Below are 547174 nucleotides of genomic sequence, written 5' to 3'. Positions count from 1 at the left end.
TATAAAATGCATAAGTTTATATTTTCTAGATATTGACAAATTGCTTTTTCTCCTAGGTAGTTGTACCAATGTATTCCCTTGTGTCAATGGTGATTGTCTCCAGTATTATCCTTACTTAGTTTTGTCAGATGTTTTATGTGTATATAGATTTAAGTATTCAGTTCTAATGAAGTATCACTTCACTGTTGAACATGATCCCCTTTACGCTTAATGATTCTCTTTGTCTTAACACCTGTCTTATCTGATACTAGCGTTGTTAACAGCTTTCTTTTTTTTTTTTAAGATTTTTATTAATTTATTTGAAAGGTAGAGTTACAATGAGATGGAGAGACAGAGAGAAAGGTCTTCCTTCCGTTGGTTCACTCCCCAAATGGCTGCAACGGCCGGAGCTGCACTGATCCAAAGCCAGGAGCCAGGAGCTTCTTCCTGGTCTCCCACGCAGGGGCAGGGACCCAAGGACTTGGGCCATCTTCTACTGCTTTCCCAGGCCACAGCAGAAAGCTGGATTGGAAGAAGAGCAGCTGGGACTAGAACCTGCGCCCATATGGGATGCTGGCGCCTCAGGTGGAGGATTAACACGCTGCACCACGGTGCCGGCCCCTATTAACAGCTTTATTTTGGGGAGCAATTCTCCCATAAGTCTCTTTCCATTCACTCACTTTCTTTTTTTTTAAGATTTATTTATTTGAGAGGCAAAGTTACAGAGAGAGAAGTCTTCCATCTGCTGGTTCACTCCCCAAATGACTGCAACAGCCAGAGCTGAGCCGATCTGCAGCCAGGAGCCTTTAGCTTCTTCTGGGTTTCCCATGTGGGTGCAGAGACCCAAGCACTTGGGCCATCTTCCACTGCCTTCCCAGGCCACCAGCAGAGGACTGGATTGGAAGAGGAGCAGCTGGAACATGAACTGGCACCCATATGGGTTGCAGGCATTGCAGGCAGAGGCTTAACCTATGCCACAGCACCATCCCTCTTCATTCACTTTTGATTGATCTATATCATTATGGTTTAGGTGTGGCATTCATAAACAGCACACAGATAGGTTTTATTTTCTCTTCCTAGTTAGGAATTTTTCCTTCAGATAACTAGATCTCTTTTTTTCTCACCTAATGCACTCCTCTTCATTTTTCTTTTGCAATCTGAATTGTTTAAATCCTCTAGTTTTGTAAGAATCCTATAGGAGCTGGGGCCAGTGCTGTGGCGCAGCAGGTAAATGCCCTGCCTTGAAGTGCTGGCATCCCATATGGGCACCGGTTCTAGTCCTGGCTGCTCCTCTTCTGATCCAGCTCTCTGCTATGGCCTGGGAAAGCAGTAGGAGATGGCCCAAGTCCTTGGGCTCCTGCACCCACATGGGAGACACGGAGGAAGCTCCTGGCTCCTGGCTTCGGATCGGCGCAGCTCTGGCCATTGCGGCCAATTAGGGAGTGAACCATCGGATGGAAGACCTCTCTCTCTCTGCCTTTCCTCTCTATGTGTGTAATTCTGACTTTTCAAATAAATAAATCTTTTTAAAAAAGAATCCTATAGGAGCAAATATAATTAAAGATCTTTGTCAGATAACTCCCTGTACCTGAGAGACTTCAATTTGGGGGCAACTCTTCACCTATGTAAGGGCAACTCCAGTTATAGCCAAATGCTGAGGATTGCTGTGCTTCTGTGATTAGAAGAAATGAATGTGCCTTCGTTGTGACACTCAAGGAAATGAGAAACTGGAGTTTTTGGACTAGCCTCCAAAAGTTTTCTGGCATGCCTTCTACCAAAAAGAGATCGATCTGAATGTTAACTATCCTCCTTTGAAATACAAAACTTCCCCAATAAAACTGTCCATCCGTCATTGCACCACATCGATTACTGAACAATGTTTATTAAACAATTTGTGACTGGTAATATGCCAGGAGACGGTGAACACCAATGGCATGCTCTCTGGCCTCATGGGAATTGCAGGCTAATGGGAAGACTGAGGTGACTTACATGACCCAGGTATCTTTGGAATGTGACTTTGAAAACGTTGTAGTAAGGGGCAGGCATTTGGCACAGCAGTGATACTGCCTGGATGCCCACATCCATATTGGAGTGCCTGGGTTAGAGTCCTAGCTACTCTGTTTCTGTAGCTTCCTGCTAATGCACACCCTGGCAGGCAGCAAGTGATGATCCAAGTACCTAAGGCTCTGCTATCCACATGAGAAAACTGTATTGAGTTCCAGGCTCCTGGCTTCACGCTGGCCCAGCTGTGGCTGTTGGAGGCATTTAGGGAGTATGTCAATAGATAGAAGATTCTCTCTCTCTCTCTCTCTCTCTCTAATAAACAATGATAATGTAGATAAAAGTTTATTAAGAATAGTAAGTTCAACAATACCAATGAGACTTGTTCAAAGACTTGTTCAAAGAGTCCTAGTAAACAAAAGAACTGACTTCGCACTATTTTTTCAACACAATTATATTGCATGAAACTCAAAGGGTTACTGTATCTGAACCACATCTCTATTTAGTTATTCTCTTATACCCCTGCCGGTCTCTGTCTAAACACCCTCCATACTCTTTTTTTTTTATCACCATTAGCTGTGAAATAGAAACCTGTAGTAAATTCAGATAGCTTTTGTTTTATCTGATATCCTTCCAAAAATGTTTTCCCTTTCCTTCAATTCTACAACTCCTACATGAGTTATAAAAGAGAAAGGATCACTGTGAAAAAGCTATTATTTACCTTCAATAACTCTTGTGGATCCTGCTTGATTAGGGCAGAGACCTGGGGACAAAGAGCAAAGCTCAGTGACACTCACAACCTAACTAGTAAATCACTGGGGAACTTGTGTGCATAAGTCTTCCCTGATAATTATTAACATGATGACAAAATTTCTGTTTCCCCAGCTGCCAAATATTTACTCCAGGGAGAAATCCCAGTATTTCACTACCAGATCAAATACATTCTGTACCTTCAGGGTTAGCCATTGTCTGAAAAACAGAAAACTCGGAGAATGGCAAAACACTAATGCTATGGCTCTTGTATTTAAAATTTGTGTATACTGGGGTATTTCTTGTCTTTTCTGGTCTTAAGTGAAAAAAAATTATACCTCAGGTTTTCAAAATGAAAGAAGAGAGTAACTTGGAATGGATATCTCTTAAAGGCTCAAAACTCAGAAATAACATCTGTTTAATGGGATTTTACTTGTGAACAGAGGGCAGGATCCTGCCTTGATATTCCAAGTGACAACTAGGCTAAGGGTGAAGATCTATGTGTAAATCTAAGATTCCTCCTCATCCCAGTCTTAAGATTCATTGAATGCCATGGAATCCGACAGAGGTCAAAAAATGAACATCTTGGGGAACAGTTCTGTGCAATGCTATTTGGACCACAAATTGATGTCATCTTACTGGGGAGCATTTAAAATAGAAGTGCATTTTAACCTAGGAATCCTTCTTCAAGGAGCTTATGCAAAGAGAAAAATAGTTAAGTACACAGAATTCTATGCCCTAAGATACTGAGGGAAAATCTAGTTATTCATCAATAGGGAGAGATTAAGCAAAATATATGGAGTCTTCCAGTTCAGCTCCAATACAGGAAGAGTGTGGGATTTGTCACTGCCATCTTTGTGATTGGAGGAAGCTGGGGGCTGGTGCTGTGGCACATTGGGTTACAGAAAAGTCACTAATTTTCAGTTTTTTCAATGTCCTCAGGTTTTTTTTTAAAGATTTGTACATTTATTTGAAAGGCAAATCAACAGAAAGAGATAAAGAGGCAGAAAGAAATCTTTAATCTGCAGTACCCCACATTGGAGCACTGGTTTGAGTCTCAGCTGCTCTGCTACCAATACAGCTTTCTGCTAAACGCACACCCTGGCAGGCAGCAGGTGATAGTCCAAGTACCTAGGACCCTGCTGTCCACATGAGAAACCCATATTGAGTTCACCCTGGCCCAGCTGGGCAATCCTGGGGAAGCAGCAGAAGACTGCCAAAGTACTTGGGCCCTGCCACCTTTGTGGCAGACCAGGTTGGCGATCTAGGCTCCTTGCTTTGGCCCAGTCCAGCCCTGGCTGTTGTGACCATTTGGTGAGTGAAGCAGAGGATAAAAGAGTTTCTCTCTCTCTCTCTCTCTCTCTCTCTCTCTCTCTCTCTCTCTCCCCTCCTTCCTCCTCCTCTCCATCACTCTGTCTTTTAAATAATTAATATTTTAAATAAATTTATTTTTAAATAAATTAATATTTTTTAAAACAAACAAGAGGAAGCTGATGAGACTGAAAATCAATGACTTCTTGAACCCACCAGAGAAGTGAAGTTCCAGAGTGAATTGTGATCCTGAGATCTAGAGACAGGTGAATCCTGAGAGTCACAGCCACGGTCCACTAAGGAGCAGAAGTCACTGGAGCTGTGACCAGTAGCAATATTGAAGCACTAATTTTGACAAATTGCTACTGGCTCAGTGTAGACCAGAATGAGTATGAGAAACTCTCTGGTTGCCACAGCCTTAGGAAGACCCCTAAACTTTTATGAACTTCCCCTGAAAGAACATGACCAGGTTGTCATTGTGAAGACCCCCTCATTGCTCGAGCAGGGGTAGGTGAAGAATTAGATATCAGAGTCTTCCTTTATCAAAGATCCATTCTCCAGGGGCAGTGACTTTTCCAGAGCCCTATCTGAGCTGGGGAAAGGGCATTCTCACTCCAGATCCCTCTAACCTTCTATCTCATCTAAGGTAGAGAAAAGATTTAAACTCACACACACTGTCAACAGAGAAGAGAACTTCAAGGATGCAGAGCCAGGAAAGGGAGTAGGGGGCAGGGATTTTGTTTTTAAATTATGCTCTCAGAGAAACACCTGTGAAGGTCACAGTCCAGAGATAGATTCACTAAAAAGCTGAGATCTAAAAAAAAAAAAAAAAAAAAAAAAAAGCTGAGATCTACTCATAAGAGTTCAGCTCTAAAGTTAACTGTAGAACACAGATGAAAAGATCCTGGCTCTATCTAAGCAGAATTCTTAGGAAAACTCAAAGATAATGAATGATAAACCACAAAGACACTAGAGGAATTTGAATCCTCTGGAACCTACAGCTACAGCAAACACAGAAAATGCAGACCAACTCCTAGCCAAATTAACATAAACCCTCACATTAAAGGCCAATTTGACTCAGATCCTATTCCCAATCATCTATTCGGTTTTCATCCAAAAATTATAGGAGATGCTAAAATTATAGGGAAAAAACAATCTGAAGAGATGAAGCAAGCACTGGAACAATATCAGGTATGATGTGAATGTTGCAATTATCAGACAATTTAAAATAACTGATTGATATGTTAAGCACTCTAACAGAAGAAGTAGACATTGTTTAATACCACCTGAGCAATGTAAGAAGAGACATAGTAGAGATGCTATGAAAGGATTATAAGTGTTAAAAATAGAAAACACTACAATGGAAGTGAAAAAAGTTTTTAATAGGCTCATCAGAAGATTGGCTTCAACTGAGGAAACCATCAGTGGGATTGAAGATGTGTCAATAGAAACTTTCCAAAGTGAAATGCAATGAGAAACAAACAGGAGGACCACCATGAACTATGGGAAAACTTCAAAAGGTATTATAAATCAGTAATTGAAATGCCAGGAGGGCTGTACGTTTGGCATATCAATTAACACTCCACTTGTGACACCCATGTCCCAAATCAGAGTACCTAGATTCCAGTCATGGTTGCATTTCCAATTCCAACTTCCTGCTAGTGCATACCCTGAGATGCAGCAGTAATGGCTCAAACACCTGGGTTCCTCTCACCCATGCGGGAGACCCAGATTGAGTTTCCAGCTCCCAGCTTCCACCTGCCAGTACCAGCTGTTGTGAGCATTAGAGGAGTTTTTAGCATCTGGAAGATCTCTCTGTCACTGTCTTCATCTGTCTGCCTTTCAAATAAAGTGAAAAAGACGTATTAGAAGAAGAGTGGATCAGAAAAAATATTTGAAATAATAGCTGATTTGTTCTGAATGTTTGTGTACACCCAACATTCATATGTTAAATCCTAATCCCCAAGGTGATGGTGTTAGCAGGCAGGGGTCTTTGAGAGATGAATAGATCATAAGGGTGGAGTCCTAATGAATGAGAGTAGGGCCTTATAAGACACCCAGGGGAAGTTGTTTGCAGCTCTGGCTGTGTGAAGATACAAACAAGGCACCACCAGATGACTAATCCACAGGTGAACTTGATGTTGGACTTCCCTGCCTCCAGAATTGTGAGCCGTATGGATACTTGTTTATAAATTACCCAGAATAAGGTATTTTGTTATGGCAGCCCAAACGGACTAAGGCAGTAACTAAAAACTTCTCACAATTAAATAAAATATACAATGTAATATTATGAAAGAATTAATGAAGATGACATAGATCTATATTTTTACATGAAAAGCTACATTTCTGACTATGGGCAGTTGTTGAAATGGCATATACTCATATACATGTATATATGTGTAAGTACACATTTCCCTCCAGAACTGAGAACCTCACTCCAGGTAGCTCCTGAAGTTGGGCACTGTCACCATAACAAACTCAATACTTACATCCCAACAAACATCACCAGGCAAAGAAGGCTGCATCTGGCAGCATTCCCAAATGCAAACCCCTTCACAGCCCAGTGGCTTCAAAGAGCACATGCCAGACTTTCCTCCAGGACTCGATGGGTATTGGTGAAGGAAGTGATCAAGGCAGTTGACCCCTCTGCATGGTAGTACAGGCTAAACAGCCCCCACCCACACCTGTTCTCTTGATCCCTGAGTTCCAGTTATGCACTACTATGCATAGTACATTGACTCCTCTGAAGCAACTGAAAACCTGGAAGACATTACTCATAGCAACCTGATTGGATCTTAAAAACATGGCTCTGAGTGGAATACACAAAGACATCTATTGCACATGTTTGCATAAATTAAAACCACATATATCCCAATCAATACACGATTTACAGGAACACAGGACAACAAAAGGATGTATATTAAACAGTTGTGTATGAAGCAGTTGTCTGTGGACATAGGAGTTAGGGTGAGGCAGGAATGATAAATGGAATTTAAGACACTAACTGCTCTGCTCTCAATCCCTTGCCTCATTCCAGTACCTAAGAGGATCCACATCTGTCCAGAGCCTTCCCTTGCTATTTGGTGCCCTCTTCTCTGGTGCCCACCCCTTCCCAATTGTTGCCTCTTCTCTCCTGAGGACCCCCTAAACCGATCTATTTGTTCATTCACTTTATGCATATCTTCCTTCCCACTCTCTTATTCATATCACTTATTTCTCAACTCTGATCCTCTCAAAGATATCTGATCCCTCATCCACACCCACTACCACCCACCTCAAGGGAGTCACACTCCCTGATGAGATTCCCTGTAGCACAAGACTAACAAAGCTAGTCCAGGCGGCCTTCACCTTGTCTGCCTCTTCTCTCTCACTCTCTCTCCCCTCCTTCCCTCTCCTCTCCCCTACCTTTCCTTTCTCTCCCCCTTTAAAGCATTGTTGCAATCAGAGGCAGGCTCTGGGACATGTCCAAGGTTACTGGCAGTCACCAGTACAGGATTCCTCATCTAGAGGCTTACCCCACCTCCTCAACTCAGAGTCCAGCCGGTCAGTGAGCAGCGGGATCCCGCCTCCAACCTGCATCTGTGGAGATTTGCTTTCTGCCGAGGAGAGATGACTCTATACTGGAGACGTTTGCAAAGAGCCTTTCCCAGGATCCCCAAGACATGCCCTGCCTTGAGCCGTGAGTGGAAACTGGGGGGACATGGGACAGCTGAGGGTGGGCCAGCAGGGAAGGCCTGAGCTCTGCCTGTTGCCTGGGATTTAGGAGCCTCAGCCCTGGATGGGATCTTTAAGACAGAGTATGCAACAGAGCAGTCAGTTCTGACCCCATCTGATTCACTGCCTTCTTTTCATAGCCAGCATTTTGTACTATCTGCTTTTGAAATTCATGGCTAATGAACCCTGGCTGTACACAATTTAAAAAGAAAATATAATATGCGATTTCAGCCATAATGTAGAGAAGTCAAATGAAAGCAACTCAAAATAAAGTATGAAGTCCAATACATGGATGCCCAGGGATAGCTATTTAAAGACATAGACAGTACAACATCCTTACTGATTTCCACCATGCCCCAGTGAGGTGAGACCCTTCCCCTCAGTCTCTGACAGGGAAACTCAGAAGAGCACAGGATTTATGCAGAGTCATCCAGTCTGAGACTAGACCCCAGGCTGGAACTGAACCCCAGGGCCTCTCTATGCACTCAGACTCCCCTCTCACTACCGAAGGCACAGAAAATATGGAGAGACTGGGGTAGCCAGACACGGGTGGCTTCAGGAGTTATATCCTCTGCACTTGAGTCTTTCACATGGATCTATAACCCTGCACCTCCTCACCAATCTCCCCATGCACACAGGAGCAGAAGCAGGTGTCTGCATGTTTGTGAGCATCTGCATAGGAACATCTGCCCTACAGATCCTAAACAGACATAGACGACACTTTTTCACCCCCATCATGATCAGTTCATCTTCATTTGCTCCTCGTCTTTCCTGTTTCTTCCTCATTCCTTCTCTCCTACTTGCTTTCCCTCCATCCTCCACCACAAATATGATTTTGTAAAACTTAAGATAGGCCTGATACCTTAAATGCATCATTGCTTCATCTTCAACTAAACTTGGGAGTACTACTATCCCACTGCACAGACAAGGAGGCAGGAGAACAAAGAATGATTAAGAAATACAAAGGCAGAAACCTGTGTGACAACTTGGGATTCAAAGCCAGGTTCAAATTTAAAGGGAGCCCAGCAGGTCCTCTTCTACCCAATCCTGTTTGGATTTCTTTTTTCCCTCAGTTGTGGGGTTTTTGCCAGAACATCACTAAATGCCAACTGTTTCTGAGAAAGAGATAGAATTATATCCAGTCTTATGCAGAGTAAACAGATTATGCTGAAAGTAACAGTTGCTGACAAAATTGCTGGTAGTAGCAAGTGACCCAGAAATGGCAGGTGAAGCTTGATGTTTACAGATCTTGATGAGCTCAGAGGAGATTCTTTATTGCAGTTCCAACAAGGACACTACAGAAGAGAAGGAATCTTTCACACTCATTTCACATAGACATGAACGCCACACCCCTCTCCTAGGCTTTAAAAAACATGGGAGCCCTTTATTTCTACTTTCTTACTTCCTATCCCTAGGAATATGTCTACTTGTGTTTGCACTTCCTACCATCCATTCAATGAATACACACTTCTAGACCTCAGGCTTTCTGCAAAATACACATTCAAAGTAATTGAGTACCACTTAGCAGCAGATAGAGCCACAGTGAGCAAGACCAAGCCCCTAGCCTTGTGCTTTCCAGCTGTGTGAAAGAGAAACAAGAATAAACAAATAAACAAAGAGACAGATATCTATAAAGATAGATGCTAATAATAAAATCTAAGGATGAGGGGATAGAAAAATAAAATGAGAGAGAGGGAAAGACAGGAGTTGAAGTAGGTAGGGAGATCACCATGTTTTAATTGTTATCAGGGAAGTGAAAATAAAGTCACAACCCCATGTAACACTTACATATTTATTGTATGACATTGGTGTGCATAAGTTATAAAATATGCTTGCTATGCAAAATCACTTTGGGCTAAAGATGGATTCAAAGCCATAAACGCAATTTGTTTTCAGCATAAAGGGTAGAGAAAATGTCTCAGCAGTATTTTCTTTCTTACTAATTGGTTAATAATTAGCTTTACACCATTCCCAGGGAGGTAAGGTATGTGCCCCATTGTACCAGGTTCCTTCGCTCACACAAAAACAGGGGTTCACAGGAAGGTAAATGGATGATAAGTAATACTCATTTCCCACTGAGAGATTTCCCAAGACTCCTGCAAAACCTTTTTTAAGAAAACATTTAAAATTAGCCCAAAAGGGAGACCTCCTACCTGCACCCCATAGGCAACCCTTGCTCTGTGGAAGAGCTGACTTTATGCATGCTAAGGGCCAGGAGGGGTGATCTCGGAGAAGACCAATTCCCAAATGTGTCAAAAGGAATAACCACAGGCGAGCTCTAGCCTGGAACAATGCCAACTGCCTCTGAGGAAAAGAGAGTATATACTGAAGGATGTGGAGGTTTGATAGGAGACTGAGAAAATCAACTGGAGGAGGAGGAGCAGTCACTTCTGGAAGAACAGCCTGGAAATGGCTTTGCTGTTGGAAGGCAGACACCTGGCATGCATAACCCTTTGCTCAGATTTCACACAGTGGAGCAGAGATGATTTCCACAGAGAAACAGGGGCTCACAGTAGGAAAAGTGCCCTCTGCAACTTCCTGCCATAATGGGACATTTTATGCAAGGCAAAGGACCCACTCTCCAGGGCAGCTCCATGGCAGAGGGCGCCCATGAGAACAATGGGTCCCCACCCCCCACCCCCGCCATGAGGAAAATATTAACAAATGGGCACAAAACTGTTGAAATCTCTACTTAATATATACTAAATTGATCTTCTGTATATAAAGAGAATTGAAAATGAATCTTGATGTGAATAGAAGGGGAGAGGGAGCGGGACAGGGGAGGGTTGCGGGTGGGAGGGAAGTTATGGGAGGGGGAAGCCATTGTAATCCATAAACTGTACACTGGAAATTTATATTCATTAAATACAAGTTTAAAAAAATAGGCAAAAAGCTATAGTTCAGTAGGAGAAAGAAGTTCTGGTGTTTGCACATAACAATAAAATCTTGTGTAGATTTTTCTAAAAGCTGGAAGAAAGCATTTTTAATGGTTTCACCACAAAAAAAAAAAAATGATAAACACTTGAGGAGATAAATTCACCCTGATTTGAACACTACACAATGCACGCACATATGGAGACATCACATAGTACCCCCACAAATATATGTAATTTTTATGTATCAGTTATGATTTTAAAATCAAAAAAGAAATTTCATCCCAAGCAACCACTGCCCCACACACTTCCAGACTCCAACAAAGGTGTAACCTACCCTCATGGGAAGGGGTGTCTCAAACCTTCAGTGCCATGAAGGGCCCTCAAAGCTGCCAAGGCTCCCTGTTGAACCTGTCACTGCCTGGGCTACAAGGGGATGGATAATAAAATCCTCCTTCCCTAACTTATTGGCTATCCCAGCTATCAAATGAGATACCAAATGGGACAAGATGCTATATAGAAACTGACATAATTAACATTTTAATAAACTGTAATGGGCCCACTGAGTGTCTTTCAGTATCCTATAACTTCTTTTTTATTTGAAAAGGTAAGAAAACCTTGATAAATGCTCCCCGTGGGTTGAAACCTGTCTGCAGATGTCAGAAAAGTTTTTCTCATCACAAAGAGAATTTTCCTTAAGATTTCCAGATGCCTGAAAAAAAATGTTTTCTCTCACTAACCTTGCCCAGTAGGTTTTCCCTGTTTGATATTGGAATTTCAGGGAAAGAAAACAAAGTTAAGGACTTAACTGTCTCCTACAGAACTGTGAGAATCAAGCAGCTGAGAAATAAATCCAGTTACCCACTTGGTGTCTAATATACCAAGGTGGTGCTGTTCTCCAAACTGAATTTCCTCCTTACTTGTCCTAACGTTTCCATGTGGGTCTAAGTGGAAATTTGTGAATTAGATGAAAAGCATTAGCTGTCACCTGTGTTTGCCCTAAAAAGGCCATATTAGATCAATTAAAGTATAAAAAGAAACACAAAATGCCTTCAGAAACAGACCTGGGATTCAGTTTTGTTAAACCAATTCTCTGTTATCTTTTTCCCCACCCCACACTGTCTCTTTCTTCTTCCCCTCATAATACTCACACACGTATGTGCACACAACTTTCAAAAATCCAAGAAAAGCTTTATGAACCCTCAATTCTTACATCATCCTCGAAACAATTCATTTTCCTTTTTTGTTTGTTGTTTTGATTTTATTTAAAGTATACAAATTTCATATATTTCATATATACGGATTCTGGAGTATAGTGATACTTCTCACTCTACCCTCCCTCCCACCCATGCTCCCATCATTTCTCTTCCTCCCTCTTCTTTTTTTTTTTAACTTTTATTTAATGAATATAAATTTCCCAAGTACAGTTTATGGATTACAATGGCTTCCCCCCCCCCATAACTTCCCTCCCACCCGCAACCATTCACATCAAGATTCATTTTCAATTTTCTTTATATACAGAAGATCAGTTCAGTATATATTAAGTAAAGATTTCAACAGTTTGCCCCCACATAGCAACACAAAGTGAAAAATACTGTTGGAGTACTAGTTATACCATTAAATCACAATGTACAGCACATTAAGGACAGAGATCCTACATGATATTTTTAAAAAATTGATTAATTTTCTATGCAGTTTCCAATTTAACACCAAGGTTTTTTTTTTTTCATTTTCAATTATCTTTATATACAGAAGATCGACTCAGTATATACTAAGTAAAGATTTCATCAGTTTGCACCCACACAGAAACACAAAGTGTAAAAATACTGTTTTAGTACTAGTTGTTGCATCACTTCACATTGGACAACACATTAAGGACAGATCCCACATGAGAAGTAAGTACACAGTGACTCCTGTTGTTGACTTAACAATTTGACACTCTTGTTTATGGCGTCAGTAATCTCCCTAGGCTCCAGTCATGAGTTGCCAAGGCTATGGAAGCTATTCCCACTCTTAATTTTTACTGAGATCTACTTTCAGCTTACTTTATACTCATAATATTAACCCTACACTAAGTAAAGAGTTCAACAAATAGTATGAAGAAAAAAATCACTGTTCCTCAATAGTAGAGACAAGTGCTATAAACAAACAGTGAAGCTCTAAACATCAGTTTCACTCCAATACCTAGCATTTTTGGTGCTCCATTTGTTACCACAGATCAGGGAAAACAAATGGTATCTGTCTTTTGGGGACTGGCTCATTTCACTAAGTATAATGGTTTCCAGTTGCATCCATTTTGTTGCAAAAGACAAGATTTCATTATTTTATTGCTGAGTAGTATTCTATAGCACACACACACCATAATTTCTTTTTCCAGTCATCAGTTGATGGACATCTGTGTTGATTCCATATCTTAGCTATTATGAATTGTGCTGCAATGAACATGGGGTACAGATAACTTTCATCTTCTGATTTCATTTTAAAATAGACAGTTTTCAATAAAGAATGTTTTTGGTTATCTAAAGGTTTAAATTTTCAATTATTTTCTGGAAAATAATACCAAAGCACTTTATGTCTTTTTGTCCATCAATTATCACTATCATTACTCTTATTTTTACTTTCTATTGTTGATTAAGTGGTGTGGTATGACATTAATAGTTTTTTTTTTAGTTATTTTAGGTTTTTTTAGTTATCTGCATTATTTCACTTATTAACTATTTCTTTTCCTGACCGTCTTGCTTGCTGTTTGTCTCCCTTCCTTCCTATTCTCCTTCCCTCTTTCCCCCATCTCTCTGTCAATGCTCTCTGCCATCCCTCCATCTTTCCTTTTTTCCTTCTTTCCTTTGGGCAAGACTTCATGATTTCATTTGGAATCCTTCCTCCATCATTATATGCTTATCATTTTGGTAAATGAATGAATTAATTAACTTGCCTTAACATTGAAAATTCTTGCTTTTTGTTATCAAGTCCTTCTCTCCAGTTCTCTTCCCACTCTAGCCTACTTTCATAATCCCATAACCTTGGAGTCAGAAGTACTTAAAATCTCCTCAATGGACAGCTCTAATTTTATAGATAGGAAAATGAGACGGATGGAGTAAGTTATTTTTAGTTCTTGGAAACACTCAGAATATCTTTTTCCATCTTGGAAGAGTAACTAATGCAGAGAGACACAATGAAAAGCTTTTCAAAAGGTAAAATTCTCAGAAAAGTAAGCTATCTTTTTTTGTCATTTCTATGCCTTGGGTAGCCAGAAAAATCACTTTTAAAGTAAGAGCAAATTAATGACATTAGTGATAATTTACAGCAAAAAAAAATGAATGGGATCTCTTTAAAATATATATATTCAGTGCTGTTACTTCCCCCCTGCTTTTAAAAATATAATTTTCATTGTATTCTTCAGGACTGTGACTTCAAAACTGCACAAAACACCAACATTTCACCCATGCATTCAAACCTTCAGGCTGAATAGAGGCATCATTTCCTCAGCTCTCTCCACCTGTAGAATTATCTTGGTATTGGCCTTGAATCTTAAAAATTAGGAGCATTATTCTCCAAAAGTACTTATAAGGTCTTGAGACCCCTCTTCCAGCTGTGGTATTCCCTGATTCCATTATCCCACCTCACTGGCATAAGTGCCAAGGCTCATGCTGGCAGGGTAGGGAACATGGACAGCAAATGAACAAAAAAGAGGATGAGGTGAGGAGTCAGAAACTTGGAGTCTCAATCTTGTTCTTTAGCTAACTAGCTTGGTGACCCTAAACAAATTAATTTACCATTTTAGGTTCATCTATATGATGAGCATTTTGACACCCAACACCCAACAAAACCAAAGGTTTCCCCTACCTCCAAACAAATATTCAGTGATTCCATGGCTCAGTTTCTCTCTATTTTTCATGGTCATATGCTGCCAGCCTTTGTTTGGAAGGGTTTGTCTTCCAAATGTATTCATACGTATCTGTTAATGTACCACATCGCCCAATACCTAACCTTCCTCATTCCCTACCAGAATGGTCAACAGCCATTAATTCCATGTTACTAAGAGCCAACCAGGTACCAGCCAATATATAGGCAATTATATAGGCAGCTCCAAGTCTAGACAGCTCCTCTAATGAATGGATTCCAGCCACACACTGCATTGGCAGGTTTGTCAACTGAAGAAAGAATTGCCGTCACTTTAGGTGAGGATTCAGCCTCAAATGAGCTTCCTATGCTTGTGAGGAACTGCCATGAAAAAATCATAGCTCCCCCAGCACCCGCCATTATTCCAGACTAAATTCAAGAACAATCCTTTTTTCCTCCAGCAAATTTATTATTGAGATAGCAATACTTCAGTTTTTAAATCCAAATTGAGCCCTGATTAAAATGATTCTTTTAAACTAGAAACAAAATTGCCTAGGCACCCTGATTTAGTGAACTATAGGTGATTGCCATTAACAGACCAATGTCATGCTTAACTAAAATCTTAATTCACTTCATTTTCAGTAGGTGCTTCCCGGACATCTGTAGCCAAGCTCAGTCTTCATACAAAACCCAAAATGCCTCCATGTGACTTCTCACCTGAAAGATATCAGGTAAGATGTGGGGTTTCTGGAAAACCCAAGGAGGTGATTACTCTTGAGACATCTCAGTTATTCCCTTAAGAAGAAACCACAAGAGTCCTTGATTTCAACTAAGCTATCCTATCCCAGATATTCTATCCTTCAAGTCCCTGGGAGCATCTGAAACACTCTTGTTCTATTTAAGACTAGTATATAGATTGGTGTACATGTGTTAGAGTACATGACATAGGTCTTCAGGGAGATATGCACATGTCACAAATGTGATGGCACGTGTCTGCTTTAAAAAGTATTGTTCCCACATTCACTTATTATTTCCCACTTTTGACATTGCATGAAAGCAAATACAAATGTGCCTTATGTTCAAATTGCTTTCTAATATATTAGATGCAATGGAAACATAATAATTTAAAACAAATGTATTGCAGAAACATTGCATTGAGTCTCCCGATGTATAAGTCTTCATATATTTAGGAATTCTAAACTATCTCAGAATGAAGGTTGCTGTTTATTCCAGTTTTCTGTGAGAGATTTTACATACTAATTGTTGGATTTATTCTTGTGTATATTGATTCTACGTTTTATAAAATATACAAATCAGATTTACATTTTATTTCATATGTTCTTTTGTAATATTCCTGGTCTGTAGGGGAACAATTAGTTTATAATTTTTTTAAAATCTGGCACCCTAGTATGCTTTCATATTAATTCTAATAATTCAGTATCACCTCTGCTGAATTAGCTACATAAAATTGTATATCTTGCAAAACAAGACAACACTCCACTTATTTTTTAATACCCTTTTTGTTTTCTGGTGCTCAAACCCAAATTAAGCCATTCCTACTCTTTTTCATTGCCTTGTTGCACAAATTAGGAATTATAGAGCAATATTGTGTTATATTGACAATGAACATTCTTGTCATCATAAGTGTTTTGATTTTTCAATAAATATTATTGCTAACAGTGTTGGAAAGATTTTTCTCAGTTACGTTTTTCTGTACATCAATACAATTCTGATTAAAATCTTAGCAGGATAGAAAAAATAAAATATTGTTCCCATTTGACTAACTGATATGGCCTTGCATAATCTGACCTGAGACCTCCACCGAAAACCATAAAGTTCTCTTTTTGCAATCAGGCTAATAAAGATTTGGCACGCTTCCTTTCTTTCTGTCTCTCTCTCTCAGTCAAATAAATAAAAATAAAAAAAGTAAAATAAAATAGAAGCCGGCGCCGTGGCTCACTTGGTTAATCCTCCACCTGCAGCACCAGCATCCCATATGGGCTCTGGGTTCTAGTCCCGGCTGTTCCTCTTCCAGTCCAGCTCTCTGCTATGGCCCGGGCAGCGGAGGATAGCCCAAGGGCTTGGGTCCCTGCACCCACCTGGGAGACCAGGAAGAAGCTCCTGGCTCCCGGCTTCGGATCAGCGCAGCTCTGGCCATTGCGGCCATTTGGGGAGTGAACCAATGGAGGGAAGATCTTTCTGTCTCTCTCTCTCACTGTCTGTAACTCTACCTGTCAGATAAATAAATAAAAATCTTTAAAAAAAAAAAAAAACATTAATAGCACCAGCACTTCAATTTTTTTTTTTTTTATTTTCAAAAGAAACCCAAACTGGGATGAGTATTTGGTGCAGCAGTTTAAAGTCAATACTTGGGACACCCACATCGCATATTGGATTGCCTGACTTGAGTCCTAGTTTCTGTGCTTCTAATCCAGCTTTCTGGTAGTGTACATCCTTGGGGCAACAGATGATGGCTCAAGTACTTAGGTTCCTGCCACCCAAGTGGAAGATCTGGTCAGAGATCCAGGGTCCTTAATAAGACCTGGCCCCATCCCAACTGTTGTGGGCATTTGGAGAGTGAATTAGTGGATGGAAGATATCTCTCTCCCTCTCCCTCTCCCTCTCCCTCTCCCTCTCCTTCTTCCCCTCTCCCCCCTTTTCAAATAAACTGAAGTAAAAACTACAGCAATGAAAATGACATTAATTGAGACTTTATTTTCAAAGTCCATTTTTACCCGTAGCTAAAATCAACTCAAAGCCAATGCTTTCTATTGAGAGGTGGAAATCCCAGCTTCTATTCTCATATTTGGCCTTGGAAGAGATTGAAAGGCTGCAAATAACTTCCTTCCTTAAGAGGAAGGGCTATAATTTCTTGTCAGGTAGCCATTGTGAGCTCTCTGTTCAGTTCACCTGATAAACTCAGCCCTAGTGTATAGACTGCTGTTGATCTGGTAAGAAATGTGGATAAAATGGAAAGAGTTCTAATCTCGTCTCTTTTCAGTCCCTTGCCTACAACCATGTCCTGGATATCCACAAGCAACATCTTTCTCCCGTGAAGACAGCATATTTCCAGAGGCCCTTACTGCTCCACCAGGGGCACATGGAGTGGCTATTTGATTCTGAGGGAAATAGATACCTCGATTTCTTTTCTGGGATTGTCACTGTCAGCGTTGGTCACTGCCATCCGTGAGTATCCTTAAAATCTAAGAGTTTTCTGTCCCAACATATGGAAATTAATCATGTTAGTGAGTTAACCCTTGATTCACCTACTCCCATTTAATCTATCTATTACATGGGGAAGGCATTGGAAATAGTGCATAAAACACTGGTTGGGATGCCCACATCTCACATTGGAGTAGCTAGGTTTGATACTACATTCCAGCTCCTGATCCAGCTTCCTGGATCAGGAAGCAGTGATTGCTCAAGTTAGTGGGTTTCTGTCACTCATGTGGGAGACTTGGCTTGAGCTGCTGGCTCCTAGTTTTGGCCTGGCCCAGCTCTAGCCATTGTAGGTGTTTGGGGAGTGACTGGGGAGTGAATCAGATAATGAGAGGTCTCTCTCTCTCTCTCTCTCTCTCTCTCTCTCTCTGCCTCTCTAATTAATCAATGAATTTTAAAAATATATCTATTAAAGATTGTAGCTGACATATATCCACATACTTTCCATATCCTTTCTTGGATAAAAAATATTGCTTAATTTTTCATTTTCTTCTTTTTTTGACAATGCAAGATTTTATCATAGTTGTTCCACATGCAATGTGACACTACCATGTAATTGGGGTATTTCTGTGTGTGTTTATCACTAATATAACTTTTCCAAATAAGGGATGCACTGAGGAAAAGGCAGGAAAGAAGAGAAAGGCAGGTGGTTCTCAGAGAAATGTGGGTACAGGTATATGTGGCAAAGGATGACAAGAAATGAGAAATAACATCTAGCCTGAGAATGTTCTTCATAGACACCAAGAGTTGGATGAAGAAAGACAGGATGATGTGAGACAAATATAATCCTAGCTAGAAATGTACTTGGCAACATATGGACCAATTAATCTCAAGATTGTCCACAACATTGATCATCAATTTCACCCAAATGCCCTTGGCAGGTTCTTTGTGGTCCTGGTTTCTGTGCAGCCATCTTATTTTAATGCCTAATTTTCTCTTGCCTTTAATAACCTGACCAATGAAACTCACACGAAGTGGGGAAAAAGCAAAATAGCAGGGCTGTTCAATATTTGGGCCCATCTGTCAAAACAAGTGGCAACAGGTCTTGCCCTCAAGCAGCTATCAGGAGAAGAGTAAGTTGAGCCCAGCACCCAGTGTCTCCTGGCATTACCTTCTTCCTGTTCTGTCTTCAAGAATCACCAGTCCCATGCAAGTTCCCAAGAAATATCCAAAATAAATTTTAGATGCAATTTTTTAATATTTATTTATTTGAAAGGCAGAGTTACAGAGAGGCAGAGGCAGAGAGAGAGAGAGAGGTCTTCCATGTGCTGGTTCACTCCCCAGATGGCCACAACTGTGGCCAGAGCTGTGCTGATCTGAAGCCAGGAGCCAGGAGCTTCTTCCAGGTCTCCCATGCGAGTGCAGGGGCCCAAAGATTTGGGCCATCTTCTACTGCTTTCCCAGGCCATAGCAGAGAGCTGGATCAAAGTGCAGCAGCCAAGACTCGAACTGGCACCCATATGGAATTCCAGCACTGCAAGCAGTGACTTTACCTGCTACGCCACAGCGCCAGCCCTATAGGTGCAATTTAAAACATGCGGCAAGCATATGTGAAATAAGTGGAGACTCATGAAGGAGAGAACCAGTTGAAAGATTCTTGTTGCTTCCTCCTAGTGACATTTGACACTACACCTTATAATCCACTGCTCTCATTGGCTTTAATCACCTTTGTGTTTTTTCTGGTCTCTGTCTGACCCATAACCTTAGGTGTCTCCAGCTCTTTCTTTAGCCCCTCTGTTCTCTCTCTACTCCTTTTCTTGCTTATTAATTTCCATCCTAGGATTAGTCCCACCATATCTTCCCACCCATGCTCATTGAGTTACTACATTTCCAGCAAGCTTACCCAACTCTTGGCCCCTCGTTAAGCTGCAATAACAACTTTAACAGGCCCAGAGTGTCCAACCAGATGCCCCATATTTTCCACTGCTAATAGAACACCTCCCATCCCATGATATTCCAGCCTCAGTTCAAACTCAACATTTCCAAGACTGAATCCATCATCTCCACAAAACTGTTTCTACTAACTTACTCACTGACTCATGGAGCAAATGGAAACTACCTACTCTGGAAGAGTCCTCTGTGAAGGGCTGGGGAGCTACACAGCTAGCTGTATCTCTCAAGTAATCGTGGGCTTTCCCAGCATTCCAGGCAAGGATGTTGGAGCCATCTCTGACTCTTCTCTGCCTTTCATTACCACAGCCAACCTGATAACAAGGTCTAGTTTTCCCTGCACTGAAATGCCAGTTCTACTGGCCCTTCTCTCACTAATTCCAACAAAAACTAGTGTTCCATGAGCTCCTCTCCCACAGCTGGACGTCCACCTTGCCCACATATCTGATGACAATACCAGTCGTGCCCCTCCATCCTATCCTTTACTGGCTCTCAGCTTTATTTTGCTGAAACAATGCTTTGCCGAAGGGTCTCTCCTATTCAAGAGTTTACTGATTCTCCACAGTTTCCTAAAGTGAAATTCATGGAACACTGGTCACAGGAGAGGTTCCATGGAAAGGGGTCCCAGAGAAAAGTCAGTTTGGGAAATACTTTAAACATTATCTCCTTCCTACAGAGAACTAGTTTACTAGCCTGTTAAAAGTACTAATAGTCTTGCAGTCAAAAAGTCTGTTTGATGTATTATTTCTCGAAACTATTCAACCTCTGAACTAATGTGTATGTGTGTGAGACAGATATTAATTACAAACAAAATGCTAGTGAAACAAACTTTCACAATATCTGTCCTTTAGTTCAAGTTCAAACATACCAGCCTGTCTTTTCAAGGCCTCCTTAGTCAGGTCCCACATGTCTACGAACCCTTGGTTCCTACTATCCTGCAGTGTGAACATTTTGATTCTAAGGTTGAGTTGGTCTTTCAAAGAATGTGGTTTCACAGTTTACAAGATGTTCTGCTTAGAAAAGAGCTCACACCCAGATATTTGCATCTTCTTTGATGGAAAAACTGTTAGTCTTGTACACATGTGCTTCATGAATTCACAATTCTTCAGAAAAATAAAATGGGAAGATACTCAGGCTTACATAAATCATCTCTATCTTCCAAATTGCTCAAAGGATGGTCAATAAGAAATATAGCTAGAAATTCTAGGCTGGAATTCCTCCTACACTGGAATTTCTTCTCTAAAATTATTAACTCTCATTGAGACTCCCTTTGAACCTGCTCTACTAAGGAATTCACTGCCTTTTGAAGCAACAAACCCCATTGCCAGACACTTCTAGTATAAGAGTTCTGTCTCATGTTTGGATGAAATCTGCTTCTTGAAACTCTTAAGAAAAAGCCATAGGTCTGAGTTCAGTGGCTGGCGTGTGTGTTGAGGGGTATTGGCAAGTTGGGTAACTCTGTTCTCTTGTTTACCCAGGAAGGTAAATGCAGTGGCACAAACGCAGCTAAGCCGCCTGTGGCACACAAGTAGTGTCTTCTTCCACCCTCCAATGCATGAATATGCAGAGAAGCTCTCAGCTCTTCTGCCTGAGCCTCTTAAGGTAAAATGCTCCCAGCTCCCAGAAACAGGAGTCTCCTGATCCCAAGGAAGCTACCCTAGGAAGCAGGAACATGAACAGGGAATTGCATCTATGCAGCAAACACCTGTTACAGTGAATTGATAACCTTGTCTGGAAGCAATCCAGCAGCAGGAAGGAGTTTGTGAATGGCTGATGATACAAACCAATGTCTGAGCCTCATCTCTTCTTGATTGCTTTTCTGAGTCCTTGCAGAAATTACTTCCAGGAGCCCCAGTCCTCCTGACACTCTCAAGAGATTTTCATTTCTTTGCTCCACATCCGTTCTTCAAAGTTATTTGTATTTCTTCTTTGTAAAAGAACGGAGCCAATTTTTATAAATGCCGTTCAGGTTACTTGATCGAAAAATGCACTTAGATATTTTTGCTAAGTGAGATATTTTTTCTACATCTAAAAGACAACTTTTAGGCCAAACCAAGATGTTAAAATGTTTGCCAAGATTTGCACATTGGCTTTAAATGAGTTCATATTCATGAGTCACTTAGAATAGTGCTCAATGTTTGGTGTTAGCTATTATTGTTTTAGTATATAAATAAATTTCTTTTAATTCCATTTCCCCACAAACTTTTTAAGTACCTTTGTATTATCTGTATCATCTAGATGCTCTACTTACCATATTATCTAGAATAGATGAAGAGAATTGGAAGAGCTGCAACTTAAGCTCAGCCCCAGATGTTCATGGAAGACCTGAAGCAAGGAAGTTCACAGGGTCACCAACATGTTCCTCCCAGTCACAAATCCAGAGGACCCAGTTCCCTTCAGTTTTCTCCATTCTTCTGTACAAGCTGATCTTCATATTTTGCTTGATTGTTTGATTGTTCAACATAACCACAGGGGTTGCAGGGTTGGGGTACCTGCCTCGTTCAAAGCCTTCAGAATTAGGTAGGGTAACTTGGGTTCAGAAGATAAGAGACTTGATCCTCAGATTCACCTGACCACTAATCTACTTTATGACCCTTGGCAAGTCTCCTCATCTTAGCATTTTACAAATCACCAAACATTTCACAACTAAGAAAATCTCTTAGCCTTTTTTTTTTTTTTTTATGTCTAGCATTTTACAGCAACTCAATGAAAGGCTGTAGAATTAACACAGTTAAATCATGGACTGCTAAGTAGCCCAAGCTGGTCTGAAAAACACTCTTCTTAATCTTCAGAGGGTAGGGAATATGGTCCTTAGCTACGTTGAGTGAACTGGATAATAAGGAACTCAAAGTACAGGGCAATGTGTCTTTTCCCTCCAGGTCATCTTCATAGTGAATAGCGGCTCCGAAGCCAATGACCTGGCCATGCTGATGGCCAGAGCACATACGAAAAACACAGACCTCATATCTTTCAGGTAATAATACCTTGGAATATTCACCTTCAGTTACATGGATGAACCCTATACCAAATCTATGTTTTTCAATTGTAGCATGAAAGGAATGATTTCTCCAGTAGTATTTTTATGATTGTAAATTTTATAGTAAGATCAGTTAAGTAAATTTGGTGACTGGATAACCCCTCCAAAATGGCCTGAGTCAAAAGCATGGAGCCCTCATTAGGCCATAGATTCATCCAAGGAATTAAAGATAAAGTCATGTGACAGTTTTTTTAACTATGGTATGGACAGCAACATACAGCAAATGGCAAATGAATGTTTTATACCCATAGAAGTTCAAGGATCTACACCGAGCCCACTTTAATTTCTGAATGTGATAAAGAGTCATACATTCATCTCATAGTGCCAGCTACTTGTCATTTTCAGCTTTCATTCTAGGTTCATAAGATAAAAATATAATTCTATATATTTCTGCTTTGAGTGACTTTTGAGAATCAGTGATTTCATACATTAGAGCTGACCCTCCTTATCCATGGGTTCTTCATCCATAGGTTCCTGCTCAACCAACAAATTGTAGATCAAAAATATTCAGAAAAAAAGTGCATCTGTACTAAATATGCATACTTTTTTCTTGTCATTATGCTCTAAACAATACAGTTTATCAACTATTCACATAGGATTTACATTGTTTTAGGTATTATAAGTAATAAAGATATTATTTAAACCTCACAGGAGCATATGTGTTGGATATATGCCAATGCTGCCATCTTATATAAGGAATTTGTGCATCTGAGGATTTTGGTATCTGCAGGGGGTCCTGGAATGAATCCCCTGGATACAAAGAAACAACTGTAATTATAAACCCTTGAGGACGATTTTAGCATTGAAAATAACACAGAAAGGAATTGTAGATAATTGAATGTTATTGAAAATAATACAAAATCAAGAATTTTGTTCAGTTTACTCCCTTATAAAATTTTGTACAGCACATTTAAACAGATTCTTTTTTCTTTCCAACTTTCATTTAATAAATATAAATTTCCAAAGTACAACTTTTGAGTTATAGCAGCTTTTCCCCCCAATAACCTCCCTCCCACCCGCAACCATCCCATCTCCCACTCCCTCTCCCATCCCATTCTTCATCATAATTCATTTTCAATTATCTTTATACACAGAAGATCAACTTTATATACAGAAGATTTCAACAGACTGCACCCATAAAGACACACAAAATATAGAGTACTGTTTGAGTAGTAGTTTTACCATTAATTCTCATAGTACAACACATTAAGGGCAGAGCTCCTACATGGGGAACAGGTGCACAGTGACTCCCGTTGTTGAACAATTGACACTCTTATTTATGACATAAGTGATCACCCAAGGCTCTTGTCATGAGCTGCCAAAGCTATGGAAGCCTCCTGAGTTCACCTACTCCAATCTTATTTAGACAAAGCCATATATTCAAAGTGGAAGTTCTCTCCTCCCTTCAGAGAAAGGTACTGCCTTCTTGACAGCCCTAAATAGATTCTTTCAAGGTTTATATAAAAGGAATAATGGATAGTAAAAGTTAGTGGAATGAAGAAATGTCCTATTTTATACTCATTTATGTAAATATGAGCAGTTATCACAGACATAAAGAACTATGTGCTATCAAAGAAATAAAGGAATAACTAATTGATATATGTTTTACCTAGATAACTTTCCACAATATGTATGCCAGGATAAGTACTGTTCTATTAAACAGTAATGCTACTTGCTGTGGTTTGAACATGATTTGGCTCCTGAACTCATGCAGGACTTTAAACCTCAGAGTCATTAGTTAATGTTACTAAGAGGAGGAAACTTAACCCAATCTTTTGACGTTAAGGAAATGAGTCTAGTAGAAAGTCCTTAGGTCACTGGGTGCATGCCCTCAGCAGGTGATTCTCACGAAGCCTAGTTTTAAAGCTACATTGGGTCCAGTCACTCTCTCTGCTTCTTGCCTCTCCATAGCATAGTTCTTCTGCCCTTCTCATTTGCTGCTTTCACCAATGGACAAACCAATGAGGTCACCAAACTGGGACTTGAACCTCCAGAACTATGAATCAAAATAATAAGAAATAAAAAGAAATTTTTGTCATTATAATGACAAAAAAAAACTAATATAGTACTACCAGGATGCAACAAATGTGGATTTCCTTCTTTTATGATCATTCTTTTCTACAGTCTTAATAGTCCTAAATCCTTGCTTCAGGGTGATTTTGATCTGAGAAATTGCCAAAACTCGTTTGACCGTTGATGAGGATAATCTATATTAAATATGACTGCTTTAGGTTCTAAAGAAATAAAACCTGTGTTTCTTAAATGCCAAATAAAGTGATTGATAGGTACATAAGAGGAATTCCCAAAGATGTTGGGCAATGGCTTCATCACAGGAGCAGATATTTGGTTCCCAAGGTAACTACTGTCACCTTTAAAGACTAGCTCTCATCAAGCATATAACTTCTACCAGGTTGCTAAAAAACATTTCTCATTATTTTAGAGTAATGGGATAGAAAAAAGCTCCTAAAGTCAGAGTTCTTGGATAGATGGCCTCTAAAACTCCTTTCACAATTTAAAAACTATGACTCAAAAAAATAAAGGAGTACATTCACCTGACATAGACTTAGAACACTTCTGAGAAGTCATCAGAGTTGAAGTTTAGTGACATTCTGTTTCTTCTCGTTAGCCTTCATAGGTTTTTTCCTTCCATCCTACTCGGTGTTCTACAGGCCAGTGACCAAAGGAAATGAACTTCACCTCATCCTGCTGTTGTTTTCTCTGCAGAGGAGCCTACCATGGATGCAGCCCTTATACATTGGGCTTGACCAATGTAGGGAACTACAAGACTAAACTGCCCAGTGCAATGGGTTGCCAACCAGTGAGTTTTGAGATTTTTGTGTTATTTCTATGAAGATTGGTGAGTATGTGAAATAGTTGATAAAATTTTCCTGATGTTATGAGTATTAACTATTACAAAGCCTGTCATTAATCAGGGGCTTCATTTGACTTCATGGACTTGAAGGTCATTTGGGGGAAAGCTTTTTGGGAAAGACTTTCAGAATCTGAATAATAATTAATGTAGAGTTTTTAAGTTAATTTTAATCTTAAATAAAATCAAGGAAACCATGAGGCTCTGAGACCCTTGAATGTACAAAATTTCCCTGCCAGTCATAGCTACTCACCTATTTTCACCTGCTGTACCCACATGTTCAGCATGAGAATCAGATACCTAATTATTCTGATTCTTTCAGATGTCCTTCTGCACCAAGCCTTTGAGCAAATTGTTTTCAGGCTAACATTGAAATCAGTTTCCTTTGTAAAGTTCCCACATAACTTATTAGAAAAAAAATTATCTCTTCAAAGCAGAAGAGTAGATAAGGAGCAGTGTGGGAGTGGGGGGAGTAGTAGGAAAAGAATCTCAATATCAAATTAAGAAGCTTTCTTGCCCTGATTGCTACCATATGCTTCACCCAGTTGGCTGTCTTCTTGTTCATGTTGTGGCAAACTCCCTCTCTTGTCATTTGCAGACAATGTGCCCAGATATTTTCCGTGGCCCTTGGGGAGGAAGCCACTGCCGAGATTCGCCAGTGCAGTCGATTAGGAAATGCAGCTGTGCACCAGGTCCAACTGGGCGTGGGGGGAGGGGCAGAATGGAAGGTTAAGGAGGGTAAGGAATTGGAGCAAGGGAGGACCTGAGTGAACAAATGGGAGAGGGAAAACCCAAAGGAATCAAAACTAGAAAGTAACAAATAAGGCCTCACTGAATCAACACTTCCGATGCCTACCATCACTTTACCACCAAAGCATCAATATGGCCATGCAGGAAATGCATCTCATGCTATCAGAGCTAAGTAAGACAGTCACCTTGTATTTAATCAAAAGTGCTCAACTGACTCTATTAGCAACATCCCTGGTATCAATTTTAAAGTAAACCAATGCAGATGGGATTATTTACCAATTCCCAATGGGAGATGAGAGGAAGCGGAAAGAGTTCTTTGAAGAATCTCAAAACTCCAATCAAGAAACTCTCCAGGGACTCAGAATGCCAGCCAAAATGACAGCATCTGTCAAAACACTTGGCTATTCTTGAAAGCAGCTGACATCTCTTGCAAAATTTTTAGAGTCAATCTCACAGGGAAAATTCCTCTTCATCAAGTGCATATTCATTTGCATTCTTTACCTATTCCTAACAAAAGGTAAAGGGTTCGTGGAGACATCCTCTGGTCTTTGTTAGTCTGGAAATCCTGCTTCCGATTTGTCATCACAGTACAGGACCTTTTGAATAGCTGCTCCTAAGTAGTTCTGGAGAAAAGAACTAAATGCTCCAGCTGAAAGATCTCTAATGGAATAATATGAGTCACTGGGTTGAGAGGAAGATCAGCCTTGAAAGGAAGAAAATTCACCATCACCTTAACATTCAAATGGCACAATGGAGGTAGGAGGTTGAAGGGATGAGTGTTCACATAGGACAAGATGTCTAAGTCACAGAATTTAACACCAGAAGGAAGCAAAAGCATCATTCAAAACTCTCTATTCTGAGGAAGAGGAAACCCAGGCCCATACAGAGGAGGCAGCAGAGCTGGGATTTGAACACAGACCTTCTGAACTAAAAGCCTGTACTACCAATACCTCATCCATACTGGGGTACCATCCGATGCCCCCAAGCTGAAAGGTGTTTCATGTTCTACTCAGGATGGACAGACACATGAAGTCAAGAGATCACTTTGCTGTGGCTCCACTTCTGCCTTCAGTTTTCTCAATTTTGAAGTGGAGACAGCAAGACCCCTTCCCACCCCATCACAGCATTTCATGAAATCAGGGCATAAGAGTTTTGCCAGGAGGGAAGCAGATTCAAGTAAAGCTATATACATACGTATAATACATCTGGGTGACATCAAGAACTAAACTTAGTTTGATGCGCCTCACAGACCTCAGTCTACAAAATCATCAACCCAGAAAAAAAGCTGTTCATTTTCTTCCCTCTCTACTGCTTCTTGCTCTCTGCCACTTATATTTGCTGCTGCCTTTGTCTTTGTGACCGCCTCCTCTTCCTTTGGCCAAATTGGAAACACCAGAATCCCATGGTGCTCTCTGTAGTGGCATCTGGAAGCCAAATGATAATGAGAGACATTTCTGCTTCTCTGAATTGTTACCATTGGTGCATCCAAAGGCAGTTGTATCTTAATTCAGATCTTTAAGAGCCAAAACTAGATTGGATTACAAAAGGGAACCCCAGCCTCCTCCAAGATTCTAGGACTGGAGAAGGGCTTGATCTTTGTTGTAAAACTGGTGAATTCATATGTGTTCAGACAAGCCCCGAAACGTGTCAAATACTTTGATTGCAGCTGGTTCCAGTTCTTGACTCCTCTTAAGGGTCCTGCACTTGCCCATTACAGAAGGGATTTTTGTCATCTCAGAATTATGTCATCACTCCCAGCATAGACAGGGGGCTATTTGTTTTTATGGAAATGTTTTTATGGAGTAGATTTCATTATCTACCCCTCAGGATGTTTTCATTCCAGGCTCTCTGACTTTCAGATGTAACCTGTGATGAAATTCACCTCCCACCACTCATTGCCCCTACAATGTCTCAAACCTGGTACTGATGTGACTGTTCTCTTTTTGGGAGACAGATTTTATTTCCCATAAAAATTGTTTTCTTTCTTGACTCTTTGCTCTGCTTAACTCTTTCTGTATCAGAGCAAATATAAACTCTTTCTCCACCACTTTACCACCCAGCAGAGCATCACCTCACCCCCTTGATGTTGTCATGGAGACATCAGTGCACCAACTCTCTCTCTGATCTGCAGTGACAGCCATGAGCCAATGAAGCCAGTGCAAACCTAAGTGGAAAGAGGAACATGGTCAATGACCTCCCTCCTCCCTGAATGTGTGGGCAGAGGGGGACAATATTATGAAATGTCTAGAATAGCTCAGAGCAAAACCTCCTCTTGGTTTGACTTTGTCCAAATGTAAGCCATTAGGGCTGACTTTTCTCCACTCTGATTCCTCCAGTTGCAAATAGGCTCGCTAAATTTCCAAATTGTGTCTTTTACATATGTGTCTGGTCCATCATTTGGGGCTTCCTGAGGTTGTTTTCTGTGAAGCCAGCTTTTGCCCTGAGGGCATGTATCAAAACTGATCTCCTTGAACTTCAGTTTGTGTGGTCCTGTGGAGTGCAAAGAGAAGATGACACAGTCCAGGAGTTGACCAAAGTAGGGGACCTGGTGGGAAAGCCTCTCTCCACAAAGCTGGAACCTCCAGGAGGACACACCCTCCTCCATGGGTCAAAGAGGAAGAATCACAAACACTAGTGGGGCTGCAAGGATTCTGGTGCTGAGTAGAAGAGGAGCAGAGCTAAATAAGCAACTTCTGAAAATCTGAAATCCGGGCTGGCTGCCATGAGGCTTTGCAATCTGAACCTTTACTGTCTCCAGCTATAACTTAGAGGAATCTGACTATGAATGCCTTGTGCAGCCAGATGTTGCAAATACAAACATCCTGCAGTGGAACTGCCACATTCTTATCATAAAAAAAAAAATCCTCATACAGGTAAATCCAAGAAAAATAAATATCCTGTGCTCAAAGTCTCTAATATTCAAGGAAATGAAACTCTATAACCAAGAAAACATCCATAAGGATTTCACATGCCAGGTTATAAAATGAACACATTTAACACATTCAGATTTACAAGATTATAAAATAAACATTCCGAATTCTCAGACTATAAAATAAACATATTTAACATGTTTACAGATAATGAAATATAATGTTGAAAGCATTTACAGGGGATAAAGAATGACACAACACAATTTGAAAATGAATATATCTTCAAGTAGTAAAAAATTCTTCATTGGAATTTAAAGCTCAGAAGAGGGGCTCATCAACAGTTAGTCCAATCAGGAAGATAATTCTCCAGATAAGAGATTATCAAGTGGAATTGCTCAGCATCTCATACCTGCCACAATTTCTACCATTTATTTCCCTCTTGATTCATCAGATGTATTAAGCATACCAGTCAAAGTGCTTAGCAAGACAAAATTCCAAAAAATAAAGTACAGTCCCCGCCCACAAAAGCCTCTCCATTAAAAGGAAAAATGCCTGAAAACCAGAAGCAGTGGACCAAGTGCCAAGGGCTGCACAAGGAACAGCACCACCTCAAGCACATCCCCTTTAGGCTGAATCCTCATTGCTCTCAGACATACGAGTGGTCTACAGAAAGGTAAGTTTATTGTGGAAATGAAAAACTGGAAAATAAGGATAATTTCCATTGCATGAAAAATGCATATTATGAAAAAACTATGCATGGATTTCAAAGATTTTTGCACCCCAACAAACTTACCTTTTAGTTTCAGCTTCCATGAACTTTTTGAAGTACCCTCATATTTATTGACTGTTAAGACAGAGACACTTTGTTCTGTGAAAGTGTACATCAGTGGGGCCAGTGCTGTGGCATAACGGGTAAAGCCACCACCTTGGACACCAGCATCCCATATGGGCGCTGGTTCACATCCTGGCTGCTCTGCTTCCAATCCAGCTCCCTGCTGACTCAGGGAAAGCAGCAGAAGGTTCTTGGGCCCCTTCACCCACATGGGAGACCCAGAAGAAGATCCTGACTCCTGGCTCATGGCTTCAGACCTGCCCAATTCCAGCTGTTGCAGACATTTGGGAAATGAACCAGCAGATGGAAGGTCTCTCCCTCTCTCTTTGTGATTCTGCCTTTCAAGTAAATAAATGAACCTTTAACAATAAGAAAGAAAGAGAGGGAGGGAGGGAGGGAGGGAGGAAGGAAGGAAGGAAGGAAGGAAGGAAGGAAGGAAGGAAGGAAGGAAGGAAGGGTACATCAGAGTAAGTGGCACTAAAAGGTAAGTAGAGTTATTTTCAAATATATTAGACCACCCCAATTGCACTTGAATTAGATCCACCTGTTTGAGAGGATGGGCTTCATGAGGCCATGTCTACCAGGCTCAACGATGATTGGGGGCATTCCTTCCCATGATGGAAATGATTGAAGTGGCTTGTTTATACCTTGTTGGCTATCCTTATCTTCCTCCTTGAGCCAAGCGCGTCATTCCAACAGAACATCTCCCCTTCAAAACCACCTCCTACTTTATCATTTTTTTTTCGATTTATTTATTTGAAAAGCAGAGTTACAGAGAAGTAGAGGCAGAGAGAGAGAGAGAGAGAGAGGTCTTCCACGCGCTGGTTCACTCCCCAAACGACTGCAATGGCCAGAGCTGAGCTGATTCGAAGCCAGGAGCCAGGAGCTTCTTCTGAGTCTCCCACATGAGTGCAGGGGCCCAAGGACTTAGGCCATCTTCTACTGCTTTCCCAGGCCATAGCAGAGAGCTGGGTCGGAAGTGGAGCAGCCAGGACTAGAACCAGCGCCCATATGGGATGCCAGCACTGCAGGCAGCAGCTTTACCTGCTACACCACAGCGCTGGACCCCTACTTTATCATATTCTAACGAATTGACTGTCCTTGTTTTTTTTCCTGTATTTTTCCCCTTCTTCTAGACGCTATTCTCATATCTTCAAATGCTGTGATGTCTGTGTGTGTGTGTTTGTTTCTGCAGACTGCTGCCATGCTAAAGACCAGTATATTGAGCAGTTCAAAGATACTCTGAACACTTCTGTAGCCAAGTCCATTGCTGGCTTTTTTGCTGAACCGATTCAAGTGGGTATATGAACTTTGGACTTTTCATTGAGATGAGTTTCCATTTCACAGAGTTTTAACTCATGCATTCTAAAGAATCCCCTACTAATTAAATGTCCAATGCTGTGTCCCTCTCCAAATTCAAGTCCTCTGTCAGCACCCTGCTTTTCATTTGACCTTAAGATCCATTTTCTCCACTTCCACACAGACTAGACAGACAGATGAAACTAATTAATTACTAAAATTCCCAGGAAAAGGAAACCCCAGCAGTTGTGTTGCTTAACAGCCACACCATGGGAAGGGCCTGTCTTTAATATCACCAAGTGCCCTTGTTGTACTTTTTCCTTATCTCAAGAAGAGTGAATATTTGCATCCTTTTTGCAGAAGGGTAGCATGAGAGTAATGGCTCCTGTTTTCACTGGCGGTTGAAATAGTTCTGCAATTTTTTTTTAAAAAACTGCTGGCTTCTTGTCTCAACTATTGAGGAAGAGTTTTTTTGTTTTTTTGTTTTTTTTTTTGTCATACTATTTGTTGAACTCTTAGAGTTAATCTTATGAATATAAAGTTAATTGAAGAGAGATCTTTGTAAAAAAGTAAATAAGAATGAGAATAGGAGAGGGAGGAGGAAGAAAGGTGGGAGTGTGGGTGGGAGGCAGGGTAGATCACTATGTTCCTATATTTGTATATATGAAAGTTTGTATACCTTAAATAAAAGTTTCTAGGATAAATAAAATTGCTGGCTTATCATAATGATGTGATAATGATCTTTTAAAAATACTTTGAAAGGGCTTCAGCTGTTGTTCCAGGTCTTTTTGATGTGGTCTTTTGCAGGGTGTGAATGGAGTTGTCCAGTACCCAAAGGGGTTTCTAAAGGAAGCCTTCCAGCTGGTGCGAAAGCAAGGAGGCGTGTGCATTGCTGATGAAGTGAGTGGCCATGAAACGGTGCAAGTTAGTGCAGTGGGATTGGAAAAGACAGAGAGAGAAACCTCTTCCAGGCAAAGCATTCTTGTGTGGATTACCAAGGATAGTTATATAATAATTAGCTTTCATTTGTTGGCTGCTTGGTTGGTTAGCAGATTAGTTGGTGAGTTTAACAACTACAGCAGACCTTAAACATCCAAACTGGTGTCTATCATATATTTATTTTTATTAGTTTGAAAGGGAGAGAGAGATCTCACATCCTCTGGTTCACTCACCAAATGCCCACCACAGTTGGAACTGGGCCAGGCCAAAGCCAGGAGCCAATAATTCAATCTGGATCTCTCATGTGGGTGGAAGGGACCCACATACTTGATCCATCACTTGCTGTCTCCAAAGACGCACATTAGCAGGAGGTTGGATGGGAATCAGAGCCCCAACTCAAACCCAGGCACTGGTATGCGATGCAGGCATCCCAAGCAGTAGCTTAACTAACTTGCTAACAGATATAGGTGATACTGTCATTACTCAGTGAATTTATAAGAATTCCTTATGGAGGATTTCTTCAGGAACAGCCAACAAATCACTTAAGAAGTTTAATTGCTTACCTAAGTTTTCATCTTAATTCATGCTGAAATAATATTAACCAACTTTGCAACATATACGTTTCTGTTATGACAAAATTTGCTTGGAAATGATATTTTTCAAAATAAATAAACAGCAACCTACCCTATGAATTAGAAAAATGTGGCTATTGTAGACATTTGGAAAATAGTTCCCCCAAAATTGTAAAATAGCTTGAGTTAAAGTAGCGTGGTTGGAATAAGCACACAATACCTCCAATATGATTCACGTGAAGGGAATAAAATTCACTGTGTGAGCTCTAGCCTACATTTGTTTAAAAGGGATAAGTTTACTTATAATTACACCTCATATTAGAGTATATCAAAGAAAGCAGTCCTTTGTTTATTAAGACTAGCCATGGAGATCAAAAGGCAAGAAACTAGTTGCGGGACCACAGAGTTCCAAGCTCAGTGCTGGGTGACCCAATATGATTGCACAAACAGGTGGTTAGACCCACCAAGGACAGGTGAAGGACTTGTAAGTATGTTTCATACCTATTTCAGCCCTACCATCTTTGCCTGAACAGTTTTATCCAACTAAAAATTCAGGACAGCTGTTGTTAATGAAGCAAACCAAAATATTTCTCTTTAAAATACTGAGGATTCTTGAGCTGAAAGGCTAGAAGGTAGGGAACTTTCTGTTTAATTTCCATCTGCCTACGGTGCTTTCCTGGCAACAACTCTTTTTATCTCACTTGTTTTTGCGTTCCAATTTGCTGCCTCTAGTCACCCTCCTTCATCTTGTTACTACTCCATGACTGGCCATGCTCTGGAGAGAAGGACCAAAGAATTTCGCTCTGGATATTTATTGGATTTCACTCCCATGTGGCGATCCCCAAGTACAAAAGAATTGAATAGAATCTGTGTGCTTTTCTCTTCTTAATCAGCTTTGTATTAATTTGGCCCCTAAGATCCAGCCCAAGTACCCATCTAAGAATGAAGGGACGGTGGAGGGAACTGCTCCCTCCTACACCTTCAGTTGTTCCTTTGACAGAAACTTTGCAAGTTTATTTCTTGGACAGAAATTTTTGCAGTTTTTGGTGGGCAGCCCCGGTACACTGTATGCCACCAGTGTACTGGGCATTGCTTACGCCTGCCATGCTCACCCACCCACTGCCCCAACCTGCCAATAAACTAAGCAAGATTCTAGCTGAAGAAAGTTAATGTGCTATTTTAAAAAAGAAAAGTATACTCAATCAGTTTAAAATTAGCTACTTTAGGGAAGAGGATGAACTTTGGCTTCAGAATCAGCACATAATGAAGCTTCCACAGTTGGGCTAATTAGAGGAAGGGGGGCTGGACTCAAAGAAAACATGAATTTCAGAACTTTCTAAGGTATAGTGTTCTATGAATTTCACGAACGTAATTGGAAACTGTCTAGCACAAGGTAACCTTGAGAAAGACTGTCTTAATGACAAAGAGTAGCTAGAATTTTCTGAGTACTTCCTGCATGTCAGGCACTGTTCATAATGCTTTGCAAGTGTTAGCTTGTTTAATGCATAGAATCTATAAAGTGCACCCCATTCTTCCCACTCCCACTTTACAAATAAGTGCACCTATTGAAGTCATGCAAGTTAGTAGGAACAGATCCAGAACTCAAATTCAGTTTCCCCCAGACCATAGCACTAGTAACCCTCAGAAGTGAAGGGTGGTGTAGAACAGCAAATGATGGCGGAAAGGGAGCAAACAGCAGAGGATGGAAAACCTGAGCTCAGGGGACCAATTCTGCCACCCAGTGACCTCGCAGAAGTCTTTTTTTTTTTTTTTTTTTTTTTTTTTTGACAGGCAGAGTTAGTGAGAGAGAGAAAGACAAGAGAGAAAGGTCTTTCTTCCATTGGTTCACTCCCCACCCCCAAATGGCCGATACGGCTGGCGCGCTGCACCGATCCAAAGGCGGGAGCCAGGTGCCTCTCTTCCTGGTCTCCCATGTGGGTGCAGAACCCAAGGACTTGGGCCATCCTCCACTGCCTTCAAAGGAAGACAAAATAGATGCATTTTCCACAAGCTCATCCTTAGCTATTTTGGGCAATCAATCAGTTTGCTTGGAGGCCCATACCTAGGAAGTAGGAAGCCCAGGACTCCAGCCCAATCTGTCCGACACCCTGTTCACACCCCTCTGCTACATCGGTCACTAATCACTCAATTCTAACCCTGGAATTTGCCTCTTCTGTGGTAGCCTCGAGAGAGAAGAAGAAATGAGAAGAGAGCCTGAGAGGGAAACTTGCCCTTCCAGGTGCATTTTAGAATCAGCTTCATGTGCCCACGCCCCTACCCCTGCCCAGCATTGTGTTCATATGTAGAGAGACACAGGCAGTCCAACAGAGAAGCTGAGGAGCAGAAAGAGATCAAGGAGTGTTCCCTGGGAAGGCTCCGGCAGAAATTTTCATGGGGGTGTTCATGGGATTGATAAATTGGGAATTTCTCCTTCATTCATTCTGCAAATACCAAGCCTCCTGTTTGTGGCAGGTCCTCTGCTAAGGACAAGGCAGAGAGAGGAAGGAGACATGGTCCTTGCCGTCAGACACACATGAGGGCACTTTTGAAAGCTTGCAGAAAATGAAATTGAGAGATACATTGGTTTGGGTACTAAAATTTTGGATACATAAATCCATTTTTTCATAATTGATAAATCCATTTTTCCATAAATGCATTTTCCATGAGGTTTTTTTTAAGACCCCCTCATACCCTGCCCCTAAGGGTCCACATGAAAGGTTCAGAAAGCCACAAGTCCCAACTGCCTTGAGTGGGAGCCGGCTGGTATTCAGGAAAGGCTTCCTAGAATGAGTGATGAGGAAGGCATGTTTGGAAGGACAGAAGGGAGTTAGAAGGAAGCAGAAAGGGCCTCTAGAGACAGGCAACAGTGTGCACAAAAGACTAAGGTCGACTTCGGGCCCAATCGCAGTGATTTCTGGGGGGTGGGGGTAAACTCATCCCTGAGGTAACTGACTCCAAGGGTCCTCTTCATGATACGATCCTCAGGAAGGGGTGGGAGCTCTGGTGAGGGAATGGCCAGCCCACAAGGGCGGCAGGTGCCACAGCTCCACTAAACTGACAGAAGCTCCTGCATCCCAGCTGGGGCCAAACCCAGCTTCTCGCTTTTCTCCCCCACTGCTTCACACACAGGAGATGCTTAAGAAGATTGCTAATCATAGCAATTGCCTTCAAGGCACCCTTGAGAGGACCCTCATGGCAGCCAGGTGTGTATTGTAACCAGTATTTGTACCTGACGGGCATTAACAGAGGATCAGAGGAGGTAGGAAACATTCAGGATCATAGAAGACTAGAAAATGACTTTTGGTGCCTAAAAGTTCAGATACAGATTAAGTGCCTTGAGTAGGATACTACAAGGATGGTGATGATGATGGTTGTGGTGGTGGTGGTGAGGAGGAAGAAGAGAAGGAGGAAGAAAAATAAAGGGGAAAGAACAAAGAATCAGGATGAGGGGAATTTCATTTCTTGAAAGGGTCTCAGTGGTATTGAATGTGTTTCCCTTAGGTGCAGACAGGATTTGGAAGATTGGGCTCTCACTTCTGGGGCTTCCAAACCCATGACGTTCTGCCTGACATCGTCACCATGGCTAAAGGGATTGGGAATGGCTTTCCCATGGCAGCGGTTGTGACCACTCCAGGTAGGCTCTCCGGGCAGTCTGTGCTTGCCACTGGGCCTCCTGCTTTGGCATTTGTACAAAGGATGTGGGTTGGAGCTCATATGGGTTGCAGGCAGTGACAAGAACTACACCATGCATTTCCTAAGTGAGTGAAAGAAATGATCTTCCTGCCAGGTTATGAAACGTATGAAAGGAAGCCAGCCCTTTCTGCTCTTGCTGTAGGGAAGACTAACCCAGCAACGAATCACAGGCTCCCACCAACTGCCTAAGAATAGGAAAATGAGCTATGAAACCAACCTGAACCCCCCAGAGGAGTCATATTCTTGAAGGAGATGCACCTGGCCTTGCCACACCAATGAGCTGTGAACTCAAGGCCCAGAATGATAGATTTCTCTTCTGATATCTCATCAACAAAACATTCAAGTACAGTGAAGCCTCACTTACCCTGAAAATGAACATTAGGATTAACGGCATTTTCCATCTTACTTCACAGAAAGCAGTTTCTTTATGAACTATTGGCCATTGAAAATCTTAAAATGATTTCACTTGTTTTTCTCATCAACAGTAAGCACACTTCTGAGGTTTCTATACTGACTCTGAAATAATCTAGTTTGTTCTAAATCCTTAATGTGAGTTTTTTCTTGACATTTCCATGTGAGTTTCAAGAATAGAATTCAGGAAAGAAGTTTTAGCTAATTGAAGGTTCCATGTATACTCCCATAGATCTAGATTTCAAGAACTGTCCACATCATACCTTAAACATTCTGCTGTCAAACTTCTCGTTCAGTACATGAACCATTTTTCCTTATGCACAATATTAGCCCAGTCAGGTTGGCAAGACAATATACCCCAGACTGGGTGGCTTAAACAGCAGACATTTATTTTCACATAGATCTGCAGGCTAAGAGTCCAAGATCAAGTTGCCAACAGAGTTGGTTCCTAGTGAGATCTCTCTTCCTGGCTTGCACACGGCCACTTTCTCACTTTGGCCTAGAATGTCCACTCCTCTCTATGCACAAGGAAAGAGGGAGCAAAGGACGAGGGGTGGGAGGGAAGGATTAAGTTCTGGTGTCTTCCTCTTCTTGTAAGGGTACTAGTCCTATAGGAATAGCGCCCCATCTTTATGACCTCATGTAACTTTAATTACCTTCTTAAAGGCCCTGTGTCCAGATACAGTCACTTTCAGGGTTAGGGCTTCCACACATCAATTTGGGATGGATATAGTTCAGCCTACAACATCCTGTATCAGATGGGTGAGGAATGAATTGCATAAGATGTCGTTTATAATGTGAAAGGAAATGTGGTCCCAGTGGTGTGGTGAGAGAGGATGGAGGCAAATATGTTATCCTCAACCCCTCCTTTCCTTTTGTTTCTCTAGAGATTGCCAAGTCATTGGCTCAAAGCCTGCTTCACTTCAACACCTTTGGAGGGGGGCCCCTGGCCTGCGCCATTGGATCTGCCGTGCTTGAGGTTTGTGCCAGCAGCCACAGGAACTTCCCTCATTTCACAAAACAACTATTTCAAAACCACACACCCATTACAGAACTCTACATATTGCATTATTGATGAATTAGTTACTAATTCATTATTTTTAAGTTAGATTTCCAGTTATTCTGCCTTTCCCCTTTTTTAAAAATCTGCTTTAGGTGATTGAAATATTGTATAAGGCAATATCGGGGTTGGCATTTTGCTTAATGGTTAAGATGCTGGTTGGAGCAGCCACATCCTATATAGGAGTACCTGGATTTGAGTTCCAACTCCACTCCTGATTCCAGCTTCTTGGTAATGTTCTCCTCTCCCTGAGGGACAGAGGTGATGATTCAAGTACTTGGATCCCTGCCATCCATGTGGGAGACTTGGATTGACTTCCTGGCTCCCTGCTTTGGCACAGCCCAGCGTACCTGGGCCATTGCAAGCATTTGGGAAATAAACCAGTGGGTGGGAGCATTCTCTTTTTTACACTCTTTCTCTCTGTGTGTCTGTCTCCCTGCCTCTCAAATAACTAAGCTTAAAATTGTTTAAATAACAAAGAAATAATATATAATAAACCACTACATGGAAAATACAAGAATTATCCTAGCCAACTGGTAGCACTAAAATTTCTTTGCTATCTGAGTAACACTTTATGCAAAGTTGCTAACTGCTATCCTTTTTTTGATTAATTTTGGTCCTATCTTGTGTGTTGTTCTTTATTCCTTTTGTTGTACTCTCATAAAGCAAAAAACTAAAAAGAAACTTAGTTCTATATGATGACCAGTAGGTAGTTCTGCTATTTTAAAGTATTGTTCAGCCCTAATCCACACGAGCCTACAGTTTCACCTGTTGAAAGAGGTTTTTTTAAAATGTCCTTGCTAATATGTACAATATCATTTGCTTTAAAAAGTATTTTATTTTTGGGAAGAATGTCCAAGAAATAAATAGCAACAGTTAATTGTGGGGAGGTAAGCTTGGTGGCTAAGGATCAAAAGTTAACAAGAGCCATTCTACCAACCACACTCATACTCTCTGATTTTGTAATCAAGAACATGACTTTCTTATTCAACAAACAAGTTTAGAAGTGTTTTGAAATAGAAGTAAACAAGTAAAATCTGCCCTCACTCATTAGCTACCTTCAAAGATGATTAGAGCCTGAGAAAAGAAAGTGTTGGTAGAAATGTGTCATTTCGTCTTTCAGACCTTGACAAATTTTTTTAGGTGCTGTGGCACCTCAACAATTTAGAAGATAGAAAGGATTTGGTGAACAAATAGCTCTTAAAACATAAAAATTCACCTGGAGCCATGCAATTGTTATCAACTAAATACGCATGGGCTTGTCAAGAATCCCAGGTTTCTGCAGTTAATGGAGGGTAGGCGAAAATCCTTCTATATCTGTTCATGTCCCAGCTCTGGGCTCAGCTAAAGAAACCAGGATCCACTCAGGCTTTGCAGGCTCTGAGGGTCTGTGTGTGATTGAGGGAGACTGACTGACTGAAGGTCTCTGTGTGACAGGTGCGTCTTATTCCCCATTCCTTAGAACAACTGTCATATTTATCACAGCATCCCAGTTCTCAGCGAAGCCTGGCAATAATGATGCTCAGTATTATGGGATTGATGGTTTTGATTGATTTGAGACACAGCTTTTATTCTTTCCTAAATTCTTGTCCACCATGAAGGTGAAGGGGTTAGGGACAAGAGCATCCCTTCTACCAAGAGTTTTCTTCTTATGAGAAGTAGTTTTGCAGTCTGTGACATGACCACCCTGGACTTTGTTCGGGGTTCTGTTTGGTTAAATTCCTGTAAAAACAAGTCATGTACATTTTCTTCTGTGTGCTACTCAGTCAATCCTAGGATATCTGCCATGAAGGTTATTTTGGGGCTTTCTCTCAACAGGTGATTAAAGAAGAAAAGCTACAGGAAAATAGTCAAGAAGTTGGCACCTACATGTTACTGAAGTTTGCTCAGTTGCGGGATGAGTTTGACATTGTTGGTGACGTCCGAGGCAAAGGCCTCATGATAGGGATAGAAATGGTGCAGGACAAGGTAGGTGCTGCTCAGCTGCTTTCTCTGTGGTCCCTGGGGTGAGCAGGGGTTCAAGTCTGAAGCATAAGCTGAAAGCTCACTTTCTTCATTCTCAGAGAGCGAGCCCACACAGATACCAAGACTCAGCAAAGTCCTTGAGAGATGAGCAGGGAGTGTTGAGCATGAACGAAAGGCTAGCAGATCTTTGAGAACTCTAGCGGGGTGAGGGAGAGCATTTGGAAAAAGGACCTGATAGGACTCTTGCCAGATGAGGCCAAGAGCACAGGCAATAACTGGACACAGATGATCCTCACCTGCTAAATGCCATAGGCATTCAGAAGAAAACATACTTTGAATTTAGAGTTTGGATCCTTTCCCAGCTAGTCATATGCAGTACAGTTCCCTTTCATGAAGCAGGTAGCCACTGCTGGAAATCCCAGCCAGCCCCACCATCACAAGGGGAAACAACTGTGACCCTACGGTGGGCTGTGTTGCCAAGCTGTGATGTCCAGCAGATGGAATGTTTTCAATGCATTTTGACTTAACAGTATTTTCAATTTGCAATGGGTTATTGTACCATAACTGTATCCTAAGTCGAGGAGTCTCTGTGCTTACAAATTGTTATGGGAGGGGCAGGTTGTTCAGAGAGCTAGTGGAAGTGAGGAAGGAGGGCCAGGAGAAGCTGTGGTGAAGGTGTGGGATATGGATGTTAAAGAGACATTGGACTCTTGTACTTCTTTGTGTGTTTGCTTGTTTGTGAATTTATTTCAATCTCTTAAGTAACCAGGGAGAAATGTTCCCCACTGAGACCCCGAACTCAACAGGACAACAGCTGAACTTAGCATTTTCCCCAAAACCAGTTATTCCCTCCAATATCACTGTTTCTCACTCCACCATTCTTCCAGTGACCCAGCCTCAGCACCACAAAATAATCTGCAACTCCTGATGATCCTTTCTTTGCTGTCACTCAGCTCCATCCCTTGGTTTCCACTGCTGCCCCACAGTCCATGCCAGCAGAAATTGGTGGCTTTCCTCCACAGCACGAGGCCTAGATCTTCAAAGGAGAATAGCAGCCTGGGGAGGAGGAGCCAAACCAACCTCATCTCCCTCACTCTTGTCCACAGATTCCCAAGTGAGTTCTTGCTATTGATCTCACCATACTTCCTCCTTTAGGAGGATTGATGCTCCGTTCTTTTAACAACAGATCAGACTATGCATATAGGACTCTATTATTAATACCACATGGCAGAGCCACTAGGAATTGGAATGTTTATGTAAGATTTGAAAGCTAAAAACGACAACAGGAAAATAGACAAAGAATAGGAGGACACCAGGCTCATGAGGCATCACCCACTCACCTCAGCTTGCAGCCCACTTTAAGCCTCAGGAGAGTCCATCCCAATTTCCTTCCCAGGTTCTCCCTCAAAGTCTAGGCTCTGCAGAGAGAAGTCCAATGAGAGAGGAGGAGTTCCTCCCTTTCCTCCTACTCTGAACCCAACCTCTGCAGGCTTAAGATCATAAGAACAAAGAATTTCACTGATACTTAGCAAAACATCAAAATCTGCCAAAGGGCCATTGCTACAGAATAAGCTAAATTCTACAAAGGCAAAGACACGAGGTTACTCCAGAAAGTTAAAATTGAAAGATCATTGACATTGGTGCACAAGAATGAAAATCGAGTCAGTTTTTTTGTATTATGCATTTTCCATGAACTTTTTGAAGACCCCTCAAATACATTTGACATGGAAAGATGTACAAACTCTATTGGGGAAAAAATAGAATGGGCCATAAAAGAGTAACTATAGAATGAGCTCTTCTTCCTTTGACTCTGCCATTTGCTAGTTATAAGCTTGGGCTCTGCGGCAGATCACCCAGGTTTAAATCCCAGCTCCTCCAGTGCCTCGTTCTACTCATTCTCCCTTCAACACTTTTCACTCTCCTGAATTTAAATGCTGCTCCAGGTTCTCCCCACACATAGAGCCCAACCCCATCCTCTCTGGAGGGCTAGCCTTGTCTTTTTTCAGATCTTGCTCTTTATCACACGCCCCTCCCTTAAAGTTTGCTCTTGCTTCTCCCCAACACAGAGGCTACCTATAGCACTCATTGTCTGAGGAGCTCTTTTAAGAAGATTTCTTCCACTAGCTTAGTCACTCCAGGCTTCTATAACAAACTTCTATAAACCTAGAGTCTTATAAAGAACAGAATTTTTAAGGTTTATTTATTTGAAAGGCAGAGTGACATGGTGGTGGGGGAGGAGAAGGAGAGAGAGGAAGAGATCTTCCATTTGCTAGTTCAGTCCCCAACTGGCTGCAACAGTTGATTCTGAGCCAGACTGAAGCCAGGAGCCAGGAACTCCATCTTGGTCTCTCACATGGGTGCAGGGGCCAAAGTACTTGGTCCATCTTCCAGGCATCTTCCACTGCCTTCCCAGAGGCATTAGCAGGAGGCTAGATTGGAAGCAAAGCAGAACACGAACCTGCACTCCTATATCAGTGCTGGCCTCACAAGTGACAGCTTAACCTGCTGTGCCATAGTGACAACCCCAGACAGCAGAACTTTACTTCTCACAGTTCTGGAGGCCAGAAAGGCCAAGCTCAAGGTGCTATCAGATCAGTACCTGGTGAGGGCTCACAGACGGCCAGCTTCCCACTGTAACCTTACATGGAGAGAGGATGAAGAAGCTCTCGGGGACCTCTTCTAGTAGACAGTAATCACATTCACGTGGGCTCCACCCTAATGACCTAATCACCTCCCAACACCAGCACAGCGGGGACTAGGCTTCAACAGATGAGTTTTGGAGAGTATATAAACCATCAGTCTATGACATACACTGGGTTTGTTGCCTCAAAATGCCTTATTTTCCTAAACAAGTTGTACACTTCTATGGCCAGGAAGCATGCAGATGGGAAGTGCTTAGTGTGCGGGGTTTGATTTCAGACTCGTGCCACTCTTGGTGAGGATATAACCTGGTCCATACCAGGTTATATCAATTATCTATGTCTACCAAAATTCTAATGTGTCTGCACATTTTGGCCTGGCAGCTCCACTTCTAGAAGTGTGTCCTAAAGAGAAACAAGAGGATGTGAAGTTGAATGTGAACAGGGATGTGTATAACATTGTTCATGACCATTAAAACTGGAAGCAACCTAAAAACCCAAACGATTGAAGCAAGAGATTGAACAAATTACAGGCAAACAATGAAATACTAGTAACCTTTAAGAAGACTAAGTCTAGGGCTGGCCTTGTGGCACAGCAGGTTAAATTGCTGCCTGAAATGCCAGCATCCCCCATGAGCAGCAGTTCGAGTCCCTGCTGCTCCACTTCCAATCCAGCTTCATGCTTATATACCTGAAAGAGCATCTGAAGATGGTCCCACTGCTTGGACCACTGCGAGATATGTGGGAGACCCAGCTGGAGTTCCACGCTCCTGGCTTTGGCCTGGCCCATTCCTGGCTATTGCAGCCATTTGGGAGTGGACCCAAGGGTGGAAGACCGAGATTCTCTCCCCCTCCCCCTCCCCCTCCCACCCCCTCCCCCTCTCTCCCTCTCTCCCTCTCTCCCTGTCTCCCTGTCTCCCTGTCTGTAACTCTGTCTGTAACTCTCCCTCTGTCTGTAACTCTCCCTCTCCCTCTCCCTCTGTCTGTAACTCTGCCTTTTAAATAAATAAATCAATAAATCTTTTTAAAAAAGACTAGGTCCAGGATACTGACATGGAAAAACTCCCAAGATATATTGTGAATTATTAAAAACAAAATTGTGGGACTTTATATAAAGAATGCCTGATTTTTAAAATGCATGTCAGGGTATTTTCATGCACTGAAGAAATGTCTGATTCACACCAAATTTTCAACAATAAGTTTTCCTAGAAATAGGGCATGGGGAGGCAAAACTCCAGCAGTCAGAAACTTTGTTCATTTCTAAATTATTTAAAGTGTTTTTCTTCAATAACCATGGATTACTTTTATAATTGTTTAAGTGCAGAGTCACAAGAAAAGAAAAACCAAAAAAAGACAGACATAAAGCTACATTATACACTCAAGAAGAGTTTTAATGACGACCATGCCCACTTTGTGACAGGTCGTGGGCATGAGCAGCCTGGCCCCTGGCTTTGCCTCACTAAGAGTTTCCAGTCCTGCCTTTCCCTGTGGGATGCGTGCAGTATTCAATTAGTCCCAACAGCTGAGGAAAGCCGGAATACAATGGGCAGGAGAGCAGAGAGGGTGCTGCCCCAGACCAACACTGGGGTAAAGTCACATAAATGCCTCCGGTCTAGATACACAGTGCTGGAGAAGCCCCCTGTCCCCAACCCAGCTACTTCCTCTACCCAGAGACCATTCCAGCAAGGCTGGTCCCATCCGACCTCTGGTCTCCCCAGTTGCCACAGTTTAACCTTCCATTATTTTAGACTGCCCTCTCCAACAATTAGGACTCCAGGGGCAAGCAGGAATAGATTCTTGAACCAAGGAGGAGATCTTAGTCCTCGCCCTATCCCATGTGCTCCTGACCGGAATTGTGAATGGCATTTTGCTCATCTCAAAACTGTAAGACAAAAAATACAAACATCCCTGGGAGGGAGGTCCAGTCTGCTTCTGTTCTCAGACACCCACACCTCCCAGGGGCTGCAGGATTAAGGGACAGAATTGGATGAGGGCTTGGTGGGGAAACAGGAATGGATGGCAAAGCCAGGAGGCAGGGCTGGGAGGAAACCCTGAGGGTAATGAAGCCGGGCACCTGGAGCGAGCCCCCTCTACCTCCCGAGGATCACAGGGGCTGCCCCTGGAGAGGCACCACATCCTGTGCACCTGAGCCAGAGATCCGGGCTTGGGTGAGCTGGGGAAGAAAAACAGGAGGCCAGCAGCAGCAACCGTACTCAGCGCTCCTCGGAGGAGGGTTGGGGCAGCTCTCAGCACAGGCATTTGAAAAATACAGATGCCTGAACATTGCCCCAACTACTCTAACTTGATTGGCCTTGCTGGAGACCCAAACATATGCATTTTAAAAAGCATCCAACCAACACAGACACAGCCATATTTGAAAGGGCTAAGTCAGAGGGAGGCATTTGTATTCACAGGCTGAGAAGGCATGAGACAACAGAGAGTGCACAGGTCCCAGCCCCGTGTCAGCAGGGGTGGTGGCATGTCTGAACCCCGAGGCTCGGGACAGCCTCAGATGCTCAGAAATCTGACGTTCCTTCTTGGCTCCTGACCCTGGGGAGCGGAGCCTTAGGAGAGAACAGAAAAAAAAAAAATCTCGGAGCAGGGAAGATGGGGACAAACTGGCCACACCCCAGTGATGATTGCCCAGCCATGCAGTGGCCCTGGGAAAGCTTGGGCCGTGCGTGCCCTTGTGCAAGTTCTGAGCCACATCCTGGACTTTGAAATGAGCTTTTCACACAAGCTGAACAAAGTGAAGAGTTGAAGAGAATTTGCACATATAAATAAAACAGACTGGAAATTCAGCTATTACGGAACCAAACTCTCAAAGTAGCCATCAGCAAAGCCAAGATTCATTGGCTGCCTATGTGACATTCCAGTTTGTCTTTAGACATTTGGGGTAAGTGGGGATTAAGGACACACATTTTTAATAATACTCTTCAAAAATCTGGTTCTGCAGTTAACAGCTTTATTTAATTACGGGGTAGGGAAGAGGGCGGACAGAGAAGGGCATTGATTGCTTGAGGTTTCTTTTCTCCTCTCTCTTGGCAATAATGCCTGCAGCCATGCAAACACCAAATAGAAAACATTTTCAAAAATGTATTCACAGATGAGCCGCCAGCCTCTTCCTATTGAAGAAATAAATCAAATCCATGAGGACTGCAAAAACATGGGGCTCCTCGTTGGCAGAGGCGGCATTTTTTCACAGGTAAGAGGAAGGCCGGACTTTAGATACGCGTCTCCCTGATGCCCCAACGCTGGTGGGGGTTTTTCCCACTGTGCTGGGGACCCGGCTGCACCTCCTAATACACAGGTGTTCTAAAGAAGGGAGCAGTGACGCCTTCTGGCCACGAGGTGGCACTGTGGTAAATGGTTTGACTTTTTCTGCTTAGTGAGGAAAAGGCAGCTCCGCACACCAGCGTTGCTCCAGCAGGGGTCATAAGGGTCTTAAACAACCAAGCAGGAAATAAGATTGTCTGGTGTATGGATTAATTCTAGCCACTGTTAAAGCAATGCTAGATGTCCTTAACTAGCTCTGGGCTCCCACTTGGAGACTATGTGAAGTCTTTGTGGCCGCTACGGCAAGGAATCACCTACCAGCCCTGAGCCCACCCGGGTGACCCCTGCAGAGGAGTAGGGGGACCACTCTGGGCCAGGTCGCTAAGGCAGAACTCAAGGTGGACGATGTGGAGGCAGAGCTGCTGCCTGCCTACTTCCAGGGAAAGCCAAGCGTCGCTCCTTGGCCAGAGCCCTGAGCTCTGTGCGTGGGGTGCTGTTGTGGGACGTGCCCTAACCTGACCCTACAGCCCTGGCACCAGCAGGCCCCTCACCAGGGGTGGCACACCGGCCGAGGTGGAAGTGTGAGGGTAACTTATCCCCCCATTATTATTCCTATTTGTAAAATATCCTAAGCACACAATAATTGCACGTTTTATGGGGTGCAGTGAGATGTTTTGACAATGTATGCTGTGTAATGTTCAAATCACTTGAAAAAGCATTTGCAGCTCCTGCAGCATTGATCATGACACGGTGGTGAGAACAGGAAATCCTTTCTAGTAGCTTTCGTAAATAAATAGACACCACCTTTTCCTTGTCTGTAGTCACAGTGAGCAGCGGGACTGGAACTCGCGTTTCTTTCTCATTGGAAACATATCCCCTCCCCACTTTCCCTGCACCCCTCCCAACTCTCGGCGATTTCTGTGAATTGTGAAATCCTCTCTCGCTGCCTCCTCCTTCTCAGGACAGACAGAGCTGTCCGACAAGATCTCTATGTAAATCCATGAATATTTTTCTGTATAAGTCAGGCAGCATAACGTAATGAATAAAATCCCCCAGACATACGAGATATGGAGAGAGAAAGCAGCTGGCTACTTGCTTAGCGATTCCTTTGTTATTTGGTGAACATGTCTTCAGTATGAAGCAGCAGATGATGAGGCAGGAACTGAAGCTCCCATGATAAATAAGATCCGGTGTTCCTTTCACGGATCTGGTGGGGGACAAAGACCCATAAACCAGAAACTATGACGTCATGGTGTGACCTCCGCTATAAATGAAAAAACGGGTGCTGCGGGAGGAGAGAGAATGCATTCCAAGGTTAGCCTTTCTGCTCAGCACAGCCTTAACCAATGCTATGCCCAGAGCATTCCCAGGTTCATGGCAGAGGGCAGAGGGCCACACAGAGAGTGGTGTGGCTGCAGCCCAGGGCCCGGGACAGTGAGAGGGATTAGGAAGCAGTTTGAAACACTTTGCCTGTATTGGTCCATATACTGCTACAACAAACCTTTGAAATAACTACTATGAGGAGAGTACTTGCAAAAGATCATGGAAAAGCAGTCAAAGATAATTCTGAGATTCATACACAGTTTTTCCGTTATACACATTTTCCATGACTTTTTGGAAGGCTGCTTGTATTACCTTCATTTTATAGATGAAAAATAAGAGGCACAGAAAGGTTCCGTAAATTCCCCACAACACAGCTGGTGGCAGAACCAAAATCCAAATGCAAGCAGCCTGACTTCTGAACCTGTCCTCGAGGAGGACGAGAGCAAGGGGACAGACTGAAGCAACAGTCCCTGGAGCAGGAGGAGATGGGCGCGGTCTGCTTCAGCATGGTCGTGGGGACAGAGGTACCCCGAGGACAGCTCTGAAAGTGAAGTGCACTGGAGAACGCACCTGGAGAACGCGGGCGAGTTGAGGATGGAGCCTCCATGTCTAAACCGCCCTAGGGTGGACACAAATGCGGTCAGCCCTGCGCATGCCCCCTCCAAGGTGCTGTGAGCCTCTGGCTCTGTGTTCAAGCTCTGGCTCAGAGGGAAGGGCTAAGGTGAAGATGACGAACTGGGGCTCGGCTTGTCCGCGGTGAGAGGAGGAGACGCACTGACAAGTCTAGGGCTTGCGTGAGAAGCACAGAGGAGGAGTGAGGGTGGAAACCTGGGTGATGCCTGCAGCTAATGGGCAAGAGGAGGAGACGATGGCCAGGAGGAGACAGAATAGGGTGCACAGGGATGAAAACAACTAGAAGAGCATGGAGTCAGGGGGAGCAGAGAGCAGAGAGGACCGGGGAAAGGAGGGGGCTGAAGTGTCAAGTGCAACAGAAGAAACCAGGAAGGATGGGGGTGAGAAGCGCCCAGTGGATTCCACACCTAGCAGATCGAAGAGCTCATAGGGGCAGAAACCAGACCCAGTGGGTTGAGATGTGAATAGGGCCAGAGTGATGTGGGAAACAGTGGCCAAGAAGCATTAACCCATCTTTGGAATAAGTTCAGAAAAAAAAATTGGTAGCTAGAAGGGATAGGGGATGGGCAGTCAGGACATTTTTATTTAGTTTGGTTTGGATTTGGGTCATGAGAGCTTTAGACTTGTTTGTTGATAGCCTGGGGGAAGTTGAAAAGAAGTTTGATTTGCAAGAGGACACCAGGATGTTCCCTAGAGTAAAGGTGATGGAGGTATCCAGGGTCAGGGTCAGGGGCACAATTTGGACTTGAACAGAATAGACAGTTGGTTCTCCAAGCCTTCAGGGAAGAACACAAGGATGGGGAGCAAGGCGGTTAACAGAAAGATCTCGCCTGAGAAATACGAGGCATAGTTGCCTATGAAGTAGAGAGGTGTAGGTGTTGAGCAAGGACACTGAGAAGAGTAAAGATTTAGCAGGAGAAAGGAAGCTGAGGCCGGCGCCGTGGCTTAACAGGCTAATCTTCCGCCTTGTGGCACCGGCACACCAGGTTCTAGCCCCTGTTGGGGCGCCAGATTCTATCCCGGTTGCCCCTCTTCCAGGCCAGCTCTCTGCTATGGCCCGGGAAGGCAGTGGAGGATGGCCCAAGTCCTTGGGCCCTGCACCCGCATGGGAGACCAGGAGAAGCACCTGGCTCCTGGCTTCAGATCAGCGCGATGAGCCGGCCGCAGCGGCCATTGGAGGGTGAACCAACGGCAAAAAGGAAGACCTTTCTCTCTCTCTCTCTCTTTCTCTCACTATCCACTCTGCCTGTCAAAAAAAAAAAAAAAAGAAAGAAAGAAAGAAAAAAAAGAAAGGAAGCTGGCAGAGGACCGGAAAGATCTCAGTGGCCAGTACAAGTTCAAGACCCTGGGGATCTTGGGATGTCAGTGAAGGGAGCTGTGTGGTTTTCTCTATCACTTCTCAGCCTTCTGGGTTGGAGCAGAGTTCAGTTTCAGCTTTGATCATGGCTGGAGTGTGGCTGCGTGGGGGCAGCAGCAGAAGGGTAGAAATGGAAGCAGAATGAGAGGAAGGTGACAGTGGTTCCATCAATCTGGAGCTTGGTAGAGAGGGCAGGAAGAGTTCTGAGTCGGGTAGAAAACCTGAAGGCAGAGGAAGAATGAGAAAAGTCAAGTTTTCATGAAAAGGGCAGACATCATGGGAGTCTGAAATTGGGCTATCCCGATTTCATTGGGTTTTCATTGGGTTATCTCAAGGAGCTGGCCTCGAGAGTGAATGGATGCAGAGGAGTGGAGAAGTTTCTGGGAGTCGCAGTAATTGGCAAAGTGAAACCTATTGGTTGGGTTGTACTCATGGACATGGAGGTTACCCGTGACCATGATGGAAATGGAGTAAAGAGAGGGGCCCAAGACCTCAGGGAAAGAGGTAGAAGAACCAGAAGGTAGACGGTAAGCAGGTGATGAAAAGGAAAAGGAGCAGAGCCAGGAGAGGTGAGGATTTGGACTGAGATTGGAGGGTGCCTGGCCTGCATTCCACACTGGGAAGGGACGGGGAAGAAACCTACCCAGACAGGGAAATAGGAGAGGCGTAAGAAAAGCAAGGTTTGGGACTCTTCGTTGTGGGCGTTTCCTCAATGTCATGCTTGATTCTCTGATGATGTGTTGCTCTATTTCCTTTGTCTCAGACCTTTCGCATTGCGCCCCCAATGTGCGTCACTAAGCCAGAAGCTGATTTTGCGGTGGAAGTATTTCACTGTGCCTTAAGCCAGCACATGGAGAGAAGAGCTAAATCACATCGTTAGAAGTCAAAAAACCACAAGCCTCAAGAACATCCCACTTTTCAAGGGTGTATTTGAGGAATTTCAGAACCACGCCTATTTGGAGAAAACCTGCAGTTCTTCATAGTAGGTGTGAAAAGACATGGTTGAGTGACACTAGCCTTGTTGGTAGAGCCCCTGTTATCTTCAGAATTCTATCCTTCAGGGAAAGGAATCTATCCCTAGCTCAGAGAAGAAATCCGTTACTCAGGATCTGACAGTCCCCCATTGCAGTAATGGGTTTTGCATGAACATATGGTGTAGTTTTGGTCAGTGAGTCCTGCAGGGAAGTCTCTCGGTAGAGGTGCCTTCCAGGAAAGCTTTCATAACTCCTCAGTCCTCAGTTGTTGGGAACTATACCAGCTGACTTGGGGCTATGGGGATAAAACCCATTTGCTAAAGTTGGAAGGTGGAAAGATGTCCATGAAGCATTGACTTAACCCATCCTGGAGCTACCCTCCCTCAGGGCTTCAAGACACATGAGACAATAAGTTCCCTGTATTACATAAGCTTTTCTCATATCTGCTTTCCATTACTATACCCTAAAGCATCCTGAGAAATTGTGCAGAAAATTCCCCAAATAACTGCCTCCCTTAATTTCCTTAAAACATTAATCAGAGCGTTCTTCCTTCTCCATTCCCACTGCCGTCATCCCCATCCCCAGGTCTAAACCCTCATTATCACTATTGCAATAATCTCTGAGCCTAGAATTTTGCAAACTTTAGTCATTTGAATGCACATTCAGATTTTCCTGGATATGTTGCCATGTATCCCTTGTCTTAGAATTGTCAATGTTTTTCTTTAATTTCACTTTTGATGAAGGTATATTCAATATTAAATTTTTCATAATCACATAAATGAGAAATCATTACTACTTGCCTTTGGTGGAAAGAAACCATCAAGACAGAGTGAACACAAAGCAAGGTAATCTTGTCCTAGCAAGATGCAGGTGTTTGCCAATGTTCTCAGCCTTAGGCCTATTCTTTCTTTGTTCAGAAGGGATTATGCAGTATTTGAGAGGTGATAAAAATATACTGACAAACTGAGACTTTCTAAACACAAACAGAAGAGTGGAGAAGAGAAAGAGAAAAAAGCTGTGTCCCGGTTTGAAGACAAGACTTAACTGTCTACCCCCCCTCACCCTCGTTGAATTTGAAGTGTTCTTGCATCATTCAAATAAATATGTCCAGTGTGCTAGAATTTTGGGGTTGGAGCTCAGAACAAAGGTTGGGACTGAAGACAAATTTTTCAAAGAGTCAGCATGGTCAAGATGGGTGAGATTTCAGAAGTGGATAACGCTGTTGACAGGGAGAGAGTACAACGTGGAAGAAGAGATGGCTTGGGATAGAGCCACACACACACACAAGATGTCTGTTTTACTAATACATCCTACATGTCACTGCCAGATTTTTTTCCACTGGGCTTGGACTTAAACACAGCATTCCCTAGCACAACACCTTCAGGTCATCACCCTGCTGTCACCTGGGTGAGCTCAAAACTTAATGAAGGACCCATTGCCTTCCAGGAACCAATATCGAAACAGCAAACACATTAGAAATGCTCTGTTCTGGCACAGTGAGAATATCATTGGATTGAAAAATCAAATGACCTGAATTTGGAACTGAGGTCTTCCACTTCTTTGTTGTAAATAACCTGGAGCAAGTCTTTGCGCCTCGTTTGTTCCCGAGCACAGCAACTCTTCCCCTTCTTAGTTCCTGGAGCTGTCTTGGAAATGAAGTGAGTCAACGAATGTAAAAGTGCCTCGCAAACTAATGAACCGCACAAATAGAAGTGACTTCCCTTCAAGCTACGCTTCTTTCCTGTACTACAAAATCTTTCCCCGGGGAGTTTTAGGCTTTGTTTTTGCTTCCTTGCCGCCCATCCAAGCCCCAACCACTAACATCTCATTCCTACGTCTCAGTCCTTGGAAACTGCCTTCTCAAAAGGCCACTGGTGATTTCTTTATGGGCAAAGCAATGTTTCCTTTGTGTGTGTTTTCTCAACAGTGGCTTCTTCCTGAATAACATCCCTGCTGGGCTTCTGTAGTGTGGTCCTTCTATCTCAGACAGCTTTTTCTCAGTCTCTTTCCTGGCAACTTGTCAACCGAAGCCATCTCTTCTTCCACGTTGTACCCTCTCCCTGTCAACAGCGTTATCCACTTCTGAAATCTCACCCATCTTGACCATGCTGACTCCTCGAAAAATTTGTCTTCAGTCCCAACCTTTGTTCTGAGCTCCAACCCCAGAATTCTAGTACACTGGACATATTTATTTGAATGTCACAAGAACATTTCAAATTCAACAGATTTGACACCAAGCCTGTTAAATATCTCTGTCCTTGTGACTAACTTCTTTATTAATGTTACCCTTTTTCATCTTAGGCTTGCAGTTAAAGTTTTTTTCCTTACAAATTATCCTTCTGCCCTTTGTATGACTAAATCCCATGAATACTTTCATCAACATAACTTCTCCAATATGGTCCACTGATACCAACATTGTTTTAATTTGGGCCTTTATCTCTCCTAAATGATTTAAACTGCCTTCTAACTGGTATCCTACACTCCTACGCAATCCATCTGCGCTGGTGCCAAAGTAACTTACTTAGAAATAAATATGACCATGTCTCTCATCTGTTGGAGAGTTTAAGGGATCCCTATTGTCCAAAGAACAAAGTCCAAACTCCATTACAGCCTTCCAGGACCCCCATAGTTTGTCCCCTAACCACATTTTTACCTTTATTTTTACCATTCTTTCCATGCCAGGCACCCTGGTTCTTTGCTTCTATAGTTAGTTTACTCTTCATAAAATGTTCTCCTCATGGCCAGTGGAAATTATGGAGTCGGGAGATTGGACAAGAAAGGAACACATACTCCTTAGTTGTTTGTCAAAGCTCTCCCACTTCCAATATTCCTTGTCCTCTAACAGAGAGGAAAAAGGAGAACATTGAAAAATATAGGTTTTTTTTTTAATAATCTCTTTTTTTTAACTTTTATTTAATGAATATAAATTTCCAGTGTACAGCTTATGGATTACAATGGCTTCCCCCTCCCATAACTTCCCTCCCACCCACAACCCTCCCCTCTCCCGCTCCCTCTCCCCTTCCATTTGCATCAAGATTCATTTTCAATTCTCTTTATATACAGAAGATCAATTTAGTATAAAGATTTCAACAGTTTGCACCCACATAGAAACACAAAGTGAAACATACTGTGTGAGTACTAGTTATAGCATTAAATCACAATGTACAGCACATTAAGGACAGAGATCCCACATGAGGAGCAAGTGCACAGTGACTCCTGTTGTTGACCCAACAAATTGACACTCTAGTTTATGGTGCCAGTAACCACCCTAGGCTGTCGTCATGAGTTGCCAAGGCTATGGAAGCCTTCCAAGTTTGCCGACTCTGATCATATTTAGACAAGGTCATAAAAGACAGGGTGAGGATAGTAACCAATGATCCTAAGAGTGGCATTAACCAGGTTTGAACAATTATACAGCATTAAGTGGGGAAGAGGACCATCAGTACACACAGGTTGGGAGTAGAGCCATTGGTGGTAGAGTAGAGGTTATGATTACAAAGGAATGAGGCCCAAGTGCGCTAGACAGGGTCTAGAACAAAGGACAGAGTCATTATTAGAGGAGCTAAGAAAGGTGCTGTCTAAGCTACAATTAAGTTTTCTGATTGAGAGGCAAATAGAACCTGACAGAAGGGGCTTGATAATAATCTGGTGGGCTTTAGGCCTTGTAAGTTAAGAGGCCCAGACCTATCTATCTCTTCACATGGGGTATATCCTAAGGGAGGTGTGAACCTCCTAGGGGAAGGCACTCTGTTGACTTTCATTACTTGGCTGGCCTGGGAGGAGAGCTGGCCAGGTCAAGGCAGGTGGCATCTCTAACAAGAAATGTACAGTTCTGCCTGCAATGTTGCTGACCCTACTTGACCGTCCCCTCAGCTGCAGTGGTCACTTTGGAAGTTGGGCTGAGTGAAGGGCTTTTCAGCTTAGAGCCAATAAGATCTGTGGCTCTGACCTGGGCATCCTTCGACTCCAGGGCAGGTCCATTTCCAGTGATCCAACTCTTGGCAGAGCTGCCAGGACTCTTCACAAGCTGACTTCTGCTGAAGCCCAGGCTTACCACATTGAAAGCCACTGCAGTGGACTGGCCTGTTGGGTCTCCTTGAGGGCAGATCACTGTACAGATCAGCCATTAATAGTCCTGCCACCCATTGCTTCTGATGCCTAGCTTTCTTTTCCTCCTGGTTTTTGTTAAAGCAGACCAGAGGATGCAAGTCAAGGGAGTGCCCATGTCCCATCTCTAATCTTTGGTGGTCTGAACTACAAGTCTATAGTCACAGGCATGTTCTGTAGTAGTTTTTCTAAGGTAGACAATGCCCATGAGGAAAATTATATTCTCACTTTAAAACTTTCTTTCCCTTTGGTCTGAAAGGGAGGGTTGTTTTTTTTTTTTAATAATCTCTTAGTAATTTAGTAAACTATGAAGGGGTAACAGGAAAATTTAAATCTAAAACCAACAACACATGAACAAATGATCTTCATGCTCAGGCCAGCATCCTTGCTTTTGCCACGACATCTCCTAGAAGGAGAGGGCTGAAGTATATGGTCATTCAGATAAATTCATACAACAGAGCTCTTGTGGCTTCCTGAGTCTTACAGCGTCTTATGTATGCCTAACACTATACCTCGTTAGTCCCCACCTCCAGGGGACATCCAAGCACCAAAGTATCATAGCTCATCTTCTGTTGCTATGACAGAACCTCTGAGAGAGAGAGAGTAATTGATGAAGAGCATGGTGTCGGCCTCTGTAAAGAGAGATCATGAAGCATGTGCTGCTTTCAAACTGGCTCTCACGGTAACTAATTCAGTCCTCAAGAGGGAGAACTCGTTACAAAAGGCAATCATACATGCAGGAAAGCTCTGCCCCCATGCCCCAAACCCCTCCCATGAGGCCCAGTTCCCAACATGGTTTGGTGGGGGCAAACCATAAAACCACCAATAGAATTCTAAAAGGTCAACTCTTCCTTGAACAGCAGTTGACAATTGAGGATGAGCACACATCAGAAGCAGTGGAGCAGAAAGGACAAAAGTTGTGGCTTAGAACATGTTGGGCCATACCTTTCCTTGGCTGGTTTGTAAACATGATGGATCCCTCCCTCCTTCCAGTTGGAGTCGTGGGAAGATCAACACCACCCTCTTTCTACCTTCCATTTTCTGCTCTACCCACAGGAGGTGGGCTGTGAGCCAGCTTACATAAGGCTGGGAGCCCACATTCTTGCCAAGCTACTTTTTTTCCTTCTTGTTAAAACTGTCTAAAGTGAATGATGATGAACATTTAGCTCAAGTAAACTCTTTTTCCCATAATGAACATATTGACATTTAATCATGTGATTAGAATATATCATTAAAATGTTGGCAACTGTTTAAAAACATTTGAAATGCCAATCTACTCAGGATAGAGTAATTTTAAAAGATTCCACACAGCAAGTTTTGGTTACACTATTATACTAATAATTACTGTAATATAACACCTGTAAATAGGCAATGCAGTAGTAAACCATACTTCTATTTGCATTGTAAAATGCTGTCTTTTGTATTAGTGTAGTTTTCAACTTTCTGAAACAGTTGTTCATCATTATCCATGGGGGATTGGTTGCAGCCCCCTATCCCCAGACACCAAAATCTGTCGATGTTCAAGTCCCTTATATAAAATTGCGTGGTATTTGCATATAACCCACACATGTCTTCTTTTATATTTTAAATCATCTCTGGAATATGTATCATACTCAATACAATGTAAATGTTATATAAGTAGTTGTGATTCCCATTACTTGGGGAATTATGACAAGAACAAGGTCTGTTTGTGTTCAGTATACACATAAGGTTTTATCAACTATTTTTGATCCACATCTGGTTGAATCCATGAATGCATGGATACAAAGGCCTCACCTCAAATGATATATTTAAACTACGGGAGGGCTTAACTCCTCTTCTTTAAATCATAATGCAATCTCATCTTTCCTTCAAGGGATAACAAGAGAGCAATGGGAAACATCATATTTTCCTCTTCATCATCAGAATGTTAATATCAGAGTATCATAGGCAGTACTCAGTAATAAGCAGCTGGGCCCTGCATCAGTAGTTTAGTCTTGCTTAACTAAACTGAAGGCTCACTTGCAATTGAGGCACAATCAGTAAAAATGCCACATATTTGCCCCTAGTAGGGAAAAGTGTTTGGCCTAGTGATTAAGATACCACTTGGGATACTTTCATCACATATCAGGGGGCCTGAGCTTAAGTCCCAACTCCAGTCCCTGTTTCCAGCTTCCTATTAATGTACATTCCAGGAGACAGCAGGCAATGACTCAAGTAGTTGAGTCTCTGTCACCACTTGGGAGACCTGGACTGGGTTCTTGGCTCCTGGCTTCACCCTAGCCCAACCTGGGCAATTGCAAGCATTTGGGGAGTGAACCAGCAAATGAGAGCTCTCTTATCTGTCTTTCACGTAACTAAAAATATTTTTAAAGCGGTAAGAGTAGAATATACATCCAAAAAGGATCCCAACAGAAACAGAAGGCACACTGAATTCAGTAGGAGTGAAGCCATAGAAGCAAAAACCTGGATGTCATGAAGATTGAGGAGTTAACCCTCGATCTGATTGGTGCTGAGTGGAGGGGCAGTTTGGTGGCCTTGGAGTGGCTGTGAGATTAATCCATGAGGGAGAACATCACAAAAGAAATCTCAGGACAGGGTCTTCCACAGCGAGTGAGAAAACACAAACTTTCCATTAGATGGGACTTGATGCAGTGAGAGGAGGTTACACCAACTCCCATTTGATTTGTTTGGGGCAAATTAACTTCTAGGTTAATTTGATATCAAGCTTTCTCACACCCAAAAAGAGGATGACATCACCCCCATGGAACCCTGGTGGGAGTTCAAACAAGAAAATACTGCAGTCACTGCTCATTACTATCAACTCTGTCCACAGGAGTCCCTGCCTTTTCCCGGAACCTCCTTAGCAGGCACTTGGCTCTTGCCATCTTGAGCTAACGATTGTGCTTGTGTAGACATCTGATCTGCTGAACTTGACTCTAAACTACTGGCCAGGTGACCTTACCTGATCCTCATAAACTTGGAGCCTAACATAATGTTCCTTACAGAGAGGCAAATGCTAACTCCTCAAAGTGCTGTGTGCATTTTGTCCATAGATCTTATGGCATATTAGACAACAACTAGCCCACTTGAGATAAACGATTAGCCATCTGACAAGGCTGTGATGTGTGTATGTGATTTACAAATATGTGTAGTATATATATTCAGATATTTGTTGCTATATAGCTAGAATTACATACTTCTAGTCAGTGTGTATGTATTTAGATATATATCATATGTGTGGATTCTTAGCTAACTGCTAAGAATAATAATAAGGATAATAGTGTACCCTAGGAACATCACCAAATGCTATCTCAGAAATGAAGGAAGCCACTGTTAGACGATGCATGACAAGACCTTAGTAACCCCAGGAAGAATTTAGAAGTTTCCCAGAAATCTTCACTCTTCCTCCAAGGCTACATTGCAAATCTTTGCACTCTGCTCAGGCCTGCAGTCCACACTTTGGTCCTTTTCACTCTCAGTACATGACTTGGCATTTGACTCAGTGGGAAAACAGGAGATGTACCCAACAAGAACTCTGATTCTCACTCTCCTGCATACAGCCCTCCTCTGCCTTCCTAAAGTCGCCTCTTGCTTGCTCCCCAGCAGGTGCCCAGTGCCCTTTCCTGGCCTTCTGCCCAACATCTTGCTGGTCTCTCAACTCTCGTAGGGTCCTGCAGGGTAGACTCTCAGCCTGTACCTACAACAGTACCTTCTCCAAACTCCCAGACTCCACGAGCCAAGGCTCCCTCTGCCCTTCACAAAGCCTGTGTTCACTTTCATGGTCAGGCTATTATTTCACATCGACCTTTGCCCTCCCCTATATTCTCCAGGATCTTGCTGTGTGAGTTGTTCATTCTCTACTGGATATTTAACTTCTACATTCTTCTTTTCTTCTCAGCCTATAAACATGCTTGTCTTTCTATTTAAAAAAAAAAAAAAAAAAAAACTTTCTGCAAATGTTTCTCCTCTAGCTAAAAGTGATGCCCTGGGAAGAAGTGGGAAAATGCTACATCACTCCCTCACTCCTCTCTTTCCTCTGCAGCATGGCTCTTGGGAACGTATTCTGATGCAAATGGCCAATAAAGCCCCAGCGGCCACATTCAAGAGGAAAGCCTCAGCCTTCCTCCCAGCTGGCTCCTCTGTGGGAGCTGTGACTGCTGGTCATGCTCTTAGAAATCCTCTCCTTCTCTTTGTTTTTCATAGCACTACAGACTTCCATTTTCATCCCACTTCTCGGGTCCTTTCCATTCTCACACATTGGTTTTAGTTCCTTTTGCCCCTGGATAATAGTGTACCCTAGGGACATGACACCAACCCTTTCGTCCTCCTCTCTGCATACTCTGTCCAAGTGATTTTCATGGTGGCTTTCCATCTGGGTACTGACAACCCCAAGCCCATCTCCTGAACATTCTCCTCTACCTAACTTGAAATTCACACAGCGACCTACTGTCTCTGTGCGCCCCCTTCTCTTCCTGCACTCCTGGCTGCAGAGGTACTGACTGATAGGTAGCTTTCTTGCCGTAAGTGCCTGGTGCTGGCTAATCCCCTCAGCCATCCCAGCCAGTCTTAAGCAAATTTGAATCTATCTCACTTCATTGCCAACCCTTTTGCTGCCCTGTCCACCTGCCAATCACAGCTTTCTTGTCTCCTCTGAGTGCCCCAGACCTGGCAGTCATGGCTGATGGAGTTCTTCACTGCTGGCCCTTGGCACACTTGGGACTTTCTTGGTCCATTTATTGCTCTGTCCCCTCCTTTGTCATGTTGTCCAGACTGACAGTCAACACCTCACCCTCACCCATGAAAGAGCTCAGCAAAGGGCTCTTCCTGTTACCGCCCTCTTTGCTCTTGCAAAAAGTCACAGCTTGCAGGCATCATTCATTGGTACTTGAAGGAAAATTTTAAAAAGCAAGGAAGTAGGAGGAGAGTGGAAATTCTGCCAGAAGTGAAATATTTTTAGGATTTTCTTCTTCCTAAGCTGACACTGGGGGTGAGGACCAGCACTATCCCTGCACTCCTGTAGGACTGTTGTTGATAATCACTGTCCTACAGAGGAGGACTCCTACTAGTTCTATGTGGCACCCACACATACCAGGACCACCTGGCAGTGGCCTGATCCATGCGGCTGTGGTGGTCCTGTGCCAGTTCAACCAACCTGGGCTCGAAGGCCCTCTTTATTCTTGACAGTACTCCTGGAGCCAACTCCTAGACCCTGGGAGCCATGTGTGTAAGCCCCTCCTTCCGTCTTTGCAGCAGGATTCCTTCCCTGCCTAGGAGCACTGCCTCCCTTCCACCTCCCTGCCACTTCTCTATGTCACCCAGAATCAACCCCTCCCTGACTCCTCCAGCCCTTCTAGAGGGTTGAGGGGACACGCACTGGCTTCGTATCAAAGGAAGTAGACATATGTTCATTCAATCGTGTGGTTCAGGGAAGAAAGGGAAGAAAACAGTTTAGTTTCTGTACTAAACTTTCCAAGATTCAGATTTTGCCATTTTTGAAAGCATTCTTCAAAGGAACAGGCTGTGTAGTTACACAATTGCTTAAAAAATGTACCTGAAAAAAAGACTCACGTTCTTGATCTCAAAACTCACCAGAGAAACGGGAATTTAGAGTATAGGTTAGAAAACTGCATCCCACATCAGAGTACCTGGGTTGAATTCCTGGCTCCATCTAAGGCAGAGCCTGGGAGGAAATGAAAGCTCAAGTAATTTAATCCCTGTCACCCATGTCAGAGACCTGGACTGTGTCCCAGGCCCTCAACTTCAGCCATGGCCAACCCCAGATGTTTCAGCCATATGGGCACCTCACTTGAGCTCACTCCCTCTCGCTCGCTCTCGCTCTCTCTCCACCTCTCCTTCTTTTTCTCCCTCTGCTTACCCCTCCTCCTCCCCCTCCCCTATCCCTCTCTTTCTGTTTCTCTGCCTCACAAATTTATTTTTTTGAAAAACAGTACCATAGGCCGGCACCATGGCTCCCTTGGCTAATCCTCTGCCTGCGGCACCAGCACACCAGGTTCTAGTCCCGGTCGGGGTGCTGGATTCTGTCCCGGTTGCTCCTCTTCCAGGCCAGCTCTCTGCTGTGGCCCAGGAGTGCAGTGAAGGATGGCCCAAGTGCTTGGGCCCTGTACCCGCAGGGGAGACCAGGAGAAGCACCTGGCTCCTGGCTTCGGATCAGCGCCGTGCGCTGGCCGCAGCACGCCAGCCGCAGTGGTCATTGGGGGGGTGAACCAATGGAAAAAAGGAAGACCTTTCTCTTTGTCTCTCTCTCACTGTCCACTCTGCCTGTCCAAAAATAAAAATAAAAATAAAAAACAGTACCACAAACTACAGTAATCAAAACAGTAAAGTACTAGTGTAAGAACAGATATACAGACCAACAGAGTAGAATAGATAGTCCAGAAATAAATTTATGCATACACTTGATTTTTGACAAGCATTTAAGACCATTCAATAGAGAAAGGACATTCTTTTTGAGAAGTAGTACTGATAAGACTGGAAAGCCACAGGCAAAAAAATGCAGTTTTCCTATCAATACATGCAAAATTAACCCAAAATGAGCCGAAGACTTAAACATGAAAGCTAAAAATCATTAACTTCTTGGAAGAAAATATAGGTGAAAAATCTTCATTACATTGTATTTGGCAGGTATGTCTAGGACATGACACCAAAAGCATAGGCAACAGATAAAAACAGTTAAATTGGGCTATGCAAAAGTTAAAAATTTTCTGCATTAAAGAAAACTTTCAAGAGAATGAAAAGAAAGAAAAAAGGGAGAAAAGTATTTGTAAGTCATATATATGATAAGGGATTAATACCAAGAATATATAAAGAACTCCTCCAATTCATCAACAAAAAATATATATATTTAAAATGGGCACAGGAATTTATGGATATTTCCTCAAAAAGATATACAAATGGAATAAAAAATATGATTAGACGCTCAATGTTATAAATCTTTAGGGCAATGCAACTCAAAACCACAGAAGATATTACTTCATACCCACTAGCATAGCTATTATCAAAAAACAGGAAATAACAAGTATTTGGTGAAAACACAGACAAATGAAGCTCTTGTGCATTGCTGATAGTGTTGTTTTCTGCTGTGGAAAAGAGCATGGTGATTCCACAAAAAGTTAAACATAGAATTACCATATGCTCCAGCAAGTCCGGCCTTTATGTGTATATACTCCAAAGAAGTGAAAGTAGGCACCCAAACAAATGATATCCCCATGTTCACAGCAGCATAGTTCACAAAAGCCAAAGGTGGGCATGGGCAAATAGCCATCAATGGGTGCATGAATAAGCACATCCTGGTGTGTTCACCTGAAACTATTTCAGAAAGTTCATTTAAAATGTAGTTAAAAGATGTTTATTTTCTTTTTTTTAACTTTTTTTAACTTTTATTTAATGAATATAAATTTCCAAAGCACAGCTTATGGATTACAATGCCCCCCCCCCATAACTTCCCTCCCACCCGCAACCCTCCCCTTTCCCATACCCTCTCCCCTTCCATTCACATCAAGATTCATTTTCAATTCTCTTTATATACAGAAGATCAATTTAGCATATATTAAGTAAAGATTTCAACAGTTTGCACCCACATAGAAACAAAAAGTGAAAAATACTGTTTGAGTACTAGTTATAGCGTTAAATCACAATGTACAGCACATTAAGGACAGAGATCCTATGTGAGGAGTAAGTGCACAGTGACTCCTGTTGTTGATTTAACAAATTGACACTCTTGTTCATGGCGTCAGTAATCACCCTAGGCTCTTGTCACGAGTTTCCAAGGCTATGGAAGCCTTTTGAGTTCGCCAACTTTGATCATATTTAGACAAGGTCATAGTCAAAGTGGAAGTTCTCTCCTCCCTTCAGAGAAAGGTACCTCCTTCTTTGATGGCCCGTTCTTTTCACTGGGATCTCACTCGCAGAGATCTTTCATTTAGGTCATTTAAAAGATGTTTATTTTCATACAAAGAAATTGTTTTTGAAATCCACAAAATTTTTTCATGGGCCTTTAAACAATGGAACATTTTTCAGTCTTTAAAGGGGTAGAGATTCTGCTACATGCCGTGACATGGGTAAACCTTGAACTTGCTAAGTGAAATAAGCCAGTCACTAAAGGACAGCTCATGGTTATTTCCATTGACATGAGGTCCCCAGAGCAAATTCATTGAGACAGAAAGTCTAATAGAGAATGCCTGGGAGTTACTGTTCGATGAGTACAGAGTTTCTATTTGGGGTAAGTTAAAAATTCTGAATATGGATAGTGGTGGTAATTATGCAAAAATGTCAAGAATTGTGCATTTAAAATATTAAATTTTGCAACAATTTTAAGAAATGTTCACAGAAGATATTCATGTATAGAAAACATTTCTCTCAATGAAGACAGAGGAGGGATTAATACAGAGGTTTAGATTTATAAATTCATAGAATGAATGTTTACATGAATGGAGAGATTTAGCTGCCTTAAGGAAAACAGGCTTCATATGCAGGTGCGGAAACATGTTCACTATAGCAGAGAACTCAGCTGTTTTCTGCAAGTGTGTGTTTCTCACTACCAGACATTTGAAGTTAAGTCCTTCCCAGAACCAGGCATAAGGGTGGGGGCTGTTGCCCTGAAACAATTCCTCTCATCCGTGACCTGAGCAGCTTGAACCAGATAGAGCAACAAAACTCTGTACCCACCTCAGCATTTTCTACTCTGAAACTTCAAACAGCAGCAGGGCACAGCGCAGGACAATTCCTGGACTCGCTGAAGTAGTTTTGAGGCATCTTTGAGCTCTGGGACATCAGGGTGTGGCAGGCTTGCTTAGCACTGAGACCTGAGGTCTCCTGGGTAACGGGCATGTTGATAATTGGCTATAAAGGTGCCCTTGTTATGCTAACAAGATGCTAATGAGGTGGGAAGTTTGAAAGTGAGTGCTACAGATCTGGCAATGGGAAGGTCTCCTAGGCTTCTCCTGATTGCTCCACAACACCAGGCATAGACTGGGCACACATCAAGCCTTGTATATATTGTTGTCCCTTCCCAGCCCATTTCAATGGTTTCACTTTCCACACTTCCAGTTACCTGTGCTCCAAAAATATGTGGAAAATTCCAGAAATAAACAATTCATAAATTTTAAGATAGGTGCCACTCTGAATATCAGGAGGAAATCTCACGCCATCCCACTCTGTTCTGCCTAGAACATGAATGATTGCTTTGCCCAGTGTATCCATGCAGTATATGCTACCCACCCATTAGGCCATCAAGGTATCACAGTGTTTGTATATAGGGACCCACGCTGTTCACAGTTCCAGGCGTCCACTAGAAGTGGGGACACTGCTGCATTGATCATGGTGCCTTGGCATTCAGCCATCAGTCTGCTCTTTAATTACATTGGTTTTCATCCTGGGATAAACTGCCTATGGCTCCTAAGGAAAACTCAAGGCACTGATGATAAATTATTAAGACAAAAAGGAAACGTTGCTTAATGATGTTATTACATAATTTTAATGAAGCTTTAGATTTTATTGGTTCAACAAGGTAAAAAAATCAATTTCTAAAATCCCAAAGTAGACCCATTTAATGATATTTTATGTACACTCCCCCAAAAGGGTGATAACTTCAAAGAAGAGTGAGGTATTACCTCATTTCCCCTTGAGATGTCACACACTAATGATTGGGTGACAAGGAGTTAAAACAGAGCACTAAACTTGAGGTTAATTAAAAATTTTAAATTAGATCTAATAAGCAGACACTTCTATTTGAAAATAGACACTGGAGTCTAAACAGACCATGGCCTTCAGCATGTATTTCTGACCTGCCTGTTGGAGTGAAACTTGGGGCCTGGACCCACCCTGCTGACTTTGGGACATGTGTCTCTGAGGCCACTGCTGGGCAGAGCATGGCATGGGTGGCAGAATGACACTGTGGTCAGGGCTATGCCCACCGAAACTGCTCAGTCCTCACAGACTCCCAAGGCCCCAGGGAGAGGGACTGTAGGGCCTGTGCTCTTTTTCGCTTGTTTGTTATTTCAGTCATGATTTGTGTAAAGTTTACCCTTTTCAACAAATGCAGAGATGCCTGTAACCACCCCCAGGTGAAGAAAGAGAATAGTTCCCGAACAATCCCCAGGGGCTCACAGACTATAATGAACCCCTTCCTCTACCCCCAGCCCTGTCGCTGTAGCTTTGTCTTGTCCAGAAGGTTTTCTGACCAGTCCCCTTTCATGGCCCCTTAGGAATCCCTCACCTACTGTAATTCCATTCCTTCCTGCACACTTCACTTTCACTTGTTCAGAGAAACATCTAGAAACTTTGAACTGCCCGATCCAACGTGGACAGGTCATTCCTTCTCTTAACCTTTTCTACAGCCCTTGCCACAACTGACTGCCTTCCTTTTTCGAAACTGTCTCCTGCTTTGGCTTCCATGGTTCTGTTCTCCCTGGTTCTCTATCACCTTAGTCTCTGTTGCCAGCACTCAATATGGACATTAACCAGGGTCGCAGACACTGGTGGTGGCTGGACCAGCAGCCTCAGTGGCTCTGTTCCTATCCCACTTTTGCTCAGGTGCTGCCTTAGGGAGGTGGCCTTATCTCTAGCTTCAGTGATGAATCCTGTTGTCTTGTGAATCTCAAGCATCCCTGGCCAATGAAATGTATGGAGGAGGTTGCTGGGGGTGGAGTAGGAAGCTTCTGGAAAAGATTCTCCACCTCCCTTCGTGCTCAATTCCCACTTAAAAAAAGAAAACAGAAATGACTAAAGTTATTGTGATATAATAAGAAATAGACATTTGGTCTTCATCCCCAGTTCCTGGCACGGAGCTTCCAAATCCCTGGGAATTTCCAGGGTGATTGGAGCATTTTTTGTTCTGATGAGGCCACTCTTGGTTGGCTCCTGGATAGCTTCATGGTGGGGCTGGTCACCAGAAAGAGGCTAAGCCATCCATGAGTAGAACCTTGGAACTTTCTGTTCCACCCTGCATCTTCTGGGAAGGAAGCTGGAGATGATTAATAACTGGCCAAGCCTCCATGATGAGGCCCCTGCAGAAACTCCTAAATGAGGAGGCTTGGGGAGCTTCTAGACTGGTGAGCACATTCATCCTAACTGCGCCAGGGCAGAAGCTGCTGAGCTGGGGACCCTTCCAGGAGCAAGCTGGGATGCTGGCATTGCAAGCGGCTTAATCCATGATGCTACAATGCACTGAACACAGGCATCCTAACTGGCATCTAACTGCTAGGCTACATGCCTACCCACCCTGTAGGTCCACCCTGTGAATCTCATCGGTTGGCTGTTCCTCTGTATCCTTTAGGTTTCCTTGTGTTGGATAAGGGGTTGTCAGCTGTTGGATAAGCTGGGGACCCACCACTTGCTATTGGTGTGAGGTGGGAGCCATCAGGAGACTGAGTCCTTAACCCATGGGGTCTGCAGTAACTCCAGGTAGTTAGTGCCCTGCTTAAATGTTAAGGCACTCAATCGGTGTCCAGAGAGTTGGAGAACAGGCCAGTGGGGAAAACATACTCTGAATATACTAAGGGCTATGGAGTTGCACACTTTGGGTGAGTTATGTGTGTTTGAGTTAAATCCCAAATTTTTACAAAATATAACCTTTGCTGTTTTGAAGCAAAAACTCAGTTTGCATGTCACCTCCACGTCACAGGCTTCCCTAACTCCATCCCTGGCATTTGCCTCTCCCTCTGCTCTGCTCCCCAAGATGAGGGCAAGATGCCCACTCAGTGTCCAAGAGAGCAGTAAGATCTGCTCACCCATAACAGGGGTCTACTCTCATTTAGGAGCTCCTTGCAGCCAGCATCGCAACCTCTTATCTTTGTACCCCTAAAGCGAAGAAAGTGATGCCTGGTGCATAGTAGATGCTCAGTAAGGGTGTGTTCAGTGAATATGTAGAAGTCAAGGATCGATGTATTAATCAACAAATGCCATATTCATTGAGTCTCTACTCCAAATCTGGCACTAAGTGTAATTCAAAAATGCGTTAGGTAGGTGGGCAGTTAGCCTAGCAGTTAGATGCCAGTTAAGATGCCTGTGTTCAGGACCTGCATTGTAGCATAATGGATTAAGCCACTGCTTGCAATGCCAGCATCCTGACTTGCTCCACTTCTGATCCCACTCCCTGTGCTTGGGAAAGCTCCTGGCTCCTGGCTTCAGCCTGGCCCAGCCCCAGCCATTGTAGCCATTTGGAGAGTGAACCAGTCGATGGAAGATCTCTCTCTTTCCCTCTCTCTCTCTCTCTCTCTCTCTGTCTGCCTTTCAAATAAAGAAAATAAATCTTTTTTAATAAGCTTATCCTTTAACTTCATTTTCTACAAACTTTTTAAAAAATGTATTTATTTGAGAGATAGTTATAGACAGAGAGAGGGAGAAACAGAGAATGGTCTTCTATCCACTGGTTCACTCTCCAAATCACTGCAGCAGCTGGACCTGCACTGATCTGAAGCCAGTAGCCAGGAGCTTCTTCTGGGTCTCCTATGCGGTGCAGGGTCCCAAGCACTTGGGCCATCCTCTACTGTTTTCCCAGACCATAACAGAGAGCTGGATTGGAAGAGGAGCAGTAAGGACACTACTGGCACCCATATGGGATGCCAGCACCACAGGCAGAGGCTTAGCCATAGCGCTGGCCCCAAAATAAATCTTTAAATATATATACATAAGATGCCTGTGTCCTATATTAGAGCGACAGGCTTCAAAACCAAGCTCTGGCTCCTGACTTGAACTTCCTGGCAATGCCCACCCTGGGAGGCTGCAGGGATGCCTCAAGTGATTGGATTCTTGACACCCATGTGGCAGAAGTGCATTCCTAGCTCTCAACTGGGCCAGGGACAAGACCATGATGTTGCAAGCATTTGGAGGGTGAAACAGTGAATGAGAGCTGTCTCTGTCTCTGTCTCTTTCAGGCTCTCAAATAATTGATAAGTCTTTTAAATGCTTGCAGGGACAAATCAATGCTAAGTACAGGAATTGTGTTCAAACTCAGTATGTAAAATGGAAGCTTGCCTGTCACAGATGCACCTGTACCCTGCCTTGTCTTCACAGATCCTGTATAAACATCTGCTCTGATCCTCTGATCCTTCACACTCTTGCTCTTTGGAGACACTGGCTCAGGTCTGGATGATGCCACGGGGATGGGAACGTAGGTACAAGGCAGAGTGTAGAGCAAGGCCCCGTGCTGGGAATCAAGTTCACACCAGACTTCATTAAGAATTTGTATTTCCCAGAAGAACTATGTGGTGTGGCTTACACACCTTAAGATCTGCAAACTCATCAGGAATCTTGGTAGAAAAGAACTAAGAGACGGCGCTGCGGCTTACTTGGCTAATCCTCCACCTGTGGCACCAGCACCCCGGGTTCTAGTCCTGGTTGGGGTGCCGGATTCTGTGCCAGTCACTCCTCTTCCAGTCCCAGCTCTCTGCTGTGGCCCGGGGAAGGCAGTGGAGGATGGCCCGAGTGCTTAGGCCCTGCACCCACATGGGAGACCAGGAGGAAGCACCTAGCTCCTGGCTTTGGATCGGCGTAGCTCCGGCCATTGCGGCCATTTGGGGGGTGAACCATTGGATGGAAGACCTTTCTCTCTCTCTCTCTCACTGTCTGTAATTCTACCTGTCAAATAAATAAATAAATAAATTTTTTTAAAAAATTTTTTGAATGACTTCAAAAGAGCATGAAGTCCAACAGAGTCCTTCTGGGTACAGGCCCTGTTTGAGCAACTGCGCAGCTCACATGTGCATGAAACCCTGCCCAAAGGGCTAATACCGTGGGGGGGGGGGGGACACTGGAGCAACAATGCTCAAATTCTACACTCAACAGCCCCTGTTCTTAAGGGCCCCCTTGACCCATTTGTTGCCATGGATCTCACCTAATGTCCTGCCTTACTCTAAAGATTCCAGAACCATCATTTCGGGACTGTTTTGTAGCCTCTGGAGAGTGCCATCTACAAAGCCTCTCCCCACCCTCTGAGCTTCCCCCTCAATCCTCTTGGCTACTGGATAGCAGTAACAGTGTTTGCCCCTTATCCTGGGAGGAACAGGTTAGGGCAGGGAGGATAGAGGGGAGATTAACCCCTCTTGGGTGGTGTGGTGTCCACTAACGGTTGTCTTTCCAGCAGCCAGACTCCTAACTACTTCCTTCTTCTTAAGAGACTTGAGATTTTTGTCCAGGTGTTCACCCCTTCCACGTGTGACTGAAGAGATGCTATTCCAACCCACCTCGGGGGATGGCTCCTGGTTATTCAGCCAATCCTAGTGACAGCGACCTACTTGAAGACGTCCTCTCCTTGCTGTAAGGCCACCACAAAACACACCAAACACCAGAGTAAGGGAATGGGTTTATTGGTGGGGAAACCTGACAGACCGGAGGGAAGGGGCAAAGAAGGAAAAGAGGGAGAAAGAGAGTGTAAGAGAGAGAGAGAGAGAGAGAGGGAGAGGCAGAGAGAGATCAAGAGAGAGCCACGTGTTCAGGAACAGATCCTGTTAAACCTTTGCTGAGGGGCAGGCAGGGAAGTAGGGACACTGAATCCCTTCGTGATGGGGAGGGAGCCGACACTGGTGGTCGGGCCATGGGGTCACCTGGCTTCCAGCCATGGCAGCAGGGGCTAGAGCCTAGGATGAGTCGGGGTGTAGATCGCGCCATAGATAAGGCTGCACCATTTTACTAACACTTGGCATTCTCCAGGCTACTGGTGTCCATGTCTCTGTAGCCCAAGTTGGCCCAGCCAGACAGAAAGGACTTTCCCTAGTGGGGTACAGAGGGCTCTCTCTCAGATAGATAGATAGATAGATAATCCCTTTCCTTGCCTCTTTCCTCCTTTTTTCTCTCTCTCTATCCACCTCAGAAAAGGACAATATTGTGTTCCAATTGATAGTGCTATCCATCTTGTAACCATGAGGGAAGGCAGCTCACCCCTTCTACTTCAATTTCTGAGCTGCAACCATTAGTGAATATTTAGGGCCTATCCTGGGGAGTTCCAGTGGCTTGCTCTCACAGCAGCATACAGTAAATAGGAAATGGCAGAGGAGGTCTGAGGAAGACTTACTGTGGCTGAAAGGATATCAGGAAAGCTTTATGGGAAGAATTCAGTGTTGCCCTGTAGCTCAGTCAACTGGAGGACCCCACACTCTGTCCTCTAGGGACAAAGAATATGCGTATGGACATACGGATTACTTTCAGGCAAAGGTACTAGGAAAACAGCAGGTGCAAGAAGGAAACACTGACCTTCCTTTGTCATTGTGAAAGCTGGAGATGAGGCTCCCCGGTGAGGCTCCTGTGCCAGGAGGAAGACATTCTTACCCCAAGAAATCAGAAGTCCGGGCAGGAGAAATCTGAGCAAACAGACCTTGTTAAACCAACCCTTGCCTTCCCAGCCGCTTTTCTGTAATGAACGGCCCCAGCTCCAATCTCTTTGTCATGCCATATTTTCACAGTTCACTGCTGTCCAACACAGCACATACGCTTTCAGCCCTCATTCTTCTTTGAATCTTCATTTTTCTTATGGCGGCTCCCAAGTACACATAAAAAGGACTAAATTAAATGTGTGTGCTTCTCTGCTGTTAGTCTTATGTCTCCTTAGGTCTTATGCCCAGGGACAAGCACATGACACAGTGACTTAAGTCACCTCGTGGGATGCCCGCACCCCACTTCTCACTGCCTGGCATGGAGTTCTGCCTCCATTTCCCATCCAGCTTCCTGCTAATGTGCACCCTGGGAGTTAGCAGGTGATGGCTCAAGTCACTGGATCCCTGCCGCCCATATGAGAACCCCAGATTGAGTTCCCAGCTCCTGGTTCCAGCCTGGCCCAGCTCCAGCTGCTGCAGGCATTTGAGGGAGTGAGAGCGATGATGGAAAAGATGTCTCTGCTTCTCTGCCTGTCTTAAAAATGAAAGGAAAATCGATAATTTTTAAATACTTAAGCCTAGCCAAGGACTCTGTACGAGCACAGAAGGGGAGTTGTAGCTCCCCTCGGTTCCTCTGCCTTGGAGGGGTCTAATTCTGGCCTGCCCTTGGGTCCTTTGTTGCTCCCTAGAGAGCAAGGAATTTATAAAGGCTTGTGACTCAGGCCACAATTCAGACACTCGGGCTGCCAGGGCTCCCTGCACCAATGACACCACACCCACTGGCAGGGCCTTGCGTGGGTCTCTTCCGAGACTTGCTTAGGTGGAGCTTTGGTGGGAGCAAGAAGAGCCATATGAACACACATGAGGTCCCCCTGGGGCAGAGTAGAGCTGTGGGTGGGACCCCAGGGACCAGGTCTTCCCACGCCACCACTTTGGGTTAGGGAATGTTAAGGAATCTGAGAACTCAAAATCTCAGCCTGGGCTTTCTAAACTTCATAATGTTATAATGATCAAAGTAAGAGGATAGGACATATTTAATACTTCATTGGCTTAATTTATACCTTTAAGCATCGAGACATATGGTATGTGGGTTTCCATACACTCTCTTCCCCCAGGTCCCATAAATTCTAGAGGTGTGGCTCCACTTAAAGTCTGACTTGCAGAAAAGTTAGGATTTGAATGAACAAAGAGAAGGATGGCTGGGAGACAGGGAAAAAAACAGTAGCACTTAGTGAGTTTTCCCTGGCCTGCCTTTCTCCAGCGAAATGTTGCTAAGTATCTTGGATTCATTTCCAATTATCCACAACTTGATGTTTGCAAATTTTCCAACTGTACAGGACAACCCACTCTCAAGTCTCCACCAGACCCAGCATGCTCCTGCTCCATGCTCCAGGACTGAACACAGAGTGGACGGAGTGGGGCTCTCCTGTTCCGGAACCTGCCCAACAGTAAGTAACACACCCTAAGGACAGCAGCAGCCCTCACCACAGCTGGCTGTTGCATCAGCTCCAATCCCCTCTTCATTTTCATGTCTTGTGGTTAAACCGTGCTTCTCCACTTTCTATTTTCTTCCAGTTAGATTTTCAATGTAAGTTGGGTATCTTCCAATTGCCTGCATTTTCTTTTTCTAGAATTCATCTGTAAATACTTCTTGTGGGTCCTGAGTCTACATCTCATGTCTTTATTATCATTCCTGGTGGAAGGCCTGGTGTGACATCTGCCCAGCAAAGCTGTGTGGTGGTAAAGCGCCTAAGGATAAGGACCCTGCAGTCCCAAGTTCAAGGTAACTTCTGGCATCTTGCAGTCCTATGACCGTGAGCAAGTAATCTGACCTCTGAGCCTCTGCTTCCTTCTCTATGAAAAAACAAAAGAACAGACAAGGTTGTGCACAGCATATAATAGATACTCAGCAAATATTAGTGGCATGCCTTCTGTCGTTTGTGTGACCAGTGGCTTTCTGTAAATTGCAGTAAAGAACATGCAAGCTTTCTTTTGCTGCATAATAAAGCCTCACAAACCACACAGCTGTAAACAGCCTTTGATTAGCTCACAGCTGTGTAGGTCAAAGTGCCATCTGCCTCTGCCGGGTTCTCTCCCTGCAGGGGTGGGGAATCTTTTTTCTGCCAAGGGCTATTTGGATTTTTATATCACTCGCGGGCCATACAAAATTATCAGTTTAAGAATTAGCCAGCAGAGAGCAGCAAGATGGCAGAATAGGAAGGGAGCACACTGATAGTCCAGGAAGTTTAATAAAAGTGGAGATACTGCAGGTTCAAGGAAGAGTAGGGGAAGAAACAGCAGAGGAAACTCTTCCAGAACTAGTGATTCACAGTGGACCTGTGTGGAGAGTGTGGGAGCCCAAGTTCGGGACACCAGCGGCAGACTCAACACACCAGTGCTGGAACACGAGGTGAGCCGAACCTCGATAGCCCGAGACACCCGCAGGCAAGAGGAAAGAGGAGACTAGAGGGAACGAGGCTTGAAACTCCGTGGGGAAAAGTTCACCAGGCTAACTAGAAGAGAGAGAGAGAGAAAAAAAAAGTGACCGATATGAACACGAGTTTCTCTCTCTCCGCTCACCTCTCAAAGGTGAGCAAGACAAAGAGCAGGCGCCATTTTGGACATATGTCATAAGCAGGGCGACCTCAGGTCTGCACTGGCCCTGAGCCCAGCAGAAAAACCTGACTCTGGGGGGGTGAAATAACAGGAGATTAGGATCTAACTTGTCAACCCAGTGGGAGACTGCAGGAGAATTGGAGCCCACACTGAGGGCAGCAGAGATTCCCTGTGTGGTCCTTGGGAAAGAGCTTCCGATCTCTGGCTCCTGTGGGTATATCACTCGCCTGCTAACTACCTCCAATTCCGTTCAGCTGTGTGGAATTACTTCCTTTTTGAATAAAAATAAAAAAGAGAGAGAGAATGAAAGAAAGAGAGATTTACGCCTAACCTGGGAGTGTCACCTTTGGCACACCCTCAACCCTGAGGAACCAAATAGAGCTCTCAGGCCACACCCATCTCAAGCCTCTAAGGCTCCATAGAAAACAGACAGTCCACTTAATATAGAGCCATAGTATAATGAGAAAAAACACCACAGCGAAGAAACCAAATATCTCCAACATGCCAAACAACAAACACAAAAACCAAGGTAACAAGAACAAGGAAGACACTATGACGCCCCCAAATGAAAAAGACACCCCAATTCAAGATTATGAAGATGATGAGATAGAAGAAATGCAAGAAGCGGATCTCAAAAAATTGATAAGAACATTAAGAAGTTCTCAAAAACAAATTCTTGAACTACAGAAATCCTTCATGGACAAGATAGAAAATCTCTCTCGTGAAAAGGAAATATTAAGGAGGAATCAAAATGAAATGAAACAACTAGTAGAACAAGAAACTCTGATAGTGACGAGAAATCATAATGAAATGAAGAGTTCAATAGATCAAATGACAAACACATTAGAGAGCCTTAAAAACAGAATGGGCAAAGCAGAAGAGAGAATATCAGACTTAGAAGACAGAGAACAGGAAAGTATACAGGCAAACCAAAGAAAAGAAGAGGAAATTAGAAATCTAAAAAGTATTGTCAGGAATTTACAGGATACTATTAAAAAACCCAACATTCGGGTTCTAGGAGTTCCTGAAGGCATGGAGAGGGAGAAAGGATTAGAAGGTCTTTTTAGTGATATATTTGCAGAGAACTTCCCAGGTTTGGAGAAGGACAGAGGCATCCTAGTACAGGAAGCTTATAGAACCCCTAATAAACATGACCAAAAGAGATCCTCACCACAACATGTTGTAATGAAACTCACCACAGTGAAACATAAAGAAAAGATTCTAAAAGGTGCAAGAGAGAAACGTCAGATTACTCTCAGAGAATCTCCAATTAGACTCACAGCAGACTTCTCATCAGAAACCCTACAAGCTAGAAGGGAATGGCGAGACATAGCCCAGGTACTAAGAGAGAAAAACTGCCAGCCCAGAATACTATATCCTGCAAAGCTCTCATTTGTGAATGAAGGTGAAATAAAGACCTTTCATAGCAAACAGAAATTGAAAGAATTTGTTGCCACTCGTCCTGCCCTGCAAAAGATGCTTAAAGATGTGTTACACACAGAAACACAGAAACATGGTCACCAATATGAAAGAAGGTAAAGGAAGGAAACATCACAGCAAAAGATCACAGGAAGCTCAATTTCTCTTTGACATAGAATTAAACTATGATGCTCTGTTAAATCAATGTGTTAAAGTAATCTATTATGTTCTCTTGATGTCTGTTAAATTCTAATTGTTCAAAAACAGCTGAATTTTTATTAAGAGCTATGGGTTACTTAAATAAGTGCTTATTTTCAAAGATTTGAATAATCACCTTGTAACAATGATCAAATTTGGTCTATGTTATGTCATGATTTTAAGCAATCTTATTTCAACCAGATATTTTGGATTTTGAGCCTTCTTGGCATTCTTAACAGGCATTCAAAAAATCAAAGTTTCAAACAATCTGGACTCTAAAATTTCCAGTAAATCTTGGACTTTGGTTTTTCCAGTTTGGGCCCAACTGAAAAAATCGAAGGACCTATGTCTCTCATCTTATAGAGACACCAACTAATCAGGCTATTTGGATTATATTAGAAGTACTGTCAAGATGTGACGTGGTACTAAATTTTGAGTTTCTATAATGGAAAATGCTATTAATACAAATGTTTGAGAATTAAAAAGTCTAATGATCTGTGTTACTAGATATGATAGTTATCTTAATGAGAAAGCCCCAGAGGCCTAAAGGGTTAAATACTTGTAAAATCCTACAGGTGCTTTCAAAAATACTGTGAAGTAAGCAAGTGCCTTTTGTTGGTTGTTGAGTTTATAATTTTAAACATGGCAACTTAAAGTCTTTTGTCATCCACAGTTATATATGATGTGCTGCTCATAAAACTAAAGCATTGTTGGTTCTGTGTGTAGCTGTCCTCCTATAGGTTCCTATGGACTTTTTCCAGCCACTTCTATTGTATTCAGTACTTTGGGATGGCTCTGTAAACAGATGAAGCCAATAATGTATTAACAGTACCAACTGAGAGAAAGTATGGTTAACTGAGGTTACTAAAAACAAAAAGCAATTCAAATCAATTGGCAATCTACAAAAAGAGTTACAGATTTTAAAAGCTATTATTAAAATTGCTATATTGGTCTATTATGTTATGTTATATGTGTGTACATATTGTATGTCCACATGGGGAAATTTTATTAAGAATTTTATTTTAATCGGCTTATAGATAAGATTGTCCATAAATTTAAGCTGCTAAAATTAATCAAAGATACATTTTAATTCGTGTGACCTGAATCTCTGCATCATATATTTTATACTTCTTGGCAGAAAGAAACTAAAAACATTTTATATGGTTGTGCTTAAGTTTACTGGTTAAACAAACTATACCATGTTAGATATTTAAGAGGTGTTTTCAAATACATGATTCTTAAAATTTATAGAAGGCATTGGACCTTATGGTAAATGTTTTCTTAAGTTGTTATCTAATGGTTGAAACGGTTTGCTAAGTACTCATGTAATATTGCTATTGTCAGCAAGCGATCTAGGACTTGCTCCCTCATTTCTCTATTCTAAGCCCAACTTGTTCTTTCATTTCTCTATTCTCCTCAAGGTAGGAAACTAATTCTATTATGAAGGAATCTGTAGGATGCACAATTTAATCTTTAGACCTTATAAAAGAGATGGCTAACATTTTTCTGTAATAGCATAGCCAAAATAAGAGCTTAAATAATAATCTCATAGCTAGATTTACTTCACCATCAGCGAAGTAAACCATAAGTAGAAAAAACCTCCCTTTCAGACCAAAGGGAAAGAAAGTTTTTAAGTGAGAATATAATTTTCCTCATGAGCATTGTCTACCTTAGAAAAACTACTACAGAACATGCCTGTGACTATAGACTTGTAGTTCAGACCACCAAAGATTAGAGATGGGACTTGGGCACTCCCTTGACTTGCATCCTCTGGTCTGCTTTAACAAAAACCAGGAGGAAAAGAAAGCTAGGCATCAGAAGCAATGGGTGGCAGGCCTATTAATGGCTGATCTGTACAGTGATCTGCCCTCAAGGAGACCCAACAGGCCAGTCCACTGCAATGGCTTTCAATGTGGTAAGCCTGGGCTTCAGCAGAAGTCAACTTGTGAAGAGTCCTGGCAGCTCTGCCAAGAGTTGGATCACTGGAAATGGACCTGCCCTGGAGTCGAAGGATGCCCAGGTCAGAGCCACAGATCTTATTGGCTCTAAGCTGAAAAGCCCTTCACTCAGCCCAACTTCCAAAGTGACCACTGCAGCTGAGGGGACGGCCAAGTAGGGTCAGCAACATTGCAGGCAGAACTGTACATTTCTTGTTAGAGATGCCACCTGCCTTTACCTGGCCAGCTCTCCTCCCAGGCCAGCTAAGTAATGAAAGTCAACAGAGTGCCATCCCCTAGGAGGTTCACACCTACCTTAGGATGTACCCCATGTGAAGAGATAGATAGGTCTGGGCCTCTGAACTTACAAGGCCTAAAGCCCACCAGATTATTATCAAGCCCCTTCTGTCAGGTTCTATTTGCCTCTCAATCAGAAAACTTAATTGTAGCTTAGACAGCACCTTTCTTAGCTCCTCTAATAATGACTCTGTCCTTTGTTCTAGACCCTGTCTAGCGCACTTGGGCCTCATTCCTTCGTAATCATAACCTCTACTCTACCTCCAATGGCTCTATTCCCAACCTGTGTGTACTGATGGTCCTCTTCCCCACTTAATGCTGTTTAATTGTTCAGACCTGGTTAACACCACTCTTAGGAACATTGGTTACTATCCTCACCCTGTCTTTTATGACCTTGTCTAAATATGATCAGAGTCGGCAAACTTGGAAGGCTTCCATAGCCTTGGCAACTCATGACGAGAGCCAAGGGTGGTTACTGGCACCATAAACTAGAGTGTCAATTTGTTGGGTCAACAACAGGAGTCACTGTGCACTTGCTCCTCATGTGGGATCTCTGTCCTTAATGTGCTATACATTTTGATTTAATGCTATAACTAGTACTCAAACAGTATTTTTCACTTTGCGTTTCTATGTGGATGCAAACTGTTGAAATCTTTACTTAATATATACTAAATTGATCTTCTGTATATAAAGAGAATTGAAAATGAATCGATGTGAATGGAAGGGGAGAGAGGGGGGGAGAGGGAGCGGGAGAGGGGAGGGTTGCGGGCAGGAGGGAAGTTATGGGAGGGGGAAGCCATTGTAATCCATAAGCTGTACATTGGAAATTTATATTCATTAAATAAAAGTTTAAAAATTAAAAAAAATTTTAAAAAAAGAATTAGCCAGCCGCAGATGTACTGGATTTCGATTCCTGCCTGCGTTGCTTTGGCGGGGCCAGACCAGGTTACGTCAAGGGCCTCGTATGGCCCATGGGCTGGATGCTCCCCACCTGCGGCAGAGTTGCACACAGCCGCACTCTTACTTAGAGGCTACAGAGAAGAACCAGCCTCTACGCACTCTCGGATTGTTGGCAGAATTCAGTTTCTCCTGGTTACGGGGCTGGAGCCTTACTCCTTGCTCTCAGTTAGGGACCCTTTAGCTCCTTAGAGTTACCCACATTCTTCAGCATGTGACTGCCTGTATCTTGCAAGCCAACAGTGGGCATCTGATTCTCATTCAACAGAACCTCTCTGACTTCCTTTCCTGCTGCCGGCCAGAGACAGCCCTTAAAGGGGCTCGTGTCATGGAGGCAGCACTGTGGTACGGCAGATTAAGCAGCTGTCACTTGCAATGCTGGCATCCTATATTTGTGTTGGTTCAAGTCCCAGCTGCTCCGCTTCCAATCCAGCTCCCTGCAAATGCACCTGGGAAAGCCTCTAAAGATGTCTCACGTACTTGGAGTCCTGCCATCCATGTAGGAGACCCAGCAGATCCTGGCTCCTGATTTGGGCTTGAACCAGCTCTAGCCATTGCGGCCATTTGTGGAATGAACCAGCTGATGTCTCTCCTTGTCTCTTCCTCTGTCTCTGTCACACTGTTTTTCAAATAAATAATTTTTTTTAAATTTCACTATCGATTTCTTAAAAGGGGAAATGCAGACTCTTGTGATTCGATTAGATCCCACCTAGAAAACTGCCCTATTTGAAGGTCAGCTGTACTTATTTAAAACACAACAATTAGAGGGGCCATAGTTTAATCATTCACAGATTTTGGGGATTAAAGCAAGGCATCCTTGATGAGGGTTAGGTAGGAAAACAGCTTCAAAATTCCACCCACCAGAAGAATAATATTCTCGGAATGACCACTGTGTGCAGCTGGTGTGAAATTCCAAACGTGCACGGGGGAGATCGTGAAGGCGAGTCTTAGCCTTTACCTCCTCTCCCCTTACCTGCCTCACCACACCTGGAGTAGCTGTGGGCCTGGCCCTTCAACCACCACCTCACACAGATGCACTCTGCTTGCGTTAGCAGATGATCTGTATCTTGCAGGTCATTTTGTAGCTGTGCCGTAATTTATTAGTTATGGGCATCTAGGTATTTAGGATTTTTTTTTTTTTTTGCTTTTACAGAAAGATACTGCTGGTAAAATTCTGTAGAGTACATTTATAAAATTATAGTTTTGGTGTCAAAGATTATAGATATTTGCCATGTATACAGGTTGTTTTTCTCCGCTTTCTCAGCAGATAATGTTTTCAGGCTTCTTAAAATTTACAAAAAAAGTGGAAAATGGCACTTTTTTTTCCCCCAGTGTAATTTTGATTCCTTTTGTTTGAGTGAGCTTGAGCATCTCCTATAGAGGAAGTCATATGCATTTTTTGACCTCCTGCTGATAAGGCCCTTTCCAGTCTCTGTGGCAGGTGTTATTTTTTAAAATAACCAATGTTAGTTTATTTTACAGCAAAAGCTCTTCACTCTTACAAATTACGATTGCAAAAGTGCCCTTGGATTACTGTGCCTCAAAGAAGCCAAAATTTGTACATCAAACTTTTTCCCATCTGAGTTGTAGACTAATTGAGATAAAAATGGATTATAGCAGAAGCACAGGCATTAATGCTTTGCTCACTTCTCTCTGGGCCTGGAACAGACACAGAGTCGCACACTCCACCAGCAGAGAAGCCAGCCCCACGAAGGAGAATGGCAGTGAGCTGATGAGCCTGTGAGTGTGTCTCCCAAACACATCAACCTAATAACTGCTCGTCCTACTCCCCCGGCAATAACATGAGCTGAGGAGTGGAAAGTTTTCCTAACAGGTGAGCCTCCCCTTAGAAGTAAACCATAAGCCTGGGAGATTAGTTTAGCCCTCCCACAGTTTGCACTAGCATCACACTGTCTCCCAAAAAGTGTGGAGGGTGCTATGGTTTGGGTGGGGTTTGAGAGTCCCCCAAGAGTACACAGGAGGCTTGGGCCTCAAATGGTGCTATTTAAAGCAAGCCTAGTGGAGGTCCTTATGTTATGGTGTAACTGGTTAATTAGAGTTCAGCTGAGTCATATTTCTTGTATCCCTGCAAAGCGATACTACCTCTCTGTCGGTTTGATATGCCCACCTGTCTGATTGGGGCACCACCCCCTTCCTTATAAAAACAGGTTTAACGCAAGCAGGGTCTCTTTCCACTGTGGAACGCGGTCGGGTTCACCACCCTCATTTTCTCTCTTTCTGCCATGGACTGTCTCACTCTTGGTCGGCTCTCTCCCATACTCACTCAAGAGGTACAGTTTTCGGTTTTACTTTCTCCCGCATTTACGGGCAACTCTTTGGCCCACTCACATTGGGTGTTTCTTTGTGTGGGGCGGCCCACACTTGCACGTGAATGTGTTTATTCCCTCACTGTTAAATAAATTATGTTCCTATTTGCGTGTAATATTACTATCTACTTAGTGTTTTTACCTCTGTGGGAGATAAGAACACGGATTGGAAATCATTATATTCATTGCCCAAATCACTTAGGTCATAAAGACAGTGTGCTCTGCCGGCACCACAGCTCACTAGGCTAATCCTCCGCCTGTGGCGCCGGCACCCCAGGTTCTAGTCCCGGTTGGGGCGCTGGATTCTGTCCTGGTTGCTCCTCTTCCAGTCCAGCTCTCTGCTGTGGCCCGGGAAGGCAGTGGAGGATGGCCCAAGTCCTTGGGCCCTGCACCCAAGTGGGAGACCAGGAGGAATCACGTGGCTCCTGGCTTCATATCAGCGCAGCGCGCTGGCCGTGGTGGCCATTTTGGGGGTGAACCAACAGAAGGAAGACCTTTGTCTCTCTCTCTCACTAACTCTGCCTGTCAAAAAAAAAAAAAAAAAAAGTGTGTTCTTAAAAGGCAGTTCTCCTTTGATCCCTGGAGTTACTGCAAGAAGATGGTTACAAAAGGGTAAACCTGACGTCTCTTGACCTTCCTCTGCTTCCTGGTTGAAGGTGCGGCTGCTCACTCCGACCTATGCTCCACATCACTGTCCTCCAACTGCCTCGCGGTCCCCACCAGAACCGAGTCAATGCCACCGCCATGCCTGTGACTCCCAAAACTGTAAGTGAAGTAAACCTCCTTTTGTAAATATTTTAAGGAATTAATACATTAGATTCTTTAAATATTTTGTGGAATTCAGTAGTAAAACAATTAAGTTCTGTCATTTTCCGTGATGAAATGCTGTTAATTATTGCTTCAATCCTGTTGCTTGCTATAGGTCTGTTTAGATTTTCTAGGTATCTCCTTGATTTAATCTTGGCCGGTCATATGTGTCCAAGAATTTATCCACTTCTTCAAGGTTTTCCAGGTTATTAGTATACAGTTCTTCTAGTAGTTTCTTATGATCCTTTGTTTTGTTTTTCATCTCATTTTATTTCAATTTTTTCTTTTTTTCTTTGGCTAAAGGTTTGTCTGTTTTGTTCTCAAAAAACCAGCTTTTGGTTTTCTTGATATTCTGTATTTGTTTTTAGTTTCAATTTCATTTATTTCTGCTCTGATCCTTATTATTTCTTGCATCCTGCTGATTTGGAGTTTGGTTTTTTCCTGTTTTTGTGTATCTTTGAGATGTGTCATTAAGTCACTTGAGACATTTCTTTTAATGTAAGCACTTAATGCTATCAGCTTCTCTCTTAATACTGCTTCTGCTGTATCCCTCAGGCTTTGGTATGTTGTGTTTTCATTTTCATTTATTTCAAGAAAGTCGATGATTTTCCCCTTTAATTTCTTCAATGATCCATTAGTCACTCAGTAGCATGCTGTCTAATCTCCATGGGTTGCTGAATGTTTCATTCTACCTTTCTTGATTTCTAGTTGTATTCTTCTATGGTCTGAAAAGATATGTGGTATGATTTCAAACTTTTAAATTTACCGAGACTCGATTTGTGGCCTAATGTGGTCTATTCTAGAAAATGTTTCATGTGCTGAAGAATGTGTATTCTGTACCTGTTGGGTGAAATATCCTGTGAATGTCCACTAGGTCCATTTGCTCAACAATATCGTTCAACTCCAATTTATTGTTGATTTTCTGTCTGGATGATTTGTCCATTGATGAGAATGAACTGATGGAGTTACCCACTGTTATTGTCCTGGAGTTTATCTCTTTAGGTGTAATGGTACTTGCTGTGTGTATCTGGGTGGTCTTTTTTCGCTGTCCAATGGAGTCTCTGTTCTTTTCTGTCACTTCTCCACTGAAAATTTGTCCCCTGGAAACGTAGTCCTTCCTTTGTCTTTCCATAGCCTTCTGTGGCTGGAGTCAGTGAGACTTCTCACTATTTAGCATACTTTTCTTCAAAAGTAGCTTGTCACAAATATTTTGCTATAGTTATAAACAATTAACTAATACAGAGGGTTTTTAGAAAAAATAAAGCTGTGTATATCTCCTTTATAAAATATAATAATGATCGGCTGCTTCCCTGACCTCCAAATCTGAATGATCTCACTTAGAGGGCCACGTGGGTACAGATAGGAGGACTTATAGTCAATCCAGAGCTTGATGGAAAGTACTAGAAAAACACAAGTCATGCTTTAGGTTTCTAGGAAGTTTTCATGGTCAATGTCTCATCGACTGTGTATTCAGAGAGTGTCAGCTTTGTTGATGGAGCATAGCACACTCTCACTAGGTGGCTTGGTGCTGTGTGAACACAGCTGGGCCTTAGCTCTGCTGAATGAACAGTCCCCATTAGACTCATTCCATCAGCACAGCTGCAAGTGGAACCACTGTAGGATTCAACATTCAGAATGCCTGACAGAGGCTGGTGTGGTGGCACAGCCAGTAAAGCAGCTGCCTGAAGTGCTGGCATCCCATACGGGCGCCAGTTCAAGTCCCAGCTGCTCCACTTCCAATCCAGCTCTATGCTATGGCCTAGGAGAGCAGTGGAAAATAGGCCAACCCCTTGGGCCCCTGCACCCACCTGGAAGACCCGGAAGAAGTTCCTGGCTTCGGATCAGTGCAGCTCCCGCCGTTGCAGCCATCTGGGCAGTGAACCAGTGGATGGAGGACCTCTCTCTCTCTTTCTCTGAAACTCTGCCTTTCAAATAAATAAATCCCTACAAAAAAAAAAAAAAAAAAAAAACAAACCTGGCCTTCCTGTCTGCCAGCAGCCATTGTAAGCCAGGATGGGCATGTACAACTACATCCAGGAGCTATGGAGAAAGAAGCAATTGGATGTGATGCGCTTTCTCTTGTGAGTCCGTTGCTGGCAGCACCACCAGCTCTAAGCACTGCACAGGGCGCCCCACCCCACCTGGCCCAACAAGATGTGCAGACTGGGCTACAAAGCCAAACAAGGTTATGTTAGCTATAGGATTCGTGTGCACCGTTGTGGTCACAAGTGCCCAGTTCTGAAGGGTGCAATGTACGGCAAGCCTGTCCGTCAGTGGTGTTAACCAGCTGAAGTTTACATGAAGCCTTCAGTCTGTTGCCGAGGAATGAGCTGGGTACTACTGTGGAGCTCTGAGAGTCCTGAATTCTTACTGGCTTGGTGAAGATTCCACATACAAATTCTTTGAGGTTATCATCATTGATCTGTTCCATAAAGCCATCAGAAGAAATCCTGACACCCAGTGGATCACCAAAACCGGTCCACAAGCACAGGGAAATGCGGGGGCTGACATCTGCAGGCTGCAAGAGTCACAGCCTTAGAACCACAAGTTCCACCACACTATTGGTGGTTTTTTCCATGCAGCCTGAACAAGGCGCAATACCCTCCAGCTGCACCATGACCGCTAACTCAAGTAATGCTTGTAAAATTCACACCTAATAAACCATTTAGGACAGTCAACATCTGCTTAAATGGGTTATTTGGCTGTTAAAGCTAGTCTGCCAATAATTTCATGAATGTTTTGTCAAATTATGAAAGTTAAAAGTGCAATAATGTTTGAAGACTAAGTGGTGTGGCTGGCGCCATGGCTCAACAGGCTAATCCTCTGCCTTGCGGCGCTGGCACACCGGGTTCTAGTCCCGGTCGGGGCACTGGATTCTGTCCCGGTCGCTCCTCTTCCAGTACAGCTCTCTGCTGTGGCCTGGGAGTGCAGTGGAGGATGGCCCAAGTCCTTGGGCCTTGCACCCCATGGGAGACCAGGAGAAGCACCTGGCTCCTGCCTTCAGATCAGCGCAGTGTGCCAGCTGCAGCGGCCATTGGAGGGTGAACCAATGGAAGGAAGACCTTTCTCTCTCTCTCTCTCTCACTGTCCTCTCTGCCTGTCAAAAAAAAAAAAAAAAAACTAAGTGGTGTATCTTGTTTCTAATATGATAAACTTCGTCTTATTAGGGGATTCATGTGCCCATGTTTAAAACATGCTGTGTGGTAAAGTAGGTGTAGAATCTTTAAAAGAGGGAAAAAATACCTGATAAAATGTCTTGCTGATGCTCACTAATTTTCCACAGGACATAACAAGATGATGAGGGGCCAGAACCTCTCAGCACAACTGCTTCCTCTGTGTCTGTGCTGAATTTAGTGTAGAAAGCTGCCCTGGAAGGATTTCTAAAGCCTCTACCACAGAGCCAGCACTGTGTTATGTATGGTGGAGCAGGAGAGGAAGACGGGGCCTCTATGAAGGTATTCAAAAATCTCATAGAAAAACAGAATTCATGGGGTCAGCATTGTGGAAGAGCATGTTAAGTCACTGCTTGCAATGCTTAGCTAGCACCCTGTGGCAGAGTGCTGGTTCAAATCCTGGATGCTTCACTTCCTATCCAGCCCCCTGGTAATATGCCTGGAAAGACAGCATAGACAGATCCAAGTGCTTGGGCCCCTGCCACCCCTGTGGAAGACCAGGATGGAGTTCCTGGCTCCTGCCTCAGCCTGGACTAGCCCTGGCTGTTGCAGCCATTTGGAGAATAAACAAGCAGATGGAAGATTTCTTTCTGTCACTCTGCCTTTCAAATAAATAAACATTCTTAAAAAGAAAAAGAGAAATAGAGTTAAAAATGAGTGATTTTTGGTGCAAAAAAGTATGATATCCATGCATATGTGGGGGTCCTCAAAAAGTTCATGGAAAATATATAGCATGAAAAACTATGTATAGATTTCAAAATTCCATTTTCCCCAGACTTTTTAAAACACCAGTGTCTGCCCTCAAACACTTGAGAGTCTCTTCAAAGCCCAAGACAGGGCAGTTTGCCCAGGTTGAGGACTGTGAGCTTCACAGGGACTGTCCCTGTAGCACCACGACAACCCTGTGATGAAGGAGACTGTGGTGGGCAGAATAACGCACCTCCCACCCTCAGACACACCCTGTCCCAGTCCCTGAAGCTGTGAATCTGTTTCTTCACGTGGCCGAGGGAGATTGAGCTGGGGTGACCCAGTGGGTCCAGTGGGAGAAGATCACCAGAAGAGACATGAGGAAAGCAAGGTCTGTGTCACTGAACAAGATATAGAAAAATGCTGCTACTCATTAAAGTTTTTTCAGAAAGTTATTTTCCATCATTATTATAAAACATGTACTATTATAAATACATTAATGCTTTAAATTTTCTCAGTTTTAATTTTAATGCAGCAAATATCAACTGATATCCATAACACAAAATCTCTTGGGTTCTCACTTTTTAGGAGTATAAAATATTTGAGAACTGTTCTAATTCAAAGTTGTCATTTTTTCATTCATTCTGCAGGAGGTTCTTCGTTTTTTAATAAATTCCAGATATTGATCTTCTGCTGGCAGTCTTTACAGGACAAGTAAATGTCAGCAGCTTGTTTGTTTATTGACGTCCGTATTGTCTTACAGAATTTGTAATCTGGATGTAGTTCCATTTTTCTTTAAGGATGTACTTTTTCTGTCTTGATTGATTGATTTGGCACAGACAGAGGGCAGGATAGCTATTTGATCTGCTGGTTCCTTTCCAAATGCCTACAATGGCTGGGGCTGGGCTGGGCGAAGACCAGGGACCATGACCTTGAACCAAACCAAGGTCTCTCATGTGGATGGCAGGAACCCTATTACTTGAGTCATCACTGTTGCCTCCAATGGTGCACATTAGCAAGAAGGTAGAATTGAAAGCAGAACCAGAACTCAAACCCGATAAACCAATATGGGATGCAGGGGTCCCAATCACTGGGGCAAATGCCCACCCTCTGTTTTGTTTTAAAGAAATCTTTCCGGGGCCGGCACTATAGTGCAGTGGGTTAAAGCCCTGGACTGAAGTGCCGGCATCCCATATGGGAGCCAGTTCGAGGCCCAGCTGCTCCACTTCCAATCCAGCTCTCTGCTATGGCCTGGGAAAACAGTAGAAGATGGCCCAAGTGCTTGGGCCCCTGAACTCACATGGGAGACCCGGAAGAAGCTTGTGACTTCGGATCAACACAGTCCTGACTGTTGCGGTCAACTGGGGAGTGTACCATTGGGTGGAAGACCTCTCTCTCTCTCTGCATCTCCTTCTTTCTCTGTGTAACTCTGACTTTCAAATAAATAAATAAAATCTTAAAAAAAAAAAAACTTTCCTTTTATAAAACTGAAAATAATCTTACAGATTCTCATTTTAAAACTTCACTTTTTACATATATTTTTAAAAGATTTGTTTGAAAGTCAGAGTTACACAGAGAAGGAGAGGCAGAGAGAGAAAGGGAGGTCTTCTATCTCTGGTTCACTCCCCAGTTGGCCACAATGGCTGGAGCTGCACCCATCTGAAGCCAGATGCTTCTTCCTGGTCTCTGACACGGATGCAGGAGCCCAAGGACTTGGCCATCTTCTACTGCTTTCCTAGGCCATAGCAGAGAGCTGGATTGGAAGTGGAGCAGCCAGGACTCGAACCGGCGGCCATATGAGATGCCGGCACTGAAGGTGGCAGCTTTACCCGCTATGCCACAGTGCCAGCACCCATATTTTAGTCTTTAATTCATGTAGATAGTACAAATTATGTTTTTACGCCAAAACCTTGCCCCAGTCTATCAAAAGTCAAGTTCCCATGTATGCATTGGCCTTTGTGACCTTGATGATTTCTTCCATCAATGTTTTCTAATTTTCCTTGTAGACATCTTTCATTTATTTGATTAAATTTATTCCTGGCTGTTTGATTTATATGTGGGGGGGTGTTGAAGTTGATTTCTTCTGAGAAGATTCGTTCTGAGAGAGGAGCGTGGTGGGGGCAAGAGGCACGGAGTCGCCACACAGACCCCGGGAGTTGGGTGAAAGCGGGCCAGAGAGGAGCAGCCCACAGACTCGTTTATTTCAGTTGCTACAGCTGCTTATATAGCCAAGGCAGCCAATCCGGTCAAGGGGCAGTCTATGCCCTAACCAATCACAGCCTGTTGCCAGGCAGTTTCTGAAACCATCCAATCACAGCCTGTTGCCAGCCAGGCTCTTGTTGCCAGGTAGTTTCTGAAGCCATCCAATCACGGCCTGTTGCCAGGCAGTTTCTGTTGTCAGTGGCCATCTTGGCATCACCTTCTCATTCCACCACAGGGGGGCTATTATGAAAGGGATTTCTTTCTTGATTTCTCTTTCAGTGATTTAATGATTAGCATATAAAAATGTTTTTCTATGTCTGTTTTATAACTGCATCTTTGCTAAATTGGTTTATTAGATTTTGGTGGAGTGTTTAGCTTTTTCCATGTACAACATCATATTATCTGCAAGCATGGATAATTTTACTTCCTCCTTTCCAATTTTGATGCCCTTTCTTTCTCTGTAATTGCTCTTGCCACTGCTTCCAGTACTATATTGATTAAGAGTAGTGAAAGTAGATATGCTGGGGCCAGTGCTGTGGCTCAGTGGGTTAATGCCCTGGTCTAAAGTGCTGGCATCCATATGGGTGCTGGTTCAAGTCCCGGCTGCTCCACTTCCGATCCATCTCTCTGCTGTGGCCTGGGAAATCAGTGGAGGATGGCCCAAGTCCTTGGGCCACTGCACCCACGTGGGAGACCCTGAGGAAGCTCCTGGCTTTGGATCAGCACAGCTCTGGCAGTTGCAGCCAATTGGGGAGTGAACCATTGGATGGAAGACCTCTCTCTCTCTCTCTCTCTCTGCCTCTCCTCTCTGCGTAACTCTGACTTTCAAATAAATAAATCTTTAAAGAAAAAAAAAGTAGATATGCTTATCTTGTTCTAGATCTTGGGGAAATGCTTTTAACTTTTCCCCATTCAGTATGATACTAGCTGTTGGCTTGCCATATATGGCCTTGATAATTTTGAAGTATGCTCCTTCCATATCTAATTTGTGGAGAGTTTTTTTTTTAATCAAGAATGAATATTGAATGTTATCAGAAATTTTTCTCCACATCTATTGAGATGACTATAATATTTTTGTTCATTCTGCTGATGTGATTCTTGACACTTTTTGATTTGCAAATTGAGTCACTTTTGCTTATCTGGGATAAATCCCATTTGATCACAATGTGTCTTTTGGCTGTTTTCAGGTTCAATTTGCTAGTATTCTCTTGGGAATTTTTGGCTCATAAAAGATAGAAATCTGTAGTTCTCTTTTTATGTTGTATCTTTGTTCAGTTTTGGTGAAAGAGTGATGCTGGCCTCATAAAAAGAGTTTGGCAGAGTTCTATACTATTCAGTATTTTGGAATAGTTTGAAAAGTATTGAAGGGGCCAGCGCTGTGGCATAGCTGATAAAGCCACTGCCTGCAGTGCAAGCATCCCATATGGGCGCTGGTTTGAGACAATGGCTGCTCCACTTCTGATCCAGCTCTGTGATGGCCTGGGAAAGCAGTGAAGATGGCCCAAATCCTTGGGCCCCTGCACCCACATGGGAGACCTGGAAAAAGCTCCTGGCTTCAGATTGGTACAGCTCCAACAGTTGCAACCAACTGGGGAGTGAACCAGCAGATGGAAGACCTCTCTCTCTCTGCATCTCCTTCTTTCTCTGTGTAACTCTGACTTTCAAATAAATAAATGAATCTCAAAAAAAATTGTTGTATAAAAAAAGTAATGAAGTTAGTTTAAATGTCTTGTAGATTTCAATAGTAATGCTATCAGGGCCTGGACTTTTCTTAGAAGAATTTTAATTAGTGCTTCAATCTCATTCCTTATTATGAGTGTGTTTAAATTTCCTATATCTTTCTTGATTTAATCCTGGTAAGTTATATGTATCCAGGAATTTATCCACTTCTTTGAGGTTTTCCAGTTTATTAGAATGTAATTTTTCATAGTAATTTCTTATGATCCTCTGTATTTCAGTGCTGTCAGTCATAATGTCTCCTTTTTTATCTCTAATTTTATTTGAATTTTTTATCTCTTTAACTGTAAGTTTGGCTAAAGATTTGTCTATATTGCTTATGGTCTCAAAAAACCAACCTTTTCGGTTTATCTTTCATATTTTTCAAGTTTCAATTTTATTTGTTTCTACTCTGATCTTGATTTCTCATCTGCTGATTTAGGATTTAGTTTGTTCTTGTTTTTCTACATTTTTGAAATGCATAGAGCATTTATTGGAGTTTTTAATTTAAGCACATAGTGATATAAACTTCCTTTTTTAAAAAAGATTTATTTATTTAAAAGTCAGAGTTACATAGAGAGAGAAGGAGAGGCAGAAAGAGAGGTCTTCCATCCGATGGTTCACTCCCCAGTTGGCCACAACTGCTGGAGCTCTGCTGACCCGAAGCCAGGAGCTTCTTCCTGGTCTCCTGTGTAGGTGCAGGGGACCAAGGGCCTGGGCCATCCTACATTGCTTTCCCATGCCACAGCAGAGAGCAGAATCAGAAGAGGAGCAACTGGGACTTGAACCAGTGTCCATATGGGATGCCAGCACTGCACTGGCCCCTAAACTTCCTTCTTAATACTGCTTTTTCTGTATCCCACAGATTTTGATATATTGCACTTTCATTTTCATTTATTTCAAAAAAGTTGATTTCCTTTTTATTTATTTTATTTATTTGACAGGCAGAGTGGACAGTGAGAGACAGAGAGAAAGGTCTTCCTTTTTCCGTTGGTTCACCCCCCAATGGCCGCTGCAGCCGGTGCACCGCACTGATCCGAAGGCAGGAGCCAGGTGCTTCTCCTGGTCTCCCATGGGGTGCAGGGCCCAAGGACTGGGCCATCCTCTACTGCACTCCCGGGCCACAGCAGAGAGCTGGACTGGAAGAGGAGCAACCGGGACAGAATCCAGCTCCCCGACCCCGACCAGGACTAGAACCTAGGGTGCTGGTGCTGCAGGCGGAGGATTAGCCTATTGAGCCGCAGCACCGGCCTGGGCCTGATTTCCTTTTTAACCAGTGACCCATTTGTCTAATTTCCATGTATTTCTGAATGTTCTATTCTACTTGTTGATATCTAATTTTGGACAAGGCCAAAAGCAAAGTGGAAGTTCTCTCCTCCCTTTATAGAAAGGTACATCCTTGTTTGGCTACTTCTTTCCACTGGGGTCTCATTCACAGAGATCCTTCATGTAGAACATTGTTTGCCACAGTGTCTTGGCTTTCCATGCCTAAAATGCTCTCATTGGCTTTTCAGCCAGACCAGGAAGCCTTAAGGGCTAATTCTGAGGTCAGAGTGTTACTAAAAGCAATTGTTATCCTATGAGTATGCTGGGCAGACTTCTTCCCATGTTGGACATTTTCTCCTTTTTAATTCTATTATTGCTGGGCAGTTGATTCTATTTATACAATCTCTTTTACACTTAATCCTATCTGTATGTTCATTTTAACACTTAATATGATCATTGTAACAATTAAGATGACATTTTTACCACCAATTTTAATGGTATTTAGAGTCCCATGACAAGTTTTTAAACTGTACCCTTAGAAGTAAGTCCCTATGAGTGTATGCAGAACTATACAGTCTTACAGCTATAAACTTCCTCCTCCCTCTTATTCCTACTTATTTTTTTGCTTAAATCTATTTTCAATTGACTTTATACCCATATGATTAACTCTGTTAAGAGTTAAACAAATAGTATGAAGAAAAAAAAACTGAAAAGACAAAATGAAACTATTCCTCTACAGTCAAGACAAGGGAGCTCAAGTCATCTCAAAGTGTCGATTTCACTACTACAGATTTCATTTTAGGTGCTCTATTTGTTCTCACAGATCAGGTAGAATATATGGTATTGGTGTATTTGGGACTGGCTTATTTCATTAAGTATGATGTTTTCCAGATTCATCCATTTTGTTGTAAATGATCGGATTTCATTTTAAAAAAAGAATTTTTTTAATTTCATTTTTTTGTGTAGTATTACATAGTGTAACATATCCCATAATTTCCTTATCGACAGGCACTTAGGTTGATTCCATGTCTTAGCTATTGTGAATTGGGCTGCAATAAACATGGAGGTGCAGATAGCTCTTTTATTTACTGATTTCATTTCCCCTGGTAAATTCTGAGGAATGGGGTGGCTGGGTCATATTGTAGGTCTATATTCAGATTTCTGAGGTATCTCCATACCATTTTCCATAGTGGTTTTACCAGTTTACATTCCCACCAACAGTGGATTAGGGTACCTTTTCCCTCACATCCTCTCCAGCATTTGTTGTTTCTTGATTTCTGTATAAAAGCCATTCTAACTGGGGTGAGTTGAAACCTCATTGTGGTTTTTATTTGCATTTCCCTGACCGCTAGTGATCCTGAACACTTTTTCATGTGTCTGTTGTACATTTGGATTTCTTCTTTTGAAATATATCCGTTTAATTCCTTGACCCAACTCTTAACTGGGTTGTTTGTTTTGTTGTTGTGGAGTTTCTTGATCTCTTTGTAGATTCTGCTTGTTAATCCTTTATCAGTTGAATAGTTTGCAAATAATTTCTCTCATTCTGTAGGTTGCCTCTTCACTTTCCTGACTTTTTTTTGATGTACAGAAACTTCTCAATTTGGCTTTGATTGCCTGTGCATCCAGGGTCTTTTCCAAAAAAATCAATCACTGTGCCAACATCTTCCAGTTTTTCCCCAATGTTCTCTAATTTGGTGGTGTCAGGTTATAGATTTAGATCTTTAATCCATGTTGAGTGGATTTTTGTGTAAGGTGTAAGGTAGGGTCTTGCTTCATTCTTCTGCATGTGGAAATCCAGTTTTCCCAGCACCATTTGTTGAATGGATTATCCTTGCTCCAGGGATTGGTTTTAGCTCCTTGGTCAAATATAAGTTGGTTGTAGATGTTTGGATTGATTTATGGCATTTCTATTCTATTCCATTGGTCTATCCATCTATTTTTGTACCTGATCCAGGCTGTTTTGATTATAACTGCCTTATAGTATGTCTTGAAATCTGGTATTGTGATGCCTCCGGCTTTGTTTTTGTTGTATAGGATTGCTTTAGCTATTTGAGGTCTCCCGTGTTTCCATATGAATTTCATCATTTTTTCTAGATCTGAGAAGAATGTCTGGTATTTTTGATTGGTATCTCATTGAACCTGTAAATTGCTTTTGGAATAATGGATATTTTGATGAAATTGATTCTTCTAATCCATGAACATGGAAGAATTTCCTTTTATGTATCTTATATTTCTTTCTTTAATATTTTATAATTGTAGAGATCTTTGACATCCTTGGATAAATTTATTCTGAACTATTTGTTTTTTTGTAGCTATTGTGAATGTGAGTGATCTTAGAAGTTGTTCTTCAGCTATAGCATTGTCTGTGTATACAAAGGAAGTTGATTTTTGTGTATTGACTTTATATCCTGCTACTTCACCTAACTCTTCTATGAGTTTCAATATCTCTTAGTGGAGTCTTTTTGATCCCCTATATATGGAATCATGTCATCTACAAATAGGGATAATTTGACATCCTCCTTCCCAATTTGTATCCCTTTGATTTCTTTTTCTTGTATAATATTTCTGACTAAAACTTCCAGGGCTATATTGAATAGCAATGGTGAGAGTGGGCATCCCTGTCTGGTACTGGATTTCAGTAGCAATGCTTCCAACTTTTCCTCATTCAATGTGATGCTAGCCATGGGTTTGTCATAAATTGCCTTGATTGTATTGAGGAATGTTCCTTCTATACCCAATTTGCTTAGAGTTGTCATCATGAAAGAGTGTTGTATTTTGTCAAATGCTTTCTCTGCATCTATTGAGATAATCATATCGTTTTTGTTCAGCAGTTTCTTAATGTGATATATCACATTGATTTTGTGAATGTTGAACCATCCTTGCATACGAGGGATAAATCCTTTGTCTAGGTGGACAATCTTTCTGATGTGTTACTGGATTCAATTGGCTAGAATTTTCTTGAGGGTTTTTGCACCTATGCTCATCAGGGAAATTAGTCTGTAATTATCTTTGGTGCATTTTTTTCAGGTTTAGGAATGAAGGTGATGCTGACTTCAAACAAAGAATTTGCTAGGATTCCCTCCATTTCAATTGTTTTGAATAACTTGAAAAGAATTGGAGCTAGTTCTTTAAATGTCTGGTAGAATTCAGCAGTGAATCCATCCTGTCCTGGGCTTTTCTTTGTTTTCTTTATGACTGATTAAATTTCTGCCTTGGTTATGGGTCTTTTTAGGTTTTCTATGTCTTCCTGGTTCAATTTAGGTAGGTTGTATGTGTCCAGGAATCTATCCATTTCTTCTAGGTTTCCCAGTTTGTTGGCCTAGAGCTCTTTATAGTAACTTCTGATGATTCTTTTTATTTCTGTGGTGTCTATTATTACATTTGCTTTTTCATCTCTAAATTTATTGATTTGGGTCTTCTCTCTCCTTTTTTTTTTTTTTTAGTTAGGCCAAAGGTGTGTCAATTTTGTTTAGTTTTTCAAAAAACCAGCTCTTTGTTTTGCTGATCTTTTAAAATTTTTTTATTCAATTTTGTTGATTTCTTGTCTAATTTTAGTTATTTCTTTTCACCTCCTAGTTTTGGGTTTGGTTTGCTGTTTTTCTTGTTTTTCTAGATCCTTGAGATGCATTGATAGCTCATTTATTTGGTGCCTTTCCAATTTCCTGATGTATGTACCAATTGCTATAAACTTTCCTCTTAACACTGCTTTTACTGTATCCCATAAATTTTTATATGTTGTGTTGTCAGCTCCATTTTGTTTCCAGAAATTTTTTTATTTCTCTTTTGATTACTTCTGTGACCCACTGATCATTCAGGAGCATGTTGTTCAGTCTCCATGTGTTTGCATATGCTCTAGAGATTCCTGAGTTGCTGATTTCCAGCTTCATTCCATTGTGGTCTGAGAAGATGCATGATATGATTTTGATTTTTTTTTTAATTTTCTGAGGCTTGCTTCATGGCCTAGTATGTGGTCAATCCTAGAGAAAGTTCCAGGCACTGCTGAAATGAATGTGTATTATTTAACTTTAGGAAGAAAAGTTCTGTAGATATCTGTTAGATCTGTTTGGTCTATCGTGTTGATTAAATCTGCTGTTTCCTTGTTGATTTTCTATCTGGTTGACCTGTCCATTGCTGGAAGTGGAGTATTAAAATCCCCTGTTAGTATATTGGAGTCTATGTCTCCTTTTAGATCCCTTAATGTTTCTTTTGAATAGCCAGGTACCCTGTAATTGGGTGCATATGTGTTTATTATAGCCACATCTTCCTGTTGAATTGATCCCTTAATCACTACATAGTGCCCTTCTTTGTCTCTATTCACAGTTTTGTGTTAAAGTCTATTTTTTCTTTTCTTTCTTTTTAACAGGCAGATTGGACAGTGAGAGAGAGAGACAGAGAGAAAGGTCTTCCTTTTACCGTTGGTTCACTCCTCAGTGGCCACTGCAGCTGGCGCACTGCGCTGATCTGAAGGCAGGAGCCAGGTGCTTATCCTGGTCTCCCATGCGAGTGCAGGGCTCAAGGAATTGGGCCATCCTTCACTGCACTCCAGGGCCATAGGACTGGAAGAGGGGCAACCGGGACAGAATCTGGCACCCCGACCGGGACTAGAACCCAGTGTGCCGGTACCACAGGCAGAGGATTAGCCTATTGAGCTGTGGCGCCGGCCTATTTTTTCTGATATTAGGATTGCTATGCCAGCTCTTTTTTGGTTTCTGTTGGCATGGAATATTTTTTTCCATCCTTTCACTTTCAGTCTGCAGGCATCTTTGTTGTTGAGATTTGTTTCTTGTAGGCAGCAAATAGATGGGTTTTGTTTTCTAATCCGTTCAACAAGTCTGTGTCTTTTAACTGGCAAGCTGAGGCCACTTACATTCAAGCTTTCTACTGATAAGTAACAACTTTACCCTACCATTTTCCCAAAAATATTCCTATCTTTCACTTTGAGTTTCTTTTGAACTTTTACTGAGAGATTTTCTCCCTTTACATTCTTTTGTAGTGATAACCATGTTTCTGTGTTTCACGCTTCTGTGCAGCACATCCTTAAGCGTCTTTTGTAGGGCTGGACAGGTAATGACAGATTCTTTCAATTTCTGTTTGTTATGGAATGTGTTTATTTCACCCTCATTCATAAATGAGAGCTTTGCAGGGTATAATATTTCTGGGTTGACAGGTTTTTTTCGCTTAAGACTGATTATATCTTGCCATTCTCTCCTAGCCTGTAGGGTTTCTGATGGGAAGTCCACTGTGTGTCTAATTGGAGATCCTCTGAAAGTAATCTGGCATTTCTCTCATGCACATTTTAGAATCTTTTCTTTGTTTTACTGTGGTGAGTTTGATTACAATGTGTAATGGTGAAGCTCTTTTCTGGTCATGTCTATTAGCAGTTCTATATGCTTCCTGTACTCATATCTCCCTTTCTTTCTCCAAATTAGCGACGTTTTCTGTTATTATTTCACTAAAAGTGCCTTCTAATCTTTTCTCTTTCCACATCTTTAGGAACTCCTAGAACCCATTTGTTGTGTCATTTGATAGTATCCTGTAGATTCCCAACAGGGTTTTTTTAGATTTCTAATTTCCTCTTCTTGTCTTTGGTTTGTATAATTTCCTGTGCTCTGTATTCTAAGTCCGATATTCTTCTGCTTACTGTTTCTGTTGTTAAGGCTCTCTGCTGCATTTTTTACTCATTCTATTGAATTCTTCATTTCATTTTGATTTAAGTTCTCAATTTCATGGGAGAAATTTTCTTTCATGTCCTGTACGGATTTCAGTAGTTTGTGCATTTGCTTCTAATAACTGATAAGATTACATAGAAGTATTTTTTAATTCCATTTCTTGCATTTCTTCTATCTCATCATCTTCACAATCCAGTATCGAAGTATTGTGTTCTTTTGGGGGCATCCTTATTCTTGGTTCTTGAATTGGTGAGTTTGTTGTTAGGCATTTGAGTAGATATTTGTCGGTTTCTTCTTTTGTTTTTGTTTTGTTTTGTTTTAGGCCTATTATGGGTACAGCCAGGGAGCTCTGTTCAGTTCTCTAGGATTAAGGGCGTGCCTGGCCAGCGCCATGGTTCAATAGGCTAATCCTCCTCCTGCAGCACCGGCACACCGGGTTCTAGTCCCAGTCAGGGTGCTGGATTCTGTCCCAGTTGCCCCTCTTCCAGTCCATCTCTCTGCTGTGGCCTGGGAGTGCAGTGGAGGATGGCCCAAGTGCTTGGGCCCTGCACCCCATGGGAGACCAGGAGAAGTACCTGGCTCCTGCCATCGGATCAGCGCAGTGCGCCGGCCGCAGCGCGCTACCGCAGCAGCCATTGGAGGGTGAACCAACGGCAAAAGGAAGACCTTTCTCTCTGTCTCTCTCTCACTGTCCACTCTGCCTGTCAAAAATAAAAAAAGCAAAACAAAACAAAACAAAACCTTGGTTTTTCAATACGTTCAGCCAATCTAAATCTTTTGGTTGAGGAATTTAATATATTTACATTCAAGGTTATTATTCATAGATAAGAACTAACAGGTGATTTTGTTGATTGGTTACGGATTATACCTGTTAGGGAATTTTGTAGTGTCATATGGTTTCCTGATGTTTACTTCAAATGCAGGATTTCCTTTAGAATTTCTTGCAAGGCCGGTCTGGTGGAAATAGATTCTCAGTTTTTATTTATGAGAGAAATACTTAATTTCTTCTTCACTTCTAAAGGTTAGCTTTGCTGGATATAATATTCTTGGTTGAATTTTTTTTTCTTTTAAGACCTTGAATATATTACCCTACTCTCTTCTCACCTGTAAGGTTTCTACTGATGCATTGAAGATCTTTTTTGTTTGAACCTGCTTGGGGTTTTTGTTTTTTAAAAAAGATTATTTATTTGGAAGAATTACAGAGAAGATGATGCAGAGAAAGAGAAAGAAAGGGAAGGAGGGAGGGAGGGAGACAGAGTAATGGCCGGGACTGGGCCAAGCCAGGAGCCAAGAGCTTCATCCAAGTCTTCCACACTGGATGCAGGGGCCCAGTGACTGGGGCCATTTTCTGCCGCCTTCCCAGGCACACTAGCAGGAGCTAGATTGAAAGTGGAGCAGCCAGGACTTGAATTCAGCAATTTTACCAGCTATGTCACAGCACCCACCCCTTGGGGTTCTTTGAGCTTTCCTGTATTTGGATGTCCATGTATCTTTAAAGACCTAGGGAATTTTCAACTATTATTTGATTTATTGGGCTCTTAACGCCTTTTTTAAAAAATTTTTATTTGGCAGGTAGAGTTATAGACAGAGAAAGGTCTTCCTTCCATTGGTTCACTCCCCAAATGGCCACTACAGCTGGCACTGCGCTGATCCAAAGTCAGGAGCCGGGTGCTTCCTCCTGGTCTCCCATGTGGGTGCAGGGACCCAAGCACCTGGGCCATCTTCCGCTGCCCTCCCGGGCTACAGCAGAGAGCTGGACTGGAAGAGGAGCAACTGGGACTAGAACCTGGGGTGCCAGCACCACAGGTGGAGGATTAGCCAAGTGAGCCATGGCGCCAGCCCCTCTTAATGCCTTTTTCCTTCTCTTCTCCAGGAATCCCCACAATGTGAATTATGTATAAGTTGTATCACTTATTTCACATAGACTTTCTTCATTCTTTGTAATTCTTTTCTCTTTATTTTTGCCTGATTGTGTTATTTCAAAAGTCTTATCCTGGGACCGGTGTTGTGGCACAGGGCATAGAACTGCTGCCTGCCTTCCATGTGGGCACTTGTTCAAGTCCCGGCTATTCCACTTCTGGTCTAGCTCCCTGCTAATGTCCTGGGGAAAAAAAACAGCAAAAGATATGCCTAGTATTTGGGCCCCTCACACCCACAAGGGAGACGGCCCAGTCCTGGCTATTGCAGCCATCTGGGGAGTGACCAGTGCATGGGTGGAAGATCTGTCTCTCCCTTTCCCTGGAACTCCGACTTACAAATAAATCAATCTATTAAAAAAAAAAAAAGTCATACTCCAGATCAGAAATTCTTCCCTCCACTTGATCTATTCTGCTATTAAAGCACTCAGTCTATTTTATTTTTTATTTCAGTGATTGAAGATTTCATCTCTGAACTTTCTATTAGCTCTTAATGATTTATTTCTCCTTGGTGAGCGTTTCATTCATGTCACTCATTTCTTTAAGCCACCTGACTATATTCTTTTGCATTGAGTTTCCTTGCAATCATTATTTTGAACTTTTTCTGACATTTCATAGACTTCCTTAAAGATCTAATTCTGAAGAACTATTGTGTTCTTTTGGAGGTCTCACGCTAGCTTGCTTCTTAGGTTCCTTGTGTCCCTATGTATGGAGTATGCTTTATGGGAAAAGATTATGGTTAAGATGGAATGCAGAATATCACTTGTTGCTCTGGCTTTGGTTCTATGTGAGCATATAAATGTAGCCTCTGAGTGATTCCTTTTGTTTTAATCACAGTCAGCTATGTCTATAGCTAACAGAGTGGTCTAGTCTACTGCAGTTTGTATGGGTAGAAGCGTGATTTTGAGGTGAATGTGGACATCCTAGAGTGTGTTGTCCTCAGCCCCCTGAGAGTTGGAAGTCTGTTACACTGGGTATTTTGATACAGCCAGTGCCTTGTTGCTGGTTTTGAAGGAACCGGAAGGGGCTGTCCCCTTGCCCCACTGGAAGCCTGAAAGAAGCTGGGGCTTGTGGCACCAAAGCTTTGGCTGTTGGAGTATGTGATGTACATGGGCTCCTCCTCAGGTCCTGCTAGGGGAGTGCAACTGGTACTGGGGCTTACAACTCTAACAACCATAGTTCCAGGACCAGGAGATGTGAACTGAACCCGCTGCAGCCCCACAGGCTGACGACAAGGCATACAAATTCTGCACTGGCAGGCATGCATCTAGAGAGGGGGAAAGCAGGCAGGTTCTTCCCTAGGTCTCCTGGGTAGATTCTACTGGGTTTGAGGAAAATAGTACTGTTACAGTGCTGGCATTGCAGGGTACACTGAGCTCCTTACCCATATCTCCCAGGGTAGAGATCAGGTGTTGGGGATAGTGGTAGCCACCTGTCTGGAAGTGAGTATGGATTATCCAAAGCATTTAATACCAGCATCAACAGTCAGAGTTCCACAAAGCACATAAGAGCGTTGCTGGGGGTTGTGTCCAGGACTCCCAGCACCAGGAGTGGAGAGGGAAAGATGGTACTTCATCAGTCTGGATTGTTTATGGGTTGCTGATGATGCTAGCCCCAAGAACTGAGGGGAATCCTCCCAGTTCATGTAAAGTACATAAGCGTAGCTCTGGTGCTTATTCCAAAACTTCCACAATGGCAGGATGCAGGGTATCTCCTTCTACCCACAAGTCTCCCTGTCTCCGGCTCCCCTCACTGGTGACAGTGGAACAGAGATCAGCTGAGAGACTGCACTACTGAGTGCTGTGCTCTGCTCTGCAGGGGTGAGGGTGGGGAGAGAGGCAACATGGTTTCCTTCTTAAGAACCCAGCTGTCACTCAGACTCCCGTCAACTCCCCAGGCTGGAATTTAAGTCACTGGGGATACTGTGGAATTCTCCATCAGGCGCTAGTGATGGTGGGGTGTGTGGCAACTTCTTCCTGCCTTGACCTGGGAAGATGGCATCTCCCAGCAGGCAGCTGGTTGTGCCTCACAGCCGCCTCATCAGCCTGACTGTCCTCCTTCCCTGCTTTCCCACAGAGTCTCTGTTCTGTTCCATCACTTCACTGAAAATTTGTCAGCCAGCCCCTGGAAATGATACACTTCTGACGTAGCGTGCGTTCTGACTGCTCAGCCAACTTGGATCCAAGAACTGAGTATAAAGCCCTGTTGATTTTTAAATCTACCTATTCTTGACCGGGGATCCCAGGGAGGTGGTGACATTTCCAAAGCCATGGAGACTCCAAGTCTCTAGTAGGAGAAGAGTCGCATTTTTACACTCTGCCTTTTTCGGAGAATACCTAAGGAAGCTGACTTGGGGTCTGGAATCCTCAGATGGCTAGGACTGCCTCTCATAACCGCCCCAGGTTGAGAAGACTCATGAAATCAAGGAAGTTCACCTGCTTCTCATAAAATTGTGGAAAACTTGAGATTCAGAGAGGAAAACATCTGTTCAAGGAGATCTGGGGAAAAGTGACTGGCAGGGACAGGCATATGGCACCGAGGTCGAGTCACTGCTTGGGGTGCCCACATCCCATACCCGAGGGCCTGGTTCCTGTCAGTGTGTACAGTGGACAGCAACAGATGGCTGAAGTATTTGGGTCCCTGCCACCCTTGTGGAACTCCTGGATGATGCTCCCAGCCGCTGGCTTCTGCCTGGTCCAGCTGAGCTGTTGGAGTATTTGGGGAGGGAACCAGTGGCTGCAAGATCCTCGCCTCCCCCCAACCCTTCCACATTCCTTGGTGTACTCCAAGGCATGGTTGAAGAATGAGAACGAAGTTTATAATGGGCTTCTGGATGTCGAGCACTCTGTTACTGGTATAATGTTTCATGTAATTTTAACCACTAACCTATAAAATAGGCATTTTATTTATTCTACTTTAATGGAACCAGACTCAAAACTTTAGTATGTCAAAGTCAACAAACCTTGTAAATTCCAGTATTAGATTTGACCCCATGTAGATACAACTTTAAGACCCGTACTCTCCCCATCCTGCTCCTATACAAATGGAGGATACAACCATCTTTAAAAAAAAAAAAAAAATCACTGGGAACTGAGTGGACTCCCATAAACAGATTACTCCAAATAGAATGGGACCATTCCCTTGGCAGATGCCTCCCACACCATGTGGTTGACTTGTTGCTTTTTTGTTAAGGGAAGGTATCAGGAAGGACCAAACAGAAACATCAAAGCTTGGAATTCTTGAGATGTTCTCTTAGCTGAGCCAATATTCTGGCTTGGCTTAAAAATTCAGTGGGTCTTGGGCTAGTGTGGCACTGGCATGAGCCTTCAGTGAGGCTCCTCCAGTGCAGGACATATCACCCAGCCTGGCCCCAAGCACAGGCCGGCTGCAGCTCTCACAGGAAGTGCATGCTAATGGCACTGAACAAACTCATTTAGTGTTCAGAAACACATGAAGTTACTTAATGGTATTGCCAACCCCTTCGAGTTTAAAGGTAAACTCAAGAGTTTAAGATGTGTCATGGACAATTTTGGAGTGTGGTCTTGTCACGACATAAGCTATTCTCTCCATCGTTGCTAGAACATAAGCAGATATACTTTCCTGGGTGGGCTATGCAGATCAAAAATCCACGTGGGTAGTCCCTTTGAGTCAACAATTCCACTACTAGAACTCTATCCTAAGGGGAAAAACAAATAATAAGGCAGCATAAAGGTAAACGCAAGGATATCCATTAGAATGTGATGGTAGAAAACCAGAAAGACTAAATAGCCATAAATTTGGGGTTGATTAAATTAGACAATCATAAAATATGCAGCCTTTAAAATGTTATTGACATGGAGCATGTGCAAAATATATGAAGTGAAAATCTAAGTTTTAAGACAATATCTAGAGGACAAGCTCAGTTTTGTAAAACCATTCTGCCTAGAAGTAGCCTTGCTAGGTGTAGACTATGACGGTCATGTGTGGCATTCCAGGCGGTCTATCCTCAATTATTTGGAATGTTTCACAGAGAACATTTCCAATTCCATTATTGAAACATACATGTAATTTTCAAAGTAACCAGAATGAAATTAGCTTCTGAAAAACTGTTTTTCTGAAAAATAAGGCTTATTTTAAACTATAGATGAAAACTATGGCAAATTGTTGCTAACAACCTCACCAGAAACACTAGAGCATGACTTTACAAAAGTATGAATTATTAAGTTGAAAATAAGTATCTGAAAATATATAGAAACTATCTACTACTTCATCTAAATGCTAAGAGTCGCCGAGAACTTTTCATTTTTTAAAAATTGTTAGAAACTCTTAGTAACATTCAAATGATTTGCACTACAAAGGATAATTTGAGCCTTTTTTTTTTTTAAGATTATTTATTTATTTATTTATTTGACAGGCAGAGTTACAGAAAGTGAGAGGAGGAGAGAGAGAGAAAGGTCTTCCTTCCGTTGGTTCACCCCAATGGCCGCCACGGCCTGAGCTATGCTGATCCAAAGCCAGGAGCCAGGTACCTCCTCCTGGTCTCCCGTGCAGGTGGAGGGCCCAAGCACTTGGGTCATCCTCCACTGCACTCCCGGGCCACAGCAGAGAGCCGGACTGGAAGAGGAGCAACTGGGACTAGAACCCAGAGCCCATATGGGATGCCGGTGCCGCAGGCAGAGGACCAGCCAAGTGAGCCATGGCGCCGGCCCCTCAGACTAGTTTTAATGGCAAAGTAATTATCTATACAAATGCACTGAGCCTTGTAACATAATTAATAACCACTGATCTTCAAAGACATCTTCCAGCTTTAGCCTTTAAGAATTTCATTTCATGGCCGGCGCCACGGCTCACTTGGCTAATCCTCCGCCTGTGGCACCGGCACCCCGGGTTCTAGTCCCCGTCGGGGCGCTGGATGCTGTCCTGGTTGCCCCTCTTCCAGCCCAGCTCTCTGCTGTGGCCCGGGAGTGCAGTGAAGGATGGCCCAAGTCCTTGGGCCCTGCACCCGCATGGGAGACCAGGAGGAGGCACCTGGCTCCTGGCTTCGGATCTGTGCAGCACGCCAGCTGTAGCGGCTATTTTGGGGGTGAACCAACGGAAAAGGAAGACCTTTCTCTCTGTCTATTTCTAACTCTGCCTGTCCAAAAAAAAAAAAAATTTTTTTTCATTTCATTTGGGTTAGAATTTCAATATATACAGTAATACAGTTCAGAATTATTTTAGGATTAACTTAATCACAGATTTCTCTTCAAATTATTTCACTGGATTATTTCAGAAAACAAAGCAAACAGGTAAATAAAGCCAGAAAATTTAAGAGGCTATTGAAAATAAATGACCGTAATTGAATGCCTCCTCCATGCTCGGCATTGTACTCTCACTGAAGACTAATCTTTACATTTCTGGAAGACTGGTCTGGTCTCTATTTTGCAAACTAAATTAAAAATGACTTCGAGTGACTTGCCCAACACCATCCAGCGCGCAGAACTGGAATCCAATCCAAGGTCTCTGAGGGTTAGCGGGCCATCTGCCCTTTGAAACTCTTCCCTTCTCAGGCTAATGCACAAGGCAGAACGTGCACCAGTCAAGGACAGAAAGTTTGAAACAACTGTGGCTTCAATAACGTGAAGGTTTTCTCTGAGTGCAGAAGTAAGTGGGCAGGGCTCCTAGGGTCCCTTGCAGGGATGGGGAATGCCTGGCCCACGGGCCGTATCAGGCCCACAAAATCACTTTGGCCCTACCAAGGCAAATGAAGGCAGGATTCCAAAACCAGTAAGCCTCTATCAGGCTGATTTTTTGTGTTTGTTTTTTAATATTTAGTGGCAGAGTGGACAGTGAGAGAGACAGAGAGAAAGGTCTTCCTTCTGTTGGTTCACCTTCCAATGGCCGCTGCGGCCGGTGCACCACGCTGATCCGAAGCCAGGAGCCAGGTGCTTCCCCTGGTCTCCCATGCGGGTGCAGGGCCCAAGCACTTGGGCCACAGCAGAGAGCTGGACTGGAAGAGGGGCAACCGGGACAGAATCTGGAGGCCCGACTGGGACTAGAACCCAGTGTGCTGGTGCCGCTAGGCGGATGATTAGCCTATTGAGCCTCGGCACCGGCCCAGGCTGATTTTTAAGTTGATCATTTTGTATGGCCCATGAATGATGTTACAGATACCCAAATGGCCCCTGGCAGAAAAAGGTTCCCCACCCCTGCAGGTGTCAGCGTCTGAAGCGCCTAAGCTTTTGTTGCTCTGCCCTGATGATCTGTGAGCCCACACATAGGCTCCAGCCACTCCTCTTCATTCAAGCTGGCAGAAGGCAGGAGCAAGGTATAAGCCGTCTTTAAGGACACGTCCCAGACGTTGCTGGGCTGCAAGCCAGAACTGACATCCAGCAGAAAGGGAGACTAGAAAGGTAACCTTCACATCCCAGAGGGCTTTGTACCCAACTACAAACCAGAGTTCTGACAGGACAAATGTTGGGGGGGACAATGACCTATGCCATGCTGTGCTTATGGAATATGACAAGAATAAAAGGAATTTAGACCCCCATATTCCCCTGCACGTAAGTCAACATTCTGCTGGTGAAGTGGAGCATTAACCTGCCTTTGTGTGTTTGAACTATCTGTAGAGAGTGACAAATTCCCATGTGCTCCCATCCAGAATTAACAGATACTAATGATTCCTTAGATATTACAATGAGAAAGCAAAAAGGCCTTGGTAGATGAGGCTGCTTTTGCAGCCAGGCCCAGTTCCACTTCTTTCCAAGAGGCCATTGCTTTTCTGAACGTCTTTTCCCATTGCTGTTTCTATGCTTTATATAAATATCAGCACAGAATTCTAAAGCTATAACAGCACATATTTCATTTTCTGCAAAAAGATGATCTTTCGACGGCTATCCACATTCATATTACAGATTGTTTATTCTTAACTTCTCAGCTGTTTGCCAACTTGTAAGCAGGCCAGTTTGTCCAACTTTTTGACCATGAGCAATCTGGATTATTTTCAGCTTTTCCTACAAAAAGTAAAAACTTGAGCTGAGCACATCTCCTTGTATGCACGTGCATGGAGTTCTCTAGAGCACTGTTTCTGATTTTAATGAGCATGTGACTTGCCTAAGAGATCTTGTGAGCCACAGATTCTAACGTGGCAGGCAGGGATGAGCTGCCTGGTGCAGCCCATGCTGCTGCTCTAATGACCACACTTTGGTCAGCAGAGCTCCAGTTATGCACCCAGAATGTTGGGTCATTGGCTTTGCAAATATTCAGCTTCATCATCAAATTGAACTAACCCTTCCTCCAAAAGAAATGTTTCTCTCTCTCCATTCTTGCCAACACTTGGCCTTACGAGACTTCTTTGCCAAGCTGAGATCAGGAAAGAATGATTAAGTCACATTTCCCTGACTCTAAGGGACAGTGACCACCCTTTTCACACTTCTGGACTACTCAAGTTTCTTCTCATATACAGCTTACCTATTTTCTTTAAAAAAATTTATATATTAGTAAGGCAGAGTCCAAGGCAGAAGTCGAGAGAGAGGAGGGAGGCAGGGAGAGGGAAAGGGAGAGGGGGAGAGACAAAGGGGGAGGGAGGGAGAGGAGAAAGAGAAGGAGAGAGAATATGAATCTTCCATCCATTGGTTCACTCTCCAAATGGCCACAATGGCTGGAACTGGGCCGACTTGGAGCCAGGAGCTTCTTCTGGATCTCCCATGTGGGTGCAGGGGCCCAAAGATGGGCCATCCTCCACTTTTTTCTCAGGTGCATTAGCAGGGCTGGATAGGAAGTGGAGCAGCTGGGATTTGAACTGGTGACCACATGGGATGCCAGCACTGCATGTGGGGGCCCATTTTTCTAATGTAGCCATTTGAAGGATCCTGGGGATTCCTTGAGACCCATTCAGAGGGCCTGCAAGGACCCTCCTTTTCCAATTCCTTATCCAGGCGAGGCTGGATTTTCTTGCTATACTTTAACCCAAACAGAGTAAACTGACTGCAGGAACAGGTATGAGAATCTAGTTGTCTTTTACTAAGGTAAACATTGGAACTTTACAAAACTGTAAAACATCACTCTCCTCAGTAATTTTTCCCGTAATTATTTACCATCTATTCTTAAATGAATTCATTTAACCTTTCTCAATTTTAATTCTAACACATTAAATATCCACATAAACACACAGAAAAACCTTTTAAAGCTCTCAATTTTTTAGTCTATAGGGGTCTTGAGACTGATATCTGAGAACTGCAGCTCCAATGCTGTCATTTTCTCACTGATTTGTAGGGCATTTTGTTTTTTAAGGTACTTTGGACACTAATCCTTTGTCAGTTACTTGTTTACATTCTAACGTCTTCTCCCACTCTGTAGCTCGTCTCTACTTATGGCGCCTTTCATTCTCTGGAAGTCTTCATTGTGAAGCAGTCCTGTTTTCCTAGAGGGTGTGCTTTCATGTCCTGTTGTAAAGAAATCCTTCTCTTTTGCAAAACTGTGAAGATAATCTTAGATATTCTAAGTTTTGTTTTTCATATATGGGGGGAAGAGTGTAACAGTACGTGTTGTTTCCACCATAAAGACACAGTCACAATGTCAGAAACCAACTTTTCATACATGCATGGGCCTCTGGGCTCCACATTCTCAACAGCTATCTGTTAAGTTATTCTGGCATCCACCACACGTTAATATTTTCAAAATATTCTTTGACATTCTTGGGACAAATGCATGCCTCTCCCTCTGTCTTTCAAAACTATCATGATTCTTCCTAAAAGCACTGTTTTCCCCCCATGTAGCAAGCCTGGGGTTTAACAAAAGGATTCCTGAGTGCAGAGTCAAGGCAGCTGCCCCCACCCAGCTGGGGCTGTGGAGCTCCTGGGTCCCCAGCTCAGCTGCTTCTGTGGAAGCAGAGACCTGACAGTCATCTCGACTTTCTCTCTCCAGCCCTAAAAGCTTATAATAATTTTAGTACAAAGACATTAAACAAAATTAAAGGCTGAAAAATGAGCTAATTACTGAGCAAAGATCCTTCAGTGTTACAGATTATGGAAAACAGAACTTGTCAGTTAAACGTCCTATTATTTCATGTTGAAATTTAGAATTAGCACCATAACAACATTCTCAGGGCTATGGGTTGCTCTGAAATAAAACTACAGCCTTTAAAAAAAAAAGTCTTATTTATTTGAAAGTCAGAGCCACTCAGAGAGGGAAAGAGAGCGAGAAGGAGAGGTCTTCCTTCCACTGGTTCATTCCCCAAATGGCCGCAATGGCTGGAGCTGCACTGATCCAGAGCCAGGAGCATCTTCCAGGTCTCCCACATGGGTGCAGGGGCCCAAGCACTTGGGCCATCCTCCACTGCTTCCCCAGGCCACAGCAGAGAGCTGGCCTGGAAATGGAGTAGCTGGGTCTCAAACCCATGCCCTTATGGGATGCTGGCACTGCAGGAGGCAGCTCCAATCACTATACCACAGCACTGGCCCCACACTACAGCTTTCTGTAAGAATTTTATTTTCTGTATGAGTTTAATAACAATTTCAGGGAAAACCTTATACAAAAATTAATTTCTAACCTGGGAATACTGCAGGGGAGGAATCAGAATATAAACTTACAATACAATCCTCCTTTAAGTATTCTTATAATAGCAAAGTACCAATATTGCTTCAGCAGCAATCAAATGGACATGAACTCTACTGTGACTAAACTTCTACCAACTCATCTGTTTAACAACTTTTGTGACCAAAGTCAGAAATCAGGAAAATGGCTGTGGTTAAGCATATTGCTTCCATTTTGAAACAGGGAAACTCTAAATGGGCTTTACAGAGAACTGCCAAGTTGGGTATCGACTGAATTATAGAAAGATTTCCTCTAATCCTTTCCCTCCAGAAACCTCACTCTACATATCTCCACAGCTGAGCTAACTGCAATCAAGACAGTTACTACTGACCTTAATGAGACTGTTGTAAAGTGTGTGCCGTGTACTGTGCCTCAAATGAAATGGAATGTCGGTGATTCACCCACACTGCTATTTTGCCCTGACATAAAATGGGGTATGTTCCCATTTTCCTCTTCAGAAGCAAATTTAGAAAGCATATATATATATATATATATATATATGCTATTTTTTTTTTTTTGACAGGCTGAGTGGATAGTGAGAGAGACAGAGAGAAAGGTCTTCCTTTTTGCCGTTGGTTCACCCTCCAATGGCCGCTGCGGCCGGCACATCTCGCTGATCCAAAGCCAGGAGCCAGGTGCTTCTCCTGGTCTCCCATGCGGGTGCAGGGCCCAAGGACTTGGGCCATCCTCCACTGCCTTCCCGGGCCATAGCAGAGAGCTGGCCTGGAAGAGGGGCGACCGGAATAGAATCCGGCGCCCCGACCAGGACTAGAACCTGGTGTGCCGGCGCCGCAAGGCGGAGGATTAGCCTGTTAAGCCACGGCGCCGGCCTAGAAAGCATATTCTTATAAAACTTACTGCAGTTGGTTTAAAATGCATATTTCTGTCTGCAAATATTTAAATGGAAAAGATTTAAACCCAATAATATTTTATATAATGCCATTTTGGTTTAAAAAGGACTTTCATATAGACTATTTTGAACTTCAATCTGAACCCATATGATGGAGACAATATTATGCTAAGAACAGTGTTAGAGGTGAGAAAAATTAGGTTCTGCAATGATTGTTTCTCAACATTCAGGATGAGAAATGAGAGTTCATTTTAGTCACAACTGAAGGAAATCCCTTGAAAATTATGGTTGATTTTTGTCAATCTGCATAAAAGTGACAACTCCAGTCAGTGCTATCTTATGGTCAGAATGAGGGAGACTAAAGGAGGCCTAAGGGATGTCTGTGGCTCATTCTCTGCCCTCCGTGATGACAAGAAATAAAGAAGGAAAAGAAAAAAATACTGAATGATGGAAAAAACAGAACCAAAAACTTCTGAGCAACCCAAAGAAGGAAACATCGCTCATTAGTCAGCAGAAATTCTAAGCCATCTGCTACCTTGCTCTACCATCCTTTATAGCTGTCACCAGGCCTGGGGAGGAAGTGCCATGTAAAGTGATTTGCTTCCTACTCCACAATTCAAATAGCTCTTGTTGCTAATTACCAGTAAAATACTAAATCAACACAGTGAAACCCTGAAGCAATACTACTCTTGGAATACAAGCATCTATGTACAATTAACGAGCTATCATTGTCCTTGAGAAAAAGACCTACAGTAGTCAATAATCAGTTATTTAGAAATACACTGGGGGCTGGCATTGTTGAGAAGCAGGTAAAGCTAACACCAGCATCCCAAATAGGCACTGGCTCATGGCCCAGCTCTCCACTTCCAATCCACCTCCCTGCTAACAGCCCGGGCAGAGCAGTGAAGGATGGTCCAAGCGTCTGGGCTCCTGCACCAACATGGAGACCGAGATGAAGCTTCTGGCTATGGAATGGCCCAGTCCTGGCTGCTGCAGCTATCTGGGGAGTGAACCAGTGGATGAAAGATTTTTGTCTCTCTCTTTCTGTAACTCTGAATTTCAAATAAGTAAACCTTTAAAAATAAAATAAGGCCAGGAGATTCGTCCAGGTCTCCCATGTGGGTAGTAACGGCCCCAGCACTTGGCCATCTTCTGTTGCTTTTCCCAGGACATTAGCAGGATCAGAAATGGAGCAGCTGGGACATGAACCAGCACCCATATGGGATGCTGGCATGGCGGGCAGCAGCTTTACCTGCTATACCACAATCTCAACCCTAAAAAATGATTTTAAAATCAGAATTGGAGTCATGAGGTCAGGTAGAAAAAAATCTATAATATTTTTAAGAGACCTGACAAATTATGAATAAAATACAAAAGTTATTAAAAATATGAAACTCACAAAATACAGCAGAAAGGGGCATTTTTATGTGTTAAAATAATTTAATTCTCCCTGTACATTTCTGTTCACACAAACCAACAGAAATCAATACACACTTTACAATATTTACCTGTCTTGAGACATTCAAGTCAATCCAGATGGCAAAAGTATAATTCAATCACTAGTGAAATGTTTAAAAAATATATATTAAACAAAAAATGTTTTTTACAAGATAAAAAATAATCTTCCACAATGCAATATATTGCAGATCACTGAGATTTTAACTCTTTAGATGATTTCAGTTCAGTTTTTGGTTTCAAAAATCTAGAGACAGCCAAAAAGAAAAAAGGTGTTGCCAGACTTTCTATCTGTTTTTACGTTTCTCTTTCTTGCTTCGACTGCTCGTTACACTGTTTAAAGATGATGATGATGAAGGTGCTCTTGCATGACCTGTGGCCTTCAGATGGTCAAAGAGTTTATTTCGGGATGGAAATTCACTGTGGCAGGTTGTACAGCTAATAACAACATCACTCTGAGAAAGGAAAAAAAAAATTCAGACAAAAGCCAAGTGTTATCGAGAATACTGTTAGTACCAAGATAAAACACTGTTTATGTTGCTATTCCCTGATGTTTTAACAAAACGGGGGCAACAAAGGCAGATGTTCTTGGAAGTTAAAGCCCACCCACGTCAGTGGTGCACACCACAGGGGACAGTTTGTGCTTCCCTGTGCAGAACCTGACACAGGTAATTCATATCACCATAGCTTTAGATTGCCAAGTAATGGAAAACAATATTAGTAACTATGCTAGTACAGACTAATATTTCCAATGTGCTTGCTTCTTTTTACTTTAAAGGAAACAAAAGCAGCACGTAGATAAATTCTGCATCTGTCAAACAAAACTGCTGAAGGAGCCAGGTCTGCAGAGTCTATGGAGAAGGGCTCACTCCATACGCGGTCATTGCGCAAACAACACGGCCCACTGAGGAGACGTCACACAGTTTTGACCTACCACAGTCGGGGGCTCAGCAGGTACTCTGACAGATTTTTTCGTGTCTTTGGTTTTCTTCCCTTTGGGTTTAGGAACACTGTAAAATAAATTCAGCATAATCCAAAAAGGTACCTATTTTAGTTGTCATCTGGCTCCCAAGAACCCCTTCAAAGAGATGAACTTCAAAGGACAATTCACTAATTTTAAGGGCTATTTTAATTAAACTTCACATCTCATATATCCCTTAATTTGATTTGTAGTTTGGTCTCTAAAGTTATTTATTCAATATATAAATGTTCAGAGTGCAGAAGCGGGGTAGCTGGGACTTGAACCAGGCCCTCCCATATGAGATACGGGTTTAACTGCTGTGCCAAATGCCTGCCCCACTGCCTGCCTTATTCTATAGCAAGAGCCCTACTATTGGCCTTATACACACTGCTGTACCCAAATTCCATGCCCGCCGCTGTCCCCTTACTGCTGCTCCAGTGTGGGGTATTTCAACTCTGCCTGCGCTTGAACTCTTCCAAGGTCCTGTAACAGGAACCCAGGCTGCTTATTATTTGGATCTCTCCTCAAGGAATAAGAAATGGTTCCCTATTTTAGAGGAACAGAGGAGAATAAAGACAAGAAAGTCACATAAGAGTAGGGAGGAGACAGGACTATCTTCCGGAGGGAGACCACTCTAGCCCTCCACTGTGGCCTCTCAAAGCTGCTGCCCTCAGTACTAACAGGGTGGAAGACAGTCACCATGATGGAACTTGATGAGTGACGCTGCAGGAGTATGTGATGGAGAATGAGACTCAGCAGGAGCCGGTCTGTCCTGAGTGTCAAGGATTCAGGATCAGGACAAGGTAAGAACCGCAGCAGGAAAAGGGAAACAACACAATCAAATGGACTGCTTTCTGATTTTGCCCATGTTCCCGCAACGTCTCCGAGCATATTCCTCCAGCATTCTCTTTCCGACACACCTCATCTGTGTGCACGGGGATACAGATGTATACAGATATGTACACATATACCTAACTTGGTCAGTCATAGGAACATGTGAAACATTATCCTTACTATCAATATTCAGTAATTGCAAACTAATAAGCAACTTTGGCTTACTTTTTAGGTTCATTTTTTGGATCATCACATGGTTTGATAGTCTCCACAACACTGACATTTTCTTGCGGGCTATCTCCCAATTCTTTGGCACTGTCTTGATTTAAGTTACCATCTTCTGGATCAATTGTTACTACTTCTCCAGTTCCATTTTCATTGAAATTGTCATCATAATTCTAGGTAAAACACACATGCATTATAAGATACATGGCATGTCATAATAGTGGCTTCTTACATGAGGTTGCCAAGTAGCTATAATAAGCAATGGTAATCTCTCACATACTCTAGTAGGAGAATATCTTCAGGGAATAAAACAGAGGAACAGGTAAGTTAAAAACAGATGCTCATTAGAGATTAAATTAGGGAAAACTGAAAATAGTCCAAATGATAAGTAATGGCTGAATATATGAAGGAAAAGTACAACATATTAGCAAAAGTGCAAGACAGAAAATTATACATACAATCCAATCACAATCTAATACAACATGAACTAATCTCTATCAGCAGAAATAAGGATATATTTATACTTATTTGAAAGCCAGAGTTACAGGAGAGATCATCTATCCACTGGTTCTCTTCCCAGATGGCTGCAATGACCAGGCTGAAGCTAGAAGCTGCTTTCAGATCTCCCACATGGGTGACAGGGGCCTAAGCACTCGGGCCATCTTCTGCTGTTTTTCCCAGGCCATCAGCAGGGAGCAGGATTGTCTAAGTGGAGAACCAGTGCCCACAGGGGATGCTGGTATACCAGGTAGCAGCTTTACCCACTATACCACAATGTTGGCCCCCGATATTTATACTTTTCTATACTTTCCAAATGATTGGCAATAAGCAACTATTATTTTTACAAAATCAACTATGAACAGGCAGTTTTATGAAAGATGCCTGATGCATAGAACTTCACTAAGGGTAACTGTTTTGACTCATTTTTGCCACATTTGTGTTCTCTCTCCTGAGTCTTCGCCATGTATTTTTTTAAGGTCTAAAACATTCTCCCTCATATCCACAACACTCAAGCACTTCACAGTGGTATTATCTGTTACACAGTCCACATTCAAGTTTACCAACTATGTCCTTTTCTGTAACCCAATATGGGAACTCAAAAATTCCAACTGTTGCATATTTTCTCCCATGATATTGAAAATTTGATTGATTGTAGAACAGCCCATAATTTGGCTTCATTTGCTAATCATTAGATTCAGATTAAACATTTGTAATAATAATGCTGAGTCAGTTTGTCCCATTTCCCAGTGAATAAGTGATGACTTGGTTAATTTCTCTACAGAAAAGGCCCTTCTCCTTTTTTAGTTAATGAGTAATTTACAGGGGCCGGCTTTGTGGCATAGCACGCTAAGCCTCTGCATGTGGCACCAGCACCCCCTGTGGGCACCAGTTTGAGTCTGGCTGTTCCTCTTCTGGTCCGGCTCTCATTATGGCCTAGGAAAGCAGTGGAAGGTGGCCCAAGTGCTTGGGCCCCTGCACCCATGAGAAGAAGCTCCTGGCTCAGCTCTGCCTGTTGTGGCCATTTGGGGAGTGAACAAGCAATGGAAGACCTTTCTCTCCCTCCTTCCCTCTGTAACTCTACCTCTCAAAGAAATAATCTTTAAAAAGGTAGTCTGCAGATTACGACTTTCCTACAATACTCATCTCTTGATGGGTGTGGCATTGATCGATGACCTTCCCAAACCTGTAGTACATTAGTGGTAACAGAACAGGGATTTTTCCCCCCTTTATTTGTGCCATTCACATTTGTATTAACTCTTAGTCTTCTACAAGGAAGTTTTCCCACTTCCTTTAACAAAATCAGTGTATGAAAACTTAGGACCGTTATTCCTTTCACTAACTCAAATTTTCTCCAATTGGCAGGTCCTGCAAGCTGGCTTCTTAGCACTTCTTAGTTTTTATTTTTAGCACAGGATGCTCTCGGCTGACCTTTCATCATCTTGGTCTCAGCCTGGAATCCACCATTTCTCAAGCATTTTCCTGGGAAAGGGATCTTAAGAAACCCAGGTACGTGCACAGCAGGACGCCTCCGCAAGGTACTCATAATTGGCACTGCTAACACTCTCACAGCTTTTTGACAATGCCCATCCAGCACACCACCACTCCTCCTACCCCTCCATCTGTATCTCCCTTCTCTCTCAGAGAGAATGTGGTTCCCTAGATCATTAAGGAATTTACTGGGTGCAAGCAAGGGGAGCTGTTTGGTGTAGTGGTCAAGTTGCTGACAGGGATGCCCACATCCTGTATCAGGGTACCTGGGTTTCAGTCCCAGCTGCACTTCCGCTTCCAGTGTACTGCTAAAGCAGACCCTGAGAAACAGCAGTGATGGCTCCTTGTTAAGTCCCTACCACTCAAGTGGGGGATTTTGATTGAGTACCCAGATCCTTGGCCCAGCCCAATAAAGTACTAGGTGTTCTTTTATAATCTTCAGTGGCTTGTGTAATTTTTTTGACCATCCATACAGAAAACTTCCCCAATCTGAAATTTTAAGAATCGCAGTATTTACTGCCTTCATCTATTTGAAAAGCTAAGAGAGATCTTTCATTTTCTGGTTCACTCCCCAAATGTCCACAACAGCCAGGCTGGGCCACGCTAAAGCCAGAACTTCATCAGGGTTCCATATATGGGTGGCAGGGACCCATCACTTCAGTCATCACCTGCGGCCTCCCGGGATGCATTAGCAGGAAAGTGGATCAGAAGCAGAGCAAGTGGGATGCAGATTTCCCAAGCCACACGCAGGCTTAACCTGCTGTGCCACAACGCCTGCCCTTGCCTCCAGCTGCTCATGTCTCCACACTGACTTCCCCTTCACGAGGGGATTAGAAAATATCAGGAAAATTGCTACCTAAAAATTGGAAACAAGAAGTGCTATAAAGAAATATAGCTTTGTCAGGAAAAAACGGAGAGGGCGCTTATTAGTATCTTTTTCATTGATGAAAATGCTTTATGTTTTTATTGTAATCAATAGAGCCTGTACTCCATGAATCAAGGTAAGAGGCAAAGTGTAACTCTCTGCATTTTCTAGTGGTACAGACACACCAAGCAAAGCCAAAATGTCCTAAATCAGTGTTCACAGGATCCTGGGAGGGGTGATGGCACCAGCAAATTTACAAAAGGAACATACAACTTGCTATGTTTTGTAACTGAAGCAAAGATGTTCCAAGGCATAATTCTAATAGTGAAAAGATTCATGAAACATTCATGTGATATCTGATTTTGTAAAAACATAACTAGATCACATTAAAATGGCACAAAAATCAGTTCCATTCTCCTTGGAACCACCAAATAGTCTTAGTAAAACAGACAAACTCACTTTGTCTTTATAGGTTCAGAGACATCTAACACCATTTATTTAAAAAGAATCCTTAAGATAAAGACTGAACTGGGAGCCCAGAAGCAAAATATTTTGGGGCTGGCATCATGGCACAGCAGCTTAAGCCACTGCCTACAACACCAGCATCCCATCTGGGTACCGGTTCAAGTCCTACCTGCTCCACTTCCAACCCAGCTCCCTATTAATGTACCTAGGCCTCTGACACACACATAGGAGACCTGGATGGCGTTCTTGGCTTTGGCCTAGCCCTAGCCCCTGCAGCCTTTTGGGGAGTAGATCAGCAAATGGAAGATCTGAATCTCCCTCTAATTCTGCCTTTCAAATAAGTAAGTCTTTAAATAGCTGAAATATTTTTTCAAGAATAACTATTACAAGTTTGTAACCAAAAGTTTCTTTTACACAAAGTCATTTATACTACTGGTGGGATAAATAAGAGATACAATGAATGACCAATCTTCCAGAATTTAAATGTTGTCTTGACTGAAAAGCCTTGTTATCAGATGTATCTAGATTTTTTTTTTTTTTAAATATGGTCACTCATACCAGGGGAATTTGACTCGAGATGGTCAATCCCCAAATTCCCACATGGTAAGGGATGGACCAAGCCCAAGAAAGAATTCAATCCAGGTTTCCCAGATGGTTGGCGGGTACTCAATTAGTTGAGCCATCACCTACAGAACTGGGACTCAGGCATCCCAACCAGCAACTTTAACCACGAGGCCAAACATCCACCACTACACACACAATTTTTAAACACACTGACAATATGTCAGTTACAAACATAGAAGGAAGAGTAAAAGGTATTGAAAACATTTTCCTTTTCAGCTTTTTATCAACAAAATCATGGAGTGAAAGGCCTTCTCTTTTCTATAGCCATACAGAATAAACCAAGAGCATTCCAGCTTTAGGGTTGGTGTTCAATGTTAATAAAACGTTGACAACATACCTGTGCTGGTTTCTGTTTCTTTTTCTTCTGTTTTTTAGAAAGCCTAAGAGCAAACAGAAATCAAAATGTTAAAACACTTGGCTGTGTGGAGGTTTACTAAGTGATTGATACTGAAACACACTAGACAGAGAGGGAAGTAAAAAGCACTCAACAGAAAAGGAATTCTCCTATTGCTAGAGACTAACAACCTTAGTTCAGTGAAGAATAATCTGCCTACAAACTGCAAAAGTGTAAAACTGCTTTTTATATAGATGTAATGCATTCTGTAAAATTTGTATTTGCTGCCATGTCAGTATCTAGTGTGATATGCCAGAGTTCCACTAACCAGAAAGGATACAGAAAGTATTAGCATAACAGACCAACTCTCTTGGAATAAACAGCAGTTATGTGAAAAGTTCATTAAGTCATATATATATAATATTTAGAAGTACTTTTCTTTTGGTGCATCTTCCATTTCTTCCTCAGAATCGGCATTCAATAGATTTTCATCTGTTTGAAGTCCTGAAAAATTCTCTTCCTCCTCTTCCAGCTGCTGTTTTAACAAGGCAACCATCTCTCGGTGCTTCTTCGACTTCTCGTGATTCTTCATGCTGAAAGAACAACCTCACGTGAGCAGCTGCACAGGCACTCCTTCACACATGCCCAGCTCGTGCTGGATGGCTCCAACCCAGCAGAAATTTACTTTTTTCCAGTTAACTTAAAGATGGATACAGACAAACAGAAGGCTATCAAGACTTCCCAGGCATTAAAGTAGCTGGGGCAGGGTGTGTGTCTCATGACCACCCTCTTTCTTCCTGTATCTAGCACTCACCCCTTTCTCTGTACATACTTCTTCCTTTTTTTGTGGGGGGAGGGATTATCTATTGTTTTCAATGTCTACTTCAGTCTATGAGTAACTAAAGGGCATCTCACAGGAAGTGGATAGATTAACCAGGAGGTAGGAAACTGGTATCATTATCTACTTGACTGCAGCTGTTCAGAAATATGGAATTCTAGTTCAGAGTGCTACTTTCCCTGCTCACTAAAATTCTCCCTCACGCCAAGGTCCCTGGGAGAAACTGTCAGAAAGTAAGTGATCAGAAAAACAATGAGGACATGTCACCAGGACATAACAGCTGGCCTGAAGGAACTCTCACTAGCTAAATCTGGAATAATGCGAGGGAACATGAAAAGGGCAGTAACATAAGGCACTGAGAAAGACTGGCTCACACCTGAGGCTGGGGGAAAAAAAAAAAAACACCATTTAGTAACCATCACTATAAAGATCGCTACAAGCTAAATAAAGCCATACAGATGCTAACCAAATCCTCTCAAGAGACATGCAGCAAGTGAAAATCAGCTTCAAGGGAAAAACACTAATCAAAATCATCACCACCAATGATGGACAGAAGACTTCATGAGAAAATCCCAATGAGAAATATTCTACAAAAAACGGGCAGCATTTATAAAATGTAAACAGCATCAAAGACAGACTAAAACAAATGAATACACAGTCCTAGACTGGATTCTGTAGTCTAGAAAGCTACATAGAATATTAAAGGAACAGCTGACAAAACAAGTATGGGCAGCAAGTTAGATACAAGCGTTCTCTCACTGCTGTTAATTTCCTCATGTTGATAGTGGTATTGTGGTTATGTAAGGAATATCCTTATTTTTAAGAACTATATAGTGAAGTATTAGGAGGTAAAGAAATGTTGTATATGTAACTTTCCAATTATTCAGGAAAAACATGTGTGTATAGAGAACCAGAGGGCACATGGTGCAAAATGTTAGCCACAGGAAATCAGGTGGGCTCTATTCTGTTTTGCTACTTCTCCTTAGGTATTATTTCCAAATAAAAATGTTTAAACCCCCCTTCAGTGCTACACTTCATTTTCTTGCTTGTTTCTCATTCAAGTACCTCTGGAACAGCTCTGATGCTGCTGTGCCTCCCCTGACTTCCTCAGTTTCCCTTTTTCCCAGGGCTTATTCTACTGGTTCTCTCACATGGTCTGCCCCTCTCCTTTATAATGGCACCGTTTGTAAGTCTTCTCCCTGGTATTGTTTGCATTAGAAAAAGTGCTTCCACTTCAGCAAATACAAGCTTAAAGTTCCTCAGCTGTCAACAGCAGCCTGCAGGGGACAGGGATGACTGGATGTGGTCTCGCCTCCTTGCCTGTGTCACTCTGCTTTCTTTGCCAACGCAAGTAACATTTCTCTCTGGGGACAGCCTCTGTGTGGCTGGTACAGAACGTCTCCCTCCCCTGCAGGGCAGGAACCACCCCCAAGAGGACACGTTAAGGAGTGATCAACTACCCTTCTTTCTAAATATTCAAAGTGTTACACTTTGTCTGCAGACAAAGGTGATCCAGCTTACGCCTTTTCTGTCTTGAAGGACTTGTCACAGGCCGGGCAGTAGAGGTCGTCATAAAGCTCCGCGTCCTCGGCCTCCTCACTCTCTCTGCCTGGAAGAGGGGAGACCACGTTAGGAATCCTGCTTCACCAGATGCAAATCCTGCTTCACCAGATGTCCTAACAGAGGACATCTCCGCAGTAGGGGCCTAAAGCTGCATGCAAATTAAAAACAAAAATCGGTGTATTTCTTTACAAAAAACCCACAGATGTTAGGATCCGAGTTGGCCATTTAACAGCAGCACCGGATTATAAGGAAAGGCTTCTGAATAAACCACTTTATCTTTCAAGTTCATTACATACATCCACTTAGAAGATTCAAAAGATTCTCAAAGTCTGGTTATAAGCTAAGTTTAGAAAATCAAATGCCCTTTATTCTTATGACGTTTTTCTGACAAAGATTTTCACAGTTCACATCTTGCAACTATTATCTAAGCTTCAATGCTGAGATAAGCTTAACTCTTAATATTCTGCCATTGAACAAAAAGCAGCTTACCATCCTATGGACCTTTTTTCTGAAGACTTTATTACAAGAAAGTAGTTAGTACCTACATAGCCCACAAAAAACTAAGCCACTAAAAACTCAACTGAAACCTTTGCACAATTCTATATAAAAATAAGTTGGTTGCCATTTGCGATTCATTATAGGATCAATAAAGATTCCAAGGAACTGGTCCATATTCTACTTTTTGGTTCTTATTATCACAATATTTTTTTAAGATTTATTTGAAAGAGTTACACAGCCTTGCATCTGCTGGTTCACTCCCCAGTTGGCCACAACGGCCAGAGCCGCACTGATCCGAAGCCAGGAGCTTCTTCTGGGTCTCCTACGTGGGTGCAGGGACCCAAGGACTTGAGCCATCTTCTGCTTTCCCAGGCAATAGCAGAGAGCTGGATCACAAGTGGAGCAGCAGGGACTCGAACCAGTGTCCATATGGGATGCCAGCATTGCAGGCAGCAGCTTTACCAGCTATGCCACAGTGCTGGCCCGACAATATTATTTTAAAGAACATTTTCATTGAAATCATATGCCCAAAATATATTCTATCTAGCTCTAACATTTAGTATCTAGTATTGTTTTCCAATTGTGTACACTTAATATTTCATGTACATGAAATCTTTAATTGAATAGATAATAAACACTGGATTTGACATCAAAATCTGGATTTGAAAATGGTCATATAGTCTCAGGAATTCCCCAGAGCTTCTCAGGGTCCTAGTTTTCTCACTGGTAAAATGGAAACAATTCCATGCATAAAAAAACCTACATTTAAGGGACGATATTGTGTGAGATTCAAGCAAAATCTTGAAGTGAAAGTACCTTATAAACAGTAAAACTATATAAATGCCACCTCATATTCATTAGCAAGATGTTTCATTTTATAATCATTTTGAACAAAACAATTTGTTACTTTATCAATTAGGCTATTAGTCTGAAAATACATTTGCTTATAAGGTAAAACTGGTAATTGTTAGGTGATTTCTCCTTATGGAGTAGCTAGAGACTGGAGAGAATGAAGCATGCAGGCATTCTCAACTGTGCCTTTGCCTCTCCTTTTAAGGTGGTCACGTGCCTGTGCACTCATATTTCAGCCCACATCAGGAGCCCCTCTGCCAAGTGAGAAACCAGAGGAAGAGCTTAAGACATAACATGCAAGCTCCTACACTACGTCAGTTTTTGTGGATACAGTTGCTATTAAATTTGACCTTCTACTTAACTGCATTTTTAAGGACCAGTCAGGTCAAACCTGTCAATATGCCTGCCTATACTCCATTAGATACGCGGCCAGAAGCACAAATCACTTACTACACGATCAGAAGGGTTTGTTAACCAAAGTATCTGAGATTACTTCAGCAGACTACCTTTGGACCAAACTACATGGTTTTCAATTCTAGTTCTTTGCTCCATTAAAAATCTGGAGATGGGGTTGGCATTGTGGTGTAGTGGGTTAAACCTCTGCTTGCAACACCAGCTTCCCATATGGGTGCTGTTTCAAGACCCGGCTACTCCACTTCCAATCCAGCTCCCGCTAATGTGCCTAGGAAAGTGGCAGAAGATGGCCCAAGTGTTTGGGCCCCTGCCACCCACATGGGAGACCTGGAGCCACCTCCAGGCTCCTGGCTTCAGCCTGTTCCAGCTCTGGCCCTTGTGGCCATTTGGGAAGTGAATCATGATGAAGATCTCTACCTCTGCTTTTCAAATAAATAAATAATCTTTTGGGGCAGGTGCAGTGGCGCAGTGGATTAAAGCCCTGGCCTGCAGCACCAGCATCCCATACGGGCACAGTTCACGTCCCGGCTGCTCCTCTTCCAATCCAGCTCCCTGCTAATGTGCCTGGGAAAGCAATGGAATATGGCCCAAGTGCTTGGGCCCCTGGACCCATGAGACCCAGAAGAAGCTCCTGGCTTCAGATAGGTGCAGCTCCAGCCATTGCAGCCATTTGGGGAGTGAACCAGCAGATGGAAGACCTCTCTCTCTACTTGTCTCTAACTCTCTAACTTTTTCAAATCAACAAAATAAATCTTTAAAAAAAAAACTGCTAAGAAATCCAGATGTCACTCACTTTGGCATGTTTCCGACAACAAATGGCTGAAGCCAGCTGTATTCCACCTGTCACTTGCCTCTCAGTCCCTGATGTCTTACCTGGGCCTCGTGAATGGCACCTGTTGGCTTCTGAGCACCCATCTGGTTGCACCACACTATTTATTTTCTAAAGTTTCTTAATGAATGGAGAACATTACCATCTTGTCCGTCCTTTGGTTCACGCTCCTCCACTTCATTTTCATCTGATCCGTCTCCAAACTCCTTCTCATACCGTGCCTCCATCTCCTGGAGCTCCTTCTCCAAATTGGCCATGGTCATCCAGCTCTGCTCCCTGTACTGCTCTGCCAGTCTAGATGCACAAAGCACAGTCAAGGCTCTCTGTGGGGTTTTTACTTACTTTTCAGGCTTAACATCCACCCCCTGGCGACAGACTGTCCATGCTTACAAGGTTAAAACCTGGGCTTGGAACTGGGGCAAAGACACTTAAACCTGTCACTCACTATGTGGCTGATTTTAATTGCTCTACTAGATAATAGGTTTTGAAACTCTTGGTGACATATTAAAAGTCTTCAGGTGAGTTTTAGGTCCTAGGTGTCAAGTCCCAATTTTTAAAAGATGAGGGGTAGGGTAGGTAAATTTTTAATAAGTGAACATTTTTTTGAAAGAATGCTATAGTGCTAATGCTCTGGAAACAATGCTTCTGCAGAAACTCAACAGCAAAATGAATGAACTGAGTAAATGAGCTGAATGTACCAGAGTATTCCAACAAAGAGATAGTGTCTCACGGTGGTTAAAAGCAGGGGCTCTACAGGGCTGCTGCTGTGGCAAAATAGGCTAAGTCTCCGCCTGAGGCACCAGAATCCCATGTGGGCACCAGTTTGTGTCCCAGATGCTCCTCTTCCCATCTAGTTCCCTGCTAATGGCCTGGGAAAGCAGCAGAAGATGGCCCAATTGCTTGGGCCTCTACAGCTGTGTGGGAGACCCGGAAGAAGATCCTGGCTCCGGATAGGCCCAGCTCCAGCTGTTGTAGCCATTTGGGAAGTGAACAACCTTTCTCTCTGATTCTCTCTCTGTCTATACTCTGCCTCTCAAATAAATAACATTTAAAAAAAAAAAAAAAGAGGAGCTCTAGTATCAGACTTCTTGGGTCTGATTCCTGGCTCTGGGATTTATGTCCATCTGTCTCCTTTCCTAAAAAAAAAAAAAAAAAAAAAAAAAAACACAAAATTGTGGAATGGGAGAGGCATTTGGCACAAGACTCTTAGGACACACGTGTCCCACATTAGAGAGCCCAGGTTTGAGTCCTGATTCCATTTCCAATTCCAGCTGCTGCTAATATACATCCTAAGCAGCAGTGGGTTATAGCTCAAGTACGTAGGTCCTTGTCACCCATGTGGGTGACCTGGACTGAGTTCCAAGTTCTTGGCTTCAGCTTGACTCAGCCCTGATTGCTGGCAGACATCTGGGAAGTGACCCAGCAGATAGAAGCTATAGCCATCTGTCTCAAACAAATTAAAAAAATTTTAAAAAGGGAATGAAAACATTTTAAACAAGGCAATAATTCCCCTAACAGTTTTTATTTAATTTCATAGAATCTATAAAGGAGCTCAAGTATAGAAGTCCTTTGAAGGAAAATATCCAACTCAAAAAAATTTTCCAATATCTTGATTAAAAAAAAATCAAAAAACAAAAGGATTCTGATGCCAGGATGACAGAAGTCGACACAGTACACCTTTGGGATGGCAGATGGCACCATGTCTCCCCACCTACACTGAGAGGACCACCCAAGGACACCTTGGGATGGCACCAAGTCTCCCCACCCGCACCACCCGCACGGAGAGGACCACCCAACGACACCTTGGGATGGCGCCGCGTCTCCCCACCCACTGACACCTTGGGATGGCGCTGCGTCTCCCCACACGCACGGAGAGGACCACCCAACGACACCTTGGGATGGCGCCGGTCTCCCCACCCGCACGGAGAGGACCACCCAACGACACCTTGGGATGGCGCCGGTCTCCCCACCCGCACGGAGAGGACCACCCAACGACACCTTGGGATGGCGCCGGTCTCCCCACCCGCACGGAGAGGACCACCCAACGACACCTTGGGATGGCGCCGCGTCTCCCCACCCACTGACACCTTAGGATGGTGCCGCGTCTCCCCACCCACTGACACCTTGGGATGGCGCCACATCTCCCCACCCACTGACACCTTGGGATGGCGCCAGTCTCCCCACGCACCCACGGCTCATACTTCGCCTGCTTGAGCTTCTGCTGCCGCCTCATCTGCTCAGCCTTCCTGGCCTTCTCTGCGTTCTGCTCCTCCACAAGTTTTCGATGTGCCTGTACTCTTTTATCTCTTTTGCGAATGAAAGCTACCAGCTGCCGGACAAGTTCATTCTTCTCTTTCCTTGCTTTGTCCCGGATCTTTTTGTTTTCTTTTTCCATAGCTCGTTTTTCCCAGCGGTTTGAAGCTTGTCGCGTATCATATTCCTCTTTCCAAGCAAAATTCTTTTGCGTGCAGAAACTCTGCCAGTAAGCGTAGAAAGGATGGACTACCTGGCAACAGAAGACAGGTCAAATGCTAGCTTTTTATTTCTATGTATGCATGCATGTGTGTATGCATTTAATTATTGATAAGACAGACAGCTCCCATCCTCTGGTTCACTCTAAATACCCGTAATAGCTGGGGCTGCGGCTGGGCCAGGCAGAAGCTAGGAGCCAATAACTCAATCCAGGTCTCCCATGTGAGTGGCAGGGCCCCAACTAGTTGAGCCACCATTTGCTGCCTCCCAAGGTACACTAAACAAGAAGCTAGAATCAGAGGTGGAGCCTAGACTTGAACCGAGGCACTCTGATACAGGATTCAAGTTTCTCTAGTGGTGTATTAACCACTGAGGCATTTAAATGCCCACCCCTCTTTTTAATATTTTTTGGCAAGGTAGCAAAAGTGAGTAATGCAAAACACCTTCCAGCTGACTTTCCACACAGATAGCATTCCTTTCATCAACGGGAGAAGACAGCCCTACTCAGACTTCCCAGAATACATTATTCTTCAAAACAGATTTAGTGAGAAAAGATTATTACTAACCACAGGTTGGAACCATGGCCAATAAACAGGAAAAGTAAGGAGTGGGAGGCTACAAGGGAGGTGAATGTTCCTTTTGGAAGGAGGAGAAGACGAGGGATGATGGGACAGGATGGAGAAATAGTACTTTTCTTTAATTAATCTATTTATCTGGGAGGCAGAAAGAGACAGAGAAAGTGAGCTCCCACCTGAAGGTTCACTCCCCAGATGGTTGCAAAGACTGGGGGTGGAGAGGTGGGGACTGAAGCCAGGAGCTCAAGCCAAGTCTCCCACGTGGATGGCAGGAACCAATTCCTTGAGGCATCACCTGCTGCCTCCCAGGGTCTGCATTAGCAGAGAGCTAGAATCAGGAATGGGAGCCAGGACTCCAACGTGGGCACTCTGATGTGGATACAGGCACCTTAGACAACAGCTTAACCACTACAAACAACTGCCTTGCAACTTTTTTTTTAAATAATAGGAAAAAGACACAGTGATGAACACCATAAAATGTAATGTATCCTCCTTTTACCGTATCATAGTCACTCTGGGAGTCTCCAAAAGTCGGGAAATCCTCAGCATCCTCCTCTAACACCGATTCCATTTCTTCCTTTGCAATCATTTCAAAAACATTGCGATACACTGCGTAAAAGCCCTAAGTAAAATCAGAAGTATGCATTCTATTTTAATACTTTATTGCACAATCACAGAGTTAAGATTTAAATTGTACAGTGAAAAAAAACTATAATGCTGAAGAATTCTAGGACCAAGCTGTCACTGAAAGTGCATTTAGGTATCAACTGGTGGTTTTTATACTGACAGCTAAAAAATTAAGGCAATGTATTTTTAATTTTCTTTCTTTCTTTTTTTTTTTTTTTTTTTTGGGACAGGCAGAGCGGACAGTGTGAGAGAGAGAACGACAGAGAGAAAGGTCTTCCTTTGCCATTGGTTCAGCACCGCGCTGATCTGAAGGCAGGAGCCAGGTGCTTATCCTGGTCTCCCATGGGGTGCAGGGCCCAAGGACTTGGGCCATCCTCCACTGCACTCCCGGGCCACAGCAGAGAGATGGCTTGGAAGAAGAGCAACCAGGACAGAATCCAGCGCCCTAACCGGGACTAGAACCCGGTGTGCCGGCGCTGCAAGGTGGAGGATTAGCCTGTTGAGCCACGGCTCAAGGGCGCCGGCCCTTGTATTTTTAGTTTTCAAAATGAACATTGCTTCACTTCTATTATAGAATAATTTCAAGAATTCTCTTTGTATTTAAGTCTTCCTCAAGTTGTTTTTTTTTGGGGGGGGGGCGGGGGGACAGGCAGAGTTAGACAGTGAGAGAGAGAGACAGAGAGAAAGGTCTTCCTTCCGTTGGTTCACTCCTCCAATGGCCGCTACAGCCGGCGCTGCGCCGATCCGAAGCCAGGAGCCAGGTGCTTCCTCCCGGTCTCCCATGTGGGTGCAGGGACCCAAGCACTTGCTGCCCTCCCGGGTCACAGCAGAGAGCTGGACTGGAAAGGGAGCAACCAGGACTAGAACCCGGGGTGCCGGCGCCGCAGGCGGAGGATTAGCCAAGTGAGCCACGGCACCGGCCCATCCTCAAGTTCTTGATCAGCAATCAAGAGTGAGTCCCCTTATCTTACCTTTTCATCATCTCCATAACCAGAATAACAGGTAACAGTGAAATAGTGAAGCAAATCTAAGCTGTCGTCTTGATATTCTCCATCAAGCCCACCTTTAAGTAGGGCCTCTCTGTGATTATCATACCTAAAAAATAAAATGAAAGATTAGCATAATCAGTGAGGCTCTAACAATTCAAAAGGACTCCTTACTCTGAAACAGCCAGAATAATGCACATTTCAATGTTTCAAATCAACAACAAGAAATTTTAAAGAAACATCAACATGAAGAGACTTAATAATCTTTCAGGGAACTTCTGATTAAAACTACACTTGCAACAGTCAACATGTGACACAATAATAGCCCTAGGAACAGGGGGATTTAGAAAGGCAGGAACTTCAAGACTCTCCCAGAAAGGTAGCTGTGTTGTCACAGGAAGCGTTAAGAGGAAAGTAGTGGACAGAGTCTGGTCCACAGACTGACTATCCACTAGTGATCTGGGAACTTACCAACGTGCACCAGAATAAGACTCATCTCATGTTTATGTAAGCTTGATGCAGAAGCTTGCCACACACATAAGGATTCCTCATAATACTGCTGTAAACATAGTTATTACCCCTGTTTGATGTAGCAGGAAGTTGAAACTCAGCAACATCAAATCATTTGTTTTCATGATCATAAAGCCAGTAAAGAGTTAAGGCCAGAATTCAAAACCAGATCTCTTACACTGGAAAGACCAGGCCCTAGCACTACATGGTACTGTCTCTAGGTAACAGGAGATACTAAGCAGAAGCTTTAAATAAAAAGACCAGAGATTCCTTGGGACAAGAAAACCACCTAGAGAAGAGGCTACACTGAATTTCGAAGTTCTGAGAGGAAGGCAAAAGCAATTCTAAAGCTAGACCTGGAACTCCCTGGGTACAGAAAAGTTGAGGGTCCTCTCCCCTTATGTTCCTAGTAAAGATCATCCTATGAGAACTGTCTTCACACCCTTTCTCTCTTGACAGCCACTGTGCTGTATACCGTTCAACACAGAGAACTTGTGCAGTAGCGCACTATGCACCCACCTACAGGATCATGCGTAGTTATGTCAGGACTTAAAATCTATTTTTTTGCAGCAAGAAGTTAGCTGAGAATCTGAAAACTTAGAATGTCTTCAAACATAGAACCTTTTTATTTAGAAATAGTAATAATTTATCAGATCATCATCAGTACAAGTATTTGTCAAAAACACAGAAACTCAATCCAAATTTTTCACATAAAGTAGTTCTATGGAAAAATATGCAATTTTTACATTGAACTACTGTAGCTGATTTTTAAGAACAAGTCAACATTATCCTGTTTAATATCAGTAAATGTGTCATTCACCAAAGGTACCCCCTTTAACATCACTGCTCAATCTACCAAACTGTGTTCCAGTATCTATAAAACCATACGGTTGGTACAATCACCTCTAAGGTTCCCTCCTCTCTAAAGACTGCATTTTATATAATGAATAGGTGACAGATGCCTCGAACATACCACAAACCATTTAGATATTAAATTCAAAATATAAACAAAACACCAGGGCTGTATTGATGATCCCTTCCAACAAAACAAACTGCAATGGGAAGGCGAGATGCTCACCATGCTCTTTCCTGAGGGTCACTCAACACATCATATGCTGCTTGGATTAATTTGAATTGTTCAGCTGCTTCTGCGGCATTATCCAGGTTTTTATCTGTTAAAGTCAAGGCACAGAAATTTAGTCATCAAAGATGCACAGGACAGAATCTAAATGAGATCTATAAATAGACGAAGAGTATGTAAAACATCGAAAAACAGAGAGCCAAGGTGACAGCTGATAATCAAGACCTGTTAAAAGCATCTATTTGGCCGGCGCCGTGGCTTAACAGGCTAATCCTCCGCCTTGCAGCGCCAGCACACCGGGTTCTAGTCCCAGTTGGGGTGCCGGATTCTATCCCGGTTGCCCCTCTTCCAGGCCAGCTCTCTGCTATGGCTCGGGAAGGCAGTGGAGGATGGCCCAAGTCCTTGGGCCCTGCACCCGCATGGGTGCACCTGGCTCCTGGCTTTGGATCAGCGAGATGCGCCGGTCTCAGGGGCCATTGGAGGGTGAACCAATGGCAAAAAGGAAGACCTTTCTCTCTGTCTGTCTCTCACTATCCACTCTGCCTGTCCAAAAAAAAAAGCATCTATCTAAGTAGAAATTTCAGGCTTTTCCCTAAACTTTGGTATATAACTGAACACTCAATCTGGATACTCACAAATGGAAAACCCTGAGTAGCACACATTTTATATATTTATTTTCTAAAGATTTATTTACTTGAAAGGCAGAGTTACAGCGAGAGGAGGAGAGACACAGAAAGAAAGAGATCTTCCAATTGCTAGTGTGCCCCCCAAATGGCCACACGGCTGCTATACCACAATACTGGCCTCCATACATTTTACTTTTAACAGAAGCAAAATAAAGACTCAAATCAGTTATAGAAAGACTCATTTAGGGGCTGGTGTTGTGGTGTGGTGGGTTAAGCCACAGCCTGCAGCGCCGCCATCCCATATGGGCACAGGTTTAAGTCTCAGCTGCTCCACTTCCAATCCAGCTCCCTGCTTGCTAATGCCCCTGGGAAAGCATCAGAGGATGGCCTAAGTGCCTGGGGTCCTGCCACCCAGGTGGAAGACCTAAAAGAAGCTCCTGGCTCCTGGCTCCAGGCCAGTCCAGCTCAGCCCTGGCTGCTGCAACCATTTGGGGAGTGAACCAGAAAATGGAAGATCTCTGTTTTTCCCTCTCTCTCTCTGGAACTTTGCCTTTCAAATAAATAAAAATAAATGTTTTTTTAAAAAAGATTTATTTGGTGCTAGGATATTTAGTGCTCACAATGTCTTTTTCTTTTTTTTTTTTTGACAGGCAGAGTGGACAGTGAGAGAGAGAGACAGAGAGAAAGGTCTTCCTTTTTGCCGTTGGTCCACCCTCCAATGGCCGCCGCGGTAGGTGCGCTGCGGCCGGCGCACCGCGCTGATCCGATGGCAGGAGCCAGGTGTTTATCCTGGTCTCCCATGGGGTGCAGGGCCCAAGCACTTGGCCCATCCTCCACTGCACTCCCGGGCCACAGCAGAGAGCTGGCCTGGAAGAGGGGCACTGGGACAGGATCGGTGCCCCGACTGGGACTAGAACCCGGTGTGCCGGCGCCGCAAGGCGGAGGATTAGCCTAGTGAGCCGCGGCGCCGGCACAATGTCTTTTTCTTATCAGAGTTTATCAAAATGAATCTTGTAAGGTTAAAAAGACATGCACTGACTGTTCATTCTATAACTGTGCTTCCTTAACCCTGGAACTCAGCAAGCATCTCTGCCTCAGGGTGACAGCCAGCTTCCTGGTACCAGACACACAACACCCCAGTGTAATCATTGTACACTTACATTATCACTCTGTAGCAGACACTACTAGCCAAAGTCTCTCCTCTTGCAAACAAAACTGATTTTGTTAACAGTGGCAAAGAATCCAGTTCAAAAATTCACTTCTCCAGAATTCCTTGAATTGGGGGTTATCAGGCAAACAGTGAGATATTAGCCAGTGAGATACACATAAGTCTACTGGGTGAAGTACCCCAGGAAAGAGACTGTTCTCCAGACACAAAGGATGGATGCAGTGGTTAAGGCACTGGGATACCTGCATCCCATACTGAAGTGCCTGGGATCAAGTTTCAGCTCTGCTTTCCATTCTAGCTTCCTGCTAATGTACACCAGGTGAGGCAGCACAGGTACTTGGGCCCTGACACCCTCTGAGCTCCTGGCTTCTGTCCAGCCCAGCCTAGGCTGTTGTGGGCCTTTGAGGAGTGAACCAGTAGATGGAAGATCAATCTTTCAAATTAATTAATTAAAATGGAAAAAAAAAAACAAACTTGTCAGATGAAAGGGACAGTCACAAATTAAATGCCCCAGAATGTCAGCAATGGAATTTGCCTACATAAAACAAAAAAGGGACTGGTGGGTAGGGGTCTTTTTTCCTTGTAATCAGTAACTCATTTTAGAATACTGCTTCCTTTCACACCCTGCTTTCCTCCCCCAAAGACAAAACTCACCAATGTGCCCTCTGAGAATTACGAGAGTTGCTTTCTTAAATCACTGTTTCCATCTATCATATGGCTTTGTATTTCACTTCCATATACACTTGAGCCAGCTGACTATAAGGCTGAACTGAGTTCTTAAAGTATGAGCATAATAAGCTCAAAAGCAGGGGCTGGCACCGTGGCACAGCGGCTTAAGCTGCTGCCTATGACACCTATATGGGCATCTGTTCAAGTCCCTTTGCTCCAGTTCTGATCCAGCTCCCTGCTGATGGGCTTGGGAAAGCAGTGGAGGATGGTCCAAGTGTTTGGGCCCTTGTACCCACAAGGGAGACCCAGATGAAGCTCCTGGCTTGGGTCTGGCCGAGCCCTGGCCATTGTGGCCATTTGGGGGAGTGAACCAGCAGGTAAAAGATCTCTGACTCTCCTTCCCTAACTCTTTCAAATAAGCAAATAAATCTTTTAAAGAAAAGTTTAAAAGCAGTCATGAGGGACTGGTGTCGTGGCCCAGCAGGTTAAGACAGAGCCTGCAATGCTAGCATCTCATAAGAAGGCAGGTTCATGTCCTGGCTACTCCACTTCCAGCTAATGCACCTAGGAAACCAGCAGCAGGTGGCCAGAGTGCTTGGTACCCTGCACCCACATCAGAGACCTGAATGGAGTTCTGAGTTCCTGGCTTCAGCCTGGCCCAGCCTTGGTCATGGTGGCCATTTGGGGAGTGAACCAGAGGATAAAAGCTCTCTCTGTCTCACCCCTTCTGTTAACTATACTTTTCAAATAAATAATAAATTTTCATTAAAAAAAAAAAAAGGCAGTAAAGGAGAGGGCAGTTGGCACAGCAATTAAGACGCTGCTTGGAACACCTGCACTCCACACTGGACTCCCTGGGTCTGAGTCCCAGCTCCGCTTTAAATGCCAGCTTCCTGTGCTAGTGCACGCCCAGGGAGGCAGCTGGTGACGGTTCAAGTAGCTGGGTTCCTACCACCGACACAGGAGATCCAGACTGAGTTCTAGGCTCCTGGATCTGGCATGACCCTGGTTGTTGCTGGTATTTGGAGAGTAAACCAGTGGAAAGAAAATCTTTCTATTCATCTCAGTCTGTCTCTCTCTGCCTTTCAAATAAAATGAAAATGCACACCTACTTTAAAGCATCCATAAAAAAAAAAAATCCCCATTATTAAGCAACTGCAAAAACCACAGGTATTGCAAGCCCAGTCATTAAAGTTTAAGAGGCATCCTCACATTATTCTCTGTGCCTTTCTCTTGACACACTCACGCACTCTTGTGCTCTCTCCAGTGCCTGGAAAATTTCATGGATCATGTCTTTCAGCCCTGACCTAAAGCCAGGCTCCCTGAAAACACCACTTGCCTACAGGCCTGCCCGGCTCCTCTTGCCACAGCACTTCCATGCTGGCCTGACCACATGGATCCTTCCCTCACCCATGAGTAAGTCAGATCCTTAGGTCATACCACCTTCCTCCCCTTCTCACTGCCTACATCTCCCAGCCACGCCCCTCTGACTCACTGAAAATGCTGGCACCTGGCTCAGAATTTTCAACCCCGGCTTCTAGGTCAGTCATCCCAGGTGCTATCATTGCTGCTTGACCATCAGCCTCCCCAGCTCCAGTCTTGCTTGTCCATTCTGCCCAGTACAGCCAGAGACTTGAAAAACACAAATCCACCACCCCCCTACTTCCAATTCGTCAGTGGTTTCCAATGCCTTTAGGTCCAAGTCCTGACCCTGTACCCTAGCGAGGTGGCCGCTGTTGACCGGGCCATGCTCGCCTCTTCCTGCCTCCCTCTACCTGTATTCCCCCTTGGGGTCTCCTCCTAGATGTCACTTCTTCAGCAGCTAATTTCCTGGACAGCTCTCCCTTCTCTCACCGACACATAGACCTAGTCATGGCTGGGTTCACCTGCTCCTAAGCACCTTGTACTTGCCTTCATACAGCCCTTGCATCATCAGACCGAAGCTGCCCCTCTTCCTAAGTCTCCTAGAGACGGTGCCCTCAGACGGGGACCTTTCCCGCTTTGATCAGATGAATTACTGAAAGCTGCCCTGAGATCACACAGATCTTACTAGACAGAATTACTGACCTTACTGAAAATCATTCTCAGTTCCTCAATCAAGGTAATTACTTTTTCTTTAATACCATGATAAAGACAGCTTTTCCATTTGAGTTAAACAAACTTTACCATAGAAACATTAAGATGCAGTGCACATTGAACAAAATTAAACATTTTTTGAGTGAGGCATTTTCAAACCAAAAGATATTTGAGATGCTGTTAATTACAGTGATAGACAAGATATATATGCACACTCAGTTCCTGATAGGTTTGGTTTCAGAGCAGTTAAATGACATTTTACTAACATCTTCATACTTCATCCTGTCTTTCATGCACTGATTGCCAATTAATCACCAAATCTGGTAATTTCTCCTGGTCAACATCTCTCCCTATGAGGTCTCTGCCCTAGCCTGACCCTGAGCCTCGACTGGGTATCAACCTGTCCCCTGCGGACTGACTTCTGTCTCCAGGCCTCTTCAAGGCACTGTGCTGCCTCCCCAGGATCCTCCAAGACTTATTAATAACACCGGCCGTGACTCTCCTTTAGTGGCAAAACAAATCTCTCAGGAACATTCAAGACCCTCTACAATGTGATTTCAAACTATTCGTCAAAAATGTTTAATAGTGTTACCAAAATTACATATGCTGGGGTCAGCTTTGTGATGCGATGAGTTAAGCTGCCACTCACAACACAGTGTGTAGGTTAAGCCCATATGGGTTGCTGGCACTGCCGGTGGGGGCTTTACCCACTATGCCACAGTGCTGGGCCCCCTCTAACTTCTTTCTGATTTCCTAACTCAGTTACCTTTCATTACTCTACCAATATTTTCCTATATTATTTTTGGGTTACATTAACATTGACAATATCGTCTAACTTCCTGCTGTGATAAACATTTCGGTACTTGGGCCATTTACCTCTGCCCTTACGCTATATGAGAAGTCTTCAAAAAGTCCACGGGAAACGCACACTGTCGAAAAGCTGCAGGGATTTCAAAAAATATTTGAACCAAAATAAAGTCATCTTTTAATTACAGTTTCCAAGAACTTTTGGAAAGTACCTGATTTTCATACCATTTTTCAGTGCTTCTGCTGGTAGTCAGCATTCCTTTTAAGAACAGACTCACACCTGTTGCTTGTTTCAGCAACCATCAACACCCCTTCCCAGCTGCGCCTCTGCCCGCTCCCGCATCTCCACCTTCCCAGAACCACCACCTCGGTCCAACTGTCCCTGGCCCGTCTTCTGCCCCCACTGTGCTCTTCCCCATACTTTCCATTTTCAAATTCTGTTCCTCCGGGATCCTCTGTGACAAGGTAACTCCAAGTCTCTGCTCACACACGGATAATTCCCGGGGAAATTATTAGTTGCTCTGTTAACCCAACTACCAATCCATCACCACGCTGCACTGTTTCATTTGCACTTGTATGTAAGGCGTGTTGCCCAACGCGGCTCCGAGGTCCCTGTCCTGGCATTTCAGAGTTCGCATGCCTACAAGGCGATCACCTGCCAGCTGTGTTTACGGATTCACGCGACTACTCACGCTCCTTATTATAAACCCCAGAAGGCCGAGATTCAACTCCGTAGTTTCCCGGGCTGGAATGCCACACAGGCCCGGGTTACGACCAAACAAAACCACCAGAGGCGGCGTAGTTCTAAATCAACACACGGACACTCCATCAGAGTGAGCCCAGAACCGGGTAAGGGCCCCTGACTAGCTAATTTCGCTGAGAAAGGCGCCCCAAGTCAGGGATTGCGGGATGAAGTTCCGGGAGCCCCAAGGACTGAGGCCCACCAGGGGCGAGGCAGGGGCCAGCCTGAGCTCGGAGCCCCGCGGCCCGGGCGTGTGCGGGGGCGCAGGTGAAGTCGCCGGCACCCGGCACCCGTCTGTCCCCATCAGGCGGCCATGCGGGAGAGCGGCGTGCGGAGCCGGAGGGGCCTGGGAGCGGGGCGCCGGGCCGGGCCGGGCCCCCGGGGTCGCCCCGGAGAGGGGTGAGAAGGGTCGCGGGCCCGCGGCGGTGGCGGGACAGCACCTACCCGGGTGCCATTTCAGGGCCAGCTTCCGATAGGCCTTCTTGAGCTCCTCCTCGCTGGCGTCGCGCCGCACCCCCAGCGCCTCGTAGTGACACTTCATCGCCGGGCCAGGCGGGGGGCCGGGGCCGGGGCCGGGGCCGAGACCCGGGCCCGGGCAGGGGCGGCGGCGGCGCTGGCGGGCCTCTCCTCCGGCGGCAGCCCGGCGCCCGCACCGGGCCGGCCAGCGAGCGCGGCGGCGGCGGCGGCGGCGTGGGACGGCGGAGGCGCGCGGCGCTGGCGGGCGACGCGGGCTGCGGCACGCGGGCGCGCGGAGGGGGCGGTGCCGGCGGCGGCGGCTCCGCATGGGAGGCGGGGCGGATCTGCTCCCGGAAGGGCCGCGCGCGAGGGAGGCGGGGCCGCGGCGGGGTGGGGCGGAGCCTCGCGGGAGGGAGGCGGGGCCGTCAGGTGTCATTGTGAGGGGCATAGTCGGCTATCAGATTGAGTAGCGTCTACTTGGCCGCTGATCTGAAGGCTGATGATGGGACGACACAGGGTTGCTATGAGAGGTTCTGGTAAATATCTTGTAGGGGCTCTGATTACATTATAAATTACAAATGTTTACCTTTTATTTGTTTGAAAAGGATACAGAGAACTTCCATCCACTGGTTATTTCCCCGAATGTTAGCAACATCCAGGGCTGGGCCTGGCCAAACCCACAAGTGGGGATGTCAATCCCGATCTCCCACGTGCAAGCAGGAACCCAACTGCTTGAGCTATCACCTGCTACCCCTAGGGTGCACATGGGGTAGGAGCTGGAATCTGGAGTGGAGCCAGGACTCGAACCTGGGCATTCTGACACCGGACAGACACCCAGACTTCCCAAGAGGCGTCTTCACTACTGAGCCAGCAACTCAAGTCTCAAGTAGCCCTGTGACGGGCCCGACCCTCCTCAGCTGACAGTGGCACTCTGGCTGGGCTGAACCCAATTTTTATTTTTAACCTCTTTTCAACTCTTCAGCTGCCACTTAGTACTCTGATCTACATGGAAAATTACAGTAAGATAAGCAAACATTTCTTCAAATAACATACCAAAAGCCTAACTATTATTGTCAAGGATAAAATGTTGAGTATCCATCCATCCAGTCCTCTTTAAATGTACTTCTGGTCAATAATCCTACCTTTCCATAATTGGCTTGGATTGAGAAAGTGGCTATGGAATAGTATTTAACCAGTAGCTTCTGGCTGATCTACATGTATCACATTGTATTACAGTATGGAGGACCTGTACAACTGCTGCAATTTGATAAAGTGTCATATCTCACTGTCCTTAAATTGCACCCACACACTAATACATTCCACTGTAATGTGGAGTATTCACACACACTACATGTGAGTTACCTGTATCAACTACGTATGGTTAAGGACAGAAGGGTTAGTGGTGTTTGACATCTGTTGAAACTTAACAATTTGTTTATCCCTTATTCCCAAGTATCAAGACCAACTCTAAGCCTCACCAGGTTTCTCCACACAGCAATGTCACCAGTCACCATTCAAAACTTTCATTTTCTAGTCTCAATCTTTTGGCATTAGCACTGGACATGGTCTGAGAAGTCTGAGCATGGGGGGAAATGGGAACTTTCTGCTCCCAAGAACGGAATCTATCTTTGCCTATAACTTTATAGATATGCATGGGTGTTCAAAAACAAACTTGAATATGACTTAGTTTCATCCAAGGCTACATAATGGCTGTTATTTTTTGCTTCCAACCAGATTTGGCCTTAATTAGCCACAAATATTTTGAAAATCTAACCTGAATTACTTGCATAATTTAGATGACTTTGAAGATTTCAGGTAGCCTACTTATACCCAGGAATATTGACAAAATAAAAAAAAAAAGAATAAACATGTAAGATTGATGACAGTTCTGCCCACATGAAAGATTTAAAATATGAAATTAAAATGTGGGGCCAGTGCTGTGGCATAGTGCTTTGAGTCTCAACTGCTCCACTTCTGATCCATCTGTCTGCTGTGGCCTGGGAAAGCAGATGGCCCAAATCTTTGGGCCCCTGCACTCGCGTGGAAGACACGGAAGCTCCTGGTTTCAGATCGACACAGCTCCGGCCACTGCGGCCACTTAGGGAGTGAACCAGTGGATGGAAGACCCCTCTCTGCCTTTCCTCTCTCTGTGTAACTCTTTCAAATAAGTAAATAAATCTTTTAAAACATTTTAAATGTAACTTAAGGAAGATGTCTAGCAAAACCTTACTATGGGGGCTGGTGCTGTGGCTCAGCAGGTTAACGCCCTGGCCTAAGGCACTGGCATCTCATATGGGCACCAGTTCTAGTCCCGGCTGCTCCTCTTCCAATACACTTCTCTGCTATGGCCTGGAAAAGGGAGTAGAAGATGGCATAAGCCCTTGGTCCCCTGCACCCTTGTGAGAGACCTGGAAGAAGCTCCTGGCTTCTGGCTTTGGATCAGCGCAGCTCCAGCCATTGAAACCAACTGGGGAGTGAACCATTGGATGGAAGACCTCTCGCTCTCTGCCTCTCCTATCTGTGTAACTCTGACTTTCAAATAATAAATCTTTAAAAGACACACACACAATCACTCAAGAAAAACCAGTACCTGACCAAAAATGATTTTTTAAAATCCAATGGCAGATTATTTCACCACTGGCAAGGGTACAAGGAATTAAACACTCTAACTTCTGGTGAGGTACAATTTTTGGAGGATTAAGCAAAAAGTCATAGTGTTCAAAATATTTGACCCGAGTTCTACTTCTAGGAAACAAGCTGTGTAGAAATGTTCACTGTAAGCACCTAGGCCAGCCCATCCCTCCCATCCCCAAAAGAGATAAAAATGAAACCTCCAATAAGGAACTGATTACTTTGTTTTACAAGTAATTAGGACCCCAAAATAACAAAGCTGAATTCCAGCTTTGCTAAACCAAAAGAGGACTAAACTTTGAGTATGCTAAGTTTTTATTGACACACACACAAAAAAACTTTGAAAAGAAAAGCAAATTAACTTATCAGTTCTGGTGTTATTTTATTTAGAAAAAGATCATCAAGATTTTAAATTTTCCTTCTTTCAATGTCACACTAAATAGACCTAAGAGAGAACCTAGAAAATAAAGTATTTACATATTGAGTACAGAATAAATACACGATAACTGAAAATCTAGTCATCCGCTGATTCACTTTGCATTCCCTTTGTTCATCTTCTGTTTCATTTTCCTTTGCCTCTTGTAAATCCTTTTCTTTCTTGCTTTCAAATCAACTTTCGGTTCCGGTTTCTCCCACTGTATTTCTATGGGTTTCTCTTCAGCTGGAGTAACAAAAACATCCGCAGTGGGATCATGGGGAAGCACGGTCTTCGGCTCTTTCTTTCTCAGTTTCTGCACATCCTTCACTTGCTGTTTCTCTCTGTACTTTGCAGCTGTCATGGATCTAACAATGCGCCGATGCTAGAAAAAAATTACACATTTTACATAAGGCAAAGACATTCACTTATGAAAGCTATTTCCCTTCACCCAGTGTCATTAAAAAAAAAAAGTAGAAATTTTCAATTTATGCAGCAAACACCAAATTCAGTTTCATAGGTAAAATAGAACAGTAATCAATTACTTCACAGAAATATTTTGGCCTGAGTTTTGGTACACCAAAGACCATTAACAATGAAACAGCTTACCATGTTTGGAGACTGGTAGTGAGGATTTTCATATAAAGTTGGTCCTCCAAAACTCCCCTGGAAAATCTTTATAAGATTTAAGACAAAACGAGGTCCTATTTCTACAAGAGCAGCATCTTCTTCTATGATCTTTAATAAAAAGGGAAGCATTTCATTTTGGTTTGAATATACTATCCTAGAAGATATACTGCCTATAACCTCATTATAAGTGTGCCTAAATAACTTACAATCAGCAAAATTAAGCTAGAGGTGAAGCTTGACAAGTGCCAATGCATCAATATTTTCTGAAATCTATCACTAGTTACAGAGTTCGTATGACAAAATACAAACCTTTTCTCAGTGTGTCCTTTCAAATTAAATAATTTTAATTTGGTTCATATCTTGCTTCTCACAGTTTGATATAAAAGCATTTTTAAAAACTTATTTTTTAAAAAAAAATATTTATTTTTATCTACTTGAAAGGAAAAGTGACAGAAACAGAAACAGGTATTTTGAGATCTTGTATCTGCTGGTTTACCATACCCTCAAATGTCTACAACAATCCTGAAGCCAAGAGCTTGGAACCACATCTGGGTCTCTGACATGGGTGGCAGAGGCCCTAATACTTGAGCAAGCCATCATCTGCTACCTCCCAGAACACATTAGCGGGAAGTGTAAGTAATGGGATGTGAATCAGAACTCAGCTATGAGACTATGGGCATCTGAAGAGGTGGCTTAACCTGCTGTGCCATGACACCTGCTCCTTAACAAGGTACATATTCTTTATTTTTTTTAAAGATTTACTTATTATTTGAAAGGCAGTTATAGAGAGGTGGAGGGGGAGGAGAAGGGAGGGAAAAGGGAGGGAGGGAGGTGGGCAGAGAGAGAAAGAGGTCTTCCACCCGCTGGTTCACTCCCCAAATTGCCATGACAGCTGGAGCTGCGCAGATCCGAAGCCAGGAGCCAGAAGCTTCCTCCAGGTCTCCCACACAGGTGCAGAGGCCCAAGGACTTGGGCCATCTTCTACTGCCTTCCCAGGCCATAGCAGAAAACAGGATCAGAAACAGAGCAGCCCGACGAGAACCAGCACCCATATAGGATGCCAACACTGCAGGTAGCAGTCTACCTGCTAAGCCACAGTGCCAGCTCCCAAGGTACATATTCTTGAAAAACTGTGTTTAAAATATATTTTTAAAGTTGCAGCCAACTAGAATCTGGCATTGTAGCGTAGCGGGTTAAGCCACTGCCTGCAATGCCAGCATACTATATGGGTACCTGTTAAAGAGTCTTGGAAGCTTCACTGTTGATCCAGTTCCCTGCAAACGTGCCTAGGGAAGCAGTGGAAGATGGCCTAAGTCCTTGGGGCTTGCACCCAGATAGAGTTCCAGCCTCCTGGCTTTGGCCTGGCCCAGCCTCAGCCTTTGCAGCCATTTGGAGAGTAAACTAGTAGATGGAAGACCTATCTCTAACTCTGCCTTTCAAATAAAATAAAATAAAATAAATCTTTAAAAATATTGTGGCCACTATTAATACACTGTATTAAAGCACACCATGGGAGAACCCTTTTAAAGATTAAATCAAGTATATATTATTATAGATCTGATTGAAATCACATTAAAAGGCATATTAAATGGCATGATCACATTTATTTATTACTGATTATGAAATTAACAGAAAACTTACAAACGATACAAATTGAGAAGGGGACACGTTTAGCTCACACTGCAAGGCAGTCAGGAAAAAACATGCAGACTAGCGCCCAGCTTACATCCTACACCATCTGAAATTTTGTTGTTGCTGGTCTCTGTCCCATCTCCTTCTTTCTGCAAACTCCTGTTTTCACCTCTTCCCTGATGAGTCACTATACGACTCATACAGTAGACCTCACTTTAAGCCTTCTAAAGGAGTAATGATTTTCCATGTCTTAACCAACCCCCAGGGGGATGGTAGCCTTTTAGAACAGAAACTTATATTTTACTGTATTTTATAATATTTGTATACTGTACTGTACTGTATCCTTTATAGCACTTAACATAAATTGGGAACCCAAGTACCTCACAGGTTTTCCTTCTTATAAAATGAAAAATATGGTGGCTTGTTAGGAAACTCATACCCTGTATCAACTGCCAGTCATGAAAAGAGTGCACAGAGGTCACTTCAGGAATGAGATAGAAGTATCTGCAACAAATCTCTTAGGGTAAAGGAAGCTACTTAAAACAAAAGGGTTTGTTAATTCCATCTGCTGTGTCTCCAAGCCCTGTGTATCCCAATTTATTTTAAAGTCTAAATAAAATAAAGCTAACCTGAAAGTTCCGAAACCATATCCTATTATCCAAAATGGAGAATGTAAACACGTGGTCCACAAATGGCTGGCTTTTGGGATGATACCGTGGTGTACTAAAGATCTTAAAAGAAAAAAAGTATATTAGCTCCTTAAACTATCACACATAATTCATGCTTTTGATAGTTAGCAAAAAGTCCAAAAGATGCTTGCTTACAATTATAAAACTACTTTCTGGAAAAGTTTTGTTTACCTGAATTAAGAGTTCTTTTAACAAAGCATAATGTGGTAATTCATCAAAAGCCTATAAAAATAAAGTGAACACATTATTTGACAGTTGAGTGCTCATTTAAAAACAGTTTTCTTTTTTTAAGCAATTACAACTATACCCACTAAAATACAACTGTGCAGAGTAAGTAATTGTATCTCGCATACTGAATGAGGAACTCACAGGATCAAAGGACAAAAGGGGTCGAGAACCTCTCAAGCAGTTTCCGGTCATCTTTAATTCAGCTAGGGTATGAACTAGAAAAAAAAAAGTTGTAAATTTGGCACAATTACTCCAAAAGATTGTTTTAGCTTTCTCATTAAAAAAATTTATAACTAAGTCAACTTACCATTTTGAACAAGGAATTTAGCAGATGGCCCATGAGGTGAATTTGAAAGCCTAAAGAAGGAAGTTTTTTCAATTAGTTACAATTTAGAATGTGGTAAATGCTTACCACCTAATCCCAGGAAACAACACAACATGCTTAAAATGTTAAATGTACTTAGTTTTCTTTAATGGGCTCAAGCTTTTCCAAACTGAATAGTTTTGTTTCATTTCATAGTCTTTTATATAAATGACTACCTATAACTACCAAGAATGAATCCACTTCTGTATGTTCAACCCAAATCTTAGTAATACTCTTACCACATATAGAGATCCTGTTTTTTCTTAGCTTCAAAATAGATGCATTTATTGCAGTTTTTCATTTCACAGACCTAAATGAAAAAAGTACACACATAACATAAATACAAATGAGAACTAAGTAATTCATTATAATATCCAGATTCCTCTAAATATTTCAGTAGGTGACAAAGTCTAACTTATTTACAGAAACATTTAAAGTTCCTCTTAGATTTTCTACCCATGTAGAGTAGTCACTCTGCCTACCGCTTTGGCTTCACTATCCTCTTTTTTTTGGCCCAGAGCATTCTATAGTAGTAAGAGGTCTCACTTGGCGATTACTGGAAGCCTCTTTTCTTCTGACCATTCTCCAGTGAACAAACTGAATATATGTCCAACACACAGCAGTCACCCCTACAAACATAGTGCTTGCAGAACCAAAGACATTTCATAATGCTTATTTTGATTTTTTACTTTTTGGCTTTTTCAAGATCACAACATTTAAGGTCTTCTTCCCCAGTTATAATTTCATTTCTGAAGACCTGGTTCCATAAAATCACCAAGGGACTGGTGAGAAGTGTTAAGTACACAAAACTTATTTCAAATTGAACTGAACTTCATTCACTGTCTTGAAAGTTTACAAAGTCATATTTGAGAAATATACAAAACACTACAGGAGCTAAGTCTTAAATGACTGTAGTACTGATAAACCATCTGATATAGTACTAAACTACTTGAGACTAGACATCTAAAGAAATGCTCCAGCTGTTTTTTCTTTTGTAACATAAGATTGCTTTATTTATTTTGAAAGTCAGAGCTACACTGAGCGAGCTCCCATATGCTGGTTCACTCCTCAAAAGGCCACAATAACCATCGAAGGGCTAGGCTGAAGCCAGGAGCCTGGAACTCCATCTGGGTCTCCGACCTGACTGCAGAGGCCCAAGGACTGAGGTCATCTTGCACAGCTTCTGCCAGGCCATTAGCAGGCAGCTGGACTGGAAACCAGCACCCATATGAGATGCCATCACAGTGGCAGCTTTATCCACTATGCCACAACACTGGCAGCCACTTTTGTTTCTTACTAGTTTCAGAATAAACACAACTAGAGGAAGTGTGTGCCACTCCGGGCCTTTGCACTTACCTTCTTTTCTACCTAACATGCTTCCCAACTCTACCCCTCTTTCCCTAAAGTCTCTGCTCAAACACTCAATATGAAGTTGAAAATTATCCCTATGGAAAGGTGCTTTTCCAGCCCAGCCTAGGTTTTTGAAAACCCATAGCTTGCATCCTTATTAGACTGTAAACTCCGTAACAACAGGGGCATTTTTCTGTTTAACAATGTTTCATCAGCACACAGAACAATGACACATTGTAGCCAAGGTTCAAAAATCTGTACTACATGAATAAACAAAAGCTTTCCAATAACAAAACATAATGAGAACAAAACAATTCTAATTTCGGAGGCCGGCACTGTGGCGTAGCAGGTAAAGCCGCCGCCTGCAGTGCCGGCATCACATATGGGCACCGGTTCAAGTCCTGGCTGCTCCCCTTCTGATCCAGCTCTCTACTATGACCTGGGAAAGCAGTAGAAGATGGTCCAAGTCTTTTGGCCCCTGCACCCTCGTGGGAGACCTGGAAGAAGCTCCTGGCTTCGGATCGGCTCAGCTCTAGCCGTTGCAGCCATCTGGGGAGTGAACCAGCAGAAGGAAGACCTCTCTCTCTCTCTCTGCCTCTCCTTCTCCCTGTGTAACTGTGACTTTCAAGTAAAATAAATAAAATATAAAAAAAAAGAACAATTCTAAATTTTGAATAATTGGCTTTAAAAAAAACTACCTTCAAGAATACACTGAAAATTTAACCTATCACTAGCTTATAACACTTTATTAGCAAATCCAAACACAGTATATTTTAATTACTTTATTTATTTATTATTATTATTATTTTTTTTGACAGGCAGAGTAGACAGTGAGAGAGAGACAGAGAGAAAGGTCTTCCTTTGCCGTCGGTTCACCCTCCAATGGCCACCACGGCTGGCGCGCTGCAGCCGGCGCACCATGCTGATCCGAAGGCAGGAGCCAGGTGCTTCTCCTGGTCTCCCATGCGGGTGCAGGGCCCAAGCACTTGGGCCATCCTCCACTGCACTCCCTGGCCATAGCGGAGAGCTGGCCTGGAAGAGGGGCAACCGGGACAGAATCCAGCACCCTGACTGGGACTAGAACCCAGTGTGCCGGCGCTGCTAGACGGAGGATTAGCCTGTTGAGCCACGGCGCCGGCCTAATTATTTTATTTTTACTAATTTCAAAGGTATCAACACAGATAGGGAGACAGAGTTGAACTCCAATGTGCCAGTTCACTTCCCAAAAGCCTGCAACAGCCAAGGCTGGGCCAGGCTGAGGCTAGAGTTCAGAACTCAATCCCATGTGGCTTGCAGGAACCCAAGTACTTGAGCCATCTCCTGCTGCCTACCAGGGTACACATTAGCGGGAGCTGAAACGTGAAGCAGAGCAGGGGTTCAAACCAGGCATTCCCTTATGGGATGCAAGCATCCTAAACAGCATGTTAACCACTGTACCAAACGCCTATAGATAGCACTTTTAATATTGGTAAAATGTTTTAACTCGTGGGTTTTCTATACATATTTAACACCTTTGAAATTGCATACTACACATGCTGATTCTACACATGCTGATTAACAGTACCTACTATGACACTGGTGCAGTGAGGAAGAAAAAAATGATATAATCCTTCTCTCTCCAGGAACTTTCAGTACGCTTGATGGGACAAGACATAACAATGACTTCAAATAATATATACTTAAAACTAAATTATAAGATATAAAATACCAAACACAATAAAATTTCTGAAAACTAGTTATTAAAAAGTCAATACAATTTTTCTCTAAAATTTTTTAAAACAAAAATTTTATTTATTTAAAAGGCAGAGTGACACAGAACATGGGAGAGATAAAGATAGATCCGTCTTTCATCTGTTGGTTCACTCCTCAAATGGCCACAATGGCAACGGCTGGAGCAGGCTAAAGCCAGGAGCTAGAAACTCTAACCAGGTCTTCTACATGGAGGGTCCCTCAAGGACTTGAGCCACTGTACTCCGCCTTCCCAGGTGCTTTAGCAGGGAGCTGGATCAGAACTGGAGCAGCCAGTACTTGAACCTGTGCTCCAATACAGGATGCCAGGATTGCAGCCATTGTGCCACAGTGCTGGTCCCCTAAATATCTTCTATAAAGTAATTTTTAAAAATCACAAATAACTGACTTATAAATTTTTAAGTTGTATTTATTTGAAACTTATTTGAAAGAGAGGGGAAGGAACAGAGGGATAAAATCTCCCATCTGTTAATTCACTCCCCAAATGCTCCTAAAGCCAGAGCTGGGCCAGGCTGAAGCCAGGAGCTAAGAACTCAACCCAGTTCCATGTGGGACTCAACTACCTGAGACATCAGCTGGAAGCTGGAATGGAAAGCAGAGCTGGGACTCAAACCATGACATGAGATGCAGTGGCTTAACTGCTGAGATAAACACCTGCCCCCAAACTTACACATCTTTAGTAAAATATTTTCCTGTAATTACTTCATAAAATTACCTCATTAATCACAAATAATTTATCTTTACGGTCCATCTTAGTATCTATAAAAAGAAAAAAGAAAAAGCAAGTAAATAAAAGACCGCAAAATTACTTCAATCAAACCACACCTACTATCTAGAAAATATGTACGTGTTTTTATACTCTTCAGTTTAAAGATTTTATAAAAACACCCAACTACTTCAAATACCTCAATTCTTCTTTTAATATTTACTTGAAAGGCAAAGTGACAGGAGGAGACAAGGAGAGAGATCTTACATCTGATGGTTCACAACAGGGCCTGTGTCAGGCCAAAGCCAGGAGGCAGGAACTCCATCTGGGTCCCCCACAGGGGTAGCACTTAGGCTACCATTCGCTACCTGCCAGGCACATAAGCAGAAAACTGGGTCAGAAGCACAGAGCAGCTGGGACTTGAGTTCGCACTCCACTAGGAAATGCCAGTGTCCCAAGCATGGCTTAACCTGCTGTGCCACAATGCAACTCTGTTTTTAAATGTAAAGAACATCACTAAGTAGAAAACAATCCTCAAGAATTATAAATTATGGTTTAAGCAGTATTTCTCAGACTTTAGGCAGTCTGAATCCTTTCAAAAATGGAAAAATTCTCATAGAACTGTTCAAAGAACCAGTTTGGGAAAACAGTCATTAAGAAACTAAAATCTTTTTTAATATACTCAATTTTGAATCAGAGTTGTTGAAGAAAATGGATTTAAAAACTTAATTATGAATTACAGAAAAAGTATAAACAAATTCAAATTTCTATTAGTTTAAAATATCTAAAAATATTACAGTAATTTCAGTTTGAAAGCACTGATAAAAACACTAAGTTAAATTACAACCAAAGTTCAGCCAATTAAAACCAAAAGCACCTCTTAACACAGGCACAAAATCAATTAAACAATGGTACTGCCTCTATCCAAAATTCAAAACTAGATATTCTTCATTTGCTTATAGAAAACTGGTAAAAAAAATTAACTTGGCATAAAATAGATTGAGCCCAACCTAAAGGTGTTTTAAATCTTGTTCCAGGATTATGATTTTTGTTTTTTAATAAAAAAAAGATTTTTAAAAAGCTTCAGGTGGGCATCATGGTACATCAGGCTAAGCCACTGCCTGGGACACCAGCATCCCACATGGGTGGGGCTCCAGTTAGAGTTCCAGCTTCACCACGTCCAACCCGGCTTCCTTCTAATGTACGCTGAGAGGCAACAGATGATGGCTTGGGTGCTTGGGCCCCTGATGCCCACAGAGACCCAGATGAACTCTGGGCTTCTGGCTTTGGCCTGGCCCAATCTAGACATCGTGGGCATTTGGAGCGCAAACCAGCAGATGAAGATCTCTTTTTCTGTTGCTCTGTGTTTCAAGTAGATGAAACTAAACATAGGAAAAAAAAAAAGTTCAGAAAGCAACACATGGCAGGCTTGAATCCTTTAAAAGGTCAAATAATCCCACTATCTCATGACCTTCAACAGTATTTTAATGAAGGCACCCCTGGATCTTCAGAGGTACTGTGGTTCTTTATCTGACAATGCTGTGTAAGTCAATATACATGGGAGTTAAACACATAGAAGCAATGTTATAGATACAAGTCTTGAAAGCTTATAACATCAAAGCTACCTGCTTTAGAATGAGGCATCAGCATTCTCAAGTCCTGCATTAAATGTCTTGTCCTGAAATTTATTCCTCTGGAAGAAAAGATAAGGATCCGTTCCTTGTTTTTCCACTTGCCCTAAAAAAGAGTAAGCGAACTTTTAAAATCTCAAACCTATCTTGTCTCTTAGTATTGTTTAAGAAGCTGTTTGACTTCCTTCTCCCAACCCTAAGGCTTTCTTACCCCCTTTTTAATATTTCTGTTCTCTCCATCGCAGAGCACTTCTATCTAGACAGCCTCAATCATCAATTCTACAGGAGAGTAAGGAACTCTTTCCACCCAGAAAAATCTAGTCACCCCCAGCACCCTCAGAAGATTAGTTCCAGTCCCCTCTTCCCCCAATTTCTGATGTAAAATGGCAAGAGTATTTGCACTTCCTGAAGACTTTAAATCACCTTTAGATTAGCTATCATCCCCAATGAAATGTAAATGCTCCAGAAATAGCTGTAATACTGCATTGTTTAGGGAATGATAACAAGGAATAAAAGCCTGTACATGTTGAGTTCAGAGGCAGTGTTTTAAAAAACACTTCAGACCGAGGTTGCTCAATCTTCCACTTGTGCTTATTTTCCATTTCATCAGCACAAATAAATGCTACCAATTTCTCTTTGCAGTAATTCTTATTCCTTTCTTGTCCACACTGACCTTACTTAGGTCCCTATAACTTTGAATCAACTGCAAATTTCTTCAATGGCCCCTCTTCCCAGACAGGAGGAGCTCCTGTAAGACACAGCCGACCGCAGCAGCTAAAGCTTTTCAAAGCACAGCTTCACTCCCCTTACCTCCCACGGTTTCTAAACAAGTCCAAAAATAACGGAGCTTGAATACCGGACTCTAAAACAGGCTAAAACACGTTTTCATCTTTCCAGAGCCGCTGCTCCACAACAACTCTAGGCTTAGGCTAATCTCTCTCTACCATTCTTTCAAAAAAAAAAAAAAGATTCTCAGGATCTTACCCACTTCAACACCTTCTTTAATCAACTCTTTTATCTTTCCCTCGGACTACTCCCTCTCATTCTGGGACAAAATTCTCCCCTCCCTTTTGAGACCCAGCTCAAAGGATAAGTTCTTCATGATTCCTTCTCATCTTCGGTTAAAGACAATCTCACTCTCTTGCATTGCCGCCGACGGTATCAGTGTAACTTAGATATTACCGGATTTCTTCCTAGCTCCTTAAAGGAGGAGGGGGCGCATTCCCATTTACCGGGAATCTAGAGGCCCAGTTTACTCCTACCAAAAGTATCTCCCTCCTCTTAATCTGCAGATGAGAAACGAGCATCAAACGTCACCGACACCGACTACCTGCTAGGGTACCACTAAGCACGGGGGACACAGAAGTTAACGTCCCCAGGGTCCGTCTTAGCTTAGGGAATTCTCTCGGCTGAAAGCGAACTCCGAAACCTGTGCTCATCTTTTGGCCCACCACCATCAACTGCACATTCTTAGTTTCCTCCTAATCGCCAGCGTTTCCGGGGGAAGAGGTCCCACGCTGGTCATCCTTGCAATCCCTCAAGCCAGAGGAAGCCTAACTGGACAGTCGCTCACGGCCCCTTAGAAGCGTGTTTGGTGAGACAGCTATACGATCTAGCCTATTTTTCATTATCCCTTCAGTTCAAGACCAGATCAAGACGTCAAAGGCCTCACCCCACGACCAACCTTCCAAAGGTTCCCAAGGCGAGCTTCAGGGTTCCCGACAGACACTGGCCGACCACGGCAGCACAGACCCAAACACACCCTCCAAAAGAGTTAGAAAAGAACAGGGGAAAGCCCATGGAAACACCTGAGCTGAGTTCTCCCTGCGCCGGGTAAAGAGGGTCCCAAAGCACACGAGGGCGGCGGCGTGCACGAGTGAGGTGTACACATCGTGCACAAACCGTCCAAGAGGACTGCTGGGAACGAACTCCCCCAACACCCGAGCTACTCCGAAAGGAAGAGAGATTAGGGAGTCCCGGGGAAGGCGCGTGGAGCCTCCACCGCCGGTGTAGCGGTAACAGCTCCTACCTTGCACACGGGGCCGGGGATACGATCTTTGTCTTCTTCCTCCGCCTCTTCTGTCGTGACGCCACGCTTTGCCTGCGGTTCAGCATCTTTATCGTTTTTTTTCGGCTTCTTCGCCTGCACCGGCAACCCTCCACGCCGCTTCCTCTTGGTGGCCGCCATCTTGCCTCGCCGCCGCTACTGGCCTTTCTTCCGGTTCCCCCCACTCCGCCGCTCGCTCCCCTTCCGGTCTCCATTGGTACCGCACGCGCTCCTCTATGGCTCCTCCGTGGCTCTCTGGCTCTTCCGGTCTCTATGGTACCGCACGCCCTCCTCTATAGCGCTTCCGCGACTCTCTGGCGCTTACTTCCGATCTCGGTGGTGCGGCCGTGCGACTCTCTAGGCCTCCTCCAGCTCTGTGGTGACGGTGGCCGAAGCGGAGGGCTGGTCTGAAGAGAGTGGCGGGAGCTGAGCCGCCCGCGCCGTGGTATTCTGGGGGCTGCTGCTCGCCGGCTCCGTGACCTGGCAGGGCCGGGTCTCAGGTGTCCGGTCCCCTCCACAAGGGTGGGATTTCTGGCGCTCGCGATCCCGGCCCTAGGAAGCGGGTGCTGTCCCGCGCGCGCGGGCGGCTGAACTTGTTGTCTCGGACCCTGGGAGAAACTCCTGAGGACCCGAGCGCCCCCCCCCCCCCCCCCGCTTGCCTGTCGGGTTGGAAGCCAGGTTAGTGGCGCGAGGTGGCCCGAGCGGACCCGGGGATACGTAGCGCCGCTTCTGAGTGGCCTGGCGGGCCCCCTAGTGCACTCCTTTGTGGGCTGCGTGTTTGCGTTCTAAGCTGCTCCCCCCGTGTTACCGTCCGCACTGGGAAGACAAGAATTCCCCGCAGGGTCACAGGTGCAGGCGCCTCGCCTGGCCCCTTCCACGTTATCTGTGCTCTGTGATCCGCGGGAGCGGGTGTTGGCCCCAGGTGCCGGGCAGGATGCCGCTGCTCACCCAGCGGATCCAGGACGAGAGTGACCAGTACAGCCTAGTGGCCAGCCTGGACAACGTCAGGAACCTCTCCACGATCCTGAAAGCCATTCACTTCCGCGAGCACGCCACCTGCTTCGCTACTAAGAATGGAATCCGAGTCACAGTGGAAAATGCAAAGTGTGTGCAAGCCAACGCTTTCATCCAGGTACGCACCGGGCGCCGTCCAGCCCGGGAAAGGCCTCAGTAGACAATTTAAGTCTGAAAACGGAATGGCGTTTAAGGTGTTTTCTCTCCTGGAAACATTCTTTCCCCATCTTAACAGAGATAATGGTGAATGATGATAATGACTGACGTTTATAAAGCTAAACCATAGGCTAGCCAGTCCTCTAGGTGTTCGGCTCATCTGATCCTCACCATAGTCCCCTACCTCCTGTTGCTCCCGTTTTACGTATGTGGAAACAGGTAACTGATTTGCCAACAGTCCCAACAGTTGAGATAAGAACCCCAAATGTTTGTTTCCAGAGTATATGCTCTTTAGTAGTTATTTCCCTATTAGTAAAATGCTTTTCCTTCTTTTGGTTGTAATAGAATCTTACACAGAAATATTTGTATGGTTCAGAAAAGATTTTGGATTCTGCTCATTTTTTTTTTTCTTAACACCTGAGTTCACAGTTATGCCCCCAGGCATGGAGGAATAAATAAGACTTGGTTCTTCTCAAAGAAACTGAAAACTAGTATCACACAATGCATTGTTAAATTGTTTTCCAAGTGACCTTAGCAATACTGATGGGCACAAAAAAGAGGACAGTTTTACATGCAAGAACGGAGAGAGGGCGGCTTTGTGGTATGGAGATCCTGGCGCCCCGGATCTGTGCTGTTTCACGGCCAGGCCGCTCCACTTCTGATCCAGCTCCCTACTAATGGCCTGGGAAAGCGCCAAAGATGGCCCAAGTGCTTGGGCCCCTGCCACCCACACGGGAAACTGGGAAGAAGCTCCTAGCCCCTGGCCCCTGGCCCCTGGCTCTGGCCTGGTTCAGCCTTGGCTGTTGCAGCCATCTGGGCAGTGAACCAGCATATGGAAGCTCTTTCTCCATCTCTCTCTCTCCCTGTGTAACTCTGACTTTCAAATAAATAAGTAAATCCTTACCAAAAAAAAAAATGGAGAGAAAGGACCCTTCGCAAGGTTTTGCATGGGAGCTACTTTACTGTTGCATCTTCACTGAGCAGTAATGTTCTAATGGAAAGTAGTTGACAAAACTAAGATGTTTTGATTGGTAATTATGTAGCACCTCATGGGGTTAGCACAGTATTGTTACTTTTAAAACATACAAAGTGAAACCTAGAATCTTATATGTGAGTTTTCAGTCTTTAATATGTGTAACCATCTTTGTGTGCTCATCTTCTCTTAGGCTGGAATATTTCAAGAGTTTATAGTTCAGGAGGAGTCCATTACATTTCGCATTAATTTAACAGTCCTTTTAGACTGCTTATCAATTTTTGGATCGAGTCCTACGCCAGGTAAACCATTTTATTATAAAGACATATCAGCATTATACAGAATGGGCAGAATAATGCAATGTTATTTAGCATAAAAGCATTTCTTTAAAAGAATTTCTTAAACCAGTTTCTTTGTCAGTGGTTACTCTCGTAGACCCTGACATTTTTGAGTGTTAACTAATAGAGTGTTTATAGGGCACTGGCAGTGCGGCACCACACGTTACGCTGCCACGTCCCATAACGGAGTGCCAGAAAGCAATGTATTAAAAAATACATAACCAGTAATAGTGGAATTGTCAGGATAAAACTATATTCTCTAGAGAACCACAGCTGAATTTTGCCTAATATCCAATTTGCTTTCCTACAAAATAAAATAATAATTCTGGGGATTTGTATGTTTTACATTTATGGTTACTGAATTCCTCCATTCCTAAAAATAATGCCCAAAAGAAATTAAAACATAACTTATAAACAGGATTTCTTAAAAATGCAAACAAATTTTGAACACAATAAATTGCTCCCAGAACTGGTTTCTGCTTTTCCCTGCCATTAACTAGCGGTGTGATTTCTTTACCATTTTAGGGACTCTAACTGCACTTCGGATGTGTTACCAGGGTTACGGTCACCCTTTGATGCTGTTTCTGGAAGAAGGCGGAGTGGTGACAGTCTGCAAGATCAATACTCAGGAGCCTGAGGATACCCTGGATTTTGATTTTTGCAGCACCAACGTTATTAATAAAATTATTCTGCAGTCAGAGGGACTCCGGGAGGCATTTTCCGAGTTGGATATGACAAGTGAGGTCCTACAGATCACCATGTCTCCTGACAAGCCTTATTTCAGGTACTTGAGAGCAGTAGTTATGGTTTATGTGGTCTGTATGCTGTCTCCTCACTGAAGATGTAGAATTTTTATGGTCCAACTTAATAGAATTTTCAGAACTTCCATAATTTTACAGCTCAAGAAACTTAAGACCCAAGAAGACTCAATATATAGGATTTCATAGTTAGGTCACGTTGGTTTCTAGATGAGAAGCCCAGTCTCCTAATTCATAAATCAGTGGGGTTTTCATTGTCGTACTACTGATGATTATAAATCAGTTTACATCATGAAGAAAAATGCATTTAAATGTTTGGAGAAAGTGTTTGTATTATATATATATTTCTTCTTAATTCTCTTAATTCACCCTAGTTCAGGATGCAAAGGGGAGTAGATGTTTTCTCTACATTTCATGTACTGTCTGTTGATCACCTGCTGTATGCAGATCCATCTTAGAGAGCATTATTAGAGGAATATGTTGAATTGAAGGTGAAGAAGACACAGTGAAACAGCAGAGAACACACTTGCAAGCCCTTCAGCAGCATACTGCTTAGAGATCCTTGTGATACCAACAGACACGTGGGTCCTGGAGGAGGATTTGCCAAAGAAAGCTTCCAGGGGAGGGCAGTTGCAGTAGGAACACCTGTCAGAAACTGCCCAGCTGCTCCTGGCAAGTCTTTGCAGGATGAAAATCGATTTGGAGATTCTAACAATTCAGAGAGAAAAATCTAAATGTTTCTTTTCTCTTGAAATATTCTCTTGAAATACTAAGAGTAAGGAAGCTAAGTACATAAGGGATAAGAGGTAAAATCTGTTTATTTTGTATCTACTTTAGAAGAACTTCACGCCTTTCTCATAGCATTAGGCAGTTAAAATTTTGGCTTTGGGTATTTTATTAAAATATTAGTCAAGAGGTGGGCATTTGACCCATTGGTGATATGAATTGCCATTACAGGCACTTAATAGTATTCTATAGGACCCCTTTCTAAGTCATCTCTCTCACCATGGGAACCAGATACGTTATTTTTCATCTCTAGGGTGGGAAATGATTTAGTGATGTGAAGGTGGGACTTGGTTAGGTCAAACTGAAGGTGCCTGTAATACTTGGGGTAAGTGGATGTATAGGTACAGCACTGAGAAGTCAGTCTAACCTGGATACGTAGATTTGGGAACCAGCATCATGGCTGGGCATGGATGAAATGCTTAGAGGAAGGGGTTATGTTACAGGAAGAGAGAAGGAATGGACTCTGGGAAAACTAACAGCTGGAAGATGCTGCATGAAGAAAACTGACACCTAGGTGTTTTTATCACTGCTCTTAGACCTACCAACATGCCAGAGCAAATGCCTCATAAATCTGTGCAGATCAAATCGACATATCCACATTTTCAAATTGTTTACACACAAGTGGTTGATACTATGGAGCAAGGAAAATCATGAAACTGCCTTAAGATTCAGAAATGCTGCAGCTGGTTGGTGGTACAACAGAGGGGACAGGACCCGAGGTTTACCGTGTACTTACTTCAGGGTTTTCCGTCAAGCGTCGGTTCTCTCTCGTTGTATATTTTTGACTTAAGAATAAGGAAAAGCTATTTGATAACAGTAGGATTAAGGAATGAAATTGAATGTCATGTCCACCCCACCCCACCCCCATTACTTCTGTGACTTGATTTTCTTAAAGCTGTGGTGTAGTCGCCAGTTGCCCTGTATTCCCACAGCATCCTGTGGGAACCTTTACTATTGCACTTGTTACAGTGCATTGTAAACACTAAGATGTCTGTTTCACCTACCAGAATGAGCTTCATAAGGAAATGTTTTATTTGGATCCTAATGTGGTTTAGTGTTGGGCCAAAGAATAAACAAGTCACTCATTTTCCATTGCAGGTTGTCTACTTTTGGAAATGCAGGAAGCTCCCACCTTGACTATCCCAAAGATTCTGATTTGATGGAAACATTCCTTTGTAACCAGACTCAAGTTAACAGGTTGGTTTTAGTTTTTGTTTTTGAAGATTTGTTTGTTCATTTGAAAGGCAGAGTTACAGAGAGGCACAGGCCGAGAGAGAAAGAGAGGTCTTCCATCCACTGGTTCACTCCCCCAGATAGCTGCAATGGCCAGAGCTGCACTGATCCAAAGCCAGGAGCTTCTTCTCGGTCTCCCAGGCAGGTACAGGGGCCCAGGGACTTGGACCATCTTCTACTACTTTCCCAGGCCATAGCAGAGAGCTGGATTGGAAGTAGAGCTGCCAGGACTCAAACCAGCACCCGTATGGGATGCTGGCACTGCAGGTGGCAGCTTTATCTGCTATGCCACAGCACTGGCCCCAGGGTTCTTAATATAGAGATTGCCGCTAGTGATGAAGGTGAGGTTAAATGCCAAATTTTTGTTTAAAAATTAACTTTACTGTTAAAAGTATGTATTATTTTTTAAAAAGGAATGGTAGGCTGCTGGATTTACTTGGTGAGTTGGAGTTGTAATAATGGATGAATAAAAAATGAAGAGAAAATATTAGTACTTAGATAAGTATTTTATTCTTATTTTTGCTGTGTGGTAGTTCTTGGCTAAGTTTTTGTCCTTTGCCTGGAGTTGTAAGCACTTCATTATGTCCAAATCACAGCTTGTTATTTGTTCTTGTACAGGTACAAGATCTCTCTACTGAAACCCTCTACAAAGGCCTTAGTCCTGTCTTGTAAAGTATCCATTCGGACAGATAACCGAGGATTCCTCTCATTACAGTACATGATTAAAAATGAAGATGGACAAATATGCTTTGTGGAATATTACTGCTGCCCAGATGAAGAAGTTCGTGAATCTGAGTATTGAATGTGAGAACCAATAGGATACAAGTGTGATACATTTTGTTAGGTTGTGTTCTCATTCTGATACAGTACTCTTCATGATTTCTTCTTGGATTTTTTTCCATATGGAAGAGGCATAGGGAAGAACTGGAACAAAAATCCTGTACTCTGATTATTGCTGTAAATTTTGTAAATAAATATTTTCTCGTAGTCGTAGATTTTCCAGTATTAGACTGTCCTATGTTTCTGTTCTTTGAACTCAGGAATTAACTGTGAGCCAAGGCAAACAGATTATATATTCTTCGGTAGAACATTTCAGGAGTCTGTAAAGACTGTAAGTTTGATGAAGCTATAGCTGAAATGTTCTTTTATTTATTCTCTATCAGAAGAAGCAAAGACGTGGCATGACTTACTAGTTTGGATTCAGTTGTTCTCAAAGTGTCCTGCTCAGACCGGCAGACCTGGGAACTTGTCAGAAACTGCAGGTGGGGCCTACAATCTGTTTTATGCCTGCCAAAGTCTGGGACCGCTAGTCTAAGGTGCTGTTTTAAAAATAGCATTTAATTCCATTGAGGTGACAGCTTTTACATGTGAATTCTTCACAAATGCTGAAGTGGAGGCATTACTAAACCCATCTAAACAATTCTTTATATAACTTATTTTTAAAGTGTTCCTTTTGAAGAAATCTGTGTACAGGATATAAAACCGTCTTCAGAGTTCCAGACAAGAATTCCTTCTTGTTCTCAGAACTGTTAAATGTCCTCAGTACTCACTAGGTCCCTTCCATGACCTGTCACAGGGTTTTGGCCAAAGCAAGATACAGAAATCCAGTTGTTAAGGAATTTGGTAAATTCCTGGGTAGTTTTCACTAAAATAATTTGTGTAACAGGTACATATTTTTGTATTTAATAAAATATATTATCTGACTTGTTCTCTATTAGAAAAAAAGTATAACTAAAATGAAGTTTCTGCCTGTGTTACAACTGCACTTGGAGAAGCAAATGGGAAAATTACATATTGTCAAAATATATTTTGTTCAGAACAGAAGTCTGAATTATGAAAATAATCAGTTAACATTTCAGGGACTATGATTTTCTTTTAAATTTAAAATAGGATAGTTACATTTTTATTCATTGGTATGTCCAATAACCTGAACAGTGCCTATTATAGAATAGGCATTTAAGAAACATTTGTTAGGGGCGGTGTTGTAGCATAGTGAGTAAAGCCTCCACCTGCAATACTGGCATATTGTGAGCAATGGTTCGAGACCTAGCTGTTCCACTTCCGATCCAGCTCCCTGCTAACACGCCTGGGAAAGCAGCAAAGGATGGCCCAAGTGCTTGGGACCCTGTATCCACGTGTAAGATCTGGAAGAAGCTCCTGACTCCTGGCTTCAGCCTGGCCCAGTCCTAGCCATTGCAGCCATTTGGGGAGTGAACAAGTACATGGAGGATTGTTCTCTCTCCCTGTCTCTTCCTCTAAGTCTGAATTTCAAATAAATAAATAAATCTTTAATTAAAAAAAGAGGAAAGACTTCACTGTCAGATTATCTTGTAGCGTCTTATTAATCACTTTAATTCTGATTATTTAGTTCTAAATGTATTTTGACTCAATGTATTTTTTAAGTTGTACTCTTTTCAAATAAATTGATAATAAGGACAGAGGTGGACCTCTGGCACAGTGGGTAAGATGTCACTTGGGATGTGTGCAGCCCATATTGGATGTAGCCTGTGTTCAAGGACCAGCTGTGCCTCTGAGTCCACCTTCCTGCTGATGCACACCTTCCGAGGCAATAGATGATGGCCCAAGTGCTTGGGTCCCTGCAACCCACTTGAGAAACCAGGACTGAGTTCCCAGTTTCTGACTTCAGCCTGGCCCAGCCCTGGCTGTTGCAGGCATTTAGGGAATGAAGCGGTAGCTGGAAGATCTGTGTGTCTGCCTTTCAAAAAAATAACAAAAGATGAGGAAATAGAAATTAATTTTATACATTTAAAGCTATCATTTTAGCTGCACATATTTTCAACTACTTAAAGTTCAGAAGCTAAATTCTAAGCCATCCTCAGCATGCTACTGATTTAATCATTTCCTCTTCCTATGTGTTAAGAATTTTTTACTAGTAATCTAACTTTATTTTTGTTCCTTTAGAGGACACAAGGTGGCGCCCATCCTCAGGTAGAGCAGGGATGCTTTTCTACCACTAGACTCATTCACATACTGAGTTGCTGATTCCTGGCTGCTTTTTTTTTTTTTTTTTTTTTTAATGTTTCTTTATTTGAAAGGCAGAGAGACAGAGACGTCTTTCATCCACTGGTTCACTTTTACATTTATTTATTTATTTATCTATCTATTTAAAAGGCAGAGAGAGACTCTTCCATCCACTGGGCACTCCTCAAGTGGCCACAATGGCCAGAGCTGGGCCGATCTGAAGCCAGGAGCTTCTTCCAGGTCCCCTACTTGGGTGCAGGGGCCCAAGGACCTGGGTCATCTTCCACTGCTTTCCCAGGTACATTAGCAGGGGGCCGGATTAGAAATAGAGCAGACGGGACTCAAACCAATACCCATATGGGATGTGAGATGCTGGCACTGCAGGCTTTACCCACTATGCCACAGCACTGGCCCCGATTCCTGGGTTCTTGTTGCAGGCATTTGAAGAGTGAAACAAGATCTGTATCTCTCTCTCACAGGCAATGAAAATAATTCTTTGTAACTACCACTCATTAGCACCACCATTTCATAAAACACTTTGCCATCAAAATCTCAGAAAAAATTTTACACTGGCAATAAAAAACAAAGTATTTAACAATTTTCAAATGCAAAAACACAGGTACACTGAAATTTTATGATGCTACACTTCATGCTGTGGTTTCATTCATGCACGTTTGTCAATTTGGAGATCTTTAAGATTCAGGTCTCACAATATTGTAAAAGGTTTAAAATGTCGGTGTCGCTCAGAATGGGAGTCTGAATGGCTGCTGCTTTCTGGTTCTTTACCACAGCCATTGAAAAACCATGGTCAACCAGGCCTAGGGAACTGGGAACAATTCTGAGGCTACTGCAGTCAAGTCAGAGTATTCTAGGAACAGCAGCCCCATCGCCAGGGAGAGCTACAGTGAACAACGAGGGAAAGTGCCCACTTAATGAGCACTGCAGAGAAGGGTTCTAGGATGTAGATGCCTTCAGCCCCGCCTGCGACTTGGGACCTTGACTGCAAGTGCCACGCCTATAAGCACTGCAGTCGCAAGTCTAGCAATCCGTGAACAAGCCACAGCAGAACCCTGCTCACCACCGTCTCTTCGGTACTAACTGATTAGTAGACTTTGCAGGCTGGACCAATGACTGAAATAATTTCTTGGATGAAAAACCCAAATGTGGTTCTGTGAGTACTGAGTGAGCAACAGAGGAGCTGGTAGTGAAACACGGGTCCCCACCAACACGGGGTCTTTGAGTTCCACTACATCAGCTGAGACAATTGAGAAAAAATGAGAGAGGGAAAGTCAAGGTGTTGCTAACGTAACCTTGAAGGAGGTTTCTCGAAGAAAGGAAGGAACATAACTCAAGAGAGTGACGGTCTTACCTGGAAGTTCTTTCCTAACCAACCTCAGCGAGCGTTCCTCTCCAGACCGAGGGTCTCGAACGCAGTTTGGCGAAGGCAGCGCCGCAGGGTGGAAAAGGTAATCGATTGTCCGTGATTCAGGAAGCCTGCTTTATAATCACCCGCTGACCTTGAACCAATCACTTAGCCTCTCCTGTTCCTTGTTTATTCCTTTCTGAGTCATGTTACAACTTCAGCCAATCAGATGAGGACAAGTGATTCAGAAGGATCTGTGACTAAGAACACTTCCAAATAGTAGATCAACTGCTTAGCTATTGCAGAACTTGTGAAAAAACCAGAACTGAGTAGAAAGAAACCAAAGTTAGAGCAGGGGAAATGGGGGCCAGCATTGTGGAATAGCGGTCAAAGCTGCTGCCTGCAACGCTGGCATCCGATGTGGGAGCCTGTTCAAATCGCAGCTGCTTCACTTCCGATCCAGCTACCTGCTGGTGGCCTGGGGAAAGCAGAGAAAGAGGGCCCAAGTGCTGGGGCCTGCACCCATGCGGGAGACCTGGAAGAAACTCCTGGCTTCTGGCTTCAGGCTGGCCCGGCACCAGCCATTGCGGCCATCTGGGGAGCAAACCAGTGGAAGCAAGACCTCTCCCCTCTCTAATTCTTTCAAGCAAATAAATAAATTGAAAAAAAAAAAGAGGGGGCGGGGGAGGAATGGAAGATAACGGAGTCCCAAAAAACATAAGAAATTGTAACTTAGGGACTGGCACTGTGACATAGTAGGTTAAGCCTCCACCTGCAGTGCCAGTATCCCATACAGATGCTGGTTTGTGTCCCAGTTGCTCCATTCCCAATCCAGCTCCCTGCTGATGCACCTGGGAGAGCAAAAGAGGATTGTCCAAGTGCTTGGGCCCCTGCACCCACACGGGAAAGGTGAAGAAATTCCTGGCTCCTGGCTTCAGCTTGGCCCAGCCCCCATGGTTGTAGCCATTTTGGGAATAAACCAGCAGAGGGAAGACCTTTCTCTCTGTCTCTCCTTCTCTCTAGCTCTAATTCTGCCTTTCAAATAATCTTTAAAAAAGAAAAGAGAGGCCGGCGCCCTGGCTTAACAGGCTAATCCTCCGCCTTGCGGCGCCGGCACACCGGGTTCTAGTCCCGGGTGGGGCGCTGGATTCTGTCCCGGTTGCTCCTCTTCCAGGCCAGCTCTCTGCTATGGCCCGGGAAGGCAGTGGAGGATGGCCCAAGTCCTTGGGCCCTGCACCCGCGTGGAAGACCAGGAGAAGCACCTGGCTCCTGGCTTCGGATCAGCGAGATGCGCCGGCCGCAGCGGCCATTGGAGGGTGAACCAACGGCAAAGGAAGACCTTTCTCTCTGTCTCTCTCTCTCACTATCCACTCTGCCTGTCAAAAAAAAAAAAAAAAAAAAAAAAATTATAAAAAAAAAAAAAAAAGAAAAGAGAGAGAGAAAGAGAGAAAGAAAGAAAGAAACCATAAGTTAGGGGCAGGCGCTGTGGCTCAGTGGGTTAACGCCCTGGCCTGGGGCACCAGCATCCCACATGGGCACCAGTTCTAGTCCCGGCTGCTCCTCTTCCGATCCAGGTCTCTGCTGTGGCCTGGGATAGCAGTGGAGGATGGCCCAGGTCCTTGGGCCCCTGCACCTACGTGGGAGACCCGGGGGAGGCTCCTGGCTCCTGGCTCCTGGCTCCTGGCTCCTGGCTTTGGATTGGCACAGCTCTAGCCATTGCAGCCATCTGGGGAGTGAACCAGTGGATGGAGGACCTCTCTCTCTGTCTTACCTCACTCTAACTCTGCCTGTCAAATAAATAAAATAAATCTTAAAAAAAAAAAACAACATAAGTTAAATCAACATGTGTCTAAAAGATTTCTCTCCTCCAAGTTACAGGTAAGGGTCCTGGTTTCTAACGACTCTTGGGTGCTTTACCTGTAATACTGATGCTAAGTGAACCTTTATCTCCAGAGTCTTTAGTAAAAAAAAAAAAAAGTGCAGTCTGGCTTTTGATCTGCCACTGCTAGCCGTGTTGACAAACATTTTGTAGTCCAGGATTTTTATTATCAACAAGGTTGCCTTTATTGTTGGCTCTCTTGTATAGAGGTTTACTCTTTACTGGTAACAGAAGACCTACAGGAAAGGAAAAAACCATTTGTGCATTTTTCTTGCTTTCTGCTCATTTTTTCTCCTTACTACAGGGCCCCGCCTCTCCCAGCAACACATCACTGCCTTATCCAAGCTGGATGGCTGCACTCACCACGTACACCATACACCTCAAATTCTGACTTCCAAGAGGCCTCCAGAGCAGGCCCGGCATCTTGAGTTTTCCCGCTTACATGCAGGAGGCTCTTCCCTTGATTCACATGGCAACGAAGGGTGACTGAGCTGCCTGGAATGCCTCTAACGAGAAGGGCAATGCTCTGTGCACAGTCACGCGCCACAGATCCACCTTCCAGGCCGTGACCGACCGCCCGTTTATCAGGGGTCCCGCAAGATTACAGTGCAGTAGAAACACTGCTGTTGTCAAGTGACGTCACAGCAGTCACGGCTGCCCTAATGTGGTAGCATAAGGCAGTCCTCACACGTGTATGGTGCTGCTGGTATAAACAGACCTACTGCACTGTAGTCACATACCAGCATGATGCTGAGGGCCCATAACACCTGACGGCGCTAAGAAGTGGCTATGTGACGGACTCATATCGTCACCATATTTTTATCACTACTTGAGTGTGTACTCCTATTTGTAAAAATGAAAGACTGTAAAATAATCCGCTGTGTCACGCCAGCAGCAGCCTGCGTCTCTCGATTGCAGCAGGAGCTGGCTGAGAGCACCGGGGTCTAAGTCCACTCTACACTCGATGATGTCTGTGTAAGGGAGAAGCTGTGTAGCAGCACACTTCTCGGAATGCATCCCCATTGTTCATGCACGCATGACGTCAGCTCCCGGCTCACCTACCTAAGGTAGGGCCTCACGTACTCCATGACTTTCAGGGGACTTTTCCCACAAGCAGAGAGATTTAAAGCCTAGAGACCTTGTAAATCCTCTGAGTTCCCAATACCGGAGGAGTTGAGCTGGAGTTACAAGTGATATGGTCCAAAAGACTGACCCCCAAAATTTCTATTGTTCTTCTATCACCTATTTTACCTCTGTGTATATTTTTCATAGCCCTCACTTCCCTGAGAAAAATGCATATTGTTCCGGAGCAGGTGGCACTTAGGTTAGTGGTTAGGATGCCCTTGTCCTGCATCAGAGTGCCTGGCTTTGCTGACTGGCTCCAGATCCTGACCCTGGCCAACGCACAGCTTGGGACGTAACGGTATGGCCGAAGTGCCTGGGGCCTTTCCTCCATGGGGGAGACCTGGACAGAGTTTCTGGCTCCTGGCTTTGGCCTCAGCCCAGCTGCAGGGAGAGAATGCATGCAGAGTTCACAGCAGAAGGCCTGGCCCCATGGCAGTCATGTGTGGAATAACGGCTATTTTACCTGTTATGGAAACCTTGGCGTTGACCTTACCACCTTTAGTTGCACCACAGGGACGCGAAGCACTTGCTGACAGGGGCTGGCGACTTGGAAAAGGTTATCTGGTGACTGAACCGGCAGATGGGATGTCTCTCATATAAATAAATAAATAGTTTCACAGAAATGTGAGATACAAAATTCTGTGAGAAACATGGCCTTTTTAAATATGCAAATTCCATTCTCTACTACTGGTCTGTATGATATACAGAAAGCTGACTGGCACATTAATTCAGTTGCTCAGGGGTCGTATGAGATCAGAGATGGACAAATAAACTGCCTGGGACGGTAACTAGAAATCAGTCTCGGGCCCTACTACCCTGCCACCACAAGGTGGCAGGCTTCCCCTTCCCTGAAATCTCCAGTTCCCTGAAAGCCCGACTTCCACCGTGTCTATCTTGTTGAGGTTTAAGTGATGTGTCAGGACTGTCTTGTCTATGATATTATCTGTGCGCCCAGGAGTTTATAAGCTCTAGATCACTTCTGGGATGTTAACCAAAATGTTTTCCACATCAGCTCAGGGGTAACTTTTCCTAGTCACCAGCCCCTGTCGGCAAGTGCTCCGTGTCCCAGTGGTGTAACTGGAAGGTGGTAAGGTCAAAGCCCAGGTGTCCATAAAAATTAAACAGCCATTATCCCACACCTGATTACCATGGACCAGGCCTTCTGCTGTGAACTCCGCATGCATTCTCTCGTTTATTCCCACAACAATGCTAAAGGACAGGTACTCATGCCCAGGACTTTAATCTGGAAAGTGCTGATTCATTTTGGGGACTTTAACCAGGCTGGCTGTCTTCGGAACTACTTCTCTTAACCACGAATCATAAATTAGTTCATAAGATGATGTTGAAATCATGTTTCTATGATCAAATAAAGCAGTCTGTTGGTGAGCCAGATCTTGTTCAGAAAGACTTCATTACGTTCTGAGGTAGGCTCCAGATTCTTAACCACACCACAACAGAATTCTTGTGACCTTAGTTCAAGCATGTGCTATATCCTTTGCTTTAAACAAAACCGAACCTTAGCTTCTTTCCTTTGCTTCTAAACAGTGTAAGGTTTTATTTGCCAAAATGAAAATCACTGACCATTCCTAAAAGAATTCAAGTGAGTAAAAATACATATTTTTTTTAAAACAAAATAGATTTGTTCTCACTATGCCAATAGGGACCTTTAAAATATGAAGAGACTTAAGGAGACTTTCAGGAAAGTAACCTGTGTCACTTTGTTAACCTAGTTTATTTTTTTGCCTAAACAAATTTCTGTCACACAGATATGTAAGCAGTGCACAGCCCTTGGAATCAGCATTCTTTGCAGTCCCCTTTAAGAAATATTGCCCTACAGTGGAGGATGGCCCAAGTCCTTGGGCCCTGCACCCGCATGGGAGACCAGGAGAAGCACCTGGCTCCTGGCTTCGGATCAGCACAATGCGCCGGCCGCAGCGGCCATTGGAGGGTGAACCAACGGCAAAGGAAGACCTTTCTCTCTGTCTCTCTCTCTCACTATCCACTCTGCCTGTCCAAAAAAAAAAAAAAAAAGAGAGAGAGAAAGAAAGAAATATTGCCCTAGACAACACCTAAGAGGTACTCACCATCCCACTCCTTGGGAAATGTTGCCCTAGACAATACCTAAGAGGTACTCACCATGCCACTCCTTGGGTCCGCCGCCTCAGTCATGCTTCGGTGCCCTTGCATATGGAATTCCTTCTTCCTGGAATGGCTTCTCTCCTCCATCGGGATGAACTGGTGTTTGCCCTTTAAGAAAGAGCCCAAATGTCACCCTTTCAGGAAGCCCTTCCCAGCTCTCACAGTCTCTCTGCTCTCATTGCACTGAGACCTCGATTCCAGAACTCCAACTCCATGTTTCATTATTTCTTCATGTTTGTCTCTTGTACTCGATTGCTGTTCTCTTAAGATTAATGATCGTGTTTTATTTATCTCCTTTAGCACCTGCAGCTCTAACTGCACCTGGCACTTAAGAGGTGCTAACCAGCTGTTTGTTGAAGGAATGAATGAAGATGAAGAAATCGAGGTGCAGACTATTTAAGCAACTTACAGCCACAGAGCAGAGCTGGGATTCACACAGGAAGTGCCTTGACTCAGAGTACAGTGCTCTTTCCTCCACACCTGCATAGCAAATGCTTGGCGGAAATGCAGCTTTTCCCCTACTCATACTCCATGGCAGAAAACACCACTAAATCAAGCTCCACCAAACACCAGCTTTCTGGAATCTCAGGCATCACTCCAGGAAACCAGTGTTCCATTTGCTCTCTTCCCCTTCCTCTGGGTCTCTTGTTGTGAGGATGGCAGACTGGTTGTTGATAGTGGAGCTCCCCACTGCTCTGCTAAAGACAAGTTACACTGAGCTGGCTCCTTGGGGCTTAGCAACACCTGATCCCCATAAGGGAGCCCCTAAGGCAGGAAACTCAAGGCTCCTGAGTTCTCTTCTTTATCTGTCCCAGTGCCTCCAGCTGTTCCTAGAACCTTGATTTGGAAAAATGCTGCTCCTTGGCACGTGAATGCTGCACAGACTGTGCCGGGCACACATTCAGACCAAGGCTTTGCTAAATATTTCTTTCCCTTCATTGAGGTAGTGTGGGGCTATCTACTAACAAAGGATAGGACAGGAATATGAAAGCAACTTACGGAGCCTAACACTGCATCAGCAAGATCTCGCCCAACACTGGTCTGGCCACCACAAAACATCCTGGGCTTATCATCCATTTTCTTTCTCCTTGCTACAGGTTTTCTCTGAACACAATCACCCCCAAACACCCACTCTCCCCCTACTTCCCTTTGGTTTCCTCCCTCGCCCTTCAGCCCACAAGAGGCTGTTCCATTTTGTTCAAAGGACCAACAGGATAATCGATTACTAATAAGCTAAGGGGCACTGAGGTACTTTCCCCCTTCGCCTTCTTGTACAGACAGCCTGTTGAGGCTGGCACTATAGCGTACCAAGTAAAGCGGCTGCCTGTGATACCAGCATCCCATATGGGCACTGGTTTGAGTACCAGCTGCTCCACTTCCAATCCAGCTCCCTGTTAATGCACCTGAGAAAGCAGCAGAAGATGGCCCAACTGTTTGGTTTCCTGCACCCACATGAGAGACCCAGAAGACGTTCCTGGCTCCTGGCCTCAGACTGGCCCAGCTCCAGCCGTTGAAGCCATCTGAAGAGTGAACCAGTGGAAGGAAGACCTCTGTCTCTGTCTCTCCCTCTCCGTGACTCTCTCAAATAAATAAATCTTAACAACAACAACAAAAAAAGATAAATGGAATGATTTTTAAAAAGAGAGAGAGAACATGTTGCCTTTATTTGCTCCATCTGTTGGCTTTGACAGCATTAAACCAATCAACAATTATATTGAAATAATTTCCAGCAGGCATGTGCTAGAGATGACTGACAGGGACAAAGATGAAACTGATGCTCCATGCTTTCAAGCTTCCTGTCAGTTTGGATGACCATACAGAGTTGTAAAAATATTTATTGAACACTTACTATAAACCAAATACTGTGCTAAGGCTTTAAGTAATCACCTTATTTATTCTTCATTATGTTTTAGTATATTATCATCTAGTATATTACTCTATGACTTTAACAATACATTCCTCTAGGGGCTGGTGCTGTGGCGCAGTAGGTTAATCCTCCGGCTGCAGCACTGGCATCCCATATGGGCGCCGGTTTGAGTCCCGGCTGCTCCTCTTCCAATCCAGCTCTCTGCTTTGGCCTGAGAAAGCAGTAGAGGATGGCCCAAGTCCTTGGGCCCCTGCACCCACATGGGAGACTGGGAAGAAGCACCTGGCTCCTGGTTTCTGATCAGCACAGCTCCGGCTGTAGCGGCCATTTGGGGAGTGAACCAACAGAAGAAAGACCTTTCTGTCTCTCCCTCTCACTGTAACTCTACCTCTCAAATAAATAAATAAAATCTTAAAAAAAAAATACATTCCTCTAATAATTGAAACTGTCACATAATGGGCCATTGTGCATTTGTACAAGGATTTCAAAAGACAGATTTCTGGAAGTTGTATTTTAGAATCAAAGGACACATGAATTTAAACACTGTTAATTTTTTCCGAACTTTTTCCAAAATGTCTATCAAAAAAGTACCAACAGTTAGTTCCATGGAGTATTGAAGAGGGCTAATCTCTCCATGTCTTTAATAGGTACTATTACCTATATTTTCATTAACACAAAAATGATATTTCATGTTTTGAAGTTGTTATTTGTATATGAGATTTAAAACCTTTTCTTGTGTGTATCTTCTGGCCATTTGCATTTCTTCCTTGAACTTGCCCTTCCTGTCTTTTGTGACAATGACATTGATCACTCCTTCCTTGAAACTTTCTCCTCCTTTGATTTCCCTTCAATTCTTTCCTAAGTCTTTTATTTTATTTTATTTTATTTGACAGGCAGAGTGGACAGTGAGAGAGAGAGACAGAGAGAAAGGTCTTCCTTTTTGCCGTTTGTTCACCCTCCAATGGCCGCTGCGGCCAGCGCATCTCACTGATCCGAAGCCAGGAGCCAGGCGCTTCCTCCTGGTCTCCCATGCGGGTGCAGGGCCCAAAGACTTGGGCCATCCTCCACTGCCTTCCCGGGCCATAGCAGAGAGCTGGTCTGGAAGAGGGGCAACCGGGATAGAATCTGGCGCCCCGACCGGGACTAGAACCCGGTGTGCCGGCACCGCAAGGTGGAGGATTAGCCTGTTAAGCCACAGTACCAGCCCCTAAGTCTTTTAATTCTTTAAGGACCCTTTTTGAGTCTCCTTCCCAGTTCCTTTTTTCTACATGATCCCAAAATAATATAATAGTAATTATAGTTATTAACATTTCATAGATGTATATTAGGTGTCATATATTAAATAAAGCACTCAGAGTGCTCTTATTATTTGCATTTTTATAGATGAAGAAAATAAGCCTCAATGTAAATGGGAAAGCTTGAATTTGAGCGCCAACTGTTCTGCTACCAGTTCACCACATTATATATTATATTCTCTCCACAGTGTATCCACTCTTCTTTATATAAATAGTTCATTTTTACATATTTCACTTACATGTACTATATATTTCATAAATATACACATGTCATAGACCATCTGATCTACTCTACTGGCTTTAAAATTCATCTCCTTAAGCACTCAGTCCACAGAGTCAACATCTTACGGAACACTGCCAAGCCGATGGATACACTGTGGATATCACGAACACAACACAGCACAGCCTACATGGAAATTGTTCTTTTACTTAGTCCCCCAGACAGCCTCCAAGATGATCTTTACAATACTACTTCACTTAACAGCATTGCCACACCCCTTGTTGCCCAAGCTGGAAACTTCAAAGCTGCCTTTAATTCCTGCCTCCATCACACCTCACATCTGATGGGTTCTGAGATCTGTCATCATAGACTCCAAAATTTTCTCAACCCACCCTCTGTGCATTCCTTCTACCCTTTTCTGGCTTTATACAATTTAGGATCTCAACATCTCTCCCTTGGACTATCGGCTTTGCCTCCTAACTGGTCTCCCTACTTCTCCCTGTGTGCCATCTATTATCATTGCTGTCAGAGCTAGTGTTATGAATCAGTAACTGATCACGTCATACTCTGCTCAAGCCTTTCATAGTTACCTTTCTGTCTACCAAATCAATTTTAAACTCCCTAGCACAGCACACAAAAATTCCATAATCTGGTCCCAAGTTGTCTTTCAAACCAATCTCCAGCCTATTTCTACTGGCATACCTTAAATTACAACCATTAAGGCCACTTGCTTTTCCTCAGAAATATCAAGTCACTCCATGCCACTATACTTTTATTCATGCTACTTGGAATGCTCACCTCTGGCTTCCTTCTACCTGCTGATACAATATTCTAGTTTTCATAGAAAACCCTGCAGCCAACCCCCAATCTATACCCAGTGTCCACCCACATCTCTAGGCTCACAATTTATTACTTGTCTTTCCTGTTTGCATTTCTCTTAAAGATTTACTACAGATTAACTTGTGATCTGGTCATGTGTGTCTGTTTTCCCAGAAAGGACTAAATCTTACACATATTAGTATTTCTAGTGCTTAGAAGGAGCTTGATGTAAATGATTAAAATTGAAGTACATTTGTAAACAACCTTCAAGTTGATTTTCAAATCTGAGATTTTCTCTTTTCCTTATACATGAAAATCTCATTTGAGGCCCTTGCAACTACCATTTAACCTTGGAAATAACTCCTATTTTAAGAGGTTCATTCTGCTTTTACTTCTTAGCATGGGCTTCAAAACCTAAGAATTCGGGCTCATGGCAATGAGAATCCAGTGAGTGCTATCACTGCATTTCCAGAGGAGGTGAAGTAGAAAACACGCAGAGCACACTGGAAAATGAGCAGAGTTCCAGGACATCTGGCGTTGATTACTCCAGCGAGACCCTAAAGAAAAGAACAGTCCTTGTCCTGGGTTTGGACCCCTGGGCCTTGGCAGATCCTCGGGCTTGCTCAGCAGTTCTTGAGGAGTGAGGAATGGGCTCGTCTCAGGGAAAGCAGCGCCTTCACTGATCCAACGTCTGCTGCAGCAGTGTCCTCCCAGACTCTCCCCTCACATGGCCTCTCTTGCTAGGACTATGTCTCAGCGTCGTTGTCACAGACAGGACTCAGCCTCAAAGCACCTAAAGAAACGCTTCCCACTTGGGGTCTGAATCAAGCTCTACCCATGTCTCCTCATTTCTCCTCTTTCTCTCTGTAAATACAGCTGAGGAGATAGAATTTTCACTCCAATTCTGAGGAAACATCGTGTGCTTCTTTGAAATTACGTTTTTTCTTTTAGTTTCATCATTATTACCTTCAAAGCATACAATGTAATCTAGATATGTTCAGAGACTCAACTTCTCAACCAGTTTCTCAAATGCATAAAATATGGTGGTACTAGCTAGCACTTATTCTTGATTCCAAATCGGACATGTTCCTCCAAAGCAAAAGGCAATGTGCTGAGAAGTAACGTTTACTGAGCACATACTCTGCCAGGCACTGTGCTATGCATGTCACAGACATGATTTTATTTAAAACTCACAACAACTCCATGTGGTTTACTACTGAATTCTGCATTGTAATGACCAGGTTAAGCAACGTGCCCAAGGTCACATTAATTGATCATAGGTCTGATTCCAGTGATGTTTACTCTCTACCCAGTGCTCTTAATATAAAATGATAATAGTTAGGGTGATACAGAGAAGCCCCTTATGTAGACATTCTGACCTCTCTGTAGCACCTCAGAAAGAGAATTACTGTGACTTCAATATGATGATGTCAACCCCATTGAGCTGTAAGACCTGCCAGCCCTGATCTCAGTGCTGTATCGTTAACTCTGAGAAAACCCCCATGTCGGGGCAGGTACTATTATTTTACTGATGAAGAAACAGAGGCTGAGGAGTCAATGAACATGGATCGGACAATGGACTGTTGGAGCCTGAGCTTTAAGTCCATGCAGTCTGCCTTCAGAGTCTAAGCTATACTACCTACAGAGAGAATATCTGGAGTTAAAAATACCTTGGCCAAAAGTCCAAGCTCTGCCCCTTCCAGGGTAAATTAGCTCGAGTAAACCAGTCCTCAGCTTCCCCATAGGTAAAATGATTCTACAGCCTTCCATGCTGAACAGATATCCCCATATGTGTACTCCACTGCATCTAAATAAGTGAAAGAAATGGCATTTTTCATGGCTTTTGTTGTGGCATAGTGGGTAAGCCAGCATCCCATGTGGGTGCTGGTTTGAGTCCTGGATACTCCATTTCCAATCCAGCTCCCTGCTAATGTGCCTAGGAAAGCCTTGGAGGATGGCTTAAATGTCTGGACTCCTGCACCCACATGGGACATCCAGATGAAGCTCCTGGCATTGGTCTGGCCCAGCTCTGACTATTTCAGTCATTTGGTGAGTGAACCATTGGCCACTGGCTGCCATCTGGGTAGTGAACTAGTGGGTGGAAGCGCTCTCACTCTTTCTCTGTAACTCTGCCTTTAAAATAAATACTTAAATCTAAAAAAAAAAAAAAAAAAAAAAAAAAAGAATATTTTTGCAATCAGATCTACTTGGCTCCAAATTTTACATTTACCAGCTGGGTGATTTTGAACAAGATACCTACAGTTTAAAAGCTTGTTTCAACATCTGAACCACGGAGATAAAAAAAAAAAAATGCCAACCTAACCAAGGAGATAAAAAAAAAAAATACCTACCTAACAGTATGGCTGATGGATCAGAAATTGCTAATGTAATTTTACAATACAGTGCCAGAGAAATAAAAGGAGTCATACATTATAGATTCATAGCTTTGCAGTTATTGATTAAGAAAACATATTTTTTGAGGCTGGCACTGTGGCATAGTGGGTAAAGCTGCTGCCTGCAGTGCCAGCATCCCATATGGGTGCCAGTTCAAGTCCCAGCTGCTCCACTTTCAATTCAGCTCTCTGCTATGGCCTGGGAAAGCAGTAGAAGATGGCTCAAGTCCTTGGGCCCCTGCATCTGTTTGGAAAGACCCGGAGGAAGCTCCTGTCTCCTTGCTCCAGAACGGCTCAGCTCCGGCCGTTGCGGCCAATTGGGTAGTGAACCAGAAGATGTAAGACTCACTCTCTCTCTCTCTCTCTCTCTCTCTCTGCCTCTCCTTCTCTCTCTGTGTAACTCTGACTTTCAAATAAGTAAATAAATAGAAAATAGAATTTTATATGCTCTGGCAGGCAGGGAAAAAAGCTCCCCTGTTGCTGATCCTCTATACACTAACCTTGTATCACTGAGAGGCTGGAGAACCTCCTCCTTGGATACGACAGGGCCTACCTTAGGTATGGCTCTCACTGGGGTGGGTGTAGAGAGGATGGGCTGAATGCGTTCTACATGCTCATCTTCTCCCCAACGTCTAGCCTGGTCAGAAGGCGACTGAATGGTTGGGAGTCACCTCTGGTGAATGCAGTCAGGGTCTAACTCTCATCCAGTAATGATACACCCCCCCCCCTTTTTTTTTTTGACAGATATAGCTAGACAGTGAGAGAGACAGAGACAAAGGTCTTCCTCCCATTGGTTAACCCCTAAAATGGCTGCTACGGCCAGCACAACGCCAATCTGAAGCCAGGAGCCAGGTGCTTCCTCCTGGTCTCCCATGGGAGTGCAGGGGCCCAAGCACTTGGGCCATCCTCCACTGCCTTCCCAGGCCACAGCAGAGAGCTGGAATGGAAGAGGAGCAACTGGGACTAGAACCTGGCACCTACATGGGATGCCGGCACTGCAGGCAGAGGATTAACCAAGTGAGGCACGGCGCCAGCCCCAAGACCCCTCTTTTATAGAGGGTTTCTAGGGAAACACACATGCCTTTTAGAGACAGTTTTACTTGCATCCAAACCCCCAGGAGTGAGTGAATTTAGGTAAATTCCTTTATCTATCAGGCTCCCCTCTGTCGAATGAGAGCTCCCCTCTGTTGAATGAATATCATATTGGACGCTTGTGAGGATTAAAAGAAATACTTTATGAATAGGATCTAGCTCAATTTTGGGGATTTAGAATACACTCAATAAATTATAATTTTTTTCTTAGAATAGAACAGTTCAAGGTCAGTATCATTCTGAGATGAAGAAACATCAATGGTATGCCAAGGACAAAGTATGAAGCAAATCTGTATAAAACTTTCTTTGCCTTAATCTCTAAACACTGCAAAAAGGAATCAAAAGAGGCTCTTTCATTACTGAATCTGCATACTACTATAGGCCAAAAGCTTGCCTTCTATTTAGGGATTAGGATTTTGTATATTCTGCAAGAAAAATAATTTTAATGTACCTGTTTACTTTGTATAAATCCATATCATATTATCACATATATTTATTGACATCTTGTCTTGCATGATTTGGATACATATCAGCATTAAAATATTATAAATATCATGTATTACTGCAGCATACTCATAATAATACTGGGTTGTACAGATGACAAGAAATCAACAAGTTACCCCCAGATAGGATTTATCCAAATCCATAGAATAGAAAGGTTTTTGCCTCACTAGTAAGAATGACAGAGGTGAATCACCCCTACTTTGTTAAACCAGGGAAAGGCCATTTTATGCATAGATCCACATTGATGATATGGTTGATGGCCAAGGCCAGAACTCACCTTTGTAATAGGGTAAGGAGGCTTTTTGTCTCTCTGCTTTTACTGTGTTCACTTCCATACACAAAGATTTGAATCATCAGACACTGTAGGTAAGGTGGAAATTAGGTTAAAGAGAATCATATAACCAACAGCTTAATTGTAAGCCAAAATCAGAAGAGAATCAGTAAATTGGGATGTCACAAGTTTACACTGTGGGTGCCAATACCACACTGCATTGGTTCCCTGCCTAGGAGGAGGAAGGGTCTGCATCAGAGGCTCTTTAGTTACCTCTGCATCCCTCATGCTGTGTGTGCACTCTGGTTTACCACACCTGGCACTGCCATATGGGCCTGTGGTAATCATAGTGTCAGGGCTAAAGACTGACAGCATCCTTACTCAAAACACAGCTGCAGTGGCCGCTTCCATCAGTATTTTTCAAACAACTGTAACCAAACAGATACAAATGGAATCTGTGTAGGTGTCCCAAAGTTGCACTGTGTTCTCATGTTATAACACTTTACTCTTACTCAGTTTTCCATTTTAAGTTTTATTGCTGATCTTTGTTTCCAACCAATATGGAATTTTTATTTTTTATTTATTTTTTTTTTTTTTGGACAGGCAGAGTGGACAGTGAGAGAGAGAGGCAGAGAGAAAAGTCTTCCTTTACCGTTGGTTCACCCTCCAATGGCCACTGCGGCCGGCGCGCTGCGGCTGGCACACCGTGCTGATCCAAAGCCAGGAGCAGGTGCTTTTCCTGGTCTCCCATGCGGATGCAGGGCCCAAGGACTGGGCCATACTCCACTGCACTCCCGGGCCACAGCAGAGAGCTGGACTGGAAGAGGAGCAACCAGGACAGAATCTGGTGCCCCAACTGGGACAAGAACCCGGTGTGCTGGCACCGCAGGTGGAGGATTAGCCTATTGAGCTGTGGCACCGGCCTCCAATATGGAATAAAGGGCACCAAATTTACCCTCCACCTGAAACAGCCCAACAAAGAAACGCGTGAAACGACAAAATACATGAACAACTTTCAAGACACACCATCATGTGACAGTTTGTGATCCCTGAGAGAGAAACCTGAGATAGCACGGTTGCCCCAGATTACTGATTTGAGAGTGTCTAGGTTGTGGCACAGGGAAGGGGAACCGATGGGGCTCACCCAACTCCCTGATAGAGCTGAGAGTCCCAGGAGATTCTCAGAGCAGGGCAACAGAGAGATACTTCCATAGAAAAGAACCACAGCTATCTTCAGTGGGTGCCCTCAAGTATTCCGCAGAGTACTGATTTGTGCGTGCACTTGAGGAAATCGTCCAATGCTGAGCCATCTGAAGGGACTACAGAAAACACTTCCTGGTGCATATACAGGGCCAGGTGTAGCACCTGGTCCCACTAGCCAAACTGGAAAGCCTCATTGTTCATGGATCATTGAGTGGGAAACCCAGAAGGCTCCTGCCTCGGTAATGGAGGGTGATTAGTCCTTAACTAAATGTTCCAGCTCCATCTAACAACTCTTAAAAGCTACTGCCACCCCTAGATTCTAAGATTAAGGCGTTACTCTCTTAAGACTCGAGCCTAGGTATGCACACCACAGCTTTTGTATCACATTCTTTCTCAGCATATCTAAGAAAGCAGAGAAATTTCCAAAGACAACACATGACTTAAAAGCAGAGTGATAAGAGAGAAGGAGGGCAGGGAAGGGAGTGAACACCCACACATCACGTCTCACATTCTGCTTACGAGCCCAGGAGGAAATGCTGCAAACCAGCCAGTATTCACCTTCCTAAGCAGCTGAATTGCCTTTCCCAGCTCCCCTTCGGCAAAGCAGATCCTGGCCATGTTATAAAAAGTCTCAGCCACTTTTTCACTGCAGTCACCATAGCTGATAACCTGGGACTTCAGTAACGACTTCAGCAGTCTGTAAGCTTCCTGAGGAATCGAAAACAAATTGTTGTACTCAAGCCAGTCATCATGAAGTGCACACTCTGTGGAGAAGGCACTCTGCCCACAATGGCAGGAGCCTCCAGGATCAGTCAGTCGTGATATAGGGCCTACACAATTTGCTTCTGTTGAGTTAAAGTTCCAAGCTTATAATTAACAATAGTTAATTTAAATGTATAATATTTAACTTTACTGGCTACCCTGTAAGAGATAAATTCTTATATGTATGTCTACAATACCACCTTTCTTATAGATTTGCATGTATGTAGCCAATTCTACTTCTTCAGTCACTTCCATGTTTTCTTTTTTCCCCCTAAAGAAATCTTTCATTTAAGGAATACAAACTTCATTCATTTCATAAGTACAACTTTAGGAATATAGTGATTCTTCTCACCATACTCACACTCCCACCACACTTCCACCCCTCCTCCTCCCCCTCTCTCCCACTCCCAGTCTCATTCTCCACTAAAATCCATTGTCAATTAACTTTATACCCAGGGCCGTTGCAGCCATTTGGGAAGTGAGCCAGTGGATGGAAGACCTCTCTCTCTCTCTCTCTCTGCCTCTTTTTCTCTCCCTGTGTGACTCAGACTTTCAAATAAATAAACAAAGCTTTTAAAAAGACTTTATACACAGAAGACCAACTCCATACTAAGAGCTCAACAATTTGCACTGAAAAAAAAAAATGTTCCTCAACAGTCAAGACAAGGGCTTTTCAAAGTCATTGCATCTTGAAGTTAATTTCACTTTTTTTTTTAGAAACTTAACTTTGAAGGAGCACCCAAGAAAAATATATCTTTTGCATGCACTTAGATATAACTATAACTTATGAGACATAAGAATATCCTCCACTTAATACACTAAAATGAAATAAATCTTTGAGAAAAAGTTTTACTGTTAACTCTCATAATACGACTCTTTGAGGACAGAGGTCCTGCATGGGAGTGAACAGTGACTCCTGTTGTTCATTTTGTTCTGTTTTGTTTTGACAGATAGAGTTATAGACAGTGAGAGAGAGAGACAGAGAGAAAGGTCTTCCTCCCATTGGTTCACTCCCCAAATGGCCGCTGTGGCCGGCACTGTGCCGATCCAAAGCCAGGAGCCAGGTGCTTCTTCCTGGTCTTCCATGTGGGTGCAGGGGCCCAAGCACGTGGGCTATCCTCCACTGCACTCCTGGGCCGCAGCAGAGAGCTGGACTGGAAGAGGAGCAACCAGGACTAGAACCCAGCATCCATATGGGATGCTGGCACCGCAGGTGGAGGATTAACCAAGTGAGCCGCAGTGCCAGCCCTTCTTATTGTTAATTTAACAATTACCACTCTTATGTATGATATCAATGATCACCCAAGGCTCTTTACATGAGCTGCTTAGGCTATAGAAGCCTTTTTAATCCACAAACTCTGTCAGTATTTAGACAAGGCCATAAGCAGAGTGGAAGTTTTCTCCTCCCTTCAGAGAAAAGTACCTCCTTCTTTGATGACCACTTCTTTCCACTGGGGTCTCACCCACTGAGGTGCTTCATGTAGGACAATTTTTTTGCCATAGTGTCTTGACTTTCCATGTCTGAAATGCTCTCGTGGGCTTTTTGGCCAGACCAGAATGCCTTAAGGGCTGATTCTGAGGTCAGAGTGCTACTTAAAGCAATTGTCATTCTATGAGTCTGCTGTGTGGACTGCTTCCCATGTTGAATGTGAATGTTGGAGCATTCATTCCTTTTTAATTCTATCTATTATTACTACCAAACATTTAATCCTATTTATATGACCAATTTAACACTTAATCCTATCTATATTATCACTTTAACACTTAACAATAGTATTTTTAGCACCCAACTTAAGGGGATTTGGGATCCCATGGCAAGTTTTTAAACTGTACCCTTAGTAGTAAATCCATAGGAATGTATGCAGCTTTGCAGTTACAAATTTCATACACTTCATAATTACAACTTTAGGAACATGGTGATTCTTCCCACCATGCCCTACCCATACTCCCACCCATACTCCTACCCCTCTTCCTCCTCCCTCTCTTCAATTCAATGTTTTCTAAAAGCCTTAGGAAATATATATCAGGTGTCTCTTTTCCCTTTGCATTAGTCATTTCAATGAACTACTGGAAAGTGAAAATTCCAGGCAAAAAGATCCTGTTTATTTTTCCTGCTTGTAGAAGAGTACATCTCTAATCACATACACACACAAAATTATATTTTATGGAAACACAATTCTCAAGTCAGAATTCTAAGTTTCCATTATGGTCCCCCAGAGCAGGCCTACAGCCATACATCAGGCTGGAGGTAGTAGAGAGAACTCTTTAAAAATTGGGAAATTGTTATAAAATTCAATTTCATTCAACAATTATTGAGCACCAATTCTTAACTGAATTATTGAGTGCCTGTTATTTCAGTCACCAAGGATGCTACAGTAAAACAGACAAAAATTCCTGCCCTCATGGATCATGCTCTCTAATGGTAAAGGTGACCTGTCCAGAGCCCTGCACAGATCCGTTCTCAGATCCATCCTCATCTTTAACCAGGAGCTTGGTATTCTAGAAGCACTTGGTTAGAAGCAGGAGACCATCAAGTACTGGTGTAGGTGTTTTATCACAAAAAAGTCTTTAGCCGTTCATTGCACTATAGCATAACCAAGATAACCAATAAAATTTTGGCCAAATGTTTTTACATCTCTGAGAATAAAAATTAAACATTAGATCAGCCATTTTATGGCATTGGGGTCTAATGTTAATTTTCTGAGCCAACAAAAATATCACAGCCAGAGAAAAAATTTTGCAAACCTATCAGCTTTTACTTTTACAAGCGGCAGTTAAAATGTAAATAAAGAAAATTTCAGTTATAAAAGTGTTCAAATATGGTATAAAAGCTTTATTCCTAGAAACAATCAGCAATCAATAGAATTTTCTGTAATTTTTAATGTGAAAACAAACTTGAGGTTAATAAAGGACCAACAATCCGAATAAGAGGGAAATACCACCATGAGAAAAAAAAAACCTGATAGCTAGATGCAAAGGTAGAAGCCAATTTTGACTTAAAATATTAAATTCACAAAGCCAGAGCTTGTAAATGTCCAGCATTAAAGTATTTCACACATCCATATACAAGATAAATGTTTCTACAATATTTCAAGTAGAACCAGTCTTGTGTGTTACTTCTAGTATTTTCTAGAAGTTTGTTTCTGAGGTGTGAGATGAAAAGGCTGTTCTGATCTAATAAACAAACCAGAAATTATGTTGTTAATATTTACCTGTTTTTCCCCATTCTGGACAAGCCATTTGCAAAATTCTTCAATGGTGGCCAGTGTTTCAGAATCCTCTGAGCCCAGTGTTACTTGATATGCACTAATACTTTTTATATAATATGTCTCAATAGCATCTGGAACAACACAAACAACAATTTACGGCAAGCTGCCAGCCTTCACAAATGTGCTACATCAGCTATGGCTCAATGGACATTTTATATTTAAAGTCCATGCCTAGTCTCATCCCAATCTCAGTGCTACATCAGCTATGGCTCAATGGACATTTTCATATTTAAAGTCCATGCCTAGTCTCATCCCAATCTCATAAGAACACCTTAAAAGTCCATGAAGTAATTCGATCGGATTAGATGATATTCTGGTTTTTATTCTCCTGATGAAATGCATAGAAAAAAATTCTGTCAGAATAACTTTATTATGCTAGGACCACAAATAAATATATTAAACTCCTATTGAACTGTTAAGATTATATTTTTAGATTATATTATTTTTATATTTCTGATTAAGAATACTATTTACTGCAGTTCCTATATGGTACATGTGTCTGTGCATGTGTGGTATATAGAGGGTGGGGGAAAGACAGGGAAAGGGAGACATGCACTGATTCATGTGATTCATATATGATCCTTTTTCTTTAGCCTGTTAGTGTGGTGCATTAATTGATTTTCAAATGTTGAAGTAGCCTTGAATATCTGAGATAAATTATACTTGGTTGTGGTATATAACTTCCTTTATACATGATGGATTCAACTTGCTAATGTTTTGTTGAGAATTTCTGCATGTAGGAGATATTGTTTTTCACTACCTCAACTAAAATACCCAAGAAGAGCTTCTTTGAGAAAGAAAAGATTCATTTTAGCTTACATTTTGGAGATTATAGTTCAGGATCAGTTGGCCCCACATTCCAGTGTCTGTGGAGGCTGCTCATGGCAGGTGCAGAGACACAATCACATGGTGAGCCAGGAAAGCAGACAGAGGGAGAGCCAGGCTGAGAAGACCCTCTCGCCAAAACCACCTTCAAAGGGCATACCTCCAATGACCACTAAGAACTCCACCAGCCCCAAGGCCTAGCCACCACAATTAGATCAAAATCTCTAAACCAAGTCCACCAACCAGACACCGGAGTGTAAACATCTGCATGTGCTTTGGGTAGAGAAATCCTACTGTAGCCATAACAGGCACTATCTGTCTGATTTTGGTTTTAGGATAATGCTGGACTCAGAATGAGTTAGGAAGTGTTCTCTCAACTTCTATCTTCTGAAAGAGATTATAGAAAATTTGGCCTATTTTGCTCCTTAAATACTAGGCAGAATTCAGCAGTAAGCCCATCTGGGTCTGATGCTTTCCATTTGATATATTTATTAATTATTATTTCAACTTATTTAATAGAGATAAATCTATTCAATTTCTTTTTTTTAAGATTTATTTATTCATTTGAAAGTCAGAGTTACACAATGAGAGGAGAGGCAGAGAGAGAGAGAAAGAGAGAGAGGTCTTCCAGCCACTAGTTCACTCCCCAACTGGCCGTAATGGCTGGAGCTGAGTCAATCTGAAGCCAAGAGCCAGGAGCTTTTTCCGGGTCTCCCACGTGGGTGCAGGGGCCCAAGCACTTGGGCCATCTTCTACTGCTTTCCCAGGCCATAGCAGAGAGCTGGATCAGAAGTGGAGCAGCTGGGTCTCGAACCAGTGGCCATATGGGATGCCAGTACTGCAGGCCACAGCTTTAACCTGCTGCGCCACAGCACCGGCCCCAGCTATAGCGTTTTTGTACATGCCCCTTAACCCCCTTTTTAAAAATCATATTGAGAAAGTTCAATCATGAGTGCATGTTGGATTTTGTCAAATGCTTTATCTACACCAGTTGACAAGATCTTGTGCTTTTCATCCTTAGACTATTAATATGTTAAAGTACAAGGATCCAAATTTGACTATTTAACCAGAGTGCTATTCTCAGGGGAAAAAAACCTCATTTGTTCGTAGTGTAATATTATTTTTATATATTCCCACATATTTTGTCAAGGATCTTTTTTTGTCTATGTACATGAAAGGTATTTATCTGTAGCTATTTTTATTTTTTGTTTTATTTTCTGGAAGAGATTATGTAGAATTGGTGTTATTCCATCTTTAAATGTTAGGTGGGATTCCATGATGAAACTATCTGGACCTGGAAATAAAACTACAAATTCATCTTTTAAAGAATAGTTAAGGCTCTCTTCAGATTATTCACTCATTCTGGTTGAGTTACTTGTTTTTTAATTTTGTCTTTGTGACTCAGTTTTAGATCATTATGTAATTAATGCTGTGAACCTCTTTCATGTTATATCTTTATGTGTGTTTAGAAATTCTTGTTTTCTCTATTTTTTAACTTCAGTACTTTTTTTAAAATTTATTTGACAGGTAGAGTTATAGACAGTGAGAGAGACAGAGAGAAAGGTCTTCCTTCCGTTGGTTAACCCCCCAAATGGCCACCATGGCCGGCGCTGCGCTGATCCAAAGCCAGGAGCCAGGTGCTTCCTCCTGGTCTCCCATGTGGGTGCAGGGCCCAAGCACTTGGGTCATCCTCCACTGCATTCCTGGGCCACAGCAGAGAGCTGGATTGGAAGAGGGGCAGCCGGGACTAGAACTCGGCGCCCATATGGGATGCCGTGCCGCAGGCGGAGGATTAGCCAAGTGAGCCACAGAGCCAGCCCCTAACTTCAGTACTTTTTATTCCAGAACTGTATTTTCATCTGGTTACCTTATATTTTAAGTTTTAATATATAATATGTTAATCCATCTTTAATTTAATGAATGATATGATTTTAAGATCTATATTTTCTTTAAAAATCAGTATAAGGTGCTGGCGCTGTGGCACAGCAGGTTAAAGCCCCAGCCTTCAACACCAGCATCCCATATGGGTGCCAGTTCAAGTCCCAGCTGCTCCACTTCCAATCCAGCTCTCTGCTATTGCCTGGGAAAGCAGTAGAAGATGGCCCAAGTCCTTGGGCCCCTGCATCCACGTGGGAGACCCGGAAGAAATAGTGCTAGAAAAACTTAAGTGCTTTAGATTCTCCCAGCTCTGGCTAATTTTCATAAATTAAAAAAAGTTAGGGGCAGGTGTTTGGCACAGCAGTTAAGACATTGCACAAGTTACCCACATCCTATATAAGAGTTGTGGTTTTGAGTCCTGGCTAAGCTCCTAATTCCATCTTCCTTCTAATGCGCTTCCTGAAAGTCAGCAATAATGGCTCAACGAGTGGAAATCCTGCCACACAAATCAGAGACCTGGGTTAAGTTCCTGATTCCCGGCTTCAGTTTGGTTTGGCCCAGCCCTGGTTATTGTGGGCATTTCGGAAGTGAATCAACAGATGGGAGGTCTCTGTCTGCTCCTCTCTCTGCCTCTCTACCTTTCAAATAAATAGAATAAATTTTTAAAAATTCTCAAGATAAACATTGTACATATTTACAAACATTAAATTTCTTGTGTCCACTCTAGGTATAGTATCTATACTTTGAGTATGCACAAGGAAATTTTCTTTGTTTGCTTATTTATCTTTATTTTATTTGAAAGGCAGAGAAACAGGGCGAGATTTCCATCTACTGGTCCACTCCTCAAATGTTTACAGTAGCCAGAGCTGGGTCAAGCAAAAGCTAGAAACCAGGAACTCAATCTGGATCTCCCATATGAGTGGCCAAATACCTGAGCCATCACCTGCTTCCTCTAGGGTGCACATCAGCAGGAAGTTGGACCGGAAGCAGAATAGACTTAAACCAGGCACTCCAACATGGAATTCACATGTCCCAAACAGACACCTAAGCCTCTTTGCCAAATGCATGTAGCCCACAAGAGAAAATTTTAAGAGAAGAAAATTTGCTAATAAACACAAAGTCAAGAAGTCTTCAATTCACCTTTATGCATCATAAACCAATACTTAAAATATTAAAACTTCAAATATTTATTTAATGACATGGGAATGCAAGAGTAGAATAAATAAGATGCAAGATTTTCTCTATACTCCTACCTCCCAAATTGGAAAATAATATACCAAAATGGGGCCGGCGCCGTGGCTTAACATGTTAATCCTCCGCCTTGCGGCACCGGCACACCGGGTTCTAGTCCCGGTCGGGGCGCCAGATTCTATCCCGGTTGCCCCTCTTCCAGGCCAGCTCTCTGCTGTGGCCAGGGAGTGCAGTGGAGGATGGCCCAAGTCCTTGGGCCCTGCACCCGCATGGGAGACCAGGAGAAGCACCTGGTTCCTGCCTTTGGATCAACACGATGCGCCGGCTGCAGCAGCCATTGGAGGGTGAACCAATGGTAAAAAGGAAGACCTTTCTCTCTGTCTCTCTCTCTCTCACTGTCCTCTCTGCCTGTCAAAAAAAAAAAAAAAAAAAAAAAAAACTTTCTCCTTTCCTCCGCCATCGTGGTGGGTGTCCCTGACTCTCCCTCGCCATGTCTTCTCACAAGACCTTCAGAATCAAGAGGTTCCTGGCCAAAAAACAAAAACAAAACCGCCCCATTCCACAACGGATTTGGATGAAAACTGGTAATAAAATCAGGTATAACTCCAAGAGGAGACATTGGAGAAGAACCAAGCTGGGTCTATAAGGAATTGCACTTGAATGGCGTGCACATTTCTTCTGTCTCAATGTCACTATTACCACATCAAGCTGAAGATGTCACCATCTGGACAGCTGGACATGTTTGATTAGGGCTGTGACCAGTGGGCTGGTTCAGTAATAAGTATGTGAGACCTTTTGGAAAAAAAAAAAAGCACCAAAATGGATTACTTTTATAAGCAGAGAAAATAAACATTTTTTAAATGTTCAAATTACATTCTTTACAAATCCCTTAACAGGCCTCTGATTCCATGTGTCAATTAATCTGATCAAGCCAGTGGAGAATGACACTCTGTCTTCCCTCTTTGGTTGTTTGTGTCTCCCTAAAAGCTGCCCACTTTCAAACAGATGACCTTGACAGACAAAGAGCCATCATTGACGGATTAATCACCCGGTTTTCCTCTTGAACCCCCGGTACCTCACTTTTGAATCTAGGTCAAAAAAATTCCAAATGCCTCAAACATTCTCTACTAAAAGCCAGAGAAAAAGGGTCAAGAAGATTGAGAATGGAGGAGGAGTACAGGAGGAGCCAATGTTGTTCTCTTTTATAATTGGATTTCCTCACACTTACCAATACTTCATAGGTCACATTCATAGTGTATATAATTTCTTCTCCTTATCAAGGGAATAAAGGAAATGGAAATCAAATGATTTTATAGGTTTGATGATCCAACTAACTGGGGAAGTGGATATGACGTGATCTAAATTCATGTGTAATTGATTCTGTATGAAATCATGACCAGCCTGATCTTGGCATCACAGACACAAGTAGCCAATTCTAACCTTACTGTAGAAAGATCATTTGCTAATACGCTTCCCACACGTGGTCAGGCAATGATGATGACTACATGGCTGCCTCTTCTACTTACCCTTGTGCTGGGGCTCTCCGGACATGGCATAAGCTCTGGCTAGTAAAGCGCTGGCCTCTGCAGTCTGGGGGCTGACTTCAGTGAACGAAGAAACACAGATAGAATGGGCCTGGAAGACAGAAAATCATGGCAAACTAAGTACCCAGAACTAAGTACCCAAATGACTGCAAATTTTCTAGAAGTTCTCCTAGAATTTCTGGTTGATACAAAGCCAATAGATAGCCAGTCGTGGAGTTAGAGGAGAGATGAGTTGGAGTCCCAACTCTTGCACTTCCTGCTATGAGTCTTGAACAAGGAATTTCATCTTCATGCATTAAAGGACTATGTGCTTTCCAACGACTAGGGTTTGGTAAAATTAAATGAGATGATGTTTGCAACCCACTAAGCACAGTACCCATCACATGCGAAGTTGTCAGTAAATGTTAGCTAAAATAATGTATTTAATAAATAAAATAAATTGTTATATAAGTTTTCACAGCAAAAATAAAATTACATGAAAGTATCAAAGGCAGTCTAATAAAGCATGGATCTAGAGTCACCCTGTGAGTTCCCAGCCCAGCCAGCCACTTACTGTGATGTAATTCAGATCACCTGCCCTCCTCAAATGTAAAACAAGGATGGCAAACATAGTATTTTTCATAAACAGTTGTTGTAAGTAGTAAATGAATTACTATATGTAAAGTGCTTATAACACCATCTGGCATATAATAAGCAGAAAAGAAGTATCATTTTTATTATTGTTGTTGTTATTATTATGACTATTTGTGCTAAAATGGAAGGAATAACATTCAGGAAAGAGAAAGAAGGAAAAATCTAGTATATACATCCACCAAGAAGGAAACTACCACCTGTGCTAATATGTCATTGGCCAGATGCTGTGAACCTTTTTAATAAAGTAAAGGGATCACTGGACTTGGAGCTTACACATCAGGCAGAGTCCTTATGAGTATAGGCTCTCTGGTCAAATTTTCAGAGTTCAAATTCCTCCTTTAACACTTGATAGCTACACAACTTCAACTGAATTAGCTACCATTCTTTGTGTTTCACTTTTATCATCCTTAAAATGAAATAAAATAATGGTGCCTACGTCATAAGACTATTATATGGATAAATGAAGTAATAATATGCTCAAGTACATGTATTAAACACATTCTTTAAATATGAACTCTCATGGCCCGCACTGTAGGCTACACCTCCACCTGCAGTGCCAGCATCCCATATGGACACTGCTTCAAGTCCCGGCTGCTCTTCTTCTGATCCAGCTCTCTGCTATAGCCTAGAAAAGCAGTAGAAGATGGCCCAAGTGCTTGGGCCCCTGCATCCACATGGGAGACCTGGAAGAAGCTCCTGGCTCCTGGCTTTGGATCTGCCCAGCTGTTGTGGTCATTTTGGGAGTGAACCAGCAGATGGAAGACCTTTCTCTCTGTTTCTCCTTCTCTCCGTCTGTAACTCTACCTCTCAAATAAATAAATAAAATCTTTAAAAAAATGAACTCTCACTTCTCACAGTGGTGAGAATCACTGACATTTACTCTTTTATCCATTCTGATCTGACCACTGCCCTAAGAAAGTCTTGAACACAAAAACTGCACTGGCTCTCACTGTAAGCAGTGGGCTCCCTGACTTCAGGGCCACATTCCCAAATGCTTCCCAGTTGCATGATGTTCACAACCCTGGACTGTCCACTTGATTGCAGTGCCTTTTCTTCAGCATCTGACTGCTTTATGTATTGCACCTTTTCTATGGTACAGAAAATCCAGCATTTTTCTCTGTGTATCCTGGAGGTTAGGCACAGCAGCATTCTCATTTGGAAGACAAAAATGGTGAATTTAACTAGCAGTTTCAAGTACATGAGAAAGTGCCCTAAACTGTTCTCATATGATAGACTCAACATTCTTTCTGTGTTTTGGTTCAGTTTCCCTTGGGCATTTGTTAAGTTAGTTACCTCCAAGTGAAACATCATTGTATTAGTTTAACCTTAACCTTGGAAATACAACCAGCTAGATGAGCTTAATGGATAAATGACAGCATTATACCAAAACACCATGATCTTTCATTTAAAAGATCCTTTGTGTTTGCTGAAGACTTCAGTTGCTTTTTGTCTTGGAGCAGACTCATCCCCAACTTCCTCTTCCCAGCACCTATAGATGAGAGAGCAGCCTGGAAGAGGAAGCACCATCTGTAGGTCAGGTCACACAGCAACTACACCTGCCCACCTGAGTCATTTGCTCTGCCTAGGTCACTGCTGGTTCATGAAAGGCTCTTGTCTGAATCTGGAGGGAAGTCAAGGTTAAAATGGAATCCATCGCCCCCTGTGTTCTTTGAGAGGCCCAAGCTTCCTTGACCCTAGAGGGAAACAAGGCCACCCAACCTGGACTCTGGCCCACCCACCAACCTGCTTCAGGTACTGGATGGCCTTGTCATGGTTCCTCCTCAGCTGTTCAATCTGAGCTACTTCCTCATACAGGCTGATCAGGTCTGGTGTGCCATCACCCTTGGCAGCAATCACGTTGCCAACTGCTTTCTCAAAGTATGCCAAAGCTAGGTTCAACCTGTGGATGGCCAAGGAGGCTCTACAGAAAAACAAATGAAGGTGAAAAGTCAGAGAGAGGTCACTAACTTTGCAGACACATATGGAATTGATTCCAAGAACTAAAGAATTTGACCCTCCTAGGCAAATCATTTGTGTGGTTGGCTCAAAATTCAGCCTTGCTGTAAAAAAACTCTTATTTTGCATCTTGCCCAGCAGATTCAACTGACTACCATTCATTAAACCCATTAATATGCCATGCTGTCTTCTAATTTTCCAGAAAAGCAAATGGAAAAAATGACTTCTAGCAATTCACAAAATGAGATAATTTACCAATAAACACAGACTTCCTAAAATAAAATAAAAGTTTATTACCTCTGGTTCCAGCTCTTTCAGGCCAAATAAAGTTTTTGCTTTGTTTGGTTTTGTTTAGTTTGGTTTATTCCTCCTCAGTTAAAAATGAGAGAGGACAGAGAAAACAATGTAAATAACTCCCAAAGGAGTGGTTAAATAAACTATGCACATCATACAATAAATTCTTCACATAATCATGTTTTCCTGTTAGGTTAACAATTTAGGGAGATGTTGAAAATATGTTCAGTTAAAAAAGCAAGATATAAAATTATACTCATAAAATGTGATCCATCTATACGTATATGAGCATATATGACACACACATATGGGTACTTCAAAAAGTTTATGGACAAATCAAGTTAAAAGATAAGTTTATTTTGGTGCAAAAAGTTGAAATGCAATAATATTTCATAATATACATTTCCATCAATTTTTGAAGACTTCCTTGTCTATACAATTTCAAAATATTTTGTATCAAAATAAATTTATCTTTTATTCCATTTTCCATGAACTTTTTAAGTACTCTTATATACACGTATCTCCAAAATGTTCATAGCAGTTATGTTTGGGAGGTGGTATTACAATTAACTTTTTATTTATTTATTTAATTTTATTTCTTACTTTTTTTTTTTTTTTTTTTTGACAGGCAGAGTGGACAGTGAGAGAGAGAGACAGAGAGAAAGGTCTTCCTTTTGCCATTGGTTCATCCTCCAATGGCCGCCGCAGCCCGTGTGCTGCAGCTGGCGCACCATGGTGATCCGGCAGGAGCCAGGTGCCTCTCCTGGTCTCCCATGCGGGTGCAGGGCCCAAGCACTTGGGCCATCCTCCACTGCACTCCCGGGCCACAGCAGAGAGCTGGCCTGGAAGAGGGGCAACCGGGACAGAATCCGGCGCCCTGACCGGGACTAGAACCTGGTCCGCCAGCGCCGCACGGCAGAGGATTAACCTATTGAGCCGCGGCGCTGGCCTACAATTAACTTTTATTCTCTTTTTCACATCATTCTTTTCAGATTTCCCACAATGAAATTGAGACTATAATTCTTTTATTATTATTATTTATTTGACAGATAGAGTTAGACAGTGAGAGAGAAAGAGAGAAAGGCCTTCCTTCCGTTGGTTCACCCCCCAAATGGCCACTACAGCCGGCACTACACCAATCCGAAGCCAGGAGCCAGGCGCTTCCTCCTGGTCTCCCATGTGGGTGCAGGGACCCAAGCACCTGGGCCATCCTCCACTGCCCTCCTGGGCCACAGCAGAGAGCTGGACTGGAAGAGGAGCAACTGGGACTAGAACCCGGTGCCCATATGGGGTGCCAGCGCCACAGGCGGAGGATTAACCAAGTGAGCCACGGCACCGGCCCTGGGAATATAATTCTTTAAAATGATAAAACAACATCTCACTTAGGTTTATCTTTCCAGGAACAGCAGTTACAGTGAGAATACAGGTAGCTGAAAGCTGGTTCTGACAGTTATTAGTTTTATCAAATCCATATAGTTTCTTCCGAATAAAGCATGAATAAGTATATCTAAATTACCAGGTACTATATGAACTAAATATAAAAATAATTTTTTGTTTTATCAGATCACCACAAGAGCTCTTGACCACAAGAGCAGAAGTTATGCTAATGGCTCTAATCAAGAGCCTGTAGGGCAATACCAGCAAGTTGTCTGGCCTCAACAATATTGCCTTAGTTTCCCTACCCTTAAAATGAAACAGGTATTTGCCCTTACAAGATATCTGATCAATAGTAAACACAACTCAGTGTAGTCCAGAGGGTGAGTAATGATTTCAGATGCCCCAGTTACAATCCTGGCTTTTCCATCAGATTTGAGTTAACCTTTCTGTTAACTCAAAAGTTAAAAATCTGAAAGTCATAAAAAGATCTATCCTCATGAACTTTCTAAGAATTGAGTGAAATAAATTATGTAAAGCACATCATACAGTGTCTAGCATAGTTAGTAAGCATTCTAACACTTAAAACAGTTCATGCACAAAATACTCAATAATTACCATGAAATGAATAAGCCAAATGAGTACCAGAACATAGCATAAAAAATGAACAAGACCATCTTTCACATAAGGCAGAAAAACTTCAGCCACTGCCTTTGTGACGGCAGTACGCATTCAGCAGACACTAATTTATGGCCCTATAGATGAGAAACAATTGTTTGACTTAGTTCTGGACATTCCAACATCTCCCCACCATTTCCCATTTGACTTCTAGATTCATGGTTGTTTAGAGGAGGCAGACGTGCTACATGTATTTCATTTATTTACTGTTCAGTTATCTGCCCTATTGTGCCAAGTGCTTACAGCTTTGGAAACAGATTACATTCAATGATGTGAAGATATCTGAAAAATCTAGGGAACAGTAAACTCTTTATTATTTTTTTTCTGGTAATCTGATGGGCCCGCTCTCATTTCTAAATATTCTGATTCTCAGAGGATCCCTAAATCAACTGCAAAACAGTTAAGTCTTATGCTGGCTTGAACACATTCCATGAATTTTGTTTCCATATGGAACAGAATTTACTTAAAAATGCATGTGCTATACATAATTTTCATGGCTTCTAATTAATGATCTTCATTAAATGTTCCCTCCTCATTTGTTAAGATGTTACACTTAGCAACAGAAATAAATGAGAATTCAGAAAAAAATTAATCCTAGAATAAGTGGAAAAGGCAGGATGATGAAGAGCTAAGAGTTCATGAGTTCAGATCATGGTTCTAACGCTTGTGAGCTAGGTAACCTTGGAAAATTTGTTTAACCTCAGCCTCAGTCTCCTTGTCCTTTCTCTAATGACTTCAGAATCATGCCAATTATCTTTATGGTGGTTGTGAGGATTAAATGCACACTAAGTTGAGAACACAACATACACACTTGGTAAATATGAGCCTCTTTTATTAACACTTGAGTTTCTGGGTTTTGGACCCTGAATTTTTTTTTTTTTCCTTTTATATACAGCACCAACATCATGTATCTCCAGGCCTCATTCATAAAAGCCTCTCTAAGTCCAGATCTTACCTGCCCAAAGCAATTGTTAGGTCTTTCTCTGAGACTTGTAATCCACAAACACTTCCCTTACATAATTCTTTCAGCTCCTTCATGTTTCTCTCTGCCTTCTGCAGGTTGAAATAGGCCTCTCTGCCAGTGAAAAAGTCAAGAAAACAGCAATACACACACAAGCCAACTGCCAATGAGCAGGGGCAGGAGTTGATAAGCAAACAAAATGGCCCTTGGGAAAACCAGGCAATATTTGAAAAATGGGTACTTAACTATATTCTATGTTCTCTCTATATGTATGTTGTCAAGAGGGAAGACTTCTTTAGAAAAGGAATAGGGCCTTGGTTTTCTGTGGCAGCTGCCTGAGGTTTGGGCTGGAGGGGGTGGTGAGGGTTTCCAGGAATGAACGGAAACTGTAAATTACACTAGACTTCCTTTAGAGGCATCTACTGTGTGACAAGTTACGCATTTTTCCAGAGTTCGTTCGTTGGAATGGTAAAAGAGAGGAACTAATTATGCTGAAAGGGACTTTCTGTGTCATTTAAGAAGTCCAAGCAAAGCAATATTTTGGCTAGTAGCAAACAGCTAGAAAGAAAATCCCCTTAATTCCCAAATATTCTTTTATTTCCCACATTTTTAACTAATTTTCCCATTAAGGGTATAACAGAAGAAGGCCACAAATCAGATTGTCCAAGTTGAACAATAGGACCAAAAATATAGATGGGGGGATGCATAAAGAGGAGAGCAGGGGGAGGGGGGGATGCATAGAGGGGAGAGCCTGGGGGAGGATGCATAGAGAGGAGAGCCTGGTGTGTGTGGGGGGGTACATAGAGAGGAGAGCCTGGGGGATACCTGGGCTCATGATTATCTGTGAACAAGAAATGCCCTTCACACCTTTCAAGGTGGGACCACATCAAAAGGCTGCCAAAAATCACAGCTTTTTAAAGAGAGGCACCTATAACAGTCCACCCTGGGGATGCGGAGAACTACCCCTTTTGCCCATTTTAATTGGCCTCCGTCATCATGGGCTGTGTTCTCAACAGTATTTCAAAAAACGAAAATGATCGAGAATTCACTGTGGTTTATGGTATACATTATAACCACCCGAGGGGCTTTTAAACATTTTAACAGATGTACCCCCACACTCACTGAGACACAATTTCTGGGGTGAGACCCAGATATTTAATTCTTCCAACTTCCCAGGGGACTACAATACGCAGTCCAGCTTGCCAGGCTATAAGTTACCACCCATTCTCTCCATTTCTACACCACCACCACCCCCGCACACATATTCTTATTTTCTTGGGTGCTCAGTAAAGAGGAAGACAGACTCAGAAAACCTTCAACTGGGTGAAGGATGCTTCACTCGTGAGATCCTTCCCATGGCTCACTTCAGAGCTTACACGAACAAATGCAGGACCAAAATTCATACCTTTACAGATGGAGACAAGAGGGCTGCAATGCCTTGCTTGCACTACTCACCTTTCTGTGGTGAAAGAACCCACCTGGCGTGGGTGGCCTGTGGCCTCTCACCAGACCCAGCTGGGAAGATAAGGATATTGGTTCTGGAGGAGCCACGCCACCCCCACAGTGTAGTAGAGCATGACCAGGGCATCCAGGATTTCCTTTTTTTCCTTGTCTGAGGTCGTGTTTCCCTTCCAGGTCAACAGTGTGGTCTTGGCAGACTCCGCATGTTTCTTGGCCTGAGCTGGGAGGCCTGAAAGTCAGAGAATAGAAGGCAAGAAGACAGACATCAAAAAGGCACACTTCAGGCAAAGATGGCATAAAGTGGGCAGTGTAGTCATCATATGGTCTATACTATTGGTTCTGAAATCTGACCATGCATCAGTACTATGTAGAATACTTATAAAGAATACAGTTTTCTATCCACACACTGAGTTGGACTTTCTAAAGAAATGGGGCCCAGAAATCTCTTCTTTTAACTGATTGCACAAGTAGTTCTTGTCATCCCCCCTGTCATTAATCTGTGGACTTCACTTCTGAAATCACTACTAGAAACAGGAGGGGAAACTTAGCATCCAACTCCCAATTCTGCCACTAGTGCCATGTGACCTTTTTAACCTTCAAAGATTCTCCATTCTCCAGATATCAAATGACAACAATAATTATAGGAGCTGCCCTGTACCAAAACACATGGAGATCCTGCAGGAACAAACTAATCTCTGCTAGACTGCTGTGCCTTGAGCTTTCTGGAAAAGGAATTCTATAAATATAAGAGTTTATGAATTCAATTACTTCCATCTGGGGGTTATTTTTTCAGTCCAAGATGAAGCTGGTGATAACTGGTCACACACAGAGACACACACACACATGCACACACGTGCATGCAATCCAGTTTCTAATAGTAGTGAGGTTCCTTATTAAAAAGACAAAGGGATTGCCCAAGCCCAGCCGGATAGAACTGGTGGGTTTTTCTCTTTGTTTTCTAACTACAGCCTGGTGTTTCTGGGCATTTATTTGAGCTGCTATTGGCCCGGTTAACAGAGATAGACTTGGGAACATTCAGTTTACAGGACTACTCTTACAACCTGGTCATGTCCTTCCTTTTCCCGATGAAAGGGGAAGCCCTGGGGAAGAAGAGAAAGGCCACAGAGAACCGACCACCCTCGTTCTCCTCCGTGCTACTGAAGCAAATATGGCTGGCATTCACTTCCAGGCCTGTCACTGCAGGACGCTAAGGGCTGGTAAACATATTCTCCCCTGCCTGGTAGGCCTGTGTGCTCCTAATCCTCACTTCACACCTGCAGCCCAGGTCCTACCTAACTTGCCCTGCAGGTGGCCCCTGGAGCCTTGTTCCAGCATGGTCACAAGTCAGTGGCAACAGAGCTGATTTGAAAAACTTGCCTGCAGCCCTCACATGTTCTAAATGTGCAGATCTCCACAATGGGCTACAAGAATGAAAGGGAACAAAGTCACCTCTGGGAGGGCTCTAAAAGTGGTCTCAAAGCCAAGAAGTGTCTGGAGAACACTCACACATATCTGTTCCTTAAGTCTCAAGAGAACAACAGACTTGTAGATAAAAAGAGGGCTGTATCCTAAGTTACCTAGTAATGGTGGCCCTCGGACTGTACTGTCCATCACAAGAACCCTGTGAAAATGCAGGTGTCTGGGCCTCACTTTCAGTAGTTACAGTTTACAAGTTCTGAAGTGAGAATCAAGAATTCAGAGTTAGAATAAGCAACAGGGTCTCGGTGGTAAGCAATCCACATTGATAACTATTCTGGGTGTTATGTATGCAAAGTTGCCTGAGGACCACAGAGCTGTTAGGAAAATCTTTCGAGAGGACATGGCACCCTTCTTGCTTTTGAACACTGCATAGGATTTTCACTGGTGTAGAAAAGGAGGAGTTTCTGCTCGGAGTAAACAGCCTGGGGTCATAAAGCCAGAAGAATAAGGTGTTTGCCTGTGTGTGTCTGTGTTTACACATGCACGTGGTCATGAAGTTGAGGGGCTGCAGGAGTGTGTGGGAAGCTGGTAAGAAGACCAACCTGACTGAAGGGGAAGTGTGAATTTAATTATTAGGTATGGATTGGAAATGTAGAATGAAGTCTTGGATGCTGCCTTAATCCTATCGTGATACTACAATGCAACACCAGACACGAGGTTATCTATTTCTTACAATTCTAGTGGCTGGGAAGTTGAAAATCACGGTGCCTGGATCTGGAAAGGGCCTTCTTGCTGCATCCTCACATGGGGAAGGTGTGGGAGAAAGAAGGGCTAATGCTGCAGCATGAGGACTCTTAAGAGTGCCTTAACCCTATTGACGAGGGAGAGCCCTCTTGGGCTAATCACATCTTAAAGGCCCCACCTCTTAAATACTACCACACTGGCAACACCTGAATTTTAGAGGGGACACATTCAAACAACAGCAGATGTCAAGGTGAGGATGCTGGATCTGACCTATCAGGCAACTGGGGGTCTTGCAGTTTTTAAAGAAGGCAGCATCAACTAACAGCTCACAGAAACCCCTGCCTGGGACATCAGACGCTGGCATTGCTACTTCCCAGAACAAGACCATGAAGTAGGAAACTGGGAGACTCTATTGACCAAATAGGTTGTTTTCCACAACCAGGTAGGCTCCTGGGAGTGTGTCAATAAGGAGTGCGGCAAATTCAGATGCTCCACTGGGCCAAAGAGGAAACTAGAGGAGCTCCCATCCCCACATCTGCGCAACACTCCTTCTGGGCTCATGAATGGAGAACAAAACAAGACACACACGAGAAAGCTGTTCTGCAGCAGCCCTGAGGCTTCGCAAGCCTGCCTCACTGCCCCAGTGACCCTGGAGGAATACTTTTCCTCTAAGCTCAGCAGCTGATACAGTTCCTTGTCTCCAGGCTACCATGACCCACATTGTGGTCCTGGTGAAAAAGCTCAGCTAGAGACCTGGAGCTAATGCAAACAAGGTCCCCCCTGGATTTCGGCAAGAAGACCTCTCGGTGTTTTGTGTGCTGCTCGGTTCTGTGAGGGTGAGCACAGAACCCCCTCCTACACCCCTTTCCTTGTCCTTGTCCTCGGTCTAAGTGACCCCAGGTTAGGTACACAACGCCCAGAAGCATACGTCACTTCTCGGCTCCTCCTTTTACTTTCAGTTCACCCGGCGAATTCACATAAGGGACTGATCATCCCAGAATTCGGAACCAAGTCATCTTCCCTCACTCGAGAGAGGTGACGCTCCGGAGACACCGTGTGGGCATACGGCCTTGACCTAACGAATCAAGGAAGTCCCCCACTAAGCATAGGACATACTTACGATCTGATACACCACTATCTGTCTAACGTAGGGAAACCTCCTGCAAAATGTCATCAACAGCTGAGGTGCTAGGAATTTGCTTTGTTATGGTAGCAGTGCCGTGTGTGTCTTTCCTTTGGCTAGAGTTGCCGTGCCGTGCCGCTCTTAAGTGCTCAGACATGGGAAAGATACCCCCCTCTCAGAAGTGCACACAGATTACCAAACATAGTGAATCTGTGAGTGATAAGAGCCTGTCACTCCAGGCGTCTGTCTCACAGACAACAGTTGATGACTTAGGGACAGAGAGCTCCCACAGTGAAAATGACTATGTAGCATACAAGGTAACAAACAAGGTAGCAAACAAGGTAGCAATGCCTAGTCAGCCACCCCCCCCCCCCCCAACATACCCGTGGGATGAACTTAGAGGACCTCTAGACAATTACTCATGCGAGGTCATCCCATCCACACCCAGTGAGGATCTCCACATTTGTGGCAGTCCTCGGGCACCCCAAGCTCTTAGGGCAGCCGCTAGACCCCATCCCACCTGCACATTTGCTGTTAATGTAGGAGCGGATGCAGAATTCAGGCCCTGGAGTCCAACACCCATAAATGACCTTACTATGCTAAAAAAGGCTTCTTAAGAGTCAGTTCCTGACTCTGCCTACTTTGAACAAGTGCTCACACAATGGGCAGCAAACCTTCAAACTCATTTTGACTGGGCTGTACTGCTCAAAGCATGTTTGTCGAGACCACAGTTTTTACAGTGGAAAGCCTCCTATCAGGAAGAGGCTGAAACTGTGGCGAGGACTAATGCTGCCTATGGAATAGCGTAACCTTTGATATGCTTACAAGCCGTGGCACCTACATATATCCTCATGAACAGGCCCGCATTGGAGTAGTTGCCTATTTTGATCAGGTCAGAGATTTGGCACTTAAAGCCTTAAAAAATATAAATCCTCCTAATTATAGTCAGCTCTTTAGAAATCTAGTTCAAGGCCCAGGCGAATGGTTCCCCGATTTCCTTGCCAGAGTCTTGGAGGCAGCAGAGAAAAGATTACTGCCTGGCCCTAATAAAGACAATTTGGTCAAATAATTAGCTTGGGAAGGTGCTACCAAAGAGGCAAAAGCAGCAATCGCCCAGTCTGTAATGAAGATATTTCTAAATGGATAGCAGCCACAAAGGAGGTAAACCCTGCCAATACACCCATACAGGCCCTAACTGCAGCCATTAATAAATTGAGCACACCCCGGCGCCGCGGCTCACTAGGCTAATCCTCCGCCTTGCGGCGCCGGCACACCGGGTTCTAGTCCCAGTTGGGGCACCGATCCTGTGCCGGTTGCCCCTCTTCCAGGCCAGCTCTCTGCTGTGGCCAGGGAGTGCAGTGGAGGATGGCCCAAGTCCTTGGGCCCTGCAAGACCAGGAGAAGCACCTGGCTCCTGCCATCGGATCAGCGCAGTGCGCCGGCCACAGCGCGCTACCGCAGCAGCCATTGGAGGGTGAACCAACGGCAAAAGGAAGACCTTTCTCTCTGTCTCTCTCTCACTGTCCACTCTGCCTGTCAAAAATAAAAAAATAAAATAAAAAAATAAATTGAGCACAAAGAAGTCTAATGACCCTCCAGTTTGTTGGGGATGCCAGGAAATAGGACACCTACGGCGAAACTGCCCAAATGCTGAAAGACGGGGCAAGCCCAAAGCGCTGTGTCCCAGATGTAAAAAAGGCTTTCATTGGGCAAAAGATTGCAAGACCAAGCCTTTAAACTCCCAGTGGGGTGGCCCTCAGCCCAGCAAGTAAGAGGGAGTCCCCCCACCATTAACTGGTCGATGCCCATCTTCAATCTGAGGCTGAAATTGACCCTATATTTAGATGACATTGCCTTTGTGGGTTTAATTGATACGGGAGCAGATGTTACTGTCTTAAAAGCTAGGGATGCAAGAAAAATGCAACATTGGAAGACAGCACCTGGACCTGACCTCCAAGGTGTTGGAGGATTAAAATTGGCTGATCAGGTCATCACGCCTGTAACTTGGCGAGATGACAATGGAGATACAGGAACCATCTTTCCACTAATTGCTGAGGTTTCCATGACCTTATGGGGGAGAGATATGCTCTCACAAATGCAAGTGGTACTTACTATGGATCACAAATCTCCACAAGCCAACAGCTTTAATGGAGAACCTACAAGTAAGATTCACCTTCAATTCTAGGGGCCACTGCTCACCTCATACAAAAGCCAAGCACAATCCCCATTGAATGGGAAAAAAATGGGAAACATCTGGGTAGAGCAGTGGCCAATAATACAACCCAAACTTAGCATCCTTAAAGAATTGGTACAGGAACAATTGGAAAAGGGACGCATAGAACCCTCCACTAGCCCTCATAACACACCCATTTTTGTGATACCAAAGAAACAGGGAAAATACAGGCTTCTACAGGATTTGAGAGCTATTAACGAAAATATAAAAAAGATGGGAACATTCCAGGCTGGCATTCCCCATCCAGGGGCCACTCCTATCGGATACCACATAGTTACCATTGATATCAAAGATTGCTTCTTTTCCATTCCCACTGAGCAGCAGGATAAGGCTTACTTTGCCTTTATGGTATGGGAGCCCAATTTCCAGCTCCCTGCAAAAAGATTCCAGTGGACAGTATTCCCACAAGGCATGACATTGATGCAGAATAGCACACTCTTCCAAACGTTAATGATAAATTTCCCGGGATAGGTTGACAATCACCTGCTGGTGGACAGGCTACTCCAGACACTACAAACCTTAAAAACAGACTATCCAAAACATGCTTTCCTTGCTAATCAACCTATACCCATGGCACCATGTGCATTTACGGATGCCAACAAGTCACTGTTTGGAATAGTGATCAAATCTTTAACAGAAAAAGATAAGATCCATGTAGAACCCCACGGGGGATCAGTACAGTTGAGAGAAATAAGAGCAATAGTCAAGGTTCTACTCCTTAGCCAAGATGGACCGGTAAATATATTTTCGGACAGCAAATACTCAGTATGGGTAGCAAAGATGATCCCTTTTGCAGTCTTTAACCCAACCAATAAGCCAATTGACCAGATATTCACAACACTTAAAGAGCTAACTGAGAACAGAAAATACCCATGGTATATATCACACGTAAGATCACATACTGGGTTACCTGGCTTTATTTTCCAAGGCAACAGAAAGGTTGATCGTCTTATCTCCTGCAACACGGCTTCCATTGGACACTTAGAACAAGCCCATATTTTACACCAAAAATTTCATATGTCAGCAAGCAACATAAAATTACTTTTCCCAGAGCTAACAATGAGCCAATGCAAACACCTAGTGCACTCTTGCAAGAATTGTGCAACCCTCGCCCCGTTAGGTCCACTGCAATAAGCAGTGAATCCGCGAGGCCTTACTCCTAATAAGCTATGGCAAGTGGACGTCACCCACATTAACTCCTTTGGTAAACTTAAGTTTGTCCATGTGGTGGTAGGTACTTACTCAAAGGCTGTTTTTGCAACAGCCCAATCCGGAGAAAAGGCTAGTAATGTGATAAAGGTGGTTAAATCAGCCATGCTGGTCCTTGGTGTCCCCTGGACCATAAAGACTGATAACGGGCCAGCGTATACTTCACAGGAATTTAATTCCTTCCTGAAATCTTGGAACATACAGTCTGCCACGGTTATCCCATACAACCCACAGGGACAGGCAATCATTGAAAGAACTCATAGGACAATTAAAGATCTCTTACAAAGACAAAAAACAATCATGTGCCCTCAGACCCACAGCTTGCTTTGACTGAGGTCCTTTTCACTATCAATTTTCTTACTTTTGATTCCCAAGGGATAAGCCCAGCTTATAAACACTGGGGATCCTTTCCATCCCAGACCCCAGCCCCTATGGTTAGGTGGAAAGACCCCCCTGACAGGAGAATGGAAAGGACCACACCCTCTGCTAACCAAAGGTCCAGAGAATGTGGAACAGCCCATTTGGGTACCAGCCAGAAACATCAAGCCTGCAACTGACAGCCAACCAGAACCAGCTGAACAAGACTGAGAACCCGCCTTGTTAGCAGACGCACCTGCCCTATTATCCTACCCTGAGAAACTGCCCATAGCCATATCTGTTACTGTTTTATACCCCACTAGCTCTGGTCAGCCACTCAAATGGCCCATTGCCTGTGTGCGGTCATGCCATTCCTGATAACCATTATTCCTCATTCCTACCCCTATCTGAGCAAGCAATCCTGTGGTCTCTCGATTTGAGCGCTGGTTAGTCAATGACGGGTAAGATCCCCTGGGGGACAACCTAAGACAGTCACAGCTGCATACGGAGACCACATGGAAATGGGGTCAACAATGGTATGGCCAAGAATCATGCCTCCCATTGCTCAAAAATAAATGAAAAGGGGGAAATGTGGTGGAATGAGAAGGCCATGCCAAGGTGGCTGCTGGCAAGTGAGCATCAGTTACTCAGGAATGGCTTTGAATCCCACCTGGCAACGGAGCCTGCCTGGCAACGGAGCCTGCCTGGCAACAGGCTGTGATTGGATGGCTTTGAATCACACCTGGCAATGGACCCTGCCAGGAAACAGGCTGTGATTTGTTGGGGCATAGACCACCCCTTGACTGGATTGGCTGGTCTTGGCTATATAAGATGTTGTACCAACTGAAATAAATGAGTCTACGGGCTGCCTGCCTCAAGCCGGCTTTCACCAGACTCCTGGTGTCTGTGTGGTGACTCCGCACCTCTTGCCCCCACCACACTCCTCCTCTCAGAAACAAATCCACTGCAACATTGTTGAGAAATCAACTGCAACACAGGATCTTGGCTTAAAATACTTTATTATACTTTAAAGTAAACCCCAAAGGGGAAAAGTCACTCCTTCGACCTTCATAGAAACCCCTCTGGTCTCCAAAGTGGAGCACATGTACCCCCCATGGAAATGTAAGATTCCATAAGGGTGTATGGGGAAAAACAAAAACTTCTCTGCTTTTTAAAATATCTTATTCTTTTTTTTGTATTTATAAATATCTCTAAAATTACATAACAATATCATTATATACAACTTATAATAAATACAAATCTATACTTTTTATGGCAAGGGAGCTTATTCTCAAGAGTTGGGAGATGACTGCGATGGACAAATGTTTTCCAACATTTTCAAGTATGAAAGTGCTCCTTTATGTCTTAAAAAATAATCACGTGGCTTTGTCTACTTTGTGACGGCTGTTTTTCAGCACATTCTACTTTAGAAATTTCATGACAAAAGCACCATATATTTAATACCAGTAACATTTTGAAATGAATGTGCTTTTATTAATTGCAAGAGCACCTCTTTTTATGTAAAAAAAAAAAACACACTGTATATATGTTTAATACTTTCATTATTGTGTCTCTCATAAAGGAGACTCATAGAGTTGTGATTTCCTTCCCTAACTCAAAGTTTCCCATCTTCAGTGCCAACGTCTGCTTCTACACCAACTCATTTTTATCTACCTGCCCTCTCAAGCCAAGGACACCATGCTTCTGGCACGGACAGTACAGCAACAGGGTGGCAGCAAGGTCTGCTGCTGGGGACTCGGAGTCAGAAATTAAAGGAAATAGCGATGGACTGGCAAAATGGGTCCAAAGACTATTTACCCAACATACCAATCATTTTGCTTGTTTGGCTTGAGATTCTATGATTGGTGTGTTTACACCAACTCAGGCCAGAGAGAATCCAAGAGCTACCAAGTCTTTGGAGGTTGCTGCTGTCACCTTAGATCATCATCTAGCTTTAAGAAGTTAGTGGAGCACACTGACTAAAAAGAGCAGGTCCAGAGTCGGACCCAGGTACAAATCCTGGTTTAACCACTTGACAAATCCAAGCGGTCTTGACAAGTTACTTAATTCATGCCTCAGTTTATATACCTATGAACTGGTAATGAAAATACCTTCTTCTGTCTTATATAACTGTTGCAAGAATTAATTCAATTCATGAAAGAAAGATTAAATAGTGCCTGAGAGAAATAAGTTTGGAGAAATATATTGATCAACATCTTTATTATGTGGGTCCATTTCTCTTATTGACATTTTTCCTAATGTTCCTTACAGAATCTGTTTTTGTTTTGTTTTGTTTTGTTTTGTTTTTTAAAAAGGACTGCATTTTCAAATGTAAACCAAAATCAGGCAGGTATGGGGCTTTGGGCAAGTCAAATTACCGGGTTTCTTTTTTTTGTTTTGTTTTGTTTTTTTAATCATCTTCTGCTGTTCCTGTGCCAGCTCTCTTTACCAACTACACAGAAAAAGTAGGGGCCATGATATATGCCTCTGTTTCCGGACTTTGAAGAAATCTTGGAACAGAGCCCTGCATAACTGAAAGGTTCCCAGTAATAGCAGGTCCGCTGATCAATCTATTGTTTCTTTAGCAATAAGCAAAATATCAGGAAACTGCCTTCTTCATTGCTGTATTCTTCCTGAACACTTGGCAAACAGTTCACCACTACGATCAAAACTGCCCTGGTGTTCCCCATGGGCCTGTTCTCAGCTGCTGTATCAGTAGGTCCTTGGAATTCTCACTAGAGCAGCTGGCAACAGAATTCCACTCTGGAGCCCGTTCCTCTACTTCCCCAGCATGCTTTTACACACTGTGCTCTCCAAAGGCTTCATGTTCTTTCATGAATCCTACTCCACTAATTACTCTGTTTCTTAAAACTTTTGAACTCTCTGTCCTAATTGGCTCCTTCCTCTCTGCATAAAATATTGTTTCACCCCCTTGCCTTATAAAATTATCTTCACTTGACTTTTCTGCCTTCCTAGTTACCCTCCTATCTTCCCTCAATTAAGTTAGAATGTAGTATGGAGAGTAGGCATGTATCCCTTTGTGGGCATATATTAGTTCCCTACTGATGAATGCTTGGTTGTTTCCAATCTTTTACTATCATACATAATTTTAAAGAATAATCTTATTTATATGTTATAAGGAGAGATTCCCAGAAGAATCCCTTCCTTCTCACCCATTCTCTCTTGTGATTAGCCTACTTTTAGACCTACATGAATGAGACAGTGTCTGTTCTAGCTATCATTGCTGGATGAACCTTGCCAAAAAAGTGCACTTTGATATAGTCATCATCCTGTTGGAAAATCTCCAGTAGTCCTCCTCATCTACCAAATATATCCCAAAGTCCGTAACCTCTGCCCAATATACCCTTCTTTCCAGGTATGTCTTCCTAGTCCTATCCTTAGCCAGACAGGGATGCTTGTTGCTTTCTAAGTAGACCATGCCTTTCCCATCCTCGGGTCTTTGCCTAAGCCTTTCTCTAGATTAGAAATACCTTCTACCTACTGAAACCCTACTTATTTCTTACTGTCTTCCTCAAGTGCCATCTCCCTGCTAAGTCTATCACTTAACAATTTAGGATTATTTCATCCAACCTTCCCAAAGCCCTGTATGCAAATCAATTACATGGCATTTACCTTCAGTGCCTTCTATCATAGGTAGTCTCTAGGTAGCTCACTCTAGGTTGCAAGTTCTTGGAGGGCTTCTATATATTATATTTTTCAAAGTGCTCTGCACATATTTTTTATATATAAGGCTCTCACTATTCACTGAAAGACTGTTTATTGAGAGAAATCAGCCTTTTGACTTGACCCCCCATATCCCAGCGCTAGCAAGCTCAAAGGGAAATGAGGAAGGCAGATCTGATAGCTATAACACGCATGCACACACACGCACACACACACGTGCAGCCAGGCATGAACACACACAGACACTTGTATCCTGCCTGCACAGAAGACCAATTCATCTATTCTGTCCATTGTAAAGCAGTTACAGAATTAATGATAATGAAACTAAGTGTAACTTAGCATATACTTCACCCCCCTTGAAGGATATTTCCAGGACTTTACTTATTTTATTCTATGAATCAGGCAGAAAAAAAAAAGAAAAAGAAAAAAAAAAAAAGCTTCAGTGAAGAACCTGAGTCAGGGCTGCAACTGAAATAAGAGGCACTGGACTATTCTCAAGGAAAGGTCACAATCATCATCTATTCTAGAAAAACTCTAGGGTGGGTGTCAGGAAGTCTGGGCTCATGTCTAGGAATGATATACCACCTGGTCACTTCATCTAACCAGGAAGCTATTTTCCCAAATGGGAAAACAAACAAAAATCCTCTTTTCACAGGAAAACTTTCTCCCCCTCCAATCTATTACCCCAACATAGTTCATTCTTAGAGCAGGAGCAATCGTAAACTAGGGAAGAAAGAATGCTTTTACCATCTTTTGTGATACGGCTTGTCTACCTATCTTGACTCCACATAGAATCTAGTTGGAAAAGTAAAACTCAAAGTTAGTTTGCTGCTGATTGTAGAATGGGTTATTTCAGAAGATGTGGGCCAACATTCTCCCCTAGACCCACCATAGTAATCTACTATACAAGCCAGGGAAGGCAGCATTTGGCCATACCCCAAGTTCAGACAAATCTCCCTCTCGAATGCCATCTTCTCCAATCCAAGCCGTCATCACTTCAAGTCTGAATTCTAGCAAAAGTCTCTTAGTGAATCGCTTTGAATCTGGGCTCTTCCAGGGCCCAAGGAGTGTTCTTGCCTGTGCCAAAGCAAGTATCAGTTACCTACCAATTGCCAAACTCATGGCTGTGTCTGTAGCTTTCTCCTTATTTGACCCTGTCTCTACCATCTGAAACTATTGAAACTACACTGCTTTTCTTTTTGAAACTCTCTCTTCAACTTTAGCCTCGATGACACAGCACTTCTTGTTTTTTCCATTTCTTTGGTTAGCTCCTCTTCCACTACCCATTCCTAACACTCTTCTTCTGTCCTCAGCCCCCTGCCCCTCTGTTACTATACATGTTTTCTGACCAAGCTCGTCTACTCCAATGGCCTCCACCTGCTCATCTATGTGCGAAGCCCCCCAGTCTGACTCTTTCTTGAGCTCTATACCCACCTGTCAGTTGCCTGCTGGACCTATCAACATAAATGGGATCCAACCTGTCTGAAAGCAAACTCAAGAATTTCTCCTCCCTTCCTCTATCAACTCAGTCTTCCTCTTTAATTCTATATTTCAGCTAACTGTCCACATCATGGCCACTTCAACTCAGTACACTCCATACTGAACTGGCCATGCTATGTCACCAACTCTACATTTAAAGTTATCTTTTCTGCATTCCCACGGTCATGGCCATGCCTTCACTGGCTCTCATCGGGGCAGGATAATGGCCTAACTGATCTTCTTCACTTCTACTTTCTTTACCACCCAACCCATTCTCCAGAATTTCTCTTTTCACAACACAAACTGGATTATGTTACTATTCCATTTAAAACCTTGTAATAACTCTCTACACTCCCTGATATCTAGATCCAAATCACCTTTTAAATCTCATTTCCAGGCATGACCTGCCTGTCCTGAAGTAGCTTCTTTTCTACTCTGGTCCCTTGGGACTGGAAAGAACTTACAAAGTCCTGTGTAAAGAGTTCCATAATGGGAGCCAGTGTTGTGGTATGGTGGATAAAGCCACTGTTTGTGATGGTTCAAGTCCTGGCTGCTCCACTTTTGATTCATTTCCCTGCTAATGTGCCTGGAAAAGCTGTGAAAGATGGCCTATGTGCTTGGGCCCCTGCAACCATGTGGGAGACTCAGAAGCTTCTGGCTCTTGGCTTTGACCTGGTCCAGTTCCAGCCATTGCAGCCATTTGGGGAGTGAACCAGTGGATGGAAAATCTTTCTCTCTCTCTCTCTCTTTCTCTGTCTCTCCCCCTCTCTCTGTAACTCCATCTTTCAAGTAAATAAAAATAAATCTTTTTTAAAAAAAGAGTTCCAAGGCCGGCGCTGCGGCTCACTAGGCTAATCCTCCGCGTTGCAGCGCCGGCACACCGGGTTCTAGTCCCGGTCGGGGACCAATCCTGTCCCGGTTGCTCCTCTTCCAGGCCAGCTCTCTGCTGTAGCCAGGGAGTGCAGTGGAGGATGGCCCAAGTCCTTGGGCCCTGCACCCCATGGGAGACCAGGAGAAGCACCTGGCTCCTGCCATTGGATCAGCGTGGTGCGCCAGCCGCAGCGTGCCTACCGCAGTGGCCATTGGAGGGTGAACCAACGGCAAAAGGAAGACCTTTCTCTCTGTCTCTCACTGTCCACTCTGCCTGAGAAAAAAAAAAAAAAAAAAAAGAGTTCCCTATTGAATGCCTTCCCCTCTCCTCCCATTCCCCAGAGGGACACACAGGGAGAACAAATATGGCACTCTGCGCTACTCCCCTCAAGTCCTTTACTCAGCCTTCAAAGACAGAACAATTATCACCTCCTCTCTTGACAGACTTCCCTGAGCTTTCTAAATGGCAAAATCACTGATCTGCTGCATTTGTGTTCCCTGGAACTTTGCTACTACTGCTATCATGGGATCCTAGTGTCAGACCCCTGTATGCTCCTGTGGCAAAGGGGCCACTAATAATCTGTAGCCCCAGAACCTAGTACAGTTGCCACTAGGCTTGTAACAGGTGCTCTCTGAGCTGAAGTAGCACATCCTTAAATTTGACTCATTAAGGCAGCAGATTTTGAAAAAATCTGACTGAAATACAGAGATTCCAGGTGAGGCAGGATGACGCCCCATTAAGAGAAGATTCTGGGGCTGGCTCTGTGACATAGCAGTAAAACTGCCGCCTGCAGTGCCAGCATCCCATATGGGTGCCGGTTCAAGTCCTGGCTGCTCTACTTCTGATCCAGCTCTCTGCTATGGCCTGGAAAAGCAGTGGAAGATGGTCCACATCCTTGGGCCCCTGCACCCACATGGGAGACGCAGAAAAAGGTCCTGGTTCCTGGCTTCAGATTGGCGCAGGTCCGGCTATTGTGGCTAACTGGGGAATCAACCAGCAGACAGATGATCTCTCTCTCTCTCTCTCTCTCTCTTTCTCTCTGCCTCTCCTTCTCTGTGTAACTCTGACTTTCAAATAAATAAATAAATCTTAAAAAAAAAAAGAGAGGGAGAAGATTCTGTGTCATTGAGAACATTCTTGGAGTCCCTCAAATCTCCACAGGTGGTTGCCTGCTCCTACCAGTGAAAAATACCTCCTTTCCTTAGCCATGTCAGCCTTCTTGTGGCCTTCTTAAGGCCTAAAATGGCCTCAATGTAACCTCAGTGTGACACACAGCATTACTGAATCCAATGTCAATTATTCATAATCTCACCACAGCAACAACAAAGGAATCTGAGAATCCATAAAAACAAGTGAGTGGAAAAGGCCTAAGGAACCCTGAAGAGAATGTATTTGGGATTAATAACTGAGAAGTAAATTCAATTTCAATTTTGCAAGTTTTGATTTCTCACATCTAGGCTCACAGTATATAGTTTCCCTTCCCCAACAGCCCACATGTCTCTTATTCCCTGAAATCATTTGTATTATATTAAGAGCTATCTCAGAATGAAGTCCAATAGGTACTTGAAAAAGCCATAGGCCAGTGTCTGTTTTAACAAGCAGCCACATGCTGTGTTACCAGGGATTGTGCTAGATCACATTGTATACAAAGGACTGTTCTAGATCAAATGAGAACTCATCTCTTAGAGGCAGAGGCACATTGTTATACAATGTGCTCCATGGCAAAAGTGAATCTGGGGGACACCGTTGGTCAAGACACAAAGGGCCTTGTGCAGGTCATGACCCTGGTTCCAACAGTCTGTTCTTGCCTCAGTCTATCAGCAAATATTTATTGAGCCTCTACTGCAAAATTCCTGTCATCACTGAACTTTCACTTGGGTTCCAGTTTTTCAACATGGTACTGGAGTGTCTTCCACAAGAGAGGGTTCAGCCTTTGCTAAACCTGACCTTCTAGGAACATAAATTCTGTCCTTAGAATTCAGGTTCTATGCCTGCATCTGCTTCCCTGACACTGGGTACACATATCTGCTACTAACCTGCAACTAGAACCTCTGATACTCCTTTGCCTACTGTGCCTCACTGTCCTCACCCAGAAACCAAGGGTAACAAGGTATCTCTTTCCAAGGAATCTTATGAGAGCTAAATAACACTAGTTTGATACATGCTAGATAGTAACCATCACTATCATAATTATTTTTCTTCATTACTAAGATCCTCACCACACTGTATCATCACGGAGTTGCCCTTCTCTCAACAGAGTGTGACCTGGTGTCAGGAAGGGGCTCTCTCAGCCACCTCTGCCCCCACTGAGTTTGTATATGGGTGCATTTTGGCCCTCACAGGCTGGCCCACCCAGACCCAGGTAAGGAAATCAGGTACCTCTCAGTGTCAAGTAGCCATAAGCCAGGCTGGCCAACGCCTGTGCACATTTCCAATGATCTTCCCCAAAAATAATCCGAGAAAGGATGACACATCGAATCAGCTCCTTGTTTGCTTGGATATTCTGTAGAGAGCAAATAAATCAGTAAGCTTTTTGGGAAGGAAGAAAAATCTGGCCAATTCTCTTATCATGGGAATGTAGGGCTGAAATTGCTTCTCCACATTTTTTTCTTCCCACTCCATGTCCAAGCCATCAAGTCCTATTGTTATTCCTCAATCCTAAAACCAAGCTCCCTGCACCCACATGGGAGACCTGGGAGAAGCTGCGGACTCCTGGCTTTGAATTGGCCCAGCTCCAGCCATTGCAGCCATTTGGGGAGTGAACCAGTGGATGGAAGACCTCTCTCTCTTTCTCTCTCTCTCTCTCTGCCTCTGCCTCTCTGCAATTCTGCCTTTCAAATAAAAAATAAATAAATCTTTAAAAAGCTCTTCTTGTTTCTGCCATAATATTAACCCAAGTCACCCTCATCTTTTACTTGGCTGGTCACAACAGTCCCTTCCCACTGTTGCCACTCTTGGTCCTCACAGTCTACTTTCAATGTAATAACCAGAGGTATTTCTTCTAACTATTAATCACGAAAACCTTTATCTAAACATAGACAATATGGAGAATGAATCAATTCATCATTTATCTCCTCACAGTTAATATTGTTTAATATCTGTACTCCACCTATATTATTCCATAACAGATTATGTTGAAGCAAATAAAGATACTGTAACATTTCATCTATAATTATATCTAAAAGATATTGACTTAAAAACATAAATACAAAACCATGATCTCATAAAAATATTAACAATTCCTTAATATAAAACATATCATTTAATAACTTTAATTTTTTAATGCTTTGTCTACACATTAATATCTCCAGTCTGTTTTCCCTTATAGGATTCACCCTCCATCTCTAATTCTCTTTCTTGCATATTATTTGTGAAGAACTGAGTCATATGGCCTAGGATGTCAAACAGACTTGAATTCGGTTGATTGCACCTCATGGTATCATTCAATGTGTTCCTCTGTTCTGTGTTCTACCTGTACATTGGCAGTTAGATTTAGAAGTTTGGTTAATTTTAGCTTTCATTTCCCTTTTCTAAGCAAAACCAAGTTATAGTGACATGTTCTTCTATCAGATGAATTCCTAGATGGCTCATTTTCTGATGTTAACACAATTACATGGATTAATTCATAAAATACTGATTTTACTGATTTCCTAATTCTATCATTCCCTCTTCATATGTCACCTGGGATAATTCTATAAAGAGAAATTATCTTCTCTTTCAGTTACCAATAGAAAAGTTCCAATAGTAAAAAGGCAGGATACATGATTATCCTCTCTTTTACCAGCTTTCAAAACAATCAGTTCACTCATTAGCATCCTCCAATGGTGACCAAAATAGTTTATTATAAGCTCATAGATTTCTAAACAAATGTTATGTGCCAGCATAATTTAAAAAAAATTTAGATAGCGCAACTTTCCTGTTTAAAAAACAATCCTCCAACAGTTTCCCACTTTTGATTCTTAGTGAAACCGAAAGTCCTTACCATGAACTCCGCAGCTGTGCACTACCTGATCCTGTCCCAACAACCTGACTCCCTTCCCTACCGCTCACTCATTCTTCCCTTACTCCCTCTACTGCAGCTGCACTGACCAGCTCCTCACTGTGGCAAACTGATTTCCAACGTAGGGATTTTTCTCTCTTAAGTCCCCTGCTTGGGACACTTCCTCATAGTTCAGCCTCTCATTTCACATTGTTCACCTCAGAAAAGACCTTTCTTAGCTACCCTTCTAAATTGGCGTCTCACTTCACTCACTCTTCCATTACCTAGGTTTTGTCTTCGTGGCACTGACTTCTACCTGATATAATATTAGCTATTTTTGGTTTGTCTATCTTCTGCCTCCCCAAATAGAAGGAAGCCTCTTTGATGACAGAAGTTTATTTACCATGTTCCGTGCAAAGAGGAGGTAAACATTCCGTATCTGCTGAGCGAATCATCCCTTCGTTTGCAAGGGTCAGGATGGGGTGGGGGAAAGAGTCCCTCTGTCCCCCGTAGAACTGGAGGCAGAGCTGTCTGAGAAATCACAGGACTACATCTTCAACCACATATTTCAGATATCTACTGGGTGCATCACTAGACAAAGCCAGGCATTATTTCCAGGTGAAGTGCAAAACAGCACTTGAAATTATCAAAAGCCTGGTGGTGCAGCCTGGTTCTAATGTTAATGGATTGCACTGCTTTGGGAAAGATCACCCTGATCCCCGCTTTCTTTTGTGAGATTTGGAAGCTTATACCATCTACGTTATACTGTAGGGGAAAAACAGTCAGTGTTGAAATGATTCAGATTTGCTGAGTGTGTGCTAACTGGCATCCCGCCTCACAGCAACAAATGGGAACAGCAGTGCCTCATGTGAGTGCAAGGGCTACTCCCTCCTGCCTCCTGTGTCTCCTGCCTAACCCGCTGCTTCACCTGCTCCAAGTGCAAACCTCCAGATGCAAGCAGTGGCAGATGGGCACTTCCCCCGAGGACTTCTCCCTCTGATGCTTCAGGAACATCCATTTAGTCAGCAGTTTTGCGAGTTCACCAGGGGCTTACTACACTAAATAACAAGTTCCGTTTTGAGGAAGAAGCACAACACTGTGAACACAAAGCACTGGCATGCGAGTCCACAGCTCTGAGTTCTTCCAGCTCTGCACATGCTGTATTTACCCCCGACTCCCCGTCCTGGAGAAATGAAGACAATCAACACAGACTCTAGGGGTCTCCCCAGCACTGCTGCTGCTCACGGTGGCATCCTTGATACTTCTGGGCTCTGAGTTCTGGGTTAGGTTAGATTTAATTCCTCCTTTTCACCAAGATGGCGCCGAAAGCGAAGAAGCAAGCTCCTGCCCCTCCTAAAGTCGAAGCCAAAGCAAAGGCCTCAAAGGCCAAGAAGGCAGTGCTGAAAGGCGTCCACAGCCACAAGAAGAAGATCCACACGTCCCCCACCTTCCGGCGGCCCAAGACACTATGCCTCCGATGGCAGCCCAAATACCCTCAGAAGAGCGCCCCCAGGAGAAACAAGCTTGACCACTATGCCATCATCAAGTTCCCCTGACCACGGAGTCGGCCATGAAGAAGATAGAAGACAACAGCACACTGGTGTTCATTGTGGATGTCAAGGCCAACAAGCACCAGATCAAACAAGCTGTGAAGAAGAAACTCTATGACATTGATGTGGCCAAAGTCAACACCCTGATCAGACCTGACGGAGAGAAGAAGGCATATGTGCGGCTGGCTCCTGACTATGATGCTCTGGACGTTGCCAACAAAACTGGGATCATCTGAACTGAGTCCAGCTGGCTAATTCTAAATGTTTTTCCACCATTAAAAAAAAAAAAAGATTTAATTCCTAAGATCAGAAGAATATTTGTCATTATCCAAACTGGCCAGATAGTTTTGAGGTCTTAAAAGCCCAAAACTTGCACTCCCTCATAGATGGTGCTTCTCTGTTTCTAGACATTACATTAGCCTGGATTTGTGAATTTCTAATGGGTCCAGGCCAGGATGCTTGTTCTTCACAAGTTTTCTGGGTAATTTACAGATCCTAGAGAGATACTGCTTCCGGTCATTTGCCTCTGCGGTGCCTCTCAGCCTTTCCTGAGCCATCTGCAGACCTTTGTTCAAATGTGTACTTTAAAATCACTTTTTTCCCTTGACCAAGAATGGCCAGGACATCACTCTATGAACTCCTCTGTTGATAAATTATGGTCTGGAAGAAGGCTGGTGCCTGTGTTCCATTAATGGGAGTCAATGACTTGCTGTCTCAGGTTCCTGGACTTTGAATACCCCTGTTTATACTCTTGCTTACATACTTGCTCTGAAACCCTAGTTCCCAAGACCTTGACTTGCCCTTGGAAATGCTTACCTGGCCTCTCTGACCTCTGCTGCTACCGCCCGTTCCTGCTGCTTGACTTGCAGTTGCCCATGGACTTGCCAGGCCCGAGCCTGGCTGTCCTTGTTCTCAGCCTCCTGCCTCACTGTCATGGCTTTCTTGCTACTCAAGAGACACCATCCTGAAGCCTTTCAGGAATTTTTTTAAAAAAAGAGAGAAAAAATTAAAGGGATCAAATACCAACAGGAAATACACAATAATTTTTGGCTGGCGCCATGGCTCAATAGGCTAATCCTCTGCCCGCGGCGCCGGCACACCAGGTTCTAGTCCCAATCGGGGCACCGGATTCTGTCCTAGTTGCCCCTCTTCCAGGCCAGCTCTCTGCTATGGCCCGGGAAGACAGTGGAGGATGGCCCAAGTCCTTGGGCCCTGCACCTGCATGGGAGACCAGGAGAAGCACCTGGCTCCTGGCTACGGATTGGCGCGGTGTGCCGGCCACAGCGCACAGGCCGCAGCGGCCATTGGGGGATGAACCAACGGGAAAAGGAAGATCTTTCTCTCTGTCTCTCTCTCTCTCTCACTGTCCACTCTGCTTGTCAAAAAATAAATAAATGAAAAATATTTTTTAGCTGAAAGCTAGGAGCACAAACACTTCAATGAGGAACAACCACTGAACCATGGATGGAACTGAAAGGTGAGCTGGCAACCCAGCCATATGCTGCTGTTTCTCTCCTTCCAAAGGCACATAACCCCTTCCTCTACCTTACATGATCTCAGCAAAGGCAGAGCTCCCTAATCATGGGCATGTCTTTAAATGGAAACAAAAACCTAGGACGTTTTCTGGTTGTTTTACCATTTTTTCCTTAATCAGCTGAACTATTTTCTTCTGGGCCTGTGCTAATTTCTCTTTGGGAAGAGACATACAGTCAATGACTATCTCCTCTGTCTGGGCTGTTGTGTCTTCTTCACTCTCTCCAGACCCACAAGTGGTACACAACTCTTCTGTTTGCTGGCATGCTGGGATCTCGGTTTGCTGTGACCTGCAGGCATGAGGGGCATGGAATTAGGATCTGATCTTTGCATTATCAAACAAGATAAAATTGAAGGACACAGCTCTCCCAACTTGGGGATAGGGACATGCATTCTAAGTTAAACTGGAAGGAATAAAGGTAGACAGTAGATACGTGTCACCTTCAAAGCTCAACTTTGAGGCCACCAATGTGCTCATTCAAATTAAACAGACTCAGTGAGCTAACCCCCCTGCATTAGAGCCGCAGTTTTGTTGCGACCTGTATCATTTATTAGTTTGCTGCTCTGTAAAATGAGGTCATAAGAATACCTGCCTGATGAAGTTGTCAGATTAATTAAATGAGACAGCACTCATCCATCACTTAGCACAGTGCCTGGCATTTAGTAAGTGTTCCTTTAGCAGTAGCTATTATGATTAACCTGGTGTTGTCATCTGCAAAATGACAGCGTTAAACTAGAAAGTCTTAAAGATCCTTCACATTCTAAAAGGTGACCCAGGGGCTGGCACTGTGGCATGGTAGGCTAAGCTTCCACCTGTGGCTCTGGCATTCTACATGGGCACCGGTTCAAGTTCCGGCTGCTCCTCTTCTTTTTCAGCTCTCTGCTATAGCCTGGGAAAGCAGCAAAAGATGGCCCAAGTCCTTGGGTCGCTGCACCAGCATGGGCGTCTCAGAAGAAGCTCCAGGCTCCTGGCTTCCAATTGGCCCAGCTATGGCTGCTGTGGCCATTTGGGGAGTGAACCAGCAGATGGAAGACCTTTCTCTCTGCCTCTCCCTCTCTGTCTGTAACTCTACTTCTCAAATAAATAAATAAAATCTTTAAAAAAAATAAATCCAATCCTCTGGTTCTGCTGACTGGAAAGGGCCAGATTACTTAGCAACTTCTAAAAAATAAATAAACTAAAATGTGGCCGAAATCAGGAAAGAAAATAGATTCATTGAAGTAAGAGAAAGGGAGATAACATTTTGAGGCTAGACTTTCACGTCTTCTTTCACATATTTTACAAGCTTCCAACAAGCACACACACACAGACACACACACACTTGCCCATATACCCCTTTCACATGCAATATAGATTTCTGGCTTCAATGCTGAACATAATTGTGAATAGTTAAGTGGAATGGTTAAGATAAAGTAAAAAGGATTAATTTGATAAACCAAAAGAAATAACCATATCCTACTATCACCAGAAAAGATCAATGAAGTAATTCAGATGAAATAAAATTCTGAGATCTTAAGAACAACAACAGGGGCCAGCACTGTGGCACAGTGGGTAAAGCCACTGCCGGCAGTGGTGCCAGCATCCCACAGGGCCCGTTTGAGTCCCGGTTGCTCCACTTTGATCCAGCTCTCTGCTGTGCCCTGGGAAAGCAGAAGAGGATGGCCCAAGTTCTTGGGCCCTTGCACTCAACGTGGGAGACCCAGAAAAAGCTCCTGGCTTTGTATTGGCACAGCTCTGGCCACTGTGGCCATCTGGGGAGTGGAAGACCTTTCTCTCTCTCTTTCTCTTTCTCTCTCTCTCTTTCTCTCTCTCTCTCTCCCACCCTCCCTCCCTCCCTCTCTCTCTCTCTGCCTCTCAGTAACTCTGCATTTCAAATAAATAAATAAATTTTTCTTTTTTTTTAAAGTGCAAGGGCTGCCATTGTGGCATAGCCTGCAATGCAGGCATCCCATATGGGCTCCAGTTCGTGTTCTGGCTGCTCCATTTCTTTTTTGTTTTTAAAGATTTATTTACTTATTTGAAAGGCAGAGCTACAAAGAGGCAGTGAGAGAGACAGAGACAAAGACAGAGAGAGAGAGAGAGGGAGAGAGGCATTCCATCTGCTGGTTCACTCCCCAAATGACCACAACAGCCAGAACTGAGACGATCCAAAGCCAGGAGCCAGAAACTTCCTCTGGGTCTCCCATGTGGGTGCAGGGCCCAAGGACTTGGGCCATCTTCTACTGCTTTCTCAGGCCATAGCAGAGAGCTGAATCAGAAGTGGAGTAGCCGGGTCTTGAACTAATGATCATATGGAATGCTGGCAGTTTCAGGTGGTGGCTTTACCCACTACGCCACAGCGCCAGCCCCTGGCTGCTCTATTTCTGATCTAGTTCTTGCTTATGTGCTGGGAAAACAGTGGAAGATGGCCCAAATGGTTGAGCCCTTGCACCCATGTGGGAGACCTAGAAGAAGCTCTTGGCTTCTCCCTGGCCTAGCCCTGGCCATTGCAGCCATTTGGGGAAGTGAAGCAGTGGACAGATCTCTCTGTTCTCCCTCTTCCTCTCCCCCTTCCCCTTCCCCTCTCTCCCCTTCCCTCCCCCTCCCTCCCCCTCCTCCTTTCCCTGTAACTACGACTTTCAAATAAATAAATCTTTTTAAAAAAGACATTGCAAGGGGCCGGAACTGTGGTGTGGTGTGGTGTGGCAGGTAAAGCTGCCTCCTGTAATGTCAGCATCCCATATGGGCACTGATTTGTGTCCTGGCTGCTCCACTTCCAATCCAGCTCCCTGCTAGTAGCCTGGGAAAAGCAGTGGAGGATGGCCCAAGTGCCTGGACCCCTACTAGCTATGTGGGAGACCTGGAAGAAGCTCCTGGTTTCAGCCTGGCCTAGTCCTGGCAATTGTGGCCATCTGGGGGAGCAGATGGAAGATCTCTTTCTGTGTCTCCCTCTCTGTAACTCTGACTTTTAAACAAATAAATACATCTTTTTTTTTTTTTAAAGACATTGCAAAGCTGAACTTTCTCTTCTTTCTTACATGGGTACATGTATTTCTCCTAGTCTTAAGTGGAAGATGCAGTGAGTGTGATGTCAAAGTTCTGTGATACTTACAAATGGAAGCAGAAGTCCCAGTCGGTATCATTGCTTACAGTTGGGATTCGTATGGGGCAGGCTTGCATCTTCTTCCTACCAAGAACCACGTGTGAGGTCAGCCTTAGGGGAAAGAGCCTAGAAGTTTGCCAGTTTATTAACGTTAACCTGAAGCTGCTCCAGGAATCCCCAAGGAAACTGTACACATTCACATACGGAGAAGCTGGGAAAGCAGAAATGGACACTTGCCAAAGTCCGTGTCTAAGTTAAATTTCTTTCCCCTAATTTCTATTACACATCACTTCTCCGAAATCTCTGGCTTTCTTTACCTCCCAAAGGCAGCACACTTACAGCTCCGGGATCATCAATACTACGGTCAGCTACTCCACTCATATTATTTTTGCAGGTCTGGGAGTAAGATGGATCCAAGCAATGCAACCAGCTCCCCGGACCAAATGACGTAGGTCACTGTATTGGACACTCTTCCTTTTCCCTCGGGTCATCTAAGTATTTACTGGGGGGGGGGGGGGGGTCCTGGGTAAGGAGCTAAAGGCTCACGCATCTATTTTGTTTGCTGATGGGGAAGTGGCTGCAATTCACGGTGAGGAACGAGGTTTATAATTATATGTAGGATTCCGCTCTCATGGCCAGTCCTGTGGCTAAAGTCAAATGCAGATGGAATGCTGCATTATTTATTAAACATGAACACCCACCAAGTCGCTCATCTCGTTCTGCAGGGTGTCACTCATTCCCACGGCAGTATAAGTAGCTCTCTCTAACCCAGGCTCCTGAACACCCAGTCTCCGAAAACCAGAAGGGAAGACTCACTGATTTTTCTTTTTTTTTTTTCCTTGACAGGCAGAGTGGATAGTGAGAGAGAGAGACAGACAGACAGAAAGGTCTTCCTTTTTGCCGTTGGTTCACCCTCCAATGGCCGCTGTGGCCAACGCATCGTGCTGATCCGAAGCCAGGAGCCAGGTGCTTCTCCTGGTCTCCCATGGGGTGCAGGGCCCAAGCACTTGGGCCATCCTCCACTGCCTTCCTGGGCCATAGCAGAGAGCTGGCCTGGAAGAGGGGCAGCAGGAACAGAATCCGGTGTCCCAACCGGGACTAGAAACCGGTGTGCCGGCGCCGCAAGGCGGAGGATTAGCCTGTTAAGCCACGGCACCTGCCGATTTTTCTTTCTAATCTTTACCTTCAAGGCTATGACCAGCTCGGCAAGTCCGACCTTTCGCACTCCTACACCCTGTTCTCAAGAGGTTCCACTTGGGCACCTAACTCCGGCCCTCTCCCGAGTACAAACTGTCACGGGCCCTGACGCTACATGCCGAACTTCGCCCGAGCTTCCACGGCTGGGTCTGGGTCTCGCGGGCCAGCCTCAAGGCTCTAGCCCGCTCGGCGGGCAAGGGCACCTGCCGGCCAGCGTCGCGCGGCCTACCTGGCCCAAGGCTGGGAAGCCACACCCCGGAAGTAGCCCTCCCGGCTCCCCGAGCCCGGCTGCTCGGCTCCCTCCGGCGGCGTCAGCGTCCCGGCCCCGCCGATTTCGTTCCGGGCGCCAGCTGGGTGCCTAGCAGAAGCTAGACTGTTGGCGAGGCGGTCCGTCCGCGGCCCGCGGCCCGCGAGACAATGCGGTTGCCATGGGAACGGCACGCCGCGCACCTGTAACTATGGAGACGCAGGGCACTTCCGGCTTTGGGGAATCCCGGCCGGCGGGGCTCGACCGACCGCTTTGCCCACCGCGCCAGGCGCTTTCTCCCCTCCTCGCTCGCGGGATGCTCGCCGCCTGGGGCTTGTCCCGGCTCTGAATCGTCTCCTGCTGTTGCTCTCATAGAGGTGAAGACGCAGGAAGACAGGATAAACCCCATGGAAGAATGCAAAGGAGCGCTGGGCTCCGCGAGCCTCCCTGGAGGAAGGTGCGAGACGCCTGCCCACGCCTGCGGGGCCCCGCGCTCTCCAGCACGCACCCTGCAGCTTCCCAGATGTACCAGGTCTCCCGACCCGCGGGGAAGCTGTGCGGGCGCCGTGTGAGTTACCTGTCCCCGCGAGACTGGAGCCAGGCATGGTTAGGAAAGCGCAGTGCAGGGGATGAGTGGCCAAAGAAATGGGCCACTAGATGTGCGGACGGTTAGCATTTCAGAGACGGCTTTCCAGGTGGAAGGGTACATTTGGAAACACCACTGAACTCTGAAGTATGCCGCCATATAGTCTAAAATCCTTCAGTGGCCCGAGAGACACATGGGTGCACAGGTGGTCGTGGCTAACGCCCAAAGGAACAGCGCCGGCCCTGGCATTCTGGCGTCTGAACGGTGTTACGAGGCCAACAATGGACTCGGCCGGTGAGGGGTCAAGTTGGAGTGGATAGGACCCTCTCCTTTTCGAGAAAGAGCAGGCTAGGTAGAAAGTGAAGGAAGGATTGGCCGGCCCGCGACTCACTAGGCTAATCCTCCTCCTTGCGGCGCCTGCACACCGGGTTCTAGTCGGGGCGCCGGATCCTGTCCCGGTTGCCCCTCTTCCAGGCTAGCTCTCTGCTGTGGCCAGGGAGTGCAGTGGAGGATGGCCCAAGTGCTTGGGTCCTGCACCCCATGGGAGACCAGGAGAAGCACATGGCTCCTGCCATCGGATCAGCGCGGTGCGCCGGCCGCAGCGCGCCTACCGCGGCGGCCATTGGAGGGTGAACCAACGGCAAAGGAAGACCTTTCTCTCTGTCTCTCTCTCACTGTCCACTCTGCCTGTCAAAAAAAAAAAAAAAGTAGAATTAGAGAGAGAGGGAGACAGAGAGAGGTCTTCCATCCGCTGGTTCACTCCCCAGATGCCCGCAATGGCCGGAGCTGGGCTGATCCGAAGCCAGGAGCCTGGGGCTTCTTCTGGGTCTCCCACGTAGAGTGCAGGGGCCCAAGGACTTGGGCCATCTTCCACTGCTTTCCCAGGCCATAGCAGAGAGCTGGATAGGAAGTAAAGCAGCCAGGACTCGAACTGGTGGCACCCATATGGGATGCTGGTGCCACAGGTGGAGGATTAGCCCACTATGTCCCAGCACGGCCGCTGAAGAGTGCTCTTACAACAGCTTCCCTCACATTCCTTCCCTTCAGCCGGACGTGCTATTGCAGACATCACACAGGGGAAGCATGTATTCGGGGCCCTTGTAGACTCTTACCACCACAGATCAAATGTGATTGTCTTCAAACTATTCCCAGCCCCGGAACTGTGGAATGTAAGAAAAGAAAATCCCAATTCACTTCCATCTGGAATACTTACATATACACCTCGCACATCAGGGCTTGATGCCTCGTTTCTGAGCTCCCACGGGGCACTGTCCATAGTCTCATCCTGACACCATGCCCAATAGGCACCGTCTGTTGGCTTGCAGATGTCTCAACACTCCCCCTGCTTCTGTTCATCTACCCAAACAAAAATACCGGTGCAATGCCTACCATATGCTCGGGGCTCCTGTGAGCATTATGGAAGTAAAGGTGAAAAAAAGAGACTAGGATTTTGCTGTCCTGAGACTTTCCTTCCACTGGATGAAGAGGGATAGCTGCTGGGAAACATGATGCCTTCACACGTTAGGCACCTGGTGTAGGGAGTGGGCAGTAGCGTTGTGGAGTTAGGGGAATGCCTTTTCTTCCAACCAGGCTGAGACTTTGTGCTCTAGAGGACAGCACTCGCAACCAAGGGTGGCTGGATTGCAGAACTCACACCCTCAGCCAGGTGAACTACCTATGTGGATATGATAAATGGCATGGAGAAAAATAAGGCCAGGTAAGGGATCTGGAAAATGATGTGGTCATGGGGGAAGGCTTCTTCTACAAGATGGCACTGAGTGGAGATCTCAAGAAAATGAGGCAGCAAGTCATGCAAATATTTGACAGAGGTCTAAGATGCTAACAGCATGTGCAAAGGTCCTGAGGACCAAAATTAATGAGGCCTAGAACAGTAATGGGACAATAAAAATGGGGAGGAGACAGACAGAAGGATGGGTCAGTAAAGCAGTAGGGCATCAGGTCATGCAGGACCTTCCAGGCAGCCCAGCCATCTGCGTACTGCTAAGTGCTAGGCATCGTTTGACCACCTGCTACCACTTCAGGCTATTGCTATTCAGCACCATGCCTAGAACATATAATCAGTGTTCAACATCCAGTAAACTATGAATCATCTTTAGGATTTCTCCATCAGTAGAGATTCTGGCCTGTGTATCCATTTCTTATTGTTGCTTTAACAACTCTCCACACACTTAGTGACTCAAAAATGCATAGACTGGGGCCGGTGCTGTGGCACAGTGGGTTAAAGTCCTGGCCTGCAGCACCAGCATCCCATATGGGCACTGGTTCAAGTCCCAGCTATTCCACTTCCAATCCAGCTCCCTACTAATGCACCTGGGAAAACAGTGAAGGATGGCCCAAGTCCTTGGGCCCTTGCACCCATGTGGGAGACCCAGAAGAAGCTCCTGGCTCCTAGCTTCAGGTGGGCTCAGCTCCAGCCATTGCAGCCATCCGGGGAGTGAACCAGCAGATGGAAGATCTCTCTCCCTCTCTCTCAATGTTTCTACCTCTCCCCCTGTAACTCTTTGAAATAAATAAAATAAATCTGAAAAAAAAAATTGTATATTGTTAACAAAATCCCAGGAAGTCAGAAGTCTGAAATGGGTGTCACTGGGTTAAAGACAAACGTCAGCAACAATGGATCCTTCTGGAGACTAAAGGAAAATTTGTTTTCTTGCCTTTTCCAGCTTCTAGAGGTGACTTGTATGCATTCTGGTCTTTCTGGGCCAGCTGTTCAGCATCTTCCAGTCTCTGACTCCTTTCACTTTCACGAGCTCCTCTTGTTACACTGGGTCTGCCTGGATAACCCGGGGTCCTCTTTAAGATCAGCTGACCAGCAACCTTGACTGCCCTTTGCCATGTCACACTTTCACAAGTTCTGGGGATCAGGACGTGGGCATCTGGGGGAAGTGTCTTAGCCAGAAGTTTCTTTAACCTGACTTAAATGTGTGGCTTTACAATATCTGGGGGTGACACATGGGAGCCCGCCCTACTCATCCATCTCCTGGCTGTCGGGAGATTTGTATCATTTGTCTGTCTTCCATACCCTCCATTTAATGCTCCGGTATATCCAGTCACATTGTTTGAATATGCTTTTCCTTCCCATCCTAGGGCCTGGTTTATAATTGACGTGCACAAATATCTCTTTTCCTCCTTCCTACACATCTCCATCTCTTGGAGTTTTACTCCTCAGCAGAGCCTTTCTCCACAATGGAATGAATCCATCTTGGTCCCTCTATCAGCTCCTATGGCCACTCACGGTGACCACCACAGTTGAATTCTTGCTCTGATCGGTCTTCAAAGGTGCCACACATTCCCAGAATGCTTGGCAGCTCTCTGCCCTGGGCTGGGGAGCTGGCATTCTACCCTGTGGATGTCCTCGTTCCTTGGCCTGCTGTATTCCAGCTTCTCTTGGCCTTGCAGTCTACCTTTCAACTGCGCTCTGAAAGCGCCACCCTCCACTTTGGTGGAAGCTGTTTCTGCTGCTCTCAGCACCTGACATTCCAGAGTCACCCCACCTTGCAAAAGGCTGCGCTTCAGCATCTTCCAGGAGCATTTTCCCCACACAGTACATCATGTGTTTATCTTAAGGTGGGTGGCTTTAATTATTAAAGGCTTTGAGGCCCGTCTTAACAAAGTTTATGTAAGGAGAACTGGTGCTCTTATTTCAACCACCATGAAGAAAAAGTCCATTCTTTCTCATCTAATATGATGATAATTTTTTTTTACTGCCTGTATCATGATAGATGCTAATGTGAAAATGGACAATTTGAAAATTATCCAAAGACTCCTCACATGTGTGTAAGACCATTTATACACAGGAAAATCATTGCATCATTGAAAAAATTTATTTATTTTAAAGACAGAGAAAGAAGGAGAGATAGATAACCACTATCTGCTAGCTTCATTCCCAGATGGCTCCAGCAGCTGAGGCTGGGCCACACCAAAACCAAGAACCAGGAATTCCCTCCAGGTCTCCCATATGGGTGGCAGGAACTTAAGTACTCACGCCTTCAACTGCTGCTTTCAAGGCTCATTAGCAGGAAGCTGGATCAGAAGCAGAGTAGCCCAGACCCCAATCAGCACTCTGATATGGAATGTAGTTGTTGAAAGAGGTGGCTTAACTTGCTGCTCCACCATGCCTGCCCATCTTATTTTTGCAGCTATAAAACACTGGAAGATTAAATGCCCATCCATGAGGAAATAGTTCAATAAAATTGAGCACAATCATACTATGAAGTACTATGTAGCAGTTAAAAGGAATGAGTTGTAGCTACTCAGCTTCCCATCCAACTTCTTGCTAATACATCCTAGGAGGCAGCAGGTGAAGTCTCAAGTCCTTGGGCCCCTGGCCCCCAAGTTGAAGACCTGGATGGAGTTCTGGGCTGCTGGCTGTGGCATGACCCAGCCCTGGCTGTTGTGGGTATTTGGGGAGTGAACAAGAAGATGGAAGATCCCAATATTCCTTCCCCTTTCTTTCTCTCTCCTCCCCCACCCCCATCACTCTGCCTTTCAAATAGATGAAAATAGTCAAACATTAAAAAACCCATCACAATGAAATGCTATTGAACTGGTTTTCAGAAGCCACAGATATGCTTATGAACACACCAAAATATCAACAGCAGAGATGCAAAATGAAACAAGTTTATTTTCTGCAATAACTTCTGTAAATTACAAAGACAAAAAGCTAAACTACAGCATATAACTTTTCAATATTTAACCAGAGTACTTGTAATAAATATGTATCCTGAAACAAGATAAAAGGCTACACTTTGTCAGGCATCCTACAAAATGTCTCAAGTTTTATACTCTGCAGCATTTCTGTGCGGGGGCTGTCGGGGAATGCTCTTTTATATTTTCTTAAGTGCTGTGACAACGTCCTTTCACATTTCTTTGGAGCATTTTTCAAATTGCTTAACCATAATTAAACAACTTAAGAAAAGTAACAGCAAGTTTCAAAGCCATTTTTGTTTTGCTGTCGTTGGTCCTCATCCAATACAGATGAACGAATCAGACAGTTCAGCCGAGCATGCCCTCAGAGCCTGGGCAGCCCAAAGGGACGTGGGCCCTTTCTAAGTAGGCCCTCACTTTTGCTCCACACTTTGAGGAGGTCTGCATTCTGTTTATCTCCTCAATAAGCTTGATGCCCTAAGAGAAGCTGCAAGCAAGTTAGAAACATTTTTTTCACCTGAAATGTAAACTGAACAGAAATTTCTCCCCCCAATACCCACGTTATGCACCATAATGTTACCATTTCAGGGTTTTTAGCTTCAAAGTCGAATTACTGATTGGTACTAACAATCCTTCCAGAAATAACTTATGGGTGCTTGTAGAGTTGGGACATTCAAACAACTTCAATGGGTAAAAAAAGGGGATATACTATCTTCAGAAATACACAACAGTTCTGGGGACACAATGGCAGGAATCCTGGGGGTACTGGGGCAGCTCCTATTAAGTTTGGGCTACATAACTACCTTTTGCTGTAGCTGAAAACAGTTCTATTTTTATAAAGTCGTAAGCATGGTTACCTAAAAAATATTCTGTTAATATAATCTAATGTAATTTCACTTTAGGGGTTTAGATATGAAAACATCTTTAAGAGCCAATAAAAATATTATAGAGAGAAAAAAAACACTTCTTAAAAATTGAGGTTAAGAACTTTTATGAGGCATTTCTTTTGGCTGTAAACACACAGTTTACTGTCCCTTGTTGAAAACACAAATGCTCGGATTTCCTGAGGTTCACAGATAACAGAAGGAGGCAAGTTTGCATAGAAAATTTGCAATATGTCAACGATTCACTTAAAATTTTTAAGGACATTTTGCTTTTCTTTTCAAAGTTCGTACTTCAGTTAATAGTGCTTATCAAATTATGAGACCGATAAGCAAGGTGTTGAGATAGGTAAGGCAGATGGAGGCAGGGTGCAGATGGTATCAGAGCTTTTAAATCCACAGGATGTCAAAATAAAGGATATTAAACATGCACTTCACAACTAGTGCCATTTGGTTAGAAATTAAATCATGTTTTGGGATTGGAAGCAAAGGCAAAAAGAGTTCTCCTGTGCCGAACGGCACAGGCTGAGTGTAGGAACTGAAGCAGCATTCACTGCATGGAGGCCTCAGCACATCCCTGGGGATGATGAAACCACCGAGGAGGGTGCCACCTGCCAGCATCAGGACCAGACCTCTGGGCGTGGCTGATCCTAGCCCTGGAATCCAGGATGACAGGAACTTTCACCCCTGCTGGTTGGAAATCTCTATGCAGTTCTGAGGAGGGCAGTCCTCTGAAACCAATTCTCAGAACCCTTTCAGGAAGGGAAGAAGCTATGCTGGGTCACAGTGCACACCACAACTAGAACAATGGCAGTGGTTGCCAACAACGCCAGATCGAACACAAGGATGGACAACAAGGGGCCAGTGTCCTGCCAAGGAATTCGTTTTACTTCTTTGGGGACTGGTTTTTACACATGGTAAGAATTTGCTTCAGGACTTTCTGGACATCTTCATCCATCTGGCCCTAGGAAATGCAAACAAAAGACACTCATCAGAACCTATATTAAGTCACAGCACTTTCTGCCTGGAGAATCGACGGCCAGTTGGAATGAAGCCCTTGGCTGCTTCTCTCATACTGCAGAGGAACGTCGGCCCTGTCTATACCCCTGTTTCCATGAAGCACTGGGCTCCAGAGAGAGCTCTGCTCTTATCTATATGGAGGATGACGAAGCTGGGTCTGTCAAAGGCCTTGGCAGTATAGCTGGGATCTCAGCTGCAAATGTGGGCCCCACCAGCCAGAAAACCAGCAGTCAAAGAAGGAAGGCAGTGCTGGGAGACCGGAGTATCGGCATGGCCCAGCTTGCTTCATTTCTCAGTAAGTGGGGAGGCTGTCCCAGTGAACTGGGTATAGTGCTCCTGCCACAAACTCCAAAGCACAGCAAAGGCACTGAAGAACTCTCCAGTGAAAAGGAGTCTCCTCATTTCAGGCATGGAAAGCCAAGACACAGTGGCAAAAATGGCTCTGCATGAAGGATTGCTGTGACTGAGACCCCAGTGAAAAGAAGGGGCCATCAAACAATGTACTGCTCTCTGAAGGGAGGAGGGAACTTCCACTTTGCATATGGCCCTGTCTAAAAAGCAACGGAGTTTGTGAACTCAAACGGCTTTCATAGCCTTGGCAGCTCAGGTCAAGAGTCTCGGGTGATCACTGACGTCATAAATAAGAGTGTCAATTGTTAAATCAACAACAGGAGTCACTGTGCACTTACTCCCCATGCTAAACCTCTGTCCTCAATGAGTTGTACTATGAGAATTAATGGTAAAACTTGTCTTCAAACTGTACTTTATACTGTGTGTGTCTGTGTGGGTGCAAATAGTTGAAATCTCCTTAGTAAAGAGTTGGTCTTCTGTATGTAAAGTTAATTAAAAACAAATCTTAATGGAAAATGGAACGGGAGAGGGAGTGGGAGGTGGGATGGAAGTGCAGGTGGGAGGGCAGGTATGAGGGGAAGAAACACTACATCCTTAAAAGCTGTACATATGAAAATTTGTATTCATTAAATAAAAACCTTCAAAAAGAAAAGAAATGAAAAGGGGTCTCCTCTAACTCTTATTCATTCTACTGGATTAGTGACAGAAGCTTTGACAGCTAAGCTGTCCAGACACTTTGTGTGGAATTTTCATACCTGTACAGCATACAGAAGGTGCATTCTATAGACTGATATGACCTCCTGATGTTGTTTCTTGCATTCCTAGGAAGAGACAATTGGATATTATCAATGAGTTTCAGAGATCTTTAATGTACAAAAAAAAGAAATATTTGAGAAAGCTGTCAACTGCTACTTATTTGACTCCCCAACTACATGCTAGAATATGAAACTTCTAAAATGGCTGTGGGCTCACTGGTCTGTGGGTTTCTGAATACTAACCAGTATTCTTAGGGAAAAAAAAATCTACCTGTTTCACTTCAGGTCAACTCTGGAAGTATATTCATGAGTTCAATTATTTATAGGAACTTTTTAGAGTTTTCTGTATGTTTCATCTTTTTCTATAATGACCATATTTTAATTAACTTATTTAGTGATTGTGATTAAATTCTTGAGAAAGCTTCTCTTTTTAAGGGAGTTGCTGGTCACCACCCACTACATAAGCAGTGTCCTATAATCCCCTAGAGAGCTCAGATATGTAGCTGTCAGGGTACTGGAAGGAAACAGGGTGATGACCTCGATCTCAAGTGATTCTTTACAGTTACTGGAATTCTTGTTGAGCAATGACTCCAATTTCTCTCAGTTCTGAATTGTTCTCATTTGAAGAGGTTTTTCCTTCTAATCATGGAAACTGAGACTATCACGTATGTGTTACTTCAAAAAGTTCCATCAGTAATTTCCTTTTCACTTCCTTTTGAAGGACAACCTTTGAAAACTCAGGGCTTTGAAATTCATGCAATAAAAAGAAATACTTGGTATCTCTCTTTTTGTTATCTCCTCCCTACCTTTCTGCAAATCCTACTCAATTATTTATGACTATCTTCCGACACTGTCTTCTTTTCCATCCCTGATTTTGTTAGCATTTAGTTGACTTAATATCTGCATTAATGATCCCTGTAACATGTTGGCTTCTCAGTTGTTCAACTTGCTCAGCTTCCTACCTCCTGTAGGAAGTGTCTCACGACTCTCCCAGTCCGAGCAGACATTTCCTCTGCGTGACTACTTTTCACAGGCCATGTCTTTGCCAATGGAGCTTGCCATATTTACTTAACTATTGACCAGAAATTCCATGAGGGAAGGGGCTATATTTTACTCATTTTTATCAGCACAATGTACAATACTGATACAAACTAGGAGCACAACAAATACATGTTGAATAATTGTAAGAATTATGAAACCCTTAGCATATTATCTACAGGTCTGCAATCACACTTTTATCAAGAGAATAACATACAGAATGCGGTAAGAAACATCATCTCCTTCTCTGATTACCACTGCTTGGAACTATTATCACTAGAGAGCTAGTATCGCTGCGAACACTGCAGGAACCTGAATTCATTAGTATTACATTTATACTAAAGGCATCATGTAATCCGTGGTTTGTTTGTAATGGAAATGACAGATAGTTCAGGACAGATGAACCCTTGATTTCATGTGGCAAAAGTAGCATGTCTTGTAAACTAAACATAACAGATGTTGCAGTAGGCTAAATAATGGTCCTCCAAAAATGCCTACCTCCCTATCCCTGATACCTGGGAATGTCACCTTATATGGCAAAAGGGAATCTGCAAGTTGATTATAACGCATTATCTAGGTGGCTTTAGATGTAATCACAGGGGTCCTTTTAAGAGGAAGGCAGAAGGCGGAGGAAGGGGCCATAAGCCAAGCAATTCAAGTGGCCCCTACAAGCTGTTGTCAAGAAAGTGTATCTCCCCTAGGGCCTCCACGAGGAAACAGCCTTAGCAACACTTCGACTTTTGTGAAACTGATTTCAGACTCTGAATTTCAGAATTATAAGACGATAAATTGCCATTGTTTTATACTAAATTGGCAGTGACTTGCTACAACAGTCATAGGAAACCAATTCAAACATGAAGGAGCTTTCCTGGGTGACCTAAGGCGAGGCCTAGAGTTCAAATACATAGATACGCAGCTACCAGAGATTGTGGCCCCAGAAAGAAAAAGTTTAGCTGCTGAATGACTTGGGGAATACAGTTGCAGAAAAACTAAGAGGGGAAAAGCTGGTGGGTGAGAGAAGCAGCAGCCTTGTCCCCTGTCCTGCTGATTCCTTTTTTCCCAGAGATACACAGGACCCATCACACTGCAGGTAAGGCCGGGCATTCCACCAGCAGCTCCCTCTTCTGCCCTCACTGATGTCCTCAGCCAACCGCTCACGTAAGTACGACATGCCTTCAGTCTGGGAATCTTTGTGTTCATGTCATCTTGCCCTCCCAGCCTCCCAGCCAGTGGCACGTGACCTGCCTTGCCCTCCACCCCGAACCAGGCAGCAAAAGCAACACCACTCACAGCCAGCTGGTTCTGTAGCTGTTTGACCTGGTGCTGTAGCGCTTCCAGCTGCTGACTCTGTCTTTTGGATGAGCTTGTTGAGTAGGAGAGCTGCGAGAGGCTGTTCAGGGCCTCCTTCAACTTGGTGACTTCCTTCGCCATCTCATTGATCTAGTGAATAAGGAAACCTGTATCAATAGACAATATTATGTCTGCGGAAGCAAAATTCCAGCTATTTCTAAGCTTCGAACATAGTCTTCTATAGTGGCCCCTGGGATCTGAAACTTTGGAGTGATTTCTTTTGTGCTCAATATTTTAAGTTTTTTTTTGTTTTTTGTTTTTTAAATTTTCACTTCATTTTAAAACCCCACTCACTTGTAAGATGAGTGTACTCAGTCTTTTTTTTTTTTTTTTTTTTTTTTTTTTTTTTTTTTTTTTTTTTTTTTGACAGGCAGAGTGGATAGTGAGAGAGACAGAGAGAAAGGTCTTCCTTTTTTGCCGTTGGTTCACCCTCCAATGGCTGCTGCGGCCGGCACATCTTGCTGATCCGAAGCCAGGAGCCAGGTGCTTCTCCTGGTCTCCCATGCAGGTGCAGGGCCGAAGGACTTGGGCCATCCTCCACTGCCTTCCCGGGCCATAGCAGAGAGCTGGCCTGGAAGAGGGGCAACTGGGATAGAATCCGGCACCCCAACCGGGACTAGAACCCAGTGTGCCGGTGCCACAAGGCGGAGGATTAGCCTGTTAAGCCACGGCGCCGGCCTAATATTTTAAGTTTTTATTTGGGGCTGGGGTCGGCAGCTGGGAACTCCATCTGTGTCTCTCATGTAGGTGGCAGGAACCAGATTACTCGAGCCATCACTGCTGCATCCCATGGTCTGCCTTAGCAAGAATGTGGAGTCAGGGGCTGCAGCTGGGAATCGAACTGAGGTACTCTGATGTGGGACGTGTAACCAGTAGGCTAAACACCTGCTCCCCCTTTTTGACTTTTTAGAGAAAACCTGTAAAAGACAGACTATCAAGCAAACCAACAAACTCTTCTACGTCCATTAGGTTCAAATAAATGCTCCTAAATTATATATTGTGTTTTGATTTGCATGAATGTAACAAAAGTTGTGAGGCTGATTTCCTTCTTTATCCTTTAAAGGGGTGTAGTTAAAAAAGCCTCACACATTCTTTATTGGAAGATAACTATGTCTTGCCCAATAATGCTGACGTAGGTAATCAGGAGTAAGTTCTAGAAACCCTGATATCTCAAAACAAAGGGAACACAACAGGGGTCGGTGTTGTGGCACAGAGGGTTAAGCTGACACTCACAGTGTTGGTTTGAGACCCAGCTGCTTCTCTTCCCATCCAGCTTCCTGCTGATGCACGAGGGAAGGCAGCAGATGATGGCCTAAGTGTTGGGGCCCTGCAACCCACGTAGGAGACGCAAATGGAGTGCCTGGCTCCTGGCTTCAGCCTGGCCCAGCCCTGGCCTTTGCAGTCATTTGAGGAAATAAACCAATGATGGAAGATAACTCTCTCTCTTTTTCTCCTTCTCTTTGTCATGCTGCCTTTCAGGTACTAATTAAATAAATCTTAGAAAAAAGAAAGAGAACGTAACCTCTCTCCCTCTTCCTAATCTCCTATCCCTACTGGCTTCTGAAGCTCTTTTTGAAATACTCCTTCATTCAAGACAATAGTATTCTAATGAAAAGGCACTAAGAACCTCTGGCACAAGGGTCCATGGATGCAGGGCAGATTCCAGTGCAGAACCATCCACACTTCCCCTTGTGTCCCTCCTTCCCCTGCCTGTGCCATCTCCAAATACATGCTCCCCACACCCCTCACCTCCCTTCCCATGCACCTTTGAAAATGGGGGGGGGGAGACCAGGGAGGGTAGTTTTAATGCTGACTTGGGGTGGGGCAAGCCTCATGGAGCTTAGGGAAGCAGAATTAAGTCTAGAAGTATTTGGGTTTCCATAGAATGAAGGAATCTGTTCTGGATTCAAAGGAAGGAGCTGATTCTAGATGGGTCACAAACACTTTTCCGTCTGCAAGTTCTCTTGAGCTGCAACACCAACAAGACTTCTGGTAGAATGATTTTTAAAGGACACAGAGGCCTAGGTACAAGGAGAAGTGGAGGAGACTGTTTATATTTTTAAAATAAATATCCAGCACACTGTTCTTACTGTGGCATTGGGAACACTGACAGGTATAGAGCCTCTGAGTACCTACAACATGTTAGTGTGCTCACACCGCAAATGTCTAATACAGTAAAGGGTGAAGGTTCAGAGCACATTGCCGGAAATCTAACACCAAGAGAATTTCACCAACCTTTTTATCTTTATCTTCCTCCAGTTTTGAAGAGCTCTCAGAGTACCTTTTCATCTCCGCCAGTTCTTCCTGAGCATGCTGGAATTTGTGCAGAAGTTCATTTATTTCCTGCTCTTTGGATTTCAAGAGGGTCTGAATATTTTCCTTTTCCCTTTTCACTTGGGAGACCTCACTTCTGATCTGGGCCACCTCCGAATGGACCTTCTCTTTCTCTTTTAGCGACTCCTTTAACTTGGATGTCAACACACTCACTTCGCTCTCCAAGGATGACTGGAGCTTTTCATAGGAAGACCTGGGTACCATTGCATCGGTCATAGCAGCTTTCTCTTCTAGGAGTTGCTTCTCCAGCTTTGCCACTTCCCCCTCCTTGCTTGCAAGGTGCTCCTTCAGGCTGCTGATTTTTTCTTCCATCTCTTTCGCAGAGGTGCGCAGCGTGGTTATCACTTGCAGGTGTTCTGCAATAGAGACAGAATTCTCTTTCTGTGCATCTACCAGCTGCTTGAGCTGGCTCAGCTCGTTCAACACTTTGGAATACTGAGACTTCATTTCGTTAAGTGCCTCTTCTGCTTTAGCCCTGGATGCGTTTGTCACGTGCATCAGTTTCTCGTGCTCTGCTTTAGGGATGTATTCAGCTGTTACGTCCACCAGAGACTTCCTCTTCCGGTAATCCTCCAGCTCGGCCTGCGCTTCCTTGTATAGCTGCGACAGCTCACTCACCTGCTTATTGAGTTCATCGATCATCCTGTTCATGGCCTCTCTCATGTCCTCAGCTTCATCGCTGGCTTCCTGTGTCATCTGACTTTGCAGCGTGTCTTTCAATTTCGTAATTTCTTCTTGAGCCTCTTGGTATTTCTCAAACAAAAACGCTTTCTCCTTATTCATATTCTCAATAACAGAGCAATAGGAACTCTTCATCTCCTCGTACTCTTCCCCAGGTGGCTTAGTCACGGCGCTCTTCTCCTTCTCTGTAAGTTTCTCCTCCAACTCTCTCACTTTCTCTTTATTTCTCTCACTTTCCTCTAATGCCTTCTGTAGATCCTGCTTCAGCACATCCAACTCCTCCTCCGTGACCCTCAGCTCACGGAGATGGGAATAGCTCTCCACGCATTCGGGCGAGACAAGGCCCAGTTTCATCTGCTTCTGCACACTAAGGACTTCCTTCATGGCTTCCTCATACTTGCTCTGAGTTTCTTTAAGTTTCTGGCTGAGGTCAGAGCCGTTCTCCGAAATCTCTGTGTTGTTCAAGCCCACAGGGTCGGGCCTTCGGGACTGGAGTTCGGCCTGCAGCTGTTTCCTCTCAGCTTCAGAGCTCTCCAATTTCTTCTGCAAGTCTTGCAAAACCTCTTGGAGTTGCTGAATTCTGACATCGCTGTCAACAGTCGATTTGCCCAAGAGATCTGTTAAGACAGACGGAGATGATTTGGATTCTGGGGGAGAGGCTTCGCTGGGTTTGCTCAGAGATGGTGGCAAGTCAGTCTGGGTGGAATGGTAAGAGTCAAAGCTGAGGTCGGCTTCTGCCTCCTTGGGTGATTTGGCCTGGGATGGGAAAGCAAGAATTAAATGGCACTGAACATGTGGTGAGGCAAGCATGTAACCGGAAGTAGTGCAACAAATCTGAAAGGCAGGCACAGAAAAGCAGCACAGCGGGATCAGTTTACATGTATACCCTGGCACTGTGGAGAAAATATGGCCTGGGACACGAGAGTCAGATAAACACCGCAAAGCTCACTCCTTGCTTGATTAGCACGAAGTATTTGTGTCACATTAAGAAACACTGGAACTGGGGCTGGCCTTGTGGATTCAGCAGCCGCTTGCGCCATGGGCATCCTATATCAGAGTGCCAGTTTGAGTCCCGGCTGCTCTGCTTCCCACTCAGCTCCCTGCTAGTGTGCCTAGGAAAGCAGCTGAAAATGGCCCAGATGCTTGGGCCTCTGGCACCCACACAGAGACCCAGATGGAGTTCCAAGCCCCTGGCTTTGACCTGGACCAGCCCTGGATGTTGTGGCCATTTGAGGAGTAAGCCAGCGGATGGAAGATCTCTCTCTGTCTCTCCCTCTTTCTCTGTTATTCTGCCTTTCAAATAAATAAATCTTTTAGAAAAATAAAAACACTGGGATTGTTTTGTCTGTATAACTTCTGATCCAACCATTTCCTTTGGTTCTCATATCCTTATAGTTGCCAAGAGAGACAATCGACCTAAATACAACTATTTCTTTTTTGTTTGTTTGTTTGTTTGTTTTTTTGACAGGCAGAGTGGACAGTGAGAGAGAGAGACAGAGAGAAAGGTCTTCCTTTTTCCATTGGTTCACCCCTCAATGGCCGCTGTGGCCGGTGCACTGCACTGATCCAAAGCCGGGAGCCAGGTGCTTCTCCTGGTCTCCCACATGGGTGCAGGGCCCAAGGACTTGGACCATCCTCTACTGCACTCCCGGGCCACAGCAGAGAGCTGGACTAGAAGAGGGGCAACCAGGACAGAATCCAGCACCCCAACTGGGTCTAGAACCTGGTGTGCCGGCGCCACAGGTGGCGGATTAGCCTATTGAACCACGGTGCTGGCCTAAATACAGCTATTTCTTATGAAGTTCTGAAATCTAGTAAATGATCAACTCACAAAATGAATAGCTAATATCATACAGATATATTTCAAATTTTGTATATTTTTATATACAAACCACATTTATATGAATTTTACTTATATCTATATTTGCTTATATATATCTATATAAGTAAAATTCATATAAATGTGGTTTGTCCATAAATATCTGTTTTTAAATATTTATAAATATAATATTTATAAATATAAATATCTAAGTTTTAGAATATTTATTTTATTTTATTTGAATGGCAAAAAGACAGAAAGAGAGAGAGAGAGATTTTCCATCTGCTGAGTCACTCCCCAGATGCCTACAACAGTTGTAGCTGGGTCAGGCCAAAGCCAGGAACCTGGAACTTGATCTGGGTCTCTCACACGGTTGACACTGACACAAACACTTGAGCCATCATCTGCTGCCTCCCAGGGTGCACATAAGCAGGAAGCTGGATCAGAAATAGAGGAGGGTTTCAAACCCAGGCACTCCAATTTGGGATTAGATGTCATGAGCAATATGTTAACTCCTATACCAAATGCATATCTGTATCTAAATACACAATATATATTTATATATAGAGCATATATACTTATATATATATAGTGGTATATACCAAATGCCTATATATATATACACATACAATATATATATATAAAATCTGTTGATATGCACATAAAATATACTATGTATTGATTATATATGATTTATAGAAAGAGTTAATGAACAATATTCAAGAGTCAAATAATTGAAAACTATAGGATGCCTATAACTAACTACATGTAAAAAAGAAGAAACTCATGTGGATGTTTAAAACAAAATACATCTCATTATCCCTAAAAAAAAACCCCAATAGCTACAGAACAGCCTGTGGTAGCAGTGTTTTCCTACCTGTAGTTTATCTTGTAATTCTTTATTGTGTAAGGTAAGGGAAGCAACTTTGGCTTGCAATAGAGCAAGAAGATCTTGTTGATCAGCTTCAGAACTGATGTCCAATAAGCTATCAGCACCTTGGAAAAGAGAAAGGCAGTTTAAAAGATTATAAAAAGAATGAAATGGGTGTTTCTCTAACCTCTAACAAAATCATCTTCCAGCCTAATCCAATTCCTCTTAGGCCTGACTGCGAAACTCCACCAGCTGGACTGATGAGAGCAGCAATACCCAGGTACTGGCCTTTCCTTACAGCGGTATTCCTAGCACAATACGTAGACAAATGAATTCTGGAAACAGATGGATTTGGTCACATGTCTACCGTTCACTTGTCACACCTTCCCAAACACCCTTAGGGCCATTCCTTTGGTGTTAAGTGCTTTGAGCATTCTCCCTCCACACGTGATCTCTAACTTCCTGTATCTATCTAGACCTTGGCTTTCAGGAGCTGGCCCCAATCTGCTTTTTCAGGTGTTTGACTTACCACTTCTTTCCTAGATTTCACGTTCCTCAGATTCAAGGTTCCTGTTACACCCTGATCTCTAACACCCTGGAACTGATTCTTTCATTCTCAACCCACAGGAGTTCTCCTGCAGCAACTCTTGGCCTGGATAACTCCCAGGCATCCTCCCGGGCCCATGTCAGACTCTGCCTCCTGTTCAAAGCACTTTCTGACCATTCTAGCAAGAAGTGATCTCCTTAGTCCCACAGTAGTCACTGTTGGTAAGCGCCAACCTGTGACACGCTGCAGTTTTTCAGGTGGAAATAGCATCTATAGCAGTGCTGCTCAAAGCACTCACTGAGACGAGAGGAGGAACTTGCTCAGAGTGCAATGCGATGCACTGCTTCCTTCGTCCAGAAAGCCTGGCTATGAAACAAATGTCAGCTGGACAAAACAGCATCCTTCAGTGACGCGGCAGGATGACTATGGTACAAACTCCTTACCTGGAGCCAAACAGCAACAGTTTATAGACCACAGTCTGAACGGCACAGATCTAATTGTTTTTACTGGTAGGCTTTGTATTTTCTTACAGCCATTTAATGCAGAGATGAAAACTTTAGTCTTCATTTGGAAGGCTACAAAATGACATTTTCTCAACAAAAAAAGGCTTGCTTCGGATAAAAACTCACTGTTCTGAGGCCCAAGCTACCGCTTTCTCAGTCCTCTTGGCGTGAAGTCTAGTGAGTTTGCAGTAAGCCAGGGGATTGGGAACGTAATTGCAATTCTAAGCAATAGAAATTACTTCTTAGATATAATGGATGGTTTTAAAAGTATACAGTGGGGGCAGTTAAGATGCCTGTGTCCTATATCAAAGTGCCTGAGTGTGATTCCTGGTTCTAGTTCCTGCCAGTATAGACCCTGTGAGGAAGCAGTGATGGCTGAAGTAGTTGGGTCCTTGTCACCCATAAGGGAGACCTGGATCCAGCTTCTGGCTCCTGGCTGCAGCCCTAGACACAGCCCAGCTTCCACTGTTGCAGCCATTTGGCAAGTGACAGTGGATGGGATGGGAGCTCTGTCAGTTTGTCTCTCAAATTAAAAAAAAAGAAAGAAAAGTCACTGTAACATATATTATATCAACATTGATCTCTGCTGGGAATTAGGAAGCTAATATTTTGAATTCTGCAAATTAAAGGCTCCAGATACCATAAACTGAGAAACTAAATGCTGGCGCAAAAAGGAGCCTTAGAAACCACTGATTCTACATATTAAATTGATCCTGAAGATTCTGTACTACCTTCTTTGAGACCTTAGGACAGTTTCTGGAAAGATATAATAGACTCAGGGGGCCGGCACTGTGACTCGCTTGGTTAATCCTCCACCTGTGGCGCTGGCATCCCATATGGGCAGTGGAGGATGGCCCAAGTGCTTGGGCCCTGCACCCGCATGGGAGACCAGGAGGAAGCACCTGGCTCCTGGCTTTGGATTGGCGCAGCTCCGGCCATAGCTCAGAATGTAATGCAATGTAATTTGAGGGGGTGAACCAACGGAAGGAAGACCTTTCTCTCTGTCTCTCTCTCACTGTCTAACTCTGTCAAATAAAAAAAAAAAAGATATAATGGACTCAGTCCTGTCTGCATGATATTATAATACCTGTCTTTTTTGTGTGTCTGCTTCAAACCCAAAGTAGGAAGGTTCGACTGTGGCAACCAACGGGTGCACTGTTGCTTCTTCATGAGATAACTTGAGGCTCAGTGCATCCAGTGCTGTCAGCTGGCAGCCTGAGATCTATGGAGTTCATCTCAAAATTATGTATGTGCGTATGTATGTACGTGAGAGAGAGCACGTGTGCAAGAGCACGTGTGAGCGTGTGCACATACTCAGATTGCTGGTTCACTCCCCAAATGTCCACAACAGCCAGGGCTGGGCCAACCCAAAGCCAGGAGCCTGGACTCAAGCCACATGGTCCATGTAGGTGGCAGGAACCCAATCACTTCAGACATCACCTGCTGCCTCCCGGAGTCTGGAGTTGGGAGTGGGAAGCCAGGATGGAGCCCATGTACTGTTATACAGGACATAGGCATCCTAATAGGTGTCTTTACTGGACAGCCAAACACCCACCCCTATGCATTACCTAAACTGTGAAGCCACAAGCATTTAAGAGCTTATTTTATCACACACCAATTAACAAGTTCTGGTAGCAACTTTAATAACTGCCATGATTTTTGGTAGCAGTATTATAAATGATATTCCAAGATATGTGCAGGAATGGTAAGGAAGGGAAATCATCTGTGACTTCTCTTGGTGACACACTCACTGGTCAGCTATGCCACTGGGTTTTATCAGCTCTATTTGTAAGTGAAATCAATGCCAGCATTTAGCTGGGAACAAATGAAAACAGACATGTATTTTTTCATCTAAACCCAGAGACCCTTTAAAACCCAGGGTAAGGCCCTTTGCAGGACAGAGAATATGGCCTATGCAACACTGGCAGCTTTACGATGCCTGCCTCACTACACAAGGCCTGGCTTGGTCTATGCTCTCTTAAAAAGGAACAAGGTGTAGAGTTTGCTCAAAGAACAAAGACAGTTGCTCCTTGGGGCAGGCATTTGGCACAGTAGTTAATATGTGCCTTGGGATGCCTGTACCCTGCATGGCAGTGCCTGGTTTGAATCTGCTTCCAATCCAGCCTCCTGCTAGTATGCACCCTGGGAGACAGTAGGTGATTGACGGCTCATGTCTTTGGGTCCTTGTCACTCATGGGAGACTGAGATTGATTGCCAGTCTCCTGATTTCTGCCTAGCTTTGCCCTGGCTGTTGCTGGCATTTGGGGGAGAACCAGCAGATGAAAGATCTGTCTGTCTTTCTGCCTTTCAAATAAAATGAAAAATAAATTCAAAAGGAAACCAGTTGTTCCTTGATCTTACCTGTAGTACTGTCACTTAGTCTGTCCTTGTTTTCTCGTATAGAACTGATCTCAGCCTGTTGAGACACAAAAGTGAATTAGAAGAATATTCCTAAGTGTAACATGGCATGAAAGAACAGAATAGATTTTCCTCTGTGACTTTCACACTGCAATCCCACTGGAAAAACCTCCAAAAAGACATTTTAAAGTATAAGTGAATAAAAGTGACAATTGTCTAGTAAGGTATAGTTTCTAAGACATTAGAAAGCTCAAGAGGGTATATTCTCAAAACTTTTTCCAGAATTCTCATTTCATTGGTACAATACAAATATATTTAAGACTATAATAATTTTACATAATAGTTTACTGAGCTATGTCCTAAAACCCGAGGTGACAAATACCACTTCCATCATGAAATCAAACAAAAGTTGTATCTATCTGTGTTACGCACTGATAAAAATATATTCAAAGCAGATCTTTTGGCTTTACCATTTCATAAATTATCTGTTATTAATATATTATTACTATTCTTTCTCAGAGAAATAGTAATACATGAAACCCATCGGGAAAGGTTAAGGAAACTTTATAAGAGATAAAGAAATCCATATGGTTATGGATTGGTAATTGATTCCCTAAAGATTACTTCTAAACTTTTGTTCTTCAATATCTGCTTTGTTAATTGATTGCAAAAGTTCTTGGAACTTCCAAGCCAGACTCTCATTTCAAAGCATTACAGTGATTTGCCAGAACTTACTATGTTTTATCTAGATGAGCCACAGACAGTGACAAGAGAGAATTTTTCAGCAAAGAAACTTTTGTAAAAGCCCCAAATACTAAAATTAAAGTGGCTTTTTTTGGCAAGTGTTTATCTTTATAAAAGGCTATCTTTTAGGCCAGCGCCAAGGCTCACTAGGCTAATCCTCTGCCTGCAGTGCCGGCACCCAGGGTTCTAGTCCTGGTTGGGGTGCCGGGTTCTGTCCCGGTTGCTCCTCTTCCAGGCCAGCTCTCTGCTGTGGCCCGGGAGTGCAGTGGAGGATGGCCCAAGTGCTTGGGCCCTGCACCCGTGTGGGAGACCAGGAGAAGCACCTGGCTCCTGGCTTCGGATCCGTGCAGCACGCTGGCCGCAGCGCACCAGCCGTAGCAGCCATTTGGAGGGTGAACCAACGGAAGGAAGACCTCTCTCTCTCTCTCTCTCTCTCTCTCTCTCTCTCTCTCTCTCTCTCTCTAACTCTGCCTGTCCATAAAAAAGGCTATCTTTTCACTTTTAAAAAGAGTACTTGTTTTTCAACTGGATAAATTAAAAAATCTGCATGCATTTAAAGATTATAATTTATACATTATGATATATGCCTAAAGAATTACCACCTTAATCAAATAGCATCTACATTTCTCCTAAAAGTTTTATTGTCTCTATTCGTAAGTGAAATCAATGCTAGCATTTAGTTGGGAACATATGAAAACAGACATGTATTTTTTCATCTAAACCCGGAGACCCTTTGTATCTACATTTCTCCTAAAAGTTTCTTCATTACAGCCAATTTTTACCCACCCAGGACCAACCACAATCTCCATTTTGCAATTTCTAGAATTTCTATAAATAGAATGTCATAGAACATGGATTAATTATGTAAGTCTAATGAAAGCTAGGGAAATGATAGGCTGATAGAATCCTTTTCAAGATCATTATACATCCAAGTTAAAAGAAAACTATAGTAATTCTTACATGAGGAAAGTAAATACGAAATAATACATTTGAATTTAATTTTCATTATTATGAGCTTTACTTCTTTCCATGTATAATCTCCTAGTGATTGGTAAACAAATATGGAATGGAAATTTCATCCCACTTCTATAAAATATTTTCCAATGATAGACTTTATTCAGATTGGACCATTTTGTATGCTAATATCTTTCCTTTTTGTTTCAGGAACTTATCTAGGATAGAATATCGTATGTAAAGCATTTTCTCTCTTTTTTTAAAAATTTTTATTTATTTGACAGGTAGAGTTACAGACAATGAGAGGGAAAGACAGAGAGAAAGGTCTTCCTTCCGTTGGTTCACCCCCCAAATGGCCGCCACGGCCAGAGCTAGGCCGATCCGAAGCCAGGAGCCAGGTGCTTCCTCCTGGTCTCCCATGGGAGTGCAGGGGCCCAAACACCTGAGCCATCCTCCACTGCCTTCCCGGGCCACAGCAGAGAGCTGGACCAGAAGAGGAGCAACTGGGACTAGAACATGGGGCCCACATGGAATTCTGGTGCCGCAGGCGGAGGATTAGCCAAGTGAGCCATGGCGCCAGCCCCATGTAAAGCATTTTCTAAAATGTAGTTTTTGTCATTTCCTAAATAACCCATGTTTAGGAATCAATGAAGGGAGGGACTACCAGTCAGAAGCTGATCAATTCCATAATTTAGCTGATTAAAAAAATCTTATTTTTCAGATGACAAATAAAAATTGTATATATTTAAGCTAAACATGGTGATGTTTTAAAGTGTGTATTTGAGGTATAGTGCTAAATCAAGCTAATCAACATATGCATTTCCTCACACGCTTATCATTTTTTGTGTGGTGAGAACACTTACAGTCTATTCTCTTAGCAAATTTCAAGAATACAGTATGGTGCCTTTAAGCACAGTCACCAGGCTGTATAATAGATCTCTTGAACTTGGTCCTCCTGTCGAAGTGAAATGTGGTATCCCTTTGGCCAACATCCTCCAGGCAGCCCCAGCCACTATTCTGCTATGAGTCCATCTTTTTCAGATTCTACGTGTAAGTGAAATTTTTTTAGAAAATGAAAAAATTAATTAATGGTTAGCAAATAATTTATTCACCCTGTCTGTTGTATGGCATTAGTGTCAGCAAATATAATAAATTGATCTTCGTGTTAAGAAGATTGTGAATCAATGATCAGTTGTATTCTCTGTTTTGCTCAATACCGTGTTACTTAATAAATGCCTATTCTATATCTTAAAATATTGTAATAAAAACCAAACACAGAAAGGAAATACCTTGAAAGGTGGTTCAGCAAAAAATACTGATTCCTTTCCTGAAAGTGGTGTTGAAGTTATTGACCTTGGGGAAGATACATCACTCAACTGAAAACAAAAATAAATAAGTAAAAATCATCAATAAAGAATGTATTTTTAAAACCGTTTCTTCATTCCTGAAGAATAAACATGTCTAACTGATGTAGTTAAATCTAACAGGAAGGATCCCTATCATTAATTACTCAAAGGCTCTCATTTTTTCAATGCAATTCAGCTACTGAAAATACTTTTTAAAAAGTTTACAGAGGGTTGCTGCTGTGACTTAGCGAGTAAAGCCACCGCCTGTAGTGCTAGTATCCTGTATGGGCACTGGTTTGAGTCCCGGCTGCTCCACTTCCAATCCAGCTTTCTGCTATGGCCTGAGGAAGCAGTGGAGGATGGCTCAAGTCCTTGGGCCCCTGCACTCCCATGGGAGACCCAGAAGATGCTCCAGGCTCCTGGTTTCAGATCAGCCCAGCCCCAGATGTTGCAGCCGTTTTGGGAGTGAACCAGTGGATGGAAGACTTTCTCTCTCTCTCTATCTGCCTTTCTGTAACTCTGCCTTTCAAATAAATAAATAAATCCTTACAAAAAAGTTTGCAGAGTGTAACTAAGTTAATTTTACTACTCAATTAACTAGAATTAGTTTTTTAAATCTACAAAACTTCTACTGCAAGTTAAGAGTACCATTAATGAATCTGTTAACATACTTTAAATTACTTATAAGATACTCTTTTTATGGCCTATGATTTTTTTAAGTAACAAACCCCAGCCTGTTTTTAAAACTGCCATTTCATAGATTTCTGAGCTTCTTTTTTATGTAATAGTCACTACTGGCTAAGAAGGAAAACTACTTTTAATGTTAAGCAAACATCAATATAATTAGAAAGATGAATATTTTTAGCAGTGGTTTAAGAAACCAACTAAAATTAACTTTCTAACTTCCTCGCTAGCTACCCATTCTCTTACCACTTACTAGAGCTGTTAAAACAAGGAACTAAAAATAGACTGCATTTACTATCTTAAGGAAAAAATTCACTGTTATAAGTTTGTGAGAAATTTCCTTGAAGCTTTTAAAAAGATAATGTTCAATTCTACAGTTCTGAAATAGTTGAGTCAACATTATTTCTATATTGATAGTCAAAAGCTTTATCAGAATACGTCACTTAAGAGTGCTAAAGAAAATTTAAAATGTGCACACAAAGGTCTGTTCTCAGGCATTCCTTTTGGGCCCCAAAAATAAAATGACAGCTTTGTTGTTGTAAGTTTGTTGATTATTTGTTTGCTTTGGTTTTACCTGGGTTGGACTGATAGGAGGTGGTGGAGCTTTGCGTTTTTTTGGAGTTCCACTTCTTTCTGAGCTTATTTTAGAGACTTGATCATGCTGAAAGTTATCACAGTCCACAGAATGGAGGTGGGTTAGTTAGGTTAGTAAAGTCTGAGCAAGTAGCTTCATCAAACCAATGAGAAACACCTCAACAGTTCATGCAGCATTTCTTTATCAAGATCTCAAATCCGCTACCAACATAAAAATAAGTAATATGCATGCTCCAAGTTTTCTTCAGCAGTCCATGCTTTAATAGCAAGAAAATAACAAAAACAACAACAAAAGGACAAAATCAGATTAAGTTGGTGTGGAGAACTGGGAAAGTGGAGATCAGGAGACATCTACCACGATTTAGAGCCCATAGTCAGCTATCCATCTCAATGCAAAGTAGTGTTATTTCACATACTTCTCCATTACTTCCATTACTTTTATTTAAAAAAGTAAATATGAGGGAAGGAGGAAACATCTCTGAAGGTTACTGACAATAAGTAATACAGTTAGCACAAAATAAATGCAGTATTGAGTATTTTTGCTCTTCATGATTCTTCAAGAAACTTAATGTTTAAATAAATATAGCAGCCAAACATAAACAGAGTGACAGCATGCTTTTAGGAAAAACCCCAAAACAACAAGGCAAACTTTGCAATTTCTACTGTGTCACATGAGATGACATCTTAGAAAAACCACAACTAAAATAAAAGGAAAATGCTAAATCTCTTATTTTCATGAAATATCTGATATTTTCATGAGTGAAAATCTGTAGTCCATGTGATACTACAAGTATTTAAAGTATTGTTACTCAGTCTCAGAGTTTAAACCACATCAAACATTTTCATAGCAGCAGAAATATTAGTACATTCCAGAAAAAGATGGATACATAAGTAGCAAATTTAAAGTTGCATGCTTTTAAAATAAGGTAACTAATTAAGAAAACATTTACCAATTTTTAACACTGAATCATTCATCCCAAAAATATTTCAGTCCTTAAATATCTTCAATATAGTCTTTATCATTTTTCTATCAAACCACAGAGTTGTTTAATATGAACATTTTCAAACCCTCACAAATAAAGATGAAACACTCTACCCTAAAGATAAATACCTGCTTTGGTTTTGTTGGAGTCTTGATATCTATAGAAGAAAAAGTGAAAAGAAAAAAAAGAATTGTAAGAAACATAAAAGTTCAGTAGACTTTGGAGTGGGGACACAAACACACACACCATAATATTTATATCCAAAATATATAACCATATATATAACCATAATATTTAATATCTCATATCTCACTACTCTTCAATAATATTTTTTAAAGATTAATAAAATACATCATATTGCACAAATTCCTTTATCCTTCTGGGGAAACAGAATGGATAAATTTAAAACAACATTGGCTATTTCTTTCACATACCAGCATCCTGAGAGATTTTTGATAATAGAAGGCTTTGAATTCCTGCGTTTTCTGAGAGTTTGGAATAATGTAAGGCATTGTGTCCAAGAGAATCTACAAGGTTTAGGTCTGCACCCTTTTTAATTAAGGCTTCCACAATGTTAGAGCTGCCAGTCTCACACGCCAGCATGAGAGCAGTTCTAAAGAAAACAGACACAGAATTAGTATTGAGTATGAACACTCTTTCCTCAGATACCAATGATCTTGAAAACAGGGAACAGCTTTCTGTACACACTGAATCTTGTGAGGATTTGAAGTAGAAGGCTCATGAGATGAATTTAGGTGGTGGTTCTTTAAAACTTCAGATGAAATTAGCACATGAAAACCACATTTTATCAAACAAGCTAACACGGTCTTCCGTAATATTTGACATAGTATGATAGAGACCGGGCAAATCCAATGCTTCTTTCACTTTAAGCATTTTAAAGAACCTATCCATTGCTAAGACTATTTTTTAAAAGAAACCAATATATTTACTCTTGTTTTGCAAGAAAAATCACAGGAAACAGCTTATTCAAGTTAGTATTTAATAATATCATCAGCAAGAATGCCCACACAGGTCTGCAGAAAAATGCTTTTAGGTCAAAACAAATGCTTGATGATGATTTAATTTAAAAAATTAACAAGGAAACAAAATCATTTTTAACAAACGATTCTAAATGCAGCTGTGATATTTTGAAAGACCCTGAGAATGTGGCTGTTGCTAACGTCACATCGTTTCAGCCTGATTTTGAGGTTACCTTCCGTTTTTGTCTCTGGAATTGACATCTGCTCCATGATCCAGGAGGAGACGACAGACCTCACTGTGGCCATTTTGCACTGCAAGAAGCAATGGTATATTCCCATCCTAGGAGACAAACTCACACTCAGACTCCAAATGCCAGAATTACAAAGACCCTTGCTCTTCTCACATTGTTTCCCTTGACTTGTACTGCTGGGTCAGGTGTTGAAAAGCATCCTGATATAGTTTGTGCCCTGGTACAACCTCCGCTGTATCCTAGGACAACAACTCTTAGGGGATTTTAGGGATTTAGCTTTTCCCGAGGAGGCTCACCCTCCTGGGCTTGCTTGTTCCCTCTGCCATCAACCAGTGGAGAGGTGATGTGAGAGAGGGCAGATGACAACATACATTAAGGTTCAGGGCGAGCGTATCATGTATACTGAGGGACAGTTCTGCAGAAATCAAGGACTTGCCTCTACCTAGCATCGGAATGTCCTGCTGCTCTCAGCAGCTGCGTCCCAGTGATCTGAACCACGTCCTGCCATTCGGCTCATCTCTCCCCAGAAAGCATACCTTTTTCATAATCTTATTCACTACAAATCCACAACCTAAGACTCTATTTATATAGTCTATTCCTAATATTGCAACATAGTTATTTATGATGTCGTGGAAACTGGCAATCTATTTGGAAAAAAATAAAATTGAATCTTCAACCCATAAACATATAGCTGGATTAAGAATTTAAATATTATGGGGCCGGTGCTGTGGTTTGGGGGGCAAAGCCACTGTCTGCAGTGCCAACATCTTATAAGGGCGGCAGTTCGAGTCTTGGTTGCTCTACTTCTGATCCAGCTCTGTTAAGGCCTGGGAAAGTAGTAGAAGATGACCCAAGTGCTTGGGCCCCTGGCTTGGGATTGGCCCAGCTCCAGACCTTGCATCCATTTGGGGAGTGAACCAGCAGATGGAAGACTTTCTCTCTCTCTCTCTGCCTTTCAAATAAATAAATACATCTTAAAAATAAAGAATTTAAATATTACAACATAAAACACACTAGAAAGGGCCAGCATTGTGGCATAGTGGGTAAAGCTGTTGCCTGCAATGCCAGCATCCCAATCGGGCGCCGGTTCCTATCTCAGCAACTCCACTTCCAATCCAGCTCTCTGCTATGGCCTGGGAAAGCAGTGGAAGATGGCCCAAGTGCTTGGGCCCCTGCACCCACACAGGCGATCCAGAAGAAGTTTCTGGCTCCTGGTGTCGGATCAGCACAGCTCTGGCTATTGCAGCCATCTGGGAGTGAACCAGCAGATGGATGACCTCTCTCTCTGTCTCTCTGTAACTCTGCTTCTCAAATAAATAAATGAATCTTTATAAAAATTGAGAAAGATGCTAGAAAAAGAGGCATGTATTTTTGTAACTTAGGGTAAGAGGGGCCTGGTGAAAATGAAACCAACTAGACAGAGAAGCTGTTACTCCACTTTGTTTTGGAACATAGCCCACGAAACATATCCCATAAGTCAATGGACAGTAATTTCTAAGGTAAAAACATTTAAACAGGAAGAGGGAAATGCTAAGTTACAATATAATCCAACTACTAAAAATGGGGATTCTAAATGTTTTCAATGTAAGCTTTTCAATTCTTTCAAAACCTTTAGTGAACAAATAATAATTGAATATATTTATCGGCTACAGTGTGATAATTAGATACATGTACATAATGCTTAACTTTCGGATTAAGGAAGTTCCATCTCCTTAAACATTTGTCATTTCTTTATGCTAGGAGTCACACATTTCCTTCTTCTAGTTACTTATAAAACTGTTTTGAACTACAGTCACCCTGTTGTGTAAAACACCAGAATCTATTTCTCAGCAACTGTATCTGGGGACCATTCATCCAACCCTCCCCTCCCCTCCCCCCAGAATCGGCAATCACCACTCTGCTCCTCCTGAGATCAGCGCTCTTAGCTCCCACACACAAATGCAATGCTTGCATTCTGTCTTTCTGGGCCTGGCTTACTTTGCTTAACATCATGTCCTCCAGTCCCATTTTTCTCCAAATGACAGGATTTCTTTGTTTTTAATGTCTGGATAATATTCCATTGTGTATACACCACAAAAACTGGGAAATTTTAAAATTATAACTGCTAGTTAAGGATTACCTTTCATCTTACAGTAGCATTTCGGACAGATTTGTAAACATTACCTCTGTGAAGTCACAATACTTCCTAATTATAAAGTACTGAGACTTAGCGAGTATGCATTTATTTACAGATTCTATGTATCTACACCAGGTATAAGTATGTGCATGTCAATTCTCATACCACAGTGTAAAATTTAACCATGTAACCAAAGGCAAGAGGCATAAAAATTTATTATCAAAATAGCCCAATGAGGTAAAACAAGTAAAAAGTGGTCTTCAAAATTCAAAAATCTTAAAACAAAAACAAAAAAACAAAATAAAGTTGGAAAATCCTAAACAGAAGTTATCCAAAAGGTGATGTATGAGGAACAGAAAGTAAACAGAATTTTTATTTAGATTTATTTTTTGAAAAAAATCAAGAAATTAAATTTTATTCATATTTAGGTTGATAGAAGACTACACATATATCCTTAGAAACAAATATACATGTATAGGAAGTGCATGGTACAGAACATTTTCATCCTGGTTTAGGGACTGATGAGGGGTAATGTATAAGTCTATTTTGCAGAAAAAGATTTAGATTGAAAAGCAACCAAATTTTGCCAAATACTTGGGTCTCCAAAGTTTCAAAGCTCTCAGAGATATCCCACAATGCCCTGCAAACCAGAGTCCACCTCGTACTTACTAAATCCTTGAGGTTGATGGGGCTCTTGTGCTCACAGAGAACCTGCACAGCTGGGAGGCAACCCTGTGCCGCTGAGGGAGGAAAACAAACATCTCAGCTAGTCAGCACGCATCTCCCGCAGCCACAGGCAGCAAACACTGCCCGATCCAGATGTGCCCACTCTAACTGAACTGAAGAGCAGTGGCACTCGGTAGGTTTTGTAAATGATGTTTTAAAGTATTGCTTCATCTCAATTACCCAGATCTTAAGCCAGCGACCGCCAGCTGCCTGTAGGCAAACGCTGGGCTTGCTTTTTGCAGGCCTTCGCTTTCTCACAACTATCAATAAAAGAAATGTGTGTATCTAATCACCCCAGAAGTCAGTGTTAATACTTTTCACTGGAAGCTGTGTGACAGACAGTAAGACAAAACACTGATGAACAAAGCTGATATAAATAATGATGCCCAAAGCAAGTGCTTATGCATATTTGTTAGCTTCAGAAGAAACCTTAGGGACAGGAATTTGGCCTTGCAGTTAAGACACTGCTTAGGACTCCCACATCCCATGCTGGAGTGCCTGCGTTCAAGTTCAAGTTGCACTCCTGATTCCAGCCTTCTGCTTACACACTTCTGCAGAGGCAGCAGGTGATGGCTCAAGTACTTGGGTCGCTGCCACCCACTTGGGAGAACCTGATGGAGTTCCCAGCTTCTGGCTTCAGCCTAGCCCAACCCTGGCTGTTCCAGGCATTTGGGGAGTGAACCAGCAGATGGGGGTTCTGTCTGTCTCTCTGCTTTTCAAATAAATAAATAATAAAAGAGTTTTTTAAAGAACATTCAGTTAAGGGAAATGAAAACTTAGTGTTTGTTATGGCAGAAGAAGGCAAAGAAGAGAATGAAAAGTTACCTGTGTAGTGTAAAGCTGTTTTCCCAGAGCTGTCAGTACTTTCAACTGGGCATTTAGACTATAAGAGAAAAATAAAGAGGTACACATAATATAATAGCCTGCACAAATTCCTTTTAGCTCCACCTTTTCTTGCAAGGTAGAATGCGATGTTCGGAGGGTGTACACATAAGTAGGCCCCCCTTGCTCTACTCCAAGGCCCTCTAGTCTCTCACGAGGAGGGAGACTCCTCTCCACATGACAGCAACACAGGGAGCCCATCACGCTTTTGCCACTTCAGTGTCCACTCCTCCTTGTATCACCACCCCACAGCCACCTGACCATCCCCACCAGCTAAGAAACCTGCCCTAGGGTCTGTCATCCTGAACCTGCCTTTCCCCTCTTCCCTGCCCTAACTCTCCGTCCTTCTTCAGGAAACAAGCTTTCTCTGAAGAGTTACCATACAGTCTAGGCTCTTCACCTCCCACCTACCCGTGAGCCCACTGCAGTTGGGTGTCTGCTCTCTAGACCCCACAGACACGGCCCGAGTAAAGGTCAGTAGCCAACCTCAGATTTCCAATGACAATCAGTGTTTCTGTCCTCCTCCTGTCCCCCTTTCAGGGGCACCCCCTCCCTCTTCTCTACCACTCTTCTTCCCAGCTCCTCCAGTCCTTGCCTGGCCCATCCTACTCCAGTTTTCCTCCCACTTCTCTGGCTGCTCCTCCTCCTTTCTAAGTGCTGTCTTCCTTGGAAAACTCATCTACGGCCATCCATAAGTCTGAAGTTAATGGCTCCCAAGGGTAGATCTCAACAACACAAGCACCAGGTAAGATCTATCGTGAGCCAGCAGTTAAGGCTTTAAAGCTCCCAACAATCCTAGTTAGATACCACTATTGCCCCCATTTTCAGATGAGGAAACTGAGGCACAAAAGCTAAACTGCTCAAGTCACAGGAAATCATGGAACTGGGATTTAAAGCCAGACGGGCTGTGCTAGAGCCTGCTTGCTTACCCAATCACAGTAGATGCTACCTCTGAGCGCCAGGCTTGATAATCTGCTGCTCACGTCACTGATGCTTTGGTGTCTCAGAGGCCCCCCCACAAACACGCACAGCATCTGGCTCTTCCCCACGCCCAGCTTGGTCCTTCTCTGACTCTTAACTGTTCACAGCACTGCTGTCCATCTCGTCAGTGAGTCAGAAACCAACTCATCTTCGATTCCTTCTTCTCTTCCTCCTCCCACAACTAAGCTATCACCATGTCCTGTCAATTCTTCCTCCAAAATACTTCTACTCTCTTTCTCATTACCAACTCCTAAGCCAGCAGCTTCTCACCTGGACAATTAAGGGAGCCTCCCAGTGGGCCTCCCCTGGTTCTGCTCCTTTCCCTTTCAATCAACTGTCTGTAGGACTGGACTGATCTTTTAAAACTGTGACTGTCACTGTGCACTTAAAAGCCCTTCCCAGTTCCACAGAGTGCCTGGGATTAACTACCTTCTGCCTACGATGTCACACAAGGCCCCGTACTGCTGCCATTGCTCCTCCTCGGGTGCTTGCCCAGGGCCACGCACTGGCTTTCTTTCCTTCCTGGCCAGCATGGTTCCCACCTCAGGCCCTTGGCACTTGCTGTTCCAGCTACTTGGAATGTTTTCTCTTTGCCTCTTTGCTTATCGGGGGTTTCAGCTTAAATAAAACTTCCTCCAGGAGGCTCTTTCTGAACCTTTGTCTCTCACTCCTCTCTCCTGTACCTTGGTCATTTCCTACTTAGTGCTGTGAGATTTGTAATGGACTTGACTGTGAGCTCCATTGACACGATGCTCTGGTCATCAGGAGATAGGCAAGGACTGGCACAGTGAGTGGTGCCCCGGAACACCTGGTATAACTAAGCATGGCAGAGACCACTGCGGGAGGGAGAGAGTTCACGGGAGTCTCAAGTCTCACAAGGCTCTAGTGCCCGTTGCCTCGAGCAGGTAGAACTGGAAAATGATAACCCCTGAGGAGGGGGAACTATCTCCAGCAGGCAGACAGAAAGAACAAGGTGTAGAAAGCCCAGAGAAATAGGTAAGTGCAGAAAGTGTGAGGGTGAAGTGGGAATTGATGGAGGCTCCATCACAGAAAGCCTGGGTGGCCAAGGCCAAGGTGAAGAGCTGTCTATGGAGATGCAGGGCCCTAGGAAAGCAAGCTGTCGCCAGGACCTCGCAGGTCCCCAACCACGACTTCAGCAACAATCCAGGAGGAACAGTGGCCAGACCGTTTGAGGTTGAGGAGCTAAGAGCAGGCTACCTTAGAGTGACCCACATGCCCTTTCATGGTAAGAAAAATGAAGATCACGTTACAACTTATCATGCTTTGGCCTAATTTTAGAACAACACAAGGAGCTGTTTAAAGGCTTCAAAGGCTCCAGAGAAAAACCAGTCCATTTGCATAACCAGATATACAATTACAGTACAGACTAGAATATCTGGTGATTGCCCATGAGGGCTTCCAGCTTGTCAGGTTAACCCTTCCTTCAAATCAGAGCCAGATGCGAAGTCTGCAGAGCCCAGCCAGGATGGGCATGGAGATTTAAAACACAAACTGGGAAAGGAACAAAACTGAGGGAGGGCCAACATGGTAGACTTGGGTAATCTGCAAGTCAGCGACTTTCACTTCTCCAGAGAGCCTGGTCCCAGAGGAGGCAGGGAAGAAAAGTTCTATTTTAATGATCTTCAGGGAAAAGCCTCATAGTGCCACATCATAGACATGGATTTTTTTCCCCTTCTTGAATTTTGCTTCCAAGACCTGTTAAGGTTAAGGATGCTGGGAATTGGCATTAGCATGTATCACATAAGGCAAGACAAGAAGCTACGTGATGAGCAGGGCAGGACCAGTTGAAGAATGTGACCACACTTCTGCATTAGAATTTCAAAGCCAAATTAAAGCAAGATGCTGGGTCCCCAACAGTGCTCCTGAACCCAAGAGACAAGAGCTCCACTGCACAGACAGTACTCCAAGCATGCATTTTATTGCTCTGTGTTGTTCTGAAAACAGCCAGCTTGCATTTTGACTGGCAACAGCTGGACATCACTGTAGCGACTGCTAATGGGAGCTCATTAAATATTCATCTTTAAACATTTATAAATGTCATCATCTTAAGGGATCATTATAAACTTCCTGGCAAGGTTATCAAACCAGGGACTTGGTTTAAAATCATGAAGAAGAAGAAAACCGAGCACATGAACAGAAGCTAAGAACTAAAAGATCAGCAAGTTACAAAAAGGAAATTTCGCTGAAATTTTTCTCCTCAAGAAGAGCTGCTGATATTGGAGATCCTGTATGGTAAGATTTTGAAGTGTTTGGAAAGAGACTTTTTAAAAACCGACCATTTAGAGGGTACACGTTCGATAGAAAGGAAAACAGGAGACAAAGGGTCGACCCTGGGAAGAGCCTTCCAATTTCCATCAGGATGCTCTTGTCTGCCAGGGGAGTTTCTAAGAAAGCCGTCTCCTTGGTGATCACTTCAACAGCAGAGCTTCTTAGAAGACAGCTTCCCGAGTGGTATTAAAAGGGGGGAGGGGGCATTACTGTAGTGTAGTGGGTAAAGCCTCCGCCTGCGGTGCTGGCATCCCATAAGGGCACTGGTTCAAGTTCTAACTGCTTCACCTCTGATCCAGCTCCCTGCTAACACACTTGGGAGAGCAGTGGAAGATGCACCCACACGGAAGACCCAGAGAAGCTCCTGGATACCGGCTTTGGATAGGCCCAGCTCTGGCCACCGTGGCCATCTGGGGAGTGAACCATAGGATGGAAAGTCTTTCTCTCTCTCTGCCTCTGTAACTCTGTCTTTCAAATAAATAACAAAAAAAGAAGTATGTGTAAGTATGTGTGTGTGGGGGGGATATTTGTTCTTTCACAGATAGGGTTACTTTTAATGTTTTAAAAATAACACACTTAGGGGGCCAGTGTTTGGCGTAGCAGTTGGGATGCCTGTACCCCACATCAGAGTGCCAGAGTTCGAATCCTGGCTCTGCTCCCTATTTCAGCTTTCTGCTCATCGCACGCAGGCAGGAAGCAGGTAATGGCTCAGGCACTTGGGTCCTCGCCACCTATGTCGGTGATGTGGATTCAGTTTCTGCCTCTGGCCTCTGCCTGGCCCAGGTGTGGCTACTGACATTTAGGGAACGAATCAGCAGAAAGAAGATCCCTGTTTCTGTCTTTCTCTCTCTGTCCCTCAAATAAATAAAAATTATCAAAAATAAGTCAAATGACACATTTATGATGTAACGTTGTTGGTACTCTACCTGAAGGAGCTTCTTGATGCACTCATGGTGGCTGTTCTTGGCTGCGAGGTGCAAAGCATTGCGTCCTACATGGGTTATATAAACAAAAATTAGGGGGAGAAAAAGATCACACTTTCTAAGTCACTTTCTTATCTCTGTACTGAAGACAACTATGAGGAAATAAACTGTTCTCCCACAAAGTCCAAATTGTTTGTCTGCAGAATAAGGCCTCCCATTCTTCAGCCCGACAAAAGTGGAGTGAGTTTAGGGTACCCAGCCGACCAGGTAAGGTGCCCAGGCCTCACCCGTGGCTCTCCCAGGGTGCAAGGCAGCCCTGGGCTCGAAGCCTGCAGTGGGCTCAGACATACAGCTGAGAAGTTCTGCCTTCCACTGTCATCAAGTGTGCCAAGCTTCCTGGGGCCACAACAGTCACAGCAGGCGAGGACTTCCCAGCCTGGGAGGCCACTGGAGGCAGCTGCACACTGGGTCTCTGGTTTCCCTCGCCACCAAGTGGACCCCTGTTGCGAGTGGACATCGCCTGAAGTTTTCAGATTTCAATGTTCTCATGCAGAAGGCAGCAAAGAGTTGTAAGGCAACATATGATCAAAGGGACATTTCTTGAAGTTCTTTTCATGATTCCAACATGGAACTTTGCTTCTGTGGTCAAATAACATTAGGAAATCCGAATTCTCTACTCAACTGCCCCCTCAGTTGCCAAGACCGACAGAATTTCGGGGTTTGGAGCAGAAGCCTTACCCATCCAGGGCCTTTGCGATGGATTACAGTTAGCCTGGATTCCCTGTGACGACAGTCACACAGCTTGCTCGTGGACCTCCTGTGTATGCCACTGAAATGCCGCCTTCTGAATGGCCTTTCTGATCTCCCCATTTAAAATTCCAAGTCCTGGGAATGGGCGTTTAGACTACAGTTAAGTACCCACACTGTGGATCAGAAAGCCTGGGCTTGGGGCCAGTGCTGTGGTGCAGTGGGTTAACGCCCTGGCCTAAAGTGCCAGCATCCCATATGGGCGCCAGTTCGAGGTCCGGCTGCTCCACTTCTGATCCATCTCTCTGCAATGGCCTGGGAAAGCAGTAGAAGATGGCCCAAATTCTTGGGCCCCTGCACCCACGCAGGAGACCTGGAAGAAGCTCCTGGCTTCAGAATGGTGCAGCTCCGGCCGTTGCGACCAATTGGAAGACCTCTCTCTCTCTCTCTCTCTCTGCCTCTCCTCTGTGTAACTCTGACTTTCAAGTAAATAAATCTTAAAAAAAAAAAAGAGAAAGAAAGCAAGCAAGCCTGGGCTTGATTCCCAGCTGTAGCTCCTGACTTCAGCTTCCTGCTAATTCAGATCCATGTGAGCAACATGGACTGAGTTTCCAACTCCCAGATTTGGCTCTGATAATTGGGTTCCTGCCACCCACATGAATGAACTGGATTGAGTTCCCAGATCTTGGCTTGTGGGCATCTGGGGAGTGAAACAGAGAATGGGAACTCATTCTGTCAAATAAATAAATAAATAATCTTTAAAAATAAAAGTAAATAAAATTCCAATACTTCTTATACCCACTCCATGCTTTAGTTCCTTATTCATCATCGCACCTAATCCCTTCTATCACTCCCTTCCCAACTCTCTCTACATACAAATGCACACACATGCACATTTATGTGGTTAATGATTTTTTTCACACTAGAATATAAACTTGGTCAGGACAGACATCTCTGTTTGTCTCACTCCCTGCTGTATCCCCAGTGTCAACAACACCACTGTGTATAGTAGGCTCTCAATAAATTCTTGTCAATGTGAATTGGACAATACGCTCATCTCAAATATCTGAAGCAGGTGGCTGGCTATGACACCCAGCCAACCCAACACATCTGGCAAGTGCATAAAGCCCAAAACTCCCCAACTATTTGACCAAGAGCCTCATGCAGTACCCACAAACAATGAACACTTTTGGACAGGCTTAAACCATAGTTTCTCAACCTTAACACTACTGGTATTAAAGTTGTGTCATTGCCGCAGGTAGATGTCCTGTGCATTACAGAATGTTAAGCACCATCTCTGGTATCTGCCCATTAAGACGTCCAGTTATGAAGTTCAAAAATATCCCCAAGGGGCAAAACTACCCACAATTGAGAACTAGTGGCTTTTATTTGGTAGCCTGGTCCCAAAATACCTTTGTCTTTTCTGAATTAAGGCTTCACTGTGTAACACCGACCAGAACTCACTAATTAGAGAACCAGGTGAGCAGGAAACATACTTAAAGACTAGAGAGTCATCAGAGCTATATAAAAGCATGTATAAGGTCAAAAGATGAGACTCCTTCTACCGTAAGATCAACTGTACTGAGAGATCTTAAGGTGTGTGTAAGGGGGAATTGCTTTATTGATGTGGGATACTGAGACGGAAAGATTAAGAAATGAGGGTAAAGAGACCCTTGAAAGTCTGGAGACAAAGATCTTCTCTTCCCCTTCCTCCTTCCAGGATGTATAAAGCATAATAGTAGGAGCTTAGTTTCATTATGCATTAAATAGGCTTTGGTGGGCTGACTTGGCCTTCCCAACCATCATTTATACCACTGTTTCTAAGGACAAGTACATTCTGAATTTTAAACAAATGCCTTACAAATGAACTTTTGGAACACATCCTGATTGTAAGCTGGAGACTGTTTATGTTTTGGTGCAATGCATTAACTTTTGTCTGTGCCATGGACAAAAGCTGTTCTGCATGAACAGCACCCATTTGAAAAAGGCACAGTTCTCCAAAGACAACAAGGTAGGGCAGTTTCAACAACATATCATAACGTAAATAACAGACTCTCATTCCACTTCAAGAATTCTGGTCTTACTTGGAAGTGAGTGTGGGGTGGTTGGAGGAGCAAAAATTCTTTTCTTCCTTGGCCCTTGGATGCATTTTCCTAACCAGCAGCACAAAAGTCTTTTTTCACTTAAAATAGTTTCAAAATCCAAATGACAAATCATTCCCTGGACACTATTACACTGAAGTGAGATGTCTCTCATTGCTCACATTAAAACTAAATCCTCTTTCCAAATGTAAAGTTTTCTGGAGAGAATATATTCTATTAGTGACAAAATCCCACTATAATGAGACAATGCATACATCTGGCTCCCATACCACTGTGAGCTGTCTGGAAGATCAGAAAGCAATTTTCCTACAGGCAAATAAAAAGGGCAACTTTAATTCAAGTGCATTCCAGCAGAACTTTGTCTGAAAAAAGAAAGACGGATGCAATTTGTAACTTAAGAGTCTTGGACCATTGCAGGTGGTCTAGGAATGCTATTTTTGAAAAAGACTCCAAGTAAGGAAGTCATAGCTGCCCCAGCCATCAGACATCTTGCCCTAAACTGCCTCAAACAGTGACCATTTCTTTTAACTTGTAGAATCTCTGGAGAGAATAAGGAAGAACTGACGAATATACCAGGGGAATTATTGATGGGAATGACAGCACATTTTTCAAATCAATGTGAAAAATTTTAATATCAGTGAAGTCAACAGCTACAAAAATATGGCTAACAAATATCCAAAGGCCAAATTTGAGAAACCATATTTTCCAGTAATAGAAATACTTAGAAATAACTATAAATGTTACTCAAATAGACCAAACTATTTTATTAAAAATCAGAGCTTCAGGAGTGCTAAGTTAGCTTAGCAATTAAGAACTACTACTTCCCATAAGAGAGTGCTTGAGTTCAACACCCAATTGTAGCTCCTGACCCCAGTTTCCTGCCAATGCAGACCCTGGAGACAGCAATGATGACTCAAGTGACTGGGTTCCTGCCATCCATGTAGAAAACCTGGATTGAGTTCCCAGCTCTAGCTCTGGCCTCAGACCAGTCCCAGCTGTTGCAGTCATTGGGGGAGTGAACCAGTGAATAAGAGCTCACTATCTGTCCCTCTGCTTCTCAAATAAATACTCAAACATTTTTTGAAAAAAAAAAAAAATCAGTTTCTGAATAAAAAATATTTTCAAACACGAACAGTGTAAATTTATGTCTTCACTTATTTATAATTTTAAATATATTCAAAAAGCATTAATCTTAGAAATCCTCATTACCTCAATGTTTTTTACAAATGTTTATTTATTTGAAAGGCAGAGTGACAGAGCTGATTAAGAGTTGAGTGAGTGTGTGTGTGTGGGGGGGGGGGGGGGAGAAGTAACATTTCTCACCTGCTTGTTCACCACCCAGATACCCTCAAGAGCCAGTTCCAGAGCCAAAACCAGGAGCTAGGGAACTCAATCAAGGTCTCCCAACTGAGTGGCAGGAATCCAATTACTTGAGTTACTCCTGCTACCTACCAGAGACCGCATTAGCAGGAAGCTGGAGTCAGGAGCCAGAGTTAGGTCTGGAACCCAGGTAGTCTGATATAAGATGCAGGTGTCCTAATTGGCGTCTTAACCATTAGGCCTGCTCCCAAACCTTCCATTTTTAATGGACAAATGGCTGTCCAGAATTTCCCAGCATCCTATAAATCCACATTATGTCCAATGAGATTTGAGAAAAAATAGGAGGGCCCTTTAAAAAGTTCATGCAAAAACAGAATTAAGAGACGAATCTGTTTTGTTGCAAAATTTGGAGATTCATGCTTGTTTTTCTCATAATATGCACTTCCCAAGAACTTCTTGAAGGTCCCTTGCATGTGTATACAATGTTTGGCTGCCCTTTCCCTACCCACACTGCTGTGAGATGCAGACTCCTTGGGAGCCCTATAGGCGATTGGGCCCACACAAATACCCAGACGGTTAGGCAACAAGGAGAAGGCTCAGTCCCTGTGGTGGGAGCAGGGCTGCCAAACCAACATGGGGCTTTCAACTGAGAAAGCCCTGTCCTGTTTAAGGCACTCTTATTTTAGCACTTTGTCACACAGGGTCAAATGCATAGGCTTGTTAGTAAAGGAAGCCTGGAAGCTAGTGCCTCTTCTGATAGTCTTTCTATTTAATTCTACCTCCCATTCCCCAGTGCTAAATGCAGGTCTGGGGAAAAAAAAAAGCCCAGAAGTCAATCTTAGTGTTTTCCCAGAAGTGTTTCCTAAGTCAGTTTATCTATCCATGAAGAGCAAGAACAAACAAGCACTAAAAGGTCCCAGGTCCCAAGCAATGGGGATGCATCCCAGGGCTGGTCCCATGCACTAGAAGCCGACTTTCCCACGCGATCGCTGCGTGCCTGTGGTGCCGTTTGGCAACTAGGTAATTCAGGGTTGGGGAAATCTTTCCAAAATAAAAACACGAACCATAATGGCCTATGAGCCTTGGGCTTTCATTTTCTGATTTGTAAAATAACAGCAGTGGGCTGGGTGATTGTCAAAACTTTTCTTGTAAGATATGAAATTCCAGGGTATAAAACAGAAGGAAGTGGCAAGATTCGTGATTCTATCATAGCCGAACGCACAGAGCATTCGTGCCCATGCATGCCTGTCCCTGCTAAGATCTTCACACCACCACCGGATCACTGAAGGTGTTGTGCTGTGATTATACCCCAGGTTCACTGAGAAGACAACACTCTAAAAGCTGTCATCCTCTAACCACCATAAAAATGCATTGTACTGACAATGACCACGAAGGTGCAGTGACCAATGCCCTAGCCCTTCCCTTGTATTCCAATATGATTTCTGGCAAAGCAGAGTTACAGGGCCAGAGATACAGCTAACAGGAAAACAAAGGAACAAGCAGTAAGAGCCATCACAATTTATCTTGCTTACTGGGCAGTGCTGTTCTAGATAGCTCAACAGACATTCCCAGGCACTTTTTCCCCAAGCAGCCTTTCCCTTCTTTTGTTCTCTTCTCATCATGCTTTGAAGAAATCATGGGAAGTCGGTGCCTTGCTCAGTCCTCAGAGGAAAATAACAAAGACTGAGGAACCGATTGCTGGCCTCACTGCAAGAACTGTTAGATGAGAGGGAAGTGACTTGGCTCCGACACATCTTGCAACCCATGGGATGCTTGGACAACAGCCCGGCACCACAAGTGCTGTGGATTCTACTAATTTAAATCAGTTCCCACTGACCAGCCCTGAGAAGCAGCCAGGGTGGGTCCACAGTGCTGGCTCCAGGGATGCTTCCTGGATACCAGGGTCAAGGCAGTGTGCAGGGAAGTTGGCACTGCACTGGCTCTCAGAATCTCAGTAAGGACTGTGTTGGTAAAGAGGAACTTATCTCACATGGCGTTGTGTGGCCACAGAAACCTGTGCTTCTTAAGAGCTTGCTAATGGGAGAAAAGCTACTGATGGAATATTAAATTAAAAAGCAGGATACAGAATTTAATATTGAATGTGATTTAACTTGTGTGAAAACATGCTAGGAAAATCTAGAAGCATGTCTAGCAAAATAGTTTAAAAAAAAACTGGGTGGACTGGTGCTGTGGTAAAGCAGGTAAAGCTATCGCCTGCAGTGCCAGCATCCCATATGGGTGCCAGTTCGAGTCCCCGCTGCTCCTCTTCTGATCCAGCTCTCTGCTATGGCCTGGGAAAGCAGTAGGAGATCCTGCCCCTGCATTGGAGACCTGGAAGGGGCTCCTGGCTCCTGGTTTCGGATCGGTTCAGCTCTGGTCACTGTGGCCATTTGGGGAGTGAACCAGCAGATGGAAGACCTCTTTCTGTCTGTACCTCTCTGTGTAATTCTGTCTTTCAAATAAATAAAAATAAATCTTTAAATAAATAAATCTTTTTAAAAATTGTCTCCTTTATAGTTTTCTGTATTTCCCAAGTTTTATACAATGAGCATATATTAAAGAAACTCATTTTCCCTATAATCAATGAGTGGTGAGAAAGATGTTTTGGTTATGATGGAAATAACTAGACTGCTGTTATTTATCTCATAATACCAAATGCAATGAAATAAAACTATGACAGTACCAGTCTTGTCATTCTAAACTAATACTTTTGAGTTATGACTTTCTTAGAGAGGAAATCCTCTCTATTTAATAAGAACTACATCTCATTGGGGATATGTTGGCCAATTATATTGCCTTATGTGTATATGGTATGACTTTAAAAGTAATGACAATTGGGCTGACATTCTGGCATAGCAGATAAAGTCGCTGCCTATGACATTGGCATCCAATACAGGCTCCTATTCACATTCTGGCTTTTCCAATTCCAATGCAGCTCTCTGCTAATGGCTTGGGAAAAGCAGCAGAAGATGGTCCAAATGTTTGGGTCCCTGCTACCCACATGGGAGAGCCAGAGGAAGCACTTGGCTCCATTTTGGCCACTGCACTGGGGAGTGAAGCAGTAGATGGAAGATCAATATCTCTCTCCCTGAAACTCTTTCAAATTAAATTGAAAAATATTTTCAAAACTTTTTAGAAGAGTAAAGACATGAACTTTAAAAATAAATACAATAACTAGGTTTTGAGACTAAAGATAACTTCCACTAATGGAACATAATTTAGTATTTCTGTTAAGGTAGTCACTTAAGGAAACCATTCATTCTTCTACTGGTATTGCTATTTCTCAAAATATTTTTGGAACTCCCTGTCCAAACTCCCTGTCTCTGCTCAAGAAAATGATTCTGTTACTTCAATCACTCCCTATGTTTGACCAAAAATGGTTTTTACCAGCCTGACACATCATTTACCTGACTTGACTTCAAGTAGTTCTCGGCTTGTCCTAAAAAAACTTACTCTCAAAGGATAAACATTCCCAACCACTGAGGTTATTTATATGAAAAAAAAATGCTAGAGACCTTGAAAACAATTTTAAAGTGTAAATTTCCAACCATATTTTGTTATAACAGCATTTTTGCAATAACTGCCTGGATGTCCAAGATAACTACTCTGAAGAGACCAATTTTTGGATGAGAGGGACTTGATGGAAAGCCTCACTTGGAGAAAAACTACGGAGTTTGGCTGGTTTTATATTTCTATAAAAAAACAAAAACCTATTAGAATCCAAATATTTTCATGTGCAACAGAGAAATAAAAAGCTCTTAGTAGTTGCTTCTGGTCCTTTGTGTGGCCCACAGGGGCACCACCCCAGGCTGGACCCCCAGGGACTCTCCTGGAGGACAGTCTCTATGAAATACAATGCTGCATACACTACCTTTCCTTCCCATCTCCCTGGCCTGTCATTTGTCAGCATTCGTGTGTGTGTGTGTGTGTGTGTTATCACAGAGAGAAGAGTCTAAGGGTGTGTGTGTGTGTTGTTAATTCTTGTATGTGTATATGTGTGGTGCTTATTCTTGTGTGTGTTGTTTATTCTTGTATGTGTATATGTGTGTGTTGTCTATTCTTGTTTGTGTGTTGTTTATTCTTGTTTGTGTATATGTGTGTGTTGTTTTATTCTTGTTTGTGTGTTGTTTATTCTTGTGTGTGTTGTTTATTCTTGTTTGTGTACATGTGTGTGTGTTTATTCTTGTGTGTGTTGTTTATTCTTGTACGTGTACATGTGTGTGTTTATTCTTATATGTGTATATGTGTGTATGTTTATTCTTGTATGTATATATGTGTGTTGTTTATTCTTGTATGTGTATATGTGTGTATATGTGTATATGTTGTTTATTCTTGTATGTGTGAATGTGTGTGTTGTTTATTCTTGTGTGTGTTGTTTATTCTTGTTTGTGTACATGTGTGTTTATTCTTGTATGTGTATATAGTGTGTGTTGTTTATTCTTGTATGTGTGAATGTGTGTATTATATGTGTGTACATGTTGTTTATTCTTATGTGTGTGTGTTTGTGTATGTGTGTGTATTGTTTATTCTTGTGTGTGTGTTGTTTATTCTTGTATGTGTGAATGTTTGTATATATGTGTGTATATGTGTATATGTTGTTTATTCTTATGTGTGTGTGTTTGTGTATGTGTGTGTATTGTTTATTCTTGTGTGTGTGTTGTTTATTCTTGTATGTGTGAATGTTTGTATATATGTGTGTATATGTGTATATGTTGTTTATTCTTATGTGTGGTGTGTTTGTGTATGTGTGTGTATTGTTTATTCTTGTGTGTGTGTGTTGTTTATTCTTTTTCCCCACCGCTCTCCCTCCCTTCCTGCCACCCAGTCTGCCGGTGAGCTGGATGCACTGAAGCATAGTACAGGGTAAGGATCATGGGAGCTGCTCAGATGCAGTTTGTGGCTTCTGATCTTCATGGTCATTGAAGAAATGAGCTCCTCAACAGCTCACTCCACTCAGCCTCTCACACTGTGATTCATAAAAACATGGACTGGATAACACTATGTGGTGTATACATCGTCTTAGAAAATATCAAAATGGGAGGCAACATGTGTGCAGGCTCCTGCTGACCAACCCACATAGAAGACGGAAACACTTGCAAAGGCACAAATGATGGAACAATGTCAGAACCCTGTCACCGTGGAGAGGGTAGAGTTCTATTTTCTTCTGGCTTATTTGTAGACTGGAACTTTACTACAATGAATATGCGGCTCACCTACTGATACATACTCTCATGCTGGCCTGTTGCGTTAAGAGATTAAAAACATCGTACCGGTTGTATCTTGGGCTGTCACATCCACACCGTGTGTAACCATGACCCTGAGGCACTCCACATGTCCCTTTTGCAGCAGCAAGATGAAAACTGGAAAGAGAGGAAGACACAATCTCCTTAAGATGTCCACTCTTTAAGAGTTCATTTCCAACAGAACTTTTTGCCTCTTCAAGTTCACTCTCTCACACCTGAGCTTTCACAGCCAGCCACATAGTAGGTATTGTTATCAACTGCTTTTTAAAGATGAAGGAAGGGAGGCTCAGTAGGATCTGATCATTTCCTTGCTGACTTCTCAATATTCTTAAGTAGGAGAGCAGAGAAGCTCGATTTTCAGTTTGCAGATAAAAGACCTGGCTTAGAAAAGGAAGACTGGGCCGGCGCCGCGGCTCACTAGGCTAATCCTCCGCCTTGCGGTGCCGGCACACCGGGTTCTAATCCCGGTCGGGGCACCGGTCCTGTCCCGGATGCTCCTCTTCCAGGCCAGCTCTCTGCTGTGGCCCGGGAGTGCAGTGGAGGATGGCCCAAGTACTTGGGCCCTGCACCCCATGGGAGACCAGGAGAAGCACCTGGCTCCTGCCATCGGATCAGCGCGGTGCGCCAGCCGCAGCGCGCCAACCGCGGCGGCCATTGGAGGGTGAACCAACGGCAAAAGGAAGACCTTTCTGTCTGTCTCTCTCTCTCTCACTGTCCACTCTGCCTGTCAAAAAAAATAAATAAATAAGTAAATAAATAAATAAAAATTAAAAAAAAAAAAAAAAGAAAAGGAAGACTGGGGCCGGCACTGTGGTATAGCAGGTAAAGCTGGTGCCAGTTTGAGTCCCAGCTGCTCTTATTCTGATCCAGCTCTCTGCTATGGTCTGGGAAAGCAGTGGAGGATGGCCCAAGTACTTGGGCCCCTGCACCCACGTGGGAGACCCGGAAGAAGCTCCAGGCTCTTGACTTGGGATCAGCACAGCTCCAACCATTACAGTCATCTGGGGAGTGAACCAGCAGATGGAAGACATTCTTCTTTCTCTCTGCCTCTGCCTCTCTGTAACTCTGCCTTTCAAATAAATAAATAAATCTTTTTAAAAAAAGTAAGATTAACCACATATTTGTCTCTTTATGAAAAGTAGAGTCAACTCCTAATAAGTCTTTCTTAACTTGCTTCTGTTGTTTAGTGCTTTTACATAAAGCCATCATTTTTTAAAAATTATTATTAATTTAAATAGGATTTCATGTGTTTCATAGATACAGTTCTAAGACTATAAGCCTCTTCCTTCCTTTCTTCACTCCCTCCCTCCATCCATCTTCCTTCTTTTTTCCCCCTTTAATTTTTGCAATAACAACTTTCAATTTACTTTATAATCACGGACTCAATGCACACTAACCATCACATCATGTAGAACAAGTAAAAAGTAGAGACCGCTGCCCCACAGGAATAAAGACAAGGACTACAAACAATTAAAACATGGATTCCTTCACGAATTTGCATGTCATCCTTGTGTAAGGGCCGTGCTAATCTCTATTTCGTCCCAATTTTAGTGTATGTGCTGCCGAAGCAAGAAAAAAGCCATCATTTTCTTTCTTCTTCTTTTTTTTTTTTTTTGCCAGGCAGAGTTAGACAGTAAGAGAGAGAGATAGACAGAGAATTATAGACAGTGAGAGAGAGACAGAGAAAGGTCTTCCTTCCATTGGTTCACTCCCCTAATGGCCGCTATGGCCAGCAATGCGCCGATCCGAAGCCAGGAGCCGGGTACTTCCTCCTGGTCTCCCATGCGGGTACAGGGCCTCAAGCACTTGGGCCATCCTCCACTGCCTTCCCGGGCTACAGCAGAGAGCTGGACTGGAAGAGGAGCAACCAGGACTAATACCCAGCGCTCCAACCGGGACTAGAACCCAGGGTGCTGGTGCTGCAGGCAAGGATTAGCCAAGTGAGCCAAGGCGCTGGCCAAAAGCCATCATTTTCAAGTACTGTAGTCTTGAAAAAACAGAAAACTTGTCCAAGTCAAGCAGTGTTATGGTTCTTGGACATCAAAGCCAAATCCACTGTATGTAATATATACATATATATATATATATATATATATATGTCACATACATATATAGTTGATACATCTACATATAGAATATATAATGTGCGGTATATAAGTGCCTCATATGTGTCAGGCATCCTTTTTTTTTTAAGATTTATTTTATTTATTTGAAAGAAGTAGAGAGAGAGAGAGAGAGAGAGAGAGAGAGAGAGACGGAGGTCTTCCATCTGCTGGTTCAATCCCCAAATGGCTGCAATGGCTGGAACTGAGCCGATCCGAAGCCAGGAGCCAGATCACTTCCTCCAGGAAGCCAGGAGCTTCCTCCAGGCCTCCCACATGGGTGCAGGGGCCCAAGTACTTGGGCCATCCTCTGCTGCTTTCCCAGGTGCATTAGCAGGAAGCTGGATTGGAAGTGGAACAGCCAGGACTTGAACTGGTACCCATGTGGGATGCCGGCACTGCGGACCTGGGCTTTAACCTGTTGCATCACAGTGCTGGCCTGCCAAGCATCTTATCTTTATACATTATCTCCCTTCATTACAGCCTTTAAAGGTAAGTCCTATTACTGTCTCCATTAGATACATGAGTCTACTCCCAGCTGCAAATCAGCATTAGAAAATGCTCATAGTCTGGCTCCAGAACTCAATGCCACTTGGGAGTACAAATTGCGCTCAGCATCTTTGGGCTAGCCATTAAAAGAAGGACCAACACCCCAGAGCCAGGCCAATTGCCCCTGCATATCCCGGGATGAAGGAGACTTCTACAAACAGAAAAAAGCAAAGCACAAACCCACTAAGCAGTCAGGCCGAGAGGCTGAGATGGCCACAAGCTTTGGGCAGGTGCCGGTTATCGAAGCCTTCCCTTCTCTCAGTCTCATTACTGTAGAGAGGGTAAGGGGCCTTCAGGTTCCCCTCCTGCCTCAGGCCTACACTAGGGAGCTGTCCTCAGGCTATCTGCCGTGTAGCTCCTTGGTGTCCAAACCTCTGAATTAATGCCCTGGCAATATTTTCACACATGGTAGATCTGTGCTGGAGCCCAGCATCATGCCCAGCTAGAAAACACAACAGCTGATACTTCAGCCCAAGTCAGTGTGGGAGACAGATAACGCAATTATGCATGTGTTGCAGGGGAGTGAGTTTCACCTCTTTCTGCCTACATTTGCTTTGTTGTAACATGTGGGGATTGAGTCAAACGATTTCTAATGTCTCCTCTGGCTCTAACTTTCTATTATGATAGCCAGCCTGGCTCTGATCACCCCAACTATTTCTATATTTGTGCAGCAATCTATGTGTAATGCCTGTTTACAGTCCAAATCTACTTTGAAGGTGGTTTCACGTTACAGTGAAACTTTGATTACATGGAATGATTTGGGAATGGAATTCCTAATTAAATGTGGCTGAACCCAAAGAATCTCTCAAAGAAGCAGTAAAACAGGACCTCTGCCTTTCAGCATGGTCGGGGTAACTTAATTTCACAATAAGTAAAGTTCACCTTTAAGTAGTAAATCTTTTATTTTTACTAATCCTGGTGGAAAGTTTTGAAAATTTCCCCAGCTTTAGTATGAATATACATACCAAAACTAGTTGTTCTTAAGAATATATCAATTAGAGCCTGAATTACTGAACTCTACTTTTAGGGATAGTGATCAAAATATCCCTGGTTTACTAAGCTTTCAAACTGATTAATATTTATCTCTTTTTCTTAATATTTATGTGTTGATTTCTAAGCTGTTCATTTTGCTATCACCTATGACGAGAGGAGATCTAAATCAAAAGTATCTAAGCAGGTCTGTGTTGAGCCGCGGTCGCGGGTCTCTGTTCCGCAGGATGGGGTTTGTTAAAGTTGTTAAGAACAAGGCCTCCTTTAAGAGATACCAAGTGAAGTTTCAAAGATGGCGAGAGGGTAAAACTGATTACTATGCTTGGAAACGCTTGGTGATCAGGATAAAAATAAGTACATCGCACTCAAATACAGGATGATAGTTTGTGTAACTAATAGAGATATCATTTGTCAGATTGCTATGCCTGTATAGAAGGTGATATGATAGTCTGCACAGTTATGCACATGAACTGCCAAAATAATAATTGGCCTGACCACTGATGCTGCAGCATACTGTACTGGCCTGCTGCTAGCTCACAGGCCTCTCAACAGGTTTGGCATGGACAAGGTCTATGAAGGCCAAGTGGAGGTGACTGGCGATGAATACAATGTGGAAAGCACTGATGGTCAACCTGGTGCCTTCACCTGCTATTTAGATGCAGTCCTTGCCAGAACTACTACTGGCAATAAAGTTTTTGGAGCCCTGAAGGGAGCTGTGGATGGAGGCTTGTCCATCCCTCACAGCACCAAACGATTCCCTGGTTACGATTCTGAAAGCAAGGAAGATGGCCCAAGTCCTTGGGCCCCTGCACCGGCATGGGAGACCCGGAAGAAGCTCCTAGCCCCTGGCTTCGGACCAGCACAGCTCTGGCCATTGCGGCCAATTGGGGAGTGAACCAGCGGATGAAGACCTCTCTTTCTCTCTTCTTTCTCTTTCTCCTTCTCCCCCCACTCACCTCTTAAAAAAAAAAAAAGAAGCCCTGCTTGTCATCTCAAATTGACATCTTTGATGAGTGGGATGCATTTTATTGAGGGACCCAGTTAATCAAGGCTTCACTGCCTATGTTTTCATAAATTGTTATGTGTGGTTTTGTTTTGCTCAGGACTTGGTCAGGAAATCGATCTTTTTTCTTCTTTCTGGGGACTCTATTTTCCTAGAGGATGTTTACATCCTTATAAGAAAAAAAATATTCTTTTCCAAATTCATAACTTTCTTCTCATATATTTTACAAAAAGCTTCAGCAATTTCTGTCCTTATAAATAAAGTGAACCAAATATAAATGTAAATACATACAGCCAGATCCTCAGTCTTGTAATTTTATAATGCACACACCTAATATATTTTGGGCTTGTAAAACCATTCTTACTTCACATGATCAAATTAAACATGATTTCAAAATGTTTTTTCCAAGAAGACTCAAATTTCAAGCTGCTGCTCTGCTATCTAATACACACAGCATGGGGAAAACTCAAGACATACACAAGGGAACTAGCTGATCATTTAGTCACAAGTTTCTGATTCATTTTTCCAGAGGCACAAGGAACTCCATATGCCTCACTGCTCCTTCCTGCAGAGGGTGCGTTTCTGGGAAGTGGGAGCAAAACCAAGAAACACAACATGTGAGTCTGCTCTGGGGGCTGCTGGGTCTCCTCCTTGCTACCCTTTACCCTCATCCCAAGGTCTATGCCCAGGAAGCAGTCTTCCAATAATGGGCTGCACCCAACAGACTGCTTTGACCTTTGGCTTCTGGTTGGGTTTGACTCATGAGATGCTTCCAGGAGATGATGGGATAAGAGCACAGTCCAGGGCTCACACATGCAGAGTCTTCTAAAGAGACTCTGAATGATATTAGGGTTGGTTCTTTGTGAGCAATCACCTACAGCAGATTATATATAGTTGAGTATTTATAAGAGCAAATTCAGGGTTTTTTAATTTAAAAATAATTTAAGGATTTGTTTTTAAGGGCTGGCGCTGCAGCATAACAAGTAAAGCCGCTACCTGCAGTGCCAGCATCCCATATGGGCAAGGTTCAAGTCCTAGCTGCTCCACTTCTGATCCAGCTCTGTTATGGCCTGGAAAATAAATAGAAGATGGCCCAAGTCCTTGAGCCTCTGCACCCATGGAGGAGACCTGGAGGGAGCTCTTGGCTCCTGGATTTGGATCAATGCAGCTCTGGCCATTGCAGACATCTGGGGGAGTGAACCAGCGGATGGAAGATCTCTCTCTCTCTCTCTCTCTCTCTCTCTCTCTTGCCCAGTCTTGGCCAATGCAGCCATTTGGGAGTAAACCAGCACATCAAAATCTCTGTCTCTCATTTTCTCTGTGGCACTCCACCTTTCAAATACATACTTTAAAAAAAAAAAAAAAGAATACACCTCTCCAAGGGTAAGAAAAATAACCAACTTAAATGAAAGCCAGTGTACAATTTACAATACCCTACTATGCAATAAAGAAATGATAAAATTCGGATTTTGAGACAATAACCACTATCCATCCAAATATGGGCACACACACACACATGGATTCACAAACTATCACAATAAAAACAAAGCCAAACAGCAAACAAGTGAACAAACCCACACATATATCTTACCAGTTCAACTGCCCCTGTCATTTGTAAAACATAACCAATACTCTCAGAAAACACAGAGTTGCGTCAGGTGCTGAACTCTGCCACCATGCTGAGATTTCATTCATGCTACTTGAGGCTGACTCCAACATAGTCAATTTTATCATAATCACTGATATAGCTCTCATTAATATGTTACAACTATGGTATAAAACTGAGAAAGTCTAAGTTCTATGAACATACTGTGCAGAATAACAAGGGTTTTTCAGTAAGGCATTAAAGAAAAACTATCTCCCAAATCTGAAATCTAGATGCTCCAAAATCCAAAAGTGTTTGAACACCAATGAAATGTTCAAAAAGCTTTGGATTTTTGAGGGCCAGTGTTGTGGCATACTGGGTAAAGCCACAGTCTGCAACACCAGCATCCTATATGGGAATGGGTTCATGTCCTGACTGCTCCACTTCCAATCCAGCACCATGCTGATGGCCTGGGGAAAACAGCAGATGACGGCCCAAGTGTTTGGGCCCTGCCATACACGTGGGAGATCTGGATGAAGCGCTGGCACCTGGCTTTGGCCTGGCCCAGCCCTGGCCATTGCAGCCATCTGAGGAGTGAACCAGTGGATGACAGATCTTTCTCTCTCTCTGTATTTCCCTCTTTCTCTCTCTGTAACTTTTTCAAATAAAATAAATCTTTAAAACATGTTTTGGATCATTTTGGATTTTGACTTTCAAGATTAGGGATGTTCAATTTGTAAAGTCTATGCAAATATTCCACAATCTGAAAAACTGTAAAATCAGAAACACTCTGGTCCCAAGTACTTTGAAGAAGGACCACTATGTACTCTATATGTAAGTGTATACATAGTACACAGACCACACATATACTGCAGTCAGCCCTCCATCTCTGCAGCTTCCTTACCTGCCAGGTTGACCAACAGATCAGAACTACTTAAAAAGAACTGAGTTTGTGCTGAATTAACAGACTTTTTTTCTTGCCTTATTCCTTAAATAAATAATATAGTATGATAACTATTTATATAGTATTTACACTGTATTAGGTATTATAAGTAATCTAGAGATGACTTGAAGTATACTGAAGAATGTACATAGGTTATATTCCAAAAACTATGTCATTTCACACAAGGTACTAAAGCATCCTCAAAGTGTGGTATCTGCAGGGGACCCTGGAACCAATCCCCCATGGATACAGAGGAAGGACTCTACTCTAATATATTCATATATTCACTAATTAAAAATCTGCAAGCTACATGTTACATGCTGGCATTACATCATAGTGGGTAAAGCCACTGCCTGGGATACCAGCATCCTATATGGGGAATGGTTCATGTCCCGGTTGCTCCACTTCTGATCCAGCTCCCTGCTAATGGCCTGGAAAAGCAGTGGAAGATGGCTCAGGTACTTGGCTGCTGCCAGCCACATAAGAGATTTGGATGAATCTTCTGGTTCTTGGCTTTGGCCTGTTCTTTTTTTTTATTATTATTTTTTATTTATTTATTTATTTTTTTGACAGGCAGAGTGGATAGTGAGAGAGAGAGAGAGAGAGAGAGAAAGGTCTTCCTTTTTGCCGTTGGTTCACACTCCAATGGCCGCTGCGGCCGGCGCATCTCGCTGATCCGAAGCCAGGAGCCAGGTGCTTCTCCTGGTCTCCCATGCGGGTGCAGGGCCCAAGCAATTGGGCCATCCTCCACTGCACTCCCGGGCCACAGCAGAGAGCTGGCCTGGAAGAGGGGCAACCGGGATAGAATCCGGCACCCCAACCGGGACTAGAACCCGGTGTGCCGGCACCGCAAGGCGGAGGATTAGCCTAGTGAGCCGCGGCGCTGGCCGGCTTTGGCCTGTTCTAACCATGACTGTTGCAGCCATCTGAGGAGTAAACCAAAGGATGGAAGATCTCTCTCCTCTCTCTCCTCTTTCTTTCTAACTCTCCCTAACTATGATGTTCTAATAAGTAAATAAATAAAAAATAAAATACAAAATAGGAAAGAATAACTATCAAGGCATAGTTATTTTGCTGTCTATTGAACAATCTCATTAACTTCTTAAAACAGCCTACCCCTTATCTAATAATATGTCACTGCCATACAACTTTAGCCAGAAAATCACTTTAGTACTCAACTTGGAATAAAGTGTCTATGACCTGAAAAAGTTGGTATCATCAATTGCCAAAAAAAGGGTCAGTGTACTGGCTTACCTCTGTCTTGTTTCTATGAAAGGTGTGACAATGCAGAGCAAGGAAGACCCACATTAGATAATGAACTGGCTCAGCAACCCCTACCAACCCATCTCCTTTCTATGACTAGACTTAGACTTCTACGTCCAATCTCGGTGTCTTACACTTGAACAACCAGCTACCAACAAAAAGAGTTGGGTCATTGTGCTTATTTCCCACAAAGACAAAGCTACGGGAGTTCTGCCTTTATATTTCTCTTCCTCTCATTTCCCTGGCCCAGGCCATAAAGAAATTATTCATCAGCAGTGGAGTAAACAGGACTGCACAGAATGGCGAGGTGGGAAAGCACTTTGCTGTTACTACTTCTGTGTGTTTAATTTGGATATCCAATCACCTTAAAGTTTTCCTTTTTTAACCTTAAGGCTTTAACTTCATGAAATCTGTTGCATATTCCTAATGCTCCTGTGATGTTGAAATGGTAACAAATCTTCCAACATTATTAATTTATTAAAGTTCAGAGGAGAGGCAAAAACAGATAGATGAGAAAGCATTAACAAGAAGCATAATATTAGGGAGGTAATATATGGAACCTTTAAAGGGCCCTATTAACTAGGATTGAATTTTGACTTTGCCTTTTACCAGTGTATGATCTTGGACAGTTTCCACATCTGTACAGTGGACTGTGAGGAATAAACAAATTATGTGTTAAAGCACTTAGCAAAATGTAAAGCTTGCAGGAATCACTCAAAAACTATCAACAACTGTTTTTTAAGGATTTTTTTCTTTGAAAGGCAGAGTTACAGCGAGAAAGGGAGAGAAAGAGAGACAGACAGAGATCTTCCATCTGCTAGTTCACTACCAAAATGGCTGTAACGGCCAGACGAAGCCAGGAGCCAGGAGCCAGGAGCTTCTTCCAGGTCTCCCATGTGGGTACAGGGGCCAGGCACTAGGGCCATCCTCTGCTGCTTTCCCAGGTGCATTAACAGGGAGCTGGATTTAAAGTGGAGTAGCAGGCTCTCAAACCATTTAGACGCTGGTGTTGTAGGCAGTGTACTTTATTCACTATGCCACAACGCCAGACCACAAAACGCTTTTTGATTGCACCAATATAAATGGTAACCCAGAATACAGCCCTGTTCTTGGGGGTAGAAATGGGTAAAAGGAAGGCTTTTTGGGGTCTTCGAGGGAGGCCTCAGGGATTTAGCTAGGAAAACAGAAGAGGGGCAGAGGACACAGCCTGTGCAAAGATGTGGATATGAGTCCTGATTCCTGGGCCCCTTGCATGAGAGAAGCAGAAACGAGAAGAGCAGTACCAACTACTGTGGCCCCACCCACACCCAGCAGGCACAGTCTGTGACATGCTGCTTAATGCAAGGAAGTGTCTCCCTATGCAGAAAGGACAGGCCAGCAGAAGTTAAGTCAGAGCCACCACTGCTTCCAAACTGAAACATGTGAGCAGGTGCCTGGGGGAGGAGAAGGAGAGAAGAGGGCACACAAGCTGTATGTATTTGCACTGAAGGGAAGCAAAGTTGTAGACAAAGATGACAAAACCCATCCAAGCCCGCGCTTGTGCAGAGATCAGGTGCGAGCTGCTCACCTTCGAGCACCTTTCGTGGGACTGAGGGCCCCCAAAGCAGGGGATTACCTTTGACCTCTGACTCTGAGTCAGAGGCAAAGCCAAATTTTAATAAGACACTCAGATGGAAAGCTGGCTTTCCTTAAGTGGAAAAGCAGGACCAATCAGTGACAGAACCTGGATTTGTAGATGTCAGAGTAGATTTCCTTTCTCGGGCAGGGACTCTGTGAGGATAGTCCCTGTGACTGATAAGCTGGGGTCACCTACTGTCTGGGTGGCAGGTGGCTGGCATGCATGGTGTCACCAAGGCTAAAGGAGCACTTGGTGCCCTGAGTCAGCAGGTGACTATTCAAGTGCATAACTGGTGCCCACTAATAACCTATGTCATGGCCAAAAGAACACTGCTTAAGAGAGATCTTCTACCTGCTGGTTCATTTCCCAAATGGATGCAATGGTGGTAGCTGGGCTAAGCCCAGAACTCCATCCAGGTTTCTCTCGTGGGTGCCAGTGGCCCAAGTACTTGAGCCATCATCTGCTGCTTTTCCCAGACATAGTAGCAGGGAGCTGGATTGGAAGAAAAGCAGCTGGGACTCAAACCAGCACTTAGAGATAGGATGCTGGCATCATAAGTAGTGGCTTAGCCCACTCTGCAACAGCACCAGCCCCACAATGTTCTTAACAACGTTTGTAGCAGGCCATCGGAACTAGCCTAAGTATGGGGTAGTTTTCTATTTCTATACTTGCTTTGTTATAAGCACTGATGCTATTCTAGCTAAATACATATGATATTATAATACTAAGGTATTTGTCCAACACTGTTCTAAGCACTGAGAAACAGTGGTGAATAAAGCGAAGTGCCAGGTTTTATTAAGAAGAGTATAGGTAAACCAGAAGTCTCAGATTGGGTAGCTTTGCACCCTGTTCCCCAGTGCCATGTGGCAATAACCAGAGACATTTCCCTTTACTGACTAGGGGACATTAAAACTACAGGGATTCTGCCGGTATCTAATGTGTAGGGGCCAAAGAGGCTGCCAAACATCCCACAATGCACAGGACGGTTCCCCAGAAAAAAAGACTATCAATCCAGCCCAAGAGAACAATAGTGCTCAACTGAAAAACGTTGGGATAAACCATTAAAAGCAATATATTGTGTCGAAATATGATCTATTGAAACAAATTAAGACCAAAGATGTGGTTCACAAATGTAATAATTCATGGGCTAGCACTGTGGTGTGGAAGGTTAAGCCTCTGCCTGCAATGCTGGCATCCCATACGGGTACCAGTTTGAGTCCTGGCTATTCCTGTTTTTTATTTGTTTGTTTGTTTGTTTGTTTGTTTTTAAGGGAAAGGGCTTATTAGAAGAAACTCAACAGACTGGATGGAAGAGGAAAAGAGGAAGAAGGAGAGCCTAAGAGAGAGATCCAGAGACAGAAAGAGACAGAGAGATTAGGAGATGGAGAGAAAGAGAAAGCCACCTGTTCAGGAACAGGACCTTTTAAAACTTTGCCAGGGGGCAGGCACTAATCCTCTTCTGATCCAGCTCTCTGCTTACGGCCTGGGAATGTAGTGGAAGATGGCCTAAGTTCTTGGGCCCCTGCACCTGCATGCGAGACTTGGAAGAAGCTCCTGGTTCCTCATTGGCCCAGATCTGGCCATTGCAGCCATTTGGGGAGTAAACCAGCAGATGGAAGACCTCTCTCTCTCTGTCTCTCCCTCTCTCTATCTGTGGCTCTACTTCTCAAATAAATAAAATCTTTTTAAAAATGTAACAATACACTTAGGTTTACTATATTTGCCAAGTTGTACAATCTACCTCATGATCTAATCCTGGGACATTTTCATTACCTGAAAAACATCCCCATATCCACTAGCAGTCAGTACCTATTTCCCCGTCTCCTTAATCCCTGGCAATCACTAATCTACTTTCTGTCTCTAAGGATAATCCTCTTCTGGAATCTTCTAAAGCTGGGATTCTACATTAAGTGGTCCTTTGTGTCTGGCTTCAAGGTTCACTCATGTAGTATGGATCAGTGCTTCCTTCCTAAATAGTGTTCCATTGTATGGGTATACTGCATTCTGTTTATCCGTTCATTAGTGGATGGACATCTGAGTTCTTTCTACTTTTGATTACTCCAGCAAGTGCTTGTGCAGATGTAGATTTCGATTCCAGAGAGTATAGAGTACATCTAGGACTGCAACTGCTCAATTGAATCACAATCATTTTTTAATAGACATCTGCAGTCTTATTTGTGGGGCAGAGAAACAAACAGAAGCGGGCAGATAGAGAGAGCTCCCATCTGCTAGTTCACTGTCCAAGTACCCACAATGGCTGGGGTTTGGTAGGGCTAAAGCTGGAACCTAGGAATTCCAACTGCTTCTTCCAAGTGAGTGGCAGGAACCCACCAACTTGAGGCATCACCGCTGTGGCTGCTGCCTTCCAGGTTCTGCACTAATAGGAAGCTGGAAGGCACTGGAGCTGGGTGTCTAACAGAGCCACTCCAAAATGGAATAAAGGTGCCCTAACCGCTAGGTTAAACACCTGCCACTAACATTTGGCCTTCTGAGGAAATGCTACACTGTTTTCCAAAGTCTTTGCACCATTTTACATCTCTATCAACAACATACGAGGCTGGTGCTATGGCGCAATGGGTTCATGCTCTGGTCTGAAGCGCTGGCATCCCACATGGGCACAGGTTCAAGACCTGGCTGCTCCACTTCCCATCGAGCTCTCTGCTATGGCCTGGGAAAGCAGTAGAAGATGACCGAAGTCCTTGGGCCCCTGCACCTGCGTGGGAGACCTGGAGGAGGCTCCTGGCTCCTGGCTTCGGATTGGCGCAGCTCCGGCCGTTGCGGCCAATTGGGGGGTGAACCAGTGGACAGAAGACCTCTCTCTCTCTCTGCCTCTCCTCTCTCTGTGTAACTCTAACTTTCAAATAAATAAATTAATTAAAAAAAACCATAAGAGGTTTCCAATTTGTCCACATCCTAGCCAAGACTTGCTATTGTCTGATAAATTTTAATTTAAGAGATGAGAATTTTAATTACAGCCTAAAATGTCTAGAGACAAAAGATTGAAGTCTTTCTTAATAAGGCCTTTGAAGTAGCTATTTCAGTTAAGTATCAGCTGAAAATTTCCCTACTGGAATATAAAAGAGTGAACACAGAGCCAATTACAAACATTTTTTGGCTTTAGCTCTGCACAGGCTTTTACTTCTAATTAAAAAGTGCAGCTTTTCTTTTCAGAGACAAGGAATGTCACTGAGATGTCTATACCACATGGTATTTTATGAAAGATTTTGTTTGCTTATCTGCTTATCTCTTCATTTAGAAAGGTCAAGGATTATGTGGAGGTGAGAGAAGCAGAAAAACCTTTTATCTACTCCTCTAACCCCAGACTCAGTGATACGGCCCCTGGCCACTGGCCAAGTATGTGCAGATTCTACCCAGATTCTGATGTAGCTGAAGCCCTAGCACTTCTGGCACCTAAGTCCTGGCTGTCCACAAAGAGTGGGGCCTGGACCAGGAAGGAGACTGTTAGAAACTCAGGCTCTCAGACCCCAGCTCCAGGCTGTGGACTCCTAAGCTGCATTTACCCGTGCTGCAGCTGACGGTGCTCACACAGGAAAGCTTAGAATGGGCGCCCTAGACCGACTGAGGACAAGCTCCAAGCCTCCAAGCCTCACATCATCATGTTCGCCAAGGCCCCCATTGTCTCAACATTCTTTTGAAAACATAATCCCCTTTAGCCTTAAAACAACCGCGTGGATATGTTCCACAAAAAAGGAAATCGACACCGTTTCATGTTTCTTTATAATCGGGGATGTTTAACTTTGCTTATAAAACTCAGCCGGGGCCGTTCAACAAAGTTGTAACTACAGGGCCCGAGGAAGCAGCCCCAAGATTTACAGAAAGTGACTTTGATCCCTGTGATGCTTATTGGTATTTGGAATGTCCCTTGGCAAGATCCCAAGGTTTCAGAGCGGAAGTTTGGCAGGGCACTTTCTTTCATTTCTTTCCCCTTGATGGACGTCCCTAGAAGCCTCACACAGCAGCTGGGTGGCGGTCTGAGTGCATGACAGTGGAGCCAGCAGCAGAAGAACAGTGCGGGTGTGTGGGGGGTTGTACTGGGAACAGACGGAAGGAGACTGGGTACCACGTTGGTCACTGTCCCCATCATTTAACGTCCACCCCCTCACTTCTAGACCACACTTAAGGCAATTAAATAACAGCTACACTTGATCTTAGCCAAAAGGCCACGAAGCAATAATTAAATAATTGCTAGCATCAGTAATAATAACAGTGAATTGCTTAAAATACTATATACTAGGCCCATCTTCTGGTGGTTTCTGTTTTGTTAAGATTTATGCATTTAGCTGCAAGGCAGAGTGTCAGAGAAGGAGAAACACAGATAGAGAGAAATCTTGCATCTGCTGGTTCACTCCCCAAATGACCGAAGAGGCACAACGAACACAATCTGGGTCTCCCACGTGGGTGGCTGGGGCCTGGGTACCTGGGCCATCTTCTTCTTCCCCCCAGGTGCACTGGCAGGAAGCTGGATCAGAAACAGAGCAGCCAGGACTCAAATGGGCACTTTAATATGGGATGCTGGTGTCAGAGGGGCAGCTCAACCTGTTTTAACTCATCATTGTCCACACAACAAGCCAATAGGGACTGCAGGAGGTGATCAAACTACTATGGTCCCCATTTTACAGAGGACAAAACTGAGACACAGTGAAGATAACTTACCAAAGGGCCCAGAACTACCAAGCAGCAGAGTCTGGAATTCCAGCCCTAGACATCGGCCCCCAAGGGCTGGCTGTTCACCACTCTACTGAGAAATGACACCATTTGTTAAATCATGTCACAAGCTGTGAGAAGTGCACACCTCATCGTTGTACTGCTTTTTAAAAAGGCAAAGTTTAGGGCCAGCGCCGTGGCTCACTTGGTTAATCCTCCGCCTGTGGCACTGGCATCCCATTTGGGTGCCAGGTTCTAGTCCCGGTGGCTCCTCTTCCAGTCCAGCTCTCTGCTGCGGCCCGGGAAGGCAGTGGAGGATGGCCCAGGTGCTTGGGCCCCTGTACCCGCATGGGAGACCAGGAAGAAGCTCCTGGCTCCAGATCGGTGCAGCATCAGCCATGGTGGCCATTTGGGGAGTGAACCAATGGAAGGAAGACCTTTCTCTCTCTCTCACTGTCTATAACTCTGCCTGTAAAAAAAAAAAAAAAGAAAAAAAAAGAAAAAAAAAGAAAAGAAAAGAAAAGAAAAAGAAAAGGCAGAGTTTAAACTTAAAAAAATGTAGGTGTTTTGGCAAACAAACCCAGACTTCTCACTGGGGCATGTTAGGGTTACCCATGCTCTCAAACAGATGGGAGTGCAATCCTAGCACTGAAGCAGCTTGGGACAGAGGTTTCATTTCCAACACAACCACTGGACACGTTTGCACGCCTGCCTGAAATCAACACCCAGGACAAGCCTGGGGTCTGTCTCAAGGTTCTTAACCTGAGAACTTGAACTCAAAAGTCCATATGCTACAGTGGGCAAAGTTCCTGAAACGTACAAACCCACAAGGCCATTCTTAGGAGACCAACTTTTCAGGCACACTCATTCATAGAAAACGTTACTCCCTCCAACCTCAGTCTTGACTCCTTCACCCCTTCAGTATTCCCAAAACCAAGACAGCAGCTACCGCGATTAGGACTTGAAATCCTTCTACGGCTTCTGCCATCAACTTTCATGAAACTGAACATGACCGTTAGCTCTTCTTTCTTGGAGGGATTGTCGGGTTTCATAAACACGGGCTGGAAAGAGTACTTGGCCATTATGAAATCGCCATTAGGCAAATGATTGCTCTGTGTTGTATTCACTGATACATCTTGAAACTCCAGTACCTACAACCTGGAACAGGTGGGTTTTTTTTTTATACTAATTCCCCAATTTTTCTGATTCACATTTTTCTTCTTGCAGATATATCCAGGGAGATGGAGAACATCAGATGAGATATATCTGAGGGTAAATAACAAGGTCTTTAAAAGGAGTGAAGGTGGTGTTGTGGCACAGTGGGTTAAGCCGTCGCCTACAATGCCGGCATCCTATATGGGCACTGGTTTGAGCTCTGCTTCTCATCCAGCTCCCTGCTAATGTCCTGGGAAAGCAGTGGAAGATGTCCCAAGTCCTTGGGCCCCTGCACCCACATGAGAGACCCGGGTAGAGCTCCATACTCCTGGCTTCACCCTGGTGCAGACCTAGCCACTGCACCATTTGGAAAGCGAACCAGCAGATGGAAGCTATCTCCCCCCACTCCCCGTCTTTCCTTTTCTCTGTAATTCTTCCTTTAAATAAATAATTCTTTAAAAATAATAAAAGGAGAATGATGAACCATTTGCTAAATGGATGACACAGATGAATACCTTTAGGCCAGTACTGGGGCACTAGATACAACATAATAAAAAATAATTCCTCTCACATTAATTAGGAAAGCATGGGCTCTAGCCTCAATAGTATAATAACAGGGATAAAAAAAAATCACTTATGTAACTAATATTCATCAAATCCTAGCTGACTTAACAGAGGTAGTGGAGAGAGCTCACCCACTTTGAAATTAGAGGTTTTAGGAAAGAGAAGCAAACTGGACTTTGAAAATGACACACAAGACCCAGCAGGATGTGTGCTGATGGTGGCGTTGGAGGAAGCTAGGGCAGAGGTAAGAAGGCATGCACGTCTCTAAAAGACAGGCACAGGCCTGAGATCCTGTACGTCAACCCCTGAACCGTGTGGTGCTGCTCAGCGTGAGAACCTTGTGCTCCTACATGCCCTCGCTTGTGTCAGTGGCTGAGTGGGTGCAGATCACTGTCTGTGTGCGCTGAGCCCATCCCCACCCTCCCCTGCTCTGCTCTCTATCACAGAGATGCAGGCTTCCCAGGCCCTCCTGACCTCCACACGAAGGCAGGGCAGGGCCAGCCAGCAGAGGGCAATGGCCAGAGGACAGAGGGAGGGGCAAAGCCAGAGAGTGTTGATCCTGAACAACTACTCCTAAGAGCATCTACAATCCCTCACTTTCAATATATACAACCCAACTTTGAAAAGAGCTTTAAAATGAAGTTTTGTGACTCAACCAATATTTTAATCAGTGTCATTCCTGATTTCCAAATATGTGCTCCTCAATTTTCACTCCTATTGTGGTTATAAGCCTTCTAAAACACAATTCCATAATAAGATATGTCCACTTTTAATATAAAAGGCTGTTTTTTTCCATTTAAAACCTTAGGTTATAGCACATTAAAAAGATCATCATCATGATCAAGTGGGAGTCATCCCAGGGATGTAGGATGGTTCAACTTATGCAAATCAATATATCTGATACACACCACACTGACAGAATAAAGGATAAACCAACATACAGCATCATTCGAATAGATGGAGGAAAGGGCTTTGATAAAATGCAACAACCCCTCATGATTAAAAATCTTTACAAACTAGATATAGAAGGAGCCTACCTCATTATAAATAAGTCAGCAAATAACAAGACAACAGCTCTAAGAAAATGTCTGGTGGTCCATTCTGTTAGCTGACATGCAGATGTAGCAAAACTCAATAGGCAAACAATGTTAGGGAATAGTCAACTCACAAGAGGAAATTAGAAAAGGAAGGGAGAAGGTAACTTTGTAACTTAGGCTATGGAAATATAGTACTCTCTATAGTACTCGGCCAATGAGGAACCCGGGGAGGGACCTGCATGCTAGGATATAAACTGCCTGCTGTAACTGCTCGGGGCGTGCCTGCTCATCAGACACCCAACCTTGCAAGACTGTTAATGAAGTCTCCTTTTCACTGCACTTTCCCAGTTCAATTCCATCTCCAGTGGACAGGTGAGGATATTTCCCACAATAGCTAACATTACACTGAATGTAGAAAAGTTGAAAGCTGAAGGTTTTTTTCTCTAAGATCTGGAACAAGACAAGGATGTCCACTTCACCACTTTCATTCAACATAGTACTGAAGTGCTAACCAGAGAAATTGGACAACAGAAAGAAAGAAAGAGCACTCAAACTGAAAAAGAGAAAGTCAACTTATCCCTGTTTGCAGATGACAAAATCGTATATTTGGAAATCCCCAAAGACTTCAAAATATTTTTGGAACCAATAAGCAAATTCAGCAAAGTTGCAGAATACAGTCAATGTGCAAAAATCAAACTCAGCAACATTGTTACACACCAAAAGCAAATTTTCTTTCTTTCTTTTTTTTTTCTGACAGGCAGAGTGGATAGTGAGAGAGAGAGACAGAGAGAAAGGTCTTCCTTTGCTGTTGGTTTACCCTCCAATGGCCGCTGCGGCTGGCGCACTGCGGCCAGCGCATCGCACTGATCCGAAGCCAGGAGCCAGGTGCTTCTCCTGGTCTCCTATGCGGGTGCAGGACCCAAGGACTTGGGCCATCCTCCACTGCCTTTCCGGGCCATAGCAGAGAGCTGGCCTGGAAGAGAGGCAACCGGGATAGAATCCGGCGCCCCAACCGGGACTAGAACCCGGTGTGCCGGTGCCGCAAGGTAGAGGATTAGCCTGTTAAGCCATGGCGCTGGCCTCAAAAGCAAATTTTCTGAAAAAGAAATCAAACTCATTTTCAATAGCTACAAAAAATATAAAATACCCAAAAATAAATTTAAAGAGATGAAAGAGCACTATAATAAAAACTGTAAATCATTGATGAAAAAAATTGGAGAGGACACACACAAAAAATAGAGATATTCTGTGTTCATGTATTAGAAGAACTAATATCATTAAAATGACCACACTACATAAAACAATTTACAGATTCAATGTAATCACTATCAAAATACCGATAATATTTTTCACAGATTAAAGATTACTAAAATATGGAACTGCAAAAGATTCCAAATGACAAAGCAATCTTGAGCAAAAGGAATAAAGCAGTAACCATTATACTACCTGACTTTGAAATATATTAATTTCAAACTTTAGTAATTAAAACAGCCTGTGTCAGCATAAAAACAGATCCATAGACCAATGGGACAGAACAGCGATCCAAGAAATAAACCCATGCCGAGCACTGCCAACTGATCTTTGACAAGAGTGCTAAGAATATGCATTGGAACAAGAACAGTCCTTGTAATAAATGGTGCTGGGAAGACTGGATATACACATGCGAAAAAGTGAAACTAGAGCCCTATTTCTCACCATGTACAAAAATCAACTCAAAATGGGGGAAAGACCTAAATGCAGGACTTGAAACCACTTTTAAGACCTAGAGGAAATGCTTCAGGGCACTGAAATGGGTAAGCATTTTTTTTGGATCAGATCCCAAAAGCACAGGAAACAAAAGCAAAAATAGACAAATGGCATCTCATCAAAGAGCTTCTACACAGCAAAGGAAATGATCAACAGAGTGAAGAGAAAACTTACAAAAACTGGAGAAAACATTTGGAGGTTAGATATCTGACAAGGGTCTAATAACTAGAATATATATGGAACTCAAAGAGCTCAATAACAACAACAAAAATCCAGTCACAAAATGGGCATCAGATATGAATATTTTTCAAAGGAAGGCATGCAAATGGCCATCAGTCACATTTAAAAGAATTCAGTATCAGGACAATGTAAACCAAAACAACAATGAGATGCCACTTCACTGCAGCTACACTGACTGCTATAAAAAAAAGACAAAAGATAATAAATGCTGATGAGAATACGGAGAAAAGCAAAGGCTTGTACACTATTAGTGGGAATGTAAATCAGTACTGCCATTGTGAAAAACAGTACGGATGTTCTTCAAAATTTTTTTTTAAAAGAAACAGAACTATCATAAGATCCAACAATCCAACTACGGGGTATACATCAAAGTGAAAGGAAACTGATCTGTCAAAGAGACATCCGAACTCCCATGCGTACTGCAGCACATTCCACTCACAATAGCCAAGAAATGGAAACAGCCTAAGTGTCCTTTCCACTGATGAACAAAGAAGAAGGTGGTATACACACAGAATGGAATATTATTCAGCCCTAAAAATGATGAAATTGTGCCATTTGCAACAACTGATGGAATTACAGGTCATTAGTGAAATAAACTAAAAATAGATACTTATTGCCTTATCTCACTCATATTTAGAACCTAAAAACAAGGAAATGTTATAGAAGTTCAAAGCTTAGAACTCCGTGTTTGGCACAGCAGTCAAGGTGCAGGTAAGACACCAGCATCCCATATAGGAATGCTTGGCTCTAGTCCTGGCTCCTCCTCTTCCAATCCACCCCAGGAGGCAGCAGGTGACGGCCTCAGTTCCTGGGTCCCTACCACTCAGATGGAGTGCCAATGCCCAGATCTTGCGGGCATTTGGGGAGTGAAGCAGCAGATGGAACATCTTTGGCTGGCTGGTTCGCTCACTCGCTTGCTCTCTCTCTTTCTCTCTCTCTGCCTTTCAAATAAAGTACAAACTATATTTTTTAAAGAAGTATAATGGTGGCTAGCAGAGGCCAGAGGGACACATGGGTAGAGAGTGCTGGGGAAAGGTTGATTAATGGGTACTACACAATTAAATAGGAATAAGAAGCTCCAGGGTGACTACAGATAATATACTGTATATTTCCCTATAAATATATACGTATATTTACAAAAACTAGAGGACAGGGATTTAAATATTTTCATTATACATACTTGCTGTATGTCTGAGGAGTCACAATGAACATTACACAATGTATACATGTACTGAAACACCACATGGTACTCCATCAGTCCATGTAATTTTCATGTACCTGCTATAAAATTTGAAATAAATTTTAAAACCCACAAGAATTATGTTACTTTGACTATACGTTACTTCAAGCCAAAATTCAGCTCTCATAAAAATATCTGTGCACAAGCAGTGTCTGCTTTTTTTTTTTTTTTTTTAATGTATTCCATCTGTTGGTTCACTCCCCAAATAGCTGCAATGGCCAGAGCTGAGCAGATCCGAAGCCAGGAGCCAGGAGCTTCTCCTGGTCTCCCACAGGGGTGCAGGGGCCCAAGAACATCTTCTAGTGCTTTCCCAGGCTTTCCCAGGCCATAGCAGAGAGCTGGATTGGAAGAGAAGCAGTCGGGACTAGAAGTAGATCCCATATGGGATGCCGGCATTTCAGGCCAGGGCTGTAACCCATTGAGCCACAGTGCCGGCCCCCCCCCCCTTAGTACTGTTAAACATTTAAACATTTGCATGAGTTCAGGAGCCACATCTTGTTCAAACCATAGCTAGGACATAGCACCTGTCAGGAAACTAGGAGCTGGGAAATGTAGGGTATCACTGTGGAATGTCCAGCTCACTAGTTGTCAGGTTGGACTAACCATTGAAATCTCCTGAGTGTTTTAAAAATAACCCATTCCCAGACTGCAGCCCACACTAATTAAACCAGAATGTCTAGGAGTGGTACTCAGCATTTTTCACCGTTGGTCAATTCATTCTACAGGGATCTGAGTGGAGAACTAAAGGAGTTAAGAACATAGTAGGGTTGCCGGCGCCGTGGCTCAATAGGCTAATCCTCCGTCTTGCGGCGCTGGCACACGGGGTTCTAGTTCCGATCGGGGCGCCGGATTCTGTCCTGGTTGCCCCTCTTCCAGGCCAGCTCTCTGCTGTGGCCTGGGAAGGCAGTGGAGGATGGCCCAAGTGCTTGGGCCCTGCACCCTATGGGAGACCAGGAGAAGCACCTGGCTCCTGGCTTCGGATCAGCGCGGTGCGCCGGCCGCGGCGGCCATTGGAGGGTGGACCAACAGAAAAGGAAGACCTTTCTCTCTGTCTCTCTCACTGTCCACTCTGCCTGTCAAAAAAAAAAAAAAAAAAAAAAGAACACAGTAGGGGCCAGCACTGTGGTACAGCAGGTTAAAGCCATCGTCTGCAGTGCCAGCATCTGACATGGGCACTGGGTCGAGTCCTGGTTGCTTTGCTTCCAATCCAGCTCCCTGCTAATGGTCTGGGGAAAGCACCAAGTGCTTTGGCCCCTGCACCCATATCAGAGACTCCTGCACCCATATCCTGGCTCCTTGTTTCTGATTGGCCCAGCTCTGGCTATTGTGGCCATTTGGGGAGTGAGCCAGCAGATGGAAGATTCTCTCTCTCTCTCTCTCTCTCTCTCTCCTTCCATAACCCTTTCAAATAAATGAATCTTTAAAAAAAACCATAGTAGATCAAAATATGCCAAACTGGTGTATTGATTATTTCAAGCCACAATCATTTGAGAAGCTGTAATTTCAGAAATGCCCATTCGGCCTGTCTTTCCCACACACAGTCAGTCATACTCTTCTGGGAGGGATATCCTTCCCTCCCAAGGCCAGAAAACAGCCTTGATCGCCAGAGTAGTAACTGTGGCTGCATCGAATCTGAATAAACGAACTCTGTGATGTAACTTTTATCTGCCGCTAACTTCTATGAAGGAACCTCACTGAGCTCGTGGTAAGTACAATTAAGAGACAAGTTTATGAAAAGAAGGAAGGAAGGGAGGGAGGGAGGGAGGTAGAAATCAATCAATCAATCCAGGGATAGTTTTATTTACAAACTGCATTTCCATGAACTTTTTGAAAAACTCCCCCTATCTTTCTCCCCTCAATATATCTCTTAGTAACATCACTAGAATCTGCTGCCCTAGCCCAGGTAATCCATCTGTTCTTTCACTTCTTCACAAATTGGTTGTTCTTGGCCTAAAAAGCATCGTGCTTGGGTCCCCTCTTCAGACTCACTCTGTCGTGGGGCTCCCCATGTACCTGTAAATTCAATAAAACGTCTATGCTTTTTCTCTTGCTAATTACTGCTTCTATTGATTGGGTTTCTAGATCCAGCCAACGTGCCCCCATAAGTACTAAGGGGGAAACAGGGAAACCTCTCCCTTCTCTACAGAACCAATGACTGGGTGTCTATTGGGACCCTGAACTTGAACCGCTGTGATATGTTCATACAGACAGAGAGAAAAAGAGCTTGCAAATGCTGGTTTACTCCCCACTTACCCACAACGGCCTGCAGCAGGCCAAGGCCAGAGCTGGGAGTCAAGAACTCAATTCCAATCTCCCACACGGGTAGCAGGAACTCAATTACTCGAGCCATCACTGCCGCACCCCAGGATTTGCAGTGTTAAGAAGCTGGACTCAAGAGCTGGAGGCAGGCACTTTGATGTGGATGTGGGCATCTTAACCACTAAGCCAAACACTTTTCCCTATGATAAGTTCTCTAAGAAGGGAGAGAAACAAGGCCACAGGATCAGTGTTTTTCACTTTGGGTTGGCCTCTGTTCATGCTGCTACCTACTTTGTCCTCCTCCCTGCACCCACACAAGCCCTACTGATCGATTCTTCAAGGCTACAGCACGTCACACCTCAGGCAGAAAGCATCTCACCAGCTGCCAGATCTTACAGCTTAGCAATTAATTACTCTCCAGTATCTCCATTGGTTTTTGTCTTCCCAAGCAATTGCAATGCATCTCTTAGACAAGGATCATACTTCCTCCTTTTTTGTATCTGGCCTACAACCGACTGGAGCATTTCAGTTCCAGGGAGTGCCTCCTGACCAGCAGATTTATAAAACACAAACACTGGGTGTGAGCAGAGGTTACGTTGCCTTCAAAAATCTATGTGACCCAAAACAGAGGGGCTATAGTATTCCTATTTCAGTTTTTCACCCTGACACACGTCAGCAGGTCGTAGGAAAGATGCAGCCATTCTGCAGGAAAGCAAAGAGGCTGAAACTACACATACAGCTTGTAGTGGTTTCTGGCACATTACTTTGGCAGCTATAGGTGAGAGAAACTGGAGAAAACTGATCAGGTGATAGGACTTGATTTCCAAGGCTGGACGGCTGGTATTAAATAACACATCCCTATTCTGAGAAAACAGGAAGAGAGAAAGTGCAGCAAGCCACCAGCCAGAAACACCCAGTATTGTACTGATTTACAGAGTTCAAGGCCTCCCCCACTTATATTGAATCTCTACAGAGTCATCTAAAAATACGCTCACAAGTTCTTGCTTTCAAAGCCAAAAAGAGCAGGTTGCTGAAATGCAGGTTACATGAAATGCTATATATACTCATATATCTCCGTATGTGTGTGTGTGTGTGCCTGTATATTTTTTTAAGGTCTACACACATGCCTGGTGATACGGGTTCAACTGCTACAATCCCAGCAGTGCTTTTATTTAGTCTGGTTGTTCATAAGACAAACACACACACTTTTAATTAAAGGCACACCGAGACACAGGGGAAACCATCTTGAAACAATTAGCTTTCTACAGCGAGAGATTATTCAGGGAACTGACATCCTCCCATTTCCTCACATCGCCCCTGGAAAGCGAGCAGATGGGGCAGGCGCAGGGGCAGGCGCAGGGGCAGGGGCAGGGGCAGGCGCAGGGGCAGGGGCAAGCCGAGCTGACTGCAGAAACACAGCCCGTGGCTAGAAGGCTCTGCCCTGCTCTCTCCTCTCAGCCCAGACGCCACCCTTCTGTTACTCTCTCCTAAATGAATTCCAGTCATTCAATTTTCTTTTAAACCCATTACGATCAGTCAGGGAGGGAGGGAACCTTCTGACACTTCCTGAAAGGAAATAGCCCGGGAAGAAGCTGAAGTGTCTAAGGAATGACCGAACCACCCGTCCTGGTCATTGACCTTGGGCGACCGCTGGTCTGGAGAAGCCTGCCACCATGGGGGCTCTGACACCACGTTCTTGGGAATTGCTGGGCCATCCGGTTCTGCAGGCAGTCAAGGCTGGGTATTTCTTTATTTCAACTGCTCTGGAAGCTTTGAGAGCAGCATCAGGTGTGACATCCCCCAGAAGAGCCCTTTTCCTCCCGAATCCCTGTTAATTCACCCTCCAGGTAATTTAACTGTAAGATATCATCAGCAGAAACAGAGTGACTTCTCTGTAAGACCCACACTGCGAAGTCAGGTCCAGGAATACTGATTGAAAGCTGCCTCACTTGTGCCCAGAATAATGGGAAAAACCAATACAACACTGGGGAAAAAAAATCTGTGATCTTCCTCCATAGGGAGCTTAATATGTTACATGGTATTCAAGTCTTTTGGAAAACACAGGTTTGTCTGTTTTTCTGTTTTGGTTCCTGATCTTTCAATACAACAGAATACAACAAGCTCTAAATCAAGATTCAAGTAAGTGAAAGAGAAGAAAAGGCCACAAAGGACCACGAAAACCAGGGCGGAAGGCACTTTGAACTGGACACAGAATCTGGACAAACAGGCATGGTCTTCCCTGAGGGCAGGGCCAGCCCCTCCCCGAGAAGAATGCAAACAGGATCGAACATGTAGATCAGCACAGTGGCAGAGAGAGACCTTAGGAGCTAAAATCAGGGCTCTAGGCCAGCAGGCAATTACTGAATCCTCAGCAAAACTATAAAATGGATCATCATCCTCATCACCATCTAAAGCTCGCTAGACAATAGGCCTCTAGTGTCATTGGATATGGACCTGCATAAAACAAAAGGCAAATCCTAATGAGCAGGCAGAAAATGAGGCCAAGTACTGTCAAGGACTTCATTTTCAAGAGTGTGCAAAGAGTCCCTTACCACTTAGGGAGGGACACAACAGTTCTACAACACGCCCACCAACACCGATCAACCCTGCAAGCTCCATGGGCTGGGTCAGCCAGGAGCTCCAGCAGCAGAGACGCAAGCCCAGCCCTGGGCTGTTCCAGATTCAGGGCGGCTCCTGGGAAGGTGCGAGCCCATCTGCTACCAAACCCAGCACCCAGGGAAAGGACAGCAACAACAGAGAAGCCTCCACTACTTGAAAAGAAATCTTTGAGTGTGCCATAGACAGGTGGACACTCTGCCAGGAACGCGCAGATTACCCCAACCACAGAGCAGAAGGGCAGGTTTCCAGAGATGATAAGGCTGAAGCCAAAGCAGTGACACTGCGCGGGCCTCACTCGGCACTGAACCCTTGTCCTTGCACTGTGACATGGGAACGAACAGACAAGAAAGACTACACAGAATCCCACAGCCCCACCTCAGTCTGAATGCTCCGATCACCTGAATGAAATCATGACGCCAGATAAGGCTTACTTCCATGATATCTTTAAAAAGTAAATTCTAATCTTTATCAGTTAATAATCATCAAAAGGAACATTCTAAGCAGAAAAATCAAATGTTGACAGATGATTACTTATGGAAAATCCTTCTCTGGAAAATAATTATCTTCTCTTTTCACTTTTCATTAATTCTTCTACCTTTCCATATATATGAGTCCTTCAAAAAGTTCATGGAGCAATGACTTAAAGATAATTCATGGTATTTTCAATGAACATTTTAACATTTTTCTTTTGTCTTTTGAGAAGGAGGAAGAAAAAGAGAGGCAAAGGGAAGGAGGAAGGAAGGGAGGAAGGGAGGAAAGGAAGGGGAGTGGGGGGAGGGGGGAGGAGGGGAAAAGGGAAGTGGGGGAGAAGGGGAGGGAGGGGGAGAGGGAGAAGGAGAGGGGGAGAGAGAGAGAGAGAGAGAGAGAATGCCTCCCACCATTTGTTCACCCCCCAAATGCCCACAACACTTGAGGCCAAAATCAGGAGCTGGGAACTAAATGCAAATTCCTCATATGAGCGACAAGAACTCAAATGGCCTGAGCCACCACTTGCAGCCTGCCAGGGTCTGCATTAGCCAGAAGCGGAGATCAGGAGCTGGACCTGGAAGTCAATCTCAAGTACTCCAATGTGGGACAAGAGCATCCCGGCCTGTGTCCTCACCACAAGGCCAAACACCCAGCCCTCCACAAACTTCCCGAAGTTACCTTTGTACAAGTCAACTATTTGCTCCTTGAAAGGCGCGTGCATTAGCTTTTTGCTGCTATAATAAAATACGCGAGGCAGGTTAGCTTTATAAAGGAAAAAAAAGGCCTATGTATCCCACAGTATCGGAGGCTGGCAGTTCAAACAGTATGGTACAGGCTCCTGTGATGGCTCCTGGGCCACAGCAGCAGCAATCACATCCTGCAACACGAAGCCCCACAGAGCGTAGACAGGGCTGCCTCAGGTTTTTAGGAAGCAAAAAGTTCATGGAAAATGTGGATGATGAGAAAACTATGCAAGGATTTTAAAGTCTTCGCACCCCCTCAAAAAGCCTTTTAAAGCTATTTTCCATGAACTTCTTGATGTGCTCCTGTACCCCTCTAGGTGCAGTGGTCGGGGTGTTAACACTATTTCTGCAGTTAATTCTGGGAAAGCTGTGTTTCGGGGGCCTTAGTTTTGTGATCTGCAAAATAGAGGCGGTGATTTTTCTGTAACCAGTTTATGCATTTTTACCATTAAAGAGAACAGAATATGCTACATCACGGATGAACCTTGAAAACATTATGCTCAGTGAAAGAAGCTAGAGACAGAAGGCCACATATTATATGATTCCATTTATAAGATATTTCCAGAACAGGCAAATCCACAGAGGTACAAAGCAGATGAGTGGTTGCCTGGGAGAGGAGGTAGGAGGTTGAGAAGTGACTGCAGAGTGGGTACAAGGGTTCCTTTTGAGATGATGAAAAAGTTCTAAAACTCCGCAGTGATACCATTAGTAACTCAGTGAGTGTACTAAATGCCACCAAAATGTATTCTTTAAAGTCATGAAAATGGTAAGTTTAATGTTATATTTGTTTTATTAAAATGAAACCAAGAGAAAATAGGACTCTGGTCATCTTTTTCTACACACAACAAATATCTATGAAAAGGCACATAATTGGTTATGTTGATCACAACTGTGGCTAATTCGCTGACCTAAATTGTCTATCTTCTTTTTGGTGAGCACTGTCTTGGATACACACGACCAGAAACACCTATCTCCCTTTTCTCTAGGATGACTGGAAAGGGTCATCTCGCATAGACTCCTGCAAAGTGGGGTTGGGGGTAGATATCAAGAAGCTGGACAGTGGTACAAAGAGTAGCCCAAAAGCACCAGGTGTGCCATCAAAAACACTCCAGGCAAAAAGCATTGATTCCTGGAGCTCCCCACGGGGCAAGTGACTCAAGCTCTGGGGTGGTCCGTCATACCATCACTAGTTTCTTTTTTTTTTTTTTTTTTGACAGGCAGAGTGGACAGTGAGAGAGACAGAGAGACAGAGAGACAAGGAGAAAGGTCTTCCTTTGCTGTTGGTTCACCCTCCAATGGCCACCATGGCCGGCGCACTGAGGCTGGCGCACCACGCTGATCCGAAGGCAGGAGCCAGGTGCTTCTCCTGGTCTCCCATGGGGTGCAGGGCCCAAGCACTTGGGCCATCCTCCACTGCACTCCCTGGCCACAGCAGAGAGCTGGCCTGGAAGAGGGGCAACCGGGACAGAATCTGGCGCCCCGACTGAGACTAGAACCTGGTGTGCCAGCGCCGCAAGGCGGAGGATTAGCCTGTTGAGCCACGGCGCCAGCCACCATCACTAGTTTCTAAAACTAGCACTGAGAACCACTGATGAGAAGGGAAGGAAACGGGATTTACCCAGCGCCTACTATGTTCTGGGAACTGGACCAGCTCTTTCCAAAGACCACCTATGGCAGCAGTTACTCCTCCCATCTCCATGAGGACCTTTCCTGGCCTCCAGGAGCAGCGCTCAACCTCTGAGAAACAGGAGATGGGGATGGGTGCCTCAGTTTCCCTATCCCCTGGGCGGGATAACCCCGAGGCGTACTCTAAACCTAGGGGAAGCAGACTTCTGTAAAGGACCACAGAGTGAATGTTTTTGGCTCGTGAGCCATCTGGTATGCACTGTAACTACTCAACCCTACCCTTGGAGTGCAGGAACAGCCATGAAAAATGCTTACGTGAACTGGTATGGTTGTATTCCAGTAAATATTTACACAAACAGAAGAGGTGGGCATTGTGGTTACTTACAGTGGTTATGATGCCTCTCGGGATGCTTACATCCTATAATGGATTGCCTGGGTTCCATTTCTTGCTCCACTTATGATCTAGTTTCCTGCTAATGCACACTCTGGGAGATAGTAACGATGGCTCAGGTACTTGGGTCCCTCCCACTCAAATGGGATACTAAGCCTGAGTTTCCAACTGCCAGCTTCAGCTTCAGCTGGGTACCATGGTAGGCATTTGGGAAGTGAACTAACCAACTGGAATGTTGGTTCTCTCTCTCTCAAAGAATCCCAGTCATGCATAGTAAGGACACCTAGGTTGCTTCCTGGGACCTCTGGCTATAGAAACTCCTTGCATGCAAATTCTAATCTCAGAGCCTGCTCAGAAGGCAACCTACATCTGTATCTCATTTTTATACTCACAACTACTCCAGTGGTCAAATAATATTATACACATTTACAGCAAAGAAGCGGAGTTTCAAGGATTACACAAATCACACGGGATAGAGTTCATAGAAGTCTATCTGGATCCAAAGTCAAAGACAATGGTCGCTCTACAATACTACCAGGCATTGCACGCGTTGGTATACCAACAATGTAAGGCTGGTATAAATTAATCAACACACAACAGGGGCACACACACATTTACTCAAATACACAGTATTAATTATAGCCAACAAGAGTACCATGTATTCCAAATCTTAAAGCAATAAATATTCTACTCATGTCATTACTAGTCTATATTAAGAAAAATGGTATAGAAATCACTAAGAATATAAGCAGTAAGGTTTGAGGATGATATTAGAACAAGTTATTTTTCCTCTCATTCTGTTTCTTAGGATAGAATTCATCTCCCACCTACCCATCGGTTGCCACCTTGGTGGTCTTTGTAGTCTGTTGAAATCTTTAGTTATGCTCAAGAGCAAATATAGCTGTTCCAGGCAAAGTTCAATGCATGACTTGGAACTTGAAGAGAAAGGAACTAGACGAAAGTCTCTTCTTTCTTATTCTAACATGGGAGCAGGGGGTGGGGAAAGCAAGAGTCATTTCACAGAGACCCCATAAAGCACTTGCGAGACTTCCCTCTGATATGACGGACCCTGGAAAACGCTGAAACCCACGAACAAGCATCGGTGGAAAGCAGAGTTGCCCACTTACGCGGTCTTGCCCTCACTGTCGTGCTTGGTGGCGCTGGCCCCCTTCTTGCCCAGCAGCGAGGCCACCTTCTCTGCATCTCCATTCTCCACGGCCTGCAGCAGGCGGTCATCGTTCTTGTTCCACTCATTGGTCTAGGAAGCAAGGGGAGAGGCAGAGCTGGTGAGCGACACGGGCCGTTGCCATGTGAGTCAGCAGGGCCTCCCGGCTCGAACCCAACTTTTAAAATACCTTCCCCTTCACCACGGGGACACCCAAAAAGGCTGGTTTCCCAAAAGAAAACATCAGTAGTGCAGCGACAAAGAGTCCCGTCACCAGACTCTGAACTAACGGCACTTCTTCTAACGAACATTAGGGAGATGAAGCAACTTACAAAGACCTCAAGGCCAGTTTACACATTAGCTACTTTCTAACTGAACTTGACAACTGGCGCCTCAGAACACTGGCCTTTGACCTAGTCCGCAGCTCACCCAGTCCACCGTGTTCAGAACCACACTGGCCAACAGCTCAAGGTCACCCAAGGGTGTATAGACACACAACCCCTCATCTGCTTTCACAGTCACTCTTTCTGGCTTGTTTGCTGGGTCCCGAGTTTTGAGCTGTATGCTGATTTTACATAGCTGTCCCGGCTACCGACTCCACAGCGAGTTTGCTCCACTCCGGAGCAAGCTATGAAGTGGCTGTGAGCAAAGTCTCAATCCCTGCCAACCCCGCCAAATGCCAAGGCATAATTCTGCAAGCCGTAGTAACAGGAAAACTTGCAGGTGCACAACAGCTAGGCTCTACTCTTCACATGGAAACACACGAGTCTTGAGCACAAGATGGAGCAGCTTCTAACTCGAAAAGGCACCAGTGGAGCAGAGGAAGGAGAGAACAGAATCAGAGGCTGACGAGGAGCCACTGGGAAGCCTATGAAGCAAGTGAGGTTCATGAAGGGAGAGGGAAGGGAGAGAAGGCATGGGCACATCAAGGCCCTTAGGACATCTGCCCTGGCCTCCCGGCCTCCCCTCAGCAGCCTCTGAGTGAGGCCTGCCTTCTGGCCCCTTCATCTGCAAGCACCCCGCCCCGGGAAAAATACCTCCTTCCCTCCGGGCGTTTGTCAGCTTCCACCACGCTGTGAGTCCCTGAAGCAGCCTGCTTAGGAAGAAAAGAGGTCTGTCTGGCTCACAGTGTGGGGAGGTTCGGGCCTGGGGCTGGGGCCCTCTCAGTCAGAGCTCATCATGCCAATGACACTGACAAGTGACGGCTTCTCCACACAGCCAGCCAGAGACGTGGACAGGGGCCAGACTGTGGCTTTGAGAACATTCTTGGGAGAACTACCAAGGAGTCATGGGGGAACCTCCCTAGCCCCATAAGGTGGCAGCCCACCACCAGCACCACCACCTCAAGGTCTCCCATGAGGCACCATCTCCTAACACAGCCTCTTCAGGAGCCGTGCCTGCAACACACGAACCTTTGGGAGACCCTCAAGCCACAGCCAAACCATACAGTCAGGCCCCCAGGGCCCTCTGCTTCCCTGGGACCTCTGACGATTAGGAACCCCCAGGCATTGCCTAATAAAGACTTACCAGGGACCACTACAAAGACGTAGACAGAGGAGATGTTATGCATGTAAAAGGTAAAGAGGCCCCAGGAGCGATTCTCAATCTCTAGCCTGCTACTCTGGGAAGCTAAGACTCCAGCCTCTCACCAAGCTGCCCCCCAGACATCCCAAGCACCCCTCTGAGAAAGCCCCAGGCCAGGGAGGAGTAAAACAGACCTGACCAGAATTTGTATCTCAGAATCTCAGGGCTGGGCCACTCCCAGTCTCAGAACTCCTTTCTCCTCCCTGGCCATCACTGAGCACAAGACCACAATGAGAAGGAGGTGATTGGAACAAAACACTCAGCAGCTTGCCCTGTGGGCTGCATGAATCTGAAACCCTGGACACTGACCTGAAACTTACATGCTGTGCAGCCACAGCTCATGCCTCCTTCTCCCAAGGCTTTGGACTGAGTGCTCTTGATGACTCCTTATTTAAACCTCAAAATATGCAATTCTATGAACTCTGATAGGATTACTCCAGAACGTATTGTCTGTTTGAATGTTCAATAGCTACACTCTCCAATACTGTGGCCACAGGCCAGTGGTTCTCAACCAGGGCTGATTTTGCACCCAGAGGGACACTTGGTAACCTCTGAAGACACTGTAGGGAATGCCACTGGCATGTGCTAGGTGGAGGCCAGTGGTGCCACTAAACATCCCGCAATACACAGACAGATCCTTCTCATGACAAAGCATCATCTGGCCCAAAACGGCAATGTTGCACGAGCCCCATATGACTACCGTACACTGGAAATGTGGATGGTGTGACTGAAGCACTGTATTTGACTTCAGGCACCAGGAGCTACCATATAAAGCAGTGCAGCTCTACATGACAGCTCTCTTCCAATTTAAAAACACTTTTTGTAAAAAAAAAATTTAAAAAAAGCAACAGAGAGAAGGGAGACAGAAATCATCCACGCTCGTTCATTTCCCAAATGCCTGCAAGAGCGAAGGTTGGGCCAGACTGAAGCCAGGAGCCTGGGACTCCATTTCGGTCCTCTCGTGTATATGGCAGGGACCCAAGTACCTGAGCTGTCACCTGCTGCCTCCCAGGGTGCACATTAGTAGGAAGCTGGATTGGATGTGCAGCAGGGACTCGAACCCAACCAAGTGGGATATGGATGTCCCATACTGGGTCTTTTTTTTTTTTTTTTTAAAGATTTATTTATTAGGGCCAGCGCTGTGGTATAGTGGGTAAAGCTGTTACATGCAATGTTGGCATCCCATATGAGTGCCAGTTCAAGTCCCGGCTGCTCCACTTCCTATCCAGCTCTCTGCTATGGCCTGGGAAAGCAGTAGAAGATAGTCCATGTCCTTGGGCCCCTGCACCCACGTGGGAGACCCAGAGGAAGCTCCTGCCTCCCGGCTTCGGATCTGCTGTTGCGGCCAACTGGGGAGTGAATTGCAGATGGAAGACCTCTCCCTTTCTCTCTCTGCCTCTCCTTTTCTCTCTGTGTAACTCTTTCAAATAAAATAAACGAATCTTTTTAAAAAAAGATTTATTTGAAAGGCAGAGTTACAGAGAAGCAGAGGCAGAGGCAGAAGGGGCGAGAGAGAGTGAGAGAAAGAGGTCTTTCATCTGCTGGTTCACTTCCCAGATGGCTGCAATGGCTGAAGCTGCACCAATCTGATCTGAAGCCAGGAGCCTCTTCTGGGTCTCCCACATCTGTGCAGGGGCCCAAGGACTCAGGCCATCCTCTACTGCTTTCCTAGGCCATAGCAGAGGGCTGGATCAGAAGAGGAGCAGCTGGGACTCGAACCGGTGCCCAGATGGGATGCTGGCACTGCAGGTGGAGGCTTTACCCTACACGCAGGCACCATTCCTCCCCCCCCCCCCCCATACTGTCTTAACCATTGCACCAAATGCCTGCTGCACTTTCTTCGTATTTTTAATAAAGATAGAATAGATTGGGACCAATGGAATCCACACTCCTACAATAGCAATCAATTTACTCACCAGGAAAGCATTAGGTGTTATCTCCTATTAAAGGATGACAAAAAATATATATTGCCCTTGGGTAAGCATTTGTCAGTAGAATAGGAAGCTTCACTAAACAACCTTTCAATTATAACAGTGTAGCAAATGCCAAGAACCAGATTCCAGCCCATTTCCCCCACAATGCATCAAGAAAAAATCACATTGAAGTACACCTAGAATCAATGCTTCCTACCTACATCATTCTAAATGGGATACATGCTGGCTTTTGAAATCCTCCTCTAGCCGAAACTGACCAAATTAAAACTGGATTGGGAAGATCAAAAGGAGATTAAATCTCAGAGGACAGGGCTGAAAGTACTTAGCAAAGGAAAGGCCATCGGAGAGCATTGTCCTTTTCAGTGCTGCTAAGGCTCTCTGCTCTCAAGCAGAGAAAAATCTGCCTGCAGGGCTTCCCTAAAATTAGTTCCACGTGGATCTTTAGGAGTTCAGTTTCTGTGGGACATGGCAGGAAAGATCCCCTTCTCTGCTCTTTGGAGGACAAGGTCAGTGGCACATGCCTTGAGGTCTAAAGTTCATCTCTCTTATCTACAGTCTCTTGTGGATGCAGGCCAGGAGGTACTTTTCTCTGGGACCAGGTGAGGCAAAGAGAACACCGATACCCCAGACATTTAATACATAGTCTTCAACACCATTCAGCTCGGATGTGCCGCAGACAGGGCTCTGGGAAAGCAGCTAGAGGGAGCAGGACGGATGCTCACACATTTGGGAGGCCGTGGAGTTGGAGCCCAGAGAAGAGACAACCCTACAGAGGGAAAAAGCGGGCTGTGATTGGCTGAGAAAGGAGGAGAGAAGGTAAGAGTTCTGTTCTTAAAATTCTTACAAGTATGTTCCAATGGAGGCCAAGAAGCTTCCCAAAAGGATCTCTCTGATCTAGGAATCTGGGCTGTGAGCATGAGTCTCGCATGGCAAGTTGCCATTACTCAGACTGCTGGGTAGCACTAATAGTAAGCCGATGCTAACTTGGCACAGGCCCCTAGTCCCGGCCACTGGTTATACTGGCAATTAGCTCTGGGATGCACACATGGCCATATCATGCTGCTTCTAGAAGCATGGCTTCTAAGATGCCATCATTTTTTCTCCTACACTTACCCACAAACATAGATCCTAGATGCTCTCCTACACAGCTGTTCTATCCTGTACTTCTATACCAGAAGTCCCAAAGCCTCTCAACCCGAGACCATACAGATGTTTAATAACCACTATGAATGTCACTGCTGGGGGGAATCCCAAAGCAAATTCCTCAGCACCACCCCCTTCCCCATCCCCTGCTAAGAGGTACTAAATTGAAACCAGATGTCAAAAGGATTCTCGGCCAGCGTGATGGCTCACTAGGCTAATCCTCCGCCTGAGGCACCAGTACCCCGGGTTCTAGTCCCAGTAGGGGTGCCAGATTCTGTCCTGGTTGCTCCTCTTCCAGTCCAGCTCTCTGCGGTGGCCCAGGAAGGCAGTGGAGGATGGCCCAAGTCCTTGGGGCCCTGCACCCGCATGGGAGACCAGGAAGAAGCACCTGGCTCCTGGCTTCGGATCAGCGCAGTGCAGGCCATAGCGGCCATTTGGGGGGTGAACCAACGGAAAGGAAGACCTTTCTCTCTGTCTCTCTCACTATCTATAACTCTAACTCTGCCTGGCCAAAAAAAAAAAAAAAAAAAAAAGAATTCTCAAAAATCTTCCTGGTCAATCTAGGTTGGTTAGACAAACAGATGAAGTCTGACATTTTTGCTAAAACATCCCAAAGTCATTGATTCCCACTCCAGAATCAAGGAAGGTTTCTCGAGCTCACCTGGTCATTGACAACACCACCTCTCTCTTCTTCCCATGCAAATACGAAGGCAGGGATTTGGTGCAGTGGTTAGGAACCATTTGGGACCTGCATCTTACGGGGGATGTCTGAACTGGAGTCCTGGATCCACTGCCAATCCCAGCTTCCTGCTAATTTGCACCCTGGGAATCAACAGTGATGCCTCAAGGACCTGAGTCCCTGCCATCCACGGGGTAGCTCCAGACTGAGTTCCCGGCTCCTGGCTTTGGCCTACCCTGCCCCAGCGATTAAGGACATTTGGAAAGAGAACCAGCGGACAGGAGATCTCTCTGATCCTCTGCCTTTCAAGTAAATAAAAATAAACAAATTCAGTAAAAAAAAGAAAGAAAGAAAGAAAGAAAATCCTCTCTTCCAATTAGCACTCCCTCTCCCTCCATAGAGCAGGCTCCATCCTGGACTTCTGGTCCCTTATTAGTTTTCAACTTATTAATGGATTAATCTATTGAAAATGAAATACAAATATCAGACATACCACATTGAACAAGGTGAAACATTTTACAAAACCTTTGTTTCTTATTTGTGTGTATACCAGGGGTGATATAAAATGTATTAGTAGGGAATCCCAGTTAAAAAAACTCCCTGGAAGTGGCTGCTTTGGAGCGCTCTGTCACTCTGCCCACCTCTGCAGAGGCTGACTTCTGCAGGCTGCTCAGGCCTCGCAGGCTCTGAAGAGGCTCCTGGTGACCCCTCTGCTCCATCGGTCCCAGAGGCCCTCGACTGTCTCGACTGAAGCCCACAGTCTAGACTTGATGAAATACTGCATCCGGGCTTTTGTGCGAGAGCGCGGGATGCGCTTGTTTTGTCTCCTGACTCCAGCTCCCGAAGGCACTGATGACAGCCTGGATTTCCGACCCCCACGGTGCCTACTACATTCTCGGTCTGCCCTGCAGATTTCAGCAGAATCTTCTTCCTCCTGACTAAGCTAAATCTCTCTAGACTCAATAAACACGTGCCTTCTCATCTGTAAGACTCATTCTTTTACAACCAATTATTAAATCATGTCTCAGATTCTTGGTAAACCTTATAACTCCCTTAACTGTTCTAAAAAAAGGCCAATTTTCTAAGACGTTAATCACATGTACATTTCCCCCAAACCTTCACAACCAAGGAGCCAAGCACTAGGAGTTCCCTCCCGGTGAAGCTGGTGTCTCCCAGTGCTGAGATGACCTGGGTGCGTGTTAAATCTGTAGACTCCAGGCCCCGTCCTGGGGATGCTGGCTCCCGTGAGCTGGGGTGGAGCCCTGAAATCATGTGGGTGCAGCTAGTGCTGTCTTTCACTCTTACTGCCAGTCTGGGGACACGCAGAATCTATGCTAGAGCTACTCACAGAACTAACTTGAAAGGACTTTCCTCCTCCACAGGCCTTGTTAAAAACAGGGATAGGGAAAGAAAAAAAGTCTTCACTTTTTCCTTGCAGAACTAGGTATGCTGTCTCCCACCAGAGTTTGCGGAGTATCAGTCTTCCCCCAGGAACTGCTCATGAACTGTGTGTGGAAGATGTGTATAAGAATGTTAACAGCAGCATCACTCACAGCAGTCAAAATTTACAAATAACTCAAATATCGAATACAGAAGATAGACTATCACTTAGGAATGAAAATGAACGAAGTACAACTTATATACAACACCAAGGATGGATATTACCCATGATATCACTTAAAGAAACAAGATACACGCACATGCACACAGTAACATGACTAGGTGCACAGAAAGACAAAAACAGGAAAAATGGAACCATATTGTTTAGAGAGGACTTTATCAACAAAGGACAGTGATTAGGGGTGAGAGCGTGCCATGGGTCAGAAAGGGCCACCTGGGAGTACGCAGAGGCCCCATGCTTTTTCACAACCTGGGCCGTGGCTCCTCAGATGCTCACTTGACCACTCCGTGTTAGTGGGTACATTGCTGGGGCAGGTGATCAGCATAGCAGTTGGGCTGCCTGAGTCCCATGTGACAGTGCCTGAGTTTGGTCCCCTGCTCTGGCTCCCGATTCCACCTTTTCACTAATGCAGACCTGGGATTCAGTAGTGATAGCTTAAATAGCTAAGTCCCTGCATCACATCTGGGAGATGGATGGGGTCCCCGCCTCCCAGCTTCAGCCTGGCTCATTTCTGACATTGCAGGTATTTGGTTCGGGAGCCATAAAGTAGACAGGAGCTCTGTCTCTCAAATAAATACTTAAAAAGACAAATAAATGGTCCCGTTCTGTTGCACTTCCTTCTAATGATTTCTTTCTTTTTCCCCCTCCAGCTCCCTTCTACCTTCTCTCCATGTCTCTCTTTCTCACTCCCTCTCTCCACACACACACACACACACACACAATCTACAAAGAGGTCTTACTGGTTCAGTTTATGGTCAAGTCAACACTGGGTCAAATCGCTTTGCATGATTTGCTTTCAATTTGGACTTGCTGTTTCTTCATCTCTAAAATGAAGGCAGACTTGGTGCAAAAAATATCTGATGCTGACTCTTTTGAAGACTCAGAGAGCGTGACAAAGTTAAGCACGTTTCTCGGAATTGTGCATACAAGCACAAAAATGCACACAATCCCTGAGATTTCTCCCAACTACACATCCACCCCCAGCCATCCACTAGCCCAAGTGATGAACTCCTGGCCAAGAAGAGAAGAGGCAGACTTCAGGGTCAGGGGGCTTTTAAGTTGAAATCCCAGCCCACCACTTCCATCAAGGTGCAAATGTGGGAAATCTCACCTCCTTGCAAATTGCCCCAAGAATTGGACGTCTTCAGAATGGTGATTAATACTAGTCTTGAATCAGATGACTTGTACTGTCCCTTCTCGGTTAATGTTCCAGGAATCTTTTAATATTTACAACCTAGAGTGCATAATCTATTACCCTTTTAAAGGCAGATAACACCTTAGTGCACATTTTCTACTATGTTCCTGAAAAGTCACACTGTGAAGGGCTCTAGAGAAACATCCACAGATGCGAAATTAACTATTTTATTGAATATGGCTCACTTTTCCAGGAGACTGTTTAAACAGACGCTATTTCAACAGAGCACATGAGGCCACATTTGCAAGTTCAGGAAGCCATATGTTACGCTCCAGAGACATGTGTAATGTTTCAGCTATGAAGGGCAGCATGTGGGAAAGGCAGACCTTACCCTCAATGTGGGCTCCATGCAATCCGGCTAATATATCACAAATGAAATGTTCAATGGCTTGCCGGGAAGGTTTTTATTCATCAAATCATTTCCAAATGACACCCGTTTGTTTAAGAGTTTTCCCTTGAAGCTTCCTGGCCTTTTGAAAGAAGTACAAGATGTCTGCATCTTGGGTAGCGAACACCACATCAACTGGTGACGGAGTTGGGGCTCTGTCATCTGGCAACACCTGCTCTTGGCCAGACATGGCATCACCTTCTCTTATTTTGGTTGAACCACTGGGAACTGAGAAAACAGTGGGCACAGGCATCTGCTTCATGAGCAGGCTTGAGTTTTGGAATCTAACAACCCAGTCAAAATAATCTATTGGCACAGTGCAAGCCAAGAAAAGAAAGCGTTTCTTTGACTTTTTTTTTTTTTAAAGAAAGATGCTAAAACCCTCAACATCACTATTAGAAAAGCTCTTGTATGAATCTGTGTGTACAGTCATCTGGAGGAGTCTACGTGAGAGATTCTCTTTGGACAAACTGCATTTCTGTCTCAAGTTTACAGAGAGCAGACAGTCTTGCCAAAATAATCAGCAAGGCTAAGATGAAAGACAAAGCAAGCAGAATTCTCGCTGGGAAGGTTTCAAACTCACACTTTCCAGAAAAAAAGACCATACACCTCAAAGGCAGGACAAGAAACAGGCAGGCTGCAGGGCCATACGATATTTCCTCACTGAATAGATCAGCCAGTACTTAGGAGAGATCCACTAGGTGCAAAGTAATACAGAGGATTCCTGGCCGGCGCCACGGCTCACTAGGCTAATCCTCCGCCTCTGGCGCCGGCACACCGGGTTCTAGTCCCGGTCAGGGCGTGGGATTCTGTCCTGGTTGCTCCCCTTCCAGGCCAGCTCTCTGCTGTGGCCCAAGAAGGCAGTGGAGGATGGCCCAAGTGCTTGGGCCCTGCACCCGCATGGGAGACCGGGAGAAGCACCTGGCTCCTGCCTTCGGATCAGCACGGTGCGCTGGCCGCAGCGGCCATTTGGGGGGTGAACCAACGGAAAAGGGAGACCTTTCTCTCTCACTGTCCACTCTGCCTGTCAAAAAAAAAAAAAAGATTCCATAGATGTCACACACATAAGGGAGTCTTAACTCCCATCATTGATTCATTCAACAAATATTTGCTTAGAGCCTTTTACATGACTAGCATAGCCTTTACTGAATATAGCTGTGGAGGTAAAATTCAGCAATACCAGAAATATGCCAACAACACAAAATAGGATATTAAATGCAGTACAGTTAGCAAAATGCCACTCACAGGGGTACCTAGATTGAGTTCCAGGCTTCTGACTTTGGCCTGGCCCAGCCCTGGCTATTATGGGCACTGGGGAATTGAACCAATGCATGGCTCTCTCCTCTTTCTCTCCTAACCTTTCAAATACATTTAAATTTTATAAAAATTGAAGTATTCACAAAAATTATATGCATTAAGGTTAAAAACACACCTAATATCTACTTATGTCATTGTCAGTGCTAGACCACTGCTGTTAACTACGTCTTATGGAAGTCCAGAGAAAATTCGATTGCGACTTAGGATAACTACAACAGCACAGTGCTAGGAGGTGGACTGCATGTCAGTTTACTATGAACAACAACACAGCAGGTTGGCACTATTAATAGCACACCTTACAGATGTAAAGTAAGGAACTTGTGTAGAGTCACTTAATTTACAGCACAGTGGATCTCTCAGGAGGAGAAAGCAAAGCAGTTCAATGGAAAGGAAAATGAAAGAGGAAACCTGCTTATAGGCTGAGGCAAGCATCAAACCCTCAGGGCAGTGGTGCGGACAACCAATAAAAGGGGTTGGGAGAGGGTAGCTTTGTGGATTCAACTCTGACCTTTGCAATTAGGGTCATGTCCTGCCTCCCAGACAGGGAGGAGGAAGAGGAGGAGGAGATGCGGAGTGCAGCTGGAAAGGGAGCCACAGTGTGTGTTTTATACATTTTGTGTTTTCTTGGACAAGCAGGGGGCAAAGCAAGCAGGGTCCGGGGTGGGCTGCGAGGCTTGACAAATGGTGACAGTTCCAATAGCTCCTGAGGGAAAACAGCTGGAACGAGGGAAGGCACGGTTAGGCAGCCCTGAAGGTCCCGCTGAGAGTTGGAGTTACTCAGTCCATCAAGAAATCATTTGGGAATGCCACGTGTATTCCCACGGGAAGCTTCAGTTTGGAGGGGAGCAAGGGGTGGCCAGCCCGATTATTGCCCAGAGACTATGAAGACAAAGATTAAAGGAGAGATGCCAGGGTCAAGAGGATGGGAGGAGCCAGTAAGAGGGTACCTGCAATGACTATGCATCAGGGCCCGGTATAGACAAGGCACAGGGCATGGTCTTCTAAGTCAATAGCAGCTGCTGGGAGCTGGTGCTGTGGTGCAGCGGGTTAAATACCCGGCTTGCAGCTCTGGCATCCCATATGGGCACCAGCTTGAGTCCAGGCTGCTGTACTTCCAACCCAGCTCCCTACTAATGTGCTTGGGAAAGCAGCAGAGGATGGTTCAAGTCCTTGGGCCCCTGCACCCACATGGGAGACCTGGAAGAAGTTCCTGGCTCCTGGCTTCGGATCGGCTCAGCTCCAGTCATTGTGGACATTTGGGGAGTGAACCAGCGAATGGAAGACCTCTCTCTCTCTCTGTTAACTCTTTCAAGTAAATAAAAATAAATCTTTTAAAAACAAAAAAAGCAGATGCTAGATAAGGATGGGTTATTTACAGGAATCAGCATTCCCAGGATGGGGGCAGAAAGGAAAAATGCGAGCTGGGAGCCAGGATCCTGGAGAAAATCAGGGAGCAATCCAGGAGTCTCCTAAAGAAAATGAGATGGGGGTGACCCCCGTACAAAAAAAGAGCAGTGACTGTCTACTGAGAAAGGAGTGCTGAGAACGCCGAAGACATGAGTCAACCACAGGAAGAAGGAGCTTAGTTTTCTAAGATTTATTTATTTCATTTGAAGGAGTCAGAGAGAGGGAGACACAGAAAGATCTTCCATCCGTTGGTTCACTCTCCAAATGGCTGTGGCTATCTGGGTCTCCCACATGGGTGCAGGGGCCCACACACTTGGGCCATCTTCCACTGCTTTCCCAGGGGCCCCAGCAGGAAGACAGATCTGAAGAAGCCAGAATTGGAACCAGCACTCATCTGGGATGCCGGCATCACAGGTGGTGGCTTCACCTGCTAGGCCACAATGCCAGTCCCAGTTTGCTTAGTTTGTACTGAGTACTGGTCCCCGCCAGCTGCCATAAATAATTTCTTTCATTTCAGTCATCAAAACTCTCCATACTGGATAGAGCAGTGTCCCCAGAAAATTCCTGTCTTCCCAGGATTTCAAAATGTGACCTTACTTGGAAATAGGGTCTTCGTAGCCATCCTCAAGTTAAGATGAGGTCATACTGGTTTAGGGTGTGGCCTCAGTCCAGTCACTGGTGTCCTTATAAGGAAGAGAGATTCAGCGACACAGAGGAAACACAGGGAGAAGGCCACATGTTGCCAGGGACAGAGATGGGAATCCTGCTACCATCAACCAAGGAACACCAGGGACAGCTGTAACTACAAGAAACAAGAAGAGGCGCAAAGCAAGGAAGGATTCTTGCCCAGAGCCTTTGGAGAGAGTGTGGACTTGAGTTCAGACTTCTAGCCAAGTTTCTTTTTATAGGAGAATTAACTTCTGTTGTGCTAAGCCATCCAGTTTGCAGAATTTGTTAGAGCAGCCTGAGGAAACATATAAATATTTCACCCTGTGGCAGGCATTGTTATCCTCATTTTACTGAGAAGTAAACTGAAGTTGGAAAAATACACGCAGCAGGGTCGGGGAGGGGCACATTCTGGCCTAGCAGGTAAGGCCGCTGCCTGTGACTCTGGCACAACTTCAAGTCCGGGTTGCTCCACTTCTGATCCAGCTCTCTACTAATGGCTTAGGAAAAGCAGCAGAAGATGGCCCAGGTTCTGGGGACCCTGTCACCCACTTGGGAGACTTGGAAGAAGCTCCTGGCTTAGGCCTGGCCCAGTCCTGGCTGATGTAGCCACCTGGAGAGTGAACCAATGGATGGAAGATTTCCTCTCTTTCTCTCTCTCTCTAACTCTAACTCTAACTCTAACTCTAACTCTAACTCTAACTCTAACTCTAACTCTAACTTTCAAATACATAAATGAATCTTAAAAGAAAATATGCACAGAAGTATTTTGCCCAAAGTTACAAAGTCAGGGCATGGAAGACTTGGCATTCACACCCACTTCTGCACTTCCTACCCCGACATAAACCCACCACACTGAGGAAGACTTCCAAGAACACCAGACCACCATCTCACAGCTGGGGCAGATGGAGAGACCTCAGTCTGGTAGTGTTGGGATTGGAAACTCTTGAGTTCTAAGCCCTTTTTAAACACAAGGGCCACATAAAACAAGCCCAGGATTAGATACAAAATGTACAGTTTTACAAAGGCAATTAGTGTAGGACTATTAACTTCACAAACATGTTCATAATAAGGCTGCTGAGACTAGCAAGCTCTTATTAAAAAAGATCTATAGGTATATAAGTGGGATTTGATTTACTCAAGAAACAGTTCCTAATGAGAGGTGCATGTGTAAACATGCCTGTCCTAAGAGCTGAGCAGGACTTCTTTGCCATAGGACACTTACAGATGTATCTGGCTACAATCCAGGAATATACCAAAAGTATTTCTGGTATGTATTTGAGAATAATAAGCAGCCACAACTCCTGAGTTTTGGTCTTCGCCCAAGTGGCACAACACAGATTTCACAAGAGGCAGCCAGACAAAAGAATGTCATCCACAAAGTTAGCCTAAGAGCACTTTAAATGTTAAAATCGTCTGAGTAGAGGACCAGAGTGGCCTCCAGCCCTGATCATGCCCAGGCATCAAGCCATTTATAAGATGTTAATAGACTGCCCCGGGTAAAATGATAACTAAAGAGATGCGGAAGCCATGGAAAGAGTCCTTGGAGTTACAAATTCTACCTGAGATCTGATTCCTTGTGTTGTCTGATGTCTCTCCCCTCCCCTCACACCCAAACACACATGCACACACACTCACACATACACCCATGCATATGCACTCACACATGCTCAAACACTCATTCACACGCATACACAATCACACATGCTCACATACACTCATACACTCATGTGTACACTTTTACACATGTTCACATATACTCACATACACCCATGCACACGCTTTCACACATGCACACACACACATTCACTCATGCATATGATCTCACATGTGCTCACATATGCTCATACTTTCTCTGGAGTCACGTAGTTCAACATGTGAGAGCATAGGTCTGCAGTGGGGTAGGGGTCTATATCAGGCATGGAATCCAATTTGCCTATGACTCATTTTCTTATCTAGGAACTAACAGAAAGCTGGTGGTCAGGAACGGTGGAGTAGGAGGCCCAAGGCAGCTTCCCATATTTGGTGTCTCCTAACACTGGGCTCATGTAGGTCACAAATGATTACTGGAGCTGTATGGCATCTCCCAAACATCCAAATCTACCTGGAAGAACCTCAGAACGTGATCTTAATTGAAAATAGGTTATTTACAGAAGTAATAAATTAAGGATCTGGAGGTAGAATTATACTTGTTTTGGGATGGGCCCTAAATCCAACTACTGTTGCGCTTCTAAGAAAAACAGATGACACAGAGACACAGGGAGCAAGGTCAGGTGAGAACGGAGGCAGAGCTGGTGTGAGGTTCCTCCAGCCAAGAACTCCAAGGACTGCTGGCAACCTCCAGAAGCGTGGAGAGGAGCACGGGACAGCTGCTGCCCAGAGCCTCTGGAAGGGAGCGACCCTGGTGATATCTTCATTGTGGATTCCTGGCCTCCTGAACTGAGGATAAATGCCTGGTGTTCTGTTTTGAAAATTTATTTATTTATTTGAAATGGCAGAGTTACAAAGAGAGAAGGAGAGACAGAGAGAGACAATCTTCCATCTGCTGGCTTACCCCCAAAATGGCCATAGCGGTTGGGGCTGGGCCAGATGGAAACCAGGAGCCAGGAGCTTCTTCCAGGTCTCCCATGTGGGTGGCAGGGACCCAAACACTTGGGCCATCCTCCATGCTTTCCCAGGAGCATTAGCAGGGAGCCAGAATGGAAGCAGAGCAGCCTGGACTCAAACAGAACCACTGTCCACATGGAATGCCAGTTTTGCAGGTGGAGGCTTAACCTGCTAAGCCACAGCACCAGCCGCAAACTCCTATTTTTTTAAGACATTCTGTTTGTGGAAATCTGTTATAGTAGCCTATGGAAATGAACACAGGTACACATGGAGAGAGGTTGGCTCAACCAGCATGCAATAGCTCCCACAGGCTGCATCTATAACAATGGCTGACAGCGGGGTTCTGCAGAAAGCACGCATTGCGTTTGATTTGTTTCTTGTTGATTGACAATCACTGGGCAGTGCACTGGGTGTAGACACTAAAACAGTAAACCCATAACAACATGGCTATATATAGTGTTTACCTCAGAGCTGGTAGGAATGTCAAATAAAAAAAAACTACTCCTCTATGTTCCTTACATTTTCTAAAGCAAACAAATTCTTATGACAAAAAATATTAAGCAAATGTATGACCCAATGTTTCTCAAGGAGCATACAAGGCTACATATTAGGATCATTCAAGCCCATGGGAAAAAATACAAATGTGTCTTAAAAACTCTCCAAGTAATTCCATTGTCAGCCAGAATTACTCTTCCCTTACAACAATGAAGCTAATGAATTAGGTTGGTTTTCAGCTCACCTGAATCTGCTAAAATGCTGGAGTAGACAAGAGGGTCAACCTTGGCATTGGAAGCTCTCAGGACACAGACTTAAATGGCCCAAGGAGCAATCAAGATGCTCCATGGAGAGAAAAGGGGCTGAGCCAAGCTCACACTATCTGCCACCCACCCCTACCCCTTCAGAGGAGCCTGTCGTGGTCCCCATGCCTCGTTAGTGACAAAGCTACCCAACTGGAGACGCGGACTTCTCTCCCCACCTCCTCAGCCAATTACTCACCAAGGACTGCCAATGCTGCCTCTTTGGTTTCATTGGCATTGACTTATTTTCCATTCCTATAGCCACTGCCTTCATTCAGCCCTCCCCCCCCCCAAAAAAAAAAAAAAACATTTTTGGTCCTTACTTTTGCCATGTGTCAAGCTAGATACTTCCTTCCTCTTTGCCAAGCTCCTGAGGCATGCTGACACATCTAGATGCTTACTAGAATCAGGGAAGAGGTCCTGACACTGATCATTTTTCCTCTAGGGCATTTTAATAGTCCTTCAACTAGTTTTTCTATCCTTCCCAGCTTGCCATCTCCCAGGTAACTTCCCTGATAGTTACATTGTCCTGTCTATTGCTCTACTTCATTTTCCTATGCAAAACCATCCACAGCTGTACACAGCCAGCAAAGATCATACTCTTCAGTCTCGTGTGCCCCACTCAAAGCCTTACTTAATCCAGTTTTAAACCTTAAATTTAACTATGCTCATCTCTTGCTATGGCACATGTCATACCCCCACACAAATGCTTTGCCTCCTCCAAGCTCTTGGCTCCAAATCCCAAGTTATTCTTTCCTCTTCTGCACTGTAACTACCCAAATAGCTTTTACTCTCTCGTTTTTATCTTGTCTTCTCTCTGCACAAGTTACTTCCTGACATCCTCTTTAACAAAGCTTTACGCAAGCATCCCAAGAAGTTACACATCCCTTATCCAAAATGCTTGGGACCAGAAGTATTTCACATTTTAGAATATTTGCATACACATAAGGTAATCTTGGGCTAAGATCCAAGTCTAATCACAAAATTCATTCATGCTTCACAGACAACTGGTACTCCTAGCAATAGTTTAAGTAATTTGGGGCATGAGACAAAGTTTCATGGTGTAGATCAGTGTGGCATCACGTGGGTACTGGAAAGTTTCAGATTTTTATAGGGCCTGTGACACCACATGGGTGCCGGTTCACGTCCCAGTTGTACAACTTCCAATCCAGCTCCCTGCTAATGCTCCTGGGAAAGCAATGGAAAATGCTCCACATTCTTGGACCCCTCCACCCACATGGGAGACATGGAAGAAGCTCTGGCCCCTGGTTTCAGTCTGGGTCGCTCCTAGCCACTGAGGCGACTTGGGGAGTGAATCAGCAGAAGAAAGGTCTCTCTGTCACTGTGCCTTTCAAATAAAAATTAAAATGAAAATTTAAAAGGTTTCAGATTTTAGAGCATTTCAGATTTTCAGATTAGGAATGCTCAATCTATATATAGTTTCCCCATCTCATATCTTCTTACAGAGAGGGGTATAATGTAGGGCTAAGAGCTTAGATCCTAGGTTTGTGGGTTCAAATCCTGGCTCTATCACTTTACAGACATGTGACCCTGGAATGTCAGTTTCCTCAATAGTAAAATACAGGATAGATAGTAACATATTTTAATATATTTGGCTTCCCCAAAATATTGTACCTAATGCCCAAAACTTTCACATTCTCCCATAATGTCCCTTCTGGTAGATCTGGATGAATTGCTCCATTAAAACAGACCTTTTGAGGGTCAGCATTGTGTAATAGTGGGTAGAGCTGCTTCCTGTGATGCCAGCATCCCATATGGGCACCAGTTCATACTTCAGCTGCTCCATTTCTAATCCTGAGCCCTGCTAACAGCCTAGGAAAAGCAGCGCTAGATGGACCAAGTGTTTTGGGCCCCTGCCACCCACGTGGTAAAGCCGGACGAAGCTCCTGGCTCCTGGCTCTGGTCTGGCTCAGCCCTGGCCTTTATAGCCATCTGTGCAGTGAGCAGACGGAAGATCTCTCTCTGTCTCTACCTCACTCTCTGAAACTCTGACATTGAGATAAATAAATAGGTAAATCTTCTGAAAACAATAATAAAAAAATAACTTTCTCTCTCTTCAGCTTAGAGGGGACTGCCATCCAGTGTTCCAATGTTTCATTTTCATTCCAATGTCTAATACACTACAACTGGGTTTAGAAGTCTGAGAAACAGACAGTAATTTACATAACCAGAATAACATACATAAGCCCACTATCTAATCTTATCAGAGGTTAATTTTAAGTAGGCTGAGTCTTTTAATACATTTAAGACAAGAACACTGATTTATTTAGAACGGAATTCTCCCAGTTCTCGGGAAAGGGTCTATTTGTTATAGTCTTTCTATACTCCAATAATAGCAAACCCAAAATAAACTTCAATACCTACTCACATGGGGGGAAAAAAATCTAGTTCCAAGAAATAATCTCTGCCTGATGTCTGAAGGCAGAGGTCAGCACTTTTAAAGAGCAGAAGACAAGGGGTCATGACCTTTATTATCAGTCTGATCTGGGGCTTTGGATGAGCGTGTGCACAGGCAGAGGCTTCACTTCCATCTCCCTGCCAGACACAGGGCCTCTGAAGCAAGCCCAGGAAGGTTTAACCCTGTAAAGGCACTGTCTACGCTGGGACAGCAGCAAGGCAACACCAAGGGCACTGTAGATCTGGAGAACTATGGAAAACACGCGGGGTTTCTCATATGTGAAGCCCCATTCACAGCCCTGTTAGAGCTCACAAGGGATTGTACAAAAACGTTCGACCTTGGAGTTTCATGGCTCAGCTAGCTGAAGAGTGTCAATTGAACACACACAGAAGTCAGCAAAAGCCCTAATCAAGCAATATTAGAACTCTAGCATGTGGTCTTGGGCTGTGGATTTTGACCATAATCTAATATAGATGTCAGAAAGCTGTAGTTTGACCACACACTGAAAAATGAATGAGTAAATTAATCAAAACTTGGTTATACCTAGCAGTGTCCCATAGACCGTGAACTCAGTAGCTGGGATGTGGCTTTTACACCCATATCCCAGGTACCCTGCATGACCAGGTACACATGACCAGAGACAAATGAATGTTTATTAAGTAAAAGAGTAAAAGGCTCAAGCAGAACACTGGGCTTCAGAGGTAATGGTGCCTCTAAAACCAGTGAGAGAGTAGTCAGTCTTCCCACTTGCCCCAAGAAAGTCTTCCTGATTCTTGGCTGCAACTGTTTGAATGTTGTTACCCTGACATTTCTACCCTGACCCCTAATACTGCACATCAACTGGCTCCCTTCTGTCCCTTCTAACAAATCCAAACACAATACTGCTACCAGTAGAAAATCACAGATCTCCAATTTTATTTCTACCTTTTGAAATGTAGCATATTATAGCCCTGAAAAGTAATGGACTGGAAGTAAATACTGCCTAGGGTCACAGCCTAGCTCCACCCTGCGACTTTGGGCAAGTGTCTCAATGGCAGGATGAGAGATCATGGGTAACCTCTGTCCTAGGGTTGTCAGAAGTATCAAGTGAAGCAGATATTCATAAAACACCTGAAGTAGTACCTGGAACATGGTAAGCATTTAGTAGGTGTTAGCTAACACAGGTATGGGTTACAACCCCAAGGGAAATCCCATTTTGTTACCGGGAATAGGGATTCTCTTTCTCTAGGATTAATGGATACTCACATTCCTGATATACTGACTGGCTACAGCACAGATGGGATACTCTGAAGATCATATGCCAGCCCAGAAGCTTTAGCTGCAAAGGCTAAGCTACAAAGGAGGTTTGTAATTCAGGCAAATTCTTCAATATCTTTAGTATCCTGAATGCTGTATCACTGCTCCATTAAAATGAACTGCAGAGTAGAAAATGAAGGAAAAACTGTATCTGCACAAGAAACTATGGAAGGATGCTAGCCCCACGCTAGAAGTTTCAGCATACTTTTTATTATTTGGGGTCAGATGAGACAAATTTGAAGAAAGGCCAATTAGACCAATGATGTCCACAAGCTGCCTTTGCCTGCCAGGAAGATGCCTGGAGGAGATCCCAACAAAGTCGCATGCACAGTGCCCAGTTCACAGGGATGGGTGATGGGAAGAGGGGTCACACCCACCTGTTCCCACTGGGTGACACCACAAGCCAACAGCACAATGAACAAGCATACAACAATAACAGGGCTGGCATGCACACCAGTGCCTAAGGCAGGCAACTGCGCCCAGACAAGAAGGGGACACTGTCCGATCTCCAGGATCTTGCAGAGATAAGAGCACCCTGCTGCCAATGCCTCCAACCCACACATTCCTCGGTGGCTGCACTTCTAAAACAGCACGGTGCAGAATAACAGCTACAGTTTTCTCTTCTGCTATTTTTTTTGGACTGAAATATTTCCAAAGGAATCTTATCATATCTGATAGAGAAAGACGCCATATCTCATTCCTCAACTCCAGATAAGCATAGCCCTGCCTCTATAAATATGAACCGACAAACGGCACGATCCAAATGAAAAGCTCCAGCCGCCCAAAAGAAGGCCAAGTTCTTTGAGGAATCACGGCCCATTTGTTCCTGCAAAACAGGAAACCAGACAGGTTTTCTAATAAGTGCTTTCAACCAGATTCAGAAGAAAAATGTGTCTATGGAATGGCTTTAGAGAACAATCTGGAATCAGTGGAGATGCCAAATTTAGAATGCTTTAGAAGCAATGAAGAACAGATTGAGTTAACTAGAAAATCCATGGTTAAAGTAAAACACAATGGGACTGGCCCTGTGGCGGAGTAGGTTAAGCTTCCGCCTGCGGTGCCAGCATCCCATATGGGTGCCAGTCGGAGTCTCGCAGCGGCTCCTCTTCCAATCCAGCTCCCTACTAATTGGCCTGGAAAAGCAATGGAAGATGGCCCAAGTGCTCAGGCCCCTGTACCCACACAGGAGACCCAGAAGAAGCTCTTGGCTCCCGGCTTTGGATCAGCCCAGCTCCAGCCTTTGCAGCCATTTGGGGAGTGAAGCAACAGATGGAAGATCTCTCTCTCTCTTTCTCTCCCTCTCTCTGTCTGTAAATTTACCTCTCAAATAAATAAATAAATATTAAAAAAATAAGAAAGAAGAAAAGCTTACCTCAAAAGAAAAGTAAAAAGGAAGATAAAAAAAGAGAGGAAAAAAGATAGATGGATCTAGGAAGTATATGACATAGGAAACTCAGGAAAATTTAAAAAAATAAAAGACATACCAAAAATACACTGAGCTAAAGAAAAGGTTTGCCTGGAGAGGTAAAGGACTCTTCAAGCAGTAGTTGGAATTAGTTGGGGGTAGGGAGAGGAAGAGAAAGACCAGTATTTTGAGATATAGCTTGGTAATTTTTATTTTAGTTTGAAGGGTAAAAGAAAAGTCCCATTGGTCTCCAGGTAGAAAACAGGTTACTTTCCAAGGCTCCCTGGATCAGGCTGGCTTACATTCCTCTCCACCAAACACCAGAAGACAGCAGACCACCATGGATGACTTCTGAAAAGAACCAAGGTATTACCCAACAGTCTGTCCTGGCAAGCAGCCCTTCACCCGTGAAGAAATAGGAAGACCAAATAGAGGCCAAGCATGCTTCTCCTAAATGCTCCTTTACAAATTTACAAACACTTAGACTAACTGGGCACAAAGTAAATAAAAATAAGAAATCAGGTGGGTGTTCGATGCAGCGGTTAGAGGCACGCCATGCCTGAATACCTACCTTAGAGCGCCAGCTCTGCTTCTGAGTCCAGCCTCCTGCTAATATGCACACTGGAAGGCAGCAGGTGACGGCTCCAAGTACTTGGGTCTCTGCCACCCACATGGGAGAGCCAGAAAGAGTTCCTATTTCTTGGCTTTGGCTTGGCCCAGCTCTAGCTATTTCAGCTATTTCATGTGGGGAGTGAATCAGCAGATGGAAAATCTCTTTCTCTCTCTCTCTCTCTCTCTCTCTCTCTCTGCATTTCAAATAAAACAATAACAAATTAGAAACAAATTTGTAGTAAAACAAAAAGCCAAGAATCTAGAAATTTGGACTGATGTAAATGCTACAAAGCAAAAGTAGTAAACCCTTTGTTCGTATTTTATGAAAATGTAAAATAAACTTGGAACTTGAAAATAAAGATGTCATCACTTTATAGTAAACATTCAGACAGCATTTCAAAATGTAAGATGCAGCATTTTCCTCCAATTCCCCTTCCTTACCTCAGGAGCATTCTACTGAATGGTGTGATCTACTCAGAAAGAATGACAGCTACTAATTCAGATAACTCAATGATTTCTCATACTACTTTTAAAACTAAACTGTTCTCAAGAGCTCCCTCTGAGCCTTGATGCTAGTACTACTTTCCATAATTTGTCCCAAATCCTTCAAGTCCAGTTGTCAATACCCAAGCTTTACTGTCAGTAAACAATACACTGTCTTAGGGTTACTTGTGTTTTTATCTCACGTCTGAATTGTTCTATGTTGTACTCTGTACCAACTACAGGACTTGGCACACAATAGGGATTCTTTGTATTTTAAACAAAATCAGAAAAAATCATCTTATAAAGTTTTTCATGAAACAACAAACTCTTGCCCTTCTTATTGTTATCTCAATGTGTTCAAAATCAGATTTTATATAGACTTTTATGTAAACACTCTAATTTAACCTAAATTTTCATATCCTTATTAAAAGGCCTTCCAAGGCCTGTCCACAACAGGAATTTTAGGTCAACCAGGAATCAACAATACCAGGCCAGCTCTCTGCTGTGGCCCGGGAGTGCAGTGGAGGATGGCCCAAGTGCTTGGGCCCTGCACCCGCATGGGAGACCAGGAGAAGCAACCTGGCTCCTGGCTTCAGATCAGCGCGGTGTGCCGGCCGCAGCGCGCTGACCGCGGCGGCCATTGGAGGGTGTACCAACAGCAAAGGAAGACCTTTCTCTCTGTATCTCTCACTGTCCATTCTGCCTGTTTAAAAAATAAATAAATAATAAATAAAAATTTAAAAAAAACTTGCATTTTTCTCATATACTGCTATGCACAGTCTGAATCTGTCTCCCTTCCCTCTACAAGACAGGTTAAAAGCCTCATGCCACAAAGACCTCCTTTGAGGATTAAGTTAAATAACGAATTAAAGGGGCTGGTGTCATGGCACAGCAGGTTAAGCCACTGCCTGTAATGCAGGCCTCCCATAGGAGCACCAGTTCAGGTCCACTTTAGATCTAGCTCTCTGCTACCGCACCTGGAAAAACAGTGGAAGATGACCCAAGTTCTTGGACCCCTGCCACTCACATGGGAGACATGGATGGAGTTCCAGGATCCTGGCATCAGCCAGGCCCAGTCCTGGCTGTTGAGAACATTTGAGGAGTGAACCAGTAGGTGGAAGATCTCTCTCACTCTCTGTCTCTCCCTCTCTCTCTAAAACTCTGCCTTTCAAATTTAAACAGTCACTGAGTAATGAGCCTTGCACATATTAAGCGGTTAGTATGTGTTTGCTGTTATCAAGACTACTGGAATCACATACCTTGTACTGCACTGGGCCATGGGAGTGTCACAGGAAATTAGGCTGTAGACAGTTTCCTAACCCACAGAGCCTACAGGCTAACCCTGGCTTAAACAGACAAAAAGCTCCAGACCTCCCCTGCCACCATTCCCCTGTCTACCAAAACTCCATCTGGATTTATTGAAGTCTAGGCCTTTAAATAAACTCTGTAATATTAATTTCCCTGAAACACTTCAATTACTCCAATAAATTACAAAATAGTTAGGATGGAAGATGAATAGCAGTTGGAGGTGCTTTTTCCAAGTTAAGAGTATTCACATTTCCTAGGCTTCAAGATGAAGCCTACAGCATAATCCTTAAAGTTACTTGGAAGATTTATACTGTAACGCAGGCGTTCTTCCAAATTACCACATGCATTTATAAATGCCAAATAATATTTAGGACATGCAGTTGTGGAAATAGAAGCCAGATTGTGGGATGAAGTAACAGTTCTTAGGCTAAGAAAGCGAAAAACACGAAAAACTTTCATGTTCACAGAGATCATGAGAAACGTAAAAAGTCTTCAGTAATTAAGGGTATAAGACTCTGAAAACGTGAAAGATCTGATACAAGTATACAATGGTACTTCCGAAAGTCCCCATTAGATAGAATTAAATGACAGGTTTATTTTGTTTCAAATAAGTTTTTTATTTTTTATTATTTTTTATTTTTTGACAGGCAGAGTGGACAGTGAGAGAGAGAGACAGAGAGAAAGGTCTTCCTTTGCCATTGGTTCACCCTCCAATGGCCCCTGCGGCCGGCATGCTGCAATCAGCGCACCGCGCTGATCTGAAGACAGGAGCCAGGTCCTTCTCCTGGTCTCCCATGGGGTGCAGGGCCCAAGCACTTGGGCCATCCTCCACTGCCTTCCTGGGCCATAGCAGAGAGCTCGCCTGGAAGAGGGGCAACTGAGACAGAAGCCGGCGCCTCAACCGGGACTAGAATCCGGTGTTCCAGCGCCGCACGTGGAGGATTAGCTTATTGAGCCGTGGCGCTGGCCTCAAATAAGTTTTGAAATTTATACGTAGTGCTTTCACAGTACACATTTTTCATAAACTTTTTGAAAATCCTCATATGCATGAATTTCAAAATTTTTTGTATCAAATAACAAACTTTTGATTCTATTCACATTTTAAGTACCTTCCTAGTCTAACTTCACAATAAGTTTAATAATATAATTTCTTTAAGAAACATTTTACATAAGTAAACAAGATTCACAGAAGCTAGAGAATTAAAAAATAAAGTTAGAATCATTTTTTAAAAATCACTTTTAGAACTGTCACCCAAGAGTAAGATTTTTTTTTTTTCTAGGATTTTTCTGTGATGACAGCAAATGTGTTTGCTCTGTCATCTGACTCTTCTCACCAGGTAACACAAGCTGAACATTTTCCAGACAGCTACATCAAAATGTTTATGCTCACAAAGAATTGGGCATCCAAGTTGTCACCAGGTTTCCATGAGCAGGAACAGCTCCACCTGAACACCTCTGAGTAGCATGTCTGTGAAAGGTAGTCTAATGCATGAACACTGCTGGAATCTTCCTGGGCTGCCAGCGAATGCTCCAGTTCATAAGCTTACGAGTGTTTTAACCCTTCTAGTCACTAATGATGTCACAACAGAAGTGCTTTTCCTTTTATTAAAATGCTAAGCGTCCATGATCAACTCTGGAGTGACTTCTAAGGCACCAGCATTAGAGATCAACGGCCACTAAGCGTGGGTCACCTTTGCAAAAAGTTGGGGTCATGAACCTCCTCTGAAGTTACTAAAAGGTAACTGAGCCAACCCTACCAACACCAGCCTCCTGGCCTGTAGTAGAATAAGGCAGGGGGACAGGAACCAGGGTCCCTCTGTGTTCCTCTGAACCTGAGAGAAGGAAAGAACTGGAAACGGGAGGAGGGAGGTACAGCAAGGAAGCAGCCAACACACCCACAGCTTGAGTGGACTTCCTGAGAGTCAAACCGGCATCACGTCGCAAAGCCTGGTGGCAACCATCTTTCTGGTATCCTAACCAAGATGATGATCCCAGGTAAGAGAACACCTGCAGTAAGAGAGTCCTGGGAGGGCGGAGAAAGACCCAGCTGGAAGTCAAGCCCCAGAGACAGGGAGGGAGAAGCAAAACACTCTCTGGGCTGCAGAAACAAACAGCACCAACCAACAGAAAAACAGCTGCAACCATCAAGAAAAGAAGAGCACCTGCACCCAGCTAAGTGTAGAGTCACCTTCTCTGTCCCCAACACCGGGAAGGCAGGTAGACTCTAAATGAGGAAGAGACAGGAGGACTTAACATGCAGAATATTCCATCTCATCTCATACTTCAGGTGCTTTGTGACAGGGTCAAGCTGTACTGGAAGAAACAAAACAGACTGACAGCAAGGTTGAGATCAAGTTTTGGGACTGGATTAGACTCTGCAGAGTTGTGAGAGTGGTACATTATGAAGGGACAAGAAGTGGCATGACTGAGGACTGCAAATGTAGAGAAATAAAGATAACTTCCAAATAAATCCATTTCAGTAAATCAATTCCATTTTGAGTATTTAAGATTCAGGGCCAGTGCTGTGGCATAGCGGGTTAAGCTGCCATCTGCAGTGCCGGCATCCCATATGGGTGTTGCTTCAACTCCCAGCTGCTCCACTTCCAATCCAGCTCCCTGCTAATGCGCCTGGGAAAGCAGAGGAAGATGGCCAAAGCACCTGGGCCTTTGCACTCATGTCGAAGACCTGGAACAAGCTCTTGGCTCCTGGCTTCAGTTTGGTTCAGCCCTGGCCATTGCAGCCATTTGGGGAGTACACCAGCAGATGGAAGATGTCTGTCTGTCTGTCTGTCTGTCTCTCTCTCTCTCTCTCTCCCTCCTTCACTCCCTCTCTGTAACTGCCTTTCAAATAAAATAAAATTTTATACACACACACACACTTAAGGTTCCACAGGGGCATTATAACACTCTTATAAGCCTAGGTTCAGATGCTGGTTTGGATCTCTCATTCATTCATTCATATTACTTGACTAAGCATCATCTATGCACTGGACAGACCACGAACAAGGTAGAGAAAGCCCCGTGTTCCGGGATGCTAAATTCCAGGCATAGGTGTAATTATGAGAAACTTCCCCAACCTTCTATGCCTCAGATTCTTCGAGACTCTTGTTATCTCCCCTTTAATTAACTTGTAAAAGTCATGGAATTGAAATAGAATCAAACAATGGTTTTTCTTTGCTTTTCTGTAGCAACATCCACTTCAGACAAAAACAGCTGAACAGCTTGTGTTTCAGAAATGCAAGCACAAACCATATGAAGGTTTCTAAACACAGAGAAGCTACTGCCGGCTCTCTGAGTAGAGTGAGGGTAAATGGCCGTGGGAGGAAACCAGTAACAGTTTGCCTTGTGTGTCAGTTAAAGCCTTATTATCATCCTAGATGCAGTGGGGAGAAATTTTCTAAGTACACACACAAAAAAAAATTTATACTAGACTTTAAAATATCAAGCAGGGTAAATGTTTTTGCACAGTGCCTGGTAAGAGCCAGTACTTTCACTTGTAATACATGTCTTGGTTAGGTGAGCGATGCAGCAATGCATCAGGGCCCAGTGCTACTGCTGTCTACATACATTACCAAGTCCATGGGCCACGTCTTTCTGGTTCATTGCAGAGAGTAAAACCCCTCCTAGGTACCGGGCCATGGGCTTCAGCTCAGCACCCTGGCGGAGAGGAAAGAGAGCCCCACACATTCCCCAGGCATGAACTTCTCTGGCAGCAGGGCAGCCCCATTGGGAAGCTGGCTATCCATGGCCACAAGCCTGCTGACCAGCCCCATGCTGGCTCTGTGCCACTACTCTTCACTAACTCATCCCAAGAGGTCACCTCCACTTCCGGGGCCTGTGAGTGTATCCCTGCCAGGGCCTCGGAAAACTGATAACTGACGCTGGAAGGTGGATGGAATTGCTTAATTAACCTCTCCCCAATCCCTGCAAGCTCTTAGGACAATCTCTGCAAATGCCCGTTGGTACAACAAGGTCCTGGCCACCTGCAGCCTTCTGGAAGGCCAGGCCAGGCGACAACCTTTGTCTGCTTTGCATGAGAATCTACTTCTCCCAGTCAGAGCAATTGTAGGGCTCCCAAATGTCCAAAGAGGACTTGAGATGACAGTGTTGACAAGGAAAGTTTACCAGAGCAGAGCAAAGGCAGCGTGCGGTACGTGAAGTCATTTTTTCCTAAACTAGTTAGGAGACACCGCCTGCTATTTTTGCAGAAGAGAAGCACTCAGGTAGCTGAGTGCCAAGAAACTGGAAAATGGAAAAGCAATGTGTAAGAAAGGCAACTGTGCCAACAGCCTCCTGGCTGGAAACACAAACCTTCATGGGCAAAAGTAGCAATGCTATTTCCTCTGTTTCTACAATAAATACATACGTACATAGCTAAACAAATAAATGAGCAAAGGTCTGCCAGCAGAGTGTATCGAAGGTACATAACTGCAAAATAATTCACCAGTCCCTTAAAATATAAAATAAAGCCTTGACAATATTAGATATTACTTTGTGGGATGCTGCTTGGGATGCCTGCCGCCCCTATCAGAGTGCCTGGGTTCAAGTCCAAGTTCTGCTCCTGGTATCAGCTTCCTGCTAATGCAGACCCTGAGAAGTAGCAGATGACTGTTCAAGTACTCAGATCCTTGCCATCAATGTGGGAAAACTCTGTAGGTTTTCTAGCTTCTTGCTTCAGCTTGGCCCATATGCAACTTTTGCAGGCATTTGGGGAATGAGGCAGCAGATGGGAGATTGTGTGTCTGTCTCTCTCTTTCAAATAAAAATTGTAAAATAAATAAAAATTTAAAAGATATTACTTTGTTAGACAAAGTGCCTCTGTTTTAGATAAGTAATGTAGTTTAAGTACCTGTATATGTGAATATTTTTTCAATTCATGAGATTACATATTTTTATCTATTTACTTTAAGGTTGTAAAAATAAAACATAACCCCATAAAAATTATAAGAGAAAAGGAATACCCACACCCATAAGTGGATAGTCTCCAAAATTCTGTCTTATTTCCTGTCAATTTCTATAAACATCCCTTTTCTGATCTTCCTCCTGCTTTCTTTATTGCTAATGCAACAATCACATCCTTGTGGGGTAACAAACGGTTATTTTCTGGGATACACAGTTATTTTGCAGGATGCAAAGTTGTTCTCTAGGATAAAAGTTTTTTTTTTTTAACAAAATTTAATTGACAACATTACTTTGTTAACATTTAAGATATTTTTCTCAAAAGTGATATAAAGAACATGGGTAGAAACATATCTGAGCATATTGCTATTAAAACTATTATCAGGCAATACTGCTTTCTATATAAGACACCAGCAGGGGTGAGCACCGTGGGGCAGTGGGTGAAGCCCCCGTTCGGGACACCTGCATCCCGTCAGAGTGCCTGGCTCCACTCTGTCTCTGATGCAACTTCCTGCTCATGTGACTGGGAAGGCCCTAGGAGGTACACAGCTCTTAGACTTCCATACGATTCTATATACACTCGTACTTCTCTGCCATCCACATGGGAGGCCTGGAGAGTTCCTGGCTCCTGGCTTTAGCCTGGCCCCGCCCTGCCTGTTAGAGGGATCTGGGGAGTGAATCAGTGATAGATCCGTCTCTTCCTCTGTCACTCTTTCAAATAAATAAATTAAAAAAAAAACATCAGCCAAGTATGAGGACACTGGATATCATCACTGTTGAAAACGGTTAGGATTATATAAGGAGGGGTACTTTTTATTATGTAAATATTTATGCAAACATGCTACTCTTTACTATGTAAATATTTAAACATACCTTACTGTAGATTGAATAATTTATCATCCAGCTTCAATGACTATCAACTGGTACCAGTCTCCTGTCCTCTACACATCTGTGCCCCCTCACCAGAACATCTTAAGTACACCCCACATGAGTAAACATTTCCTAGATATCAAGAAACACTAAGAACTATTTTTTAAAAAATGAGCATATTAGCACATAGCATCCACTGATGCCTTTATATATCAAACAGGCAATTCATGTCCAAATTTTCCCAATTGTCTCATGAAACTTTCCTGGTCTGTGAGAAGCAGGATTTAATAAGGTCACTGCACTGTAACTGGTGGCTCCATCTCATCTCACCAGTCTCTTAATCAACAGATTTTCCTTCGCTTCCTCTTTTTTCAGTGTATGAGGCGCCAATGCTCCAGGCTTTCTCAATCTTTTGTTTCTTACTCTGTATCTCATCATGCACTTACCATGTTTCTCTCTTGCCTATACTTCCTGTAAATCAGCAGAATCCTGATCAGACTCAAGTCCAGTCGCTAGGCAACAATAAATATTTCCCAGGAGGCACAAAATAGCTGGGTGCTTCACTGGCTCTCTTCTGTAAATTAGTCAGGTCCTCAGGGTTTTGTTAGTTTTTTTTCCTTTGTATTATAAATTTTTCATTATAAAAAACTTTCAGGAAAGTTTCTTTCTCATGTCAGAGAGTCTATTCAAGTTCCAGCTCGTTCGCTTCTGATTCAGCTTCCCGCTAATGTGCCTGGGAGGCAGTGGAGGATGGCCCAAGTTTTGGGCTCCAGCCACCTACAGGAGAGATGTGGGTAGAAATCCAGGCTCCAGTTTTGGCCTGGCCCAGCCCCAACTGTTGCTGGTATTTTGGGAGAGTGAACCAGCTAATGGAGGACCACTCTTTCTATCTCTGTCATTCTGCCTTCAAATAAATTAAATAAATAAATAAATATTAAAAAAAAAAAAAAAACAGGCAAAGACTTCTTGGAAAAGACCCTGGAGGCCAGGCAGTCAAAGCCAAAATTAACATTTGGGATTACCTCAAATTGAGAATTTTCTGTACTGCAAAAGAAACAGTCAGGAAAGTGAAGAGGCAACCAACAGAATGGGAAAAAATATTTGCAAACTATGCAACAGATAAAGGATTAACAAACAGAATCTACAAAGAGATCAAAAAACCCCACAACAACAAAACAAACAACCCACTTAAGAAATGGGCCAAGCACCTAAATAGACATTTTTCCAAAGAGGAAATCCAAATGGCCAACAGGCACATGAAAAAATGTTCAGGATCACTAGCAATCAGGGAAATGCAAATCAAAACCACAATGAGGTTTCACCTCATCCCGGTGAGAATGGCTCACATTCAGAAATCTACCAACAACAGACGCTGGAGAGGATGTGGGGAAAAAGGGACACTAACCCACTGTTGGTGGGAATGCAAACTGGTTAAGCCACTATGGAAGTCAGTTTGAAGATTCCTCAGAAACCTGAATATAACCCTACCATACAACCCAGCCATCCCACTCCTTGGAATTTACCCAAAGGAAATTAAATTGGCAAATAAAAGACCTGTCTGTACCTCAATGTTTATTGCAGCTCTGTTCACAATAGCTAAGACCTGGAATCAACCCAAATGCCCATCAACAGTAGACTGGATAAAGAAATTATGGGATATGTACTCCACAGATACTATACAGTAGTAAAAAAAAAAAAAAATGAAATCCGGTCATTCGCAACAAAATGGAAGAATCTGGAAAACATTATGCTGAGTGAATTAAGCCAGTCCCAAAGGGATAAATATCATATGTTCTCCCTGATCGGTGACAACTAACCGAGCACCAAAGGGGAAACCTGTTGAAGTGAACTGGACACTATGAGAAACAATGACTTGATCAGCTCTTGTCCTGACTGTCAAGGAACAGCTTAATACTTTATCCCTTTTAGTATTTTTTTTGTTCTATTTAATACTATTGGTTGAACTCTTTAATTAACACAGAAGTATTCTTAGGTGTTTAAATTTAACTGAAAAGTGGTCCCTGTTAATTAGTGGTTAAGTCTTAAGTCTACCTGAGATGCCCAAATCCCATATGGGAATGTCTGATTTGAGTCCTGGCCCTTCCAGCTTCCTACTGATGTGCACTCTGGGAGGTAGAAGGTGATGGCTCAAGTTCTTGGGTCCCTGCCAATGACACGGGGCGGGGGGGGGGGGGAGTTTTTGGCTTCTGGGCACGGCCTGACCCAGCCCAGCCCCCCAGCTGTTGTGGGCATTTGGGGAGTGAACCAGCAGATGAAGGATCTCTATCTCCAGTTCTCTTTCTGCTTTTCAAATAAAAAAAAAAATGAAAAAAACTTTTTAGTTATAATATTTTTAAAAATTTAAAGAATAATTCTTTAGTATCAAACAGCTGCACAATAGTCACACTTCATAGTTGAGTTATATTTTGGTGTTCTCTTTTAACTTATAACTGATTATTGGTGACCATACTCTGCCCGTTCAGTCACTATTTGTTCATTAGCTTCCAGTGTCTCCTGCTTATCTTGTTTTTGAGCTAAGAGGCTTACAATAAAAAAGAATGGCAGCAATTTTTGCAGCAAGTATGTTCTCAGCCTGCATACGGCTACTGACAAAGGAAGGGATGAGATGTCTACCCTCCAGACACTCCAATACCTGATCAACTTAACCGTTCTCAAGTACTCCTAAGTGCACCTCACGTCTCCTCTTGCTTCCAAGCTCAGAATGTCTCCCCTTCCTTCACAGACGTATGAATATTCATTCTATGTCTTTCTACTTTCCCTAAGTAATCCTCACTGTTAATTACACTCAGGTCTTATACACCCAGAAAGCTTCTTGGGCTTCATAAAGCCAGAACTTATTGCCATGACCCTGAAGTCACAGGCATTGACAGAAAGGACAGTGTTTTGTAATGGTGGTGCAGTTTCAACTCATCTGAACCCTTTAGTTCAGTTTATCGTCAATGAAAAATTCCTTTTAGAGAAAGGTTTTAAAGCTACCACTTGGTTTTAAGGCTCACTAAATAATTAGGATGTTAATTAGTTTCTAGGAATGAAAAGTAGGGATTAATTTAAATCATAGTGAACTTGGCACTTTTTTTTTCCTCCCTCAGGTTCTTTAACAGTTACCAGCGCAACTTAAAGAGACCAGGTCCTTTTAAAAGAGCACATTTATGGAGCACAGGCTTGGTTACCTAGGAGATCTCGCCTTGCCATTCCTCCGGAGCTGTCACCTTAGAAAAGCAACTTCAATTTAACAGATGGCCAGTTTCGTAAACCTCAATCCAGTGGACAGAAGGAAGAACAGAAGAAAGTAAAACCCAAATACCACCACTACTGTAGCTCTAGACTTTTTTTTTTTAAACACAGGAATTCCCACGGTAGACAAGTACAGTTGTGATGCAAAGTCCCAAGGAAAACTAAGCTCCAAGTCAGGTCATCCAGGCGAAAAAAGAGACCAGGCAATTTAAGAACCAAATGTTCGGGAGTGTTGAATGTTGCAGGTATGCGTAAATAAACACCAGTCCGCAGTCTCCGTCACACTCCATGCTCACACAGGGGGCTCCAAAACACTCATGGGAAAGGTGGATCATGAAAACACTATGCATGCATTTCAAAATTGTTTTTTACTAAAATAAATGTATCTTTTCATTCTATTTTCCATTAATTGGCTAAAGTATACTCATTTCATCAACTGAAATTTAGAAATAATGAGTACATTACAACATAATATAGGGTCAACACACATATTGAAACAAAAGATTTGGGGTGGGCCTTGTGGTGCAGCAGATTAAGCCACAGCTGGGGATGCCTGCACCCCATATCAGAGTGCCTGGGATGAAGTCCTGCTTCCACCTCTACTTCCCATCTAGCTTTTTGCTAATGTGCCTGGGAGGCAGCAGACAATGGCTCAAGTACTAAGTCCCTGTAATCCATGTGGGAGACCTGAATGGAGCTCCTGGCTCCTGGCTTGGGCCTGGCCCAGCTCTGGCTGTTGTGGGCATTTGGGGAACGAACCAACAGATGGAAAATACAGCTCTTTTCCACTGCCTTTTAAATAAATTAAAAATGAAGGAATAAACACTAAAAAAGATTGACTGACAGAACCAAATGAGGTTACACATGTAAATGCACATCATTAACAGCAGCAATTAAAATTGTTCTTCTATGAAATCATCTAATAAAACCCCATTGTTCTTACAAAGTGAGTCCAGACAACCACACTTGGCATCTGACAAGTGTTGGCTAATGAATGAGTCAACTTGCCCCTGTAGGTTATGGTGCCCAGTTGTTTGGTTAAACACAAGTCTAGAAGTTGTTGTAAAGAAAGGCCTTTTATAGATGTGATGACATTTAAATCAATGGTCCTTGAGTAAAGAAGACCACTGTTCATAACACAGGTGAGCCTCGTTCAAACTGCTGCAGATCACAAGAGAACAGACTTAGATCCCTGCTCCAGGAAAGAAACTCTGGAGACTGGCATTGTGGCACAATGGGTTAAGCCACCACTTGCAATGTTGGCATTCCATGTTGGAATCCCAGTTTGAGTGCTGACTAATCTGCAACTGACCCAGCTTCCTGCTAATGTGCCCCTAAAGACAACAGACAATGACCCAAATATTAGAGTATGTGGCTTTATAAGTTTTCATTCAGATTGGACATGGTGTTAAATTTCCAAGTCTACATAACAAAATCCCACACTGGGTGGCCTAAACAACAGTAATTTACAGAAGTCCAAGGTCAAAGTGTCAGCAAATTGGTTTTCCCTGAGGCCTCTGCCCTTGGTTTGCCAACAGCTGCCTTCTCACTATGTTCTCTCATGGTTTTGCTTCTGTGATAACATATCCCTGGGGTCTCTTCATATGCCCAAATTTCTACCCCCTCATAAGAACACTAGTCAGACTGGACTAGGGCCCATACTAAGGACCTCGTGTTAACAACTCCCTTTAAAGGCCCTCTCTCCAAACACAGTTACATGAAGCTCCTGGGAGCTGGGACCTCATCACAGGAATTCAGCATGGGGACACAACCCAGCCCATACAGAGTCTAACAGGAAAGGTGTGATTAAATATAGGAATATCGACTTCATGGCACACATGACAGTCAGCTTTGTGCGGGAAGCCCTCAGGGGAAGCTTTGCTCTAGAACAGTCAATGGTGTTCAAAGGAACCTGTAAATATATTTTGATACCAGTTGGCAGAGAAAATAAGAGGTGATTTTTAGTAAGAGCCCCAAGACCAAAGCATCCAGGCAGATACTCCGGTACAACGTTGTCACGTAGGCAATGCTTTCGATACAGCTCAGTACAGAAGGCAGAGTGGATTTACTTATTTGAACTTGGTTAATCATTATTCTCCCCACGGGCTGGATGGAAATACTAAAATCAGCTGCCAAATCCCTCTTGAGCTCCGGGCTAGGTATGATGTGAAAGCCTTGCAGATATCCATCAATAATATGCTGCTGACCACAAGCTGGTCAGAGGCCAGAAATGAAAGGCATCAGACAGGAGTCAAAGGGAGACGGGAGTCCTAGCAGAAGACAGAGGGGTGGGGGGGAAGGCGATAGGGTTACAAGGAAGAAAACAAAAAAGAGTTAAGAGCAAATGGAAGGAACAAAGCAGGAAAAGGTAGAAATAGGGAAAGAAAAAAACCTAGGCAGGTCTTTGAATCTCTCTCTCAGGGGAATACACTGCTCCTATCTCTAAGTGCAAAATAAACAAACAAAAAAAAAAGCTACACTTTTACATGCAAATCCTACATGTACATTTTTCCCAAAAACTATTCTTCTCTCTTAATTTCTCATACCCCAAATAGCCCAGGGAGACGTCATGAAAGTACTATTATTTACATTTGACAGCTAAAAAGAACTCAGATGGGGCCATTGAAATGATGTTCACAATCCACAAGCAATTCAGCATTTTATGGACTAACTCTACTCCATGGAAAACATAAGGGACCCCAGCTTTTCAGTCCACCATCCTGCCCTTAAACCTCTGGCTCATATGTGGGGTCTTTGAGAAGTTTATGGAAAATGAGGGCCCAGTGCCATGGCTCACTAGGTTAATCTTCTGCCTGCGGCAACCTGCATCCCATATGGGCACTGGTTCTAGTCCTGGCTGCCCCTCTTCTAGTCTAGCTCTCTGCTATGGCCTGGGAAAGCAGTGGAAGATGACCCAGGTCCTTGGGCACCTGTACCCACGTGGGAGACCAGGAAGAAGCACCTGGCTCCTGGCAGCTCCGGCTGTAGAGGCCATTTGGGGAGTGAACCAACAGAAGGAAGACTTTTCTCTGTCTCTCCCTTTCACTGTAACTCTAACTCTCAAATAAAATAAATAATATAAATCCTAAAAAAATAAGTTTATGGAAAATGGATATTATGAGAAAAAATTGTGTATGGATTTCAAAATATTGGGAGGGGGGCAGAGCTAAAGAGAGAGAGAGAGGGCAAGATCTTCCTTCCACTGGTTCACTCCTCAAGTAGCTGCAGCAGTCAGAGTTGAGTCAGGCTGAAGCAAGGAGCCAAGAACTTCATCCAGACCTTCTGTGTGGGTGGCAGGGGCCCAAGCACCTGGGCCATCTTCTGCTGCTTTTCCCAGGCCATTAGCAGGGAGCTGGATTAGAAGCAAAGCAGCTGGGACAGGAACCAGCGCTCATGCGTGATGCTGCTGTCATGGCCATCAGCATTTCCAGCCACACCACAATGCCTGCCCCACACTTCTTTTTTGATTCCATTTTCCATGAACTTTTTGATGCACCCCTGCGACTAATCAAACTATGTGACTTAAAACGTATGTCTACTCCTTTTCTGCAAAAGTTCCTGCTGGCTTCACGCTCCAAGTTTTACAGTTTGTTTAGCTTTCAGGATATCTCACTTTCACGCAAGCCCCAAGAGAAAAGTGATAAATAGGTAACTATTTACTAGGGAAAACGGCCATGGCAATACTATCAGGAAAAACTTATTGTTGACTCGAAGCCAGCTGGTATCCTTCCCCTGTGACTTTCCAGAATCCTTTGCCCTCACATGTACAGGGAGTTCTAAGCAAACACTCAATTTCTCCCTATAATTATCTAAAGGAGTTTGTGTTTTGTTTTGTTTTTTCTTTAATCTCAGAGGAAAATGTAATTGATGAATTTTTTAGTACTGGGGGCAAGGTAGGTGACAGGTAACACGGCTGTCATCATGAAATCAGATCAGGCTAGGCCATTAAGGGAAGGAAAGCCATTCCCTGGCTTCCCAGGGTTGTCCTACACCTCTGCCATCACCACCAGCAGGTACCGTCCAGAGCAGCCCAGGGAGGTCACTTATCAACTGCACACTTCAGCCTGGCTTCCACGTGAAAACCTAGGCTCCAGGTCAAAGCTGGAAAGTGATACCTGTCCTGGGACCAAGTTCAAAATCGTGTCTTCTAAGCCTTGGCACTGGCTCTTGCCACCACAGTGACCCATGGCACGGCGACGCAGAACATTCTGGGAGCCCCTGTGCCTATAAACTTGAAAACCGCTCACATACGAGGATAGATTACATTTTCCACCAAGAGCACAGCAAGCTTTCTGGTCCCCATACGTCCTCCCAGAAAGACCCTGCATCAGGAAGCAGTCTATTTTTCTGTCCTGGAATCTAGGCAGACTCTGTGACCTTCTCCACTGCTGGAAGGCGGCAGAAGTGATGCCGTGTGACTTCTTAGGCGAGGCCATAAAAGGTGATGAGGTTTCTGTCTGGCTCTCTCTTGGGATGCTTGCCCTTGGAGCCCAGCTACTTGCACTGTGAGAAAATCCAGGCCACGTGGAGGGGAACGAGATGCTGCTCTAAATCCTCCAGTGAGGTCTCACTCAGGTGACAGCCAGCATCAACCACCAGACATTGAACGAACAGCAGCCAACAGGTGATGGCATCCCCCAGCCTTCCATTCTCCGCAGCTGAGGTCCCACACATCACGGGTCAGAAACAAGGTGTCCCCACTGCACCCCATCCAGAGAATCGCTGGGCGATTCATATTTGTTTTACACTACACTGAATGCAGGGGTCACTTGTTAAAGTGCCCAGTTAACTAGAAGATACAACACAGCTTAAGTTAACATGTGGAGGCAGAAGGAATTAACTGTTTAATCTTGGTTTTGTACAGTTCTGGCCTTAAGTCTGACATGGAGGTGGGGAAGAGCAGGCAGGAAGCGGAAATGAATATTTAAGTGGCTACTTCCCTGTGTCAGACACTTACTCAAAGTGAAGAAAACTCAGTTTCTCCAAAATTCCCGGGAAGTGAAAGGTGATCACCATTTCAGAGAGGAGGAAGTTGTAGCACAGAAAGGTTTAGGAGTTCATCCGAGGTCTTACTGATAGTGGTAGAGTCGAAATTTGATCACACATGTGCCTGACCCCAAAACACACACCTCCTATTCTCCCAATGACAGGGGGAGGGAGGCTACGGCTGTGGCACTGGACTGGAAAGGGTGGGGGCACTGCAGGGACCTCAGAGGGTAGGGTTGAGCCCATAAATCCATATGGGCCCAGTTATTCTGTGCAATTTGCCACACCCAATTTAGTAAATTTCATAACACTTATAATTCAGATTTACTGAATACATAATTGATGTTGCTCATTTTGTGTCTTTTCAATCAACAGATGATAATAGAACAGCCACTAAAAGTTCAAGGTCCATGAAGTTCCTATATATATGTTGGAATAAAGTTTTTTTTTCTTTTTAGTTTTTATTTATTTGACAGGTAGAGTTATAGACAGTGAGAGAGACAGAGAAAAAGGTCTTCCTTCCGTTGGTTCACCCCCAAAATGGCCGCTACGGCTGGTGCTGCGCTGATCCAAAGCCAGGTGCTTCCTCCTGGTCTCCCATGTGGGTGCAGGGACCCAAGCACTTGGCCCATCCTCCACTGCCCTCCTGGGCCACAGCAGAGAGCTGGACTGGAAGAGGAGCAACTGGGACTAGAACCCGGTGCCCATATGGGATGCTGGCGCCACAAGGTGGAGGATTAACCAAGTGAGCCACGGCGCCGGCGCCAGCCCTGGAATAAGGTTTTTATGCTTAGAAATGTTGGCAACCTGGGCGGGTGGTGGGCGCAACAGGTTATGGTGCCACCTGAGATGCTGGCGTCCCGTATCGCAGTCCTGGTTGGAGTCCCAGCTACTCTGCTCCAGATCCAGCTTGCTGTTAACACACTGGAAAGGCTGCAGGTGATGGCCCAACAGCTGTGTCTTCAGCTAACGATGACGCCCGCACTGGGCCTTCCCACTCCGCACACCAAGAGCCAGGGACAGTGATGGTGGGCGGAGAGACATGAGCCCTTCCCTGGCTTCCCCTGGCCTTGTCTTCATCCGTCAGGATGCCCTGCTGACCAAACAGTACGCTTTTCCTTCGGGAAAGCAGCTTAAGGTCCAGCCTGGAAGGACCTGGGCGCGTCACTGGGCCGAGGTCACTGCCCTTTCTGAGCAAAGGAGCAGACTCCATTCAGAGCTGTGCTAATGAGGAAAGAATGCCAGGACTTCATGCTCCTCAGAAAAGCCTTCCTCAGACAGCAGACCCACAATGCAATGGGGGGCGGGGGGGGGGGAGATACTGCTGCACAAATGCACAGCCAAACCCCCATCCAGCCCCGGACAAAGGGCCATGGAGGGTGGGGCTCACACTCTCTCTCTTCTCCCAGGGCAGGAATCAGAATTGACACCACTAAGAAAGCCTTGCCTGGGGACTACTAGTCCACCTTAGGACCATCCCTCCCCCACACTCCCTTGCTTTCCTTAAGCTCTTAAATCCTGCATTCCACAAGGATCTTTTTTTCTTCCCAAATTGGGGAGATGAAGGAGGAGAATTACAGTATCTAATGAAGTCACTGTGTCAAACAGCTAAGGAATTTCAACTCATAAAGCTGCATTTTATTAAAACTGGACCTGCATTGTTTTTTTCTAAGTCTGCATGGCTAGAGACTGTTTAGCTCTGGAGAAATGGGGAGAAAAGAAAATAAGAAATGTGCTTTTCAAAATCTTGATTCTCTGATTATCATTAACTTTAGGCATGTGAACAATTCAAAGACATTCTTTGTGGTAACTCTTTAAAATAAACATGGTCGAAAAATGAACCACAATGAAACACTGTTTAATTCATAAATGAAGGGAGTGTGTGCCTTTTATCTTATGAAGTGCACAACTAGCCCCCGGACATGCACACACACACAATGCAGAATGTGTAAAAATGAACATACATCGTTCAAATTCACCTATTGGGTGCCAGCGCTGGCTCAGAGAGCATTCTGCAGGTCGCGTCACAAAGTGCATGATGGGTGGCAGGAGGGAAGAGAAGCCGCAGCCAGAGGAGCCTCCTCTTCCACCCCCAGGAACTCCCCATCAGAGGAAGACACCCCTACTGAGCCGAACCAGGCTCTCTGCCCTTTCTCTCCGAGCAGGAGGGCATGGAGAGGTAGAAGTAGAAGAGATACTTCGAAAATTAAACTGCAAACTCATGCTTAGCCAGTCACATGGCAAAAGCTATTTGCTAGAGGCCAGCATTTGGCACAGTGGTTAGCGAGCCACTTGGGATGCCCCCACCCCAGATCAGAGGGCCTGAGTCTGAGTCCCTGCTCTGCTCCAGTTCCAGCTCCCTACCAATGCTCACCCTAGGAGGCAGCAGTGATGGCTCAGGTAGCTGAGTCCTTGCCAATATGGGAGACCTACATCGAGTTCCTGGCTTCAGCCGGACCTAGTCCTGGCTGTTGCGGGCATCTGGAAAGTGAAACGTGCATGGAAGATCTATCTCTCTGCCTTCCAAAAAATTTAACAAATATTTTAAAATAAAGCAGCTTTTCTTTAAAATAGCATTTCTTTAAAAAAAAAAAAAAGCTACTGCCCTTTTGACCTTCCCTAGTGGATCTTTCTTTTTTTTTTTTTTTTTTTTTTTTTTTTTTTTTTTTAATTTTTGACAGGCAGAGTGGACAGTGAGAGAGAGAGACAGAGAGAAAGGTCTTCCTTTTGCCGTTGGTTCACCCTCCAATGGCCGCCGCGGTTGGCGCGCTGCAGCCGGCGCACCGCGCTGATCTGATCGCAGGAGCCAGGGGCTTATCCTGGTCTCCCATGGGGTGCAGGGCCCAAGGACTTGGGCCATCCTCCACTGCACTCCCTGGCCACAGCAGAGAGCTGGCCTGGAAGAGGGGCAACCGGGACAGGATCGGTGCCCCGACCGGGACTAGAACCCGGTGTGCCGGCGCCACAAGGCGGAGGATTAGCCTAGTGAGCCGCGGCGCCGGCCCCTAGTGGATCTTTCTAAATGGAGGCAGAACAAGGGACTTGGGGTGCAAGGCAATGGTCCCAGTGGAACAGAGTACGTCTGGGGAGCCTTGCCCTGACCCGGATCATCAAACCCAAATGTCCACGTTTCTCAAAGGATGAGAGCATGTCATCTACCCAGCCTTCCCCTTAGGACCCACATATCTCCTATAGCACAGAACATCTGCCTATCGGCCTCCTCCATCACAGACCCTCCAGATGCGTCTCATCAGGCATTCACAAGGGCAGGGTTCTGTTGAGACTTTAAATTCCTAGACGGGAGGAAATACGGTTGTTTTTCTTGTACTGTACTGTAACTACCCAAATACTGCATACAAACACATCACATTCCTGCCAGAAAAAGCTTTTTGTGAAGTCTCATTTCCTTTAGTGTGTCTGGTCTTAGCAGAACTCTGGGGAGACTGATGATAACATCCTTAATTTACGACCGAGGTAACTGTGGTTCATTCATCCATTTATTCATTCATTCAACAGATTTACTGAGCCCTCTTACGGGCCAGGCTGCAGGTTCTCTACTGAGTCACTCAAAGCCCCTGTCCTCTAGGGGTTTGGTCGTAAACAAACGAGGACACGCTCAACAAGCACATAAGACTTCCAGGGCGAGCAGTGTTAGAAAAGTTAAAACGAACGGATAGGAAGAAAGGACAGCAAATTTATACTAATTGCTTTTACTGACTTGATGTGGATTCACATACATTGATCTTCCATTGATGCAGGGGAGGGGCAGTTCAGAGATGGTCCATTTAGTTGACATCTTAGCAGAGACCTGCAACAGAGCTTTCTGGACCAGAGAACATCAGGTGAGAGAGCCCGTGAGGCTGAGGCGGGCTGGGCAGGCTGACAGCTGTGCAAATGTGTCCGAGTGAGCTCTGAGCGAGTACACAAGAGGTCAGGAGGTCTGAGAGGGATCAGCACAGGGACCTTGTTAAGGCGGTCAGGGCTTTGCTTTTACTGAGTGGTTAGGGATGCCAGTAAAGGGGTGTGAGCAGAGGGGTGACAGGAGGCATCACCCTGGCTGCTGAGCACACAAGGCTAGGGGAATGGACGGAGGGAAAGATAGGCAAGGAGACCAGTTAAGAAGCCATAGTAAGAGCCCATGGCTGTGCGTGGACTAGGGTACAGTTTATGGACATGTTTTGAAAATCCAACTATTATGCTTTGCTGACACAGATGAGGGCTTGTGACTTAAACTGACCAGGAGTCCAATCCCAGCTTTGCCACCTATGAGCGATGGGACCAAGGGAAAATAAATGTTTTCATTTCTCTAAGTCAGTTTCTTCCTCTATAAAATGCAGGTAATACCACCTATGTGGCAAGGTAGAAGCACTAAATACAGTTATCTGCTATGACATCTGAAAGCTACTCTTTTAAAAATTCTCTTTTATCTTCAGCTAGACCAAATACTTCTGGCCCCCAACAAAACTGCTCTTGTAAGGAGGTGTCAGGAGAATTTTCATTTATTCATAAGATGCCTGTCTCTGATGGACCCTGTCTGTGCTAGCTGGAGCCAACTTTCAGTACACATTTATCCTTTCAGCAGAGCTGTTGTTTTCAAGGCTGGGCTATAACAGTTCTTATCTTAATAAAATCAGCAAACCAGCATCCATGTCCCTTATCAGAGCACTGGACAGAAACAGTAAATGAAAAACAGAATCCTGGGGCTAAGAATCTCTGACAACGCAAAGAAGGGATCTTGGACATCGTATAGTCCAGAGGGAATTTGTGGAACTGTATTCTACAAAACTGCGTTAATTGTTATTATGTTTTTGGGTTTTAAAGCTGGAAATTCTCACTTCCTTTGCTATCCAGTAATTGCAATTAGGCCAATATTTTTGAATTATGTTGACATATGATCAAGGTCTTCTGACCTTGACTCCAACAAGGAATGAAGCCACTCTGCCCGGAAACTCAACCAGAAAATCAGCCTTCTGACTTCTTGGCTGGCATATCCACTGAAAGGCACAGGTTCATTCCACGCCCCATCTCAAATAACCCAATACCAATGCTTTCTCTCTAAAAATCTGAAATTATTTTGCAAAGGTCATTTGTAGATATTGTGATTTTTTGATACACATCCTTAGAATGCAATACATAAAAGTAATGAAATACATATTTCAAAGGGAGATTCTTCTGCATGTATTGGTGTTATAGGCTGAATTATGCTCATAAAAAATATATGTTAAAAGCCTTATGACACTCCAGCACCACATCAAAATATGACCCTAGAGTCAGCCGGTATTGTGCAGTGGGTTTAGCCATTGCTTTTAATGCTAGCATCCCATATGAGGACTGGTTCCAGTCCCAACTGCTCCACTTCCAATCTAGCTTCCTACTAATGCACCTGGGAAGGCAGCAGATGATGCTCTGGGCACTTGAGCCTGCTGCCACCCACATGGGAGATCTGGCCGCTGCAGCCATTTGGGGAGTGAACCAAAGTGGATGGAAGAGCATTCACTCTCTAACTCTGCCTTTCAAATAAGTAATCTTTTTTTAAAAAATGAGACCTTATTTGGAATTAGTGTCTTTAAAGGAGTAGTCAACTTAAAATGAGATAGTGAGGGTACCCCAATACAAAAGAGTAATATTCTCTGAAAAAGGAGAACATGGACACCCAGATAGACACAGATGGAGAAAAGGTATCTATGTGAAGATGGAAGATTGCAACAGAGGACTGGAGAAAAATGCCAGTAAAATGGGGCCGGCGCTGTGGCGTAGCAGGTAAAGCCACCACCTGCAGAGCCAGCATCCCATATGGGTGCCGGTTCAAGTTCTGGCTGCTCCACTTCCAATCCAGCTCTCTGCTGTGGCCTGAGAAAGCAGTAGAAGATGGTCCAAGTTCTTGGGCCCCTGCACTCGCATGGGAGACCTGGAAGAAGATCTTGGCTCCTGCCTTTGGATTGGCCCAGCTCCAGCCTTTGTGGCCATTTGGAGAGTGAACCAATGGATGGGAAGATCTGTCTCTCCCTCTCTCCATAACTCTGTCTTTAAAATAAATAAATAAATCTTAAAAAAAAAGAGAGAGTGCCAATTAAGAAGGTAGGAAGAAGCAAGGAAGCATTCAAAAGGAGTAGGGCCCTGCCCAAACTTTGATTTCAGACTTCTAACCTCCAGAAACGTCGCAATAGATTTGGTTGTTCGAAAGCACCCACTGTATGGCACTTTGCTATGGCAGCCCTAGAATATGAGTATCAGAGAGGAAGGTGGGGGATGCTTTCTCACCAAGGTCAGCCAGATGTCCTTGGACATCCACTGAAGGTATTTGCATCAGAACTCAAGCTGAATGCAGAACAAAGGAATCACAAAAGACCATCTGAAATGATGTGGGTGTTGAACCACATTTGCTTTTGAAGAATGGCCTGAAAACTACATCTGCCCATTTGCATCACTGGCGGACAACTTATTCTGCTGCCTGTCAGTCAAGAATATCTACAACACTGCTTCCCTGCTGTACGACTGCCTATCACACAGTGGCTCTACACACTTCTGCTCGAGACAACCTCCGAGGGATGCTCACACTTATTCAGCCCCAGAGGCTCCTTAGAAATGTTGGTTCAGCTATATGGGAAGATGAGGAGCAGACAACTTCAAAAAATTTTTTTTAAATTATTTTATTTGAGAGGCAGAAAGAGAGTAAATACTCCCATCTGCTAGTTTGCTCCCCGAATGCCCACAAAGGCTGGAGCAGGAGCCAAGAATGCAATCCAGATCTCTATTTGGACGACAGAAACTCAATCACCGGAGCCATCAGCACTGCCTCCAAGGATGTGCATTAGCAGGGAAGTACCGTCAGGACCCCGAGCTGGGAATCAAATCCAGGTGCTCCATTGTGGGCTTGTAACCATTTTGACTGTTAGCTGCATTAGATGCCTACCCTAGAAATACTTTTTTTTTTTTTTTTTTAGGCAAGAGTCATGAGCCAGAGCTGGGAACTGCAATGTGGGATGCAGACATCTTAAGTGGAAGCTGGGCTAAATGCCTACCCCAGAAATACCTACTGAAAAACAATACTCCCCAGGTGACGGGAATACGTAGTGATATTATATCAGTGAAGATTTTTTTTCAAACATCAATGGGGGTGGGGAGCAGAAGTGTATATCATCTAAAACTCAGAAATACTAGAAAACTCCTCCTGTCTGGAATTGACACTAAGTAGCCACAGAGCTTCAAAGCTGACGTTAGAAAATTTCAGGATGAATAAGTGTCCCCTCATTGTTTGACTGGCAATGTTTAACTAGATGGCTCCAGATGGGCTCTCAGAAGCAAATTTTATCTTCAGGATGAGTCTTGCTTTTTTAAGATTTATTTCTTTGAAAGGTAGAATCACAGAGAGAAAGGGAGAGACAGAGGAAAAGAGATCTATGCTCTGGTTTACTCCCCAAATGATCACAACAGCTGGGGCTAGACATGGGTGCAGGGGCCCAAGCACTTGGGTCATCTTTCGCTGCTTTCCCAGGCACATTAGTAGGCAGCTGAATAGGAATTGGAACAGCCAGGACTGGAATCAGTGCCCATATGGGATACCCCTGTTGCAGGTGGCGGTTTAACCTGGTACGCCACAGAGCTGGCCCCAGGCATCATAATCTTTCAGAGTAAATCCTCCTCTTGTGAATTTTCTTAAGAGAAAGTAAAATTGTATCATAGTTTTAGAAAAACTGACATCTTCCCTGTTGCAGTTTTGCAAAATACTTGAATATCTAAAACCAAATATACAACCTATAAAATGGGTTTTAAATAAATTTAAAGGGAAAAAAAAAGTTTGTTCAGTTTTGTTTTGTTGCAAGAGGCAAGCTAGTTACCTGCCAGTGGATTTACAGCAGACATAAGTATACTGTCAGAGCTCTGTAGACTTCTTAAAAACATTTAAGTTTGCTTATATTTGGCTATCTCAGTGCTTCAAACGGGATTCTGAAGAATATATTAAACTTTATCTTCTCTCATACAGAGATGAAGCTCAGAAGCAGCTTAGCTTTTCTATTACCTAATTGCTTGACAAGATAACCTTTCTTTATTCCATCCGAGGCGGGGTGGGGGTGGAGCGCAGACTCATAAATGTAACAGACATACAGAGACATAAAAGGTGTTTTCCTTCCTTCCTCCCTCCCTTTCTTCCTTCCTCCCTCCCTCCCTCCCTCCCTCCCTCTCGCTCCTTCTCCACTCCCGCATCAATCTCTCTCTTTCCTGCCATTTTTCAAAGCTTCGACTTTGCTCTTGTGGAGACTGTCAGAGACTTAGGGGTTTCCTGTCTTCAGCTCTGCTTTGTGCTTACGGGAATGTGGGGAAAGCCCTGCACATTTCCATGGTTATTATAATCTCTGCTTACAATGGGGTCAGATTCTGCCCTCCCTGCTTGCTTTTAACTAGTTGAGATTAAGAGCAAAGTCAAGGGCCAGAGGAAGAGGACAGATACACTGTGACAAGGTACTGGAGGACATGAGGTAGGTAAACACTTGAGGAAGAGATACAGTGTGACGAGCTTCTGGAGAGATAGGAGCATACTTAGTAAGTGTATCTCTTTCCCAGATGCCCGTGGGACTTTGCACAACTCTAGTAAAAATAGTATTTTGTACTCTCTTAGACAAGCAATTACCAGTGGACACAAAGATGGGAACAGAAGGGGAGCTGAGCAGGAAATAGTATTAACGCTTAAGGAGACTTCTGAGAGCATTCTGAAATCCAGAGAGGCAAACTGACCTGTAGGAATCACACAAAAGAAACTGACAGAGCTACGATCAGTAAATGGTTTTGTCCACCACATCACGCGCCAAGTCCTGACACTATTGAGAAATAACAGTAAAATGCTGAGCCAACCTCTCTGCCTCTCTTGCAAGGCCACCACAAAACACACCAAACACTGGAGTAAGGGAAAAGGGTTTATTGGAGAAAACCCAGCAGACCGGATGGAAGGGGTGAAGAAGGAGAAAGAGGGAGAAGAAGAACGTAAGAGAGATCGAGAGAGAGAGATCAGGAGATGGAGAGAAGGAGAGAGAGAGGCGAGGAGAGAGAGAGAGAGGAAACAAGAGAGGAGAGCCATGTGTTCAGGAACAGGTCCTTTTAAAACTTTTGGGCCAGCGCCCTGGCTCACTTGGTTAATCCTCCGCCTGCAGTGCCGGCATCCCATATGGTGCCAGGTTCTACTCCCGGTTGCTCCTCTTCCAGTCCAGCTCTCTGCTGTGGCCCAGGAGTGCAGTGGAGAATGGCCCAAGTGCTTGGGCTCCTCCACCCGCATGGGAGACCAGGAAGAAGCGCCTGGCTCCTGGCTTTGGATTGGCGCAGCACGCCGGCTGTAGTGGTCATTTGTGGGGTAAAGCAACGGAAGGAAGACCTTTCTCTCTCTCTCTCTCTCACTGTCTATAACTCCTCTACCTGTCAAATAAAAAAAATATATAAAATAAAAAAACTTTGCCAGGAGGCAGGCAGGGAAGTAGGAGCAGCGAATCCCATTAGGATGGGGGTGAGCTTGACATCGGTGGTTGGCCCATGTGGCCACCTGGCTTCCAGCAATGGCGGCGGGGGCTAGGGCCTAGGATGGTGTCAGGGTGTAGATTGCACCATAGATAAGACTGTGCCATTTTCCTAACATCTCTGGTCTCATGCTTTCCACATTTACTGTCTAATTACACCATAATCAATAAGGCATGGGGGCAAGAGATGGAGGTTGTGATGAGCTTGACTGAGTGACTGTATTTTATTAAGGCGGATGAGAAACTTTTCTGGAGTGGAAACTAAATATTGCTCATGAAATGCAATCCCCGCTACAAAGTTTAAGATCCAGGAGCGACATGAGGCCTATTCAGAAGGGACCCCAAGCATTAATTCTGTGCCCATAAGATGGCCCTGGTGTTTCAAGCAGACAAAAATGTTTTTGCAATAACAGGAACTAGCAAAAAAGAGTAAACTACGTGGATCAGGAATAAAATGCCTTACCAATGCAATGAAGTTCTGAAACAAAAATTTTCCTCTACTAATCCAAGTATCACCTTTAAAATGTCCATGTAAATGTCTAAATTATCAGTCTCAAACAAATCCAGTTCTCAGCCTGAGATCTTTGGAAAAAGGGTCCTATACATAGGGGTAAAGCATATAAAGGCAGAAAATCATCCTTAAATGGCATTATATTTGTTTATCTTCTAAAGATCTTCATTGTGCTCAGTTTAATGAGATTAACTTTTAATAACGGAAAGAAATGCACATTCCATAGGTCATATAAAGCCAAAGCTGCTGAAGGGGGTGATTTAACATTTCAAGGAAAACTGAATTATGTGAAGGTCAAGTCTCTTTTTAAAAGTACATTAGGAAGCATTACAAAAATAAGGAAGTGGTTATAAATCTAAGCTCCAAGAATGGTAACTCCCTTGTTCAGACAGAGAAAAACACTGGGGCAGAACAATTACATTCCAATGTTAAAAGAACATTTAACAGGGAAAAAAATGTAAAGGCCAACATCACAGCATTAAAAATGTATTCTTGGAGATGCTGCATATTGAAATCAGTGGTGTGAAAGCAGTAGATTCAGAGAACAAGAGGCAAAGTGCTAAGGGCAAGATATCACTTACTCAGACAGGGGTCACTGGCCTGCAGCAAAAGAAAAAAGGAAAGTGGCCATAAATCCCCCCCACAAAGCAAATGCAAATAGCTAAGTGGGTTCCAAGTGTAAAGACTTACACCTGAGTGCAAGATTGCTCGCTCTGGGACTCCTACCATTTCAGGCTTGGTCTTACAGGTATGAGCTTTGCTTTTTCAATTTTCTTTCATTTTAGTGTTGTCCATAAGAAGCTGAATGCAAGCCACATTTTATATTTCTTGATAACCACATTTTAAAAAGTACAAAGAAACCAGGGAAAGTAACCTTAAGAACTTATTTCAGGTAAGCCACGTTAGCAAAAACATTGTCATTTCAGCAAAAAATTACTAAGAAAACTATCAGTTATTTTATTTTACATTCCTTTTTTTAAATTTATTTAGTGAATATAAATTTCCAAAGTACAGCTCATGGATTACAAAGGCTTCCCCCCTACACAACTTCCCCCCCACCCGCAACCCTTCCCCCTCCCACTCGCTCTCCCCTTCCATTCCCATCAAGATTCATTTTCAATTCTCTTTATATGTAGAAAATCAGTTTAGTATATATATAGATTTCAACAGTTTGTCCTCCCATAGCAACACAAAATGAAAAAATACTGTTGGAGTACTAGTTATAGCATTAAGTAACAGTGTACATCACATTAATGATCGAGATTCTGCAAGATATTTTTTTTTAAAAAAAGATTGATTATTTTTCTATGTAATTTCCAATTTAAAACCAAGGGTTTTTTTTTTTTTCATTTTCAATTATCTTTATATACAGAAGATCGCTTCAGTATATACTAAGCAAAGCTTTCATCAGTTTGCACCCACACATAACCACAAAGTGTAAAAATACTGTTTCAGTACTAGCTATATCATTACTTCACCTTGGACAACCTATTAAGGACAGATCCCACATGTGACACAAGTACACAGTGACTCCTGATGTTGATTTAACAATTTAACACTCTTGTTTATGGCATCAGTAATCTCCCTAGGCTCTAGCCATGAGTTGCCGAGGCTATGGAAGCCTTTAGGGTTCGCCGACGTCTATCCTATTCCGACAAGGCCATAGTCAAAGTGAAGTTCTCTCCTCCCTTCAGAGAAAGTTACCTCCTACTTTGATGGCCCCGTTCTTTCCACTGGGATCACACTCGCTGAGATCCTTCATTTAGGTCTTCTTCTTCATCTTTTTTTTTTTTTTTCCCCCAGCGTGTCTTGGCTTTCCATGCCTAAAATACTCTCACAGGCTCTTGAGCCAGATCCGGATGCCTTAAGGGCTGATTCGGAGGCCAGAGTGCTATTTAGGATATCTGTCATTCTATGAGTCTGCTGTGTATCCTGCTTCCCATGTTGGATCCTTCTCTCCCCCCTTTTTTTCTTTTTTTTTTATCAGTTAGTATTAGCAGACATTAATCTTGTTTGTGTGATTCCTTTGACTCTTAGGCCTATCAGTGTGATCAGTTCAGGTGAACTGAAATTGATCACCTGGGCTGGTGAGATGGCATTGGTACATGCCACCTTGAGGGGATTGTATCAGAATCCCCTGGAACTTTTCTAACTTCATCATTTGGGGCAAATCCAATTGAGCATGTCCCCTATTATACATCTCCTCCCTCTCCTTTTCTCATTCCTATATTTAACCAGGATCACTTTTCAGTTAAGATTTAGACACCTCAGAATAATTGTGTGTTAATTACAAAGTTTACAAAAAAAAATACTAAAATAGATAAAGTGTTACATTGATTATTTTACATTCCTTTTTCCATAAGTTTTCAAAATTTTGTACATCTCATCTCAATTCTGAAACTCCATTTTTTTTTTTTTTTTTTTTTTTTTGGACAGGCAGAGTGGACAGTGAGAGAGAGACAGAGAGAAAGGTCTTCCTTTTGCCGTTGGTTCACCCTCCAATGGCCGCTGCGGTAGGCGCGCTGCGGCCGGCGCACCGCGCTGATCCGATGGCACATTTCACATCTATTTAGATTTTGAGAAACACATATGAAAAAAACAAACTCAAATTGGCCCAAACTTAAATACTTTCCAATATCTGAATGGAATATCTGTTTTTAAATTTTAAAGAAATATTGGTGACTGGTGACCACAGGAGTCGACAGCACTGGGCTCACTTGCTTTATGCCACTTTCACAGGACTACTTTCTCTTTCCAACTTCCCATGGAATGTAAAAGCTGGGCCATAAAAGTGAAGTCAATGGCAGGCATTTGGTGCAGGGGTTAAGACACAAGGAGAGTCTTATCTGGGAGTACCTAGGTTCAGCTTCTTGCTAAATGCACACTTGGGAGGCAGCAGGTCATAGCTCAAGTATGTGGGAAACCTGGATGGAGTTCTGGGCTTCTGGATACAGCTTGGCCCAGTCCTGGCTGTTGTGTGCATTTGGGGAGTGAGCAATAAAACAACAACCTCAGTCTGTCTACCTTTCAAATAAATAAAATAAATTACTTTATTACAAAAATTGAAGTCACTCCATAGGGAGATAAAGGTAATCATTTCTTCATTAGCCAAAACCTTTATGTGATTTGGCTCAAGGAATACAGAAACTCAAGAAATATTACTTAAAAAAAAAAAAAAGATTTGATAGGGATCTACAACTGAGAATAGGGTGAGAAAGGGGACTCAACAATATATTTGCCATTTCTAACTAAGTTAATCCTCACAATATCCCTAGGAGGGAGATACTTCTCTACAATAATCATTTTACTGATCAGGAAACAGAGACTTATGTTGGATACAGTAAGTGGAGCACCCAGAATCTGAGCTTATTAACCGATCAACTGGACTACCTCTTAGGTGCACAAAACTGTGCCCAGTTATTCAGTTACGTATTTCGAGAACTCGTTCCCTGGTGGAGCTAGAAAAGAACCAGGGCCAAGTTCACGGATGGACAGTGACCCACCGGAACCTCTACTGGAAGCGCTGTCATTGCAAATGCCTCACCTAACAGGAGGATTCAATGCTCTCACTGGACAGACTCTCGGGGAGGATCCTAGCATCCAGCACACCCTCCTTGTCCCCAGCTTCACTCTCCATGGTTTCAGTTACCTGCAGCCAACTGTGGTCCAAAACTATTCAATGGAAAATTCCAGAAAAAAAAAATAGTTTGTACACTTTTTACAATTTATTTATCTATCTGAGAGGCAGAGAAAGAACGAGATAGCTCTCATCCTCTGATTCACTGAACTGAACACAAGGGCCAGCCAGCACTGGGCCAGGCCAGAGTTAGGATCCTGGAACTCAATGCAGGTATCCCTTGTGAATGACAGTGACCCAGCGTCTTGAGCCATCACTGCTGCCTCTCAGGGTGTGCATTAGCAGGAAGCTGGACTCAGGAGCAGAGGCAGGGGTCAAACCCAAGTACACTACTGTGGGAGTCTGCCATTTAACCACTAGGCCAAACTCCCGCCCCTAAATAACTTTCACGACAGCATATTGTTATAATTATTGTTTTACTATTAGCTACTGTTAACCTGTTACTGTGTCTAATTTATAAAGTAAACCCTATCATAGGTATATCTGCATTTTCATAAGCTCCCCAGGAGGGCTGCCTCTGACGGTGATGGACCAGGTATTACACTTGGAAAACTATGCAACTAGAAGGAAGATGGATGCATATGGAGGTGAAGGAAAGCAGCGTCACAAATCCCCAAGAACCTTGCTCATTAGGGTAAACTACCAGGCTTGCACCTGCTTCCTTCAGTGCTGGACCTGGAAGGTAACTGAATCTGAAGAAGTGTGCTGGGTTTCTTTGCCCTTTCAATTGAGAAGAGGCAGGTGTACAGACCATGGCCCCAGAGGTTGGTTTCCCATGCACCACTGAAGCTGAACCCTCCAAGCCCTGGCCACCACCTACCAATGGAATTAAAATGGCACACACAGTGCATGCTCTGTGTCATTTGGTTTGTGCTTTTTTTTTTTTTTTTTTTTTTTTTTTTTTTTTTTGGTGAAACTGCAAAAGCAAGATAACTTTCAAAAAGGACTCCAAATATTTTTGTTTAAACCTCAGGCTTCACAAAATTTGGATCTGCCCTCTGAGATCTCTTAGCTGTTTATACCTTACAGGGTTTTTTCCTAGGGGAGATAAACATAAAAAATTTCAAAACATCATAAACATATTAAAACTTGCTTTCAACTCTTAGTGATACTGCATGGAATTGCTTAAACAGATTTCTGTAACATTTTAAATGGCTGTGTGATAATGCCCAAAATATACTCAACCAATTTTCACTTTAAATAGTTAAGATGTTTCTAATTTTCATGTATTTATTTTAATTTTTATTTGGGAGAGGGAGAGGGAAAGAGACATCTTCCATCCATCAATTTTCATTGATATAAATCCTACCATAATAAACTCTTTCCTATTTTAATTGTTTGACATAGATCTCCTAAAGTGTGTCAAAAATTATAACTGTGGCCATATCAATAATATCATTTATGAAACGCAGATTTCTGGTAAAGACATGAGATGTGATGGCAGGCATTTGACACAGTGCATGGGCTGCCCACATCCCATCTTGGACTGCCTGGTTCTGGGTCAGCTCTGCACCTAATTCCAGCTTCCTGCTCATGTGCACCCTGGGAGACAATAGGTCTTAAAGCAGTTGGATTCCTGACAGCCACACGGTCGAGCCAGATAGAGCTCCTGGCTCCCGACTTCAACCAAGCTGGAAGCAGGTTATTCAGAACTCTTTTTAATTTTATGTAAGTTATACAAGTTTCATATATTTCATATATAGATTTGGGAACACAGTGATACTTCTCACCTTACCCTTCCTCCCGCCTATGTGCCAACCTTTCTTCCTCCTCCCTCTCCCATTCCCACTCTTCTGACAAAGATCTACTTTCAGTTTACTTCATGATTATCAAGTTATAGGATTAACTTAATTAACACTAAGTAAAAAGGGTTCAACAAATAGTATGAAGGGAAAAATAAAAAAAGACACTGTTCCTCAACAGAAGAGACAAGGGCTGTAAACAATCATCTAAACCTCAGGATGTCCATTTCACTCCAATACATTACATTTTAGTTACTCTCAGTTACCTCGGATCAAGGAAAACATATGATATCTGTCTTTTTGGGACTGGCTTATTTCACTAAGTATAATGGTTTCCAGTTGTGTCCATTTTGTTGCAAAAGATTTCATTTCTTTTAACAACTGAGTAGTTCCCCATAGTGTGTCCATACCATAATTTCTTTATCTAGTCAACAGCTGATGGACATCAGGGTTGATTCAGTATCTTAGCTATTGTGGATTGTGCTGCAATGAGCATGGGGGTAGGGATCACTCTTTCATATGCTGATTCCTTTTAGTTTGGGTAAATTCCCAGGAGTGGGACGGCTGGATCATATGGTGTAGGTCTATATTCAGACTTCATTCAGAACTCTTTTGATAAGCTCTAGCTAAATGACTCACAAATATGAGAGGGTACTTCAAAAAGTTCATGGAAAATGGAATTAAAAGATGTTTTGGTGCAAAAAAAAATATTGAAAACCAAGCAAAGCTTTTTCAAAACACACATATCCATGAGCCTTTTGAGGACCCATCATATAAGAATTGAATCATAATATTAAAATATCCTTTAAATGAGGATGAAACAGCTGCCCCATCAAAAGCAAAACCTTAGTAATGTTTTGGTCTTGGTTTTTTTTTTCCCCAGAACAAGTGGCAGAGTTCTGAATCAACGACAGTCAGACTCCCTGGCAGCCAATAAGACACAGATGCCAGTTGGTAAACTAGGTCTAAATCTAGGTAATTGTCTGCCCAGAACACAGGGTAGTTAATTAGCTTATATGAGGTCTCGGTTCATAATTGTGGTCTCTTTAGGGAGACTTGCTAACCACTCGAGCTAATGAACTATAGATATAAAATAATTTCACAGTCGGCCCTCTGTATCTATGAGTTCTGCATCCCTGGATTCGACCAACAACAGAACAAAAATATTTGAGGCCGGCGCCGTGGTTCACTAGGCTAATCCTCCGCCTTGCGGCGCCGGCACACCGGGTTCTAGTCCCGGTCGGGGCACCGGATTCTATCCCGGTTGCCCCTCTTCCAGGCCAGCTCTCTGCTGTGGCCCGGGAGTGCAGTGGAGGATGGCCCAAGTCCTTGGGCCCTGCACCCCATGGGAGACCAGGAGAAGCACCTGGCTCCTGCCATCAGATCAGCGCGGTGCGCCGGCCGCAGCGCACCAACCGCCAACCGCAGCGGCCATTGGAGGGTGAACCAACGGCAAAGGAAGACCTTTCTCTCTGTTTCTCTCTCTCACTGTCCACTCTGCCTGTCAAAAAATAAATTAAAAAAAAATATTTGAAAGAAAATTGCATCTAAACTAAATTTGTACAAATTAATTTCCTTGTCGTTCTCTAAACGATTCAGTGAAGTGACTACTTCCAGAGCATTTACTTTATATTGGGTATTGCAAGTGACCAGGAGATGCTTCCAGGTGTATGTGAAGACGTGCACAGGTTATACTCTAACACTGTGCCTTGTATACAAGGATGTTGGTATCTCGGGGGGGACCTGGAGCCAATGTCCCATGGATACTGAGGGACAGTGGTACACAGAGGGTTGGAACTATCAAACCAGGCTCTCCAATGATGCCTGTTGCTGCGCAACAGCACAATCAACGTGGCCAAGAAGACAGTCAGAGTCCTAAAGGAACCACACCCAGCGCAGCCCACTGACCTGTTTCTGTGCCAAATACTGAACAGAGGGGCCACAGGATGAGTGGTGATGACGGATTGTCAGTACTTTGATTAGACACTCATTCATCGATTCACCACAGTGACTGCTGCAGGCACAACGGGGCCACGCTGCTTCCATGCCTGGTCACCTGCCACCTCAGGCCACCAGTTCCCCATGCTAGGAGGGCGTGGGTGGCTTCCCAAATGCACTGGAAAAGGCAGGAATCTACAGTAACAGACTCCCCGGACTGCTGGACTTGCTGACCAGAGCGCAAAAGGCAATTCACCTTCCAGCAAGTCACCGGGCACACACAATTCCCTGAGACCTGGGCTCAGTACCAGAAATCACCACCCAAGGCAACCTATGCTCCCCCTCACAGAGCACTGCCCACAAGGGCGAGGTTGCCTGCTAGGTCCTCCTCTCTGGGCCCTGCCCTCCAAAAACAGGTTCAACCACTTTGACTTCCATACTCTCCCCTCCCTCTTATCTCTGTTCTCAAAGGCTCTCAGACAGATAATTCTGTCCCTGGCTGGCAGCCCTCAAAGTTTACCCATAATTATCATATGCCAGCTGCCACTGGAAACTGAAATGAGGAACTTGATACTCAATTCCAGGCCCTTACTCGGTCAAATGGAATCATCCTATTTTCATTCTCTTGAAGCAAACACCTGTGTGTACCAACAGCTGCTGTGGTCCCCAGGTCCAAGCTCTATTTCCTGTTCTACCCTTGTGAGTTGGACAAGTGTTATGGGTCCCAAAAAATTCATTGTTGAAGTCCTAATCCCCCAATACCTCAGACTGTGACTCTACTTGGAAATAGGGTCAGTGCAAACATAATTAAGAATAAGGTGGCAGGAGGCAGGATAAGCTGCTGCTATTGGAGCACAGGCCTGAGTCCAATCTACCTCCTACTAAGGCAACTGGGAAGGCAATAGAAGATGCCCCAAGTGCTTGGGCCCCTGAACCCACACAGGAGACCAGGATGGAGTTCCTGGCTCCTGGCCTTGGCCTGGCCCAGCCCTGGCTACTACAGCCATTTGGGAAGCAAACCAGAGGCTGACAGAGCTCTACCTCCCCGCGTAGACATTCCATTGCTCTCTTTTAAAGAAATCTTTAAAAATAATAAGGTGGGCCTCTCACCCAATATGACTGGTGTCACTGTAAAAGGGAAAATTTCAGGGCTGGCACTGTGTGTTAAGCCACCACCTGCAATGCCAGCATCCCATATGAGGGCCAATTTGAGTCCCAACTGCTCCACTTCCGACTCAGCTCCCTAATGATGGCCTGGGAAAGGCAAAGGAAGATGGCCCAATACCTGGGCCTCTCCCACTGACATGGGAGAGCCAGATGGAACTCCAGGCTCCTGGCTCCCAGGTTGTTGTAGGCCATTAAGCGAGTGAACCATCTCTTGTTCACTCGCTTGCTCTCTCCCTTCCTACCACCCCCCTCTGACTCTCCCATCTCTGTAACTCAGCCTTTCAAATAAATCAATCTTTTTAAGGCAAAATTTAGACACAGACAGGCTCACATGAAAATAGAGATGGAGGGAGATGTTTCTATAACCAAGGAATGCCAACAGTCACCAGCGATGGACCTGGAAACAGGAAGAGACATGGGTCGCATTCTCCCTTGCAGCCCAGCCCCCACCTCAGTCTGGGCTACAAGCACTGCCACACATGATTGTGGTTTAAGCCAGTCCATTTGTGAAACTTTGTTATAGTGGTGCTAGCAGAGTAAGACAGTAGGTTACCCTGCTGCAGTTGTTTCAACCCCAAAATGGAGCTAGGAGTACTTCTCCAACAGAGGGGGACAAACAAATTACAATTGCTGTGGCTTAGAATAACGCCTGGCAGGTAAGTGCATTTTAAAGTCCAATGAGTGTGCCCCAGACATTCCTCTTTGATTGAACCTATTTTCAGGGTTTTTTCTTGTTTCCTTATGTGTGTTTCCACTAAGTTGTTTAGTAGAAGACAAGTCCAAGAAGAAGCCCACGCCAGATTTCTCAGGAGATGGGGGGGCACTTGCCCCAGGCTGGCAGGGCCAGGGCAGGGTGCGGCTGCATAATTCAGAGACCTTCCTTTGTGCACCAGCAGGAACTGGAGCTCCCTCCTGTTCTTCCCCACACCCACTCACATCCCATCCTCCCCCTTCCCACACCAGCCACCACCCTAGGCTTGGCCCTCATCCTGGCCCCTTTCTCTGGTTACAGTTTCTCAAACCCTTGAATCATGCTACTGCCCAAATGTCATCATTTTGAAACCTCATTCTTCAGTTTTACACACCCCACCCAGACTTTCAGAGCTGTACAGAGAAGTCCATCCCTTCTGGTGACATTAACCTTCTACTTCTTGTCCATACACACGTGTCCACTTCTACTCTTGACCTTCCCTCTCAAAAGTAGATCCCGAGTCCCTTTATTAACCCTTACCTGCCCAGTCAAGACAAACTAGCCCCAAACTCACACCAGAGCTCATCTGAAATCTTAGAAGCCTGGCATTGTGGTCAGTGCCTCATGTATGTCAGTCTTATTCTCTGACCCAGACAGGAAACTTCCCAAGGTCACTCACTCATCACACTACAAGGGACCTTGTAGTGCGAGCCTCTGTGCTGGGCATCAGGGGGTCACATGCCTCAGCAGCTGCCATTTACTGAACATTTACTGCACACTGGATTGGATCCTAATTATCCTACACGTGCTCTAAGGGAGGTACAGGCCTCATGCCAGTTTACAAGTGAGAAACAGAGTGATGATAGAGCATACACAACATCACATAGTCAGGGCTAAATCTGGGACAAGACAGAAAGCAGGGCTGAGAAGCTGTAGAAGGTGTGAGTCAGTAACAAGCAAGCCCCGAAGAACGTGGATTAAAGTATCACTCATTTGGAAGAATGTCTGTGGTTACATCTCCGAAGGCAGAACTCGTCAGCTGCTCAGGTTTACTAATGACTGGCAGAGATTAAAGACGCATGCCGACCAAGTTGGTGGATGACTCAACGTGATGATGAGACTTGGAATTTAAAATGGAGCAAAAGCTAGAGAAGTAGATTTATCTTACAGGATGAAATGTTACAATTTGAACAAAATTTAATTGGGATAACTATAGCGTCCTGCCACTGGATTAAAAAATATCCACCAGCTCTAGTACATGAAGACAAAGAGCTACAGAAGCAACACTAGGGGAAAAGAATCAGCAAGAAACCCATTATGAACCAAGAGGGCAATAGGATCTTAAAGGTTCTATTAAGACATTCCTCTATTTTTACTGTTTTGGAGAAAATCTGCAAATCCACTCAAAACTCTAAGCTCTACAATTTGAAAGTCAAACTGTCATATACATTCACATGAAAGTCATCTATGTAACTAAGGACTCTCAGGTTTCACAATTCCATAAATTACATGGTGACTGAATACATGAACTCAGAATAACCTAAAGCTAAGCTTATAACACATAATTGTAGGCTGACATCAGCTCCCAACTTTTCAACGGAGGTGTGAGATCATTTCTTGATAGCTCCTATCTGTGTTAAGCAACCCCGAAATTATGACTATAAAATGGTATAATTAAGAGAGTCCTGATTAATCCCTCATCTTACCAGATCAGGTCACTCAAGATATCACTGGATTTCAAGAAAAAAAAAAGGCTTGCCTGATTACCTAATGTCACTAGCTGATAGTGTCCAAAATAGCTTTCATTCCTAACATGGAAAAAGCATTTAACTTCACCTAGAACAACATGCTACACAAGGCTTCCAACCACGGGACAATGCACCCTAGGCAGGTAGTAACCGATAGTCACTTCCAGGGCTAAGTTATCCAAACTGTAGCTGGTCACTACACTTTGGGGACATTTTGACTCACTTTTATCATCTGACTCTCAAATGAGACCCTGTGGAATTTGCCTTTGGATGGGTTCACTGTGCATGGATCCTTCCTCCCTGCGCCTGGAGGTTTCCCTGGTTTCATGGCTGCCAGCCAGAGGCTACGTTTCCCTGCCTCTCTTGCAGCTAGGTAGGGATAAGGACATGTGACAAAGCTCTAATCAGCTCCACAGGAGGGCAATGACTTACATACCTTCAGTGTCACATCTTTTTAAAAGGAAGACGCTAAGAATTGAATGTGGATACCACACTAGAACAGCACTGTCAAACTGAATTATAGTGTAAGGTACGTGCGATTATCACGTTTGCAATGCCTATGTTAACCAAAAAAAGCTAATAGAAACAGGTGAAATAAACTTTATTATATTTAATCCAAAATGTCTGACTACTAGTACTTCAATAAAGTTAAAAATTATCTTAGTATTTTTTTGAGTGTGAAGTCTTTGAAATACAGTGCATATTATATTATTACAGCTCATCTCAATGTGGACTCACCACCTTTCAGTTGCACCAGAGCCACTTGTGGCTGCTGGCTATGCATTGCAGAATGTAGCTCTCAAGGGGAGCAGAGGACTCCACAGGACTTGGGACCCTGGATATCTATGGAGCACAGCAGCCCCACTGGCCCTTTGATCATTTGAAACTTTTATTACAGAAGAAAACAACTTCTTTTGTGATGGAGCCACTGTATTCCAGGGAGTTTTCTTGTAATACGTTACCTTGTACCTAACTAATATGTCCCTTGGGACCTCCTAGAAGGTCCCTGCAGCTTCTCAATTATGAAACAACGTTTCAAAGAATGGAGAGTGGTGAGTTCATGCTGCCATCAAAACCTTTCCAAAAATACAGGCCAAGTCTAAAAAGTTGACAAACATTCTTAGCATTGAGAAATATCTCTCAGAATAAACATATCCAAATATAACATGCGGTCCCTTAGACTTTTAAAGTTTTGGATCTCTACACTTCCCAGCCAACCAGCCACCGGGCTTGCAAGGAAAGAGGAGGGAGCTGGAGACCATCCAACCACTTGACCTCCTAAGAAAATACCAAATAAAAGCCCTTCAGGCAGTGCTGTCCTAAAAAGTATAAGCATTTGTGTTAATGTAATAAACTACTTGAATGATTAACTAATAAAGGTGATCAGAACACAATGACTTTCATATTTAAAGTAGAAGAAGGTATGGGGCCGGTGCCATGGCGCAGTATGTTAATCCTCCACCTGCGGCGTCAGCATCCCATGTGGCGCCGGTTCTAGTGCCGGCTGCTCCTCTTCCAATCCAGCTCTCTGCTGTGGCCCAGGAGGGCAGTAGAAGATGGCCCAGGTCCTTGGGCCCCTGCACCCACGTGGGAGACCAGGAAGAAGCTCCTGACTTTGGATCAGAGCAGCTCCAGCCATTGTGGCCACCTGAGGAGTGAACCAGCGGAGGGAAGACTTTCTCTCTGTCTTTTCCTCTCACTGTCTGTAACTCTATCTCTCAAATAAATTTTTAAAAAAATCATTAAAAAAAAAAAAAAGAAGAGGAAGAAGAAGAAGGTAATCACTCAGACCAAAAGGAAGCCACGGCTAGTCACTGACATTTTTACAGACTCACAGGGTCTTTGGCCAATGCTGACCTCTACTGCCATATGAGGGGTCTTCAGGAAGTTCCTAGAAAATATGCATTATGGAAAAAACTGTGCATGGATTTCAAAAATAGTATGCACTAACATTAATTTACCTTTGACTTCTATTTTCCACTAACTTTTTGAAGTACTCTTGATTAAATGAAAAGAAAAACTTCCAAAGAGCAAAAATCTTTGGGTAGAAACTCCACTGAAAATTTCCACAGGATGATTCAGAAGCAACTTCTGTTTCACTCCTAAGGAGATATCACATAAAGAATTTGTCAAACAAAAAACTAAAGCCATAGTTCAGAATGATTAGGTAATTAATTCAGAATAAAGAGATAAAGAGAGAATGACCCAGATGACTCATTGTTTGGGTAGACTATCAGATTTCTCCAACTTAGGGACCAAGTTCTGGGTTTCATATTGTCTCCAGCTGAAAAGGTGTCAAGTTTAACCAAGAATGACAGACTGGGGTAAGGAGATGTAGTGTGTTTTAGCCAGGTACACAGCTCCAGTTTGGATACAGATGTTTCGTTGGCTCTGCTGGAAGGGCAGAGTAGCATCTGCTGTCTCTCACTACACAGCTGAAATCTGAAATGCATTTGGGTCTTAAGAAACAACCTGAACTTTTCCCCAGACCCCTCGTCACCATGAGGGAAGGGCAGAGATACTGGTGAGCTTTTCCATCAAGAACACGCTTGGGATGATAAAAAATCACTATGTGGGTTCCTTGTAAGCCTAGGGCAGTAGGGCAAGATGAATTTTACGCAATCTGAAGCTTCAGAATTCAGGAATGAGAACACTCCATGTCAGCAGGTGAGCAGAGTAGTTGACAATGCAAGATCTCACATCGAGAAAAAAACCAAGGTCTCAAAGTGTTGGCCATCTATCAGATATTTGACTCTGGCCAAGTTCCTTGCTTTCCCTCAACCTTCATTCCTTCTTCTGTAAAATGCTATTATAACAATGGTCTTCGGTGGCCAGAGCTTTATGATCGTTAAATGACAAAGAGCATCAGAAGGCTTGGCAGAGTGCCTGGCACCTGGTAAGCATCCAGTAGATGACAGCACTTTCTCGAACTACTGTTGCAGAAGGGCAGCGACCGGTGCGTGCTCAGTCTCACGATTCACATTCTGCATAAGGCAGCAGCACACGCTGAAACTGTGCTGCTCCGGCCTCTCTCTAGCAGTGAAAATAGACCCCAGGCTGGAGGGAGTGTGGAGCTGGGGGCTAGGAGTGAGCACGCTCAGAGGGGAGCAGGCAGAGCCACTGCAGAAACAGCCCTAGGATGGAAAGACCTGCAGGGGTGTTGTGGGTTGAGCTGTACCCTCACCAAATCTGTACGTTGAAGTCCTAATGCTCCCTCGCTCAGAATGTGACCTCACTCAGAAACAGGGTTTTTACAGAGGTAATCAAGTTACAGTGAGGTCATCAGCATGAGCCCTAATCCAGTACAAGTGGTATTCTTATAAGAAAGAAATTTGGACAGAGACATGGACAAAAGAACACATTTGGGGGCCGGTGCTGTGGCATAGCAGGTAAAGTTGCCACCTGCAGTGCCAGCATCCCAAATGGGCGCTGTTTCGAGTCCTCGCTGCTCCACTTCTGATCTATCTCTCTGCTATGGCCTGGGAAAGCAGTGGAAGATGACCCAAGTCCTTGTGCCCCCTGCACCAAAATGGGAGACCCAGAATTAGCTCCTGGCTTCAGCACGGCACAGCTCCAGCTGTTGCAGCCAATTAGGGAATGAACCAGCAGGTGAAAGACCCCTTTCTCTCTCTCTCTCTGCCTCTCCTTCTCTCTGTGTGCAACTCTTCCAAATAAATAAATAAATCTTTAAAAAACAAAAAAGAACACATGTGAGGATGAAGGCAGAGCTGGAAAGGATGCACCTAACAACCAAGACATTGTGGCAGCCACCTGTAGAATCTGGGGAAATGCATGGGACAGATTCCCCCCTCACTGCCCTCCTGTGGGACCAACCCTGCTGACCCCCTGAACTCAGACTCCCAGCCTCTACATCGGGAGACAACCCGATCCTGTTGCACTGGCCACCCAGCTGTGGTGCTCTGTATGGCAGCCCAAGGAAACCAGTACCCAGGAAATCGGGCCTTGAGCAGCAGCCCATTTAGAAAACGCTGTCAACACCTGGAAAATGCCCCCACCCAACCCAGACAGACCTTGGCCCTAGAACTCTCCTAGAGCCTCCTGCTTCCACCCGAGGCGCTCATCTCTGATGCATTTTCAAATGATGCATTTGGGGCTTAGATTTTTAAATACTCCCATTTTGAGCTTGCATGGTGGGGGAGAAAAGCTTAAACATCTGTGAAAACTTACTGTAAATGACTAAAAACTCCTTGACAAAACACCTTGGCAGAGAGGTTAATTGTCAGCCTTCATGAGAGCTGTTATCTCAGCAGGCAACAAATTCAAGCCCTTGTCTGCGCAGGATGTGTCTGGTTCCTCCAGAGTCACAGGGCGTGTGCATTTCCTTGGCAAAATAATCAGGCATTCAAGAGCTGCTACATGAATGTACACCATCAATTTCATCTTTCACAGAACCACTCATTTCAAACTGGTTGTTCTGATTTTTTTTTTTAAATAACATGCCCACGGTTTCCCCATTACAATGGAAAACGTAATTGGGAACAAATCTTTCATAAAATTAAACTCACACCCAAAGTAAACCATGAAGCCCTCGATCATATCTGAGCGTCATTTCTTAACAACTTGTTACTAAGATCTTTCAACCTCATTTCCCATCCGTCAGCTTCCACCCATTTTACTCAAGGCACTAAAAATTGGCATTTACAAAGAAATTCCAGAAGCCTGAGCATTTTATTAGCAAAGGGAAATCCCAACTTTTTTGGCCTCATTTCTCATGATGACAGCTCATTTTTCCATGGGGAACCACACACTAGTTGCCGCAAATATTTAAAGAGGTAAAGAAGCCACTTTCAAACTACAGTCATAAAAGATATAAATAATGACGATTTAGCATCATGTGCTTGTTTTATGAGCATAAAAGTCAGTCTATCCATTTAAAAAACTACAATGAAAACTTTATGGGGTCCTCATGGAAACTTCCAGACCATGCTGGGGCACTCTCTTGGGCTCATGAAGTATTACGATTTGTATGTCAGGGGTAATCTTTCTGGAAAGATTTATTTATTTGTTTGATAGGAGGAGAGAGAATCTTCCATCCACTGATTCACTCCCCAAAGGCCAACAATAGCCGAGGCTGGGCCAGGAGCCAGGAACTCCATCTGGGTCTCACACATGGGTAGTGGGAAACCAAGTATTTGGGCTATCGTCTGCTGCCTCCCAAGTGCATTAGCTGGAAGCTGGACTTCAAGCAGAGGTGGGACTCCCATCTCATGCCCTCCAACTGGGGATGCAAACATCCCAAGTGACAGCTTAACCACACGCTGCAGGCTGCCTCTCCCCGTTAGCTTCTCCCACTCTCCAAAACAGCTTCCCCATCCTATCCAGCCTCGAGGCCACAATGAAGGCAGCTCCATAAAGCTCCCCCAATATTTCCATTTCAGAACAACTCATCGCTCTGACAATCTACAGTACTTATCACCAGGACTCACAATTTAATAATTGATTATTTCCTCTCGAGATGTCCTTTAGGATCTACTTTCTGTACAATTCGTATTTTGCCTTAGTTACTTCCCACATATACTTTTTCTCCCCTAGTCACCTAAGTTCAACAGCTTCTTAAAGACAAGAAAACTACACTAGACATTTTTTTCCTTTATCCTCTTTAGTATTTAACTCTAATTGAAGGACTCTTGGCCTGAAGTTACAAATGTGAACTGTGAGATGTCATTGACGATAGAAGTTCTTTAGACCTGGAGGTTATGTGCAGAGCCCCTGACAGATCTAGGGATCAGAACCACTAGACAGTGACGTTGTCTAACCACAGCCCACACAGTCAGGCTCAGTTCCTCCACTGCACTCTGGTTAACCTGCACTGCACGTGCAGCCGGTGCGATTTTAAGTCAGGTGTTCCAGAAAGGCCACTCCAATTAAATCTCCACCTGCATCGCGGGCTCAGCGTAGCAGAGCGAGCTGAAAGTCAGCTCCAGGGAGCTTCTTCAGGCCACTCTCACCCTTTCTACTCTGCCTGGATTTTGTTCTCAATGGCCACACAGCGATCTGCCTGCAGACCTCCCAGACACAGGCTGGCTGAAACGCGATCATGCCAGCCGGTCACCTTTCTTCTCTTTGTGCAAGTGCGAACCTGATCCGCTCTCCTCTTCTGCCTACTCCCCAGAAACACAAAGAGCCCTTTCTTGCATCTTCTCCTCCACACAAAAGCAAGCAGGAAAATTGGACAGCTAATGGCTTAAGGATACCTCTTTGGGGGCAGACACTCGCTTTAGGTCAAGGTTACAGTTTGGCTCATTTAGCTGGATGTAAATATTTGTATGCTTGTTTTCCTTGTAATAAGCAATACAGAGCTATGCATGTACATATACCAAAAAATGCAAACCAAAAGGTGTACACTGAAAAACAAGCCTCCCTCTCTCACTTACCCTCGGTTTCTCTCTTCAAAGGAAACAACTGTTACTGGACTATTTTGCCCTCTGGATGCTGTAAATGATTTGAATGCATTTTTAAAGATTAATTTTCACCGTATTTGAAAGGCAGAGAGAGAGAGAGAAAGATCTTCCATTAATTGGTTCACTCCCTCAATGTCCACTCTGGGCCAGGCAAAAGTCAGGAAGCTAGAACTTCATGCAAGTCTCCCACGTGGGTGGCAGGGACCCAAACACTCGAGCCATCATCTGCTGCTTCCCAGGGCATGCCTCAGCAAGGAGCTGGATGGGAAATGGAATAGCTGGGACTAAAACCAAACACCTCGATATGGGATGCTCTGTGCTATTTCAGGTAGCAACTGCTGTGCCAGACACTCATCTCTGAGTCCCGTTTGGTTTTTGCTTGCCAAGATACTTGCTTTTGATTACCTTTTATGTTTGATTAACATGTAATAATCAGGCATGGGGCCCAGTGTAACAGTTCACCCCATGCAGACAGCGTAATGGGCATTTCCATCTTCTTACCATTTCTTTGTCATGTTTTGAGGCTCCTTGATTCTGGTTCTTCATAAAACACATGGGTTACTGTGAACTACCGTCGCCCCACTGCTGGGGAACCCGGGAACTTGCTCCTTCCATCTATGTTTTGGTACCCACCATCCAACCTCCCTCTGTTTCCTCCCTTCTAGCAATCACTAATGAAGTTCAAACTTTACTGCAGGTTTCTGTCTAGGAGAAAGGAATTAATATTTGGCACACCTCTGCGGAGCGCCAGGCCCTGACATGTGTGCCTGACATCCCTTAGCTCATGTAACCTTCAGTGCAACCCCAGGAGGCCAATATCATCACCCCCTCCATGTCTCAGTGAGGAGCCACAGGCTGAGAAGAGGGAGAGAGCTGTCCAAGTCCAAACTCACTCACCCAAGCGGCTTCCTAGACTCTCCACCCTGAACTCCTCTTTTTGGAAACACGGGCTCTGCAATCAGACAGCCCTGCCCCCAGCCCCAAACTGTTTCTACCCCTTAGAGCTCTAAGACCCCAGACCAAGTTCCAGCAGCTTCCGGAGGCCTCCGTTGTGTCATCGGTAAAGTGAGCTTAATGATAAAACCTACCACGTAAGGTCTGTGGCGGGATGAAATGAATTTCCCAGGAAGAGCATGGCACAGCACCTGGGAGAGCTATGACCATTATCACAGGCTACTGAACAACTGGGGCTCAAAATGGTTTTCTGGGCTTATCTTTTTTTTGTTTTGTTTTGTTTTGTTTTGTTTTTTTTGCATTTATTCCCTCTGTTGAGCTGCATAGTGTCATGGCTTGGGGGAACAGTCTGGGATGGACTTGGGGAGTCAGCTGAGATCACCTGGCGTCACCACGCCAATTTCCTCTGCTCTCCTCCCTCGGGGACATTCCTCTAGCATTTCTTCTTTTCTTTAGCACTAACTGCCAACATCATGGCCTTTCCTGCGGCCAAATCCCAGAAGCTTTTTCACGGGTGTTATTACTGAGATTTTTTTAACTTTTATTTAATAAATATAAATTTCCAAAGTACAGTTTATGGACTACAATGGCTTTCCCCCCACCATAACTTCCCTCCCACCCGCAACCCTCCCATCTCCCGCTCCCTCTCCCATTCCATTCGCATCAAGATTCATTTTCAATTATCTTTATATACAGAAGATCAGTTTAGTATAAATTAAGTAAAGATTTCAACAGTTTGTACCCACACCAAAAGACAAAGTGTAAATGGACATTAGGAGAAACAGTGACTTGATGATCAGCCCTTGTCCTGACTGTTGATGAACAACATAATACTTTATCCCTTTTAGTATTTTTTTTGTCCTATTTAATACTATTGGTTGAACTCTGTAATTAACACACAATTATTCTTAGGTGTTGAAATTTAACTGAAAAGTGATCTCTGTTAAATATAAGAGTGGGAATAAGAGAGGGAGGAGATGTACAATTTGGGAGGTTTTTTAAATCATGAAAATAGTATAATTTTTATCTAAAGACTAAGATTCCAGCCACACCCTCCCTACCACTCCCAGGTTTTAATTTGTAAACCAAAAGTTCACATGCCTATCAGTCCCCTGGCCCTGTTCCTATATCAGGGAACTCCAGACTGGCAGACACACTTTTGCTAACATCATCTTGGCTTGTATAAGAGGAAGCCACGAAAGTTCCCATGGAATGGAGAAAGACACTTGGCAACCTGGTCACGCCATTTACAACCTCTTCTCTGCTGAACCGAGCACCAGCGTCCAAGGCTTTTTCTCCCTTAACTGAAAGCCAACGGAGATGAGAGGGGACTCTGAACGACCCATGGGAGATGCAATCACAGGGTGACTTTGGTGTAAAACATTTTGAAATCCACACATAGCTTTTACTACTACATATTTTCCACACATTTTTAAGGACCTGTAGGTAGACTGGGGTATACAGCCAGCCAGCAGCTGCGCAGAGGAGGTTCCTGACACGTGAGCAAAGTGCAGAGGCAGGAAGTAAATGCTACAGTAGTTGCTCCAGCTAATCCCATGACTTTGGCCAAAGCAGGTCATAGTCTGAATTTCCCTAGTGAGCGAGAAGGTGAAACCACCTTTTTCGTAAGAACTCTTTTTCGAGTTCTTTCTTGACGTGAGCCAGTGATTTGCAATCATTCTAGAAGCATCTCATCTGGCCTGCCCCTTATCAGGGCAGTAAGTTACATGTCACGGCAGGGCCTTGGGAGATAAGCTTCGGCCCAGAGTAAGCGTGCATATGACACGCTGGCCCTGGAAAATGCAGCCTCCATGTAGTACAGATATGCAGTTGTGCCAAACAGAATGCACAGCAAGGCAATCAAAGCCAAGTTCACCTTCCCTGCCCACTGTCAAACGAGAGCGGGGCAAGCCCATCTTGTGGGTGACAACTCCGGGCTTCCCTCTCACGCCCTGCTATAAATCTCTCCCATTCAGCAACTGTGCTGATGCACCTGGAATGCAGCTCGTATGAAACCAGGGCCCCAGCAGGGTTTCTGGGACGACCTTCTGTTAAAACATCATGTGTGTAAGCGTCCTGTTGTGTTATTTCTCTGCATTTTCTCCTATGGGAGACTTTGTTCCCTAATTCTGACACCATAACCGTTTCCTCCCACCCAAAGTCTTTTGTCATGGATCATAAGTCAGAACCCCAGGAATTCAGGGGGAGCAGATGTTCAGCCAGCAGTAGGTGTTGTTATTACACCACAAAGCCTTACCAGGGACTGAAGCACGGTTCCTCCAGCCAGCGGCACGGTTAGAACCGTGCTGACTCCTTAACCACCCCATGAACCCGGCTGCTTCTACAGACGACATTCAGAATCCAGCTTCTGACAACTTAGAAGTGCTGATGTTTGTACCGATTCTTTCCTTTAAGATGTTGGATTCGACTGTTCTTTTCCCTACAAGGCCCAGACACCACATTTTTTTTTTTTTTCTTTAAATGTCATTTTTGAAAGCTACATACACGAACAGCAAGGAACCGAGAGCATGCCACTCACAGAATCCACCCGAGCCGGGGCCCAGGGTACTTCTGCTGCCTGTAGTTGATTAACCCAGCGCCTTATCAAGGTAGGAGTGGGGACTGTGTGCGCAGCTCGGGAGAGGTGGAGCAGGCAGACTGAGTCACCGCGTACTTACATCACTCTTCCTGAACTTGGCCTTCAGGCTCTTCATGTTTAGTCCATTCAGCCTTCCAAAGCTCTAGAGCAGATTTTTCAACACCTAAGCAGAGAGAGAGGGAGAGAGAGAAGGAATGTAGATTTCCAGATAAACACTACAGGGGATTTCTCCTGGTTGGATAGCGCAGGCAAGTTGGTCAGGCTTAACAGGAGCAGAAAAGAACATGCGATGTCCACTCATGATAGACTCCCTAGCACCTTCTGACATGTTCAGCTTAACAAAAAAACCTTATCATTTATCTTAATTGACAAAAATTATATACGAGCATTGTATACAACACATTCTGAAAAATACCAACACTTTGGGATGACTAGATCACGCTAACACATCCATTACCCCACACACTTCCCATCTCATAGTGTGGACTAAAATCTACTCCCTTGGCAATTTTCAAGTACACAACACCCTGTGCATAAACTGTAGTCTCCATGGGATACAGCAGATCTCTTGAGCTTAACTCCTCTTGTCCAAGTCAAATGTTGTATCCTTCACCCAACATGTCCCCAGTCCCCTGTCACCCCCAGTATGGTCACTCGCATGGTACTCTTTACTTCTGTGAGCGACACGCTTTTAGATTCCACAAATAAGTGAGTTCCCAGACACTAAAGTAGCACAAATGACGGAGCGAGTGTCGCTGTACACACCACGGTCTCCGTATGCAGAAACGACTCTTCTGCACAGCCCTATTTGCTGCCATAGGGCTGCAATCATGAAGAAAGATCAGGAATTCGGTTCATATTCGGGATGCCATTCATTCCCTATTTATTTTTCTTAGCGCTTGTTTTCCCTCTCCTTCCCTCAACGCACAGGGCAGTTGAGTGAAAAATGCCAGAAACAACAAAATCCGCCTCATCAAACAGCTCCTTCCTCAGGGAATCACTCTAGACAAATCAAGCGTCTCCGGGTCCTTACGGGACCCAGCAATGCCGAGCTGGAGCTGGAAGCGTGTTAAGCAATAACCCCATGTAGGATGAGTCTGTGAGTCTCCAGAAATTGAATTTAATTTCTTTTGAGTAAGTGCAAGAGGACTCCATAAAGTTCATGGAAAATGCTTATTATGGAGCAACTACAGATGGATTGAAATACTTTTTTGCTCCAAACTAAGGTTATCTTTTAATTCCATTTTTCTGTGATTTTGTTGAAGTCCCCCTGAATAGACGGACTTTATTCAGGGAAATTTCCTTTGGATTCTGCAAGGTCCCTGTCACCGTCAAAAGTCAGGATAGTGATCTAGTATAAGCACTTCATTTTCCAGAGGGAAAACAGAGCCTCAGAGAGGTTAGGAAACTTGCCTGCAGCCACAAGTCCTGTTTATACTGGAATTCAGAACAAGGTTTCAAAGCCTGATGGGCAGTTGTGTGTATTTTCCTCTGCCCTATACAGATTTATAACTATAACCGAAACATTGAATCCTATGCGAAAATATGGTACGATCTTTCAACCTGCAAATGCACAAAGTATGGGATGTTTTAAAATTTATATATATGTATATATTTAAAGATTTATTTAAAGGCAGAGATACAGAAAGAGTGAGAAACAGAGAGATCTTCCAGCTGCTGGTTCACCCCCCAAATGGCCACCAACAGCCAGGGCTGGGCCAGGCTAAAGCCAGGAGCCTGGAGCTTCTTCCAGGTTTCCTACATGGGTGCAGGGGGTCCAAGCACTTGGGCCATCTTCTACTGCCTTTCCCAGGTACATTAGCAGGGAGTTAGGTCGGAAGTGGAGTAACCAGAACATGAACCAAAGGCCTCATAAAATCTGAAATTTTTTGCATGTATATAAAAAAATTAAAGAGCATTTAAGTAAAAAAGGCAGACAATCTACAGGAAAGTTCTCAGCACATAGTAAACATTCAATAAACTTGCAGATGCACCTGACAGAAAGTGAGTAGCATCCCAGTTGAGAACTAAGGACTCACAGTCAAATGTTTACCAGAGTGAACCAAAGCCCTTCAACAGCATCACATGCTGCTTCACGTCCCGATCATTCTGGATAAAACTCATTTGAAGGGAGCAGGGGCTAGAAACACTGCCAAGTGAAGGAGGGAGGCAGGCAACCGGATGGCCTTGTCACTGCCTCAGCAAGTCACCCAGCGATTACATCCGCTGCCATTAAGCAGGGCTCTCGGATGAATGGCGTGAAAAGCCAGTCATCAGGCAACACTTCAATAGCATTCATCTGGAGGCCACCAGTTACTGTGGCCTCTGTGGTCCCTTTCAATCTTCCCAGCCTTGGTAGCAGTGACAGAATGCATGTTGCCTTAGCAACCGTACACATTGCAATTACACATTGTTAATTGCTAAGCATTTAAATCAGAGACTGCTGGGCTGTTACCTGCACAGCAAGTATAAACGCCCAGGCAGTGTTTCTCAAAGTCAGCCCCTAATTCATCTGCATCAGTAGAGCGGGAGACAATTTGTTGAATGCAGACTCCTGGTCCCTTCCAAGGGAAACTGCATCACAAATGGCACGGCCAGGAACCTCCTTGGTTGAATCTTTGGCACACAGAAGTCTGAGAACTAGAACTGAGGTAGACGAGACAAGGGACACATTTGTCCAAGTTGGTCAGCTTTATACAGCAGCACTTTTCCATGTCAAGACAAATCACCTTTTGATGAACTGGAGGAGAAATGATGAGAATCGGGTGTTCCCAAACTGTGATTGGCCCACGGTTTCAACACCAGCTATTGCTGGGAAATGAAACACTTCCTTTAATTCCTGCCACCCTCTGCTGGAAGCTTCACCAACCAACCAAAGAACCCAGGTCAGTAAGGCAGGAAAGGGCGAAAAGAGCATCTGAGGCTTGGACAGCCCACAAGCTGCAGCCCACCAAGGCAGAACCTCACTCCTTGATTCACACAGCACTAGGTCTTAGGCAACACCGAGTAACTAAGGTTTCTGTTTGAGGTCATGGGGAACTGAATGCATGTTGTGTTTTGTGCGTGTTCGTTTTTGGTTTTGGATTGCCTTCCTTCTTTCCCTCTTCCTTTCTTCCTTCTTAGCTCAGCATGGAGAGAAGTATACGTATGCTTATTTGAAGAGGATTAAATCAAGGAATGAATTCCCAGTGCTCCCAGGAGAACATATTAGTGCTAAATGAGTGTCTTCCTGGAATCTACAGCTGTGGGTGTGTGATAGCTGGGTGGTCCATGGGCATAACTCCACGATGATAGTGAGAGATGTCAAGGGAAAAGAAGTTCCTATGAAATAGTAACTCTAGAAACAGTAACCATAGCTGGGAGTAATTAAAGTTATTAATAGATCGCTGCTTTCCCGGTATTTGTACACGGATCTCACACCTGGACGCCATGGCTAGTGGGAAGTAACCGGGTCCTGGAAAAATGCCAGGCACCCTCTGTTCCACCAACCTCTTCTTCCTGAAGATGATTCATGAGTATATCAGGGACTTGTCTTCCTTGGGTTGGGGGGGATCTTCCAGCTCCAATTCCTAATCCTAAACTTGCAAAACCCAGACTGTGCTACAGCCTATGCTGGGTAAAGTGGCCTCCGCCAGCGAAGTGAGGCTACACTAATGGCATCACTTAGAAAAGCCACTTAGGATGCTCATTTCAAAACAAACTGCAGTAAAGCTGAACTGGCGGTAGGGTAGCCTGATTCAGGTGTGTACAAAAAGGGATCACGCATGGATGGAAAAAGTTATCTGAACCGAGTTCTACCATTGTGGCAATATAAAGCATGCCTACTCACTGAACAGAAATTGATTGACTACTACCTGCTCACTTCAGAACAAGTGGGGCTGGCACTGTGGCTTAGTAGGTTAAGCCTAGGCCTGTGGCGCCAGCATCCCATATGGGTGCTGGGTAAAGTTCCAGCTGCTCCACTTCCATTCCAGCTCCCTGCTAATCAGCTGGGCAAGCAGCAGCAGACGGCCCGAGCGGTTGGGCCCCTGCACCCACATGGGAGACCCCCAAGAAGCTCCTGACTTCTGGCTTCAGATCCGCCCAGCTCCGGGCATTGCAGCCATTTGAGGAGTGAACCACAGGATGGAAGGTCTCTCTGTCTGTAACTCTGCCTCTCAGATAAACAAATAAATAAATTTTAAAAAAATTTTCAAAGCACGTAACAGAAATGTAGCATCCATCACTAACTGCCGATCATTGCACCTGACGCCATCAAGATGACGCATGAGGACAGGGCAGGCAGACATGCATGCCTGTGCTCTCACTGGAAAGACCAGAGGCAATACACAAGACTCATTCATTCATTTTTCTCTTTAAATAATGCAACTCTCCATCACAGCTTTACGTGACATACCCTCATCTAATGCTCATTTCAATCTAAGAAACCTTTGGTATGGCCGGCGCCATGCCTTAACAGGCTAATCCTCCGCCTTGCGGCGCCGGCACACTGGGTTCTAGTCCCGGTTGGGGCGCCAGATTCTATCCCGGTTGCCCCTCTTCCAGGCCAGCTCTCTGCTGTGGCCAGGGAGTGCAGTGGAGGATGGCCCAAGTCCTTGGGCCCTGCACCCGCATGGGAGACCAGGAGAAGCGCCTGGCTCCTGGCTTCGGATCAGCATGATGCACCGGCCGCAGCGGCCATTGGAGGGTGAACCAACGGCAAAAAGGAAGACCTTTCTCTCTGTCTCTCTCTCTCTCACTATCCACTCTGCCTGTCAAAAAAAAAAAAAAAAAAAAAAAAGAAAGAAAAAAAAAAAAGAAAGAAAAGAAACCTTTGGTATTAGCCTACAGAGCTCTACCACATAGACTTTCTGAAACATTAGAAAAACAACAATGGAGAAAGGGTTTCCTTTGGGGGCGGTGAAAATGGTCTGCGATTGATGGGCGCACAGTCTGTGAGCACACTAAACCATCCAGCTGTCCTCCTTAGGGGAGGAAAGGTGTGCACTCAGAGCTTAACAAAGCCATCGAATTTAAAAAATAACTTCCTCAGCTCCACTTCTTTATCCAGCTCTGAGAGTTAGGAAAATTCTAGGCTAGAAACCTCAAAACTCATTTTAAACGAACTTCAAAGGAACAAAGGTTAAGAAGAAATGCCCTTAAGCTTCTAAAATGCAGTTTCTATATTAGGCTATTTCTCCCCACAACCACCACTGATGTGAAGTGGTTAGAAAGAAGCGGTCCCTCCCTTCCATCTCTTTTTTTTTTTTTTTTTTTTAAGATTTCATGTATTTTTATTTGAGAGGTAGAGTTACAGACAGTGAGAGATCAGTCTTCCCTCATTGGTTCACTCCCCAGATGGCTGCTGCAATGGCCAGTGCTGCGCCGATCCGAAGCCAGGGGACAGGTGCTTCCACCCAGTCTCCCATGCAGGTACAGGGGCCCAAGGACCTGGGCCATCCTCCACTGCTTTCCCAGGCCACAGCAGAGAGCTGGACTGGAAGAGGAGCAGCCGGGACTAGAAAAACCAGTGCCCATATGGGATGCCGGCACCACAGGTGGAGGATTAACCTACTGCACCACAGTGCTACCCCCCCTTCCATCTTGAAACAACACCTCCTCCTACTCACCACACCACCCTGTCACACGACCCAGGACCATCCTGGAAGGCAGCGATGAAACAAGATGGGCACAGGAGGTGCCTCTTGGAGCATCACCCATGTGTCCTGTCACCAGACATACACTCTGGAAACCCAGCAGGTTTTGTTTGCTTGCTTGCTTTTTGAAATGCCCCACCTGATTCTGAGGTTCAACTAGAAGGGAGAACCTCTGTCCTAGACTGACACCATACCTATAGTTTACATTTTCATTTAAAAATAATCTAGAAACACTAAGCAAGTAAGTATGACCAACATTTCTGAGCCTTAACTGTGTTAGAATCTTTCACAGGACTGGAAGTGAAGAAAGCAGTGTGTGACCAGAGTGCTCTACACTCTAATTCCAGGAAAGCAATTAGCTGGTTCCCGAGGCCATTAAGGAACAACATTAACTCACAGGCAGACAGTAGCTGTACGCACCTACACCTTTTCCCTAAATTGCAAGAATACAAGAGCATCCACGAAACCATACCTCAAGTTTCAAAGGCAGTAGTTTAAAACAATTTCCTCTAAATTGCTCCAGAATTAGAGAAGTAAATAACAATGTTCTTGAGCTAAATGCGTCCATCATGAAATACAGGGACACACTAACGTGCTCACCCAGACAGGTTTGGGGATTTTTCTCTCCCATCGTTGAAAAAAGTGCTGAACAGGTGTAAGGATAATCCCTTTCTCCTTATCAGCATCCACCTCGCCTCCCTTCACGGTCTCAGTTGTTTCCTCCAAGAATGTCAGTGCAGCACAGGGGAAATTTCAACCAAAAGCTGTATAAACATTCAAGTCTCTCAATCTAGCAACACACACACACTCTCCCCAGGCCCACCTGAAGGACCACGTCCCTAACAACACAGCACCTCCTGGCAGGTAGAAGCCACTTCAAGTCTCCGGCTCTCCTGCGTGGCTGTGCCTTGGGTTGCGTCACTGCTTCTGGAATCACAGGCACAAAATGGGAAGCAGAGCCCAGTGGATACCGCTCACGCTTCCTGATATATTCCATCTACCACAGGTTTGTCCTGAACCTTTGTAAGACAGAATTCAAATCACCTATGTGGACATTTCATTTATAGGAACTGTGCTGTGGACGACTCAAAACTGACCAGGGTGCAAAGTAGAGGATGATTAAGAAAAAAAAAATTATGATAAGGTGTTGAACACTGCAGGAATTCAAGAATGGATGCTCTTTACGACTGGAAAAATCAAGAGAAATCTTTGTAATAGAAGCAAAGTAGTAACTAGCCTTAGAGGAAACAGAATTTGGGCAAGCTGAGGAGGAGAGGGCATCTCACCCACCTCTCCCACAAGATGGGGCACTCCTTTTTTTATTTTCCAGGCCAGGGCCAGACAACTGTCTGGCAAAGGTCATACATAGGTCCAATCTCTCCAAGCAGTTTTATGAGCTTCTCTCATGAGACTGAGTAGGTGTGATGGGAATCATTGCATAGTTCTGTCCAGAAAAAGATCTTACCCCAATCCGACCTCAGATAAGAGTGAGGATTTCAAGAATCCTGTTACTCATTTTCATTAAATCTGAAATTTTACATCTCAGATCGACCACTTACTCAGGAAGAGAAGGTTAGCAGGGCAGGATATACACTTGCTTCTAGTACTCAGGCCCTGGCCATTGGCGTATAATCCACACACATGTCATGGATGAACAGCAGGACAGAGAGAGGGGCTTAGGTACCTTAAGACCTTACCCTTAAATGTGGCAAGGCTCTCTCCAGCCCAAGTGGTAGGCTAAGAGAGCTTCATTGGGAATTGTGTAGACACAGCACAACCATCAGGTTTCACCATCTATATTTTATTATTTTTTAAAGACTTATTTTATTTGAAAGGCAGAGTTACAGAGAGAGAGAGATTCCATCCATTGGTTCACTACCCAAGTGGCTGCAACAGCCGGGAAACTGAAGCCAAAAGCCAGGAGCTTCATCCTCGTCTCCCATGTGGGTGCAAGGGCCATCTTCCATGGCTTTTCCAGGCACATTAGCAGGGACCTGGATTAGAAGTGGAACAGCTGGGACTCAAACTGCTGCCCATATCTTATGCCAGCAATTCAGGTGGTGGCTTAACCCGTTATAGCACAATGCTGGCCCCCACCATGCACATTTGAAAGCACTAACTTCTTTTTTAAGATTTACTTATTTATTTGAAAGGTAGAGTTACAGGAGGCAGAGGCAGAGGCCAAAGCAGAGAGAGAGAGAGAGAGATCCTCCATCTGCTGGTTCACTTCCCAAATGGCTGCAATGGCTGGAGCTGTGCCGATCCAAAGCCAGAAGCCAGGAGTTTCTTCTGGGCCTCCCACGTGGGAATAGGGGCCCAAGGACTTGGGCCATCTTCTACTGTTTTCCCAGGCCATAGCAGAGAGCTGGGTTGGAAGTGGAGCAACTGGGTCTCAAACTGGATAACGGCGCTGCAGGCGGCAGCTTTACCTGCTATGCCACAGTGCCAGCCCCGCACTAACTTCCTTTTTAAAAGTCCATTTGGCTATAAACTTCCTAACAGGTTGGCCCACCTTTTTCGTTCCTGCCTGCCCGTTTCCCTTCCACTGCCATACTCTATTTATGCAGCTCTTCCTAACCACACACGAAGCCTTGCCAAAGGACCCCATCATTTTGAATAATGGAATGACAGACTTCAAAGAGAGTTCTAGATCATCCTAGGCCTCTGGACGCAAGTTTTTAAGACAGATTTTTTTTTTTTTTTTTGACAGGCAGAGTCGGACAGTGAGAGAGCGAGACAGAGAGAAAGGTCTTCCTTCCATTGGTTCACCCCCTCAAACGGCCACTACAGCCGGCACTGCACCGATCCAAAGCCAGGAGCCGGGTGCTTCCTCCTGGTCTCCCATGGGGTGCAGGGCCCAAGCACTTGGGCCATCCTCCACTGCCTTCCAGGACCACAGCAGAGAGCTGGACTGGAAGAGGAGCAAGCAGGACAGAATCCGGCGCCCCAACCGGGACTAGAACTCAGGGTGCCAGCACCGCAGGTGGAGGATTAGCCAAGTGAGCTGCCGTGCCGGCCCTAGGTCAGATTCTAACAGCCCGACTCTGGAGGGAGCTGTCGGGTAAGCCCCAAATTCCTTGCAAAACCACATGCCTGTTGTTACTGCATGTGAGACGCCATTCCTTCTGGTCAGGAAGCTCCTCAACAAAGAAAAAGTCCATCCTAGATGGGGCCAAGATTCCACCACTGACCTCAGTCTTCCTAGTCAACACTGAGCAAAAGCGCCCTACTACGGAACGAGTCAGTGATAAAAGAATGGCTGGGCACTAAGTGTTAAAATCAGAAGCACAAAGATGCAACAGTCACTTCATTCCAAAGCAAGTGGCCAAGCACACAAGTTTCCAAGGATTTAGTCGAAAACTGGTAACAGGATTCTTGAAGCAACCTGTTACATCCACGGTCTAAAAGGATCAGCGTGCACACAGAATGGGGGAGAACTTTTTTTCGGGGAGAATTATGCAATGAATCCCACCAAATCTAATCAACCTCATGAGAGAGGCTTATAATACTATTAGGACAGATTAGACAGGTGTCTGATCCACTTGGGAAACCTAAGGTGGAAGAGAGAAACTGCTCTATGCTGCTGTGTGGAGATGAACCCAAGTGCTGGAGTTTATTTGTGCCTAGACGTGTGTTTTCTAGGACCAGATGTAGACAACTCATGACACAGGGCGGCAAGTTGTCTTGGATCCTGCAGGGTAGGACAGATTAGAAGCACGAAGGGAGCAGAGAAACCTATACCCTGTTGGAGAAACAACAAGGGTGAGTGTATCCCTGGTGTTGGTGCAGCACTGGAGCACGAGGGAGGGGTCTACAAAGTACCCCCTCCCCCCTCCCCCACCCAGGGCTACTCAGGAGGATGCCACAACAAGCTACCACAGACAAGGAGGCCTCTGCAACAGACACTTCTTTCTCACAGTTCTGGAGGCTGAAGTGCGAGATCAAGTTATCACCAGGACTGCTTTCTTTCTTTCTTTCTTTTTAAGATTGGTTTCTTTCTAAGTTCTCTGTCCTCAGTTTGCAGATGGGCCAAGCGCCCCCTTTGTTTCCACGTGGTCTCCCGTTGGTATGTGTCCCTGTCCTCACCTCTTCTTAGGAGGACACCGGTCATACTGGGGTAGGGGTTACCCGTATGACCTTGTTTGAGCTTAACTGCCTCTTTAAAGGCCCTAGCTGCAAACCCAGTCACATCCTGAGGCATCAGAGGCTAGGGCATGAACAGATGAATTTTGAGGGGACACAGTTCAGCCAATAATACTCCCAGAAGGCATCCAAGAGAAAGAATCAGGCCAGAAGACCAATCGGGCTCGGAAACACAGCACAGCCTTGGCTATGGGACCAGTCAAGTGAGAACTTGCTTGTCCCTAGTACTCTCAACCTCTGCTCTCTTGCCCCCAGGTCTCCCGTGGAGGGATGCCCAGGGGGAGGACGGAGGAAGCAGGCAGAAGGGTCAAGCAGGGAAGGGGAGACTGAGGCGCTGTTGACCTTTACACAAACTTCAACTTTGGTCATCATCTGAAACTGGAATTCCAAGTTCTGAACTGTGGGTTATTTAGCAGTCGAAACTGACGGCAGACCTTTTTAAAATCTAAGAAGAATCAGAAAAGTCACCGACTTCATTGAGAACCAAAGGACGTACTAACTCAATTACGTCTTGGCAGTGGGAAACAAAACAATGCTTCTTCAGGACTTCATCTGACCAGACTCATGTGAATGAGAGCTGAGGAAGGACTAAGCAAGCCAGCAGCCTTTCTGGGCACGCCTCACGGGCTGGGTGTGCTCACACAGGTTACCTCTTCTGTGATGAACTCAGGTACAGGTCTGTTAGAAGACTGTCCTGATGACAGAGAAACGGCAGGGCGGGGGTGGAAGCGCATAGCAATAGTTTCAATTTAGCAATGAACCCTTTCTTAAACTCTAATAGCTCACTTTTTTTTTTTCTCAAAGAAAATCAACTAACCACATTCTTTTTAAACCATAAAGGTCAGTCGGATATTGCATCAGACTGATCACGTGGTAAAATTCTCTTGAGAACATTAACTTCCTGATAGTCACAACTTGCCCCAATCCAACTCTTCAGAACCAAATATATTATTTCTCCTTGAGGGTTAAACCTGCCACGAACCAGGACTGATCTTGGCCCACGACGCAGCCAGGGGCAGCAGCACTGCTGCGGTTGGGCCGAGGGTCTGACCACACTACTACCTGATCTGTCAAAGCTACTCAGGCGCTCCAGTGAGCCCACCAAAGGCAAGTCCCAGGCTCGCCTCCTGCCCTAACTCCACCCAAAGCACAGGCTTAATCAAAGCAAGCTACCTCTGGAATACAAAAATCATTCTGAATAAGAAACTCCACAAGATTGTTATTCTTTACGCTGAGGTTACTTTTAAGATGATCTCTAAAATATCCCTGCTGTTCTGTTTGGTATGCTGTGAGATTCATTTCAATATCACCTTCTAAGTGCACTACTGTGTTCACCTCTTACAAGAAAAATTGGGGCCAGTGTTGTGGTGTAACCGCTAATACCACTGCCTGCAATGCCAGCATCCCATGTCGGTGCCAGTTCCTGTTCCAGATGTCCTTCTGATCTTGCTCCCTGCTGATGGCCTGGGAAAGCAGCTGAAGATGGCCCGAGTGCTTGGGCCCCTGCCACCCCCATGGGAGATCCAGATGAAGCTCCTGTCTTCAGCCTGGCCCAGCCCTGGCTGTTGCAGCTGTCTAGGGGAGTGAACCAGCAGATGGAAGTAACTCAGACTTTCAAATCAATCAATCAATCTTGAGAGAGGGGAGAAAGAAAGGGAGAGAGAGAAACTGCCCTGCACCTCCCAAGCACCCAGTCTCAATGGCAAAGCTTATGTGCCTAGGAATGGGTAAGCTCCTGAGTGCCTCGCTCTAACCACTGTTCCTGGAGTTTTACCCACCTTGACATCTCTAGGCACTCAACAATCTATAGCTGCAGGGGTGGGCACATGGCACAGAAGTCATGATGCCACTTACGACTCCCACTTGTCACATCAGAGCACCTGGGGCTGTGTCCCAGCTCCCCTTTCTGCTAATGTATGCTCTGGAAAGCAGCACTGACAGCCCAGGTAATCAGTTCCCTGCCACCATGTAAGAGACCTGGATTGAGTTCCCAGCTCCTAGCTTCTGCCAGACTCAGAGCAACTGTTGTGAGTGTTTGGGAAGTAAACCAGCAGATGGGAGATTTCTCTGCTTTGAAATAAACTTTAAAAATATATATATCACCAGGACCAGCGCTGTGGTATAGTGGGTAAAGCCAGCACCTGCAGTGTCGGCATCCCATATGGGTGCTGGATCAAGACCCAGCTGCTCCACTTCCGATCCAGCTCTCTGCTATGGCCTGGGAAAGCAGTAGAGGATAGCCCAAGTCCTTGGGCCCCTGAACCCACATGGGAGACCTGGAAGAAGCTCCTGGCTCCTGGCTTCAAATGGGCCCAGCTCTGGTCATTGCAGCCATTTGGGGAGTGAACCAGCAGATGGAAAATCTGTCTCTGTCACTCTCTCTCTCTCTGCCTCTGCCTCTTTGTAACTCTTTCGATTAAATAACTAAGTCTTAAAAAATGTATTTAATAAAATATGTATCATCAAACATTACAGGTAAAAATGATATAGCCATTCTCAAAAGAGCATGGCATTTTATTAAAAAGTTAAATATAATTAACCATATAACCCAGCAATCCCCCTCCTATGAACCAGGAAAAGAGAAATGAAAACATACTTCCATACAAAGACTTGAATATGAATGTTTAAATATTCACAATCGCAAAACAGTAAAACAACTGAAAGATCTGTCAATGAGATAATCGGAGGCATTTTTACCATCCAGCAACGGAAAGGAAAATGCATGGGTAAAGCCCAGAAACATCACCCTCGGTGACAGACCAAAGGACCACACTAGGATTCCATGTCTATGTCACACAGAGACACAGAGGGGATCCACGGCTGTCTGGGGCTGGGAACAGTAACAGAGCGTGACAGCAAGTGGGCATGAGTGATCCTTTTGGACACAGGGAATACACTAAATGAGAATGCACAACTCTGTCAATTTCCTAAATATCACTGGATTGTATACTAAAATTGGTGAATTTACACTATACCAGGATGCAAACGCCATCTCAGAGTTGTTTTTGAAATGATCAAATGCTAAAAGTGAAAAGGCATTCCACACGCAGCGCTGAGTTATGGAAAACATCTTTAGAGAAGATAGGCTCCATCCACGGTCATATTCAGTTCCTGTTTGTTTTACTCCAGAAATATTTAATTGTCCAAAGCTGGCTTACTGTGAATTTCACTGGTTCTCTTAGTTTCAAAAAGGGGACAACCATGTCATTGCCACTGTCTGGGTGTGAAATCTCCTTACCCAGTCATCCAGGGTCTTAAACACTTTTCAGAACAGGGGACATGTAAATGAGGTAGATAAAGGGCTTCTGTGGACTCAGGTGCCCTAGGAACGGGCGTCAGGGAGTGGATGAAGGGTTCAGAAATGACTTCCGCTGCCCCAGCTATGCTGCGGGGCCTTCACAGGAGCGCTGCATGTTCAGGTAAGCGTGCTCATCGCTGCCAGTCCAACTGAGAGGGTGCTTGCTCAGGGGAAGGCAGCCTCCACCATCCCTGCAGCAGCACTGCTGGAGTGCATCTACATTGCACCTGCTCAGCAGGCCCAGCCGCTCTCCCTACCCTCCCTCTGTGCCATTCCCACCCAGCTCCTTGTGGTCGCGGCTGCTCCCCTGGAGATGGGATGTGCCCTCATCAGGGCTATCAAAGAAGCCTGAAGGGATTTTTGGAGTTGGAGGAGGGAAGCAGGGAAAGGAGATCTTTACCTCTTTGAAGAAGCTGAAAAATGTAGGTGTGGCAGGTACTGGAGACCCAGTTCCAACGGTATGCGGAAAGGGGCTTGAGGGCCCCGCATTGTGTAGGCGTGGGTTAAGCTGCCACTATGACACCAGCATCCCATTTGGGTGCCGGTTCATGTCCTGGCTGGCTCTACTTCTGACCCAGCTCCCTGCTAGTGCACTTTGGAAAGCAATGGGGGGGGGGGGGGGGGAGGGAGCTGTTGTAGTCATTTGGGGAAAGAACCAGCACAAAGAATCTCTCTCTGCCAGTCTCTCCATCTCTAACTTTACCTTTCAAATAAATAAATAAATAAATCTTTTTAAAAAATAAAGAATGAATGAATAAAAAGATTGAGAGAGTCAAACAAGGGGTCTTTAATAAAAGGAGGTGGGATGGGGGCAGGGTAGGGGAGAGCTCTGATGCCAGGGATCTCTGAGGTCCTGCTTCAGCCACACCATTCTAGTACAGAATGTAAAGTCAAATAGCCAGGAGACTTCCCTTCTGGTCTAAGCAAGATCACGTTGGGTTTCCGTCACTTGTACTGACAAATACTTTGGTGCCTTCTCAGCTACTCAGTTGGGCTGTCATCTCTGTTGCCGCAGAAGAGGTGTGAAAATCCCAACAGCACAGTGGCAGCTTGAATTCCTGTCTGTTCAGCCCATTTCTGAAGCCGGTAGCTAAATTTACCTTCTAAACCTACAGAAGGGAAATACGCCGTCCCTGGGCAAACCAGGGTACTTCATAAAAAGTTTGTGGAAATGGAATTAAAAGATGAGTAGGATTTGGTGCAAAAAAATTTTTTTTTAAAATCCATGCACTGTTTTATGATAATATTCATTTTCCATGGATGGTTTGAAGACCCTGATATAAAAATAATAAATACAATCTGGGTGACCTATGACCCCTGGGAACCCACACGCTGCAGGGGTGTGGGGCATGTTTATCACTCAGGTGTATGGCTATTACCTGCCCCCTGATCTGTTCTACCCCATCCCCTCAACCCACCTTCGAAGTACTCCATTCATTCACAGCCCCTGCCAGAGGTGTAGTAATCCAAGTTCCAGTCTTGTAGGCTATTTCTGTTCTGAAATTCAGTACTGTTCTTTGGCTCTCCTTCAGTGAAACCACCACAATCAACTGGAAATAAGTGGCACTAGGCGGTCTTAAAATCCTCATGAAGGGGCCGGTGCTGTGAAGCAACGGGTAAAGCAGCTGCCTGCAGCGCCAGCATCCCATATGGGCTCAGGTTCAGATCCCAGCTGCTCCACCTCCAATCCAGCTCTCTGCTGTGGCCTGGGAAAGCAGTGGAAGATGGCCCAAATCCTTGGGCCCCCGCACCTGTCTGGGAGACCTGGAAGAAGCTCCTGGCTTCTGGCTTCAGATCAGCCCAGCTCCAGCCACTGCGGCCACTTGGGGAGTGAACTTCCAGATGGAAGAGCCCCTTCCCCGTCCCACCTCTGCCTCTCTGTAACTCTGCCTCTCAAATAAATAAATATTTAAAAAAAAAAAAGAAAGAAAGAAAAAGGGTTAGCACTTGGCCTAGTTCCAGGTTAGGGTGTCCATGTCCCATATCAGAGTGCATCTATCCAATGCTCAGCTCCACATCCCGACTCCAGTTTCCTGCTAATGTGGGCACTGGGAAGGCAGTAGGTGATGGCTCAACCAGACAGGTTCCTGCCACCCACACAGGAGACCTGGACTGAGTAAGTTCTTGGCTTGGATATGGCCCAGCTCTGGTCACTGAGGACATTTGGGGATTGAATCAGCAAATGGGAACTCACTCACTCACTCTCATAGATAATAAATCAAACAACCGATAAGAAACATTTAAAACAATAAAACCTTCCTGAAATGCAAAGCCACTGTGACGGTCTGGTCTAAGAGAAATCAGTGCTTGGGTCCCGGAGATGGGCGGGGATCCCAGACTGCCCATGGGATGGACCCCATCTCCTCTGCTGTCCAGACTTAGCTCCTCAGAGTGACAAAGGCAGGAAACAAGGAGAGGAACAGATAATGGTGAGGCTGCCCTGAGGAGGGGGAGGGGTAGAGTGTTGGGGCTCAGCAGGGCCAGGAAGCCTCAGGGACCAATGATAAATCCTCTGAGTGGCTAATCCATGAATAGTGAAGATTATTAATATGCAAATGTGCATCACTCACCCTAATTTATTCGAACTAAGAGGCCTGGAAGGCAAGCTTTACACAGTGGCTCCAACATCACAGCACCACTCCCCAGAGGCCCTGCCAGCCACACTACCACCCTGGCAGTGCAGATGGAAAAGTCTTTCAGGTCTTTTTCCATTAGAAGCTGAGGCTGTTCCATGTCTGCCATGGGGTGGGGGGGATCTAGGCTACTTGCCCAGTGAAAAACAAACTCCCATAACTGAGACAAACCCTGGACCTTCTACCTTTTGATTTCAGTCACTTTCTGTGGCTGGGCATAACAGGCAAACAGCATTACCACGGAGGAGGGGTACGCTTCCATCAACAGTAATCAAGAGGGAATATGCTCCCCTCGTGCTCCACACACCTTGCCCCCCATACCAAGAGGATTTGCAGAGTAAAAATACCACGGCTCCTCAAGAGTAAAGATGAGAAACCTATCGTGTCTTGCTTACATCACATGCATTGAACACTGAGCGTGAGCCAGGTGCACAGCATCATACACAACTCGTCTCTGAAACCCGCCTTACTGTGAGAAAAAAGTCCACATCGATTAACACACTTGCACCAAAGCCAAGATACAGGTTTGTAAAGCAAAAAGTCAAATGTCCACTTTACCGGGTATCATTAGTTTGTCACAGGACATTACACTTCCCTACAGAAATGTTTAAAGCAGAATCTCACAAGCTTAATTAAATGTTTGTTGAGAGCATTCTACGTGTGAGGTGGCATGGGGTTTGTAGGACAAATGAGAAAACACAGGACTTAGACTGGAGCTTTCCACTAGTGCGGCCATTAGCCACGTGTGGCTACTGAGCATGTGAAATGCAACTAGGACACACTGATGAGCATTGTAAATGGGAAACACATATGGGGGCCAGCATTGTGCCATACGAGGGACAGCCGCTGCCTGCAATGCCCAGCAACCCATGTGGGCGCCAGTCTGAGTCCTGGCTGCTCCACTTCCCATCCAGCTCCCTGCTATAGGGAAACCAGCAAAAAATGGCCCAAGTGCTTTGGTCCCTGCACCTACACAAGAGACTCCTGGTTTCGGCCTTGCCCCACCACAGCTGTTGCAGCCACTTGGGGAGTGAACCAGCAGATGGAAGATTCTCTGTTGCTGCTCCCTCTCTCTGTAACTCTTTCAAATAAATTTAAAAAAATTTTTAAAAATACATAGTGAATTCAAAGACTAATGTATCATTGGTAAATTTTATAGCCATTACATATTAGAAATATTTTAGATATATCAAGTAAAATTAAATGTATTGTTTAAATTAATTTCACCCATTTCTTTTAAAATTATTAGTATTACTATTATAAAAATTGAGAATTACCTATCTGGCCTGTATTTGTGGCTGCTTTGTAGTTCTTTTCTTTTTTTTTGAGATTTATTTATTTACTTGAAAGTCAGCGTTATACAGAGAGAGAAGAAGAGGCAGAGAGAGAGAGAGAGAGAGAGAGAGAGAGAGAGGTCTTCCATCCACTGGTTCACTCCCCAGATGGCCACAACAGCTAGAGCTGCGCTGATCCAAAGCCAGGAGCCAGGAGCTTCTTCTGGGTCTCCCACGCCGGTGCAAGGGCCCAAGGACTTGGGCCATCTTCTGCTGCTTTCCCAGGCCACAGCAGAGAGCTGGATCAGAAGTGGAGCAGCCGGGACACGAACAGGCACCCATATGGGATGTTGGCACTGCAGGTGGCGGCTTTACCCACTACACCACAGCAACGGCCCCTGCCTTGCATCTCTATTATTTAGATTTTCCCTTCAAAGACTTGATAATCACATCTTACTAGCAAGGCAGACAGAAAATGTATATGCCACCAGTTTTGACATTGACTTAACTGTCTTAAGATCAAAATTCAGATTTAATAAATACTGAAAGTTAGTGATAAAGCAATGATTATAATTAGGGGCTGGCGCTGTGGAGCTCCTGGTTTCAGACTGGCCCAGCTCCAGCCATTGCAGCTGGGAGTGAACCAGCTGATGGAAGACATTTCTCCCTCTCTCTGTAACTCTATCATTCAAATAAATGTTTTCTTAAAAAATGTCATTTAAAAGATTCACTGTGCCACATGGAGAAGGAATAATTCATCAACAATTTAAGATTGTAGAACAGGAATAGGCATTTGGCCCATGTCCCACCCTACAGCGCTCCTAACTCCAGCTTCCTGCTAATTCAGATCCTGGGAGCAACAGGTGATGGCTCAAGTGGCTGGGCTCTTGTCGCTGATGTGGGAGACCAGGACTGAGTTCCCAGCTCTCGGCTTCAGCCCTGGCCCAGCCTGGCCATTGTGGCCGTTTGGGGAGTAAGCCAGCGAATGGGAATTTGCTGTTCTCTCTCTTCTTGCTCCTTCTTTCCCTCCAAATTAAAGAAACAAACAAACACAACTGATGAACACCCAGTCTATTCTAACTCAATTATTATCCTGTTGTAGACTATCAGAAAACATGTCTATATTTTTTCTGTATCAACAGTTGGACAATTTTCCAATGAATTCGATAGAGAACTGAACTTCACCACTGCTTCATGCTAAGTACCATCATCTTCAACACACCCAAGATTTTACTGCTATCTTTGTGAATTATGGTTGAAGGAAGATAAATTCTCTACTGACACCGAGGAACGGGTTAATACTATCTGGAGAAAGAATGGTCACTAGTAAAGGAACTGTCTTTGCACTGTCCACGTTATAATGATGATCTAAAAATAGGACTAACAGGAAAGCATAATACAGAGAAATGGGAACTCCAGAGAAGATGCACAATAGATGTGTCACAATAACATATGGACCAATTTCTTTTTTTGCTATAGATTATAATGACAGGAGTAATAGTTTTGGCCATGAAGCAGGCACTGTGACACAGCACGTCAAGCCACCACTTGGAATGCCCACATCCTATATCGGAATGCCGGCGCATGTGGGCTACTTTGCTTCCAGTGACATGGATGCAGTTCCAGGGTCCTGGCTGTTGCAGTCATTTGGGGAATGAACCAAGAGATAGGCGATCTCTCGAGAAGTCTCACCCCTCGTTCTGTGTATATCGGGCTATATGTGTATGCATGTGTGTGTGTGTGTGTGTACGTGTGTCTGCCTTTCAAGTAGATGAAAATAAATAAGAATTTAAATCATAATGTTAGCCAATATATCTATAGTTCTTTAAAGGTAGGTTGACACAGAACATGATGACATCAGCAATGATCATAATAGCCACAACAGCTATCATTCACTTAAATGACTACCTTGCAAGTTTTTATTTTATGTCACAAAAGTTTACTCATTTTTAAATGAGGATTACCTCATTTAATGCTCACAACCACTTTGGAATTAGATGCTACTACTATTATTTGTAGCTTCTAGATTAGGAGATCATAGCATAGAAAGTTTAGTTAGTCAAAGTAGTATAGATCACAAATGGCTAAACTGAAGTTCAGTTTCCAAATCCTGGACACAACACTGGGGGGAAAAACAAGTCAAGCCAACAGACCAAGCTTTTCAGTACTTAAGATCAACAGCCTTGAAAGGTAAAACAGTCCTCAGAACTGCTGCTAGGTCATGCAGAGCTTCCCTTGGGAAGTCCAAACAGACCCAACAGCAGGAGGCAGCCCTCTGGCTGGTGGCCTCACTCCCATTCCGCTGCCCCACTCAAGGAGAAATCTATGGGACTGGTCAGTTAGCCTGGTGGTGAGGATGCCTACAGCCCACAGTGGAGTCCCCAGCGCTGGCTCCTGTCTCCCGCTTGCTGCCAGTGCACAGTGGACGGCAGTGATGATGGAGTAAGTAACTGGGTTCCTACCACCCGTGCAGGAGATCTACACTGCTCTCCGGGCTCCTAGCTCTAGCCCCATCCCTGCTCCAGTCACGGCAGGTATGTAGCAGGTGGTATTTTCTCTCTGACTCTCCAATTTTTTTTTTTAATTTTAAATTAAATACTGCAGGGAGAGTGTGTGGCACAGCAGTTAGGTTGCTGCTTGGAATGTGTGCATCCCCATATCAGAGAGTGCATGGTTCAAGTTCCAGCTTCCCCACTTCTGGTCCAGTTCCTGCAAATACAGACTCTGAGAGGCAGCAGATGATGGCTTAAGTTTTGGGTCCTTGCTACCCATGTGGAGTCCACGGCTGCAGCTCCCACCTGGTCCAGTCCTAACTATTACAGAAATTTGAAGAATGAACCAGGAGATAGAAGATCTTCCTTCTCTATCTCTCTGCCTTTCAAATTAAAAAAAAAAAAAACTTGAAAAAACTGTAAATGAAATACTACAATTCTTCAGGACTGAAATGCACCATATTGGAATAAAAGTGGAATCTTGAAAACATCACCCAATAAGACAAGAGCAGGCTGGGGTGTGGGGCTGTATTTGTTCTGGAAGCCACACACAAAAGCGCCCACAGCCCGGCGTGCCGCCATCTCAGCCCCAAGCAGATGGCACCAGGATAGGGTGAGTGGCTCCTTCTGTTCCTTTTGCCACAGTGGATACAAACACCTACTTCCAATGCAGTGAGCATCAAATGCCCTTTGTTCCAAGGGCTATGCACTTACAATAATCAGGGGTTGTTTCAAAGGAGAGGAAGAAAGCAAGCCTGTTGCTGAATACCATACAAACAGTAACACAGCCAAACACAGACCGGCCAGAGACAGGCCTGGGAATAGGTGTGACTTGGGGAAATCACCGCACTCTATTTCTGTCTCTTGCTGGCTTTCCGAGACTCTTAAAAGAGCAACAGAAAAGTAAACAAACAGCACATACAGCATCGTATACAGCTGTAAAGCACAGAAGGAGTCTAATCACCTAGGATGCACACAGAAGATTGGTTGTAGAAAGGCCTTTTCCGTAATATAACAAAACCAAAAACCCCAGGGAAACCTCCATAGATGCACTGATATCGATTAGCATCTCTAAGCCTCCATTTTAAAGTTCTCCAATTTTGAAAAAGCTCATAGGACAGAAACATGAAATATTTTTCTCAAAAGAAAACAGTTATCAGTCCCAAAGAAAATCTGAGGGTTCTGTTTTCTTTAAAGACCCAAGAAGGTTTTGAGAGCATTTGAATCAACTTCCACCTATGATGAACATGCACGGGACCTGAAATACGAAGTGCTCGGAGACAGAATGGGAAGAACCGGCACCTTGCACGGCGTTCCCACCTCCTGACGTGGACACTGAACTCTGCCTGGGGCTGGCCTCTATGAATTGTATTTATTTGGGCAACAGACAAGACAGATGTCCCATCCATTGATTCACATCCTGAATGCCCGAAACAGGAGCCAGAAACACAATCTGGGTCTACCATGTGGGTGGCAGGAGCCCAACTACTTGGCTCATCACCGATGCCTCCCAGGACCTGCCTGCCTTAGCAGGAAGAAGAGTGAGGAGTCACAGCTGGGAATCAAACCAGGCACTCTAACATGGGACACAGGCATCTTAACAGTGAAGCTAAACGCCTGCTCCCAGAGGCTAATATGTTGCTTGTGGCTTCCTTTCCTAAGAAAGAAAGAAAATACAAGCCATTGGCCGTGAGCCTTTTGACTCCCAAGTTTCTACATTCTGTGGGTGGCCGCAAGAGGCCACCGTGCAGCCGGCTGCTTCTCACGGCAACACAAGCTAGTCCTCCCTTCATTTTTTTGCAAAGTGCTCAATCACCCAAGTGTCAACTTGCAAGGGAGGAGATGTTCAAATTACTTGAGCAATCTTGTCACATTAGACTTAGCACAGACTCCAGTAACTCACTGACAAAGCTTGACAAATAGACTTGTGCATGCGTGCTCACTCAGCAGAGGAAGGGCCTGGACTGTGCATCGTTTCTGACTTTGAGGCCGCTGCTCAGTGCCATCTGCCTCACCTGTGATCCCAGTTTCCACCCTGTTCTTCAGCATGAACTGTCCATGTCTACAACCCTTCTTCTTTTGTGACAGAATTAGCTATGAGTCGGACTCCCAAGGTCATGGTCTAAGTCAGAAACAAAGATGCACAACATTTAGAAGTCCAACACCCTGAGTAGCCAGAACTAAGGTCATGTCTAGCTGTGCCTGTCATTTTCCAAGAGGTCATTTTCACTTCTCTGGGCCTCGACCTCGTTTGTAAAATGAGTCCTCCACCACCAGCCCCTCCCAACTGCTAATAATCCAGCTGGTGCTACAGCACATTCCAAACAAGTCTTAACCTGGTGAAAGCACAGGGCTGGCCGCTCAGCCGGGGATCTGCTCACGGGAAATCGGACAGTGAGTGAGGCCACTGGGCCAAGGGCCCAGGGCAGAAAAAGTGCTCAGGGCAGTGAAAGTGACTTGTGGACGGAGCTTCTTGGGCCTTCTGATCCGAGCACGGTGCATCCCTTTCTGTCCATAACTACCGTGGCTTGAGGACGTCACCCAAGGTGGACACCCCCAGCAGTTCTGAGTGTGACTGACAATGCCCATCCTCTCCCCAGGTGCCCGCTGCTAACCACAGCAGGATGTTTTCCTCTTGAAGAATAGGATTCTAGCTGCGGGTCAGCTCCCCAACAAGGAGATGTGGCCCTGCCTTCCTCCGGTCTCCAGCTGGATAGCTCCATCAGACTGGAAGACAAAGACAAGGAGGGCAACACAGAGAGTGATCTGGGGATAGTTCCCAAGCTGGGCTGAGCACTGTGAGCTCACTTCTCTCCCACGACAGCAAAGCCAGGACATGGCTGCCCCCTGGAGAACAGGAGAGCAGTGCCTGTCCCACTCTGGATCCAGCAACATGTGATCCTGAGGGTGAGAAACTGGAGGTCCATCCTTAGACTCTTCAGATCTCTAAAATAGTCACACTACAGAGCTACTTCTTACTGCATCTACACAGCGTCTTCTGCATCCAACAGAAATCAAACAGCATCAATCGTATGTGGATTAGTCAGCAGAGAAGCCAGTGGCTAGTGTTCCAAATAAATGTACAGACCCCACAAACGGGGGGCGAGCATTTGGGACACAGTTAGGATGTCACCCGTGACAGCTCACATCCTACATGGGAGTGCCTGGGTTTGAGTCCTGGCTCTGCTTCTCAGTCTAGCTTTCTGTTAGTGCACACCGTTGGAAATAAATGGCTCAAGTAGTTAGGTCCCTGCCACCCACCAGGAGACCCAAATTGAAGCTCCTGGCTTCAGCCTGGCTCAGCCCCAGTGGGCATTTGGAGAGCAGACCAACAAGATCATCTCTCTCTCTCTCTCTCTCTCTCTCTCTCTCTCCCCCTCTCCCTCTCCCTCTCTCTTTCTGTTTGAAATAAATGCAAATTTAAAACCCACAATTATCTTTTTTCACTCATATATGACTACCCTGGAAAGGGGGGTAGTAGCACTTGGCACAAAATACTCATAGATTCTTTGTAATTTTACTCTTCACCATTGAGATATGTTAAAGGTAAACAGAGTAATTGTAACAAGGTTTTCTAGGCATATTCAACAGCTCTTAGCTTCCTAACCTGACTTCTCCAGAGAGGTTCATGGATGACCTGAGAGCGGGAAGTTCTTGAAACTGAAATTATGAATCCAAAAACAGAGTCTCATTGTGTACAAGCAAACTTTGCATCACTGTATATAAGTAAACTTCTGAAGAAAAACAGTCCACAACTTTCACATTTGTAAAAGTATGACTCAATATTTAAGAATCATTGCTCGATGGTCTTCCTCGGCCTGCAAAATGGATTCTTCTAGGAGGAAAGCCACTTAACTCTGTGCCACTCTCATGCAAAAGGGAACTTCTCAGGCTTTTTATTATCCACCAGCTAATTCTGCCAGAGTCGTCTTTCTGGCTGAGGTGCTACCACCAGCAACTCAGTTGCTACCAGCCAGCAAAAGCAACTGGACAAGTGTAATGAAAGTGAAAAGCGGTCTATGCTGCTTCTGGTGTTCATGCTATTTAGCTCTCTAAAAAGAAAAACATTCTAGGGCAAGCAAACGGAATTCATCTAGAAATCATAAGGAAAAAAAATCATGGGGCCAGCACTGTGTATAGTGGGTAAAGCTGCTATCTGCACTGCTGGCAACCCATATAGGCGCCAGTTCAAGTCCCAGTTGCTCCACTTCGATCCAGCTCTCTGCTGTGGCCTGGGAAAGCAGTAGAAGACGGCCCAAGTCCTTGGGCCCTTGCACCGGCGTGGGAGACCCAGAAGAAGCTCCTGGCTCCTGGCTTTGGATCAGCGCAGCTCTGGCTGTTGTGGCCATCTGGGGAGTGAACCAGCGGATGGAAGACCTCTCTCTCTCTCTCTCTCTCTCTCTCTCTGCCTTTCTGTAAATCTTTAAAAAAAAAAAAAGAAAAAGAAAAGAAAAAGAAAAAAATCATATAGAAGACTTAATTTGCTTGTATCTAACAGGGATCAAAGACTAAATCACCAGCACCATGGCGTAGTGAGTTAAAGGCCAGGCCACAGGGCCAGCATCCCATATGCAAACCGGTTCAAGCTCTGGTTGCTTCATTTCTGACCCAGCTCCCTGCTAATGTGCCTGGGAAAGCAACAGAAGATGGCCCAAGTCCTTGGGCCCCTGTACCCACATGGGAGACCCAGAAGAAGCTTCTGGCTCCTGGCTTCAGATCGGCTCAGCTCCAGCCATTGCAGCCATTTGGGGAGTGAACCAACAGATGGAAGACATTAAAAAAAATAAGTCAAACTGCCAAAAGTAACAAATATAACAGTAGATGATTGTGAGGAAAATTGACAGAGTAGGCAGTGAGTTGCTTACGTTGGGTTACTTGATAAATTCTGAAGTTCACTTGATGTCAGTTTAAGAAAAAACTAAGGAATGAGTCAGTGTATCTCTTCCACTCCACAGCAGTCTTGTTGAACTATAACCAACCTCTCAGAGCTGGATTCTGTTTATCTCGAGGCAGGGATGAACTAATGCAGAACTCCCAGAGGTTTCTCCTCGCCTCGGGGTGACCAGTGGTCATGTGACATGACAAGACACTGTAATTTCAGTAGACGCCACAAAGACTGGACCAGATCACAGCCAGGGTTAGACACGGTCAGATTCAACACGGAGCCCCACCTGGGCACCAGACTGCACCAACTTCCACCAACAAGGGGACAGGGAAGAAAGGTGATTTTTTTTCCCCATCTTCTGAACTTCAGTTTGTCTTCTGCTGATGAGCGCGTGCATTCCTATACCTTGTCATTACCAACTTCTCTAGACTAGGAGGGCTGTGCATCTGATGGTCAGCTTGAGGGACTAAAACCTTTGGAAGGATGCGCAGCTCAATGACCATCAGGCACCTATTAAGTATCACTCTTCCAGACACACAGAAGACCTTGAAGAATGAGGTGTACTTCTTTCAATAAAATGTTCTGTTTCAAAACACATGGGTAAGCCAGTGAAGTTACTTTTTTAAATACTGACTAAAACTAGTGATATCCATCACCCAGGCTGAAGTTAAAGAACACTGATCAGGGCTGGCATTGTGGCACAGTGGTGTAAGCTACTGCCTACAGCCTGGCATCCCACATGGGAGCCAGTTGCTGTCTTGGCTGTTCTACTTCTGATCCAGTTCCCTGCTCATGCACCTAGGAGGGCAACAGAAGATGGCCCAAGTACCTGGGCCTCTGCCATCCACGTGGTAGAACCAAATGGAGTTCCAGGCTTTAGCATGGCCTAGCCCGGATCGCTGCAGTCATTTGGGGAATGAACCAGTGGATGGAGGATCTCTCCCTCTCTCTAACTCTAACTTTCAAATAAATAAATCTTGGGGGAAAAAAAACCCACTAGTTTTTTGTTCATTGTAGATGGCTGGAGCTGGGAGATTGGCATTTGATGAACCATCTGTAGTGGCTGATGGGCAGCTGTAAACCATGGAGAACTGTCTTCAAATCATGCATCATTTTGATAATAATCATATCATTTTATGCTTAGAGTCCCAGCTTGAAAGTTGACTGGCCATACCTCAATCCATAATATAATGATCTCTTCCAATATCTTATTAGAGAAAATAAAATGGTTATGTTTAAATACTCTACTGATTTAAGTATACTGTATCATATTCTTATACAGTTAACTGCTACAAAAAAAGAAAGAGTTAGACTCCTCTCTGTAACATCTACTTATAATATACCCAAAAGGCCTTTGATATATTTAGTTTGGCTTTGTCAACTTCTATACTCATCATGCAAGGCAGAGAAAATTCATTTGGCTTCTAGCAAAATAATGGACTGTACTATAATGAATGTTTTCTGCACCATGAACTAAGGACTTTATGTGACAGTTTTTAGAGCATTCTAGGCACCGTACTACCTAGAATCTTCAGATTAGGGTCATCATTTCCCCTTCATCATGAAAACTACCCCATCCTCCCCCCACCCAGAAAAAAAAAAAAAAACTCACCAACAAATATACAAAGTCAAGGCAAGGACAAGCATACCCTCTGCAACAACTGAGAAAAATTCACTTTTCTGTGTGAAGAAGTTCAGAGCGTGGTCGGCGTGGCTGGCAGAGGCTGCTGGGCTGTGTGTAGAGAGGCCCTATGGAGTGGAGGGTAGAAGCCCCCTAGTTATGCATCCTCCCACACGTAACCCGGGAAACTAGGTTATCAAGACCAGAACAGCAGGTGTGGTTATGAGCATCGTCTTAGCTCCGAGCTCCTCTGAATCCAGCGTTAGGCAACATGTTGTGTGAAAAAAAAGTCTGCAGACACAAGTGCTTTGTAGGAAAAAAAATCACACATATTTAAATAGAACGGTTTCTCTGTAAGACGTATGTATTTCTATCCTGATGCAACCTGTAAACATGTCATCTGGAGAACTCAATTACAGTCGGGGAACAACCAGCACCATTTAGGATACCCACTATGTGCTAAAAGGGAATTCCAGATAGAAAATCAGCACCAACACCACTCTACTTACGCATTCATCAAACATTTCAGGGACTACTCTGGTCAACATGGTTCCAAAAACTAGCGATACAGCAGTGCACAAGAGGGTAAAGCCTTAGATTCATGTAGCTGATATTCTAGCACAGAAAGACAATACTAATACCAACTAAAGCACACAGCAGGCCAGGAAGCACGGGTGCCATTAGTGCAAGGTGGTAGGGAAGAGGCCGCAGGGCACATGAGAATAAGGGTGGCATCTGAGTCAACACCCGGGAGTTCAGGATATATCCAGGTAGGGGAAGAGCTCTCCAGGCGATGGGAACAGCAGGTGCAAGGGCTCGGAGGCAGAAATCTGAACCAGGAATGAGGAGGAAGCCAATGTGTTTATTACAATGCCTTCAAGTCCCAGTTTAAGTGGTGACCACCAGGAGCGAAATTATCACTGACACAGATCCATTTTCACAAACTCCAGGAGCAGGAACACGCTTCTGTAAATGCTTACTCAGAGACCTTAATCTCACCAAGGAAGAAATGAGGAAGAGGAGGTGGAGTGAGTAATCCAAGGTCACACGGCAGTGACTAGTAGGAAAAGACTTCAGTCCAGCTACCCAAGCTCAACAACACAGTTTTCTGTTAGGCTTCAACTTTACAGTAAGAAGACTGTTTCTTTGAAAAAGAAAAAGAAAAAAGCAAGCAAGCAACAAATTACATAGCCAACTAATATAATCTTCTTAGAGTTTCTTTAGAGTTTAAAACTGATTGATCGATTTTGCTTTTTTCGTCAATAGCCAGTCACGAAACACCACACAGACAGCCTGCACATGTTCTGGGGAATGAACAAAATAATAAAAGCAGCATTACACAGACCTCACTACTTAGCAACCGGTTATACAGACGTGTAACTGAGAAACTTGTGCAAAAGGGTCTCTATTGTACCAGTCTTTGTGAGAGAGAAAAAGCAGAAACAGATTGTCCCGCAGCAGAAAAAGTGCCTGTCACAGTTAACAACTGAGAACTCTAATTTTCTCTTTGCAAAGGAATGAGTATCCCGTAATTTATTCACACGCTGAAGTTCTCTGTGGCAATGAAAGTGAATAAAGAACTACATGTACCTCAAAAATGTAGGTTTAAACAGGCAAGCTGTGTGTGTAAAGAATGTTGCCACTGGGGCCAGCGCTGTGGCGAAGCAGGTAAAGCCGCCGCCTGCAGTGCTGGCATCCCATATGGGCGCGGATTCGAATCCCGGCTGCTCCACTTCTGATCCAGCTCTCTGTTATGGCCTGGGAAAGCAGTACAAGATGGCCCAAGTGCTTGGGCCACTGCACCCACATGGGAGACCTGGAGGAAGCTCCTGGCTGGCTCCTACTCTGGCCATTGCAGCCATCTGGGGAGTAAACCAGCGGATAAAAGATATCTCTCTCATTCTCTCTCTCTCTCTGTCTCTCTCTGCCTCTCTGTAACTCTGCCTTTCAAATAAAATAAATAAATCTTAAAAAAAAAAAAAAGGATGCCATTGATATAAAATGTTGAGCAAGCCAACTCCCATCCTATCTTTGGGGATACACAGGAATACATGCTTGGCAACTATATGTACTGACTTCACACCCAAGAATGCAGGCAAAGGAGGAACGGAAAAAATACTTCAGTTACAGTTATGTTTACAGTTATTTATATAGGGATATGGTTATAAAATATTAGAAACTTTTAAACCCACATAGTAAAACAATAGGTTCCTTACTGTATTTTTTTTACTGTTGTTTTTAGAAACATGCCATACTTTATTTTAGGAAGCAAGAAAGAAGGAAGAAGGGCCCAGTCAGTCCTTAACTTCCAGATCTCAGTCTTGTCTCCTCCAGAGCCTGAGTGACAGGTGTCCCTGCCTGGAACATGCTTTCAGAAGCAGCAGTCTGGAAAAGGAAGTTCATTGTCGAGCACACAGTGGTGAGGATGCTAGATCACGCCCCCAGTGGCAGGGGAGGAGGGTCCTCAACACCCACTCTTCTCATTAAATCACAAGCAGGAGTAAGATTTTTCAACATGGTTGAAAAAAAAATCACCCAACAAACCTTAGGAGTATAAATGATGCCCTAAATTCGTTCATGAAGACTTCAGCGAGAGATAAGCAGTGACAGCCCAGCGTGGGGCGTCTGTCCCAGTCCATGTTATTCAAGCATCGCTTACAACCATGAGAACGGGACAGGTCTCCTTTCATGATATCGACTGTTTTACAAGCCCAGCGCGGGTGTGTGTGTGTATGGGGGGGGGGGGGAAGGGGGCACACTTTTCAAGCGTCGCTCCAAACAAAACATCAGATAATGCCCATCAGAGATAAAATTCCCAGTGGAGTGCTGGGTACTGAGCATCCCTGGGATGGCCAACCTTGGCAACACTGTCCTGGCTCAAAGAGCTTCCGCTTGGTCCTACTCACGGACAAAACCAACTTTTCTCTTTCTCTCTCTCAGCCGGGCTCCTGCAGCCCTGACCGCACTTGCCCCGGAGACTGGCAGTGCTTCCTTCCCCCGTGCCACAAAGAAAACGGAGTCCCATCCAAGACACCAGGGAGCCGCACGCAAAAGACGCCGAGGGTCCCCGGCCAGCAGATTCGCCCCAATCAATCGCGAGGGAAGTCAAGCTGCGCTAAGCCGAGCTCCCTGGACACACAGCCCCTGTCCGGGACACGGGTGGAGGTGGGAGGGAGTGGGCGGCGAGGGGTCGCTGCTGACTCCCCCACAGGGCGCTGTCTCCGTCTGCCCTAATCCCCCCATCTGGTGCCTCTCGGGGCTCTGAGGCTCCCTGCACAAAAGGGGATGCGAAGCCAAAGGGGTGAGCGAAGGAAGCCTGCAAACTACAGAAACTAAATCGCGTTCACACACTGCCCAAGCCCGCAGCCGAGCGAAGGCGCGTGCGGAGGACCCCCACCCTCCAGGGCCGGGATCGCGGCGGACGGCGGGCGCCCCTCTCGCAGCCCCACCGCCTGCTCTCTCCTAAGTCCCCGGGCCCCGAGTCTGCCCCAACTCCAGCATCCGTGCTCCCTGCCTCGGCACTGCGGTGGGGAAAGACCAGAAGGGCGGGAGACGGGGGCACTGGCAGGCCCCGGGTGGTCTCTCCCGCGTCCTCGGGCCAGCCGGAGGGCTCCCTGGAGTCAGGAAAGGAACAATAGCGGACCCTGGGTGTCCGGAGCCACTCGGGGGCCCCGGCGCGCGCCGCCCTCCGCAGCTCCTCCAAGTTCAGCCGGGAGGCGGGTCGAGCCCAGAAGCAAGGACAGGGGCGGCGGGGCCGGAGGAGGCAGGTGGGACGGGCGCGGCTGGCCAGCGGCACGGAATGCCCTCCCGGGGTCTGGCCATTCATTCTCACCCGCACACTCTCGGCTGCGACCCCTGCCCAGCGCCCTGCGCAGCCGGCCGGCGGGTCGCGGGGACCCGGGGCTCCGAACTTGGCTGGGTCTCCCCCTCTCTCCGGGTCCTCGCCATCCTCCCTGCCTCTCGGACCACGGGGTGGCGGCGGAGCCCTCGCTCCCTCCCTGCTGAGCCGCGCAGTCCCCGCGCAGTCCCCAGCGCCCTCGCCGCCTCTCCCGCCTGCGCCCCAGACACAAAGGCGGGGACCGGAGCGCGGGATCCGCGCCGGGAGCCTCCCAAGTCTCCGCGCAGCGCACTCACCCCATCCAGGCGGCCGCGGCGGCTGCCCGGGCTCCGCTGGCTGCGCCGCCCCGCCCGCCTCTTCCCCAGGAAAACGCGGCCGCCGGGCTCGCTTCCTGCTCGGCTTCCTGCGACTCGGTCCCTCCTCCTCCTCCCCCGCTGCGGGGGTCAGCGGGCGCCGCGGCTCCCGGGCTGGGCCGGCGGGGCGGGGGCAGCGGCAGCAGGACCACGTGGCCGCAAGGCGCCGGCCCCCGCCGACCTGGATCCCGCGGGCGCGGGAAGGGAGGTGCTAACCATTCCCCTCCCCTTCCACCCGCGCGGCCCCAAATTCCGCGAGTCAGGTGACCCGGGCCCGCGCTCCGGCCAGGACCTGCGGGAGGTGCTGCCGGCCCGCCCGGCCCGGCCCGGCCCGGCCCGGCTGGGCCCGCGCGCCTGGCGCCACCGTGGCGTCCGTGGCTTGCTTTTCCTTTCTGCGGACCGTGGGACCCTTCCCCGCAGATCCACTTTGTCGAGTGAACTTCAAGTTAGTGGAAACCTCCTGTGGCGAGACCCCTGGGTTTAAAACGGATAGATGCGACCTCAGATCGTATTCCCTCCTGAGCGACTTCCAAAGTCCTTTTGGGGTCGTGGGGCGTGCGTAAAAGTCACTGACCCAAGCCCCTTCCAAGCAGAATCAATGGGTTACATTTTCCAAAGGGACTGAACAGAGAGTGATTAGCTAGATCGCTCTCCCCTTCTCTGAACCCTAACACTCATCAAGTGGCAAGATAAAACTCTCCGCCTCCAGGTGGTTCTCCTCGGGAGTTAGAATCCACAGCCTCTCCTGCAAGCCTAAGCCACAAAGGGGCGCGCCCTCCAAGCAGTGCTAAGGAGGCAAGGGGTATAGCAGGGAGCCACGGCCCCAGGTCCTCTGCAACTGGCTCTCCATTCCCCAGCCCACTCTCATCGACCATTGAACCACCCTGGACTCCTCCATTAATTCCAAGGATTTCAAAGCTCTCCACCTACTCGTCTAATTGGAGCCAGCCTTTCCATGCGTTATGGTCATGCTAACCAGCTGCAACTTACAGAGTTTTGTGCACCACAGCCCCTCCTCCCTTCTCCGGGTTAGCTCTGCATCCTTGGCGCAAGGAAGAAAGCTTTGTAGAAAAAAAAGAAGTATGTGTCCTTTTCTGGGATTTACTGTAAGCCAGTGAATGTTTAAAAGAAAGAAAAAAAATTAATTGCAACAAAAGTGAAATTGAGCCCAGCACGGTTGGGTATAGGATGCCTTGGCTCTATCTTAACATCTACACATCACACTATCTGTTCCTTCCCCTCAAGCCCTCCCTTCCTCCCAAGGGAACTGCCTGGCTTAGTTGGAGCAGGTGAACTTGCCAAAGAGAAAAAAACTGTATATGTAGCTGTATGGTCTTCACTTCCTGACGTCATCTGGCCAAGATTCCTTAGGGAAGTGAGGCAGAGTCAGTGTAACACAAACACATATTCCTCTTCCTGTCCTTTGTTCCTCTCTCAAATGAAATCACGCTGGAAAAGAAATGTGCGCTGGCAAATATTTTGGGCACTTTCCACAGTACGGTGGTTTCATCATGGTTCATACTAATGAACCATGGGCATTTAAGGGAAAACTTGTGAGTTTTCTGCCCTGTTTTGAGCAACTCAATCTTGTTCAAGCTGGAGAAGATGGGATTTGGAGCTTGGTCCAGGGTATACCATGCTGCCTGGTGAATTTAACGAGTGCATATTCCGTAGGAACAGTTGACCAGTTGAGGGAGGTAAAATATTAGACATTAAATGATGGCTATCTTGGCAGGCCCATCAACCTTTGGTTCACAGAAGCCCTCCCCCTCTTCTTTTCCTCTGTCTCGGTCACCTCCAAAAAGTTGGCCTGCCTATATTAGCTCTTTGGCTCCCATAGGTGGCTTGCATGCTATTCCCGTTAGATTATAATCCCACCCTCTCATATCAGCAAGTCTAACTCTGAGTGAAAGGTTGCTATAGAGACAAGGACTGTATTTTTCACTGGTTATGCCATGATCCTTTCCAGACCCCTCCTTTTGAAACTGAAAACCAACTTTATAAAGTCTCTTCCTGTTTCAGCCAACAGCCAAAGTCCTGCCTCCTCCAAGGAGATTGATTAGTGGTCAGAGTTGGGATTGAACGGCTGGGTGTTTATGACCAGGCCTTTTAGAAATGCTCGCTGGGTTCAGAAGACACTGAATATGCCCCTTTGATGGAGACTAGCCCAGGAGTAAGGGTTTGAGAGAAGGCAGCAAAACCAAAATGACTATTTAACCTGCATAAAGTACTGCAACCTTTCTGGAGGAATAGCATGGTACGCTCCTTTATCCACATCAAGGTAACGTGGTGGAATGCGCGGTTCAGTGAGGACTAAGAGCGCGGGGACTTGGTTGTCCTTTAACTTCCTCTCCATTCAAGCCTCACCAAGTGTGTGGTGAAGCTGGCTCGCTTTTATGGTTCTAATGTCCTAAACCTACTCTCGAAGTTTGTGGATCCTTCATAGGCGAAATTCTGTCATTTGATGGCAAAGCCTTGCTCTCTAATCGCTCTCTCACCATCAGAGTCTTGCCACCTCAACACGGTTATAAACTGTAAAGAGTATTGCCCTTCAGCACCAAGTAGGATGCCATTAATGGAACTCACCGACCCATATTTTCGTTCCTGAAATTAAACAACTTCACATCCCTTATTCCTTGCCCAAGCTCAAGTCAACTTTAGTTCTTCCCAGATTGGGGGCATCTTAAACCAGGTAACAGAAAACACCCCTGAAGGCGGAAGTAGAGATAGAATCACACCAGAACCCCCCCCCCACACACACACACACACACTTCATTTGGTGTTTGGTCAGGATCTGATTGCACTCCTGGGTCTAGCTCAAAGCAGCATGACTTAGAGGAATGTGGAGATATTGGACCCAGACCAGGGAATGGAACAAAAACACAACAACACCATCAGAAGCTTGATGGGAGATAACCTACCAAAAAGTCCAACTATTCATAGAAAAACACTTTTAGTATTTTTCTGGGGATGTTTCCAATAGGAGGAAACTATAATATGGGAGAAATTTTAAAAATAACTCTAACATTGCTTTTTATAATTTATCAAGTCTCTTTCAATACAGGCAGCCTGAAACACAATTGTCCCATGATTTTCCACCTGCTGGGAGGCCAGCAAACATTTCTCCAAGGGTGTGTTACTATGCTTTCCTCTCAGTAAGCTTGGACACCTGCTCAGAAGAGGCTCAGATGTCTGGCAATGAATATATTCCAAAACTCTGCTTCAGTGCCCTGTTTATGGAGTGGCAGATGCCACACATCTCAACCTTGCACTATAAGACCTAAGAAGGCCTTATGACTCTAAGCCATCATCACACATAAAGAATGTAAGCTCTGAGGGCTGGGCTGCCGGTTGTAGCCGCTGGCCACACAAGCCAGTTGGGATGCCTGCATTCCAGGTTGCAGTGCCTGGCTTCATGTCCCAGCTCTGTCTCCAATTCCAGCTTCCTGTTAGTGCACAGCCAGGGATGCAGCAGGTAAAGGACCAAGTACTTGAGACTTTGCCACCCATGTGGGCGACCTGGATTGAGTTCCAGGTCCTCAATGTCATCCTGGCCCAGCCCTGGCTATTGCATGCATTTGAGGAATGAAGCCATAGATGGAAGATCTCTGTCTCTGCCTCTGTGGGCATATTTTGTCTTTCAAATAAAAAGAAATAATTTAAAAAGTTTTAGTCTGAACAGATGTGCTATAAATAGAAAACATGCCAGATTTCAAAGACTTAGTATATGAAGTCATAATTATACTAATTATGCTAATATTTTGGGTATGTTGGGTTAAAAATATTACCAACACTATATTCACCAATTTTTTTCCTTTCATAAATTTTATTTATTTGAGAGGGACAGAAAGAGTTCATAGCTACTGGTTTATTTCTAATGCCTTCAACATCCAGGGTGGTGTTAGCAGTTAACACATTTAGGATCTATTCTATATCAGGAGAAGTGATAGTGATATACACTACACTGATCATACAATTCATTGTCCAATCAGGGACATTGTTTTCAATTTATTTATTTTCATTTTATTTGAAAAGCAGAGACAGAGGCCGAGACAGAAAGAGAAAGATCTTCCATCCACTGGTTCACTCCTGGCAAAAGACTGCAAGAGCCCAGGCTGAGGCTGCCACATGGGTGTGAGGGGCCCAAGTCCTGGGGCCACCCTCTGCTGCCTCCCAGAGTAACCAGCAGCAGGAAGCTGGATCCAAGCCTGTGGGAGGTAGTCTTTCAAATTCAGGGAAACTTCGGGAGTGAAAGGGGATTAGCAGTTTCTAAGCCAGTCGGGATATGAGGACAAAAGGCACACACGGAAGTGTCCTGTGCAAAAAGAGTCAGGGGACCTTCTTATGTCATTCCTATGGGTATCATGCTCACGCTGGGGCACAGAGATAATAATTTGCCCAAGGTGGCACAGTAAATGGCAGTGTCAGGATTTGCACTAGGGAAGCAGGGCTCAAGAGACTTTGTTCTTAAGTGCTGCACAGTCCAATCTGCTTAGGAGCTCCTATGGATTCAGAATTTAGTAGGTGCAAGTTTTCTCTGAATCCACACAGCATCTTGGCTGTCATGTTACCCTGAATACAGCAGATCCAGCAACTTGATCAAAGTCTAGAACCAGAAAGAGTGGAGGCAAGAATCAAAGATTCCATATGGATCTCGTTATCTCTTCCAGGTCTGCAGGCGGAGGACGGGGCCCAGGTGATGTCAACCATGGAGGCAGCACCCTAACCCAGAAAGCGCAATCTTGGTGGTGTCTCCTTTCTCAAAGGAACATTTTAGAGAATTCAAATAACTATCCATAGTGCCAAGTTGGTGGTTCTGCTGTGCATATCAGAAATTCCAGGAAATATTCTCCACTTGAGGGAGCCGGGGGGAGGATGTTCTGAGAAGCTGGCCACATTTAGAGAGTAATGAGTGAGTTATCAGGAGACCAATAGAAGGAGGTTCACAGAATTCTGCAGTGGGTGAAATCAATACGCATGTAATCTACAAATTGCACCAGGTGTGCTATGGCTCCATCTGCAGTGGGTCAGACTGTGGGCTGCCTTGGCCTCATACCAGGGGCTTCTGATTAAAGCCGTCTGGGGTGTAGCCCACGGAAGGGTGTTTTACTTCCCTTAAATCAGGTGAGGACATTGCTTGGTTGGCTCTCCCAGCTATGTCTGGGCTATCTGGCTGTTAGCTTGCGAGCAGAGTGACTAGAGGTAAGAGGGGTGGTTCTTGTAGTGGCCCTTGCAAAAGCTGATGCTCCAGAAAGATCTCTTGACAGGGTTTTTCCTAACTGAGCTGCTGTTTTGGCTGACCTGGTACACTTATTTTCTGTTATGGCATTAAATTTGAGTGCCGAGATTTGTGCTTTCTTCATTGAGCTCAACTTCTCATAAGAAATTTTAATCCACATTCCTTCCTTATCCTTATCCCAGTAGTACACCCATAATAAATCTGCGTACTGCTTTTGCAGATGAGTTATTTCGAATTTGTTAATGGCTTCCTGTTCATCCTTTTCAAAGGCTCTGTAGCTGTTTGGCTTCTGTTACTCATTTTCACTTTTCCATTTTTGCTTGCTCCCTTTAAAATCCTTGGTTGCCTGCATGAAGTTGATTGCTTGCTCCTGAAATTGATCTTTCTCCCATGTGAGCAAACACATTTTTAAGACCTTTTCCACAGCAGATTTTGAATGCTTGAGATATTTGCACTACTGTGAAGATATTTAACAAAATTCCACAAGTTCTTTGTTTTGCTTTCATACAAATTCCTCTTTCCAAATATGCACCTTAAGAAGGTTTCTCACAGTCAGGATGAGGATTCTTCTTAGTTACAGTCATCACTGTTCTTTGTCTTCTTTTTTCAACAGTCCTGTAATTTCTTATTCTTTATTTCCTGTTTGAGTTTTAATTTTTTTTTTTTTTTGAAAGGCAGAGTGACAGAAATCTCCCACCCATTGGATTAAATGCCCTCAATAGCCAGGGCTGGGTCAGGCGGAAGCCAGGAATGCAGAACCCAGTCTGAGTCCCCCACATAGGTGGTAGAGACCCAGCTACTAAGAGCATTGTGCACTCCTCCCAGGGTGTGCATTAGCAGGAAGGGGCACCTAGGAATGGAGCCAGGACTCAACCCAGGCGCTCTGATGTGAGAATGTAGGATGCAGGCATCTCAGGTGGTGTCTTACACCGCGTACCAAGTTTGCATTTTAGCATAAGATTAAGGCCCCGAAAATGTCTTCTATCTGTTGTATGACAGGGCAAAGGGAGGAGAGGAATGGGAGAGCCAGAGCTGAAAGGAAAGAGCCACGGAAGGCCAGAGAAGCAGGAAGAAAGGCCAGAGCGACTTCCTCCTGAGGATTCCTAGAACCCTGAGAACACAAATGCCAATCGGACAAGTTGGCTTCAGATGCACAGACCCACAACCAAGGGCGGAAAGGTTGTGGTGTGATGGCTCTCCAGGTCACTGTTGCCTAACCGGAGGGGAGCTGGTTCTTTCAAGTTACGCAACAGAGAAGGGAATTTTGGAGGCCCTTGAGAGGACCAGAAGACAAAGTTGGCGTGGAGTCTGGGAAACTTGGGGCCCTGGGACCAAGAGAGGGAAGTGGAGGTCTGTGTGGGTCTCCTAGCTGCTCTCGGGGCTTCTGGGCGTTTTCATTTAAACCGGCTTTTTTAGGGGTAGTGCCCATTTACAAGCCACATAGCTGTGCTCCTATGAGTTAGTAGAAAACACAGCTAGGGTCACGCACGCGTTCTGACCCTGATTCTCCACACGAACCTCTCTGCCTTCGCTCCCAGTCTTGGGGTTCTTACTTGCATGACCATTTCAGAAGGATGGGAAGTGATGAGAGGTTAGAGGGGAATTGAGGAAACTTGAGAGTCGTGTGTATGAGGCCTGTTAGGTCTCCAGGGATCCCATGGCTTCTCAAGACTGAAGGAGTTGGCAGCTGCCTGCAATCATGGGTGAACTCCCTCTTATTTTCTGTTATTTTTTTAAAGTTTATTTTCATTTATTTGGAAGGCAGAGCAAGGGGGAGAGAGAGAGAAAGTTATCTTACATCCACTGTTTCACACCAATTATACTTGCAACAGCCAGGGCTGAGCCAGGTCAAAGCCAGGAACCAGGAATTCCATCTGTGTCTTCCCCTTCGGTGGTTGTGAGTCCATTCCTTAGGCTATCATCTGTTGCTTCCCAGTGTGTCCGTTAGAAGAAAGTTGGAGGGCTGGTACTGTGGCATAGTAGGCTAAGCCTCCACCTGCAGTGTCAGCATCCCATATGGGCAACAGTTCGAGTCCTGGCTGCTCCATTTCTGATCCAGCTCCCTGCTGGTGACCTGGGCTGGCAGCAGAGGACAGCCCAAGTGCTTGGGCCCCTGCACACACATGGGAGACCCTGAAGAAGCTCCTGGCTTCTGACTGGCCCAGTTCCAGCCACTGTGACCATTTGGGGAGTGAGCCAGCAGATGGAATATGATTCTCCTCTCTCTGTGTCTGTAACTCTGCTTCTCAAATCTTGAAGAAGAAGAAAGCTGGATTGGAAGTGAAGGGTGGACTCAATCCCAGGCATTTGGATATGAGTTACATGCATCCCAGCAGGTGGCTCAACCCACTGCCATCTTAATACCACCATCTTTTTTTTTTAATCATATCTTTTTAACTTTTACTTTTTAAAAGTTATGTGAAGGGAACAAACTTCATGTATTTCATATATACAGTTTTAAGACCATAATGATACTTCTCTCTCTCCCCTCCTCACTCCCACCCTTCCGCCTCCTTTATTATTTTCTTTAAGTCTTTACAATGACATACTTGCAATTTTCCTTGTAAACACAAGCTTAACCTTCCACTAAATCAAGAACTCAACAAGTAGTAGGTAGAAAAACTAGTTCCTCAAAAGTAAAGATGAGGGCTAAAAACAATCAAATCTCAAAATATCAATTTCACCCATACAGTATATTTTGTACTCTATATATTCATTTATCACAAATCAGAAAGCATATCTTTTTAGGACTGGCTTATTTCAGTAAGCATAATGGTCTCCAGTTGCATCTGCTTTGTTAAAAGGGAATTTCATTCTTGTTTTTTACAGCTAAGTAGTAGTCTGTCATGTTCAGCCGTCACCTGCTGTCTGCTAGGTGCGTTAGCAGGAGGCTGGCTTGGAAGCAGGGGAGCTGGAACTCCATCCCATGCACTCAGTTCTAGGACATGGGTGTCCCAAGCAGTTGCCTAACCTTCTGTGCCACAGTGCCCACCCCTCTGCTTTTAAACATGCAGTAAAGCTGAAAATGAGAATTTTTTTAATTTTAAAATTTTCTTTGAAAGAGCATGCTTGTGTCTGCTGGTTCACTCCCTAAATGCCTGCAACGGCTAAGGCTGAGTCAGGCAGAAGACAGGAGGAACCTAGTACTCCATCAGGGTCTCCCACATGGGTAGCAAGGCCCCAGATCCCTGAGCCGTCATCTGCTGCCTCCCGGGAAGTTGGATTGGAAGTGGAGCCTGGACTCCAGCCAGCCCTTTGATTATGGGATGTGAGCATCCGACGCAGGGACTTAATCACTGTGCCAAACGCTTGCCCCCAAGAATGCTTTTAAGAACAAAAGAAGCAATGTCCGGTAGTGAATGGAAATAACTATTAAGTGGTTTATCCACTTAAGAGCCGTGTCTTGGCTCAGCTTCTTCATCTACAGAGTGAGGCGTGATGTTATACCTGCCTCAGGTTATTGGGGAGCTTAAATGGTTAATGTGTCTGGCACAGAGGCAGAGCTATTAAATAATATCAATTGTTACTAATATGGAGGAGCATAGAGTCATAAAATCTGAGAAATTAAAATAGCAAGATATATGGAAATTCTGTTATTAACAATGTGATAGGCCATGATCTAAGCATTCATAGAATATTATTTGCCAACTTTTTTCAAATATTTGTTTGGAAGGCAGAACGAGATAAAGGGAGACAGATCTATCCATCTTTCTGTCCACTGTTCTACTTCCAAATGCCTGCAGCAGCTGGGCCTGGGCCAAGTTGAAGCCAGGAGCCTGGAGCCGGGAACTCCATCTACGTCCCTAGTGTAAGGGGTGGGAATTCAAACACATGGCCAGCTTCCGCTGCCTTCCCAGGTGCATTAGCAGGAAGCTGGATTGGAAGCCAGGACGTGAACTGACAGTGTTATATAGGATGTAGGAATCCCAAGTGTTTCCTTAAGCTACTATGCTATAACAGCTACCCCAATTTGCTGAGTCTTGAATGGAAATTATATTGACTATAAGATATCACATCAAATACATAAAGAAATGTAAACTGCTCTCAAAATTCATGAAAATGCACATTATGAAGAAACTTGTTTTGCACCCAAATCTTTTAATTCCATGTTTTTGTGAACTCTCTGAAGTTTCCTCCTGAGAGATGTTTTTGGACCCTGAGAAGTTCCTAATCCTATTTGGAGAGAGGTGTACAGACATCCATGGTGTAGGAGAGTGAAATGGCCCACTTTAAGTATCTTTCTTCATATGTTTCACATCAATCATTCAAAGAACCACAAGGCTCCACAGAGGCAGGGTAATGGCTCGGAGAGGCTGCCCTTTGGCAAAAGTTTACATCTCTAAAGGAAGTATTTAAAAACAGTGGATGGGGTGGGCATTTGGCTTACTGGGTACGATGCTGGTTGGTTGAAACACTGTTGTTGTGTATTGGAGTGCTTGGGTTCAATTTCCACTCTGCTTCTGACTCCCGATTCCTGCTAAGGCTTACTCTAGGAAGCAGCCGTGATGGCTCAGGTAATTGGGTTGCTTCCATCCATGTAGAAGACTTGGATCCCATTCCTGATGCCTGGATCCCATTCCTGATTCCATTCTTGATTCAGCCCTAACCAGGTCTTGATGAGATTTTGGGGAGTGAACTAGCCTATGGGGAACTCTCTCTCTCTCTCTACCTTTCGAATAGGTAAAATTTTTTAAAATTATGAATAAGGGATACATAAACATTTGGATAAATGTACAGCTAAACCCAGGAGAAAGGAAGTGAGTTTCACAGGGAAAAAGAGTGGCAAGCAAAACCCGAAGTGTAGACTGTCACAGCTGCTGACCTGGAAACCTGGTTCTCTTGGGAAAAGTGGAATAAAGAAAAAACTAGCAACTTCAAACATCCACACCCTCAAATGACAAGTTGGACTAGGAAAAAAAAAATTCCTTTCCTCTGGCCAAACGAATTCAGTGAGGAAATGTGTGTCTCAGGTATTGGTCAAGGAATGAAAAACAAAAATGAGACTTTCCTGAGAATTTATAACCCCAGGCCTGACCACGTGGAGGTTTGGTGGTTACACTGCTTATGTAGTCTGGGAAACGTTAGGTGGAAGAGTTATTTGGAAAGTATTTCTAGTTCAAACACTCAAGGCACCTGACATATGGTGGATGCACTTGCCACCAAGACTTTTCAGAATTCTTCCAATTACAGGAAACCCTGGCATGGGCAAGTGGTATATCAGGTAAGACGTGGCTTGGTACACCTGTCTTCCATACTGTTTGATTCCATCTTCCTGCTGATGCACACCTTGACAGATAACATTGATAGCTCAAGTACTTGGGTCCCTGTCACCCACTTAGGAGAACTGGATTGTGTTTCTAGTTCCTGGCTTTGTTTCTGGCCTTGGTCTAGTCCCCCCACTATGGGCATTCTCTCATTCTCTCTGCCCTTCAGATAAATAAATATATATTTTAAAGGAGCCTAATATGAATAAACAAAAAAAAAAGTTAAAAACATGTACCGAAATAAGCCAAAAGAAACAGTGGGACATTAGACCCCAAAAAATTAGACATAGTATTGTTTGATATAGAATTATAAAATGAGTGTGCTTAAAATGGTTATGAAGTAACAGGGAATGGTAAACTAAAGGTAAGAAATGAGCAAATCTTCGGTATTAACTAGACAGTTTTTAAAAGAACTGAGACCGGCACTGTGGCGCAATGGGTTAAAGCTCCAGCCTGCAGGACTGGCATCCCATATGGATGCTGCTTCAAGTCCCAACTGCTCTACTTCTTCTTCTTCTTTTTTTTTTTTTTTTTTTTTTTTTTGACAGGCAGAGTGGATAGTGAGAGAGAGAGACAGAGAGAAAGGTCTTCCTTTTTGCCGTTGGTTCACCCTCCAATGGCCGCTGCGGCTGGCGCATCTTGCTGATCCGAAACCAGGAGCCAGGCGCTTCTTCTGGTCTCCCATGCGGGTGCAGGGCCCAAGCACTTGGGCCATCCTCCACTGCCTTCCCGGGCCATAGCAGAGAGCTGGCCTGGAAGAGGGGCAACCAGGATAGAATCCAGCGCCCCAACCGGGACTAGAACCTGGTATGCTGGCGGCGCCACAAGGCGGAGGATTAGCCTGTTAAGCCATGGCGCCGGCCTGCTCTACTTCTGATCCAGCTCTCTGCTATGGCCTGGGAAAGCAGTAGAAGATGATCCAAGTCCTTGGGCCCCTGTGCCCACGTGGGAGACCTGGAAGAAGCTCCTGGCTCCTGGCTTTGGATCAGCTCAGCTCTGGCCGTTGTGGTCATTTTGGAGAGTGAACCAGTGGAATGGAAGTCCTCTCTCTGGTTCTACCTCTCTCTGTAATTCTTTCAAATAAATAATTCTTAAAAGAACCAAGTTTCTGTACATGTAAAATATAATGAACAAATATAATGGATAGAGGTGAGATGTAGTCTAATAGTTAAGATGCTAGTTGAGAGGCCAACATTGTGATGTAGTTAAGCCACTGCCTACAACATTGGCATCCCTTATCACAATGCCAGTTTGAGTCCTGCTGCTCTACTTCCAATCTAGCTGTCTAATGTGCCTGGGAAAGCAGCAGCAGACAGCCCAAGTACCTGCACGTCTCACCAATGTGGGAGACCTGGATAGAGTTTAGGGTTCCTGGCTTTGGCCTGGCTGAGCTCCAGCTTTCAACCATGTGTGGAGTAAACCAGTGGGCAGAATTAATCTCTCTCTCTCTCTCTCTCACTTTGTCTTTGAAATAGATAAAATGGAAATAGATAAAAAGGAAAAATATGCATTGGTTGCCTTGGTTTGAGTGCTGGCTCTGGCTCTTAATTCTAGCTTCCTGCCGGTGCGAACCCTAGGAAGCTGCAGGTGATAGCTCAAGCAATAGATGGGATGTTTCCCTCTCCCCATGTGTGTGTGTGTCTCCCTGTCTCAAAGATAATGGATAGATTCAATAGCAGATAAATCCTCACTAAAGAGAGAATTAGTGCTCAGTGTATCCCCCCCCCCCAATTCATGTTTTGGAAACATAATCCCCAGTGCGAAAGTGTTGGGAGGTGGGACTTAATAGGCTTTTATGTCACAAGGCCTCCTGTCTCATAAATGGACAATGCAGCTATAAACAAGGGCTCATGGGAGTGGATTCCCTGTCTTCTTCTCTCTGGCCACTTGCGGACATGGATTTCACCTTTTTGGGCCTTCTACCCTCTGTCGAGTGAGGTTGCAAAAAACAGTCTCCCATCACGTGTTATGGGCCTTGATCTTGGACTTTCCATTCTCCAGAACTCTGAGAAATAAAACTTCTGTTCCTTATGAATTTCCCATTGCAGCACAAACATACTAAGATAGTCACCAAATCGGAAGAAAGGACCGAGGAACCACCTCATTATGCTGCACAGGGAGATAAGCATATAGGAACTATGAAACTGAGGCTAAAAGACCTGGAGGAAAAAATAGATATTCAAAGGCATTTATTTAGTTGGGTTTCCAGAAGGAGAGAATGGATAGAAGGAAGTAAAGGCTGTATATAAAGCAGTAATGAAAAAATTCAACCCCCAGAATTCATGAGAGACATGATTTCTCAGATTCAGTTCCAGGCAGGATAAATAAAAACAGGGGTGGGCATTTGGTGTAGCAATTAAGATTCTACTTGGGCCACCAACATCTCACCTAGAAATGCCTGGTTCCAGGTCCAGCTCCTCCGTTTCTGACTCAGCTTTCTGCTAATGTATATCCTGGGAGACAGCAGTCATGGCTCAGGTACCTGGGCCCCTCCCACTCATGTGGGAGACCTGGATGGAGTCCTGGGCTCCTGCCTTCAGACTTGCCTAGTGCTAGCTGTCGTAAGTATTTGGGGAACAAACCAGAGGATAGAAGATTGATGTCTCTCCCTCTCTTTCTCAAGTAAAATGAAAAAAATGTATAGTATTACATCATAATGAAATATTAGAAATCTAAAGACACAGAGCTCATAAAAAGAAGTAGCAGTAAGGTGAGGTTACCTATTACAGAATGGTAAGTTACATACCAGTTTTCTCAACAGCAATGAAAATACAGAATACAGAGAAACAATGCAAAGTGGTGAGGGAAACCGAGTCACCTTGGAATTGGATACCCTGTAAACTATCGCCAAAGACTAGGGGTGCAATGAAGACAGTTCTGGAAGAATGTGGGAAGATACCCTTATAATTCTGGAACTCCTCAGACTCTTCAGAGGATTCTTTGTCCCCACATCTGTCCCTCAAATCTCAGGGCTATAACAATTGTGGACAGGGCTGTACTGTTATGGCGTTGATGACCTCTGTAAAATTTGGATTGAAAGGTCCCAGGAAAAGAAACACTGGGCTACATGACACCATGTGCTTATCTCTAGAATCTAACCACTCGTTTCTCCTCTCCCTTTTTAGGGTTTGGACAAAGCTTTAAAGTCACACACGTGCATGTGTGCACAGACCATGATGGGAGGACCTGCTACAGATTTTACCTTTGACATACTTGACACTCTGCTGATACGTAAGGTAAGGAGTTTTCAATATTTTTATTGTGTGTTGAGGAGTCTGTGAACTGAAATGTGTTCCCCATAAATTCATATGCTGAAGCCCTAAACCCCAGTACTTCAGAAGGTGACTTATTTTGATATAGAGTCTTCTGCGAGGTAATTAGGTATCATGAGGCCATGAGAGGGGCTCTAATCCAGCCTGCATGGTGTTTGTGGCAGGGGGAGAACAAGAAGGGGATGAGCACACAGGAAGGCGGTCGGAGCGCAGCCCCCTGCGAGCTAAGGAGAGAGGGCCCAGAGCGAGCCAGCACTACTGGCGCCTGGATCGTGGACTTCAGCCTCCCAAACGGAGAAAATCTGTTTCTGTTGTCTAAGCCACCAGTCCGTGGTGTTTTGTTAGGACAGTCTGAGCAAACATGAGTTTGCTTTTCTCTTTCTGGGACACACCTGACTTCCAGTCCTCATCCAAAGCTTCTGCTCATTTGCACCGGATGCAAAGCTTTCACTTTTCCAGTTCAGAGTTCCCCTTCTGGGTAACTGTCATCCAGTGGTCCAAACAGGCTCAGCGACTCTCTGTCATTCCTGCGGCAACCCCGTGTGCTGCTCTGTAGCCAGTCTCCCTGGTCGTCTGGCCCAACCACAGCCAGTCATGGGCCTGCGATTCCGAAGATCTCTCCCCATGCTCAATTTCCCAGCTGAGCTGTGACCCCTGCCCCTGCACCATCCATACCCCAGATGTTCCACTTTTTTGGCTCCAGGACGTGCACTGATTCCCAGGAGGGAGATGAATAAGATGTTGAAAACGCAGGCCAGACATTTCCCCTCTCCAGCTACGGAAATGCGGGGAGACAGCCAGTCCTGGTGCTGCACACCAGAGACACGCGGCACTTGTGTGAAGGAATGCAGAGTGTTCCCACTGTCCCCAGACACAAACCACGGGCCACTCTGGAGCAATGCGGCCAGCTCTAAAGGACGGAACCTTATCTTGCTGTTATTCGTTAGGCGAATTTGATCTCAAAAGAATTTTAAATGTTAAAATTGGGGACATATGTAATGTTAATGACTATCTGAAATTCCAGTGACTTATTTAAAACAGCGATTCTTGGAGCCCGTGGTTTCTCAAGGTTCTTGAAGAGGCGGGATTGCAGACAGAGACCTCTCTTTTGATGTCCATGGATCCAATTCTACTGGGGATTAGAGTCCAATATCTTCAATCCAAATCCAGTGCTTTCTCTCCTAACCAAAGCACTTAAAGAATAGTTACAAGTTATTATGAAGTTTCCAACAATATTCTGTGCTTATCCCTGTGGGGCTAATATATACATCTTCACCCTGTTGAACTGAGATGAGGTCTTGAGTCTTGCTTTGGACAGAAGTGACAGGTGTCTCTTCCAAGTAGAAGCTTTCAAAGTCTGTGTGGGATTCACTTTGGTCTCCATCCCTCTATCCGCCAATTTTTAGAAATCATGGGAGTAGCTTAGAGATTGGCTTTCATCAGCCTTGGTTTCCTGAGTAACTATAATGTGCAGAGCCCTTGCCAACTCTCGTGGATAATAAAATGTGAGCAAGAAATGAACTTGACCATTGTAAGCAGTTGAAATTTTTGGTTTGTAAGCGCAGTGCAACCTAACCTATCTAGACTAATACAATAAATAGTCTTTTAGTCAACAAATATAAAAAAAAAACTAAGCGAAAAGTTTATTTTTTAAATTGCATGCTAAAAATAGTGTATTTTAAAAAATTATTTCCAAGAGTAAGAGAGGGAGGGAGGGAGGGCGGGAAAGAGCTGGATCCTGGATCTGTTGGTTCACTCCCCAAACGCCCACAACAGCAAGGACTAAGCCAACATTTGCCGTCTCTCGAGTCCACTAGCAGGGAGCTGGGTTGGAGGTAGGAATCAATCCTAGACATTCAGACATTGCAATGGGCCTCCCAAGCTGCTGCTTAACCCACTGCAATACAGCACACTCCCCAGGGCATTTTTTTTTTTTTTTTTTTTGGACAGGCAGAGTTAGACAGCGAGAGAGACGGAGAGAAAGGTCTTCCTTCTGTTGGTTCACCCCCCAAATGGCCGCTACGACCGACTGGTGCACTGCACCGATCCGAAGCCAGGAGCCAGGTGCTTCCTCCTGGTCTCCCATGCGGGTGCAGGGCCCAAGCACTTGGGCCATCCTCCACTGCCCTCCCCAGGCCACAGCAGAGAGCTGGACTGGAAGAGGAGCAACCGGGACAGAATCCGGCGCCCCAACCAGGACTAGAACCTGGGGTGCTGGCGCTGCAGGCGGAGGATTAGCCTAGTGAGCTGCGGCACCAGTCCCCCAGGGCATTTTTAAAAAGATTTATTTATCTGAAAGTCAGAGAGAGGGAGGGAACAAGGGAGGGAAGGAGGGAGGGAGGGAGAGAGAGAGAGAGAATGAATGAGAATAAGAGAATATCTTTCATCCACTGGTTGATTTGCAAATGGCTGTAATGGCCGGGATGGATCAGGCTGAAGTCAGGAGTCAGGAAGATCATCCAGGTCTCCTACATGGGTGGCAGGGGCCCAAATACTCTGTTTTTCCTAGGCCATTAGCAGGGAGCTGGATCAGAAGTAGAGCAGCTGGAACTTGAACAGTGCCCCTATGGGACACCAATGTATCAGGCAGTGGCTTTACCTGCCGTTATAATGATGGTCTTGCCAGGGCATATTTTAAAAAAAGTATTTGATTGTTTATGTTTATTTTGAAAGGGAGGGAGGCAGGGAAGGGGAGGTAGAAAGAGAGACAGACAAGCGGAGACAGAGAGAATGAATGAATGGATGAATATGTTCCATCTACTGGTTCATTCTTCAAATGCTTATGATATCTGGACCAGGGCTGGGCTGAAGCCAGTAGCCCAGAACTCAACCCTGGTCTCCCATGTGAGTGCTGGGGACCCAAGTGTTTAGCCATCATCTACTGCCTCCCAGCACTTCAGCAGGAAGTTGAAATCGGTAGAGTCAAGACTTGAACCCAGGCATTCCAATCTGGGATGCACTTGTCCCAAGCAGCAACTCAACTGCTGTGCCAAGCACCCACCCCAAGCGAGTGTGTTTTAATGCAGAGGACAAACATTTTTCAAATGAAGACAAAGCACTAATTTTCCACAACCCACGAATTTTGGGTGTCCAATAGTGTAGGTCACCCTCCCTGGGGCAGGACTACAGTGGGAGTCAACGAGCTTCTTCTGAAAGGGCCAGGTTATAAATACTTTCAGATTACATGCCATATTGTCTCTTGTCACAACTCAGCCCTGCCACTGGGTCTTAAAGTGGCCAGAGAAGATGAGTGAACTCATGGATGTGACTGTGTCCCAACAAAACTGTATCAAAGCAGACAAATGGCCCACGGTTTGCTTACCACTGGTCAGGGACACGGAGTCGAACTTCTGACTCCTTAGGTCTCGCCAGACACTCTGGATGAACTGAAATGCATCCATTGGTTAATTACTCATTCATTCATTTGTTCATCCTACCTGATACTCTGATGGCTTCCTAGGTTGTAGCAAATATGCTAGGCTGTGGGGTCAGAGTAAGAAACAGAACTGACAAAGAATCTTGGTGCATTCCTCCTGCTGTAGCTGCAGACCTTAGACTGGGTAATTCATAAACAGCAGAAACCTGTTTCTCACAGATCTGGAGGTTGGGAAGTTCAAGATTAAGGCACTGGCTGATTCAGTGTCTGGTGGTGGCTCTGTCAGGGCTCCAGACGGTGCCTCTCGCTCATCTTCATGTGGAAGAGTCGAAAGTGAAGAAAGGGGCTAGCCCGTCTCCTCTGGTCCTTTCATGAGGCACTAATCCCACCCACAAGGATAGATGTCTCATAACCTAATCACCCCTCAAAGAACCCCAACTCTAGTGTCCGTGTGGATTTTGGAGGGACATACACATTCAAGTCGTGGCACTGAGTCACCACTCTCTGGGTACTTAGAAAGTGCAGGGAAACATGCAGAAAAGCCAGAGACGTGATCATTGCTGCTCACAGTTCTGGGAATCAAGCCCGGCATCTCCATGTGATAGCAGCCAGTGTCACAGGAAGGCTCTCAGAGTGACACCGAGCTTCAGCTGATAGCCGCCTAGATGAGCCGGACCCAGGGGATGCCAAGTTCCCCTGCTTCCCCCTAAAACCCGAGAGTGGTGTCTGAAACTTCTGCACAATTGGAAGAGACAAACTGCCAATTAGAAAGCACGGTGGAGTCCTATTGTAGCGTAAATGAGCCTTGTTTGATCTGCAATCCGGGTGAGCCCTCCATCAGTGCGAACGAACGAACGACTGGTTTTCCCAGTCTGTTTTGACCAAGCAGGATTGGAGTGAGTGGAGCAATGTTCCTGCCACCCACACAGGCTCCTCGCTTCTACCTGGCCCAGCCCCACACTGCTGTGGGCATTTAGGAAGTGAACCTGCCTTTGGGTGTCTCTCTGCCACCTAAATACATAAGTTTTTTTTTAAAGTTTGTGAAAAAACTGGTTAGAACTGTAGCTCTTTAGCAGGCGCCAGTTCCTCTGCGTTCTCGTCGCCTGGCCAGCGGTGGCAGGAGCCCACCACGGCATCCCCTCATAAAGTGAGAGAGAAGGGAAGAGTTTCAGAGGTTCTTCCTGCCGAGGGGCGGGGAGCTTGGCCAGGCAGAGACAGCTGCACGGCTCCTGCATCCTTTGGGGCTCTTTGCCACCCTGAGGCAGCTTTGCTTGCATAGGTTTTACAGAAGTCTTGCTTGCTACTCCCAAATTCAGTTCCAAGGCATCCGTTAGTTAAGATCTTCACTTCCTTCTTTGCTATCCCACACAACTAGGCACTTAGTAAATGCTCAGTAAATACATGCCCCTGGCTCTCTCTACTTGGCAATTACATCCTAGAAATAGAAGTGTTTCACTGAGCTACATTATTATTTTGCTCCCCAGCCAGGCTTTTGTGCCTCACAAACATTTATGGTTAACCACAGAAAAGGAGCATCTAACGCAAATTTTTGGTTTTCTCCAAGTCTATTTTTGAAGTGTGTTTAAATGCCTATGAAAAAAATATATTAGATTGAAGGAATTTACTTGGAAAATAGGGAGGAATTTTTTCAACAGGGTTTCATTCACTTCCCAGAAGTTTTATCATCCTGAACTAAAAGAAACGGCTTCAACTGATACTTTGGTCAACCTCTAAGGGGAGAGCCAGGTTTTGCAAAGAGCTGCTGTCTTCGCTCAAATCCTTGCTGGCTGGAATGAGGAGGCCTGCCACTTATTTATGGGACAAAAGGCTTTTTGAAAGTCTGAGCCTTTCCCAGTTCACAATGACTCTGATGCTTAGGGCTGCTGTAACAGAAAACACAGCCCATTGGTACCGTCACCCCCATTATCTGCAGGGTGCTTCAAGACCCCCAGTGAGGTTGAAACTCTGGAGAGTCCCAAGCCCTATGTATACAATGTTTTTTTCCTCTGCATAAATACCTATGATAAAGTTTAATTTATAACTTACACACAGGGAGAGACTGGCAATGATAACCAAGGATAAAACAGAAAAGCTATAACAACACACTGTAATAAAAATACATGAATGTGATTTCTCTCTTTGCCAACTTTCTAGCTGTACTGTACTCACCCCTCTTCTTGTGATGATGTGAAATGACAATGTCTGTGTGGTGAGATAAAGTGACATAAATGACCTAGGCATTGTGATGTAGCATTAGGCTACTACATAGGGCTTGCTTGAACATCAGCACTGTGACATCACCATAGTCAGTACAGTGACCAAGATGGCTGCCGAGTGACTAATGGCAGGGTTGTATACCTCATGGATGCATTGACTAAAGGGATGGATCATTCACTCCTCAGGTGGGAAGGAATGGGATAGTGTTGAGATTCCATCACGCAATTTAAAACTGATAAATGGTTTATTTCTGGAATATTCCACTTAATATTTTCAAGCCAGGGTTGACTACAAGTAACTGAAATGGCTGAAAATGAAACTGCAGATAAGGGGGTGCCTAGTGCACCTGCTGAGAACATTGAACACGCTACTCATTCCTAACTAGCAAAGCAATGATCACAAGGCCTCTATGTCTAGCGAGATTCTATTGCTAAGGTTATCTTTTGCTTGGAAAACCTGTTTTTAGGGAATCATACGGAGTAGTCAGAGACAAACTCTGACAAGACGATAATCAGGGTGAAGTGCAGAGCTAGATTCTGTGGCCCTGAATGCTCTGCACCACCACTTGGTGGCTATGGGATGCTGAGCAAACCAATTAGCCTGTCTGAGCCTCAGTTTCTCACCTGTATAATGGGGGCGATGAGAGCTCTTGCATCAATAGGGGTGTTATGAGGACTAACGGAGAGGATGCAAGGAAAGCAGGCATCCTGGTGCCTGACGTGCAGGAACCCTCTGCAAGGAGCAGCCCTGCTTCCAAGCTGTTCCTGGCCCTTCACTGCGCTCCTCTGCATGAAATATTTCTAGGGAGAGGATGATGTTTCCATTTTTCCTTTCTAAAACACGGAAGTTTCTGAATATGGAGCACTGTGGCTGGAATGCAGGAATCTCTAGCCCTCATCATTCTAAACCTCTAAGTGTTAGCCACAGTTTTCAAAAACCACTGTTAAATCATTTGGCATTTTGGTGGTAGCATAATATGCAATATTTTAAAAAGCAGACAGGTTACCAAATGTGGATTCAGTTACATGTAATGTACATTTGCATGTAATATACAGAAAGAAACCCTTTGTTCTTTTTTGGGGATTTGAGTCTATTCCTGGTTTAGAAATCAATTTCCTTTTCCGATTCCAACCCAAACAGTCCACATTCCTGCCTAACTTTATGGGTATTGGTGTCTCCGTGGAAACAACCGCCTAGGAAGTGGTAATTTCCAAACCCAAGAGGCTGCCATTAAGTTTCTTGGCAAGAGGACAGGAGGGTGTTTCAGGCCTATAAAACCCATAATTTTAACATGATCATCAGATAATAAGGATAATAATGGAGTTGTAGCACTTTAGAACTTGAAGAACATTAGGTCCCATCTAGACCAACCCGTCATTTTACAGACAAGTAAGTACCTTACACTTGAAGCATGTTTTATAATCCTGAAGGGTTTTCACCTAGATTTTATCCTTTGTCTTCCTGATGCCCCTTGAGGTGGTGACAAAGTCGGTGTTCCTTACCTTCACTCTGTAGATTCTCCCGCCGAGGCTGTGGGAAACGAGTGACTTGCCGGAGGCATGGCAGGCGTCACTTGATGGGCACAGCTACGGTTCAAGCTTCCCCCTGCCTCCACTGTCCTCCGTCTGCCGCAGGGCTGTTGCATGCCTGCCGGGACTCTCTAGACTTCAGTTAGCCCTGGCTGGATATTCTTGGCCTTTGAAACCCCGTCATGTGCAGAATAAGATCTCCTCAAGATGACCCGTGAGCCCTCATGCCTGGCCTCTCTGCCCGTCTCCTGCCATGCTTGGTTTCACCTTTTTGTTCTGACAGCTCTGAAAGCCTTTGAATTCGCAGTTCCCTCTGTGTGGAATGCCCTTCCTCTTAAGAACAAAGGCAAACTGGAGATGCCCATTGTTGTTCTCCTACCCCTGCATCCCCTTCTTGAGAACTTACTCAGTTCTAGTTCTAGAAAAGGTGAGTCACAATAGGGTGCAACTTTACCCAAAGCTGATTGGTCCAGAGGTGGCCATGGAGAGAAAGGAGGAGACAGTCAGACACAGAGGAAGAGGGAGGGGGGAGAGAGAATGAAGAAATGTGTAGATCTAAAGGAGGTAAGAGGGCTGGCGCTGTGGCGCAGCAGGTTAACGCCCTGGCCTGAAGCGCCGACATCCTATAGGGGCACTGGTTTGAGACCCAGCAGCCCCTCTTCCTATCCAGCTCTCTGCTATGGCCTGGGAAAGCAGTAGAAGATGGCCCAAGTCCTTGGGCTCCTGCACCCGCGTGGAAAACCTGTAGGAAGCTCCTGGCTCTTTGGATGGGCACAGCTCCGGCTGTTAAGGCAAAATGGGTAGTGAACTATTGGATGGAAGACTTTCTCTCTCTCTCTCTCTCTCTCTCTCTCCCTCTCTCTCTCTCTCTCTGCCTGTCTTCTCTCTGTGTAACTCTGACTTTCAAATAAATAAATAAATCTTAATTGTGGCTCCAGCAAGACTAAGAGGAAAACAACCATTGAAAGAAACTGTTCTTAATCACTTCTTTACATTACCTGATTCCAAACTCCAGCAAAGCTTCTGTGATATATTTCAATATAATCCATGAGTTTCCCCATTGGCAGTGGTAAACCAGCTCTTAGCAAACAGACGACAAGGCTCTGATTTGACGTATCCTCTGGTTTCCAAGTTGTAACTCCCCTTCGTGGCTGCGTTCCAGTTACTGTGACGTCATTGAACATGGACACATGCTGTCACTGAGGGTGGACATGCGCACACGGGCATCCATCTTTTGTGTTTGAGCAAGCTGGCTCTAGCACATTACCGCATTTGGTTTAAGCTAATGCAAATGGGTTTCTGTTCTTTTGAACTAAATATTGTACTATCTCAAACTGAGACAGCATTGGTTGGCAAGTCTAGTTATAATTAGTAAAGAGAAAAACACCACTCTGCCTATTAAACTTGGATTTAATGCTTTAAGGACAGTCCCGTGTTGTCCATGACCTCAGCACCACCAGCCCTTGCTCATTTGACAGGGCTCCATTTCTATTCCTGTAGGATTGCCAATTTGAAACTACACTGCTTAGTGTGGGATAGACAGCTGGTCCTCTCTCTCTCTCTCTTTCTCTTTCTACTATCTCAGTAACAAAATGAAGTGAAGCTTCATTTACTTTTAGGAATCTTCTTTTCTTGAGCCTAGTAAACCCCCCTTTTTTTCCCCCTTTGTGGAAAAATACCTACTTTCTTCATGTCTAATGGAAGCCCTTACCCTGTTCCCAAGATTTTCTGTGTAGGCAATAGTTTTTTTTCTCCAAGACCAAATTATGTGTAATTTTATTGAAGACACATTAAATTACAACTAAACTCCCCATGTGTAGTACTAACAATGCAAATCACCCAAACACACTGATGACAAAATGACAAGTCTGCTCCCGTGTGGGTAGCAACAATTATGCCATGGCAGCTGCCTGGGCCAGAGCAATCGTAAATCTCTATCGATTGTCAAACGAATCCCAGGTTCAGAGATGTGACAACATGGGGAGGAAAGGGCATCTCAGACCAGTGAAATGAGATAATCTCTGCTATCAGGTATCTCCTCCTGGCAGCCTTTTCTAACCATCCTTGGCCTCTCCCTCGGAGCCAGGCTAAGTTCTTACCTCCTGCGTTTCCGTAGCACCCTGTGGATATCTGTATCTGAGAACTTTTTGCTCTAACTTCTCATGGGGGAGGGAGAGAGGGAGAGGGAGAGGGAGAGGGAGAGGGAGAGGGAGAGGGAGAGGGAGAGAGAGAGAGAGAGAGAGAGAGAGAGAGACCTTTCTTCTGTTTCTGCAAGGGACCAGCACCCTGGAACTGTAGTTGGCCCTCCTCATCCTGTAAGGGGGACCACAGAAGGAAATAAAGTTTCCCACTTTCAAAACCCTGACTCAGTTCACAGTGACACCCTGAATGATTATGTGTTCCTGGAATGAAGAAAATACTCGATCTCTCCCCATTTTAACCTTTGCTTCCCATCACAAGGGCATCTCATTTCCCTCTCTATTTGCTTTTAAAATTTTCAAACAATGGAGTTACTCTCTAATATTTTCTTTTCTTTTTCTTCCTCACACTACTTTGCCTTCCACAGTCTAAAACAGGAACATGGGAGAAGGAAATGGTAGATATTGGGATCAATTAAATAAATAAGCAAAATAACAATTCAAAAGTTGCCATCAGGTTTTCCTGGTTTTGCTGTCTTGACCGTGGGTTTTTGGGAGGAATGGGTAAGAACTGGAGACGGGGACCCAGTCGAGCTGCTGGTATGGGTGACTTAATATTTAGACAGTGGTAGAGGAAAGTCTCCCTGCTCTGAAAGGCAGGGCTGACGCTCTAGTAACTCTGCTACAGGGAGGCTCCCTGGGTAAGAAACCTCAAGAATGCAACCCTTAATTATAACCTAAGACGGAGTAAACAGAGGAGGAGGAAGGCCCAGGCTTTAGGCTGCTGTCCACGAATCCTGCCTACAGGAGGGGCCAGCTTCTGCCAGATTTTGGAAGAGATCAATGACAAGCTGGAATTTTTCATTTCTGGATGCAGTGAGACATTGCATTTAAAGAACCGTCCTCATCTATGTGTTAAAAGTAAGTAAATTCAGGCTCGCCACCCCGATGAGCTTTGAGGCTACTGGATATTATTCGAGCTTTTGTGTTGACATCATTTCATGGCTGGGGAGAGTATGCCAGTCATTTCCTGACCTCTAATCGTGTCCATCCACAACCTCAAAAGGAAAAGGTCAAAAATGATGAATAGATGTGATGAGGACGTTGCTCTCAAGCCCTTGTGAGCCGTTTGGAGTAGCACCAACAGAGGGCTCAAGCTTAGTCGTTTTCACTCCTTAACTGGAAACTCTTTCTGTGACTACCTGAGGTTGCAGGTACAAAAAGACGTTTCTTTTTTAAAAGTTCATATGAGAAAGTCCTGTTTGCTTGGCCCTCTGGATATAATTCTGATGGAGCCAAGACCTTCACAACGATCATCCATAATTTTTCCAACATCCATTACACAGATGTGGAAACTGAGACTAAGGAGGTTCAAACACTTTTGCCAAGACAGTGGAGCTAGAATATAGCTGAGCTATGCTTTGAACAAATTCCTCTCTGAATCGAAACACTGCATTCCTTCCTTTACACCATGTTGCCTGGTAATCCTCCAGGCTGTGGTAAAATGAGGCTTTAATAAATCACTCTTGAAATGTAGAAATGAGTGAGGACTTTCGAATTTTATCAGGCAAATCTCGCCCATGTCTCTGGGGAAGTTTACATACCAGTAAGTCGGTAGAATCATTAGTAAGGTGTTCACCTTTGGATGGTTTCAAATCCCCTATCTCTGTAGATTCTGTGTCTTTGCCCCTATGAACACTGTACAGAGGCCCTCACATTGCTTCTGATGTACACGGTAACATCAGAACCACACACTGTGGATCTCCAACCCAGGGTCCCACCACACTCCACTCCCTGAATTCCTAGGCTTTCAGAACTTCCCACCCTTGGGAAATGTTCAAGATGTAGCTGCACTTTTCCATTATCCCCATTAATGGCTTCTCTGGGCAGTCACCAGCTAGCTTCTTCCAGGTATACATTGCAAACACAATACAGTTCTAGGATACTGTCAGGAAAAGTTGGTTATTCCTGCAGGCTAGGTCACCAGGAGAATTGGAACAGTAGATTCAAATAGGCCTATGACTCCAGCACTCTGTTTTCTGTTGCTTTAATAAAATATCTGAGCCTGGGAAATTTGTAAAGAATAGTGTTTAAAATTTTAATTTATTTTCATTTTGTTTGAAAGAGAGCGGGATCTTTCATCTGTTGGTTCACTCCCCAAATGCTCCAACAGCCAGGACTGGACCACACTGAAAACAGAAGTCAGGAGCTCTATCTGGGTCTCTTACTTCTGAATAGAGGTCCAAGTACCTGAACCATCAACTGTTGTCTCCCAGAGTACTTCCTAGAAGCAGCTAGAATCGAGTGGAGTTAGGACTTGAACACAGGCATTATGATATGGAGCATGGGCACTGTAGCCAAGGCCTGTCCCTGAGTACGTCTGTAAAACAGGATCATCTGAATAAATCAAGTTGTGAATACACAAGTACAGGTGAGCTGTGAGGAGTCAGGTTCTTATCATCTAGAACAATGGTTTCTGAGGTTTGCTTTACAACAGCCCCTCTTATTTTCTTGTGATTTTCCAATGGTCCATGGCCAATCCCATTCTGATCCTCCTTAGATGGCTAACGTTACACAGAGTTCCTCAGATTCTAGTCCAAAGCAGTGCTTATCATGTACCAGCTCCCCTGTATAGCCTCCTCATAAGCAAATTCAGCTCTTTCCCTCCAAGGTTTCAAAATATTCACAATACCACTAGGCCCTCTCCTGCAGTACTACCTCTGAGGACCCTATATGACCCAAGAATAATTTATACATGTGTTCTACGTGTAATAACTAGGTCTCCAGCCAGGAAATGTACCTGAAGATCAGATAAAGTATAAGTGAAGTCCACACTCAGATCCTTCTGTGGAAATTTAGTTTGAAATATAAAACATTGCTTGAAATAAATGAGCTACAACTACAAGCACACAATCTTTTCCCCTTGTCTATGGTTTATTATAATGATGTTTCATTAGGAGGGACTTTTTTTAGACTTGTCCAAATCCCAGAACAAAAGCCAGTCTTGTATCCCTGGCAGAACAAGGGCTGCTATTTTTCATTTTATGAAACATTTTGTATAGATGAACATTGTGAACCTAAATACAGGAAAGCAACCAGTTTCCTTCTAAAAGAACTCAGTACATATTATATATATATGTGTGTACATGTGTATATACAAACATATTTATTTTTAGTGTTGATCGTTTTCTTTTCTTGCATATCCCAATGATTATTTTATTTTATTTATTTATTTATCTATTTTTTATTTGAAAGAGTTACAGAGCAAGGTAGAGACAGAGAGAGAGGTCTTCCATCCACTGGTCCACTCCCCAGACGGCCGCAAGGGCCAGAGCTGCGCCAGTCCGAAGCCAGGAGCTTCTTCTGGGTCTCCCATGTGGGTGCAGGGGTCCAAGGACCATCTTCTACTGCTTTCCCAGGCCACAGCAGAGAGCTGGATCTGAAGAGGAGCAGGCGGGACCCGAACTGGCACCCATATGGGATGCCGGCACCACAGTGCCGGCCCCAATCTCAGTGACTGTCATTTAGAGTACTCACTCAAACTCATGATATATGTGTTACCTTTCATAACACAGTTTACAAAGCTCTCTATTTCATTTGTTCTTCTGACAACTCCATGACAACTCTCTTTGCTTGCAGCTGAGGATACCTAGACACAGAGCAGTCAGGCGGGGCTTGGCTGGGACCACCCAGCACATCAGTGAGAGATAAAGGACTTGGAGTTTGCTTCCGGCTCCCCAGCACCTACTTCTCACTGCCACCTTTCAGCACAGGCTCTGCCACTCCCTGTAAGGTCCTTTAGGTAGAGTTTTGTGAGATGTTTACATTGGACAAAGAGAAAATGCCAGCCCCAGGATAACTTTCAAACCCTAACTGCCTCGAAACTCCAGACGACACATTTCTAATTCGGCTTGTCCATGAATTGGCCAAGATAATCCTTTTGTTGGAAAGTAAGCTGGTGAATAATGAGAAGTCAGCGTCTTTTGTTTCAAAGGTATGTGAAGCCCAAGAGTGGACTTTCTGGGAAGGAAGAAGAAGCCGATCTGACAGCTGTGAAGTTTTCCTTGCCCCAACCCCCATCACTACAGCAGGAGGATAAATAGACACAGGCACTGAAGACCAGTGCAGCCCTGACACAACACCATGAGGCAGAACTGGGTCCTGGGACGTGTGACCTCGCCAGACTGCCTCTCCTTCAGGACCCTGGACAAATTAGTGTGTCCACGTGTCACATTTGAACAGCCTTGATAAGAAACAAGAGGATGGCTGGGGCCAGGATGGCTCCCTGAGAGTGTAGCCTATGCAGTTGACAGGACCCCACACTCAGAAAGGCCTGTGCTTGATTAATGTTCATGCCATCTTGAACTTCTTAAAAATTTTGGACAACGGATCTGCCTTTCCATTTTTTAAATAAATGTCTTTGTTGATTTGAAAGGTGGAGAGACAGACAGAAATCTCCTAGCTACTGATTCACTCCCCAAATGCCCACAATGGCCAGAGCTGCCCTGGACCCAAGGCAGTAGCCTGGAATTTAATCCAGATCTTCCACATGGGTGCTGGGACCCAGGTACATGAATGATCAACTGCTGCCTCCTAGGGTGCACATTAACAGGAAGCTAAAAACTGGAGCAGAGCCAGGACTCAAACCAATGTCCTCTGACTGGGATGCAGATGTTCCAAGTAGCATCTTAACTGCTGTGTCAAAACACCTGCGTTTCCATTTTGCACTGAGCCCTGAGAATTATGAAGTTGATCCGACTTGTTGCCCTTGAATAGTAACCTCACAGTGACAGTGATAGAGCAAGGTCATGGAGCTGTAGATAAACTGACACAAGGGTGGCAGATCCACAGGGGCATAGGATCAGGACGGAGAACACTCATAGGCCCATTGTGTGTGGGTCTCAGATACCCCTGCCCTCAGCAAAGACTAAGCGGACTATGCACTATGTGGCCTAGGGATTTCATTTTAATTGAAGCCCCCAAGAATGATGCTTGGTGCCCAATCCCAAATGCTTGGGAATGGAAGCCTAGTCTCTTATTTGAGACCTTTTCCCAACAAAGAACTTAACCTACTGGTAAAGTTCTGGCACAGGCAAAAAGGAAAGAAGTTCAGTTTCTAGCCATCAAGATCCAAGCTTTGGGATTTTTAAAAATTTTTATTTTATAAAGCATTTTTATTTTAGAAATTTAAACTTGGGGCTAGTATTGTGGCATACTGGGTAAAGTTGCCGCGTGTGACACTGGCATCCCATAAGTGCACTGGTTTGTGTCCTGGCTGCTTCATTTCTGATTCAGCTCCCTTTTAATGGTCTGGGGAAAGCAGCAGAAGATGGCTCAAGTGTTTGGGTTCCTACAACCCCTGTGAGAGAACTGGAAGAAGCTCCTGGTTGCTGGCATCAGCCTGGTCCAGCCGTGGGCATTACGGCCATATGGGGAGAAACCAGCAGATAGAGAAAATCAACCTCCCTCCCTCCCTCCCTCTCCCCTTCTTCCCCTCCCCCCCCCTCTTTTTCTCCCTCTCCCCTTCTTCCCCTCTCCCCCCCCCTCTCTTTTTCTCCCTCTCCCCCTCCCTCTCCCTCTCCATCTCTCTCCCTCTTTGTAACTCTTACTTATAAATAAGTAAATCTTTTTTAAAAATAGGAATTCAACATTTTCACTTATTATACAATACTATTCATAGATGAACACAGTCTTTCACTAATCAGGAGCAGAAAAAATTTTAAAAATCACCTATGTAGGGCTGGCATTGTGGCATAGCGGGTTAAGCCACCACTTAGAAGATTCTCTATTTCTCTCCTTCTCTATGTAACTCTGCCTTTCAAATCATAAATAAATCTTTTTTAAAAATCTCTCATGGCCAAGTTCCTCAGAGGTGATCGTTGTTAATGTTTTAATGCATCTATATATAAATATGTATTTATTTTTGTGTTACATTATATTTATCTTTTAGTTCTACTTTGTACCAGCTTTAGAAAATACTTGAGAAGCATGGGGAGAGAAGAGGAGAGGAGAGGAGAGGAGAGGAGAGGAGAGGAGAGGAGAGGAGAGAGGATATGAGAATGAGAATGAGAATTCTTACCAATTTCTACAATGGCTGGGGCTGGGCTGTGACCATGACTGAAGCTGGGAGCAGGAAACCCAATGTGATTTTCCCAAGTGGAGCCCAATAACTTGAGCTATCACTATTGCCTCCCAGGGTCAGCATTAGCAGGAGCTGGAGGTAGGAATTGAACCCAGACACTCTAATATGGCATGGCTAGGCCGGCGCCGTGGCTCAGTAGGCTAATCCTCCACCTTGCGGCGCTGGCACCCTGGGTTCTAGTCCCGGTAGGGGCACCGGATTCTGTCCCGGTTGCCCCTCTTCCAGGCCAGCTCTCTGCTATGGCCCGGGAAGGCAGTGGAGGATGGCCCAAGTGCTTGGGCCCTGCAACCCATGGGAGACCAGGAGAAGCACCTGGCTCCTGCCTTTGGATCAGCACGGTGTGCCGGCCGCGGCAGCCATTGGAGGGTGAACCAACGGCAAAAAGGAAGACCTTTCTCTCTGTCTCTCTCTCTCTCTCTCACTGTCCACTCTGCCTGTCAAAAAAAATATATATATATATATGGCATGGCTAGGCTAAATGTCCACTCCAATGTATGCATTTTTTTTAAAAAAAGATTTATTTACTTATTTGAAAGTCAGAGTTACACAGAGGAAGAAGGAAAGGTAGAGAGAGCAAAAGAGGTCTTCCATCTGCTGCTTCATTCCCAAGTTGGTCACAATGGCTGGAGCTGTGCTGATCCGAAGCCAGGAGCCAGGAGCTTCTTCCTGGTCTCCCATGTGGATGCAGGGGTCCAAGGACTCAAGCCATCTTTTACTGCTTTTCCAGGCCATAGCAGAGAGCTGGATTGGAAGTGGAGCAGCCAGAACTTGAACTGGCACCCATATGGGATGCTAGCACTGCAGACCGCAGCTTTCCCTGCTACGGCACAGCACTAGCCCCGAATGTATGCATTTTAAACAAAACAAAATAGAGAAATATTCTCTATGGAGTTGTTTTTTCATTTAGTGTTTTGAGAATAGGGTCCTCTGTCATTATATATTCTTCTACAACATCACATTCGATCTACCACGCGATTTCAATCCAAGTTATAGCTTATTGAAGTAAGTCGTGTGGTTTGATATTTAGATGGACTCTTGTGTCTTGCTGTTTCAAACAGGCATGGAGCTATACCTTTGCAATCCTTTACTGCTTTGGAATAGAGAGTTTTCTGAGCAAAGGGTATGAGCATATTGGGAGATACTTGTCCTGCTGCTTCACAAACTGCTGTATCAATCTCTGTGCCCATTAGCCAGGTTGATGCATTTCAGCAGTGTTCTTAGTGCACTATGGACACTTCATTTTGTGAGTTGGTGAGAGATTTGTGACCCACATCTGAAAGGGGATCTTTCCTGACTCCCATGAGATATCTAGAATTGTAAACGACCAGTAGGATGAGGGTATAAATGGTGGTAGTCTTTATGTTTTGTAGTCTAGGCAACCAGTGTGGGTGAAAATTATCTTAAGGAGATTACCATCAAACGTTGTCCAACATCCCATTTGCCAATAATTGAACCTGATAGTTATGTGTAATAGCCATGAGCATATGGTGCTGAATCAGGATTTATAAAAATCGCACTAAAACCATGTCCTATAATTTGGGAAAACAAAATAAGATATTGTTTTTTGCTCCTTATCCAGTAGTAGCAATTATTGGCTGGTTCAATTTCCCTGCCCTCCTCCCATTCCAGCTACCCTCTTCCCCTTTTTTGGTCATATAGATAAGAAGAGACCATATACTATGTCTGACCATTCAAAAGTGAACCCCTTAACCTTCCACTTCCTTTATAAACAAAGATGTCAGCTCAGTCTTTTCCACGTTTGCAAACACTGAGCCTTGTAATTCCAGAGCCCATTTATGCATTCAAATTCTCTTTAGGGAATCTACCCCAATCATCCTCCTCCTGGAAAAAATCCAGATGAAGGGAACACAGCTAAATCTACCAGAAGTACAGCTGGAGCTCAGAGGCTTGGTCAATCAGCAGATATTTTATTATGCTGTAGAGGTGACACCTAGAGTAGAATCAGAATTTTAATGAATTATTATAGGCTACACAGATGCTTTCTAGTAAGTAGATCTTGTCTGTACATCCTTTGAAGATAGATCTCCCCTGATAGTCATAGACGATACTGCAAGAATATCTTCTAGTGTCAGGAAGAATATTTACCAACAAATAGGCTGGCACTCATTTTCAGTGACTGGTGGCTTTGGTCTGTAGTTTGCTTACAGTCATGCACCATATAATGACATTTTGGTCAATGAAAGACTGTATATATGATGATGGTCCCATAAGATTGTATTGTCTAGTGACATCGTTGTCTTAGTTTGTGTAGGTATACCCTGTTATGCTTGCAAAAGCACGAAATTGGCTAATAGTGCATTTCTTAGGAGGTATCCCCATTGTGAAGTGACGTGTGACTGTATTTTCCTACACAAAAATGCAGTGGATTGTATAACCTCTACAGTGGGTGGACTTAGAATTCCATGTTACAATGGCTCATTCTTTTAAACATGCATAAAATAGGAATTAACCATTTGTCACTAATAGTGATAACAGTATGCAAGATTTTCTTTCTCCTGCCTGGTCCCTTCTCTTCCACACACCCTGTGTTCTGTTTCAGCTCTTTGCCTACATTCTTTTCTTCGCTTCAAAAGCTTACTCACAAGTCTCTTCTTAGTTCCTTTGTAACAACTCCAACACATTTCCTTTTCTGTGTGTCATTTTTGCTTAGCCTTGTTTATTCCACTGAAGCTTATTTTCATTTTTCTTCCCATGGTCTAATTTTTATCCATGCCCATCACATTTAATTGAGGCTCTCCGCATGACCAAAATGAAGAAAGTCTTTTTATGCTTAAAAAGGAAACTGCCTACTGTATACTTGCAGTTTATCCTAGATTACTGCCTCCCTTGAATAGAATCCTGGGCTCTTTCTTTTAAAACTGTGCTCAAAGAGCAGCCTTATGCTCTGTATGGAGCACACCAGGCACTTCCAGTTCAAGGTTTGTTGTGAGTTCTCAGCGTTGCTTTCTTAAACATGACAGCATGCTTATTTACCATTGGCTTTGCCTCTTGCTGCTGATGGTGTTTACAGATGTTTGAGCTGGAAATCTCCCTCCTTGACAAAGAGGAAATTGGTAGCCCTAAACTTGCAAATCAGAACCCAAAAGATGTTTAAAGGGAGATGTTAAAGGCAAATGATCACCCCATGAGCCTCTCTTGCTTGTGGAATAATAAGAGTTTACAGGGGGATTGAAAAGGCATTCTGTCATAGTGAGTAGTTCTAAGATATGGTATTGAGGGGGAGAATTCACTCTGATTCTGAGTCTTTTTTTTTTTTTTTAAATTCCATTTTCTATCTGAAGGGCTGGTGGGGTGAGAGACACCAAGAGATCATCCATCTACTGGTTTACTCCCCAAATACCCACAACAGCCAGGACAGTACCAAGTCGAAGAAGCCAGGAGCCCAGAATTCAAAGTGGGTCTCCTTTGTGGGTGGCAGGAGACCCAAGGATTTCAGCTATTATCTGTTGCCTCCAAGAATTAGCATTAGCAGGAAACTGGATTGGAAGCACATGAGCCAGGACTCAATCAGGCACTCCCATATGGGAGGTAGACTTCCAAAGGGGCATCTTAACTGTTGCGCCACAGTCCCTAGTTGTGAGTCTTTATCAATGGACATATTTCATTCTTTTTTTATAAAAAGATTTTTTAAAATTTATTTGAAAGGTAGAATTACAGAGAAGGAGGGAGGAAGGGAGAGAGGCAGGGAGAGAAAGAGAGAGAGAGAGAGAAAGATCAATTGATCTTCCATCCACTGGCTCATTCCTCAAATGGCTGGGTCTCAAACATAGGTGCAGGGGCCCAAGCACCTGGGCCATTTTCCACTGCCTTCCTAGGTACATTAACAGGGATCTGGATTGGAAGCGGAACAGCCAGGACACACAGACACCGATATGGGATGCTGGCCCTGCAGGTGGCTGCTTAACTCACTATGCCGCAGTGCCGGCCAACCATGTTTCATTGTTTTGGAGACTCTCTGGAACATGCATTTCCATGTGAAGTGAGCACCATATGCTTTTTGAGGTCTTGCTTAAGTCCATTCTTAAATGAGTGTGTATGTATGTATGTGGGGGGCGGGGATAATATGAATTCTAAAATGTAGGGTATTTCAGGCTTTCCAGTGAGTCATTTCCTGATTTTCATTTATTGGCTTAGACCCAAATATAGAATAGAATGCTATTTTTATTCATTTGTTCACAACTGAGAAATCTAACACAAGTTTGAAGCAACACAATCTGCCAGTTTCAAGAGAAAAACAATGTCTTACCATGCATCATTAATTAGGCTGACAATATATTTCACATTTTGAAATAATCTTTGCCTTCTAAAATATTCACAGATTGGGTAAAATACTCATGTATGGGGTGATGTGACAGTGTTTAAAGAGAAAGGGGATATTCACTCTATCATTTTCCCTGTGCTAAGACTTCCTTGGGATATTTTTTCCTGCACTTGATTTTTTTCATGGTGGGATGGATTAAAGCTCTACCAGACACAAATGCTCTGTAATAAAATGTGACTCATCTCTCCACTCCATTGTAAAAGTTGAAAAGGCAGTAACTCAAGTGTGTGGCTGACTCAGTAATTGCCCATCACAGTCTTTATTGAAATTATCCTGCAATCTAGAAATTAGAAGTGAAATAACCCATGAAGTCATCCTGACCCAGCTGTTTGGGGCCAGGGTAAGAGTCTTTTCTGGGGCATTTTTTCAATTGTGCTTTCAGTTGAGTTGTATAATTATCAGTGGTGCAACCACTTGAATTTTTAACTTCCTAGATTTCTATTCTAACTAGCTGCAAAACTATAGGACATGTCACTAAGAAGCATGGCACATGTCTGGAGATGAAGTAGCATTTACTTTTTCAAGGAAGTAGCATATTGGAGGCCAGTTCACACAACTCAAGAAAACCTAAAGGAAGGTGAAGGTGATTATTTTTGAAGTCCCGTCTTGCCGGTGTCTAGTGCAGCAGCAAGGTTTATCATGGGAGAGAATTTGAGCATGGTGCTTTGGCTGGTAGAGGAAGCTCTATATGTCTGAGGGAGAGGACAACCCACTCAGTGAGCCACTGTATCCTTTTCAGCTGTCCATGCTGGGCATGGGAAGGCCAGAAGAAGCCAGGAAGTGGTACCTGGCTAGACAGATTGGGAAAAGTAGAGTGCAGAGTCTGATTGTGACTCTAGGATATTGCAGGGTCTTAGTCCACCTGTACAGGATGGACTGGGTCTGAGGAGAGGTAAGTGCGCCGCTCGCCTGTTCCCCAGCCTCCCGATCCCGGAGACAATCAGACACAGCGGGGAGCCAAGTCTAGTAGCAAGAACTCCTTTACTTTGTGCGTAACAATACCTTTTATAACACAAAACTGCAGAGTCACTGGGGCAGGGCTAAGGACCAACCAATCACTTAAAAAAATCACCTCATGGGGGGATTTCTATAGGACCAACCATATGTCTATACACTTGTTACTAGTTTTGTTACCTCCCCTGATGTTGCGCAGCCAATTAGTTTTAGTGGTAAACAACTTTGGATTCCGCCCATCTTACTTCCTCTGGGCGCCATCTTACTCGGCTCCGCGCGGCTCCGTTCCACGCAGCTTGGGTGGGGGCACCCGGGGGCAGATGTGCATGCGGAGCCCCCGGGCCTGGCCTGGCCGCGCCATGGCTGCGCTCATGCCCCACAGGATATTGGCAAATCTCTTATTATGGCAAATTGGGCCATGAAGATTCTACTCTACCTCAATGTTTGTTTCATGTTTCATTGCTGATTCCTTGACCACTCTATTCTTCTATCTAGAATACCTTACTCCTTGTCTACCTGGAATTTTTGAATTTATGTTTTCTATATTTGTCATATATATATAGTTTATTTACTCAAGAGGCAAGTGTATGCATGTGCGCGTGCATGTGCGCGCACACACACACACAGTGCTGCCATCTTCTGATTCATTTCCCAGATGCCTTCAATAGCTAGGGGTGGGTCCAGGGCCAAGAGTCAAGAACTCAATTCAGGTCTCCCATGTGGGTGGCAGGAACTCAATTATTTAAGCCAGTACCTGCTTCCTTCTAGGGCCTCCGTTAACAAGAAGCTGGACTTAGGAGCTGGAGCTGGGAGTTGAACAAATGTATTTCAGATAGGGGATACAGCATTTTAACCAGTGTCTTATCCCCTAGGCCAAATGCCTGCCCCTAAATTTATGTTTAGCTCTCATTCTCTTCAAGAAGTTTTCACTGAACGCAAAGATAGAGTCCATAGCTATCATTCTACGAGGTGTGTGTTTCTATTGTTTTACTTATTCAAAGCAGTGTGATTTATATATTTACTTGTTTATCTTCTTCCTTTAGTAAATCACGAATAGCTTGTATCTTTCTCTGTGCTTGTGTTTGCTCTGTGTATCCCAGAACCTAGCTTAGTAGTTCAATGTGCTAATGTGGAGTAAATGAGTGAGTGAATGAATAAGTGAGCGAAGGGGCACATTTTTAGTGTTAGGACTCCAAGAGCATTGCATCCAGAGTTGCTGAGCTCTATGTTGTGAGGGAGAATGGATTGAATGTTATCTAAGAAAATGCTTTGCATCAAATAGCTTTCCTGGCTTCTAAGGGATCGTACACTCAGCACAAAGAAGGAATGCTATAGAGATCATCTAGCCCAAACCCCACTTCAAGAGAGAAGACTTCCCTAGGGCATTCCCCCCAGATGAGGACAGCATCTGAATACTCCAGGGCACAGGGGACGTAGTCCTAGCCTCAGATGGTTAGGTTTGTTTTTCATGATGAGGCATAACTTAACTCTTTAGAGGCTTCATCTGAGCATGGGATGAGTAAAATTCAGCTATTACTATTATTTTCTCCTTCATGAAAAATAACTAATGGTAGTTATCAAGATTTCCATTACATTTTCTTCCTTGATTGCTTAAACCTGTGGCTTGGCTCGCAGATCCCTATGGTTCTTCCCTTCCCCCCCACTTGTCATGTGGCTCACTGGCACAGGCAAGTGGTGACCAGTGCTTCTTGTGATCTGGGCTCCATTCATTCCAGAGAAAGCCCACTTTCAACCCTCTGCCCTATGCTTATCAGAAACAATCCCCAAATCAGGAGGCTTAAGTTGTGGCTTGTTAATGTGGGTGAAAAATATATAAGGGCATATAAATAAGACTCAAATATAATATAGCATTAATTTACAGAGGAGAGCTTGGGTAAGAAGACAGACATCAATCACATTATCAGGCACATAGCAAGCTCAATTTAGAAAGTAAATATTACATAGAAATTGTAGGAGAAATAAAGCTTTCTCTGTGTGCTATTCATTCACGCATTTCTGTTTGCTCATCAAAAAACAAAATGAAATAACCTTATATCTTGGATATAAAGACATTTCCAGCTCAAATAAATAAACTAAATTGTGAAGAAATAAGATTCATAGATGATTAAAAATAGACTGTAGGCTTTTTTAATGCTCATATTAGATTTTTAAATTCTTGGATGGTCTGGGGGAAAAAACAGGAAGACCTTATTCTCCTTTTTGATGCAAGCAATACTAGAATGAAACCAACAAGAAACGAGAACTTCTAAACTTAAACAAGTTTTCTTTAGTATAGAAATAGCTTCTGAAAGATATGGACACATGCCCAGTGCTAACCAGAATGTCTCAATAGTAACCCACTATTTATATGACATAATGTGCAAGTTAACTTCATAATGTTGGTGATGAGCTTATGCTAAGGGATCCATATTTCTATCTAGCTCTTCTTATTCTCCTTATACTGGACAGCTTTTTGTTACTATAACAAAATTCCCAAGATAACTATATAAAGAGGGTTTATTTAGCTCAGAGTTTTGGAGGTTCAAGTCCATGAGCAGTCAGCCCAATTGGTTTGGCCCCTGGTGAGGGTGATGGATGGCAATGGTGGAGTGTATAGAGAGGCAGAATCACAGGATGAGCCAGGAAGTAAAGAGATAGTCAATGGGCTCAAACCCAGGCTTCTATAACATCCCTCTGTGAGAGCTGCCTTCTGAGGGCAGGTACGGATCCCCAATGACCTAGGGCCCTTCTAGTTTGGAGGCACCAGATCCTGGTTCTTGGAGACCTTGTCTTCAACACCCAGGCCTTTGGAGCACATTCAACATCCAAACCATAGAACCTGCCCCTTTTCTTAAGACAAATTTGTCTTCCCAGGGACTTTGGCCCAGCTCAGGGGAAGAACAGTGGTCAACTCAAGCCAATCATGGCAGTCTTTTTCTTCTTACTGATATTTAGTTTAGGCATGTGTACATGAAGAGATATTGGCTATAGAGACAAGACATGTCTACTCTGGGATCTTTTGAAAGGCTTATGAAGAGAGACACACAAGAAGATTCTTATTCTATGAGCCTTATACTGTGTAGATGCGGTATCTGGAATTGCAACAGTTGTACAGTTTGAAGGGAATCAGCCTAAGGATAAAACCCACACATTAAGGATGACTGAGCTTACAGATGGCAAAGCCCTGGAGCCAGAAGATATAATTGAACCACGGAATTCATCAACCTCAGAGCTGGCTAATAAAGGCTGAATTGTGCCTTCCCACTCTCTTCGTATGTTGAAATCTCTTAAAATATGACTGTATTTGGAGATAGAGCTTTCAAGCAGGTAGCTAAAGTCAAATGAACTCATGTGGGCAGGTCCTAATTCAATATGACTGGACTCCTAGGAATAGAGGAATTTAGGACACACAAACACACAAGGGATGCTAGCACACAGACAAGGTAGCCATCTATAAGCCAAGGAGAGAGGCCTTAGGAGAAACCAACCCTGCTGTGTCTTTGATCTAACTAAGGCTTCCAGTTTCCAGAACTGTCAAAAAATATAGTTGCATGGTTTAAACTACTCAACATGTGGCATTTTATTATGGCACAGCAAATAGATAGAGTGCCCTATCTTTGAACTTCTATATATTTGTACTTTAAAAGTTCATGAAAACAGAATTAAAAGGTAAGATTATTTAAAAATTCTGCCAGTGCTGTGGCTCACTGGGCTAATCCTCCACTTGCGGTGCTGGCACCCCGGGTTCTAGTCCCAGTCAGGGCACCAGATTCTGTTTCAGTTGCTCCTCTTCCAGTCCAGCTCTCTGCTGTGGTCTGGGAAGGCAGTGGAAGATGGTCCAAGTGTTTGGGCCCTGCACCCGCATGGGAGACCAGGAGGAGGTACCTGGCTCCTGGCTTCAGATCGGCGCAGTGCACTGGCTGTAGCGACCATTTGGGTGGTGAACCAATGGAAGGAAGACCTTTCACTCTGTCTTTCTCTCACTGTCTAACTCTGCCTGTCAAAAAAAAAAAAGATTATTTAAAAATTCAAAATCCATGAATAGTTTTTATAATATATATTTTCATGAGTTTTTTTGAAGACCTTATGTATACATGGGTTATGATATTATGGCATTATAACTGAAAGCAAATTTGAGGATAGGAGATCGAGCTGAAACAGCTAACAATGAAAACCAAAATACCATAGAAGATCATACTGAGTAATATTGTCCTAAACACAAAGAGTTGCAGGTCATCTCAGGTCCAGGAAGAAGCTGCTGGCGGAGGAGTAGGAGCATTTACATTTTTTCTCGAACACAGAGAAGGGCTTTGGTTTCTGCTCTCCAGTCCTCCCACAGTTGAGCTTGAGGATGGAGCCTCAAGAGGATATGGTTTGTGGTCAGTGGACAGAGCAAAGCTGATTGTCCCATACATGGGCTTAGACCAATGACTATGACCTCAGCTAACCAATTACATTAACTAGTAACAGATGAAAATCAAATTTCGAACTGTTTCAAAGAATAAGAATTTTGTGATGTCCTATGTAGTAGTTAGAGTTGGACAGCATAGAATCTACCTCATTTTATGGGTTTCTCACTATTAATTTAGGTTATACCAAGTTCTAACTTCAAAGCAGGAAGTTGCATAACCACTGAATAAAGAGAGATAAATCACAAAAATATAAGTAGTGTATAAACCAAAGAGCTTAGACTTGGCGCTGAGCTGTGAAATAATAAATGTCCCTCTCTCATGACTAAATAAAATGTTATTTTCGTTGCATTAAGTATGTTTTGCTAGAGAATAGTGGTCAGGTTGACCATGGCCACATTATTTTAACCTTTCAATGTTTAGAATCCAAAGAGCTTCTCTTTGGTTTTCCTGCTTCCAGAATCCTCCCTTCTAAGCCATTCTGATGCCTGTTGAAGCTTCTTAAGATCGCTTTCATTATTTCTTCTCTGAAACGTTCATTTGGCTCTGAAACTATTGAAGACATCCTTTTCTGCCTAGCGTGCAGTGTCACATTCCATTTCTGAGAGGTACTTTGAACTGAAAGTGGAGCCAGAAGCCATGGTTACTCAACATAATGTCAGTTCTGTCTTTAAATTAGGAATAGGTGATTAGAATCTGTTTTGTGGAAATTTGGAATTAAAACATCAAAGGTGCTGATAGCTTTTGCTGATCATTTGGGCTGAGGAGATATGAACTTGTGAGTTGTGGGGTGGATTATCATGCACCATCTTCATGGGAAACAAAAAAAAAAAATCTATCGTGCAGAGAGAAAAGGATGAGGCAAATGTGCAGAAAAAAGCCAAAATGAGGAAGTATGTAACTGAGGGAGGAGCTAAGGGATTAAGACTGAGAAACTTGGGGCCCTAGGTCCTGATCACTTCACATCTGATTGCAGACATTGGGGTGCCTGGGTGCCTATTCTGCCCTTGAGTTCCTTCAGATCCCTTGGGCTTATAATAATTTGAGTAGTATCTCTCACTTGTATCCAAAATCACCCTAACCAAGGCAAATCGTTGTTTTGACCTTCAAGACCATCCCAAACATGGCTGTCAGGTATTGTTTTCATCTTTGCATTCCTGTGTTACCCTACGTGGAGCTTCATTCATACCAATCTACTTCCAGTCCTCCCCTCACACCTATCTCTTCTGGCTCTTTCCTATTTGACGTCATGTTCTCTACCTGAAACGCTCTCTGTCCACTTCTTGGCCTACCAGGGTTCTACCTATTTTTAAAGGTCAAAATGAAGTTTGCCTTCATACATGAAGTCTTCTAGAAGCCTTCCAGCTACAACAATTTCACCTTCCTTCTTTTAAATTTCTACAGTGCTTATTGTTTTACTGTAACCATAGCTTATGATAAATATGACATACCAAGGCATGTAACTGAGAATTCAAGAAATGAATGTGGCCAAAAATATATTTATTAAATGTATTTAGGTATTAATATTAGTGAAATAATACCAAATCTGTTGGAAAGCATAAAGTTTCCATGTTCATATGATATCTATTATTTAGCTTAATCAGCAGTACCTACATTAGGTACAACAAAACAATAGAGAAGAGATATGGCTGGAAAAACAAGAGGATATAAAGGAGATGGACCCTGGTATGATGGAGGAGTTGAAGGCCTACAATCAAAGGACAAAGTCACAATTTCTTAATTTTTAAGATTTTAAAAAGTTATTTATTTGAAGGGCAGAGAGAGAGAGAGAGAGAGAATATCAGGCGACTGCCTTATTACCCAAATGCCTGCAACAGCTGGGGTGGGGCCAGACTAAAGTCAAGAGCCTAGAGCTCAATATGAGTCTCCCATATAGGAAGCAGGGGCCCAACTACTTGAGCCATCCCCTGCTGCCTCCCAGGGTACGCATTAGCAGGAAGCTGGAACTGGGAATAGAGCTGAGACTCAAGCTCTGGCACTCCAATATGGAATCTAGGGATCTCAAGCATGGTCTTAACTGCTGCACCAAAGGCCCATCCTTAAAGATCCTAATCGACTTTACTCTTGGGTGCAGGAGCCTAAGCACTTCCACTGCTTTCCCAGGCTATAAGCAGAGGGCTGGATTGGAAGAGGGGCAGCTGGGACTTGAACCAGCACCCATATGGGATGCTGGAGTCATAGGTGAAGGCTTAACTTACTACACCACAACGCCAGCCCCTAGGGTACCTTTTTCTGTTTTGGTATTAAAGCACATGGAATTTCACAATTGTGCCAATTGAAACTGGCCAGTTCAGAAAAATTGGCTATTATCTCTCTAATTCTGATTTCTCAGAAGGTTGGAAAAACATCTCAGATTCAGCTTGGTAATGGGAAACTTTAGCAGGAGTGAATCCATTTTTACTTTCAGCCTGGTCTGTTGAGACCTAGTGCAGGAGCCTAGTCCCAAACAAGGATCCGTTGTAATCTTGGTTTAGCACAGGGACAGGAGTTGATAGGACAGAGGTGAGAAAGGGATGAGATGATGGTAGGTTCTTCTTCCACGTGCTTCTCCAGTAAAATAAACTTCAAAGCTGACTCTGACATGAGGGTGAAGTGAATATGTAACACGAAGTTGACAAGGAGTACAAGGGCACTGCTTCCCCTGGCAGTGTAGACTTCAAATCTGTGGCCTCTGGCCCAGGGTGGGGCACTCCAATCTGTATAAGAATGAACCTGTAGTGGCCAGTTAGTATTTTTAATAATGAACATGTGGAAATGTACAGATCTGCCTACTCAATAATATTCAACCAATATTTACTGCATTCTCTATGATCAGCTCATTAACATATGAAGTGGTCACACCCATTTCCCCCTGCACATTATAGAAACCCATTGGAACATAGCCAAGTAGATGTGGCTGCCTCTTTGACTTATCATTGACCTTTGGTCCTTGAGCACACCCCACCCTGTGTGTATCTCTGGGGTTTCCCAAGGCTGTGATTTGTATCTGGGACTGGAGATGTTATTATCTCAATGACTGCTCTCAAAAGTTCTTTATAGTAAGTAATAGTACTGTAGAAAGTTTGAAGCCAACATATCACACTCTTTATCTCTCTCCTCCAATACTTTTATTCAGCTATATGAGAATATCAAAAGCAGTCTCAAGGGTAAAATAATGGTACATATTGGCTTCAACCCTGCATATGGGATTTTGAAAAAATCACTGCATTTTGTTTATTCTTTTAGCCTAAACCCATATTGAGACCAACCTTGTACTAAATGTTGACCTTGGGTAAACCATAGCCTAATGGGAAAACAACCTGGAGAACTTATAAATAGTACAGATGAAAATTAGCCTCTTTATTTTTAGGACTATTTATACAAAGGTACTTCAAAAAGTTCATGGGAAAAGCAATTAAAAGGTAAGCTTATTTTGGTGTAAAAACTTTTGGGGACTCCATGAATGGTTTTTTTCATAATACACATTTTCCTTGAACATTTTAAAGACTCCTTGTGTACATGGATTTCAGATAGAGACCTACCTTCTCTCTCAGTGCTTCACTGCCACACCCCATACCTGCCCTAATTCTTTTCCTTCACCCTAACTTAGAGATGGCATTAACTAGTGCTGTAAAGGTGGGCATAATGGCTGTGTGTGTGTGTATGTGCATATGTGAGAGAGAAGTGCTCTGAGTTAGCAGCTCTTTTATTTTTATTTTGGTACAGTTAAGCCCATCCTTACCCTAGAACCTAGGCTTATATAGTCTTCTCTGCTTGTTCCTGTAGATTCCAACTCAACAGGGAAGACTCACTTGGAGCCTTTCTTCTCTCACCTGGGCCATGAGCAGGTGCTGATTCCAGACTTTGCTGCTTATTATTTGAGATGTGTCTTTCATTTAGGCTGTACCCTTCTTTGTATAATGAGCTAGACATATTTCTGTGGGTTGAACGTATGATTAGGCTCCCATCAGAATGTTTTGGCAGCTGACTTGCCTTACCTCATGCATGGCAGAGTCATTTTTTTCCCTTAAATGGTTAAATCCTTGATCAAGGCCTCAGCATATGAACTGAGTATAAACTATTGCTTGGAGAAGGTGATTGTTCTGGGTGCTTCTTCGGATTTGTAGTTGTATAGACTTGGGATCCTGCAAAAGTAAAGAATCATCCCCCTTGTCACATATTCCTGGATTTTGAAATCCTTTAATTGGAGGACTTTAGCTGCTTTTTCATTCAATTGAGTTTATGTGATTTCACCATTTAAATCCAAGTCACAATTCTATGATGAAATAAGAAACTAGGTTTTTTTTTTCTTTTTTCCCAAGAGTCAGATACAACAGATGTGACAGAAAGGTTCATAGCAAGGTCAGCTCCAGTCCCGTCACATGTTGGTCAGCTCAGCTTGGAACTGCAAAGCAGGATGTTTTAGGTTTAAAGCGGTGCTGGCACAGTTCCTAACACATGCCAGCTCTTTGGCAGATATTTGTTAATTGACTAATTAGTCTTCAAACCAGATGCCCTATTTTAAGAGTCTTGTTTTCTGTTACATAGATAATGATGAATTACAGAGTAAGATCAATGATTTCAAAAATAAAACAAGCCCTTCCTGCTGGGCTGGTGACATGATTTGTGAAGCTTAGTGCAAAGGGAAAATTCAGGACCCCTGGTTAAAAATTAGTAGTAGTTTTGAGATGGTGGCTTGGCTACAGGACATTAGAACACCGGTGAGACTCCTGATAAGCATGATTAGACACCCAGCCCATCACTGAATTAACATGTGTGAGTACCTCCTCTCTAATGGGCATGTGCCTATCTATGTCAGGTACATCATTTTCTGTCATTCTCATGGCAACTACATGAGTCTCAGGGAATGTTCTTCCTTTTATTTTTCATGTTATCAACAGTATTTATTTGCATCTCCTCTGTCAAATCCTGAGCTACTTTCCCCAGGCTGCCTGGGAAGGGTATAGGAAAAGGAAGCTACAGGGCAGAAAGAACTATTGAGGTGGTAATGGCTCTTACACATAGTGAAGAGGATGAGAAAGGCCACCAACAGGCACAAGGGCCCCATGGCCTCCCAGTGGGCAACGCCCAGAATGGTTCTGGAGAAGCACTGTTGCCTCCAAGAGGGGTTCCTGGCATCACCAGTGGGTTGGCTTCCAAACACAGTCTTAATACCAGCCCCAGGACTACTCACCCCAACCATGGCTGACCCAGCCCCAGTAGCTTGGCTGCTATGTCTGGGTCCCTTGCAATGGGGCTGGTTTGAAGCTGCAGAGGGGGACAAGTAAATATAGGGATGTGAGGCTGCCAAGCTGATGAGGTTCTCATCTGTCTCCAGCTGTTGCAGGTCACTCAGCAGCTGAGAGAGGCTCCTGACCAAGAAAAGGTGGAGATATACTTGGAGCAGGCAAACATTTTCAGCAGAAATGGACTGTGGCAAGTTAACCGTTCCCAGTGCAGAGAAGACAGCAAAATTTTTAATTGCCCAAGATCTTACACAAAGACTACATACAATACCACTATTTTCTAAGTGCAAATATAGAACTGACAAAATATACATCAATTCTCAATAATATATGTTCATATATACTAACATTTGCTATCTTGTATACATTCTTCTTGTTTGACTTATGTGCAAAATAATTAATGTGAGTTGAAACCTCAGAACATGTCAGGCAGCGGTTTTTTTTTTAAAGACATTTATTTGAAAGACAGATTTATAGAAAGACAGGGAGAGAAAGTGAGGGAGAAAGAGAGAGAATCTTCCATCACCCAAATGGCTGCAATGGCCAGGGCTGGGCTAGGCCAAAGCCTGGAGCCAGGAGCATCTTCCGGGTCTCAGTGTGGGTACAGGGGTCCAAGCACTTGAGCCAGCTTCTGCTGCTTTCCCAGATGCGTTAGCAAGGAGCTGGATTGGAAGTGGAGCTGCTGTGACTCAAATTGGAATCCATATCTTATGTTAGCACTTCAGGTGGAAGCTCAGCATTCTATGCCACGGCACCAGCCCCAAAGCTGTCTATTTTTTTTCATGGATTCCTTTGCTTAATGCCTAGAAGTGCAGTTGTGTGCTTTAGTCATGGTTTGGCTGAAGGTATAATCCAAAGAATTTTTTAAATCAAAAGACCACTTTTGGTAGTGGGGACAACATTAAAAGATTCTGTGGGGCTGGCCCTGTGGTGTAGCAGATAAAACCACAGCCTGCAGTGCTGGCATTCCATATAGGTGCTGGTTTGAATCCCAACTGCTGCACTTTGGATCCAGCTCTCTGCTATGTATGGCCTGAAAAAGCAGTGGAGGATGGCCCAAGTCCTTGGGCCCCTGCCCCCGTGTGGGAAAACCTGGAGGAAGCTTCTGGCTCCTGGTTTTGGATTGGCACAGCATCGGCTGTGGCCAACTGGGGAGTGAACCAGCGGATGGAAGACCTCTCTCCCTCTCCCTCTCTCCCCCTCTCTCCCTCTCTCCCTCTCTCCCTCTCTCTGCCTTTCCTCTCTCTGTGTAACTCTGACTTTCAAATAAATAAATATTTTTAAAAATAAAAATAAAAGATTCTGCAAGGAATATGGACAACATCTGGAACTAGTAAGGGCAGGAAACTTAGCATCTGAGACATGAAGGAGACAGGGGAAGAGAGTGGAATTGCAATAACCTGATGACAACTTTAGCCATGGCAGGGAGACTTCTTGAAAGGTGCTATGGCCATCGGTAAAGAATGATAATCCTTAGGATGGAAAGGGGAGGTGGTTATATATTCCAATCCCTCTTCCTACAGCCCTCAGATCTTGTTCCCAGGGCCACCTTGTAGTGTAACCTAAGGGAGTTCAGAGGCTGAAGTCTGGGAGTCAGGTTCCTGTGACACAGAGTAGAGAAGAAAATGGTAAGAACAAGTAGAAAACATAAGGAACAAACATTATACCCATTTTACACAATATGAAATGGGGACCAAAAGAGGCAAGATAATATCTCAAATCATACATACAGCTGACAGGCAGTGAAGCCATGGTGCACACACTTGGAAGGCTTTGGAACAGAACAAGAACACTGAACACTGTGTTAGCCTTCTGCATTAGTCAGCTTTTTGTTACTATAATGAAGTACCTGAAGTAAACTATGTTATGAAAAAGGGGTTTATTTTGACTATGGGTCTGAAAGTTCATAGTCCAAATAGCATGACAGAAGCTTTGACAAGGGTCTTCTTGGCTGCATCATGGTGGGAGCATGAACACATCTCTCTCTCTCTCTCCCCACCCCTTCCTTCTTATAAATCCATTAGGATGCAACCATGAGGGTTCCTCCTTAATGATCTAACCCAATTACTTCCCAAGAGCCCCACTTCAAAACACCAGTTGGATGGTTTCCACCCTGTTGGTAATGTAAACATAAGACTTTGGGGACTAAACTCCTGCATGAGCTTGAGGGATCAATGTGCAAACTATAGCATCCTCTAATGGTATAGAAGCACGGCACATGACAGTAAACTGTCTGCTTTGAAATTCATTAGTTTGGAATATTGTCATTGGGGAAAGACAGCCTGAAAAAATCATGATAAATGTGTGCAGTTGGATAACCTTCAATATGAGGAATAATTAGGTCTAGAATTGCACAACATTGTTTGGGAGATAGTTTAGGGAACTTGGTTTTAAGAAAGGAGAGCAGTGCTTTGCAGTTAGTTATGTTAACATTGCAGCTGATGAATACTTATAAAACAGTGTCAAGTGGACCTGCAAATTTGCTTTGTTAAAATAGAGTACAAATTGCTCTCAAATTTCTCTTCTTCATTGTTTAACAACTTCATTGGCTCAAGGACCATGTGTTGAGACCCTCTGCCCTGCCACTTGTCCAGCATTATTCTGGGAGCTGAGAATGCAACTATGAACAGAACAGATGAAGTCTCCAGTTAAAAGGCATTAAAACTCTAGTGGTAGAAGACACATAAAAAATACATATATAATATTTGACAAAGGAGCTAAAATCAGTCCCTGGAGAAAGAACTGTCTCTTCAACAAATGGGGAGGGGAAAATTGGATCTCTGCATGTAAAATATGAAACAAGACCCCTACCTTACATCTTATACAGACATTAACTCAAAATGGATTAAGGATCCAAATGTATGACCTGTTACCATCAGATTACTAGAGAACATTAGGGAAATTGCAAGACATTGGTAAAGGCAAAGATTTCTTGGGAAAGACCCTAGAAGCACAGGAAATAAAAGCAAAAATAGACAAATGAGATTATATCAAGCCTAAGAAGCTTCTGTACTGTAAAGGCAACACTTAACCAAGTGAAGAGACAATCAACAGAATGGGAGAAAATATTTGCAAACTAGGCAACTGATAAAGGATTAATATCCAGAATTAATAAAGAACTCAAGAAGCTGAACATCAATAAAATAAACAATCCAGTTAAGAAATTGGCGGGGCCGGTGCTCTGGCATAGGAGGCAAAGCTGCCGCCTGCAGTGCCAGCATCCCATATGGGTGCTGGTTCAAGGCCCAGCTGCTCCACTTTGGATCCAGCTCTCTGCTATGTATGGCCTGGGAAAACAGTACAAGATGGCCCAAGTCCCTGGTACCCTGCACCCACGTGGGAGACCCGGAAGAAGTTCCTAGCTCCTGGCTTCTGATTGGTGCAGCTCCAGCTCTTGTGGCCAATTGGAGAGTGAACCAGCAGATGGAAGACCCCCCCCCCTTTTCCTCTCCTTCTCTCTCTGTGTAACTCTGACTTTCAAGTAAATAAATAAATATTTTAAAAAAAGAAATGGGTAAAGGATGACTTGAATAGGCAATTACAAAAAAGGTTTATTAATTTATTTGAAAAGCAGAGTTAGGAAGGGATGGGGGAGGGGGGGAGAGAGAGAGAGAGAGAGATCAATCTTCCATCCACTGGTTTACTCCCCAAATGGGTGCAATAGCCAGAGCTGGGCCTTGAACCAGCACCAAATGGAATGCTGCCACCATAGGTGGCGGCTTTACCTGCTATGCTGTAGTGCGGAACCCAAACAGGCATTTTTCAAAAGATGAAATTCAAAGGGCTGACAGCATGTGGAAGAATACTCGGGATCACTAACCATTAGAGAAATGCTAATCAAAACCACAGTAAGGTTTCACTTCAATCCAGTTAGAATGGTTCCTAAACAGGAATCATAAAACAATAAATGCTGGTGAGGATGTGGGGAAAAGGGCACCCTAATACACTGTTAGTGGGAATGCAAACTAGTACAGCCATTGTGGAAGACAGTATGGAGATTCCTCAGAAACCTGAAAATAGATCTACCATATGACCCAGTCATCCCCTTCCTGGAAATTTATCCAAAGAAAATGAAATCTGCATATGAAAGAGCGGTCTGTACCCCCATATTTATTACAGCTCAATTCACAACAGCTAATATATGGAATCAACTCAGATGCCCATCAATCCATGACTGGATAACGAAAATGTGGTATACATACTCTGTGGAATACTACTCATCCATAAAAATGAATGAAATCCTGTCATTTGCAACAATATGAATGTGATTGTAAACCATTGTACTTAGTGAAATAAGCCAGTCCAAAAAAGATAAATTTTTTTTATCTTTTATTTAATGAATATAAATTTCCAAAGTACAGCTTATGGGTTACAATGGCTTCCCCTCCCCCATAACTTCCCTCCCACCCGCAACCCTCCCCTTTCCCGCTCCCTCTCCCCTTCCATTCACATCAAGATTCGTTTTCAATTCTCTTTATATACAGAAAATCAGTTTAGTGTATATAAAGATTTCAACAGTTTGCCCTCACATAGCAACACAAAGTGAAAAAATACTGTTGGAGTACTAGTTATAGCATTGAATAACAGTGTACAGCACATTAATGACAGAGATCCTACATGATATTTTTTTAAAAGATTGATTAATTTTTTATGTAATTTCCAATTTAACACCAGTTTTTTTTTTCATTTTCAATTATCTTTATATACAAAAGATCGATTCAGTATATGCTAAGTAAAGATTTCATCAGTTTGCACTCACACAGACACACAAAGTGTAAAAATACTGTTTCAGTACTAGCTATATCATTACTTCACATTGGACAACCCATTAAGGACAGATCCCACATGGGACGTAAGTACACAGTGACTCTTGATGTTGATTTAACAATTTAACACTCTTGTTTATGGCGTCAGTAATCTCCCTAGGCTCTAGTCATGAGTTGCCGAGGCTATGGAAGCCTTTAGGGTTCACCAACTTCGATCTTATTCCGACAGGGTCATAGTCAAAGTGGAAGTTCTCTCCTCCCTTCAGAGAAAGGTACCTCCTACCTTGATGGCCCCGTTCTTTCCACTGGGATCACACTTGCTGAGATCCTTCATTTAGGTCTTCTTTTTTTTTTTTCCAGAGTGTCTTGGCTTTCCGTGCCAAAAATACTCTCATAGGCTCTTCAGCCAGATCCAAATGCCTTAAGGGCTGATTCTGAGGCCAGAGTGCTATTTAGGACATCTGCCATTCTATGAGTCTGCTGTGTCTCCCCCTTCCCATGTTGGATCCTTCTCTCCCTTTTTGATTTTATCAGTTAGTATTAGCAGACATTAGTCTTGTTTGTGTGATCCCTTTGACTCTTAGATCTATCAGTGTGATCAATTGTGAACTGAAATTGATCACATGGACTAGTGAGATGGCATTGGTACATGCCACCTTGATGGGATTGTATTGGAATCCCCTGGCACGTTTCTAACTCCATCATTTGGGGCAAGTCCGATTGAGCATGTCCCCAATTGTACATCTCCTCCCTCTCTTTTTCTCATTCTTATATTTAACCGGGATCACTCAAAAAAGATAAATATGTATGTTTTCCCTGATCTGTGGTAACTAATAGAATACTGAAAAGGTAACCTATAGGAGTGAAACTGACATTTTGAGAATTGATTATTGTTTATAGTCCTTGTCTCTAATGTTGAGGAACAGTGTTTTTTTCATCTTGCTACTTGTTGATTTCTTTACTTAGTGGAGGGTTAATCTTATGATTATAAAACAAACTGAAAGTATATCATTATAAAAATTAAAAGAGTAAGAAAGGAAGGAGGAGGGAAGGGGAGGGTAAAAAGTATCACTATGCTCCTAAATCTATATATATGAAATACATGAAATTTAGTCTCCTCATATAAATAAAAAAAAATTTATAAAGGACAAAACTGTTAAGAGAAGGCACAGTGATGGGGGAGAGAGATTTAATATAGAATCATGAAGAAAGCTGTTTCTAACAAGGAGACATTTGAGTAGAGAACTAAAGGACAGTTCTGTTTCATGAATGGTGCAAAAGTGAACTTTAGCAATGAAGAGAATTTTAGATCTGGAACAGACCACAGAAATACATTCTATATTGAGGGAACTGGGGCCCTAGAAACTTTTAAGTCTTTCATCCGGAGTCCTTCCATGAATAATTATTGATAAAGCTTGAGCTAAAAATGATATATTAGCACTCTCATTCTGTTACCCCAAATACTGTTGGGCCCTGACCTGTGTCGGGCACCCCATCTCATGCTTTGTGTTCTGAATCCTATTCTGATTAAAATTTATTTCAAATGAATGAGTTTCATTATTGAAACTAAGTTGAGGTATGGGTAGTCCTTATTTGACATGTGCTGAGATGCTTAGGAGGTCTATGGCCATACCACCCTGAGTGTGCCCGATCTGGTCTGATGCCTTAGAAGATAAAAACTTCCTAGTTGTGGCTGCTGGAACCTGACGTTACAAACCACAACCACCCCATAGCTCCTTTGAGTTGATTTATTTTCATTTTTGTAATTTGAAAATTATAGTTTGTTCCTGTGCACTAGTTAAAAATCATATTCTCTCTCTGTCACCTTAGGTAGATATTTATAAAATACATAACAGCAGGGTTATCATCCTGGTGTGGAATGTTGGGAAAAAGGGAGAGGTATTTGGGCAGGGAAGTAGCCAGGTCACTCAAGCGCTAATCAGACTGCAGAGTTAGAGCCTTAATTGAGATCTGATATCAGAACATGATACACGATGTTTCTGGGGGATATGCCAAGAGCAGGGCGCACATGTGGAAAAGGGTCAGTGACCACAGTGAGGAGGTGTACATCTGGGCAAACACAATGGAAAACAGCTGAGAGTGTGAAGAAGACAAAGGGTTGGCGAGGCCAGGAGTCAGGGACTGGAGTGATGGTAAGAGGCCAGGGCATGTGATGGTCCATTTTATTTGTCAGTTTGATTGGGCTAAAGGTTGCCCAGTTATCTAGTAAAACATTATCTCTGGGTGTGTCTATGAAGATATTTCCAGAAGAGATTAGCATTTGAAACAGCGGACTGAGTAAGGAAGATTGCCCTCACAATGTGGACTTGTGTCATCTAATCTGTTACAGGCACAAATAGGACAAAAAAGTGAAGGAAGTGTCAATTCACTCTGCCTGAGTTAGGACATCAGAGATCCTGGAACTATAGGTCTAATGCTAAGGACCCTCTTCTAACTCCCTGTTTCCATGCATTGGCTTTGAACTGAATTATGCCACTGACTTGCACAGTTGTACAGGTTGCAGACAGCATATTATGGGATTTCTAATTTTCCATACTTGTGTACTTTTGTGAGCCAGTTCCTATAATAAATCTCTTTTTTTCCCCCAAAGTATTTTTCCCACTGATCTTTAAAAAAAAACGTTTGTTTACATATGTTGTTTTATCTACTTGAAGGGCAGAAAGAGATAGAGAGCTTCCATTCCAGATGCCTACAACAGGGTGTCAACTACTTGAGCTAACACCTGCTACCTCCTAAAATGTGCATTAGCAGGAAGGTGGAGCTAAGAGTGAGCCAGGAATCAAACCCGAGGACTCTGATACAGGATATGGGGCTCCCCAAGTGCTGTCTTAACCACTGTGCCAAAATCTGCCCAAGAAATGTCTTCTTATATATCTAAATATATCCTATTGGTTTCATTTCTCTGGAGAACTTTGACTAATATGTGGGAACTTCAAAAATTTTGTGGAAAGTAGAATTAAAAGATAAGTGTTTTCACACAAAAACATTTTGAAATCCATCATTACAAGGGGTCTTCAAAAAGTTCATGAAAATGCATATTATGAACAAAATTGCATGGATTTCAAAATTTTTTGCAACAAAATAACTTTTTTAAATTATATTTTCCCATGAATGTTTTAAATAAAGAGTCACTTATTTGAAAAGCACAGTGACAGAGAAAGAGAGGGAGATCTTAGTTTCCTTAGTTGCAAAGGAAGATAACTTTAAGATTTTGGTCCTTAACCTACAGCCTTCAACCTGTTGAACCTGCAAACTGCCAGTGGTTGTCTTAACACTGGGCTCCATGATGTGAAATCCCTCACTGGCTTTTATGGTCTGAATGTAGACCCTAAGGAGAGCACTTGTCAACATTAGTAACTATAGTAATATACTGTTTATTGACTGCTTATTATAGCAGGTGTTCTAGAGCTTTGCGAAGGTTTAGCTAACACACAGGCTGCATCCTGGTACTTGTGTCCTCCATTAGTAGAATGCACAGGTGCCAGAAATAAATATAGGAAGTGGCTCACTCACTATCATTCCCAGGAACCTGCTTGGGGGCCTATGCCTTCTGTTTCTGCAATGTTGATTTTCGCAAGACTAAAGATCCTGGTTCCTAAAGTGAATTTGGCAATGGGGAAGGAGAAAGAGGTAGAGGGAATCTTATACCAAAGAATGTAGACAGGATGTCATTAAGCCTAACGTTATGTCTGTAACTTGGTTATTTGAAACTCCTTGGGATAGGAGTCCAACAAACCAAAGAGAAGAGTTTCTATCCTGGCACGGATCATTGATGCTGGCTCTCACAAGGAGACAATCTTATTTCTACTTAGTGGGAGCAAAGAGAGGTATCTCAGGAACTCAGGGGACAGCCAAGTCTCTTGTTGCTTCTATGCCACGAGTGGGCAATTGTAACAACTACAGCCTGACGAAGATACGGCAACCAGGGGCTCAGACGCCTCAGGGACAAAGGTCTAGGTTACCCCATGGAGCACATAGCCTAGATGAACTGAAGGCCTGGGGAAGAGAGGAGCCTGGTGATGAAGAGCAGAATTGGCTTGCAATCTAAGCACTGCAGAAGGGGCTCTAGTTTGTCTCACTAAAGTGCTGGTCATAAATCTGCTTTTGTTTCCCTTGGAAATTGGAACTAGACACCTTGAAAAATCAGTGACTAGACAGCTGCATGAGTGGGTCTGAGTGTGAAAAGGTGGACAGTAATGAGTGCGGTTGGTCCCGTCTCACATATTCGTGGATTTCATTGGTCCCTTGCAGGCACCAAGTCTCCACTCTCACCAGAGGCTTCTCTGGCCACAGGAGCTTGCTTGGCTTGCAAGAGGGGAGGGTATTTTGAGATGGCAACAGAAACAGACTAAGACAATGACGCCGGGTAGTTTGGCTCCAGCATCCAGGCCTTTATCCATTACATGTAAATTCAAGAATTATCCCATAAATATGGATAATGGTGATCAACAGACAATGGATCCAAACAACCCTCAAAAACAATTCTCAAAATTGAATTTTTCCAACCTTTATATGCTCTTTTGAAAAACTGTGTTTTCTTTCCTTGTTTTTTTTTTTTTTTTTTTGGTTTTCAAAAATGACTTCATTTGGTATCATTCTCTATGGGAGAATAAATAGACACTCATTTGGATTTTTTTTTCCTTTCCAATTATTATTGATTCTCTTTTTCACATCTGAGAAAAAGAGGTTGCATGATACTCAAAGAGCCCCCACCCTTCAAGAAACATAGCAGGCTCATTAAACAGAGCTGTGTATGCTCACCAACTATTGCTACCAACCAGAGGCAGGGCAGTCATCTTGTTCTTCCACAGCTAAAGCTTCATTAGCATTTTCTAAGTTATTCACATCCTCAGGGGGAGGAAAAGAGACTGTATAGAATCAGAAAAGGTTCACATACCCTTTCTCTTTGCAATAGGCCAGGGGAGCCTGGCATTGTCACTCTCTGTCCACTCCTCGCTGAAGTCTTGTAGTCCGATTTGGAGTTTGAACTTGGGTGAAGAAAACTCACTCTAAACAGTGCCCAGGAAGGAGTTTTCATTTTTCGTTAGAGAAGGGGGCAGTTGTTGTCCATGAGCTGCTGTGTCCAATGTCTGAGCCCCAGGGTATGTTATTGAATACTGGCCAGCCTGAGTTGCCGAGGTAGCCTGCTTGGGTGTGAAAGCACAAAGTTGCAATCATGGATTCTCATCCAGGTGACATCTCAGTCATTTCCATAAACTGTACTGGTAGTAAAATGCAGAGACTGGTTCTGGAATGAGGCTGCCTGGGTGCCTGGTTTGAGTCTCAGCTCCACCATCTACTTGATGGTATTTCTTTAAAGCCATCATCTGTTGAAGAGGGACAATCTTTCGGTCGGTCAGGATCCCAGCAAGAAACAGTTGTGTTCTCAGATTGAAAAGAGTTAGATAAAGAGACTAACTTCCAAAGTGGGCAGGACTAGGGGAAGCCACCCAGGGGCAGTGCAGCACTTTGAGCTGGCACCCTCAGAGAACTCATCCTGCTCCTAGGCCCGTGGGTGTTATGAGAGCACGGCGTGACTAGGGGATGGCCCTCAGTAGTGGCTGTGCCACAGTAGCTGTGGCTGTCCATGGAGGGACACCACCTCTGCCATCATAGCCCTTCTGCTATTATTCCTGTTACTGGATGCTGGTGCCTCCTGCTGGTGGCCCCCAGTGGCTGAATCCTGCTGTAAACCAGAGCAAGGGACTTGGACTGAGGCTGACCACAAAGGGGAGCTTCCCAGGACACAGAGCGGAGTGCAAAAGATCAGAGAAGGAAGCCAGAGGGGGAGTCCAGTAAAAGGAGCCACCTCTTAGGGTTTCTTGTGAGGGTTCAATTTAGTACTGTATAATGTTTTAGAGCAATGTAGGCACGCACCATCAGCATTCTATAAAAGCCCACTACAATTATGGGTTAAGTACTATTATTTGAAATGCTTGGAACCAGAAGTATTTCACTTTTTTTTTTTTTGAGTTTTGAATATTTGCATATATCTAATGAGATGTCTTGGGCAGGACTCAGGTATAAACATGAAATTCATTGATCTTTCATTCACTTGTACACATGATACATATAGCCTGAACACCCTTTTGTATGTTATTTTTAGTATGCCTGCATTTTGAGTGTGACCCATCACATGAGGTCAGGTGTAGAATTTTCCACTTGTGGGGTCATGTTGGCCAGCAGTCACGAAGTTTCAGATTTTTGGAGTATTCTAGATTTCAAATTTTCCGATTCGTGAGGCTCAAGTTATCACATCTCTCATATTTCTCTATGCCTTTCAGAATCCAGGCTGCTGCAGGAGGGGTTGAGCTGATCCTTATGTGTCAGTGCCAGCCCAGCTCCTGCTGCCTGGAGAATCTCTCTGCCAAGACCAAATGTCTGCTTCTTATCCATGGGGGGTTGCACTTGTATGACAATATTGACCTCTACAATTGAGTCCTGTGTTATCTCCGAGGCCAGGAGTCTCTGAGCTGGGCCTCGGGTTGATCCTATGGTATGCTGGTCTCATCTGGGTAGCCTTTCCTTCTCACCTTATAAAGTAAACCTCCTCCAGACAGTGGAACACCATCCCAGACACAAACCAGCCACATCCAGACTGACCAGATTCGAAGTCTGGTCCTGCTTCCTCTCTCCCTTACAATTAGGAATCTGGGTCAAGGGTCTTTTCCAGGGAGTCCAACTCACCTCGAGAATGGAATCTTGCCACCCACCTCCTCCAGAACTAACAGTAGAAATTGTTAACATCTGGTTATGGTTCAAAAGGTAATTATGTAAGAAATCATACATATTTTATGACATTTAACTTCTACAGCAACTCTGCCAAAATATTAGTCTCCCCATTTTACAGGTGAGAAAACAGAGGTTTTATTTACACACTGAGTAGGTGGCAGAGTTGAGACTAGTCTGTCTGATTACAAAGGTCTTTCCATCATGTGATGATCTCATTGAATCCAGTTTGGATTGTGTATTCTCTTCTAAACTTTCTGTACAGTCACAAAAGACATATAGGCAGAGAAAATGGACTTTCTGTCCTTGAAAGGCTTATCATATTGCTGGAAGACAAGATTCACACAAATGGTGTAGTTTGAAGATCCAGAACTGTGCTGAATCAGGTGCTAAACTGGATGCCACACACTGTACATGTTGGGGTAGTTTTGAAAAAAAAGGCGGAGTGAGAGAAGTCATTGCGAGAGACTTTATGAGGGACTGGGCTCTGGTGGGTGGGTGTGCTCTGCATTGGGAGGGAAGGAAAGTCCATGTGAAAGGATATGTATGGGTAAAGACAGACAGAAACAAGCCCAACCAGTGAAGAGGAAATTGACCTGCTCAGAGAAGAGAGGACTGGGGCATAGTAGCCAATGAGGAGGGCTGAGGAAGAACGAAGTCCTTGAGAGCCACAAAGAGGAAGTGAGACCCAAAGTGGGAAAAGAGAGCTCATCATAGTTGTAGAGGGGCAGTGGCAAAGCAGAGGAAGGCTTGAACTTCAGGAGTAAGGGGAAGCTATTCAGATGCCCTAATACAAAGTAATGACGACAAACAGGAAAGAGAAAATTGGAGCCACCCTTCAGAAGAAGAACTGGCCATTTCTTGTGCTTGAGTGAAGACTTCATTGGATTTCCTGATGCTCAATACAGGAGGCAACAAGAACAGAGAGGGGTAAGAGCCCTCCGTTAATTGAGTTTGTTTAAAATTGAATAGAAGCTTCCCCTTCCCCACCCAGATAAAAACAACTGCTGTGATCAAAAAGACAAAGTTTTTGTTTGTTTTCTGGATTGAGAGGGAACCTAGTTCCTAGGTACTTCTTTCTGGTAGTCTCTCCAGAGGCACTCTCTCTGTGTGACTTCAGGAATCTGGGAAAAGATCAAGGGAGGCTTCCCTGTAGGTCTCAAAGTGTTCTTGATGTTCTCAAAGGAGACATTTACGTAAGTCCAATTGGCTGTTTTGTTAAATCTCAAGAATTCAAAATAGATCTTTATTAATCAACCAATAAAACACTCTACTCACTGAGCAAGTCTTGATTTTTATTTTATTTATTTTTTTTTTGACCCTGGAGAGTTTTTGTTTTCATGATTTCCCTTGGAACAGGCCTATTAAAATATATACTTTTATTTTTGTTCAAATGTGTAAGGAATTGTTTCCAATAAACTTTTGCTACCAGTAACCTGTGAAGTTTAGTCTTTCCCTGATATCTAGCTTATTTTATAAATGTATATGCCTCCATGAAAATGTAATTAATTCAAATAAAATACACTTTGCCTTCCTAATCAGAGGGGAATTTTTATTTGCTTTAGGAAACTACATTTGAGTTGTTAAATATATTTGTTGATGCCTTTTCTCCCTATTTGTGCCCCTTTTCTCAGGTGAGAGCTGGATTTACCTGTTCTTACAAGCCTTTCAAATAGTTCTATTCATTTAATGTAAATTAAGAAAAACTCATTCTGCCTTGTAAACTAACAGTACACTTCAGTCTAAAACATGTCTCATACTGAATGATGTTTCTTCCAAAGAAGGAATGTGTGTGTGTGTGTGTGTGTGTGGTGTTGGTGAAGAGGGTCAGAGAGAGGCGGGGGACAGAGGAAAAGGAGGGGTGTAAACTTTTTTAGCACACAATGGTGGTTAGCATGTGGCGTCAGTCCTTGAAGAGATAACAAGAGCTCACTTTAAAACTATTACACCCATGTAGTCTCTACTGAACTGTTGAAGAGACTTAACAAGACCAGACATAAAATGGCATTTCCTGATTAGCTGTCAGGAATACTTACTATGTGTCTAACAGAGATGAATCACATCCCCTGTTTGTGATTCCATTTCACAATGGGAACATGAGTAGCATCCAACTCAGTCCCTACCAGTTTTGGAGAGGTTGGGGGAGGAGAAGGGGTAACCAACCTCCTTCCCATAGGTTATCCAACCTGAAGACCCTGCTCAATGGGCTGAAGTGGAACTCAGCATCAAGACTAGAGAGGATTAGGTGCTTGATTGGTTTGGTTGTACAAATAGTCTGGTCAAGAAACTCAGCTCCATGGTGAGAGGAGAAATAAAGGAGAGAGCTATGGAATTCTCATGCATTAGGAGTTTTGAAAGCCAGCTGGATCATGTAACTCAAGCAACATGGCCCAGTGGCTTACAACCTTGGGTTTCCTTCAGAATCAGCCACCTCTACCCCACCCCCTTTCCCACCAAATGCTGCCATTTGCTTTTCTTACCTTGAATGATGATTGGTAGAGTCACTTCCTGTGTCAGCAGGAAGTGAATAAAGAAGTCCTAACTGGGCAGGAAACTTAGCTCCCTTTGTGGTCCCTTTCTTTGTACAGCCTTGGGTTGTTTTCTGTCTGGAATTCTGACCCATGTCTCCTAGTAACAGTGGCTGTCATCTATGCCTTTACTCCTGATTTTCTGGTTTGAATTCTTGACCTGCATTTTGTGGGTGTCTCTGGGATAGTGTGGTTCTTGCTACTTCTGCATATTTGTTCTCCCCTCCTCTCTTTCCTCTCTCCCCCTTTCCTCCATTCCTCTCTTTTTTTTCATTTATATTTACTGAGCATTTACTATGTGCCAGCTATGAACATGTGCTGGGGACCCCACAGCTTTAGCAGAGAAAATGGAAAGAGAAAAGTAATTAAGATAAAGAAAAATAGTTTCATGCTAGGGTTAGCATAGGGAACAATGAAAGACTAAAAACTAGATGTTCTGTAGACCTGAGCTCTGTATGAGACAAAAAGGCTAATCTATCAAGCAGTTACCATGTGTTTTCATATATTAATGGTCTCACAATATCCTTTGAAGATAGGCATTATTTCTGTTGTATATTAGAGGTATTAGCTTGTTTTACAGATGAGGAGACAGAGGCTTAGAGAATGTGTCAGTCAACATACAACCAGGGGAACAGAACCCCTCTAAGCATTTAAATCAATGGAAATTTAATCCAGGCAACTGGTTAGACAGGTGATGGAAGAGGCAAACCATCAAACAGCAGTGGAGAGGTAACCAAGAAGTAAACTAGAGTAGAAACCAAAGGGAAGGAACGGCTACGGAAGCCCAAGAAGCAGTTACCTTGTAGAAGCTAGAACTGCAGAAGGCATGGAAATCGGAGAAAGCGTCCACACCAGCAGGTCTCCCCCTACCTTCCACCATCCGGTGTCCTTGTTGGCTGAGTGCACTTGGAAGCAGAGGGCCTGAGGGATGTAGTGCCCTGTGACACAGAGAAAAGCAGGGTAGAGATGTTGTCTCAGTAGGGATAAGATGGCACACAAAGGTTGGGCAATTTGTTCAGGGCTTATCTACTCAGAGCTTACTTAGAAAAGCTTGTGGGAAGAATAGAGGAAGCTCAAGGGGCAGTGCCTAGGATCCTGAGGCTTGCAGCAGCAAGATATTTTCCATCCACAGGGCCAAAGGGACAAAGGAAGGAGAGGGAGTATCGAAGAAGGAGCTTACAGGATACACACCCTGATTCCCTTCTCTTACCTTCCTCTCCTCAGCTGGGGCCCTGCATATGCCAAGCCCAACAGGAAATTTCAGAGCCCAGGAGCCCTGTCAAGGTTAATTTCCAATTCCCATTTCAGAGACAGGAAACCATGGCTTAGAGAGTTTGGGGGACTTTTCCAAGGTCACCCACCTACCTAGTTTGTAGAGCTGGAAATCAAATCTAGATATAGCCAGTCCCAAACCTTTACTTTCAAACGGTACATTAGACGTTTGTGTATAGGATAACTTCTTGTGTTAAGGCTTCAAATCTGATATTTTAACTCCTTGCCCACTTACTTCATTAGAGTACAATTTGCACAGATCTTCAGAATCTTCCATGTCTTGTGACTACTTCCTGTTGCCGTGACCTTGTGCCTTCCGCAGTGGCAGTGTCTTGGTTCTCTTTGTCTTAGTAACTGAAGACATATTCATTACTTAACACCACTTTATTCCTGCTGTTTCCTGTGAAGACAGAAATTCTCATTGGAATCGAGGATGCAGCACATGCAAATCACAGACTTTTTCAATCGAATGCCAATTTCTTGATACATACTATGTCTAGGCTGGCTAAAATCAACAAATAGAAGTGCTAACCTCAAGAGAGAATTCCAAAGAGTAAAAACTGTGTGTTTGAAGATGTTGTTGCATTATTCACAATGGCGAGCTAGTAGAAGCAGCACAAGCACTCAACGAGAGTATTGCTAGTATCAGTGGCTCTCATCACATACCAGGTAGGGAGAGATTGAAGTTTCCCCTGGTTCATTTGTTTCTCTCTCTCTCTTTCTTTCTTTCTCTCTCTCCCTTCCTCCTTCCTCCCTCCCTCCTTTATTCCTTTTTTTCTTTCTTCCTTTCTCTCTCTCTCTTTCTTTCTTTTTGTAGTTTATTTAAGAGGCAGAGTTATAGGAAGAGAGAGGGAGAGACAGAAAGGTGATCTTCCATCTCGCTGGTTCCTTTCCAAATGGCTGCAATGGCCTGAGCTGTGCTGATCCAAAGCCAGGAGCCAGGTGCTTCTCCCAGGTCTCCCATGTGTTTGCAGGGACCAGAGCATTTGAGCCATCCTCCACTGCTTTCTCAGACCATACGCAGAGAGCTGAATTGGAAGAGGAGCAGCTGGGACATGAACTGGTGCCCATTTGGGATGTTGGTGCCACAGGTGGAGGCTTAGCCCACTATGCCACCACACTGGCCCCACACCTTACTCATTTCTACTTATGGTATATTGTTTGGACAAAGCTCTTAAGGGGCACATTTTTTGTATAAGGAAATTAAGAGTTAAAAACTCTTGCTTGTACTTTTGGCCCTAGGTAGATGAGGAATTAAATAGGAACTAAGGGGCTGGTGCTGTGGCGCAAAGGGTTAAAGCCCTGGCCTGAAGCGCCAGCATCCCATATCGGTGCTAGTTCGAGACCCAGCTGCTCCTTTTCCTATCCAGCTCTCTGCTGTGGCCTGGGAAATCAGTAGAAGATGGCCCAAGCCCTTGGGCCCCTGCCCCTACATGTGAGACCCGGAAGAAGCTTCTGGCTCCTGGCTTTGGATTAGCGCAGTTCCAGCCATTGCAGCCATCTGGGGAGTGAACCAGCAGATGGAAGACCTCTCTCTGTGTCTCTACCTCTCTCTGTAACTCTGTTTTTCAAATAAAGAAACTAAATCTTTTTAAAAAATAGGAACTAAATCTTTCCTCTTGGGAAGATTCCTTGTTCTGGGAAGACCCAGCCAGTCCAAAATCCAGCCCAGGGAAACAGTGAGTGGTGTGTGGGCAACTCTGCCTCAGGCCTGAAGAACAAAGTCTTTTCTCTGGGATGACTTTAGGGTCATCTTTTTACTACCAGATTGGTAAGAGCTGGAGGGCTGAGGAAAAGGATGTGACACAGGAAAAGTTGGCCAAGGAGGACCCTTAGTCTAACCTTAGAGTGGAGGTTGTGACTTATACATGTTCAGCTCCGAGGGAGCTAAAGCCATAGCGTTAGGAATTTCTTTGCTTAGAGTGGCCAATCTTGGTATTGCCCCAGAGCAGTTGTTCTTAAACTGTGGTCTGCAGTCCCTCAAGGGTCTCCGGAGCCCCTGAGCAGGCTTACAAAGTCAAAGTGTTTTAGGGTAATACTATGAAGTTATTTGCATTTTTAATTGGGTCAAACTCCTGATACCATAACACAAACTAAGGCTTTATTTAAGCCTTTATACATTTTGATGTTAGAACTATTTTTTGTTACAACATAGTGACAAAATAACAAAATGATAAGTATGAATAATGGATTTCTGCTTCAAAACCTGAGTACACTGGCTGCCATTAGGAAAGATAGTTGTGCAATTGTTTGACTTACAAGCCAAATTAACCACATTTTTCAAGGGATACCATTTTTGAAGTGACCAACAAATTATAACTATTCAGATTGGAATATTTGGCAGACATTTTATGAAAATAGAACGAAATGAGTCTGTCACATCAAGGAGAACAAATGACTGTATGTGTTGCCAAGGCTAAAATTCAAGCTTTTAAGCAAAAAATAGATTTTTGGAAAATAAATCTGTTCCCATTGTGAGCTTGAGAGCGTCCCAATACTTAAAACACTTTTCTGGTGAGCTTGGTGATATGAATAAATATGCATTTTTCAGTATTTTATGATGAAAGTTGTCAGCATTAGGAAGCTCTGCATAACTCAGTGGACCAATATCTCACAACTGATCCAAGTATAATGTTTCAAATTCATGCATGAGTAAAATACCCATTCCAAGTGTGAGATAGACTGATCAAGATTTCACATTACAACCAAGCTTTAATAAACTCCCATTTGCCAGGCATCTGCATGGTGAGTAGCATTGAGAAGGATGGCCTCAGTGGACTGCAAGGCTATGAAAAACACTCATCTCTTTTCTAATTACAATTGTCCCTCAGTCAGTATCCATGGAGGATTGGTTCCACGACTCCCTCTCAGCATACAAAAATCTACAAATGCTCAAGTATCTCCCAGAAAATGACTTAGTATTTGCATATAACCTAAATAATCCTCTCTTATACTTTAAATCATCTCTAGATTATTTGATAATATCTAATACAACATACAGACTGTAAATGTAGTTATGCTATATTGTTTAGGAAATTTTGGCTAGAGAAAAAAAGTCTGTGTGTGTTCAGAACAGATACAATTTTTTTTTATGAAATATATTTTACCTTGGTTAGTTGAATCTGCAGATATGGATAGCCAACTGGACATTGCTGGTGATGAGACTGGCTTTTCTTTATATACTTCAACCAAAGGAACACATTACAGCAGATTGAATGCAGAATTCCACGCGTGTCTTATTAGGCCAGACTTTAAGAAATTTGGAAGCACATAGAGCAATGCCAGTCTTGTCATTATATTTTCCTTTGTTCTGCAAAGGATAGTTACTTTTGCAAAATAATATGATATAGCATGTAATAGAATTCTTATTATGTTTCATGGATCTATAAATGTTTTTAAATTTTCATGGGCTTAATTTCCAATTCAGTAAATGTTGATCCCTATAACCTACACAAACAAAAGCTCTTTGAGGTCCTTAGGAAAGGGTAAGCAGTTGAAGAGGCCCTAAGACCAAGGGTGTGAGAACTGCTAGGCCAGGCCACCTGGAAGGAAGGGGAGGGGTGGCAGTGGCCGCAATGCTGCCTGTCCGGCATTTCAGGAATGCCCTCTTGTCTTCTCCCACTCTTTCTCTCTCTTAAAGGAATGTGATACAGGTACTAATAAGCAGACTTATTAAGATTTTAAAAACATTCCTTTAAAAACAAAAATAAAGGCAGAATACCAAGCTGTGTGTGGGATAGGACTGTAATGATTTGATAATGCACCTTCCAGAGAAGGACTTTGCAAATTGGAAAACGTGATGCTAGGATGTTAGGACGATGCTTGACGAGCTGGGTTTTCTTTGATGTTTTTATTGTAGCAACTCAACAATTTACAAAGGCACGTAAGAGTCCTCAGAGGCACCACATTATCCTTTTCTCTGCGAATTCGAAAGTGAGAATTCTCTAGGTTTTACCCAGTTTGTTTGTTTGTTTGTTTGTTTATTTTGAGAGGCAGAGTGGACAGTGAGAGAGAGACAGAGAGAAAGGTCTTCCTTTGCCGTTGGTTCACCCTCCAATGGCCGCCGCGGCCGGTGTGCTACGGCCAGTGCACCGTGCTGATCCGAAGCTAGGAGCCAGGTGCTTCTCCTGGTCTCCCATGCGGGTGCAGGGCCCAAGGACTTGGGCCATCCTCCACTGCACTCCCGGGCCACAGCAGAGAGCTGACTGGAAGAGGGGCAACCAGGACAGAACCCGGCGCCCCGACCGGGACTAGAACCCGGTGTGCCGGCGCCGCAAGGTGGAGGATTAGCCTATTGAGCCGCGGCACCGGCCCCCAGTTGGTTTATTAAACCAAACTGTCTGTTTGATAGGGCCAGCCATGTCCCCAAGCTCTTCTGTGAGAGGAAAATATCAGCTTTCAGCCTGGCTGCACTGGGATGGTTATGGGGACTGTTTTTCTCTCCCACTCTCTTGAAGGAGGTATACAAATTGCACAGAGAAGTTTCAGGGTCAAGAGCTAAGTGTTGGGCGTGGTCTCTGAACATCAGCTCCTGGGCAGGAAGAAGTTCGCACCTGGCTCTGTTTATGGAGTCCTGCCCAGCTGTTCCACCACATCCAAGAAGACAGCTGGAACATTTGCACATGGGAGGTGAACAAAGGGAACCTGAGGCTGTGAGTGAAATTCCAGGGGTTGCAGCTTCTGTACACACAGGGTAAAGACCGGAAGGCAGGGAACACTGCAGGCCACTGGACAAATGGCGCAGGCTGCCCGCTGGCAATAATTCCCCAAGGTGGGGAGTGGATATGGTGCTAAGAGAGCACATACTTCCCCCCTGACTGGCAGGAACACAGGGCCCACAGAAACATCAGCCTGTGGTCGGGATCCCCTCTACAGGAAGAAATCGCCTTCTCAAAATGACATCCTTTTTCTCTTTAATTTAACTGTTAAATTCAATAGATTATGGAATCTTTAGCAGGTACTTTGAAAATCACTAAGATAAGTCAGGTGTGCTGTGGATGGAGCTATGAGCTACAGAGAACGGCAGAATTGGAGTGGGGTGACAGGGGTGAGTGTGGAAGGCTGGGAATCCTTGGCTCATGGTGAATGCTTGCCCTAAAGGAAGGCTTATTGAGAAGCTGAAACCTGAGCAAAGACCTATTCTGTGTTGTAGGAAGTTGTTAAGAATAGGAGTATAAAGCACCTTAATGTTTATCGCAGCTCAATTCACAATAGCTAAGACCTAGAATCAACCTAAATGCCCATCAACAGTAGACTGGATAAAGAAATTATGGGATATGTACTCTATAGAATACTATACAGCAGTAAAAAAACAAAAACAAAAACAAAAAAACAATGAAATCCTGTCATTTGCAACAAAATGGAGGAATCTGGAAAACATCATGCTGAGTGAAATAAGCCAGTCCCAAAGGGACAAATATCGTATGTTCTCCCTGATCGGTGACAACTAACCGAGCACCAAAAAGGAAACCTGTTGAAGTCAAATGGACACGAAGAGAAACAGTGACTTGATCAGCCCTCGTCCTGACTGTCGATGAACAACTTAATACTTTATCTCTTTTAGTATTTTTTTGTTCTACTTAATACTATTGTAATACTATTGTAATTAGCATACAATTATTCTTAGGTGTTTAAATTTAACTGAAAAGTGATCCTTGTTAAATATAAGAGTGGGAATAAGAGAGGGATGAGATGTACAGTTTTGGACATGCTCAATCTGATTTGCCCCAAACGGTAAAGTTAGAAACGTGCCAGGGGATTCCAATTCAATCCCATCAAGGTGGCATGTACCAATGCCATCTCGCTAGTCCAAGTGATCGGTTTCAGTTCACAATTGATCATAATGATAGGACTAAGAGTCAAAGAGATCACATAAACAAGACTAGTGTCTGCTAGTACTAACTGATAGAATAAAAAAGGGAGAGAACGATCCATCATGGGAAGCGGGATATACAGCAGACTCATAGAATGGCAGATGCCCTAAACAGCACTCTGGCCTCAGAATCAGCCCTTAAGGCATTCGGATCTGGCTGAAGAGCCCATGAGAGTATTTTAGGCATGGAAAGCCAAGACACTCTGGCAAAAAAAAAGCAAAAAACAAAAAACAAACAAAAAAACAAACAAAAACCTAAATGAAAGATCTCTGTGAGTGAGATCCCAGCGGAAAGAATGGGCCATCAAAGAAGGAGGTAACTTTCTCTGAAGGGAGGAGAGAACTTCCACTTTGACTATGACCTTGTCTAAATAAGATCGGAGTTGATGAACTCAAAAGGCTTCCATAGCCTTGGCAACTCATGACAAGAGCCTCAGGTGATTACTGACGCCATGAACAAGAGTGTCAATTGTTAAGTCAACAACAGGAGTCACTGTGCACTTACTCCTCATGTAGGATCTCTGTCCTTAATGTGTTGTACAATGTGAATTAATGCTATAACTAGTATTCAAACAGTACTTTACACTTTGTGTTTCTGTGTGGGTGCAAACTGTTGAAATCTTTCTTAATGTGTACTAAATTGATCTATATATAAAGATAATTGAAAATGAATCTTGATGTGAATGGAATGGGAGAGGGAGCAGGAGATGGGAGGGTTGCAGATGGGAGGGAAGTTATGGGGGAAAAAAGCCACTGTAATCCAAAAGCTGTTCTTTTGAAATTTATATTTATTAAATAAAAGTTAAAAAAAGAATACAGGTATAAATTCAAGAAAATAATAAAACAGAAAGCACCAATCCCCCCATTTTCAGGGACAAGCACTGGCAACATGATGTCAGTGTCCTCTAGCAGTATTTTCTACCCAAGTAAGAATCTGCAGCACTTTACAAAGGACAGATACACGCTGTGTGTGTGTGTGTACACGCGCACACACAAAGTCTGATTGGCAGGCTTTGCAGCACAACCTGAGCAGCTGTCCGTACTGCTTGCTGGAGCTGTATTGTCACTTTCACTGATGGCAGCTGGGGAGGGGATGGCATAACAGAAGAGCCTGGAGTCTAACCCCAGCCATGCCACTGTGTCCTGATATCCTCACCAATAGGATAAGGGTCAGAGGATTTAACTCGTAGGGTTGTTTGGGAGGAGGTGAATGAAATGATTTATTCCATGGGAAACAGAGGAATCCTTGGCTCAGAGTGACTGCTTGCCAGTAGTTAGCACAGCCAGTCCCATTGTGGAGCAGGGCTGCCGCACCTACGGACTGGCTTGAGATGTGACAAGTGAGACAGCCAGGCTGGGGTTGTTCAGGGAGGGCCTTTTGGCTCCGGTAAGGAGTTTGGATTTCATTCCGGATGCTGTGGGAGGCCACGGGAGGGCTTTAAGTAGGGAAGTGGCTGGCTCTGATTTATGCAGCTGTGTGGGGAATGAACTCTAATGAGGCAAGAATGCTTAGAGAGGGGCCAGTCATGAGGCTGTGTCAGCAACTTGGACAAGAGATGGCGCCTTGAACTAGAAATATGGCAATGAAGGTGGCTAGACATGATCCATTGCGGAACGCGTTTGAAAACAGAGCCAGCAGTGTTTAGTTGTAGCGCTCCGAAGGAGAAAAGAATGAAGAGTAGCCCTTGGGTGCCATTGTTAAGATGGGGAAGGCCAGTATGGGTGGGTGGGTAGTAACCGTTTTTGGCTATATGAATTCTACTAAAAGCTGTGCCCTTCATCCTTGTTACAGTCAACCTGAGTTCAGTCTTGTTTCTCAACATGAGCTTCTGGCATGGTGGTGCCCTAAAGATCTCCCTGGTGCCAGCCCCTCCTTTTAGGTGCAGCTGGCCTTCTTGCTCATTCTCTCGTGCAGCTTTTCCTTATTCTTCCCTGATTCCTTCTACCCACCGCCTTTTCCTCCATTTGCCTCAAGTCTGGTTCACTTTTCAAAGCTAAATCCAAGCAATACCTTCTTTGGAAAGCTCCTTCCCTTCTGAATTTCAATGTGAATTGTATTGTATATATCACCCATTTGGGGTATGTGTGTGTGTGTGTGTGTGTTTTGATACATTATTCACCTTTTAAAAATTCTCAGTTTCTGGCTTTGGCTTCAGCCCAGCCTTGAGTGTTGGAGGCATTTGGGGAGTAAACAGATAGGAGCTTTCTCTCTCTCTCTCTCTCTCTCTCTCTCTGCTTAAGAAATAAATAAATGAAAAAAATTTTTAAAACTGTTTCCTATTTTCCACTGTTCTCTGAACCATTCCTGTCAGAACCCCAAAGAAGAGCCAGCACTGGACATTGGGATTGGAGAGCTGGGGAGCTTTGTGAGGAAGGGTGGAACCCCCAGGGGAGAAGGAAAACACAGAGCTCGGGGCTGCCCCTGCACAGCATCTGATTGATGCCAGTCTCCGCCCAGATTACCAGACTCATTTCCCAGGGTCTAATATCATCCGGGCCTCTCATTCCTGGTGAATAACTGAGGCCATTTTCTCCGATGTGTGAACGTTTTTGGGCTAGCTGGCCACGTGTCCTCCATTTTCCCCAGGACTTGTCTGTTGTCAGCCAGGTCCTAAGGCTGAACAGAGGCTGAGCAATACCTGCAGAGCTCCTCCCAGGTCAACTCTGTGCTTATAAAAGGCCCAAGTTGCCGTATTTAATTGGCTCCAGTGGCCTTCCCTGCCTCTGGGTAAATTGATACAGCTCATTTTCCAGGGTCTAACCAATGACCTTTTTCTCCTGGGTCTCTCCAGGGCCTGGCAGTATCTTGTTAGTTCCTTCTGTGAGTCAAACTAAGTGTTACGATGGTGCCTGCCATCATTAGAGGGGATGAGCCGTTCCTTGGCCCAGCCCAGTTTTTATGCTAATCAGCTCGGCACAGAGCAAGGCCAGGTGACCTGCCTCCCCCCACACACCATGTCTCCTCTGTTTTCTCTCTCCTATCTTTCTCCTGTTGGGATATTTGTTTGTGGGTATACTTTAGTGGAGGTGAGGAAGGTAGTGCTGGCAGGGTGTGGATCTGCTTCCAGCACCTTCTGAAAGTTCAGACCCGGGGTAGGGAGCTGCAGGGAAAGGGGAGTGCCAGGGGAACCTTGGGCAGCTAGAAGACTGTGGTATCCAGAATAATGGCCCATGGAATCCTTGCTACCTGCGAATTTTACCTGATGTGTTCAAAAAGGCTTTGTACCTGTGCTTAAGAGTGAGATGCACAGATTACCCCAGTGGGCCCTAAATGTGTCCTAATGAAAGGGGGCACAGGGAGACTTAACATAGAAGAGGAAGAGATACACAGAGGTGGACATGGGAGTGAGTGCTGGCAGCTAGGGTTGCAGGCAGTCAGCAGAAGCTGAAAGAGGCAAGAAACAGACTTTTTCCCTTGGGGCCTCCAGCTGCTGTGAGTTTAGGTCCATAAGGCTGAGTTTGGTCTTCCAGCCTTCAGAACTATAGAATAAACCTGTGTTGTTTGATGCCACCAAGCTTGCAGTATCCTGTTCCAGGAGCAGTAAGACATGAGTCCAGCTCCTCAGCCCACCCTAAATCTGGCTCCACTGAGGGGGGCTCCTGTGACCCATGGGTCCATAAGTCATTTGAAAGGTGACCAGACTCAACTGGATACCCCGGGCTAAGCCATGAGTTTTTCTTTAGGACAGATTTTCCTCTTGAGGGGAGGTCAAGTTCAAAATGGAACCTGGGGGTGAGTTTGGAACCTGATGGGTCCCAGGAGGACTTTGGCTTGCAGCCTGTATTGGTCAGGGTTCTGTTGAGAATCAGACCCCCCCCCCCCCAGCCCAGATAGCATCTGTTATAAAGCATTAGCTTGCAGGCTTAGAGAGGCTGAGAAGTCCACCTGCAACTGGGAGACTCTGGACGGCTGGTTCTGTGTCCCGGTACCTGGAGCTGACAGACAGATGCTCTGGCTCAAGCCATCAGGCAGAGGGAATGGGCTCCTCTTCCTCCCTCTCTTCATTCTACATGGGCTTCAATGGACTAGGTGGTACCCTTCTACACCAGGGAGAGAATTTTCTTTCTTAGTCCACTGATCCAAAAGCAGATTTATTCCGCAAACACTCTCACAGACATACCCCCCAAAAGTATTACATCTGCTCACCTGTGTCCCAGTGAAGTCAACACACCAATTCATTCATCACATTGACTTCCATTTGAGATGCTTGTTTCCCACCTCTGCTCACTCCTTGTCCTCCAAGAACACAAGGCAGAACTTTGCAGAACACAGATCAGCTGGCCGGGCCCAGTTGTGCACTGTGTGGGATCTGGCACAAAATCGGCATGCAAAGCCCCTTGCTCCGTGTGCTCACATTTCAAGACGGTGACAGCAGAGCGTTAACCAAGCTCAGGGTGTGCTGTGGGCAGGGCCCTGGGTGGCTGCCCTGGTCGCATACCACGAAGAGGCCTCCTGCCTTTGGCGCTGACCTGTTTCTAAATTGCACTTCCTCTTCCTGCATCATTTTTCTTTCTGACATATGTTAAGATTTTTCAAAAGCCATTTCTTTTTTGGCTTGTTTTCTCTTTTCATGGAAGAGGCTACTGCTTTCAGAGTTGCCAAGTCAAAAATAGGCCCTGCTTGAAGAATGAAATGGAAGTCTTTCCGGAGCCTGCTGATAACTGCCATGTTTTAAAAACAAACAGGGACAGCTATAAAGATAGTTTATGGGCTCATTAAGAATCCCAGGACCAAAGCATCAGCCCTGGCATGCAGAATGTCACTTTAGGGAAACTCTCTAATGCACCATGGGGGACCCTCCCCTCCTGCACATGCATGGTGACCCCAGGAAGGGAGGGATGCTTTTTAGAGTGAGCAAGGGACGGGGTGGTCCCCAGAGGCTCTTAAGGAAAAAAGGAGGTATTTGTTGTCTTTGCAACCATAGGACATACACGTTTAAAGGATTTTTAAAGAGAAAATAACTCTGCAGTGGTTGGCCCTGAGCCTGCACTCCCCTCTTCCTCTGCAAATCTCATGTTGTCCATAGGCAGGCTGTGAGAAAAGGGAAGAGGCTATAGCCTGAGACTCTGACCCTCACGAGAACTTTCTAGATCCACCTGATTTTACCTGCCTGGTCTCCCCTGTGCTGGTGCCTGAGCCCCTGTCCACCTAGGACTCCATTCCATGGCACTTGCCTGTAGAGTCTGACATCCAAGACAGGCTGTGTGATGGACTGGCGGCCGGGCTCGTGCTTCCTTGTGGAAGAGATACTCGAAACTGGTTGACCAATTCACTGATCAGTGACATCACAGGATAATGCTCCCAGGTGACAGCCTAATTGGCCATTTCTACCTTTAGTGGTGATGAGCAGTGACCCGTAAGGACCCAGAGACTGCCTCGCTAACTGACCTTCAGAAGTTCAGGCTCTGCTGGAATCTTAGAGCTGCAAGGGTCCCACTTCCCCGATGAGGAAAGGATTCCTGAGGGTGGCAGTGATTTTGTAGTCTAGCCCTGCTCGCCTCCCCTCTTCCCTGTGTGAGGCTATGATGTCAGCAGCCAGGCCCATGCTCACTCATCCCAAGACACACAGGACTGCCTCTCCCAGGAAAGCCTGGCTTCCATGATGGTCAGTGGGGCCCCAACCTTCTCCCAGCTCCAGGCTCTGCCCCTGCCCTGAATCGACTCCTCTGGAGCTGATCAAGAAGCCAGAAATTCTGGGAGAGAAAGTGAAGAAGCTGTGCTATGCAGGACAAGCTCAGGGCAGCACCCTGTGACTGCACAAGGTCACGAAGCGTGAGATCTCATTGATGGCAGGTCTGATTGTGCTATTGTAGGTTGTGTTCTGAAAGCACAAGTTCTCTGGGAATACTTAGAAGATTTTCTAGTGATCTTAGGCTGGAGGCAAGGAGATTGACATCATTTAAAGGTTTTGTTTATTATTGAGAAAGCAAGTGAATGAGAGAGAGCTCCCATTTCCTGGTTCACTCCTCAAATGCTCACAGTGGCTGGGGCTGGACCAGGGCAAAGCCAGTAACCAGGAACTCAATCCAGGTCTCCCATATTGGTGGCAGGAACTCAATGACTTGAGCCATCACTACTGCCTTCCAGCTTCTGCCTTAGCGGGAAACTGGAGTCAGGAGCAGGAGTTGGGAATCAAACCCATGTACTCTTATGTAGGACATGGACATTGTCACTGCTGGGGTAAACACTTGTTTCCATTGATGGCATGGTGCCCTGTTGAGGTGAACTGCTGGTGGAGCAGGGAGTTCTGAAGGAAGTGGGAGAGAATTGAAGGTGGGAATTCTCCCTGGTGCAGGACTGCTTTGCCTGGATCTTACTGAAGGTTTAGGATAGCTCTGCAGTGCTCTGGACCCTGGGGCTCAGTGGCTAGGAAATGAATGGATTAGAAATGAAAATATTCATTGACTTCAAACGTTTTTCTTGGCTGGCCCTGTGCTTGCACAGAAGAGGAAGTTCCTTGTGTCTCGAGTACTGGACACTGTTCTGGCTACAATTTCTTCTCCCTCCAACTCATCGTGCTTACCTCTGCCAAGTTGCATCTAAGTGGTACTTAAGGTCATTCCTCTCCTCAAGAACTTGCAGTGGCTCCTTATTACCATTTGGGCCAAGTTCATAGCCCTCACTAGGATTTTAAATAATCTGGCTCTGATTTATGTTACTCTTTTGCTCTTTATTAATTAGAACCTAATAGTCAAGATAAATTCCATCTTATGTTTTATTTCCAGATATAAAAATGAGAATTCCAAGGAAGGGATGATATTCCTGAAAAAAAAATAGAAAAAAAACCACTTGTCATGATCCTTGTGTGCCTTCAAATTATTACCACATTAATTATTTAAAAATCAGACCACTGGTTTTTAGAATGAGTTCATCAAGCACAAAGAATGAATTTTTCAAAATATAGTAAAATGCAATTCGTTTGAGCAGAAAATTCTGCTTTTCCAGGTACTTTCTTTTCTCTCTCCATTAACTCTGCAGTCTCCCAACAGCTCTGTGAAGGACACAGGGCTGTGGCCTTTCTCCCTGCTGATCAATGGGTCTGAGGCTTGCAGGGGGACATAGCAGGGAGCAGAACTCACCTCCTGGACTCTGATGCGTGCTCCTTGTACTCCTGACACAACCACACAGCCGTCTATGGCTTCTGATCGGCACCATCTGTCTGTCCTTATGAGGACCCGTTTGATAATTACAATGTGAGATGAAAACATCAGATCCACTGATCTTCCAGTCCCAGCTCACTTCTGCCAACAGCAGCACCAGTCCAGGGCACATGAGGGTCCCACGGTGCCAGCTTGGCCATCATAAATGGTGTAGAGGCCTGCAGCCGCCCCAAAGCCCCAGAGCACGTGATAGCTTTTATTGCACTTTCTATCCCTAGGCCTTCAGTCAAGTTGTTCCCGTTCACTGATCCACAATGTCCAGGCGGATCCACAATGTCCAACCTCCCCTGAAAATTCACTTCTTCCATGAAATAGAGCATGAACTCCAATGACGTCAGTCCTTCCATGAAAGTGCCTAAATGGCCATCAGAGAGAGAGAAAGAACAAGCAAATGAGAGAGCTAGGGAACTGGGTAGGGAAAAGGTAGAGAGAGGAGGAAGAAAGAGAAATAGGGAAGCAAGATCTAAGAATTTAATTCTAACAGCAAGGAGCCTCTTAACAAGTTATAACCCTATGAGCTGGGGACAGCGTTCTGATGAGTCAGCAACTCTTTGGCCATAAAAGCAATATTATTTTGAGCATTGTCTTCTTGAATCTGGTAAGTTGTCATTCTCCACACCAATGGTCCAGTGAACCCCTGCTGAAAGTTCATCGAGAGGCTCCCCACAAGTGCTTAGTTCCAGGGCAGTACATCTGTGTGGCAATTAAGGAGCGCAGAGGGACTTCCTGGCTGGCTTAAGCAGACCCAAGCCTCCTGGTGCAGCAGAGGGCTGACCACAGAGCACGTGGAGAGGAACTGTCTGCTGCCCTCAGATGAACCCACTGCCTGCTACGCCCCCATCATAGCATCTCCCTTTTGCAATTAGAAGGCATTTGGGGTATGTGTGCAAACTCCAAGTTAACATTCCAGCAACACTTTGAGCAGCCCCATTTGACATGCTTAGCAAGCAAGGACTATATGTTTATTTTAGATTTTGGGAAGTGTTATCAGAATTGGAACCCAGGTCATGAATAGGGTGGAGAGCAAGTCGGGGCCACTAAGAGAAGAGCAAAAAGAAGCTGAAGATGAGGATGAGAGAAAAAGGGGGTTCCACTGATGAGTAGGAGGTCCAGGAATTTGATCCCTGGCTCTGGGGTCCTGAGTCTTATTTGTGCTGTGAAATTCCTGGGAGCCTGGTGAAGCCTATGGACTCTTCCTAAGAGTATGTTATCACAACAAATTAAAAATAAGAAAGGAAGGAGGGGGTAGGGAAGGAAGAATCATATTCTTGGAATTGTATCTATGAAGTACATGAAATCTATTCTCTTTTTATAAGTAAATAAAAAAGTAAAAAATTCCAGAATGATGTGTTCTTTTAAAAAATAGATATGTATTTGCATTTTATTTGAAAGGCAGACAGAGAGATCTTCCATCTGCTGTTTCACTCCCCAGATGCCCACAGTAACTGGGGCTGGGCCAGGTCAAAGCCAGGAGCCTGGAACTTCATCAAGGTCTCCCAAATGGGTGGCAGAGACCCAGACATTTGAGCTATCGTCTGCTGTTTTTCAAGGTGCACGTTAACAGGAGGCTGGGTTGGAGGTGGAGGAGCTGGGACTTGCTCCAGGTACTCCAGTAGGACATGCGGGCATTCCAAGCAGCATCATGATGGCTGGGCCAAATGCCCACCCCAGAAACACAGTTATTGAAATGCTTAAAAAAATGAACTTGTGATATAATAATATATGTGCTTTCTTGCCAGTGCACTAAATAAGATCTGGTAATTTGTTAAGATAAATTATCTTAATTTTGAGGTAGTGATGTTAGCAAATGCAATTTCAAGATATCTGCAGCAAGTATAATTTGATATGAAAATATCTGATTTTTACTGGGAAAATAGTAAGTGCTGTGGCTTGTAGCCCACCTTTATCATGGAAGGAAATGCTAAATATCCATTTGAGGTAGTGAAGGTTATTAAGTTGTGATGTTTTTTCATCTAACTTCCTGGACATGCTGAATTCTCTCTTTGAAACACTTGTGGGTCTATTGATCCTTAGATTAAGAACCTCTTTGCAGAAGTTCAAAATTGCCAGTGAGAAAAAAAATCCAGCAGGGAAAAAAGAAGATCAGGTTCCTGAGACCTGGTAAATTACACAGACAGCTCAGATAACAGATTTGAGCAGAGGGTTTTATTTAATTTCTTACGCTGCCTTTGTAGAAATCATCATTGATAGTTCATTAAAATGAGCCTATGCCTTCTGAATTGCACTCAGCTGAACTCATTAAGAGGCTGGTTAATGAAGAAGCTGTCACAGAAGAGGCATGAAGAAATTGCACACTGTTGCAAAGAACTTTCCGGGCCCCCACACAGGTCTCACGGAAGTCACCTTAGCTGTCTTGTTGATGGACCGTGGCTGCCTTCTGAGAAGGGTTTCAACAGGTTCTTAGTCCAGTGCGCATGTGGAGGAAGTGATGGCCAAAGGACCTCAAACAGTAAAACACCCCTGCCTGGGGCAGCTTGCTTCTCACCTAACTTTTGTCTTTGTTGTTTTGGGTTCTTCCAGCTCTCTAAATGAGGGATTTCTCAGTAGGAAACTACCTGGTTCCAGGTAGTTCTGCTGGATGCTGAGGTCCTGAAGGCAACAATTGTTGCTGTCAAGTTACCAAGGCAACACTCTTCTGTTGACTAAGCTGGTGACAGCAAAGGGGATGGGCAGAGGACATATCTCCTCCTTTTGAAAATTCCAGAACAATTCACCTGTAATAAATTCTAACATCTGGCTGACCACTAACAAAAAGTTGAATAATGTTCTGAGTCTTTATTACATTGCCTTATTGAATCCCTTATTTCATATCTGAGAAGTGGATATTATTATTCCTATTTTTATAGATACAGGAAAATATTGTCCAGAAATCACCTAAGTGAAAGAGCTAGAATTTGAACTGAAAGCAGCCCGGATTAGTGTATCATGGAAGGGTTCTTATATTGTGTTACAACCCTCCTTTCATTAAGTAAATAGCAGAAGCCCTTTTACTTATAAAAACCTATTTGTGGTTTATGAGCAATTAGGAGGGCAGAATATAAAAAGTTTAAAGTTAAAAATTTAAGAAATATGGGTCCTCAAATCTGAAGGAAGAGGAGTTTCTTGGCAATCTGATGTTCAAAATGTTTTGCATTTGACTTTTCAAGAAAATCTCCATGATACCAAAGAGGGTAAGGTGTGATTAACCATCCCTTTCCCCATTGCCATCATGTACTCGGCATTAATCGGTTTATTTAATAAGTCCCTTTTTATTCAACAAGGTGAGCAGCCAAGTTCAGGTTGAAACCTACTTTTTACGTTTTCTCAGTAATTCCCAAATCATTTTTAAATTCCCAGAGAATATACAAAGCAAGGCACGTATCATTGTGACAGTCTTTGCTATCACTATCATCATCATTGTCATGATATGTAGACTTTCTGGAGCCCTCATGACCTCACCTCCCTTCATGCAATTGTTTGATTAATTGGTCCAGGGTGTCCTACCTAAGTAAGCAGTTTGTTGCAACTGGATTTGAGACCTGGATCTGCTGCGCATGTTTGGAAAAATCACTTATTAACCTCTTCAGATCTCATTTTTCTCCTGATTCAAAATGAGACCAGTACCACTTGTTTGTTTAAAGATGGAGAGTGCTTGAGAAGATCCATGGGCAGGCATCTGTTAAAGTGTGACATCTATATGAATGTTGTAAAGTGTTTGTCCCAGTAAGGCCTAAAAAGCATGGCTCTTTGTAGAAAGAACTTTAAATGAATTCTGTCTTCAGAAGTGGAGATGGCACCAGCTGCCAATACACAGGCTGTTTTCCTTCTCAGCAACACACAATTACCAGAAGAGCCACCCACCACTTGGCACATACAAATTCGCATTGTCACTTCCTTGTTAAGATCTCCACTACTGGGGCAGATGCAAGTTCAGCTACTGTTTGGGACACCCGCATCCGATAGCAGAGTGCCTGAGATGGAGCCACCTCTGCTTCTGATCCAACTGCCTGGTGATGCACAGCCTGGGAGACAACAGGCTATGGCTCAAGTCCTTGCGCCCTTGTCACCCATGTGGGAGACCCGGACAGAGACGCTAGCTCCTGACTTTGGCCTGGCCCACCCCTAGCTATTGCAGGCATTTGCATCCACTGCTGGATGGAAGATATTCTCTCTCTCTTCCTTTCTCAAATTAAATAAATAAGTAAAGTCTCCAGTATTAAACTTTTTGGATAGAAGCTTTGCTTAGCTCATATCTTGTCCCCAGAGCCTTCCAAAGGCTCCTGTAAGTAAAAGGTACTCAGGAACTATAGGCAGCTGGTAATATTTATTGAGAAAAAACTTTGTGCCAGGAACTGTTCCAAGCATTCAACATTGATTATGGTACATGATATTCACAATAAGCCTTTGGCGTAGGGACTATTGCAATTCTGATTTTCTCAATGAGGAGACACAGGCAAGGAAAGGGAAAACTCACACATGAGGGAGTCAGGGCTGAGACAGGCATGCAGATGCTATGAGTGAAAGCCCAGGCTAAACCATTCTGCTGTGTTGCTTTGAAAATACATGCTCCAAGAAGTTTTGTTTATGCCAATGTCTTGCAGAGTTTCACCAATGTTCTCTAGTAATTTGATGGTATCGGGTCATAAATTTAGATCTTTGATCTATTTTGAGTGGATTTTTGTGGAAGGTGTAAGGTAGGGGTCTTGTTTCATATTTTTGCACACTGATATTTACTTTTCCCAGCACCATTTGTTTAAGAGATTGTCAGTTCTCCAGGGATTGATTTTAGCTCCTTTGTCAAAGATAAATTGGTTGAAGATGCATGGATTGTTTTCTGGAATTTCTGTTCTGTTTCATTGGTCTACCTGTCTGTTTCTGTACCAGTACCAGGCTGCTTTGATTATAACTGCCTTGTAGTATGTATTGAAATCTGGTATTCTGATGCCTCTGGCTTTGTTTCTGTTGTATGAGATTCCTTTAGCTATTCAGAGTCTCTTGCATTTCCCTCTGAATTTTAGCATTTTTTTTTCTATATTTGAGAAGAATGTCATTGGTATTTTGATTGGGATTGCATTGAATCTGTAAATTGCTTTCAGTATTATGTGTATTTTGATGAGATTGATCCTTCCAATCCATGAACATAGAAGATTTTTCCGTTTTTTTATGTCTTCTTCTATTTCTTTCTTTAATGTTTTATAAAAGCCAAAATTGACAAATGGGATTTCAGTAAGCTGAAAAGCTTCTATGCAGCAAGAGAAACATTCAGCAAAGTGAAGAGGCAACTGACAGAATGGGAGAAAATATTTGCAACTACAAAACTGATAAATGATTAATATCTAGGATCTATAAAGAGCTCAAGAAACTCAACAACAACAAAACATACGATCCAGTTAAAGAATGGGCAAAGGACTTGAACAGGCATTATTCAAGAGAGGAAATCCAAATGGCCAACAGACACATTAAAAAATGTTCAACATCACCAGCCATCAGGGCAATGCAAATCAAAACCACAATGAGGGTTTACCTCACCCTGGTTAAAATAGCTCTCAAATAGATGAGGGTGAGGGTATGGGGAAAAAGGTACCCTAATCTACTGTTGGTGGGAATGTAAACTAGTGCAGCCACTGTGGAAGACAGTATGGAGATACCTCAGATATCTGAATATAGACCTATCAAATAACCCAGCCATTCCACTCCTGCGAATTTAACCAAATGAAAATAACTTTGCATATGAAAGAGTGATCTATACTCCCATGTTTACTGTAGCTCAATTCACAATAGCTAAGATATGGAATCAACCCAGATGTCCATCAACTGAAGACTGGATAAAGAAATTATGGCATATATACACTATGGAATTACTACACAATGGTTAAAAAAATGAAATCCCCTCATTTGCAGCAAAATAGATGCAACTGGAAACCATTATACTTAGTGCAATAAGCCAGTCTCAAAAGACAAATATCATATTTTCCTTAAACTGTGGTAACTAATAGAGTACCTAGAAGGCGATCTATGGGAGTGAAATTGACATTTTGAAATCTGATGATTTTTAACAGTCCTTTTCTCTACTGTTGAAGAATGGTGTTTTTTTCTTCATACTATTTGTTGAACTCTTTACTTAGTGTAGGGTTAATCTTATAATCTTAATTATACTTTGTGAGTATAAAGTTAACTGAAAATACATCTTTGTAAAAATTAAGAATGGGAATGGGAGAGGGAGGAGGAAAAAATGTAGGCGCATGGGTGGGAGGGAGAAGAGGGTGGGAAGTAGCAGTATGTTCCTGAATCTGTACCTAGGAAATACACTAAATTTGTACACCTTAAATGAAATTTTTTTAAAAAAAGAAAATACATGTTCAACATGAACCCCAGCAAGTGGGAAGGAATGGGGGTCTCTAGTCCCCTAACCTTGCCTATACCCTATTTCCCCTCTGTACTAGTTTGACTAGTATACCCCCCAAATTCATATCCACATACAACCTCAGAATGGATATAGGCTCTACTTGTATTTGGAAGCAGGGTCTTTGCAGACATACTTAAGATGAGATCATACTGGATTAGGGTGAGCCACATGTGTCCTTCCAAGATGGAAATTTGGACACAAACACGCAGAAAAGAAGGCCCTGAGAAGATGAGCAGAGAGAATGAGGTGATGCATCTACAAGCCCAGAAATTCTAAAGATCATCTGCAACCACTAGGAGCTAGAAGAGAGGCAGGAGCACCAATCTTGCTGACTTCTGGCCTCTGAAACTATAAAAAAATACTTTTCTGTTGTTTTAAGCCACCCAATATGTGACACTTTGTTTTAGTAACCCTAGAAAACCAGTGCACCTTCTTTCTTTCTGATCTCTGCTTTCCAGTGAAGTCCAGGAAATTATTGTACAGATGACTCAAAAAACCTAAGAATCTGAGGTTTTGGGAGGTTTAGGGTTGTATTAGCTCATTTCCTTTTCATCTGACTAAACCTCTTAGAGATCAAGCCCACTCAGATTTAGAAAGAGTGAGCACAACCCATGGCCATTATTTCTGGGTAAAGAAAAAACTATCCTGCCTTGAATAGCCATGTCCATTAATTAACCAATAAGTCTGCAAAGTGGAAATATGTACTTCTTTTTGCCTTTTTTTTTGTGGGGGAAGCAAAGGGGTGGCTGTAAAAACTTGGTCTGTGAAAAAAGAAACTCTATAATTCCAAGCATCTGCTCTGATGCTGAGAGGTGGAGTGCTAGATCAAATGGCCTGTCCAGCAAATCAACTATTGATGGCAAAGTTATGTGCTAGGTTTAGTCTAGGTTTAGGAAGAGGAAGGGGTAGCCAAATATCTTGGCGTGACTGAGAATAAGAAATGTTGCTTAGAGATTACTCAGGGGCAGGGAAAGAGGAGCATAGAGCATGGGAGAGTCTCAGGCTCCACCCAGAGGCTACTCTGGACATGTCCCTGGTTGGTGGGCTTCGGAAGTTCCTGAAGAAGAGACATGGCTGGCATTTGTTTTAAGTTGTGCCAAATGAGACTACAATATAGCTTCCCACCTTGGGTGTACCAAACCTTCAGAAACAGTTTCCTGAATATACAATTCTGTGTTATTCATCCTCTGAAGGACAAAGGAAGTGTCCTCAGACCAACAGTGGGAGATGTGACAGAGGAAAAGAATGTGCAGGAGGGAGATGTGGAAAGGAGAATAGATGCAGAGGACTCGGAAACCACAGCTTATTCTATCACCCACTTCCTTTCTCTTCCTACTCTTTGTGAGCTTGGATTTCAAGTCTGTTTTGAAGAAATCCAAAATAACCTTGCCTTCAATTCGTTAGGGGACTTGAAGAACCACTGCCAGGCTCCTAAGATCAAGGTTTCACCTGTACTGAGGGTCAGTTATAGACAAAGTATGCTCTAAGGTGCAGTGGGGAGGGCTTGAGCATTTCCTAGAGAGATCCTCAGAGTCTGTATTAGTTTCTCATGGCTGTGTTACAGGAGTGCCAACAACCAAAACTAATTCTGTCCCATTCCAGAGGCCAGAGGTCTGAGGTCAGCCTCACTGGGATTAAATCAAGATTTCACAGAAGCTCGAGGTGGGGCCTGTGATTTGAATGTGGTTTGAGTGTAGATGGGGCATGTGGGAGATAGTTACATCACTACAAGCACTGCCCTTGGAAGGGATTAGAGTAGTTCTCAGGCGACCTCAGTGATTTATCCTGAGAGTGAATTGTTACCAAGAGCAAGACGGGCCCCTCCCTACTCTCTGGCCTCCAGTTTTGCCACATGAATTCTGTCTCTCACATATGTTCCCTCCGTGGTGTCATTTGCTGTGAGGTCTTCCCCAGAGGGCAAACAAATGGGGATCCCTAATCTTAGACTTCTGCTTTCCAAGCTGTGAGCTAAATACATGTCTCTTGTTTGTAATATTCCTAACTTCAGGTATTTGGTGATATGATGGCACTTCAAAATGTCCTGGAAGGATAAGTGTTTAGCCGAGTGGTTAAGGTATCTGTTGGGAGACCCGTATCTCACCCTGACATACCTAGGTTCAACGCCTGGACCTGGCTCCCCACTCCAGCTTCCTGCTAAGGAAGACCCCTGGAAGACAGTGGTGATGACTCAAATAATTGGTCTCCTGCCACCATAAGGGAGACCTGGATTGATTGTCTGGGTCCCAGTTTTGGCCCAGCTCAGCCCTGGGTGTTGTGGGTGTTGGGGGAAGTGAACCAGCAGATGAGGGTATCGCCTCGCCTCCCCTCCCCTCTCCTCACCTCTCCTTTCCTCTCCTCTTCGCTCCCTCTCTTCCTCCCCTCCTCTGTCCCTCCCCTCTCCCTCTTCCTTTCCCTCTCCCTCCCCCCATCCTGTCTCTCTAAAAAAAAGTTTATGGAAAGTGGAATTAAAAGATAAATTTATTTCAGAGCAAAAACCTTTTGAAATCCATACATACAAGAGGCCTTCAAATACTTCATGAAAACTGTATATTATGAAAAAGTATGCACAATTTAAATTTTTTGGGCCAAAATAAATGTATCTTTTAAAAAAACAGATTAAGGAGGGGAGAGGGAGGAGAGGAACGGCTTCTTGCCGCTTGGAGCTTCAGTACCCCTTGGCTCGTCGGTGCTCACCACAGTCTCTGCCTCTGTGGTTCTGTTGCTTTCTCTTTGTCTGGATGTAGGAAAGCCTCCCTCTGCTGGCCTCGGATACAGACATGTGATTGCAATTAGAGCCCACCCGGGATGGTGCCTCCATTTCAACAGCCGTAACCTAATTACATACATCTGCAAAGACCATTTTTGCCATCAAGGTACCATTCAGTTTCAAAGTAGTAAGACCTGAGCCTTGATTTTTCATAAAAAACATTGCTTTATTGAAAAAAAAAAGTTAGTTTACAATGAATATAAAATTGTGGTGTAAAATATTTCCATAATGCATTTCTATGGGTCGAAGTTATCTCTCTGTAGAAGAGCAATTATTATAATAGCAAAAGTGTGTATTTTAGAGTTGAGTTGCAAAAGGAGATTTGGAAGTTTTAACAGAATAGGTCCTCCCACCCGGCATAACCATCACTAGGTGGCAGCTTGCCTGCCTACTCAGATCCACACAGGGCTTAACACTGACTGCTGGCCAAGGCTTTTCTTCTTTTTTAGAGCTTTTTCCCCACAAAGTTAATAAATGTCAAAATAATCCAAATAGCTGACTCTGCATGGATGTACTCGAAAGTCATGGAACACGTTTTCTGGGTAAAAATGTCACGCAATAAGGCTACCCATGCAGCTTTTGGCCACTGACAAGGAGGCAGAAGTGAAGGGCAAAGCTAGTGAGAAGTCAGGTATTTTTGGAGGAGCCCTTTTCCTTAGGAGCCAATACTCAGCCCATGACAGGGTCTTCTGAGATAGGCAGAGCAGGGAAGCAAAGGGTACTGAATGGAGCTGGGGAAAGGTACTTGAACTTGGTGGCCCTGCTGATGGGAAGCCACTGGGAGCAAAATCTTCTCAAGGACCAATAGGCGGGGGCAGGGAGGCAACCCTGCACAGCACAGGCCAGCCTTCTGGGTGCGCAGAACTATGGGCATCCTATTTTTTCCTAATTCCTAGAGGAGCTATTTCCTTTCAATTCCTCACCAGTTTCACAAAGCACATTCATGTAAAATGAAGAGGAAGAGGCAGACAAAGCAGCTCTCTTTGGTGACTCTGAAAGGCTTAGCCACCAATGTAGTGTGAAATTGCCTGAAATTCCTGGCAGCAGACGTGAGTCACATATTACTGTCTGACATTTACAGAACATGCTTCGCTGCAGTTTCTACACTTCGTTAGGAGAGAGAGTGACTTTGTTGGATGACAGAATCAGTATCCATGGATCTTTTGCTTTGAGCAATGGGTCAGACCCAAGAAGATGAAATATTAGAGGCATAAATTGAAGGACCTGTACTTTGCCCAAAAAGCCAACTGGACACATTTTATAAGAACACAGAGACTCAACTGAGTAGTAGCATGCACAAATACTTGTTATCATTAATATGCCATCCTTAATCAAGGAAATTGAGGAGACTTCAAAATGTGGTCTTGTAAAGAGTCTGATCTTATTTTAAAATTTTTAATTAAAAATTTCTAATTAACAGGTAACACTTATAATACTTATGCATTGTATGGGTACACTATAATATTTCAACACATTTATACAGTGTGAACTGATCAAATCAGGTAATTAGCATTTTATTATATTTTTGTATTTTGTGTCTTCAAGCTCATTTCTTAATTATTCTTAAAATATAATATGTTATTAAGGACTATAGTCACCCCACTGCAAAAAAACTAAAACAGGAAAGGGAATTCCAATATTGTTCCAGGGAAAACAAATGAATGGAGTTTCCATGGCTCTTGGAGGATGTTCCCTCACACTGTGGTCAGCACTGTTTCTGGAAACGCACACACTATTGCACATTGACTTTAAGGGGATAGATTTGAGAAGAAATAGCATGGATGGGAAGTTGAGAATGAAATACAAGATCCTGATAGTCTCCAGGTGGCCTGGCAAGGAAGGAATTCGATGGAAGATTAGTTCTTATAGAACTCTTTTAAAACTTACCAGAATTCTTAATCATTCGATGCTTGCATTGAATATATGTAAATTTTATTATTCAAATCTGATTAACTTAAAATGAGAGAATCAGTAGTTGTTGGGCTCTATGTTACTCTGGTAGACATATATTGGAAGCATGAATTTAGATGGAAAAACTGGAGGACGTGTTTAAGAGACTGGCTACTTCTGTGGAAGTTTTCGAAAACCACAGAGTGATGACTGGAGAAAGGATTGAGTCTGTTTTAACTTGGAAAAAAGGCTTTTAAATTATTGGAATTGCCACACTTTGGAAGGGGAAGTCCATTTATCCTGGATGACCCAAACAACAGAGAAAACATTAGAATTAAATTATAAAGAATAACTTAAAGAATAAACTTTCCAATGGCTTCTTGGAAAAGAGCATCCCTATGTTAGTTAACATTTTTTTTTTTGGACAGGCAGAGTTAGAGAGAGAGAGAGACAGAGAGAAAGTTCTTCCTTCCATTGGTTCACCCCCCAAGTGGCTGCTGCCGGCCAGCTTGCTGCACTGATCCAAAGCCAGGAGCCAGGTGCTTCCTCCTGGTCTCCCATGTGGGTACAGGGCCTAAGGACCTGGGCCATCCTCCACTGCACTCCCGGGCCACAGCAGAGAGCTGGCCTGGAAGAGGAGCAACTGGGACAGAATCCGGCGCCCTGACCGGGACTAGAACCCAGGGTGCCGGCGCCGCGGGCGGAGGATTAGCCTAGTGAGCCACAGCGCCGGCCTAGTTAACATTTTGTCATTACAACACAGTTCCTGAGGCAACCAACTTTCCAAAGAGAAAAGGTCTATTTAGCTCACGGTTTTGGAAGTTAAAGTCAACAGCAGACAGCCCCACTGGTTCAGCCTCTGATAAGGGGGTGGAAGGCAGTGTGAAGCACATACAGGGAAGGATCACACAGCGAGCCAGGAAGAGAGAGTGGCTGGGCCCAAATTCAGGGTTTTATAACCACCCTTGTGAGAACCACCTTCTGAGGTCATGCCTCCAGCCACCCAAGGACCTTCTACCAGGCCTCACTTCTAAACACCATGAGTCGATGAAACTTCCGCCCTCTTAGTCCCATTAGTTTATGCTCGGGGGGTTTAAAGTCCTGGATGATTATGGGGTCTAAATCACACTCAAACAATAGGAAATACCATTTATGTAAGTGTAGCATTGAGGCTTTGTTCATTGGAAAGGTGGTTAGCTTATGTAAACTTTATGTAAACTTTAAACTGACTTTGTATTCAAGGGACTATGACAGACACTACTGTCTACCCACAGATGTACTCCTTTCCTGTTCGTTCAGGCAACATGTTCAGGAAGGAAAGATTTCTCTTCAGCTCAGGGTGGAGTTGTGGTGGGGGATTTAGCTCAGTCAAGTACGTATTCTAATTCTCTTTATCACTGATTGATTGAGTGTTGGACATGTGACTACATACAGCCAATAAGATATGTGGGAAGACTTGCTGGAGAAATTTCTGAGGATTTTGCTCCCTCATATAAGGAGAGAAGGCAAGGAATTCTACCTCTTTGTGTTGTCTTTAATTAATTATGAAAAAAAGGCCACTTAGAAGTTCAACAGCTATCTCACCACCATTTAGTCCAGAACTAATATCTGCAACACGAATGAGCCATTCCTCAAGCTGGAATCACCAATTGAAGTTCTAATTTTGTGAAATAATTAAAGCTGTCTATTTTAATGATCCATTCCCACTGTTAAATTGGGCATGTTTTCACTGCAGCCAGATGCATGCGAATGCAATCAAACTCTGAGTCCCAGAAGGTTGAGGTTTGGGGTGGTATGATACAGTTAACGTAACACATCTTCCTGAAAAGATGCATGTAAACCAAATTACTGTAAGTTGAGGATTCTTTTAAACACACTGATGGAATTATCGAGGTAGCATGTGGAGTATTGGGCTCCCTTCTAGGCTCTGTGGTTAAAGAGGAAGCTGAACATTTCCTGGAGGAAATCAGCCAGGTTGGTGGGGAATCTGGATTTCGTGTGATAAGCAGACTGGAGAAGGTTAGCCTAAGAAGGGACACCTAGTGCCCGATGCTTGCTGGGGGAAGGAGGTAATATCTGAAGGTTTTTCTTATAGAACAAAGCTTAGGTGTTCTCTGCAACTTCTAAGGCAGAGCTAGATCCAGTGGTTGAAAGCACAGGCGGCAAATTTGGTTGGTTGTAGGGAAGAATTTTCTTTTTTTAAAGATTTATTTATTTCAAAGACAGAGTTATACAGCAAAGAGGAGAGACAGAGAGATCTTCCTTCCACTGTTTCACTCCCCAAATGCCCACAGTGGCCAGAGCTGGGCCAGGCTGAAGCCAGGAGTTTCTTCCAGTCTCCCACGTGGGTGCAGGGGCCAGAGGCCTTGTGCCATCATCTTCTGCTTTCCCAGGTGCGTTAGCAGGGAGCTGGATAGGAAGTAGAGCAGCCAGGACTCGATCCTGAGCCCGTATGGCTTGCTAGCACTGCAGGCCATGGCTTAACATGCTGCACCATAGCACTGGTACCAGAAAGAACTTTCTAAGAACTAGAATATCCAGCCATAATCCAGGAAGCCTTGTGAACTGATGAACTCCCAGGACGTGGTCAACCAGAAACAGATCAGCCATATTGTGCAAAGGAAATTTCTGTCTTCTGCAGCATTGAATGAGAGAATTCTGAACAGTGCTTAGAGACAGAGTGATCTTTGTGAGCAGTATTTTGCCCGCAAGGAAACTAAGGCTTAGCGAGGGAGGTGATGTCCACACTTTCACAGGCTGGGAAGCGGCTGCAAGAGTGGTCCGCACTGGTGCTGGCTGGCTCTTTGCACACACTTCATGCTTTGCACTTTGCAGGACTTTGTACTTGGTGTCAGACACCATCGACAGCCAGTCTCTGACAGACGCGTTGTGCGTGAGAACTGAGAAAGCTGTCCCCTAATGGCTCGCATCCATCAGAAAGAAAGATGCTTAAGCATTAAGAAGCGGGAATGGTGCCAAAATATGACATCGCTGGCACTGGACAGTCAGAAGAGACTCCAGCCTGTACACAATGCTGATGTGTGTGTGTGTGGAGTGTGTGTATAGAGGGGAGTCCAGCCCTTGGACTGGCTTGTGACCCAGAAATGGGAAAAGGTCCCCCTGTTGGGGCTGGTAGGACACTCTCTCATCCTCAGTTGAATCCAGCCTAGCTGCACAGGGGCTTAATGAGGCTATCCATGACACACTGGTTTGTGGGGCCTGTGAGAAATAGACACTGAGACTCTGAACTTGACACACAGGTTCATTGGGAATGCTTTGGAACCAATTCCTGTTGGGGAGCGAGGAGGAGAGCCGAACTGGGCAAAGGGAAAAATTGAGCTGGTTATGGTTACAACAGGGAACTCCTGAGCTGGGATGACCCTACAGAGCTCTCTGGCTCCATACTCCTTAGTGGTCAGTCTCCAGAGAATAGCTGCTTCAACAGGACAGGGTGTAACCGTGGGTGAGACCATACCCTTTGCCTTAAGGCAATTCCGGAAGAGGGAATCAGCTACCTATCAGCCGGTAGCATATCCTGCAGTCACAGGAAATGAGAGCATGGGTCCCAGAGGGGCCAGCTGGGAACACACTGCAGTGTGGCCCAAGAGAACATCTTCCCTCTTCCTGTGGCGCACTATGGTGGGCTGCCGTGCCGAACACTTCCACCAGCCCTGGGGACAGACCCTCTGGCTGGGGATGAGGTGCCTATGGCTGCACTAACGCTCTGAGGACAAACTCTACATAAGGAAGGCAGAGGAGACCCGAGAGGTCTGCTCCCTCCACCCTACGCAGCCGCGCTGGGGCTGACACGGGCCTTGTGGAGGAAGCAGAGGGACATGCGGTGTCCGTGTTGTTCACCCTGGGACTCTGAAGGGGTGCGGGGCCCTTGTATAGGCAGGCACCGGCTGTGGGAAAGGGGACGCTGTGAGGAGGAAACACCCACATGTTGTTAGAGATGGTCAAGGTCAGAGTCATGGTTTTTTGGAAATTTGGTGATTTGCAGCCAAAAGAAATGCATGCGTCAATGACCTGACACACCCAGGATCAACATCCTCTGGGAACGAAAAGTCCCCAGTCAGCGGGTTTTTGGTTTGAGCCAGGATGTGGCTCCCTGACTGGGTTTGCTGCCTGCCTCTCTCAGCCAGCTTGGACACAACTTAGCATAGAGCTGCACGCCATCCTGGTTCATCTCTGTTCTCATTGCAGGGGCTGTCTCCCCTCTCAGCTGTGCCTCCTGCCCTCTGCGTCCACAGGACACCCTCGTGCCATGGACAAAGGCTGCTTTTCCAGCTTTGTCCACACCCCCCTCTCCTACACAAGGTGCCTATCACTGGTTGCAAGGAAGCAGACTTGACTTTCTTCAAGCAGAGTGCTGGGAAGCCAAGCATGAGATTTCCTCGGTTGGATGTTGCTAGAAAGGCTGGGACAAGGAGGGCTCCTGTTGTCAGGGTCTGGGACTGGTTGATAGGGAGGCTGTGCTCTGTCTGCATTCAGATTCCCCAGGCCCTGGGACTAGGAGGGGGTAAAAATCAGAGTCACTCAACTGGCGCCATGAGCTTTCCTAGCATTCACCAGGCGCCACCACGCAGCTCTCCAAGCTAAGGACTATGGGCATGTCCATTTTACAGATGCGGAAAGTGAGGCGCAGAGAACTCCAGGTCACTCAGCTGGTGAAGGGTAGTTGGGGATGGTGCAAAGCTGTCCAGCTCCAACCTTGTGCTCAGACCAGCGCCCTGCATTGTGGGGGGGGGGGCACTCTTGAAGGATCTGGAGCAATAATGGGTGACGTTCCTATGTGACTGACCACGCCATCAGCATAGAGACAGCAAGGGCGGTGAGAGCAGTGCCAGGCACCCTGGAACTTACTCGTTGGAGTAAGTGAAACTGGTTTATGAAACACACTCACCTTGATAGGCTATGAAAAAAAGCAGCTCAATTCTTTTTTTTTATTTTTTTTATTTTTGACAGGCAGAATGGACAGTGAGAGAGAGAGAGACAGAGAGAAAGGTCTTCCTTTTGCCGTTGGTTCACCCTCCAATGGCTGCTGCTGGCCGGCACACTGCACTGATCCGAAGCCAGGAGCCAGGTGCTTCTCCTGGTCTCCCATGCGGGTGCAGGGCCCAAGTACTTGGGCCATCCTCCACTGCCTTCCCGGGCCACAGCAGAGAGCTGGCCTGGAAGAGGGGCAACCGGGACAGAATCCGGCGCTCCAACCGGGACTAGAACCCGGTGTGCCAGCACCGCAAGGTGGAGGATTAGCCTAGTGAGCCACGGTGCTGGCTTCAATTCTTTCTTACCCTCCTCAGGAAATTTGAGTAGTGCATTCCCTACCCTTGGAGGAAATCGCAGGCAGTATTTGTTACTTTTCCAGGAAAATTTACTAACAAAAATCCAGTGCAACATCTAAATGCTCTGCTTCACCCAGCGCAGCTCATCATTGTATTAATGTGCTCCCACAAACGGCCACACACCTGCTGGCTGCAAACAGCAGAAATGTGTTCCCGCACCGCTCTGAGAAGTGTGAAAAGTGTGCCTCCCTGGTGTCCTCAGAGCCATGCTCCCTTTGGAAGCTTGTGGGCAGGCTCTCCCCCAGCCTCCTGCAGCATCCCTTGTCTCCATGCACGCCTGCACTTGGGACTGCACCACCCCAATCTCTGCCCTCCTGTTCATGTGCCATTCTCTCCCTCTCTGTATCTCTCCTCTGGAAGTCTCCTTTGAGGACGCTCAGGAATGTATTCAGTGTCCACTGGATAACCCAACATCTTTAATTATATCTGTAAAGTCCCCCCCCCCCCCATAAGGTCTCTTTCATGGTTCCAGGGTGGGCCAGGGTGTGGACATGTTTTTTTTTTTTTTTTTGAAGGTCACTCTTCAAATCATTACACCCAGCTGGGACATACTTTTAGTTTGGAAGCCTGCAGTAGAGGGGACACATGGCTGTGGGATGGGATGTCATTGTAGTTTCTTCCTCCCCTCCTCCTCCCCAAGTGCCACTCTGCATGGGGCAGAGTGGAGAGGGAGGGAGCAGGTGGGTTGAGCTGGACTTGACTGTAGCCCACCTACATTCTGAGGCTGGTGTCTTTGTACAGGGCAGAGTTTGGAGGTTGACGTTCACCACAAGGGGCACTTTTGTGGATTATGTAACTCCCCTCCCTTTACTCCCACTCCCAGTTAGATCACTTCAACTGCTGACCTATGAAGGATACACGTGCACCCTAGCCCACATCATTCTACCAGTGCTGCTCCCAGTGTGGCCTCACCCCCTCCTCGCCCCCATCACACTGCACACTGGCTGGCTTCTGCAGGAAGGAGTCAGGTTTCAGTCCTGGTGAGAGACAGCTGTCAAGGCTCTGGGAGGGGTGCCTCCTCCCACCTGGGTTAAAGTAGTCAGGAAGAACCCCTCTCAGCATCCACAGGGCTCTGCAGGAGATCTCAGCCTCTGAACGAAGTGTTGGCCTTCAGTCTTATGGATCAGCCATAGTTGCTGGCAGATTTGGCCTCACCTTCGCTCAACACGTCCTGCATAGATGAGCCAACAGCTCCTAAGATGTGGGCCCATCTGACCCCTCTCTCAGACTTTGGGACCACTGCTGTGGATTCCCTGATACTGGAAAAAGCCTTATTTCACGTGATGTTCAGCAAGTTAAAAGGAGCCGTTTTCCATCTTCCCAAGTTGGATTTACATTAAAAAGAAGAAAATGATAAATCACTTACATACAACAAAGTGGCAAGCCTATTTCTGCCTTGGTACCTTGCAGTACGAGATAGTTACTGATAAATGTAAGAGCCACAGCCGCATGAGAAATGATTTATTCAGCACACATCTATTGTCAGCCTAAAGGTGTAGGAGGAGGTGGGAGGCTGGCAGGTGGGATTTAAGAAGGGACACAAAGATGGATGTGGTGTCATTCGTTAGGCTTTTCTGCTCCAGTTTCCATCATTTCTGAGAAGTCATCATTGGCAGCTTACCCTTGGGCATCACAGTGCTTGGAGGCTCACCTTAATGTGCACCTGTCCCAGGGAGAGGCCCCATGAAGATGCCTGATCGGTGCAGATTGGTTGCTCAGGATAGCCTGCCCTCCAGCAGGGCTCCACAGGAAGTTGCATTTAAATGTCACCTCACGCCCAGCCCCTCTCTACCTTACTTGACTTTCACGCCTTTATCATCTGCATCAGGAATGATTGAAACCCAGCTACCTAACTGGTCTCCTGTCCCCGAAACCCAAGTCTTATACCCAGAATCCTTTGGGTTCGCAGGGTCCTGGCTGGAAGCAAGAAAGACATTCAGTGGGTTCAATGGGCAGAGACTAACATGGGAGAGAAACATCTTGTAGGCTGAAAGGAAAAAAGGAAATGAGGGGAGGTCCTGAAGCTGCGGAGGAGAGAGCAGCCAAGTGGGAGCCAGGTTTGGGGTGTTCGGTGAACACTTTTGTGTCCCTGTCACAGCCCCCAGCCCCGCTCCAATTGTAGCCGCAGCTGCCACTTCACCTTGACAGTTTCCCACCTAAAGGGATGCAAGTGTCTTTCTGATTGATTTCTAAGGCCTGCACGATAACTGTACCTGATTGGCTTACCAGAAAACACAGCCAGAAAGCCGGGCAGCTGCTCAACGCCCTTGGGGCACCTAGAGAACAGTGGGTGGGGCCTGGAGCTGGTAGAGGAACCTGCAGCCTCCTGTCCTTTTGACAGAAATTCCAATAGGCATCTGCTCACTTCTCAGAGGTTCTCCCAAAGGCAAACTCCAGTTGCTCTCAGCAGTGATCTCATGAAAGTCTCATACCTGTCTTTCCCCTCTCTTGTCCCACTCGCCTTACTCCCCCAGTTCTGGAGTCAGCTTCCAACTAAATTCCAGGGATCCAAGTCCTTGCGGAACTCACTGAAGAAGTAGAGTGACAGCCACGACAGAACATTGGTTTCTCTCTACAGCAGGGAGGGGCAGGGGAGAATTAGCCCCACACCTCTCTTTCCCTGCTTTGCAGATCCTTGCTTGTGCCTCTTTTTGGATCAATCAGCAAGAAGTCAACGGGCATGGAAGCCCTGGGGTTGCAGTCTTTGGGAGTCAGATTCCCAGGCAGAGCAGAACAGGAGAAGAAAGAAAACGGACCCAGCAGGGCAAGTGGGGAGTTACCAGCACTTTCTGAAACACACAGCTAGCCATGCCATTCCTTTAAAATGACAATGATAAGATCAATAAGCAATGAATGGCATTACTTAAGACCTCATGGGCTGTTATAGACTTTTCATGAACAATCTCATTTAATGCATACAGCTACCCCATGAGGTAGATATATCAGAATTCTCATTCCACAGTGAAGCAATTGAAGCATAGTGAGGGTAAGCAACTCATCTAAGGCCATGCACTAGAGGGAGCATGTTGTGATGATCTGCTTTGACTCCACAACCTTCTTAGTTAAGGTGAAATTTCTTCGTTCAGAACTTGGGGCTGTACCTTTAGCCTTATGCATCAGTTTCTTCTAGACTCCTGCATTTAGACCAGAACTAGCTATACCAAGCCATCTGATGGTCCCAGCTAAGATCCTCTTACTCCTCACTAACCTGCCTCGGTGGGCTTCAAGTCTCAGCTCTAGAGCCACCACCTGCTAGGTGCTGGCTTCCAATCCTTGCTGTGCTCCCAGCCTGATTCCTCTGTAACCATGAACCATATCTGAACTCCCATAGCACCAGCAGGTAATGTAAAGCCACCACAAAACACACCAAACACTGGAGTAGGGGAAAGAGTTTATTGGTAGGGGAAACCCAACAGACTGGAGGGAAGGGGTGAAGGAAAAGAGGAAGAAGGAGAACGTAAGAGAGGGAGATCAAGAGAGAGATCACGAGACAGAGAGAGGCAGAGAGACAGAGAAAGGGAGAGAGAGAGAACCACATGTTCAGGACAGGTCCTCTTCAAACTTTGCCCTGGGGGCCAGGGAGGTAGGAGTAGTGAATCCCATTAGGGTGGGGCAAAGCTGACACCGGTGATTAGGCCATGGAGTCACCTGGCTTCCAGCCACCATGGCAGTGGGAGCTAGAGCCTAGGATGGTGTACGGGGTGTAGATTGCACCATAGATAAGACTGTGCCATTTTACTAACAGATAACCCAGGTGTGACACCTTTAGGACTGATTGGTGCTACAGTTGTATGTTAGTTTGGTGTAGGCAGCCCATAAACAAGTCATAGACAAGTCAAGGTCAGTCTTGGCTTGTGGAATTCCTGGGATAAAAAAGTCACGTACTCCCATGTTGAAGGAGAATGATCAAACAAGAACACTCCGCTAAAATGAACTATGTTACGACTGTGTTGCAGAAAGCCTGATAAGTTGCTTGCTTGTGTTGTTAACTTCTGTGTTGCGTTGAGCTGCAGCTGGTTATGTATAAATATCTCTGAGACGCTGGGATAAACGAGCATTCATCAGTTCATTTGTCTTGGCTCCATTCTCTGCGCCCTTGTCCCTCTTTTCATTCCCATGCCCCCATTCAGGTACTGTTCAACTGGTGTGGCTGGCCCGCACAGTTTGGATTTGAATGTCCCCCACAGGCCCATGTATTAAAAGTCTGGTCCCTGGGATGACACTATTGGGAGGAAGTGAAAACTTTAGGAGGTACAGCATAGTGGGAGGTCCTCATGTCATGAACGTGCCCTCTGAAGCTGATTTTCAGGAGAGTTTGGGCCAATTTTCTCCACTTCCTGTCTCACCATGTGATGCTTCCTCCACTTGTGAATGCCAACTGGACTTTGAGCCCCTAAAACTGTGAGCTAAATAAGCCCCTCTTCCTTTGAGTGGTAGCTTGTCTCAGATATTTTGTTTTAGTAATAAAAAGTGATTACAGAACATTAGTACTTAAGAGTAGCCTCATTACTACAAATGGAGAAACCTCTGGAACTGGTTTATGGGAAGAGATGCAGAGAGAGAGGCTGGCCCAAACTCCAGCTTTGATGCCAGGCCTCTCAAGAGAACCTTCTGAAGGCATGCCGCCAATGATCTAAGGACCTCACAGTGTAGGCTCCACCCCTTAAAGTTTCCACCCTCCCCAGTAGTGCCACCCTGAGAACAAAGCCTTTAACACGTGGGCCTTTGGGAACATTCAATATCCAAACCATAGCAGCTGGTTTATCTCTCCTATGGCCATGAGTTTTCTTGAAAGGGTTGCATCTGAGTTCTTCTTCTTCTTCTTCTTCTTCTTTTTTTTTTTTTTTAACAGACAGAGTGGATAGTGAGAGAGAGACAGAGAGAAAGGTCTTCCTTTTTGATGTTGGTTCACCCTCCAATGGCCACTGTGGCCGGCGCATCTCGCTGATCCGAAGCCAGGAGCCAGGTGCTTCTCCTGGTCTCCCATGTGGGTGCAGGGCCCAAGAACTTGGGACATCCTCCACTGCCTTCCCGGGCCATAGCAGAGAGCTGGCCTGGAAGAGGGGCAACTGGGATAGAATCCGGCGCTCCAACCGGGACTAGAACCCGGTGTGCCGGTGCCGCAAGGCGGAGGATTAGCCTGTTAAGCCACGGCGCTGGCCATGCATCTGAGTTCTATCCATAGTGCCCAGCAGACTGCATGATGTGTTGTGAGTTTTCAGTAGACATCGGTATAAGGGGCAGAGAAGAGGGTCAGATCTGGAACATGGAGAATTGTCTGCAAGATGGCTGATTAAGGAGGTGGTACTCTGGGTAGCACCTGGGAAGTGTTAAAGTTCCATTTCATTGTCCCAGCATGCCAGGGTCATGACCTGCACATGGTGTACATGCACTGGGATTGCATCATGAAGGAAGCGAGCTTGGAGTGGAAACACAGAGCTTGGGTTTTCAGCGATGTACGCAGTGAAGCCGTCTTGGAGAGAAAATGGAGGTAGGTGGCCAGAAGCGTCTGGGAATCTCAAGCACTCTGCAGCTTTCAGGAAGTGCAGAAAGACAGTGCCCAGGTGTCCCTCCTGCCGGGAGCAGCTGGGCCCTTACAGCACCTGCACTGCCTTCCCTTTTCCACAGGTGTCTCCCTTTGGAGAGGGGGTTCCCACATTGCTTTCACCTCCCCCTTGTTACCAGTTTTTAAAATTAAATGAGAAGGGCTTAACAGGCTAATCCTCCGCCTTGCGGCGCCGGCTCACCGGGTTCTAGTCCCGGTTGGGGCGCCGGATTCTATCCCGGTTGCCCCTCTTCCAGGCCAGCTCTCTGCTGTGGCCCGGGAGTGCAGTGGAGGATGGCCCAAGTCCTTGGGCCCTGCACCCGCATGGGAGACCAGGAGAAGCACCTGGCTCCTGGCTTCGGATCAGCGAGATGTGCCGGCCGCAGCGGCCATTGGAGGGTGAAACAACGTCAAAAAGGAAGACCTTTCTCTCTGTCTCTCTCTCTCACTATCCACTCTGCCTGTCAAAAAAAAAAAAAAAAAAAAAAAAAATTAAATGAGAAGAAAAATCCATCTTCTTACCAAAAGTCACCAAAATACTCCGCACTTCCCATCATCCCTGGTACAGATTGCAGGTACATTGCCGACGCGATGGGACAATTGTGTATGTGCGGCACCGGCTTTCCTGGGTGCTCATTAGAAGAAACAGGGAAAGAGTGTCCTCTGGGACCCGAGAGGAGCAAATCTCTCCATTGAGTTGCCAGGAAGTCCGTGTACTGAGTTACTGCCCCCACTTGTATTACTACTCATCTGTGACAAATTGATAGCTTTGCCTTGTACCTCAGAAATCACATGGTTCATTTTCACTTTCTTCATATGACTTCAGAAGATCAGAGATATCTAGAGAGAGCAGGAAGTGGCCCAAGGTTCCTTTCCCTGTAAATAACTTACTGGGGCTGAAGTCAGCTCTTAGGGTTCCTTATTTAGTTGCTTCTGCCAGTCCTCATTTACTTTCTCCATTATGCTGGCGCCCAGAAGGCTTCCTCCGACCAAGGATTCCTACTAGGGGCTGAATTGTGTCCTTGCCCCCATTCATGTGTTGAAGTTCTAACCTGGTACTTGGTTTTCGAAGAGGTCTGTAGAGACGAGATCATCAGAGTGGGCCCGATCCAAGCTCCATGGTGTTCTTGTGAAAAGGACTCCTGTCATCTTATACGGGAGACCTGAACAGAGTGCCTGGTTCTTGGCTTCAGCCTGGCCCAGCCCCAGCCTTTGTGGACACTTGGGGAGTAAACCAGCAGAAGGAAGATTTATCTGTCTCTGTCTCTCTCCCCCTCTCTCTGTGACTCTGCCTGTCACATAAATATATAAATCTTCAAAAAAAAAAAAAAAGATAAAGAAAAGGACACAGACACGCACAGAGAAGACTGTGAAGACACAGGGTCAAGACTGTCATCTACACACCCAGGAGAGAGGCCTCGGAAGAAAGCAGTCCTGCTCTTTGATCTTGACCTTCTGGCTTTCAGAACTGTGAGACAATCAATGTTTGTCATTTAAGCCAACCAGCTCGTGATGCTTCATTTTGGCAGCCCTAGCAAACTAATATAATTCCTTAAAAAAGGAGTGAGGGCAGGAAAAAAAAAATAGGAAACATGGAAGCAAGACAGAAGCAATTTCAGCTCTTCTACATTATAATCCTTAGCTCTACCTATGGAATAAGAAGTAAATAAAAACTGGTGTGTTTCTTTGATTCGACATCAGAGTTCTTCCAAGTGTGAAATACGTGTGTTAGGTTGTCGAAAGGGTGGAAATTTGGTAGACTAGATTTTTATAAACAAAAAATAGCAGCAAGGAGGGGGAAAATTAACAATAATCATAATTTTATTATAATAATAATAAATAATAATAATTTAAATAATAGTTTTCCTATTCTCACCTTTAAATATATTTTGATTCATGTAGATGTTTGACCTCTCTGGTGAGAAATACTACTTCATTAATTACCATGTAGGAACTTCCTTGTGAACCTCAAAACATAGTCACTCCCTGCTTCCTGAAAACACGCGCTACTCACATTCCAAAATCCTTTCTAGCTGTCCTAATGAACCCCGACTTCTTCGGAAAGAAGCCTAAAAGTTTCTCATCAAAAGAACTGAAGAGAAAGCATGCTGTTGCTAACATGAAAAGGAAGTTGGCTGGGAAATCTTTGCTCCCAGAAATGGGAATTTCTGGGTAAGCATGCAAGAACAGCAGTGTCTGGAACCAGGGCTATTTCTATGTGCAGAGATACCCTGAGTCGGAAGCCCTTGTTTGTGATGCCTCCTTGTCTTCACCGAATTCATCGCCGTTTATGCCATCAGGTGAGAGGGCTCCAGAGACTGCTAAGGAGGGAAGGGCCATCTAAAATCTATGACAACCAACTGCCAGATCCCTTGTCATATGAGTCACTGCAAGCAGAAGGCGACATCCCTGAGCTGTTAGCACGAAAGTTTGCAGCGTCTTGCATATGCCCTTGAGCCCAGAAGGAAAGTTGAGTCCAGCTCACAAGTAATCACTACTTCTCTTTTTCTGCCTTCTCCTCTGTCCTTCTCTCTTTTACTCCTCACCTCTTAGCTTCTAAGAAGAGGACAGGTGACCCAGAAGAGGATGCCTAATGTTTGAATTAGAAGCACTGGCTCTCTGGGCTGGTGTTGTAGCATGGCCAGTACAGTCTCCACCTGAAATGCCAGCATCCCATATGGTTCATGTTCTGGCTGCTCCACTTTTTTTTTTTAGAGGTTTATTTTATTTGTTTGAAAGACAGAGTTACATAGAGGGAGAGACATGGAGAGTTCTTCCACCTGCTGGTTCACTCTGCAGATTGCAGCCAGGAGTCAGGAGCTTCATTCAGGTCTCCCACATGGTTACAGGAGCCCAAGCACTTGGACCATCTTCTTGGAAGCTGGATGGGAAGTGGAACAGCCAGGACTCGAATTGGCACCCATAAGGGATGCTAATGCCACAGGTGGCAGCTGCCAACTACAGCATAATGTTGTTGTCCTCCACCCCTGCCACCTTCGGGCCCCGGCTGCTCCACTTCTGATCCAGCTCTCTGCTGACGCACCTGGGAAAGCAGCAGAAGGTGGCTCAAGTGCTTGGGCCCCTGTACCTACAAGGGACACCTGGAAGAAGCTCCTGGCTTTAGCCAGGCCATCCCTGGCCATTGTGGCCATCTGGGGATTGAGCCAACAGATGGAAGATCTCTCTATCTCTCTCCATAACTCTGACTTTCAAAATAAGTAAATAAATCTTAAAAAGTAAGAAACAGTGGCTCTCAAGTTTTAGATTCACACAGTCCTGGCAGAGAGTCCACTGCTCTTTGGTCTCCACTGATGGGAGCCAGAGAGATGCTGAGATAGGAGGCAAGAAGGAGAGAAGAAAGATGGTTTGGAGGCCACTGTGTGTTAGAGGTGATTTCTCACCACCAGGGCTGGTGGCTGGGATACTGTGGAGGGGAGGCCCTCCCTCTCTAGAACCCTAGAGGCTGCTCCCAGGCTCATAACTGGCCAGGGACTTGCTAGTTCTTGAATCCTTACTTTTGCTCTCTCAGACTACTGATCTCTGTAGGAAAGGGTAGTGTTGGTGCTAAAAGCAAATGAAAACAACCATTGAGGTAGACAGACGTGGGAACCTGGTGCTCATGAGTGGAGTGGGCAGCCACAGAATGACCTGCCTTGGGCCTTTCTGCCTCCCTTCCCAAGCTTCCCCTCCTCTCTTTTTTCTTTGTTCAGCATTAGCACAGAAGTCCAGCCCCAAGTCTGTGTTTAGTCTCAGCCCTGTGACTTCCTAAGGGATGGGAAATAATTTCATCTCTTGAGATAACCATAACTTAAGTACAGATAAATTTTTTTAAAAGATTTTTAAAAGTTTTTTTTTTATTACTTATCTGAGAGATGGCTATAGACAGAGAGAGGCAGAGGCTGAGAGAAAGGTCTTCCACCCACTGGTTCACTCCAGTGCAATGGCTGCAATGGCTGGAGCTGGGCCGATCCGAAGCCAGGAGCCAGGCGCTTCTTCTGGATCTCCCATGCGGGTACAGGGACCCAAGCACATGGGCCATCTTCTACTGCTTTCCCAGGCCATCAGCTGGGAGCTGGATTGCAAGAGATGCAGCCAGGACATAAACCAGCATGTATATGGAATGCTGGCGCCACAGGTGGAAGCTTAGCCTACTACACCACAGCATTGACTACCTCACTCTTCTTTTTGAAGGGAAAAATTGAGATAAGAGGGGCAGGTGTTTGCACAGTGGTTAGAACTCTGCCTCAGATGATCACTTTCCATCTCCATTTGCATGTTCAAGTCCTGGCTCCACTCCTGATCCTAACTTCCTGCTAATGCTCTGAGGGACAGTACATGACGGCTCACATGGTTGGGCCCCTCCCTTTCCTGTAAAAGCCCCGGATTGAGTTCCTGGTTCCTGATTTTGTCTCCCTGCTAATGCCCAGCCCAGGCTGTCATGGACATTTGGGAGTGAATCAGCAGATGGGAGATCTATGACTTTCTATCTCTTTCTACATTAAAAATTAAATAGATGAATTTTACAAATTGAGATGGCACCTTTGAATGAGATGATGTCTTTTTAAATGCTTTCTAAGCTAAAAGTGGTACAAATGTTTAGGTATTAGGTTGTTGGAATTCTCAAATAAGTGTAGTTCTGAGTCTGCAGCAGGCTCTAGGGATTTGTTTTAAGATGTAGAGCTTTGGGGCTGGTGTTGTGGCATGATGAGTGAAGCCGCTATATATGGGTGCTGGTTTGTGTCCAGGCTGCACCATTTCCAACCTTCTGCCCCCAACGTGGGAGACCCAGATGAAGCTCCTGACCCCTGTCTTTAGTTTGGCTCACTTGGAGGAATGAACCACGAGATGGATTATCTCTTTCTCTTTCTCTCTCTCTCCCTTTTCATCTCCCCACCCCCATAACTCTGATTTTCAAATAAATAAGTATATCTTTAAAAATATGATCTAGAGTTTACAGCCCCTCTGAGATGCAGACCGTTGGTCTCAATCTACATGGAGGCTATCGAAGCCCAAGATACCATCATTCAGAAACCAGAGCTCTAGGAGTAAGATGGTGTTTCTCAAACTAATGTTGGGGGTGCTGGTGCTGTGGCATAGTGAGTAAAGCCTCTGCCTGCAGCGCCAGCATCCCATATGGGCGCTGGTTCGAGTCCTGGCTGCTCTTCTTCCCATCCAGCTCTCTGCTATGGCCTAGAAAAGCAATGGAAGATGGCCCAGGTCCTTGGGCCCCTGCGCCCACGAGGAGACCCAGAAGAAGCTCCTGGCTCCTAGCTTCAGATTGGTGTGGCTTTGGCAGTTGTGGCCATCTAGGGGTTGAACTAATAGATGGAAGACCTCTCTCTCTCTCTCTCTCTCTCTCTCTCTCTCTCTCTCTCCTTCTCCCTCTCTCTGGCTCTGCTTTTCTGTAATTCTGCCTTTAAAATAAATAAATGAATCCTAAAAAAAAAAAAAAAAAAAAAAAAAAAAGCTAGTGTTAGGGGAAAATGCTCCCTGAAGGCAAAGAGACAGTTCCCAGGGAGTCTCCAACAGTGCAAAAACTGTGTTTGACTGTCCTATGAAGGTAAATAAGTTTCTTTTCTTCTGGGACAGGTTAGGACCATTACTGAGCTAAATTGGGCCATCCGAGGAGAGGGGTAGAGTGCGCAGTGTTTCTCGGAATTACTTGACCAGGGAAAATTGATACCTTTTGCAACCAGGAACATCTGCTAGAATTCCTGTTGTGATGAAATACAAGGCTTTATCAACAAGGCTTTTTGTTTGTTGTGTTTTTTTTTTTATTTTACTAGATGATATCTAAAGTAATAGGAAGTTGCAAATACTAATTCAACGTGTGCGAATAGATAGATGATTGTTGATCGAAGGAGAAGATTGGGTGATGGGATGAGAGCTCTGGGAGAGAGAAAAGACAATAGGAATTGTGATTTCCTTATACTGTTTCATCAAAGCTTCTTCTTTTTTTTTTTTTTTTGACAGGCAGAGTGGACAGTGAGAGAGAGAGACAGAGAGAAAGGTCTTCCTTTTCCTCCAATGGCCGCTGCGGCCGGTGCACTGTGCTGATCTGAAGCCAGGAGTTAGGTGCTTCTCCTGGTCTCCCATGTGGGTACAGAGCCCAAGCACTTGGGCCATCCTCCACTGCACTCCCGGGCCACAGCTGAGAGCTGGCCTGGAAGAGGGGCAACCGGGACAGAATCCGGCACCCTGACCAGGACTAGAACCTGGTGTGCCGGCGCCGCAGGTGGAAGATTAGCCTAGTGAGCGGCGGCACCAGCCTCATCAAAGCTTCTTAACAGCTTTATGAAGAAGACACGCTTCTCCCCGTGTTTTTGATGGGGGTCTTGGAGGATCAGATTATCCTGGTGCCCTGTTATACAGTGTATCAGTGATGGAACTGAGATTGAACTCAGGTCCACGTGCTCCAAAGCCCAGTCTACTTCCAGAAGAGCCGGCCCCTCCAAGGGTAGGCAGGTGGCAAGGTGAAGACCTAAGCTTTCCTTCCTTTGAAGCTGTGTGGTCATGATTGTGGAGAGGCCCTTGTGTGTCCCTGAAGGACGTACTCACAGTGAGAGAATGTGGGCATCCATGTCCTTTGGGAAAAAACCTCTTACTCTGCTGTGTGCATTTAAACTCAGGGAAAGTTGAAAGGGATCTGGCTGGAGTTAGGCTCCATAAAAATCACTACCTGTATAGTTAAAGATTTATTAAGTGACCACAGTGTGCTGGGCACAGAAATAGACTTGATCCTTGCCCTCAGGGAACCCAGAGTAAACATTCAAGATTTACAACCAAAGTGTCTGATGTCAGACAATGTGTTAGGACCACCTGGCGTTCCAGGCCCTTGCCAAGCAGAGATGATTAATGTGGCCTGGAAGGAAGTTGAAACAGAGGAAGCTGTCTAAACTGTAGGCACGTCTACCTGGGCTTCCTTACATTTGCTAGCTGTGTGAGTAAGGGCCAGTTACTTAACCTCTCTGAACACCAGCTCTCTTATTTACAAATCAGGTTGGATAATACTTGCTATTATAGGATTAGTATGAAGTATAAATTACATATCCAAAATGCCAGGCACAGAGCTAAATAAATAGCCATAGCTATAGCTATTAGCATCTTCCAATTCTGCATGGAAGAATGTCCAAGCTCTTGTACCTGGTATTTAAGACTCTCCGTTGTCTAGAACCTACTAACCTCTCAGCCTTCACCCCCAAACCCTCGCTCACTAAGCTGCCAACATGACACAAACATTCATTCATTTTTTTTTCTTTTTTATTTTTTTTTGTACTGTGAATGATACTTTACTTGGTCATTTTTGCCTACAAAAAATAAATGGGAATTCATGAATGAAAAATTAGGAATTGATAATGAACTTTCTTGACCATGAGCTTCTTCTAGATACCAGAAAAAGTTTCAACCATGCATTCTACATTCTCCTACTGTGCTTTGTCTAAATGAAATTTTGTGAATGGCCGCCGCCCATTGTGTAGATTCTCTTACTTGCAATTTCACTTGGGAAGACCAAGTCTTGAAGGCTGCATGGCTCTAAGAGGTTGGCTTCTGGGGTACTTTTGCTTTTTTTTTTTTTTATATAGCCCTTTGAAGTTGGCCTAGATAACATTCACCTCTGAGCAATAAAGACAATGTGATTCCCACTGAACTTTGTCTGCCACTCACACAGCAGCTGGACTTGGACTTTCTGGAAAGCCCTCAGTTCAGGAACAAAACAAAGATAGCTTTCTACATACTTGGCTGCATCATATTCAGCTGACTCTTGAGGTTCAAGTTCATCTCGAACTCCAGAAGAGCCTGACAGATGCTGGAGTAGATCTCATCTGGCTTCTTGCCATTGGGCTTCACAAGCTTGAGCTGGAATGGAATATGGCTTTCTCCTTGTTGAGCACAATCTTAGGAAGTGCCATGGATGCGTTATGCCTCATCAAAACCCTCCCCTTGCTTCAAGGTTTGGAGTCATGGTTCTCAAAGGATGTTTATTGATACTTGGTGGGGGGAATCCCCAAGACTCTCTCACAAGACCTGGAAATAAAAAGGATTTTAATGATATTTATAAAATTATTATATAATCTTTACATTTTATAAATTTATAAATATTTATATTTATGGATTTATAAAATTAAGTATATAATGTAGCAATAATTTTATAATACAGCACTTCTGCTACATGCTGATAGTGTTTGGAGAAACAGCAACTGTGAAGTTGGATTATGAGCTAAACTACCCTTTCTTTATTCACAGACCAGAATTTTTATTAAAAAAAAAATCGAAGAGGCTGGTATTATGGCAAAGTGGGGTTAGTGGCTCTGTGTGGCACCGGCATCCCATATGGGCACCAATTCAGGTTCTGGCTGCTCCACTTCCAATCCAGTTCCCTTCTGCTGTGCCTGGGAAAACAGTGGAAGGTGACTCAAGTGCTTGGGGCCCTGCCACCCACAAGAGAGACCTAGATGAAGCTCCTGGTTCCTGGCTTTGGTCTGGTCCAGCCCTGGCCATTGTGGCCATTTAGGAGTAAACCAGCAGATAAAAGATCTCTTTCTCTCTCTCTCTCTCTCTCTCTCAATCTCTCTGTCTAACTTTTCCTTTTAATTGAGTAAATAAACCTGAGGGAAAAAAAAACAATGGACAAACAATGCCATTAAGAACATTATGATGGTTAATATTATGTGTCAACTTGATTGGGCTAAGGATTGCCCAGAAAGCTGGTAAAACACTATTTCTGGGTGTGTCTATGATGGTTTCCAAAAGAGATTAGCATTTGAATAAAGAAGGTCTACCTTCACCAAGGTGAGTGGGCATTGTCCAATTATGTTGAGGGTACAAATAGAACAAAAAGATGGAGCAAGAGAAGATGTTTTCTTAAGCTGAAAACTCTGTCTTCTCTCGCCGTTGGGGGACCAGCACTCCTGTTCCTCCAACCTGCAGGATCATATGAGAACTTAGACTATTGGCCTCCCAGCTCTTAGGCTTCAAGACTTGGATTGGAACAATACCACCAGCTTACAGTTGACAGCCTGTGAGATTTATAAGTCTCCATAATTGTGTGAGCCTATCTTTACTAGGACATTTCTTTCTGTATCTATATATATCCTACTGGTTCTGTTTCTTGGAAAACCCTGACTAATACAAATATTCTTGAAGTGAAACAATAGCTGATTTATTCAGGGTAGATTCCTAGAAATGGGATTACTGGATCAAAAGAATTACAAAATGTAGTTTGATTAATTTAAATTTATGTCATTTGAAGAATTATATGTTTGCATTTTGGCCAAGCAGCAGTGATAGCATGGAAAATTCGGGGACAAGAAAAGCTTTCCATTGTGTAGAGTCAGGCTCTGACAAATGTAGGAGAAAGATAAAGCTTTGTTGTCTGAATGCACCCAGCTCCACCCTGCCCTGTCTCCGACTCTTGCATGCTGAGAGGTGTCTACTGCAGACTGAGATCCAAGGGGATTTATCACTCAAGGACCATAGTATAAGGCACAGAAACAAAGTGTGGCTAATTCAACGGAAAGAAATGTATTAAAATATGGAGGCATTTAGGGCAGACATTTGGTGCAGTGGTTTAGACACTGCTTGGGGTTCCTGAATCCCATATCAGAGTCCTGGTTCCATTTCCAGTTCCAGCTTCCTGTCAGTGTGCACCCTGGAAGGCAGCAGGTGATGGCTTAGGTACCTTGGTACTTGGGGACTTGGGTCCCTGCCATGCATGTGGGAGAAATGGATGGAATTCCAGGCTTCTGGATTTTGCTTGGTCCAACCTAGCCCTGATGTAAGCAGGCACTTGGGGAGTGAACCAGCACATGACAATCTCTATCTGTCTGTCTCTTTTTCTCTGCCTTTTACATAAAATAAATAAAAATTATAAATAAATAAATAAATAAAAGAATGAAAATCAAGACACCTGGATAAAACCTGAGCCTTACCAAGGGTATTCTTCTGACAAAGAGGGTTACACATGCAAGCAAATTGCATTCTGGAGTTTTATTTCTGGGCATATCAATCTTCTCCTTGCCTTTATACTGTTTCACTACTTCATACTCTTTAAAAAGAAAATCATTTTTAAAGTTGAGGAATTGCTGGTGTGAGTTTATAAATAGGAGACAGGGATTTGGATAAGTAGCTGATGCTGACTGATTGTGATTTTCCAAATCTGATTTCCATTATTAGGGAAGGGGGAGGTAGTAAGAGATGATGTCATCCATTGGAACCACTGAGGAATGAGGACAGTTGAGGCGCTGCCTTGCTCCGTGCCTGCTTTTGCCAAGTGTTGAAGTGGAATTGTAGAGATGGATGGCTGGGGAGGATTGCTGGCAAGGCACGTGGGATTCAGAGCCTGTTTTCCAGAACCCTGAAGGCTGTTCCCTTTAGAGCCACCAGGTCTCTAGCCTCGTCTGAGTCAGTTCTTTCCCCTTCCTAAATAGATCCCTCCTCGCTTCTGAATATCACACAGTTACAGTTCATTCACACGTCTGAGCTGCCAGATGCTAACTTGCAGCAGTGCTCGAAGTAAAAAAGTGAGCCAAGTCTCTTTTGGCTCACTACGACGCCCACTGCATCTCATGCAGCAGAACTGTTCAGGACTGAGAGCAGCTTGCCAGAGGCCGACATGTCTCCAACCCCATACAGAGGTGACATTTTCGCACAGTGAGCCATTCTCTCCCTCACTTCTCTGCAGATATGTACTGATCTACCTTCCTCCAAACTCTTCACCGAATTGGTTGCTCCTTGCCAGCAAACCCAGCTACTTCTTAAGCACAGTAGGACCCATTCTCTTAACCAGTGTTGTAGTGTTGGAATTGCCGCCTATGACACTGCTCCTGGGAGCTGGCAAAGGAATCATGTCCCTTTTGGCTGATGAAGATGTAGATGTTCAGAGCTCAAAGTTAAAATCCAACAAGTGACAAAGTTGGCCAAGGTCTTCTAGGTCCCTTCCAGCCCTAATTTGTTTGTGTTTCCCAAAGGTTCTAGCACATAGGCCCAGCCATGGAGATTACGTCGTAAGCATTAATAACTGAGTGTGTTGACAGGGCTGGTTAACAAGGGCAATCTTTTCTAACTGCTGACCATGAGACAGGCACCCACAATGTATGAGCTTGGTCAGTTCTCATAGCAATGCCATGATCAAGTTAATATTATCAACCCCACTTTAGAAATGGGGAAACTGAGGCACAGAGGGATTGAGTCATTTTCCCAAGGTTGCAGTTAGTTACAGGAAGAGCTTCAAGATCAACCATGGCTGTCTCATTCCAAAACCTTTCACAGAATAATAAGGACAACAACAATAATAAAATTGTAAGCATATCACATGTCAGGTACTATGGTAAGGGTTTTATGTGGAATCAACTCTTTTTTTTTTTAAGGCTTGACGATAAAATTTAATCACAAGGCTACACAGTGGTTAAAATTTTCACTAAAACTCTTATTTTCCCCCCAAAGAAACCATTTATTTAATGAGTACAAATCTCATAAGTACAACTTTAGGAATATAGTGATTCTTCCCATCATACCCGCCCTCCCATCCCTACACTGTCTCCTACCTCCTCCCTCTCCCATTTCCAGTCCCATTCTCCATTAAGAAAAAAAAAATTGTTCCTCTACAGACAGTTAAGACAAGAGCTGTTCAAGTCACTGCTTCTCAAAGTGTAAATTTCACTTTTACAGATTTCCTTTTAGGTGCTCTGTTAGCTATCACAGATCAGGGAGAACATAGGATATTTGTCCCTTTGGGACTGGCTTATCTCACTAAGTATGTTGTTTTCCAGATTCATCCATTTTGTTGTAAATGACCAGATTTCTTTTTTTTTTTTTTTTTTTTTTTACTGATGTGTAGTATTCCATAGAGTACATATCCCACGGTTTCTTTTTTTGTTTTAAAAGATATATTTTATTTATTTGAAAGTCAGAATGGCCGGCGCCACGGCTCACTAGGCTAATCCTCCGCCTAGCGGTGCCGGCACACTGGGTTCTAGTCCCGGTCGGGGCGCCAGATTCTGTCCCGGTTGCCTCTCTTCCAGGCCAGCTCTCTGCTGTGGCCAGGGAGTGCAGTGGAGGATGGCCCAAGCGCTTGGGCCCTGCACCCCATGGGAGACCAGGAGAAGCACCTGGCTCCTAGCTTCAGATCAGCGCGGTGCGCCGGCTGCAGCGCACCAGCCGCAGCGGCCATTGGAGGGTGAACCAACGGCAAAGAAAGACCTTTCTCTCTGTCTCTCTCTCTCTGACTGTCCACTCTGCCTGTCAAAAAAAAAAAAAGAAAGTCAGAGTTAAAGAGAGAGGTTGAGACAGAGAGAGAGAGAGAGAGAGAGAGAGGTCTTCCATCTGCTGGTTCACTCCCCAGATGACTACAATGGCCAGAGCTATGCCAATCTGAAGCCGGGAGCTTCCTCTGGGTCTGCCACGTGGGTGCAAGGGCCCAAGGACTTGGGCCATCTTCTGTTGCTATGCCAGGCCATAGCAGAGAGCTGGATCGGAAGAGGAGCAGCCAGAACTAGAACTGGCACCTATATGGGATGCCAGTGCTTCAGGCCAGGGCTTTAACTTGTTGTGCCACAGTGCCAGCCGGCCCGTAATTTCTTTATTCAGACTTCAATTGACGGCATTTAGGTTGATTCTATGTCTTAGCTATTGTGAATTGAGCTACAATAAACAGGGGGGTGCAGATAGCTCTATTAGTTACTGATTTCATTTCCTGTGGGTAAATTCCCAGGAGTTGGATGGCTGGGTCACATGGTAGGTCTATACTCAGATTTCTGAGGTATCTCCAAACTGATTCCCTTACTGGTTTTACTAGTTTACATTCCCACCAACAGTGGATTAGGGTACCTTTTCCCCCACATTCTCGCCAGCATTTGTTGTTTGTTGATTTCTGTATGGAAGCCATTCTAACTGGGGTAAGGTGAAACCTCATTGTGGTTTTGATTTGCATTTCCCTGATGGCTAATGATCCTGAGCATTTTTTCATGTGTCTGTTGGCCATTTGGATTTCCTCTTTAGAAAAATGTCTGTTTAAGTCCTTGGTCCATTTCTTTTTTCTTTTTTTTTTTTATAAGATTTTTATTTATTTATTTGAAAGTCAGAGTTACACAGAGAAAGGAGAGGCAGAGAAAGAGGGAGAGGTCTTCCATCCGCTGGTTAACTCCCCAGTTGGCTGCAATGGCTAGAGCTGAGCTGATCCAAACCCAGGAGCCAGGAGCTTCTTCCTGGTCTCCCACGTGGATGCAGGGGCCCAAGTACTTGGGCCATCTTCCACTGCTTTTGCAGGCCATAGCAGAGTGCTGAATCGGAAGAGGAGCAGCTGGGTTTCGAATCGGCGCCTATATAGGATTCTGGTGCTTCAGGTCAGGGTGTTAACCCGCTGCACCACAGCACCAGCCCCATGGCCCATTTCTTAACTGGGTTGTTTTGTTGTTGTGGAGTTTCTTGATCTCTTTATAAATTCTGGTTATTAATCCTTTATCAGTTGCATTGTTTGCAAAAAATTTCTCCCATTCTGTCAGTCACCTCTTCACTTTCCAGAGTGTTTCTTTAGCAGTACAGAGCTTCTCAATTTGATGTAATCCCATTTGTTGATTTTGGCTTTGATTGCTCGTGCCTCTGGGGTCTGCTCCAAGAATTCTTTGCCTGTGCTAATGTCTTGCAGGGTTTCCCCCAGCGTTCTCTAATAATTTGATGGTGTTGGGACATAGATTTAGATCTTTAATCCGTGTTGAGTGGATTTTTGTGTAAGGTGTAAGGTAGGGGTCTTGCTTCATACTTCTGCATGCGGAAATGCAGTTTTCCCAGCACCATTTGTTGAAGAGACTGTCCCTGCTCCAGGGATTGGTTTTAGCTCCTTGGTCAAAGACAAGTTGGTTGTAGATGTTTGGATTGGTTTTCGGTGCTTCGATTTCTCTTCCATGGTCTATCTATCTATTTTTGTACCAGGATATTTTGATTATAATTGCCCTGTAGTATGTCTTGAAGTTTGGTATTGTGATGCCTCTGGCTTTGTTTTTGTTGTATAAGATTGCTTTAGCTATTCGAGGTCTCCTGTGTTTCCATATGAATTTCAGCATCAGTTTCTCTAGATCTGAGAAGAATCAACTCTTACAATTTTTATAACAATATGAAGAATGTACTAAAGCAAGTCTACATTTTACAAAGGAAACTGAGGCAGATGTTAAGGAAGCTGCTGTAGGTAATGCTATAGGAAAAATTAGGCCTGTTCTGTTTTAACAGCCAGTTCATCATAGACAAGAGTTGATGCAAGGAAATAGGTTTATTCAAGTGGCCATCAATCTTGGGGTGAGTGGGAAGAAGATATCTTCAGGCTCAGAATGATTTTTCCCACTTTGGTAGTTACCAAGAATATTTTTAAAGGATTGATAGGGGTTAGGGGTAGTTAGAGAAAATGCTGGGCTCAGTTGAGTGTCAGATTTCAAAGGTCAACTTGAAACAGGTTGATTGGTGGTCCCTTTGACTCAAGCCTTCACTTTTTACAATGAGTGGTTATCTTTCCTGGTTAGCTTTTATGATTCTGGTCACTTCCCTGGAATTCTTAAGCAAGCATTATTTGTTGGTTTAAACATAATTCTCATTAGTTACAAGATCAGCAATTAGCTCGTGTTAATCAGAATGTGAAAAGGGAAGGGAAGGTATATTCATTACAGTTGTGGTTACACAGCTTATAATTGGCAGAGCTGGGATTTGAACCCAACTTTCAAAATATATGTTCATAACCACAATATGTTTAGGGAGCACTTTAGCTACAGACCAAGCCACATGTCCCCACCCCTGGCAGGGAAGGAGAACGCAGCTTCCTGGCAGGAGTGCTTTAATTCAGGACCTTTGTTCCATCTGTGGTTCTGAGTCATGCTCTCAGGACCTGCATGGGCAGTTCCCTTCCACTGACACACAGCTGGTTGTCAAAGATGGCCTAAAGGTTGTAAGTCACCTCCTGCATATTTCTATGAAAGAAAGAAAAGAGGGAGAGAGTTAGTGGTCTGCAATGCAGAATCCTAGGGTAGTGACCATAACTGAGTACACCATCTTTCAATGTGTGTCACTTGGCACATGGGCCATTCTGACCTAAGGGCCATGGAGAACCAACAGACCTAGGGAATGCTCTAAAAACAGGACATGTCATCATTTTGGAAAGGGAATTTAAATTCATGGGAGAAATTTCCATGTAAAAGGTGTCTCCCACTTCACTTCGCAGAAGAGCTTAACTCTTCCCAACTTTCAGTAATGGAGAAGGTACCAATATCAATATGCATAGCAAACCTTACTAAACAACCCTGGTTCACTCTATTTTTCCAGTTACTTTCCTATAACTTGCCTCTCCTCCCCAGAAGCCCCAAACATCTTTTTTCCTTGTTTAGCTTAAAATGACACACGAGCCCAAGTTTTAGCTACTCTTATGTTTTTCACTCTAGTATACTTGAAAAGAAAAGAGGTTTACTCAGCTTACAGATCTTCAGGTTCAAGGGCATGGTGCTGGTGTCAGTTCTGCCATTGCAGATGGTAAGAGAGTGGCGGGAGTCTTGGGAGAGGGAGACATCAAATGGAGAAAGATGCCCAGAGTAGGGGGAGGGCCAATCTTGCTCCTTCTATAAAATCCCTCTTTTTTAAAAAAAAAGATTTATTTTATTTTTTTGAAAGACAGAGTTACAGGGAGAGGCAGAGACAGAGAGAGAGGTCTTCCATCCGCTGGTTCACTCCCCAAATGGCCACAACGGCCGGAACTGTGCTGATCAGAAGCCAGGAGCCAGGAGCTTCCTCTAGGTCTCCCATGTAGGTGCAGGGACCCAAGGACTTGGGCCATCTTCTACTGCTTTCCCAGGCCATACCAGAGAGCTGGATCAGAAGAGGAGCAGCTGGGATTAGAACCAGTGCCCAAATGGGATGCCGGCACTTCAGGCCAGGGCTTTAACCAACTGCACCACAGTGCTGGCCCCCAACATTCCTCTTTAGAGAACTAGGGTCCTAGAAAAACTACATTACTTCCTTCTGAGGCCACACCCTCAATGAACTAAGGACCTCCCACCAGGCCCCACCACCTCCCAACATTCACCACATTGGGACCAAGGTATCAACACATGAACCCTTGAGGGACAACCTGTATTCAAACCGTAACTCTACCCCTTGGACTGCTTATCACTGGGAGCTCCCATGTAGATGCATGAGGCATAGATTAATAAAATCCTGTTTGTCCTTCTCTTGTTCACCTGTCTTTTGGTATTCCAATTTATAGAGCCCCAGCTGATGATTCCAAGATGGAGCTATGCTCTGAATGTTCTTTGATCCATCCAAAAACTCTTGATGAACTTTGATCCCCAGTGTATCAGTGTTGGCAGGTGGACCTCGTGGGAGGTATTTGGGCTAGGAGGCAGAGTTCTTTTGAGTGCATTCGTGCCTTTCTCTTGTGAGTGAGTACTCACTTCCATGGAACTGGATTGATTGCCCCTAGAGCAGTTTGTTACCAAGTGAGGCTGCCTGTTGTGTTTTCTCTCTTTGGCACATGCTTGCTTATCTCATCTACGTTTTGCCATATGATAAACCAGCCAGAGGCCCTCGTCAGGAGCTCAGCAGAATCAGCACTGAGTTCTTGAGCTTCCTAGCCTCTACAGCTGTGAGCCTAAATAAGTTTCTGTTCTATTCCATCCAGTCTTAGGTATTCTGTCTTAGTGGTAGAAACCAGGCTGGGATAGATGAGTAGAGGAAAACTCTCCTCCTCCACCCCACATTGCAGGTCCTTGGAGTGCAGGTCCTTGGAGTCTGAAGTGCCTAAAATGTGCAGGAACTGATGCATCCTGGGTTCCCTGGGAAGTATCACATAAGCATCACACTCCTTGGCAACCACAGAAGTGGGTATGTAGCTTGGTTGGGCCAAGATGAGGCCTCTCCAGGTATTTTCCTAGCTGGGGATGATGGAAAAAAGACTCATTTTTTCTTCTTGGTGCACAGAGCTATTGGCAATGGCCTAGCCTCATGCTCCCTGGCAAATGGGTAGAGAAGAAGGATGCTGGCAGCAAAGAAGGGTGATAGAGATTCCTGGAGAAGTTGGGGAGCCAGGCTCCAGTCACCCCCAGGTGCTTCCCTGTCCTTTTTGGTGGCATCCCATAGTAACTCACTCTTTCTCTGAGTTCTGTGGAGTTGGGTTAACTTTTGCAACCCACTAGAAGTCGTTTAAGAAAACTCAACTACTTAGTCTTTGAAAAGGTTCTGTGGCTTCAAATTCTGTGGCTCTTTTAGTGCATACACCAGCTGCATGGCATGCACTGACTGTGGGAACAGCTTTGTAGTGACATTCTAGGCCCCTCATGCTTAAGCAAGGTCACCATCAGCTGCCTCCTAGACGCATTAGCAGCAAATTGAATCAGAAGCTCAGAGTAGCATTGCAATATGGGATGAGACTGTTCCAAGCGGCAGCTTATCCAGTTGCACCATAATGCCTGTCCAGGCATTATTTTTTCTTTATTTTTCAAAGATTTGTTTTATAAAAAAGAAGAAAAAGATTTATTTTACTTATTTGAAAGACAGAGTTACAGAGACAGAGAGAGAGCGGAAAGACTGAGAGAAAGGTCTTCCACTTGCTTGTTCACTCCCCAAATGGCTGCAATGGTCTAGGCTGGGCCAAGTGGAAGAAAGGAGCCAGGAGTTTCTTTCGGGTCTCCCACATAGGTGCAGGGGACCAAGCACTTGGACCATCTTCTACTGATTTCCCAGGCACATTAACAAGGAGTTGGATCAGAAATGGATTCAAACTGGTGCCCATATGGGATTCTGGCATTGCAGATAGTGGCTTTACTGACTATACTACAATGTACCCCTTCTCCCACCACCAATTTAATTCCAATTTTCTGCAAACATTTTGCAGTACTGTCATGTGCTGTATGCTGGAGAGAAAGATCTTTCAGGCATGTCTATATCCAGAGTGTTAGTTTGTCACCCAAAGAAAATGCCAAACTATAGGATACATAGAGTCCTGTCTAGCTGTAGTACCCCTGCCCCCCACACCCCTGCCCAGGGCACTCCTACATTTGAGTGAGTGAGGTCTATCCACGAGTACATTAGTAATATCCTTCCCTTCTCATCCCCCAGAATCCCTAAGCTACCATTGCCTACAGCATTAGAACCATTGCCCTGTTGAGATTTTCTCACTCTTCCTATTTTAGGAAAAAAGAAGCGAATATTTTGATGTATATCATGATACTCATGTGTGTGCACTATATACATAGGTTCATTCTCAGTTAACCAAAATGCTGAGAGCAAAAGTGTTTTGGATTTCAATTTTTTTTTCATTTGGAATATTTGCACATACATATTGAGATGGCTTGGGGATGGGACCAAATTTTAAATACAAAATCCACCACTTATGTTCCATATGTACTCTGTACACACAACCTGAAGATAATTTTATACAGGACTTTTGGTGCACATGCGTTTTGACGGTGACTTAATGCAGGAGGTCAGGTGTGGAATTTTCCGCTTGTGGTGTCATGTTGGTGTAGTGTCATTGTTGATAAAAGTTTTGGATTGTGGGGCATCTTGGATTTAAAATTTTCAGACTGGGGGTACTTAACTGGTATTGACCTGCTTGCTTCTTCCATTAGCCAACTTTTGGTGACTATAATGAAGCACCTGACACAACTAAATTTTTATTAAAGAGAAAGGAATTATTTAACTTAAGTTTTGGAAGTTCAAGTCCAGGAGCAGGTGGCCCATTGGTTTAGCCTCTGTGAGTGTAATGGATGGCAGTGATGAAATGTGTGCAAGGGAAGACTGACGTGGTGAGCCAGGAGGCACAGAGAGACTGAGCCCAGAATCAGGCTTTCATACCAACCCTCTTAAGAGAACTTCTGCAGACACACCTCCAGTGACCTGAGGGCCTCTGAAGAGGTCACACCTCTCAAACACAATTATTAAATTAAGTAGCCACCCTCTAGATACCATTAACTTAGGATTTTGGGGTTTAATGTTCTGCATGAGTTTTGGAGGCAAATCATGTTCAAACCTTAGCAATTTTCCCAATAATCTTAAAAAGAAGGTACCACCATCACTTCTGTATCCCACTGAGGAAACAAGAGCAGGGAGATTAAGTAACTGGCTTAGTGGAGGAAGTGGCAAATCTGTGTCCCCAACCCAGAAAACCTACTGTCCATCACCATAATAAATATACACGGACATGTTGACATTCCTTTGGAAGACAGCTATGTGAATTGTATACCTTTTCTTGCCATTGGAATGATCTCATCAGGGACCAGATAGGGAGCACAGTAACATTTTTAAGGCAACGATGTAGTCTATAATGAGAAATCTAGAACAGGACTAATGTACATACCACTGGTTCTTACGGGGTGGGAGTGGACAGGGAGAATAAACCCATTCTGAGTTACAATTCAGCATGCCAGTGGCAGTGTTTTCTGTTCCTGCCATGTGGTATTAAATGTGACCTCCACTGTTTACTCCCACCGCTATAGGGGAAGAGGAATTTTCCTGGTTTCGAAACCAAGTGTGGCTTGGAGGGACAGGTCCAAGAAGCAAGGGAAGGATCGGGTCAGAGAATCACAAGTCATGACAAGGATTCAATTCTGGTGGGAAAAAATGTGTGCTCCTACTTTTGGGTCTGTTTACATTTAGTTTTTGTTTATTTTTTGCAACTTCTAAGGCCAATCACTTTATTCACTGTACATAGAAGCTTTTATTTTTAGCTAACAGAACAAAGTTTTTATCCTACCTCATTTAAATGGAATTAATCTGCATTGTAGAACATTCCAGAAAGCATGGTCATGCCTTTCTCCTTTCTACTCTTTTGGTCTCTGAAACAGTGTCAGGCCTCTATTGCATTAACTTTCTCACTCTTGGTCTCACTTTCAGCAACTGCCCTTCTCCAATTCATCTGGTGTGCTCTTTGTTGCTCGTGTCTGTCTAAAAATATGAATATAACTTAATCATCTTCCCTAATACTTCAAACTGTGTTGTCTTGCTTGGTCTGGGGAACAATGTGGAAATCTTTCTGCCACATAGGTCATGTTCTGTATGTCTTAGATCTCTTACCTCCCACCACTCAAAATCCTGGTATTCCCTAAAATGACTACCGAATGCTACCCCCAGGAGACAGACTCTCTCCCTCCCTTGAACATGACTAATCAGTATCCCTCTCCCTTCTCCTTCCTGGGGTCTTCATTGCTCCCCAGTGCAGGAGCAGCAGTCTGCATGCCCCAGGATCTGCTGGAGACCACACTGAATTCTTTGAACTGCAATTCCAATTTGTTCCAAGTTTTTTGAGCAACTTATCCCAGATCTATGATTCAGAGAACCTCCTTCTTTATTGCTTTGCTCCTGATGCTGAATCAGGATTTCCTTCCCCTCCTCTGTAGATGCTGCTACAGAAATGGCAGTCCACATTGTGGTGAGTGTAGCTGGACATGTTACAGTGTGATCGATGGTTCTCAGACAATTTTAAGTTCTTTTGAGGCATTTAACGATGACCAGTGGACGCAGGTTCAAGTTGAGGATAGGCTGAATTTTTTTTTCCCCTGTAACTGAGAGCTAAAATCTACTGATATTTATTTATTTATTTATTTATTTATCTATTTTTAATGAACAAAAACCCCAACACAAATAAAAACCAAAATGTTGTAATTTCTAAATATCATCCTCTTTTCCTGAGAAAAGATAAGACATACATATATAATTCAAGAGTTTACTGTGTTTTGTTTTGCTGGGGCTAATTTACCCGCAGATTTTGTTAGGAAGAGTTGCAGGTTGGTGGCTCCTCACACAAGGCACCAAAATGTTAGAAAAAGAGGCTCAGAATAGAGGGGAGGCAATGTATGAATTCACAGCCAGACCGAATTTATCCAGAGAAAATAAATTTGTAGAGGTGGGTGACCAACTGCCCACATGCACACTGATGGAACAAGTGGCACAAAGCCAGGACTCCCAGGGGCCGGGCCTTTTTAAGGAGGGCTAGAACTGGAGGTAGGGGTAAGAGGCAACAGGAGGAGGGGAATTCCTGGAACTGGGCGGGGCCTTGGAACCTGGAGAAGAATGCAGGGTGGGGTATGAAGGCAATGGGGTGTGAGACCCAATTGAGATTCAAAGGCAAACAATGCATTCCTATGTTTATCTATCTTTTGGGCAATGAGCAAGAATGGCTGAGGCTTATGTCCTTGTTCCATCAGATTTCCTAACATTCATCAAAATTTGCTAGGTAATTTTCATACTACCCCCACAAACCTTACTTTGGCTTTAAAAATAATTGTATTTCACATTTCTGTCTTGTAAGAGTTGCTTTGTAAAATTGCATTTTTAAGAGTCATGATGACAAAAGTTAGTGCAAATGCTATTGTTCTGGGAAAGAATCAAAGGAAGAAAAATACCTAGTTCAGAAGATTTCTGATTATGTTATGAGGGTAAAGATGAAATGGCATCATTTGAATGTTTCACATGAGTCACTTATATAACTAACTTAAAAAGTTATTTTCGTTGCAGAAAAAAAAAAAAAAAAAGAAAAGAAAAGAAACCAGCTCCAACTCTTCCAAAACAAAATAATAAAGACATAAATGCTGGTAAAATGGCGCCATCTTATCTGGGGCACCATCTGAAGCCCTGGATGTCGTCTTAGGCTCTGGCCCCATTGCCATCTTGAACAATAAGCTTCAATCCTAAGCCCAGCCTGGCTTACTAGAAGTCAGGTGACCAAATGGCCCAACCACAAGGGTCCCCTCCACCCCCACCCTAACGGGCTCCCACTTCCTTACCTCTGCAAAGCTAACCAAGACCTGTTCTCCCAGTACAGGCTGCTCTTCTCTTGTTCATGGGGAGGCAGCCTGTCGGGTTCCCCCATGTGACAATAAACCTCCGTTACTCTGGGTTTTGGTGTGCTTTGTGGTGGCCTTTCAATAAACAGAAACCGGAGGAGGAGAAGGCACTGCTCCTTTCCTCTTGCCAGTGAAAGCAACAGCACGACTCCTAGTTTTTATTCTAACAGTGAAGTCACAGTTAAACTCCCTGTTGATTTGACACTGGATTAATTTTTCATGGGAAGTGTTAGGGCCCACCAGACTTAACAAATTACAAAACCAACTTTGACTTTTTTTAAAAAAATATTTATTTATTTGAAAGGCAGCGTTACACAGAGACAGAGAGGAGACACAGAGAGAACGATCTTCCATCTGCTGGTTCACTTCCCAAATGGTTGCAATGGCCAGGGCTGAGCCAGGCTGAAGCCAGGAGCTTCACCTTGGTCTCCCACTTGGGTGTAGGGGCCCAAGGACTTGGACCATCTTCCGCTGCTTTGCTCAGGCACATTAGCAGGGAGTTAGATCACAAGTGGTGTGAGGAGTCAGGTTGATCTTGGTGAAAATGAGGAAAGGGGCATCTCTTTGAGATGGTATAAAATGCAAGACAGAAGTGCCTGTCCTACTCCTTGGGAGCTTCCAGTTTTATCATGAGAATAGCAAGGGAGTGGTGATTCCACCTTTTAGAGTTCCCAATTTTTTGCTAACCAAGGGCCGAGGATTTGCTTGTGACTTTCCAGAGAATGCAGGACAGCCCATTTGGGTACCAGCCAGAAACATCAAACCTGCACCTGACAGCCAACCAGAACCAGCTGAACAAGACTGAGAGTCCACCTTGTTAGTGGATGCACCTGCTACCGATTGTCAAGCTGCTGCCCTATCATCAGACCCTGAGGAACTGCCCATAGCCACATCTGCTACTGTTTTATACCCCACTAGCTCTGGTCAGCCACTCAAACAGCCCACAGCCTGCGTTTGGTCACGCCATTCCTGACGACTATTGTTCCTCATTCCTACCCCCATCTGAGCAAGCACTCCTGTGGTCTCCGGTTTTGAGGGCTTGTTAGTCAGTGACAGGTAAGATCCCCTGGGGGACAACCTAAGGCAGGCATAGCCCCATACGGAAACCACATGGAAATGGTGTCAACAATGGTATGGCCAAGAATCATGCCTCCCGTTGCTCAAAAATAAACGAAAAGGGGGAGATGTGGTGGAATGCAAAGGCCATGCCAAGATGGCTGTTGGCAACAGAGCCTGCTTGGCAATAGGCTGTGATTGGATGGCTCTGGAAACCACATGGCAAAGGAGCCTGCCTGGCAACAGGCTGTGATTGGTTAGGGCATAAACCGCCCCTTGACCGGATTGGCTGCCTCAGCTATATAAGCTGCTGTACCAACTGAAGTAAATGAGTCTGCAGGCTGCTCACCTCTGGCCTGCTTTCACCTGACTCCTGGGATCTGTGTGGTGACTCTGCACCTCTTGCCCTTACTGCGCTCCTTCTCTCAGAACTAATTCACAGCAACCCAAATTTATTGCGAAAACAGTAGTTACCTATCCCACCCTTCTGATGGCTTCTTTTGTCTTTATCATGAGCAAGGTAGACAGGACAGGCAAGATTACAAATCTAGCCTTTTGATGGGTTTTGTCCTTGCCTTTTAAGTGATTGTTAGCTGTTACTCTTTTTTTTTTTTTTTCTTTTTCCTAAAAGTGTTTAAAAGACTCAGACCCTCTTAGTTCACTGGGTTTGCCTCTATTGGAACCCCACTCTAGGCCACTTCAGAGGGCAGTTTCTGATTTCAATAAAGCTTGCTTTTTTCTCTTCCTTGTCCCCATGGAAACTATTCTTTCATGTGAGCAAAGAACCGAGGTTCTTCCATCTGCTGTTTCACTCCCCAAATGGCTGAAAAGGCCGGGAATGGGCCAAGACTGAGCCAGGAGCTAAGAACTCCATCCAGGTTTCCTATGTAGGTAGCAGGGCCCAGGCATTTGGGTCATCCTCCACTGCTTTCACAGCACAGTAGTAGGGAGCAGGATTTGAAGCAGAGCATTCAGGACTCAGACTGGCACCCAAAAATGGGATGCTGATGTGAGCAGCTTAACCCTCGGTCACTATTTAAAAAAAAAAACACCTCGTTTTAGGAATAATAATAATAATTTCATTATGTATCTCCTTTCTTTATTTATTTGAGTGTTCCTCCATAAGAATGTATCTTGTATCTTGTATCTTGACTAAGCAAAAATCTGTGAGACTCTTCCATGTTAATTGACTATATTAATTTCCTTTCTGTTACTTTAACTAAAATAGCAGAGAGGAATTTCTTGAGAAAGAAAAGGTTTATTTCATCTTACAGTTTGAGGTTACAGAATCAGGCGGTTCCATAGACTGGTGGAGTCCAGTTGTGGTGCAGAGGCAGGGTCACACGGTGAGCCAGAAAGCAGAGGGCACCTAGACTGAACTTGACCTGAAATCCTCAAACTTCTCAGAAGACTCACCCTCTGAGGGCATGCCCTGCAATGGTTCAAAGACCTCCCCCAGGCCCACCTCTCAGCACCATGAGATGAAGTTTTCACCCTTTATCAATCAACCATTAGCATTCAGATATCAGCACTGAAACAGCTGCATGGGTTTTAAGGAGACAGATCCAACTGAACCCCTAACATCTACCAAGCGTGTTGGAAAGTGCAGGCCAGTGCTTGAACCCTTGAGCTAAAACCCACCACCTCCTAGCACATGTCCTCAGAGCCCTTTTCCTGGGGTCCTCCCTCATTGAATCTCTCCATGACCAACTGCCATCTGTTCCCTCTCCAACAGAATGAACTCATGTGTTCCCTGGGCTCCTATAGCACTTAAAAAAATAAATCTCTCTTATTATACCTACCTAGTACATGCTTTTGTGATTTACTATTATTCACAGCCCCAGGCTAGTCGGCCAGGAATCTGGGGCCATTGGGCCTGTTGTATGTGCCTCCATCTCTAGACTGTGAATCCTCAGAATTTGTCTATTCATCTCTTTCTCTGCATCACACCAGCACATTGGTGCCTTCTGTAAGTGTTTAATGACGAGCAAATGGTTGAGTGACTAGGAAAAACATCCTCTAAGATCAAGCTGACTAAAATGGGCTGACTTTATCTAGATCAATCAATATCAGATCATTGCGTTAGTAGCTATGATGAGCAAACAGAGAATAGAGTGCGTCCTATTGGATGTGTATTGGCTAATTTCAAGCCCCATTGAATTTTTTTTTTAAGATTTATTTGTCTATTTGAGAGGCAGAGTTATAGACACAGAGAGGGAGAGACAGAGAGAGAGGTCTTCCATTGCTGGTTCACTCCCTAAACGGCTGCAACTGCTGGAATTGGGCCAATCCAAAGCACTTAGGCCATCTTCCACTGCCTTCCCAGGCCAATAGCAGAGATCTGGATTGGAAGAGGAGCGGCTAAACACAAACCAGCGTTCATATGGGATACTGGAGCAGGAGGCATAGGCTTAACCTACACCAAAGTGCCAGCCCCTGTTTTTTTTTTTAAATTGTGGAAAATATTACATAACGTTAAATTTATCATCTTAGTCACTTTGATGTGTGCAGATACATAATGTTAATGTTCTTGTTGTTGCTCATGGGTCTTTACGAGCCTTTTCCTCTTGCACCACTGAAACTCTGCACCCTGTAAACACTAATTCCTCCTTCCCCAGCCCTTGATAACCACCTTTCCATGTTCTGTTCTAGGATTCTGCACCACTTTATGTAGTTCTTATGAGTGGCATCATAGAGTATCTGCTCTTTTGTGAATGGCTTATGTCACTTAGCTTCATGTCCTCAAGGCTCATCCATGTTGTAGCATGTGTCAGAAATCCCTTCCTTCTTAAGGCTATAATAAAATCCCATTGCATGTCTATATTGCCTTCTCTGTATCCATTTGTGTCAGTGGGTATCTGGCTAGTTTCCACTTCTTGGGTATTGCCAATAATGCTGCCAAGAGCATGGGTGTGCAAATATCTCCCTCAAAATCCTGCACTGAAATCTTTTGGATATATACCCACAGTGAGATTGCTGGAATCTACAATAATTCTACTTCTAATCTTTGAGGACTTTCACACTGTTCCTACTATGCCTGCTGCAGGCTTGTGATCAAGTAATGTGAATGGCCTTGCATTGATCCATTAATGTCTTAGTCCAAAGTACCATGGACTGGGCGGCTCAATGTCTTGGCACCTTTATGCTGCCAAACAGAATGCCTGAGTCTGAGTATATGAGTCAGCTTTTGATTTCTAGAATGAAGTACTTGAAGCCACTATTTGGCATAGAGTTCTAGATGTTCACAATCCACCATCAGGCAGGCCCCATTGGTTTGGCCTCCAGGGATGGCATTCTTACCGACAGAGTCCTGGTGTGGCACAGAGCATCACATCACAAGAGAAAGGGAGTGGGCACATATTTGTTCTTATCTGTTTGGTCTCACAAAGCTAGCAAGATTTGGTCATGAAGGACCTAACCCTCATGACCCAATCTAATCCAATAGCCTCCAAAATTTCCACTTGCAAACACTATCATTGGATTGTTTCTGCCCTCGTAGCATCTTTATCGTAAGACTTTGGGGACAAAACCCCTGAGTTTGAGGAAAAAAAATATTCAAACCACAACACTGGGCAATTTCTCACTAAAAGGAATTTCTTCTTCATAGTCCTGGCAGCTGGAAGTTCATGATCAAGGCACTGGCAAGTACAGGGCCTAGAGAAGGCCCAGCACCTGCTTCCGGGAGGCATCTTGAGCACTATGTTGTCTCATGGCAGAGGAGATGGAAGGGCTGAACTGGTTCCCTCAAGCCCTTTTATAAGGCACCAGTCCCATCTGTGAGGCTATTGGCCTATTGGCCTAGGCATCTCCAAAGACCCTACCTCTTAATTAATCCTGGAGCATTGGGGATTAAACTTTGACATGAGTTTTGAAGGGGACACAAACTTTCAAACTATAGCACTTAAACAACAGAAATTATTTTTCTTTACAGTTCTTGAGTTTGGAAGTCCCAGATCAAGATCTCAGCAAGGTTAGTTTTTTCTGAAGCTTCCCTTCTTGGCTTGCAGATGGCCACCTCCTCACAGAGTCCTCACATGGTCTTTTCAGGGGGCAGTCACATTCCATCTCCATACTCTGGGAAGAATGTTAGTTCTATTGGGTTAGGGCTCTACCCTAAAGGCTTCAAGTTAGTCACCTCTTTAGAGACCCTGTCTTCACATATAGTCAAATGCACTGGGATCTGTGCACATGATGTCTTTGGACCTTAATTCATCTTCAAAGATGCTGTCTCCACAGATGGTTAGATTTTGAGGTACCAGAGTTTGAGACCACAGAATGTGGGTGTTAGGGGACACCATGCATCTTTTTTTTATTTGACAGGTAGTTATAGACAATGAGAGAGAGACAGAGAGAAAGGTCTTCCCTTCGTTGGTTCACCGCCCAAATGGCCACCATGGCCGGAACTGCGCCGATCCAAAGCCAGGAGCCAGGTGCTTCTTCCTGGTCTCCCATGTGGGTGCAGGGGCCTAAGCCCTTGGGCCATCCTCCAGTGCCCTCCCAGGCCACAGCGGAGAGCTGGATTGGAAGTGGAGCAACCGGGACCAGAACCCGGTGCCCATATGGGATGCAGGTGCCGCAGGTGGAGGAGGATTAACCAAGTGAGCCACGGTGCCGGCCCCCACAATGCATCTTGTAACAGGCCCCAATACAAGTCACCCAGTTTGTTATCAATAGGTAGATCTACAACAATCCTACTGCCAAAATAAATAGCAAGGATTTTCCCTAGCAGTCAGTCTGAGGCTCGTCCAAGGGGCCTTTCTGGGTGGTTCGTGCTTCCTATGCTGACATTCCCCAGCGCAGAGCCCAAGGAGCTCCAGGGAGCCAGAGAAAGGGCTGCTCGTGGTGTCAGGGGGCACAGTCGGGAGCCAGGGTCTGTTGTGACGAAGAATGTGTGGCGAAGAATTCCTACTTCACTGTAACACTATGCATTGCTTCCTAGAGTGAGGTTCAGCAAACTTTTTCTATAAAGGACCAGATAGTAAATATTTCCATCTTCACTGGCCACACAGTCTCTGTTGCTCCTGCTCAACAATACCCTTGTAGCTGGAGAGTAATGTAAACAAACTGGTGTGGCTATGTTCCAATAAAACTTTATTTACAAAAACGGGCTGGATTTGGCCTGTGGAGCATAGGTTGACCTGGTCTAGAGCACACATTTCTTTCTTTCTTTTTTTTTTTTTTTTCTTTTTTTTGACAGGCAGAGTGGACAGAGAGAGAGAGAGACAGAGAGAAAAGTCTTCCTTTTCCATTGGTTCACCCTCTAATGGCCCCTGCAGCTGGCGCACTGTGCCGATCCGAAGCCAGGATCCTGGTGCTTCTCCTGGTCTCCTATGCAGGTGCAGGGCCCAAGGACTTGGGCCATCCTCCACTGCACTCCCAGGCTACAGCAGAGAGCTGGCCTGGAAGAGGGGCAACTGGGACAGAATCCGGCACCCCGACCAGGACTAGAACCCGGTGTGCCGGCGCAGCAGGCGGAGGATTAGCTTAGTGAGCCGCGGCACCGGCCTTAGAACATGCATTTCTAAGCTGTCTGACTTTTATCTTAGTAGGGCTCTGAGCCTACCATGTAAACTATTTTACAACTCAGTGATAGTGACAGCAATGCAAAATAATCCTTGACTCTATTAAGATGTAGCTTTTGACTCTGGGAGAGTCAACTGGCTCCTCATCCCCACTTGGGGAAAAAACCAGTTTGTCTGAATGTAGACAATTCTTTCAGTTTTCTTGCTTGCTTGATTGGTTTATCCCTTGGATTTTTCTAGTGTAATCTTCTAGTTTAATTCCCTAATTAATAATGATTTAAATACAACCTTTAATGTGCATTTGTTTTATAGCTGTCAGACATGTTTTTATTTTTTTAAGGTTATCTTTAACAAATAAAACAGTTCTGAGTACTGCTTGCAAAAGACTTGAAAGCTATCTTAAGAGCATTTGGGTTTTGCCCTCTGGGACAATGGTGTTTAAACTTTTTGATCTCACACCTTCATCAGCAAATACCTTTAGCTATCTTTCGTTGATACATTCATATAATATGCTGTATGCTGACTAACATATACACATGAAAAGCAGAATTAAAAATTAAATATAGAAGTTCTAAAAGTTCTTCCCAATATCTCAAAAGGTCACTTCCATAACAACTTTGGTTCTTTCTCCAGTTGAGAACTCACTTTTGTGAAGAATACAGTACAAAAAATACTAAGCAGCTGAAAAACAATGAGTTCTGAGTTAATTCCAATAACACACCAATAAAGCCCTTGCTGTAAAACCTGTCTAGATTTAAGTGGTCCAAGCAAATAGCAGAATTCTTGTTAGGGAGAAACTGGTTTTTTTGTACTAGAAAATACCTTCATGGAACTGACTGGTTATAAAAGATGAGCCCAGATGGGCAAAGTCTAGATGGGAGAAGCTGAGTTAAATTGTTTGTCCAATAAACACATGTATTGTCTGCTAGAGCTGGCGGTTGGAGGCTGCCAGCACCCAGAGAAAACGAGAAGAGAGTTTTCCTTAAAGATCTGTAGTCATGAATAATATGGCAGAGTGTGCGGTTGTGACTTGCAGCACATCACAGCCAGCGAGACACAGAAAACACCCGATGAGTATCTTTAAACAATGATGCTGACGATCCCTTTCTCTCTGCCAAAACCATGCTCTATTACTCCCAGAGGTTCAGTAAAAATCTATTGTGCTTAATGGAACGGAACATGAAGAGAGCAGATAGTAATTCTAGAATTCCGACAGCCAGAGGCAAAGTGAGCCAAGTTCTGAGTCTGAGCTGAGAGTGAGGCTGGAGAAGTAGAGACGGAGTTGGTGGCAAGAGGAGGAGACCAGAGTCGTGCGACCCTGGCAGAAGCAGTTAGGGGAGCCTTGGCCCAGCAGTAATGCAGGACATTTCATACTTAAACAAAGATGACTCTGAACACTGGAGTGCTTGGAGAATTTCCAGGAGTAGGTTATTTGAGTTTTTGTTTTGAAAGATGTGGTATTGAAGTGGGAAGAGCAAACAGTATGGATAGGAAAGCAGTCGAGAGTTTGCCGGGACATCCAGGCAATAATGAACAGAATGACGGCGGGGGCGGGGTGAGAAAAAGGAGTCTGCGAGAAATGACATTTCTGTGGCTTGATAGTGGGTGGCCAGAGACGTGCCATTCTTTGAATTAGAAAACTTGCAAAGCACAGGTTTGCAGGAAAGGCGAGGGGTTTGTTGTGGAGTGTGTTGATTTCAGATGCCTATGAATCCTCTTGGTGCGGCTGACTCATAAGTTGACACAGGTGAGTTTCTCAGGAGAGAGAGCAGGGCTAAGGATATATCTGTTAGGAAATTCCCTCTAATAGGTGTCATGTTTTTTGTGTATTGCACTTTTATAAATGTTGGGAAAACAAGATAGAGTTTTACCATGTTAACTCATTCATTCCAAAGTGTTTAGTGGGCAAATCATGGCTCAGTACTATCTAGATTCTGGGGACAAGTGATAAATAAGATCCTTCAAAAACTCATAGTCCTAGCAGATTTGTGCACAGACTGAAAGCAGAGGTGCAATGTATGCTCACCTACTCAGAACGCCAGAGTCGGTGTAAAGATTATTTTAAGTTGAAGATAGTTGAGATTCAACAGATGTGGAGAGGCGGCTTCTTGGAGCTTCCCTTGTCTGACTAAATGGAAAAACATCTGAGCAATGGGGACTGCCATAAATTCTCTCTTGGGATGGATGTGCTCCCAGAATATAGACCAAGAGTAAAATTTCCATAAATTTCTTTTCCCAGGGTGATTTATGACCCAAAGAATTGGAAAGAGCCCTCATACCTGTATAGACATAGATCACAAATCTTCTTAAGTTCCATTTGTTCTTCTAAAGAATCCATTTGTCTTTCCTAAGGAAGCCTTTTTGTTCTGTCCAAAGGAACCTTTTATTTCCCCCTTCTTTTTTCCTGCTAATTCTGGTATTTAAACCCTAAATTCAACCCCCTTTTTGAATTATCCATTATTGATACTCCAGGATATGAATAAATTAACTTTTTCTCTTGTTCATTTCTTATTTGTCAGTTTAACTCACAGCCTCCAGCCACGGAACATAAATGTTTTTCCTCTTTTACACAGTGAAGAAAGAATTAAATAAAATGGTCAACATAGAAGGAACATCATATTTGGAAGTAAATGATGGAGGGAATTCATTCAACTTTAGATTTCTTGATGTACCTAAGGTTAGTGAAGAAGTTATTTTACACTAGGATTGATATCCACCCAGTCTTCTCATATGTTGCTCACCTCTGATGACTAGTTTTTCCTCCTTCCTCATCCTTGACTGACTCTTAGTGACAACATCTCCTCCAAACACAGACAGAAAGCAAGGGTAAAGTAGCTAAGACATGGGACCTGGAACTGTGTAGTAGACCTGGTGTAGTAACCCACACCAGCATTGCCTGCAGCTTTCTCACGAATTTTGCAGTCAGCTCCAGCCTTTGGGACAGTGCCAATCAATCCATCCACAAAATGGGTATAAGTCTCTCATTCTTTTCCACTAGACCATTTTCTAACTCTCCATGGGGCAAGCTGTGTCTTGAGTTATCTCCTCTCAGAGCAAGGTCATCTACATTACATTGGATCAGAAACCTCAAAGGCCTATTCAAACTTCAACAATGTTTCAGAGATTTTATCTGTAATCAGCACTTGTCTACCTGCTTACCTTCTCTGAGCTATTATTGACTGCCTATCAAGTTCAATGGCAGTAGCATGGCTCAGGTTATTTGCCCGTGACTGCTCTATGTCTTAGATGCTCCAAATCTGCCTCTTTTGCACTTTGAGAAAAGAGTTGTTTAACATAGGTCTATTGTATTTCCTAAAATGGCACAGCACTGGCAGTGTAACAGGGATTCCATTCACGATACTTGTTTGATGAGGTGGCCATTTGACCTGGCAGTTAAGCTGCTGGTTGGGATACTTGCATCTGGTGTCAGAGTGGGCCTGAGTCCCAGCTCCCCTCCCAATTCCAGCTTCCTACTAATGCACACTGTGGGTTTCATACAGCAGGGGATGGCTCAAGTAATTGAGTTTCTGCAACCCACCTGGGAATCCTAGATTTAGTTCCTGGCTCCCAGTTTTGACCCAACAACTGTGGCCATTGCAGGCATTTGGGGAGTGAACAAGTAGATTGGAGTGCTCTGTCTCTGTCTGCCTTTCAAATAAATAAATACAAATCGGGGGTGGGGGGGGATAACACTTGTTGGAATCAACTAGGTGGATGTACACACATGGATTTTTACATGTGATTAACTTATTTATTTATTTTTTTTAAATTCAAAGTTATAATCAAGACTTCCATGCTATGCTTGTTTTTAAACTCTCCCATAGTCTTTGCTCAGAGAGAACCTATGGGTATGTGAGAAACAAAGGAGACTCTGACACCACAGTGAGATTTTTGTTGGTGTCTATGACTTCAGAAGTCAACACACATCCTAGAATTCCAGACCTACACATTTTGGCTTGTTTTCAGAATGTTGACTGTGTTAATGGATAGACGAAATACACATTTTCCATTCCTTATGCTTTTGTCTTGGAGTGCAATTTTCTGTTCTTCCCCTGCCAGAAACTCTGCGTTGTTTCAGCATCCACATGCATTTACACAATTCTTTATCAACCTGAGAGCTCTCACATTTCCTGAGCTTTGACCACTAGACTCCTCCAGGACCAGCTGCCTTCTGGGCCTTCTGTTCTGCTGAGAGCACAGGTGGAGGGGCTGAGGAGGGGAGCAGCAGGATGAAAAGTCCCAGTGTTTAGAAAGGAAGAGTTGAACTCTATTATATAAATATACGTTTGTGAGAGCACCTGGGAGAAACTCTGGGTTTCGGGTTTCAGTGCAAACTGTGGGGCTTCCTGCTAGTTTATTCAAAGGATCCTGAGAGTTGAAAGCCCTTCCAGGAAGCTGGGGCCCAGCTGATGACTTCATACTGAAATCATGCAAGACCCATGAGATCATGAGCTGGGAGAAGAGACAAAAATGGCTTCAAGTGAAACTGCAGGAAGTCTGTACAGGATCATCCAAGCCTGAAGAGAGGAAAGTGGACAGAACCAGGTTTTCTTTCAAGAACTTATCGTAAGACGAAACTGCTTGGTTTCACCCAAACCCTTGAAAGACTCTCAGAGAAACTGTCGAAGAACTTGAAAGTCAAGGAGCACTTTCTGTTTGCTGTTTGCTATCTCTGAATTTCAAAGAGTGCCATTTTCAGTACTCAAGGTTGACAAGGTCAAGACCATCTGTGCTGGCTTTCCTGCCCCCTCTTCCTGTACAATCTGAAGACATTGTCACCAAAGCGCTGTCCCTGAGCTGAGCTGGGCAGACTCTCAGCGGACATTTATCTGTGCCTTTGAGACAGCAGGCCTTGTAGAGTTGTTGGACTTGGCCCAGGTTTTCAAAAAAGCTCAGGCTGGGTTAGCGGTGTTTCTAGGATTGGCCCTGGGCTTTGATGCCACCAAGGAGGGCCTGTGCAGCAACGCTGAGGAACTACAAGGCAGGCAGAGGAAGAGGAGCGGAGTTGTTGATCTGAGGCGTGGATTAGAGAATGCCTGGGTCGGACCTGGGCTGCTATAACAAAGTGCCACAGCCTAGGTGGTGGCTTTGACAGCTGAAATTTGTTTCTCACAATTAGGGAGACTGGGAAATCAAGGCGCCAGCATAGTCAGTTTCTGGTGAGGGTTCATTTCTTGGCTTGTAGATGGTTACTTTCTGGCTGTGTCCTCACATGGCAGAGAGAGAGAGAGAGAGAGAGAGCACGCGTGTGCACACACCCTCTGGTGTCTCTTATAAGGGCACTACTCTCATCATGAAGACCCCACCCTCATGAGCCTGTCTATCTAACCCTAATTACCTCCCAAGGACCCATGTGCAATACCATCACATTAGGGGCTGGGGCTGTGACACCTGAATTTAGAGTAGGGGACACAATTTGGTCCATAACAGAAGTTGATTCAGATGTAGGACAAAAGCCGAGAAATGCTTATCAAAGAGAATGAGTTCAGGAGAGCAACAAGACCCCAAAAAATGTAGTCAAAGGAGCTTTTCTAGGGTCACAAGAATCGCCAGTGTGGAAAGGAGGCTTAGAGCCCTCTGTCAGTCAATTGGAAAGAACAGAACCAATCCTAGTCATTTTCTGCAGAAAGGATTCATTTCAGGTATTTACATGGCTTATAGAATTTTGAGAGCCTTGAAGAAGCAGACCCAAACTTAAGCTTTGAGGAACAACTTCCCTAAATGATGGTAGAGACTCAGGCTACAAGGAAGTCATGGTTTCCTTTGCGTCAGGGAGGCTGCCTTCCAAACTAGAGAGTTGGCCCTGGAACTCCTGTCCTGGGCAAGATCAGAAGGCTGCTGTACTCAAGAGGGTGCTACTACACCTGCCCTTGCTCTGCCCACTGCAATCAGCACTACTGGAATGAATGGCGGACACCTACTCTAGGACGTAGGAAACCAGAGTCTGGGATAGCTGCTCCTGCCCGCATAGGACAACAGATGTGTCTGTGAGCAGCCTGTCTAGAGGAACAAAAACAGCAGAAGCATAGAAGCCAGGTTTATACAAAAGCCTCTCCTAGCAAATCCAGGGTAATGGATAAGATTCTCAATGGAGGCCCACTTCCCATACATCTGAAGAGCTGGAAATTACGAATCAAGCCACAATCAAGCTCAATAACATGTTTTAGTCCTCTACCTCGACAAGCAATATGGATATTCAGGGCCAAATTTAGATTCTTGGACTTCTTTCATGTCTTTGGCTTAATGTGGCATTGTTGCAAAGCAATCCATTTGCCCAGTCTCTTTCCACTGAGGGCTACTCCTGCGCAGCCACAAGCTTTGGTGCATACATATATAGCCACTCCAGCTTACATGTATAAGATCTGTTCATACTACCCACTGCCAACAAGAGCTCAACAAATTTGCCATTGGTGTCTACTTCCTTTACAGTTTTCTTCCCTACTCAAGCAGTTGATTTCAATGATTACATTAAGAATTGACAAACTAGGGCTACCATCTTGAAGGCAGAATGACAAGGTGGGAAGGTTCATGGGCTTATATGCCAATATAGGTTGCATTTTATAAATTTCCTAAGTTCTGAAAACCTCAATTTCTTCATCTATGAAATAAAAATAATGGGACATATTTTTTAGGAAAAATACATGAAAAGTGTTCAATATGGTACCTGGCACATAGTAAGTACTCAAAGGATATTACCTATTATTATTGTGGTAGTTACATCTTAATAGAAAAGAGTGACTACATGAGAACATACTATCAGGATTTTCTTGGGTCTTGAGCCAGATTTCTAATCAGGTTCTTACACTCTGTCTCTGTGCCCTGAGCCAGTTACACGTAATGCTTAGAGCAGGATGGAAGTAGTTTTCATCTTGTCTCTTCTAACTGAAAATTGCTGCTTGGAGAACTGTGTGAGGCAGAGACTGAGGCCAAACATGAGCACAATGCTATGATCAATTAGTGATGTCTGCCTTGGGTGTAGGGAAAAAATGTATGTGTGCTGAATATTTGCTGTTCCTGGACTAGACTTCACTTCTGAGTAGTAGGAAAGAAGATGGACTTCATGAGAAACACTGAGTTTGAGTCCTCCTCCTACTCCCCAGCCCTGTGCGCACCAACCAGACTATTAACTCGCCGTTGCGCAGTTGTTTCACCTATAAAGGATTGTTACGAGATTTACCCTGCTTACCTCATAGGGTTGTTTGTGAGGCTCAGATGAGCTAATGCTGTAAAAACACTGCCTCTTGTGAGCTTTTACATAACCATAGGTGTTTTTGTTATTAGTGTGTTGTATTTTGGCTAGTTTGTAGTTGAGAGGAAAGGAGAGCCAAGTCAGCCAGTGTTTTTGTCTGCGGCCACCTGGTCATTTTAGCCCAGACTCTGCCTCTTCACTTAGCTTTCTGAGCACTGATCTATCGGGATAGAGAGCCTAGCAGGGCAGAAACTCTTGTATTTTAAACTGGATGCTGACTGACTTGCTGGTTGTGTGATTTAGGTCAAGTTTCACAATCCTCAGTTTTTTCATCCATAACATGTAGACGCAAATAAAAGTAATAATGATATCTGTTTTAACTCTGCCCCAAGGTAGTTGCTATAGCTCAACACAATACACATGAAAGTGCTTGGGAAACTCAATATGTGAGTAGCTACGATCCCTATGACCTGAACCAAATGAACCCTCATTCTACACATCTTCTCTCCTGCTCCACCCTCCTTCCTCCCATGATCCTTAAAAAGCCTTCAACATTCTTGTCCCATCACTGATTTAAATTGGGGCACAGCCTCTATGAGCTCTCAGTGTTGAGACTAGAGTGCCAGGGGCTGGCATTGTGGCACAGCAGGTAAAGCTACTGCTTGTGATGATGGCATCCCATGTGGGCACTGGTTCAATCCAGCTCCCTGCTGGTGGCTAGGGAAAAGCAGTGGAAGATGGTACAAGTGCTTGGGCACCTGCTACCCTTGTGGAGGAGGAGGCTCCTGGCTCCTGGCTTCAGCCTGGCCCCAGAGCTGGCTGTTGTAGCCAGTGAACCAGTGGATGGAAGACCTCTCTCTCTCTCTCTGTCTCTCTCTCTCTCCCTCTCTCTCTCTCTCTCTCTAACTCTGACTTTCAAATAAATAAATATATCTTTGAAAAAAAAAAGGACAAGAGTGTCAAAGGCAAAATCAAGATTGGGCCATATTCTCTTGAGGGTCAAGAGAATATGAAATGGAAGCTAAGAGTTAGTCTTCAAAACACAGATGGAGCGGAATAACGGGCTAGGCTGGGTATGCAAATGGTGGAGACCCCAAGGCAGACCCCACATACCAGGAACAAGAGGAGCATAGAGAAGAGAGTCAGTGGATCATAGGTGAAGTCAGAGCTCACTAGTGTTGGTGGAGAGGTTGGCCTCAAAGTGCCAGCCCAAGGCAGCCCTCAGACCCCACCTTGCTCTTGGCAGCTCTTCCAATTTCTGGACCCTGGCCCAGGAGTGTTAGAGGCCCAGAGTTCTGAAGCTGCTACAGGACACCCCCCTCCTCCCACTTATATCCTCATCCATTTCCCTTCTCCATCCTCCGTGTATTCCTTCCTGCTATTCCTAGGACTCTTAAGCAAAGAGAATAGCACAGTTTGACCAAGGCTCTCTGTATCGTTTTCCTAGGGTTTCTGTAATGAAGTGCTATAGACTGTGTGGCTTAAGCAATAGAAATTTACTGTTTCACAGCTCTGAAGGCTTGAGTCCAAGATCAGGGTGTCCGCAGGGCTGGCTCGTTCTGGAAGCTCTGATGGAGAATCTGTTCCATGCCTTTTTCCTGGTTTCTGCTGGCTTGCTGGAATATTTGGTGTCCCTTGACTTCCTCCATCTTCTGCTGTTGTCCCTATGTGTGTGTCTGTCTCTGGGCCCAAATCTGTCCTTCTTGTAAAAACATAGTCCTGTTGATTGAGGCCCACCCTGTGGCCTCATGTTAACTTGATCGTCTACAAGAACCCTGTCTCCAAATGAGGTCACATTCTGTGGTCTTGGGATTAGGACTTCAATAAAGGAATGCTGGGATAACACAGCTCAACCCTCACACTCTCCTTGCTTCTCTGGTCATGATTTGAACCATGGTGTTCTGGTAAAAATGGGGAATGAGGCAGAATAAAACTCCAGAGTGACTTGGTGTCTACTTATACTCAGCCTCTGGAGGAGGGGTTTTGCTATGTAGGCTGTTTCCTCATAGTTTGCTTCTAGAGAGCAAAGTATTTTGAATATTTCATTTTCAGTGGGGTGAACAGTTAGCCTAATGGTTAAGACACCTATGTCCCACACTGAAGTACAAGGACTCAGTACCCAGCTCCAGCTCCTGACTCTTGCTTCTTGCTAATACAGATCCTGGGAGGTAGCCATGAGGGCGCAAACAGTTAGGTTCATGCCACCCACATGGGAAGACTGGATTTCATTCCCGGCTACTGGCTTTGACTCAGCTCAGCCCTGGCCATTTGAGGGTGTTTGGAGTGAACCACTCCTCCTCCCCCACCTCCTGCTCTTGCCTTGCAAATAGAGTTTTAAAAATATGTTGTATCTTCAGAGATTAGAACAGTCCTGACATAGCACAGATGTTAAATAAACAGTTGTTGAATTAATAATGAATAAAGGGAAGTCAGCTCATTTGCTATGGAAGTGGTTTATCAGCCAAAGCTTCGTGTGCAGGGAGCTTGGTCACCGTGGTGGTGTTGTGAGGCATGGGACTGTAAAGAGGTAGCGTCATGGAACTGGTGCTTGTGGCATAGCGGGTAAAGCCACCGCCTGCAGTGCTGGCATCCCATATGCCTATATGGGTGCCAGTTCAAGTCCCGGTTGTTCCGCTTGCGATCCAGCTCTTCGCTATGGCCTGGGAAAGCAGTAGAAGATGGCCTAAGTCCTTGGGCCCCTGCACCTGCATGGGAGACCTGGAGGAAGCTCCTGGCTCCTGGCTTTGGATCGGTGCAGCTCCAGCCATTGCGGTCATCTGGGGAATGAACCAGTGAATGGAAGAGCTCTCTCTCTCTCTCTCTCTCTCTGTGTGTGTAACTCTACCTTTCAAACAAATAAATAAATAACTTTTTTTAAAAAAAGAGGTAGGGCCTAGTGTAAAGGATGGGGTCATGGAGGGGTTCACCCTTGTGAGTGGATCTGTTTTAAGGGAGTGAGTCAGGTCTCACAGAAATAGATCTGTTGCCACGAAGGTGGGCTATTATAAAGAGAGCAAGCATGGCCCCAGTCTCTGTCTTCCTTTCCCTGAACGTGGTCCCTTCTGTACCAGTTCCTGCCATCGTGACACCACCTGCCGTGAGGCTCTCACCAGAGCTGAGCAGATGCTGGCATCATGCTCCCGAATTTCCACAACCATGAGCTAAGCCAACTTCTTTTCTTGACAGAGTATTCAGCCTTGTGTATTTTGTTTTAGTAACAGATGCTGGACTGACACTGCACTAGCAGCTGCTTGTAGCATTATATTCTGGTTCTCACGATGTCTTCTGGCCTAGAGAAAGCAAATACTTGCTGATCTTGCTATCAGTTTCCCTCAGATGGGGTACATTGCCTTGTCTTGAAGCACTGGGCCTTAGCAGAAGTGTGATGAAGAGCACTGGGTGATGAGTGTCATGGGTGCTGGGCCCTTCCTTAGCCTCATGTCCCAGTTTACTACTAGATGATCTCATTCTACCACTTGGCATCTTAGGGCCTCTTTTAAAAGAAAATCTTGGAATCCTGAACTGAACCTTATTTGTTGAACAGTCACAGAATCTGTTCCCTTTCTAGAGCTCACTGGGCCTCAGTCTTACTCACCAATCAGTTTTATAGAGTTGGAAGTGACCTCATCCATCATCAAGTTGCACCTCTTAATTTATAGATGAGGGAACTAACATTCACAAGAGAGAAGCCAGGACGGGGGTCACACAGCCAGGACCTCTGACTCGCAGCTGTGGCCCTTCCTTTGTCCTTGACCATGTCTTCCACTGGCTGACTGTTAGGTATAGGAATCCCTTTGGAAGTCTTTGTTAGGAGAACACTGTACACTGGTTCAAATGCTCAGATCTTTCTGGAGTTCAAGGCCAGTGATGGAGATTTGGGGTGCTCACTGATCGGGAAGAAGCCCTAGGTCAGATCCTTCAAACCCTCAGCTTTCAAGCTCTGCCACCTGGCTGGTTGTTTGCTTCACCTACAGGGGAAGCTGCTGTTCATTTCCAGATTCCCTCCCATCAACTCTCCTGCCTTCCAGAGACAAGAGAGGTCTTGTGAGAAGCAAGGCTGTGGCCCAAGCCTGACCTCTCACTGGGTTGCCCTGTCTTTTCTCCCAGTTCTTTCTTGCCCCATCCAGTTTCACACCCAGGGCATAAACAATGACTCCAGTCTCTCAGTAGGTGAGCACACTGCTGCAGGTGCTTCTTTTGCATCATGGCCAGGATACATAAAGGCCAAGATGGGACCCGGGCAGCCACCCTTAGAATTCCTTATTGTTTCCATTGTCCTGAGACACTGCTGATGGGTGCCCCAACAGCCACGTTGTGTTGTCCTGGCATCCCGCCTGCTCCATGATGCTATTGAAATGGCCTCTCATTTATTATGCCAGGCTCACTTACAGTGGATGCCTTATCTGAAAGACACTGAGCCTGTGTTTGTAAAACATACCCCATCATTACGAAGCTGAGCTGAGTAAGTACAAACCAACCAACAAAACTGGAGAGGGAAGGTAAATGTTCCTATTAGGGTGACCAGAGTTAACACACAAACATACACACAGGATGCTTAGTTACGTTTGAATTCCAGATAAACAGTGAGTGATTTTTTAGTGTAAGTGAATCCCATGCAATATTCTGGACATATTCATAATAAGCATTATTTATTTGTTGTATGTCTGTATCTGAAATTCAGGTTCAACTGAATTTTATCAGCTTACCCTGTATTTTATCAGACAACCCTAGTTCCCATGGGATTTCATGGTCAAGATATCCTAAGAGACATACCTTGACTCTTGACTCTCAGAACCCAGTCTGGAACCCTTCCAGTGTTGACGTCAACATCTCGGCTTGATTGTTACTGTTCACAGCACTGTGCTAGGGTCTTTGAGGGGTTCCGCAGGAAGACCAGTAATGATCCCTGCTCCTGGGGGTTCTCCATAACAGGAGGTACACAGCCAGTCATGGAAGAACAGATGTAACCACCAGGTTAGCTCATTTTTATATCCGCAGACTAATGGCAAAGTGCTTTCAGATAAACTTCTCGTTTGATTCCTCAATGTCCTTGAATAGGATGCAGCAAATATCACCCCATGTGCTGTGGATGAGAAAACACACTTCCAGGTGACATTGGCCCACTTAGTTTTTGTTAGATAAGGATTCGAGGGTTGCCTCAGCCATCAGTCTGCATATTTTGTTAGTCTACTGCTTTATTATTACTGCCAAATACACTTTTCTGAAACCATTGGATTCCGGAGTTTTTATGTTTCCAAAACTAAGATTTTGTTATTACAGGAAAGATGGAAAACATAGACAAAGAAGAAAGGAAGAGAAATCAGCAAAGAAAATCATTCCACAACTGTGGGACAACTGCTGTTGACATTTAGGTAGGTGGTCTTCCATTTTGCAGCCTATTTATTGAAATAGTATACATTTTACATTAAAAAGCAAAATCTTGCCATATCTATAAGAGTGATGAAAATAGTTTCAGGGACCAGCGCTGTAGTGTAGCAGATAAAGCCACTGCCTGCAATGCTGGCATCCCATGTGGGTGCTGTTCATGTCCTGGCTGTTCTACTTCCAATCCAGTTCTCTGGTGTGGCCTGGGAAAGCCATGGAAGATGGCCCAAGTCCTTGGGCCCCTGCACAAACATGGGAGACCTGGAAGAAGCTCCTGGCTTCTTTCTGGCCCGGTTCTGGCTGTTGTGGCCAATTGGGGAGTGAACCAGCAGATGGAAAACCTCTCTCTCTCTCTCTCTCTCTGCCTCTCCTTCTCTCTCCGTATAGCTCTGACTTTCAAATGAATAAGTCTTAAAAAAAAGAAAATAGTTGCAGATGTGAAAGTACATAGGTGTGCATACACACAGAAATATTGGCAGGCAACCCTTGAGATCTACATGCTCTTCATCACTGAAAATGTCTGGGAAAAGAATTGTATATGTATAAATTGTTTCATGTCATTCTCTAGACAATGCAGTATAACAATTATTTACATGGAATTTACATTGAAGTAGGTATTATAAATAATCTAAAGAAGTATATGGGAGAATATCTTTCGGTTATATGCAAATACTACACCATTTTTTTAAGGGATTTGAGCATCTGCCATGTCTTGGTTATTAGAGATATGTGATTGCCACCTAGTGGCCAACTTGAACTTTACCTAGAAAGTGGAGGAATTCTGCAGCCCACTTTGCTAAGGAGGTCATCTTACTTTGCCGGTGCTGCCCTTAGTTGAAAGTTTTTTATTATATTGTATTTGGTCTTGGTTGTATATTTTAATTAATACAAAGACACTTATTTGCCTTCTCCAATACCAAACATTTTCCCAGGTGACTAGTCTAAGAAAGTACCAGGTTCTACCTGCAACACCCCATGCATATCTCTCACTTCATTTTCCCCTTTGACTGTGGCTGTTTAATCAGTAAGATGAGGGATTTCTGCCTTCATTCTCTCCACCCAGCCACTTCCTTACTGTCTCTTTCTGTTTCACACCTGGGGTGTAAGGGTCCCTTGAGATAGAAGCCCCTGAAAGAAAGCTTGGTAAGGACAAATGAAAAACCCAGAACATCAAACCTATTACTGAATTAAAGAATTAATTAAGTAAACATGATGTTATCAAGACTAATAAACTTCAAAAATAATAATACTGATAGTAGCAGTGGTCTGTGGTGAACAAACATGGAAGAAATTTTAGACACTTTTTCATATTTCATGGTAAAGATAAATATATGTGTACCATTATGCTTCTACGAAAAACAAGCCAACACCTTGTTTGCTGAATTAGAATACATTCAGGGACAATTGCTTTAAGTAGCACTCTGACCTCAGAATCAGCCCTTAAGGCATTCTGGTCTGGCTGACAAGGCAGGGCTGGCAGTGTATAAACTGCCACTTGCAACCTTGGTATCTCATATTGGAGCACCAGTCTGAGTCCTGGCTGCTCTGCTTCTGATCCAGCTTCCTGCTAATGTGCCTGGGAAAGCAATAGAAGATGCTTCAATTACGTGGGTCCCTGCTACTCACATGGGAGACCCAGAGGGAGTTTCCTGGCTCCTGGCTCCAATCTGAGTTAGCCCTAGCTGTTTTGGCCTTTTGGAGAGTGAACCAGCAGATAGGGATCTCTCCTCTCTTTGTTTCTCCCACTCTTTGCCACTCTGCCTTTCATGTAAATGAATAAGTCTTTAAAGAATATTTCCATCTGTTCTGTGGGCTGATTTTTAAATTCATTGACAGTATCCTTTGAAGTACAAACATTTTTAGTGAAGTCCAACTTACCTAGCTCTTTTGATCTCATGATTTTGGTATTCTAAAAAACCATTGCCTAGTCTAAGGTAACAAATATTTACTACTATGTTTTCTTCTAAGAGTTTTAACGTTTTATGTCTTAATTTTAGTTATATAATTATTTTTTCTGCAACTTTTTAAAGGACTTGGCCACCTTCTGCTGCTTTACCAGGTACATTAGCAGGGAGCTGGATTAGGCTCACTAGGCTAATCCTTCACCTGTGGTGCCAGCACCCCAGGTTCTAGTCCTGGTCAGGGTGCCAGATTCTGTCCCGGTTGCTCCTCTTCCAGTCCAACTCTCTGCTGTGGCCTGGGAAGGCAGTGGAGATGGCCCAAGTCCTTGGGCCCTGCACCCTCATAGGAGACCAGGATAAGCACCTGGCTCCTGGCTTCGGATCAGCGCGGTGTGCCAGCTGCAGCACGCAGACCACAGTGGCCATTGCGGGGTGAATTAATGGAAAAAGGAAGACCTTTCTCTCTGTCTCTCTCTCTCTGTCCACTCTACCTGTCAAAAAAAAAAAAAAAAAGAAGAAGAAGAAGAAGTGGAACAGCCAGGACCCAAACTGGCACTCACATGGGATGCCAACACTTCAGAGGTAAGTATCTCCTTTGATGATCACTTCTTTCTACTGGGGTCTCATCCACTGAGATCCTTCATGTATGACATTTTTTGCCACAGTGTCTTGGCTTTCCATACCTGAAATGCTCTCATGGGCTTTTCAGCCAGATCAGAATGCCTTAAGGGCTGATTCTGAGGTCAGAGTGCTACTTAAAGGAATTGTCCCTGACAAATATTATATGTTCGCCCTGGTCTGTGACAACTAACTGAGCACATAAAAGGAAACCTGTAGAAGTAAAATTGACATTATGAGAAGCAATGACTTGATCAGCCCTTGTACTGACTGTCGAGGAACAGCTTACTTTTTTATTCTTTTTGCTATTTTATTTTTTCTACTTAATAACATTGGTTGAACTCTTTACTTAACACAGAATTATTCTTAGATGTTTAAATCCAATTGAAAATTGATTCCTATTAAAAATAAGGGTGAGAATAAGAGAGGGAGGAGATGTACAGTTTGGCACACATTCCCATAGACTTACACCTAAGGGTAAAGCTAAAAGCTTGCCATGGGAGTCCAAATCCCATTAAGTTGGCAGGTACCATGCCATCTTACTAATTAAAGTGATCAGTTTGAATGCATAACTGATCATAAAGTTAGGAATAAGTGTCAAAGGGATCATATAAGGGATCAAATGTCTGCTAATAATAATAATAGATAGAATTAAAAAGGAGAGAATGATTCAACATGGGAAGCAGGCCACACAGCAAACTCACAGAATAACAAATGCCCTAAACAGCACTCTGGCCTTAGAATCAGCCCTTAAGGCATTTGGATCTGGCTAAAAAGCCCATGAGAGCATTTCAGGCATGGAAAGCTAAGACACTATGGCAAAAAATGACCTACATGAATGATTTCTGTAAGTGACATCCCAGTGGAAAGAAGGGACCATCAAAGGAGGAGGTATCTTTCTCTGAAGGAGGAGAGAACTTCCACTTTGATTATGACCCTGTCTAAATAATGTCAGAGTTTGTGGACCCGAGAGGCTTCCATAGCCTTGGCAGCTCATGACAAGAGCCTTGAGTGATCACTGATGCCATAAGTAAGAGTGTCAATTGTTAAATCAACAACAGGAGTTGTTGTTGCTCCCCACGTAGGATCTTTGTCCTTAAGGAGTTGTACTATGAGAATTAACGGTAAAACTAGTCTTCAAACAGCACTTTATACTTTGTGTGTCTGAGTGGGTGAAAACTGTTGAAATCTTTACTTATTGTAGAATTGATCTTCTGTGTGTAAAGATAATTAAAAATGAATCTTAATGAAGAATGGGATGGGAGAGGGGTAGGAGGGTGGGTATGCGGGGGAAGAACTGCTATAAACCAAAAATACCTATGAAATTTATATTTATTAACTAAAATTCTCTTAAAACAAAACAAAAGAAAGAAATTGTCCCTGAACATATTCTAATTCAGCATCAGCCAAGTGCTGCCAGGGACCCTCGTTAAAGCATTCAGTTCAGACAACCTTAAGACACTAACAGCACTTGAGTAGGAATCTGCAATGCTGGCCATTAAAATCCACAATACCACCTTATATCTATTTACCACCTTACCATCTGCAGAGGGGTTGAACAGAATGTGAGTGTGTAGCTGTGTCCCTTTGCCCATTTAAGGAAGTCCAATGCTATGGCTTCGGTATGGTTTTCCCTACCAAATCATCCGGGAGCTTAATCTCCAAAGTCATATGTTGATAATATTTAGATAGTGAAAACTTAATCCAATTATGGTGTAAGGGTGGGCCCTTTGGGACATGGTTAGATTTAAATAAGGTCATTAGGATGGGGATGCCACAATTGAATCTGCTGGCTTTATAAGGAGAGGGCCAGAGACCAGATACAGAGACACATGTATTTCCTACCTCCTGCCACATGGTGCTCTGTGCCATCTCAGGGCACTGCCAATGAAAAGGTCACCAACCATGAACCCAAATCAAACCTTTTTCTTTATTAAGTTAGCCTGCATGAGATACTTCATCAGAGTAACAAAAAGCTGCCTAATACAGAGACACAATCATCTATTTTTTCCTCTAATATTTTTTCCTCTACCATTGCTCAATGTAAGTGCCCATTTTACAGTTGGATAAATATTTGCCAAGATGAAGTAACCTAACAGACCCAAACTGAGGGGTGGGCATTTGCTGTAGCAGTTAAAGCATCTTTTGGGATCCCTGTATCTTGTATCAGAACGCTTGGGTTCAAGTCTGGCTCCACTTCAGATTCCAGCTTCCTGCTGGTGTGCACCCCGGGAGGCAGCAGGGGATGGCTCAAGTAGTTGGGTCCCTGCTACCCACATGAACTGGACTGAGGCTCTGCCTCCTGGCTTTGGCCTGACCCTGCACTGGTGATTGCAGGTATTTGGGGAGTGAACCAGCAGATAGGTCTCTCTCTCTCTATCTCCCTTTCAAATAAATAAATGTAAATGAACAAATGAAGATGAAAACCCACCAGAGGAGGAAAACTGGAAATCTGAGCATGTGAAACTTTGGTTTTTTTTTTTTTTTTTCAATGATGAAATTGTCTTCTAAAAAAAGTGAGAACTGCTGGTTCTATGAATTAGATCCATGAACGGAAGCCAGTAGGAACTGGCCTCTGATTCTGTGTAGTGCATGGTAGTGAACTTTAGGGTGAATACCCCTGGGGCAGGGGTAATGATTAGAAGGATGCCATTTGGAGGGACTTGTGGGGTTCTGGTTATATTTTTTTCTTGTTCTAGGTGCTGGTTATATGTTTTTGCTCTGTTTGTCAAATTCATTGAGCTGTACACTTATGTTCACTTTTCTATATGTACGTTAGACATCAAAAAGTTTATACAATAGCAATTATTCACAGGTAACCCAGCTTCAAAGAATAGTGTCTCTGAAGCAAATAATCTCAAGTTGTGATTACCCTTGGAAATTAATTACTTAACTAAGAGTCTGGGCTTTGTACCAGATAGCTTGGGTTGGAATCTTGGCCCTGCTAACTCAAGAGATCTTGGCTGTGTTAATATTGCTAAGATTCCGTTGTCTCATCTGTAAAAAGGGCAGATAATAACACCAACATAATTGAGGTATGGAGAGAACCGGTCAGAGTAGTCACATACAGTGCTTGCCGCAGGCCTGGCACATGCTCAGTTCTCAACAAGTGATTGGTAGATTTTTAAGGAAGATTTACTTATTTGTTTGACAGGCAAAGTGACAGATAGAGAAAGAGAGAGAGAATCTTCCATCTGCTGATTCACTCCCCAGATGACCTCAATGGCCAGGACTGGTTCAGGTAAAAGCCAGAAACCGGGAACTCCATCTGGGTTTCCCATGTGGGTGGCAGGGGCCCAGGTAATTTGGCCATCTTCTGTGGCTTTACCAGGTGTATTAACAGGGAGCCAGATTGAAAGAGGAGTGCCCAGCACTCGAACCAGTGCTCCAATACAGGCATCATAAGAGGCAATGTAATGCACTATGCAACAACACCAGCCCCATGGATGCTAGACTTGTGATCATTATTGGGATGGGTACAAATGTCAGTTGTCAAATTCAGGTGTGCAAGAAATTCAATTTTTTGTATGTTTCTATACTTGTTCTTATTTTTTAAAAGACCTCATTCCTTTGATTATCAGCAGCTGGACCTCTAACATTTCAGATTTCCTGCCATTACCCCAGGATTATTTTAACTCTCAGGTGACCCATCCTTTCTCTATACGGTACCTACAGGACTGTCTTGTTCCTGTCTCATCCTGGGTGGCCGCCACACAGATTCTAACAGCCTGGCTCCTTTGAGTTCTCTCTGCTACTTCCCATCTGGGGGACATGGGATGATTGCATCATTCTTGTTCCTTGCTGGCGTCAGCGGACTAGGTGACACTGTTTCTGGATGTGTGCACATTTTCCTCTCTGGGATCTTGATGTCCACTAAGACTATATCAGAGAAAGCCATCTGGCTTCTGTCCATCCGGCCTCAACCAATGGGAAGTGCAGGACGTGAGATCTCTATTATTTTGCAGATTGACTAAGTTGGCACAACAAAAAGACTTTTAAGTCAGAGTTTCTGTCTCTCATATAGTTGTCTTTCCTGTCTGGCTGCCTCCTGAGGTCATTCAGACAACCAGATTCCTTTCATTTGATTATTCTACCATCCCTGAAAGTATTTCTACACCATGGTCAAAGTCAGGCCGAGGCACATTTATGTTCCAGATCACAGTAGGAGGAAAGGGGGTAAGTCCGAGCAAGTTCTTCCCATTAGGCAGGTCAGGGGGCAAAAGTTGCACAACACACTTCCACTCACAGTCTTTCAATGAGAACTTTCCACACTCCCCTCTAGCGACTTACCAAGCGTGCCTTCCAGCTATGTTCCCGCTCTACCTCTAACAAATCTGAGCTCCCAAGCTCCCCAAGCTATTTTTTTTTAAAAAATTTATTTATTTTATTTGAAAGAGTTAGAGGAAAGGCAGAGAGAGAGGTCTTCCATCTGCTGGTTCACTCCCCAATTGACTGCAATGGCTGGAGCTGTGCCGAGGAGCCAGGAGCCAGGAGCTTCTGCTGGGTCTCCCACGTGGGTACAGGGGCCCAAGGACTTGGGCCATCTTCTACTGTTTTTCCAGGCCATAGAAGAAGTGGAGCAGCCGGGACTCCAACCGGCACCCATATGGGATGCCGGTGCTTCAGGCCAGGGCATTAACCCACTGTGCCACTGTGCCACAGTGCCGCCGCCCTCCCCCCCTCCATGCTATTGATTCTCCATTTCAGTCGCCGTCCCAGGCATACTTCCTGCTGGTCTGCCACACAGTTGGCTTTCCGGAAGAAGAAGGGGGAATTCAAAACTTGTTGTTTTCATTTTGAGCCTAGGGATGACTTAGCATTTTCATGACATGAACTGATTAGAAGATACTGGAGGAGAAATGGGTATAATGAAAATAATAATAATAATGCAAATAAAAACAATATATTGGAGTCCGTGGCAAGTTGGAAGATGGCAACAGTGCAGTCAACATTGAGGAGGACGCCACACAACTGGTCTTTCCCGAAGAGTTTGATAGAGCTTGGGCCACTTCCAGATTCTGAAGTGCAAATACTTCCAGAGCGCCAAAGGCAGTAGAATGAGAGTGCTGGGGGTGAACAGGTGCTCTCAGAGGTCTTTTTGAAGACTTTAACCTTCCCAGCCCAATTCAGTCTTTTCAAAAACAGAGAGACCATTGCCAGTGTCCATAACTCGTTTTCCAGAAGAAGCTTCCTAAGTTTGACTAGGACTGTTTGGCCAACTTTGCCCAGAGACTGCCAAGGAATCCATGGCACTGATCCCAAGCCTGAAGGGGCATCTTGAAGATGAGGAGCTGCAACAGATGGCAGGCAGAGCACAACTTTCAATATCTATCAGCAGACTTCTCTGCTACATGAGGGGGCCCGGTGCCTAGCACAGCACTGCTCTCCCCGGGTCTGTGGCTGTCCTGCGCAGACAGGCTATTGCATTCCTTCTGGAGAACATGGCCCAGCTTGATGATGGTTTAGGTCACTGTTGAAGCATGCATCTTGGACTAGGATGAGCACATATTCTCAGAGTGGTCTTCTGGTGGCTTCCTGAGTGTGCCTCTTGGGACACACAGCTGTTGACTGCTTCGTGCAATAGTGTTGGTCTCCCATGTCATTTTCTTATTCCTGATGCTTCATATTTTAATTTAAACGTGTTTATAGTTTTTGGAACTAGATTAGGACATAGGAAATTTTCATAGGGAAGAAGCAGTCTTACCAAGATGTGAAAGGAAGAATTCAACCAGACAGGGATCATCTGAAACTCTTGCAGAAAGGATGAGAGAGCAAATGGCTGTGACAGTGTTGGCTTCCTTGTGCCTAACCCAGGAGACAGGAGGAAGTGTGCCATGGAAGCATCTGGATCTGGGCACTGTGCTAAGTGCTGTAGGGCCCTTGGCCTTGAGGGACACAGATACGTAGCCTTTCTTTGTGGGCTGTCTTGCAGAGGAGATTTGGAATAAGTGGTTCTGAAGCCCTCATTCTGTCACTCTCAGATTAAGATGTTTCCATCATAGATCAAACTCGAAGATCTGAAGACTTTGAAATCAACTCTTAACAGGGATGCAGCCCAAAGCTCTGGCTTAATCCTTAGCAACAGCTGTTCCATGACGGGGCTGCTGAGGCAGGAGGGAGGTGTTTCTCCTGAGCCACCGCAGTGAGCCACTCAACCTGAGGCTAGCGTGGCAAACACTCTAATAGTGAAACATTCGAGCTTTGATTTTTCTGAGGGAAAATAAATCTGTTTTCTTTTCAATGTGCCTGTTTTTTTTTTTTTTCTTTCAGACATTTTTTTGGCCACATATGAACTCCTGATCTAAGGAATAGATCGAGGACAGAACAAAGTTGATTTTAAAAGTCAGGATTGGGTGGATGTGTGTTGTGGTACGGTGGGTAAACCAGCAGATGGAAGATGTCTCTGTCTCTTAAACAAGTTTATAAAAAAGATTGTTTAGAGTTAAAAAAAAAACCCACTATGTTGCACAGATGAGAAATTTGAATATATTACTTCAGTAAGTCTCCAAAACAACTATTTAATTTTACTTTCCTAATTTACGGAGGAAGAACCCAGAGCTTAGAGTTGCGAAACAAATCGCCCAAGGGTGTATTGCTTAAAGCAGCAGAGCGGAGCAGCGCAGACTCTGGCCCTGGGAGAACCCTGCATCTGGCCACGGTGCTGTGCTGTGTCCCCTTCTGTGCTCTACGGAGAAGAGGTGGCTGGTCTTAGAATTCGGCAAGACTTGTGTCTGGGAAACTGGGAGGATGCAGTGACTACTGGAGATGACGGTGGGTGTCTCGGCTGGAGCTGGAAAAGACGGGGGAGCCTTTTCCATTGTCATTGTGTGGGTTCTCTCACACCAAACACTATAGACTAAGTGGCTTATGTGTAACAGACATTTGCTTCTTACAGTTCTGAAGGCTGGGAAGTCCAAGGGCAAGACACCAGCAGATGTGGTGTCAGGTGAAAGCCTGCTTCTGGTTCAACGATGGTTCCATTCTCATTGTATCTTCCCTTGGCACAAGGGACAACAAAGCTCTCTTTTTATAAGAGCTCTATGACCTGATTTTTCCCAAAGGCCTCATCTCTATGCCCTTCCCACTGGGGGATTAGGCTTCAAACATGAATTTGAGGTGGAATACTAAACATTCAGACCACAACATTCACATTTCTTGTAGCTGATGTTGACTGTTGGCTGGAATCAAGCTGGGCTATTAACTTGTGCATCTATATGAGGTCTGTCCTTGTAATCTGGGCGTCCTCTCAGCATGGCACCCTTCGAATATTTGGTCATTTTACATGGCTGTTTAAGGAGGATGTGTTTTATGCAACTTCTGCCTAACCAGCAAGCTCCCTGGAAGCAGCATCATTTTTCTGTGACTGGTGTAATGGTATTAAAGTAGATTGGCAGGGGCCTGCACTGTGGCATAGTAGGCTAAACCTTTGCTTGTGGCACTGGCATCCCATATGGGCACTGGTTCTAGGCCTGGCTGCTCCTTTTTCAATCCAGCTCTCTGCTATGACCTGGGAAAGCAGTGGAGGATGGCCCAAATGCTTGGGCCCTGCACCCACATGGGAGACCTGGAAGAGGCTACTGGCTTCTGGTTTCAGATCAGCTCAGCTCCAGCTGTTGCAGCCATTTGGGGAGTAAACCAGCAGATAGAAGACCTCTCTTTCTGTCTCTGTCTATAACTCTACCTCTCAAATAAATAAAATCTTAAAAAAAAAAAAAAAGGTTGGCAAATACTTTGATACTCCTTCCTTCAAAGGTGAAGTCTACCCTTCATTCCAGTGTGAGTTGTACTTCATGGCTCATTTCTAGTGAATAGAGTGATGTAGAAGTGATGGTACTTAATACCTGAGATTAGGGTATAAGAGCATTGAGATTTTCTGTTTGCTTTCTCTTCACAAGTCACTAGGGAAGACTAGCTGCTGTGATACTTAAGCAACCCTATGGCAAAATCCACATGGCAGGGAACTGAGGGCCCTCTCATTAGCCAGTAAGGAATCAAAGACTTCTGCTGGCAGTCACGTGAGCTTGGAGACCCATCCTCCAGCCTCAGGCAAACCTCTGGATTTGGATTTGGCGGCCCTACCTGATATCTTGTTTGTAACCTCATAAGAAAGCCTAATATAAAACCCCAGCTAAGTCACTCCTAAGATAAAACCCCAGCCAAGCCACTTCTAAGTCCCTAACCTATAAAGAACTGAGAATCATAAATCTTGGCTATTAAGCCAATATGTTTTGGGGTGATTTGTTATGAAATGAGAGATGACCGGTAGCCTCTACTCAGAGGTCTGAAGCATCATTCGCTGCATTCTGTTGGCTCCTGAAGTCAGCCAGTGTTCGGGGGGAGGAGACATTGACCTAATCCCCCAACAGAAAGAGTGTCAAAAATTTCAGTCTGGGCTGGCATTGTGGCACAGCAGTTTAAGCCACTGCTTGCAATGCTTGCAACTCAGATCAGTGTGCTGGGTTGAGTCCTGGCTGCTCCTGTTCTCATCCAGCTTCTTGCTAATGCACCTGGGAAGGCAGCAGAAGATGGCCCAAAAACTTGGGCCCCTGCTACCCATGTGGGAGACCGGGATGGAGTTCTGGGTTCCTGGCTTCTGCCTGCTCCAGACTTTGTTGGGGTGAAAATATAGGGAGTAAGCCGACAGGAGATCTCTACCTCTATCTCACTCTCTGCACCTCTGTCAGTCTGCCTTTCAAATAAATAGACTTATTTAAAAATTCAGAATCATGGTTTAAACTGCCACAGTTATGTTCAGGTTAGGGTACCTGCATTGGGTACCCTAACTGGAAATATGTATGTATGTATGTACACTGTATCTGGGAAGATGGTCAGCCAATATACGGAAATACAAGTGCTTTGTAACACATGTGATGATTGTAATTAAATAATTGTTTGTGTAATTTCTTGCTGAACTTTTGTCATTCTTGTGGACAGTGGATTCAGTAAGTAGGAGGATTTGCAGGACTGCTTTGTTCATTCTTGCATTTCAAGAGCCTTGCACAGTGCTTAACATATGCTGTGTGCTCATGAGGTATCTGTTGAACAAATGTGTGTGCAAACTTTCATTGACTGGGCACAAGGAATAAACACTTCCGGACCTGGACCTGGGAGTTTTTATTTTAATTGCTACCCTGCTGCAATGAATTTCCTGAGCAGTGCTTAGAAACACTGGACTCCATCTTTCTATTTGTATAGGCTCTTCTGTTGTTGTGTTGCGATAGTCTTGGTGCATGGCTTCTCAAAGAATAGTAAGTGAAATGAATTTAGGAATTACACAGGTGAAGGTTTTAAAATTCAATGGCTATTCAATTATATTATTATACATAAAAAAGCACACAAAAGTATCAAGTATATTAGAGGAAAATATTCAGGTAAATAACAGAGTAAGTAGCATGCAGATATAGAATATACCACAGAAAATATATGACTCAAGTTGGGTAAACATCAGTAGGCTGATCTTCTCTAGTAAGACATGCCGTTGTGGTAGGGATATATTTTTTTTTATTAAACTTTTATTTAATGAATATAAATTTCCAAAGTATAGCTTATGGGTTACAATGGCTTCCCCCCTCCCATAACTTCCCTCCCGCCCTCAACCCTCCCCCCTCCCGCTCCCTTTCCCCTTCCATTCGTGTAAAGATTCATTTTCAATTCTCTTTGTATACAGAAGATCAGTTTAGTATATATTAGGTAAAGATTTCAACATTTTGCCCATATAGCAACATCAAGTGAAAAAACTACCATTGGATTACTAATTATAGCATTAAATAGCAATGTACAGCACATTAAAGACAGAGATCCTACATAATTTTTTTTTCAAAATAATTAATTTTCTATGGCATTTCCATTTTAACACCAGGTTGTTTTTTTTTTTTTTCATTTCCAATTCTCTTTATATACAGAAGATCACTTCAGTATATAATTAGCAAAGACCTCATCAGTCTGCGCCCACACAGAAACGCAAAGTATAAAAATACTGTTTCAGAACCAGTCGTAGCATCACTTGGCTTTGGACGACACATTAGGGACAGATCCCGCATGGGGAGTAAGTACACAGTGACTCCTGTTGCTGACTTAACAATTTGACACTCCTGTTCATGGCGTCAGTAATCTCCCTGGGCTCTAGTCATGAGTTGCCAGGGCTATGGAAGCCTTTAGGGTTCGCTGACTTTGATCTTATTCCGATAGGGTCATAGTCAAAGTGGAGGTTCTCTCCTCCCTTCGGAGTAGGGTACCTCCTTCTTTGATGGTCCCGTTCTTTCCACTGGGATCTCCCTCACAGAGATCATTCACTTAGGTCTTTTTTTTTTTTTTTCCATGATATCTTGGCTTTCCATGCCTGCTATACTCTTATGGGCTCTTCAGCCAGATCTAAATGCCTTGAGGGCTGATTCTGAGGCCGGAGTGTTGTTTAGGACATCTGCCATCCTATGAGTCTGCTGTGTATCCCACTTCCCATGTTGGATCTTTCTCTCCCTTTTTGATTCTATCAGTTAGTATTAGCAGATACTTGTCTTGTTTGTGTGATCTCTTTGACTCTTAGACCTATCAGAGCTATCAATTGTGAGCTGAAATTGATCACTTGGACTAGTGCGATGGCATTGGTACATGCCATCTTGATGGAATTGTGTTGGAATCCCCTGCACATTTCTAACTCCACCATTTGCGGCCAGTCCGATTGAGCATGTTCCTAATTGTTCATCTCCTCCCTCTCTTTTTCCACTCTTAGATTTAACAGGGATCACTTTTCAGTTAAAATTTAAACACCTGAGAATAATTGTGTGTTAATTACTGAGTTCAACCAATAGTACTAGAACAACAACAACAACAACGAATACTAAAAAGGATAGAGTATTACATTGTACATCTAAAGTCAGGACAGGAGCTGATCAGTTCATTGTTGCTTATAGTGTCCATTTCACTTACCAGGTTTTCTCTTTGGCGCTCAGTTGTCACCGATCAGGGAAAACAAATGATATTTTTCTCTTTGGGACTGGGTTAATTCACTCAGCATGATGTTTTCCAGATTGCTCCATCTTGTTGCAAATGACTGGGTTTCATTGTTTCTTACTGCTGTATAGTATTCTATGGAGTACATGTCCCATAATTTCTTTATCCAGTCTACTGTTGATGGGCATTTGGGTTGGTTCCAGGTCTTAGCTATTGTGAATTGAGCTGCAATAAACATTAATGTGCAGATGGCTTTTTTATTTGCCAAATTAAATTCCTTTGGGTAAATTCCAAGGAGTGGGATGGCTGGGTTGTATGGTAGGGTTATGTTCAGGTTTCTGAGGAATCTCCAGACAGACTTCCATAGTGGCTTAACCAGTTTGCATTCCCACCAACAGTGGGTTAGTGTCCCTTTTTCCCCACATCCTCTCCAGCATCTGTTGTTGGTAGATTTCTGAATGTGAGCTATTCTCACCGGGGTGAGATGGAACCTCATTGTGGTTTTGATTTGCATTTCTCTGATTGCTAGTGATCTTGAACATTTTTTCATGTGCCTGTTGGCCATTTGGATTTCCTCTTTCGAAAAATGTCTATTGAGGTCCTTGGCCCATCTCTTAAGTGGGTTGTTTGTTTTGTTGTTGTGGTTTTTCTTGATTTCTTTGTAGATTCTGGTTATCAATCCTTTATCTGTAGTATAGTTTGCGAATATTTTTTCCCATTCTGTTGGTTGCCTCTTCACTTTCCTGACTGTTTCTTTCGAAGTACAGAAGCTTCTCAATTTGATGCAATCCCATATGTTAATTTTGGTTTTGACTGCCTGTGCTTTTGGAGTATTTTCCAGGAAGTCTTTGCCTGTGCCTATATCTTGCAGGGTTTCTCCAATGCTCTCTAATAATTTGATGGTTTCGGGTCATAGATTTAAGTCTTTAATCCATGTTGAGTGAATTTTTGTGTAAGGTGATAGGTATGGGTCTTGCTTCAAGCTTCTGCATGTGGAAATCCAATTTTTCCAGCACCATTTATTGAATAGACTGTCCTTATTCCAGGGATTAGATTTGGATCTTTGGTCAAATATAAGTTGGCTATAGATGTTTGGATTGATTTCTGGTGTTTCTATTCTGTTCCATTGGTCTATCCATCTGTTTCTGTACCAGTACCATGCTGTTTTGATAACAACTGCCCTGTAGTATGTCCTAAAATCAGGTATTGTGATGCCTCCGGCTTTGTTTTTGTTGTACAGGATTGCTTTGGCTATTCGAGGTCTTCTGTGTCTCCATATGAATTTCAGCATCATTTTTTCTAGATCTGAGAAGAAGGTCTTCGGGATCTTGATGGGTATTGCATTGAATGTATAAATTGCTTTTGGGAGGATAGACATTTTGATGATATTGATTCTTCCAATCCATGAGCATGGAAGATTTCTCCATTTTTTGGTATCCTCTTCTATTTCTTTCTGTAAGGTTTTGTAGTTTTCATCGTAGAGATCTTTAACGTCTTTGGTTAAGTTTATTCCAAGGTATTTGATTGTTTTTGTAGCTATTGTGAATGGGATTGATTTTAGAAGTTCTTCCTCAGCCGTGGCATTGCCTGTGTATACAAAGGCTGTTGATTTTTGTGCATTGATTTTATATCCTGCTACTTTGCCAAACTCTTCGATGAGTTCCAGCAGTCTCTTAGTAGAGTTCTTTGGGTCCCCTAAATAAAGAATCATATCATCTGCAAAGAGGGATAGTTTGAGTTCGTCCTTCCCGATTTGTATCCCTTTAATTTCTTTTTCTTGCCTAATAGCTCTGGCCAAAACTTCCAGAACTATATTGAATAGCAGTGGTGAGAGAGGGCATCCCTGTCTGGTACCAGATTTCAGTGGAAATGCTTCCAACCTTTCCCCATTCAATAGGATGTTGGCCGTGGGTTTTTCATATATTGCTTTGATTGTATTAAGGAATGTTCCTTCCATACCCAGTTTGCTTAGAGTTTTCATCATGAAAGGGTGTTGTATTTTATCAAATGCTTTCTCTGCGTCTATTGAGAGAATCATATGGTTTTTCTTCTGCAGTCTGTTAATGTAGTGTATTACGTTGATTGTTTTGCGAATGTTGAACCATCCCTGCATACCGGGGATGAATCCCACTTGGTCTGGGTGGATGATCTTTCTGATGTGTTGTTGCATTCTATTGGCCAGAATTTTATTGAGAATTTTTGCATCTATGTTCATCAGGGATATTGGTCTGTAATTCTCTTTTAATGTTGCGTCTCTTTCTGGCTTAGGAATTAAGGTGATGGTGGCTTCATAGAAGGAATTTGGGAGGATTCCCTCTTTTTCGATTGCTCTGAATAGTTTGAGAAGAATTGGAGTTAGTTCTTCTCTAAATGTCTGGTAGAACTCAGCAGTGAATCCATCTGGCCCTGGGCTTTTCTTTGTTGGGAGGGCCTTTATTACTGTTTCAATTTCTGTGTCAGTTATTGGTCTGTTTAGGTTTTCTATGTCTTCCTGGCTCAATTTAGGGAGGTTGTATGTGTCCAAGAATCTGTCCATTTCTGATAGATTTTCCTGTTTGCTGGCATACAAGTCCTTGTAGTAATTTCTGATGATTCTTTTTATTTCTGTGGCGTCTGTTGTTATGTTTCCCATTTCATCTCTGATCCTATTGATTTGGGTCTTTTCTCTTCTTTTTTTAGTTAGTTGGACCAATGGGGTGTCAATTTTGTTTATTTTTTCAAAAAACCAGCTCCTCGTTTGGCTGATTTTTTGTAATGTTTTTTTGGATTCAATCCTGTTGATTTCTTCTCTGATTTTAATTATTTCTCTTCTCCTACTGGGTTTGGGTTTGGTTTGCTGCAGATTTTCTAGATCCTTGAGATGACTTGAAAGCTCATCTATTTGGTGCCTTTCCAATTTCTTGATGTAGGCACCTATTGATATAAACTTTCCTCTTAACACTGCTTTTGTTGTATCCCATAGGTTTTGGTATGTTGTGCTGTTATCCTCATTTACTTCCAGAAAATTTTTGATTTCTCTTTTAATTTCTTCTATGACCCATTGTTCATTCAGGAGCATGTTGTTCAATCTCCATGTGTTTGCACGTGCTCTAGGGATTCCTGAGTTGCCAATTTCCAATTTCATTCCTTTGTGGTCTGAGAAGCTGCATGGTATGATTCTAATTCTTTTGAATTTGCTGAGACTTGCTTTATGGCCTAGTATGTGGTCAATCCTAGAGAGGGTTCCATGTACTGCTGAGAAGAATGTAAAGTCCTTAGATGTAGGATGATATGTTCTGTAGATGTCTGTTAGATCCATTTGGGCTATAGTGTCATTTAAATCTACTGTCTCTTTGTTGATCTTCTGTCCTGTTGATCTGTCTATCTCTGAGAGTGGAGTATTGAAGTCCCCCAGTACTATTGTATTGGGGTCTAAGTCTCCCTTTAAGTCCCTTAACAAGTCTTTTAAATAAGCTGGTGCCCTGTAATTAGGTGCATATACATTGATAATCGTTATATCTTCCTGTTGAATGGATCCCTTAATCATTATATAGTGCCCCTCTTTGTCTCTCCTAATAGTTTTTGTGGTAAAGTTTATGTTGTCCGATATTAAGATGGCTACGCCCGCTCTCTTTTCATTTCTGTTGGCGTGGTATATCTTTTTCCAGCCTTTCACTCTCAGCTTGTATGGATCATTGTTGGATAGATGGGTTTCTTGTAAGCAGCAAAAGGATGGGTTTTGGTCCTTAACCCGATCGGCCAATCGGTGTCTTTTAACTGGACAGTTCAAGCCATTAACATTCAATGTGACTATTGAGAAGGAGTAACTTTGCCCTGCCATTTGCCAAAGATATTTTCTAATATCTGGTTTGAGCTTCCTGTGATCTTTTGCTCTGAGGTTTCCTTCCTTTACCTTCTTTCATATTGGTGACCGTGTTTCTGTGTTTCTGTATGTAACACATCTTTAAGCATCTTTTGCAGGGCTGGACGAGTGGCGACAAATTCTTTCAATTTCTGTTTGCTGTGAAAGGTCTTAATTTCACCTTCATTCACAAATGAGAGCTTTGCAGGATATAATATTTCTGGGCTGGCAGTTTTTCTCTCTTAGTACCTGGGCTATATCTCGCCATTCTCTCCTGGCTTGTAGGGTTTCTGATGAGAAATCAGCTGTAAGTCTAATTGGAGATCCTCTGAGAGTAATCTGGCGTTTCTCTCTTGCACATTTTAGGATCTTTTCTTTGTGTTTCACTGTGGTGAGTTTGATTACGACATGTCGTGGTGAGGATCTCTTTTGATCATGTTTATTAGGGGTTCTCTGAGCTTCCTGTACTAGGATGTCTCTGTCCTTCTCCAAACCTGGGAAATTTTCTGCTAGTATCTCACTAAAAAGGCCTTCTAATCCTTTCTCCCTTTCCATGCCTTCAGGAACTCCTAGAACCCGAATGTTGGGTTTTTTAATAGTATCCTGTAGATTCCTGACAGTATTTTTTAGATTTCTGATTTCTTCTTCTTTTTTTTGATTTGACTGTTTCCTTTCCTGTTCTCTGTCTTCTAATTCCGATATTCTCTCTTCTGCTTCATCCATTCTGTTTTTAAGGCTCTCTAATGTGTTTGCCATTTGATCTATTGAGTTCTTCATTTCATTGAGGTTTTTTGCCAGTACTGCAATTTCCTGTTCCACTAATTTTTTCATTTCATTTTGATTCCTCCTTAATGTTTCATTTTCACGGGAGAGATTTTCTATCTTGTCCATTAAGGATTTCTGTAGTTCAAGAATTTGTTTTTGAGAACTTCTTAATGTTCTTATGAAATTTTTGCAATCTGCTTCATGCATTTGCTCTATCTCTTCATCTTCATAATCTTGCATTGGCGTGTCTTGTTCACTTGGGGGCGTCATAGTGCCATCCTTGTCTTTGGTACCTCCGCTTCTATGTTTCTTGCTTGGCATGTTAGAGATAATTTGTGGTGTTTTTGTTTTTGTTTTTGTTTTTTTTTTCTCTCGTTATACTATGCTTCTAAGTGAGCTGTCTGTTTTGTTGGAGCCTTAGGGGCTGTGATGGGTGTGGCCAGAGAGCTATGCTTGTTTCTTGAGGTTTAAGGCTGTGTAAAGAGCGACTCTCCCAGATTACTTGCTCCTTGCTGGGATGCTCTCTCTCTCTCTCTTTTTTTTTTTTTTTCTTTTGACTCAGTTGGGAGTGGAGTTGAGGGTAGTTGAAATCTAGCCTCTGTGGGTATTCGTTTGATCTATCCCTGGGACCATACACAGAGTTTATGCAGCCCTCAATGTGTTCTCCAGTTTCGCTAAAGATACTGAGTTTGGCTGAGCTTTACATATGTAAAATCGCGGTGCTCTTTGTTTTGCTTGGTGAGTGAAGGGAGAGGCCTCTGTTCCCCCTCCCCCCAATGTCTCAGACTTCTCAGGTCTTTGTCTTACCGACCTCCGTTCCCGCGCTGGCGAGATTCTGTGGCTCTGGCTCCTCTCCCGCCGCTGTCGCTCGGCTCGTCTCGGTTGGTTTTCCACGCGATGGGTTCCCTGTAAGTCCTCTGTGTCTCATCCACAAGATCCGGAAGCGTTTCCTCTGCAGTTTTTTTTCTTGAGTCTTTTCCTGAGGCTACAGTAATTCCACTTTTATGAAAGTTTATTTTCCCAAACTAAGGCACACGTCCTCACTATCCGCCATCTTGGCTCCGCCCCCGGTAGGGATATTTTTTTTTTCTCTGTTTTACAGAAAGGAAAATGGAAGCAGAGAGATATTAACATGGCGCCTTTCCTATGACACCAGGCTCCATGTAATTCAAGCAACCTGCTCTTGGTTTCCTCATGAGCAAATAGATCTGACAGGTGTATACAGTTTCCATCTACCAACATATCTTACCTTCATCCTGCTGCCCAAGTTTGAAGAATATACATTCTCAAAGAAAGCCAGTGTGACAGTGGAAGGTTCTAACAGCTGAGACCACAACTGTGATTTACCCAGTGTTTCTTAGATCTCCCTCACTGTCACTTAGGGCTAGGGCGGTATGTAAGTCCTTCTTTCTCACCTGTTCAGTCTTAAGTGCAAGAGGCAACACAAGAGGCTCTTTCTTGAAGCTCATTTATGGGACAAGGAATGTATTTTCTGTTGCTGTCATAAATGGCCATACATTTATTTACTTAAACAATATATATTCCTTTTTTTCTTTAAAGATTTATTTGCTTGAGAGACATAGTTACAGAGAGAGACGTCTTCCATCTGCTGGATCACTTCCCAAATGGCTGCAACGGCCAGAGCTGGGCTGATCTGAAGCCTGGAGCCAGGAGCTTCTTCTGGGTCTCCCATGTGGGTGCAGGGGCCCAAGCACTTTGGGCTATCTTCTACTGCTTTTCCAGGCCTTAGCAGGGAGAAGGATCAGATGAGGAGCAGTCGGGACTCAAACCGGTGCCCATATGGGATACTGGCATTGCAGACAAATGGTTAACCCACTGTGGCACAGTGCCAGCCCCCCTTTTCTTTTTCTTTCTTTTTTTAAAGAGTTATTTATTTGAAAGGCAGAGTTACAGAGAGAAAGGGAGGGAGGAATAGAGATAGAGGGTTGAGATCTTCCATCTAGTGGTTCACTACCCAAATGACAGCAATGACCAGGGCTGGGCCTGGCCAAAATCAGGATCCTGGAACTCTATCCTGGTCTTTCACATGGGTGGCAGGGGCCCAAGCACTCAAGCCATCATTTGCTTGTTTACCAGGCACACTCTCAGGGAGCTAGATCAGAAGTAGAGCATCTGGGACTTTAACAGGCAATCACATGGTAAGCCGATATTGCAGGTGGTGGCATAACCCACTGTGCCACAATGGCAGCCCTCACCAATTTGTTTTCTTAGTCTGGGTACACCGTGGCTCAGGTGAGTCTTCTGTATACGTCTTGCAAGGTTGCAATCAATGTGTTGGCAGAGTGTATTCCTTTCTGAAGCCTCGGTCCCATTCCAGCCTCACCCAGAATTCAGTTTCAGGCCATTGTAGAATTGAGCCCTTGTTTTCAAGGTAGCATGTTGGGTCATGCCTCTTTATCTTCAAAGGTAGCATGGTGGGTCGAGTCCATCTCATGTTTTAAGCCTGTCTGACCTCTATTTCTACCTTATTTCTGTTCTCAGCTAGAGAAAATTCTTGCTTCGAAGGGCTCATGTGATTGTATTGGGTACACCCACATAATCCAAGATAATTCCCCATGTTAAGGTGCATGAAATCTTAATTATGTCTGCAAGTCTGTTGACATCAGTAAGTACTTTAGTGTTGGAACAATGAGGGGTAGGAGTCTTGGGGGGACATTTTTAAAATTCTGCTGAAAAATAAATAAAATTTTGCTGACCAGAGAATATCCCTAATAGTAGCATACAGAGATGTATGAAGTAAAAGGCTAATTAATTGACTCACATACACTGAATATTCAGGGTGAACCAGGGACAGAATAATCAGAACAAATGCTGCCATTCAAACATGTGAGGCAAGTGGTGGCAATTCTAAACCTCCTGCATGAAATCGGAGGCTGTTAGGTCTCCCGGGGCGGGATGTGGTACTACTCTTCCATTAGGTCACAGTAATGCCCACTCTTTCCTCCCCTTGGTTCTTGACTCTGCCATTCGGGAGATCCTCCAATTCTCATCAATCTTCTGGCTCCTTTCTGCGGACGGCACTGGAAAATGGGCTGCTCTGGGGGGCTGGGCAGCTTCCCCTGCCTCCTTCCTGCTTGCAGAAAGTTGGGGGAGGCCCTAGTAATCTTTTAACATTTCAAATAATTTCTTTATCTTTTAGACCAGGCTCTAAGGACTTTTGTCAACATAACTCAAAGCCTTTGTGGGTTTTCATTGTGGGTTCTGAAATGCCCAGATTTTTTTTTAATGTTTGATTCCGTTCCATTCCATGTGCCAAAAGTCACACCCATAGTCCTTTCAAGCTGTGTTTCCTTCTCTGACTGTAATTCCTACTAACTGGGGCATACCAGGCTGCTGTGGGAACACGCCCTTATGCTTCCTCGGAGTCATCTTGTCTAGTGGTGTGCATTGCTGAGGTGGGCACCCTGCTTGAAGGCAGGGCATGAACTTTTTGCCTCCCAAGATCTCTATTAAGGATGGAGTTTTCTCATATAGGAGGTAGAGACCCAGCTTCTCCAGCTGTTACCTGCTGCCTCCCAGGGGTGGGGTGGGGGGTTGCATTTTCAATAAATTGGAATAAGGAGTGGAGCCACGACTCGAAGCCAGCCACTCCAATACAGGATCCTGGCATCCCAAGTGGCATCTTAATAAATGGACCAATTGCCCATCCCCTGACCTGCTCTCTTGACCTGAGTGTAGACACTGAATCAAATCCATAATGATCATTTGGACAGAACAGCCTGAGACGCTCTGGGAGGGTCTGGCACTTGCCCTCTGGGAGCACTACTTTCCATCATCCCTGGTCGTCAGTGGAGCCCCTCAGCCAACGCTGCCTTTCCCGCACCCTCTCTTCCAGACTGTCACCTGCTTTCCAGGAAACTTCCCCTGCTCGCCTGGGAACTAAAGCCTGTGGGGGATTCCCCGGGGAAGATGCCAGGTGCTAGGCATGTGCTTCGATGGCTGCCGTGTTCTGAAAACAGCCATAGGGAGGACAGCAAGTGTGTGAATCCAAGAGAGCTGGGAAATCTGCATCAGACCAATTTGTGCCAGGAGTTCCTGGGTTCTCTGGGTCAGTTTTTTTTTTAAAGATTTTATTTATTTATTTATTTATTTGAGAGGTAGAGTTACAGACAGTGAGAGGGAGAGACAGACAGAGGTCTTCCACCTGCTGGTTCACTCCCCAAATGGCCACAATGGCTGGAGCTCTGCCAATCCAAAGCCAGGAGCCAGGAGCTTCTTCCTGGGCCCCCAAGTGGGTGCAGGGGCCAAGGACTTGGGCCATCTTCTACTGCTTTCCCAGGCCATAGCAGAGAGCTGGACTGGAAGAAGAGCCACCGGGACCAGAACTGGCGCCCATATGGGATGCCCATATGTGCTGCAGGTGGAGGATTAACCTACTGCACCACGGTGCTGGGCCCCTGGGCCACTTTTAGTTAAATCAGAGGATAAAGGAGTCACTGCAATCATCTCCCAGAGTCTGTCATCTTTCATATCATTGGCAAAGGCATAGGGTTTCAGGAGCCACCAATGTTGGCAGATGTGGGGGAGTATCTGCAAGCCCTTTCCTACCGGGAATGGCAAACACTTCAACTCCTCACTTCCTGCTGGTCTCTGAATTGTTAGTGACAGTGCTATAATGAAGAGCTGGTTAAGAGCATAAGGTTAATGCTGGGGCTGTGGATGAACTCCTCCTAAGGACCATATCTATGGTGTGGGTAGTTGCTGCCTGGTTATTGCTGGTATCTATCTATCTAGGGCAATTTAGGTTGTGGTTCCTAAATTAGGTTGAGTAGTGTTTTAAAATTATGGGTTACTATACAGCACTCTGGAGGATTTTGAACTTGTAGGTTTTGAATGGAATTGAAAAACAAGCATTTTGGAAGCTCTTCAAGCATACTAATTAGCTGCAGTTAGTTACTATCAGAAATAACCCACATGTTTACATGTGGATTCTGAAAACTCAAACTCATAGAAAGACTAGAATGACAGTTACCATAGGCTAGGAATGGAAGGAATGGGGAGGCATTGGTCAAGACCACAAAATTTCAATCAGATGGGGGAGATACATGGAAGAGATCTATTGCACACCACAAGGACAGCAGTGTCCCTGAGGGTTGCCTGTGTGCTGCACACCAGGTTGCCTGGTGTTCTAGCTTCTGGGTGTGAGCACCACTAAGCAGAGATGGGAGGGAAGGAAGAAAGTGTGGTGGGACACTTGCTCATCTGACCTCAAGCTAAGGGGCTGCTGTGTGCTTCATTGCAACTCCTCGTGCTTTCAGATCAGGGGTTGATAATGTACTCTTGCTGTGTTCAGTCTCAGAACACGGTTCCATTCTTGGCAAGTTCCCAATTTCCTATCTCTGTCAATCATTTCTTTGCTGGATTTTTTTCATGATCTCCTATTTAGAGGATGCTGCAGTTCTTCTGGGACCCTGGACCATAGATAGTCTAGGCCTGAGAAGCAAGGGAGTGAGTATAATTACAAGAACCAGAGGAAGGAGAAGTGAGGAGATAGCTACCCAGTGAAACTGTGGCTCTCTGTGGAGGGAAAAGCCGATTTGGCAACTCAATAGTGATAGATTACATAACCTAACATTATCCCTTCTGATTTCCTGAGTTTCTCTGACAGATTTCAAATTGTGAAGTCCAATGGGCAGTCAGAAATCAGGCTGCTATACATGGGGTTTTCACAGAACATGCTCTTGGGCCATTGAGCAGGTTGAAGAAGGCTGAAAGGTAGAATTGGGGAGATCACCACAAAAGATCCAGGTACCAGCACACCTGTGGAATTTGACACACACCATTTACAAAGATAACCATATTTAATGTAAAAATATTCAAAATCAGTAAAACATAACATGAATAAATTGAATTAATTTCCCCAGGAAAACTATTATACCTCAGGCCTTTACCTTGAACACACATTCAAAACTCCACTGGGTGATAAGCAATGACAGATGTGAAGGGACTCAAGTTGTGTTTCTTCCTCTTTGTAAACATGACACCGTTATGTCCACTCTGAGCTTCCTGTTTAAAGACAGATGTGTGACTGACCATAGGACTTTGGAGAAATGAGCTACAGCATGAGAGAGCTTCAACAGTTCTAAACTAGTACAGGCCTACACTTGAAACAGACGTGTGTTGCTGGGTGCATGCGCAGTTGTGTTGGGACTTTCTAAGTGGATGCTCTCTTGAACAACACCTGCAGCTACCTGCCCCACCAGCCTTGTCTCCCCTGGCCCCTTGGCTGCCTGCCAATTGCTCCAACAACACTGACCTCTTCCATGGTCCTCAAATCACTAAGATCTTTCTATTCCAAAGGCCTCTGCATCTGCAATTTCTCCTGCTTGGAGTAGTCTTGCTTTTTCCTGTCTCCTCTTCTGAGAAGTCTTCCCTGACTTCCAACCTATGTGAAAAACCCACTTGCTCTGTCTCGCACTGAGCAAACACTTCATTCCTGTGTGGTCTTCGGAAGAGCACTGATGTGCTTCGGAGATGGCCTCCTCTGAGGTTTAAGGGCCGGGCTGCTGGAGCCACAAAGTCCAGATTGAAGCCCTTTCCCTCTGCGTAATCCTGGGAAAATTCCATTCATGTCTTGGTGCCTCAGTTTCTGCATCTGACGACAGAGTCATATTCATATTCTCTCTCTCACTGTGACTTGTGATGAAGACTAAATGTGTTAGGATTTGCAGTGCGCTGAGAGCCACGCCCTGGGCATAGCAGGGGATGTGTGAGTGGTAGATAAAGAAAAGAAAGATTTTGTCCACTAAATGTTATGTGCCGTGAAGACAGTAACCATAGCTGTTCTCTCCTTATGGTAGGTGGCTCAGTGCCAGGCCATGTCTTTGCCGTTGATGAGGTTTTCATCTCGTGGGTATTAATTATCTATGGAACCAATGAACAAATACGTGAATAAGCAGTGACATTCTAAATAGGGGCGAGGAGAAATGGAATGCCCCCATTACTAAGTCTAGCACAGGGCAACAGTGTGGGCTTTCAAAAAATGTTAATGCAGGAGTCGCTATCTCTGGCTCCACTGGGAGCTGAATCCTGATCCTGTCTCTAGGGTTTATCAGCACCCAGTTCTTCCTGACCTGACAGCTGGAGCCCTGGCTGCAGAGGGTTTTGCACACCCCAGACAAAGCATCTTTAAGAGCCAGCTGCACCACATCGCCTTTCTGAGGAACCCCGGCTTCTTGCATCCGGCAACTGGCTGCTCTCCTAATCCTCATCCAGCACTAGGTCTCAGAGGAGCCCTCAGAAAGCCAGTAAAATCGACCTGGGTCATGCTGGCTGCCTTCCAGAGCTGATGTTCGCTGTCTCCGGAGGCTTTGCAGAGCCCAGACCACTTCCTGTGGCCTCCAGGCTGCCCCGGCAGCAGGTTAAGGTCCAGCCTCTCTGTCCTCTGGGTACCACTTATTTTTCTGTTTCTGTATGCTGGATGGCCTCTGCATTTCCCCTTTCCTGCTCCAGCCCAGCTGGAAGTCTCTTTATTAACAGTTTTTTGTTTTTTTTGTTTTTTTTTTTTTTTTTTTTTTTGCAAGCTCATGGTGGTCTCTGAACTTGTCTGAAATTTCCTAGAAAAGAAACAACTGCTGCCTCCAGAGTTTGCATCCCTGGGGGTTTGAGGGACACTTGTCAGTCTCAGTCCCCTCCGTGGCATGTGATTATTCATCCCCACCCACACATGCAGCTTGAACACAACCCCATGTTCTCAATGAGAACCTTCCAGAGGTCCTGTAAGAAGAGCAGAAGTTCTGTTCTACTCATAAACGGGTGCACAAAGCAATGTCTACTACATGGGAATGTTTCCTTTTTTTTTTTTTTTTTTTGACAGGCAGAGTTAGACAGTGAGAGAGAGAGACAGAGAGAAAGATCTTCCTTCTGCTGGTCACCCCCCAAATGGCTGCTGCGGCCAGCGTGCTGCACTGATCTGAAGCCAGGAGCTAGGAGCTTCCTCCTGGTCTCCCATGCAAGTGCAGGACCCAAGCACTTGGGCCAGCCTCCACTGCCTTCCCTGGCTACAACAGAGAGCTGGACTGGAAGAGGAGAAACCAGGACAGAATCCAGCACCCCAGCTGGGACTAGAACCCAGGGTACTGGCGCCGCAGGCAGAGGATTAGCCAAGTGAGCCGTGGCACCAGCCCAGGGGATGTTTCCTTCTAGAAGACTCTTCAGGATAGTTTGAGGAAAAAGCCCAGGCCAGCCTCTTAGAAGCTATTTATTGTTTGTTTACATATGAACAAGAATTCCTAGCCCCAGCAAGGTCTTGGTGTGGGAACCAAGCCATTAGCTGGAGGGGAGGGAGAAGAGAAATGATTACAGACTTGCTTTGGTGCACACATCTCCAGAAAGCCTATTCTTGTCCATGGGGACCGGCAGTCAGTCTGAGCTCTTGCCCTGAAGGCAGCAGAGCCAGACAGCCCCTGGGACTTGCTCCCCATTCAGTTTCTTGGGTCATCTCTCAGACCTCAGCAGCAACAGCCATTTCCCACAGGAGGCGCTGTCCTGAGAGGGAAGGAGCCAGGCGTGGCTGGCTCTCTGCCTCCGAGGTGGGGCTTGGCTAGGAGGACGGGTGCTACCGCTGCACTTTTGGTCAAATCCCAAATGCATGATCAACCAGTCCTGCCATTTTCTGAAGGCGAATGGGATGAAGCCCACCTTAAAATGCTGTCCACTTTCTGACTAGGAAGGGGATTCAGAGGTGCCCCAGCTCATGGTGTTCAGATGTTCTGTGACCACAGCAATTATTTTCTCTCTAGAGAAATGTTACAGAGAAGCCCGGGGATGAGGCGAGGGGAAGAAGTTCAGACTGCCACACATCCTGCCCCTGCCAGCTCTTACCTCCTCATCCTCTGGGTCATCCGTGATGCTTGTGCGTTGAATATCTAGAACTCTTCAGAGCCACTTGGAAAATCACTGATCACCATGGAGCAAAGTGTGGCCAAGAGAACCCAACTGACTCATCCCAGGTGACTCTTCCTGGAGGCCTGGGCACCACTGGATTTGGGTCTCTCAAAGCTAAGATTGTGCACTGAGAAACGTATAACAGCTTACCCACCTATGTTTCACATTTGGTCCTACAATGAAATTGTTCAATACTCAGCTCCCTTCTTTTTCCATTGATTTCTGTAATTCCTTTTTGTCAGTTTGTTTCTCAGCTGTTGCTTCCAGAACAAAGTAGCACAGGCTATGAAGCTTAAACTGCAAAGCTGGTTCCCTACAATTCTGGAGGCTAGCTTACCAGGACCAAGGTGTCAGCAGGGTTGAATCTTTCAGGGGCTTCTTTCCTGGGACCCCAGATAGGTGTCATGTCTCTGGGCTCCCATCTGTCTTCCCTCTGCAGCTGTCAGTCCAAATTTCTTTTTTCTTTTTTTTTTTTTTAATTTTTTTTTTGACAGGCAGAGTGGACAGTGAGAGAGAGAGACAGAGAGAAAGGTCTTCCTTTTGCCGTTGGTTCACCCTCCAATGGCCGCCGCGGTTGGCGCGCTGCGGCCAGCACACCACGCTGATCC

General features: G+C 44.2%; 7 protein-coding genes, 3 long non-coding RNA genes and 3 pseudogenes across 13 annotated transcripts; 7 read left to right on the top strand and 6 right to left on the bottom strand.

Moving 5' to 3' along the window:
- The first annotated feature begins 7558 nt into the window (after positions 1 to 7558).
- On the top strand, positions 7559 to 50611 carry AGXT2 (alanine--glyoxylate aminotransferase 2). Of its 3 annotated transcripts, none has more exons than XM_062212518.1 (14): positions 7560 to 7720; positions 15114 to 15199; positions 17470 to 17654; positions 21056 to 21179; positions 22457 to 22551; positions 25339 to 25432; positions 26082 to 26175; positions 31131 to 31231; positions 32042 to 32134; positions 36247 to 36379; positions 37737 to 37828; positions 39728 to 39877; positions 45620 to 45718; positions 49866 to 50611. In XM_062212518.1, the coding sequence occupies exons 1-14, from the start codon at positions 7651 to 7653 to the stop codon at positions 49980 to 49982; spliced, it is 1533 nt and encodes a 510-aa protein (XP_062068502.1). In that variant the 5' UTR covers positions 7560 to 7650; the 3' UTR covers positions 49983 to 50611. The 3 variants fall into 3 exon arrangements, with proteins under 3 accessions (XP_062068503.1, XP_062068502.1, XP_062068500.1); XM_062212516.1 differs by having other exon boundaries at positions 15111 to 15199; XM_062212519.1 differs by lacking the exons at positions 45620 to 45718; positions 49866 to 50611 and adding an exon at positions 40828 to 40990 and having other exon boundaries at positions 7559 to 7720; positions 15111 to 15199.
- Positions 50612 to 67945: 17334 nt separating this feature from the next.
- Positions 67946 to 109460, top strand: LOC133774644 (uncharacterized). The gene is made up of 6 exons (XR_009868106.1): positions 67946 to 68472; positions 70829 to 70939; positions 71123 to 71274; positions 78584 to 78749; positions 79899 to 80007; positions 109314 to 109460. It is a non-coding gene; the product is annotated as an uncharacterized LOC133774644 (long non-coding RNA).
- Positions 82063 to 82675, top strand: LOC133774239 (large ribosomal subunit protein eL15-like; annotated as a pseudogene).
- DNAJC21 (DnaJ heat shock protein family (Hsp40) member C21) lies at positions 108483 to 132740 on the bottom strand. The gene is made up of 12 exons (XM_062212515.1): positions 132610 to 132740; positions 126075 to 126168; positions 124472 to 124595; positions 123373 to 123495; positions 122028 to 122332; positions 119969 to 120120; positions 117192 to 117279; positions 115267 to 115425; positions 114836 to 114878; positions 110556 to 110728; positions 109470 to 109545; positions 108483 to 108990 (listed from the first exon to the last, which is right to left on the bottom strand). Exons 1-12 carry the CDS (start codon positions 132704 to 132706, stop codon positions 108823 to 108825), a joined length of 1602 nt encoding a protein of 533 aa, XP_062068499.1. The 5' UTR covers positions 132707 to 132740; the 3' UTR covers positions 108483 to 108822.
- Positions 110219 to 115583, top strand: LOC133774645 (uncharacterized). The gene is made up of 3 exons (XR_009868107.1): positions 110219 to 110299; positions 112419 to 112562; positions 115365 to 115583. It is a non-coding gene; the product is annotated as an uncharacterized LOC133774645 (long non-coding RNA).
- Positions 132741 to 135598: 2858 nt separating the features above from the next.
- Positions 135599 to 147125, bottom strand: BRIX1 (biogenesis of ribosomes BRX1). Its single transcript, XM_062212477.1, has 10 exons — positions 146676 to 147125; positions 144641 to 144752; positions 143025 to 143068; positions 139450 to 139520; positions 139154 to 139203; positions 138988 to 139061; positions 138790 to 138840; positions 138559 to 138660; positions 136277 to 136405; positions 135599 to 136052 (listed from the first exon to the last, which is right to left on the bottom strand). The coding sequence occupies exons 1-10, from the start codon at positions 146832 to 146834 to the stop codon at positions 135783 to 135785; spliced, it is 1062 nt and encodes a 353-aa protein (XP_062068461.1). The 5' UTR covers positions 146835 to 147125; the 3' UTR covers positions 135599 to 135782.
- Positions 147126 to 147333: 208 nt separating this feature from the next.
- RAD1 (RAD1 checkpoint DNA exonuclease) lies at positions 147334 to 152956 on the top strand. Its single transcript, XM_062212478.1, has 5 exons — positions 147334 to 147825; positions 149030 to 149138; positions 149700 to 149958; positions 151817 to 151915; positions 152570 to 152956. The coding sequence occupies exons 1-5, from the start codon at positions 147628 to 147630 to the stop codon at positions 152751 to 152753; spliced, it is 849 nt and encodes a 282-aa protein (XP_062068462.1). The 5' UTR covers positions 147334 to 147627; the 3' UTR covers positions 152754 to 152956.
- A 1262-nt stretch (positions 152957 to 154218) lies between these two features.
- On the bottom strand, positions 154219 to 212633 carry TTC23L (tetratricopeptide repeat domain 23 like). 2 transcript variants are annotated; one of them, XM_062212476.1, is made up of 13 exons: positions 212619 to 212633; positions 211202 to 211276; positions 208213 to 208399; positions 203427 to 203550; positions 188002 to 188158; positions 186463 to 186588; positions 182949 to 183126; positions 180555 to 180663; positions 175078 to 175205; positions 171662 to 171811; positions 169907 to 169989; positions 161437 to 161547; positions 157819 to 158411 (listed from the first exon to the last, which is right to left on the bottom strand). In XM_062212476.1, exons 2-12 carry the CDS (start codon positions 211267 to 211269, stop codon positions 161466 to 161468), a joined length of 1392 nt encoding a protein of 463 aa, XP_062068460.1. In that variant the 5' UTR covers positions 211270 to 211276; positions 212619 to 212633; the 3' UTR covers positions 157819 to 158411; positions 161437 to 161465. The 2 variants fall into 2 exon arrangements, with proteins under 2 accessions (XP_062068459.1, XP_062068460.1); XM_062212475.1 differs by lacking the exons at positions 157819 to 158411; positions 169907 to 169989; positions 186463 to 186588; ... (3 more) ...; positions 211202 to 211276; positions 212619 to 212633 and adding an exon at positions 154219 to 154667 and having other exon boundaries at positions 182949 to 183678.
- Positions 179519 to 179832, top strand: LOC133774459 (large ribosomal subunit protein eL39-like). Its single transcript, XM_062212171.1, has one exon. The coding sequence runs from the start codon at positions 179519 to 179521 to the stop codon at positions 179672 to 179674; it is 156 nt and encodes a 51-aa protein (XP_062068155.1). The 3' UTR covers positions 179675 to 179832.
- Positions 212634 to 217847: 5214 nt separating the features above from the next.
- Positions 217848 to 384236, bottom strand: RAI14 (retinoic acid induced 14). Its single transcript, XM_062212436.1, is given in 19 exon segments — positions 217848 to 219735; positions 220898 to 220963; positions 223226 to 223375; positions 225521 to 227056; positions 228997 to 229115; positions 232402 to 232456; positions 235386 to 235472; positions 236701 to 236787; positions 237832 to 237860; positions 238138 to 238316; positions 238917 to 239023; positions 241720 to 241790; positions 242602 to 242659; positions 246855 to 246919; positions 256291 to 256360; positions 256362 to 256380; positions 286197 to 286327; positions 354097 to 354180; positions 384134 to 384236. Coding segments are annotated over 18 exon segments (2943 nt in total). The 5' UTR covers positions 354133 to 354180; positions 384134 to 384236; the 3' UTR covers positions 217848 to 219657.
- Positions 257735 to 257834, bottom strand: LOC133774720 (U6 spliceosomal RNA; annotated as a pseudogene).
- LOC133774685 (large ribosomal subunit protein uL18-like) lies at positions 260117 to 272240 on the top strand (annotated as a pseudogene).
- A 53481-nt stretch (positions 384237 to 437717) lies between the features above and the next one.
- On the bottom strand, positions 437718 to 453861 carry LOC133774390 (uncharacterized). The gene is made up of 4 exons (XR_009868067.1): positions 453654 to 453861; positions 443870 to 444034; positions 443162 to 443300; positions 437718 to 438432 (listed from the first exon to the last, which is right to left on the bottom strand). It is a non-coding gene; the product is annotated as an uncharacterized LOC133774390 (long non-coding RNA).
- Between the last annotated feature and the right edge of the window lie 93313 nt (positions 453862 to 547174).

The sequence above is a fragment of the Lepus europaeus genome, chromosome 15 (genome assembly GCF_033115175.1).
Source record: "Lepus europaeus isolate LE1 chromosome 15, mLepTim1.pri, whole genome shotgun sequence".
Classification (NCBI taxonomy): domain Eukaryota; kingdom Metazoa; phylum Chordata; class Mammalia; order Lagomorpha; family Leporidae; genus Lepus; species Lepus europaeus.
Note: the sequence above shows the minus strand (reverse complement) of the source record. Positions and strands in the feature narration are given on the sequence as shown.

Coding starts and splice junctions, on each gene's coding strand:
- AGXT2 (XM_062212516.1), top strand. CDS start 7,651: ATGACTCTATACTGGAGACGTTTGCAAAGAGCCTTTCCCAGGATCCCC. Junction 17,655..21,055: donor AGCGTTGGTCACTGCCATCC/GTGAGTATCCTT, acceptor TTGTTTACCCAG/GAAGGTAAATGCAGTGGCAC. Junction 32,135..36,246: donor GCGTGTGCATTGCTGATGAA/GTGAGTGGCCAT, acceptor TGTTTCCCTTAG/GTGCAGACAGGATTTGGAAG.
- DNAJC21 (XM_062212515.1), bottom strand. CDS start 132,706: ATGAAGTGTCACTACGAGGCGCTGGGGGTGCGGCGCGACGCCAGCGAG. Junction 124,596..126,074: donor GACCCTCAGGAAAGAGCATG/GTGAGCATCTCG, acceptor TTTATTTTTTAG/GTATGATAATCACAGAGAGG. Junction 114,879..115,266: donor GAAGATGCACCAAAAGAAAA/GTACTTCTAAAT, acceptor GTTTGCTCTTAG/GCTTTCTAAAAAACAGAAGA.
- BRIX1 (XM_062212477.1), bottom strand. CDS start 146,834: ATGGCGGCCACCAAGAGGAAGCGGCGTGGAGGGTTGCCGGTGCAGGCG. Junction 139,204..139,449: donor AAACAGGATCTCTATATGTG/GTAAGAGTATTA, acceptor TTCCTTCTTTAG/GCTTTCAAATTCACCTCATG. Junction 139,062..139,153: donor TAAATTCCTTGTTCAAAATG/GTAAGTTGACTT, acceptor TTTTTTTTCTAG/TTCATACCCTAGCTGAATTA.
- RAD1 (XM_062212478.1), top strand. CDS start 147,628: ATGCCGCTGCTCACCCAGCGGATCCAGGACGAGAGTGACCAGTACAGC. Junction 147,826..149,029: donor AAGCCAACGCTTTCATCCAG/GTACGCACCGGG, acceptor ATCTTCTCTTAG/GCTGGAATATTTCAAGAGTT. Junction 149,959..151,816: donor CCTGACAAGCCTTATTTCAG/GTACTTGAGAGC, acceptor TTTCCATTGCAG/GTTGTCTACTTTTGGAAATG.
- LOC133774459 (XM_062212171.1), top strand. CDS start 179,519: ATGTCTTCTCACAAGACCTTCAGAATCAAGAGGTTCCTGGCCAAAAAA.
- TTC23L (XM_062212476.1), bottom strand. CDS start 211,269: ATGCAAGCCTGCCCCATACGAATCCCAACTGTAAGCAATGATACCGAC. Junction 188,159..203,426: donor TGGCTACTTGACACTGAGAG/GTACCTGATTTC, acceptor TCTGACTTTCAG/GCCTCCCAGCTCAGGCCAAG. Junction 161,548..169,906: donor CTCCTTACCCTATTACAAAG/GTGAGTTCTGGC, acceptor TCTTTCTTAAAG/GGCAAACACCAGTTCATCCC.